The following is a 505,546-nucleotide window of genomic DNA, read 5'->3' as shown; positions in this document are numbered from 1 at the left end:
GAACATTATTAATCAAACCAGGCAATTCTAAACCGAATAATACGATAACTGCATTCATGGCACATTTTATTTAGGTTTCAAATCTTCTTTTTGGTGCTGTTGATATTTGGATTCTATTTGGAAAACGGAATCCAGGCTGGAGAAGCTAACTCCAGATTATTGATGTGGGCCCCGGTCCATTTGGAACAATACTTGTTTTTAATGAAATGAATTGAGAAAATGTTCTGGCTTCAAGACCCGGCTCAGTATCTGCTGCTTTTGGAAGTGTTCCTGACCTTCGCTGATCTCCAGTGTTTGAGACTCAAAGAACCTGTTGTCTGAATCCTTCCTTTTGCCCTTGGAGAACACATACATTACTTCCCCCCTCCCCACCCCCTCCTATTGGAACTCAGGGGAAAGTTTACCTCCAGCTCTGGAAACATCCTTTCAAGTGAAGTCTGTATAGTGGAGTGACTTAGCACAGTGAGTCCCAAACGTTAATGTGCAGGCAGATCACCCCAGGGCCTTGTTTAAACCACATTCTGATGGATTGGGTCTGGAATTGGGACTGATACTCTGAATGCCTGGCAAACTCCGAGGTAAAGTTAGTGCTGCTGGTTTGAGGATCACACGCTTGCTCTAGCAAGGCTTAGAACACTCACTTTGGCATTGGCCTGCCTAGTTTGAGTCCTGACGCATCACTTAATAGCTCTGTGACCTTAGGCAAGTTTTCTTAACAATTTGAGCTCCCCAAACTGTAAAATGGAAATACTCCTAATATTCACCTCCTAGGGTTTAAGATTAAATGAAAAAAAACCTGTAAAACAAAAAAGTACCTTGTGCCTGGCACACGCACCTAGGGTTCAGAAAATGTTAGCTAATTAACTCTTGGGGTCATCCTTGCAGGAGCAAAGCTGGCACAAAGCTGAACATACAGGGGGAACAGCAGGTACAGTGGGAGTGGAGGCAGCCAGCCTAGAATGACCTCAGCACCCCATAGTGTGGAGCCCCGGACAGATGTGTAGAAGAACAATCCTGTTGAATAAATGGAGGACTGTAATGCAGAGCAAGTCATACATGTTTAAAAGTTCTGTTTCTTCTGTAAAACTTTAAATCTTGATAAATTAGTTCTGGGACATTGAATTAAAAAATCATTTGCTTTTTATTACAGATAATGTCCAGCTGCCTGTCACATGGGTAATCTATTTTAATATCTGAGAGAGTAAATGGATTGTTAAGGAGTAGTACATTTTTTATCCTCATTAAAAACCTTGAAATTTAAATTTAAATGAATTTATTAATGAAGATACGGTATTCTTAGCTCTCGAAATGAATGGGTATTGTCATCAGAGTTCTCATGTCTCTCTTGCTTGCTGCTTCTCTCTCTAGCCCTAAATATGAATGTTTCCTAAGACTCGTTTGTGTGTGCGTGTGCGTGTGTGTGTGTGTGTGCGTTTGCTTTTTATTTTTCTCACTTTTTCTGTCATTTCCTTTGGAAATTTTATTCATGCTTAATGTTCAACTTTCAGGTGTATGTACCCACATTCTTAGCCTGTTTCCCAGCCCCGTTTCTGCATTACCAATCACCTGCGAGGCATTTCCAACTGACTATCCCACCAGCCTAGAAGTTTCAGTGTGTTCTAAATTAAACTCCTTCTTCTCATAAAATTGATACCTCCTAAGGAATAAATCAAGATAGTAATTTGCATTGAGAAGCCCTCAGTGTTAATTCAGGGACCTGGCAAGGGTGTAGGACACGCTGTGGGATCATTCCAGTACCTTCCTATTGCCCCCAGCTATTTCTCAGAGACTTGGCCTTCAGTAGTGACTGAGGCAGATTCATCCTATAAACACAGCTTACTGGTGTAACAGCCACATAAACAGCTATGGGTTGCTGCATAAATGGTGATCAACGTGACTTGAGCTGGTGAGAAAGTGCATCAGTCAGGGTAGGCTAAATTATGTTGCTGTAACAAACACCACCAAAATCTCCGTGGTTTAATACAATGGAAGTTAATTTCCTGCTCACGCAAAATCTCCAGGCAGCTCTCAGGGTGACTCATCGCTCTAGCCCGCTTCCTTCCTGTGACTTAGGGGTGTGTACTTAGAAATAGATGGAAATGTAGACATCTTGGTGAACAGCAGTAATATCTACCATAGGGATCCATTTAACACAGGGGGCTCGGGGATAAAATTAAATGGAAAATAGGGTAGTGACAATAGAGGATGAGCAGAGATTGCCAGTTTGAGGAAGGTACCAAGTTCTGTGAGGAGTCTTTGGAAAAGCATTATTGTTCTTGTTATCATACAATATAATTATGTAGGGAGACACTTAAAAGTAAAAACTTGTGTCTCTGCCTGTCAGGGTCACCTTATCACTTAACCAAGGTCAGTCTACTCCAGGCATTGATCATCCAAAGTCTTCTGTGACACAGGGGCTCGGAGATATCTTCCATGTTGATTATATCCTAGGCGGCACATGAACCATTAAATAAGTAAGGTTACATCAACACAAGCAAATTTGCTAATTTTGCTGACCTTGATGGTCACTCTCTGCTTGAGGGTTGAATACGTGTGTGTGAAGAATGGAATATTTCAGCAGGATCAAATTGTCCCATGTTTCTCCTACGATTGCCTGAATCATGCCTTTGACATATTCAAAGGAATGTTGAAATGTAGCCTAGTGAGTAAATATCAGTGTGAGAAAAATAAAATCATGGCTTTCAATAAGCTTTGGGGCTTCTTTCTCCAGAGAGCAGAGTTGACATCAGCTCAACTTGCTTCGTTCATCTCCCCACACTTCACACGCATAAAAGAGATAAAGCACTGATGAATGCTGTAAGCTCTAGAATGCTCTACACACACGGGTTATCATAACGTGTTGCTGGGCACTGAGCAGTGCTTTGGATCGCAACAATTGTGTGTTGTCTCTGCTCACATCTATCAGTGGCACTCCCTTTAAAACGTTTGCCTCTCATAAAACTGTTCCCAAATAAGTATTTTTACATAACGTCAGCATCTTCCTAAAGCTAATATTCTGAGAGCCTCAATCACACGTTTCCACAAATGTTGAAAATGAGGAATTAGAAAGGAGAAGCAGAGCTTATCAGTGAATATTTTAAACCGTTTGCTCAAATCCTTCTATCTGATTTATTTTTAGCTCGGAGCCCTTGCTGAACTGTAATACCTCTTTAAGTATAAATCTTAACCTCAAGAGATATGCTACAGTGAACCACTTATAAATGTATCAGTTAGACCATGTAAGACTGAGATGGAGGTGTTCATTACTGAGATGTGATGGCATTTATCAAGATGAGTAGTGAAGGTGGCACAAGATGACAGCTTGGCAGGGATCGCTGCCTTGTGAGGACCCTAGTGTTTAGTTACAGAGTAAATGTTGAAATAAGAAACAATGCCACCTTCGAGGCACTGCATGAGCTTTGAGTAAATATTGGTGAGTTGGCTAGAAAGTATTCTGTAGGTAAAGTTAAGGAAGGAGCTTAAATGACTCACCCAAGTCCCAATTTCTAGTTATGTCCACTAGCAAAAACTGTGTCTCCATAGCATAATACAAAATGCCAGAAGGACAAATACACTCATTATATAATATACATTGGTGTATACATCATAGGCTATGTTTAATGTAGATCAAAAGGAACAAAATGTTACCCCGACTCGTACAACACTGTGTGTTAGAGGTGTCCATGATTTTATAGCAGATTGAAAAAAATCCCTCATAGAAGGGGTGCCTGGGTGGCTCAGTCGGTTAAATGTTGGACTTTGGCTCAGGTCATGATCTCATGGTTTGTGGGTTTGAGGCCCGCGTCGGGCTCTGTGCTGAACTCTTGCTCAGAGCCTGGAGGCTGCTTTGGATTCTGTGTCTCCTTCTCTCTCTGCCCTTCCCCTGCTCGCGCTCTGTCTCACTCTGTGTCTCAAAAACAAAAAACAAAAAACAAAAAAACCAAAAAAAACAAACAAACAACAAACAAACGTAATTACAAAAATTTTTAAAAAAAAGAAAGAAAAAATCCCTCATATAAAATAAAATAAGTTGGACATGAATATTTTTATATGCTGTTTAGAACAGATGTAGACCAGTTGTAGAAGGATCAACTCTTTCTGGATTCAGTATTTTAAACAAAAGACAGCAGATAAAATTAATTTGTTGATTAGTAATTATCTCTTACGTGGTGGAGTTATCTTCAAACTTACCTGTTTGGTCTCTGAGACCAAGAGATGATATCTGTTTAAGTTTCCTGTTGTAGCTCCATGAAGCCCCAAATGCTTTGATCCCCTAAGAGACCAAGGGGATCACTGCCAACTCACTTTGGGACCCCCTGGGACACAGTATAGCCGTTTTTTAAATGAATTCCTTGGTTATTAAACATTAGCGTGACAATTTTATTTTCTTTGTCATTTCCCTATATCCTGTCCGTGAGTTGGTCAGCCAGTGTGACAATATCAGGAAATTGATTCCTTGCATTTCTTTAGAATCTTATTTCTAATGGTCTTTGATTCATCAGCAGAAATTTGCTCATCTTTGGCCTTTCTAATTTTAAAATTGCTTCAACCTTTTTAAGTTGTAATTTATTCAACAGTTTTGTGATGCCTTCCTCTGGGCAGTCACTCTGTTAGGTGCTATGTTTCCCCAAATGGTCTTTGGTCTTAAGGGCCTTAGAGTGTAGGGAACGATGGACGTGTGCATAGTGTGGCTTGAGGCATATTAAAAGTTATGAATATGGCACCTGGGTGGCTCAGTCAGTTAAGTGTCTGACTCTTGATTTCAGCTCAGGTCATGATCTCATGGTTCGTGGATTTGAGCCCTTCAGTGGGCTCTGTGCTGACGGCACTGAGCCTGCTTGGAATTCTCTCTCCCTTTCTCTGTACTCCTCCCCTACTCTCTTTAAAATAAATAAACTTAAAAAAAAATAAAAGGTATAAATAAAATGCTAAGAGAACACTGGACAGTCAGGAAGAAAGTCAGACAAGGGCTCTCATTTATGTTGGGTCTAGAAGGATGAAGAAGAGTGTACCAGGTGAGGATGGCTTGGGGTAAGGCAGAGTCTGTGGGCATATATTCCAGAGAAGGAATGTGAAAGCAAATGACGAGTTTAATGTGGCTGAAGAATAGGGTGTGTGGAATGGAAAGGTCAGTGGGGTAGACAAGAGAAGGCCTGGTGTGTCCAGCTGAGATGTTTAGATGTAAGATATTGGCCAGTGGCCTCCGTGTGGGGTGAGAACACTCTAGAGTTGTGTGAGGTGATATGCTGGGTGTGAGAAGGAAGGGCGAAAACTCGGATGTCTATCTATAATATGAGAAGGGACTTAGTGGCATATGGATTGACATTGGTGCTCTTGCTTGATCTGCAAGTCAGACAGACAGAGGGACTTACCAGGTGCAAGGAATTGTGAGGGAGGGGTTGGGATCCAGCACACTGAGGGGGTGTCCCTAACCTCCTTACTCATTCTCAAAGCAAACTGCAATTTGGTAGTAGTTTATGTGTGCTTGCGTAAGTGCATTTATGTGTATTGTCTCGTTTGACTAATCTAAGACTCAAAAGATGGATAAATGACTTAAAAGGATTAAAGATAACATGAATGATACAAACATTAGTGGGTTTTCACAAAAGCCCTTGCAAAATTGGTAGGTGATTTTGAAAAACGAGTATCGTAATTTCATAAGCTCATCCAATGATCTACTTCCTGTGTTTGTACATGTGGTTCTCTGTGAGATGTGCTGTGTGGCACAGCCAGCCATCAAAGCAAACATGGAAATAAAGTGCACTTGGGACCAGGTTTCAAGTTGCTTTATCACAAGGCAGTAAAACTGTCTAAAAATGATGAAGTGTTTTCAACCACATTATTCTCACTAAACAGCATTTTAGTGATAACAGAATATTTTGCCTATCATTAATACAGGGAATATAAAATAGTGTATATTTCATCTTTACCTCACCCTTTAAAATGTCAGTTTTATGTTTTCTAATGTGTATAATATATTAATGCAGCAGTTGTATATCTATGCTGTTTACAAATGAATATGCATGTGTGAAATAAGAAACGTACTTAGAGGAGTGCAGAGGCAGAAACAAGCCAGAAAAGGTGTCAGAGCAAAGGTGCCTATGATCAGGTTTGTTGGTACCACTGGGGCATGGAGGCTGTTCTGGAAGTTCACTCAGAAGGTTAGTATCCTGATCTGGAGGAAAGCTGGTGAAGACCTGGAGAGGAGAGATCACCAAAACCTTCCGTCTTCGGTAGGAAGGGATGTGTGTGGTGGGGGAGGGGAGGGAGGGAACAACGTTGGGGGCGGGGAAGGGTTTGCAAGTCTGCAGCTTGCCCGTCTGGGTAGAAGGAGAAACCATTGCTTGAGATGAAGAAATGGGATATTGAACAAGATACAGAGTTCAGTTTAGGACACATTAAGTCAGAGGTGCCCAAGGGATTCCACGGCGATGACTAGAGGGTGTTTTAAATATAATTCTGAAGCTCAGGAGAGCTGAGAGATACAGAGTTTATAATAGCTTTAATTTCTCCATCTGCAGCCCTTCCTACAAGTGCTGGTCTTAAAATACACCCCTTCATCTAAGACAAATTAACACAACAGCTTCACATTTATAATTATTTATAATAAAATGAAAAAAAATTAAGAATCAGCTTACCAATGCATAATGGGAAGGCATCCCTCAGCAGACGCTCTTAGGATTTTAATTGGGCATTTAGATGAATTTTGCATTCTGCTGGACCTCTCCAGAAGTGTCTTGTCCTTTGCTGGTTTTCTGTGCGTACTGTTTTGGTTCTTTCTCAAATGTTATCTAGACTATAGTTTGTTATAAGATAGTCACTCTTTTTCATACTACATTCTATCTTTTCACACTGGAAACCTTGTTGTTCAAGCCAGACATCTATTTTTTCTTATTGTATCAGAGCAATTGGGAACGTTTCTGATTCTGTTGTACACGTGTCCCTTCTTTGGGAATCACAAGCATTGTGAACCAGGGCCACCGTCCTCTCTGTGTTGTTCATTGACCGACCTGTCAAAGCATATTCTTGCTAAGTTATAAGGATGCTTTTCATACCATGCCATTTCCCCCAATTCCTTACCTTGCACTTACTAAGAATTACAGATAATTTACCTGTTTAATTTTCAGACTCCTTATAATTCTATTTGTTTTTAATTTTAGTTTTAGTTTTTTAGTTTTTGAAAGAGGGAGAACAGAAACGGGAAGAGAGGTAGAGGAGAGAGAGTCTCAAGCAAGCTCCACACTCAGCGCGGAGTCTGAGTCAGGTCTCGATCTCACAACCATGAGATCATGACCTGAGCTGAAATCAAGAGTCGGACGCTTAACTGGGTGAGCCACCCAGATGCACCCATACAATTCTATTTCTGACCATTTATCTCATGAATAAGATTTTGTAATTAATACCAAATAAGTATTTATTTAAAATTTGAAATTTCTTACAGCATGGTCTTGTGGCACCTCATTATTTAATATCTCAAGCACTTATACATTGTCTCCTTTATTAAAATGGAATTAATTTTAGTGCAAAGACATGTCTCTGCCCACTAGAATGCAAGCCCCATGAGGGCAAGAATTTTTGTCCATTTTGTTTCACTTTTCTATTTTTAGTGTGTAGAACTGTGTTTGGGACATGACAGATGATAAAGAAATATTTTTGAATAATCAAATGAATACATAAATAAGCAGAATGGAATCAGAAATGTCTCAATTGAATTATCTTTCCATTTTAAAAATCTATATAATTATATTATATTATATTATATTATATTATATTATTTCTCTGTAATTTAGCAACTCCATTAATTTTATTAAAAATTCAGCTTAATATACGTTTATTAGGAGACAGTTACTTTCATACACAACAAATTTTAATTTTTCAGCATCTAGGAGAAAAAAATCTTTTAATCTTCTTTCAGCTTATAGGTTTTCTTAAGACTGCAAATACATCTTACGGAGTCCCCCAGCAATATTTAGGTAGGAAGGTTTAAGTTTAGTCTTAAGATTAAAAGCTAGCATTCATAAGGAACAGTTATTTCCAGAATATGGCAAGAAGGAAATAAATAAAAGAGAAATCTATAAAATATATTGAAATAATAGAAAATGAGGCCAAGAAATCAATTTCTTAAAGATAATAGCTGCCTGTACCAGAGAAGCTCTCAGCATATGGTACATTTCAAGGCGTTGCTAAAATTGCATTTAACCACATCCACGAACTCATTCTTGCCATTACCATAACCATTTCGCAAAACGTTTTTTCTCCTCATCTAAAGTCTGAGAAGAGTAATTGGGAAAAAATGCCACTTAACTGTCTCCGAGAAATCCAGCTGCTGGGAGCTGTCATTGGCTCTGGGGACTCGGACAAGGCCCCCTGTCAGTGAGGATAATGATGAGGAGTGAGATCTGTGGTGGGAGGAAAGTCAGGCCCTGAAACTCCCCAGTCAATTGTGCTTTGAGAAACACTAATGTGTTTTGCCATGCTACCATGTGTCTCTTTGTTCTCCAAGAACGTCCATTCTGTTCACCACTCATGAGTGCACGTTTAGTTTTATCTCATAATTCGTAGTGTAAATGAGTAGACTCAGAGGGCAGAATATGCTCCCGTTGAGATTCCATAAGGCCCGTTCACAAGTCTTCTTCCTCCTCTTATTTTCTTTATTTTCATTCTTTTGAGGACCTTAGAGGATTAAACAAATTTTGGACAAGTCAAAGACATTGCTATGTTAATTGCAAACAGATGCATGCTCTTCATAGTGATGATGATACAGAAATGGGGACCAGGAGCCCACATCACTGCCACAAGGACCTTTATGGTGGGTATAGATTTTCGTGGTTATCTACAGAATTGTGGTATTTTTTGATGCCAGGTCAGACTCACTCTGGCTAAATTCTGAATTGGGAATAAGCTCTTTATTTGTAACAAACTCTAGCCAGCACCAAATGGAACCAAGTGCAACACTTTTTTTTGACATGCAAAAAACTGTACATATTTAATGTATACAATTTGATGAGTTTGGAAATACTCAGTGTACATCTGCCATTAAATGCAACACTTTTGATCCTGACTTCTAGAGACCTCAGATCCCAGAGACAGCACCTAGATGGCTTTACATGTGGGGAGAAAGTGCTGTGAATACAATGAAATCATCAAAAAGCCCAGATATAGTCAAATAGTTAACATATTATACAACATATTATAGTTCAGTTATTTGATGGATTATTTGGTAACTGCTAAAAAAATGTTCAAATATTTAAGAGCATGGAAAAAATCATACTTTAATATATTAAGGGACAAAAAACAAGATTCAAAAGTTTGATTCTTGTATATCCAGTATGATGTCATTTGAGTAAAGTGTTTCCATATGTTTCTATGCATAGGGAAGTAAATAAGAAAATAAAATTGGAGGAAATATTTTAAAGTGGCGGTATTTCTGGATTACAGGGAATTTCTATTTTTGTAGTTTTCAGTTTGATCTATATCCATATATAGATATAGAGACAGCCAGGGAGACAGAGAGGAGACAGAGAGAGAGATTTTATGGAATTGACTCCCACAATTGTAGGATGGTTGTGGAGGATGGCAAGTCAGAAATTTAGAGGGCTAGCCCGTAGGCTGAATATTCAAGTAAAAGTTGATGTTGCAGTCTTGAGAGGAATTCCTTCTCTGGGAAACCTCAGTCATTTCTCTTGAAGCCTTCAACTCATTGGAAGAAGACCACCCACATTATGGAGGGTTAATCCCATCTAAATCCCATCTGAAAAATACTGTCATGGGAACATCTAGACTAGTGTTTGGCCAAACAACTGAGCATCATAGCCTAGACAAGAGGACACATCAGATTACCCATCACAGCTTTCAAGCAATTCCCAGCCCTCTTTCTTTCTAGAAATAGGCAGATTTTCCAGGTGGGTGTTACGTCCTTTCCCAGGCTGGCCATGAGCTTTTCATGTACATTTTCATCTTCCCAACAACCACTGTTCAGGGGGGTGAGGTGGCCTCAGTGCCCCAGGAGTGCAGGTAAATTTTGGAATTCTTGCTCAGAATGCTAGGACAGCAGCTATAACTCCAGGGTGGAGTGGGGTACAGCTGGGAAACTGCAAGATGGACCCCATGGAAGGCAGAACAGAGAGATGGCCTTCAGTCCCTGAATTAAACCAACTCTAACTTCCATCCTTCCTCTGAATTTTCAGTTACACAAACTACTTATTTCATCTCAATCTTCTGTTATGTACAACCATGTTTCTGTGAATATGTTGTCTTTTCCAGTTTTTCAACAAATATGGATTACTTTTATAAGGAAGCAATTTACTATATTCATTGATTCTAAGGAAAACTTTTTTGCATTTTAAAACCTCTGAAATTGGGATGTGTCACGACATGTCATAACTTAATAGAGCTTTCTTTTGTAGCATATATAAAAAACAGTGATGTCTGGGGCACATGGGTGGCTCAGTTGATTAAGTGTTGGACTTCTGCTCAGGTCATGATCTCATGGTTCGTGGGTTTGAGCCCCACATCGGGTTCTATGCTGACAGCTCAGAGCCTGGAGCCTGCTTCGGATTCTGTGTCTCCTTCTCTCTCTCTGCCCCTTTCCTACTCTCTCTCTGTCTCTCAAAAATAAATAAAGCATTAAAAAAATAAAAAAACAAACAATGATGTGTCTTATGTTCAGTAATGTTTTAGACTTGATAAAAAAATATGATGGTTTCAACTGGATAAAAGTTATTTTTTAAGAGAGATGGAATGCAACTGACCAGGATACTTGGAGGGATGCGCCATATACCCCTGGGATCATATGGTGACCTGGGTGCCTCTACATTTCTGGAAGGGTCTAAGAAGAAATCAATAACCTAGAACCTGGCCCTGCTGTACTAAATATTTAAAGACTGATACAAACTTGACTGATAAAGAACACTTGGTTCTCAATATTGAAAATAGGAGCAAATCTTCTCCTTTCGAAGACTCCAATACATTTTCAATGTCTATTTAAAAAAAATTTTTTTTTAGCGTTTATCTATTTTTGAGAGAAAGAGACAATGTGACGCGGAGAGGGAGAGAGAAACAGGGAGACACAGAATTGGAAGCAGGCTCCAGGCTTTGAGCTGTCAGCATAGAGCCTGATGCGGGCTCAAACTCATGAACCGTGAGATCCATGACCTGAGCTGAAGTCGGACGCTCAACTGACTGAGCCACCTAAGTGCCCCAGCAATGTCTATTTTCTTTTTCTTGGACTCTACGGTTTGGTATTACTTTTGGTTTCAAATGGTTTCAAAATCAATTCCCTCAATCATGCTATTTCAGGCTCTTGTACATATGACTAATACATTAAAATTGTTTTAAATGTTTATTTATTTTTGAGAGAGAGGGCGAATGTGAGTGGGGGAGGGGCAGAGAGAGAAGATGACAGAGGATCTGAAGCAGGCCCAAGTGGACAGCAGCAAGCCTGATGTGGGGCTCGAACTCACAAACTGGAGATCATGATCTGAGCTGAAGTCGGGTGCTTAACCAATTGAGCCACACAGGCATCCCAACATACGACTAATACATTAATAACAATATCATATGTTGCTTATATATAGTATTTTTAAAACCTGAAAAAAAATTTAGATATATTATGTGATTTGATTCCAGTAATATTTCTGTGAGTTATGCAGGTTATTGTGATCTTTTTAATATTTAAGAGGCTTGCTTGGTGTCACAGAGTAGTTGGTAGAGGTGGGACTTCGAGTGGACTAGAAAGGAAAGGCTGATAAATGAAGTTTTATTGCCTGAAGTTATGATCTGTGTCATTAACAAAGATAGAATACAATTTTAGAGTTTTTTCAAACGCTGGTTCAAGGTTAAGGTCATCAATTCATGACTATCTTTCTGTTCTCATGTATATTCCTCACTAAAAATGATCATTGTTTAACTGAGGCCATTGTGATTCCCCTGTCTTGAAAAGATCCTATTTATTTTGTGCTAACTCACACTATATTGTAAATAATTGAGCAACGAACTATCCCAAGAACTAAGGTCTTAAGCACTATTATAATTTATTAGATTAATTTGAATTTTTAAGATGGTTTGGATTGTATATTGCATTTACATTTTCCTAAACTGGATCAGGCAGAAGTTATAGACAATGAACAGGGAAATAATGACAAATTAGAATACAGGAAGTAGAATGAATTCAGGGAAAACTTATCCTTCTACTCCCGTTTATAAAAATCTCTGCTTGTTGTGAATTATGGTCCCATCTTATCCAGCTACACTTACTATATTTTGTTTTAGTTATTTTTTTCCCACATCCTCCTCTTCACTATATGACGCATTTCTGGAAGGCAGGGACTACGTCTTACTTTTCTCTCGGGCATATTCTTTCTAGCATACCACCTGGCACATAGCAGATGCTCAAAACATGTTGGCTACATGGCTGTGCAGGGGGAGAGCAGGAGGAGAGCAGGGGTGGTCTTTAATTTCCTGGAGAAGTTGGTGGGCCCATGTGTTGAAAATTAAGGAGTAGGATCTGGTTTGGGGACCCGAAAGTGTGAAAGCGAAATTTCTGAGTTTAAGTCATAGGATTTCTGGGCATGGGAGATTGCAGGTGAGGTTGGCAGCCCCCCGATTTGGGCAGATGGGGGATTATCAACAGCTTGCTGCCTCCATTTTATATAAGAGAACGGCAGTGACTCAGGTAGATGGGATATTTGGGTCTTGTGATCTCAGTTTCCTCACTGATTCATGGCAGTAAACAGCAAAAATTTTTTTAAGTTTATTTACTTACTTTGAGACAGACAGTGAGAGAGCGGGAGCAGGGGAGGGGCGGAGAGAGAGGGTGAGAGAGAATCCCAAGCAGGCTCTGTGCTGTCAGCACAGAGCCTGATGCAGGGCCTGAACCCACAAACCGTGAGATCATGACCTGAGCTGAAATCAAGAGTTGAATGCTTAGCTGACTGAGCCACCCAGGTGCCCCCGTAACCAACATATTTTAAGCCTAAGCATTTTTCTTACTTTCTTCGAGATCATTTATGTAAACACAACCATGGCTATTTAGTACTACCTAGTAAGATAGGACAATGTAGTGACTTATTTTATTTAGCTGGAATATGCCCTGTAAATTTCTAGGAAATTCACCAAAGGAAAGATTCCATTTAATAAGGTAAGACGATGTTTTAGGTAAGTCAGTAAAGTAGAACAAAGAGAAAATCTTGACAAATACCTCAAATCCTGAACATAAAGTAGTCTTTATTTATTTAAAGAAATAGATACTTTTACCTCATATAATTGTGACTATTCAGTCACTCGTAATAATGGAAAGATAGACCAAGGACATGATTCTGATTATTTTAAAGGGGGTGGGAAAAGAAGCAATGGAGATCCAAAGTTCTCCATTCTCTTTACCTTGTGAATGGTTGAGGTATAAAGGTCATCAGCATGACTACTTACCGTGGCTGTACAGACAGTTGCGAAATCCAACTGAAGGTCATTTTACTATCTCTGAGAGTTCTGGCTCTGACAGGAAGAAGATGAAAATAATTTCAGAAAGCACCAGGCAGTACACAGATACAATTCAGATAAGAAGGTGAAAAGGTTGAAAACACAAATCATTGTGAAGATCTGGTAATCCAGAGGGCTTGTGGCCACCAGACTGCCCCCTTTTAAGATAAGAAGTAACATGGTGGTTTTAAACATAGGCTTACTGCATTCTAGCTTTTTAAAAGGTGAGTCTTTTGGTTGTCCTTGGAGGCAGCTTTTGTTTCTGGAAAAGACTATTTGTACTTGCTTTGATTTTTAGAAACTAATACTTAATTTATTCAAGTTGTGAATCCAAATCTAGTTTTTCCTTAAGATTTAAATTTAAACGTGGGACTCCTGGGTGTCTCAGTCGGTTAAGCATCCGACTCTTGATCTCGGCTCAGGTCATGGTCTCACGCTTTGTGGAATCAAGCCTCACATTAGACTCCGTGCTGACAGCATGGAGCCTTCTTGGGATTCTCTCTCTCCCTGTCTCTTTTCCCCTCCCCAGCTCGTGCTCACACTCGTGCATGCATTCTCTTTCTCAAAATAAAGAAATAAACTTAAAAAAATTTAAACTTGTAAGTCTAATTATTCTATTTACAGATCTCTATTTTGAAAATTAATTTCAAGGAATAGATATAAATTTAATATATTTGATTTTTAAAAAGCAGTTAAAGTATCAGAACAGATACCTTCCCAGGCATTCAAATTAATTTTTAAAATGTATTAAATCATATTTATAAACATGAATAATTTATATATATATTATTCTAAATATCTTAGTATTGCTTATAAGCCCATAATTCTTTTGTATTTCCCTTTGAAATTACAAGTCTAAGTGAATTACCTAATCATACATTTCAAACAGGAATCACAAGATTCATCAGACTTTTCCTTTTTTAAATTAATTTTTTAAATATTTTTTTAATTGACATATAATCAACATGTAACATTATATTAGTTTTAGTGTAAAATGTAATGGCTCAATATTGTACATTGTAAAATGATCACCACAATCAGTCTCGTTGTGACTCATCACCATAGGACAAAACTTTTTTTTTTCTTATGATGAGAACTTTTAAGATTTACTCTCTTAGCAACTTTCAAATATGCAATACAATATTATTGACTATAGTCATCATGCTATACATTACATCTCCATGACTTATGTATTTTATACATATTTTGTATCTCTTGACACCCTCTACCCATTTCACCCACCCCAGACGCCTTTCTGCTCTGGGAACCACCAATCTATTCTCTGTGTCTATGAGTTTTGTTGGTGTGTATGTGTGTGTTTCAGATTCCACATAAGCTACATTCATTTTTAAAAATTCCTTTCTTCTTTGGCTGCTCTGATTGGGTGAGTTTCACTGCCCTGTCCTCTAGATTGCTGATCCTTTCTTCTTAAAAAAAATTTTTTTTTTAATGTTTTATTTATTTCTGAGAGAGAGAGAGGGAGACAGAATGTCAGCTGGGGAGGAGCAGAGAGAGATAGTGAGAGAGAGAGGGAGAGAGAGAGGGGGGCACAGAATCTGAAGGAAGCTCCAGGCTCCAAGCTGTCAGCACAGAGCCTGTGCTCAGGGTTCATGTTTTCGTGAGATCATGACCTGAGCCAAAGTCAGATGCTTAACTGACTGAGCCACTCAGGCACCCCACTGATCCTTTCTTCTACTTCATCTAGTCTGCTGGTGAACACTTACAGTGTATTTTTCAATTCCATTATTGTATTCTTCAGCTCTGTGACTTCTGTTACTTTCTGATGATTTCTATCTCTGTTGAAATTCTCACTGTGTTCATCCATTCTCCTCCCAAGTTTGGTGGGCATCTTTATGACTATTAGTTTGAATTCTTTATCAGGTAAGGAACTTACCTCAGTTTCTTTCAAGTTTTATTGTTGTTGTTGAGTTTTTTATCTTTTTCTTTCATTTGGAGCATATTCATCTGTTTCTTCACTTTGCTGGACTCTGTTGTTCCTATATATTAGGTAAAACAGTTACCTCTCCCAGTCTTAAGGGAGTGGCCCTGGATAGGAGATGAAACTTATCATTCAACCTTGTTCTAGCTCTTGGTTGTCTCCTGAAACTTTGTGATTGTCTAAGCAGCCTGATTTATTCTTGATAGCTCCCTGTTGTTGAGGGTGTGTCAAGACCTTTTAGTGTTCCAAAGGGAAGGATTGGATCTCAGTCAGTACCTAGATTCAGGCTGATTGAAAGCCAGACCCTCAGGCAGCATCTTTTAAAGTCTGCATATATATAGTCCTGTGGGACCACCGCCCTAAACCCTGCTGGTCTCCAGACTAGGAAATGTGGGTGACAGTTGAAACCATTGGGTCTCCAGATGAGTGCAAAAGCTCCTTTCTGGGAGGTACCAGTAAGTTGTAGTGAGGCCAAGGGAGAGCACAAAGATGGCATCTCCTGGCCTATGTTTCCTGAGAGCACCTCTGTAGTCTCTAGATGTGTGAAAAATTTGAAGCCTATTCCTGAAGCTGCAGCTCCGGGACAAGTAAAGAGGCCTTTTTCATAGGAAGGATGGGGTGTGGTTCAGTCTGCTGTCTATTCCCGGGGGGAGGAAGGGGGTGGTAACCTGCCAAGAACTGTTTCTCTGATTCCTTCAGTTCTGTGAGGCCCAGAAACATAAGCCCTCCATGCCACCAGAGCCAGGCAATCAAGGTGCACCCCCTGTGTGTACTTCACATGCCTGCTAGCTTTAGAGAGTCAGTAGAAGAGTGCAAGACAGAGGCATGTTGGTTGGTTTTAGCAAGGAAATAGGAGTGCAGGGATGGGGCATGCCTGCTGGCTTTAGTGGATCAGTAGGAGAGTGCAATTCAGCACCAAGATAGAGGGAGAGCACAAAAATGGTGTCCACTATCTCCTCTGCCCCTGGACAGAGTCCTAATTGCCCCATTCCTCCAGCAGATTCTTTAAGATTAACAAGTGAATCTCCTTCACATATAGTCTAGGTGCTTTTGAAACTCCTGCTTTTGCACTGGGTCCTGGGGCAAGTAAATCTGTGTATGAGTCCTTGAAGAGCAGAATCTCAGTTCCCTATACCCCTTTAGTTCTTGTAGAGGTAAGCCTTGCTGGTTTTTGAAGACAGATATTTGGGGGACTTGTGTCTCTTGTTCAGGTCCCAAAAGTTGTGGGGCCTGTTGTGGGATACCAATCCCTTGTTCCTCAGGAAGAAGTTCTCTGTGTGTGAGATCCCTCCCAATTGTGTAGCCATGCCAAAGGGGAGGGAGTGGTTTGCTGAGACTGTATCTCTGCCTCTCCTACCAGTCTTGATGTGACCCTTTTAACCTTTGCTGTGGAGGAGTTGTCCAGCTAATTTTCATGTCTTTTTCAGAGGGAATTGCTCCATATGTAGCTATAGATTTACTGTGTCCGTGAGAGGAGGTGAGTTCAGGATCTTTCTACACTGCCATTTTGAACTCAATTGATCTTTTATTCTCTTAATGAGTATACTCTTAATGCCAATTATGCATATGCTTTTCTAACATTTAATATAAGAATATTATATATTTAATTTTCTTTTTCATCTCTCTCCTTTAATCTAAATTTTTCCTGAGGGGGGAGGGGGGAACAAAGGGGGAAATTTGTACCTAGTAAATTGAGGTTACTCTTTTAATACCTTCTCAGATGGATAGGTTGCATATCTGCTGGTAATTTTATTTGGATCAAAGGAGGTTTATTGTCCTAAGACACTGCCAAGGCCTTGGAGCAGCATGAGTTCTCTGTATAGTGGCTTTACTAGGTCCTGACAAAAAGTAGACTCTTAGCCCACTCAAGTCCCTAAGACTCAGTTTGTACAAAATCTGATTCTTCTTCCTTGCAATTGCTTTACCAGTTGACAGGATTCAACTAATCTCATCTCTTGATCCTGTTTTGAATTTATTTAATATTTTTCTAACCTGACAGGGCCTAAACTCTTATAAATATTTAAATGCTATCTGATTGGATTCTGCACATTCCTCATGGCTTTACCTGGTTCTTCAGCTACAACACTGAAGTCACCTTAACGATGGATAAAACCATTGATTTAGTTTGGGTGTCTCCCAAAGTAGACCTTGAGACAAGAACAAGAGTTTCAGTAGGACATAAAACAAACACTGGGAAGTGAGATGGGGATGGAAGCCAACCGATGAGAAGTATATTATCAAGCCAGTCATCACTGCGGGCTACTGGAGCTTAAGGTGAATGAGGAAGTGCTGGGAGCCAGCATGAAACATGTGTCTCAGAGTCATCTCATCCAAGAAGTAAGAGAGCTGGGGTATTTATATGCCAATTCCTGTTGCTCCTATGTTGCATGCCGTTTCTGGAGGTAACTAATTCCCAGCACTTTCTGCCCACTACTCAGAAGGGCAAAGTGGCTTCAGTGGTCAGAGAATGCCGTCAGGAAAAGGAATATAGGGGCTGATTGGTAGGAGAGTGAGTGTGCGGGTCATTTTCTTTCCTTAGAGCTTCAGTTACACTTACCACCAACATGCTGATTTCATCACACTTGATTACTGTTACCTTCAAGTCTCCCAAATGCTGGAGATACTGCATAATCCAAGACATCCTCTTTCACATGCACTGTGCTCCAGTTTATCACAGGTGAGCGTCTTAGTAATGGGGTTACCACAGCATGCCTGGGATTGTTACCACTCTACTTACTACCGGTAATGGAGCCTTTGGGGTCTTTTGGTTGGTCTCACTCAACTCTAGAGTCCCAGCCTGAGGATCTTCTTTTCAGGACTTCTTATCTCACTGAGTGTCTTAATTTGGGTTCTCACAGAGGTAGACTCTGAGAAACAGATTGGAGTGCAAAAAGTTTGTTTGGGAAGTTGAAGCAAATATAAATAGGAGAGTTGGGCAGTAAGACAGGGAGGGAAGCCAGTCCATAAAATGTATGTTTGGCCAGACACCAGTGTGGGCTGCTGGGCTTAATCCACTGGGGGATCTCTGGGAGCCTATGTAGAACACACCTTTCAGTATTATCTCACCCCCCTTGGCTAAGGAGTCTGGGATTTTACTTACTACCTCCCTTCTGCACTGGTGGACAGTTCCTACTGAAGCATGCTAATTCCCTGGCATTTTTGATCTGCTGCAAAGTGGCTAGAAAAAGCCCCCAAGGAAGGTAACGCAGGTGCTGGGTGGTGGGTGTTGAAGTCTGGCCTGCATGTACCAAGGTGGTAAGATCAAGGGGATATTTATGGGGCACTCTTGGTATCCCTTATACCATTGTTTCCCACTTCTTAAGACTTTTTTTTTTAAGTTGTATTTATTTAAGTATTCTCTACACTCAATGTGGGGCTCGAACTCATGACCCTGAGATCAAGAGTTGCATGCTTTTCCAACTGAGTCACCCAGGTACCCCTTAAGGTTTTTGTTCCAATTTGATGTTAGGTGTTTATATAAAATGAGAATATTTAAAGATTATTGAACAAATTAGAATGTCCAAAATTGCCAAAGCCTTTTAAACAACTATGAAGCATTTTCAGAGGGCTGGAGAGTAAGTGTGAATTTATAAGGGAAGACAGATTTGCTAAGCTGAGCTATTTGAGCTAAATTATTTATTTTTTACTTTTGCTAATAAGACTCCCAGATGTAGATGTGAAGGAACAGAATAAACATGTTTTTTGGATCACTAGAGGAAGGAAAGAATATGAGTCATGTGCATATAGCCAGACAGGGATTTGTTTAGAGAAGAATTAGCAGTGCTGGGCATTAATATACTTATTTTAGAATAAGTAAACAAGCTAGCTTTGAAGGTTGGGATCCTTCTGGTACGATGAGGTTGTAACAATGGAAATAGACAAGTTTTATTTTAATAATTAGTATGATTAAGTTTTCTTTTCTCCTTCTTTCATTTTTCCTCCCTCCTTCCCCTCTCCTCCCCCTCTCCTTTCCTTCCTTCTTTCCTTCCTTCCTTTTTAAAGAACACATTTGGTAGGGGCGCCTGGATGGCTCAGTTGGTTAAGCATCTGATTTCACTCAGGTCATGATCTCAAGGTTCCTGAGTTCTGCATCGGGCTCTCTGCTGACAACACAGAGCCCACTTTGGATCCCCTGTCTCCCTTTCTTTTTGCCCCTCCCCCTCCTGCGCATGAGCACACACTTTCCTGCACCATTCTCTCTCTCAAAAATTAAAAAACATTAAAATAAAGAACACATTTTGTAGAGATTCAAGGAAATTATTGCTGATAATACATGAACAAGGTCTTGTGTTAATGTGATAACCATGTTGAAACTTCTGGTTATCTGAAATTTTATAAACACCAAAGTCTAAAGTGAGGAGCATGACATCAATTGTCCAGAAAACTTTTTTTTTTTTAACGTTTATTTATTTTTGAGACGAGAGACAGAGCATGAACAGGGGAGGGTCAGAGAGAGGGAGACAGGATCCGAAACAGGCTCCAGGCTCCGAGCTGTCAGCACAGAGCCCGACGCGGGGCTCGAACCCACAGACCGCGAGATCACGACCTGAGCCGAAGTCGGCCGTCCAACCGACTGAGCCACCCAGGCGCCCCCAGAAAACTTCTTAAAACAAAATTTTTTTGTCTGAACCACTTTTGAATTACATACATCGTATTCTGATGATATAGTACAGGCACACAATTGTGGTAAGATATTCTGACTAAACAATAGCAATGACAATAGAAAATGTGTGTTATGTGCGTGCATGAGTGTGTGTGTGTGTGTGTGTGTGTGTGTGTGTGTAGGAAAAGGAGAATCCTTTCTTTTGATTTCTAAAATTGGCAGTTTTCACTACCACCCATCAAGCATTAGGTTTTCCATTGTTTGAAGTCTGTCTATTCATCAGTTATGTGGATCTATTATTGGTATCTTTTATGAGTGAAGCATTCGGCTGGGCACTGTGGATAATACGAAGTCAAGTTCCACAGTTTTTGCCTGCATGTTGCTTGTGAGAGTAGGAGAGAAGACCCCAAGTCAGTGAGTTATAATACAATGGGGATCCTTCAGATGTTTATAGAGAAGAAGGGTCATCTGACTTCAAAGGAGGGGCTAGTGACTCCACCATAAAATTAGATGCTGAACAAAACTTCACCAGCTGCTGAAAGAAATGGTTGGCTGTGCTTGGTTAGAAAAGTGAATGGGAACCCCTGAGAAGGGTTTTTGAGTAGCCCTTTAAAACATAAAGGCTGCTAGATAGATTCGTCCCAAATGTAAATTGCTTAGGCAGGCCATGCTTCTCATGTGGAAAGAAGCTAGCCTCCCCTTCACAGTGTCTCTAAGTGGCTACAGATGTGGGATGGAGATCCCTACAAATACTCAGGAGCACTGAGTATACTTTGGCAAATATAAACTCTATGAAATGAACTGAATCTCTTCTAGATCCTTGGTTAGCATGAAGCCAATTTATATGAGCCATTAGCTGTGGTTAAAGTTGACTGTCCTGGTCCGGTTGTATGGTGGTCAGTGAACAGATCTGCTTCATTATCCACTTTCTCAGATCAGAAAGATCACTGGGGAGTCAGTAGTCCTGCCAGCCCTCTGTGTCATCATAGCAAGCCTGGAGGAACTTCTCTGCACTGTCACGACAACTTCCCCCAAACTGTCTCCTGAACACAGTCCAGGTCTGAGGCTCATCCTCTCTGTTATCACCCATAGAACTGCTTAGAAAGCAGAGAACAAATGAGTCATGGTTAATATGCCTTCAAAAGAACAATAAACAAAGCTCAATCTAATTCGAAGGCAAAGCTAACATTTCTTTCAGTTACCTTTCTGGTATGATTTTTTGTTAAGAGGCAAAACAAAACCCAGACCATGATCTGTATTTGTGCCTTGACGAATGATCAGATGAAAGTGGGCCAATCAGCACATTCGGGGCAGGAGTGAGCCAAACTATTAATCTGAGGAATCTGTTATTCAGACTAGAGTACATTGGTTGGTGTGAAAAGCAGTACCACTGTATTTCAGTTTTCACTAGGAATCAAACTCTGGACCCTACTTACATCTTCAAATCAACTGATGTGGGTACATCACACCCCAGTTTGAGATAGGTGCTCTCCAAATACTCTTAAGCTTCATATTGCACTGACATTATTGATGTGCGTTTGCCACAAGCTGGTACATATCGGGCTAAACAGATGCCTTGTGCTCTATCACTGTTGACAAGTGCAAGGCTTTGGCTTCAGCAGGAGGTTAGGCTATCTGGGCCACCTTGATAGGTGTTGTGAGTCAAGGACCCCCAACTATGTACATAGGAAGTGAATCTAGCAACGACTCTGGGAACTGAGAACAAAGTTACCAACACTCAAAGGAAATGCCATGCCAACTAGGACCATAACGTGTTGTGGTCTGTTGTCCAGAATGGTGGAACATTTGATCAGAAAGAACATGGGGCTGAACACTCAGCTTTGGAAGTAAAGAGATGAAAGAGCGAGAGAGCTCAGGTCGAGATCTATGCCAAGGATCTTGCTTGAAGCAAGGTAGGGGTGAAGGAGAGCAGAGCTCAGCCCTTGTAAAATGGGGTGGGCTGGAGTCGGGTGGGAAGTAGCTCCCCTGTCAGTCACAGGGGAGACAGAGCAAGGTTGGAGGCAGTAGACACAGTAGCAAGTGTGGGTTTGATGGTCCAAACACTGCAATCCGATGTAGGAGGACGTTCTTCTAGGTTTGGGGGATGGGAGGGTAGGAGAAGATGTAGAGAGAAGGATGGTGGCAGATGGCCTGCTCACCTTACAAATACACTTGGGATGAGAATACACAGGGGGCTTTGCCTCTCATGCGAGATACTAGTAGCAATTTCTAAACCTGGCTGATAGGTAATTGATTCATTCCCTCATTCCACGCACATTTATTGAGTGACTGTTATACACATCCATTGTCACTGGTCCTGGGGTTACAAGCACATCCTTCTAAGTGGTAAATGAACAGTTAGTTATAGCAATGTGGCACTGCAGCCATAGGAATATATACATTGGGAGTGAGAAGAAGGTGATACCTGTTCAGCGTGGACCAGAGACTGGTGAGGAAAAGCTTCTTAGAGAAGTTGGTATCATACAAGCAGAGGAGACAGAGCGGAGGCACAGTGGACAGAGAGGTTTGGTTCACAGCGGAAAATACAATATAGCAGTTCAGCATTGTTGGCCAGATGGTGAGATCCAGAATACGAGATGTGGCTAAAGAGGGAAGCTGGCTGTTTTCAGGGCTTCAGGGAAGAGAGTAGATCCATACATGCCATTAACTTACCACTCATAAAGAACTGCTACAGTAATAATAATATTTAACTTTTACTGAATGCTTATGATATTCTGGGCACTATGCTAAGCATTTTATGAATCTTAATTTATTTCATTTTCACAATCATCTCAGTCCTAGTATTATCTTTATATCATGGATGGGAAAGTGGAAGCCTATAATGGGTAGGGGTGGGATGCCAACACAGGTCTGTTTGCCTAGAAAGTTCATGCCCTTTACAACTACCATGGCTGTCCAAAAGAAACACCTGGGAACAAAGAACTAGAAGACGTGGATCATGCAGATCAGAGTCTTCAGGCCTGGGTTTGAGTACAAGGACAATAGTGGACAGTCCGTCAGGACACCAAATCCTGAGTCCTACCTTATTTTCTGTCTTCCAGTCCTTGCCCGTCTATCCTGTGAGTTTTTCCAGGGCACAGATCTGCGCACATCAATGCCATCAGTTTAAAATCTCCATCTGTTCATGATTCTCCAAATGTGGTCTGCTGACCACTGTGGGTCCCCGAGACCCTTTCAGTCTGTGAGGTCAAAACCACTTTTTTAAATTGGGGTGTAACACTGTATTAGTTTCAAAGTGTACAACATAACACTTTGATAAAATCATTTCCCTAACAACACCAAGGCATTGTTTGCCTTTATCAATGTGTAGGCATTTGCTTCAATGGTGCAAAGGACACTCCCAGTAAAAGAATGGTCGATTTCACTCAATCAATAATGAAGTAAAATGATTCCTTTTATTAAATTGTGACCCTTGAGAACACATTTATGTGGTCAGCTGGGAAACACAAAAAATATTTCTGTTGCATATTGAAGAATTGTGTTTGTCCTGAGGAAAAGCACTCCTGTGACTGAGTTGTGAACTGAACTATACTTCTTCATTTTCGGTGGTATACCCTTTTACTTTAAACAATGACTATTGGACAAATATAGTTATTTAGATACGTGTTTCTCAAAAATGAATGAGTGCATCTGTCACCTTAAGAAAAATAGCGGACATTTGCCATTGTTGACAATGCAAAAACCCAGTCTTTCAAGTGCAAATTAGAATTTTGGGAAACTGGAATCTGCTACTAAGAGCACGACAACTTTCCAATACTTTTTTGACAAGATCAGTGGTGATATTAACAAATCTGATTTTCATAAATGTCACAAAATAAAATGTGTCAATATTTGGAAGATCTGCATAATTCAGCTAATATTTTTTTCCAAATGAGCAGTGCATATTACAAAATTATATTATATATTCAAAGGGCAAGATAGACCAACGGATTTTAATCTTAACAGCAGAAATGTTCACTGACATGGTTTCATATTCCACCTGGCAACTAGTGTTTAAGAAAGTAGCACTTGCTAAATTTGGGCATAATATCAGAGAAAAATATCCATAATTATCCGAAAAGATTTTGAAATTAATCCTTTAAAATGCGTATCTGTGAGATGCAGAATTTTCTTCCATACTTCGACTAAAACAACATATTGCAAAAGATAGAATGAAGAGCAGTTTTAAGAATCCAGATGTTTTCTATTACAAGTCAAATCTTAAGGAGATTTGCAAAGTGATGAAACAATGCTACTCTTCTCTCTAAATATTTTTTGTCTTGGAAAATATAGTTATTTTTCATAAAAACACATTATTTATGTTAACATGTAATGGATTTACTGTTATTTTAAATAAACACTTAAGAACATTTCTGTTTTAAATTCTAATACGGTAAATATGGATAGATATAACACATATAAATAAAGTATAAAGTGTCCCTGCTAACAAAATATTTGGACAATACTTTTCTTTTGAGATTCTCCTTGATAAAGTATCTTCCCCCTATGTATTGCATTCAATGTAAACTGTTTAGTACTTACATGTTGGTGTGTACTTTGAGAACTCAAAGTTCATCAAAATTTATTTCTTTATTTTTATTTTATTTTAGAGAGAGAGAGAGAGAGAGAGAGAGCGAGAGCATGTGAGCAGGGGAGAGGGGCAGAGGGAGAGAGAGAAAATAATCTTGAGCAGGCTCCATGCTGAGAAAGGAGCCTGACTCAGGGCTCGATCCCACGACCCTGGGATCATAACCTGAGCTGAAATCAAGAATCAGATACTCAACCGACTGAATCATCCAGAGGTGTCCCAAATGAGTTTTTCTTTAAGGAAAAGCTTTTACTTAAACACGAGTCTCTACCAGCTAGCCCTTTCTTGTTCAATACCACATTTTTAGATTGGAAAGGGATCTAATTTGCAAGATAACCTGATAGTTAGACATTCGTTAACATACTGTGCTTGCTTGCCAGACATAGGAGCAGTCCTTTGACTTATTCCTCCAACCCCCTCCCCCCACTCGAACCTTGAAATATGGTAGATTCATCTAAGGGGAAAAATAAAGACTTTGTCCAGATATCTTTTTTTTGTTTGTTTAAATTTTTTTGATGTTTATTTATTTTTGAGAGAGACAGAGATAGAATGCGAGTGGGTTGGGGCAGAGAGAGAGGGAGGCACAGAATCTGAAGCAGGTTCCAGGCTCCGAGCTGTCAGCACAGAGCCTGACGCGGGGCTCGAACACACGAGCTGTGAGATCATGACCTGAGCCGAAGTCGGACGCTCAACCGACTGAGCCACCCAGGCGCCCCTGTCCAGATATCTTTTAATATTCCCCGGAGTTGCTCTACTTGAACGGTTGCCCCCCATGTTTGGTCCTCAGTGGTAGCCTGCTTTAGGTCAGTTGAGATCATGGGCCATCTGCCTTGAAATGGTGAAAGATCACTTCACAAAACCAGCCCATGTTTTGGAACAGCTAGTTATTTTTACTTCAGCGAAGGTAGTAATGAAGAAATTCTACAAAGTGTGAGGAAAAGTACAACATTTCATATTCTATGCATACTTCAGTGTATCTGTCCTTCAGAATGTAGTTTTCCCTCGGTCAAAGATCAAAAAGTTTAAATACATGTGATCGAGCACCTTATGTACTTAGGTTTTTACTGTTGATTTAATAAACACTTAGCTGCAGCTTATACAATATAAGGCATATCTGTCAGATTTTCCCGTGTGTGGAGCATGATATTAATTAAAGGTCACAACCACATCATTCTGTTCTTCAGGAATTTAGATAATGAGTCTCCTCTCATTTCTTCTGTCTGCTACCAATTTTAATGTAGCCTAGTGATAAATGTTTAAGAATATGTGCTTTCAGTGTTCTAATAAAAATGACTGTCAAAATGTGAACACACTCCACATTTCCTACGTATTCCATTAGTCATTATTGGAGGAAAAAATATGAATAATTTATTGGTGAAAGTTTGAATTAATCTGCTGACAACTTAAATCATGCTTAACGGGTCCTGAGGGTTTGGGGCCTTGGAGGAAAAAAAGGAATGCTTTTTGTTAATAAGAAGAGTAACTCCTTGATGGACCAAGAAAATAATTTCACCTCTTACAGAAAAGGTCAGCACACAATCATATAATCTGTTTTCTCATAGTGTAATCATCTCAGGCAAACATTTTTTCTTTCATTATATTTATAACGTGTTTTTAATTCTACCAATTTGATGTGGATTCACCCACAGGTATATAATGATGTAATATAATTGGCTTAAAATGGATTTTAAAATCAAATATTTTTAAAAGGTCAGTTTTAGATCATTACATTTGAAAAAATCCAATGCATTTGAGTTTAGAATAAAAAATTTTAAAAACACTAGAAAGTATAAATCATATAGAATAGCAGCAGTGTATGTAGTAAAGGCAGGTAGGGATAGGGATTGCGATGTAATGAGAGAGGATTTGAAAATGGGGAGTAGAGAGGAAGAAACAAATGAATGAGGATCTTTGAGAGTTGCCAATCCTGGGCAAAATATAGGTGAATTAGAATAATCACAATTACAAAGGTAAACAAGGATGAGACATTTATAATGCTACGTGTGCAATGTTTTCTATTTAATCTTCAAAATGACACTCAAAATGGATTTTCCTGTTTTCAGATGAGGAACAAATGGAGGCACACATTTGTTTCTTAAGGTCAAACAATTTGTAAATGTTCTAGTCAGTATCACAATTGAGAAGTTGGCCCCAGAGTTCACGCCTTTTAGCACTGTGCTAAGCCCACACAGGCTGCTGTTTCCCTGCCTGGGGGTTTGCCTGCCCAGACAAATTCCACTGTTCAGGACCATGTTCTATGAAGACAATCAGTCAGATAATTTTCCAGAGTGATCGTCACTCATTTACTCCACTTTCTCCCCTCCCTTTCTCTGGTCAATTCTGCAATCAGGCTTCCTCTCTCACCACCTTTTATAAATTTTTTTTTTTTAAATTTTGAAATAGTTTAAGACTCACAAGAAGTAGCAAAAATAGTACAGAGTTGTCTGTATCCTCCCCAGCACTTGGTATTGTCATTAAAAAAAAAATTCAGCTGTCCTAATTAGGTATTAGATACCTAGTAGGTATCTCCTTATAGCTTTTGTTTGCATTTCCCTAATGGTTAAAAATATTGAAGATCTTTTCATGTGCTTTCTTGACATTTGTTATAGCATCTGATAAAATCTCTGCTCAAATCTTTGGTCTATTTTCCAGCTGGATTGTTTGCTTATTTTCTGCTGAGTTTAGACACTTCTTTACACATTTCAGATACAAGTCTTTTGGTAGGCATATGATTTGCAAATATATTCTCCCAGCCTGTGGCTTGTCTTTTCATTCTCCTCACAGGGTTTTCTCAGAACAAGCATTTTTAACTTTGATAAATCCAATTTATTGATTTTTTTTTTAAAGCTTATTCATTTATTTTGAGGGGGACATTCATTTATTTATTTATTTTAGCATGGGCAGGAGAGGGGCAGAGAGAGGGAGAAAGAGAAAATCCCAAGCAGGCTCTCACTGTCAGTGCAGAGCTTCACCTGGGGCTTGATCTTACAAACCGCAAGATCATGACCTGAGCTGAAATTAAGACACTCAACTGCCTGAGCCACCCATGCGCCCCTATTGATTTTGTAATCATAGGGACCACATGACCTAGGTGACATGTCAAAAAACTCTTCGCCTACCTTCAGGTCATGAAGTTTTTCTCCATGTTTTCATCTAAACATTTGAGGGTTTTACATTTTGTTTTTAGATCTATAGTTTATTTTGAGTGAAATTTTATAAGATGTGAAGTTTAGGTTAAGGTCTTTTTTTTTTTTTTTTCCTGTGATTGTCCAATTATTCCAGTACCATTTGTTGACAAGATTACTTTTCCTCCTCTCAGTTTTTTAAAGTGGTTCTCACCAAGGTTGCCAATGGCTTGTTTTCCTGATCAAAGGAACAATGGCCCATATGTGTTGGTGTGGAGTGCGTGCTTCCTACCAGCTTCATGCACCTGGCTGGTAAGAGGCTGGAGGAGGTTCCTGGGCCTCAGCCACCACCCACTGGAGGAGGGAAGCGTGTTCAGGGATGGCAGGAACAGCCCAGGGTCTGCACACTCCCTGTTCAGGTGGTGGGAACCAGGTCTGTCTGCCCAGACTTTTCCACACTGTGACGGAAAACAATTTTCTCAAGAATGTTTGCCATCTGTACTCCTTGAAATGAAAAGTAATATTGTAGTTTAAATTTTTTATTTTAAAAATGATTTTTTTTCCTATCACAAAAGTAGTGTAAGCTAATTATAATAAATCTGGAAAATACGAAAACATTCTCTCCTCCTCCTCCTCCTCCTCCTCCTCTCCCACCTTCTCCTCACTTTTGGGAACATGAACATTACTTTCTACTTCCGTGGAAGAAGAGGAAACATGAGAGGGGCTCAGGCAGATGGCTGGATATAGACGTTGAAACTAATATAGCAAAAAGTTAACATGTTTCACCTTGGTGGTAGGGACATGGGAGTCTATATTTTTCTACTTTCATCTGCAGGCTTGAAATGTTTCAGAAATAAAATGAATAAAAGCCCTCAAGGTGTTTACTTTCCGATGAAGGGACACCAAGCATTCATGATCTCTATTATTAAATTATACTGAGTTGTGAGGTTAGAGGCAGGGTTTCACCATCATCCCAGAGATGGTTGAATGATGCTCTTTACTATTTGAGATGCACCAGTGCTTTTATTAAATGACATGAAAAATTGGAGAGAGTATAATCTCTCCTGGATGTTTGGGTAGGTGATGGATGGGAGATGGACGAGGTATTTTCTGTCCGCCTTTTTATAGGCATGCTAGTCTTTGGTATAGGTGACAGAATGAATAAATGACCATATGGCAAATTTGGGAAATTTCCACATGTGTTAAGATAAAAAGGGCGGGCAAGGGAGTTGAGTGGCAGCTATTAACTCAGCAGGTCAGAACTGCCCTTCAGAGTCAACTCACAAATTTTAGAGAAGATTTTCTATGTTTGGTTTGCTGATGGGTCGGTTATATTTTAATATGTTCCTTTTTCAGACATGGCTTCCATCTGCCACCTAATTAGACTCTGGAGATTTAATATCGAAGCATAAATATTAATAGGTTCTAAAGAAGGACATGTCTGTCTAAAAGGCAGAGCATTTTAAATGTGTACTTTCTAGTGGTGTCCACGTGTTAAAGTGAAGCAGAGAATTGGGGCAATCGTCTAGATGATTCAAGAAAAAAAAAAATTACAAGGCTTTAATTACCTGGACAGTTCAGGCCAAATCTACTTTTGGTATAAAATATGAAGATACTGCTTCATCTTGTATAGACATGCACATGTATAGACATGTGCAAGCTGGACTTGTTTGCCTGTACCCCAATGCACAGTTTTACACATACACTTTTTCCCCTTTTGGGAAAATGAGAGCAAAGCTTGGAACATTTTCCCCACATTAGAGTCTTGTCTCATTTTGCACAAGCCCCTACTCTCCCTGGATCTCCCTCTGCTTGGCTATAGAATGTGGGGTTTGGACTTTATGAACCTTAAGCTACCTTTCATCTTCATGTTTTTAAATAAAAACCCCTATGAGTCCCCCTCCCTTCTTTAAAAAAAATAGATTTTTTAAAAGCAGTTTTAGGTTCACAGAAAAATTATGTAGAACGTACAGATTTTCCCTGCCCCCCACACATGCATAGCCTCCCCCTCTATCAACATCCCCTATCACAGTGTAGATTTATTGCAATTGATAAAACTACACTGACACATCATAGTCACCCAAAGTCCTTAGCTTACATTAGGGTTCACTCCTGGTGTTATACATTCTGTGGGTTTGGACAAATGTGTCCATTTGGACAAATGACATGTATGCATTATTATAGTACTATACAAAATATTTTCATTGCTCTAAAAATTCCCTGTGCTCTGTCTATTCATCTCTCTCCCCCCAGACCACTTAACCCCTGGCAACCACTGATCTTTTCACTGTCTCCAGAGGTTTACCTTTCTAGAATGTCATATAGTTGGAATCATACAAATATGCAGCCTTTTCAGATTGGCTTCTTTTGCTTAGTAATATGCATTTGAATTTCCTTCATGTCTGTTCATGGACTGATAGCTTCTTTTTTTAAAAAATTTTTCTTTACTATTTACTTAAACATTTTTTAAGTAGGCTCTGTGCCCGGTGTGGAGCCCATCATGGGGCTTGAACTCATGACTCTGAGATCAAGACCTGAGCTGATATCAAGAGTCAGATGCTTAATCGACCGAGCCACTCAGGCATCCCTAGTTTGTGATTATTTTCAACTAAGCCAACATGGGGGTTCATAAGCAGATTTTGTGGGAACTATTATGTAGCTTGTTTAAAAAGGCAGAATATTCTCAAAATAATGTTGTTTACTCGAAGCCCTTAGCCCAGCATCTAAATTGGATGTGTGGTGGCAGATGTATCATTTTTAGGTGAAAAGTACATGCTCTTGATACTAAAACACTGTTTATGTAATTTTCAAGTACCTCTCCCTATATTGTATTTTGGGGGTGATCCACTTAGCAGTAATTGACAATTATTTACCAAGCATCTCTTAGGTGATAGGAACATGAGACACATAGTAAATGAAACATGGCCATTGCCATCAAGAATCTTTCAGTCAGTGGAAATACATGAAGAAGAAATTACGTTTCAGTGTGATGAGTGGTCCGGTAGGATAAGCCTAGGGGGCCTGGGAGCCTTGAGGAAGCTTCACACCCAATCCTGGATGTTTCATAGAGAAAAGAGCTTGGCTGAGGCAACGTGGCTAGGAACAGCTGGCTGGGAGGGGAATTCTAGATGGTGCCAAGGGCCAGAGACACAAATCATATACAATTGCTCGCCAAAACCAGTATGAAAACAGCTACTCTATTCTATGTCGCCTTATGTTTTTAAGACCAGCAGTTGGGACGATTGCTCTTATATTTGTCCTGTGTAAAGTTTTATATCATAATTAGCATAATTGTCATTAAAATTGTAATATCAATATTTCTAGAAGTTGCATTTGTTATTCATTCATTTAAATTATTACACATCCTCGTACTTTTGATTATAATTAGAATCTATTTAAAGTTTGAATGGTCATAAAACATAATAAGTAAGTGGTTATAATTTATAAATGTGTTAGGTAGAAAAAAAAGAGATCTTTGCTATTATTAAAGTATTTTAGAAATCTCACAAGGATCATTTAAGAACACAATTTGTCAGAAGGAAAGAATTTGGGGTGAATTTTTAACATCCTTATTTATTAGCTTTTCTAAAGTATTTTTTTATAATCCTTGGGCATTTTTTTGTAAGCCAGTATTCTTCTCCTAAGCAAGGTTGTTAGAAAACTTTCATGTGATAGCCTTAAACTTATGGATTCTGGCAACACTTGACATTATAAACACATAGATTTTTTGAGGAATGGAGCTTTTCTATAAATATTCACTCTGGATGAATACTCTTCTTGGGAGTGTTCTTTATTTTAACTCAAATAAATTTCACATTGGTTTATCAGTGCTTCGTTTATGAAATAGGAGATATAAGTGGTTTCAGATGTGTTGGGAATTCTTTTTATTCTTCAACATTTATTTAAACACCATCTAGAGAATACTTATTTGTAACTAGAGACTTGTTTGCTTTAAGACAGTTTAAAACTGCCTAAATGTTTTTTGTTTGTTTGTTTTTGTTTGCTTGTTTAGTTTTTCCATACACATACTCATTGTTTGAAAGCAGTTGGGGGCTCTTTAGAGAACTGCATATGAATTACATGGTCATGTATTTCATATTAAATTAGCCATTTTCTCTGACTTGTGGACTGGAAGTGTGAACAAAATGGAGAACAGTATTTTAAATATATGGTCAAACTACATTTGCCAGTTACAGGAGCTTGCTAAGGGATATTGCACAATATTAGATGCCAGAGTTTATTATTGGTTTAAGAAATATCATCGTGAGTTTTGTTTGTTTGTTTGTTTTTAGGGGAACTCTGAATTCCTAGAACTTCTGCAGAAGAGTGCTGTAGTTCATAAGCAATGTGTTATTTATGTCACTGCCTTTTCACAATGCCCCTGTGGTTTCAGTTTGATGACATAATGGTCATAAATGAGCATTTGGGATAATATTTCTTGAAGTCATTCAATTGATACATTTGAATTAAAATTCTGTCTCTTTTTCTGTTTGCTATTTGAAGTGGATACAAATGTTTGAGTTGTTGGTAGAGGGCATTGAGTTGCTTTGCTTCAAGGGGGTGAATGGGATGTATATTAGTAAAAGAACTTGAATTATTTTTTAAAAAATGGTTTCAGTAAAGGTGACAGAAAAACTATCAACTTATTCTTCGTATCTTCGATATGAATTATTAAGTGGCTGAATATGGAAAGTTTATACCACAGAATTACAGCCAAGAGAAAATTTGTGTTTGCTTTAGAACAAATGTAGCAGAAAATGAGTTTCAGGAATATTCACCAAGGCTTGCCCAGAGCAATGATTCCAAACCCCTTCTCTCTTGTGATATCCATGACACTCACATGTGTGATAGATTCCCATGGAAATACCCAGATATTGAAGAAATTCTCAGTATTTTTTCACTTGACTAATTGCTACAACTATTAACATTTACTGGCATCGCGGTAAACTGGATTGCTATTCAGGATAAGCCGTGGTTATACACAGTTCTCACATATGCCAAGGAAATGAAGAAGAAAGACATAAGGACATGCTTGAATTTACTCTGTATCGTATCTAAAAAAAGAAAATAATTTAAAAACGTTGATACTTTACTGTTTGCAGCAAATACATTGCAGCGTGCCTCATGCTTGATTGTTGCACACCAATCTGCTCTGATAGCATGTTTGATGACTGTTGGCCTAGAGGACTTTGGCTAGGGAGAACATCATGAATTATCCTGATTTCACTATTATTGTTGAAAAGTGGAATTCAAGGCCTGAATTAATCGCAACATACTGTTTTTATTGGAGTGAGCTGTTCACCAACAGCACTATTGATTATGTTTCTAAGAAAAATGCTTTGATGGAATTTTGAAATCAATACATCTATTTCCATTAGGACTTGAAATCATTTGTCATTTTTATGGAGGTGATGGTGACCCATCTGGGCATATAATTTGATGAATTATGGATAAGAATAATGGAATGTACTTCATTTACATCAATCAGGATTTTTCAGAATCTCTGATTGGGTATCATTACTGGAGAGTCTGGAGAATTAGAACTTGGACATATTTGAATAAATACTATATGTCAGGAATCGTGCTATATATGTCTTTGTTAGAATTAAGAGAAGGGTTGTTTTTCTTTGTCAACAGAGACGCTGTATAAAGGTTATAAAGACATGATCACATGCAATGACATGATCACAATATCAGCCAAATGGAGACAGTGAAGACAAGGAGAAGAGCATTTCTCAAGTGTTTTTTTTTTTCAGCAGAGAAATAATCGAACAACAACAAAAATATTTGAAGATACTTTAAGAAAATATTTAAAGTGGAAGAGTGTTATTTTTGCCTTAAAAATAGCTGAATTAAGTATTTTCCTTTAAGATGAATTCAGCTTTTACAGAAGCAGGAATGATAAATCAAGGTAATAATATATAGAAGAAATAATGTAAGCTTTATTTCTTTTTTCCTTATTATAAAACATCTTTAGGGCAAAAGTAAGACTTTTAATGAGACAGAAATAAAGACAAAAGAAAATACGTGTGTAGATAAAATGGTAAGTGATGCGTTAGGTAGTTTAACGTACAGTGTAGAGACATACAGTACTGACTCGTTTTTGTAAAGAATGAAAGAATGAGTTTGATTGTTCCCTCAGGTAATTCCTCAAATAATGAAATGAATTTACCTACCTATCTAATAATGAAATCAGTTTCATCACCAGAAGAAAGTGCTGGTAGACTTCTGGGCTGTTTTGCAAAAACATGGATAATCTGTACTGGCTCTGTCTAATGGGTCTATCAATCCATTCATTTTTTTATTCAACACCTAAGTACTAAATTTTAAGATGCACAATTAAAAAAAATAAATGATTTTTCAGCTTACTGAGAAGAGTGAATCAAACAGAAAGCATTCATAAGGGAAAAAACAGCAATGTTCTCCCCCAATCTTCACCTCTGCAAAAAAAAATTAAAAATTAAAAAAATTAAAAAAATTATAATATAGCCAAGTCATTGTGGTTAATTGTGCAGAGTCTCTGTTCTCCAAACACCTATGTACTCCCACAAATTCCCTAATACCTCATACTAGTTAAATAAGGTCATATGACTAGTTATGGTCAATGAGTTGGGAGTAGAAGTAGAATTGATGTGGGGCACTTCTAAGTCAAAGCATTTATTAACAGGTGTGTGACTCTCCAGGTCTCTCTCCCCTATTGTGGTGACCCAGAAGCCATGTGTTCTGGATGGAATAGTTGTAACGGGGAATTAGACTGAGTCCCCAAATTGCCACTTTGAAGGGAGCTGCCCTGAGAGCCTGTAAACTCATGTCAGACTTGCTACGTGTTAACCCACGGAGAGCTCATTGCTGTTGGTTTTACAGCACAGCTAACTCTATGCTGACTACGAAACAGCCAAAATCTGACATTCCATTGCTATTGCCATCAGATTTCCTGGGACAAAACTCCCAAGCATGTTGACCTCCATTCTTCAATTCCTTTGCTTGTGCATTAAATATAGGTTTTCATCATAATCTCTTCTATCTAAACCCTTCCCATATTACAAAGACTTTACTTAGGGCCCAATATTTTATCTGGACAAAGAAAGTGTGCTAGACTGCAGTAGGTCATATTTATTAAATATGAACGCGTCGAGGGCAACGTGATGTCAGCCCAGGCAGTCACCAACTATCCCAGACTGGAGCTGATATGCACTCCAGTGACTCCTATTGTCTAGATGATGATGGTGACGATGGGAATACTAATACCAGTTAACATCACAATGGCACTTGCTGTGTACCAAGCAGTGGTCTAAATCCTTTCTAGATGTTAACTCATGTAATTATTCCACTTGTAACTCACTTGTAACTGATGACTTTCTCCCTAATTTCTACCTTTCTGACTTCTACTCATTGTGAATACCCACCTCATCTCCCTACTTTGTGATACCTTTCCCAGCTCCTAGAGAAACAAATGGTCATTCCTTCTTCTGAGCTTCCTTATCACTTGGTACATATCTTTAGCTAAAAACTTATAACACGATACTGTAAGTATTTGTTGTGTCTGGATCGTCACATATGTTACAAGGGCTGTGTCTTGTTCAGTTTTATATTCCCCAAGCTTGTACATTGTCTGTAACATCAATAAATGTATGATGAGGGGCGCCTGGGTGGCTCAGTCGGTTAAGCGGCCGACTTTGGCTCAGGTCATGATCTTGCGGTCCATGAGTTCGAGCCCCGCGTCGGGCTCTGTGCTGACAGCTCAGAGCCTGGAGCCTGTTTCAGATTCTGTGTCTCCCTCTCTCTGACCCTCCCCTGTTCATGCTCTGTCTCTCTCTGTCTCAAAAATAAATAAAGGTTAAAAAAAATTTTTTTTTTTAAAAATAAATGTATGATGAATGGTTGAATAATTGAATGAACAAATCAGTGAATAAATGACTAAAATTATATGAGGTTTTTTTGTTTCTTATGATTGAGAGAGAACTGCTAAATAAGAAATTAGAAAAAAAAATTTTTTTACAGTTAAAACGTAAAAGATTCTTAAGCTTGAGAATGACTCTGAAAATTTATTTAAAATTTCTAGGCTTCATCTTCAAAGCAAGTTTTAATCAGATGTTTCCTTTGGCCTGAATATTCAGATGTGACCCAAAGGGGAAAGCGATACAAGAGCATTAAAGGATTTTTTTTTTTTTCAAGGAAAATTCCCCTTGGAGCCTAGAAAACGCTATTTCAGACCACTGGGGACATGGACAGAAATGGCCTCGGGATCTTAGCAAGGGTCCAAGGATCTAATTTTTTCATGATAAGGAGACATTAGACCTCTTTATGTAACTTAAGGGCAATGCTGTAGAAGCTTAAAACCTAATAGCAAAACAAAAGAGCTCATTGGTGCTTCACTAGGATTAATAGTTTACATTAGGATTATATACTGTTTAATCAGATAGAAATAAATAATGCAACTGAAGGTTTTCTTTATAAGTTAGAGCCTTCAGATAATTGAATCCGTTGAAACTTTGACTTATTTTTATTGCAACAGGTTAAATTCAGGGTCACTGATGGATCCTTTCAGGCAAAAGGATTATCTCAGGAAATAACTTCTCAACATTTCTTATTGTAATGTCAACTTGAGTAGCATTAAAATTTTGTGACCCTAAGTTCTAAGAGGGAAATAAAAAAACACATCTTTATCCCTCCATTTGGTAATATTAGTGGAAATGGGCATTTATTGAGCCTCTGCTGTGTACCAGGAATGCTGTTAACTCTGTACAAATTTTACCTTATTAATTCATCTCAATGTCCTTTTGAGAGTTCTTCCACTATCTCCATTTTACAGACAAGGAAACTAAGGCACAGAGAGGTTAAGTCAATTGCGCATGTCACAATGCTGCATGGTTACTAGTTGACTCTAGAGCCCTATACTTAACCTGAATAGCACACAGTCTTCTCTTGAATGGAGATGTGGTCCTCTACTCTTTTCACAGTGTCCTAGGCTAGAGGACAAGCTGGGCTAGTGCAGGGCTCATTTCTCTGAGCACTTTTCTGTCAGAAAGTCTTTTACTCCTTGATCTACTATGATTGGTTGGGAGGCTGGAGGGAACACCTTTTTCTGAGGATCCTTTACTACCCACAACTTGAATTTTGGTTTTGGCTTAAGGTTGGGGAATGAGGACTTTACATAAGCTACCTACTGTCCCTACTATTCAGAGGGGGAGTGTGGGCTGCATTGTCCAGATATCTATCAATTTTTTCGTGAGTCTCTGTGCGATAACAGTTTAAAGAGACTGCATGTTTTCAGGCAAACGTTAAAAAACAAAAAAACAAAAAAACAGAGTCTGGATTTCTGGGTAGGTTTAGTGAATATCTGGAATTCTTTTCTGAAAGTGCTTTTAGCACAAGTGGTTGGATTGTGTATTTTTTTCAATAGCCCTTAAGTGTCTATAAAGAACTCTATAATTATGTCAATTTTATCTTTGTAGTGAATGTAAGTAATTAGGGAGCTCTGTAACAGAGTATGGGTTTGTATGAATAACAATAAAAATGACAAATAATCCAATTAAAAATGGGCAGAAGACATGAAGAGACATTTCTCCAAAGAAGACAGATGACCAACAGACACATGAAAAGATGCTCAGCATCACTAATCGTCAGAGAAATGCAAATAAAATCTAGGGGATATCATCCCACACCGGTCAGAGTGGTGAAAATCAAAAAAACAAGAAACAGCAGCATTGGCAAAGATGTGGAGAAAAAAGGAACGCTTGTGTGCTGTTGGTGGGAATGCATACTGGTGCAGCCACCGTGGAAAACAGTATGGGGGTTCCTCAAAAAGTTAAAAATAGAACTACTCTAGGATCCAGTAATCACACTACTGGGTATCTACCCCCCCAAATACAAAAACACTAATTCAAAGGGATACATGCCCTCCTATGTTTTTTGCAGCATTATTTACTATAGCCAAATTATGGAAGCAGCCTGAGTGTCCTTTGATAGATGAATGAATAAAGAAGATGTGGCACACCTATATGCAATATTATTTAGCCATTAAAATGGACGAAATCTTGCCATTTGCAACGACATGGCTGGAGCTAGAGGGTATAAGGCTAAGGGAAACAACTCAATCAGCGAAAGACAAATATCCTATGATTTCACTCATATGTGGAATTTAAGAAACAAAACAAATGAGCAAAGGAAAAAAAAGAGAGAGAGAAAGAAACCAAGAAACAGACTCTTAACTGCAGAGAACAAACCGATGATTATCAGAGGGGAGGTGGGTGGGGGATGGGTGAATTAGGTGATGGGGATTAAGCAGTGCACTTGTCTTGACGAGTACCAGGTGATGTATGGATGTGCTGAATCACTATACTCTCTACCTGAAACTAATATCACACAGCATGCTATTTGCAATTAAGATAAAAACTTCATAAAAGATAATAAAAATAACAGATTTTGTGTAGCAACTGAATTTTGATAATATTTGCACAATTTACAAAGCATAATAAAACCTTGGTTTGCGAGCATAATTTGTTCCAGAAACATGCTTGTAATCCAAAGCACTTAAATATCAAAGCAGATTTCCCCATAAAAAATAATGGACACTCAGATGATTCATTCCACAGACCCCAAAATATTCATATAAAAATGATTACAATACTGTAATATAATACAAAATAATAAAGAAAATACAAAACATAAAGACACAAACAAATTAATATGCACTTACCTTTGAAAATCTTCATGGCTGGTGTGAGGCAGATGGGAGAGGAGGGTTGTGTAGGATGACTTTCACTATCACTAACGGAATCACTGCTATCTATTGTCTCAGTGGAATCATTTTCTGCATGGAGGCCACTGTATATGCTCTCACGGATGTTGACCACAGTGCAGTATTAATAAACTCTTGTCATATACTGTGTTTAATGTAACTGGAAATAAGGCAGCAGAGGAATCACTGATTTCTGCCAAACACGGTGGCCTGAGACAGAGCATCCGGGTATGGGAGCCGATCACCCACAATCCCGCAGAGAGAGAGGGAGAGAGAGAGAGAATAACCATTGGCTCAGTTGTGATCATGTGACGTTCGGCATCACGTACTACTCGCATTGCCAGACCTCGCTCACTTACCAAGTTAAAATTTATTAGAAATGTTTGCTCGTCTTGCGGGACATTTGCAGAACAAGTTACTCGCAATGTACTTTCATTAGTATATTATAGAAACGGTTTGTGAGGCACAGAGAATGAATGTTGTTAATTCCTATATTATAGACGAGGAAACAGACGAGGAAACAGACGAGGTAATCTCGTGAGATTACATGACTTGACCAAGACAGCTGGACACTCACATTTTGTGTTCTGACTCAAATCTCATAGTCCCTGCGTTACAGCCCTTGACCCTCCTCCCCTGCTGAGACCCAGCTCTGTGGCCTCGTGGGGAGACAGAGGACAATCAGAAGAAGAGGAGAAGAGGTCTGGGTAACACTGTCATAAATTATTGGAAGTTTACTTTCGACACCTGGAAACTTTAAGTGTGGGACTCGTAACTGACTTCGCAGATTTTGATTCAGGTGCTGCGGGTTCTACTCATCTGGCTCACTGACGGAGGGTTTTAGATTTTCTGTCTCTATTTCTGGAATTTGTTTACTACAGCAACGTATGATTCACTCAATAAATATTTACAGTGCTCTCACCCACTTGCCTGGGATATTTCTTCCCCCTGTGCCAGCCCAGCCCCATTCATTCTCATAGTAAGTTGTGAAAGGAAGGATGACAGCTTTGGGTGTGTTACTTACTGTCAGTTCAGCACTGCCTGGCTTCTTTGCTGCTTTAATTGGCACTATAATTGGGAGCAAAAATTTACATTATCGTACACATGTTATAAGTAAGGCATTGTGCAAGATATTTGGGGTGCACAGAAAATGACAACACAGCAAAGCATTCCTTAAGGAGTTTTTAATCTAGTAAAGTCATTTCTAGGCCTAAAAGTCATATGCCAACTCCTCTTTTTTCCTCTCTTAAGCAGCATAGATTATTCACCATTCAAAGACATAGTGCGATTAGGAAAAGAGACATATTCATTTATTTAATAAATAGTGGGTGGGTGCTATGTGATCAGGCCATATCTCAGGCCCTGTGGGTGCAATGGAGCCAGAGACTACCTTATCCCTTGCTTCTCTCAAATGGGGGATAGGGTGCCCGGGTGGCTCAGTCGGTTAAGCGTCCTGCTCTAGATTTCAGCTCAGGTCATGATCTCATGGTTCATGAGTTCTAGCCCCGCATTAGGCTCCCAGCGTGGACCCTGCTTGGGACTCTCTCCTTCTGTCTCTCTCTCTCTTTCTCTGCCTCTCCCCAGCTTGCGCATGCTCTCTCTCAAAGTAAATAAATAAACTTAAAAAAAAAGAAGTAAACATGAAAAAAGTGAAATGGTACAAGTTATATTACGTGTGATGAGGCAGTAAAGATGCCTCGTACCCCCACCCCTAAAAAACCCCCACAAAAACCAACAATGGACTAAGAAATGGAAAAGCAGATTTTAAGAGAAGATCTTCAAGCAGGATGTTTGGGAAAGGTATCTAAGAGGAGGTGACATTTAAACTGAGACCTAGTGGGGACAGGACTTAATCTTGGGAAAAGAGAGGAGGGGGGCATCCCGGGCAGAGGAAAGAGCACATTCTAACTCTAACTCAAACTAGCAAAAACAGAGGGAGTTTGGGCTCTTCTGAGCAGCCAGTCCAGGGGCAGATCACGTTTCGGGCAAGGCCAGAGTCAAAGGCTCAACTGACTCAGTCAGCATTTGGTCCCGCTCTCCACCTCACACCTCTGCTTTCCTGTGTATGCATGTCCTAAAAAGATTACTCTTGCTGCTCTGGGGCAAATGGATTATAAGGTGCAAGTGTGGGATTACTTGAACAAGTTAAGAAATTTCTGTAGCAATCGGGGTGAGATACGATGGTGGCTGGTATTAGGGAGACAGCACATAGATAGAAGTGGACACAGAGAAGACCTTTCATTTTTGGGGAAGGTGTGGTAAGGCCAGTAAGATTTACCAACAGGAAGTGAGAGAAAGGAAGGAGTAAAACATAGTAAGGGCCAGGGCAGAATCTCGAGGTGTTTCGATGAGAAGCGTTTGGGTGAAGGTTGAGAACTCAGCAGGCTGGACTGGGAAGGGGCAGTGAAGAAGTGGGGAGACCAGGAGAATGCCAGGATATGGACGCCAAGAAAGCACATTGTCTCGTGGATTCAGGGATGGACTATGTCAGAAGCTGCCAGAGGGTGAGGGCGAGGGCAATGGACGCGGAGACAAAAGCGTGCACTTTTATAACTCTATCCGTTGAAGGTAGACTTGAATCTTGAAATACTGGAAAGCACAAATAAGTTCACAGATAGTAGGTAAAATAATCTTTTGTGGGGCTATGATTCTCTGGAACTATTTTCAAAGCTTGTTAACATTTTTTTTTAAGTTTTCATTTATTTATTTTGAGAGAGAGAGAGAGAGAGGGAGAGAGAGAGTGCAGGGGAGGGGAAGAGAGGGGGAGAGAAAGAATCCCAAGCAGGCTCCAAGCTGACAGCACAGAGCTCAACTTGTGGCCCCACAAGGGGCTGGATCCCACAAACTGCAAGATTATGATCTGAGCTGAAATCAAGAGTCTGACGCTTAACCAACTGAGCCACCCAGCCGCCCTGCATGCTAACATTTATTATTGTTTTTCCCACAGCGTCTCTGTCAGGTGCCGGGTTAGAAATTGTTATTACCATTTCACACACGAAAAAGGGGAGGTTTGGTATGGCAAAAATGTTTATAGCTATGCACCCCAAATTCATGCCCTCTGAGGCTGAATGGTATTTCTCAGTCCCTGGTTCCTGTCCTTAAGTCTGCATGGCTGTATGACCCATTCTTGAAGTTGGATAAGAGGGGAAGTGAGGATGTGTCCCTTTTGGGCCAGACTATCACGAAGTGGGTAGGACTTTCCCATATTCTCTTTCCCTTTCCATCAGCCAAGAAGCTGAGGACTTTGATGCTCTCGTGAGAGGAGTAGTTTTAAAGCAGGAAGAGACTGGATCCCTCAATCACCATGGGAAGGATTCCTAGTGATTATTACTAGCTTACTAGTAATATCTACATTGAACCATCATGAGCAAGTAACCATATTTTACTACCAATGACGTTTTGGTGTTTGTGACACAGGTAGTCTTATTTTAACTAATACATCTGGGAATATGAAGTGTCTTGCACAGTATCCCATAGTGAGATGAGTAGAACCCAGATAACCCCTTGCTAAGTGTACTGATGGTCCCCATTGCACAAGGCACCATGGGATCTAGGAGCAGAGGATGCATTTTATAGGAAACTCTAAAACTAAGTAAGCAGATAGTTGTACCAAATGCTCATTTAAAAAATAATGTTTCTGGGGCGCCTGGGTGGCTCAGTCGGTAAGCATCCGACTTCAGCTCAGGTCATGATTTTGTGGTTCGTGCATTTGAGCCCCACATCAGGCTCTTTGCTGACAGCTCAGAGCCTGGAGGCCGCTTCAGATTTTGTGTCTCCCTCTCTCTTTGCCCCTCCCTGCTCATGCTCTGTCTCTCTCTCTCTCAACAAAATAAACATTAAAAAAAAATTTTAAAGTAATGGTTCAGATTTTTGAAATAGGTAAAACTAATTTACTTATCCTGGGCTCCTTATCCATCTGTGATTTAATAAGAAATGGCCTCTATTAGCTGCATAATATCATGTTTTTTTTTGTGGTACAAGACTGAAATGCACTTCTAAGAGTGAGACACCAATAATGTGCATAACATTTTATCCCAGATGGCTCTCTCCTTTGCCAATTTTATGTGGAAGTCAACAGCTTGTCTGGGAGAATGCCTAAACACCCTTCCCAGGTCAAAGTTCTCCTCCTGTAACAACACACTCATGTGTTTTTCTCTAAGAAGACGGCTGCATTGTAAGGATAGACCCATTCTAAAGTCTAATTAGTCTTTTCTAAAAAAAAAAAAAAAAGAAAGAAAAAGAAAGAAAAAAGTCCCCATTCTAACAAAAGTGTTAGATTTCATTATCCAGGGGCTGATGACCCCATTCATGGGTAATGATTAAGAATTCATTGTTACCAGGTTTTTGGTTAGTACTATTTCTAATGTTTTTTTCCTTAAATAATTACCAGTCATTGGAGGAAATGATGCCAAAACTCCCACAAGTGGCTTGTCATTTTTAAAAATAGTTTCCCTGTTGGCCACTCGGTGTCCATATCAGCAGTTTGCAGCTCTCTCTTGCACACAGCAGAGAAGTGTGCTGTCTTCAACCAGATACCAGAAAACGAAGTTGGAGATTTTCCTTTTAACTTGAAATACTTGGCAGTGGGTTTTCCGTGGTAGATTTGGTGACTTGGGGACGTCTTAACAGCATAGAGGATGGATGGGTACGCAGAGTACAGCAGAGAAAGCAAATGTGGTGCCCTGGGGCAACTTCAAGAAATACCCTCTCCATTCCTATACAGAGACATGTTAGCAGTTACTCCTCGCCCCCTCATTCTTCTGCGGTTATAGGTTCTTTTATTTATTTATTTATTTAGAGAGTAAGCAGGGTAAGACAGAGAGAGAGGGGGACAGAGGATCTGAAGTGGGCTCTGTGCTGACAGCAGCGAGCCCGATGCGGGGCTCAAACTCATGAACTGTGAGATCACGACCTGAGCTGAAGCAAGATGCTCAACCAACTGAGCCACGCGGGCGCCCCTTATAGGTTCTTTTAAGTAAAAAGCCACATCTTCTCTTTGTTGTATGAGGCAAAGTTTTCCCTTTGCATCCAGAAGGGTCATGGGTGATGGGCATCCCCAAAAGGATGGGGAGACTGAGGCAGAGCCTGTTGGGCCCTGGTGTGTGGGGGTGTCTGTGAGGTTAGAAATGGAAGCACGGAGTGCAGGGAGTTTGTTGGGACAGAAGTGCAGGCCAAGTCAGAGAGGGTCTAGGCAAACTTAGGGCCAAAAACCTGAGAAGATTTAAAATGAAGCTAAGATCAAAGATGGGCACTGAAGTTAACTGTATGGAGGGGCGCCTGGGTGGCTCATTCGATTAAGCTTCGTCTTCGGCTCAGGTCATGATCTCATGGTTCGTGAGTTAGAGCCCTGCATTGGGCTCTGCTCTGATATCAGAGCCTGCTTTGGATCCTCCCTCTCTCTCTCTCTCTCTCTCTGACCCTCCCCAGCTCTCTCTTTCTCTCTCTCCCTCAAAAATAAACATTAAAAAACATGCCCATGAAGTTAACTGTGTGGAGTCAAGTGCTCATGAAAGAGGACTCTGCCTGCCTCCATTTTGACTTCAAACTTTCTAGTTGGGTCTTTCCAGCTTGTCTCTTGGCTGAGGTGGAAGACCCTGAGGGGAAAGCACCCCCTGCTGGGAACCAGCAATGCCCCCTCCTGGCATAAGGACTGCCAGGAGCCCAGCAAGACCCTGCCCATGATGGAGTCCAAAGACCATGATGGACTTGACCTTCACTGCCCACTCACCCTTGCCCCACATTTTCCTTATATAAACCTGTAAGTATTTTCGGCACTTTGGAGACGGTCTTTGAGACGCTAGTCTGCTGTCTTCCCCATGTTGGCCTCGCTGAAACAAGTTCCTTTCTTGGGTCACCACCACCCCTTTCTCTGCCTTTGGATTTTGTCAGAGAAGGCGAGTGGCAGAGCCTGGTCTGTTTGGGACTCCTGGAACCAAATGACCTTGCACCCCTGCACGCCAGCTCCACTCAGAAGGAGGATACAGTAAAAAGAGAGTAGGATCAAGATTTAAGTCACTCACTTAACCAAAGTTAGCTCTTGCTTATGCTTTTTTGGAATGATACTTCCTTAACATAATTCCTTAGAGTTCCTAATTCTCTTTAAACTATTCTAGTCTTAGTCATTTGTGTGTGTGTGTGTGTGTGTGCGCATGTGCACATGCGTGTGTGTAGATATATTTCCCTCTGGGGAGATCTTTCAGGGTTCCAGTGTGAGATGCCAGAAAGCACTCTCTCTGCTGCAAACAGAGCCAGGACTTGCTCTGACATCCTTGCTTCCTTCTTTGGGCAGTGGGGTCAGTTTGGGCTGTAAAGCAAAGCACTGGGGAGTTGGGAATGTGCATCCAGCTGGTAGTTGAACCCAAATTCTGATCAAAGGAATGCTTTCTGCCGTCGAAGAAGCCCCAGGAAACCGGTGGAAGAAGCTCTGTGACAGAAGGACTACAAAACCCTAGGAGAGGTAGCACAAGAGATTTTGAGATTAAGATTTGAGATTCTTTTGCTGGGAGTGGTATCCAGGAAAGGGAATACAATGAAAAGATCATAGTTTTCTTCCTTTTTTAAAAAATCAGTTTAATTCTCTTATTTCTATATGGCTACTGGGAGAAAAAGTTTTTTGTCTTATTGAGCTTAAAGGAAAACAACAACAAAACCTCTAACAGTTTCTCCCAGTATTTTGCTTAAAAAACTCATGAACCAATAGGACTTGACTGAGCAGCTCAGAGCACCAGCAGAGGCTGACAGGTTGGGCTCCCGAGCAAATGGGAGATGGCAGGGAGGGGAGGGAATCTGAAGGGATTTCTGAAGAGAATTTCCAAGAAAAGAAAGAAAGATAATAGGAAACTGCTGGAGGCACAGGTTCAAATACAAGTGCCCGGTAGGGAACATCGGGAAGTTTGCCTCATAGCTGACCACCGCCCCCCCCCACCTCCTTGTTTTTTCAAACTATTTACAGAAAAGTTTAATTCAATTTTACTAGGATTTAGGTTACTGTGGGGAAAAAAAGAAGTTAGTTACATGGGGGTCTATTTTTCCTTTTTGGAGTGAATATTATTAATACAAAAGACACAAAAAGCCTGGATTTACATATTAGATCCGTGAGAACAATTTTGGAAGAGACACATGTTGATTCTCTGGCGTTTTTTTTTTTTCTCCTCAAAATTATACTTAAGTGATATTCCTAGCATCTCCTAAATGAATGCTGTTCTCCTTAAGATTATCCTTTATTCTTTGGTTGCACTTTTATAATAAATTTTCTTTAATAAGTGCAAAATGGAGAGTCCTAGAAGTAAACAAAATTAGGCTTAGTCTGAAAGAATGCATTTAGGAAAAGAAGAATTTTAATACAAATGAAAGTAATGGCCTCATCAGTTCCTTCCTTCTTCAGATTATTGGTGTGATTGCTTGAATCCTAAATTGTCACCTCACCTTGTTAATTATAAGCCACAACTAAGGAAAATGTTGACTCACTGAAGTTGTCTAGGCCCAAAGATGTATTAAATCTATGCCATCGATGATGACAAGAAAAAAATTCAGATTTTTTTCTCTCATCCTCTCTTGGTATTTTGTTTTGAAAATTGGCGTTTTATCCAATGTGAAGTTTATCTACAGATGATTACTTGACCCTGCTCAGGCCTTTGAACAAATTAAATCTGAGGAATCCTAGCTCATGGCTGTGGTTTGGGGCCTGCTGTTCTCTTTTGTTCAGAAAACACTGTCTAGGGAACAATGAATAGAGTACTTTTTAAATGTACACGGAAGAAGAATTTGGCCTTCAATGAAGCTTCTGGTCCAGAGTTCATTGGACTCATGTAGAAACTTCAGCTTTCATTGAATTCCACCAGATTCAGAATTTAGTTTGTGTGCAAACAACAAAAGGAGAGACTGTGTCAGCAAAGAATAAATATCTTTTATTAATATCAGCTTCTGTTTTCTCTTGGTCTTTATGAACTTAATGTATGAATATTCAAAACTTCTTTTTTTTTAACTTTTTTTTAACGTTTATTTATTTTTGAGACAGAGAGAGACACAGCATGAACGGGTGAGGGGCAGAGAGAGAGGGAAACACAGAATCGGAAGCAGGCTCCAGGCTCTGAGCCATCAGCCCAGAGCCCGACGCGGGGCTCGAACTCGCGGACCGCGAGATCGTGACCTGAGCCGAAGTCGGACGCTTAACCGACTGAGCCACCCAGGAGCCCCTCAAAACTTCTGATACTAAATGATCTCCATCATGAAAGCCTTCATTTAAGGATGTAGTAAACTGACTTCTAGTTATATAGAAGTACCATTTTTAAAATTTCAATGTATTTTTGAATATGATTCTTTGCATTTGTGAAATGAATTATTTTGATTCTACCACAAATGTTGGAAGTAGGAGAATTATAAACGTCTTCTTTAGAGTGCGTTTAGCTTCTTTAGACGTATTGAAATTTGCGTTGGAAATGGGTTAATATGAAAGGGACAAACACGTTTCATTGAAACCAGCTATAGATGTCCGTAAAACTGCTTAGAACAATGTACTGCTAAGCATCACATTAATTTTCGTTAGTTATCCTTCACAACATGCTTGAGAAGTGGCCTGCAATTCTTGTTTCTTATTCTTTTTTTAGAAAAAATTTTTTTTAACGTTTTATTTATTTTTGAGACAGAGAGAGACAGAGCATGAACGGGGGAGGGGCAGAGAGAGAGGGAGACACAGAATCGGAAGCAGGCTCCAGGCTCCGAGCCATCAGCCCAGAGCCCGACGGGGGGCTCGAACTCAGGGACCGCGAGATCGTGACCTGAGCCGAAGTCGGACGCCCAACCGACTGAGCCACCCAGGCGCCCCTTGTTTCTTATTCTTTAAATGTTAGACGATTTTACCGAGTTTACCGAGGCCGATAGTGCAAGTAAAAGAGAAAGCAACATTTTCCCAATATAAATAAGTAGATGAAGAAATAAGCAAATGCATAGAAAAGTGAGTGAGCGAGTAAAAGCACGAATAAATAAATAGAAGGTACACTGAGCATGACCTCTTCAGATAATTCTCAGAGTGATTCAAGTCTCATACCGTGAACGGGTAAGAAGCTACGTTCGGCAGAATGTGGCTGTTTGAAGAAGAAATGCGTTCCTACCTGAGCCTCCATAAGCAATAATATGTCCAGCTCTACCAGGTGGTTTACAAACATTGTACTATTTCTTTTTCCTGTTACTCATATAGCGTTCGCCACCTAAGTGATCATTGACTTCATAATAAGGAGATGCAGGCTTGGATCACAATTCTGCCCCGTGTATAGATAGCATGGCTGTTGGTAAATCTCGTTTTTCTAAGACTCAGTGTTCTCCTGTATAAAATGGAGATGATGACAATCCCCTCATAAGGATGGCTCTGGTGACCAAGCCTGATAATGGTTATTGGAGGGTACTGTGAAAGGCAAAGAACTATGGAGATAGGAGGAACTGTCAGGGGCTGTAACCATCACTTTTTCACAAAGACAAAATGTGAAGGTGCCACATTTGGCGTGGAGTCCATTAAGTCATTTTTGTCACAGACTTGGAGGCGACAGAAAACTGGTAGTGAGTGCCACTGTATTTATGCTTAAATCATTCCTCTTCAGAACTTACTAAGCTTACTTATCGAAGCAAAGGATTAGAAGGAGAAATTACTTACGTTATGGAAATAATCATTAAAAATATCAGTGCACAATTTTGAATCCAATTCTTCTCCTGGGGGGTTAAAAAATCAGCAAAGAGCAAAGCAAAACAAAATATAAAAAACCCTTTGTGAGATTATGGGAAAGAGTAAAAAAATATGTATTCCAGTGCTGAAATGCTCGTACAGCAGAACTTGTGAAGCCTCAAAAAGGCAATGTCTGGGGAGGAATTGACATACACGACCAGATGGGGGCTTACTGGGGTGGGTCACAAGTCTGCACTTAGACACGTACCTGCGTAAACATCTGAGATATTTATTCAGCCACGTAAGAGAATTCTGGAACTGTTTTAACTGCTACGTGAGAAGGAGAGTAGAAAGCCCACCAGTTCTACCCGGTTAAGTCAATTATTGTTACCCCTCAGTGACATAAAGACAAATGATAAACACTAATTAGAAAACACTAAACCTAGGGGAGCCTAGGTGGCTCAGTCAGTGAAGTGTCCGACTTTGGCTCAGGTCGTGACCTCATGGCTCGTGAGTTCAAGCCCTGCGTCGGGCTCTGTGCTGACAGCTCAGAGCCTGGAGCCTGCTTTGGATTCTGTGTCTCCCTTTCTCTCTGCCCCTCCCCCACTCATTCTCTCTCCCTCTCTCTCTCTCCTTCAAAAATAAATAAACATTAAAAAAAAAAAGAAAAGAAAACACTAAACCTATAATGAATGAACCAAATGTGTGAATCCTCAACTCTCTCCAGCTACTCTGTCGGGGGACTCACATTGTACAGCTCCCAATTTAAGCTACTGTTTCCCAACCCAGTAGAAATCACCAGCACATCCCTCGTCAGACTACCCTGGGCTTGGCTGCAAATTCCCAGTTTCATATACCACTCCTCAGTAGTTTCAATAAACAAGTACTTTGAGAACAGCCAGCCAGGAGGGGAGAGATGGCTTGTTTTCAAACCCAAAGGGGACACGCGCCCTGCTTGTGGAGTGAACTGGGTTCGGGTGCGGCAAGGAAGGCTATGCTCGGAAGCCCAGGATCTGGCTCAGAAACACTGCGACCATTGTCTTTAGAGGCAACAAAAGGGGTTGTTGAAAAACCAAGCTTTAATATAAAGCCAAAAATCTGTGCTTGTCATTTTGTGTTTATTTGGCATTCACGTATGGCAGTCATTCTCGGCTCTCGCTGCTGTTTGTATTTAAAGGAAGGCCCATAGCCACGGAATGGGAGCCAGCTTCCAATATCTCACTCTTAAAAAAACAAACCCCAAAATCTGGCTATCATTTCTATTCATATGTCCTTGGAGTTCCTGTCTGAACCGTTGGGGCTGCTGAGTGACAAGTCAGCGGGCTCCTTAACACCAGAGCCTGCTAACCCTCCTGGACAGTTCTTTGATAACTAGATACACATTTGTATTTACTTGGAGGAGGGGGGACGACATTCCTTTGCCATTGGGTCAGATTTTCCTGTGCTCGTGCTTGCACTCTTTGTGGTTCTAGTTGGGCAGTTCCTGTCAAGTTGCAGGAGAAGGGGGAGTATAGTCATTGCATAGTTCGTTTCAGCTTCTTGGTTAAGAGTACCATCAGGCCTCTGGTCTAGGGGAAACAAAGTTAAGCTAATCTTGAACATCAGAGGAAACTGATGGCATCCTGTAACCTTTAACTGCTAGAGTGAATGAGAACTTGAAGGCAGGGTGACTGAGAGCTTCTGGTAACCTGGCAACAGGCAAGGGTCACTTCCCTGTTAATTGGTGTCTGTAGAGCAGACCCATTTTTCTACGGTGATCAATGTAAGAATATCCTCATTCGTTAAAATAATCCAGTGCTGCTGACTTCATAGAAGAGGTGAAGGGAATTGATGACAGGGAGTTCTCTGAATGTAAAAGTTAACTAAGATAAACTGCCAGAACTGATGTGTGGGATAATCATACTTTCTTTTCGAATGGTGAATTATGGTTTTTCACAATGCTCTTCATTCATATTACTTCAAATTACTACATAGCTACATTCATATTTTATTATATTACTTTATTTGATCATCACAATAAATCTGTAAAGAACTTAAAATAGGTATCTGCACTCTCAATGTTGAGAATGAGAAGTTAAGAGATTAGCCTGGGGTCTAATGAGCCAGTCTACTGACCCAATCTCCTGATTACTAAAGCCACATTATTTTTCATTGTATCAACTGACTTCATGAAATGTTGACAGAGAGCCCAAACATAATAATTCAACAGTTGAGGGGCACCTGGGTGGCTCAGTCGGTTAAGTGTCTGACTCCTGATTTTGTCTCAGATCACGATCTGAGTTCGTGAGTTTGAACCTTGCATTGGGCTCTGCACTGACACTGCGGAGGCTGCTTGGGATGTTCTCTCACTTTCTCTCTCTGCCCCTCTCTCTCTTTCTCTCTCTCTCAAAAATAAATATTAAAAAAATGATTCAATCATTAAAATACAATAAAATGATAATGCGCCATCTTTTGAACAATCTATAAGGCACATTCTGGGTCTTCAACTCAGTTCTGACCTGAACAAATGCTGGCAAGAGTCATTGCTGCTTCCTGTGCGCCCCACAGAGTACATTCCTCTCTACCTGCCTGCCCCCACCCCTACATCCCTCCCCCTCCCCCCTCCCCCGCCATCCCCACACCCAGCCACTTTATTTTGGCTGTTAAAATCTGATTGTCACTTGACTTCAGTGGATATTTTCACATAATCCTGTCTTGAATTAATTTAAGGTATCTTTCTTATCCATCAAAGCTTACATTCAAAGGAGTTGCCTTTCCTTTGTTTTGTAGATTACAACCAAACCCAAAAGTCATTTCCTTTCATCCCCATTAAAAATGTTCACAATAATGAATCATCTCAGCCAAAGTGGTGTTGGAGCTCCTGGCCTAGAGAAACTAGTCAAAATCCTTTTTTAACCACATTTCAGAAGACCCAGTGAAAGCTGCAGAAAGTAACTGTAGGATCCTATGAAATTCGGATCAGCCCACTAGATGGCTAAAGTATAGTTATTCTGTGAATAACAGCCTTGGTCTATAAAGAAAGGACCTGGTGACTCCTTAGATCTTGAAGAAGATAGTTATTCAATAAATACTCGTTGATGGTGAACAACAGGACTGGAAGTATTTCTCATTGGGATTTTATTTTCCCAAACATCTTTATAAAATGATATTTTGTGGAATGCTGAATATAAATATTTAAGAGACTCAGTAAAACTGAAATTCTAAGCACTTCCTGTTTCCAAGCTTTTGTTTGTTTTCCAGTGAGAATGTATAGTAATCCATTTTCAAACTCTGGTTTGCATGGATTTAAACAAGGCTCCCCTGGAGGTAGGAATGCCAGGGCAAGAATTAACCAGATTGTAATCTTTGTGCCTGGCATTCTGACATCACTTGTAAACTCTGCCAAAATTCCTTTGGAAGCAGATGTTCCTGGAAGGGGAATGGTAATCATTTATCCTCTTACATTTGTTCAGTAAAAGCTGATTCATGGGAAATACAAGGATTTAGGTTATGGTTATAAGCAACTCACTAGAGATGTACCTTTTCAGAGAGAATAAACATGATTACTCCAAAACATTTTTTGCTCTCTCCCGGCATTTCTCGTGTTTTAATTCATGCTTTCCTACCTCTGTATAGTCAGGGAGGAGTTGTCATATATTTGCCCCCTCCCCATTGCAATAGCTCCCATGTCCATATGTATGTAATTTACGGATCCTAGTAATTTTCCAATCACTAGTCTAGCATCCATATATAAACTTCAAACCCTCTTCCTTGCACTTGTATATTGTCTCTTTCAGGAAAAAAAAAAAAAAGTGGAATTAAAACACAAAACTCCAAAAGGGCCAAGTTTGTTGATAACTTATAAACAAAGAATACAGTGTGTTCCATGTCAACATTGATTACAATGGCCTTTGGTTGCTACAATGGGTGTGTACTGATAACATTAGGAGAATATTACGTCTAGTATAAAAATATTCAAGATTTTTGATTTTTTTTTTGCTTTCAAGGAATACATGCAATTTGGAACAACAAACTGAGTAAAACTAATGTATGACCAGTTTGTACTTGTCTAAATCTCTAGCAGTTACTACGTATTTTTTTGGCAGTTACTATTTCTTCATTGGCAGTTACTATTCAACTGAATGAGTAATCAACTACTGGTAGAGATGCAAGTTCATCCAGAGGTGAACTCTTTCGGCAACTGCTGAAGCATCTTACCCAGGAAATCTTGGGGACATTTTGTGTAATTTGTGGCGTGTTCTGTAGTTTTTCTGGGTTGTCAAATTTGCTTGTTACGTATTTTAAACCTCGAAATATTTAGAGCACAAAAAAGAAAATATGTCAGAACAAGCTTCCTCCAGAAATTGCAGGATAGGGGCAATTCTATCATGCCATATATAAATCCCACTAAATGTTAGTAACTATTCCAGAAATATCAAGCTGGCTTTTTTTTTCTTCATTGAGAACACAAACCTTTATAGCATGTATCTTATTTAATAAATGGAAAGGTCTGTACAGATGTTCCGTCTGTAGAGTCCAAGCTTATATGTTTGTTTCCAGACTGTTCCAACACCCCATTGACATATTGGAGAGAATGTGCACGGGGTGGAAGAACAAAATGGAGAAAATAGGGCTGAGTCTTAGCTACTCTCTCTGAGCTCAGGTCTAACAAATTTGATTTGCTCTTAGATGAACAAAATAATGTCCTCTCTTCAAAAAAAAACAGGAGTGGAAATTAATGACCTACTCAAAACCTCTGAGGTAGCCTCAAGAACAAATTGCTTAATATAGTCAGTCGCTTTTTTTAAAGCTCAATATTATGCCAAAATTCACGACGGCAGACTCTCTTTAGCATCTAGATGTGTAAACAATTCTTATCTATAGGCTATCTCAGATAACCCCACAGTGAACCCACAAGTCATTTTAGTTACCCCAAGGGAATTCTGCAGCTAATACGGTCTTGGCAGGACATCAGAATATAGTCCTGCAAAAAGTTAAACTTTTGACTGAAAAGACACGTTCATGGTAGATTAAGCATTTTCTGTTCTCCCAATGTCCCACTGTAGAGTGATATCTTGCTTTCTGATGCAGAATTCACCTGAGATCTGTTACCTGCCTGGGTGCTTGAGTGTCTCTTCACATGCTTTCTGGGGCAACCAGTTGCTTGACTTGATGGGGACTGAGGCATTCCTCCGGGCTCCGGACTTTCTGTGCTAAAACTGGGTCAGTCTCAGGCAAACTGCCTAATCCCCTTCTGAGAAAAGTCGTGGCTCTGCTCTCAGGGATTTTTGCAGTCTGGAGGTCAGGGCACAAATCAGCATCTCCACATCTGAGAATAAGCAACACCACTTCCTAGCTTTGCGGCACCCGGGGGCATCTCCTCAACCTCCTGCTTACCAGAGTCTATTCCAGATAGATTTTCATCTCTTCCAAAGCTTCCATGAAAAATCTTGGCCATGACTACATATTTAGAAGAGTAGCCTGAGGAATGGTGTGTTCTCCCTGCTTTCTTTATTTCTTTTATATTTATTGCTCAACCCCTTAGCACCAGGCATTGGGGTAAGTGATGTAAGTGAGGGTGGACCCTGCTCACCACAGGCATAGAGTCCGGTAAGGCAAATAAGTATACGAGCAATTATTTACAAAGCTTTGCTCCTTCATCAGGCCAGGCCAGGACAGAGCTATGGTCTTGGAATAAATCCTGTTAGCTTTATACTCCTCACCATCACAGACTTGCAATTTAGCATTATGCGAATTGGTCACGTGAAGAATGACTTTGTGCTTTTTCGGAAAAAAAGGGAAGACTGTCCCTGGAACCGCCCAGTGTTCATAATACAGAGACCTTTACAATGGCTGGAAAAACATGTCTCTGCCGTTGAACAAGTATGATGCTTGTGGTGGACAGTGGGAGCTAGGAAGCTAAGTTTTACAGGCAGTTTTCAGTATCTGTTCTAGCCTTGGTTTAGGTTTTCTGGTAAAATTATACTGTTCTTATTATCCTGGTAAAAATATTTGTATCTCTCTCCATCAAGGAGGCTTCCTGGCTCTCTTTACAATACAGGGGAAATACTGCTCTTTTCTCATATACTAACCCCTCTGAAGGCAGTATTTTTGAAAAGACTCGAAAGGATTTTGTGTTTCAGAGGACCATTGTTACCAAATTGGCTGTGAACCAGGGAAAAGATTCTTGCCCTAGGCTTCTTCAATATTCTACAACCAGACCTGCCCCATTACTGCTGACTTTGGCCGGTGAAGTCTTAGGGAAATGTTTCACGGGTGGGGAGTGGTTCTTGGTGTATTTTATAGCCTTACTTCAGTCTGAAGTCTTAGAAAAATTTGGTCCTAAAATCTCCTTTCACCTTTCCTACCCTCCCAGTTCTGCTTTACTACCTCAAATAATATTTTAAACAAAAAAACCTCCAGGCTTAATATGTGTTGCTAGGGTAACCAGAGAGAGCTGCAGGAATTAAACCAAAGCCAAGGAACTGAGCACAACTCCTCGGGTGATTCTTAGTCTTGGCTGGTGCCAGATCTAGCAGAGGTGAGTTGAAGTCTGCTTAGCCTTGGATCAAGGGAGAAGCCTGCTTTCTGAAACTCTTCTGAGAAGCATATCATCTTATCATAGTAGGAAATTTCTTGTGTGTCCCTTCTGTTTTTTGTTTGATGGAATGCCCAGTCTTCTCCCCCATATTGACCTTGGCTGCAGATGTTTTCACAACAAAGACAACTCTCTAGGTTATACTTCTGGATGACTAAGCACTCCTGAAATGGGTATTGTGGGGATTAAATGTAGAGGACACAGGCTTTTTGAAAGGTGTAAAGGATTATACAAATGTTAGTTATTTTTCCCCAATATATGGAATTTGGGAGGAAAAAAGGGTAAGAGGAAGGGAAGGAGAGAAAGTATATAGATTTTTGACCTTGAGATTCTTATAAAATTGTGGCAAAGAGGGGCATCTGGGTGGCTCAGTCAGTTAGGCGTCAGACCCTTGATTTTGGCTCAGGTCTTGATATCATGGTTGGTGGGATTGAGCCTTGCCTGGGATTCTTTCTCTCCCTCTCTCTACCCCTCCCCCGCTTGTGCATGCACTCTTGTTCTCTCTCTCTGTGTATTCTTACTACTGGTCAAATTTGCCTTGAAATGGTCCTAAAAATTGCAACCCTTCCTAGAAAGACATTTATTTTGTTGTTAAGAAAAAGAAAACAACAAGGTAGTTAAGAAAGTAAGTGGAAGAGGGTCATATCTGGTATGTTTACAAAAGGGTCAAATGTATGCAAGTTTTCCATCAATTAGAAGAGCAAATTAATGCCATGAAAACTCCTTTTCAGATAGAAAAACACATTACTTTTAAACTTTATCTAATATTTCAACCATAAAAGTAGCCCATGTTTATTTTAGATTATGCAGGAAATACAGATGGAAGAAAAATATTTTAAAAGTTTGTCCAAAAATCCATCATCCAAGGACAATCACTGTTAACACCTTAAATTATTGCTTACCATTTTTTCTTTTAAGAAATCAAAATTATGCTCACTTGGTCTAAAAGTTTGTCACTTTCTAAATTCCTTTTCTTGGAAACAACTAATTTCATATTTTTTTATTCTTTTGGTATTTACCTCTAAATAATATGTTTGTATATATTCTTGTTATGTTTTAGGGATCATCTATGACTTCCCCACTATGGAAAATGAGAAGTTAGCTCTCCCCCTCCACAACGCACATGTACACGTCTTCCCAAAATGATTATGTGTGATTTTAGCTGATTGTTATTTTGTGCTTACGTTATTATTGTATGTATGCTATTTAAAGGTGAGATTGAAAGTTGAACTATGTGGTATACTATGATTGCTTTTCCTTTTTTTGAACAACTTGGTAATAATAATCTTCCTGATTTTCTCATTTATTTTCTAGGTATAAATGAATAGATCCAGGTTTTGTCAGCATGGACATTACATGGTATTGGAAACCCACTACAAAATAGAATACAAATGACAAATTTTCAAAAGGTTGGAAGGAGCCAGGATCCCTAAATCAGTATTTGGAGGAAAGCCACCCACGTATCAGGAATTTCCTTTTTGGGCATTTTGCTATACATAATCATCATTCTATATGGGTTTGATTGTTTTAGCAGTTAGCATGACATTATTTAATTTCCTTATGATAGTCCATTCTTCCTCTAAGGTGCTATTTTTTCCTGTTTTGGTCTCTATCACTCATGGTAAAGGCTTTTTCTCAAGTGCCTGGTTATACTTGGTTATCTGCTCATAAGGAGCTAATTGGTAGTCTTAGCATATGACCTTTTCTGTAGGGTACTCTGGTTGGCCCCATGTCAGTATTGTTAGGGCTTTTTTGGGGGCAGGAGTGGGGTTAGTCAGATTTCCCAGAGAGGGCTCTTTCATCTTTTATCTGAAGAGTAAATTCCTGGCTGCCAGTGTTCTGTGTGTAGAGTGGGGAAAGCCAGCTGGAGGGCCTCAGAATTTAGTGTTTATAGGATCACTAAATCCCTCTAGTATAACAATATTTTAATTTCTAGTCTTAGATTTCCTTATATTTGTTTTTAAGCTAAATTTATTTTTGCGTGAGTGTTCTGAAAACTAAAACTACCACCCCCATTTACAACGAGAATTGTAAACTTCACAAGGGACAAAGGGAAAGGAACTGATATAAGCTGACCTTCCAGCATGCTCAGGAATCGGGCTCGGTGTTTTACATGTATTGTTTCCTTAAATTTGGCGCTCAAAGCTACCAACAGATAGTGTCAAATAGATACATAGTGCCATAAAATGGGAGAGCCATTTTTTAAACTTTATTTTTACACATCCAGAGACCAGGAGAAGAGTTTTATAATTTAGCCTTTCTTTCTCAGAAATATAACTGAGGCAAAGTCCTAAAATCAATAAAATGGTCCTTTTCCAAAAATAACAATTAAAAAAAAAGCCATTTTGAAGGGTCAATAAGGAAATGCTTTCTATCTTAACTTGGTTGTTATCGAGTGCCTAACATAGTCTCTAAGTTTTCAGTGTTGTCTTTGTGGATTGATCTCCCCAAGTGAGAGAAGGTAGGGAGCTGACCATAAGGGAGTGTGGAGATGGAAATCAGAGTCAAACTGTCCATTTATTATGCCACACAACTAATCCCCTAAGGCCCTGAGAGGAAAAACAAACACGAGTTTCCACTCAGTGTTTCTCAAGATTTCACTGAGAACACAGGAGTCGAGAACCAGCAAAGAGATTCTTTGAATATGATTAATTCAATTCGACACACATGCAATGAGCCACTTGATTGAGCCACCTCAAGCTGGAGAGCTGGTCTAATTGGCCCTTCCCAGATATTTTCAGAGAGTATCTGTTCTCAAGAAAGAGCAGCTACAAAGAAACTTCCAGAAAAATGGAATGCCAGAGAAACCATTTACCTACTGCCATCTGTGTTCCAACAGATGTTCTTGCCCAAGATTTATCCTTAGCAGCCCTCCTCCTCAGGAGCACAATTAGGAGACTGGAAAGCAAAGGAGACAACCACCAGTGTGATTTAGCCCCATTTTACACATGAGACAGGAGAACCAGACATGGGGAACATTACTGGTTCACTTGCTTTGTTTCTACCTGTTACTGAACCAATTAGCACTGGGAAGAGGATGAACTGTCATTATTTAACTTGACTCATAAGCCTCTGATATTTTTATTAGGTTTTCTTTAAAGCAAGCATACACCTATTTTCCAATGCTCTGTGGCATACTAATGTTATTGAGCATCTCTTCAGGCAAAAAGAGAATCCTCTGTTTACTGAAGGCATAGAAAAATTCTCATTGTTAGACATGCCCTTCAAAGATGTTGGCTAACTCAAGTAGCCTTGTTACTGAATTGAAGAAACTGTCCAACCCTGGTGTTTCTTATCCATCCAGCCATTCTCCCATTTACTCTATTTATGGCATGAAACCTGGAAAAGATAGAATAGCCTGATGAAGGAAATAAAAATATCACCCACAATCCCATGATTTAGATCATCAGCATTTTGATGTATATTTTTCCATGCACCAGCACTCAAATATTTATCAAACCAGGATCATTCTTACACTATTTTATAACCTGGCTTTTGGCCGGACTTATGTAAACATCTTCCTTGGTGATAAATATGTATCTTCATCATCAGTTTTTATGGCTTCTTAGTATTCCAGCCTACTATATTTTGCCATAAGTAGTTTAAGTGTTCCTCTGTTAGTGTCTATTATCTTCTAATATTATAGATAAGGCTGCATGAACATACTTGTTTATGTATCTTTGGGTTCTCAAAAGCAGAGGTGGCTCCATCACAACATAGTGCCCCAGCATAGGCCATGGCATCAGAGTCCCAGTCTAGGTTTCCAAGGTGCCCAGAGAACCTCTTCCTGGGTGTTGCGTGTCTCAGTAGCTGATGTGCTCTGATGGAATAATGAATCTGAAACTTTGCCAGCTTCTTCTCACCACACGTGGCCCTATCCCAACTTTGCAAATCCGCCCTTCTGGGACCACTAGGACCATGGAGTCCTACTCCCTGGTGATTTTTTGTATCATGGAGACAAAGGCCTCAATTCTTGGAGCAAAAGATTCTTCTTTGATAGAATACTTAAATGCAGCTGCTTCCAGTACTCACTGTATAGTTTAACTGCTGCGGTGTTACCCATGGGGATCCAACCAACTGAGCTTCCATTATGTTCATGTCCTTAGACTTGAGTATCTTTCCTGCTATGTATAGAAATGCACAAATCTGACTTACCAGTAACAAGGTCCCTAGAATTTACCTTAAAAGAAACCCATATGCACCAAAACCCATAAAGTACCTAGGAATAAATCTAACCAAAGAGGTAAAAAATCTATACACTGAAAACTCTACAAAGCTTATGAAAGAAATTGAAGAAGACACAAAAAAAATGGAAAAAGATTCCATGCTCCTGGATAGGAAGAAAAAATATTGTTAAAATGTCGATTCTACCCAAAGCAATCTACATATCCAATGCAATCCCTATCAAAATAACATCAGCATGCTTCACAGAGCTAGAACAAACAATCCTAAAATTTGTATGGAACCAGAAAAGACCCCGAATAGCCAAAGCAACCTTGAAAAAGAAAACCAAAGCAGGAGGCATCACAATCCCAGACTTCAAGCTATTCTACAGAGCTGTAATCATCAAGACAGGATGGTACTGGCACAAGAACAGACATTCAGATCAATGGAACAGAATAGAGAACCCAGAAATGGACCCACAAACCTATGGCCAACTAATCTTTGACAAAGCAGGAAAGAATATCCACAGAATAAACACAGTCTCTGCAGCAAGTGGTGCTGGGAAAACTGGACAGCGACATGCAGAAGAATGAACCTGGATCACTTTCTTGCACCATACACAAAAATAAACTCAAAATGGATGAAAGACCTCAATGTAAGACAGGAACCCATCAAAATCCTCAAGGAGAAAGCAGGCAAAAACCTCTTTGATCTTGGCCGCAGCAACTTCTTAGTCAACACTTCTCCTGAGGCAAGGGAAACAAAAGCAAACACGAACTACTGGGACCTCATCAAAATAAAAAGCTTCTCCACAGCGAAGGAAACAATCAGCAAAACTAAAAGGCAACCGACAGGATGGGAGAAGATATTTGCAAATGACATATCAGATAAAGGATTAGTATCCAAAATCTATAAAGAACTTACCAAACTCAACATCCAAAAAGGAATCCAGTGAAGAAATGGGCAAAAGACATGAACAGACACTTCTCCAAGGAAGACATCCAGATGGCCAACCGACACATGAAAAACTGCTCAACATCACTCATCATCAGGAAAATAGAAATCAAAACCACAGTGAGATACGACCTCACACCTATCAGAATGGCTAAAATTAACAACTCCGGCAACAACAGATGTTGGCAAGGATGTGGAAAAAGAGGATCTCTTTTGCATTGTTGGTGGGAATGCAAGCTGGTGCAGTCACTCTGGAAAACAGTATGGAGGTTCCTCAAAAAATGAAAAGTAGAACTACCCTATGACCCAGCAATTGCACTACTAGGCATTTATCCAAGGGATACAGGTGTGCTGTTTCAAAGGGACACATGCACCCCCATGTTTATAGAAGCACTATCAACAATAGCCAAAGTATGGAAAAAGCCCAAACGTCCATTGATGGATGAATGGATAAAGAAGATGTGGTATATATACATATATATACAATGGAGTATTACTCGGCAATCAAAAAGAATGAAATCTTGCCATTTGCAACTACCTGGATGGAACTGGAGGGTATTATGCTAAGTGAAATTAGTCAGTCAGAGAAAGACAAAAATCATATGACTTCACTCATATGAGGACTTTAAGAGACAAAATAGATGAACATAAGGGAAGGGAAACAAAAATAATATAAAAACAGGGAGGTGGACAAAACATAAGAGACTCACAAATACAGAGAACAAACTGAGGGTTACTGGAGGGGTTGTGGGAGGGGGGATGGACTAAATGGGTATGGGGCACTAAGGAATCTACTCCTGAAATCATTGTTGCACTATATGCTAACTAATTTGGATGTAAATTAAAAAAAAAACAACAAATAAATTAAAAAAAAAAAAAAAGAAACCCATAGCCTTGCACCTCAAAGTGTGGCCCTCAGACCTGTATCAGCATCACCTGAGAAATTATTTGAAATGCAGATCTCAGTCCCCATCCCAGACTTACTAAATCAAAACACTGTACGTTCAAGAAGCATGACAGTTTAAGGAGGACTCCTGGCTTGTCATTCTATGCCCCAAGGACCCAACTGAACCTAATCCTAGAAGGCTAGGATTAAAGCTGATCTCCAGGTCAAGTGCCTCCTAAATTTTAAAGTGCACACAGATTCCCTGGGGCTCTTGAGGAGATGCTGACTCTAATTCAGTAGGTCCGGTTTAGAGCCCTGGCTTCTGCATTTGAAACTAGCTCTCAGGTGATGCCAATGCTGTTGGTCGTTGGACCACATTTTGAGTAGCAAGAGGAGAGTAGTTCTTAAAATCTGTCAGACTATATTACCAGAGGCACTTGTTAAAAAATACAGATTCCCTGGCCCCAGGCTAGACCTGCTAAGTCTGGTAAATGGATTCTTCAAGTGACTTTGGCAATTAGATAAATTTAGGAAATGCTGAGGTAGGGATCAGAGCTACATGTGGCTCCTAGGAGATGAGAGGATGAGACATTAAGATGCAGCTGAAAGAGACTTGGAAAGACACCCATGGACATGCCTTGGTCTCTCACCTCCAAATGGGATGGGGTGTCTGAGCTCCCACTAGTGGTCGTATCAGGTCAGGGTTTGCCCCGGCACTTGATGTAGAGCAGAGCCTCTTGGTTTCTTTCTCTAGTGCCTCTGGAGTGTTTATAGCATTTTCATGAACTGTAAATCAACCCCAGACTCTGTGAGCACAGACTTTCAGCAACATTCCAGCTCAGAGTTCCCAAAAATGCCATTCATGAAGTGTTGGAGCCAGACTCACAGATTCTGCTATTGGCTCTACAAAGGAATCGGCTCCTTGAGCAAACAAAACACACAACCCAACATTGCATGGGAATCCAGAGGTTCCCCGGAGAGAGGCGAGAATGTAGGGGGTGATTACCTCTGCGGACCCTGAGTTTCTGTCTGCTCTTTGGAACTCTTCATTTGATTCCTGTTGCTCTCAGCACATTGACCTCCAGGAGGTGCTGATTCTCCTTCCTCACCAGCTCTAGCACACACCAAACAAAAGCCACGAATTCACTTATTCATTCATTCAACAAATAATTGTGGAGCTTATAACTGCCAAGTACCTGGCTAGATGCTGTGATTCAAAGGATCGGGTCAAGTAACATAAACTGCTTGTAACCGTGTCAGATAGAAAGCAAGCTGTATGTTAGCTATTCCTGTTCTCACACTCATCCCCTATGGAGTACAACAAGGCTTTCCCTCGTCAAAAAAAAATTGTGTCTCCAAAGGCAGGGAAAGGTGAGAAATTTTGCTCTAGTTTCTTAATACTCAACTGACAGGTCCCGCTTCCTGCTGCAAGTGCTGACTTGTCTTTCTTCTGTCCACAGACAGACTCCAGAAAGTTTTCATTGAAACAAAGGTATAAAATACACAGATATAGTGTTTTTAAAAACATTTTTTAATGAAGAAATAATTCCATTCCAAAATATAGACACACAATTAAATAGTTTAATCACTTCAAAATATAACATGTCCCCAGGGGAGGTTCCAACACACACACGCACACACACAAAACAATACTTAACAGCAATACAAAAAAACCCATACAGTAGTAGTTTTGTTACAATACCAATGAATAGTGTGAAAGCTTTAGTGTCTCTGAATTGGTTATTTCAAATGGTGTCAAATTACAGTAGTCATAATTAAAAATGTCTTGCAGTTAATTAGCCTCCAGATGTAACGTTTCTGATTTTTTCCCCCTCTTTTTGGTTCAAAAGTAAAAATGCCCTTTCTTCTGAGGACACAGTGGAGTTCTTGTTTGTGGCTCCTTGGGCGGAATCAAACCAAGGTGACTGCAGCAACCAAAGGTTGCCGTATTTACAAGGTCTATCTACAGTTAACAGCCCAGAACTAATAAGGGTGGACAAGGATGACCAAAATAAAAGCAGACATCAGTGCTAAATTATGATGCAACAGTTTGGCTCATGCATATAAGAAAATACGTAGTATATCACAACAAAGGCCACACTCTTATGCAATTCAGTTCACATTACTACTTACAAATGAACCTTCCCTGCCTTATAGAGATCATTCGAGAATCCATTTTTCCCAATCTCCAGCACATCTCCCTCTGACCAACCGAACTTACCCCGACTTGCGTCCTGACCAACCACAACTGATTCCTGAAATCTCATACAGTAGATTCTGCCCTCCATCCTCCCTCCCTCCATTCACATGGTGCAGTGGAGGAGGGAGGTTGGCTGTGTTAGACCAGTGCTCATTAATAGGCCATCATCCCCGATGGAGATGGATGTGCAATTTGTTGTGGAACAAGAAAGAAACAACCCCTGCGAGATATAATTGTAGCTAATGGACAGGACAGGCGAAACCTGCTGGGTTTGCACTTAGAACAGGTCCCAAAGGTAAATTTGGAGAGCCAGGGAAAGAAACCCGCCAAGAAACACAAAAACCCAAAACAATACACGCCATTTTGTCTCGGTTACAGGACAGGGGTGCTTGAGTCTGGTCTCAGTGCTGACGTGGTGCTAAGAGAAAGAAAAGGTGGCTGGTTAGTCAGGAACTGGTCATTGGTGGCAGTTTGCAGAGTCCTTGCAATGGCTTTGTACGACGCTATCGACAACCGTGTGATGGAGTTGGCAATGAAAGCTATGACAAGGGGGAAGGCTATCAGCCCAATAGTTCATACCTTAGACAGATATTTTGATGGAGAAACACAAAGTGACAACAGAGGTCAGCTCGGTCCAGTCGGTGGCTGAGTGCCACTTGCAGGATCAGAGTTCCGAGTTCAAGAACTACCTGGCTATGATTGAGAGCTGACAGCAATGTAGGTAGCTGGGATGTAGTGGTTTTAAGTACCGAGTATGAGGCACGAGGGGCCACCTGCTCCATCTAGAGAGGTACGGTTTCACAGACGATGGGCAGTGGAAAGGAGATGAACGTTACGATAAACCAACGAAACCCAGAACAAAACCCATCTGTGCAAAGAAATCTGACAACCGTGCAGTTGCACCACTTTGGTGTCAGCCTGTTTTCAGGGACATTTGTCAGGCTGGTTCTCTGGGGAAAGTATGATGGAGTACATCAACGGACAGAACGGGCTTCTTAGTAATGCCGGCGGAGAGCTTTACTGTCCCCAAGGCAAGCGATTTTGTTCCAAAGGGCAGCCAAGGAGATGGTTTGTGACCAAATGCAGGGACGGGAACAGCTGAGAGCCCTCTGGAGAGGGACCTGGAAGGTATCCTGATGTCTCTTCTCAGCTGGGCACAGACCAACTATCGACTACCTGGGGTGGGGGAGAAGGTTTTTGCCAGCCCCGGAAGCAAAATCGAATTGCTGAAGCTTTGAGGTTGACTCAGAGCCTTTCTCGCTTATTCTGAATAAGGCCTTGTTAGAGATTTTGTTATGCAACTTTACCCTAAAGCAGTGGTTCTCAAACTTTAGCGTGCATCAGGGATCACCTGGACGGCTTATTAGAGCACATCTTGTTGGGCCCAATATGCAGAGTTTATGATTCAGCAGGCCTGGGTTGGGGCTTAAGAATTTGCATTTCTAAATAAATTCCCAAGTGATGCTGATGCTGCTGGTCCAGGGAACACACTTTGAGAGCCACTGCTCTAAACGGATGTTCTCTTCCTTCTTTTAAAGGAGACAGGAATGTCAGAGAAGTTGCCAACTTAAGTATAACCTATTCAATATGTAGCAGGATTTTCGTCTCATCAAACCTTGAAACAAGTGGATTATTTTTTCATTTCCCCAGAATCCCTAAGGGAGGTCGTTAAGCGCTCCCCAACCAGGGCCCTCATAAAGGACCGTCAACAGAGGCTTTCATTCTTCCTTCTTCGACAGTTCTTTTGCACACTGGCTTTTCACTGAGTGCAAAATCCCAACTCAGCTTAGAAGAGCCTGTTTCCTCGCACATGACCACAGAAGGCTGCATGCAGAACACCAGGTAAGCCAGCTAAGGCAATAAACATTCAGAAATAAAAGGAGAGTGAGCATTTGGAAGCGCACTTTAAGCCTGTACATTTAAAGCTGAAGGGCTCCAAACGGCCTGATAGGGGAACCTGTGGATGAGCGGTGCGGTTAGACATGCTCCCTAAAGCTAAAACAAGAGGAACGAGCCCGTGGAAGAGTTGAGAGAACTTTAGTCCGTTTGGGGATCTTATGGCACCTGTGGTTTATAAACAGCTTTAGTAACGAGTATTTCAAAACATAGTTCACAGTTTTTAAGAAGATCTGTGCTGATTTTAAAAACTAGATTCTATATAATTTGAATGTTGCCTTTTTTTTTTTTTGAGTATGATAACTATTTGGAAAAAAAATATTTACACTAAATTCTATGGCTGATTTGTTAGAGTATCTTGAAAGAAAACAACCCCAAGCTGGAAAGAAGCCCCGAAGACTGGATTATCCTGGTGTGATTGGTTCAAGTCACTGCTCACAGAGACTTAGAGACAAATGCGGATCGTGCGGGCCAAGGACCCTTGTTGGCTTCCGGGCTCTGAGTCTGGACACTCAGGTACCAAATCCTTCGGGGTTAGTGAATAATTGCAAGTGGTTGTTTTTTTCCCAACCGTGGTGGAAAAAAAAAATGTACAGTGTATAATAAACTGTTTCGCTAAAATCTCAAAGAATTCAGAAATCAAACTTCCAGCTGTACACAGTATTAATATTGTCATTGTAAACGGAACAGGTTCAATATCATGTGCAAAGGTTGAAAATGCTTGTTAACACTGCCATCGTGAGTAACAGCAGCGTGGGTTTTCAGCCTGTGGGATACATCTGTGCGCGTGTGTGGCTGTAGTTCTGTTTTTTTGTTGTCCTTGCGGTGGTTGGTTTGTTTTGTTTGTTGTTAACCAGGGGTGAGCCATGTTACAGAAGATGTGGTTGAAAAGTTAGCTTCGAACAGACGTCAGAAGTCTTTTTTTTTTTTTTTTCCCTTCTCAAAACACACACCTAAGAACTAGGAATCTTAGAACGAAAAGTTCGCTGCGCTCCGGTTGGCAGAACGCGTCTCTAGGGGTGGGGGGGTCTGTCAGGAGCTGCTGTGCGGGCGGCTCCTCTCTCTCCAATGAGGCTGCTGCCAGGCCGCGTCTTCTCCTCTGTGTGGGTGGGTGCGGGGCTCTCCTTCACCACCAGCTTTCCTGTTACCTTCATCATCTGTCTGACTATAGCTTGCCTGGGAATAAGGAACGTGTGATTTTTTTCTTTTTTTAAGACGAAAACTGTCCTCTAAATCAGGGTTATGAAGCTTAGGATTCCCCCCACCCGCCTCCCCCAACACACATGTATTCACACACTCTCTCTCTGTCCTCCCTTCCTCTGACAATCCGAAACCAACGTCCGGGGACACTATGGGCTACTGCTATTGCTGCAGCGAGGACAGGAATCCTCTGTGTTGAGTCTCTTGCTTCACGGGCGCTGGAGGCATCTAGAGGGTTGAACCCACACAAACAGGAATATTTGTGTTGTCCTCAGCCGACCAGCAGATGCGACCCCTAACCTACCATCAGAATGACATCATAATTAGAAAAAAATACCCACTTTCGATTGTCCAAGCCCCCGGTTTCTGAAGTTAGGATGTGGCTGGCCAAGGAGAGCGGGGTATCATGTGGCCAGAGGGAGGCAAAAGGGCCCAATCCAAGATCTGAGTCTGCCCAAATGATGTTTTGGTGGATTCTTAAATTTAGTGTTAGACATTACATACACTGTTTCTCCCAAAGAGGCTCGTTGGAAAGCAAGGTTCGCTCTATTCACCCCTGTTAGTATTGATGAGTGCATTCTTATCCTCAAACAGGACTGAAGCTCTTTTTGAGCAGAGGATGGGTCGTTTATTTCTTTGGCGTCCCACCCTCTGCCCCATACCCATGTAGGGCTGTGCCTTGGTGGACCCCTAATGAACTTTCAGCAATGAAGCTGGCTTCAGGACTCTTGGGTAAGAAAGGCACGGGTTTGGGATAATTTCTGGTCTTGCAGCACAATCAGAAAGCCCAGACAAATCGATTTCAATAGCATAAACGGTTCCAAGATTTCAGCTGTATTTCTTGGCTGCCTCAAGAAAAATTATACTAGGCTAGAACTAGCCACAAAGATGAAAAGTCACTGGCTTCTGGACTGATCCAGAAGATTTTAAGTAAATTTGGCCTAAGGAGCTGATTTAGTGACAGGCTGGTTCATGTTTAGAGTCCTGTGGAATGCCCGCTGGGGAGGCAGGAAATGGCAGAGGCCACGACTGTTTCAATTTTTCACCGCCAGATTGACAACAAAAGATGAAAAAAAAATGGCCTGAGAACTTTTAGCGAACTGAGATCTTTGGCTTTTAGGTAGAAGACCCAAATGCCACTTCTTATCTGAGTTTATGTCAAGACATTTCACTAGTTTTTAAGAAAAATATTTTTCTAAGAACTAGTTACTGATGTTTAAATAATGTGCGGAATAAAAACGATCCAATCGCTGGCACTAAGAGACAGAAAATGCTGCTAAAGGAGAGGCTTGCTCCTTTGGGACTAGATTTGTTATAACCGGAATAGATATTTTCAGAAACAGCTCCTGGGAATTTTTTCACCGTGGTCATAATGAATCAGGAGAGCATGTGGTGTGGCGTTCTCAAATCCAAGGGAGGTAGACTGGAATGCAGACAGTCAGATCTTTCTTTTCACACCAAAAAGGCCTCAAAGCTCCTAAAGTATATTCCCTAACAGCAGCTATGTCACGATTTCTACTTGCTTAATCCTAACCTGAGGACTGAGACGGGTCAGTCAGTAATGCGTGAGTTAGGATGTATTCTTTTCAAGTTGATTTGTCATTTAAGAGCTATATATTCCTTTTTAAATTTAGCAGCCAGAGTGGACTTTACTACCATCTGTCGGATAGACTTATGAAATCTATGGGTGGGAAAGACTATATCACTCGGGTAGATACAAGTCCCCGGGGCCCCGCCAGCCAGAGACTGTGAGAGGTGCATTTACTCTGAACCGTATGGGGTACAGCTAAAGGGCCACTGGCTGGAGCCAGAGAAAGCAGCTAGACTTATGAGACAGTGTGGCCAAAGGTGTATAAAATTATGTGCACATAGCTGAGTCCTAGCTTTGTTTATAAAAATACAGAGAGCAAGCTGGTTCTGAGTCCTGGAGGTTCCCACAAAATAGCAGCTCCCCAGGATGAAACTGCTTGTAAAGCACTAAGCATAGTTCCAGGCACGTATGTGTGTGCTCATAATAAATTATGGTGTGTCTGGCACCATGTTAAACTCTTTAAAAGCTACACCCCGGTGAAGACAACTCCACTGTGAGGTGAGTAGCGTGATATATGTTGTGCAGAGGGAACAGAGGTTCATAGAGGTTTAATAATCTGTCAAGGTTATGCTGCTGTTTAATAATCTGTCAAGGTTATGCTGCTGTGATTTGGCGGAATCCGTATTTGAAATCAGGTCTATTAGGGTCCAGAGTCTAAGCTTCAGATGGCTACACTCAAGTGGTCCTGCCAATCCAGTGCTATTCTCTCTACATTAAACACATTGCTGAGGATTTCCCATGTATGTAGGTAGGTCCTCGGGGGTGGGGAACCACATGCCATGTAAATGATATTTTAAATTAAGCTGTATCTTGCTGAATTCCACAGTGAATCTGAATCAACTATTCCAAAAATATAAGGCTGCAGAATTTCTCCTCTCTGTTTTGCTTTTTTTTTGTTTTTTTTAAATAATACATGGTTTTGCCTTTACTTGTTAAAATACACACATTTGATCTTTGGGTCTTGAATACAGCATGATAAGAAGCTGACCCATCATCTCTGGACGTGATGAGCAAGCCTGGACTTTTCCTTCTCAAGGGACAGAGAGGCTGCAAACTCAGATGCTGTTAGTGGATTGGTGATGAGGCTTCATAGCCATAGAAGATTTCGGGGGCATCTCTGGTGTTACAGAAGTCTCTGTGCCAATTTTCCTAATTAATAGAGTAAAAAGTCAATTCCCAAGATTGTCTGCCAAATCTCCACTGGATTATAATGTAATGCTCCACAGGCCGGGATGATTCTTTGACATCAGCAGGGAAGGAGGATATTTTATCACACAGAACACAGAAACACCTAAGAGAGAGTGATTGTGCATTTAGGTTACAAGTCATTGGAGTTCAGTATACAGTGGCCACGTTTCCTCCTAAATAAGACGGTACTTACTTGAGAGGAGAGTGATAAAAGGATATTGTATTCAACCTTGCAAGCTGACCTGTGGGTGACAAAGGACACAAACAAGAAAGGTGACATGTCAAGTCTGTGACGCGGTCAAGCTGGTGAATTATTTGGTTGGAAGCCATGCAGAAAGACAGAGAGAGTCCAATGAACAAAAACAGCATTCCGACCCATCAAGCAAGCATGTGCTCACAGAGTAGTCAAGGAAAACCACTTCAACGTTCTCTAGGGCATGCGTCTTGAGTGGGAACCCACGGGCCTACTATGTCCTCCTACAACTTTTCTTTGACTTTCCCTGGAAGCCACTGGGCATGGAAAGGAAAGGAGAGAAAGAGCTTAAGATTAACCGGCGAAAACTCCAGTTGGATCTTAAGCCATTAATAGAATTTCCCTTCATTTTACTCCTACAAGGTTAAGTTCCTAATTCATTAATGTAAATAAAAATCTAATATTTTATATGAAACGACTGTCTCCCTTTTAAAAAAATCTAGAATTTCAGTTACCGTTGTCACCCAAATCCAGAAACTGATATGGGCTCAAAGAGGGAGGCCTAACAGGCACCTTGAACAGCATGAACCAGAACATTGATTATTTAACCACATCCCTCTCTCCCTCTGTGCAGCAGAGCCAAATGAAATACGTGTAGGAATGCCATCCTTCAGAGTTCCCAGAGACACCCTGGCAGCTTCTTCATCCAGGCTAATTTCCCTCCGTGGACGGGTCATAGAAGTGGCAAAGTGAGAGCATTCTCCCTGGGTCTCCCCTTCAGGCAAATTTGACCGTTTCTGTTTCTGTAACATTGACTCATGGCTTTACATACACAATCATTGATTTTTTTTTCTTTTTTTTCTTTTTTTTTTTTTTTTATGACTAAGCCTACATTTTAGTTGCTTCTAAAACGTTGTTAAACTGAAAAGGCTAATGGAACATTTCAAAGGCACCAAACTTTATTTGATACTATTGGGGTGGGGTTGGTAGGCTCCAGTTTTTCTCTTGCTACATTCTTCTTGGGAAAATATTTCAAAACAATCCATAAACATACGAGAAGTAGAGGTAATCTGTTCTTTCTGCCTCTCTCTTTTTAAAAAAATTTTAATGTTTATTTTGATTTTTGAGACAGAAAGAGACAGAGCATGAGTAGGGGTAGGGCAGAGAGAGAGAGGGAGACACAGAATCTGAAGCAGGCTCCAGGCTCCAAGCTGTCAGCATAGAGCCTGACATGGGGCTCGAACCCACAGACCGTGAGATCATGACCTGAGCCAATGCTGGACGCCCAACCGACTGAGTCACCTAGGCGCCCCCTCTCTGCTTCTCTTTCCTTCACTAACAGACTAAGAGGGGGACGCTGCTCATCTAAGAGTGTGGAAGAGGCTCGTCTGCTTAATGGACAGAAAGCCTGACATGAAGAACTATCCCAAGGGGACCTGGGGGTGAGGCAGTAGGTCTCAACCACGCAAACATCCCTGAACTCCCACAGCCTCAAGGAAACACCTGTGAATTACAGGGAGGAGAAATATTCAAGCAAGACAAACACTGCAGTAGAACTACTCCATGGGGAAAACGCATCCCTTTTAGGATGACTTACTAATCAACACTTATTCCCAATTGCATGTGTTATGTCCAGTAAATTCTCAGGTGGATTAATAGTATACCCCAGTATATATGAAAATCTGTCCATCCACACCCTGCTGAACATGGAGCCTACAGTTCTCCCCCCCACCACATTTCTCCATGAGATTTGATACTCTCCCACATATTTATTTTGACATGAGGTGGGCAGTGGGGGAAGCTGAGGGCAAACGATTCAAGGGAGGAAATATATTTATGCTTATTCAGTTTCCGGGTGCCCTGTGCCCTGTTTTTTTTTTTTTTAATCCATGAGAAAAAACATCTTTCCCAGCGATCTTGGAGGAAGATGGATTGTTTCCATCCATCCCCATGCATTTCCACTAAGGCAATGAGGTCTTTTTCAGTTTTCGGGTCAGAATTTCTAAGAATTAATGGTGAGCTGTAGCTCTCAGCATTTACAGTTCTTACTGTTTAGAATATGTGGAGTAAGAAATGCACGCAGAATATTCTGGAGAGGGAAGGTGGAAGAAAGGAGTGGGTGGGGATTTTCTGAGTCATGTCAAAGACCCAGCCACCGAGGGGTGAGGGCCCGGGGGTTGGGGGCTGGGCCTGGCTCCCCATACCTGGTAGGTTTCATCCTGCAGCTTCTGCTTCAGGTACTCTTCCATTTTGAGCTCATTCTCCAGCTGCCGGACAGAGTCATTTTCATAGTCCTCATCCTCTGGCTGCACGTAGGGGTCCCCATCTTCTGTGACCCTGGGAATACACCACAAGGGGTGTTTGGGAGCAAATCTTTTTTTTTTTTCTTTTACAGTTTATTTAATTGTTTATTTTGAGAGAGAGAGAGAGAGAGAGAACGAGTCAGGAAGGGCAGAGAGAAAGGGAGACAGAGGATCCATAGTGGGCTCTGGGCCAACATCAGAGCCTGATGAAGGGCTTTAACTCACGAACCATAAGATCATGACCTGAGGTGAAGTCAGACACTTAGCTGAGCCCCCCAGGTGCCCCTGGGAGCAAATCTTCAAAGTACGAGTGGAACTCCAGTGTTAGGTATAGTTTGGGGCCCATTTATTTAGACCCCCAGTTCACTTCTTTGTTTCAATTAATTTCAATTCAGTGTCCTCTGTTACCTAACAGAAAAAATTTTTATAAACTTTGGAGATTTGGAGATAGACATGATCAAAGTATTCTCATATGCAGTTTTTCTATGGCACTCTGATGATCACTGGCCATCTGTGTTTTCCTCTGACTTAGGAATGGGTTGCCCTTAAAGTGTTTGTCAATCTTAAAAAAGGCAGCCTTATCTTTTGGGAGGATATAGTCTTCTTAATCTGAGGACCTTTTTTCTTTTCTTTTCTTTTCTTTTCTTTTCTTTTCTTTTCTTTTCTTTTCTTTTCTTATGGAAACCAAGATCACTTTCTACAAGGAAAGTGAGCCCTCTAGTGAAATAACGATTAAGGACATTTGTTCATAATTGAACCCTCTTTGTGTTATGTACATATGTAGGCACATGCACCCATGTGCTTTATTTTTATAGTAGAATAAGTCTTAGAATATCAGCTCCTCGGTGTCTGGAAGGTAATACTTGAACTCATAGCTCTGGATCTTAAAAATTTATACTAGCTCTGAATCTAAGAAATCTACTTAAATTATTCAGTTCTACCATGAAATAAATAGCTAGCAATGATCTCATTCACTAATGTGTGACTCTATTTCCATGTATCCACCCAGTTTATAAAAACCCTTCCTGAGACTGAACATAAATTCACGACCTAAATCATAGGACTAAAATATTCTCAGGTAAAACACAGTACATGTTTAGGTAGTGCAGATATTAAAACATCCCCTAAAGTGAAAAGAGTGGTCAAGTAGAAGTTCCTGGGTTGGAACTTAAATACCATTGTTTACATTTATTAATGTCTGTATGACATGTTCTCATTATATTTAGAGGTTTGGGGCCAGGCTAAATAGGTCTGTGAGGCCTCTATGAACTGTCTCTCCCCAATTCCCGCAGCCGTGTTGGTGGCTGGTTCTGGCACCAGCCTACCAGGGACAGTGGACTGGGGTAGACTTAGCTACAGGCTTGGATCTTGGGAGCAGGACGAGAAGACTTTAGGTGACCACATGTAAATGCTTCATTATAAAAAGTCAAACAGATATGTTATTTACCAGACTAACCTGATGACCATTAATTCACCATTCTGAATAACAAATCAAATAATTCTAAATTACAGAGGAAAGGACAAGAAAACAAACTAAAATTAAAAGCAGCAGCCTATCGCTATTTGAAATCATGTTATAACTGTTTTGTTTTGATCTTAAGGCCTGCCTTTTCACAACCAGCTTTCAAACCACATTTATAATTCCCCATTATTACTGGTCTACTTGCTACTTGGATTGAGATCCAAAATGCCAGAAAGGCTTCTGGTTAGTTTCTTCTTTGGGTCCTGAAACTGGCCAGTTTATTTTTGAAGACTAGTGGGCAGAACTTTTCACATTAAACACCATCACCCTTCTGCAGTATGTTTTTAGTTAAAGTTTTAACTTTATTTTTTATTTTTTAGAGAGAGAGAGTGCAAGTGGGGGAGAGGAGAGGGGCAGAGGGATAGAGAGGGTCTTAAGCAGGCTGCATGCTCACTGTAGAGCTTGGGGCTTGATCCCATGACTCTGGGATCATGACCTGAGCCGAAATCAAGAGTCAGACGTTCAGTGGACCGAGGCACTCAGCAGCCCTGCTTCCGTAATTTAAATGCTCAGTGATGCCTTTTGCCCTTCTGGTGAGCGCCTGCCCATGTCTCTCACAGCTGCATGAGCCTCTCTTCAAGGTTCCCTTGCTTCCCTGCCTTCCTTACCTCCCAAATGGGCTCTGTACATCTGTCCTAGCTCCCCCTTTGTTTCTCAGCTTTGCTTTCCTGTCTACTTTGAGTTTGAACTGATCCAGGGGCACAGAAAGTCTAGAGGGGACGTCACTGATTCTGCTGGTTTCTGTCAAGCTACAGAAGCCTAATTGGAAGAAAATCTTTGTAAAATGTCTTTCAAAGGTCAGATTTATACACACTCAACAAGTCGACCAGATTGGATTTCTTTATAATGAGATTTTATATATTTACTTATTTCAATTCCAAGTGCTTTCATGGTGTTTACATTCATTCTGAATAGAGGCTTCTCCAGCATCGCCTGGTCCTCTAAGGGTGAATACAGTAAATTTAGAAGATAGAATGATTTATCCCCTGAAGTAGTCTGTGAGTCCTAGAATGCTGGGAGGGAGTTTTAAATACTATTTTGCATACAACGAGCACTGTGCCTTGGGTGAGGGAGGCTCTCAATGAGCACTGCTTGCTTTTAGTTATCGCTATTCTCACTAAATAGTGAGAGGGCAAAGTTCCAATACCAAATTTAATGTAGCACCCTTCTACCTCTTCTGCGTCATACCTTTCCAAAATAAAGGACTAAGCAGCCATGTTTTTATTTTCTTATGTTCCCTACTGAGTATTCTGTTACTGAGGAATGTTCTGGAGCAGAAGATACTCACACGTCACTACGCATGGTGCTGGGGGTAGCGCCACCGTGGAGGTACCCAGGTTTTCGGGCGTGGATTTGTGCTAGAAAAGCCTTTTCAGTGGTTGGCGATGGAACCAGATCCTCAAACTGAGTCCGTGCAAATTCAGAATCCACATTACTCTCAGTTTCACTCCCCACCTCTATTAGGGACGATGGAAGAAATGAAGAATGGCTTAGGTTATTTTATGATTGGCCAATAAAGGGCCAGATTTAACTTAAGTCAACCTTACGTTTATACAACCTGTGCTGTATAAAACATCAACCAGTTATTGTACATAAGTCGGTGGAGTTTATTATTTTTTTTTTCAAAATGACATTTGATACATGAATTTCTAGAAAATTATTTGGTATATGGTATTGTCTTTTTTTTAATCTCAATATTATGAGGAATTTTTGTGTTTTAACTGGCTTAGTTTCTTAATACTTCTCTTTTACCCTTCCTACAAAAGTCTTCATTAAAACTGTTCTTAATTTTGCTTAATATTATTTTAATTTAGGAAATACAAACCTTAAAATACTACATTCACTTAATATTTCAATGTATTATAAATATAAACTAATAGTATATGAAGTGTCCACATAAGAGTAACATTTTTAGTCATCATTTGCTAGGGCAGTGGGTACATGCCATTAATCATGGTGTATTAACTGCTGCCATTTTTATCCTAGTTGCTAATCTTAATCCAGACTAGCAGAAACAATTTTCATTACTTCAGTTCTTATTATAGCAGCTTTAAGAAATTTAAATCCGGAATTTTTTTAATATTGAAGTTTTATTTCTTATAATTTTTGTAATCTCAAACTATGGGACCAGAGTCATGCCAGACAAATATCTTGCCAAGTGGGCTTATGGAACAGATGAGATGTATTAGTAACTGGTAAGATATTTATTTGCATATTCATGCTGTTAAAGTTTTAAAAACTCCATGTAGTATTATTAGCATAAAGAGTCTCACTCAATGTTATGCTCTTTATTTTCTGGGGAGATCTCTCTTTAGACATATCGCAAAGGTAAATTTCAATTTAGCCTCATTCAAATAGCCACGCGTTTCAAATTAACAGAGTTTAAATTAGTAAATAAAACATTTGACCTTCTAAAATAACTTTAGCTTCATGTCACATTGGATCATGATATTACAAGTTACAAATAATAGGTATTACAAACACTAGAATTACAAGTCAATTTTAGTATTTTTCTTTATTCCTATTGGCATGTTTCAAACTCTCTGCATTAAGCATGTAATTAACCGTCTTGTCAGCAAAATAGCAACAGTGCTGAAATATCTGAATATACCAAAAATATCATACAGATCTTAAAAAAAATCCTTTTTATATTTGACAATGAGGAGATCTCTAACACAGGCCCCTGGCACTTATGGGTCCCTCTGCAAAGAGCAGACACACGAGAGGGGACCGGGGACTCACCGGAATTCAGCTCTTTCACAAGAGAGGACATGGTGTTAGTGATGGAATCTGCTGCTACCAGTAAGTCATTTCTTAAGTTTCTTCTTGAACCTTGAGTGAAGAAAAAAATGATCGTTAAAAAAAAAAAATCACACAGCTTTTCCTTTCTTCCCCCCCACTTTTTGTGCGGTTTATCATCTACATCGATATCCCGAAGCAAGAAAAACTTCCAAGACTTCTCCTTCTCAAAGGTGTTTTGGTTCATTTTCTGAAAAAATACATTGTCCTTAGGGTAATGGCTTCGATGTTAAGAAGACATGGCCACGGATGAGGGAGGGGCTCATTTAATTGATTGTACAAATTGGGAGAGTTTTGCAAGTGAAAGGGGGTGGTATGATAAGACTGTGATGTGGCACAACCTGGGATGGTCCCAGGTAAACCAGTATCTATTGTCGCCTTTCTTAGGAAAACTCACACAGATGCAAAGTCTGGTTTTGCCCGGAGACTTGCACCTTGCCAGCTGCTGCTACCGTTTCAGCCATGACCTGGTGGCTCAGCACATGGGATTGCGATCTCCATCACCACAGTCTCTATCTCTCATTAGGGCTCCCAGAGTTCTCCCTATCATGATAGGTATCTCTGGGGAATGGGAACCCCTGAAGGCCCCAGAGCATACAAGACGGGTGAGATTCTTCTCCCGCACTAAGACCTGGGCAGAAGGTATATGTCTAATACCCTGAATTGCAACTTAGACTAGGTTTCTCCATGGTAGACAAAGATTACGATGATGTTTCAGGCACACGAAGGGTTAAATGGGTATTTGTCGGCTGGCTTGGGTGTGAGGTAGAGATGGAACATAATATCTTTGGAAAAAAAGGCTCAAGATTCCAAACAGCTGACCTGCAGATGAACTTAGGCAGCAAGAGCTCTTTATGAGCTAGGAGCTGCCTATAGGCCACATTTCATCCTGTACTTTCTCAGAAAGTCAAACTCAGTAAAATAATAAATACATGTAAATTAAAAAATCAAGGGAATCAGAGAAAACAATTAGAAAGCTCTTAGGGGCGCCTGGGTGGCTCAGTCAGTTAAGTGGCGGACTTCAGCTCAGGTCATGATCTCATGGTTTGTGAGTTCAAGCCCTATGTCGGGCTCTGTGCTGAAAGCTTGGAGCCTAGAGCCTGTTTCGGATTCTGTGTCTCCCTCTCCTTCTCTCTCTGCCTCTCCCCTGCTAGAACTCTCTCTCTGTCTCTCTCTCAAAAATAAACATTAAAAAAATATAGAAAGCTCATAGATTTAAAATACTGTAAATTTCCTTAAGATCAGATTTAGAGAAAGGACATTTTTTCTTCTAAAGGTGAAAAAAAAGAAAGTTATTTTCAATAACTTAAAATTTTTTGTATAACTTATTTTCTTTTTCAGAAAAAAAAGCCATATTATGGATCTTTCCTTTTCCCTCCTAGCAGAGAGTACGCCATTCTCTTCCTTTAAAATGTAAGATTTTATCCCCTATACAAAATGGATGAGAATGTCTCTTTCCTCACACTCTTGCTATTTGTGGATATTACTAATGTTAATTTTTTTAAAAATCTGCTAGGCAAGAGGTGATACTTGTATTTCTACAATAGTTTGTGAGATTAGACACCTCTTTATATCTTTATTGGCAATTTATAGTTCTTTCCATATCCCTCACTTATTTTTGTTTCGGGAATGTCTTTTTTCTTACTGATTTCTATATGCTTTATGAGTAGCTGAAATTATACAACTTGATTGCCACTTAATGCTGGAAACGTTTTCCTCAAGCCTATTTTTTGTCTTTTGACTTCATTTATGTTCCTTTTTGCCTTAAAACTAGTAGTCAACTATCTCTCTTTTCCTTAGATCTATATGTGAGGATCTGGAAGGACGTTCATGATATATTGCTAATTTAAAGAAAATGCAACTTGCCGACCAAAATGCAATGCATGGTCTTGTTTGTGTGAAAAAGAAGGGTAGATGTTTATAAAAACACACTGAAACATACGTAATTATATGTATATGAAGAATTGAGAAGGGCCAAACTGCTTAATAGTGTTTACTTCTGGGAATGAGATTCGCAGAGTGAGGGTCTGCAGAAGCATTTTTTCCCCTGAACTTTCTGTAAATGTAAAAAGTGATGGCAAGAAAAAGTCTTAAAAGTCTTAAAATATTTCCAAATGAATACAATCACTTGTCTTGAAAGACCTTACCCCTACCCCCGGTGTGTGAATGGAAAAGGCAGCAGGTGAGAGAATACTGTTATATTTATCAGTCTTTGTGCTCCTGTTAACTATGGAGGCTGAACCTCCAACCCTTTGGCCCTGTATTACAGAGGCAATGGTCAACTCTTTAGGGCAGCTGTAAAATGATTAAATTATCTGCTTGTTCATTGCAGGGCTGCATCCCACCTCAGCTGGGACTGTTTAACCTCAATTTGAGTTTGCTTTAACATAAAGGAAATAAGATCTTTCAGAACTTTAAAATGGGTTACATTTATAAAGTTTCCTGGGATATTGGTGAAAGGTTTTCCCTTCCCTTAATGAGCAAAGACTCATAAAAAATGGAGCAGGGCGATAGAAGCTGAAAGAAGGTAAGATGGTGAAGTGAGTAACAGGCTAGCCTAAGGAGTTTCTGAAACAGCTCTGGGGCCAGGTGGGCACAAGGAATACCCTGGCATTTCCACACTGTGGCTCCAAAGATTCTAAACGCTCAACAGACCGTGGTGACTTATGCGCCACGTGAAAAAGCAGAACACAACAACAAAACGTGACCCCACTTACTTTGTGCAAACGCCTCCTGAACATCACCCCCTACCCCCGTGAGGGAGTCCTGAGGCGTGTGGGACGGGCTGGAGCAGGCAGACGCGGACCGCACAGGCATGGGGATGGGCCTGCTGATGGTGTGGCTGGGGGAGGAGCGAGGAGAGCCTGCCCCCTGGGTCTGGAGAGACAATGCGAGTCGTTAATTTGTTTTCCCAAAGCCTCCTTCAAAGGTTAAAAACAGTCACGGTGAGGTTCCCAAGCAGGAGGGCATCCTAGGTAGTTGAGATGGTAATCCTTAACCTGAGTTGCAGGTGCAGATAATTTAGGACCTTATTCTGTATAACCTGGAGTTTTGGTTACTTGTTGAAAGTTAAGAATATTAGTACAGCATCGTTCTATAATACACGATATGTGCGCCCAGGTAATGAGGCTACCGTTAAGCGGTGAAATTTACAAGGTGTGTCTGTTTCCTCCTTGAAGGAAGTTCCACGTAGAATAAAAAGACGTTTATTAAGGACAAAGTTTGCAATATAAACGAAGAGACTATTTGGGATGGATGTGGTTTTACCTTCCTAAATATTCAGTGTCTGTCCTGGCATCATCTTTGAGGATAATTTATAGGCCAGATCCTGTCAAGCAATACTGGCGTCCCGCAGGAAATGTCCTTCTCTTCATCGATGAAAAAGCAGTTAATTTCAGCAATCAGAACAGTGGGGTTTAAGAGGGAGTAAAGAAAAAAAAGGAGAAAGCAACTAAAAGCCATTTCCCTCTATACCACAGTCCTCGGCATGAAACTGTTCACACCTTGAATTTCACAGCTTTGTCTCCACACAATGAGGTTTCTTGGAAACACTTTCTGTGTTATAATAATTAGTTTACAAAGGAAGCCAGTCATGAATAAGAGGATGCAATGAGACCCTCTGGTGCATACTCAGAGGTGAGGTGTTCAGGTGCTCACATAGACTCCAGTCCAGATTGCTGGGTCCTGCCAGGGAGAGTGAGGACTCTTCCATAGCAAGGCCCAGAGATGCAGCACCAACCCATTCACACCCAGGGACGTGCACCCTGGGAGCACTGCTCTGGAGTGTTTGATTTAGACTTTGCTGAGGGTTGGGCTGCTTGCAGTTAAAACACACAACATCAATCCTGTCAAATGCCATGCTGTTAGCTTTCCAGGGCTTGGCATCACACGTACAAGTCACATCTATAAATTGAGAAAAATCTAGAATTAAACACAAAGCAAAACAGAGCAGAGCACAGGAAATAACTCATGTGATCCAGTGGGCTGGGGATTCCACTCTTTTCATTCTCAACAGTACCTTGAATGGTCTGTCCAGGCCCAGGGAACGGAAGCTTGCCCCCTCGCGATGCTTTGCAGCCTGTGGCCCCAGCCCGCTCAAGGACAGGTCTGGTTTTCCCCAGCAAACCTTGCCAGTTCATCTCAATAGCCACGAAACCTCTGCTTCTGAGCTACCGTGGCACCCCCCCCTTCCCACGCCAATAATACATGACCACATTTGAGTCATGCGTTGCCCTGTAGAAGGGTCTTCATGTGCATTTCTCTCCATGACCCCCTGAAGTAGAGCATCATTACTCTCAAGATGAGATTGTGGACCCCAGTGCTCAGAGAGGTAAAAAGGTTTGCCCAGGAGGCAGAGCGGGAGAGCTTGGGCTGGCCTCTGAGCATGGATGCTCTGTCTGCCCTTGGCTGCAGGGACCTGGCTGGGTTTTGCCTGCTGAGGGCCCATCAAAGGCATTTCGCTGCCTTGAGGGCTGCCTCCCCCTGGCAAGCCCTCTTGTGTGCCATTCTCCAGGCAGGGCCCTCAGCAGGGCTCCCCGCCCTTTCTTACCTGTCCTCTTTACCCAGGACCAGTCACGGCACCGGACGGAGGAAGGACTGGGATGGGAAGGTGGACAGAGGGGCTGAAGGGAGGAGGTTAACGGCAGGGATACCTCAGCTCTGGGGAGCCAGACCCTCTTCTGGGGTAGCGGGTTCACGATAATAACAATACAACTCCACTTGTGTATGTGTTACAGTGGATAAAGCACTTTTCCGTACATTGTTTGGTTTCATTCTCCTCATTATTGGTGCTAGGAATGATAGTAGCTTATATTTGAATAGCAATTCGCAGTCTATGAAGCACTTTAACCCCAACGATTTCACTTAATCCTGCTAGCCACCATGTGAAGTATTCTATTCCCATTTTCCAGGTTAGCACACTGAGGCTCAGAGGTGCTAATTGGGTTACCCAGTGAGAGAGTGGCAGAAATAAACGAGATCCCCAGCCTTTCGCCTTCAAGCCCAGGGCTTTCCCACCGCACCACAGCCGCTTCTGAGGATCGGGGGCCCTGTGACCAATCACCACACACTTCACTCATGGAGAAAGGTTTAGCAGCCTGAAGGCTGAGAAAACACAGTATCTGGACCCACCGGGGAGGGGTGTTGGAGTAGGGGCCCCAGGCTTCTGGCTGGGCTGTGCAATAGCTTTCAATTGCCGGATGGCGGGGTGCAGTGTGAGGGCCCTGGTGGTGGAAGAGACTGTGGGCCAATTATCAATCAGTACAGATACACAGGTGCAAATCTCTTATCTGCAAATTTGAAATCCAAGAAGCAACATTTGTCGTTTCATTACTGACATGAGGCTATTTCTATGGCATCTGCACTGTACTGCCTTTCTAAAACCCAGAAAGATTCTGAATCCTGGGACACACCCGGACCCGGTGATTTCAGACGTGGGGCTGTGAGTTTGCATTTCAGTATCTTAATGGCTGTACTGGGGCTGCACGCACACCAGCACCACTGGCACCTGTTCCATCAGGGTCTCCAGTGCAGGGTGCCCATGGCGCCGTCCTCTCCCTTTGGGCCTTCACCTGGCCGTTCTAACCTTCCAGTCGGTGAGTCTCTTACCTCTGGCAACACTCTCCCCTTCTCCTTGTGCCCTGGGCTCTCTCCTGCTGCGTTTGAGGCATTCCCAGCCCTAACTCTCCCTGCTTAATAATGCCTGGTCTCCAAAGTCAACTTTCCCCACTGCTTTCCGCCTGCTTCTTTCCTTCAAAACCCCTCTTCATGGTCTGTGTGGAGAGAAAAATAATTGACTATGGTGATGTGTTAAGGGAAAAACAATGGCCTGAATGTAAATGACACCAATGTGTAAATGACTGATAGGCACCATCTCCTAAATGAGTATCTAATTGGTGCAATTTCAAGCAGTCTGATTACGTGAAGAATTCAGGTAGAGATTCTGTGCTGGAGACAAGATCCAGTGGCATCTTCCCTGCAACTCCCAACCCCCAAGGAATGTCCAGTCTCCGGCGGGGAGGCCCCTGGCTCCCTGGGTGACGATGGCCCTGTCTCTTTGTCCGGACACTGTCCAGTTTGATGCACGGTAGCTTCCTGGGACCTACTGCTGGAAATGCCATCTCTGGCCTTCCTTTCTGTTCTTTCTGTAGACTCACTAGGAAAGGACAGTTGCCTCTTGGTATTGGGGTTGATCAGTGGAGTTTCATTTTCGGGTAGTGACCACTGCGGAATGGTGGCCTCTGGCCTGTTCACGAAGTATATATAGTTGTCTGCTAACAATTTTAGAAGAGTTAGAGTGAGTCATCTCTGCAAACATCCCTTCCTGGAAATTACTTGATGATTAATGGAGTGAATACTTAAGGGACAACGGTCCATGCAGATCAATATATAGATCTAAAATTCCTGAGAGGAGAGTTGATTTATGGAGGAAGGAAAACATACATCATACTTGGCAAATTTAAAATAGCTTGCTTCCTAGTGAATAGATGAAAAATTCATTCTGCACTCCATCCTCTGAGCCCACTCAACCTGCTGTTGTATCAATTTTTAAGAAGCCTGACAAGATCCATACATTTTCTGATTTTTTCCAGGAAGTATTTTGGTTTCCACTCGGCACCAGAAAGGAGGGAGGCTTCAGGGAAGGGACCAAATGTGTAATTGCTGAACCAGCACTGCCTGGAGACACGGCTGAGCAGATGACCAGGGGACACGAGTGCACAATCCTCCCCCTGACTGAAAAGCCTACCTCTCAGGTTTGGCTGGGAATGCAGCCCTGTCAGCCAGGTTTGACTCAGCAGCCGGAGAAGGTACAGCAGAGTAGCGTTTAGCTATGTCCAACCCTCTTTTCACCCTCTCTTCCAGTTTGAGTTCACTGACTATCATCATAGGGATTGCTGTGTACAAAGGGCTGTGGGGGTAGGGATGAGGTGACTAATCCTAACTGGTCAGGCAGGAGGCATCACTTAACTTGAGTCTTAATAGTGGAGATTTCCGGGCAGAAGAAAGGTCGTATTGCCAGGAGAGAAGAATATTCCAGGTCTTAGAGTGTCATGAGCGAGGGAAGAGAAGAGGAGGGGTATTGCAGAGAGCGCGAGGATGCTCCAGGTTTGCTGTGGGGAGTGAAGAGGGCTGAGGCTGGTCAGGGGGTGGTTTAATCTGAACCAGAAGGTCATCTCCTAAGGTTTTCAAGTAAAAAAAAAATAATTTTTACTTTCCTAGAATGAATTGACTAAATCCCTAATTTTAAAAAAGTTTGTGTGAGAGAGAGCCTGAGAGGGTATGTTTTGAACACTGGATGCCAGTCCTAATATTGTAGTTGATTATTTATGATGTGAATTGTCCCCCCACCCCCCACCCTGCCAACACCATCCCATTTCTGATTGCTTCACCACTCCACAGAATACCCACCAGAGAAGATGGGTGAGGGAGATAAAGGAAGGTGAACTGATGCTGATAAAACTCGTTACTTCTGGCCCGCTCATATTCCCAATGTGTTTGGGAGAAGCAGAAACCTGAGAGACCATGATTTCCCAAGTTAACTGGGCCTCCAGTTATTAATAGAGAAGAGAATGGGGGCAGGAGATGGAATTTGAAATGATGTTTCACTTTTCTCCTCTGACTGAGACACTCTTAGTTAACTGGAAGGAAGAGAAGTGAGTGTGTGTGTACATGCACGTGTGTGTGTAAAATAGGGGTCAAATCACAAAAGTTTACATATTGTTGGATGTATGTGTATAAACATATACACACTTTTATACTAATATCTGACATGCATATAGTATTTTACAAAGTTCTTTCACATCCATTAGCTTTCAAAATCTCCCCCCAAATCCTGTGGGCCATGTATTAGCAGTCTGTTTGAGATAAATTACCAGGAAGTTAACTGGCTAACTCAAGATCTTACAGGTATGAGAGAAGAACAGGGACCCTACCGTCCGGTCTAACACCAGTCACCTTTCTGCAAAAATTTTTTGAGACCTTACATCCTGAACTCAAAGTCAGGATATCTGGTTTTAGATTGGGACATGATATTGGAAACTGGAAGTCTATCAGAAACTCTGAAACATACTGTCATTGCAATTATACCCCAGCTGCCTTCATTATTACACTTTTTATGAGTGTTCTTTTTATGGTTCCTCCAATAAATCTTAAAAATACACAAAGAAGAAAGAGGGTAGGATAATTTTGATGCAAGTTTTGTAAAAAAAAATTTATTGCTTATGATACCATAATCATCATATTATATTACAGGCACTATTTTTTTTTAAATTCATGTTCTCTCCTCAAGGGGGATAAATTCATGCATTATCTCTAACAAGAAACAGAAGTAGGAATTATATATACCAGTATCATAAAATACATTGAACCACAGAGACTTATGATAAAGCAAGTAGAGGTTATTAAATCAAGCACAATTTGTTGTGTGCAGTGTCTTAAATCTGATTTTACAAAGAGAATGTCCCCAAAGGGGTAAGGCTCATAAATAAAAATAGAATTTAGAAGCAGACGGCAGACTAAAACCTCTAAATTCTCTCCTTAGATCATGTTATACCAAGTCTATATATTTGAATGGCATATGTTTCTTTCCTTGTAGATCTGCCTGCTCAGGATTGGGACATACAGGGTTCTGTCTTTAATTTTAACTGAAGGTCAGTATAATAATCAGCCACTTAACATCTGCTGCTGCATTTGTCCCGTTTATTATTCAGCACAAATTCTCTAAAGCTCCGAGTAAAGACTTCTTTTTCATATTTTATGCCAACAGAAATTTTGGTCCCCTGAGAACTGGTATTTCTGTCCCGATAAAACCACCAATTATGTTTTCCTTTTTTTTTTTTTTTTTTGCCTCATTGCCAAAAAGCTCAGAGGAACACCCTTGTCTCTTATGATTAGCATATTTGCATTTTCTCTTCGTTAGTTTCTGATCTTTCTATATTTATTTTATGAAGTCATTGCTGATGTCTTTTGTTGGGAGCTGCCTTGGATCCTTTTGGAAAAGAGGCTTGACTATACAAGCACATCAATAAATGAGTAAGACAAGCAAATTCTCTCCCCACCCAGACATTGCATTGCTGACATCTGAGCGTTCCCGATGATGGCCCTTTAGAACCTAGGCAGCGGTACCCAGCTGAGGGCTGACTTTCAGAGATGCAGCCACTGTTGAGGGCTCCGTGGGAGGAGCTGGAAGGAAAGGAGGCGGTAATGCTCTATGGGTGCTGCCATGGTTTGGCTGTTTGCAGCCATGGGTTTATGAACTTCCTGGTCCACACAGCCTTTCAAGAATGTGTGGCCTGGGGAATGGTGGGAAATGGGCCCCTGAGGGAGATGGCTCAGCAAGGCTGATGGACTATAGGATGATTGCCCTCTCTCCACTAGGTGTGAGGTTATATTTGAGCTTTTTTCCCCTTTTTTCTGTGCACATGCTAAGTAAGAGACAGGAAAGGAAAGAGGCTGTTTGCACAGAGAAGCAGCACAGCAAGGCATTTTTCTCTACCATGATCTAAGTGCGCTGGAACTACAAGAGCAATGCCCCATGTACGCCTTTATGGGCAATTAGACAGGCTATAAATGTGCGTCCTTCACCAAGGGGGACTGTCTCTCATTAAAATTTGACTTTAGTAAAGCAACTTTTTTCACAAAATACAAAATAGTGTAATACATTGTCTTTATTGTCTGACATTACAGATTAGTTTTACACTTTCCTTTTTTACAGACCGTGGGAAGGAAGGGTAAAACTGTGTCCAGCATTTTGCAAACGTTCGTTGTTACACACAAACACACACAATGAATAACAGGAAAGAGAATACAGAAGAATAAAAGGTACGTTGAAATTGGACAGGCTGTGGTTCTAATCGATCCATGGAAATGATGTGAAACTTCCTGGTGAAACCAGCAAATGGGATATAGCGTCATACACGGTTTGGTACGTGCACCTGAAATTAAAGTTGCTGTTCTTTTGCTTCTGTTTTGTTATTATTATGTTTCGAGTAGGCTACTCCCTCTCATGGCTCTGAACCGGACCACAGGGTCAGACACAGGGTTCCAGTTGAGTGACTACAGTTAGAGAATCACAGTGTTCCTGCTTCCAGAGAAGATGTATGCAAGGGCCTTGTGAACTCCCGGAGCGGAGAGGTTCTTGGTGATAAGAGTAGGGCTGAAAGTTACCCATTCTTTTGAGATTATTACGAACCAGTGGTAGGGATTCCGTTCTCAAGAACTAAACAATGGGAAATGAGCAGATACTGAGGACAGTGTTTCTCCTGGACTGAACCCATTTTGGTGACCAGGGGGGAACAGGGCTTAGTAATTATGCAATGAAAAGAGATGTAACTGGCTGATTTTGTACAAAGAGGTCACACACCTTTCCAGTAAAATGGAAACTGAACTAAATGAGAGGATGCAGAGAGGTTAGCTTGAGTGCTGTATATAGCTTTAGTGGCCAGAGTGGGTGTCTCTGTTCAGAGAAGGGTCTGATCAATAACCCAGAAAAGCATGAGACTGGTTGGAAACTTAGACCCCTGGAGCTGTAAAAAGTCTCCAACACATTATGATTTTTTCCCCCTCTTCTAAAAGGTGTAATGGCTCTTCTTTTGATGCCCACAGTAGTAACAGTTATTAAAAAAAAAAAAAGCTAAATTTTATATGTCTCAATTCAAGCACTACATTGAAAAGGAAGCAAATTAGTATGATTTTTGTTCTCTTTCCAAACTGAAGCGTGAACAGACATTAGAGGCAAAAGCAATGGGAAAAACGGCAGGATGGCAGGCCCCTCCATAGTTAGTTAAGACCTGCAGTAGGGAACATAACTTACTCCCTGCTTCAGTTCTTCTTCCTACAGAAAGATTGAATCAATAACAGTTAGGTTACCCAGGGTTCCAGGCAGAACGCGTACACAGTGTGAGGGAATGCAAGATGGGGGAAACATCAACACGGCTTCGGTGGCGGCCTCTCCTACCTCAGTGACTTTAGTCCCAGGTCTATTTAGGTATGTGAGACTACAGACCATCTCATTCCTTCCTATGTCCATCCTCCTTTCCACACGATCTATCCCTCTAGCCTGCTGTTTATACATCCTGATAGAACAGACTGTGCTGGGTTAGGCCAGGTCGATGCCAAGATGGCTGACAGTAAATAGAACCCCCCCACCCCCACCCCCACCCCCACCCCATTGCTGTGGTGACAGAAGCTATAGGAATATAAGCAGTGGGCTATTTTCAAGGTTTCCTGTCATTCAGTGAAGGGAAAGATGAGATCGACCCTCTTCATTTGGTATATTTGAAAAGGAAAACTGAAAGAGCTTTTCTGGATCATCAAATGAGACAACAGGGCAGAAACAGTGAGAGGCTATCCATTATCCAGTCCTGTCTCAATATATATAGTACAACAAAAACTGAGTTCTACACTTTACATGGCTAATATACTGAAAAGTAAATTTTGTTTAGTGAAGATAAAGCATTCCCAACACTGATGGCAGGAAAAGTTGTCTAAGGGGGGGAAAAAAAAAAAAAAGACCAAAGGAAACCAAAGAAGGAAGTGTTGCACTTATATGTAAGTGTGTGCCCAGTGCTAGGACACAGTAGGTTTCAACAAATATTTGTTAAATACATAAAAGAAAGATAGGAAGGAGGAAGGAAGAGAGAAAGAAAGCAATGAAAAAAGAAAAGAAAAAAAAGGAAAGACAGAAAAAGAGGAAGGGCGAAACAGTAAATGATGGTGTGTCGGGGATGCAAGGGATCCGGGGACTGAAAGGATGGACGTCTGTCTCACAGACGAGCTGCCCCAGGGACCGGGCAAGTTTCAGTATCAGTTCCCGCCTTTGGCATATCACAGTTCCAATCCGCAGTGGTTTCTGCTTGTCTACCTCAGGCGGGATGACCACCTAGCACTGACACCTCTCCTGGGCCGACTGTGGCCATGTGACCATAATTAGCCTACTTGTGACTTGACACGTGGTTTAGTATATACTGAAGAAGGGGATAGGGGTTTATGAAATGGAGAAGGCCACTTCCCAGTGAAACTAACAGATTACAGCGCTCTGCAGAGGACTTCCCTGGATCATCTTATTAAACACTCTACCCGCAGAGAGCTAAGGGGGTATTCCTGTTTACAGTTCGTACTTGAGAGTCATGGAAGTTACGTGACTTGCTGCTAAAGCCTCACAGATGAGAGAAAATACTTCACTGAAATGATCAGTTAGTTACTCCTCTTAATAAAACTATAATCTCCAAAATTATGGCTATATCTTCATCTTGCAGAAGCATTAGCTTCTCACTTTATTCAGAACTTCCGAAGCTATTAAATGTACAATATTCCTGAATAAATCCAGTTTTAGTACTTTCAAGGACATAGGAACTGGAAATAAGCCAAGAAGTTGTCCTATGAGGGTCCTCAGTAGTCTGGTTCCAAGAAATGGATAAGAATGAGCCTGATAACTGACTGCTATCATTGGACATATCTAAGAAAAGATCCTACATCTGGGACTGAAGCCGTATCTTGGGGAAAATCACATATAGTAATTGGAGAAATCATTGCACATTATGTGTGAACGATTTTTACAAATGCCATAGTCACAGGTCTAGGAAATATTTATTTGAAATGTCTTACCTTTAGTAGCTTCATGAGACCTTCTAACTGGACCATTAGCTCTCTCCGGCTCTCCTGGAGAGCAGACATTCTCTGTTCCAGCTCGTCCTTGCGCTGTCTAAGAAAGAAGTAGTCATCATCAGAACAGCATTCAACCCACTGAGCTGATCACACTTCCAAGTCTTGTGACACTAGTAGACCGCCAGAAAAAGGGCATCTCTGATCTCTGATGTGGTTTCCAGGCAGGGAAATGTCAAATGAACGAACAGTTACAGCTTGAGGTGTACATTTGTTTGTTAGAAGTCATACCAAAACACAGATGAATTAAAATCCTCTTGGATATACTTCCCCTTCTACCCTGAATTAACCAGTCAATGAAATCTTTTCTGAATGCTTAGTATGTTAGGGCCTTGTGCGATGCCATTGGGCTCCCTTAAGACAACAAACAGAAACCAAACTGTCACCGAAAAAGGTCAATCCCACAGATCTTCCGAAACCAAGGACGCTTCTGTAAATCTCAAAGGGCATACCGATTACCCTAGTATTTGGAAATTGGAGTTTGAAAGTTTATTTTTCATTTCTTCCATTCTTAGTATGCAATATGGTACCTTTGAGAGGTGAAATATTCATAGTACAGAGTTTTTATAGTCAATTGAAGTTTTCTGATTTGGGTTTGACTTTATAGGAGTTCCTACACAATTGTTCCAACTGAAAATAACCTGTAAGATGTGTGTTTGTTTAATTTTGTTTGTTTTGCAGAACTTCTATTAAACTGTCAGCAAGAATGGAAACCACAAAGGACAATCTATACTCCATCATTTATATTGACACTGAGAGGTACCAAGAATATCTTTATTTATTTTTTTTTTTTTAATTTATTTTTTTTTTTAAAATTTTTTTTCAACGTTTTTTATTTATTTTTGGGACAGAGAGAGACAGAGCATGAACGGGGGAGGGGCAGAGAGAGAGGGAGACACAGAATCGGAAACAGGCTCCAGGCTCCGAGCCATCAGCCCAGAGCCTGACGCGGGGCTCGAACTCACGGACCGCGAGATCGTGACCTGGCTGAAGTCGGACGCTTAACCGACTGCGCCACCCAGGCGCCCCAAGAATATCTTTAAAAGAGGGAAAAGAAATGAAACAGTATGGAGAAGAATATTAATGGTTCGTATTTCTGATGTATATGTGTACTTTTCAAGTCAATTTCAAATCTATCATTTCATGATCATTAGTGAATAATATACACAATTTCCCCCCCCGTGCTCCAAAGGCTTCTGTCTGAGTTTTAGATATTGGAACTTATATTTTAAAAATGTGTGACTGCTTTAACCATGTGTTAATGTATGAATGGATGTGCCTAGTCTCAATGGCACAGGCATAAGATTAAGGGTCACTGTAGCAGAGACTCTGAAATGAAAAACTGACAGTATGAAAATGTCACACTGACTTAGGTCAATGACTCATCCAATTGAAAGATATTTTGGGGGGAGCACAGGTTATGGATATAAATGAAACATTCCTAATTTGCTTTGATTCAGGTTTCTCTAATGAATTATGAATTTAAAATTTATAAACATCCCTCAACGCTTTTTGAATATATTTATATTTTTGGCTTTTATTGCCATTCAAGGCTTACTTACTCCCAGAACATTCCTTTTTCTTTTACAATTGCCTCTTTTCTGAATCCTGAAGGACAAGGGACATCATGATTTTATAGATTTTAATGGTATCTTATTTTAGTCTTTGTCTTCCTGGGCTGCAACATTCTAATTTTGAAAGTCTTACTCCATTCAAAAATATTCGTCAATGACAAATCCACTAGCTGTTTTATCTTTGACCTTGTCTGCACATGGTGTACCAAATATATCCATGGTAGGGGTTGGTAGAAGGATAGATAATGTTTCTGACGTATTTCCAGTTTTCTTCTAGATACTGTTTTGTAATTTTTGGACTTTTGGTCATAGGAGCACTTTGCGAAGAGGGTTGCAGTAAATTCTAATATTGTAGGTAAAAAATACTAAGATAGGCATCTAAAAAACTATGCGGAAAAGTTAACTGGTATTAATTTAGAATTAATCAACAATTAAAAAAAAACTTGTTTGTACAGTTTTCTTATAAGTAGTAATCTTTCAAAACATGACATCTACTCTTTCATGCATTGATTAAATTCAATTAAAAGAATTTCACGGGGCGTCTGGGTGGCCTAGTTGGTTGAGTGTCCGACTTGGGCTCAGGTCATGATCTCGCGGTTTGTGAGTTTGGGTCCCGCATCAGGCTCTGTGCTGACAGCTCAGAGCCTGGAGCCTGCTCCGGATTCTGTGTCTCCCTCTCTCTCTGCCCCTCCCCTGCTCGTACTCTGTCTCTGTCTCTCTCAGGAATGAATAAACATTAAAAAAAAATTAAAAAAAAAAAGAATTTCATGTAATAATGTCTTTATTTAATCTTCTCTATAAGTGGCTACCAAATGTGGGTCTGATTAACATATTTGTGGTGTAGCTTCCATGGTTCCAAGTGGGAACAAGAAAACAAGGACTAAGTAGTGATTTTATTTTCATAGAGCTAAATGTATACCTCTGTAAAAGGAATGTCTTTTATTTTGAGATTCTGCCTGATAATTTCTAATTTTGCGTGTGTTTTTTAAATAATATATATGATATATATATATTTTTTAATGTTTATTTTTGAGAGAGATAGATGGAGTGTGAGTGGGGGAGTGGCAGAGAGAGAGGGAGACACAGAATCTGAAGCAGGTTCCAGGCTCCGAGCTGTCGGCACAGAGACTGATGTGGGGCTTAAACTCACCAGCCGTGAGATCATGACCTGAGCTGAAGCTGAATGCTTGACCGACTGACGGAACCTCCCAGGTGCCCCTTGAATGTACTTTAAAACCTATTTTCTCTTAGGACAATGTTGGGACAACAGGCAAAATTTTAATATAGATCATATATGAGATAATAATATCAACTTTTCTGAATTTGATGATGGTGCCATGGTTATGTAAGACAATACATTTTTACATAGGAAATATACACAGAAATACTTAGTGGTAAAGGGTTATGATGTCTGCAACTTACTCTCAAAATGACTCATCAAAAATATGTATGCTATACATATACATATATACATATATATACATATATATATATATATATATATATACATATATATAAGCTTATATAGGGAGATAGAGAAGGGTGTAGTAATATGTTTGTTATCTCTAGGTGAAGTATATAAGGACATCCATTGTGATTTTCTTACAACTCTTAAATTTTTTCAAAATAAAAAGTTAAAAAAATATACTGTCATTCATGAAACTGTTGTGATAAGAGATGATGGTAATTTTAATAATATATCCCTATAGGGGTGACTTAGTCAATTGAGCATCCAGCTGTTGGTTTTGGCTCAGGTCATGATCTCACAGTTCATGACTTGGAGCCCTGCGTCGGGCTCCATGCTGACAGTGCAGAGCCTGCTTGGGATTCTCTCTCTCCCTCTCTTTCTGCTCCCTCTCTCTTTGCTCCACCCCTGCTCTCTCTCTCAAAATAAATAAATAAATACACTTAAAAAAATGTATCATCATATGGTAAAACAAAAAGTATTCAGCTTTATGTTATTTCCCAAAAATAATTTAAAAATTAAGCTGGTCTATTAAATTCAACTCTGGAAACCAGACTTACACCGGAGGTTACACTTTCATTTTTAATTAATAGAACACGAAGTTACCTTAATTAGCAAGTTGTTGTTGTTTTTTTTACATTTTATTTATTTTTGATAGAGAGAGACAGAGCACAAGTTGGGGAGGGGCAGAGAGAGACGGAGACACAGAATCCGAAGCAGGCTCCAGGCTCTGAGCTGTCAGCACAGAGCCCAATGCAGGGCCCGAACTTACAAACTGCGAGATCATGACCTGAGCCAAAGTCGGACGCTTAACCGACTGAGCCACCCAGGCGCCCCGCAAGTTTTCTTGAAAAATAATTTTATACACATTGAAAAGAATGTAATTTCGGGGGTATAAAATAAAGTGCTTATTTTTTTTGCAAGGTATAGATATGGAAATTATATGTTTTTCCTCTTTGAGATTTGTAGTGTGAAGTTAGTTCCTTCACAGTTTTAATAAATGTTTTATCCTAGAAGATGGTATTGTCTTTGCAAACACAGTTCTTTAGCTATCTCTTAATCGTTTTGCAGCTTATCCATTCATGCCACAAACATCCATTTGGCACTTTTAAGACACTGTAAATAAAATAATGAGTAGGATACAGTTTTTGTTCTTGAGCGAAAGAGGAGGAGAAAGAAGTTCAAGACGACGATGGTGAGCGTACAATAAAAATATGAACAAATTGCTGCACGCGGTAACACTGAAGAAGACGTCCAGTTCCATATGGTGGTAAAAATTTAAGGAAGGCTTGCTAGATAACCTTGCAAAACTCCCTCCAAAACTCCACCCAATGTAGAAAAGGAAAGACCTCAGGAACTATGTGGAATGTTCCAGACCTTTCTCTGCTTTATCGGTGCCTCTTGGTTGCCTGTATTCTTTTTTTCAATGTTTTTTTTTTTTTTTTTTTTTTTTTTTTTAATTTATTTTTGGGACAGAGAGAGACAGAGCATGAACGGGGGAGGGGCAGAGAGAGAGGGAGACACAGAATCGGAAACAGGCTCCAGGCTCCGAGCCATCAGCCCAGAGCCTGACGCGGGGCTCGAACTCACGGACCGCGAGATCGTGACCTGGCTGAAGTCGGACGCTTAACCGACTGCGCCACCCAGGCGCCCCTTTTTTAAATTTTTTTTTTCAACGTTTTTTTTTTTTTTTTTTTTTTTTTTTTTTATTTTTGGGACAGAGAGAGACAGAGCATGAACGGGGGAGGGGCAGAGAGAGAGGGAGACACGGTTGCCTGTATTCTTGAAGTTACTAGTAAATCTCCATGCTGGAGTAAGATCTCTGATTCATGTGAACCTGCCTTTACATTGTAATCTGCTGTGTGGACTGGACATGCAGTTCTTCCCCCTTCTATGGCTTCTATTGTCGGATTAACAGCAATATCCTTGAGAAGGTCTGTAAGGCCACACAGTGTCACCGTCTACCCCCACCTTCATCGTCAGCTCTGTCTCTTTCTGTACACCCTTTCATTCACTGCATTCTAGGTCTATAGACCTTTCATTTCCTAAAAAAGTGCCACATTCGCTCCTGCCATTTGGTTTTTGGACCTATGGCCTCTATCTTCCAGGAGACCCTTTCTCTGCTGTTTTAGCCCCTCTGCCACCCTTAATCCCTGTTCCCATTCATCCTTCATCCTTCAACTCAAACAATCCCTCTTCGTGGTAACCTTCTTTGACCACAGTGAAGGGCAGGTTGGATTATAATGTCTCTCTTTATTTTTTCAAAAAACCAACTCTTGGTTTCACTGATCTGCTCTACAGTTTTTTTAGATTCTATATTGTTTATTTCTGCTCTGATCTTTATTATTATAATGTCTCTATTTAAAAGCAAGACTCCTAATAGTCTTTATCTCAGTTTGTAATTATATTCTCATTTGTGTGCTTATTTGATTTATGTCATTTTCCTACTGGACCACACATTCTGTGGGACCAGGACAGTATCTTTTTCAATTCAACTGTGGGCATCCTGCGTTTTAGAAATATTTGCTGAATGAACTAAATGAATAATAAAATGAGGGATGATAAATCTGATAGTGGTGTAGATGGATCAGGGGCCAGGAATCAATTAAGTGAGTAATAACAGTCCAGCAGGAGATGACTAAGACCCAAGAAAAGGAGATGGAATCCACATGTGCTACTCATTGTGTGGGATCTTGGGCAAATTATTTAACTTCTGTGAATCTCAGTTTCCATATCTATAAAAAGAGTACAATAATAGTGTCTATCTCCTGGGTTTGTTACAGCAATTACCCGGGACAGTGTATTATAGAGTTTAGTGCCTAGGGAGCGTCAGATTAGCACACAGAAATGCCTATCATATAACCCCACTTGGTTGTCAGATCTGGGTTGCAAACTTGGCTTTCAGCTTTCTTGTGGCTGATGTAAAAAGGAAAATGTGATTATTTAGAAAGGTCATAGTGCTCGTACGATAAAAATGAACTGCATTAATGAAAAGCTGAGCTCTGCTCCTGTCTCCCCTCATCCATTCCCCAGCTGAAAGAAATTTCCCTGTTGGTTTCTCAATAAGAGACACCAGAAGGTTGTAATGGACGGAGAAGATCTCTGTCCAAGGAGTTCCTGTGGCTGCTGCATGTGGCCACTCCTCAGTGTGAACAAAGGCCAAAGTAACTGCGCAAGAAGCCATTGTTTTGGAGTCTGAAACGACTAAAGGATAAAAGTTAGAATACCCAAAGCAGGTTTCTTGACCTAGGATGTCAGGGTATCTGTGAAATCTCCAAGTCATGAAAATGCTTACCAGAGAATTAATGGCTTATAAGGATCTAGAGAAATAGCCTTTAAGGGAGGGCATTCCTTCTTCTTCCAGGTAGAAGAAACGTGTAGAATATGGAGGCAGTTGGGATTTAGGTGTCTCGGGCCTCAGGCCTTTAGCTTCAGGCGTGGGCCACCAGCTGACAGGGAGCACCCAAAACACTGAAGTTTTTCACAGAGACAGACTCCTTAGCATGGGTTTGGGCTCAGCTGGGAATATGGGAATGCCCACAAGTCAGGGCCAGGAGGGTGGTTAGAACTATCAGTCTATTCCAAGATAGCAATGCCAAGGAGGGAAGACGTATCAGTTGGAAAACTATCATCAGTGACCCAGGTACATCAAGAAGCCTTCCTGGACGGCATCACCCAAATGGAACCAAATACTTTCGAAAGCAAATGCTAACAGGTGATCTGATGAAAATGTTTATGAAAAATTCCTAGTCATCATCCCTCCAACAGAGAATGGGACACTCAACAGAAGAGGCATAAAGAACATTTCAGGAGACAAGGTACCTAGATGTGGAGATGAATGATCACTCCATTTCCAAATTGGTTTATTCAGTTTTGTTTCTGTGTAAGTTCGACTCACAGCTTGTGAGCTGGGAGGGCCTACATAGTCCTCGTAGGCAAATTTTCTTTCGAGCAGACACTTACTTTTATATGCCTTTGAGGATAATGATATAGAATGTCACCTTTTCCTTCTTTCCACTTTCATCCCACCTGGGTGACATGTAGTAGAACATGCAAGGACTTCTAATACATCTCCCTGAAGGAAGGACCAGAGATTATATAGTTTAAAAAGGAAGTGTTTCTGTTTCTTCCACTAAATTCTTTAGTTATTCGAAAGCATGACATGATCCTTTCACATCAAGCAGCGCCCACAAGTTGCCGGTTCCATAGATCACCTTTCCATAACTCATGCCTTTGGTGGCTCTGCCGTCTAGGCAGGTGCACGGGCCTGGAAAGAGGGAGAATGGGGCCTCCCTGAGAGCAGGCAGGGCCTGCAGCCTGGGCCAGATGTGCTGTGGTGCCTTATCATGCATGTGTCTGAAGAGCAGGGCTGGGATGGAACCCCCGGAAACATCCATGACTACAATCAATAGGAACTTGGTAAAATCCAAACATAACCATCCAGAAGCTGCTTAATTTAGTCATTTTGTCTGGAAGAAGTTAATGGCGCTCTAATGATGACAAGGGTTTCTGAGAAGAGGCATCTGTACTTGCTATAAAAAGTATCCCTCAGAGTAAGATATACCTGGAATCTGGCACTGAAACTGGAAGATGGAAAGAATGTTATATCTGCTAACAACTAAAAGTGCCTTGTGAAATAGGACATTCCTATGAAGCAATGCCTTTGAATTTATGTTTGTGCTGTTTGCTACACACATAGGTTTGAGTATGTGTCATATTTCAAGGCATGGTGCTAAGCCGGTCTGAGGTGAAGCCCACAGCCACCCCCCATCCTTTTGCACATGAGCACAGCAGGAGTCATTAGCTATTCTCTACCTTCCTGACTCTGAAAAGTGCACTGAAATTCAAGGGTGGAACCTTCTAAGGGCCTTTCAAACTCAAATGTTTTATGGTGCCGGACTAGACAACAGCAGGTGTTTTAATTCATTAGCAGAACAAGAAGGTATGAGGTCTATTTTTTAAGGTCTGCATGTGAAGCTTTTACGGACCAAGACTGAGAGAAAATCAGACTCCTTTTTTGTGGGTTACAGGTAAATTTTTAAATGTAAAAGCCTGTGATGTTTATTTAGCTGTTTCTGTGTTTGTTGCATTGATCACTTGTATCATAAACACATTGTCGATAGTGCAAATAACTAGAAAGAGTTGAGTTCAAATTTTTTTCAGTGAGAGATTTTGTTTGTAAATAATGCTGTTTCCCCTTCACTGTGTCACATGAAAGAATAAAATATACACAGCAGCTCCTTAAAACCCCCAAATCTCAGTGAATAGGCCTGTGCTATTAAAAAAGAAACAGGGGTGTCTGGGGGCTCGGTCAGTTAAGTGTCTGACTTCAGCTCAGGTCATGATCTCATGGTTTGTGAGTTTGAGCCCCACGGCGGGCTCTGTGCTCACAGCTCAGAGCCTGGAGCCTGCTTTGGATTCTGTGTCTCCCCCTCTCTCTCTGCACCACCCCCCCCCACTCTCTCTCCCTCAAAAATAAATAAACATTAAAAAAAATTTTTTTAAAAGAAAAAGCAAGCATGTCAGCAGCTATGGTGGCTAAGGACTGTTTTCTGGCTGGACGCCGTTAGACTTTTGGAAGATCCCAGTCACTTACATTTCCCAAGAGGCCTTGGGCTCCTCTCTTACCTGAGGAGCCGGAGTTCTGCCAGCAGAGTGGGGTTTTGCTGTGCCTTCTCTGGAGTGGGCTGAGAAGCTTGTTCATGCTCTAGCCGCAGCCTCTGGATCTCCTGTAAGATTTCTCTTGGGAGAGAGGAAGAAGGTAAGAAACTAGGGTCAGTTAACTTCCAGGATACCCAGGATGCTAACATCCGAGGGGGGCAGTCACCCTATGTTTGGGAGCAGAAGAAAGTCTCACTACCCAACGGTGTTTATGAGGGACTGGCTGTAGCTAGATGGGTGCTACGGACAATGGAAGGCTGACCTCAGCCCCAGCACGTTCAAACTCTGCAGTATGTTGTTGGAGACTTCAAGCTGAGTGTTCTCACCAGGACCTGATAATCGCTCTACTAAGTAACATAATGCTGCGGTAACGTGTTCAACTTTGAAAAGTGTGCTGGTTAGGAGCAAAAATATATCTTCCGATTATTTCTGATCACAGCCTGACACCATCAAGTCATTGCAGCTACCGGCTAAGAGGTGCTTGGAGGGAAAACAGGATAAATGGTGCTCATTTCACAAAACTAAATAACCCCATCCTCTCACCGGGAATGACATTCCCCTCACTGAATTTATCGGAGAAGCCCCCGGTTAGGCCAAAATTTTTTTTCTTATTCTTACCATTTTCAGCCTCAACAATGGATCTCAATGAGGGTAGCCTTGGAAGGAAAGTGCTTTTAAAAGGATTCACTGTAATTGAGTGTGTGACATAAGAGTGCGATTGGCGTGACCCCTGTCAGGGGTGAGATGTGTCAGTCTATTATTGATGTCGGAGCCTGGGCTGCCCTGCACTGAGGTGAACATTAGGCCGCCATAAAGCATAGGTGACCTATGCAAGGCAAATTATCCCTAAGTGAGTTTGAAGCCATTAAGCAAGGTTACAAGACACATATTCTTGGGGGAGGGGTCAGTCTTCCATCCAGCAAAATGCACAAAAGACAGACAATAAGAACAAAGCACTAAGGAATAAGGAATGGAAGGTGAACTTGGTGAGCAAGGGCGATGGCTTTCCATCCGAAAGGCTGATTTACAACTGTCTGCTTCATAAACACACCAGCATTAAGAAGCTCATTATCAGTTACTACCTCTCTCACGGGTATAGTGAGGAGAATGAACTATAATTCAGGGGTTTTCCACCTTTTTCTGTCCCCCTTTGGCATTCCCTGGTGGAAAACTTTAAGACAAATTTTCTATGGAAACTCAATACGTCAAATGGTTAAAAGGGAGCCTGTTCTGGTGAAAGAAAGCCCTGCCGCAAGCCCTTCTTCCCCTTCTTCAGACCTCTATAGAGATCCCAGGTCCCACAGGGCCTAAAAATCAGTAAAGCTGAGATTTCGAAGTTCTCCGCCAGGACTAACATCCTGACATTCTATGACTCCCACTTGTTCTCCTTGTCAGTTCCAAGGACAGAACCATGATGCAGCATTTAGCTTAAGGAAGGAAAAGAGAGAAGCAGCTCTGATAAGAAAAATTATGGTAAGATCTGTAAAGAGTACTGAGTTCTTAGCCTCTCCCCAGGAACTATGCTCTCCTCTTTAATCTTCTTTTATTGAATCCTCATAAAAATTGTATATAGGTCCTGCTATTATCTGTTTTATGAATAAGGAAATCAAAGCACAGGCCAGTTAAAAGACTTGCCCAAGTTCAATAACAAGTAGGTGGTAGAGGTGATTTGAACCCAGGCGGTTAGCTCCAGAGGCCATGGATATCTGACTCCCTCTGTCTTTGGTGTTTGCTCTGATAGGTTTAGCTTATGCAGGCTGTGATTTATGTCATATAATGTAAAGAGTACTGCTACTCCTAATACCAATCCCAATTAGTTCTTCCAAGTGTGCTATGAGGAAGCATTATCTTCTAACAATCATGGCTGAAAAGTCCATGAATCACCCAGAGTAGTCATGGAGTGAAGTGAGGAACTCTAACCTCCCCTGAAGCTCAGAGATCTGATTAGTGGGTTCATTGTCACCTTGGAGACCACAGGATTCCTAGGGCGAATTCCTACAGTGCAGAAGTTGACCTGGATAAGCTTCTGGGACGTGGTTCTGGGGTCCTTGGAGGGCATGAAGCAACCGGTTTAGACAAATGAGTTCAGGACGGACTAGATGCTCTTCAGGCATGGTGTGGGGAACTCTGTGGGCCATGAAAGGACTAAGAGACAGGACAAACTTCTCTTTCTGCCATCTCTTCTCATTCCCATTTCTTTATTCTCTCTCTGGTCCTACAAACACGCATTCAGAGTACAACATCCAGAAACGTCTTGGAAACAAGCAGTAAGACTGGTAGCACAGCATAGCTGGGGCCATTGGAACATCCATGGTGCTCCTAGCTGATTCTGGAATTCCGCGTGGGGGCCGATGTCACTGGGGTATTTCCTTAAAGGAGGTCCTGATTTCACCTCATGCTGAGTGGAAGCAGAGGATTTGAAGGGAAAATAAAGTGCTTTGGAGAGGTAGGAGAGCAGGTAAACACTGCAACCAAGATAAGATATTTGTGGGCTTGGGAGTTTTCACGGTAGTCTTTTTCTCATTCTAAGAACAGGAAAATATGCCAACCAAGTCTGCACCTTCTTTTTAATTTTTATCATAGAATGTGAAAAAACACTTTGACCATTTATCCCTAAATTCTCACGTCAAACTCTATAGGCATGAAACAAGGATCAGGACCTCCTCCTTTATTCAGTTTGATCTCAGAAGTGACATCAGTGTTTATGAATGGGATTCAGTGGGGGCGCCTGGGTGCCTCGGTTGGTTAAGCATCCGACTTCCGCTTGGGTCATGATCTCATGGCTCATGAGTTCAAGCCCCACGTCGGGCTCCGTGCTGACAGCTCAGAGCCTGGAGCCTGCTTTGGATTCTATGTCTCCCTCTTTCTCTCTGCCCCTCCCCTACTCATGCTCTGTTTCTCTGTCTCTCTCAAACATAAACATTAAAAAAAATTTAAAAAAAAGATTGGGATTCAGTGTTAAGACAGTTTGGTGCTCTTCTAAGAGATCTAGAATGTACACATTGCTCCCATGTTGGACCTACTCAGTATTGAGTTTGAGATCTAACTCTGTAATTAATTATTTTTCTCACTCAATATATATTTACTGAGCTTCTGCAACATCCTAACCATGGGCTTAGAACCCAGAGGCCCTTTGGCATGGTCTCTGTTCTCAAAGAACTTCCATTTCAGTCAGGGAAGAAGGAAACAGACACATAGATGCAATTATTTCAGATAATGATGTCTCACACGCATACCAGGAGCTGTGATAGAGAGCGGTTCCTGGCGCAGGAGGTAGTGGGAACGATTCGACAGGAGGACTTGTGAGGCAAGACCTGAATGATGAGAAGGGCCTGCCCATGCAGCGACCCTAAGGAAGAGCGCCCTAAACTGAGAGAAGAGTTTAGACTGTTTAGAACTTCAGAGAACAGTTTAGAACTTTAGAGAACACAGGCTGCAAGGAAAGAGGTGAGCAGGAGCACACTGAGCAGGATTTGCTGAGGCTGGCAAGGTAGGCAGGCATCAGCCCAGGTTAGACCTTGCAGACCACGGTAAGAAGGGTAGGTTTCAGTCGAAGTGTGACAGAAACCCATCAGAGGGTTTTGAACATAAAATAACATGATATGACTTGTGTTTTACACAGTGACAGGTTGGGCTGCTGCTAATGGTGGAAACGGAGTGGACAGTCTGGGATATGTTGTGGGGGTCGGCTGAGAATCAGTCTGTGTCGAATAGACAGAGTCCTGCTGATGGACTTGGGCATGGAGGTGTTTGGCTCCAACAACTGGGGGACAGTGGTGTCAGCCCAAATGCCTGATTTGCTTATTTAAAAGTTTATTTATCTTGAGAGAGAGGAAGAGAGAGCACAAGCAGGGTAGGGGCAGAGAGAGAGAGGGAGAGGGGATCCTAAGCAGGCTCTACTCTGCCAGCGCGGAGCCTGACGTGGGGCTAGAACTCACAAACCGTGAGATGATAGCTGAGCCAAAACCACGGGTCGGATGCTAACCGACTGAGTCACCCGGGCGACTTCCAAATGCCTCTTTTAGAAGAGCCTTCTGTTTGTCTCTGGGTGGCACTCAGGAGGGCCCTTCTGAATGAGACAGCTCCTTAACAAAAACAGGTGTGTTGGGGCACCAGGGTGGCTCAGTGAGTTAAGCATCCTACTCTTAATTTTGGCTCAGGTCATGATCTCACAGTTGGTGAGGTAGAGCCCCAAGTTGGGGCTGCTTGGTTTTCTCTCTCCCCTCTCCCTCTGCCCTACCCTCTGCTCCCACTCTCTCTCTTTCTCTCACAATAAATAAACTTTCAACAAAAACAAGCACGTCAGTAAAAGGGAAATGATACTGTCTAGAGAGGAAACATTAATTGCACTGATATCTCAGAACTGTATGTATGTTTTCTCATGAAGCTTTTGAAGATCTAAAATCTAAAGACGAGCTTCTCAGACGCCAATATCACTGACTAAAGACATCGTCCTTTAAATATGCATACAGCTGAAAAACCTGGATATTTTAAAGCATAACTATAAGTTTTCAGTGAACACACACTCTGATCAAAAAAGCCAGCATGTCTAAAAAGCCTTACCTGTTCTTGTTTTCTAGCTCTGCGATCAGCTGCCTCTGTTGCTTATTCGCATCAATGGTGAAGGAGATGTCAGGAGCACTTCTCTGCTGCGTTGGCTGCTGTAAAACATGTGGTTTATGCTGTTTAACATTGGGAATGGAAACCCACATGTGTGTGAGGAGACAGGAATCATGAGATATGCAGACAGGAAAGAAAAAAAACTATTTCTATCAAAACAGGAAAAGCAAATACATGAAATTGCCATTCATCTCCTAAGGACCGACTTCTCTGTGAATCTGGGGGGATGCCTCTGCGAGCAGAAGCAGAACAGAATTCTCTGGCAGGCAAACACACAAAACGTAGAAGACACAGTCTTGTAGCTTTCTGACTTGAAGTCTTTGGGAGCGATTTCATTCTTGCTGTGCTGTCCCCACTGTGACAGTTCTCTCAGTGTAGGTGGGTGTAAAAAATACTTCCCTGTTGAGATACCTCTCTAGAATTATTGTTCAATCACTGTAACGCACAATAAAAAAATGTCATGGTTTGAAAATCACAGTTAATAGGATTTTCTTTTCTTCTTTTGGTCAACATACTTATTAGCATTTCTTTATTCATGTATGTAATTTTACATTAATGGATATATACATCCTTCCTCCACATTCATGGCATAACACTCATCACTCCTGGTCATGTTTTAACAACTAGTGTATATGCAGTCACAGCTTTCTCCATTCTCTCTCTCTCTCTCTCTATATATATATATATACATATATATATATATATATATATATATATATATACACATACACAGAAATTAATCTTAACAAATTATATATATATGCAAATTTCCCTGACTAAATACACATACATATATACATGTATATATGTATATATAAATATATATATGTATATATATATATATGTATATACATATATATAAATACGGCCTATGATTATATGTAAATACATATATACATATGTATATTTATAGACGTATTTTTTGTTGTAAAATCAAAGTATTATTGTATCAAATGAGTTCTTTTATACAATACATTGATTATAATTACAAGAGGATTTAAAAAAAAAATTTTTAACATTTATTTATTTTTTGACAGACAGAGAGAGACATAGTGTGAGTAGGAGACGGGCAGAGAAAGAGGGAGTCACAGATTCCAAAGCCTGACTCGGGACTCAAACTCATGAACTGTGAGATCATGACTTGAGCTGAAGTTGGACATTTAACCGACTGAACCACCCAGGTACCCCAAGAAGATTTTTTACAACAAGGATAGATTGATTTTCATATTTCCAAATAAAGGTCAACTTTTACATATGTATGTACATTTACATATGTATATACATGTAATCACATACTGTATTTATATATGTACATGTATGTGTGCATTTAATGAAGGTTTAATTTGTCATTTTTTATAAAAACAGAGTCAGATTATGTATAGTTCCCTGCGCTTTGCTTTCTTTGCTCTACAGTACATTTTAGAAGTTCCTCAACTGGTTTTTAAACAAATTAAAAAAAAAATCACAATTAATCTTTCCACTAAAGAATGCCAAGCTTTTAAAAATGGCATCAATTGCCTACGCCCCCAGAAATGAAAAAACTCAGCCTGCTTTTTAATGTCCAGACACCTGACTGTAGAAAGATTAAGCTTGGTAAATGTCTGGCTCTCATAAAGCTTTTCTATGATTTTTTAATTGGCATTTCTTTTAACAAAGAAGTGATTTGTGTTGCTAACAAAGGATTCGGGGTCCTATGTTTTATATCCTAAATGACTTCCCGTAGCTAAGCCTAGCGAATGGCAGCTTCGAGCTGTGATCCAGGTTTTTCCTCTGATTTCAGTACATAGTTTTCTGTTTCTTGTATATACTACATATCGATAAAAGTGGAAACTTATCTGAGCCAGTTGTGGATTTGAGTCATTCCTCTTTCTCTTAACTGATCAGGAATTATCCAGACACACCGGTGTTGGGCTGGTTCAGCAGTGTTGTAACAGAATACCTAAAGCTATGATTTATGCCACACCAGACCCATAGCCGGACAGTGAAAAATAGAAGTAGAAGGCTCGTGTTTAGGTCCTGCAGGTCACACAGTAACAAGTTCTCAGCTTTGCTGTCGTCGCACCAACTGTAAGGATAACAGTGAACATGACAGACTCTCACTCAAACTACTTACAGACGAAGTGGACTCTGCTGCCAGTCTTGCCGCGTACCTGGCGATCAGTCTGTGTTCTTCATCGAGCCGGTTCGAACTCTCAAGCATGCTATTGAGAACAGAGCAAGAAGAAGACCGTGAGGCAGTGAGAAAGACGGATGGATGTATATTACCACCAGAGGCGCTTGCTATTTCAATTTTTCGGTGTAAAAATTTGAAAGCTATATGAAATCCCGTTAGGTTCACAATCTCAGACGTGGATTCATGGCACGATCTAACACGTGGCCAGGAAGTTGCGTTAATAAATCCTGTCTTCAGTCAATTAAATGTCTTACTAAGAAAACTCCAAACAAGTTACTTTTCTCATCAACATTTCTGATAAAAGAATATTTTCTCTTTTTCTGTGCTGACAGCAAGGAGCCTGCTTGGGATTCTCTCTCTCTCTCTCTCTCTCTCTCTCTCTCTTTCTCTCTTTCTCTGTTCCTCCTGTATGCTCTCGCTCTCAAATAAATAAATAAATAAATAAAACTTTAAAAAGTAATATTTTCTCTTCAGTTTTATTGCCTTTAACATTTTTACTTCCTTATTACATAAGAAATACATGTCCACAATGGGCATGTCAGAAAATATGGAAGCACCAAAAAAAACCAAAAAAACAAAAACCAAACCCAGTTGTGGTCAGCCTGCAGTGATACCTACCTCCTGGTATTCACCCTTGTGTGTGTAATCCTCCTCCTTTAGTATGGGCTGGACTTACTGGCTTGCTCTTAATGAATAGAAACAGTCAGTTTCTATTCAGTTTCATGGACAGAAGTAATGGAATGTCACTTTCAAGATTAAGACCATGGTTTCCATCCTGAGTATGATTTCTCTCTCTTGAGCTCATTGGATGGCTTGCTCTGTAGGAAGCTAGCTGCCATGTCATAAAGCAGCCCATGGAAAGGCCCATGTGATAAAGAACCAAAGCTAGGCAATAATAACCTTGTGAATGAAATCCCACACATAGACCCTTTAGATAAGATAGCAGCCCCAGCTAACAGCTTGATTGCAACCACATGACAAGCCTTGAGTCACAGGCACCATGCCGGATTCCTGACCCACTGTGGGATAGTAAATGTTTGTTCCATTAAGCTGCTAAGTTTTTGGACAATTAGTTACGAGGCAATAGATAACTAATACAAACTGTTAACTATAATATTACTACCCAGGTAACTTGCCATTTTCTATTTACTTCTAGAGCAGTGGAATTATTATTAGAGGAGTGGCTTCTAATGACATTAATGGGAATTGTTTATTGTCTCTTATAATTGTAGATTGTTAATACTAGAATAAGGATGATCCGAGTCCCTAAAAAAACTAAAGCAAATAGACGCATTATCAACTCCCCCGTATTTGAGAAGGCCCTTCACTTAAGAGTAAGTTTTGCATGCCATTAAAAAGTTTCTATGAAACATACCAGTAATGCCAATGCTGTTAACCGGCTAGATGGTTACAGTTTGGCTTATCGGTTATCATGGTGAGTACCGGGTCAGAATCAAGAATAGAAACTAGTTTCTCTCATCCTTAAATATATTCTCCTCCATTTATATTCCCCGCCCATGATTCTTAAAGAAAAAAGGTCATTACTCATGAGTATACACTGAAAGTAACACACTTCTATGCCAGTGGTAAGGTTGTAAGAATCATCCACTGCAAAGACTTGAATCCACAAGAAGCAACATGCACGTATATTATTTACATGTATGTTCACACATAAAGTAAATATGCAACCCAGTCTTTTAATTTTTGTTCAAAAGTGAGAAGGTGAGTGAACATCATTATGTGCTTCCAGAATATTAGCTGTGTCACTTCCAAATCGCTCTTCCCTGGCTGGCTGAATCCATTCCTGTAACATTGTCTCTTATCATTCAGAAAACATTCCTGTATCCATCATCTCTGTACCAGTCTATACTCCTCACACGTGTAAACTATACCTGTTGTTATCCTGAATACTTCCACTTTAGATTTAGCCCTTTTCTCTGGGCTACAATAACCACGTAGAATATTCCTGAATATCTACATTTACTAAGTCACTTCTCTACCCTCAATAAAAACTCTTCTCTTTTCCTTTTGTCCATAGGAGATAATGCATGTAAAACACATCAAGCTAATACGATGCCTAGAACACATTATTCTGCTTCTTAAGCAACCTGTTCAGATTCATTCATGATTCATGTCTCCTTCAAAATACTCCCATCCAACAACCATGTAGAGTAGGGCTTTTCAAGTATTAGCGTACATACGTATGACTCGGAGATCTTGTAAAAAATGTACTTTCTCGTTCTGTAGCTGGGGGTGATAGGGTAGGTTGCATGGGGTAGAACCTGAGAACCTGCATTCCTATGGAAGCTTCCAAGATACACTGATACTGCTGGTCTAAGGACAAAACTTTCAGTGGCAAGGATCTAGAAGATCTTGAGAATAAAATGGAAAATCTAAACACATGAAAAAAACCCCAAATGTAAACCATATAAAAGAAATAATTTTTTATGAGTATTTGATATCCATACAGCATCTACGATATTTTATAAACATTCCTTAACACAGAAAATTCTAGGTTCCAGGCTCACATATGTGTGGTACCAATCCCCAGAGATTGAGATTTCAATCAGCATAACAAAGACTTGGAGTAAGAAATAATTCTAACAGCAAAAGGTGTTAGCTCTGGAGAACTGATGCCATAAAGCAGATGTTTGTCTCTATAACACAATGTCTGTACTCTGTAGTGGTTAAAAATAATAACTGAATTTCTTGTCATCGCTTTAATAAAAAAGTCACAGTGTGTTCACTTTAAACATAAAACTACCCCACAAAGAAAACAATTTAATTTGATTTTAACATGTTTATCATTTCTGGCTGGTATTAGAAATAATATGCCTAATTTCAGCACAGTCTGTGTAGACAACAGGGCCGCTGCTCTTAGCCCAGAGCAATGATCTGTTTGCCTGAAAGTGACTTTGTCAAAAACATTTGCGTGTGTTTTGATAAATAAATAATAAAAAAAACTGATAAAAAACCTCATGATAAAAGTGCCTTTTATCATGAATGACCAGCAAGTATAAATAATATAAAGGCTACATTAAAAAAGCCTCTTGGAGATGTAAGACGTGAAGTTATGGGATCCTGTCTAGTAAGCTATAACTCATACTTCCATGCCTTCCCTCCCCCAGCCCTGAGTGAATGAGGGGTGGAGTGATATATTACCCCTTTGTGCACACAAACGATTTATGAGTCCACATGTGCCATTTTAGTATGTTCAAATTATACAAGGGTGAATGAGGCATTCCTCTGATAAATTCCATTATTTCAAGACTCCAATTACAAATAGTTGAAAATGAATGGCCAATAATCCCCAAATCGTTAGAGAAATACCGATTCCAACACTTTCTCCATCCCTGGCTATTCATTTCAAGACTTTATAATCAGTAGTCTTGCTACAAGACCATGATGAATTGAAAAGTGGCTGCTGTGTAGACTGTATTTCAGAGCAGAAAAATCTATTATTTTGAAAGCTCTCCACTTTCTACCTTAAATGCATGGCCATTGTGTGTTGCTAGTGATTCAAAATGGCATCCTAAGAAACTTAAGTGGCCTCAGCTGAGGTAGGGCCTACTAAACTGTGATTTAGCAAAGGTTTCTGGGAACCCAGGGTTTGTTCACATTTCTTTGGTTTCTCTACAAGCCTGTACTGACTTCCCAGGCAGGACAGTCAACCAAATACTAATGTGGTCTAAAGGGCAGCGGAAATACTTCTAAGTTTTCTCTTAATATTTTTCCATCTTCCTGAACAGGTGAAAGGAATTTTATCACCAGAGATTAATTTTTTAAGGCCACTGGGCCTCAGGCACTACTCTTCTATTAAAATGCAAACAGCTGAGAGGAGGATTACCGCTTGAGAAGGCATTCCTAGTCGCCCTGAAGTGGAGGTTTACTTGATCAGGTTGTTTCGCAGTTGGTTGAGAGCAACATGCTATGGGAATAGAGCCCGTTCAGGCCTTTGGGAGCACAGTGAGCAGAAGAGAGGTGGGGCGGAAAGGAGCAAAGTGATTCTGGGGCCCAAGAAGTGGTTTTAGGGGACTAACGAACGTGGAGGGAAATGAACTAACTCTCAAAGCTTCAACTGGTGTCTCTTTAACGACTGGCTTAAAAGGAAAAGATAGGAAATCATGAAATGGCAATCTTCCTGGATAAAAATGATAAAACTTACCAGGATAATGGCATCCTTATAGGGATGCCTTCAAACTCCTTTATCGACACCCTGACTTTATCAGCTCACTGTTGTAACACCAAGGCCATGCATTCTACCCTCTTCAAACTCTCCATTTCCTTCCGTTCCAATGGTCACGGGTGTGTTCCAGGCCACTGTCATCCAGAATTGTCATGAAGCCCTCTCAATAGGTTCTTCCCATTTTAGACTTAGTCTTCCCTCCAATTCATTTTGCATCCTGTGGTCGGTGATCTTTTAAAAATGAATTTGGCTGTAACATTCCTATGCATAAAATCTTTCAATGGGTTCTCAGTTTTCAAACTCCTCCATAAGACTCAGAAGGTCCTGCATAATCTAGCTTCATCCTTTACCCCTGGTACTCTAGCAGCCTTACCGGGTCAAGTTCCTCAAGAAGTTCCACATTTTCTCTGCTCTGAACGATCTCTCTGCCTCCTCCACCCGCTTCCACTTGGCCGATTCCTCATCATCCTGCTGTTGGCTTCAGCTGCCATTTCCTACCCTCACTTCCAACCTCTAAATTTGGGATTTTGCTCCTCACATATCCCACGGCATCTCACTGCCCTTATTGTACCTGTTACCCTTTGCGTTTTCATTGCTTTTTCACTTGTCTTTATCCTTTACTAAACTGTAGCTTTTTTGAGGAAAGAATGGTTCCATTTTGTCACCATTAGATCTTGAATGTTTAGCACAGCACTTGGAACACAGCAGGAAGTGCCTAAGCGTTAGTTGGACAAAAGAACAAACACAGGTTAGCTCTCTGGCTTGCAGCGTCATGGACTTTGGTCCACGTTTCTATATCCTTCTTGGCTCTGCGTGCATTCTCAACACTGGGAAAATCAGAAGGGTAAAGATAAAACACAGTACTTTAACACTAACCATGCCATCTAAAATTGAACTGTGAAGTCTTCACATTTGGCGGAATTGGAATCAAGATACACTCAGTTGCCAGATGCAGATTCCTTATCTGCTCTTTTTAGGTGTTAAGGTTCACAGAAATGTCATTACACTCTTCCATATTTATCAACATCAGATCTTCCCCACCTGCAGTCATGGCAAATTCTCTTTGGTTCAAATTCTGTTGTTGTTTTAAAGATTAGGAGAGCAGATGATGGTATCTGAAAAAGGTAAGCTCCCACTCAGAAGAAATGCTTACTCTTAGGGGTGAATACAGATAGGAATGATATATAAGAGTGGGTGTGAGGTGGGACTGGATCATTTCTGAATTCAAACCTCAGCCCTCTTAGTTACAAGCTGTGTGACCTTGGGCAAATCACTTAACCTTTCTGTGCTTCAGTTCTTTCACCTATAATACAGGGATATAGTGATAATATACCTCCTGGTGTGCTGGGAGGATTATTATGTACCGTTTAGAGCAGTGCCAGGGCACACGGTGAGACTCTATGGGAGTATTCCTTTTACTTTTACCTCTACAAAGCAGGTAACACTGTCTCACTATAATCATTTTTGCATGATCATCTCCTTACCTATAACTTAGCTTTTTGCTCTCGAACGTTTGGTTGGTTACTGGCCAGTATTCTAGGGTATACCAAAAAAGAAGTAAGACCATTTAGTTGAATCAATGAAAGATTTTACGGAAGCACTAGGGGGACTTTACATTTCTGATTTCCTAAACAGAGGGACGAGTTAGCTGAACAGTGACAGCTTTCTCTTGTTTCCCCAAAGTGGCAACACTGCCATTTATTTTTAATCAAATGTCCCTTTTATTTATTTATTTATTTATTTATTTTTTAACGTTTTTATTTATTTTTGAGACAGAGAGAGACAGAGCATGAACAGGGGAGGGGCAGAGAGAGAGGGAGACACAGAATCTGAAACAGGCTCCAGGCTCTGAGCTGTCAGCACAGAGCCCGACGCGGGGCTCGAACTCACAGCCCGTGAGATCATGACCTGAGCCGAAGTCGGACGCTTAACCGACCAAGCCACCCAGGCGCCCCGCAAATGTCCCTTTTATACAATTTATCAAGCAACATATGAGACCAGGTCCCATGCCAAGTTCTTTATTTGAGCGCATTTGGAGAAAACATACTCTGAAGGTCATCCAGTTAACAATATTGATGAATACCCATGAGCTATCATTTTTTTCTACCATATTATAATGGACAGGTTTTACAATAGGAGATTTTAAATCTACTTTATTGTATGCCTTTAATCCTATTCAAAATTAAATAAGGAATCACTATTGAGTCATTCCCCCATGTGCCTAGTTCTACACTAGCTAATTTGCATCAATGACCTCATCGGATTGGTAGTGTCTCTCTTGTTTTCCATGGAAACTGAAAATGTATTAGAATCAGAGGAATGAACTCATCTTTTTTTTTATAAAGTTAAAAAAATGTTTATTTATTTTTGACAGAGAGAGACAGAGTGCGAGTAGGGTAGGGGCAAAGAGAGAGGGAGACACAGAATCTGAAGCAGGCTCCAGGCTGTCAGCACAGGGCCCAACACGGGGCTTGAACTCACAAGCTGTGAGACCATGACCTGAGCTGAAGTCAAACACTCAACTGACTGAGCCACCCAGGGGCCCCGAGAAATGAGCTCATCTTAAAATCAATTTCCCATCTGAGTATTCTGAGAAAACTTCTGTGTACAATGTAGTCAATGCAGATATGCACGCTGGTGGTATGATATTCTTCAGATTGATATTTCTAGAATTCTAAGGGAATACCTTTCTCAGGAGTCTTGTTTTATACCTGAAACTCCTAAACATCTTATGGAAGAAAAAAAATAGTATTAATACGGAAATGAAAACTCATATAAAAGAGATACTTTCAGTGAGTGCTGATAATAATTTTTTTCTTTCAACAGACTGCAACACATTTACATTTTTCAAAATCAACCTTTACTGAAAAGGGTCAAATTTTAGCTTACATATTAAAAATATTAAAGGCATACACTTCAGCGGATTTAGTGTTGATGTTGTCATGGATTGAATTGTGTCTTCCCCAAAATTCATGTGTTGAAGCCCCAACCCCCAGTGCCTCAGAATGTGACCGTATTTGGAGTAGGTCTTTTAAAGAGGTTAACTAAGGTAAAATGAGGTCATAGGGGTGGGGCCCTAAGCCAATATGATTGGTGTCCTTATAAGAAGAGGAAGAGAGCTAGAGATGTTTCTGCACAGAAAAAAGGCCATGTAAGAACACGGCAAGATGGCAGCCATCTGAGGCCAAGGAGAGGGACCTCAGGAGAAACCAGCCCTGCCGGCACTTTGGTCTTGGACCTCCAGCCTCCAGAACTGTGAGAAAATAAATTTCTGTTGTCAAAGATACAAAGTCTGTGGTATTTTGTTATAGTAGCTCTAGAAAACGAATACAAAGTGGAAGAAATCAGAGAACGTTAAAGTGACAAATAGATTCTTTCTCAATATCACTTTTAGTTTTTCTTTTTTCTTTGCCCCCCATCAGTCATTTTCCCCATGTCAGTGAATTGTTGATACTTAGGTTACCCAGGTTTACCACTGCTCCATAGGCAAAGCTGAATACTTTGCTTTTTCACCTACTTTATACTCTTACACAAAATGTTCAACTAAAGGGCTAATTTATAATAGGTGATTTATTTTAAAAGTAGAAATCTTTATTTTACTAGTAAAAAAGATTTGCCAAGAACTTCTAATAATTTTGTTTAGGGTGAGAGGGAATTTTATACCGATAGCACTATCAATATCCCATGACATTAACAGATATTTATTGTGCACCTACTGTGCGCCAGGCTCTGTGTTAGGTGTCAGAGATATGGCAATGAACAAGTCAGAGAAACTCCCTGCTTCACAGCGAAGATAGCTGGTAAACTAATCAACCAACCAACTTATCAACCAATGATTGCAGTTCTGGAAAGAATGAAATAAATGGTAGGCCATGATAGAGACTAGTATGGGAGACCTACTTAAGGAGATGCCTTTAATCTGAGTTTAAAGCCAGAGAAGCAGCCTTTACATACATGTAAGGGAGGTCAGAGCATGGGTGTATGGCAGGCGATGTCAAGGGTCAAATGGGAAGAATGTTCTTGGTATAGGGTAGAACTAGTAACATGGTCTTGAGGCAGTTTTAGGAACTGTTTGTAGGACTGATCAAAGTGGATGCTGCTAAGTATTGTGACTGAGTTGGGAGAAGCCCATGACACTGAGGCTGGTATGGGGCTAGGCAAGGGTTGGGTCATGCACAGGCCTGTAGGCCATGGTCAGGGCTGGGGTGCAAACCAAGTGCAGTAGAAATCTATTAAAAGGTTTTAAGCAGGCAAGTCGATAATAATTTAGACCCCATCTATGAAATCCAGAAATGGAATCAAATATATAATTTATTGGTATGGATATTTATACAATATAAAAATTATTTAAATAAATTTTCTTAAGAGAAAAACATAAGCAGAAAAAATTTTAACCTATTTATGTGCAATCAGGGGTCTAATTAAGTGACAGTAATTGATCATGACATCAAAGGATAGACTGTAGCCTTTAACTGCACTCTCTCCCTTACAGAGGGGGGTCTTTTCAGAGCTGAGAATACTATGTCAGAAGCTTATGCATACGGTATCAAGGATATAATTAGAGTTGGGTAGAGTTGGGTAGAGTTGGAAGTTCTGGGCTGGTTTCCCATCTTCTTAGTCTGCCCATCAGTTGGTCCCAATAAACCACTAGCAAGGCCAGCACTTGATAAGCTTTAGGGAAGGGCAGAAAAAGCCCTCAACTCATTACATTTTGATATCCCTTCTCCCCCATTGGAAAAGGTGGCTGAAAACCGTTAAAGCTTTTAAGACTTCACTGAATTAGGAAGACAGCAGGAATTCTCCCTTGAGCCACAGTTAATTTATTTGGCTTATCTGACATCAGAACCAGCAGGAACACAAGGGTTTCTCTAATTTAGCAGCAGACTATTTACAAATGAGTCAGTTTCCCATTGTATTAAGTCCTTAGTATGGGGAAAAGTCCCCCAGAGTTAAGCAGGAGCATACATGAATAATGACAAAACAAATATTTTAATCAAGAACAGCAGTTAGGTTCCTATCTGTAGACCATCTCATGAAGGATGTGCAGATAGGGAGCCTGAAGAATGGGGTGGAAAATAGATGGGACCCAGTGTCAGAAGACCTCTGTGCAAGCCCTTGCTAGCATGTGACGTTGGATAAGTCTCTTAATGTGTCAGAGCTAGCATTTACTTCTCAGTGAAAGAGAATTGATAATATCCAAACTTATAGAGCTTTGATGAGCAAATAATGTGTAAGAAAGGGTTCTGTAATTTTCAAAGTACTCCAGTAATGTAAAATGTATTATTCATATCCAGGTTGCCATGATGAGATACAAGAGACTGAAGACAAAATTCCTACTCTTTTGAAGATTGTAATTACAATGGGAAACAACAATGCATAGACTAAATACAAAAATGGTAACACAATCACCATTCCTATTACTAGTATGTGCTCAAAATATCTGTCAAAATGAAATAAAAATAACGTAGTAGGATTTGCAACTTCAGGAAATAGATATAGGGTAGATGCAGTGGGGAGCAGTGTCACGAAAAGCTTTCTGGAGGGCTTTCTGTTTATGTAGGTTATATAAGAGGCAATGTAGCATAGTAGTTAGGTGTTTGGGATGAGGTAGGTTAAATCCTGGATCCACTGTTTTGTAGCTGTATGACTGTGGGAGAGTCATGTGAACTCTGTAAACTGATACCTTTCCTGATCTACAAAATGGGGATGAATGTATTTACTCTACAGGCTTACATTAAGGGCTAGGAGAAATTATGTAAATAAGGTTTTGACACAGTGCTTAGCAGGAAGCATGTGTTTTAAAAAACGGTAGCTGTTAGGATTATAACCCTGACATATCTCACCAGAGTTGAATGATGGTGAAGCATTATAACTATTATGACAGAGAAGGTGAGACATCACCCCATCACTTATATAATCACGGCAAGTGTGGGGAATGGTGAGGATGTAATTCAACAAAAAGGAAATACAGGAAAAATGAGAAATTCAAAAAAGAGTTGGGAATTTTTAAGAACAGGAGAAAGCATTGAGAAATACGGAGGGCAACAGATATTCACAAGGAGTCGGCTTCGTTGGTCAGTCTTAAATTCTGCTTTGTTTTCCAAATAGATATGGCCTCCTGCGTTCATCAAGCAGATGTGAGGTGTCTCTGCTGAGACAGTTTTACTGTCTTAAGTGACCATCAAGTCATTGTGATCAATCACTTGAGTAGGGAAAAGGGCTGGTGGTGACAAACTGTGAGATTTCCTCTTTGGAGATTTCTTTCTCACAAATTTAATTAAGAAAAGGTCAAAGAAGAGTGCTGGAAGTAGCTGGAGTGTGCTCAGAATTATGGGGGAGAGGACACAGTGTGAGACCACAGCTTCGCCTTCAGACACGATTGAATCTGTATTGACTTCTTCTTTGAGGACTGTCAATACATTTTTTTTTTTTTTGGTAATTCCATATTGAGTTCTATTGTTTCAGATACCATATAACATTGGGGAACCAAATTCACTGGGAGTAAGATTAAAGCTGTCACTCTTCTCGCTCATACTTTTGAGAGGCTGAGATATAATAAAGAAGAGGAACTGTGTGATCTACAAGCTCGGCAACTTTGAACAAAAGGTGGGGTTAACCGAAGAGTGCTATTTAATTTTATCTTCGTGAAACTAGGACATGGTATAAAATGAAACTAGGGTGCTGCTTATATATTTTTAAGATACAAATTAAGGTAAATATGTAACTTCTAATAGATGTACATCATTATCTCCTAAAACACCTCATGTACTAATTTTGTAAGAACAGTTACAGGCATCGGGAACAGGAAACAGTCCAGGAAGGAGAGTTCTAGAAACAAAGAAGTGGCTAACAATACCAAGTGGCGAAGGTGATGAGGACTGAGTAATGGCCATCATGTGTTTCAGGGATGCTTTTTGTGAAATTGTAATGGAAAGGAGGCCAGCTATTTTAAAGGCAATTTAATCCCTTGGTTCACTTCATAGTTAATAATTACAAAAAAAAAGAAGTCCATTGGCTTTTAGTTCAGAGAAAGTTAGAGTTACTAAGCAAAATTCACATATTTCTAAGAAACGGGTAAACACATTTGTAAATCAGGAGTCTAAACTAGGCTGAAACATATGATAAATACATAGTCTGTCCACTTATCTTCATTTTTACCCCATGTATATTATCACAACCAAGTAACTTTAACCAATGAGAGGAATCTCCTACGTCGCAATTAAAATAGGAAGAGAAAATCTTTAAGAATGCCTTTATCTGAATACACAGGTGCTATCTGAATTCGTACATTTTAACACATTTGGAAGAAAGCTTTGCATATTCTGGGACTTGAAAGCAGACTTTATCAGGATGGCTACCCAGAAACATTTGTAAGCCAGAGAAGAGTTGAAAGACAATTTCTCCCACTGTTATGATTAGGGAAATGATTTCCATGGTATGATCCCATCCTGTCACTTTTCCTCTCTTTTACTTCAATCTTAAATTAATGGAGCATTGTCTTCCAAATCAGTGGAGGTATCCATGTCCTTGGAATAAGAAAATTCTTGCATCACTATTTTGCGGGCATTTGACGTGGCACATATAATGCAATTGACTGGGGAGACCCAGAGTCCGGCATCCACTGAAGGCTAATATTTAGCATGGCATCCATTTACACAAATTTTGCCTTTCGCTATGTTGAAACAAGGATATGAATTCCATGGTATATGAGTGGGAAGTGTTCAAACTAACGTCATGAAGGACGTCTAATTTGAATCAATTCAAAGATGACCTAGTGAGCCTTAGGTCGCTAAGGGCATCCACTTGCCCCTTGCTGAGACTTCTTGTCAAGGGAGCAGACTGTTACCCTCTCTAAGGACAGTCAAGCAGCCAAACCTGCACTAACCATGGTGGGTTGTTCCGGAGCCTGTTGACGTACAACCCGATGAGAACATGTTCATCAGCCAGCCTGTCTGCCACATTCAGGCTGTACTGTATCCTGAAACAGGGCAGGAGGAAAGAAAGGGTGTTGGGAGGAGAGGCAGACAGAAATAGGCAGAGCAGGTGGGAGTGGGTTCGTGATAGAAAAGGCATTTGGAAAAGCAAGCAGGTAGAGGAAAAATAAGTGATGTCCTATGAAAAATCCAAGCAAAATCCAAGCAATGAAATACACAATTTCATTTCACTAAGTTTAAAAATAAAGATTTCCAATTAGGTAAAGTAACTTTTAAGAAAACAGAATTGCATTCTTCAAGCCAGTAAAGCCAAGAAATTCATCTGTACGGTAAACACATTGATTGGGTTGCAAGCAAAGAGTAAGTATCCTTTGGAAAATCAAATCTGAAGTTTAGTCATTTTAAAAAAAAGGAAATCAGGGAAAGTGAATTACACAGATGTGTCTACTCAAAAGAACTACTTGGTGCCGTTAGTTGGGTTATAATAGAGCTGCTTTTGCTAAATCGAAGACGGTCTTTCAAACACAAAGCATTTTTGACACAAGGAATCTCCACTTTTAGTTGAGTTAATTCAGGGTTTCAGGACACTCTGGCTTTAACTTACCCTTTGCCCTTCAGAAAAGCTGGAGCAGCCCTAGCCAGCAGTTTGTTCTGCTCTACTTCACTGTCCTTGGGAGGAGAGCTAGTTAATAAGATGGGAAAGCCAAGAAGAGGGTAAACACAGCAATGCATTCAAGAATAGAACTGGCTACAGACACTCCCAAGTCTAGATCCAAGCTCCATTTGGACAGCTCTCTTGGTATTTTGAAATGTTCAAGATGTTTGCAGATTTCCACAGAGTTGAACTAGGAGTAGAAACCTGGCCCGAGAACCATAATTGCAATTACACAACCATCCATGATCCACGGGTTGACCTCTGCAATTTGTTTAACAAATAGATTGCATTGCCTGGACATCATGAAAATCCATTCAACATTCATTACAGACTATCATGTCAACAGTCGAATAGTTCACGAAATCCTGCCAGCCTTTAGATCCCACTTAAAAAGTATACTTCTCCAGCCTTCCTTATTTTGTCCAACTTTCTGAATTGAATACACACTTGAAAATTACCTAGTTAGAAGATTGCTGTCATATTAGAAGTGCTTTACCACTCCAGGCACAAGTCACCTGACCCTTGCTGAGAAGCTGCAAAGAAAACTTTCAGAGAAACAGAGAAATAGACCTTTGCTCCTTATAAATATATATTCATCTTCCCTGTGTCTGTAACTGGTGACTAGAATCCCATCATTATAGCAAATTCTTAACATTTTAGGTTCATTATGAGGAATACTCATTTTATTTAGTAATTTAAATGCCAGTTTGAAAATTTTAAAGTGTAGTTTTATTAAGGGATAAATAGAAATAGAAATAATAATTCATAAAGTGTGGCCATGCCAAAGTGACCCAAGATCTACTGGTCATGTTTCACTGGGAAAATAGTATTGATTGTTGGTATTACAATTGTACTTGTAATGTGCTTAAAGGGAACTTGCTCCTTTGCAGGTTAAGAATTTTTTCTCTGTAACACTGGTGGACCTAAAACTATCCACCCACCCCTTTCATGGTGAATACAAAAATTAACTGTCTGATTTGTTTGGTGGCAAGTTGTTAATTTCTTGGATTGAAATTATGAGGTCTTATCAAAAACTTGCCCAACTTTTCAACAAGTTCTAAAATGTATGTACGTATTAAGATGGCTTGTAAAGTAGTTAAAATCTTAAAAACTTTATGAGTTTTAAGGATTTATTACAAAGTATCACTCTTTCAGACCATGAAGCACACACACACAAAAATACAAATGTGCAAGTAAATATCACATTAGGATTATGCATATTGTGATTAGAATTCTTGTTTTAGTATTGTATGTACTATAAGGTCGCTGGAAAACTTAAAAATAAAATTTGATTTATAAAGCAAATGTCTAGGAGAGAGTAGGCACTCATGTTTGTTGAATGTGTGATCTCACTTAGCTTTTCAGGAATGCACCTATTACTTAAAACTGCACACAAATGGAATTGACTTTAAGAATGAAATGATTAATGTTCTAGGAGAATTTAATTTCTTGATGAACATAATGATTTTTTTTCCAGCATTTTGATCTTCCCCTTCTAAGGTGATGAAACTGTCCATTAGGACAAAATAGCCACCTTATGCCACCATCATTTCCCATCATCCCACCAAAACAGCATTCCAAACCTTGTCTCCTGAAGCATATCCCTCTGTATTCGTTATCCAGTAACTACAGTCTCTCTGCTGCCCAATTACCACCCTCCCCAACTTTTTGTTTTAGAACTCAAGATAGATGTACCTGTTATATAATTGGTTTCCAATCCCTGCAAGACCACTAAAAACATGGCGTGAAATATCAAAAATTCTTCCTTCCAAATGTAACTACTTCTGCCCTGTTATGCTTTTTGTCCCAGAAATTGTGATGGTATTTCCTTAAATCAAAAGCCTAATAATTACACAGGTACAACTTCTGGTGCTGAATGCACAAGAAGAAAGAAAGGACCACTGAAGAAAAGAAACACAAGAGGATCAACCGTGAGGATGCGTTTGCCACCAATTACTCCAGTGAAGTCTCACAGAAAGAAGGTGATGTGTGCACAGAGCCCCAGGAGTGCATCCTGCCACTTGGTCATTGCCAGGCACTAGCACAGGAGGAAGTATGCTAATTTCAGGAAACGAGCAGTGGCCCAGATTTTCCTTTGGTGGCCTTATTCTTTTCCTCCTAATTCTTTGAGCCCCTCTCTCCTTCCCCTACTCCATTTGCCTGTCTCCCCTCTTCTCTTCCTTTTCTTCCTTTCTTCTTCTTCCCAAATCCTTTCCTCCTTCAAAGGGAGGAGGAGCAGACATTCTATCTGCATACATCTCTTTTCATTTTGTTGTCATTTTCTTTGCACTGGCCCTTGGCAGTGTGGGTTTGAAGAAATCATTAAAATTCTTTTATGTTTTTTCTGCCTCCCACATGACTTCTTGGGAAAACCAGTTCTTGGAAAATATGGAAATTACACTCTCTGCATTTATGAGTTTGTGGAAATATACCATTTACTTCACTTTGCTACAGCTCTTAGTATCTAGGGCCAAGAGCATTTCTGACTTTTGGTACTCATTGTCCACATAGTTTCTGTACTTCCTAGAACTAGTCTCAAATTCTCAAATTCTGGGAAGCCAAAAATATAACCATGTATAGAGGAAGCCAAGTTCATGATGAAGACAAGAAAAAAAAAAGCCACTCTTTCTAAATGAAATGGATCAAGAACTTACAGAGTCGACAGGAGAGGCAGATTTCACCTAAGGCTTGGGTCTATAAAGACTTTTCATGTGAAGTATCTTCACCAGAATTTCTTTTGTGGCTCCCAAAGAGCCCGAGGAAGGAAAGCAGAGTGAAAAACTTTTCTCCTGAGTTGTGAGGAGACTAACAGTATATAGTTTATTATCATTTCTTCAAAGCAATATACACTCACCATGTTTTACAGACTATACTAGATTTTTAAACTTTCATTTTGTAGCTTGGCTGTTTGTGTGGAGAAGTTAGGTCGTATTTCCAATTCATTGTGGGCTTTGGGATCAGGCACATTAAAACCTACATTCTTCCCCTGAAATAATGCTTTCGGCATGTCAGTGTGCAAAAATGCAACAATGGCTTGCACACGACTCTATCTGTAAAAGCCTCTCCTTCTTCTACATGCCTTGTTCTCAAATCAAAATGTGTCCTTCCTTTTAATTTCTGAAGGTGGGAACTAGTTGGAGCTCCTCTTGACCATGTACGATAAATCTTTTCTAATCTGAGTCCCGAGGAAAAGCAGGGTCACCATCTCTAAAGCTCTGTACACATATCTCTTTTTCTCACTGTTTCTTTTTTTCCCCCCACCAGGTCCTTGGCATTGTATAAGTTCATTCCTCTGTGCACACACTAACATTAATGGCTGTGGTGACCATCGTACCCTGGAGGGTATGACAAGGTAAATCTGAAGTTTATGTGCTCTGCTGGAAGAAAAAAAGGCAGGAAATACTCCTTTAGGTTTTTTTGTTTCTAAAAAATTTTGTATGTTCTTACTAATTCCTTTTCAGACTTCTGGAAAACAGCAACTATAAAGATAAATGGCCTTTTCCCAAATTTTTTCATATGCACACATACAATGATGAGTTCTGGAACAATAGAGCAAGTTCAAAATGTCTCATATTTATTTATTTAAAATTCACCTTCGGTTTTGAAGGGTGACAACAGGTGTCAGTATTTTTGCTGAAGCGCAAACATTTTTGGGGTGGTCTAAGGTAACATGATCACACAGAAATGTTCCCTGGAGTCTTGCTTACACCTGAAATATGGTTTTAAAAGCCACTTTTGTTTATGCTGTGCTACTATATTAGCCCTGGTCAAATATTTTTTTTCTTTTATTAAACATGAAAATAAAAGAATTTAAATAAAAGTCCTGGATGTAGTCTCACAGAGCAGCAGTATTACATAAACAAATTATGTAAGGTAAAATAATTCTTATCACGATGGTTAAATGGAAAATGATACGTGAATAATGGCAAATTAAAAACAGATATATTCATTTTTATTGATTTTAAATAACTGATAACCTTGCGTGGTGTTCAGACAGGTGAAGCATGGAAGTTGGTCCCTTCTGAAGTAACTGTTAATCGTGAACAAAATTTTGCTTCTCATGTATGTATGTAAACACATGCACACATATAGTGTATAGCCATACTTCTACGTGTGTACACGCACACTTATAAACATATATGTTCATAACATATATGAACATTTAATGTGTATGTTCACATACGTGTATATGCACATACGGCATTGTTTATATATGTCAAAACTTAGTGAATTGTGCACTTATTTTAAATATATTCATTGAATTGTAGGTCAATTATATCTCAAAAAGCTGTTTTTTATTTAATTTCTCTCACTATAATTAACCCAGACTAGCAACAAGGGCATTAAACTAATTTAAAAACCATAAAAAAGTGTCCACAAGTCAGTTTTGTCGAGATAATTTCTGGACAAATTCTGTTTTCCTTTCCTTCTCTAGCTTTCCATATCTGAGATCTGAGACAAACCATCTGCCCCCTACAAATCAGCAAACAAGCATAAAAAATAGCTCAGTGTTTCGGCGGGAAAATTAGTTGTCATCAACTCAGGCTGGCATGAAAGCCAGACCATCTTTTAAGCAGGTACTGTGGAGGAAATAATAAGAATTCTTAGGCCATATGTGATTCACTACATTTACTATGTCGTCCCCCCAGATATCATCAAGCTGTGTCAATTGCATTTTAGCCAAAAGAGCATCTAGAAAAGTTTGCTGGGTGCAAGGCACGCACAGAGAAGAACTAAAGCAGCCGCAGGAAGAGAATAAAGCTTATGGAAGGGAGGAAGGGAGGTGGCTGCAGGTGTAATCACGCACTAATAGTTTTGTACGGAAACAGAGTGGAGTGTAAAGACCAGTGTACTTCCAATTTGAAAATAAAACTAGCACATTAGTGGAGCTCTGGGGCTACATGGAATAAAGAATTAACTTCAAAGAGTAATTATTTCAAATTTCATGAAATTTCAGACAACATAAAGAGTGAAAAAGAGTGAAGAAACCTTCAGGGTGGTCGGCTTATAAATTTGTCTATTTTACGATGCTGATTTATAAATGTATCTATTTTCCTGACTGGAAAGGATGGGCTTTAATCTTAGAAAAAAATGAACCATGGAGAAAATGTTGATTTTCAGAAGCCAATTCAATGCCTTGATTTTATTTCAATTCACTTCTGATTACCAAAGCACAAATGCTTAGAATTTAGTGTGACTGTTTTAAGTCTGATGAACAAATCTGGGTTGTGAGGCAAAGAATCTTAGGATAAGCAAAGTGTTTGAAAAAAACTGAAAAAGACACAGTGGATTAACCTTTCTGTGGTTGAAAACCCAAACCAATCCACCAACTGACCAATCAGTCGACCAACACAAATCTCACAAATGCTGCTCCACTGGGAAGAATCCAGATTGGCGGAGTGGTTGGGGTGGATGGTGTGCCTTCCCCATGCACGTAACTGAGTCTAATATGGTATCAGTTGTTAACCAAATGTCATTGTGACAAACCAGAAACCAGCATATTAGATTGTGTTTGACACACTCTATGAATCACAAGCAATTTTCTGGTATTTGGGAGAGCGACAAGATCTGGCTATATATATAACGGACGAAGTGATTTGTGAGCAGTTATTAATTTAGAGGTTGCATTTGTGAAAATATACGTGAGACCTTTAAGAAATGGTTCTAAAATTGGAGGTAAAAGAACGTAGCCATTCAAACTTTTACTATGTTGTTGTGGCTAATGAAAAAGATGGCCGTAAGTAAAGAAACTTATTTTACAGAGGAAAGGCCTGGTTAACTTTCTCCCATAAACGAGGCAAGGATTTTGACAAGGTGATTGGGACTTTACAAAGGGGGCATGATGCCAGCAAAGATAGTAGATGCAGGGGCTGAAGGTGGTGAAGGGGAGAAGGGACCCTTTGGGCCTGGCAATACTACTTACAATAATGACAGTCTATGTTTCATAAGCTTAGAAAATGTTGCTGCCACACCATACATGGCTACTGGAGCCTTTTCCTAGTGGTGATGATAGACTTCCACTGATCCAACATTTTTTCCCTTAAATTGACGCATTTATGAGAAAATAATCTAGGTTTAGGGATATAGTTATGATCACAAAAATGCATGAGGTGAATTAGCCCATGAATTGGGTCCTTTGGCCCACATTGTACCTAACTGCGCGCGCGCACACACACACACACACACACACACACACACACACACACACACGAAGACATCAAACATTTAAGAGAGAGCGCCTTTGAGAATTTCCTCTTTTCTTTTACGTAAGGGAAAAGTGAATCAAGTGCACAGCTAGGAAGGGAAATAAGAACCGGGGGCTGTGGCAGATGGTGGTGGTAACCAGAGCTATACACACTCATAAATCTGTGTGAGGTGTATTGCTAGGGTGTCAAAAGACTTCAAAGATATACCCTACTGCCTTCTGAAGATCAAAGTGGTATGCTTGTAAAGGACTCTAGGTGAGTAATGCCAGGGGTTTGTAGAGAGGATTCTGCAGTGGTGATTTCAATTCATCCTTGTCCTGCTTTATCTTTCCCCAATCTGTCACAATACGAAAGGCCAAAAGCTCAGGCTAAATAAAATACCTGTGTGCTAAAGCTCCCTAATTTCTTAATGCTGCCTTAACACTGACCAGTGCCATCCTTGCTTGCTTAAGTTTTAGGTTTTATTAGATTTTAAAAAGCGCGGTTGGGTTTGGGCAGGAGTGAGGGCAGAGCTCTAGGTCATATCTGTTTGGTTCAGTTCCAGTTGTGGGAAGAACAGGACCTATAATTTATGCCTACATTTGGCATGATGGGTTTCCATCGACCTTCGTGTATGAACGTGGTTAAGAAATAAACAGTGGGTCACCAACCAGCATTATCAAGTGATAGAAATTAAGCACTGAGAGCATGAAGTTCGTTTTTAAATTGCTACTTTAATAGGAATCAGGGGCACCTGGGTAGCTCAGTCGGTTGAGCAGCTGACTTCGGCTCAGGTCATGATCCTGTGGTTTACGGGTTTGAGCCCTGCATCGGGCTCTATGCTGACAGCTCGGAACCTGGAGCCTGCTTCAGATTCTGTGCCTCCCTCTCTCGCTGTCCCTCCACTGCTTGTGCTCTCTCTCTCAAAAATGAATAAACATTAAAAATATATATATAAAAAATAGGAATCAGACTGCCTGACCTGGGGGAAGAGTGGTCCAGACTTAGTAGGATAGTGGATACAAATTCTCAAGTTTTTTACTACAATATGGTCCAGCCATGTGGCATTGTCCTAGTCTTAGGCCATTAGTGCTAAAGATCATTCCAAGAGGCTCTTTGATTCAAGAATCTAAGAAATCACCAACTGGGGTCTTGCAAACTATACAAAAGCAGAGTTTCATCCAAAGAAGAAGATCGGCTTGGTACTCTTCATATATATGCATCTCATGTATACGGGTATGAGGCTGTGAAATCAATTAACATAAGCAGAAAAGAGAGGAAAGAGCTGAGAAGCCCAGTTCGAGTTGAAAATTCTCCACGGAATCTCATGAAATCCCGGAAGACTTCTATATCTCTACTAAGACATACGAGAAGAGGATTTTAGTGATGGAGGAGAATGACTAACAGTCTAGCTATGGAACTACTAACTACGATTAGTGATTGAGCGCTGGGATACTGACCGTGAGCCGTGGTCAAGCTGATTTACATACAGCTTTATGAGCGAATGCTCTTCAGCCACAGGGCTGGATGCACTTATCCCCTCAGGTGACCTGAGGGGTGCAAACAATGAGACCTCATTAAAACCTTCCATGGACAGAGCAAGGCCCACTCAGAGAGGAAAGGCATTCAGTGTACACAGCTTTATTGAACAGCACCCTCAAAACAGAAACCAGAGGCTAACCTCCGTGGTGACAGAAAGAACTGCAATCTTTAAACAACGTTATCTGTGGTTCACAGAGAACATTCCAACAGGACTGAAAATGGGAAAAAGGGGAAATGATCATAGTTTGGGTTAATGGGTACCATGCACCCTGGAGGAACCAGAACAGCTCAAAGTATATTATAGGGATATTTTAGAGGAGAGGAAGCCATGTTATCCATCTAGACGCATCCACCATAAGCACCGTCCGAGCTGAAATGATATAAAACGACCTTCAGTAAGGATGGGGTCTACCTCTGCTTGACATTTGCAGAATGCAGGGTTTCCTAATAAAAGCACATCTTTCTTAACATCATGGCAGATCTTCCCTAGATAGATGTACAGGTCCGTGTCTCTTACAGATTTTACAGTTTATGATTTTGTTTTGGAAAAGATGGTTGAATATGCTTGTGGCTTTGAAAAGGAGTGCTTAAAGGAACACACAGCGCCTAAACCATGTTATTTCACTGTGGGTGTTCTGCAGTTCAAGTGCATCCTCATTTCCCCTTGTTACAGACCTGCTTAATTTAGGGGGGGGGCAATACCGCCAACTACAACATTCTATTTATTACTCTAATTACAATTATGGGGAACATCTTCATCTCCCGTTCCTGCTGATGGGCAAATACAGGAACTCAGGGAAAAAAATCAGCAGTGTTCTGAGTCTCATTGTCTGCAAACCCTCACTTGAATGTACCAGGATATTACAGTGAAACTGGTACTTCAGAAACCTCGCCAGGGGAAAAGGCTGATTATGTTCGCTTTATGAAACATGAGGTTGCTTTTTTCTTTTTTTTTTTTTTTTCCTGCTGAAAGGCACTTGAAATCTTAGGTTCATTACTCACTCCACTTTTCCTTACCTTTGTTTCTGCTTTCCTGTGAGCCTTCTCCATGTATTGATAAAATAAGTTCCTGGTACTTTACTGGTGAGATTTGATCAAATGATTTGGAGTATCTCTTGACCCTGCGTATTTATCAAGCTAGCTCTAAGAGAAGTATTTGCTTCACCTGTTCTTTGCTCACATGGGAGTGAATCTTTGTATAAAAAACAGGAGACCCTTTTAAAAAAGTTCTTGTTATAATCCCTGAAATCACTTATGTGGAAACTATACTTCCAAGTTTGATCTCCAGCTTTTAGCCCCAGGAACTCCAGAGTTCACCAAATTTTGAGATGAGATTATACCATGTTTCAGAACGTACGTAATAAATTTCCCATTGCATCTTGAAATTCCAATTCCCCGGCTTAAATGGGCCATTCCAAGTGATACAAAGGTGACTTTCTCAACGAGATGGAATACATGTGTGTTGATCATAAAACTTAAACATATCCCACATTCCTACTGTGGGTGAATCGTAAATGCAAGTTTCCAGAAGTGACATTAATCCCAAAAGCCATCCCAGCCATCTTCGAAAGCATCCAAATGAGCGAAAGCGAAAACTGTGAAAGATATTTACAAACTAGTTTCAAACAGTCATCTTCCACACTTGGCTTACATTAGAAAATTTTTCTTAACCCAGAATTAGGGGTCATTACCAAAGAGAGGGCTTATTTCATAATAAGATGGGAACTTACCTCCTGGTAATGAAAGGACTTCCTGAGGAGGGGACAGAGTGGGAGAAGAGGGTGTCATTCATGCTGGTTACAGGTCTGGGTGGCCTAAAACGAAGTACAGTGTGGGTGGAAAGTTAAAACAAGTAAAAGTCACAAGTTAAAAACTATCCACCATCTCTCCAGGAAAAGGGCTGCAAAGATCAGAGATCTATCATCCCCAGGATCAACACAAAATTTTGCATTTTGCACTGAAATTATTTAAGTGTTCTGGGAAGTTACATTTCCTTGAAAACGTGGAATGTCCATTAACAATTAGGAGGAAGACCTCTGGATGCCATAGGAATATTTATCCGTGAGCTTTGAGTCTTGCTGTTTCACTGAGTCACATGCTTGAATGGAGCAAGGACTCTGGGGCAGCTTCAGATCCACTGTCTTCTAAAAGGAGAAGCTCTGAAAAATTAATGATAAGCAGAATCTACATCCTCTTGGAAAGCAGAGGATTCCTGGGGCTTCAGAAGCTTTTCCTGTGCTCCGCGTGACAATGGCCCTTTCTCAATATACCTGGTCTGGAGCGACTCAGTTGCAAAAGCATACCATGCCCTATTTGTTCTATGTGAAGATGCTGTCAAACACCACAGGGTTTAGTGAGTTTCTATTATCTGGATGTTCCGTATAATAGGGCACATAGTGCAAGGCATCCCATAAACTTCAGTTCTTCTCATATGATGAGAGAAAGAAAATAGGGTTCAGTATTTCTCAGAATTGTACACGGCCTCAAGCTCCGACTACACGGGGTCTGCCATTCCAACGGTATTTTCCATTATCGCCTGGCATTCTGTCCCTATCACTAAGGTCTTGGTTCAGGCAAAATGGTAGAGCTGAGATGCCTATCTCATCTCCAAGTGGTTTTTAGTCTTATGTTAGGTTCGCTGGAATATGCTCTATGAGATGGAATTGAGAGTTCAGAATATGGATAATGAGGCAAGGCATCATTTTGAGTCAGAGGACATTTGATCTCAGGGTAGTTCCATATTCGAGTTTGACGGTGCAGAATTCTTGAACACTAGATATTAATCACAGTAGCCTACAGAATCTAGTTGTGTTGGCTTGATCAAGAGACACATTTGCAATGGTTTAGTTTCTACCTTAGGGAACCAGCTGGTGTTGGATTCCACAATGCAGAGATCCTGGGGAAAAGGTAGACTTGTTTGTCTCAGTGCGTTTATGGGAGTGGACGCGATGCTATAATTTTGACAGCACTATTTGCAAAAATTCACTGAAATTTTGGTTCCCGGTACGTGGTGCTGAACAGTATTCTAAGATTTTTAAAGACGTTATCTGTTGGATGAGGTCAAAATAGCGCTTAACTATTTTATCTACTGTAAATATATTAGCTGGAGTTTTGAAGACTATCTTAGCGTTTTGCATTATTTATCTAGGATGTGTCTTGGCCCACATGAGGCTAGTTTAAAACTAATTCTACCTTGATCACAACACTTTCATTTCGTAAGAAGGATGTTAATTTTATGCAAATGTCCTATGTGATTTTTGAAAAGTTAGGTAAATCAGATTTTAAAACAGTAAGAAGAATGAAATACCTGCATTGTTAACTTTGCAAGAAGTTTGAAACTATCAACTTGACCCACGTTTCTGGTTTTCTTTTGTCTTTTTTAATTTTCCCTTTGTGCTCTAGCTCCAGGAAATGAGAAAACAAGTAGAGTTGGAATGCTTTTTACCGAGCCTAGTAAATTTACTCTATGGAACCTGGCCACCGCAAAGCTGAAACTGCAGTTTCTTAGCGAATGGCTTCATGTTTCAGGTTCATCATGGAAATGTTGAACTTGGGACACAACTATAACTAACCTTGGCACCAAATGGTGGCTGTCAAAGGAACTGAGGTTCCTATTTCCTCCATAATCAAATGAGAAGTTACTTTACCTAATAAGTAGGTCACGCTGGGAATTTTAAACGTATTTATTCTTATGAACAAGAAATAGCTCCACAAGATAAAGTCACAGGGATCTAGTGCAAACTTTTCCCTGTGGACGAGACCTTCACAGAGGACGTTTTTATAAAATTGGCATTTGTCTTGTGAATGGAAAGTGTTCAGCTGAAGGCAGAATTACCTTTAAAGTGGCCTCACGTTACTCACTTGTTTTGTGTCTCATAACCACTTATGATTATAAGTCTTTATAAGCACACAGGGGACTATTGAACTACTTACCAAGTATCACTTTTGGCAGCAAGGAATTGAATAGAATAGAGACTGTTAATCATGGTAAAATTGACAAGAAATACAATAGCTAAGAACAAATGCCAAAATACCAAAATGTCACCACTTGAGCAGCCTTATGTATCTATGATAATTTAGAATAGCTAAATGAACAGCATATTTTAAAATTAGAAGTCTTAGATACCCCTATCCAAAAAACAAAAAGAAAAAGACATGGGTATCTATTTAGGAAAAAGACATTTGAATAGTAAATGAGAGAAAAACGTCTAAAGTTAAAAACAGAAAAGAAATTCTGGTCTAATATAGATTGGGCATTCTGCGTGCAGAATTTCTTGTATGTTATTTCAATAATGAAATATTTTCTACAATTTGCATTTTAAAGTTGAGACATTCACCCTGGAAAAATATATTATCAGTGAGTATAGATCACTACTTTGATTCGAGGACTATTTGGAGAATCTGGTTAAATATATGGAACTTTTTCCAGAAAAAAGCATATTAGTGGAGAATTTTAAGAGAATCCTGAAACTCTTCAAGGAACTCAAATTGTGCAGAGATTGCCCTCAGTTAGTTCATTGAATAACACATCAGAAATTAAGGTTAAAAGTTTGTTTACTCATTAGCCAATTAAATAACACACACACACACACACACACACACACACACACACACACACACACACACACCAGGCCGGAGCACAGGCTTTGTGCTAGGTAATACTGCAGTGTGACTGACCATGAAATTTATTTCACTCTGCCTCACTTCCTAATTTTGTCTCCAAGTGGGAGGAAGCATCCTAATTCTGTTCCACTTCAAAGCTCTTGGAGTCAGGCTGTCACATCCACTCTCTATTTTCCTTACACCCATCAGCTCTGATTGAACGTTGTTCTCTGGGGTGAAACTCCTAGCCAGGCTGGTAGGAAATGACTCCATGGCAGAGGTCAGACAGCATAGACTTGCTCTCAGTTTTATTCTTTTATTAAAAACTTAGTGATTGTCTCTGGCTATGGGAAGAACAGTTGAGATCTTAATAAGAACAGCTCGTATGAGGTCGTTTTCTGCAAGTGATTGGCCCTTTGGGATACTCCCCAGATTTATTTACCCCTGGCTTATTTTCAGGATAAAAATTTCCAAAAATAAGTTAACCACATTCTACCTAATTGGCTTACATTAGTTTTTTGGATGCTTAGCCCATGCCCGCAACAAAAGCCTCCAGGCTGTGTGTATTGCTGAAGGCAGTGAACCCTCAAAACACACTTGGGAGCAAACCAGACAGAGCCTTGTAGTATTTACATAAAGCCATAGACATGTCACAGCACAAATCATTTGATGGTATTTGCTTAGGTCCATCAGAGGAAAGAGTTACTACTTTCATAAAGGTCGCATCCATCACGGCATCTTTAATGGGTCATATTCTGAACTGCCTGAAGCATGGACTTTGCCCTGGTGGATTCCTAATCTTGATAGGTCTGATCAGCTCAGCTCTGGATGTCAACAGGCAAACATAGGCCCTGCGGTGCAGGAGGTCCTGCTGAACGGTGCAAAACAAAAAGGAGTGTGTATAGAGGGGAGACCACCTTTTCTAGAGCCTTTCTGACATACCTTTGACTACATAATTCCTAACTGGGCACGGATGCAGACGATATGCTTGTTTCTTCTTTTCAGCCCAAGATAACACCAAGGAAGAAATATTTTCTTCTACTTCAGCCTCCCCTGTAATCTGGCCATGCAGGCCTGAGAGAGGCTCCCAGGCATGAGGCTTCTGGGGGGTGGAAAGAATGGGTGGTAGCACTCTTTCCTAGCCCACTCTCTACCCACCAAACTCACAAATACTTTGGAGAAAGAATTTTTTAGTCTATTTTTGGATGTTCTGATGAATTTTACCACCCAACTCTCCCTCTTCAACCTTCCCACGCACAGGTCATGATTCTTCTAAAGTTGTGTAGTTTAGGATAAGACAATGACAATTTCTAGATTTGTTGACATCTTTAAGATGACTGGCTCTGCAGATAAATGCAGCAAAGAGTTTTTATTTTGGGGACCCAAAGCACACATGATATTAAGGCTTAGTGCGCCTTAAAATTTTCTTAAAATTAATTCCATTGATTGTTAATGTTCAATTATAAAAACTCTCTCACATCTATATTTTATAATGATGCTTTTTGAATATTTTCCACCTACAGGTGATTTACATTAGTGTTGCATACTTTACTTGCACATCAAGACAGAAGTACTGTATACCCCTAGAGTAAAAATTATAATCATGTTATTTTCACTTTCTTTTTTTTTAAATTAAAATGTAAAATGTGGTCCCTGACAACAAACATGAATTTGCCTTGTATGTATGTGGACGTGTGTCAATGACGAAAGACATCTTTTCATCTGGAGGGCAGAGATACTCACACGATGTGCGCCAAGTTGAGTGGCTTCTCAGGCTGGTCAGGGAACATGGGGTGCAAGGGTTCACGGCTGGAAGCACAGCTCAGAGACTTGCTTAATGCATTAGTTAGCTTCTTAGCAGGTGATTTCTGGAAAGGAGAAGAAAGGTAGAAGTGACAATAACTAATATTTACGTAGTATTTTATGAGATGATTTGCTCTAACAATAGATACTCGTTCACTCACTCATTCATTCACTGGTTTATGCATGAAGTCTTCTGTGCGTGTCTACTCTAAGTCAGAGAGTTGGCTCAGTGCTGGGACTAAAGTGCCGGGACAAGCCACCAGAGTACCTGCTTCCTGCTGCTTAGTGTTAGCAAATGCTGTGATAAATGGAAGCAGTCATTGTGCATAGGACATCTGAGCTGGGACTCAAGGGACCAGCAGGAGTCCTTCTGATCAAAACTCAAGGGATTGAGAAGGTAATTCCAGATGGAGGAAGAAGAGACCCCACTCTGGAGACGAAAGCAGAAGGCAGATCATTGAAGTCCTTCTATGCCACATCAAGGACTGTGGTCTTTATCTCAGATGCAGAGGGAGACAATGAAAGAACTTAAATCATAGAGGTGACAGGGTCAGAGGTGATTCTAGAAGGATTGCTCCTGCTTAAGAACAGAAAATGATTTGGGAGGAGATAGGAGTGGACGTAAGAAGATGAGCAGAAGCTTTCACAGGCATCCAGGTGCAAAATGTCTCAGGTGTGGCTGGATACATCCAGTTAAAAGGAAAAGTGGAGCTTCAATTTGAGGCTTTAGGGTTTAAAATTCATGTTCTTTCCAGAGCATCATGATCGCTCTTTTTCATTTAGACCAGTAGGATGTTTATCTTAAAATCTTCCAGCCAAATCTATCAAAAAGAATCTATCACACTTAATAAATCTTTATGCCAACTTTTCCATGAGAAGCCACTAACAACTTTGTCGCTTTCTTTTACACACAGAGCCCAGAAGTGGCAATACAATGAAGTGACTTTTGTCTTCATTATTTAAAAGCTAAGTGATGGGGGCATTTAAGAAGTCCCTCTTCTTCTGCTAGGAGATATAATTCTTAGAACATTTAAAACGCAGCCACAGCAACAGCCCTTCACCCCCATAAACACTGGAGCCTCTTTATCCTCTTGAGGAGACTGATTCTACTTTGGAAAGACATTGCCCTGCCATATAATTTTAAGAGCCCACGATCCCTAAGAAAGAGACTCCCAAACTGACTTTAGTATTTATATAAAACAACAATGAAAAAATGCTTAGTCTTTGAACACTAGCCCTCCAGGATCTGAGATAGAGCAAGTTTGAAAATTGGTAGGCTGCTGACCATAAGAAAATAGAAAGTGTTTTTTCCTATCTTCTGCACTAAATTGTATTTCATGATCTGTGTTAGTATATCCATCCTCAGCGTGTGACATAACCAACGGTGGGAGGTGGCATCTGAACTGGCATAAAGCCCTCAGTAGACGATGCCTTAGTGAATCACTGTGATGCCTTGAATTCACAACCTGACAGATGCTAGAAAAAAAGTAATATATTTACACTGAATCTTGGTTCCCAATAATAATTCCTAGAGAGAACATTCTGATTTAAAATGCATTTTCTGAAGACCTCCTTTATAAAAAAAGAACAGTAAGTTCCTCTTTAATAAAGACTATAGGTTAATTGAAATACAGAAAATATAGAAAAAAACTCAAAAGAAGTTTGCATTTTCTTTTAACGCAGAACTGTTCCAAGAGGGGTTGACAGGTCTGATGGTTCATGCAACAAAAACCAACCCATATATACAGCAATACTTTCACAGAAGTACAAAGAACAACATCGGGGAACTGATCTTGGAGTGTAACTGAGACACAGGTCAGCCAACTAAACTGCGTGAACAGCAAGCTCATGGGTCAAATTCCTCCCACACATCCATCACATGGACAGACACTGACAAGTCATTTTTGGCAAGTTGGTCACTCACACTATTTACAAAAAGATGATTTGCTCATATAGACACAATCTCCCCTCCTCCAAAAAAGTAAAAAAAAAAAAAAAAAAAAAAAAAAAAAAAAGACGCGTGGCTCACACGTCTTTCCTTTATGCTCTAGTCGCGCGCTTAACAGAACTTCGGAAACCAAGAAAAAAAGAAACAAACAATAATTTTTAAGCGATTCCCACAAACAAAATAAAACAAAACTTGGAAAGAGCCTTAACCTACTGTGAAAAAGAAATTATGTTCCAGAAGGTGCTTGGTCAGTTGTTATCTAACCCAGTACTGAGTTGTCTGTATTCCAAGAAGTAACATAGTTTGAGTCTTCCTATAGTTTAAGTCTTATGAAGCGACCCTGGATTCAGATACAACAATTAAGACATCCCAGTGAGGTGGGGGGTGGGACGGAAAGGAAAGGAAGGACTGTTAGAGAAGGTAGGTTTGCTCTTTAATTCTCTCCCCATCCTTGATGTTCCCTTGCATTCTAAGCGACACTCATGCAGCCAAGTGTGTGTTGACTGGACCTGGCCTTACCCATGATGTGTACTCTTTCATTTGGTGTTGGTTGCTATGGGAACCACCGGCATGTCCCCTCCAGAAGCAGTCCTGACAGAGCTGGTAATTGTGACACTGTTGGCATCGGTAGCGGAATCCCATCATACTCTCGCTGTGGCAGTAAGAACATTCCACCGGATGGAAGACTAAGGGGGGTAGTAAATGGAGAAAAAAATGAGCAAATCAGAGCATGAGCCAGAATAAGGAAAAGTACAGCCGAATGGGAATTGCATTGTTTTGCTGTGTGCCATGATTTCAGATGATAGTCAATTTTGCCTGAGAGAAGCATCATGTTTATCCCTGGACTCTCGCTGTCCTTTTCAAGCATGTGTGTGGAAGGTGGAGGAAATGAAATGGGATAGAGGATAGGTCTTCTTTTAATACCAGATTTATGCAATGCCATTTGCTCTTTTACTCCCATCTCTTACACTACAAGAATATAAATTCCCCAAACTGACCCATCTTTCCCCCAAACTGCTCTCTGTCTCTAGGAGACTAGCACAGCTCGCTGGAAGACTCAGAAGTACAATGACGAACACAACGGACTGTCGCATGGGTAGAGAGCAAATGTTAGAGAAATGGAAAATGAGAGGGAGAAAAAAGAAAGGGATATGAGGGAGAGTAGAAACACTGGATGAGAATGAAATTTTTTTTTTTAATAATGGAGTGGCTAATGGGCTTATTTCATGAGTGACATTGCCTCCATTTAACATTTTTTTTTCTTTCCTGAGAGGCAGATGGACAGGCAGATGCCCAAAGAGATGTGTAAATTATCTGAATACAGTTCTAATTCAGGTAGTTCGAGAGACGCTTCACTCTCATTGGCAGACAATTTGAATTATAAAGCAGGTGAGGTAAAATACTTGAGACTTGAAGCTAACAAATAATCAGATCCAAGTAACTGTCTACATGCTACCAAGCAATGGCCTTTGGTCAAGTTATTTATGTAACCACAATCACCAAAAGCTTCCATTTGAAGCGTATAACTACAGAGGAGCAAGGTACCATAACCTAATTTCTTTCCATCTCCTCCACCTATTCTTGGCCAAGTGCCCAGGAACAGTCAATGCCATGAATACCAGTATTGGAAGTTCATGCCTAAACATAACGCTATCATACTAAAAAATGTTATATTCATTATTGAAATTCTTCTGCGGCTAGAGCCAGTCTACAGCCACACTCCACTTGTAAGTGAGAGGCACACAGCGAGATTTAATGAGTTTATGGAATTGACTCTCCTAATTTTGCAGTGAGCCTCTAATGCCTTACGGATCAGGGAGAAAGGGTCTTTCGAAACTCAAAACGACTAAGCGACCTTGGCTTAATAACTGTAGACTTGAGAGAACAATTTCAATAATTTTAAAAACTGCCGTAGCTCAGTAGTAACTACTCACCATTTTCTACATTTGCCAGCCGATGCAGAAGGGGCAGCCAGACCAGACACTGCGGGGGAGGGTCGGACATGAGTGTGTCCAAGAAACCGTTTAAGGTGACCTTTTTCTGCATCAAAAAAACCCCACAAAAATTTAGAACAGAGAATAATGTGAATTTACCTGCTGTGTACATGCCCTTTGCGACTAAAGAAAGAGGACATTCCATTAACCTCTAATACATGAAGAACGAGAATATAGTCTAATACCTAAAGAGCTAGTTCTGAATTTAAACCATTGGTTGCTTTAACACTTAAACACACATAGGACTGGATTATCTCCATTGAGGCTGAGTCAATATTGTCATAGGGAGAGCGACAATTCTGAGAGGGTAGCTTTTGTGTATGAGGGGCAGTATGAAAATGGTAAGGAAAGACAAAGAGTAGACTTGCTCTCTACAACTTTACCCAGTCATGGTAAAGCCACAATTCCCATAGCAGTCGCTCGGTATTCTACATTTGTAGGACAACTTCCCTTCTAAACTTTCTCCACTTCTGTAAGTACTAAATACTTCATGGTTAATGTGAATGGTTCTTGCCATACAAGATTAGGAGGAAATCCTGTGAGGAGGGAGCGACCCTTCACTGTTAGAACAGTCTATAGTTCCAAAAATTCTTTTTCCCTTCTTGATATATCTTTCCTCTTAACTCAGTTTGCATCTGTCTGCATTATCCTGGTCCTTTCTGATATGGAAAAGGAATGGATTTTAAATTTCCTTCAAAATGACAAAAATAAGAAGTTATATGCATACATGATATTATAGCAGGATGAATAACAAAAAAATAACAGGTTTATATGCAAAAATCACTATTTTATTTGAAATTTTGAATTGTATTATCAGATGGATGGGGTAGTTTTTGGTTTGCTTGCTTGTTTTTTTTTTTTAATTTTATTTTAATTCCAGTATAGTTAACACACAGTGTTACATTAGTTGCAGGTGTACAATATAATGATTCAACAATTCTATATGTTACTCAGTGCTCATCAAGATGAATGGTACTCTTGGGGCGCCTGGGTAGCTCAGTTGGTTGGGCGAAGGTCATGATCTCACAGTTTGTGAGTTCGAGCCCCGCGTCAGGCTCTGTGCTGATAGCTCACAGCCTGGAGCCTACTTCAGATTCTAGGTCTCCCCCTCTCTCTACCCCTCCCCTGCTCATGCTCTGTGTCTCTCTGTCTCTCAATAATAAATAAACATTAAAAAGCAACATGAATGGTACTCTTAATCCCCATCACCTATTTCACTCATCCCCCCACCCATCTCCCCTCTGGTCACCATCTGTTTGTTCTCTACAAAAGACCTCCCCCCCCCCCCCCCCGGCAAAAAGAAAGCAATCTTGGAAAATCTTGAAAAAGAAAAACAAAGCTGGAGGTGTCACAATTCTAGATTTCAAGATATACTACAAAGCCATAGTAATCAAAACGGTATTGCTGGCACAAAAATAGATACTTAGATCAATGGAACAGAACAGACAGCCCAGGGATAGATTTATATCTTTAGATAAGAAATCAGTTGTGAAGAGCTATCATACCTTTTCAAGGCACCTATCTGATACTAGTCCTTGTAATTTCACACACAAAATATTTTGGTACTCTTTAATTAATCTTTTTTACCAGCAGATAGTTACAATGGTAGCTTTCCCTCAAAATACTAGATAGCTTAAGTATTATAAGGTGGTAACATTATTATTAAAAGATATTTATGTAGGGGCACCTGGGTGGCTCAGTAGGTTGTATCTGACTTCGGCTCAGGTCATGATCTCATGGTCTGTGAGTCTGAGCCCTGCACTGGGCTCTGTGCTGACAGCTCTGAGCCTGGAACTGCTTTGGATTCTGTGTCTCCCTCTCTCTCTGCCCCTCCTCCCCCTCTCAAAAATGAATAAACATTAAAAAAAGCTATTTATGTAAAGTATAAGTAATGAGACAACATTTTTTAAGAAGTTACCACAATTTGTAGTATCTGAAATAATCCTGTCTTTCAAAATAATTACTTGGAATGGCTTGTACTTTCTCCAATGAAGCAATGCAAACAATTTTAGAATTTCATCATTCAAACTGCTGTTATAGCCAGTTTATGAAGCACAAATATAAACTGGTCTTATTATTTATTTATATTTGTGTTGCCTCTTCTTATACTTAAAAAAATCTTATCCATTTTGATCATGAAACTGGCTGAAAATCACTCCTGGAAGTCTCCAAAAATGCTATTATGATTTCAACACATATAAATTTTTCATCATTGAAGATATATAAGAAAATTATGGAATAAGACAGTCTATAAGATATTTCAAAAGGAACTTTGTGCTGTGGTAACATCATATATAAATCTTATTGAACAGGTAGGTTGTATTAAAATAAAAGACAGTCATCAAGGGGTGCCTGGGTGGCTTAGTCAGTTGAACATCCAACTCTTGATTTTGGCTCAGGTCAATATCAATGGTTGGTGAGTTTGAGCCTCACATAGGGCTCTGCACTGACAGTGTGGAACCTGCTTGGGATTATCTCTCTCTCCCTCCCCGCCCCCCCTTCTCCCTCTCGTTCTACTCCTCCCCCACATGTGCATGCTTGAGTTTTCTTTCTCTCTCTCTCTCTCTCACAAAATAGATAAACTTAAAAAAAGTCATCTAGAGAAACAAGAAACAAAATGAACTATTGGAACTACACCAAAATAAAAAAACTTCTGCAGAGCAAAGGAAACCATCAACAAAACAAATAGACAACCTACAGAATGGGTGAAGATATTTGCAAATCATACATCTGATAAGGCGTTAACACCCAGAATATATAGACAATTACACAACTCAACACCAAAAAACCAAATAATCCAATTAAAAATGGGCAGAGGACCTGAATAGATATTTTTTCCAAAGAAGATATACATATGGCCAAGAGACACATGAAAAGATGCGCAACATCACTAATCATGAGAGAAACGCAAATCAAAACCACGGTGAAATTTCACCCCACACCTATCAAAATGGTTAGAATCAAAAAGACAAGAAATAACAAATGTTGGCGAGGATGTGGGGAAAATGGAACCTCAGGCACTGTTGATGGGAATTAAGTTGGTGCAGCCACTGTGAAAAACAGTATGGATTAAAAGTTCTATTAAAAATAGAACTACCATATGACTCAGTAATCCCACTAGTGGGATTCACCCAAAGAAAATGACAATACGAATTCAAAAAGATATATGTACCATTGTGTTTACTGCAGCATTATTTACAATAGCCAAGATATGGAAGCAGTCCAAGGGTCCATCCATAGAGGAATGGGTAAAGAAGCTGAAAAAAATTAGGCTAATAAACTTGTGTTTTGAATTAATTCACAGTATTTTAACAGTTAATTTCAGTTAAAAGGGAAGACTCACTCTTTTTTAAAATTTGTTTATTTTGAGAGAGAGAGAGTGAGAGAGAGCAAGTATGAGCAAGAGAGGGCCCGTCAGAGAGACAGAGAGAGAGAATCCCAAGAAGGCTCCTTGCTGTAAGCACAGAGCCCGACATGGGGCTCGATGTGGGGCTCGATCTCACAAACTGTGAGATCATGACCTGAGCAGAAATCAAGAGGTAGTCAGTTAACTGACTGAACCACCCACGTGCCCCAAGACTCACTAACTCTTAAATCAGTAAAATTCAGTATGGTAAGCATTTGTCATGTGCCTTTTATGAGATAGGGAAACAACCTGTTTAAGATATGAAGATGGTTAAGGTAGGAGGCTTTATGTCTTTTGTGAAAGGCTTCTTGGGGAAAGCAATGTTTGGGCAAGAAAAAGGAGTTGGAGGCAAGAAATGGGAGGACATTGGAGACAGAGAAGCACAGACTCAGAAAACGGAGTGGTTGGAGCAGGAACAGAGATAGAAGGCTGCATCTGGAGGCAGAGGGGTGAGCTGGAGAAGGATGGAAGGGCTCTCAGAGTCTGGAAGAAAGGGAGATTCATCCTGCAGGCGATTAGGCTGCTCAGCAGGTGAGTGGCATGGTTAGATGGGGTGTTGTGAGGGATAGATGAGAAGAAACGAAGCCTCCTTCATGTTCTCTCTGTGCAGTTTTACCCTGTTGTACTACTGTATGCATTTTGAGAACCTCTGAAGATGCCTCTTGAGAATGGCTTTCGGAAATAGTTTGGAATGCAATGGGGCGTGCACCAAATAAACAAATCCAGGGGCCGGGGGCCAGGGTGGAGAATAATACAATAGGGCAGGCAACAGGTGCTGATGAGGAAAGTGACTGGAGACACGTTTAGAAGGTGAAATGAGCAGGACTTGTGGACTGATGAGAGCTGCTGGGTGAGGAAGTGGTGTAGAAGGAGGCTTAGGCGATGGAACCGTTCTGATGTTACCAACTCAAAGGGAGATCTAAAGGGGAGCATGCTTCATCTGGAGGCAGAGATGAGGGACCTAAGCTGGCCTGGGGGTGGGGGAGTGGGAGAGGTCAGAAAGGCTGTCTGGATGACTCAACACGGGAGCAGAGTTAGCACTTAGTGTATCAAACCATCCCATCTCTCATTGGTTGTTGTGTACAGTTGTGATTCTACATAAATCCATGACCTGCAGGGATCTGAGGCACTTTCGACCTCCTAGGTCACAAGTAAACAGATGCACGAAGTTTACTAGCCAGGCAGTTAAATGCAGCTTCTCACTAGCTGCTCTGCACCGATTTCTTATTTAAGGGATCCTTTTAGAGGACATTCTTGGTTAGTTTGGATTTTTTAAAAATTTTAAACAAACCTTCAGTTTATGGATTCGTAAACTACCATTGCATCACTCCAGAGAATGGTGCCAGACATGAAGACTTTCTACGTGACTGGACAGGTATAAACACAGAAACCCTCAAGCACTAAATAGCTTCTCTGGGCTAATTTGTACCACCCTCAGTTAAAACATGTAACTCTGAACCCCTAATGCATCACGTTGTGGGGGATGCGGGCATCCGTGTCTGTCATATTTTGGGCCTCCCTGATGGTGTGTTACACGTGGTATGTGATTCCTTTCTTGTTTCCTCTGCTAGACATTGGAGAAGCTTGGCGCTGGCCCAGACTTACGTTTCATACGAGGCTGAGTGACAATTCGGCCCTTTTGATCCTACAGTGATAATCGCAGGCATGACGCCGAGGGTATAGGGTTGTCGTAAGGATTGCATTGGACAATTCGAGTAAAGAACTTAGCATGGTGCCTGGCTCACGGTCAGGAGCCACCAATTATTATTTTCCAGGTATGCTGAGTTCAGTTCCTGGTTCAGAGGTCAGTTGTCAGAGACTGGAAGATGCACTACAGTTTATCATGAAGAATTTGTCTAAGTAGTGACTTGGAGGAACATACAGAAGAAAAACTACTGTTTGAGAGATATTTCCTTTAACATGTCCTTCCCCCTGACCCCTTCCCCCCACCCCCCACCTACCTGTTGAGAGAAACAGGATCTAGCTGACTGTTCTGTGTAACCAAATGAAGGACCTTCAAAAACCGCCGTGGGTAGTTTGAGAACTTCCCGCAGGAACTGATCATATCGTCCATAAACCATCACCCCACTGGAGTCAGAAATCATTGAGAAAATATCTGACGGAAGGGAAAAGGAAAGATATTTATTCATCACTTAAATATTCCCCGCTGTTTCAGTGCACCATATCTGCTGCAAATAACCGAAAATGTAGCAGAATAAGTAATTTTTTTATGAAAGAGTAACATAAAGGTTAATTGTTATGCTGAAGTATTCCTGGCATTGTGTTTCCTTTGGTGTCTTTTAGGTAGCTGATTCTGGAACACAGCATTGTGTTGGATAAAATTAGCATATTTTGATAAGACAGAGAATATCCCATTTTTATTTTAAGGTCAATTATCAACTCATACATCACTCAATGGAAGGAATTTTTGTATATGTGAGGAATCTGCTGACCTCATTGAAACACACAATGAACATTTTCTACAACAATGGGGTATGTATGTATGTATCTAGCTAGCTATTTGCCCATCTATATTATCACAAAAACCTTTGAGTTTTGGTTTAGGGTACTGAAAAATGAAAGATGCAATGGGGATAAGAACATAATGAAAACACTTGATTAACTTCCCACAGAAGCAGAAAACTTTCTATAAATCACAGTGTGCTAGGTGGAAGGTACGTACTTGATTTACAGGGAAGGGTCTTTTGACTCACGCAGTGGAGGGGAAGCCTGGCCTTGGGGAAGATCAATGAGGTAAAGTCAGAGTCCCAGACAGAGCCCGTGTCTTCATTGAACCTCTGTTCTTCCGCTTCTGCCACTACGGGCACTTAGTGATATTAATGGCATAATTTCTCAAGGTACTTTATAATTCCTCTGTGGAAGTCACTATGGTCATGAAAGCGTCTGCTATCGTAGTTTGTCACTGTGCGAGACTGTGACTAGGAGGGTACAGCTGTTGGGACAAACTGTTGTAAATTCAACATGCTGCCTCTGTTCAGTTTGGGCTTAATGTCTCAAGGTCAAAATGCAGTGTGGGGACATGGTTTTTACACTGCAGTCAGATGTTAAGCACATTACAGGCTTTAGCTGGATTATGTTTTGAGGCTGTGAATTGGCGCTCATTTCCTTCAAATACTCCAGTTCTAAAGGATTTCTACTGTTTCAAATAGTTTATCAATTATGAGGCTAAAGAAAATTCACCCAAGCAACAAAATTAATGTTGTTTTCATTCGCCTTCACAACTGTTAACTTGGTGAATTTTCTCTTATGTTTCATTTTAACGGATTAAAAAAAAAAAAAAAAGCAAAAGAAAGAAAGAAAAGAAAAAAAGTTGCCCAAAGCAAAATACTCTTATGTAATCCCATATATAGAAACTCAAGAATTCCAATAAAAAGAGGGAAAAGGAAACCCAGGAAAAGTAAGTGGACTTTCTTATAGGAGCGTAGGAGCTGACACCTTGTGTGTTTTTAGACAGGTTGGTTAACTACAATTGGGACATCCTGACCATCTTCTGGGCTTTATTTCTAGGGCAGGACACAGTTTTGAAAAGTAGCCTAGGCCTTTCAAATCTCCCACTGAAAAAATTTAGACAACATTTCTAACTAGAGCAAAGGCAGAAGGAGTACCAACACTGACCTTTCACAAACTTGAAGCTCATATGAAACTCCTTTGTGTTGATGAAGTTTTGCTAAGCAATAGCCGAACTAGGGCTAGGTCACTGGGATTAATGGGACGTGGCTGTTAATGGCCACTCTGGTTTTTAAAAATAAACGAGGGAACTCTGAGGAAGCTATCAAAATATGTGTGTACCTGAGTCCTGGGCTTTCTGTTTTATATATATATTGTTATATGACTATATATATATATATATATATATATATATATATACACACACACACACACATATGTATATAGCCATATATATTATGCAATATGCTGATAATATGTAATATATGTGTACGTAATAAAATATAAGGCTACTTCAAAGATTAAATTAGTTAATGGATGACAAGCATGCAGATGTAAAAGACACAGAATAGTGCTTGGCCCCTAGTACGCAGTACAGAAATGTTAGTTACTTTTACTATTGATTTCTTTTCACGTTTTTTCTGTCATTTACTTCATATGCTTAGACACTGCCTCCCCAATGGGATTGCTCTGTAATGTTCCCAATCATACTCTAAATCACCACTGTGATTTAGACACATACAATAATAGATTAGAAGAATTTACATTCATTGATTCATTCAACTAAAATTCACTTAGCACATACTAAATGTGTAAAATTGTGCTAAGCAATGAAGGTACAGAAAAATCAGGACATAGTTCTTTTTTTGTATTTATTTTTTTAGTGAATTAAAACAAAATTTTATTTTTAAATGGTATCAAACTTAACAAAAAATTGCAAGAATAAGAGTACTCCAAAGGACACTCACATGCCCTTTATCCAGATTCATCTATTAACACTTTATTCCATTTATTTTATCATTCTATCATCTATCTATCCATCTATCATCTGTCTACATCTACTTGTCCGTGTGTACATATGTATGTACAAACACGTTTTCTGAATTGAGACTAATTTGCATATATCATGGCCTTTACCTCTGAACACGGCCGTGGGTCCTCCCTAAGAATAAGGGTATGTCCTTTTATGAGACTACAGCAAGGGTTAGCAAACTTTTTTGGTAAAGGGCCAGATAGTAATATTTTAGGTTTTGTGGACCACACATGGTCTCTGTCACACGTTCCTCTTTGTACTTTATACAACCCTTTAAAAATGGGAAAACTATTCTTAGCTGATGGGCCATAGCGTGTTGACCCTGGATTACAGTGTAGTTATCCACTTCAGTATATGTAACATTGATACGCTAATCTTATCTAATATTATCTAGCCTACTGGCCATATTCCAATTTTGTGAATTGGTCAGTGACAGGGCATAGATTTTGACCTCTGGGAGGTCCCAGTCCCCTGGGGATACAGAGACATGCTTACATAGTGCATCATATGACATCATAAATTGTAACACGGTGGCGTGAATACCAGAACAGTAGGGTGTACAGGAGGCAGCAAGGGTTCAAAGAGGGTTTCCAGAGTGAGGAGTGGGTCAGGGAAGACTTCCTTTCACAGGTGACTTTTAGGTCTTCTTAGGTGATAGAGGTGGCTTCTAGGCCAAGTATAAAGGACAATCAGGGGCCAGTGAAGCTTTAGGAAATAGCACCAGGATGTGCACAGGCATGCTCAAGCATGATGCACTCAAGCTCTGCAAGTAGTTCGTTGTCAAGGGGCCTTGGGTGCACATAAGGGCTCGGTGGGAGATGAGGCAGAGATATGAAGAGCTTCTAGCCTCTTCTAAGGAATTTAGGTGGTGTCCAGGAGATGTTGGGGAGATACTAAAGACTTAAGGCAGGCCAGTGAGTCAGAAATATTACCGCGGAGATAGGTGTGGAGGCAAAACAACCAGTTCCGTTATAGAAACTCAACAAATCCACGGTGTTTGCTATAATGCTGGTCTTTTAAACAAAACCAAACAAGCCCTCCTCAGAAGCTTTAGAACAGCACCTGATTTTCTAGGTTAATGGCATTAAATTCAGAATTCCTTATGGTTCTTAGGACTATCTGGGAGCCCAGAGAAAGAAGCATAAACAGGTGCTCCAACTCATGACAACAATAGCTTATAACTGGACCAAGAACAATTTGACAGAAACAGGTATTTTATTCCGTCAAGTTTACGTTTAGGTCCGTGTGTGCTATGGCTGCAGGGGGCGCCCTCACACTCTAAGCAGCTCGGAGGCATGCAGTGGACACCCTGCACAATTGGTTCCTGGTGGCCCTGAGCACTGGAAATGGTGATGCAACATGGAGTTGTTGTCCTTTCTAATGCATTTTAAAGCACTTTGAAAAATTCAGTTGAAAATTTTCTGTTTTCTGCTTTTTGCTTTCTCAAATTCCTAATTTGTTTTCAGCAATTACTCTTGCCCCACACTCACCGGCAGGGGCTAGTTGGAACAAACTAAATATCCTTCATCCCTATGCACAAAAACAGAAAAATTGCCAGACAAGCACAGCTGGCCTATTGGCTGAAGCAAATTAGAACTTAAAGAAGGGAAAACAAAAACCCTCAAATCCTGAGAAATTCCATATCCTTTCATTTGATTTTTTCTTTTTGACAAAAGCAATGCAGAAAATCATTACTTCGCCTGTTTTATCATTAAGTGCAGCCGAAGCCGGCAAAAGAAGACCAGAGAAAACAGAATCCTGCTCGGCAAGAGTCAGCCACTGTGGTCTATGGGCAGATTTGCCTATATTTGCATATTTAGTTAATAGTTACCACTGAAATTAAAAATATCGGTGACTCAAGATATGCATTTTTGACTATTAACATTTTGGAGAGATTCTTCCAACCAAACTGCTTTCAGTTAAATTGTTTTTATCAAAGTGCTCTCAATCGACTAACCAGAATACCACTAAAACCTTCCTGGGATTAAGTACACAAAGAGTCACTCCTGAGCCCCAGAGCTGGGGGCATATTAGGCTGTGATTCAGGTCCACTGCTCTGGGAGAGGGCAATGTGATATATCTCAAGATCGCACTCTCTGTTTTTGTGGTTCTACAGAAGTTGTGACACCGAAACTTATTTCCGCAGACTGGAGAACATAGTTTACTCCCAGTGAGACTCATGTGTTTAACTTCTTTCACTGTGCTGAAAAGGATTTACTTTGGCCACAGATAGCATGCATGCTTTGCTCACTGATGGTGGGGTGAGGAGAAAGCACCCTAGCAATTACATTGTTTGCTTTGAATTCCTGGATGTGCCGGGTTTTGACATTTGGTGAAGATCTGCTCAGAAACTTAGTTACCTTGAGCTTAACTCTGCAGACACAGGTTGCTTGTTTACCTAACGACCATTCCCTTTGTCTTTATTGGCCCCAAGTTTCTTCCCAGGCTAAGAAGGGAAAGCAGAGGTCTTTCCCAGCCCAGGGGGCAGAGGTGGGCTCCTCCCTCACCATCATGGGCACCCCTTTCTTGTTACCAGTAACTGGTGTAGCAACTGGTTTCTGATGCCACACTGGGGGCTGGGGGCCTCTGGAGTGAGATGGGACTCTTGAGATTGCAGTATCCTTTTTCCCCCAGCAGAGGGACAAAATCTGACACTGAGGAAGCCTGAATGGAGAGATGGACAGCACTGTGAACCTTGCTGGCACAGCATTAATTAGCCTGGTTCATGCAAGGCCCCAAGGACCCCAAGGAAGGTCAGAAAACTGGTTCTCTTAGTTAAGTTCCTCAAACGTGTTTTAATATGGAATCTTTTTGTCTATGTGCCTATTAATATAACATTGAGTAAGTATTTGGAAATGTTTCTCAAGACTTAAAAAAAAAGTATCTGATGTCCTCAGCATAAGTGGCCAATCATGACATGAGATCATCAGGCAAGGCCTTCAAGATTTTTTCCTCTGCCCTGGTTCATTTCGCTAAACTTTCTCCTCTCAGCCGAACCCCGAAGGAAATGCTTCCTGGATTACTCTGGAGCTATGCTTCAAAAAAGGACATTGGGGGGAGCCTGGGTGGCTCAGTTGGTTAAGCGTCCCACTTCGGCTCAGGTCACGATCTCACAGTTCATGAGTTCGAGCCCTGCGTCGGGCTCTGTGCTGACAGCTCAGAGCCTGGAGCCTGCTTCACATTCTGTGTCTCCCTCTCTCTCTCTGCGCCTTCCCTGCTCATGCTGTGTCTCTCTCTGTCTCAAAAATAAATAAACATTAACAAATTTTTTTTTTTTTTAAAAAGGACATTGGTCCCATCACCTTCTCATTTCACTACTATCCTCAATTAAGCACTGAGGCAGATAGTTTTTAATTTTCAAAATCTCTTTCGGGATAACTAAAGAGAAACTAAACTCTCCCTTGTCAGGTCTGCTTGGGCTTCTCTGAATCCTTACTTCACTTGGCTCGTCCATGAAAGGAGGTTCCCAGGGTGAGGGGAGATGTGTGGTTGTGGGGTTTCCATGTGCCTTCCACCACTTATCTACTGGCCCAATGACAGAACTCTGCTGTGCAGCATGTCTGGGGAAATTCCAGAGGATTTTTTTTTTTCTTTCTGTATCTTCCTTCATTTTTCAGTCTTGGTGCCTCAAGAAGCAAGAGATCACACTCAAAAGCTGACAGGCAGCAGGTGAGAAAAGAGCCTGGAGGCGGCGAATCACAGATGATTAGAGCCGGGAGGGAACCTCCAGGTGTCTAACAAAATCCCCAAGTTTGGGACAGAGATGGAAGCTGAGGACTAAAGAAGTGAGGTAATGTCCACAGAATAACTCAGCCAATTAGTCACATGGCTGGGCTTGCAAGCTGGGGTTCCCGGTTCCATGACAGTGCTCCTTTCCCACACAGCATTACAGCCCAAACTCATAATATTTCAGGTAAGGGAAAGGGGTTAAGTGGAAATTTTTCTTTTAAACACTGCATCACTTAAAAATAGTTAGAAATGAAAATTCTTGCCCCCTCGTCCCACCTTCGGTCTTCTGAATCAAAAACTCTGGGAGTGGTACCCAGAAATCTGTAGTTTAAAAAGCTCTCCAGATGATTCTATAGATCCACAAATTTCAGAACCACTAGAGAAAAAAAAAAGTCACGTTCAAATCCTGGTGCCATCTCAACTATAATGACTTCATTCTACCCGAGTCTCAGCTTCTTTACCTAAAGCAAACAAAATGCCTGTGTTTTCTTGGTTAAAAAACTACCACATTTAGCGACAAAATGTACATAAAAGGCCCACAATCACTTGATGCACCCTAGCTATCACGTTTTTATTGGAATCCAGTTAATTCTCAGTCTATAGCGTCTCTGTGTGATTCTTATGCCTGTAACCCTGGCAATGTCTATTTTGGAACCTTCGGAATTCCCAGTGACTTGAACAGCACCGGCTGAGAATAATGAGGAAATGTGCCAGGAGTCTTGGCTTTGGATTACCTAAAAAAAGAAGGCTTCCGACATGGCCTTCATGTCCCTGTGACGATAGACTTATACCTGTGAGGCAGCACAGTACAATCAACTTGAAAGAATATATATCTTACTTTAATATTACAAAAAGCCTAGTGGGTGATAGTCAACAGGTTGTAACATACTAATCCATAAGTAGAAGGAAAATATTAATATCATTAACATTTACCTAATATGAAAATATTTCTTTGACACAATGCAAAGATCCATGAAGATTGTATCTCAAGTAGCTCTCGTAGAATGAGGAAAGTCAAAGTGGGTGGCAGGACACAGAGGAAATGGGGAAAGGAGAATGGTATACGGGAGGGATCGGCGAAGAGAGACACAAAGAATAACTTACATCTTAATTTGTCCATGATCTTCCCTCCACACAACGTGGCTAAAGCCATTTTGACAGCAAATACTGAAATTTTACCATGGCCTTCCCTGTTTAATAACAGAAAAAAAAAAAAAAAAAAAAAGATGTCATTTGGAGAACTTCCAGTAATGCGATTTGACATTTTCTGTTCTGTAGAAATCATAGGACACCGTAGCTGCATACATTATGTGAACATAACCATTTTAGAAAAGACCATGAATACAATTGAACACAAGTTTCTGAAAAGCTGACTATTCAATGTTTCATTTTTTCAAGAGAGAGCAGAATCTTCAAGTTATTCTTTGTCTATGTCACTTGTTCAAAGCATGAGCTGGCAGCTAGAGGGATATGTACTATTTAGCCATGGATTACAATTACAGAACATGATTTTCACTTGGGGTTTCATAAAATAATTTTATGCATGATGATTCCACAGTCTCCACAATTTAATTAAACATGGTTTCAGGAAAAAAAAAATTTGGTAGGAGAATTCCTGAATTTTATTAGAGTAACTATGGGGATTTTTCCATCACACCTTTTTTTTCTTCACCCATCATTTCCTACCCACAAGCTGTGTTTGTGTGATACATTTACTTTCCAAAGAGAGTTGATATTTTAAAGGGGCCAAAGTAAGAGCTCTGTTTGAGCTCCTTCTACCAAATTGACATTAGAGCTGCCAAATCTTCATCGATTCAGGAAGTGTAACTGACTTGTCCTTCACAAACTGTGATATAAAGGGCACACTGTAAGAAGTATAATATTTCAGCTAAATGATTTTGCAGCTGGGATAAACCGTTCGTTCTTGTATCCTTGGAATCAGAAAGTGTATCACATTAGTAACTCATTTCTTTGATAGTTGCTCCTCTTAAGAATGATCAACAGAGTTATTTTAAATAATAATGTGGCTTAAACGTAAGTAAAGTCAGTACTGACAAGGGTTTAATGTATAGAATAAATCATTTATATGACTAAGATCCGTATATATGACATTTTAGAGGAATAAGGTGCAATAAACAATTGTGTCTTTGTTCCTTATTAGACTCCAGAGATAGATGATGTTATTCATCCTTGCTGCTGTCATTCTTAGCATAGTAAGTACCTCAAATACAGCCAGCCAGAATGTGAAAGTGACTGAGCCCTATGCTGTTTGCTCTCCCGTTTATATTTCTAAGCCTAAGCACCAGATCTGTGTAATTAGTTATTGGATACCTCATGTCAAACTAAGTATGTTCAAAGTAGAGCTCGTTATCCTTACAAAGCCCTCCCATAATACTCAGACCAACCCACTACTATCTGCTTCTGGTTGTTAGTCCCTCTTCTGGTTGTCAGACTCACCATGCACCTAGTTACCCAAAAATGAACTCTGGAGAAGGGGTTAACCTTGACTTTGTTCTCTTCCTTAATTCACCACCACCTGAAATGTGTGAGTGACTCAAATATACGTCTGAACTGTACATTAAGGCCATTCCCTGCTTTCCGTTCCAACCGCCATTGCTTTATCAGCTCTTGCTGGAACACTGTAATAATTTCTTAAATGATCTCTCTGCTTGCACACTCACATCACAAAATCGACCATATTATTTTTTTTTTTATGTTTACTTTTGAGAGAGAAAAGAGAGAGAGACAGTATGCGAGCGGGGGGAGGGGGGGCGGTGCTGAGAGAGAGGGAATCATGGAATCCGAAGCAGGCTCCAGGCTCTGAGCTGGCAGCACAGAGTTCAACGTGGGGCTCGAAGCCACAACGGAGAGATCGTGACCTGAGCCGAAGTCGGATGCTCAATCAACTGAGCCACCCAGGCACCCTGATGATATTATTTCATTATTTAAAACTCTAATTGCTTCCGTTTGCCTACAGGCTACGATTACAAGTTTATCTGTGTTCTCCAGTCTTCCCTGCTACCATTTCTGTTGAACCTCACTCCATAGTCCCGTGTTTAATGCCCCTGCCCTTCCTACCACCTTTTGCCCAGGACTCTGTCACCTGTTCATCAAAGACTCAGCTCCATATATCATCACTCCATTTGCTCTGAAAACAGCTTTTCCCCTGGATGTGCAGGCAAATGCTCTTCCCTCCACTTCTACTTACTATTTGGCACCTATCACACTGAGTGACCTTTGTTTATTTACATATCTACATGTAATTTGACCCCACACTGTGAGATTCCTGGGGGCAGAGACCATATATGTCTTCTCAATTAGTTGAATTCCTACAGCCTTGTACTTCATCTCCCCCATAATTAGTGAACAATATATTTCTTATATTAATTAATGACTATTAATCTTTATGACAGGTGCCCCTAGAATTTCAAATGGCCACTCATTTAGTTGTTTGCTAATTTGGGAGCAGGTAGCTGTAATAAAAACGCGATGCTTTTGTCAAAAAAAAAAACCTCATTCAGAATTATTCCATGTGTATTGTATTCCCAACTGCATGGATAACTTGAAGTATCAAAAATTTATTCTAGGAAATCATTAGTTCCCTTTCCTAAGCTGAAACATGGTTCAAATTATGAGAACAGGGAAATCTACAAAATGTGGAAGAACAGGAGAAATGCCAATGATAAGGTTTTCTCCAAAATGCAGAGAAATTGAGGAGCATTATATGTGAGATTTCAAGAGCAATACAAGTTTCTTTCAATGAATCAGAGAGAACAATTTAACTCAAGAAAGAGGATAGACCACAGATAATGATGGAACAGAGAGTTCTCCACAGGATGAAATGATGATAGCTCACAGATGAATTCTTAAGCCTTAGCTTTTAATGAAGAAGATCCTAGGGAGATCGCCAGTTCTGTATTGTTCTTGGAAATGCAAGATTAATGCTATTACATCCAGGAGTGGTTGTATCAGAGCTGTTCTGCCAAATTGACACAATAAATCTAGATAAATCACCAAGTGGAGGGCAGCTCAATGAGAGTTTTGCAGGAACTCAAGGGTGAAATTAGGCCACTGGAATGTATTGTTATGCAAGCCACTGTGCCATATTGCAAAGGTGACCCTGGTCACAAAGAAGGATTCAGGGGGCATGCAGGAATGTAGATCTCCATAAGCACACCAATATTGGGTGAATTTAGACCTTGCTCAGCCCTAGCAGTGGATAAATCTTGAAGGAATTTAAGGAGTGAGTGGAGACGAATGATGTCACAATGGAAAAGGGGGACACACCAAGGACTTAAATACAAATGGATCTTTTTAAAGATCATTTTCAGTAGATAAAACAGGATGAAGAAAAGGGTTGGGGAGAGAGATTTTCTAAAGACGTTTGACAAGATTCCACACCGAGGGCCATTACTTAAACTCATCTTGGGATCAGGGTCCTGTGTGTGTGTGTGTGTGTGTGTGTGAGAGAGAGAGAGAGAGAGAGAGAGAGAGAGAGAGAGAGAGAAAGTGGCGTTAACAATGCAAGTAAGGAGTAGGGAAACATCGGTGCACCCCGAGGGGAGAAGTACAAGAGTTGTGCTCATCAGGAATCATCCCCAACGGGGCCGTGTGATTCACAAACAGATCGGGAAATCCCTTAAGTATCTAGGAAGTGGAAAGTCAAGCTCAGGAGGATGGATAACAGGAAACTCCCAGGAGTCTAGTGCAAACCAGCAGGAAAGCAGCATATTGTTCCAAAGTGAGTCTGCACATGCAATGCCTCTAGGAGTAAAGCAGTAAAACTGCCCATATGGAATGTTGGCCGTCGGCCACAATTCCGGAAGAAGACCTGCCAAAGTGTACTGAGGATGAAAAACGTAGATTGTCCCTAATGCTGCAGGCCAAACAGCCTTGGAACGGCAACACTAGGAAGAGTGCTAGAAAAAGTCTATGCTTTTGTTTGTACTAAGAGCTATGGCAGCACATCTCCAACTTCATGTGTGCCTTTTAAAAAAAAAAAAAAATTATGTTTACTTATTTTTGAAAGAAAGAGCATGAGCCGGGGAGGGGCAGAGAGAGAGGGAGATACAAAATCCAAAGCAGGCTCTAGGCTCTGAGCTGTCAGCACAGAACTCAAGGACCTTGAGATCATGACTTGAGCTGAAGTCAGACGCTTAACTGACTGAGCCACCCACGTTTCCCCACGTGCAGTTCTAATTGCCATCTAAAGAAAGAGCAGAGCCAGGTATGTTTGCGAATACTGCATGCAGTATACAGTGTATCTATCAGAACCGTCCACTTGATGGGTGGGCTGGGCCTTCGAATCAATGACAAGACTGACAATGAGCCATTCTTGGTGGAGAAAAGTTGCTAGTGCAGTTAACTGATTGGTAGTGTAGAAGGTACAGCAAAAACTTTAAAGTGAAATGCACTATTGGCCTATCATTTTTTGTTTAAAAAATTGTACTTTTAAAGTAAAAATTTTATTTTCATATTTTCCCTTTTAATGTAGAGCAGGAACACAATGCATAATACACGCTTTCCTCTTTTTTTCCCACTATTTGGTTTTTAGCAGAATGGAATATATTCTATTTTTTTAGGCCAATCAGCCGGAAGCTTTTGCCAATACAAACTTTACTTTCCTATTTAGCTTGAGGTAAAAAACTACCCAATTAAATTGCTATGCTGGTGCGTAATTAACACCTTGAAAGGTATTTAAGACAATCAGAAAATTAGCAAAAGTGCAAACTGAAATTGCTTTATAAATCAAGGTTTCCTTAAATCTTTTATTTCCCTTATACTTTGTTTTTTCACTCTGAAAACTTCCAAATTTTCCTAAGAGGTAACCAATTAAAATGGAAACAAGAGGGGCGCCTGGGTGGCTCAGTTATTTAAGCATCTGACTCTTGTTTTCAGCTCAGGTCATGATCTCATGGTTCATGAGATTGAGCTCCATGTTGGGGTCTGTGCTGGCAGGATGGAGCCTGCTTGGGATTCTCTCTCTCTCTCACCCTCCTACCCTCCCCCCTTCAAAATAAATAAATAAACATCTTAAAAATATTAAAAAATGGAAATAACAAAACACCCTTTAGTTAAAATATATACAGAGATTTGTAGAGTGTCTGTCTTAAAAACATACATTACTTTAAGGTTTGACTCATTCATCATAATAAAAAGTGACTAACCATTACACTGGGCTTTTTTCATGACCTCAAAAAGAGAGAAACTGATTTCTTTTAACTAAGAAGGTATTAGTTTTAGGGAAAAGTTGTCTGGGAGGGAAAATCTGCTTTTGACAAGAAGGAAAAACAACAAATAGATATTGATAGGTCTGAGATGCTAGGCTGAATTCAGAACAGAATGTAAATTTTCTCCAAGTTGCCAAGTGAGTTTCCTGTTTGAAATTAGAGAATCTCATGATAAATTTTAAGTCCTTGAAAGTGAGATTTGGATTCTGACTCTATTTGGAACAGGCTGATGGAATTATTTTTCTATTTGAGAGCACAGAAACCAGAAGCTCTTCTTTTACCAACATATTTCACAAAAACATTTGGTAAGCATTTTGATGAGCACAGAACTCAACTTTCTCTTTCTCGCACATTTTGGTAGCTTAATTAACGGAGAAAATTGTTTCCTCCTCTTTCTTCCAAAACACGCCTCTATCGTAACTCATTTCTTTATCTGGGCGTCATTTTGTTCATATGGATCACTCATTTCATAACTCAACAATTATTTATTGACCATGTCTCACAGGTTGGGGATCTAATGATGAATAAGGTATGGCTCCCACCCTCAGTTTGCTCATAGTTTATTGGAGAAAAAGAATCAAAACTCACTAATATTTTTTTTAGAGTTTATTTATTTTGAAAGAGAGAGAGACAGTGGGAGAGGGGCAAATAGAGAGGAAGAGAGAGAGAAGCCCAAGCAGGCTCCGTACTGTCAGTACAAAGCCCAGTGAGGGGCTTGAACTCACGAACTGTGAGACTGTGACCTGAGCTGAAGTCAGACACCTAACGACAGAGCTCTCAGGCACCCCGACACCGGTTAGTTTTAATACAGCATGTTTTTCAGAGGGTAGGGACCTCACCCCACTCATCTTTCATCCCCAGCCTATCATGGCACCCAGTGCAAAGCAAGCTCTTAATATACGTTAGTTAAGTTAATGGATGCACACGTGAAAAGAATTTTTTTTTTCGATTTACCACTTAAGTTTTATATTGAGAAATACTAAAATGCTTGAGAAAAATCATGAAGATTGGCCTTACAGTCCCTAATATTAGGTTGTGCGGTCATGTGACACCTTGAATTTGGAAGTAAGCACATACATAATTACTCTTATTTGGGGGATGATGAAGTTAACATGTGCACAGATAGAAATCCCTTAATTGGCTGTGGCATCTCTTTGGCCTTCCCATCATGTTAGCAAAACATTTGGGGAAAGAATTCGTCATAACACCTGGCGACGCGAGTTTGCCAGGAGTTTCTCCAGCATGGAAGGAGGCAATACTGTGGACATATCTCCTTTACCCCTATGAAACTCTTTTTGCCACTCACGCAAAGTATAAGTCTGACATAAAGGCAAGTGACATTAAGAATGTTCATTTTATCTACAATTGTAGAAATTCTTTAGAGAGAGTCTATTTTCGTGACAAGCAGGAACCTTGAAACAAAGTATTTTCTACTAGAACAAAATTTTAGCGATTAGAGGAGAATGTTCTGTGGAAGTCTTGAGTTTAAGATGTGGTACAAAAGAAAATCACCAAGCAAACACTATGTTAAATATCTAGTTCTAGCCGTATAGACAATAAAAAGAAAAAAGAACGTTTGGTTTTATAGACCTCGTCTCTTTTTCCTTTGCTCTCACACAACCACACAGCCTCAAATGTGAACCATCCATTTCACTGGTGCGCAGAGAAAGGGCTGTGTACTTTGTACCACATCTTGCATTAAACATCAAAATTATTTTTTAAACTCAAAAGGCAGACGGATTTGGGCAGAGTTCCAGAATATTTTATATCGACGAGTCTGAAATAGTGCTGTGGTACCTTTCATAGCATTGGAGGGGGTGTGTGGGGAAGCTCAGGAGTGGGAATGGATGTTCAAATGGCTCAGCAAGGTGCAATACGTCAAACAGAGGATTCTGTATTCTCTGTGAAAGACTATTATATGATAGATTTGGAATTCTGGATGGCTGTCATAAAACTGACTCTAAATCTACAATGTAATATGTGTTAAGTCCAAATATTTCCTTCACATACACTCTGTCAGACATGTCTGAGTACCACAAACTGGAAAGGTTAGGAATGTGGGCATCATAAAACTATCCTGTAAAAGCTGGGTAAGTTTGGGGGGAAAAGTACCTTAATTTCTCATTTAAAAATGTAATAGAAAGCATGAATACAGCTGAACTTACACTGATGCCTGAAACAAATGATTCTTTTTCCCCACTGACCTCACCTAGTGTGACACTGTATTACTTACACGCTGTGTAACCTCCACATGTCCCAGCCGTATCGCTTACTCAACCTGAAAAGTTATAATCCCTTAGTGCCCAACCAGTAGGACTGTGGGCAAACAAATGGTATTAGCTATTACTACAATGAGTAATATGATTACTAATTACATTAGTACATAATCACTATTAGTATATATAATTACTGATTACATTAGCATATTATTACTATCATTGGAGAACTGGCTTTAAGAATATAGCGTGACACCTGAGAAGAGGAACACCACCATTCTTTTTAATCTTTATCCTTGTCCTCCTATGAGATTCGCATGGCTGAATATATGTGAAAATAACATTTGCTAAAAACAAGGCCACTGTCACCTAATCTACCTTAGGAAGAATTTCCCTAAGAAAGAAGATTCTAGTGAATTGAAATGAGATTAAGTCAACAGACTAAAGTTGTTGTTCATGTTTCCCAAGAAATGAAGAAGGGAGTACGAGAACTACAGGGAAGTCTTTTGTGAAAATAGGATACTCCCACACTAGTAGTCACAGCCATCTGTTTTCTTCTCTTGTGGAACAGAAGTAAAAATAGAGGGTATGAATCTAGGTGACAGAGCAAACCTGGACTCCCTAGTCTTGGTAATATATTAGAGATTAAGGAGGACTTAGTTTCAGAAAAAGAATGAAAAGAAATTAGTGTGTTGAGCTAAGAAAAGTCAATCTTTGATCTTTATTCATTCATTCATTCATTTGTAAATTCATTATGAGCTGGACATTGTCTCAGGTGCTGTGTATACAAAGAGTAAGCCATGGTCCCACTGTATAGTAGCTTGTGGGAGGCAGTCATATAAATAGGAAGACATGCACCATAAAAGAATAACAAAATCATTTGAAAGGAACAGTAGGACCTGGGGAAGAGGGGGGTCAACTCAGCCATGAGAGGTGAAGGGCTTCACAGAGGATCAGTTTGTGACCCCATCTCTTTGAAAGGTCAATATAGACTTTTAAGAATTAGTGTCAAGGTCACAATTATACCTCAATAAAGCTGTTGAAAAAAATTATTGTCATCTTGTAACTTTCTGCGATGTTGTTTTTCTTTTGTTACTCTCAGTTTTCCTAAAAAATAATAGTTAACAGTGGGAAGAAAAGCTGCCTCCAGGTTGTTAGCAAATAAGGGAAAGAGGCAGGCTAATTCCTGGGGTGTGCAGAAGAAAAGAGATGAGATACAGAGACTGGCTCTGGCTGTTTTCTAATTCTTCTTCACTCTCAGTCCCTCATCCCCGATTTTGACACCTTTCCCACCCTTCCCAGGTACACCTGTCATTTTCCTAGGGACTCTGGAGGAGACAGTGTCTGGGATGGAAAGGTCTGCTTAGAAGTTGATTGGTCATCGACCACTGGTTGACTCTTGCTAGGATGCAGCCATTTTTAGGAGGAAAGTCAGGAAAAACAAACATCTTCTAGACTCAAGGGACTGATATTCAGAGACAGAATGGCAAACAAAAGCATAGTCTCTGGGCATGAATCCTAGCTCCTAACATTCTAGAAATCATCCTACATCTGTAGCAATGCACTCTATCTTCTAAGAGGCTGAGTTGGTGGAGAAACCTTGCAACCAGGAAGCTAGCTGTGGTCTGCAGTGAGCATGTCTGGGGGAGGACTGAGACGCAGGTGTTTCTCTGGGGAGAGGAGGGAAAGAGTGATATTTTGGGGGAGGTATGGTTGCGAGAAGGCAAGTCTGGTTCTCAAGGATACAGGCAAGTGCAGTGGGCTTTGAACCTCATTTCAGGTTACCATATTCATGGAAGACTCCACCAGCTGGGTCTGGTGAATCTGAAGGCATTGCCAAAATAATGACCAAGTTTCTCTGAATGCAAGTTCTTATTTTCAGTCTTCGTGAATTTAAATTGCTATACTGTCCTTCCTTCAAAAAAAATATACACACATATATAATCTCTTTAGAATGAAAGTTTAAATTTTTATTTTAGACTTTTTTTTGGTTTTTTTTAAATGTTCATTCAAATTACAGCAAATGAGAAAATCTCCCAAATGTTTCAGTGATTCTATAAGAGCAACAGCATATCCTTGATGTACTAGGCTCATTCACGTCTACCAAAATGCAGAAGGCTCCCTTAAATGCTTGGGTTCTGTCGTGGGATAGGTGGTAGGAAGCAACATCAGATTTCCATACTGGATCTCATTTGGAGAAACAGGAGTTTACTATTATAAGAAATTGAATTGAACATTCATTTTATTCTTAAGTTTCGCTTCTTACATTCACTTTTAAGTGAATATTTCCGGTTATAGTCTCTTTCCAGCTACCGATACTTCCTTATGGCTCACATCCCACATCGTCTAGATTTTCAAAAGCCATCAGATGGAAGTTTGAGAATCAGCAGAACTGCCTATACTCATTTGCAATGCCAAAACAGAGAAGGCAGAAGCATCTGTAGACTGGGGTCTCTATACGGATGTGTCTGTAAATCTGTAAAATGAGATTTCTCTATGTGGATGTTTTAAAAAATCTACTATAATGAGATTACTGAAAGTATACATCAGGGCCCTTTTTATCTGTAAGGAGAGTAAGAACCAAACAGATATTCCATGTGAACGTTCACGTTGATGGCTCCTGACCTTGGGATAGTCCTTAAGCTTAGCATTCATCAACCTTGAAATGATTATCAGTAGCTACTTAGAGAACATCTACAGCCCTATTTTTTAAAAGTGATCTTCCCAATATGTCTAAACAGAAGGGAAAAATCTAACTCTATTGTATATTTCTCATGTTATGAGAAATACTGAGATATGATATGTCATATAAAATATGAGACATGTATATAACTCTAACATATTTCACAAGGTCCTCCTTCCTTAATATTAATCTGGCCCAGTTTCTATATTTATGGAGTGGATACAAATTATTTTTTTATCTTTGATTCCTTATGAATCCTCCAGCAATACTCTAAGATCTGGCAAGAATTCTATTTCTCTTTTTACATTCTCCGTTGTTCCACTTATAACAAATAAGCCCCCTGCAGACTAGTGGCAAGTCTGAAAGCTTCTGTGCTCTTGTCAAGGGGGGAGGATGGAAATGCCATTACAGAAATTCCATAGCCTGGCTCCATTCTGTCACCTGTCATGTGGAACCATAGCCTTCTCTACCTGCCTGCCACTTGGTTACCATAGTGATTAGGCCAAAGCAGTACATCATTTCTGAAGTCTGCACAGGCTAAGCATGGGATCTATCAAGCCAGACTGCTTGTTTCAGAACTGTTTATTTCAAGTCGAGAATTACTCAAAATTTAAACATCATGAGACAATACTCTACACAGGTCAAACCAAGCACGGATAATTCTGTTACCACTCTAGGTTGTAAAGTGACAGCTGGTAGCTTTCGTGAGCGGCATAATAACGTTAGCCTGGCTGGAACATCTCCAGTGCCAGGCTTAGATATTCCCAAGCATTGGCCAGACAATGAGACTAAGCAAAATCTTTTGAGAGTCTTAAAATGTGATTGCTGAAAGGTCAAGTTAGCAATTTTCCGTTTTAATATTCAAAACCAGTAGTGAAAGTGGGGATGCTGATACCATATCTAGACTAAAGGCAATCAGCCAAAGACCTTTTGAAATCTTAGGCTGATAAAGTAATTCAGGGGAGTTTTTATACTTCACAAGGCTGCCACATATGCCTTGGAAAAGAAATCTTAGCTGAATACCTAAATCCCTACTCTGCCACTAACATGCTGAGAGACACTGGTCAAGGGACAGCCTCTTGGTGCTTCAGGTCCTTCATCTGTAAAATGAGAGATTTGGAAGAACAGTCTTTAATATTTCAACCAGCTCTGAAATTCTCTCATTCTATGAGACAAAATTATAAGATAACGAGGCTGAGATTTAATTATCATGTGCGGAAGGCATTACATTGCTTTATGTGGCACATTATTGACTGATCCATTTAACGCAAGCCATGGCTCCTTTCACTAGGCTGATCAAGAAACCCTCTTCAATCTCTCTGTTTGCTCTAGGATCTTGTTATGACACCTCAGAAACACTGTCTTAGGCAATCTGCAAAGAAGAGAGTTGAAAACATCCTTCCACTGCACGCTTCATTAAACTGCTCCACAGGCATGCCATCGCGAGACACTTTCAAGCATCTGTAGCTTTTAGGAAGCATGGGATGAGTTAAACAAAGGTCAGCATACAAAATAACAATTGTCCTCAATTTTCTATGGCACTTTTTTACTGTTTTTTTCCCTCATGGCATTTAAAATTTATGTTAAACACAGACAGATTTAATTGAGATAAGTTTCTGATCAAGAAAAAGAGGCAGCCAGCTACTCTAGAAAATCATTTGGAAGAGACCAAGAAGGACAAGAGGAGGGAGAGACCAAACATGCAGAGAGGAACGGCTATTCAGAGGGAGCTTACGGATCAAAGGCTGCCAGCAGGAAGTTAAGCAGGAGGCTGATGGACTGTTCCACCTGGATTTGGTGAGTGGTTGGCATCCGTTTGTTGAGCTGGTAGAAAATGGTGGAAAGCACAGCCTCCAAGCGGGCCACACTGAGTTCTATGTTAGGGTCCAGGTTGTTCAGAGCATTTTCCCGCAACGCTTCTATGACGTTCCAAATGTCCACCAGGTGCACTACATACAATTAAAGCAGAGTGAACACATCAGCCCAAAATGCAGGGAAAGGTAAACTCATTATTTTACACGTACCATCTGTCCTATTTTGTCAAGGCACCTCAAAGTCCTCAATATGAGTTCAACTCTTGTAGGGGTTGACATAAGTAAATGTACATAGACAGTGCATGATCTCAAAGACTTGATGTACCGTGTATAATACAAGAAAATTATTTCCTGAAAACCACAGTAGATAGTTACTTCTAATCTTCAGCGTGACCCTTGAAATGCAGCTACTATCTTTACGTTACATATGAGAAACTGAGGACCAGGGAAGTTAACTGACAAATGCAAAGGTCCAAGGCCAGTCAGTGGCAAAACTGGTATTCAAATCCACGTCTATCCACGTCATTTTCAAAAAACGCTGAAATAAAAACTGTTGACATACAACATCGTGTATGTGTAACTTCAAGGTATACAACATATTGATTTGATAGATTTATATATTGCAATGTGATTACCACCCTAGCATTAGCTAACACATCATGTCCCAGAATTATAATTTCTTTTTTTGTGGTGAGAACATTTAAGATCTAGTTTCTTAGCAACTTTGAAGTATATGGCACTTGTGATTAAAATTAACAAGTCTTTCTGGCTTTAAAGCATTTTCCCACTGTACACACCGACCCCTTGAAAGAAAGAGACACAAAACCAGCACTTAAATTCTAGCATTCGAACAGATATCAAACCTGCGTTTATTTAAAATATTTTAATTTATTTATATATTTTTCATAGTATAAGGTTTGAAATAAAAAAAGAAAAAGTTAAGGAAGGTGGGAAGACAGGCAGGGGAAAAAGGAAAAGTTATCAGCAGAATTAAGTCACGGATCACTTATTTAACCTGGTCAAGAACAGCTTCTTGGCTACACTATTGACTAACTCATAGAACTTAAGTCATGGTTACTTTCACTAGTGTCAAGAATTCCATTTCTATTTCTTCCCTGGTCATGCTCAAGCCTTGTCATAACACCCCAGAAAGCATTGCCACAATCAGGACAGTGATTGTCTCCATCCCAAAGGTTTCCTCTGGTTCCTTTTAATCCAGCCCACTCCTCACCCCAGGCAACCACAGATATACTTTCCAAAATGGTTTTCTAGGATTCTAGATAGCTGGAATCATGCGGTATGTACTTTTATTTTGTCTGGATCCTTCTACTTGGTATAATTACTTTGAGAGTCATCCGCATTGTTGCATGTATTAATAGTTTGTTCCTTAATATTGTTGAATAGCATTCTGTTTGTGGATAGATCACAATTTGGTTTTCAACTCACCTGTTGATAGACACTTGAGTTGTTTCAGTTTGGGGTTATTATGAATGAAGTTGCTATGAATAGCCACATACAAATGTTTGTATAGACATAAGCTCCATTTCTCTTGGTAAATACTTGGAAATGAAATGGGCTAGGTTGTATGGTTGGTATATGTTGAATGTTTGAGAAACTCCCCAGGTGTGTTCCAATATAGTTGTGGTATTTCAAATTTACATCAACAACGTATGAGAATTCCAGTGTCCCCACAACTTCGCCATATTTAAGGTTCACTTTTCATCATGCTTTTGCTCTTGAAACTAAATATGTTGTCTTTCTCAATGAAATACACACTTAGGTTTCAGTTCCTGAAAAATGTGCACTCCACGTATGCGTTTCTACATACTTGTAAGTTTTAGTTTCCTGCTTCTTTACTCATTTCTGACACTATATTAAAAAAACACTAACATGTATTGAACTTCTGGACTTGGGAGTCCAAATGAGCACTGGACTTGAAGTCCAAAGACCGAGGTCTAAATATGGCCCTTCTACTTCAAGTGCATGCCCTCATAGCCTTGAAGACATAGAGCTTCATTGTCCCCATCTACAGAGTGAGGACAGTGTTCCTTACATGGGAAAAATCATGAAGTCAAAAGTGGTAATGCCTGACACACAGGACAATATGTTGCACTTGAACAAAGGTACAATGTGAATCATGTAAAACTAAAAAAAAAACCAGAATAAAACAACTTTCCAGCATATCTCTTATTTGGGACAGAAGAATACAGATCACTTTCTAACTGAAATACTTACATATCTATTAGATTTGGATAAATTCAGACTATGGGATTCCAAATTTATAACCTTCTCTGTATGTCCTACAAGGAAATTATTTGTATTTCTTAATGCTATTTATCCAATTTTTCAAGTCAGTATCCAAGGTACTTCCAGGTAGACGGCATCTATAAGTTTTTGTTTGTTTGTTTGTTTGTTTGTTTAATTAACTTCTTGAGGAATTAAATTAATTTCTGCAGGAACTGGGTTCCTATAATTATTCCCTTTATGTTTGATGTACAGATCCTCTGGATCTAGTCCTTGGGGATACGTCTGGGTGCAGGATGCAAAGATGTTATTCCTGCCTCAAGGAACTAACGGGTGGGGATTTGGACATGACTCACAATTACACAGATAATCAGAAATGATGACCTATTGTGGTGGACAGGGTGCTACATACAAAATGGGATTATGAGATGGTCGTGAAGGGCCCAGAGGAATAAGATAAGGCTGGAGGAGTACTGTGGCTACGGCAAGTCTTTTGGCCTTTACACTAAAAGTATGAAGACACAGGTGTTAAATAGAGTGACACACTCAGAAATACAGCTGAAAACTATCATTTCGGACAGTAAGGGCAAAAAGCAGTGGAGGTGGACAGGCATGCACGGGGGAAGCGGCTGGAGCCTGTTACCGTCATCACAGCAGAGATGATGGTCTTTTTGCGTAGGGATGGCGGTACACAGAAAACTGTAATCATGCACACTATAATACTTATTTTCCAAGAGTGGCAAAAGACACAGATTTTGCAGTCACAAAGATTGAAGTTTCACCCCTGGCTCTACTAATAATTATAAAACTGTGGGCAAGTTACTCCTCCTCTATATACTTTACTGTTTCCTTTCTAGAAATGAGGAGAATACCATCCAGAGACAGTTATAGCGAGGAGAAAAGAGAAAATGTATACATGGGTGCTGGTCACAGAGCTTGGCACATAGATGATAACTACTAGTGTTAAGATAATTAAACACCTTCTGATCTATAGCCATGCTACACCATTATCAACTTACAAGGTCTGTGAATCCAAACCCAACTTTCAGCCCAGTGCCGCCAAATTCGATAAGTTAATTAACATGTAATTTTGAGCATATATCGTGTTGGCCATACAAAAGAAGGCCAAACTACATCTCAGCCCCAAAGACAGATAATATTTAGTTTAACTGTCGTTACGTTCTCAGTTAGTGGAGTTTGAATCGGTTTTACCGTGTTTGATAATTAGAGACCTGGTGAGGAAGGCCCTCTTTCATAAAGACTTATCAGAAATTTTATTCCATTGGTAACTGCTTTGGGAGGTGCAGATTACAGTGCAGAATAGTGCAGGTTCCTGGACGGTAGGTTGGGTTTCGACTGGCTTCTCCTATCGACTATCCATGTGACCTTGAGCAAATCACTTAATGTCCTTAAGTTTCAGTTTCCACATCTGTAAGATGGGGACAACAAGAGTTGCTCCACTGCAGCGTTATTGGGGGGATCAAATGAGACAATCCATAGAAAGCACTTAACTCAGTGCTCAGTGCATAGAAGTATTTAATATCTATTAATTATTATTAAAAGGTATCACAAGCCTTCTGCTTAATGGAGTGGGAGCACTAAGAAATGTGCTAAGTTTAGAGTCATAAGGAAGCTATTAGGAAGTCTGTTTTAAAAGTCTGACAGTTGTATAAAGATGTTTACTCTTGAGCCATCAAAATCACTTTGGAAAATGGACATTTAGGTTTTGCAGTGATGAGTGAATACCACTAGATGGCACTGTGCACACTTTGCTAAATAGCCATCAAGCTTTAACTGTCCTTCACAGAGCACCTGCTATTAAGCACAGATGAGACGAAGTGGGGTTTCCTCATCTATAAAACTGTATCCATTTTATACTAATATACTAGATAAGGCAACAGTTTGTATAATAAAATTATTTGGTTAACATTAACCATATCAAAAATAAACGTGTTCTTAACGGTAGTATTTAGTACTTCATAGAATCTTAAAAATAATATTGTTAATTTTGGACATTATTAATACCTAAAAGTTTGTATTCATAAATAAATGGAAATACACAAAGCTTCAGCAGTTTGTTTTAAATTCAGGCAATCTTAAGTAGAAAAGGGCTTGGTCCGAGGCAGGGGTGTGGGGGGAAGTGTTTGTATGTGGCTAGAGAGGAGTTTGCTATTCTCAAGTGATGTTTCTTATCTGTTTGCTGATGTTACACTATTTTTTTTTTTTAGGAAATGAACTTTTTTTTAAACACTTATTTATTTTTTGAGAGACAGAGAGCATAAGCAGGGGAGGGGCAGAGAGAGAGAGGGAGTCACAGAATCTGAAGCAGGCTCCAGGCTCTGAGTGGTCAGCACACAGCCCAATGCAGGGCTCGAACTCACTAGCCATGAGATCATAACCTGAGCTGAAGTTGGAGGCCTAACTGACCGAGCCACCCAGGCACCCCAGAAAAGAACTCTTTAGCTCACTGCTAGCAATGACTTAAATCCAAGTATCTCTGGGAAAAGTGCAAAAATACCAAACTCATTTATATCTAGGTAGAAATGACTGATGTCATAAACTTTATTAGAAGTAGGAGAATCATATAAATAGGGGAAAAGATGGAAGAGAGTGTACAGAAAGTGTAGGAATATAAAAAAAAAACGAACTTTAGGATGTAGTCTGTTTCATTATTTAGTCCAGGGCTGGCCTTACCTGGACCACATCACAGAGATTGGGTCCAGGTCAGTGAATCTAAGCACGGCACCTTTTTTTTTTTTTTTTTTTTTTTTTTTTTTTTTTTTTAAAGCATGTAGCGATCTCAAAATTCCCAAGCCCACATTATACCACTTACTGATTTCAAAATTTAGGAAGGTGGGAAAAGCGTTCCCTAAAGCTCTCCAGGTGATTCTGATAATCACAGATTTAGAAACCTTTAGGCGGCTTTCAGAGGGCTTCCAGCTGGGGAAGGTCAACAAACAATCATAGCGACTTAACTCCGGTCCTTTTGGTGTAGTGGCTTTTTTTTTTTTTTCAACGTTTTTTATTTATTTTTGGGACAGAGAGAGACAGAGCATGAACGGGGGAGGGGCAGAGAGAGAGGGAGACACAGAATCGGAAACAGGCTCCAGGCTCCGAGCCATCAGCCCAGAGCCTGACGCGGGGCTCGAACTCACGGACCACGAGATCGTGACCTGGCTGAAGTCGGACGCTTAACCGACTGCGCCACCCAGGCGCCCCTGTAGTGGCTTTTAACAATGGCTGCACACTGGAATCACCTACAAGGTTGTAAAATAGCTCCCTGGTGCTGCCTCAGCTGGTCCAGGACCATACTTGGAGTCACAAGGCATTAGGCTTATTAGAAATGCAGAATCTTAGGCCCCCACCCCAGAACCAGAAACTGCATTTTAACATCCCCAGGCAGTTTAAGTATGACAGGCATGCTGACAGTCAGTGGTTCTCTGTCCTTTGGCATTAAGACAGCCTGCTACGTTCTCATAGGTTGTGAAGTGTGTTACAAGGAGCTGATAACTATAAGTTAACTTATGCAGTTTAAGAATGATTCATGGGGTGCCTGGGTGGCTCAGTCACTTGAATGTCTGGGTCTTGATTTTGGCTCAGGTCATGATCCCAGGGTCGTGGGATAGAGCCCCGTGTTGGGCACTGCGCTGAGCATGGAGCCTGCTTGGGATTCTCTCTCTCCGTCCACCCCTCTCCCTGGTTCACACACACACACACACACACACACACACACACACACACAAACACACACACACACACAATCTCTCTCTCTCTCTCTCTCTCTCTCTCTCTCTCAAAAAAGAATGATTTATATAATCATGTATATATACATTGTTTTAGAGGGGGTGTGATTCACTTCTATAAGAAGGTCACTCATTGCATCATGATGTGCTTTCTTGCCTGGGAGAAAAGTAAATTGCAGTTATGCTGGGAATTGATATAACCTGTTGATATACCACTGGGGATATATATATATATATATATATATATATATACACACACACACACACACACACACACACACACACACTCTAGTGTGTAGACAGGGGTGTGTATGTGTGTATGTGTACGCTCATGCACATACCCTCTCAACCCCCACCCACCTTACTTAAAGTGACGGTAACTGTTGTCTGAGGCTTTGTTAGGATTCGGTTTCCAATCTCTGAGACAAGCAGGTGCAAGCAGGGAGAATTCTGATGTTGACTTACTCATCAAACGCCATCGCAAAGGGGATAGGTTCTTTCTCCTGAAACCAATTCTTCCCTCCCCAGATCTAAGTTTCCTGACTTTCAGGAAAATTCCCCAGCAGGAATTTCCCATTGTGACCACTCTGTAGATTAGGAGAACCGAGTTCAGGTGCTTTTTCCGATTAGGTTATACTGCAGGTTTGAAGTGTCGAACTGTGTTCATTCACATAGTGGATTATTAAAATATGTTTGTAGGCTTATAGGAGAATTCATTATGGAGATCCATTCACTTAGTTTTCCAATAAAATTCTGATGCCCTTAGCACTAAGAGGAGCACACACGGAAGCATTGAGTTTTTCCTAGGACAGCTCTCACATGCCAAGTCTCAGTATTCGAAATGCCAACTAGATTTAAGTAAGAATGCTTTCAAGGAGCCTCCCATGTGGGTCAGACTGCCACATGGGCAGGGTGTGAGGAGGTGGAGAGAAGAACATGTCCCCTTGTGAGTGTCAGGAACAACTTCAGGTTCCTCTTCAAACTCATTGTCTCAGCCAGGCGAAAACCAGCCTTCTATCTTAGCCTTCCATTAGAGAGACTAACAACTTCATTCGTAAGTATTTATTCAGCCCTTATTATGTTTCAGTATTCTTCTGCGTTCTAGAATTAGAGTCAAGAAGACAGGCAGGTCCCTGAGCACACAGAACTTACAGGTGGTGGAGAACAGAGGGACCCAGCAAGGAGCATGGCGTAGGCAACAACAATCTAGTTTCTCTTACAGAGAAAAATGGGCTTAGAGATCGTGGACTTGGATTCAAGTGTTTCTTCATGCACAACAGGAATAATAATATCAAACTTTCTTATAGGTGTTCTGGGGCACAACAGAAATTACATGGAAAAGAGTAAACTCTGAAGCACCATCTACAGTTTAGACATTATTCTTATTTTTGAGAGAAAACAGGCATTAACATTTACTTTCATAATCCGATAAAACTATAACCTCCCAAGTCTTTCAATTCTTTGCTCCACTTTGTCAGTGATAAAGATGTTTGTCCCTTAATATAAGATTTCTTCTATAATTTCAGGCTTGTTTTTCTCTTTTTTAAAATGTTTTCTTTATTTTTGAGAGAGAGAGAGAGTGTGCTAGTGGGGGAAAGGCAGAGAAAGAGGGAGACACAGAACCTGAAGCAGGCTCCAGGCTCTGAACTGTCAGTGCAGAGCCCAATGTGGGGCTCAAACTCCTGAGCCGTGAGATCATGACTTGAGCGGAAGTTGAACACTTAACTGAGCCACCCAGGTGCCCCTCAGGTTTGTTTTCCTCTTAACGGGTGTGATGATAGAAATCTGTAAGAGACTGTACCAGAGTGATGACTAGTTTAGTTGACTTCCAGATCAACTACTCATCTTGAAATTCAGAAAGCCTCAGCTCATAAGAAGAAAAGAATATGTCAACGTGTCACTAACTTATCATACATCTATTGCACATACAGGCATTAACATACAGAGGGAGACGGCCATATGCTTATACATCCAGAGCTGGGAAAGGAAGCAAGAAATGAGATTCCATCACATTTTGAAAAGAAATGAAATCCAACCAGTAATTTTAAAGATTCTACGATACATTATGCTTGATGTTAGAGGGGACTAAACAAAATACGAGAGCCTGGGATTGTAGTTCCCACGGGCAGAGACATGTTCAGATGGCCTAACCGAACATCAGGATGAGACACTCTGTCATCAAAGGGCCACATCCATAGAACAGATTAAAAAACAAAACAAAACAAAACACTACTGGAGTTCAAAATACAGTGATGCTATGCAGGCTGGAAACTTTGGAAAGGTGTAGAGGAGGAAGAGGTAGGGCTCGAGTTGGTTTCTGAATCACAGCAGGATCTGACACATAAAGATGAGTTGGGGAGGATACTCCGGGAAGAAGATGATCTAGTGACTGAGAGCAGAGAACAATGAAGGAAGAAGGCGCAACCAGGTCTTGCACTGACCTGACTGGGCCAGTAGAGTTTACATGCTGAGTGTACTAGGAAGCAGGGTCTGTCACTTTGTAACCTTTCCTATTGTTCATTATTTGACACTTGTCTAATTTTTCAGTGAGCAAACAGATCGAGAATTTGCATCCCGTGAAGTTTCATACTAAGTTTCATTTTCAAAATACCTAATGTGAGCTAATTCCCATCCCTGTCTACAGCCAACCAGTCCAGTGGTGAAAATCAGAAGTGCTCTTTGGAGCAGCGAGTGCGTCTCGAACTGTGGCCCCCGATTCCACAAGTCTGGAATTTGGCCAGGGTATCCCCAGGTTTTGGCTGTTCCTTAGGTGATTTTGAAGAGCAAGGATGTTTGGACCACTGCAAGGGAGCATGACTTAACGAGACAAGAGACAGGAAGAAGAGGAAATGGATGTCTTGAGCCAGGGGAATTCATATAAAAGGTATCACAAGAATCCCGGGAAAATTGTGGTCAAGAAAGCCTTGTGCAAATTAGCCGGTCATTAAGATTTTCTCAAATAAATAATTTATTTTTATGTCCTACCAGGTCTTTGATCATGACAAAATAGTGTTTAAAAAGCTAGTAGGGAAGAGAAATTCAATTCAGTTGCATGCTTTACCAGGGTCAACAAATGCATTTTCATGTGATTACACTGAAGATATTAGCCACCTTGACCAAACATGGAGTTGGGAAAGAAAATGTTAATAAAAGACAAGTTTTGTATTTGATTTCCATTCATGAGCCATGAGCTGCATCTTTCTAAAATACGAATCTGAACAGCATTTGAGTAGCTCACCAAATTATTTTATGCTTCCAAAGTCAACATCTTCCTTGCTCCCACAGTATACCTTTATCACCAAGATGGTTCTCTTTGTTAAGGATCCTTGGAGAGAATCATCATAGCTTACAAAGATCACATTTTAGTTTTACTTTTAGTTTCCTGGGGAAGGTGCATGACAGAATAGAAAGGGCTTCAAGAAAAGGCCTACAACACATTTTTGGTGTAAAATCAGATAGGATATCATGCCAATCCTCAAAGGCCCTGGGAGTACATCTACTGCCTATTAGGAAAAAGTATTCAGTTTTTCCTTAAATTGTGTTTGTAGACCAGCATCATTATTCAAAATGAGGTATAATAATTGTTGGCTCAATAGCTGTCATACTGTAAATTAAATTTAACTAAATTCAATTGAGCAAGCATTTATTAAGCCTATTATTTTCCAAAGTATTGTACCAATGATTGTAAAAATAATAAGAGAAAGTAAATGAAAAGAAAGATCTGAACAATAACTAATTTCTCACTGCCAGCGTTTAACTTTGTTCGGAATATATTTAATAACTTTAGAAGCAGGAAGATTTAGTATCTTATCTCCTTTCTGGGTAGTCATTTTAGCCTTCACTACACGGTTTGTTTCTTCGATGTCCCTTTAGCATTCCCTACATTGTAGTGCCCTAGTTTGGGCTTTTACTGCCTTCTACTTAGATTTTTACAGTAAGACTTAGTCATCGCCAGTGTATGCCCTTTTCCATCTGCCCTACGAAATGGTATAAGTCCCAGCTCTGGCTATGCCAGTCTCCATTGCTTATCGAGTAAAATCCAAGCTTCTAAGCTTGAAAACCAATGTTTGAACTCCAGTCTCCCAATCTTTAACCTCATTTCCTACTCATTTCCAGCTTTTTCCAAGAGTCTTATGACCCAGACATGTTGGGCTTCTTATAATTCCAGAATGTGCCATTGGCTTTCTTGCACTGGCTTTATACTCTTCATCAGGTGCACTCTTCATTTGGCTGTCTTTCAAAGCATTACATACATGTGTGCCCGAGGAGGCCCCAATACCTTTATGTGGAACTATGCTCTCCCATTTGTTGCTCCTGGATAACGTCATATATCAGATCATTCATGACACTAAATTTCCCACAGTTATTAATGGACAGGCTGTTCCCTCCACTTTTTAAAAATATTTATTTATTTATTTTAAAAGAGAGAGAGAGGGAGAGCAAGAATTCCAAGCAGGCTCCACGCTGTCAGACACAAGCCCTGATGCAGGGTTTGAACCTACGAACTGGGAGATCATGACCTGAGCTGAAATCAAGAGTTGGACGCTCAATTGACTGAGCCGCCCAGGTGTCCGTCTCCACCTTTTTTTGATAAGCCTTTGACTGAACTTTGGAAGAGAGGAGGGTCTCTGAAATGATGAACTAAATTTTATGGTTAGGGTCATGTATGCTTTTGGGGGAAAGGATCTGTGGCTTTCATCAATTCTCCCAAAGATACATGAGGAGAAAAGTTTAAGAACCACAGCACTAAATTATACTAACTTGAAGACATGTACTCTGTCTTGTTCATCTTTGTATTCCTCAGAGCTACTTGCATAATGCCTTGTTCAAACTGGGTGCTCACTAATGTTTAGTGAATGGAATGGGGTAGAGTGTCTACTCCGTTTGCCAGACCCTACATATAACCTCTAGAAGCTTTCCCTTTACCGCAGCGTGTCAGGAAAGCTCAATGAGACCCATTGAGCATGACTTTGCACAGGACTTTCATTATTCCTTACACACTATGACTTGAACAGATGGCCAGAATCTCAGATGCCAGAGGCCACGTTTCAAGAGAAAGAGCATCCACAAGGCTGGCAACCATGAAGAACAGTCTTCTTCTTTATAGCTCTCAGTTGCTCTCAGTGACCCTGCATCATGTGCCAATGCGGCCATGATGAACACTAACAAAGTGCACAGGGACACAGAAGAGCAGGTAAGGGGCAATCGGCAGGGAAGTGTCACTTTTTTCTGCACTCACTCTGTACCATTTAAGTATATAATTAATTGTCTTTGTGCAATAGGAGTAAAAAATGGGACAGAAATTGAAAATGCATTCGATTGACCCATTCAGAAAATAGTTATGATTCAGTTTCCTAGTGCTTGGAAAATTGTTTGGGAGATACGTTAGCATTTGGGGTGAAGAGATCTCTAGATGGCTAATCAGCAGTACAGATTGTCTGCAGGTATCTTGAATGAAATTAACATGAGAAATGTATCCTTTTAAATTTTTTATTTAATTTTATTTTTTAAAAATATTTTAATGTTTATTTATTTATTTATTTTTAAAGGTTTTTTTTTTTTTAATGTTTATTTGTTTTTGAGAGAGAGACAGAGACAGAGTGCAAGCAGGGGAGGAGCAGAGAGAGAGAGAGAGAGAGAGACACAGAATCCAAAGCAGGCTCCAGGCTCCAAGCTGTGAGCACAAAGCCCAATGCGGGGCTTGAACTCATGAACCACGAGATCACAATCTGAGCCAAGGTCAGATGCTTAACCGACTGAGCCACGCAGGCACCCCTAATGTTTATTTACTTTTGAGAGAGAGAGAGAGAGAAAGAGATTGGGAGGGGCAGAGAGAGAGGGAGACAGGATCTGAAGCAGGCTCTAGGCTCTGAACTGTCAGCACAGAGACTGACGTGGGGCTTGAAATGATGGACTGCGAGATCATGACTTGAGCCGAAGGCGGACGCTTAACCGACTGAGCCACCCAAGTGCCCTGAGAAATGTATCTTTTGAAAAAAAATCTTTAAAAGGCAGAAAACACTAATGAGGAAATGTCCAACACAGAAAACCAAGATACACAGGAGGCAATGTTTCAGACCCCTCTCTTGTATCTTTTCAAAACCTTGGCTCACCTCTTCTCCAGCCCCTGCAGAAGGAACCATCATGGCACAGACTTTGATCAGCTCAGGGCAGCTGCAACCAGACAGCACCTGGCCTCAGGCCCTTGCTCCATACCTTCAATGGAACACCTGGAACCTGCCTAGCACTCACACAAGTGTAACCCAGAAGCACGGGGGTATTAACACTTGTAGGCCCCCCTTGACCAATGCAGGACAGAGCAGCTAGATTAGTACTTCCTCCTTGTGTCCCCTGGCTGGAGAGTTCTGCGGCCTTTCAAAAGGTTCCTTAGAAATTCCTGCATTGTCTGTTGGCTTTCTTCCCTCGTTCCACTTCTGCTCTGGAATGGCAAATGAGCAGGCTTCCACAGAAGCCTTGTTGTGGAGTCTGCTTTCCGGAAAACACGGGCTAATGCGCTGATTCTAGCCAAGTCCCTATAACTGGTTGAACCCTTTCAGAAAATAAATGAGAAGAAAATGGTGATTCTGACCATGTTCAAAAACAGATTCTGATTCTGTGTGGTCAACATAACTTTTTGTCCACTTACCCTTTCCCACAATATGACATCACTTTCTTATTCAGCAGTGTTGGATTTGGGAATTAAAATGCATTATACTTGATCTTACAGTGAGGTTTATTATTCTTGAGAAACTAAGCTGCTCAGGGCTGATGCATTATTAGCTTTGTAGCAGGTTCAGTGGTCCATATGCTTGACCAACATTGCAGGACAGGCTCTCTGTTTACCATGGCATTTGGCTAATACTTGGAAGTTAGAAGCTGAGTTCTCAGATGATTTTACCTGGTGTTTATTCAGGGGAATCCACCTAACATCTCTTATGCTATGCTCTCCTCATCCGGAATGAACAGAACCTTACCGTTCCTGATTAAAAAGGAGGTCAAGTGGAATTCGTAGCCCAACACCATGAATGATCAAAAATAGCTAGACAATTTATTTCAAGAGCTACAGATATACTTGATTTCTTTAACCACCACACTTATAAGTAATTTTTTTTCCCTCAGAAAATGACAGTTTGCTCAGGGGGCTGACAGGCTACATATAAGCTTACATAGCGAAGTTTTACAGCATATCTACTATTTGATACTCACAAAATCTGAAGATTTCTAAAAAATAGACCATATCATTAGATTCTAAACTTGAGGTTCTTCTAATACTCTTCTAATACTAATTTATACACTAAGGAATATTATCATACTTCCCCCCCCCATGGTCTAGAATAATGCTTGGCATGCAGCACACCTCAGTCCACATTTGTTGGGTGAGTAAATAAATGAGTGACTGCTGGTAACACCAACAAAATGTGAACACAACTCCTTGGTTTAGTTGTCATGGATCACAGGTGCGGTTATGTGGGAGTGGCCACTATTCTATCCTTGTCCTCCTGACTGTCTTTGGTTTCATCTTAGTGTTTACCAGAGCCCCCAAGGTCCTGGGAGCCAGGCTGTGGGACAGCACCCTCTGGGGGGCCCTTCATTGCTCACTGGCTCTGGGCTGATCCAGTAGGTGCCCATGAACACAGCTTGGCAGACCATAAGGGAAGGCCATTACTTGCTGGATGGGCCTGGGAAGCTTGAAAGGCATTCCTGTGCGCGCATCACTCTTTCCCAATGGGCTGGGGCATTTAAAGATAAGGTTCTTTCCTAAACTGCTAGTGCAAAAGTGTTCGGTTGTCCTGATTTCCTGGTATAATGCAGAAGCAGCAGAAAGGGAAGAAGCTGCTTTAATTAGACCCATATCACATGCACCAGAACCTTAAAGGCATAGCTTTGTGTCTACCAGAAGTGTGCTCTAGTTAAGAGGAAATGACTTTGCCATAGGTCCAGGGTGCCGGGAAAGAAGCTGGGTCTTCATCCAGGGTGCCTGGAAAGGGGCAGGTTCCTCCGTGCAGGGTGCCTGGAGAGGGGCTGGTTCTCCACTGCCATATCACACAGGCATCTTGAATGGTCTTATGTTCTGCTGTCCCCACCAGCTTCGCCCCAGGGAACTTTTAGGAATGTAGTATTCTAGCGCAATGTCCTTCTCTTTATTCTAAACAAGTGTCTAGAAAGAATTTCATCAAGAATGAAAATATGTATCAAAATCACTTGGAACACAGATCATTATGCTCCAAGGTTTTGCCATCTGCCACTTGTTTCCCTAATTGAACATTCCTGCTCTTCCTTGTGACTCTTTGACAGGAAAGAGTCCTATCTCTCGCCTTCAGACATACCTCTTTTGGGATCTGTTCCTATTGCTTGAGATTTTACTTTGGACTTTGGTTTTTCACCCAAGGCTGTCTATGTCATTACCTGGAAAGCAGAAAAGTCCATGATCTTGGGCAGTGTGGTAGGCAGAACCCTAAGATGCCCCCTTCCTCTTCATACCTCCCTGGACAAGATTCCTGGTCCTCAGTGTTGATATACCTTCTCCATTGTTTAAGCAAATGCTAATTCAGGTACTGCTGTGAAGGGATTTTGCAGATGTAATTAAGGTCTCAAATCAGTTGACCTTAAGATAGGGAGATCTTCTGGGTGAGCCTGACCTAATCACTTGAGTCTTTTATTTTTTTATTATTATTTTTAATGTTTATTTTTGAGAGAGAGAGAGAGAGAGAGAGAGAGAGAGAGAGAGAAAGAGATGAGATCGTGTGATCTGGGCATAGAGAGAGAGAGAGACAGGATCTGAAAGAGGCTCTGTGTTGTCAGTGCAGAGCCCGAAGCGGGGCTCAAACTCATGAACCAGGAGATCAACACCTGAACTGAAATCAAGAGTCGGACGCTTAATGGACTGAGCCACTCAGGCGCACCCATAAGTCTTGTAAAAGAGGAGCGTTTTCTCTGGCTGATCCCAGAGGAGGAAGTCAGAGAGACCCACTCTACCTAGCATTGAAGTAGAAGCAAACATCTATGGAGCCACGTGGCAGGGAAGGCAGGCGGCTTGTAGCCTGCTGGGAATGGTCCCCAGCTGACTGTCCACAGGAGTGGAGACCTCAATTCTTCAACCATAAGGAAATGAATTCTGCCAATAGCCAGTTCACTCAGAAGAGAGCCACAGACCCTGTGAGACCCTAGGCTGTGTTTGATTTCTGACCTACGGAAAGTGGAAAGAGTAAGATAATAAATGTGTGTTGTATTAAGTTGCTAAGTATGGGGTAATTTGTTATGTAATGATAGAAAACTGGTACAGGCCACCAAAATCCCACATACTTAAGAATATGGCAGGGAGGAAGAATATGCTAGCACACCCAATCAAAGAAAAACAAATGGGGTATTAGTATTTATTTCTAAAAACATATGTAAAGCCTACTCCTGAAGCATAAGACTAGTCAGTTGGCTGGTGAAAAGTGAATCTAGTGAAGCATACTCATTCACTCATAGAAGAATATTTATTCAGGACACACCACATATATAGCACTCACATGGGTTAATTTCACAAATGCAAACCGGTGTCTGCATTTTTTTGTTGTTGTTGTTGTTCTAGAAACCCTGAAAGAAATTTAGAGCTATTAAAGGCAAAGCATGTGTTCTAACTTTAAATTATAACCAGATGAAGAATACTTATAAAAATGTTTCTTTTATTAGAGGGAAGACATTTGAGAAGCTCTGAAAGCTCAGATACTAATATATACCTTTCCTCTTTCCCTTTTAAGCGAAACTTTAATTAAATTTTAGCTGATATGAGTGACAAAAGGAAAATTCAGACTGTGACCAGAAGAACTAAAGGAAAGTGCCTCCGTACTTTTGTTTCTACTATTAAACAGGAGGGATTTGAGATTTCTGATTTATTTCTCTCATTCTCTTTTATTGTTCATGAACTTAAGGCTGCGTTCCATTGACTCCAAAGTAATTTCTGAAAAATGATCTGCTGACATTACAGGGTATCTGGATCATTAACCATGTCAGCGCTGACCGAGGAAATAATGTTCTGGCAGAAAATAGTTATTTGTTTAAAACAAAGGCTGAGAATGTTGCCATTTCACACATCCTTATGCCTACATGGCATATAGGGTATATATTTTTGTGGAAAGTTCTTAGGAAACCCAGAAGTTAAAGAGAAGGCTGTTGATTAGAAAGCAGTATTAGGAATAGTATGCATATTCTCCATTCAGTCCTATTCCTCCTAGAAAATAAGATTGCCAACTTGCTGCCACCTAATTTTTAGGGGTACAAATTCCTTTGTTCCATTAGGGAATGTGCTAGTCATGGCACGGGGAGGGAGGGTATGACAGTGTGCAAAGATGAAGGGTAAGGGAAAGAAGCTGACTTAAAAATAGATCCCATGGAGGAAAGTGGAAGGAATAAAGAATCTTCTGCTTGAAAAAAGAAAAGATAGGGCACCTGGGTGGCTCAGTCAGTTAAGTGTCCAGCTCTTGGTTTTGGCTCAGGTCATGATCTCATGGTTTGTGAGTTTGAGCCCTGCATTGGGCTCTGTGCTAGCGTGGAGCCTGCTTAGGATTCTCTCTCTCTCCCTTTCTCTCTGCCCCTCCCCTGCTCACGCTGTCTCTGTCTCTCTCAAAAATAAATAAACTTGAAAAAGGAGAAAAAGAAAACAGAAAAGATGGCTTCTCACAATTTTTGTTTTCTTTTTGATGGTTTTTTTTTGAGACACACACACACACACAGCCACGCACACACACACACACACACAGCACGAGCAGTAGAGGGGCAGAGAGAGAGGGAGACACAGACTCTGAAGCAGGCTCCAGGCTCTGAGCTGTCAGCACAGAGCCCGATGCGGGGCTTGAACTCATCAACTGTGAGATTATGATCTGAGCCAAAGTCGGCTGCTCAACCGACTGAGTCACCCAGGTGCCCCACAATTTTTCTTTTATAACAGAGGTTGGTAAATATCTTTTGTGTGTGTGTGGACAATGGGGCACTACTGTATTACATAGTAATATTATGTAGATTTTACGATGGCATATATATAATAAGAGAAAAATTTATACAATGATGAAATTAAAAATATAATAATGGAGTGTGATTTTTTTTTTTAATGCTTGTCTGCCAATGAGAAGACTGGAATTTTTGTGGGGAGGGATAACATTTTGCTTAACAGGGATTATAAGTAGCATTCCCTATTCTAAAATTATTAAAAATATTCATCTGTAAAAACTCCTATTTCACAGTCTATACAAAAGTTAGGGCTGCATTTAGTGCACAGGCTACAGTTTTCTAGCCTTTTATAATGGAGGCTTTTTAGAATCCTGGGAACCAGTTATTCTCAGCATCCATCAGGAATTGTATTAAAGGGAATGAACATGAATGGTGGTGATAGGAATCAGTGCTCTATATGGGAAACCATAAAGAGAGTAGGCAAGGGCTGTGGGGACAGAAATACAGGGAATTCACTAACCCTTCTGATATCTGCAATCAGATAGAAAACAAATCTCTTAAAAGTCTATATCCAGACAATATTTTTTTGTAGGCGATGACTTTACAAGTGTCAGTTTTTATGTTTTTCACCTCTATTATGTAGCTTGTAAGTTTAGTTTTGTTAATATACAAAATCAATTTTACCTGTAAATAAGGTCTGGACTGAAAAATAACCTGTTCTCCATTAAAGTCCATTGATTTCTATGAAGTAAATGCTATGTAAGAATTTCCAATAAAGCAATGTACTTACAAACACACTACCTGGACTTTTTGTTCTTATTGCTTTCATTGTAGAGTAAAACTCCATTACAAACTACAATTATTTATGGTGGATTATGTTTTATTGCAGACAAAAATGACCTTCCTCTAAGGGGGGTAGGTTCAACGTTGACTGATATTATGTCACATAAACATCAGGTCCTGGTTATCTTAAAAAGAAGGCTCTACCTTTAAGATAAAACAGACTCAGCTGCGTTAGCATTTTGCAAGCCCCTCAAGATCACGACTGTTTTATTTATTGTCAGGAAGGAAAACTCAGCAAACACATGTTGTATGTGCATGTAACGCTTCTGCTCAAGGTGGAAATGATTTTATAAAGCAGCTTCATTTAGCATCCAAAACCTGCTCATTTCTCTCCCTTAAGCCTTAGTTTTGTATAGTTTGTATAGAACGTAATTTTTTCCTCATCTTAAAATAGATGAAGTTTGTCAGGCATAACACTTCCCTGTGTAATGTCCACTAACTCTTTAAGAATCAGGCTAGATGTCTCCCTCTGCAGGGAACTCCTCTTACTGGCCCTCACACCCAGGTAGGGCACTGCTTCCCTGGTGCTCCCACAACACTGCACACATATCCCTACCATTACACTTCCACACTGCGTTAGGAGTCTGTTTAAAATTCCATCCACCCAGTCAGACTTGGGGCAACTTTAAGGCAGAGAGCGTGTCTTACTCACATTGCTTCATCCCGGGCACCTAAGCATGGTGCTGAACACACAGGAGGAGCTCGTTATAAGCTTTCTAAATTAAAAGGTAAATGAATGGGTGCACTGAGAGTCAACTGGGCAGGTATGAAAGTTCTATTTCCACCCAGGGATGGACTAGCACTGTTTTCCCCGAGATCAATGTGACAATGACATGATGCTGGATGCAGGATAAGGATGAAGACCAGAAAAGAATAGGAAGAGGAAAAGGAGATGCCCCAGGAATGAGAAAGGGCCATGACCTGAGAGCAGCAGGAAAGCAATGTCACCCCGGGGTGGCAGGAGCCAGTTAGGGCCTTTGTGATGTTGGCTGCAGGGGTGGTTGTCAAATCACTGATTCTTTTTTTCTTCTCTCTCTCCCTCCCTCCCATCCCCCTCTCCCTCCCTCCTTCCCTCCCCCACCTTCCTTCCTTCCTTCCTCCCTTCCTTCCTTCTTTCCTTCCTTCTCTTTATTATTTACTTTTTAGTTCACCCCTATGATTTTGTAATACCTTTTTGCAATTTCCCGTCTCTGCTGAAAGACCTGAGGGAACTCTGCTTGGCAAAGCTCTGAGGACAGAATTCTTGTCCCTGCTCCTTCTCCTCACCCTTCTATTTTAAGGACCATTGAGTGATAATGAGGAAATCACGTGGGAGGATTCTATCACTTTTTCATTGCCGAAAACATGGAGATTTTTCCTTGTGTTTTAATATGGGTGGTGGGGTTGGGGAGGTGGGGGGAGAAAAGCTTTTCTTTAATGTGAGCCTCTTCCTTGTCCTCAAAAGACCTTTTATAGACTCATCAGTGCCCAGGGCTGCAAGGGCATCCACAAATTCCTTCCTCCATCTGTAGTGTGCAGTGTTCTTCTCATTGCCTCCCCACTTTTTTTTTTATTGGTTTAGCTTCCTGAAAGGAGTCAAACACGTCTTCAATATTTTGCTGATCTGTTTTTACTCCTTTGTCATCCTGCACCAAACTTCAGCCCCGTGTCCAGCCACTGAGGCTGAGGAATAAACTGTAGACAAGCAACTTGAAGACCAAATACACATTGCCCACGCCATTAGTAATGATTTGCTGTAAGCCAGGAAGCCTGGGGCTGGGGCTGGCCTGCCCAGGGCCCCCAAGAAACACCTGCTGGAGACTCGGGGAGGGTAGAGGTGTGGAAACGGCTGGTTTCTACGTTCAATGTTCGTAATCCCTAGGCCACTTATTCAAAACTGTGTATGTACTCAGGGGAACATTATGGTTTTCATATTTCTAATCCATTCAATACTAATTAGAAAATAAGAACAGTTATTAATTTTTATAGCAGACAGTTTACAAAAAGAAAAGAGTAAGTTCATGTACAGGAAATATGAGGCCATTTTTCTCTCCAACAGAAAATGGATGGGGTGTGATATGATGGAAGTGACGGTGCAGCAGAAGATGTAAAGGGCTCCCTGTGATTAGTGATCTAGCTGGCCGCTGACATTTTAAAATTTGGGAAAAAGATGAAGTAAGTCCCTTTGTTTCTTAAAATATTACTGCCTCTTCTCTTCCTGTTGTCTGATGTAGGCAAATGTAGTCAATACTCTGAAACAAAGTGCTAATTTTGTAGCTTCACAAAGAAAATTCTATGTGTTCCAGGAGCTTGTAAACATTCTCCTATACTTGCAAAGGACACACAAATACAAAGAGGACTTCATATTCGGTATTTTATAAAGTTCTTGGAAGCCATTTTGATGGCACAGCATCGACACTACCAAGGCTACGGAAGAGAAGAAAAATATCCACCCAGATTTAAACCATTCCAAGGACAGGAAGTTGGACACATCTAGAGGCTTATCCATTTCAATACTTCAGCAGTTAAGAGCAATTCAGCCTTCAGAATTACTTACGAATAGTCTCTCTACCTTCTGCGTATCACAGTACTCTTTTTATTGTTGTGTAAACATATTTTTTTTATCAACACTTAGGAGAAAAACAGTTTTAATAAACTATAACAAATGTAAACGGTAGGATTCATGAGGGTAATTAGTCCAAACAACTGGCATACTTACAGTTGCATTTCTTCTGCACAAACCTAAGCTTGCATGCTGTTCTGTAGGTGGAGAGTCGGATACGGTCCAGATCTTGAGCCCCTGGTGGGGGGGAGAAACGTACACATATGGTATGCCATGTGTGTGGAAAGGGATTTATAATATTTACAAAGAAAGCAACTGCAGATATAACCCATTCACTTCATTTGATTTTTACTTTTATTAGAACACAAACACGACTTTAAGACTTGAAAAGGTCTGGCCTCACACCCCTCAAATACTAGGGGAAAAGAACACAAGTATCCAACACGGGAGATGAGGTTGTCAACCATGTTTGTGGGCCAAGGAACACAGCCTCAGCCCTGCGGTGTCTGCCGCTTCTGAGAACAATCTAGTCAAGCTGTGACTTAACCAGCAAGATGACAGCACTATCATCCAATAACCATTTTAGATGCGTGGTGATTGGTCATCAGAATACGGCTGTGAGGTGAGTACTTGCTGAAAGCTGGGCCTCTTTGCTGTGTGACTAATTGCTTTTAGAAACCTCAGTTTTCTCATCTGGAAGATGGGGGTGATGATACTACTACTAATTATTTTACAGAATTATGAGGATACATGAGTGACTATAATTAAGCACAGAGGGCACTGCCTGGCACGTAGTTCGAGCTGTGTAAGTATTCATTAGTATTACTAGGGTCTATCCTGCAAACCTGCCTGTCAACCTCACAGGAGACTTTCTAAAAACAACCACTACTCTTTTTTATACCGGAGCTTCCATTTCCTCTCTAACATGGAAGTACGTGTTCCCCATATTCTTCAACTACTTTCCTCATTCTACTCTTCCTCTCAAGAATCCAGCATGGTTTCTGATGCTCACAGCACCAGGTCTGAATGTTCTGCTCAGAATCCAAGCTCTTCCCATGCCACCTACCCAACGGTATTTCCCACCACCCTCTACCCAGGACCTCTGCCCGGCTTGGGCGAGTCTCCACACAATGCCCTGCAGATGGGCTCTTTGTCCCATTCACACCAGAGATCCTGGTGATCCTCCCACCCTTCTCTGAATGGGCTCATCTCTAGACTGTGTCTAAGACAAAGCAGACTTTCAACAAATGTCTGTTCTTTTCTGCTTCTCAATATTTGCCATTCGTTAAGCCCTGTTTATGGTTCATAACAGATATAAAGGCAGAGAGCTATTTTTGACATATATTGAACTTCACCAGTAAAAGTGCTACATGAATGCTTCAAAATATAATAGGGCAGCAAGTAAATGAGCTGGCCTAGAAGTAATTATATTGGGAGGCCAATTAAGTGCTTTTCTAATCAAACTCGGGATGAATTAGCATGTGTCCTGCACTGAGAGCATCAACATTCCCTTGATTCAAACTGATCTCTTTAGATTCATTCACAAATGATACCAATACTCCTATTGCTTTATAGTTTTATGAGGCAGATCATTAAACATTCATTCTTATGAGAGTTTATTACTTGACAAACAGGCTCATTGATACTGAGTTCCTGAAGAACCAAAGAGAGAGGGCTTAACCCTCACCCAGTGCAGGAATTCTCCTCAACGGAGAATGTTCTCCGTTTAGGGACAGGTAGACAATGGCCATAGAAGATTATTTCCAATGACAGGAATGATTATCACTTGTGAAAATAAATGAGCTTTAGAGTCAGTAAGCCTTAATCTGTCATTTCCCAGTTATGTGAACTTTGACAAGTTTTTACTTGGTCTCTGATTTCTTCATGTATATGGAGATAACAGCATCAGCTTTACCAGCTGGTAACCTCTGAAGCTTGTATATAGTGAGCACCTACTAGCAGGTGGGACTCCTAAAACGGTTTCCTGTACATTTCCTTAGCAACAATAAGTGATAGAAATTTCTTTTTTATATTTGAGCTTTAATTTGCCTCCTCATAAGTTCAATCCACTTGATGAGAAGGTTTGCTTCTAGCCACTTGATAATTTATTTCTCACACATTGGGAAGCACCTTGATTAGCATCTTCATTACCATCTGAAGGCTATGTAGAAAAGCCCCTGCCGTTGAGGAGTTTAAAGTTTGGGGGGGGGGGGGAATATAACCTCTTGACCTTTTGACATTGGAGTGGTTCAACTCCATAACCCTTGCAAGCACAATGCCTACCACAGAGTGAGGCCTACAATAGGGCTTCAATACGTGGATGTTGCTATCATTATTCTCTATTATCATCAGACAGTTTTGAGACCTTCATCCATTCTGGTCCTTCTGCTCTATGGATGGCTCATATCTCATTGAAGTGAGATATACAAAATTAACCCAAATTTGCCTCCTCTGTATAGAATATATAGAAAGCAATCATGACCAGTTTTGATAGGGACAATTATGAATGCAATTAATTTTTTTTTTATTTTACAAAAAGAGAGAGAGAGAAAATGGGAGAGGGGGCAGAAGGAGAGAGAGACAGACAGACCGAGAGAGAGAGAATTTTAAGCAGGCTCCATGCTCAACACAGAGCCTGATGTTGGGCTCGATCCCAAGACCTTGGGTTCATGACCTGAGCCAAAATCAAGAGCTGGGACGCTCAACTGACTGAGCCACCCAGGCACCCCACGAATGCAATTGTAGAAAATAAATGGCTCGTTCCTCTAGTTCTTTTCATTAAAAAGCTGAAAAAAATCATATGTATTTACATATGATCACATCTTTTCTATTTTCTACTTAAATGTTTATTTGGAGGCTGAAGATAGGACTTCATGTTTATCTGGTTAGTTTCTTTTAATTTTTATCTCATGCTTGTAATTGTCCTGATAGTTTTAAAAATTTTGATTTTGCCACTGGCATTTCCAAGGGCCTTCCCAGTTTTGTGTCCTCTGTAAATCTGAGAGGCTCATTTAGAAACTTAATTCTCTAGGGTTCTGGATAACCAGAGACAGAGAGACTATCAGAAATACCTGAACACTAAATCTGCCTTTTCCCCTGATGAGGATGTACTTTTACTGATGCTGAGCTTGGCTCAACAGTCAAGAGAGTCTCAATATCTGAAAATAATCCTTTAAAAGAAGACATTAGGGACATAGATTAGTTGCGTGAGTTCTTTAAGAATAATGATAATCCGCAGGTATAAAAGGGCTGTGATGCAGCAGACAATTAAATGTCTTAGTTCCAGCAAAACTTTATCCTCTAAGGACAGAAATACTAGCTCCTCTGCACCTCCCTCTCATAGAGGCTCTAGGGGCAATTTGGCAAAGGTGCACCTCTCCTACATGTAGTAATGATGATGCTTAGGGACGGGAGTGCACTGACTGTTCTCCCCTGCCCTATCATGATGTGGACTTAACTGACCCTCTTTTTGTTCAAGAATCAGGAAGGGGTCTGAGGGTCTCTTGATGTTTCCTATTTGTATAAGTTCCTCCTGGCTGAAGTTCAAAGGGGACGCACCTTGCACAGACCATGTAAGTGGCAACCACAGGATCCATCTGGATTCTGGGACCCAAAAATGCTGAGCTGAGACATGCTGCACAGGCTCTTGCTCTGCTTATCCCCCTTATTTAAAATATTTATTTGTCCCACCCCCAATAAACCAGAAACTTAATTCAGTTTTACATGGGTAGTCTCTTCTTGAAAGTCTATAAGTTTGTAGTTTGCCTTGGGAGTAGTTGCAGGTCTTCTGTGTCCAAGTTATTGGTTAAAACCAAGCACCTGAAGAGGGCCACACATAGACTCTTCTAGTATGCTACTAGAGGCTGCCTTCCAAGTTGATTGACCCATTGCTTATTCCTGCAGATATGGTCACAACACCACCTATAAATCAACCTAATTGTATGGCAGACTGACTCACATCTCCAACACATGCACAACATAAGAGACTTTGTCAGTTTCTTGTTGAATTAAGGTTCATTTTTATGCTATAGTGTTTTCCTGAGCTAGCAGTCTAGGAGCCTTATTAAAAAGGGAAATTAGCTGACTTAATTCCTTTATAAAAAAGATAGAATTTGAATAAATGCATAAAGAAGTCAATAGAGCAATCCTTGTTCTTAGCATGTTGAAATGTCTAGGATTAGCACTATATTTTTTCCATGACCTGAAAATGAATCCATCTTATCATAAAACCTACAAGTTCATACCCTAGACTCTCAGGAATCCATATTCTTCCTTCTTAATAAAAAATGAGTATAGCATTTCCCTATTTTTAATTTTTTTGCAATGGTCTCATTATTTCTGAAAAAAAATGGATGATTATTTTTCCCTGTATTATTGTATCACTGGGATATAATTCTTTAAAACATGCAGATTCAACTCATTTAAATAATACCTTAGATTTGCTTCATAATTATACAGAAGGGACTGGGGCTAAATAATTAAGGGCAGAGATGAATATTACTGTCTCCACTTCTTTATATATTTGAAACTTTTCATAATGAACATTTAAAGCTAACCCACTTAAGGCAATTTGATGCTCTTGTATCTTGTCTTCCAATCTCTCATATCCACGTCATACTTGGAAGAAAGTGATAAAGACAAAAACAAAGATGCAGTTAAGAAATTCTGATTGATCACACTGTTATCTCCTACAAATCCTGTTTTTCCTTTATTTTGTTCTTCCTTTCAAGATTTTTCTCTGCTCTTCCTCCTTGTCCTTCCTTTCCTCCTTCTTTCCCTCTCTTCCTTCCTCCTACCTCTTACATTCTTTCCCTCCATTCGTCCATCTATCTATGTATCCAACCAACCAACCAACCAACCTGTCTTACCTACTTCTTGGCTTTAGTTTTATTACATTCTAATAATTTTTAAAATTTTTGTAATTTTTTTTTGAGAGACAGACACAGTGTGAATGGGGGAAGGGCAGAGAGTGAGGGAGACAGAATCTGAAGCAGACTCTAGGCTCTGAGCTGTCGGCAAGAGCCCGACGTGGGGCTTGAACCCATGAACCATGAGATCATGACCTGAGCTGAAGTCTGACACTTAATCGACTGAGCCACCCAGGTGCCCCTAGTTTTATTACATTCTAAAGAGTTTCACACAATTAAAGTATATTTTGCCTTTCATGTTTTGATAGCTCATTATAAAGCCTTTTATAAAGTCATTACGATAATTAAATATCTCATTCATTTTTCAAATTTTCTCAACAAATATTTACAGAATAAAGATGAAGCCTATGAAGATTCCATGTCTGAGCTCTTCCATGCTTGCTGATCGTGTGTGTGTGTGTGTGTGTGTGTGTGTGTGTGTGTGTGTGTGTGTGTATGTGAAGTAGAGAGAGTGAGAGAGAGGTAAAGGAGTTAGGGGGTCAAGGATAATGGTCAAATTTCTCTCTTAGGACACTTAGTGGGGGTGGGGAGGCCCTCTCTGAGCCAAGGTACAAACAGGAGGCATAGGTTTGCAGGTGCGTGAATGAAGAGTTCAGTTTTGGGCTTACATGGATTGAGATGCTTGTGGATGTCCAAGTGGAGATATCAGTGGCAGTTGGAGATACAGATATGGAACTCCTGACTATGGAATACATTCTCAGAATTACCAACAAACATAAAATGTAGCAATTTGTCTTAACTGGGCCAAGACTGGGAATATTCTTCTAAGAGAAGACTCTGCATACAGCCATGGGCACTGTTAGTGGAATAAATGGTGAGCCCACCTCAAGCTGTTTCATTAGTAGAAGCCTTGACAGTGAGGAAGCAAGGCTGGAGGGACGCTGACTTTATATGCTGACTATTCTGGATAAGATGGTTCAGGAGAACATGGATGTGGTTTTGAAGGACTCCTTGAAACTTGGGAGCCATGACAATAAAGGTGAAGCCTTGAGAGAAAGTAAAATTGTATATGGAGGGAATTGTTCAAGAACAAAGCTTTGGTATGATCTGGCTTCAGGGTGTCTGGGATTTGCTAAGAGACAGAAAAAGAGAACGGCAGTGGTCAAAAACAGCAGGAGACCAGACTTGGGTGGTGACATCAGAGAGTATTTCCAGGATGGTGACCCATGGTATTAACATCTTAAAGAGGCTGAAGAGAAAGAGAAATGAAGAAGCAAGTGGAAATAGTCCCTGTACCCACCATGGCCTATAGTGGGGTGTGTGTGTGGTGGGCTCACAGCAGTGAGCTCATTCGTGTCGTTGTTTTCAATTTTTGAAATCAATTTTCCTAAAAGTCACAGTGTGCATTGCAAAATCATGCTGTAGGTTCCATTCCCATTAGCCGCGTGTTGACTTGTAGTCCACTTCCTGAAGAACTATCTGCCTTTGAAGGATTCGGGTGTTTTCCAGGTACCTACACTTGCCTCCCTTTGATTTTCCATCCCTCCTCTGTACAGAGGCCAGTGGTATCATTGTGTTTTCTCCTCAGGCCCTTCCTTATCCTGTTAGATAGCCTTCCTTATTCTGAAGGAATGTCTTCCAATCACTCTCCTCTGATTAAAACCTACCTATCCTGTGCCCTGTAGGCTTTTAAACCAACATTTATTCAGCATCTAAAGAGAATGGATTTGAAGGTAGAGGTCTATGGTTTACCTTCCTTAAGCTACCTTAGGAAGCATTCACAACAATGACTGACAAGTTCATAAGTAAGTGTCATATAAGGCCGAGTGATGTCCTCTGAGAGCAGAAAAACAGAGAAGGTGATTTAATTCCAAGAACAATTTATTCTGCTAAAAGCCAATCTGATAAACTTATTTGAGCTGATAAACTTATTTGATGGCTGAAAAGCCAAGGTGAGGATGACATTTACATTTAACTAGTCTTTTTTAGTTTTAATCTAAGGTACCAAATAAACTGATAATTAGGGCATTATAGTGAAGGGAATTTTTGGTTAAGGGCAACCTGTCTAGAATTTCTTTAATCGAAGTTGGTGGCCACAGAGTTAGTGTTTCGTTTTGCTTTTTTTTTTTTTTTCTAATACAAGGCTAGTCGTTTTTTGCTTATATGTGAGTCCACGCTATCCTTAATTTCATTTCTTTGCCATTTCTTTTTGCTTCTGAGGCCTGTGGTTATGAGCTCAGAGTAGATGTTTAATGCATACGTGCTGTAATCACCTGAATTTGCCTAAATTTCTTACCAGTTGTTTTATCAATTATTGTTCTCTGTTCGCTATGTCCTTTGTTCTTTGGCCTTTGTAAGGCTAAGATGCCTTAACATTTCCCTGAGCCTGACTAAATTTCAGACAGGCTTCTTCCTGACTCTAAGCCCCTGAGCTCCTTTTCTCAGAGCATTTACTTTAGAAAACTTTTCATTGTAAATTCTCTGTCTGCCCCTTTGAGAAGTAATCTCCTAGCCTCTCGACAGTTTTACATCCCAGAAATATCTTTCTTAAGGACCTGGGAACCAAACCTTTGAAATGTAATCATTGGAGCAGATCTCCCAGTCTCTGTGGAGGGTAGAAGCTTAACTTCCTAATTGGGACAACTGGCAAACACAACTGATCACCTTCCCCACGAATAATCTTTAGGACTTTAGCAGTATCTCGCTACTAGCTCACTCTGGCATTAAAAACCCTCCTGCCTTCCAGGGAGTTTAGTTCAATCTCCCTTCTCTCGTGTAATAGTCTTGACTGCATTGCATAGTCTTGAATTAAGTCTTCCCTGCCTTAACACCTTCACATGCAATTTTTCTTTGGCATTTGTAATTTCCGAAACAAAAATCGCTTTGGCACTTTCTTTTGCTGTTTAAAAAATAATTATTTCTAGAAAATACTCAGCTGACCAGATTTACAATTTCCTCCTTCTTTTTTAGCTCCCTCACAGATTCTTGGAGGAACTTACTTTCCAAGGCCTGAGGTCAGTCTTCCCTGTTAATAGCTTCCTTGTCGTTTTTTGCAGTCCCTCAGAGAGAGTTGCTGGGGTAACCCATATTATTTTTCAACTATTTCACACATTCTCAGTGAGATCACCTTTCTCTTTTGTATGACCATCTACCTATCGAAATCAATTCTTCCCTTTGAAATCAGCCAGTTGTCTTATCTGGCAGAATCTTGCTGTGGTCATGTCCTACTTAGTGTTGATCTAAATATAATGCTCACGAAAGCATTGTTAAGGTCAGATATGTTTACCTGCTTTTGGCCAACATCTGAGTCTATTATTTAGCATACTCAAGGAAAAAAGATACATCTTTGTGTGGCTTGCTTAACAATTCTGATCACTAATCAGGAGAACTCATAAAATGATTTAAGGGGTGCCTGGGTGGCTCAGTCAGTGAAGCACCTGACTCTTGGTTTTGGCTCAGGTCATGCGTTGAGCTCTGCCCTGCGCAAGTGAGGAGTCTGCTTGGTGTTCTCTTTCTCCCTTTCTCTCTCTCTGTCCATGCCCCACTCACACTGTCTCTCTCAAAATAAATAAATAAACTTAAAAAATAAAAAAAAAAGATTTAATAAAGTACACCATGCATGACAACCTTGAGAAGTTTCTATGAAAAGATAAAGTTACAATTTGGGAACGAATGCACAGTTTTCCTGTCTCACTTGAAAAACTTAGAGCTCTTCTGTTTCTGTGGCTGCAAAACTTATGTCCATCATCCTTTGATTCAGACAACTTTAATACGGAAGACATTTGTGACATATGTATTTGTGCCAGGAATTGCCCCAGGTAGAATTGCCCCAGGAGGAACTGTGACAGGGGACTTAAACTCACATGAGTATTTACAGAAGCATCAAATAAGCACATTTTTAGAATTCTTGCAGTGTGTCGGCTGGTACATCTTTAATGTAACAAGGATAAATTCAAAGCTTTCCTCCAAGGCTTTACCGGTTCGTTATGTTAAATGTTAATATAGTTTTCTTTTTCTGACAAACCACTGGCCCATAATGTATGTGGCTCCTGACTTTCAGTCTAAGACTCTATGGTATGGAAGGACACCTGCGTTGCTTTGCATTTTGTGTAGATGGGCAGCAATAATTAGGTTCCTTCCTCTGTTAGATTTGCATCAACAAAGGTCACAACTCCAGGTGACTGGCCATGCCAGAAGTGAATATACAGGACCAAACTTGGCCTAGGAAATTGGAAGGTCATGGCTGCTATTCTCTCAAGCACTTCAGACGTGTCTCTGAAAGTGGAAAAAAGCAAGGAGCATGATTGAGATTTCTCACATCAATTTTAATTTTCTTTCCTTTTTGTTAGTTCTGATGCGGTCTCGGTGCCTCCAGATTATTGGGAAATGATAAAGGAAAATATGAATCTTATTATCTGGGACTTTCCTTTATCTGCTCCCGACCCTCATTCTTGCCAAATCAGTTCCAATCTTCAGTGGAAACCTAATTTTGTCTAGAGCCTTCTCAGAGAGAAAGGCTTACAACTCATGTCTGCTCATCCTTATTCCCTGTGCAGGGAAGGAGAGATAAAAAGACAATAAGGGAATTGTACTTTTTTCTTTATAAAATTTAATTTGAGGTGGGTGCCCCCACCATGTCAAGTTCTCTTTTTTCCAACATGGACATGTGCTATCATATTGCAGTTAAGACATTCAATAATTCGTTTCACGAATTATATCTTGTGCCTACAATATGCCAGACGGTGTGATAATGAGGGGGCATGAACACAGACTTTAAAATTTTGTGGACTGTATTAATGCCAACACTAAATAGTGGTTATCACGTGTCTGTGTGTGGGTATACATGCGTTCGGCTCAACGAAACTTTTTCCTTCATAGAAAGTATACACTCCAGTAATACATTATGATGATTCACTGACTAGTTTAACTCTTACCTGATAGGAAGCAAAAGTGCCTAAATGTACATTTTATACAAAGAATTTAGGGTTTTAAGGACAAGCACAAATGCCATAAGGATTAAATGGTTATTCCCAGTCTTTCTGTGAGGATTCAATGGAAACTACGTGGTGTTCCTTAAAAATTCCATACTTACTCATCTCTGCAAACAGCTGTCTTCTTTCTGCCATGGTATTTCCTCTTTTCCCACTATCTTCAATCATTCTATGAGACAAAATGGTTATAATGTTATTACCCTCCTGCTAATGAGGCAAACAACCATTTCTATGTAAACACACTTGCTGTAGTTATGCCACACACACCAACTATTTAAAACTGTGTATTTAAAAAGTATAGCTTTACTTTCACTAATTTAAACTGCCACACATATCTTTCCATACACAATGTTGTTGTAATTGTTGGAGGGGTGTAAAATTTTTTACTTTCTAACATAAAAATAACCACAATAGCAGATGACCTTGTGCAAAACTGAATACAACCATCTGCCATCTGTTACGTGACTCATTTCACATATAGTTTCTCTTTCAGTTTTGGGAATCCCTACGAAGAATACAGAACAGATATTATGGATTCCATTCAACAAATGATGAGATTGAGAGTCTCAAAGTGAATGGCGTAGACATTTGGACTCCAGACCAGTTTGCCTTCCGCCATATTCTGCAGGAGGTTGTCCCCATGCACCTCAAATCTCAGTTGACAAGGAGGTCCTTTTCCAAATATTGATCTCTCATTTGAGTGTTTGGAACCTGCAACAGTTTTTCTGTACGTAAAAATTTCATGCGAGGTGGTTAGGTTCACATCTCTCTACTTAACCATAGCACTGTCTGCAGTAACCATTTAAAAAGTACTAGGAAAATGCCAACAGTTAAGACACACAATAAAAAAATATTTAAAAATTAAAATTTGACTTGAGGAAAAAGAAGATAATGAGAAAAGTTAATGGAAATGTTGTTTAGCCCAATAGACTTTAGAGGACTTTGGGCTAAATAGTAAAGGCTTTATAGGTTGGTGGAGTTGATGTTTTATTATACTGAAACTTTTAAAAACTAAAGTTTCCTCTCTCATACACTCAATGCATATACACATATACCAACATGTTTTGATTCTCAGGCATGGTAAACAGAAGGCACAGCTGATCTTTTTGCCTCCCTTTAATGGACCCTGCTCTTTCTCTGTCTATGCTATTTTTTGGTCTGGACTCTCTCTCCCTGTGCCCAGCTAATCTGCAATAACCCATCAGCTCTTGGTTTAGGTGGGTCTTCCTCTGAAATTCTTCCTAACTCTCTATGATTGGCTGGGTTTGGTGCCTTTCCTCTGAACCTCCACAGCCTGCTTGCTTTCCCTTTTTTTCTCAATGCTGAAAATTCACTTGATAAATCTTTATTGAGTGCCTTCTATACTTCAGGAATCACATTAAGTTCTGGGTATACAGTGATCAAGTCAGACAGAGTTCCTGCCCCTCAAGTGTTTATACTCTAGTGGGGGGTGGGGATACAAAAGCATAGAAGCAATGAAACCACAAAGAAGTAATTATAGGCATAGAAGTGGATAGATAGGTGAGTGTGAGAGCCACTGACTACCTGAGGGTAAATATAACAGAACTAGGTTGTAGAAGATGGCTCAAAAGATAATGGGGCTGTGCACAAATAACTCACCTGAGGGTAAAAGACAATATTAGTGGTGACAACCAAAGTGATGTCAGTCAAACTGGTCAAACAGCCTCACCAGCTGTTTCTATGATGGAAGGGTTATTTGCCTACTGCCAGGAAGGGAAAGAAGGACATGGAACAGCCTTGGTTTACAGAGTTAAGGGAGGAGCGTGCTCCCATTCATGATGGGTGATGATGTAACCTGGGTCTGGCCTAAATAATAATTGGAAAAGAGTGGAGTTATTAATGAAGTGTCTTCAATTTGGTAAAAATTCACTGCTGAACACAGTCAGGTACTTTCTTTTTATGATTTTCAATATGCAAGTATGGTGGATATATAGAGATCTGGGGAAAGACACACCCTTCCTGATTCATATAACCCCATCTCCTTTACTCCAGAGGAAGTGGGTAGATAATAATCTTACACTCACAAAATAGTCTGGATACAGTTTCCAATCTTTATTTCAAGAGCTTAGAAGCAGAACCAGAGCAATAGAGAGACAGGGGATAGAACCAACGATACGTTCCTGCATCTGTCTGTATGTTGAAATGAGATGAAAAGAACCTTTAAAAATAAATCACAAAGAATGGCAGGCTGGAAAGTTCTGATGGAAAATATGGGGGAAAGGAAGACTAGGCACCAAACTCACAGTGCTTACTTCCTGAATCCCGCCATTGGTACTGTTTGCGACATCTCTTTCCTAATTAGCTTTTTGTGTCTCTCTGTAAGGCCTTTGAAGGCAGTAACTTCAAAAATTCTAAATCCTTCACAGTGCTTAGCAAAATCCAACCAGTAAATGACAGGTCCAGTTAGTATTTTTGAAAAAAAAAAAAAGAATGGAACAAAAATAAATAGAGGAAAAACAGTAAGAGCTAAGTTTGCTCTCCATGAAACAGACCTTCACCTATATTTCCCAAAAGCGACTCACAGAAGAGTTCAGTTCAGATTACACTGGTTTCAGAAATTATTTGAAATGAGAGAAATTAATTTACATCCATTAGGACCTAGGGCCATACATTTTAAAGCAAAATCTTATCTGAGGAAATAGAAGTTGCAAATAGATGTAGACTACACTGGTGTCACCTTTTGGTCTGTTCATCATCATTCTGTGATTAATTAACTCATAAAAGAACCATCATTAGTTACATAATAGGAATTAATTCTCACTTGGAAGTAAAATGCTTACCCTATGAGGACAAGAAGCAGAAACTCAGTAGTGTGAAATAATGGAAAGTTTGGAATATAATTAAAAATGTAAAAAGAAAGTAACACATCTCTCAATTGACCCCTAAAGTTTCCTGGGAAGCAGCACCATTAGATCAAATTGAGAATACACGCTTCCTACCCATTGACCACAGTCATCACGGGAACAAGGGGAGGCCTGCTAGTTTATAGCTTACAGGGATGCCACAGAGGGACTTATGGACAGTCAGCTTATGAATCAAATAGGCAAGGACCACCACCGTGCTCCTTAGTTTCCAATTTAACTCCGATCAGTGGGCCTTGAGATACACAATGCTTGACTTTAGAAAGAAAGAAAAGCAAAACTTTCAGTAGGGGCAAGAGGAGGTGTTTTTACAGAGAGCTATCTTGCTTCGGCAACTGTCAGGAAGCTCAGCTTTTCATGAATTTAGTGTATCAACAGCTGCCCAAAGTCATATGGAGGAGATGAAGGGGAAAAGAACCCATCTGTGACAATACAAATGTCACAAGGTGTGTGGCTCACCAACACGCCTAATTTGGTGAGTTTCTGTTACTCCTTCATGTAGACAAGATGCTTGCAACCTTAGAATTTACCAGATTACATAAATGTCAAAACAGCAAAAGGAACTAACAGGTGATGAATAAGTGATGAGCCCCATTAAGACATTTCCTTTACTAAGGTTCAGTCCCATGAATTATACAGAGTATGTGTTGTTTTCACTTCTGAGAAGCTATCCATTTCATTTACTTAAGAAATATTTATAAGGTAGCTATAATTTGTCAGATACTCTGCTCGTTTCTCAAGATCCAAAGATGAATAAGACATGATCCTCGCTTTTAAGAAGCTCACAGTTTAGAAGGAGAAACATTATTCCAAATGATAATTGTAATTTGGTGTAATATGTAAAATAATGAAAATATGTATTACTAAATATAGTAGTTTATTTCTGGGAAATCTGAAGGAAGCATCCAAGGGTGACTCTGAAACAGAGTTTTAAAGGAAAATCAAGAATTTTCCAGATAGAAATAAGTGGAGAAAGGGTAATCAGAGTTAGAGGCAATCAGGGAAAAAAAAAACCACAGAGCTTTAACAAGAGTACAGTGTATGAGAACTGGGAATAATTCAGTATTGGTGAGTGCAAGTGTGAGTAGAGATGCCAGGACGGGCAACAGATTAGAAGGTCTATTCTTCATGTCTAGACAGGGCAGGGCTCTCCTGTAGAAGACTGGATGCTACCCAAGGTTAAGTAGGGAACTGATGTGTACACATTTAGATTGTGGCAAGATGACTCCAGCGTACTGAGCGGAGGAAAGATCAGTTAGGTAGGGGGGCTAAGGAATGGGAGCGCATGATTAAGGGAAGAGTCCAGTTCACCAGATACTTGCGTGATTCGGGAGCAAGGATGTGATGTCTTATGCCCAAGGACTGAGTTGAGCATCAGGGCAGATGCAATGGGGTTTAGTGATTTGCAGTCCACATGAAGAACAGTGGAGGACAGGAGCTCAGCCTTTGCTCTCCCACCCCACTTCACACATTCGAGGAAACAGTCTGCAACAGCAATGACTTCACAGAAAGGGAATTCGCCAACTCACCCTCTTCCAGCATTGCCATCAAAAGGGGGCTACAAAACCAGACAGGGAGGGCTCCTGCTCTCTGCCCCTCTTTATGGGGGAGGGATGAAATAACAGTAGAAGAGGTGGGAGCCAGCAAGAAGCAAAGCATAAATCACAGTACAGGGCACAGTGTTAGAAGACATGTGAATTACATCTTGGCATCGTGAGAATAAGTTCACATTGAAGTATCACATTCTTGGGTCGCCTCCTTCACGACACTTCTTTACTCCAACATCACCCATACCAAACACACTATTACACATGACAGAAGAAGTTTCAAATGTAAAATCTTAAACTGGTGGTGTCTTACATTTGTATAACTTTCTAAAGATTATAAAATGTTTCTCCCTATAACCTTGTGCGGAGCTTGGGGATATATTATTATTCCCAAGTTACAGCTGAAGAACTTAAGACCCAGGCTGGTAAAAAGTGTTTCCCCAAAACACATTTTTTTTTTTTTCTGGCAGGGGAAGAAAACTAATCCATTTTTTTCTTGCTTTTAAGTTTTAAATCCCTAACCTAGTATGAATTCCAATCACCAGTACTCTTTCTCCAGCTGCCACTGTTCAATACAAATTAAGACTTCCTGACACTGGTAAACTGAAAATAAGTTGATAGAACTTGGGGATTAAGAGGCCAAAAGGAGATGGAGGGGAGAGGTCCACGGCTCTCTCGAACTTCAGGAGAAATTCATGCCTTTGTGTGCTACTCCCTAACGGAATCCTGCTATTCTAAAACATCGTCATACCGGAAATAATCATGGAGATGGAAATGAATCCCAGCGTCCAGATTGATGCAAACCCAGACACATATAAATGCACCACGTCACCCACAGGTTCACACTCTCACGTTTTAAATCCACAAAGGCCGATGATGTTTTTAGAAACGTCTGGCTCTGCTTTGTCTCTGCTCCACTAGAGCAAACACTGAAGACGTGCAGACCTTGTGTTTAGTATGACGAGACTGTTTCCCTGCTTTATTTTCCTCTGCTTTGCTCCAGGTGGATGGCAGGAGGGCGCTGGGTTCAGCAATCACCACCCACTGCAATCCCTGAAGTTAATAACTGCAGTGAAGGCCATTTCAAGCTCCTTTCCTCCTCTAATTGATTTATTGGTGGCATATAAATGCCTGTTTCCATTTCTGTTAATGAAAGAGGCCTCTGATATGACTTTCGCGATTTACATTCTCGTCCTAATCTTCGGCAATATAATAAAAAAAGTATTCAGAGCTCCTTCCTGAGGCAAAGTATAATTGCACTTGCTTTTACTTCCCAGTCCTTTATCAAGATGAGCCCCTGAAAGTAGGGAAATGCTGTTACTAAAAAAAATGGCTATAATGGGTTTCAGATTTCTTTTACTTTGAATGTCATCTTTTGGAACTTGGGTTTTGTGTTTGCGGGGTGATAGGTATGAGCTCACTATTTTAGTATAAGCACCAGCTGGATGCGTTATCAGGTATTCGATCTCTCTTCAAAATTACCCGCTTTCAGAGTTCTCAGCTGTGGCTGCCCATCACATTAGCCTGGGGACCTTGTAAAAATGCAAATACCCAGACCTACCAAAAATCTGGGGTTGGAGCCCAGTGTTTATGTTTTTAAAAGCACTATAGGTGCTCCTGATACACAGCCAGGTTTGAGCTAGAAATAGCATACCAGTTGAGAGGCGCCTGGGTGGCTCAGTCGGTTGAGTGTCCGACTCTTGGTTTCAGCTCAGGTCAAGATCTCGGGGTTTTGTGAAATCGAGCCCCGCATCTGGCTTATGCGCTGACCATATGGAGCCTGCTTGGGATTTTCCCTCTCTCTCTCTGCTCCTCCCCCCTGCTCACGCTCTCTCTCTCAAAATAAATAAATAAATTTAAAAAATAAAATAAATAAATAAATAAATAAAATAATGTTATGTTAAATAATGTTAAATAAATAAATAAAAATAATGTTATGCTATTTGCATAGCATTAGGTTGGAGTTCTTACATTGCTTTGTAATATGTTTCTCCTGTTTGTAAGACTCACTTTAAACTGTACTTTGAGCCCAGGGAGAAGAGAATTAATTCTTTGGGGAATGTAAATATACACGAACATTTACGTACAATGATATGGGTACCTAACGAGGCAAACTTTAAGAAATAGAAGAATGCCATTAAAAAGTAGAGAAAACCATTTTTATTCTGGAAAGAACTACTCTCAGCAGTACTGTCAAGTCAGGAAGGGACCTGCTGTTCTGGGGGAAGCGTGTACCAGACGTTTAAGGACATTTGGTTTTGTTTGGTTTTGTTTGCTTTCATTTGGCTTGGGAAGAGTCTAGGACTCCTGCTCATTAGCAGCCGCGATCACCCGCACCTCCCCCTTCTTATTAGCAAGGGCTTGAAGATTGCGGAGCAAAGCTGGGAGCAACCTGGAAAGCGTAAAGAGGAGCCTTTTGGAAGGATGATGATCAAAATATGAACTCTGTAATGTGGGGATCAAAGTTATTAGGATGCTTCTGAAGGACTGGCGAGCCCCGTCTAGGAGCTCCATTAATAGGACCTCTCTTCATTTAAAAGGACCTCTCCTGGGGTGTCTGGGTGGCTCAGTCAGTTAAGCAGCTGACTTAGGCTCAGGTCACGATCTTGTGGTTCATGAGTTTGAGCCTTGTGTCGGGCTCTCTGATGTCAGTGAGGAGCCCACTTTGGATCCTCTGTCTCCCCTACTCTCATCCCCACTTGGGCACATTCTCTCTCCCTCTCAAAAGTAAATAAACATTAAAAAAGAAAGGACCTCTCCAAAGGGAAAAAGACTATACGAGGGGGGCTGTCTATACTGATGCTTCCAACACTGCATGAGGACCTAAGATTTTTCAGAGAACCACCTTTTTTATTCAATATGATGTGACTTTGAGACAATTGTGTGTGCATGCATGTGTGTGTGTGCGTGTGTGCATCTATATTTCTCAAGAGGTATGTTATGTGTATAGGCCACTTGGTCACGGTGGAGCTATGGTTGTCTCTGACCCTGGAGAGAGAGGTTTCTTTGTCCCCCTACTGGGATTGCTGAATTCTTAACTTCTGGGGGATGGGTTTTAGGAAATGACTACCTTCTACTCATTTTGGAACTTGATTCAGTGTAAGATGTCACTGTTCATGAAGACAGGCCCATTTCTTTTTCCTACATATCTAATATATGAAAACAAATCAATGAAAAGTTCCCCCCCCATAAGTAGAAGACTATTTTTCGTTAATCTTGTAATAGGAAAACCCTATTTTATAACTACATTTTGTGCCCCACTTATTATAGTGAGATTACAGTGTATATATACATAGACACTTATAAAAGTAAAATCTTTTGAAAAACTTTAAGATTGTAATTCCAAATTTTGTTCAAGTGACTGAGTTAACTTCACCATCTCAATAAAGAGGCTCCAAAATGACAGAATGTATTAGCTGATTAAGGAGTGCAATGTTGTCCAGTCCCTAGTTTAAGGTTGAGATCCTTTTAATGATTTGATAAAAGGACCCTTGCCCCACCAAAATGTTATGTATATACACGAATATACAAATAAAGGAATTAATAGTTGCTTATGTGGGCAGGTTTAGAGGAAGAAGGCCAGGAGTTGGTGAGGACCAAAGGTAGCTTTGTTTTATAGGGAGTACCAACTGTTAGTGAAAGGGAGCAGCCAGTCACAGTAGGCAATCTGCAAAGCAACTGCCCAGAGAGAGGGCAAGAAGGCTCATGGGGGGCCTCTTGAGGTCAGGCAAACAGGAAAGACATCGAGCAGAAGGCAGTGATGGGCTTCTCACGTGGTAGCAGCCTGCACGCCTGGGTGTACACACTTACTATTCGTGTGTCAGGCGGAAACTCGCATCCGACAAACCCAAAGTGCTTTAGGACATTATGGTGTGACTCTTGGTGCTTAAAAGGATTCTAACTCATCTTTGTTTCGAAAGAAATTAAAAACGAGTAGTAGAAAGTTGATAGGGCCCCCCTCGTCCAATTCTAATGCGCTAGGGGGGGAAAACTGAAGCACCTACTGACGATGGGTCAGTTGTTATCTGGATTTCTAGGACTCACTTCCAGGAGAAGAACTGGGAGAAGCGAAGTGAGAATAAGAGTAGGACATGGCATTGAGCATGGGGATATAGGCCAGGGAGGCTTGTGTGCTTTAAAATGTCCTTTTTTAGATTTTTTAGGGTTAGGGAGTGCTACCTGTGGAGGAGAGGTAGAAAAGACAGAGTCAGATAAGGAAATTGTTTTCTGCAACAGGACAAGAAAATCAAACTTTCTCTGGGAGAAGAAATGGTACTAATAAGAATAATTGCCACAATACTACTTAAAACCACTACCATCTTACAAAAAGGCTTGCCCTGTCCCAGCATTATGTAGGTCTTTCCTCATTATGTTCTTAAAAGAACAGCATTGATATTGTTATTCCCCATTTACCGATGTGGACACTGAACTTCAGAGAAACTAAGTAATTGTCCAATTGTCCAAACCAGATATGTCTGACTCCAGAGCCCACCAGGCTTCTTAAGAAAGACCAAAATGGCATTGTATGAAGTAAGACTCAAGCGAACTTCTCCTTTTTTCCTGGGGATGGTGTTGATGGGACATTCCCACACATACACACACTGAACTAGGCTGAAGCATCACTGAAGACACACATTAGCGGATGCCAAGGGGAGCTGGGCAGCATGGAGTTAAGGGGCTGCTCAATACCACGATTTCGTGAAGGAAACAGACCTACAAGTCATAAAGCTCGTGGGTTTTCTGCATTTCCTTTCATGTCCTTCTACTTCTCCTCTATTCCCTCTTTCTTGGATCCAGCCTCCTCGTCTTGCCCTTTCTTTTCCTTTCCTTAACTCTGTTCCTTTATCCACTTCCTTCATTTCTATGTATCTTAGGGGATCTGACTCAGACCAACAAAGTAGAGAAGGCTGAGAAAGAAAGACCAAGCAAGTATAGTGGGAAAAGAGAAAAAAGAATGTTATATGGCGGGTAAGTTCTGCGGATCTGATGTGCAGCATGGTGACCGTGGTAAGTAATGATGTATTTTAGGCTTGGACTTTGCTGAGAGGGTAAATCTTAAGCTTTCTCATAAAAAAAAAAAAAAAGTAACTACTTGACATGATGCGTGTGTTAATTAACTTGCTTGTGGGAGTCATTTCAAAATGTACAGGTATATCAAATCATGTTGTACACTTCACATATATTACAGTTTTATTTGTCAATTACACCTCAATAAAGCTGGGGAAATTAAGTTTATGCCCTTAAAATGCAAATTTCCCTGGGAGAATCAGGAAGTTCACCTTAGTGTAATTAATTTGGTTGTTTTCCCCTAATATCTGGCTGAAACAAACTCACTGAGGACACAGCACTTTTGATTGACCGGGAAAAGGAAATAACAACTCTCGGGTGCTTTCTGGGAAGGTCAGGTTTGAATGATATGCTCCAGAAGCCACATGAGGAAATTGTCTTTTGAGATAAAGATGATGGGAGGGCAAATGGAGGGAGAGGGCTAAGATAGGCAGGTGGGAGGATGTCATTGTGGCCATTACTATCTTTTTACAGATTCAGAACCAGTAACAAAGCGTGAAAAGAACACAGGGTTCCGATTACAGTCCACGAAGGATGTGAAAAGATGAGAGTGTCTGCTAAATTATTTTTAAACCCCCTTCCTCCTTACTAATTCTTCTGTACGTCGCTCAAAATTTATCTGTGCCAGAACAAATAATTTTTAAAGGTCAAATCTTACATTTAACAAATTTTCAGCCTAGTAAAATTAGTGTCCGTAAAAAGGAGGATGGAGGCCAACCCATAGTTAAATATTAAATAAATTCGTATCATGATATTCTTTCCTTTGTCTCCTCAAATTCTCTCAGTGGAGAATATCTTAGGCTGATACAATATAAAACAGCCCAGAAAATGGCATTGACATTGTAGGGACTCTGATGATTGCTATCCAGTAAAATCACAGCCAAGTATATGGGGTTAATATATGCACATGCCAAAATTAAATAGGCCACAAAGAAAAGAAACAGGCCGACTGGATGAGCTGCCAGAAGTTATGGCTGCAAGATCCCCGGCAGTAAACAATGGCATTCTGCACACCAAGGTCCTTTCCCTGAGACGAAGGCTGACTGGCATGACAAGAGTACAGAATGGAAAGAGAAGAAACAGAGGCAGCCCTTATTTCTTGCCTCTGGGTCTGTTTCTATGAATTATGAGCCTCTTAGTTACATCCCTTCCTTTGAAGAGAACTTGTCTGAAATTAAGGAATGACTGGAAGAAATCTCTGTTTTTTGAGAGAACCATGGCTCTAAGTTGGTGGCTGCCAAGAATTTTAGTGGGGAGGAATAGCTGGTGGGAAGGCGCCTTCTTTTTCAGTCCTGAATCATGCAGGCCCTCTGGATCATTCTGTTGAGGTAGAGGCATGAATGCCTGGGTTATGTAGCAGGAAGGGACTAGGAGATTCATTCACTGAGAATGATAACAATAATAGTTAACATGTATTAAATGCTTACGATGCGTGGTAGGCTCTGAATTATAAGCATTTCACACGCATTATCCTATGTATTTCTTACCCTAATTCTGAGATAGCTTATATTATACTACCCTGTTTTGTGGAGGAGAAAACCAAGGCTAAAGAGGTAGACAGAATAATGGCCTCCGAAGAATGCACACATCCGAATCTCCAGGATTTGTGATTGTGTTTCCTGACACGGCAAAAAGGACTTTTGCAGATGTGATTACATTAAGCATTTTGAGATGGGGAGAGTATCCTGGCTTAGGTGGGTGGGTCCAATGTAATTATGAGTCCTTCTGAAGGAAAGAGATACGTTGAGAATAGAGGTAGGACCCACAAGCCAAGGAATGTAGGTGGCCCCTGGAAGCTGGAAAAGGAAAGAAAATGAACTCTCCTCTAGAACTTACAGAATGAAAGCAACCTTGCCAATACCCCGATTTTAGCACAGTCAGACCCATGTTGGACTTCTGGGCCTCCAGAACTGAAAGGTAATACATTGGTGTTGTTTTAAACCCCTAAATGTGTGATAATTTGTTACAGCAGCAATAGGACACTCATACAGCTTGAAAGATTAAGGAACTCCCTCCAAATCACATTGCTGGTAGCCACAGAACCAGGACTGGCACTTTACAAGTCTCTCCAGAGGCTCTCTACGTAACCAATTATGCTGTGCGACCAAGCTATGCCTCCTTAGGCTCTGCAAGCTCCCAAATACCATTCATTCACTTATGGAGACCTCCTGTGTCACTTCCTAATGTCCATGAGCGTATCTAATCCTCAGATCTGGAGGTGTTATCATTTCTATTTTACAGATGAGAAAAGTGAGGCTGCAAGATTTCTTAAGAGCTAAAATGTACACCTAGGTCAGTCTACCGGACTTTCATCCCAGGTGTTTTAGCTTCTTCATCCAACTGCCATATACATTTGACCAACATTTAGTTGGCATGTGTTAAACACCAGCATGAAACATAAACTTGACTTTGAGCACTGTGTCCCTCAGTAATTTTTGAACAAATCTAGATGGTTCTATAGGAGTCAATATATCAACTACGCTCTAGGAATATTCCACCCCAGAGGGCAGGTGGTGGAATCTTTGGACACAAAGTTATCACTGACACAAGCCCTTTCAATCTCAGCGGCTTAATGATTAGAATTAATTAGGCTACACTCTGATCCCATCTATATCAACACATTTAATTAGCTCTGACTGATTAATTAATACGGCCAAATTTAATAGAGGTAAATCTAGCAAAGAATATTTTCAGATTATTCAGATATGAGATCACATATCTGACTATCACAATAGATGAATCATTTGGAACCCCAATCTACCACATACCAAAAATCATCTGGATGGAAGAATACACTGTTTCTAATAGATACAATATTCTGAAACAGAAGTTGCTAGCTAACCAAAGGGTCTGGAAATGAGGTGCCTGCTGCAGGGAACTTTATGATCTCCAAAAGCCTTTCCCATGATCAATTACATTAACTCAATTAAAAGATCACATCCTTTTATTATGTTATGTTACTTTTACCATAATATAAAGGACAAAGTGATATACAATACGATTATGTAGAAAACGGATCTGCCTAGAGAACCAGAAAACAAAGCTAATTATTGAATCATAATCTCCCAAGTTAACTGGTAAATAGAACAAATAAAACATACACATGCACACACAACGTGTTTCTCTGATTCAGTGGTCCCCACACTTCAAACTACCCCACTTCCACAGACACGCCTCTAGAAACTCACAGGGATGCAAAGTAAGAGCTGTAGCACCTGAACACAACATTTTTAGCCAATGCGGACATGCTTTTGAGATTGTAAAAGTCATCCTTTTCATGCATCACTCTGTGTCTGCTCTGGGAATCTGTGAATACTGAAAGCAAGTGTTCCAGATTCACGCTTCAGTGTCTGCATTTATGGAAACAAGTGTCCCTGGACCTCGTGAGAACATAACAAAGGGTATTAAGGCTCAGCACCCAGACTGAACGAGCAGTTCCTTTTTAAATACAGGCTTTTGCGGAGGGACACTCAAGCCATTTCCTGCCGCTGCTGGCCACACAGACTAAGCGCCCACCATTTCACTGTCATTTAATGCACCGGAGCAGTGATGCATTTAATAGCACGTTAGTGACTTCAAAGACTTAATGAGTCTAAACTACTACCTGGAAATGATTAGGTACTGAGAGAAATAACTACTGAAAAACTGTTCTCTAAAAGCTCCAAAAAACTGTCGAAAGGGATTCTGGGACTTCAGCGGTTTGCTGTACGTGACCAAGAGTATCCTTTGAGCTCGCATAGTGGAGACATCCATCAGAGAGGCTCCTTTCCAGCCGTGAGCTGTCGTATTATCAGGCTTGAACATGAATCAGTCTTGTCTCTTACACAGTTACATCAAGTCAAGGCATTTCAAATAAAATACAGAGCCGGCATAACATTTCAGAGGCAATAAAAAAAGGTTTATCAATAAAGGAGTCAGACCAAGAAGCTCCTCATCATTATCTCCCCATTTGTAATATGTCTGTAATACTGTTTTCGAACTCCCTGGTGTCACTTGGTGAGAACAAAGACACTCAGAAATCAAGTGATAGGTTTAGGGCTGCACAATGAAGTAGCAAAATCAAAAATTTTAAATTCTTGGGTCCTGGTTCGAGATGCTTTTCAGTATATAACATTGTATAATACTGCCTTCCTGAGTCAATGACACTTTTCCTCTTTCCTGATTTACAGATCTATTTCTTGGTGCCAGTGCCTCTCGTGTCAAACGCTCTGGAGAACTTTTATCAAGAAATGAGTATGGGGTGTTAAGCATGGGTGTGGGGGGCTAAAGAATGAGAACCTTGGAGTTCACAAGTGATTGTTATAATCATAAGGGCCTGCAGGAGTCTTTTCAAGAGAGCAAGTCATTGCCCTGTGGACCCATATGCCTGAAAATGTTTTAAACTTGAGTTATTGTTCTCCAAGGTCCATTAATAGTCTGCAAAGCAGCCAAGCTAATGAGACCTTGAAATGACAGTTTTTTAAAGTTTGGAGTGCCTTTGTTCATCCAAACTCTAGCATTATGCCAATGTTTCATGGAGGTGTTAGGGGGAAGACTAGTTGTGATAGTCAAAATAGAGAAACAGACTAAACCTCTCACCTCCAAGCAAAAAGAAAAAAAAAATGATGGTCATTTTTAGTTTTTAAATATGTCCCTTAACAGTATGACCGGTGTGCTTATTTTTAATATAGAGCCTGCTTATATCCTAATCACACAGAGTCAGAGTCAGGTGTTTTTTAGTTTAAAAAGTTCAAGCTAATTATGCAGTTTTTTCTCCGCCAAAGTTGTCAAGAGTCATTTGCAATATGCTTTTGGAAACTTTCTCTAGCGTAACATTCAGTGCTAATCCTCCATTAACGTGGTGTTCACGGCTCTGGGCTCTCAGGACCAGGACCCTCCAAGGACTGTGAACTCTGCATGAGATTCTAGATATACGGGGTGAGGGAAAGAGGCATTCCTATTAGACTGGCATTTCTTATCGTCAAATGCTCTCCTCTTACAGACACAGTAGACTCCTTATAGTAGAGGGAAGGGGTGCATCAGACCAGGACAGCAGATAGGAGAGAATAAGAGGTCAAGGTGCAGGAAAAGGGAACAGGAGGCAGAGGAGCTAAGGAGGGTGAGGTGTCCAGGCTGGGCTTGGTTTCCTCAGCAATCCGCATTGTTAGTAAACCACATGAATGGCAAACAACCCATGTGGACACCTTTGTTTTGAAAGAAGTAGACCTACTACGCTGTTTAATTTCTGAAGTCCCTGGGATCCTCTCACTAGCAGAGGCTTTTTTGGGGGTTCCTTTCTTGGGTTAGATGTCATGCTTTATTATGGTTGTGTATCACAATGTATCGTTGTGATTACATGAGCTCATTTAATAGCCATACCTATTGTGTCTAATGGCCTTCACAGTAAACTAAGATGCATTTTGAAGAACAGTAAGTACATGCAGGATGGACTTCCCACCACCTTTAATTTAAAGTCCAGATCCTTATAATGGATTTGTAGGTCCTGAGCAATCTGGCTCCTGGGTTAATCCTTGGTCCACATGACTCTGTTCATTCACTGCACTGCAGTTCCATGTGCCTCGGGGCCTTCTCTTCCTTAGCCTGGAATATTACCTTTTCCTTTCCCTGCGTAAATCCCAAACCCCCATGAGCCCCAAACCTGGCTAGCTCCCATTAGCATCACTACCCCAGGGCAGCCTTTCCTAATTTCCCTAATACACTCAAGCTGTATGCTTTCATAATGCCTTCATCATTTACTTTTATAACAGTTATCACAATTACAGTCATAAAACACTTTATGAAATTGGTTTTTGGGGTCTGTATCAGTCAGAAGACTGCCCGTTTCACGAAAGGCATGCAGCGTCTCAATGATGTTCATTAGCACCACTCGTGCCTAGAAGGAATGAATGAAGTCAAGGAGGATGATTCTACTGGCTGCAGGCCATTCAGGTGGTTTCCACTGTACAGAGGAGGAAAAGTGGAGCCATTGGAAGATTTCTGTGCACAAGAGTTAAAAACTGCAAGCAGTAATGACAGAATATTCATCTGACAGGATGAACTGGAGAAGCAAGGAGACGAAAATGATTTGGAAGATCAGACTTGGAAAGGCTGGTGGTCGCACTCAGAGGTAGAAAGCTTTTCCTCTCTCAGAACAGCCGCTGATTGTATATCCTGTTAAGAGGGAGGACCATTCCGTAGATGGCTCAGTTGTTGCTAAGAGAAACTACTCAGAAATAAAATGAGAGAAATCGTTCACTTTTACTCTTATGGCTTCAAATATATTTTTAAGAAATGAGGAAATAGGGTAAAGGAGAACAGACAATCTTAGGAGGAATAAGTAAGATTTCACCTAAATAAGTGAAGTTTCACGATCATTGCACAGAATAATTTTGCGCACTTATATATCATTTTAACTTTTAAACCATAGGCTGTCTGTAGAACTTAGATACCTAACAACAACCTTCGTAGGTACAATTTGACTCCCCTCTCCCTCCTGATTATTAGCTAGCTCTTTCTTTGATGATTAAGATACTCTATATACATCAAAAACAAATAGTCTGTTTCAGGTAAGCCCTGAATGGTTAATTTTAGATAACTGTGAATATTTCCAAAGACACCAAACATCCTTCAAATACTGACACTTTCACTGTCCAGCGGTTTGAAAATGAATACAAATGAATTTTTACTACTCCCCAGTTTTAACATCTTCCTGAGCCAAAGAAGATGAGAAGTTGCCTCATGGCATCTCATGCCCTTCTGGACAAGACTGGGGAATGCAGTACAGTAGGAAGAACGAATTATATGAGCAACAAATAGAGGATTATTCCCCAGATTCTGTCATGTCTAGAACTAGATAGGTTATTTTTTTTTTAATTTTTTAAGTTTCTTTGTTTATTTTGATAGAGACAGAGACAGTGTGAGTGGGAGAGGTGCAGAGAGAGGAGGAGAGAGAGAATCCCAAGCAGGCTCCACCCTGCCAACACAGAGCCTGATGTGGGGCTTAAACTCACAACACCGACAGATCATGACCTGAGCTGGAACCAAGAGTCGAATGCTTAACCGACTGAGCCACCAAGATGCCCCCCAGATAGTTGTTTTTTTTTTTTAATTTTTAATGGTTATTTATTTTTGAGAGAGAGGGCAAGAGGGCATGAATGTGAATGGGGAAGGGGCAGAAAGAGAGGGAGACACAGAATCTGAAAAAGGCTCCAGGCTCTGAGCTGTCAGCACAGAGCCTCATGAGGGGCTTGAACTCATGAACTGCCGCGAGCCTAACAACCTGAGCCTAAATCAGACGCTTACGGACTGAGCCACCCTCCCGCCCCTCACAAGATAGGTTATTTTTAATGCAGGGTATTGAAGCATAATTTCTAACTCCATGGCATAGATGCCTTCTGTGTATATTTGTTGTAAGGTTAAATTCTGTATATTGAACACTATTTTTCCATTGATTTCAATTTATAAATGAGTAATAAATAATAGTATGAACAGAAATCGTAAGGTCATAGGAAGTAGTATTTGGGGATTGGGTGGGTGAACACTCTATGGTGCAATAATAATAGTAATGATAATAATAATAATAATAATAATAATAATAATAAAGTTAACAGCAAAAAAATTCAACTCATTTTATGGTATCTTTGTGCTCTTTTTGGCATATGATGCTTGCCTTGCATTTATGAAATGCCCGGCATATTATAAGGTTGCCAGATTGAGTACAAGTATGACTCGAATATTGCATAGGACATCCTTACACTGCAAGATTATTAATTGCTCCTGAAATTCAAATTTAATTTCACATCCTGTATTTTATCTGACAATCCTACTGAAAGAGTGTCCTAGACTCAGAAAAATATTTGTTAGGTGATTTAATTATCTTTCCTTTGGATTATAGAAGAGTCTCTTCCAGGCCGCTGATTTCAATTTTGCCATGGAATCTTTTCTTCAAATCACTTCCTTAACTGGAGCCAAGCATCTAAAAGAAACAACAGTTGCTCTGGAGGGAAAAGAGGGGAAGGAGGGCTGAGCCCAGCCCACTCAGGCTCCCATCCGGCACCACTGTTGAAAATCCATTTATTGCGCTCAGAATCTGCACTGTTAGATGAGGAGGCCCACAGAAGAGGGTGACTGTAGATCCAGTGTCTTTGCTTTGCAAGATACAATCCCTGCATATAAAGGCAACTTCGCAGTACAGGAATGAGTTACACTCCTAAAGTTAATTTACAAGTCTCATTACAGCACATTTTCCTCTTCAGAAAATGCTATAATGTTAAAGTTAGATTATTAGGTGATCCAGCAAGATAGCTAAGAAGTGACATATCTGTCATGGGAAAATACTAGGGAAAAAAAGCTAGCTATTTCACATAGATTATGGGTAAGATGGGTTTTCCTGAACTAGTCCGAAAGCCTATTGATCATGGTTTGTGTCAGTGAAACACTGTAGAGGTGGGCAAACAAAGATTCTCTCATCCTTTTTTTAAGCTTTAGGGAGGCTGATAAACGCATTGGAATAGGTAGGAGATGAATCTGGTGGGGAGAGCTGAAAATGCAGAGTAATAAGGGATGAACGGACAAGCCGTGGATCTGCTAATCCTTCCCAAACTCTTCAAGAGCTCACAACACTTGGAGAACATCTTACGTGACTTCACCATCCCTCACCTGCCCTGTCACTTCTTCCTATGAAGTCACTAGCTCTAAAGAAAGAGAAAAATCCTCCATACCTAGTGTCTCTCCACTTATTCATTCATCTATTTATTAATGCAACGAAGAGTTAACTATGCAGGCCAGGCACTGTATGAGTCATTGGTGACACAGTGATAAGACAGAAATAGTTTCTGCCCCCAGGAAACTTACAGTTTATGGGGAAGACAGACATGAGAATATGACTGCAAAAATAATCAATTATAATTGTGATAAGCGAGACCCAGAGAATACAATTACTGCCAACACTGGCTACCTAATACAGAATCATCATTAGCAGCAGCAGCAGCATTTATTCTGCATTTACTATGCATAAAGGATTTTTATGTCTTCATATCTAAAATTCATACAACTCTTGGGAAATACCAAGGTATGTATTATAATTATTATTACTTTTTATTTTATTAAAAAATTTTTTTTGAATGTTTATTCATTTCTGAGACACAGAGAGACAGAGCATGAGAGGGGGAGGGGCAGAGAGAGAGGGAGACACAGAATCTGAAGCAAGCTCCAGGCTCCGAGCTGTCAGCATAGAGCCCGACATGGGGCTCGAACTCAAAAACCGTGAGATCATGACCTGAGCTGAAGTCAGTCGCTCAACCAACCGACTGAGCCACCCAGGTGCCCCTATAACTTTTTATTTTTATTTTTTTAAGTTTTATTTTTATTTATTTTGAGAGAGAGAGAGAGAGAGAGAGAGAGAGCGAGCATGAGTGGGAGAGGGACAGAGAGAGAGAGAAAGGGAGAATCCCAAGCAGGCTCCACACTGTCAGCGCAGAGCCCAATGTGGGGCTCGAACTCATGAACCGTGAGATCGTGACTTGAGCTGAAGTTAGAAGCTTAACTGATTGAGCCACTCAGGCGCCCCTGATTATTATTACTTTTTAAAAAGGATAACGGAAAACTTCTTTTTTTTTCTATTTATAATCTTGACTATTTTTTGAAGACGCCATTGGAAAACCTTTTGTTCTGCAAGCATCTTGATGAATTTTGAGTATGAATGTTTGGAATAAGAACAGAAGAGAGCTAGATTTCTCTGCCTAGCAGGAGGGAAAATATTTGCAATTCCTAAGAAACAATCTCTAGTCATGTGTGAGGAGTGAGAAAGAAGAGGAAACGTAAGAATCACGTTAGAGAGATGAAAAGGGCTGGATGCCCCACCTCCCACCTCCCCCAGACTTTGCCAAACCCATACCTTCAGTGAAGTTAGTAGATATGTCAGTTTGAGTGTATTGTTTGTGGACACTGGCAAAGGGGCAGGGTTTCACTTGCAATCTGATAAAGGGGGCAAAGAGAACACAGCTTGCATACTCTTATAGCCAGACACATAATAGGTTAAGGGACAGTAATCCCCAAGAATTCCCAAAGGTTATGGGAAGGGCTTACACTTTCAAATTGGTTCACACCAACTTTATCTGACTCCCTTGGCGGGGGAGGAAGTTCCAGCTGATAACTGAGTTATCCAAATGAGGACATAGGGACTCAGAGGGGTCCCAAAGCTAGTTATTGTGTGAAAATTACATTTGAACCTCAATCTGCCTTAAGGTCTGTACTCTTCCTATTTTGTCAGGCTTCCTCAGTTTTGTCAAGAAAGGCACAAGGGGCCATAAGGTCATATTTCTCACCCCCTATGACTCTAGGGACTTAGCTCCAGACCAACCAAAGTAATGGCTGGCTATTCTCACACGTCGGAATCCCCAGCACTCATGTGGTTCTTTAATGCTTAACATTCCAAGTACTTTTACCTAATGGATGGAATTTTCCTTCTTCTGAATGAAGAACTAAATAGATTGTGCTAAATAAATCCCAAGAGTTTGTGAGTGCTTTTTTACTACAAATCACTCATCCAGCTGTTCCTTCATGGGTATTATCCACTATATGCATCTTTGCCAAAGCACAGACTCTCAGCTGGGGAGCAAATGTAGAACTTGAATTTGCTATACTTGTGGACAGACATCAAGAGCGATGTGTACATCCTGTAGGCTTTGGAAAGAAAACTGGGGACATACTGTCCTGGTTAAAGCAAATGCCTACGTTTATTTTGGGAATTATTTCTTGGAACTGTAAGGAGATGAGTTTTTTCATGCAGAACCAAGGGCAGGAAACAAGAAGGTTAAGGGAACACAAATCCTGGGTTCTTAAAGCTCTACTAAACTTAGCTGGTGTGTGCTGGAGGTTTAATCACTAGGTAGAGTAAATCCTCAGCAGGTATAAATAAACTTAGGTTCCTTTTAGATCATCTGTTTTGATTGGGGAACTGCCAGACCTACAAGGGCCATTTATTCTAGGTGGCCATTTATGTCTCTCCACCTTGCATTTCCCATCTCTTGTCTTCGCATCCTCCTTTAGATGATGTTTACTTGTATGTATGTATGTATGTATGTATGTATGTATGTATTTTTACTGTTTATTTTTGAGAGAGAGTGAGACAGAGCACGAGTGGGGGAGGGGCCGAGAGAGAGAGGGAGACACAGAGTACAAAGCAGGGTCCAGGCTCTGAGCTGTCAGCAAAGAGCCTGATGTGGGGCTCAAACTCACGACGGTGAGATCATGACCTGAGCCGAAGTTGGACGCTCAACTGACTGAGCCACCCAGGCACCCCAGATGATGTTGACTTTTATATTTCTGAAGAGTACTTAGCATGCTGTTTAAAATACTCTTTGAGTGTCAAATACAGAAGAGGCCCAATTTTCTGGGAAAAAGTTTAAAAACTTGAGTGTGGAATTCGTTCAACACATTGGAAGCCCGCATCTGATTTTAGCGTATGGAAAATATCCAACATTTTACCTACCACACCTGCTCTGGTATATTGTTCTCTGTGTTAGTCCTGCTCAGAGCCGTGTTCGCAGAAGGGAGACAGACGGACAGTCACCTAAATGTTTCCTTTTGGAAGGTGAAAGCTTTTGTGGGCCCCCTTGCCTTTTCTCACATGCGGAAACATAAAATGTCTCTTTGCTCCTTGACTGCAGATGAAGCAGCCGTAGAGCGTAAGAAAGACAAACATTTGGGAGAGGAGGTTTGGCTATGGCTTTAAACATACCCTAGTTCGAATCCCCTCACGTCCATGTTCTACCTGCACATTTTGGGGCAAATAAGTTTCTCTTACCCTCAATCTCCTCCTTTGAAATTTCAAGAAGGACATTTACCTTATGCAATTCTGTGAGGACTGAGTGAGGGAATTTTGTCGAATGCCTGGCCCTGGTACCTTCTAGTTTCTGTCACTGACATCTGTCACACCGTCCTCCCAATATTCCCTTTCCTCCTTTTCACCTCTAACCCCTCTTGTCATCTATTCCAGTGTTTGCTGTGGGGCTGACTTTGTTTCCCTTCAGACACAGTAGAATGCCCACACCCCCACCCCACCACGGTGACCATTCAGCGCTGTGCATCCAACCCAAGCCAGCCTTTGCTGCTTACTTGCTGGGATCTTGTTTGAGGTACTAAGAAGAATTCCCCGCTGGGGACGCCAAGGGGGGCGGTATGTGATTAGGGGCTGCTGGTGGCCATCCTACCTGCCAGCTGGAAAGCCCCTGTCTGTGGGTGAGTGGGAGACACAGATCTGGTTATGCTGTTTGGGTAGGACTCACGGGAATACAGTTAAGCAGAAACGAGCAGAGCCCGGAAACAAGAAAAGATAGCACTTTGGGGATGTCCTCTGGGTCTCTGGAGTCTAAACAAGCATGAAGCCAAGGGCACCTGGGCTCTTTTATTTACATCAACCACTTCCTCCTTTTAAACTCCTTGGAGAGGTATTTCTTGTTCCTGTAGTAGGAAGAGCTTATTCTAATTCCCTTCTGTCCTCATGCATTATTTTTTCTCAAATTAACGAAAGGGCCTTGTTTTTTCCTTTTCTTTCTCAAAACCGTTTTTGCCCTGAGTCCTTACTATTTAGAAAAAATTCAAAGATTATAGAAAAGAAAAATCAAAACCCTGCTATTAATGTTTTGGTTGATATCCTTCTTGCCTCTTTTCCGCACGTTCACATTGAGCATTTAATCTCAAATTCTGCCTCTATAATCTAATTTCTATCACAGCATTGTGAAAGTAGTACATATTCACTGACGAAGGCTTAGAAAACACAGGAAAGTAAAGATAGAAAAATTAATGTATTACCATATATTAATCACCACTAACATTTTGTTTTCTCCTATTTTTCTCTACTTTTCAATTTCAATATCAGGATTCGATGACAGATGATATTTTATCATAAAGTATAGTATCTCTCACTAAACACTTTATTATAAGACATTTTAGATGGTTTTCATCATACGAATGTACCATAATTTAATCTATTAAATAATCTACTAAATTTATTAAATTATTTAATTTATCCCTTGCTGGGATTTAGTTGTTTAAAAAATGATTATTTTAAATAATACTGTGATTCATTCCATGCCTGCAAATTTTTGTGTAAAAGTATTTCCATTTTAGATAGCCCTAAAAGCAGAATTACTAAGTCAATGTTCATCAGCATTTTAAGTCAATTAAAAATATTATCAAACTGCTCACCAGAAAATTTGTAGTAAGTTCCATTCCTACTGATAATTTATGAAATAGCTTGATAAACACCCCTTTGGTGGCCACATAGGATTTCTTAGCTATAGAATGACCTTCACTGTTCATTTTTCTGTTACAAGATATATCCAATTTTTTTACTGCTATAAATAATGCCAAAAAGAAAGATGCCTGTACATAAATATTTGTATCCCTCTCACATTATTTCTCCAGGTGATTTCAAAAAGGAAATTGTTATTAAAGGGTGTAGTTATTTTCAAAGTCACCGATACATACTGATATCTGTCAAACTGCTTTCCAGAATTATTGTATTAATTTACATTTCCACCAATAAAGTGTGAGAATGGCTTCCAAACTCACTAGCATGACATTGCCACTATCAGAGCAAAACAACTCAACAATAAAACATCTAAAAATATTTGCTACTTTGAAAGGTGATACAGCAAGGTTTTATTTCTTTGATTAAAAGTGAAGTTTAATATTTTTTTCATGCCTTTTTACTTTCACTTGGTTGTGAGCTACATATTTATGCCCCTTTCTCATCGTGACTCTTAGCATTTTCCTCTGTGGCTTGCAAAAGTTCTTTATATTAAGGCTACTGACCTATTATCTCACCTATGTGGATGAGAGGTGCATCTCATGAATTATTTCTATTATGTTTCACATACACTTTTCAGCACTACGACGCTGGACTTCTCTGACGAGTATACCATCTGCGTGTAACATATGCCCTGTCTACACAAGGACACAGCACAGAACATTGCTTAAGATGTAGGGTGCCTTAAACTGGGATAACAGTGTCTCTTTTTTACGACTGTTGTGTAGAGGAACTGATATAGCAAACAGACAGCTTTTGATGCCCTGTCTATAGCAAGTTCTTACCACTGTTAGCTCTTCCTTCTATATTTTTCTTGACTATCATTCACCTAGAATTTTGTCAATGACAGTTTTTGATGTCAAGAAATTAAAAATGTTAATGTTGTCAAATAAAACTTTTTCCCACTATGAACCTCCATTTTTATACTGATAAGACCCTTTCCTTTTGCAGATCACTCAAAAATCCTCCAGATATTTACTCAAAAGGAAAGAAAAAATATACATATATTTAAATATTTGAACATGAATGTTCACAGTGGCTTTATTTGTAATAGTCAAAAACTGAAAAAAATCTCAATGTCTATCAACAGATTAATGGATAAACAATAAACAAACAGCAATAAAAATGAACATATTGATTCATGCAATGACATGGTTGAATCTGAAGATAACCATGCTGAGTGAAAGAAACTAGATAAAATGAGTATGCACCATATGATGCCATATACAAAACCCTAGAAAATGCAGACTGATTTATGGTGAGCAAAAGTGGGTCTGTGGTTGCTTGGGGATATGGAGAAGGGGTAAGAGGGCGGCATAACCAAGGGCCATGAGGAAACTTTTGGGGATGACAGAAATGCTCTCTGGATTCTAGAGATGGTTTAAAGGGTATACACATTAGATCAAAACATATTCATTTGTACACTGTAAATAATGGTATGCTGTCACTTATATCTCAATAAAGCTGTTTTAAAAATTCTTCTATTTTTTCCCTAATACTTAAAGTCTGATTTATTGTAAGTATTTAAATCTAATCTAGCTGGAATTTATTTTGTAGTACAAATGAAGACCTTTTCCTTTCCCATAAAACTTACTGTATAATAATAATAATAATAATCTTCCCTATTGATACGCACTGCCTTGTTTAGCATATACTAATACATATGCTAGTATTTGTTTATACCCCAGGGTTTTCTCTGTATCAACACTCTCTTTAGTTATAGTTCAACTTAATTATAATTACAGCCTTATAATATATTTAATAGCTAGTAAGCAAAGCTGCCCTTCATCTTAATTCTCTTCTTGCCCGACCCTAATCCTAAACAGGAGTCTCAGATCTTAGCATTACTGTCTGAAGAGAACATTTAAACCCAAAGGATTATTTTGATACAATGTTAAACACCAAAGGTAATAAATGTTGCAATGCGGAACAACTTTTTTACATTTTAAGGCAAAGTGTGATCAGAAGGAACCCCCAACGACAGCAGCACTAGCTGAAGTAAAGGAACTTCAGCAAAGCCAAATTGGAAACACTTGTTGCTGGCAAGCATTGCCACTGGCTTTGTTTCTCCTGCTGAGACTTCAACCCCCATGCTCACACAGAACTAGCCAGAGGGAAGAGTATTTTTGATATCTCTGGGAGACAAGAAAGACAGCTAAACTCATGAGCAGTGCTGGGTAAGAAAACAGTTGTAAAGAAGATTGGATAATACGAGAGCAAAATGCATACCTAGGAATGGAACGGGACATTGTTCCGATAAATCCTATCGGTAGGATTAAATTGAATATTGTTTGGTTGTTGCATGAAGATGGGAGAGAGTTGTTTGGAGGCTCAGAATCATTTCCTTTTATTGGCTTTACATAGGCATAAAGCATCTGCCTTGTTGCCTTTTGTTTTCGGAATTATTTTAAATCCACTTGTTTAGATGTTGGATGTGACACCTTTTTCTTAAACTAAAAAGAATTGCTTCTCATTTTTATTCACATTAGTTTCCCACATTTGGAATTACAATCTCTGACTATTCCCTTTACTGCAAAATTATTTTTTCATCAGGTGTATGCGAATCACAGTGATTACTACAAAGGGACAATAACCAGGCAGGTGACACTTATTAAATACCTACTGTGTACATAAACTGCCTTGAAGTATGAAGAAAAAAGAGGATTCAATCTGAATAAATCTGAATAAATGCAAGAGCTCTTTATTTGTAACAGAAGTCTTCTAAAGGCAAATTGCTATCACTAAGGAGATTTTTACTTTTAAAGGTGAGAGGGACTTCGAGGGAAGCAGCATGTCTCAGTAAATCAGCACATTAAAATCCATGCTTTGCTGGCTCAGTGCCTCCAAGAAATTCATTCATTCATCTTTAAAAAGCGGATAATGATGTCATCTCCCTTGTAGGAATATTAGGAGGTTCAAATATAATGCAACCTAAATACTTTGCAAACAGCAAACCACAATACACATGTTAGCTATTATGGTTAATAAAAGCTTGTTACTTCTCCAGATAATAAATGACACATAACATTTGCAGAGATTACTCTGGAGACCCCATGAATCATAACATGATCATCATACTCCCTAATAGTTCAAAGAAACTACGGCCATTTAAGCTCATGGGCAAGTAGCCATCTAAGATGAGGGTTGCATAGCAGAGGATAAATATCTAAAGATAGATTTTCCCACCTCATTCCCCCAGCCTGCCCTTCCCTAAGTAGCAGAGTGGAGGGAGGACAGCTGGTCTCCTTCCTCATCCTCTTACTGGAGTAGTGCCTGGCACACTTTCCCAGTGACATCATCAGCCAAACCACTGACGTCACAGATAAAGACAATGGGAGCGATAGAAGTGACCGAACCATAAGACAAGGCAACTGCTGGTCACCCATCCTGAGGCTTTGCCTTGCTCTCTTTTGCCGTCCCCTGACTCCTTCCACAGTCCTCACATTTCTGCCAGCCTGAGCCATGGTGTCCTCAACCCTCCTTTGCTCATTTCTCACGCACAACCCACAGCAGTGCCATTCTGTCCAGAAGTCCAGCCTCAGAGCTGCTCTTTCACTGTCTGCATCTGTAATACTAAGTATCTTTAATTCTGCGTCTGTTGACATTCTTACTTCAGTTAGATTGCAAGCCACCTCATTTTCCATGAAATTACTTCTGTACAGAGGATGACAATCCACCTACCCCCAACTAACCCATGTTATAGGCAAAACAGATCAGAGTCCAAGTTTGTGTCTGACTGTGTACGAGGGTCTAGCTGGGTTCTGCCTGGAATCACCCGCATGACCTTGAAGACTCTATTACCAATCCAGTCCCTTATGACTATGCCTTTCCATCCTCTGGCCTGATTCCTTTTCCTGGCTGCCAGCCTCTCACGAACTCCCTTAGGTTATGCAAATGTCAGACTGCAATGAGCAAATTGACATGTTCTTCAAATACCAAGCACGGAAGGGAATCTCACTTGTTCACATCAGTACCATACAGGTCGCAGTAGTCATTCTCTGTCAAAAGGTCAGAGTTGTGTAGATGTGTATATGGAACAGTTCTATAAGGCACATTTTTTTGAGGTGAAAACGTCAACTGTGCCAGTGCAACTGACTGATAATGTGTGGGTGGAAAGAAGCTTCCTCCACTTTATAATGGGCATGCTCGTAAACAAAGCTTTACTCACACCTACGTGAGAAAAAAGCCAAAGCTGCCCTAAAAATCTTACTATTTTTCAGCAGTGTTATGTAGAATGACATAAATATCAGAACATCTTCTAAATCTTATTACACAATAATAATTGCTAACATCCTTAAGAATTTACTATCTGTCAGATACTCTGAAAGCACTTTATAAGTATCATCCCCTTACATATAATAGACTTTACATAGATCAAGAGCAGGCAAGATGGCATAATAGTTGAGTCCATTAACTAGAGCGCGCGCTCTCTCTCTGTCTCTCTCTCTCTCTTATTAACTGTAAGCCCTTGGGGAGATTACTTAACCTCTCTAGCCTTGGTTTCTTTATGCATAAACTAAAGATGATCTATGATAAAAGGCTCATGGGGTTGTTGTGATGATTAACGGAGATAATAACTACATGTATTCAATGATTTCTGTGTTCTAGGTGTTGTTCTCTAAATGAGGGTTCCTCAACTTAAAAACAAATGAGTAAACTAAGCACTTTTAGAACTGTACCTGGCATTCAGAAAGTGTTCTGCTTTTTTATCAGAAAATGTACAGAACTCTCATTTGATGTGCTCTGTACGTCCTCCTGTATGTTTGGATTTTCCACTGCCGTCCCACATACTGGAAAGAACTATATGGCCAGCACATTGGTATTCCCTCCTCACCCTATTTGGTTTGTCCTCCTGATAGTCAGACTACTGTGGATCCCCTTGGGCAATACCCCTCTCCTCCTTCCTGCTCTTTGTTGTCAAGACAACATTCCATCTCGTCCACTTCCCCCCCACCCCCCACATTTCCCAATATTCCTCTCCAACCACAGTGACCATACAAGTTTAGAAGAAATTGAAAATAACTTCTTGGAAAACAGTAGAGGCCCTGATGCTTCTATTATCTTCCAATCTGTGAATGAACCAGGATATACCGTGAAGAGGAAAAAAAAGCCACCTCAATGCGCAAAGGCAGGAGAATAATAATATACCCAAATCAGAAGTTCATTTACGAGACTACTTCTACAATGATAAAGGGAACTGTGTTCTGACATTTCTCAATGAGTTCTTAGTATATATTTTAAAATTCCGTGTGTGTTAGAAAGAAAAAAGACATCACTATATGTCCATATCAAAGAACATTAAGGTTTTAACAAAAGGGAAAAATTTATAAATATAAAGTTACATTTCTTTATAACCTCAGTTCTACCACATCTCCAAATAATACTGTGATGTGCCACATGCTTCAAGAACACAGATGATAGTAAGTGGCACTTGCTTCCAACAGGATGATTTACGAAAGTTGGTCTTGTTAGGAAAACTTGCATTATCTTCGATATGCTCTGTTTCCTTGGCCACGATAATCTTGCTGCAGTGATGCATGCAGTAATTGACGATTTTCAAGGAGGCTTAAAAAATAAGCCAGATGTTCTCTCCCTGACTTACTGTAAGACAGACAACTGGCAAAACACATCTCAAATCGACTCTTTTTTCAACTTCTGCTTTCATGCCCTGAGCTTACACCCTCCTTCCCTCATCCTTGCTCTGAACTGTACCATTAACTTCTTCACTTATTTCTGTCCATCTGGTATGGCTTCCCCCCAGTCGGTGGTGGTAGTCATGGTGGTGGTGACAGACGATATGATGATGATGGTGGTGGTGGTGACAGTGGTGGAGACAAATACGTGATGATGGTGGTGGTGATGATAGTGGTGATGGCGATCTGGTCCTGAACACCTTCTGAGTTCTATTCTTGTTACGTCTTCATGACTCGCTTATGTCTTCAGAAATTTCTGATTCTCACCTTTCCCTGATTTTTCCCAACTGTTCCCTCTCTATAGATCTTCCTTTCCCCAATCTCCCATGTAATGCTCACTATTTTTAAAGTTTATCCCAATGCTTCCTTCTGCACAAAACATTTTTCTCACCCCTCCTCTGTAACATCTGGTCTGTGTCTTATGATTCCTAATCATATTTCAAGGAAACTTTGAATCTAGGGACTCTGGACTGTCACTCTGTTTTCAATGTCGAGTACAGTGTCTGATTGTGAAATAATAGAAAATATATACTGGTCTTTGCCCCTGAGTCCTGGCATAGAGCTCTAACACCCTTGTCATTTCCTAAGTGATAAGAACATTAGAACCATGTTTTGTTCTAATATTTGGTCTTGTCCCTGGCTCCTGACACAGAGCTCCTAAACACTTTGGGATTTTCTAAATGATAGGAGTGAGTGTCTTTGTTCTAATGAGATGACTATCAGTGGGCAACTGCATAGCTTTGGGATGGGGGCCAGTCACTAGAAAGATCAAGCCATGACTTGAAGCTTGGAACTTTCAGCTCCATCCCCATTCTCTAGGGGGAGTGATTAATGATGGATTGTCCCAAACTGATGAAACCTCCAGAAATACCAAAAGTATGGGGTTTGGATGTGTTGGTGAACACATCCATTGTGACAGGACAGGTGGTGTACCCCAACTCCACTGGGACAGAAATGCCTGCGCTCGGCACTCTTCTGGAACTCACCCTGTGTATCTCTTCGTCTGGTTGTTCACTGTTATCCTTTCTCATAGTCTCTAGAATTCTTAAGTGAGCAAGGCAAAAGAATATTTGGGACCAAGATTTCTCTGAACAATCTTGGACTTACAGTCATAGAATCAAACAATCTCCCTGTTAAGTATTTCCTGGAATGAAAGGGAAATTTCACTAAGAATATTCACCTTCTTATCCTATATCACCCTTATTCATCAGAAATGTTTGAAATGAATGCCCACATTCAATAAACGACCCGATTTGTTGTGCTTAATTCTAGAGCCACAGTGTTCAATAAGAAAGTGCTAGTCATAGATGGCCATTTAAACTCAAATTACTTGGCATTAAATAAAATTAGAAATACAGTTCCTCAGTCACACTAGTCATATTTTGAGAGCTCAACAGCTATAGGTGGTTAGTAGTTACCACATTGGACAGCACAGACATAGAATGTTTAGCACCATGGAAGGTTCTACTGAACAACACTGCTCTAGATCTCTGCCCTCTTCACTACACCTAAAGGTGAGTTTACAGTCAAGACCAATTATCCTCTGCCCATCCTTATATGAGAAGAAATTTATTTTGAGTAAATTTCAAACAATAATACTTGGGAAGTATATCCTATCCAAAATATTTACCGTTTTTCCACCAAAGTCAAAGCATTCCATGTTTTACCATTTGGCACATTCTTTCAGTGAAATTACAAAAATGAACCCTCCCTCTTCCACTTGATATGGGGGCTTTTTATTTGCAACACCAGTTGTGAAGACAAATGCAACTAAATGGATAAAGAGATCCACAGGTTTTTATTTTCTACTCTCTAACATTAGGATTTTAATGATGCTTGATGTTCCTATATTTATATTAATTCAGTTAGTCCATTGAAGCACCCTGGCATTCTGAATCTTTAGCCAAGACCCTTTTCTCTATATGACGCTGCCTAATCATGTTCTATCTAAAGAGTAGAGAAGTGGAACAGTTAGATAAACATATAGCCATGTCTGTGACCTATTACAACTTTACAGCTATCAGAGCAGAAATATAAGCTGGTGTGTTTGTTACATTTCTCAGATTCTTTTTCTTCAGAATGGCTGCTCTTGTTTACACATAAACACCATGACAATGAAAAACCCTGTGTCTATCTATATCTATATCTATATCTATATCTATATCTATATCTATATCTATATCATCTATATCTGTATATGTTTGACTATTTATTTTGTTAGGATATTTTCCTTATAGTAGAATTGTTGGGTCCAAGGGTATATAATATTTAAAGCCTTTACTATGCATTGCTATGTTGACCCTACCCTGCTCCAAAAATATCAATTTATACTCTGAAAAGCAATGGATGTGAGTTCCCATTTTCCACACTTTCCTTAACATCGGGTATTATTTCCCTCTCCTCCCCCTGCTTCTCTCTTTTAAACATATTTGCTAAGGATTAAAATGATATTTGTTTAATTTGTAGGTATTTAAAAATAATTAGTGAATACAACACCAAAGGCACAATCCATGAAAGAAATAATTGATAAGCTGGGCTTCATTAAAATTAAAGGTTTTTGCTCTGTGAAAGACAATATCAAGAGAATGAGAAGACGAGCCACAGACAGATTATATATTTGCAAAAGACACATCTGATAAAGGACTGTTATCAAAATATACAAAGAACTCTTAAACTCAACAATAAAAAAAAAGCAATTAAAATACAGGCCAATGACCTAAACAAATACCTTACTAAAGAAGATATACAGATGGCAAACAAGCATATGAAAAGATATCCACATCATATGTTATTAGGGAAAAGCAAATTAAAACAACGAGATACCATTAGGCAACTCTGCTCAAAATCCAGAACAGCAACAACACCAAATGCTAATGAGATGTGGACTAACAGGAACTCACATTCATTATTGGTGGGAATTGAAAATGATACCACTACTTAGGAAGACAGTGTGGAAGTTTCTTACAAAACTGAACATACTCTTACCATATGATCCAGTCATCCTACTCCATGTTATTTCCTAAAGGAGTTGAAAACTTATGTCTACACAAAACCCTGCACATGGGTGTTTACAACAGCTTTATTCATAACTGCTCAAACTTGGAAACAACCGAGATATCCTTCAATAGGTGAGTGAATAAATAAACTGTGATACATCCAGACAATGTAGTATTATTCAGGGCTAAAGAGAAATGAGCTATCAAGATACGAAAAGACATGAAGGAACCTTAAATGCATATTACTAAGTAGAAGAAGCCAATGTGAGAAGGCTATATAACGTATTATTCCAACTATATGATATTCTGGAAAAGGCAAAGCCAGAGAGACGATAAAAAAATCAGTGATTTCCAGGAAAGAGGGTGGAGGAGAAGGGAGAGATAAAAGGGCAGAGCACGGAGGATTTTTAGGACAGTGAAAACACCCTGTGTAATATTATAATAATGGACAGATACCATTATACATCTGTCCAAACCCATAGAATGGACAATGCCAAGAGGGAACCATAAGGTAAACTCTGATCTTTGGGTGATTATGATGTATCAGTTTAGGTTCATCCTTGGTAAAAAAAAAAAAAATGGACAATTCTAGGGAGTCATCTTGATAATAGTGGAAGCTATGCAGGTGTGTAATAACTTCATGTAACCATTACTTTGTGGTTTCTGCCATTGAAAGCATAACTTTCTATCTCAAGTTTTGTATTTTCTTCTACTACTTTGGTGGAACCACATTATATATTGGAATTGTCAATCCATATGGTATTTTCTTTCATGTGAGGGTAGGTAGAGGCAAGTGATATTTCTGGGTATAATATTCCCCAAACAAACACAAATTAATAGGTTTGAGACATAAAATATTGTTATTTATTTTAAAAATAATTTAAAATTTAAAAAGATGATTAAAAAATTGAAATGGTGTCAATAGTGAATATTTCATAATATACATACCAGGTAGAGGGAAATTCTTATAATAATATCACTCTAAAATGGATCAGGCTAATGTTATCATGAAAGTGGAACCAGTTGATTGTTTCTTTTTGTATATTAAAAATGTAACAAATTGTTCATTCCTAGCAATGAAATTACTTTTTTTCCTATCAGATACTGGACTACATATTGCACAATTATTGATAAGTTTAATCATTATTAATGAAAGTTTCCAATGCTTATTGAACAAAGTCAACATCCTTTATAATAAGTTCTGATAACATAACAGAAACACCTATTGTTAGTGAGTTCTAAATGTTATTAATGGAATTAATTAAATTTGAAAGTAAATATCTGAAAATCACCATTAGAAATTTCTACTTTTTTTAAAAAAACATTGGCCTTTTACTACATACAGAGCTTAGAGCTTTCTAATAAAGTCTATCTTATTCTCTGAATTAATCATTATTGCCATTGTCATCATCATGATTGTGATCACGGTGCCATTACTTTTCTTTCATTTGAAACATTTAAGAATATTTTTAAAAAGTCCAATTCTTTTCATACAAAAAAATTACATAGTTGTCAATAATAAAACCCACTTTAATGAAGTCATAGGTTTAAAAATAACAATTCCTAAAAATGGAATATCTAGCTGATAGAGTCATCAATCTTTAGAAATTTTGTCTTGGGGTTCAACAGTTATCATTAATTTTATTGAAAAAGCTATAAGAGTCAATATGATTCTTCTTCATCATGGCTCTGTTGAACATTTATCTCCTTAATAGAGGTAAACGCAGATAATTAGCTATTTGAGAGGCTAGGGAGCTCTAGAAATTAAAGCTAAAATGTTAAGAAACACTGCCGATCATTCAAAATGAAAAATAAAGCCTGATTTAAAGAAAGGTTGACAAAAATATGATTCGATTAAAACACTTTGGCAACATTTCTAATTTAAAACAGGCACATCAAAAATCATTTTGTACCTTAAGAATGTAAATATCAAAACAACTAGAAAAGAAACTTCCATATAGCCATTATGGACAAGAGGTTTCTCAAAAAACTAAAAATACAACTACCAGAGACCCAACAATCTCTTTTCTGGGTATATCCACAAAGGAAATTAAATCAGTACATGGAAGAGATATCTGTGCTCCCATGTTCACCGCAGCATTATTCAGAATACCCAAGATACAAAATGACCTAAGTGTCCATTAACGTATGAATGGATAAAGACTTTGTGATATATACATACAATGGAATATTTTCAAAGAAGATCCTGCCATTTGCAACATGCATGAACCTAGAAGACACTACACTAAGTGAAGTAAGCCAGACACAGAAAGAAAAATACTGCATGTTCTCACTCACATCAGATGGGGAGGTGGGGGAAATGAGATGTTGGTCAGCGTGTACGAAGTTGCAGTTATGTAGGAAGAACAAGTCTAGAGATCTAATGTACAGCATAATGACCATAGGTAATAATACTGTATATTGCATACTGGAAGTTTGCAAATTCCATGCACTCTTACCACACACCAAAAAGTAGCAAGTATGTGAGGAAACATACGTTAATTAGCTTGACTGCAGTAATTATTTCACTATCATAGTGAAATGTGTGAATCAAATCATGTTGTCTACCTTAAATACATACAGTTATTATAAAAAATAAAATTGAGTAGGAGCTTCCATCTTATAGACATCTCAGGTATGATGACCTGAGAAATGGACACGTACATATGGCCTGGTGTCAGGTGTATAAAAATCATAGAAATTTGGATATATGTTGTTTTTTACATACATCTAGCTCTAATGGCTAAGCTGGCTGATATCTTAGCCCAAAGACTGAGACTATAGAAACTACAGGAACTGAAACAAGAGGAATTTGTTTTCATTCCAATTACAGAATGGACTGAAGCCTGATCAAGTACTTCGAACATGGAATAGTGGAGAATGCTCGTACTTTTCAGTAATTTCACTTCATCCACACTACTCCATCTCTCTTCTTTATATATAGATATTTAACCCGTTACAGTACTGCTGGGAAAGAAGAAAGCTTGGTTAAGAGATCATTTACACTTTTATCTTTACCTTTCATCTCTCTTTCTTGTGTCCTCTCCTTCTGTCTCTGACTCTCCCTCCCTTCCTTTGGCCTCCTTCCCTTCCTTATTTTTCCTTTAATAAAAACAGACCACTTTCTACCTCAGGTATTGTCAATATTGAGAATTTCACACTTTAAAATATCTTACCAGGTACCATCTTTCACTGCTTCTTGGGAATTTCCTGTTCTTAGCTAATAACAACTTATGCTTGTGAGTATATTCTATGTTCCAGAGTTGATGATCATAGCTTGTTCCATGTTCAAAACAACAAAGGGTAAAAGGAAAGAATGATTTCAGATACAAGCATGGGCATTTTACACCTGTTCAGTGTTGTTACAATACTTTTGATATTTGCTATCATGGAAATAGTGCCCTTTATTTGAAGTTATGGCAAAAAAAATTTTGAAAAAATGATTATAACTCCTTGCGCAAAGTTAGAAGATGACCCAGATGTATGAAAATTAGAGAGACTAAGGAAATAGCAATGAAAATCACAGAGCATAAATGGATATAACAAAAGCTGTTTCCCTTTTTGAAGAAAGAGAGGTATATGACCAAACTTGGGATCATTTCTTGGCTTTTATCCAAGTCAGTGCCAGTTAGTGGCAAATAATCGACTTTAGCTAGGAAAGTATTTTTTGAAAGACTTTCGTGTATGAAAACACTCCAGGTGGAGAGTGAATCCGCTTGAGTAACAGCGGGGCTCTGCTCCTGTTTTAGCTCGGCTTTGTCTCTAACGCTGCCAGGACAAGTTTCTCCCAAGCCGAGAGAAGTTGGCTAAGTTAGCCCTTGACTAAAAAATTAAAGTCAGTCCTAACGTCTGATGAGAAAGACCAACAACAGACATCAATAGAAACCGCGACGAAGGAAGCAACAGAAGTTATTAGCAAAGAAATTTTCTCCTTTAACTTGCTCTGCGCATATCAAAGCCACCTCTTTTGAAGCAAGCTGCTAGGGCGATGTGTAAACAATGCAGGGAGAGGCTTCTGTGCTCTGAGAATGGAAGGTTCCCCACGCACCGCATTGTTTACATTCGGCTCTCTCCAGCCTCTAAGCAAGAGTTCCTTTTATACTAACCCGTATTGTATCTACTTCTATTTTCAAATCCTCTGAAGCATATAGACCACAATGCCTGAAAGAACATAATACGAAACGGAAATAAAATATGTTGTAAAAATTGTAGATAAAACCGAACTACTCATGTTAGATGGGGCTGGCAGGAATAGGATGAAAGAGGAATAAATGCCCAAATACAACAAATACACTATGTAACACGCGGGGGAATTTTGCCCTACTGTTAATTTAGTATAAGAGACAAGCAGCTTAGGACCGATACCACGAACAAGGTGTCCTCTAGGAAAAGCGGACCATTTCTGAAGTTCAAAACAAGGAAACATTTTGCCCTGTTTTACATTGACCTGAAGACATGGATTATTGCATTCTTATTACTTCTTTCCAGTTTTCTTACTTCTACTTGCACACACAGCCTCACACGCATACCAAAGTGCCAGAAAAAAGTCACAGTGTTTTAGACTTTCAAATTAATAGAGGGTGAAAACGGGGAGGGGGGGGGCAAGGGAGCTGGGAGCAGGGGAAGGGAGAAATTTGTCCTGTGCCCACGGAGGGCTGGGGGTGGGGGCGACAGTGAAATTCCACCCAGCAAGTCCTGCTCCTGCAACAGAAGAAGAGTTCAGTTTCATAGATTGAGTTGTACCTTACCTGGTTTTGCAGTTAAAGACACCAACATGCCCCTAATTCTTCCTCTAAGGTACTACATATGCTGAAAGCTATAGTATTTGACCTTACACATTTCCACAGAAGAAACTCCAAAGCAACCTTTAACTTCAATAAAACGCTGTGTTCATTCTTCCCCTTGTGCTCAACGCACAGCAATCTAATACACCTCATCATGTGGTCCGTTACCATGGTAGCAATGAATCCAGCTGCTGAAATACAAAAGACTGACAAAAAGTTGCCTTTTTCCCCTCCACCCACCCTGACAAAGTCAGATTTTTTTTTCTGTATGACAAGTCTAATTTGAATATGTTTCTGTTGCTGACTCAACCTCGTGAGCAAGGAAAAAAAAAAAAAAGAAACGAATAGCAGAGGTATAAGAATAAAAGGGCCCCCACAGCCCTGAAACAAATGAAATAACTATATGCATTTTTTTAAGTTGCCACTAATCCCTCAAAATACTGATCATTATCTACTACTTCTTCCAACCAAGTATTTTTAAACACCAGTTACTAACTCAAAAAAAAAAAAAAAAGGAGCAATAGTCTCATAGCTCCTTTAAATATAGATATAAAAGTTAAATAATTCAATAAACACGGATGTTGAAAACACTGCATCAGTATAGGAAGGGCTAGTCTCAAAGGATTTTCCTAGAGCAAACTTCTAATCACAGTTCAGAGGTGGGAGGCAAAATTCTTCAACTTCTTTTCATCAAACCCTGTGGTTAGCCATTATTTAAACAGATTAAGTCCCAGTTCTGTTTTATTTATTTATTTAAGTTTATTTATTTATTTATTTTGAGAGAGACAGAGACAGCACAAGTGGGGGAGGGGCAGAGAGAGGAGAGTGAGAGAATCCCAAGCAACTGTCAGTGCAGAGCCCGATGGGGGGTGGCAGGGGCGGGGAGGGGGCTTGAGCCCACCACCTGTGAGATCATGACCTGAGCCAAAATAAAAAGTTGGATGCTTAACATACTGAGCCACCCAGGCGCCCCTCCTATTTTAAATGATCACAGATTTGGATCTGTGGTGACACAGCCTGATAGAATCAACCAAAGCATACTTGGGGGTTCCATATTAAGAGTAGAAGTTTGGACTTGGGACAGTTGCAACTCTGAAGAATCCTGGGACCCCCCAAGCCCATGGCTATGCAATTAATATTTAAGGAACCACCTTCAGTTTATTCGCATGTGCTTTAAGGACGCCTGATGGGAGGCCTGGGTGACAGGCTTCACCTGGCCACAGCTGTGGTCCCTCCCTCCCACCATGGACATCCTTCACAGCTGGTGCTCTCTCCACCATCAGGCGAGCAGCTATTCTGTCCCTCGGGTCATGCATGGCCAATCCCCTGCTTCCACAGCTTTGCTTACTTTCCAGATTTAGCTCAAATTCCATAATAATTTGTTTACATATCTATTCTCTCTCTTTAGACATGGACTCGCCTAAGAAGGGGAATGTTGCCTTATTTATCTCTTCATACCATGGAACCAGCAAAGAGTTTGGCATAATGTCGGGCTCGGTGGCTATTTCTTGAATGAATAAAGCAGGGAATGAATGCTTTATGTCAGCACAGTGGAGGAAACCTCAACTCCTCCAGGACTGTGTTCACAGCATTCTCTGCTGTGGCTAAGCCCCTGAGGGGGGGTTTGCTCAGGCTTTTCCTTACTATCCCACGCTGCACAGGGAGGGAGGCAAGAGTAGCAACCACTGAGTTACTCAGATGTGGTTTTAAAATCGGTTCTTACCCAGACTGGCTTTGTGATCTTGGATAGATTATTTAACCTCTCTAAACCTTGGTTACTCTTATGTAAAATTTCTACTTTCAAAAGTTATGAAAAAGGATTAAATGAGATGGTCCAAGGAAATTACCAAGCACTGAGCTTGAAACACAGTTAAGTGCTCAATACATTATCGCTAGAGTTATTTAGCAAAAATGTTTATGAGTTTTGAACAAAAGGGACAAGAAAGCTCATTGACACCTGACTTTCCCTTGATGATAAAACTGTCATTTTCAACCAGATACACATTTTCAATGATACGCTTTATAATATGAGTAGTGACACAGCATAATACAGAGACCATTTCAGGTAACTAGCCAGGATTGCCTGCTCCCGCTTACAAACTATCTAGAGGAGATGATGACCAGCCAAAAGGTTTTACATATTCCCAATGTGAAGTAACTGTGGAAAGAGTATTAAAGTTGGTAGTTGATTAAAAAAAAACTTTTTAAAACTTTTTAATTTTTTAACATTTTATTTATTCTTTTAATGTTTTTATTTATTTTTGAGACAGAGAGAGACAGAGCATGAGCAGGGGAGGGGCAGAGAGAGAGAGGGAGACACAGAATCCGAGGCAGGCTCCAGGCTCTGAGCTGTCAGCACAGAGTCCAACATGGGGCTCGAACTCACAGACCGTGAGATCATGACCTGAGCCAAAGTCGGACGCTTAACCGACTGAGCCACCCAGGCGCCCCTAAAACTTTTTAAAAAGAATTGTCATCAGAAAGAGCCTCAGAATAGAAATTACATACAGAGACCACGTTTTTAACAACGTACCAATGTTAGCTTAACAGCCTTTAAAAGGTCACCTTGATCAGTAACAAGGGCTGTAAACTGCTCGCCACTACAGACTTTTAGTTGCTTTTCTCCGCAGTCATCTAACTCAGGAAATTGCCAGGCACCAAAGCCAATTGCATAGGAATAGTAGCATTAAAATCCCTTTGAAGCCTTCTAGTGCAAAGAAGCCACCAGGGGTTAAAAAAAGAAAAAAAGAAAAAGAAAACGACAACAAGAAAAACAAAACCTGTGGCAGAGAAAAAACTTCCATGGCAGGAAGTTGCTATAAAGAATAAAATGCATGTTGCACATCACAAGATTTCTCTATCATTAAAAGCAAGACCTATAGCAAATCAGTAGAGATTATTAAAACAGCTCCAGCACTGCTGCAACTCTGAAAAATCCTTCAGGGTGGTGACTCGTCATGACACAGTCCTACAAAGCGTGGAAGTGAGGCAGAATAGACGAAAAGGCAAGAAGCATATCCACTGGAAAGTCAGAGCCCCTTAATCCTTGTCAGGGCAGCTGATGAAGGAAAGACTCATAGAACTGCAATCTGAATAATTCATAATTATTCTCATGTGTGGCTGGCTCAATAGAAACGTTTTCACTGCATGTACTCATTTCTTTGTGAGTCTTTACCTTGTGTCTTTTTCCCTCCTACAGATTGCTTATGCATCCCACCATTCTTCATTTTGTCAACTGAAGAGCATATCATTTATCTAGTCAATGTAGACCCCTCCTAGGGATTAACTATGATGAGCACACATCCTTTGTCAGATGTCAAGCAACTTGTTTGATTCTCTCTCTTAAGCATTCAGGAAATATGATGCCAATATATTTGGTTTCACAAAGTTTGAAATCCCCTTTTGCCAATGTTAAGATTAACCTCTTGTTCAGTGTGAACAAAATTTGTAACGTAATCTGTGCTGGGATGACCACCTAATTTCATATGAAGAATCTTAACACCCGGGGGAAACAGTTTCGAGACATAATGCTTCAGAATTATGAGAAAGATGAGCCAAGCCTTGGATGCACAGACCTGGGAGAGAGCTTACAGGGTTGTTTCCCTCACTGCTGTCTCTTCAGACATGAGGGCACCTAATTTCCCACAAACTCGAGGTAACAACATGGGCTCAGAGGTCACATGCTTGAATTCAACAGGATGGCTACCAAAAAAAAAAAAAAAAAAAGAACCCCCCCCCCCCAAAAAAAAACCCAAAAAACAACTGGCTGCTAATGTCAATGAAATCAAAACAAGACAAAACAATTTGAACCCCTGCAAAGTCCATTTTTTCAGGTCACATTTTCAAATTGTTATTTAGTTTAGAATACCACAAAGAGCTTTATTGTTAGGGCGCTGGTTTAAATCAAATAAGAAAACTCGTTCACAGCAACAACAAAAAAGATTGCGATCTATTGAACAATTTTTGCAGGCACATAGTTTCTCCAGCTGCTTTGAGCAGCTGACCTAAAAAATATTAATCGGATTAGTATCTATTCTACTCATGAAAATTTCTTATGAAAGAACAAGGCTATTGCAAGGCATCTCAGTTTATATAACTCAATATCAAGATATTCTATTTTACCCTGAAGATGTTTTCAAAACATGCACTCCTCTTTTGAATTGTATTAACGGGGCTATAAATAAGTATCTGGTTTTAAATAGCACTGTGAAATTGATGGATACAGATCCCACAGATAACTAATTGTGAACCCTGAATCATTTTGCCCTATTCACATATGGAAATTTATTCCCAAATTTCTGTTTTTGTATTTTTAATCTTTTCAAAATTCAAGAATACATCTGGATTCTTCCTTAGTGAAAAACATACTTGGTTTTTAAACCTAAGAATAAAATAATAATAAATAATAAAACCTGACATGACGTGCCCATTTTCTCACTGAAAGGTAATATTACAAGTCCAACGTAGAGAAGTTGAGGAATATAGATTTACGAAATCACATCAAAAGCACATATAATTTATTTATCCGAGGTAACTGATATTGACATTTTGATGCATTTCTTAATTTTTATATACTAACAATCTTGGATGATTTTGACTATAGCTTTCTTTCACCTAAAGAAAGACATGTAAAATAAACATACTGTGCTATTATACATTATTTGAAAATATTTTTTAATAGTTGCATAAAATTCTACTATTTGGATATGTCAGAATTCACTTAGCCATCCCTCACTGTGAAATAAATATTTAGTCTTTTCCCGGTTTCTTTTTATAAGTGATACATCTTTGTATGTAAGTTTTTGATTATACCTTGGGTTATTTCCTTAGAACAGATTCCTGTGTGGGAGTGGGAATTATTGAGTTTAAATTAGAAAATCTAAGCATAGAATGTTAGAATTAGAGGACTCATACCTATAATTCAGTGTAATACAGACTTTATTGATGAGGAAACAGGTGAAATAACGGTCTCAAAGTCCTGCCATGTGTTCACTGTGCTTTTAAGATTAAAAAAATGTTTATTTATTATATATTTTTGATAAAGAGAGAGCACGAGCAGGGGAGGGGCAAGAGGGGCGGGGGGTGGGGGAGACACAGAATACAAAGCAGGCTCCAGGCTCTGCACTGTCAGCCCAGAGCTCAATGCGAGCTTGAACTCATGAACCACAAGATCATGACCTAAGCTGAAGTTGGAGGCTCAACCGACTGAGCCACCCAGATGCCCTGACTTTGCTGTTTGTAATATCGCCCTGCTGACTCTAAATTCATGTCTGAGGGGCCCCTTCCCAGTTCCAGTTTGGCATCCTCTGTGAAACTCCACAAATGTGCTCCAGGGTCCAAGGCAGGACCGGGAGTTACTTGGAGGCAGGTAACACAGTTTTGTTGTTGTTGCCGTTGTTGTTGTTGTTTGGTCAGAGGCAATCAGCGTGGCAGCATCTCTACAGCCCCCTTCCACTGACAGCAAAACAGACTGGATACTGAGAAGAAGCAAATATTCGCTCAGGTCAAAATCTGTCCTGAGGAGAACAAAATGGAAAAAGGTTCCAAGAGAGTTGTGAGGTCAGGATGCTCTGAGTTTGAGTTGATATAAAATCAGGCAGAGTTCTTTGATAGACTCCGAGTTCTTTTCTGTCCTTGTATTCGGTGGGGAAACCAGAAGATCTGTGGGGTTTGAGTGGCAGACTGTCAGGGAACTTGTAGGAGCAGGGGACTGAGTACTTGTCTGGTCACCCTCTGTGACAATCCCATATCCTGTAAAGCCAGGCATGTTTGCAGAGCCACGATGACGTCTTCGTTTGACAGAATATATTCTTTCTCAGTTCGAGGGAAGAGAGGAGGACATTTCTGAAAATCAGGTCTACTCATGAAGTCAAAGAAACAGGCATATTCCCGAGAAGTCACTCTTGAAAGAATTCATTTTCTTAATCTGAATACACAGTTACACAAGATTATTACTTCTTGGTCTCTTCCGCCTGACTTATTCTAAAATAAGATGACTTATTCTAATTCAATAAATTTTAATTAAGTGTCTTCTAAAAGCCCATATTGTATGGATGTAGGTGGGAGAAATATAAATAGCCTACAGCCTAGAAGGGGAGATAAGAATATGGATAAAGAAAGTATAGCCGTAGATACAATATATGAAAAAAATATAATTAACTGACTTGAGAGTAGATAGATAATTTAATTAGGTCCGTTTAGGCAGAACATTTAGGGGGGGAAATCATCCATTCAGTGTGCCCCAAGCTTGGAAAGCGGTTGCTGTTCGGATATTAGGTGTATTTTCCCAGATGCTTTTGCTTTGTGCTTGGGTACTAGGGCTACATCTGCGCGGTATACACGCCAAAAGCTCCATGGACGGATGCCTGATGTACCTAAGAGCATATTCAGTGACCAAGATTAGACAGAGGAGTGATAAGTTACTGAGTTTCTCCCTTCCTTTGTTATGTGCTCCTCAGAAAGGATAAGTAATTAGTTGGTGGCAAGGTGAGGGGTGCGGGGCGGGGGGGTAGTAGCTGTCTCTACAGTCGTATGTGTGTATAAATCGTAGGTAATGAGATGGAGAGACTGGGAAGCAAATGCCATGTCATGCACCTTGTGGGCACTCAATAAAAGTTCATTATCGATGCCAACGTTGATGAAAATAAAGGGTATTATAACATGGAGCAAGTTAGGAGAATAATTAAAGGCAAGACTATAGGAGAAGAAATTATTAAGGAAAAATAGATTAAACAGTTGGAAAAGGATACAAGGTGACTTAGGGGGAAAGATAAAAGTAAAAATATATGTGGTTAAAGAGAACATATAGCACAATTATCCAGGGGGTAAGAGAAAAAGAATACTGACGAGGAGCGCCTAAGCGGCTCGGTCCGTTAAGTGTCTTGACTCTTGATTTTTGCTCACATCGTCATCTCACGGTTCCTGAGATCAAGCCCCATATTTGGCTCTGAGCTGACAGCATGGAGGCTGCTTGAGACTCTGTCTCTCTCTCTCTCTTTCTGCCCCTCCCCTGCTCACGGGCTCTCTCTCAAAATAAATAGTTTTTTTTTTTTTTTTATAAAAGAATACTGAAGAAATACACAATTGAGAAAGTTGTCTGAATAAATGAAGACAAGTTGACAAAGCAGTGTCTGAAATGTCATTGTATATACCTACATGAATTTCATGATCGGAATGAATGATAAAGTTTCATTTGATAGCTAAACACGCCTTACATAAATTGACCCACACTATAAAGATATTGGGCGCTTTGGACCCTCCTGGGTGTCTGTGGTGGTAAACACTCCATCAGTAGCGATCACCTAACATCTCCGAGGTTCTGGTACGTGACACCAGGGAGTTCACTGGAGTCAGCCTGGGAGGCATTATCCTTCTCCATACTTCACACTGGTTAATTCTCCATCAGGCCACTGCATTCGGTTTAGAGCCTCTCGGTGACATGTGAAATGGAGAAACTGGAGAAACCATCATACAAGGGGGGAACAATGAGCAGGAAGGGAAGTCGCATAAAAGCCGGCCAGGGAGGCACTTACGCATGTGAAAGGCTATCTGCGCATAAGTAATGGTGAGCAGGTGGTCTTCATTTGTTTACGGAAGGCACCACGCTATGTGTTCGCCAGGTGAGACATCAGAAAGGACCCCTGACATAATAATAAAACCAGGGCGTGTAAGTAACACAAGGCGGAGAGGCCTCAGCTCCTACTTTGTTCATCACAGATGAATCGCCACTCACGTTCATTATACAGGTAACGACACTTGACCTCCCAGTGGAGACACAATTCTGTGTTCATATGTTCCTATACACACACATTGAGAAGACAGAAACCTTCAGTCATACATCAGATTCTGTGGCTTGCATTGCCCACCCATACGATCACACTTGTGGCACTAATATGCAAAGTGTAAGAACAACTCTATTTGTTCATCTATTCAGGCTCTATGATATCTTTGATAAACATTGTAGGCCGATTAAAAAATGAGAGTAATCAAAAATATTTTCTAATCACTTATAACCCCACTGGCCACAAGTAATAGTTTTGAATTTATCTATTCATATCTGTTTCTAAGTACCTATGTAGCTTCATTTTAAAATGGATTGTCAGATAGGTGAAATGGCTGGTGGGGATTAAAGAGTACACTTATCACGGTGAGCACGGAGCCACGTATAGAATTATTGAATCGCTACATTGTACACCTGACTCTAATATAACGCTGTATGTGAACTAGACTGGAATTAAAATAAAAAAACTTAATCAAATTAAAAATACACAGAAACACACTTTGAGAATGGTAAAAAACAAAAATGCAAAACAAGAGAGAATAAAACGGATTGCTACCTTTTTTCTTTTTTTCTTTTTTTTGAGAGACAGAGCATATGAGCGGGGGAGAAGGACAGAGGAACAGAGAGAAAGAAATCTCAAGCAGGCTCCACGCTCAGCAAGGAGCCCAATGCGAGGCTCAATCCCACAACCCCGGGACAATGACCTGAGCTGAAACAAAGAGTCGGACAGTTGAGCCACCCAGGAACCCCTAGATTGTTAGTTTTAAAACTGCAACATTTTCCATATTCTAAAGGAGGCTACAGGCCTCATGACTACCTTTGAGGAAGAATGCTCTTTTTTTGGGGGGGGGGGAAATAAACTTTAAGGGGCTTATGTTTATATATAAACTAGTCTACAAGAGAGGGATGAAGGAAGAGAAATTAGGTCATCCTGTGAGACAGAGGAAAACGCTCCCTTCACTATGAGTTGTATAGCTGAAAGACTGTGAGTTGTTAACCGGAATAAGAAGGGTTTGGGGACTAGATCCAGGGAGGATGGGTGTTGACGTTCTGGACACGGGGAGCAAGGTCCAGGTCAGAGGGAATTCCTACCTGTAGGGGAACCAGGTTCTAAAACATGGTGGCCCAGGAGGAAACAGCCAATATGGGATCCCTTTTGAACGGTATGACTATGGTCTAAGGAATAATGATGCTGATGACTAATTTTAAATATTCTGAGTTATAATAGCTCTGTTATCATCAAGATTTTAGGAAAGCTTTGAGAATTGCCCTTAGCTTCACAGTGAGTAATTAAGTCTGTGTCCATGCTTGGAATGGGGTCTAAAGAAAGAACAGGCTTCCTGAGAAAGTGGTATTTGAGATGACACCTGCGAAGAATGGGGAGGAGTCTTTGAAGCAAAGGGGCGAGTATGTGTGAGGTCTCTGAGAGGGGAGAGAGCCCAGTGTGCTCAAGGAACACAAGGAGACCAGTGTGTTTGGAGCGCTATGCATAAAGGGCAGAGGGTCATGGCATGCAGACGTTGGCAGACCAAGGATTTGAGGGATTCTAAAATTTATTCTAAGTGCAGTGGGGAGGTTTGAAGGATTTCAAACATGAGAGGAACATAATCCAACTTTTATTTTTTACAGGAGTGTCCTGGCTATGGGGTGGAGAACGGACAGGAGAGGGGCAAGAGTATTTAAAGAGCAGCCAGTCTGAGGGCCAACTGTGGATTCTGAACTAAAATGCCACCAGTGGAGACACTGAGAAGTGTACATGTTTGAAATATATTATGGAGACAGAATTGACAGGACCCCAGTACAGACTGAATGAGGGAGGACGAGTGAGAATAGAATGGAAAGAAGGGGTGCTTGGGTGGCTCAGTGGGTTAAGTGAATTACTCTTGATTTCAGCTCATGATCTCATGGTTCCTGAGACAGAGCCCCATGTTGGGCTTTTTGCTGATGGCAGAGGGGTGGGGGGTGGGGCGTGGGAGGGGAAGTCTGCTTTGGATACTATGTCTTTCTCTCTCTCTGACCCTCCTCTGCACGCTCTTGTGCTCCTGCTCTCTCTCTCTCAAAGATAAATAAACATTAAAAAAAAGAGTGGAAAGAAAAACTCCCAGCATTCAGAAATAAATGGAGGTGCCATTTACGACAATGCAGAAGTTGGCTACAGGAGCTTGTTGCGGGAATGCGACAATGGGTAAGCAAGGCAAAGTGCTGAATTTGAAATGTTTCTGAGGCACTGCCTCAGTAATGTCACATAAGCTGTGTCTATATCTGCTTGAAGCCATAAAGACAGGGCCTGAATGGAGATGTACATGTGACAGCTGTAGGTGCAAGAGACTTCTGTAAAGCCAGGGGAAAATATCCATGGAGAAACGTGCCCAAGACTCCTCTCCAAGACAGAGGTTCGGGGAGGTAAGAGGAAATCCTTGTGAGTGTGTTTCTATGGAAGCTGAAGGGGAGTTCTTCAGGAATGAAGGGGTGGTCTTTGAGTTGAAAGCTACTGAGAGGCTGAGTAAGATGAGAATGGGAAAAGCATTCATTAGCTTTAGAATAGGGAGATAATGAAGACCTCAATAAAACCCCTTTTCATGAAAGGGTGAGGGACAGAAGAATGGGAGGTGAGGATGTGGACTCAGACTGGGTAAACCAGTTTTTGTTTTTGAGAAAGCTGGATCTGTAGGGGAGCAGAAGTAGGGCAGCAAATGAAAGGAAACATGAAATCAAGGGGATGTTTCAAATACAGGAGACTCTAGAAAATATTTACATGCAGAAAACAGCGGTCCGCTAAGGGCAGACAGACTGATGACATGGGAGAGAAAATGGCTGACTGCATGTGCACAGTCCTAAGAGGGTAAAGGGGGACCAGATACAGAGTAAAAGTGCAGAAATTAATTCTTCTGTGACGTGAAGGGAGAAGGATGCAGATGAGGGTATGTGTGTACATTTGGGCATGGAAAGAGGGAGTTCCTTTCTAGTGGCTTCTGTCATCTCAATGAAGTCAAAAGCAAGGTTGCTAGCTCAGAATGAGGAATGGGGAGAAGGCTTTGATGCAAGGGGAGAAATAATGAGCTAGTCATTGTGGAGAGTAGAATGAGCGGACTACTGAAATAGTAGGACTGCCACGGAATGTTGCGAGCACATCTGACGTCGTGATCATGACTCTAGGATGCTCAGTCGCGTGGCTTTCTTTGACAAAGCTCAGCCAAGTAGGTGAAAGTACAGGAAAGGCAGGTAAGTGGGTTCATCTACTTGGCTTGGCTGTTGCCTGGCGAATAGACGGTAGGAAAAACATGCAGGGAGGTGAAGGTACATAAAAGGCAACGGACCATGGAATCTAACCAGGCAAGGAGGGAAGTAAAAACACAAGGTGGTTGTTTGATAGTGAGAAAGAATAAGGACAAAAAGACTTTGTAACGAACACAAAGAGTTGCAAGTGCGGAGATCAGAACAAGCTGGAGGGGGAGGATATGGTGTTTGGAGAGCGAGATATCTTGCTTTCTTTTCTGATGGTGCAAGTGGTTCAGAGAAGTAGATGGCTGAGGTCAAATGGAGGGATTTATTTCTGGATATGAGGAAGGTATTGATTGGATCATCCACGGGTATACTGAAGTTATCAAGAATAAAGCACCTAAGCAGCACCAATGAAAGTTCTGTAGGAAACAGATCTAAGCTCTAATCCTGTGATCTAGATTTTGTATGGTGGGAGGTACTGGTGGCTTTCTTCATCACTGCATTGATAGAGCTTCCTTAAGTATTAATTCAACACCAGAGGAAAACAGCCGAGAAAGGTGGAAAGAAACAAGGTCCTGACCACAAGATCCTTTGAGCCTCTGAACTGCCCTTATTTGCAGCCTGACCATTCCTATTTTGTTAAGCTGGCCTGAGTGAGTTTTCATTTTTTTTTTGTCACTTGCAAATACAAGGCATAAACTAATACAAAAGCGTCTACTTCACAAAAGAGAAATACATGGACATATAACGGATTTGTTGCTTACCTAATGTCCATTTTTCTTTGCTGGTGGAATTGTTATCTGTACTTCCACCATAGGTCACGAGGAAGGGTCAAAGTCAATCACTGCTATTGCAATCACCTTGTCAGCGGTGCCAGTAAAACATAAAGGAAAAGCTGCTGGGGTGGGGGGGGGTGTAGTGGATTGAGTAGTGCGAGGGTTCATTTTACGTGTCAATTTGACTGGGCCATGGTTGCCCAGATATTTCATTAAACATTATTCTGGATGTGTCTATGAGGGTGTTTCTGGATGAGGTTAACATTTGAATGGGTAGATTTGGTAAAGCGGATTGCCCTTCCCAACGTTGAATGTTTGAAAAGAACAAAATGCGGAGCAAGAGAGAATGTGCTCTCTGCCTGATGGTCTTGGGGCTGGGACATTGGTCTTCTCCTGCCTTCAGACTCAGACTGGAACTTACTTCATTAGCTCTCCGGCTTCTCAGGCCTTTGGGTTGCAGACACAGGGGCTTCCCAGACTCCATAATTGTGTGAACCAATCCCTTATAAAAAAATCTCCTTCTCTATATATCCTATTATAGCTCCTAATACAAGTAGTGGCCCTAAAAACTTCATGGTCACCAAGAAACTCAGAATGTGACCTTATTTGGAAATAGTCTTTGCAGATGTAATTAATTAAGGAGCAAGAGGAGATCCTACTGGTTAGCGTGGGCCCTGATAAGAGGAGACGACAAGGAGAAAGACACACCCAGAGAAAGCCATCGGAAGATTGGGACAGAGATTTGAGTGATGCAGATACAAGCTAAGGAAGTCAACGATCCCTGGAGCCACCAAAGTTAGGAAGAGGCAAGGAAGGACTCTTCCCTAGAATCTTTAGAGGGAGCATGGCCCTGCCAACATCTTGATTTCAGAATTCTCTATTTTAGAAACTATGAGAGAATAAATTTCTATTATTTCAAGCCACCAAGTTTGCAATCATTTGTTATAATGTCCGTAGGAAACGAATACAGGGGGCTTCCGGGAAAAGTCTCTTTACTCAAACAAGAGGCTCATGGGGAGAAGAGAAAAAGTTGATGGACAAGGAAATGGCAAAAGGTTCCATGTGGCTGGGGCACAGGTTGAGTGGTGAGTCAGCTCCCAAGAAGAGCCTGAAGAGGTTGCCGGGCTCAGCGTGCTATCACCGGAAGCATAGAAAAGCAGCAGATGCTAGACTGTGTGAAGGACCAGGTCAAGGGAATTATGAGTGGAGAAGCAAAACCATTCTCTGAAAACAGGTCTTTGTTTTCTTTTTACATGCTACAGACGATGGCCTTCTTTTTCTGCATGTGTTGGCTAAAGTGAATTGTCCGCTTCCTGTTTTGTGATTGTCCACATTCCCTGGGGATTCTGCACTGCCTATGCCCAACTGCTGCCCTTGCTCTTGGGGTAGTTCAGACTCCCCAAGGGGCAGGCAATGAGCAGGAGAGAGGGCTTCTCCGACAGGAGAAATCAGCTTGTCACCCCATCGCCCTCAGTGTGAGGAGACTGCTTGCTACTCAGGCATCTCTGTTTCATACAATCAAACGTTTGGTGCACAATTTGGTCCTTTTTACACTCTATGCCCTGACCTGAAATCCCATCTTCCCCACTAATGTCACCTTCCAAAGAGGGACGTTTTAAAGTGAAATTTCCTTTTTCAGGAAGACTCTGTCCCCTTCAAACACTGTCATCTCTTAGCCAACACAGGTTCCTAGAACCCAGTCACTCACTCTGGACGTTGACAGGGGACAAATGGGCTGTGATGAACTACCCTGTCAGCCTGCTCCGATGACACATATGCATTCTAACGGGGACCCTCTGGAGACGCAGAGTTTCAGACAACACAGGAGGCAGCTGATGCAGGTAGTTTTGGATCGAGGAGCATAGTGACCTGACAGGAGCTGATCTTTGGAGCCTCATCTACTTTGAATTCAAAATCCACTACCTGCTGACTGCATGGCCTTGAGCAAGTTGCTTAACCCCCCAAACCTCGATTTCATCATCTAAAAATAAGGGTAAGAGTCGCACCTACCTAACAAAGTGGCCGTGAAGAATAAGTAGCTAACGTATAAAGACAACCTAATGTGGAGCCTGCTGTGAATCACTGTGGTTCTTAATATTTCAGAGCAGGGGTTCTCAACCTGGATGCTACTGACACTTTGGGACAGGTAAATTCTCTCCTTTAGGAGACTATTCTGAGCACTGTAGGATGTTAAGCAGAATCGTGACTTCTACTCACTAGAGGCTAATAGCATTCCACACCTCCTCCATCCCTGAGACATGACAATACAAATGTCTACCAATATCACCAAATGTTCCGTGGGGGGCAAAATTGCCCACGGTTGAGAACCACTGCTTCAGAGTCAAATGGCAGGTCTTTGCACATCTCTTAATAACAGTGGATGATGATTTTCTGCCTTGCCTCGATGTGGGGTAGAGGCCACACAAACGATTTGGTTATGAGTAATAACATTTTTCCTACTTCAGTAAAAAACTATTTTTTTCCGAGCACTGAAGCCTGTGTGTCTTGTCTGGTGTGCTTCTTCAAATTTTCCTCTCTATGGGCAAGGGAGGTTGAAACACGTTGTGAGGGTGGGATCTGACAGTGGAATCACTTTCCAACACTGGCATTCCTTTGTTATCTTATTTTCCTCCTTAAGCACTCATACCCATCTCGCTTCCAACTCAATAGGACGGTCATTACTATTTTCACGAAAAATGTAATGTCCCCCTCCTCCTTTTCTTGAGTAAAATATTTAATGAAGGGGCCACATTTCATCCTGGGTGTTTGGAATCCCAGGCTTACAACCAAGTAACCCAGTTAGAACAGAATGGCATTATAAGGATGCACTTTGATTTGCTGGTTGTGTTTTCTTCAGAAGGCATCAGGCAGGAATTTTTTATTTTGTGGGTTGATTTCACCATCCAGCTAAACGTGCTCTTAAGTCTACCCAGTTTCCCTTTGCTTCTACATTTCTTTAAAAAAATTTTTTTTATAAATGTTTATTTATTTTTTGAGAGAGAGAGAGTGAGCAGGGGATGGGCTGAGAGAGACGCACAGAGAGCTGTCAGCACAGAGCCCAATGTGAGGTTCAAACCCAAGAACCATGAGATCATGACCTGAGCTGAAGTCGGATGCCCAACACACTGAGCCACCCAGGTGCCCCACTTCAACATTGCTTTTTAAAACATTGGCCTTTCAGGGGTGCTTGGGTGGCTCAGTCAATCAAGCATCTGACTAAGGCTCAGGTTTGCGATCTCATGGTTCGTGGGTTCGAACCCTGCATTGGGCTCTGCATTATGGAGCCTACTTGGGATTCTTTCTCTCCCTCTCTCTCTGCCCCTGCCTCCCCCTCTCAAAATAAATAAACTGAAAAAAATAAAATAAAAGGGAAAGAATCCCTGTTTCAGAATCCTTAAAAACTTCAACTTGAAAAAGGTAATACTACCAAAGAATTGAATAAACACTGAAATATTGTCCTTCCAAAACTGATCAAACAGAATCTAAACATTTAGAAAAAGCTGTTTGAGAAAGTGAGTCCTAGCAGACATTTCATTCTGTATTCTGTAAAAAGTGTATCAAAGACGTTAGGCTCTGGTCTTGTTGCTTTTCCAGTCATTCTCCTTTCCCCTATCAGACCATCTAGAAGAACATCATATTAAATGCTAATTTTCATTTTTATGATTTAATGAGCTACTTCTGAGAAAGCTACTGTTTCGCCAGCCCATTAGAAATGTCTGGAATGGCGAGTGCTGAATTAAGCCTTAGGTCACCCGGCTGAAAGTAATGTCAGTGTTTCCGTTATTCATTTATGTTCTTTAGCCCCTCGGACACACCTCCACTGGTTACTAGGCAACCACAGCTTCCTGCAGTTAGTATACATTAAGCATGAACTCTATGCGTGAGTATGGAAAGGATCTGAATATCCGAATGAGAAGGCAATCATGAGCTGCACTGGACTATTATCTTTGTTATTATGTAAGACAAAATATGGGGAACTTCACTATTTATCAGAAAGTGGATTAATAATACCTTACCGAAAAGCTTTCATGCTTACAGGTGCACCCGTACACACAATAGCCTCAGAGCTGGCGGATATGGAAAACCTCAAAGGAGTCCTCTTTAGGAGATGGAGAAATCCCTGTTAAGAACTGTGTTTAGGACAGGAATCTGTAAGCCCTGCTTCTTAGGCCCTTTCACTCCTTGTACGGTGGGAAGGGAGAATCTAGGAGAGAAGGGGAAGGGTTTTATATCGGGATAATTTTACCACTGTACTTAAGGTCTGCCAATGTTCCTTGCCCAAGGAGAATTCAAAGTGCCGTGGGGACGTGCCAGCGACGCAGGTGGGGGCGTGCTTTGTGTTACTCACGGCGGCACTGTTGGCCACGTAGGAGGTGTGTGAACTGAGCGGGGCTGTATCCGTGCCGGATAAAACAGAACTCTACTGAATTGAGGTCATGAGAGGCTCATTTGCAGTGGCTGAATTGGGAAGAATGTAGTCTTATCTGGTGATGAGGCTTTTTTATCTTCAAATGTGCCTTTCGTGGATGCTACTACTCTGGGAAGAAATTCAACTTCGGAAGGGAAACCATGTGATACTACAGTTGTTCATATATATTAGGAAAAGGTGGTGTAATAATAAAAACATGCTCTTAGAAAAAGACAGCCACCCTACTTATCTACGCAACTACAATTGGAAGAATAGTATGATACGCACACATAAACACAGAAAAAATTCCAGCCTACTGTTATGGAATTGTAAGGAATGACAGAAAAGAGAGCTACATTATTCATCTATCTTTGATCATTTGAAACTATCAGATACACTGTGTAATATTTTCCTGAAATAAACTGTACAGATTTAAAAGTCAGGTTCTGAAAGTTACAAAAATCAATTGATGGTTAAAATACAAGCGCAAACCATAAGCTGTCACTCACACGAATGCACTAACATTAAAGCACATTACGATGAACTTTTGTAAACACACCATAACCCTTAGTTTTTGATAGGAAAGCATTGTTCCATCCATTCTTGTGATGATCGTGGTTTTAAAAATCCTGCTTACATATGGTAAATAGCATTCTGCAAACTCTTCTGGGAAATTAAAGGGGAAATCAGCACACAAAAGAGAGAACTCAACAGGCAGGGCCATAACCGGGAGCTGTGAATAGAAGTCTTAGTTTTTTTTATATATTTATATATATTAAGTATATATATATTCTATATTTAAGAATATATAAGTATATATATAATATATATATAATATATATTTATAGAATATATATATAGAATATATATAAGTATATATATTATAGAATATATGTAAGTATATATATTATATTATATATATTAAATATATAAACAAATATATTTATATATAAATATATATATATTTTATATATAAACTCTTTCTCACTCTGGAATATTAACAAGTTATCCACATAACAGTAGTAGACCAAAGACACAGGCCTGTCTCTTTTTGTTTTACTATACGGGGTATTTATAGATGGCACTATTTTACATTTTTCTAAGAAAGGAGTACGTTGCAATCACTTTAGTTGCCATTTTTAGCATCACATTATGCCTGTCAGCACCTGGACTATTTTGGTATTCCCGTTAAAGGGCCGTTTATGGCTTTTGTGCTCCGGCTTCACACACGTGCACACCAGACAATACGCAGGATGTGAGCCAGGAAGACATTTCTGGTTTTGCTCAGCCATATGTCCAACACCTAGGAAAGCTCCTGATAGTTCTCAATAAATACTTGATGAATGGTAAATCTACTTCTTTGTCTTGTGAATAAAACCAAATCAACCTTGTTTTCTGAGTCTTTTCTTACACCTAGAAACTTCTCCTGGAGGAAAATAAGATCAAGAGTATAGAAATACTGGCTCATTTGTTGTATGATGGACAGGAGTTTGGTGGTAGGAGACTCAAATAGGTCCTCGTTGCAACTTTGCTGCTCATTTGCGGGGTACTACTTAACCTCTCGGCCTCAACTTCCTCAAATGTAAAATTAGGAGTTGCTATGTGGCCCTGAAATTCATATGTTGAAATCCTAATGCCCAGTGTGATGGTATCAGAATGTGGGAGGGGACTGTGGGGTTGATTGGGTCATGAGGGTGGAGCTCTCATGAGTGGGATTATAAAGAAGGCCTGACAGAGCTCCCTAGCCCCTTCTGCATGTGAGGACACAGACAGGAAGTGCCTGCTTTGAACCAGGAAATGGGCCCTCGTCAGAATGAGACCACACCGGTGCCCTAATGTACTTCCCAGCCTGCAGAATTGTGAGAAGTTTCCATTCTTTATAACCTACCCAGTCTTTGGCATTTTGTTATAGAGGCTTGAATGGACTAAGAGAGGGGTCTAGGTGAAATAATCAGAAATATCCTTTCTGATGCTTAAATTCTGTGATCTTAAGACATAATCGATGGCAAATCAAAGTAGAATATTACCTGAAATAATTATGCCTTATTTATCTCAGGCTCCCAGGTGCCTAGCACAGAGCCAGGAAACATTAAGAGATGTGTAATATATTCTTAAAGAGCAAATGAGCGAATGATCATTATAGGTATAAATGTGGCCTAAGCATCGTCAAAAATTTTCACCAATGGAAGAAACCCTTCTCTATGGATACCGATATTTGCAATTAAAATGAAGTCAGAAGATTGCTGTTTGCAAATTTTGAGTTTTATTCATACCAATTATTTTTCTTATACATGATAATTGAATAGTGTGATTTTTAGAAAAATTCAGAACACGTTTATGTACCCTCTTAAGAAGTGCTAAGCATGTCATTATGTCTACAGAATGATTAACTTTGTATCCAAAACAAATTTTTTATAATTAATTACAAATATTCATTTCATAAATATTTTTAAAGAGAAAAAAGAGAGACAGAAATCCTTGCCTTAAAAAGCCCCCAGCACTGGTGGTGATTCTATATAATGCACAGCCCTAAAATTCTATCAGTCGACAGCATTAGACATCATCTCCAAGCTTACGCTCACATCAATACATGAGGTTTTTGCACAGTCTCAGAACCACAAGGTGCTGTATCGTTGAAACTCTTGTTGAACAGAAATATTGCTAATTTTGGCATCAACCTAAACATAAACTTATTTGCCAATGAGAAAAAGATCTGGAGACTTAAAAATAGCTTATTCCTCAGGAAGTATTTTAAATGGAAAATTCTAGCATTATCTTATATACATATTCTTATAGGATTAAATTGCAAAGCTTTTTTAGTGAGGTAGTGTGCTGCAGTGGAAAGATACAGCTTAACATTCTCATTCTGCCACTTAGCAGAAATGTGACATCGGCAAGTTACCTACACTCTTGGAACCCTACTATTCTTATCTGAATACGAAGGGAAACAATAGCTAATTTGAGAGGATAATATGAAGTTAGGTAAGATAATGTTCATGGAGTCTCTGGATTGGTGCTTGGCACACCTCTGTAAGGTCCCCTTTCCCCTAAGGGAGCTCACCCTTTGCTTGTAATGCTGGATGAAGTGTTACGATCTTTACCACACTGGAAGCACCGAAGCATATCTCAAAATAACGACCCTCCAGACTTCATTCAAAACCAGAAATGAAACTACTGTGAGCTTGGTATAGGCGAATCAAAGATAAAGAAAAAACTTGGCATTTGTCCCTGAAGAAAAATTTGGAGGGAAAACAGACAGGCAACGTGAGAAATGACAAGAGGCTGTGAGTGACTGAATGAGATCGCTGTTCTCTCTACCGTCTACAATTGGAGCTGATCTCCTGGTAATGGCTCAAAAGGCTACGTGAATTCTGAGAAGGACCGATGATGATCTGTTGACCCAGGAGGAGGTCATCAATGACTTAACTGAAATGGTAACAGCAACAGCTGTGATGTGTCTCCAAAGATGACTGGGGTGTTGCAAGTCACTGGAGAGTGCATGTGTGCATGTGGGTGAGAGGGATTTGGAGAGGAGTGTGGGTGACGGGAGAGTCCAGGCAGAAAAACCAGCATGAGCAAAAGTAAAGGCTCAGAGAGTGTGGCTTAGAGAGGGCAGATCACGTGATTCCTATGCTGGCAAAGACCAACCGATGAGGGACAACAGTAGGCCTTGAGACTCAAGAGGTCTGCTTGCTAAGGAATACACGAAATATTACTATATTTATTATATATTATATTTATATTATAAATATTATAACTTGCTAAGGAATATACGAAATAGATTTTGTTGATGGTGCCCCCAGCACCAGCTGTGATACTGGAGTGGCCCTAGTGTATTAATCATATTGGCTACTGTTTCTTGGGCTCCTACCATGTACCAGGAACTGTGCTTTGTTGTTTATGGATATTATTTTCTAGTCTTCACAACAACTTATACATAACTTTTCAGGTTAAGGATCCGAGGCTCAGAGAGGTCAAGGAACTTGCTGCTCAAGGTTACATGTTCTTCAATGAAGCAAATGAAATAAAAGGAGAAATAGGATTTTTAAAGTACTCATTTCAGATAAAACCTTTAAAGTATGGAAATAATGAGATTTGAATATAAATTAGGAAGTTGATTTAGACAGTCACGTTTTAAAAGAAAAGGGAGAATAGGAACGTTGAAAAGGGAGAATTTGTGGTGCAAGCGAGGCCATTCACGATTAGGGCGAGATCTCTTAACACGGGCATGTTTTGAAATGACGTAAGGTTTTTCATAATAAAAAATGTTGCTCTGTGTTTTAAAGTTAATTGATGATTCTATTACATGAGAGACAGTGAACATCATAATTAAGTACTCAGGGTCTGAAGCCAGACTGTCCAGATTTGAATTTTTACCCCCCAACTTAACCACAGGCAGTTTATTTAACCTCCCTGGGCCCTAGTTTCCTTATCTTTAAATAAGGAAATATAATATTACTTATGTCATAGGATTGTTTAAGCATGAAATGAAATATATGTGTATATAGAATATTGTTTGGCATAAAGTAAGAACAAGTAAGCATTAGGTATCATCGCTTTGGGCCTTAGTCTTTCTTCACCAACCATTTATTTAGAAGTTATCTACAGTGAGCCAAGGGCTGGGCCAGCTTCCAGGAATACCAAGATGGATTACAGATGACTTCTGCCTTTAAACACATTTGATTTTTTCCAATATCCTACTTTGTGGCTCAGCAGAAATACTACTGACTACATCTTGTTTAAAGCACTTTCCTGAACTATTTGGGCAGCCGTGATTTAAAATCTCCATTGACAATGTTGCTCATTAGTGTAAGGACTCACACCTCCACTCCTCCTACCCTTCCTCCAATATGAGGAGGGGTTCAGCCTGAGCTATCTTTTATGACATGTGTCCCTTGACCCACCAGGCCACGTTATGAAGTTAGTGAGGTTATTTCAATAGGTCCCCTCCTACTTATGTGAACCAAACCTCCAGAAGCTGAGTTTCTGCATCACTCCCTCAGAAGTCTCTGGCTTGCTAAGTCATTAGACTTATGTGTGATGTAGTATGCATTATTAATGGATGCATTTCTTTCCCTGAGAGTTTTTTTTTAAAATATGGCTTTATAAAGCCTCATTTCCATAAGCTGGAGAGAAATGTTAATGATTAGAACTTTCAGTGCTGCACTAAACTAAGGAAGGTTTGTTTTGAGAACATCAGTTATTCATTGCTTAAACCACACCACAAAGCTATTCACCCCTGTGTCTCTCAATTTTAGGTTATCAAGGGATCCAAGTCATTCTGCTTGTAATGGCATTTTCACATTGTCTGAAAGGATCCTCAATTAGGCATTGCAGGTTTACCATTAACATTGTTTGAATAGATGAAAATTGTTGGTAGGAGGAACACCATGTCCTTTTGAATGTACCCACAAAACATTAAAATGGACAGATTAACAGTCACGATAACCTCGGAGAAAAGACTGAAAAGGAAAATGCCTCCATAAATAAGTGAGAAGGAAATGAAAAAGGCAAGGTACTTGCATTTAAAATAACCAAGTGAAGTGATTTTGTGAAAAGCTACTGTAATATCAAGGAAGCCCTTTAGAGTAGGGTGGTTGAGACAGTGGTAAATTGTTTACCTGCCAAAAAAAAAAAAAAAAAAGACACAATGTGGCATCTGATCACTTAGCATTCCAATATAGCCAGTATTTAATATAGGAGATGTGAAATGATCAGATCATAGGGCATCTTTAAGTAGCAAACTATCATTACTGAAAGAGAAAGGTCACATCCATAATCAAATAGATTAAGTCTAGACTTAAATGTGAACGCAGGAATGGGACAGAGGCCCTAAGGAGCAGTTCTCATCTGTAGAGAAGTCTGTGCAATGTGAGTATTTAAAAAGTAACAATCATATTTGGTGCATACCTGAGAATTTAAAAATCTTCCCATTAATTTGATATGTAAAATAAGAATACGACAATGATTTCCTCAGTAGCAGTGAATTAACGCCACAACGTTGTACAGCTTAGAACATGGCTTCAATAAATTAAGTTAAATTTTTTTCAGTGTAGAAAAACCACCCAACTTTACATTTAACTTGAAATGCATTTCCTAAGAATCATTTTCCTTGTGAGAAGCAAGGAATCCCTGTTCTCTGTTTTCCCAATAATTTTGGGAGACATTAATGAAGGATTTGTTGGTCAATTTCAATCTAACCAGAAATGAGAAAACACTCTAAATATCTTAAAAAGATGGAATTTAACCTAGAGAAATGGTTACCTGGATGATGGAAGAACTGAGAGCTAGACAGGGGATAGTGAATGAACTTGGAGATCAGCAGCAGGAAGCCAAAGGCATTACCACCCACGAGGTCTCAAGGGAGAAAGGGAAAAGGTGATACTACTGGAGCTCAGAGTTCAAGGTCACTGGGGAAGCTGGAGACAAGGGGGTGAGTCTCAGGGCAGAAAATACAGCCCATAGGGGTCAGCTGCCATGGAACCAGTAGAGTAGGAGCAGGGAAGGAATGGACTAGAAGGTAAAAACAGGCACAGACCAGCAAAACTGGAAAATAGAGTTAAGTAAAGACGTTTCTCATTTTTATTTTATCCTCCAGAATGTTACACCAGACAAGTTGATTTACTGATATTTTCAAAGGGCTCTAAGTTTAGCTCCTGGGAACCGCCTTCAACAAACATCTTGTAAATAAACGAAATCACCATTTTAGTTCCACACGCAATCTCAATAAACCACATTTACACACCCTGAAGATTGTGAGAGAATGAGCCCCTTCGCTTTGACGTTAACAAAAAGGATAAAGGAAGCAAGCATGGGTGTCTTTAGGATTAGATTTAGAAAGTGGTCATTGCTCTGTCAGTTGCATTGTTTTATTCAGAACTGTGAACAGAGGTTTATTCTGCTGTTCCGGAAATCGCCACTCTTCAAAGTAGATAATAAAACCACACTTTGAAAGCTGGACTCAGGAGGAGGTGGAAAGCCACACAATTTCCTCAATAAGACCACCTCTCAATTCCTCCATTCCTTTCCATTCTGCTGATAAACGACAATGGCATATTGCAGACTAATAGTAAAGCACCGATTTGCAAGCCTTTGTCTTTCATAGGATGGAAGGGTAGTTATGAATGATGATGTAAAAAATATTTGTATCCATCCATTTTATGGCCAAGCAAAACAAAGCTTAATGTGTGTGAGCACGTGTGTGTGCTTAATCATACACAGCAGTTCAGAAACTGCACCTAACCTAAACCATGTCCTACCTTAATTTAAGCAGTATAAAATCTCCCCAGGGCAGCCTGTGAAATGTTAGCCTTGTCTCTAACACACAGACTTGTTAATGATCAAACTGTCACTACCATCATGAAATTTTCCCCCAGTTTATGCCTTTAGAACATAGTTTTGTCTTATTTTGGCTTATTACTCTGAAACTAAGTACTTTTGCATATTTAAAAGATTATGACCTTCAGAGTAGAATGGAGTATGAGACATTTGCTTCATAGGAACCAGGAAGAATGTTAGGGCATCTGTACCTCACACCTCACACTTCAGGTGATTTCTAACAGTAACAAAGCCACAAAAGGCACAGAAACCAAGTCTTTGACTGTGTGGCACCTCACTAACAGTACAGAACATTGATAACATTTAACGCCGTTTTCTTTTCATGCAAAGGAGAGAAGCACTTTAAGGGGAAAAAGTTCAATGTCCATCTTAAAGTCTTTGTTTCAGATGCACTCACCTAAAATTCAATGAAGAAACAGCATGAACTTTCCAAAACCATCTATTTTCTCTTCTTTGAAATGGCAGTTGACTATGGCATTTAAAGACTTTCCGAGCACTTCATCCAGGGATCGGTAAATCTTCATTTATCTGCAATGAGAAAACATGCTTTTGTTTAGCTAGGTAACTTACACTTGCATGTTTCCTACAAACAAGAAGCCAGAATGGGCAGATCTACAACATACAGTATTTTTCAAATCCCCTCATACACTAGTAATGCTTTGTAATACTCAAACTCAGAATCTTGGTTTTCATTTACTCTAAGAAATATTTAGAAAAATGGACGTTGGTGCCAGAAGACACTTTACAGATGAGGAGGGTGAGGCCCAGGAGGGTGAAGTGACCGTCCAAGATTAAGAAGCTGGTTAGTAACAGAGAGTGGCTTTGAACCTTGCGCTCCTGACATGCTTCTCTGTTGTTAGTTGATTAAAAACCCAGAAATGTGAAAGCATGGAATCTTCTGTGTTTTCCAAGTAGGTAATTTTCTGAAATATTGTGTCACCATAATTTCTACCAAAGCCAAGGAAATTAGAGCTGAGGTCAGAGTCCTCAGATGAGCATTTCCTTGAGTGGTTTAAGCCTGAGCAATCACAAGTAGAATGTCTACAAGAGAAGACTACCGCAAGGGCAACCTGACATTATTTAATGATCCGTATGATTTATTAGGTTATGTAGTGATAACATAAATAACAAATAGTTCATAAAATTGCCTGTTAATATTTCTTCATAAAGCTGAATGATTTTCTCGTCTTGTGCCTTCTGGGAAAACTCACAGAAAATAACTGAAAAGAGAGAGGTTCTAGATGGCACTTCCCAGAAGATTCCCCGGTGGTGACTCAGGCACTCTCTCACCATCTGCCATCAGCTAGTCTCTCTCACCAATCTTTCTTCCTCCCTTTCTCCATCTCCTTACCAACTTACAGGCTGGATGTTACCACCCCAGGTGCTGGACAGCTTGAAGCGGCAGGAAGCTGAAGCTCAGGAAAGCCCATGTTAAGATGAAGGAAAGCAGTGGGGAGGGTGGAAATGGTAGAAAATAAAGGGGAGAAGGCGTCTGATGACAGTGGGGTAGAAAAGGAAGGGACAGGAGCCTACCTTCGCACCCCAGATGGGAGAAAGAAAGGTACCCTCTGTCTCCAGTTCCACGCTTACACTTTCCCTCCCAAGTAACTTCTCCAAACCCAGTTATCAAAAAGGATTACAGTAATTATTTTAGCTCTCATGGTTTCTAGGATGCTATGATTTTAGGTTCCTAGAGAAAATTCTATACAATAACTCCCCCTTGCTGTAATCTAAGTTTTCAGATATATTCATTATTGCATGAGATTTATTTCACAGGAGATAAAGACATGTTCACTATCCAATTAACCCTTGTTCTGTGTCATATTAGACCCCAGTCATCTTTCCCTATACTTGGATTCTTGGTACATACTTGGCATTCTTTGAATTAAATGTATTATTACAACAGTAGTGCTTTCAAACATTTTTGTTTGTTTGTTTTCTTAAAGTACATGTTACTTTTTTTTTTTTTTAATTGGAGTTTCTGGTGAATTAGACCAATGCATCTGGGAATAAGTTACATATTACAAATGTTCTCTCAACCTCATGAATGCAGCTCTCCAAGCACCAGGATCAGGAAATACATGGAAACCTTGCACAATCTTAAACACTTTTTTGTAAGACTATATAACGTGTGTATATATATATATATATATGTATTACATATATGTGTATAATAAAGTTTATACACTTAGATGAACTTACGTCTAGCTATATCTAGCAATACAGAGTCACTCAAGAAATCCCTTGGTATTGTATTGGCCTGGGACTTCTTGGGATCATGCTGCTGGTTTTTGCACCACCACCCGGCAATCTGGGGAAAAGATGTTTTGCATTTTTGGTTTTTGTCCATGTCTCTGGATTATTCCAGACTGCAAGAGACTAGGAGGGAGACGAGACTATGCTCAGAGGGAGATGCCGTGTTAAAGTACCCCGCAGGGCAGCTCAGGTTGCACGCCTTCATTGAGATCTATCACTCCAATAAAAGTTGCAACTTGAATGACACCTTGATTGGAAGCTGGCATTCGTGTTTGCTCTTCCTCCTCCACTAGAAATGGCCCTGTTTCAGCTTATATGTCTCACCCAGGCAGTGATCAAAAGCAGACGTCGGGTCTGGAGGCAGCCCTCTCCTTACCCCCCTTGGCTTCTATCCCCCACCGCGACTACTTCAGAGTACACAGAGCTGAGTATCTATAATTCTTTCTACTCTGAGCCTGAGGGTGGCAGTCTCCCAAAGTGCCACTGAATTAAAGGCATCCATCCTTCTCTCTCCTCTTGCTGCGGCCCCCTGGACACTTGCAAAGCAAAAGTCTCATGTGAACACTGGGTGGGAATAAAAACCAGTACCTTTCTCTCTTCAAATTCTTCCTTAAATTCTATGCCAGCTACCAAATTCTAGTTTCAGTAACTTGTGGCTAGAAATTAACATTTAGTGCCCGGAAATAAAATAAAATACCGACTCCATCTTCTAGCTCCCCGAAAAGCCTTCAGTCACCGCCTGGATTGAAGGTAGAAGTCGATATCTTGCCACAAGAGAAAGGAGTATTTTGTCAAATTGGGATGCCTTATTTTATTTTATTTTGTTTCATTATTTTTTTTTTAATTTTTTTTTAACGTTTATTCATTTTTGAGAGAGAGAGACAGAGCATGAATGGGGGAAGGTCAGAGAGAGAGGGAGGCACAGAATCTGAAACAGGCTCCAGGCTCTGAGCTGTCAGCACAGAGCCCGACGCGGGGCTCAAACTCACGGACCGTGAGATCGTGCCCTGAGCCGAAGTTGGACGCTCAACCGACTGAGCCACCCAGGCGCCCCATGGATGCCTTATTTTAGACATATAGGTTGGGTGGGAGTGGCAGGAAGCAGATTTTGATTAATAAAATAAACTCCTCAACTCAGAGCACATAAAAATATAATGGGCCATCTGAAAAAAGTAACTTTCAAACTAACGGTATCAACTTAAGTCTTGATAATCACTTAACGATGGTGGGATTTGGTAAAGCACGCGCATTTATCACACAAGAATGGTGTAACTGGTCAGTGCCAACAGAGATTATGTGGGAGCCGGATGAATATTAGACCGGAGTGGAGTTAATCACATTTTTTATTCCTATTTATGCCTTTACTGATCTTCCCACCCAAAACAGCACCCCTTCCTCCTTCTCTACTGCTTACTCTGATACATTCTCCTGCGTAGCACTTGTACTGTTATTATTTATTCATTGTTTGTCACTTCACATTAGAATATAAGCTCCCCAAGGGCAGGAGTTTTGTTCACTGCTCCCTCTCTGATGCTTCGAACACGGCCTGTCCCATAGTAGGCCTGCAGCACTATTTACTGCATGAATAATATACATAAATGGAGACTTCTCTTGTCTTAACAACATTTGATCCAATTTCCTCTTTCTTACCCCTATCAGTCGGCACCATTCTGAAAATGATTCGGTTGGATGCATTAAAGGCTTTTATTCACACTGAAAAGACAAAGAATCCAAGCGGGCATTTTATCTTTCATTGCTGTGTAGGGAAAAGATCGCCTGCACGTTAAATGGAGGATTGGAGATGGTCTCCAGCAGTTATTCTGTAGCCTTTTCTTCTTCTTCAGTTATGCTCGGGAGACTACAGTGCCATGAGTCTAGTTGACTAGATTTCAGAGGTATGGACCCCACAGTCAGATCACAGTAGTCACAGGGGGCAGGTTCTGTGTTCTGAGCAGCAGCTACAGACGAAGACCATAGATTTACAAATGGCGCTCCAGAGAAATGTGCACATGGAGAGCCGCACTGCATTCAGAAACATATGAAACCTGGTCTTTTCTGTGTTTGACATTGTCTGTTAAAGGATATTGGCTAAGAATGATTAAAGTCACTTGCGAGACATCAACTGCTTGTCCAAATAATTTCTCAACAACTGAAATAGGTCCTGTTATTTTTATGAGGGACTCTTCGTTGTCATAGTCACAAACGGCCTGCTAGGGTCTCATGCCAGGGCTGAGGCGGAGCTCAGGGTTCTGGCTACCCCTCTTCTGCAAACACAGCATCGGCCATATTCTCAACAACAAAGAAGCTGGAAGGGGAAGAAAAATAATTCTGAAAGGCACCTGCAGCATCTTCTAGTGTTGTAGAAAGGGGACTGAACTACGATTAGAAGTTGGGGTTTTATTTTTGTCTCTATACTAACTAGTTGGGCAAGTCATTTACTGTTACCTGAGTTTCAGTTTTCTCATAGTAAACAGACAGCAATGGTCCTCAACCAGGGGTGATTTTATACCACCGCAGGGATATTTGGTAATGTCTGGAGAAAGTTTTAGTGGTGGAGGGAAGGTAGGTGCTACTGATATCTAGCAGATAGAGGCCAGGGATGCTGTTGAACACCCTATAATGTACAGGATAGTCCCCAACAAAAAATAATGATCCAGTCCAAAATGGCAGTGGAATGCCATTTAGAACCATCCAAACCCTGGTCTGGATGTCTCAAGTCCCTCTCAGTTCCTAACACCATTTTATAATTCTACCACTGGTCCCATCTAGACCTCTGAAGTTGCACAAGTTAATCCTAATTCCCCTTCTGAAGCTTCCTTCAATTCTGTATATGACATCGATCTCCTTCCTATACCTCCCAGCTCTATTCTTAGATGCCCTCCACCACCAGACCTTGATGTTTCCACACCAGCCTTTGAGTTCCTTCCTCATAGCACATGTGATCATGTAAAATTACCAGCGATTGCTTTTTCTCTCTGTAAGAGCATGTGCAACTTGAGGGCAGAGACTGTCTTGCTTATTTCTTCATCATCTTTAGCACATCATCTATCCTGATGAATACTAATCCTTCTATTTGTTTGAACGCGGCACCTGGGTGGCTCAGTCAGTTAAGCATTTGACTCTTGATTTGGGCTCAGTTCATGATCTCACCATTTGTGAGATGGAGCCCTATCTTGGGCTCTGTCCCAAGAGCCTGCTTGGGACTCTCTTCCTCTCTCTCTGTCCCTCCCCTACTGATGCTGATGCGCTCTCTTCCTCTCTCTCGAAAGTAAATAAACTAAAAAAAAAAAGTTTGAGTAAATGACTGGTGGTGGAACAATCAGCAAACATGAAGCTCAGCATTTTCTCACTTGGTTCCTACAGGAGGTTGTGGTATAAACTTAGTCTGATCATCTCACCAGATTATGATCTATTGGCCCAAGAATGTCAAAGTGCCTTGGAAAGCTACAGTAAAATGGATGTGGGATAGTGGTCCTTGGACTGAATTGAGAATCCCCCCAGACACAATGATATTAGGTCAGAGTCAGGGAGAAGACTGCTTGGAAAGAGGCCTTTCTGGATGCCTTTTTTTATGTTTATTGTTTTATTTTTGAGAGAGAGAGGGAGAAAGCACACATGAGCATGGGGCGGCAGGGAGAGAGGGGCACAGAGGATGTGAAGCAGCTCTGTGCTGACAGCAGCAAAAGCCTGATGTGGGGCTCAGATCGTGACCTGAGCTGAAGTCAGACTTTTAACCAACTGAGCCACCCAGGCACCCCTGCCTTTCTGGATGCTTTAAAGCTGGAGACATAGTCCTCAGGGACACTTTTGGGCACCCTCTCTGTTCCAAGGATTTGTTCGCATTGACAGAGAGTTTAGTTTGAGAACTAGGCAGGTCTTGGCTGTTTGTACATATTTCCTATTAAGGGCATAGACTGTTACTTCAAGCTCCTAGGATCAAGAGGCTGTAGCTGTGGGACAGTCTAACTGTTCAGCTCCAGCGTGGCCCCGTCACAGAAGGGCAAGATCACACAGCCTGGTGGACTCTTCCCACAGGGGATTCTAGGTCCCATGGGAAGCCCTACTGAGACTGGCTGCATCTGTCTCTCTGAAGTTTTTACTTCTGTCCAAATAATCAAAGCAATTAATCTAATTTCAAAGGGGTGTGCACCTGTCATTTCTTCCCCTCAAATTACAGCCCAATGGTGGCAGAAACATGGTATGTATCCAGGGAAAGTAGAGTTCCCGCCATGCTGTCCTCTCAGTCACCTGCTTTAACACTCCCTAGAACACATAACAAGACTGCAAGAGGAGATTCCAGAAGGTGTAAGACAACGGCACGGTATTCAGCTTCACTCCTGATATTTCACCAATAGACAAGGTTAAGAAATCATTCTTCCTCACTTAGGCTAAAGTAAGATAAAACGGAAAGAACAACAACATTTGGACAAAACAGCTCTCAGAAGGAATGGACATATGCATTCAGCAGTGAATGTAGAATGACTTTACACCGTGAAGCCAGAGGCCTGCTGACATTCAGAGCCTCTTAAATAAAAACTATGGTGACTTGCCTGTCAACATCAGTTCAGCTGGGTATTCAGTCCACTGTTTTAAAGGTGCTGAGAAGGAAGAAAGTGGTTTATAAAGAATTTCTCAGTTCTGTTTTGTGCACAGCAGTTTTTTTCAGAGGAACTGCCTTTGTGTTTCTTTTTTCTGTTGTATTTTACTCTGAGGATAAGGCAGGTACTTACCCAGATGATATTTGCCTTTTATTTTTTTCTTGATTATTAAAATGTTCATTTATTTTTGAGAGAGAGAGAGACACAGAGCATGAGTGAGGGAGGGGCAGAGAGAGAGAGAGAGAGAGAGAGAGAGAGACAGAATCCAAAGCAGGCTCCAGGCTCTGAGCTGTCAGCACAGAGCCCGACGTGGGGCTTGAACCCATGAACCTTGAGATCATGACCTGACCCATTGGCCGCTTAACCAACTGAGCCAGCCAGGTGCCCTGACATTTGCATTTTAAAAAGATGTCCCTCACCCTGTATGTTTAAGGACTTGCACTGCACCTGGCCTGTGCTGCTCAAAGAGGAGTTCAATCTCTAAGAATTCACTTGAGTGCCATAACTGTTTTCTCTTTAAAAAGAAGACATTTAAAAATAATTAGCCAAGGGGCGCCTGGGTGGCTCAGTCGGTTAAGCGGCCGACTTCGGCTCAGGTCATGATCTCACGGTCCGTGAGTTCAAGCCCCGCGTCGGGTTCTGTGCTGACAGCTCAGAGCCTGGAGCCTGTTTCAGATTCTGTGTCTCCCTCTCTCTGACCCTCCCCCCGTTCATGCTCTGTCTCTCTCTGTCTCAAAAATAAATAAACGTTAAAAAAAAAAAATTAAAAAAAAATAATTAGCCAAATGCTAGTATGTATGAGTAAACAAGTTTAATATAAATGAATCAAGAGATGGCTGGAAACTTACAAAGTCATTTTGATAAAGTAACTTTCTTTTTAGACAATGTGGAATATGTAATAAATTAGAAAGAAAGCTAATGTTACCCACACTATACTACCCAGAGGCAATCCCTGTGACCATTTTCTAGATTTGCTTCCAATTACATACATGCATATATGTATTTGCACACACATATACAGACACAGAGTTTTTAATGAAATTAATGGATTATAAACTATATATGATTTTGTTTCAAGTTTTTTGTTTGTTTTACTTTTTGTATCCTATGATTAGTGATCCAAACATATTCAGCATAAATACTTCTCCCTTTTTGGCTATGAGATTATTTTATCAAACTTATTAGTGAAAGGATATGACATATATGACGATAATGGGACATCTGTACTCACTAAATGATTCTTTAGTTTCTTCTAGCACTGTAACACACTCACATTCATACAGACCACACTTCTGCTACATTTCAGGTAAGGCAGAACTTACAAGTTCTTTTAAGTTCTACATCATTAGTAGAACTTATTTTGTTATGGAAATCTCTATTGCACAAAAGCCACGCATCCCAAAATATCAGATAAAGAGGAGTCATTTTCCCAGAATCCACATTTGAAAAGAGCGATTATCTCATACTGTATCTTTCAAAAAAATAAAATGGCAGGGGCACTTGGGTGGCTCAGTTGGTTGAGCGTCTGACTTCGGCTCAGGTCATGATCTCACTGCTTGTAAGTTCGAGCCCTGCATCAGGCTCTGTGCTCACAGCTCAGAGCCTGGAGCCTGCTTCGGATTCTGTGTCTCTCCATCTCTCGGCCCCTCCCCCGTTCACGCTCTGTGTCTCTCTGTCTCTCAATAATAAATCAACATTAAAAAATTTAAAAAATAATAAAATTGCAAACTACTGAGTGTCTCATGTGCTTACAAAAACAATCACTAAACTTCAGCACCTCAGGTTTTCTTAGATAAAAATCTCCTTTCACGAATAAAGTAGAAAAACACGCAAGTAAAACAGTAAACAAGCCCTCCATAGTGAAGACCTCATTAAAACTTTAAATTCTCCATGTTGAAATTAATTCCAAGTAGGGCATAAAGATGAACATACTTTCGCTGCCCAGGAAAAAATTATTTACTCGAGATCAGTCTGTTGTCTCTTGTGTCACAGTATACCTGCCAGTTTGGTCAAAAAGAGAATTAAATTGAACTTGGAAGGTTAAATCAAAATGTGCCAAAGTTTCATTCAATTAATTTTTAAGAAGACAAACTTTTAATTAGCCACATGCAGGTATATCATAGATTCTACTGAAATCTCCCTGGGAATACGTGACCATCAGTACCTTGCTCATATTTTGTGTTCATTCATTTGCTAAAGTGCTGCACAGTTCTAAGAGATTAACGATACGAAGTGTTTGACGTGAAGTGTGTTTGTTTGATTTGACCGTGATGTAAAGATCAAGACAAATAAAAAAGAAAAAAGGAAGGAAGGAGTCCAGGAAGGAGGGAAAGAAGTAGGTCATGAAACTGGATATAGGGGGAAAAAACCAAAATTAAAAAAAGATTTCCTAGGACCTTAAACCAGTTACATTAGTGACATTAAAAAAGGACATGGGTGAGTAGAGGAGTATGTGAATCATATGGATGGGTCTTTTCTTAGACAGAGAAAGAAATACTTTTTCTGGAAATCATAAGGAGAAAGAAGGATCTAATTCTGGGAATGGATGTTCGGGGTTTGCCCTTCAGTGCTGTACTTCTACCTTGACTGATGGCTTTGAATGTGCCAAATGTCTTAGTAGCCACCTGAGGGCTACTGAGAACCTCACTTGCCATTCACATCTGACTTAGAGGGGATAAGTATCTTTTATAAAAATGAAGATAAAACACACAGCATTTAATGTGATATCAGTAAAGTGCCATGACACTTGGAAGTTAAAAAAAGAGATAACTATATGCTACATAATAGGTTCTCAGACTTTTTGTTCTGAAAACCCCAAAGAGCTTTTGTTTATGTGTGTTATATCTATCAATATTTACTTATTAGAAATTGGCTTAGAAATTTTAGAAATATTTATAAACTTATTTGTACAACAATGATAAGCCCATTAGATCTAACATAAATAATATCTATTGTTAATAAAATAGCAATATTTTTTCAAAACCAAAAATACAGTGAGAAGTATGGCGTGGTTTTCACATGTTTGGAAATCTCTTTAATGTTTGGCTTAATAGAAAGAAGATCACTGGATTTTCATATCTGCTTCTGCATTTAACCTATCGCAATATGTTGTTTTAGCTGAAGAATATGAAGAAATTCCAAACTTACAAAGTCTGCAGTTTTCTTACAATAATTTCTTTAATGTTTATTCATTTTTGAGAGAGAGAGAGAGACAGAGCACACGTGGTCGAGGGACAGAGAGAGAGGGAGACCCAGAATCCTAGGCAGGCTCCAGGCTCTGAGCTGTCAGCACAGAGCCTGACACAGGGCTTGAACTCATGAGCCATGAGATCATAACCTGAGCCAAAGTCAGATGCTTAACTGACTGAGCCACCCAGGTGCCCCTAAAGGTATGCAGTTTGAAAAGGTAGTATTTGATAGTCTTTCAGATGACTGGATAGTTTTCTTCCAAAGACACGGAAACTCAACAAGCAATTGCTTCTTAAAGGTGAGTTGCAGTGTGGAAACTGAGCCATATCGATGAACTTTGCATAGTCCATTACACTAAAATTCATTATCGGTCTTGTATTTTGTATAGAGCTTTTTACTCTTGTATGATTTTATAACATCGATTAGTAGGGAAGTATTGGCTCACTGAGTTATACACATCTTCCAAATGTTGATGCTTTTCAGTTTTAATGACAAAAAGTCCTATTTGTTAATACTGCCATCAATCTCATCAGGGAAGTCTTTTAGGTTTTGGGAAGCTGTCAAGCATACAGGGGCAAGTGCAAGCTTTCTAAAATTCTTTTTTTTTTTTAACGTTTATTTATGTTTCAGAGACACACACATGCGCGCGCGCGCACACACACACACACACACACACACACACACACACAGAGTTTGAGTGGGGGAGGGGCAGAGAGAGAGAGAGAGAGGGAGACACAGAGTCCAAAGCAGGTTCCAGGCTCTGAGCTGTCAGCACAGAGTGCGACGCAGGGCTCGAACTCATGGACCGTGAGATCACGACCTCAGCTGAAGTTGGACGCTTAACCGACTGAGACACTCAGGCGCCCCTACCAAAATTCTAAGTTTTAGTTTAAAGTTTGAATTTTATCATTATCAGAAAATACTCTTAGTTTTCTCTGAAGCGACAGGCTCACTTCATTCATTTTCAAGGAAATCCGTGCCAAGTACCATGTCTGGATAACCATAGTTTGCCAGTTGTTCTTTCAAGTAAACATGGTGTTCTATAAAAGAAGTGGCTAGTTCAGTTTGCACGCCACACAATTTTACTTGGAGGCAGCCATTGTCTCTTAATATATTTCAAGAGCTTTTTATGTACACTTCCCCGTTCCTCACACAGAATATTAAAAAGAGGTGTACTTGAGTTTCAAGATTTAATTAGATTTTGTTGCTGTAGCTGATGCTTGCTTTGCTTTTTTTACTGTAAGTGCATGGCACCGAAGAATATAATTACTACCAGGACACGCTGTTGCTGCTGCCTTGATTGTAATAAGGTTACAGTAAGTTTTACCCGCCATTGCTTCTGTGTCATCAGTGCGAATGTCCACATAGTGAAAATTGCAAATAGTATGTTAGAGTTACTATTAAATAGTTTGACCTCAAGGATCCCCCGAAGTGTCTTGGGGATTTCGCTCTGAGAACCATTGCCCTGAAAGAAAGGGAATATAGTAAGGAGGCTGAGCAAAGCCTCTGTGATTGGACAGACTCAATCTCTGTGATATTGGGCAAGTTATATAGCCACTTGAAGCCTCATGTGCCACGCTTATAAAACTGGAATAACAGATCTTACCTCATAGGGTTGTTTCAAAGATTAAAGGAGATCACTTAGTACAGCACCTGACACACAGCAAACGCGACAGATGTTAACTATTATCGCTAATATTTATATTACCTCTTGTGGGTTTTTTTTTGATGTTTTTATCTATTTTTGAGAGAGAGAGGCCACGCATGAGTGGGGGAGGGGCAGAGAGAGAGGGCGTCATTGAATCTGAAGTAGGCTCCAGGCTGTGAGCTGTCAGCACAGAGCCTGATGCAGGGCTCGAACTAACGAGCCATGAGATCATGATCTGAGCTGAAGTCGGATGCTCAACCGACTGAGCCAGTCGGGCGCCCCATATTACCTCTTGGTTTGAAGATCAAGAAGCAATGAGGTAAGTAAACCCTTACATAAGCTGTACTTGTTGTAATTTGTTTATGCTACACCAATCCAACCTTATTTCTACATTTCCTCTGTGAGTACAAACTGCAGGCAGATATGTTCTTTCCTCCCACTATGTTAAGGCAAAGATTTGCCCTTCATATGCTGATTTTACAAACCCTTGTGTAGTCAATCATGGGAGATATTTCTTGGCAGCTAGAGTTGGTGGTGACAAATGAGAGATGGTATTTTGACTGGGACCCATGATCTCCCAACCCTTATCATGTGTGGGAAGCAGATAATACCAGTGGTTTGCACTACGATCAGAAAGCTAGGCCAAAAGGACCCCTTTTGCCAAAGACCCTATAGAACAAGCCCTTGACATATGTCTTTCCTAGAATGCTTACGCTTGCCCTAGTCTCAGTCCTCTAGATTTTACCATTTCGTGGAGAAAACTGAATTCAAGGAAATGGATAGTAAGGAGGAAAGGGAAAAGGAGGGGATTTACTTCAACAAAGGGCAAAGTGTGTGTATGTGTGTGTGTGTGCACATGGGCACACATGTGTGCATGGATGTTGTACTCGAACAAACAGTACTTTGGCAGAGACTAAGTGCTGTAAAACTCTGAGCTCATAGGCCCAGATAAGTGATATAAATGGGGAAATAGGTTCGTATAAGTCAGGGCACCCTGTGCCTGCATAGTTTACCTCTATGCATATGTTTTACTACCCCCAAAGAAATATGCTCTCTTACTTTCCTTGAAATTATAAGAGATTTTCTTGGTCTCTTTTTATTTTTGTCACTTTTGGTAGTGACTAGAGTAAAAAAAACCCAAGCTTTTTTTAATAAGAAAACAACAACACAAGCTTATTTATACGTGGCATATGATATTTGGTTTCAAGTGTTGGGAAAAATAAGAGAGTGGTAGCGATGGAGTTGAAATGAAGAGTGTGTGCCCTGTTTAAGGACAGCACCTCCCTCTGGCTGTGCTACGCAGAAGCAGGGGCTCAGGATGGCCACATCTTATTTTCATGTTCAGGATGGAAATCCAGATTTTTACATGAACTCCTCAAATTTATACACGTTGCCTCCAACTGGATAGGACAAACGAAACACGTCTGCATGGTTTGCAGGTTGCCAAATTTTGGGTTTCTCCAAAGGTAATGATTGCATTTCCCTCCCATCTCAGGTGCCAATAAACTTGGCATCTGACTCACCTCCATCACCATTCACTGGGGGTTCAAGGGTGGTAATAGAGGGTAGAGAGGAGCCTCGATCTCCCCCTAGTGGTTAGAAAGTGCCAAAAACAACTAGCTGAACACACATAGTTCAGCTCCCAAGTATGCGAAACTCACTAAAATCAGCAAAGCCGACTTTGGCTATTCTGTGTGAGATGTGAATCATATGGTAATTTTAATGCTAGTGCAGATAAGGTTGTGTAGACATATATAGATGACTACAGTGTGAAGGATCATCTTACCCACTAGCTAGAGCAGTATCTATTAGTCACTGGTTAATTTGATCCCAGTTTTAAGTATTTAATAGCAGCTTAGCACTTATTAATTAATGGAGAACATCTTATTATACCCCTTTGCTTAGAAGCTAAACCTGGGGAGAGCATTTTAGGCTGGGAGATGGGATCAATTTTGCCATTTTGAAAAAAATGAAGTAGAATGTTAAATAAGTCAGTAACTATTATTACAGGGCTAATAAAGATTCTTGATAAAGTTGAAAAACACATCCCATGATAGCCTTGTTTCATCTGGATACCCATGTTGTCTTAGAACACTGTCCCCAAGTATTATGTGCCTGCAACTCAAATGTCAACTTTCAAGGATGGATCCCTCTGAATACTCATTTCCTTGCTGTTTTGCCCTCCTTGACACACTCAGATAATTTAATGACCTGAAATACAATTGCTTTTAGAAGCTCAATACTTTATTATACTTTTGTTTTAAAAACAGTTTTTGAATTGAGAGTATGTCAGCAAAAGCAACCAAAAGAATGTGGATGTTGTTACAAGGTCAGCTTTTCAGAAGCTGTAGGCAGGCGTTATTGGCATTCTGTCAAACAATCACCACGGGCAGCCGAGCCATTCATGGGCAATGAGTCAGCAGCTGTGACAACACAAAATACGAAATACGGTAACCCATTAATGGGCAAGATAATAGGTACACATGCTCCGTCAGAAAGCACCGGGGAGAGGAAATATTTTATTTTTCATACTTTTGTAGAAGAAAATTGGGATAGGTCATTAAAACTCAGATGTTTGTGTATGTGTTCGTGTGTGTGTGTGTGTGTGTGTGTGTGTGTGTGTGTGTGTGTTAGAATCTAGATTAAAATATTTGTACGGATGGATTTCTGCTGTGAAGGAAAACATATTCAAATAGCTAAGATATCAGAAGCGAGGCATTTCAAATGGGATATTGTTGGTTAAGAAGGAGTCATGTTTTAGATCAGGGCTGTCCAGTGGAGTAGCTACTGGCCACATGTAGCTTTTTCAGTTGAAATGTGCCTAATCCAAACTGAGATATGATGTTAAATGTAAAACATACCACGGATTTCAAAGATAACCTATAAAACATGAATGAATAATATCTTAGTAACAACTTCTTATATTGATTACATGTCAAAATGATAATACTTTTGGTGTATTGGGTTAAGTAGAATGGATTTAAATTATTTACCTGTTTTTATTTTTTAATGTGGCGACTAGAAAATTTTAAATTATATATGCGCCTGGCATTATATTTCAATTGGCAAGTGCTTTAGAAGAAATCTGATATCCTCTCCTTCCAGTATCTCTCTCTCTCTCTCTCTCTCTCTCTCTCTCTCTCTCTCACACACACACACACACACACACACACACACACACACACACACGAAGGGAGAGAAAGAGGGGCCACAGTAGTGATCCATTTGAAAAACAGTCTTCATAATTGCATTTACGGTGCTGATGTTGGAGATCCCAGTTCTCTATGCCAAAGAATAGGTACAAGACAGCCCATAGCACTGAAAGATGTCTCACCCTGAATTGCCAATTGGCTGCAACTTTGGGTCCAGGGGTGAAAGGGCATTTGTCATAGTTCATTTAATTCTGGCCTCCTTGCTAAGAATGAAAGGGCACAGCTGAAGATGCCGAGAATTATCTTTCCTTTATCACTGTTTAGGGAAGAACAACATGAGCTCCGGAAAAATGAATTGGTAATGCTTCTTGAACTTTCAATCTGTTTGAGACTTGCATGCTCTCAAGAATGACTGTGATGGTCAAAATTGTACTGTAACACACTGAGCTACAGCTTTTATTTAATAAGAATTTTGATAAAAGCAAAATCTAGATGCCAGTTTGGCTATTTAAATCAATCAGTGAAAAATGGTACTAGCTCGATTGGTCTGGACGTGTTTCTTACGTTTTGGCACCGTTCCTGGACTATCCTCCCCCCTTATTCCAGCAGTATTGAGAGGTTCTTGGCAACATTTCTCCTGTACCTGCTGCTCTATCTTTTTTGAGCTTCAATCCTTGAATCCATTCCATCCCTGGCTTATTTCACCTTCTTCTTAGCCTCAACTCCTTAGAGGACTTCAGCGTCCTGGAGTCGAACAAATGTTGGGGTTCTAAACTTACCCGTGTCTTATCCTTAAAACTCTCTTTTATCTGTTTTAACTTTAGCTATTAACTTCAATTTTTATGAACAGAGCTGGAAAACAGCTGAGCAGAGATTTCATGCACTGTGGCTGGGCCATTCTGAATGGCTGCCCAATGAATGGTGTATTCTGTACACCAAGTATTCTGTCCCCAATAATAAAAGAAAATAATTAATACAACACAATAAAAGGTGTTCCTGGCTCCTAAACTAGCTGGAAGAAAAGGTGAGGCTCCTCATATGCTTCTTCATTAGAACTATGTAGTGTCTTTACTCCTTCCTAAATAGATAAGCTGATTTTGTCCTTCCAATTCAGAAACTCGGGTCTCTGGGGGGACTTCTATTGGAGAGTGGCTCATCATGCTCCCCAAAATCTCTTTCTAGAATTCTTCCATTTCTAAACGGATATATGTGAAATGGAGTATATTCATTTAAAGTTATGGACTATTTTAAAGAAAAATGAAAGGTTTGTATTTTAATCATTTGTCATATATATGATTTCTCATCTAAAAAAGAATGAGTGTTGCATTGAGTGTCACAACATGAACATGTCCATAAGGGATGAAAACTAGATAAACACTTTTATGCTCTTTAAGGTAACTGGTTTTCAAAAAATCTTTTCAGTTTAGACAATGACAGGAATTTGATTGATACCACATTTTCTTTTTTTCTTTTTAAGTTTTTATTTATTGTGTGAAAAAGAGCATGAGTGGGGAAGGGGCAGAGAGAGAGAGGGAGAGAGAGAATCCCAAGCAGGTTTCGCGTTGTCAGCACGGAGCTCATCTTGGGCTTGAATTCACGGACCCTGAGATCATGACCCCAGCCAAAACCAAGATTTGGGCACTTAACCAACTGAGGCACCCAGGCGCCCCATCACATTTTACTTCTTGACAAGTTTGTTTTTTTTAAATCTAAATTCGTGACAAGCATTTCTGAGCAATGAAAAAGTGCCTCTATTTGGGGAGTACACAAAAGCAAGAAAAGTTTAGGTACACTAGGACAGGCTTATCGCGTTTGCAGAACAGCTCTCTTATATTGTCTCATTCCAACGGTTGGGACTAAAAAGATGTTGAGTAAAAATCTGCAAATATGAAAGATTATATAAAATAGACTGACTTAATGCCACTCAAGTTTTAGATGACTGTATTACAGTAATTGAACAAAACATTTCAACATCTAAAAGTCAATTTTTCTCTTCTCTTTACTTTAGATTTTATTACTAAGAAGTATAGAAATAAGGAATCCTATAAATTCTAAGATTTTATGGTTGTTAATGAAACTCCTTCAGAGAAGCCAAACAAAGAAAAACCACACACACCACTGAAGGCCCTGACATCTGTAAAACGTGATTTGGAGAACTTGACAGGTTTGGGACACTTGGACATGAGAGAAAAAAGCACCTTGAGATTGCTCGCTGACCTGGAAGTTTAGGAAGAAAGGGCTTAGTGGCGACTGGAGGCTCATCTCAAGTCCTTCTAGCACCCCATCCCATTAACCAAAGAAGTAAAAGGGTACAATTCTCAGACGTTTAAAGTAAGAGCCCCCAAACATGATTTCTAGCAGGACAATGTGCAGAAGATAAAATCCAAACCATACGATCTTCATTGGCTTACCTAAGATAAATTGCATTAATGAACGGCTTACTTCGCCTTTTCTAGGATTGACAGTCTGTGCTTACTGCTGGTGTTTTGCAACATTAAAGTCTGAAAATAAAATCATGGCTGGGATATGTTTAAATAAAGAAATAAGGGGCGCCTGGGTGGCGCAGTCGGTTAAGCGTCCGACTTCAGCCAGGTCACGATCTCACGGTCCGTGAGTTCGAGCCCCGCATCAGGCTCTGGGCTGATGGCTCAGAGCCTGGAGCCTGTTTCCGATTCTGTGTCTCCCTCTCTCTCTGTCCCTCCCCCGTTCATGCTCTGTCTCTCTCTGTCCCAAAAATAAATAAACGTTGAAAAAAAAAATTAAAAAAAAAAAAAAGAAATAATTAGAACTTATAACTAAAACTTCATAAAAAGAACTTATAAATTGTTAAAGTTCAGTAATGAGATAAGCTGTCCTCTAATGGGATTTCCGAAACCACAGAATTACTGCCGAGAACATAAATCCATTCCTAAAACTCGATTCTTTTCATCAACAGTAAGAGAAATAGTTGACAATTAAATATCACTCTGCATGTGTGTATTAATATACAGGTATGTGTGTATGTGCATATATGTGTAACACTGCTCTCATTTGCTCATTTAAAGGTAGCTTGTGAAAGCTGATAGGTTTGAGAATGAGTTAAAATGATGATTCAATTTCTGTGTATGTATGAATATTGGCTTTTTTTCTCAAATAGTCTGCCTACTCTATGGCAAGACTGTAAGTCTCCTGGAAAGACCAGCCCATTCACACTTCAACAAAATGAGTTTTATTGTACTCAAATGCATCAAGTTCTTTGATTAGGAAAATACTCAGGCAATCTGACTTCCAGAAAAATTTATCTATTATTATTTTTTAATAGTAAACCTAAGTACCTATAGAGAAGAGAACATAATTTAACCTGAGTAGCTAACATTTCTGTGATAAAAAATGGAAACACATAAGGAAATTGACAGCTGAATGGACCAAGTGTGCAACAGTCTGCTAATATATCTAAGAGCTCTTCCTTCTCATTTGATAATAGTTAATAAAGATGAACATAATACTCAAAACCACTTGTCTGCATAGCTATGGCTTTAACCGCATTTGCCTTTACTAAAGTCAAGCAAGCACGATTCTGAGCATCTTCAGGAAGGGGAATGGTGGTGTGGGGGAGGGGAGAGGAGGTGCTGGTGGGTGGGAATGATCTGTATTATGATAGGGTGATGGTCATCTTCCTCTTACTCCAAGGTACCACCAATTGTGTAAGACAGAAGGAGGCAATGATTTCTGATAACTGACCCAGAAAAGACTGTGTGTGGGTGTGTCCAAGGTGGCAAGGCCACCTTTAAGCCCATACTTTTATTTGCCTGCCTACTGAGATTGGGGTTTTCTCTTCTGCCTGGCTGAATAATAGAGTATCTTATGCTGTCAGTAGGCTACAGGGTTCTGAAGAAAAAAGTACATATAGATTAGCAAAAGAATTTCTCAACATTGTTATTGCTGTGTATTTTTTCTTCTTTTGAAGTTTTACAGTTAACTTTGAAAATACATACATGGTGGAAAATTATCCTATGTGGAAAGGTAAGCTCGAAAATCTGAATTTTGGGTTCAGAGTGTGAGGTTTGTTTTCAGAACGTGTCCAGGAAATTAACTTCCACAACTCAGCTTTGTTCTAGCCGATAGTGAAGTTAATGTGTGTGCTCTGAATCTATAATAGCAAGAGCCAGAAAGAAGTACAGCTTAGTGACCAAGAGCAGAGAATTACAGCTATGACTTATTTTTCTCTACAGGTATCTCCTCATCTTGATTGTAAGGAAAACAATAGTGCTGCCCTAGAGTAATCTGGAAGATCGACTTCGATAATGTATTGTATGTACCCGGCACATAGCTCTCACTCAATGACTAGTAACTGCTCTAGGATTATTACAAACAGGATAAGGAAAGAGAAGTAACTAAACAGAAGCTGGGCATGGGACATTTCCAAAGTGGCATTTCATTTCATTAAAAAAAATTTTTTTAATGCTTATTTATTTTTTGAGAGAGAGAGATAGAGCATGAGCAGGGGAGGAGTGGAGAGAGAGGGAGGCATAGAATCCGAAGCAGCCTCCAGGCTCCGTCCGAGCTGTCAGCACAGAGTCAGATGCAGGGGGCTTTCTCCCAAACCCAGGAGATCATGACCTGAGGCGAAATCAGACACTTAACCAACTGAGCCACCCAGGCGCCCCTCCAGAGTGTCATTTCTTAAGTGAAAATCTCCTCCCTGTCAATCAGCAGCAGCTCTATTATATCAGCTATTTAAGAGTATCACAATCCAGCTGAAAGATTGTTGTCCGATCATAGAAAAGAAAATTGAGTACGGTGACCAGGTTAAAGACTGAGTCTCCACAAGCCTATAACTAAATCCAGTTCCTTGGTAAGGCTCCACCCTACCCAAAACTTCCCCTGGGAAGGATACTCTGAATGTTAGCTATCGGAGGTTATCTGAAATGGCCTCCTGAGAGCCCACAAGGAAAGTCCTCAAAACGTTTCATGCAATTTCAAATAAAGCTCAAATGGGTGGGGGCAAGCAGGCTGAAGTGGGCAATATATCTGAAGACATGTACTGTGGGTCTCCCATACAAAACTGTCTGCTATCTCAGCAAAATTTTGTCATTGGTATTTAAAAATTCCCTAGGGTTGGGGCGCCTGGGTGGCTCAGTTGATTAAGCATCTGACTTTTGATTTTGGCTCAGGTCATGATCTCACGGTTCGTGGGATGGAGCCCCATGTTAGGCTCTCAGCTGACAGCGCTGAGCCTGCTTGGGATTCTCTCTCTCTCCCTCTCCCCCACCCCTCTCTGTGTCTCTGAAAATAAATAAATAGACCTTAAAAAAATAAAAATTCCCTAGGGCTAAGTGGTTTTTCCTTGTCCTTTTACTCAAATAGACCACTAACACATGGGAGAGAATTAAACCTCAACTATAGTGTTCACTGTGGAGACAATCAGGATTCAACTTTAGTAGCCACTGTGAATCACAGAACCTGCCAGAAGCACCACTGGTGTGCCTAGGAAATACAGAAGTAACCATGAAAAATGCTAGCTGTAAATTCATGTAGAGAGCTGTAAAATGGAAAAGCTAAAGGTGAGGCAGAATTTTATTTTTAGCAATCCACAGGTAGAAGTCTACTCATTTTTCTTCATTTCTGATTTACCATGATAGTAAGAATATACAAAAAGCAGGAGTAAATGCACAGTACAGAGCTAAAGGTAGAGGTGGTGATACAGTTTCAAGTACTTTAGGCGTGTAATCCTTCATAACACGTTATTCCCTCATGGGGTTTTTATGTAAATCTTGGGATCTTGTAATAAGCAGTGATTTTTTTTTTTTTTGAGAAATTGAACTGGATTCGGGTTTAATCACTTTGAAACAAATAATTTAGTTGCTGTGCTTGGCAACGTGGGTCATTGCCGCTCCTGGACTCAAGCAATGGTACATTGGACCTGGACTCTGTCCCCGACAACACAGAGATCTTGTAGAGGTTTCAGACTCATGACGGAATTAGCTGGAACGCAGTATCCAAAGTGGCAAGAGCCAGACGAAAGATTTATTTAGAATATTAGGATTTTAAAGGATGAAGAAAAATGGAAGAGATTATTCCAATTGGAGCACCTGGGGGCCTTCACAGAAGAAATGTCATTTAAAAGTAGCACAGCTCCCTCTACATGTTGGTGCTTAAAAAATATTTTATAGCCTGAGTGAGTGAAAGGTATTGGAGGGATGAAGGCTCATAATGCCTGGCACATGCCTGTTACTCAAGACATGCTTCCTCGATTGAACTACAGACTTTGAGGAAGGGCATTCCAGGCGAGGAAATACGCAAACTCATGTGGGGTCATAATGGGAAGGGGGCTTGAAAAGGTGGAGGGATTAAGCAGCCTGGATTGTATCAGGTGGATGAAGAGGACTGACCGACTGCTCATTTTGCAGCCACTGCAGGATACGGTCCATATTCCTTGACATAAATCCCAAGGCTTTCTGAGGTCTGGTGCCTGCCCACATCTCCAGCCTTCTCTTTCTGTTATTCCCCTCTCCATTCATGCTGGATTTCTTCCTGTTCCTCAATACACAGCATTTTCTCTCACCTTCAAGCATCACACACACTAGTCCTCTGGCAATCACTCCATGTTTGTCCTTCTTTTTCCCCATCTGTCTGGCTGACTCCTACTTACCTCCAGGTGTCAGCTTTAACATCACTTCTTCCAGGAAGCCTACCAGCCCCCTGTACTGGTTGGCTCCCCCTTCTATGCTCTCCCACTGGTCCTTCTCACTGCATACTTCTCCCACATACTTCTCACTGCACCTTACTGTAATTCCCTGTGATTCCCTGTAATCACTAGTTTCCCTGTTTGTGGTAGGCTCTCTGAATGCAGAGACCTTGTCTTTTTGGTGGCTACATCCCTAGTACCTAGTATCAATTCCTAGAATACTTAGTCAATGTGTTTGTTGAATGAGTGACTCAGACAAGACCAGAGATGGTGTTAGGAATGTTGATCATACCCTCTATTAGTAAATAAGGATTTAAAAAATCAAAATGGCGGGCGCCTGAGTGGATCAGTCGGTTGAGTGTATGGCTCTTGACTTCAGCGCAGGTCACGATCTCACGGTTTGTGAGTAGGAGCCCTGCATCGGGCTCTGTGCAGACTGTGTGGAGCCTGCTCGAGATTCTCTCTTTCTCCTACTCTTCTCTTCCCCTCTTCAGCTTGTGCTCTCTTTCTCTCTCAAAATAAATAAATAAACTTAAAAAAAAAATCAAAGTGGTTGGTAATGGTGTGTGGTCATTAAAATGTTATAAAGATCAAGTAACAACGACTGTTAACATTTATTGAGCGCCTACCATGCCAAGTTCTGTGCTGATTACTTTCCAAACATCATGTCACTCAACCCTCATAGTAATATTATGAGGAAGGCATTGCTTATAAGAAAATGAAATCATAAATACAATTACATATAAATAAAATCTACCTTCTTTACAAAAATTTTGTGTCTGCACCTTAAATAACTTTTGTAGTTTCGACTACTATAGCTCATGAGATATATATGAAGTGTCCGAAGGGAATAGGGAAGTAGTTGTATAAAGACAGACTAAAAAATATGGGGTATTAAAAAGAAGATGTGAAGTCTATAAAGCTTTGAATGGTCTGGAAAAGATGACAATAGACTTATCCGCAGGAAATTCACTAAAACGTCAAAGAGGTAGGTGAAGATCCATAAAAGGATGTTACTAAGACTAGGTTGAAAATAGAAAATAATGTTTAAACTTTCAAATGACTCATGAATCATAGAGCTGTAATGAATTACTAATGGACATTAGGATTTAGAGGCAAATTCTTAATTTGACAGTAAGAAGAATAGCTGTCTTCTTCCATAACACATCTCCTGGTGCCACTGTAATAGAAAATACACACGTTTTCCACAGGATCAGGAGTCTAATTGAATGCACGAATGTCATGTTCTTTACTGACATTAGGGAAGTTATTCACAAGACTCATTTGTAGCAGCTTGTTCATATGCACCTAGCATAGTGCCTGTTTTTAAGGTCAATAAACCTTCGTTGAGCACTAAGAGTGACCAGGGTTGCCACAAGCTAAGAACCTGAATTTTCATTCTATTTTGAGGTAGAGACATTGGCTTCAAATCCAAAAGATGATTAAGAGCATCTAAAAAGGAAGGGGTCTAATTACCACCATTACTATAAAAAGACTGTGCCCCAAGGGGAGAATAGGAGTGAAGCAGGTATGTACAAGTGGGGAAAACAACACACACACACACACACACACACACACACACACACACACACCTTCCTTTTTTTTCACTGTTTTTAGTTGATTCACATAACTAGAACTTTGCCCTTGAAATAGAATGGAGAGTTCACCTGACTCATAGTTTTTCTGCCTTATGGTTCATTTTTAGTGTTTTGGCAGTAAATCCAAATGCTTGGAAGGTCAACTTTTTCTTTTTAAACACTTTGCTTTTAGAACATGAAGGTTTTCATTTTCTGTACCAGATGCCAGAAAGCAATGTAGCCAGAGATCTGCTTGGCTGATCTCTTAAAGTTAAAAAAAAAAAAAAAAGTAAGACTGCTTGGACTGTCAAGTTCTCCTGTGTAATTGACTTTTTTTTAAAGTTTATTTATTTTGAGAGACAGGGCGAGTGCAAGCAGGGGAGGGGGAGAGAGAGAGGAAGAATCCTAAGCAGGCTCAGTGCTGTTCATGCAGGGCTGTAACTCATGAACTGTGAGATCATGACCTAAGGGAAAATGAAAGAGTCAGAGGCTCAACCAACTGAGCCACTTAGGTGCCCCTGTGTAATTAACTTTAGTCCTGAGGGGTTTTTTGTTTTTGTTTTTGTTTGTTTTTCTTTTGGATGGGGAGAAGTACCAGTTTTGAAATAAGTGAAATCTGCAAATACCTGCCTGGAATTACAAGTAACACCATGGAATTTGAAAGCATACTTTATGCTATTTTTATATTCCTATCCTACTTCCACATACAAACTAAAATCAGAACAACAAAGTGAATTTACAAGATTCTCTCAATTTCCTGTGACTGGTTTGGATCACGTATAGCATAATCTTACACTAAGGCGGCTACATGACAGGAAAGAACAGGGCGAAACAAAGAAATAACTTTAACGAATTTTGGAAAGAATGTATTTAAACAGACCGGGGCCCACGTCAAAGAGAAAGTGAGCAATACCACACGGGACATGAAATGAAAAAATAAGGTTATCAGCATCAGTGTGCTCGGCAGAAACAACCAAAAATCTCTTTGTAAAAATCATACCTCTCACTCCCCATCCCCAGTTTTTTACTCCAGAGATCAAAAGCCATCAAAGAATTTTACCACTCAAAATAACACATTTTGGATGAAAATTATCCAAATACACTTTTAAAATGGAAACAACATTCAACACATATTAATGCCATTCCCAGAAGGGCCCCAGAAAGGAGGCTCTATCTTTAGAATGACGGAGGGAATCTCCTGGATGTATTTCACTGATTGTGGGTATATCGTCCCTGTAGGAAATCTGCCAAGGCTTCACAGAATTCTTACTTGCGCGTAGCAGCAATTTTATAGACATATCAATTCCCAAGATCATAATATCCCTTTATCCATATCACCTTAAAAGCTGATTGATAAACACTAGGATAGCCCTCCAAACACCTCTGGGAAATCACGATAATGTCCTTTTTCAAGATGAGAAATACAGACAGAGATAAATTTCCAAGCCAAGAACAAATGGGGAAAGGGAGGTGAGCAGAATGGAATTCAAGAGCATCAAATTCCCAGCCCTCTGTACAGAGTGTTCTTATCTCCAAAGAAATCTTAATAAAGGCCTGAACCATGACAACTAACTCTGAAATAGTAGAACACTGGCTTCAAGGATAAAGTTTTAACACCATTTCAATATTTGAATTACTTCTTAAAACATTAATCTGAAAAATTAAAACAGAAACAGCAGTACCATGTTAAGAAGATAAAAAAGATGGTCCAAAATTTATCTTTTTAAAAAAAATTTTATGGGTAAAATATTTAGACACTAAAGGTAAAGACCCATTTACCCATCAACACATTAACATAAACCCAAACCGTCCACTGTAATTACGCAGTTTATCCAAATAAATTCTCGAACACAAAGAAACCCAGAAACACAACATCGTCTGGAGCAAATTTTGAGAACCCCAAGAATCCAGCCTAAATTTAAATGCTTGTTATTTGACTGATCTTTGAGTAAATCTTCAGAGGTGGGACAAAGGTGCTACAGAAATCTGAAGGAAGCAACACTAAATGTCTCCTGTCTGGTGGCAGCATAGTCATTGTAACGACATTCCAAAAAAAAAAAAAAAAAAAGAATAACACAGTTACAGATTCTATTGCTGTATAAGTCCATCTGCTCCAATTTCCTTTACATACAACATGCATTTCGAGTCCCTCCATCTCCTGTGCCTCCATCTTGTTCTAAACCACTGCCCTGGTTTAGTCATCTTATGTGGATGACTTGCTGTGTAGCCTCCTAATTAGTCTCTCTGCTCCTACCCTGACCCCACCTCAACCCATTCTTCACAGAAAGCTGGAACGATCTTTTAAAATGAAAATAGGATCACCTCACCTCTGACCCTTCTTTATCCTTTCCACTCTCCTTCCATTATGCCTGCAGGAAAGACAAAAAGGCTGAACACATTATAGAATACTTCCCTGGGACAGCCCTTGCCTACTTCTCTAGTCTGACTTCCACATGACCACCCAGCCCCTCCGGGTTCCTGCCATAGCCTTGCTGCAGCTCTTCGACATACCCATCTCTTCCCAGCTCAGATCTTTGGAATCTGGTGTTCCCTCTGCTTGCAAAATTCTGTCACCCAACTCGGCTAACTTACTCATCCTTCAGGTTTCAAAGTCAATAGTGCTTCCTCAGAAAGACCTTGATCGCCCAAATGAATTTAGATTTCCCTACTGCTTTTTTTTCATAGCAGCAATTCTTTTTCCATCATATATTTTCTTTTTTTTTTTTTTTTTAATTTTTTTTTTCAACGTTTTTTATTTATTTTTGGGACAGAGAGAGACAGAGCATGAACGGGGGAGGGGCAGAGAGAGAGGGAGACACAGAATCGGAAGCAGGCTCCAGGCTCTGAGCCATCAGCCCAGAGCCCGATGCGGGGCTCGAACTCACGGACCGCGAGATCGTGACCTGGCTGAAGTCGGACGCTCAACCGACTGCGCCACCCAGGCGCCCCTCCATCATATATTTTCATTCATTCATTCATGCCTTCAGGCATGCGTTATTCAATAATTATCATTGAGCACCAACTATGCACCAAGCACTGTTTTAAGTGTTAGAGAGCCATGGTCCATGTTCTCATGAAGCCTACAGTAATGTGTAACTGTATGTTTGTGTGTTTACTTGATGTTTGTCTTTTCTTTTAGATTGTGAGCTCTATGAGACCAAATAATACAAGAAGAGTCTAGAACCTGTTAAATTTTCTATACTTTTTCAGTGACAAAGCTAGCCCCAGAAGCCAGTCCCTAATAGTGCTTTTCCTCATTTTTAGGAACATATGAAATAGCAGGTGTGGCAGAGACAATTAGTGTTCTCTTTTTACCCTAGGAACACAGCTATACTACATTTCCCAGATTTTCTTGTAGTTAGGTCATGTGATTCACTTTTAGCCAATGATACGTGAGCCACTTTCAGGCCTGTCTCTATAAAGCTTTCTTGAGTTCTCATCTACGCTTTTTTCTCTACTGTTGGCAGAAACAGAGGACTCCGTAGTCTAAGAGGATGAAATGGACCTGATTCTCTGAATCGTACTGTGGAGGAAAGCCACCTATTGCCCAAGAAAGACTACCTGAGAATACATGAAAGAGAAAATTTGGGATTTAGCTATAATAGAAAGTATTATTCCTTGCTATTTGTTATATAGTTGGCTTTTCTACAAATATTGGCATTTAAGGACATTAACCAAAGAGGCTACTGTGCATTATCTCATTTTGAATCCTGGCATATTTCCTAAAGAAGGTCATTGGACAGTTCCCCTTCTGTTCACATTCAAGTCAAGGGAAGATCATAGGTCCATCTTAATTCCTCTCACAATTCTGTGAACCTCTTGAGCATAAATATTATCAATGTCAAATCAATGTCAAACATAAAGAACAATAATTTAAATATGTGGTCTATGCTTTAAAAAAATTTAGCATGAAATTTGGTATTTCTGATGTCATATTGTTCATAAAATAAAAGCAATCCAAAATTGCTGTTTTATCCCAAGATAAAAGACATTGACTTTTGGGGAATCAAGGGGTTAAAAATTAAAACCAGTGATTATTACTCTAGTAAATTAATTTGCTTAATTGCTCAAACTGACTTTTGGGTAGTATGTAAATATAAGCAACGTTGGACATAAAATCTACTTTTTTCATAATAAAGCACAAAATATGGTAGGTACAGTTTTTTGTAGTTTGTGTGAGCTGTATCCTTTTAATTTTATATTGAGCCAAAAATGCTTAAATCTAAAACACAAGTTTATTACTAATCTTAAGCATAAATACATTTTGAGTTTGATATAGACAAATAAATAGGAATATGAGGAATATGCCTGATCTTTCACTGTGATTTTTTCATCATCTAATGAGGAATGTTTTATTGCTATTTGGGTCATTCTAAAGTGACTAATACAACGACCTTTTAAGATGTTGTATTAAAGGGTGAGGATTGCTGACAAATCAGGAAGCACAATCAGACATTCCTCAAAATATTCAACAACAAAATCAAAAGCCAACTAAGCATGTACATATCCAGTCAATGCATTTAAAATTATCCTACCCTACCCAGTTAAGACATAATTAGGAAGGGGCGGGATTTCTGGGATGTATGTCTCTACCTCTGTTTCTTGACCTCTGCATTAGATTAAGGGAATACATGAAAATGTGCCCAGAGGAAATATTAATAAATGAGATGCAGTATTACACAAAACAGAAGACTATGAAATGAATTAATGAATAGAAAATGATGTCAGCCAGCTTCTAAAGTCAACACAGCTAAGGAAGCATCCAAATTATTATTATTATTATTTTTTCCTCTCTTTCAGCCTCCCGGAAAAGATGCTGCGGGAAAACGAAGGGATTCTGCGTTTGCTCCCATAACATTTATTGTATGTGTTTGCTCAAAGTCCTGGTCTAGGATCTCTCCTTCGCTGGTGTGGATGTGACCCCTCCTTGCACTTGAATGTACTATAGACACACCCCCTCTATACATCTGATCTTTTATTAAGGTCTGTTCCTTACCTTCCACATACAGAGACACATATTTGCCGACTACTCTATGAACACGGATATCTGGAAGGAGAGGGCTGGATGTATTACTAAAGTTAATATTCCTTTAACAAAGCCTAAAGTAATCCTCCTCTTCCCTCAGTCGGTATAATTCTCAATTACCTGATCACACCACAGGGTAGAAGTAATAACACTCTCAACCTTCGCCAGCTTTATGAACAGGCTCAAAAAACTATATGCAAGTTTTATTAACCGCAAAGAGCAATATCTTAGCAGGTATATCCAGGGTTTACTGTAAGTGGTTAACAATGAGGGTAATAAACACATTTAAAACCACATCATTCATTTAATTAAATCCTTCACATAATTTAAAGATATCCAGAGGTCTTCCAGAATCAGAATCTACAAAGTATAGCCTGGCTTTATGTTAATCTGTCTTTCTAAGAAGATGACAACTACGTTATGTCAAAAAGCTATGTAATAAATAAGCCGAGAAACTTAGGGAAAGATTGAATTTTCTTTCAGTGTGAAAGTGATCAGAATGAATGCATCCAGTTTACCACCTCACACATGTGCACTAAAAACCCTTAAAGGGCAATAGCTATAGGAATGAATTTATCATTGTGAAAATAAATACAAATACTTAATATATATTAAAATACGTTCTCAAGGACAAGAACATTAGAAGGAATGTGATGAGCTGTTTAGAGTCCTATGTCTTTTTATATTTATTGTAATAAAGGATTTATTGTGGAAAGGTCTGAACATTCTGGCAAGCTGTAGCAACCGTAGGAAACACTAATGCCAGATACATTTTATATCCATATTAGGCTGAAGAAAAAAGACGGGTTGACGTGAGCTGCAAATTAGGGTTTTCTTTTGCTCAAAATTTTTGTAAAACATCAGTAATGTTCTCTTCAGATTCTAAAGTGAGGTGCCAAATTTTGTACTTCTAGAACATTCCTGATGATTACAAGCACACAAATCAACAGTGATTGCATCAAACCAGTAACTTGAAACTACAGTTAGAGGTGTTTGACTTCACACCCCGGGAGAGATTTTAGCTCCCCTGTAGAATTTAGGATCTATTTCAAAGTCTATCTTTCCACAAAGTCTTTTAAAATGACAACTGTGTTTAAGCTGGAATCTTTAAAAAGTTCTTTTATTAGCTGCCATGTAATTGTATTCTCTATATATCTCAATTAACACAAAGATTATAAATAGTCCTACATAATTCACATCCACAAAGATATCATCTTGATAATAATACAGTCAACTCCTACATACCCCATGAATCATTCAACTCTGTGGCTATTTGGACCCTCTGTCTCCTTTATTTTTCTATCGTTTCACTCTCTCTATATATATTTCCACTGATTATTAAGAACTCCACTAGAGGGTGAATAGGACAATAAATGGATATAAGTGGACTAAGATCTATCAAGGAAAGGCAGAAGCAATTTACTCAAATGGGGTTTGGCTTATTTGTGGGCTTCAGATATCTGTGTTATTCCTATTACTTGCTACCCCCATAATCATATTGGCCATTATAAGAGTGATAGATAATTTACAGAAAACAACCTGCAGTGGAAAAAGGATGTACTATTTGGGGAATTGTAGAGTTTTGTTCTACAAATTTAGGTTTGGGTTACAGAAGGTCACAGTTTTTATAGGTATATAAAGATGATGCATAATGATGTTGGGGATATGACAGATCGCATACATTGGGAAGACACAATCTGATTGCTAGGAATCATGTAATGATAATAATTTTATTAAGTTTTTATAATGGCAACTAACCCTAAAATGTGCAGCAGAAAATATAATTCAAGTTTTTAAAAAGGACGGCTTCTATCATTTAATCTAAAATATGTTTAAGGAAAAACTTGGGATAATGGTCAGCTATTTCTGGCCAATGGTCTAGATAAGGAAACGGAGGCTCTTGGTGACATTGTTGCCCACATGTCTGTTTCACTCAGTGAATATATCCTTGAAACTTCTGCAGAGAATAATAAAGAATAAATAGATCTCATTAAAGACATGAAATGTGTGGAGATGAAAGTAAATCATAACTGAGCTAATTAGCAAATTATTGATAGGTCTTTTGTCAGACTGTATTCAAACTCAGGAGCTGGGAATAGGCGCCTGTCATTTAAGGATGATTCTTGTCACGAAATAAGAAGGTGCTAATGCAAATCATACACTTTTTTTGTACCTCTTAATCCCCAGTGTTAATTTTGAAAATTAAAACTAGCATCATGCATTCTTCTGATATTGATATTCCAAAATGTTTGGGACGCATGTTTACCACCATGATGAGAAACTATGAGTTCCGATTGTGGTTAAAAACACCAGAGGGTAAACATTAGAGAGGCCCAGAGAGGCTAAGCAGCATGACACATCTCGCCACTCTGCTTTTAAGTTACACATTCATTCTACCCACGAAATGCTGGCAATGCCTCCAAGTTAAAAGAATGTTACCAGAAATAGTCACCAACTTCCCCCTCCCCCACCACTTTTTCCCCTCTAGTCACAGGCTGCAGCCCAACCTAATATCCAGAGATGTTTGTAACAGCCTGTTGCTGAGTTATGGCATGTTAGTCACTGGCATGGATTCCAGGTTAGTGCTCAACAGGCGTGGGGCAGGACAGCACCGCTGTGACATTTCTGGGAGGGTTTGAAGCAGAAAGACTCGCACTGGAGCCAAGGCAACATGACTCCCCAGGAAAGCCGAACCTAAAGTAATGTGGAACGCGCAAGCTGTTTTCCTGTCAGGAGACTGCGCTCCCTCTAAGGTGGCAAGGTTGTGTACTTGAATGGCATTCAAGAGTTTCAAATAGCGAAGAAAGGTGCTCATTCTCAAATCAGTAGGCTCTCTCAGAGCCCCAGGGGATATCAACAGGGAGGGTGGGTTTGGGGAGAGACACCCAGCTTCTACTTGGGCAACCACTGAAGGGGACCCCAGTGCTGCTCCGAGTGGCTTTGTCCTTTGTGTCCTGGAGCTATTTTTGATTCCGCTGTAGAATGCCCCGGAGGATTCCCAGAATGCCTCATTAGCTCCTCACAGACTTTGTGGTTGTGGACAGAATGTCGAGAGACCTTCGTTGGAAAGCTTCTGTTCACTGTAGTAGTACCTCATACCGGGTGGATAATCAATATATATTATTTGAAAGGCAGCTATTGAGTAATGAAGTAATAAAATCAGGGTTTTGGATACAGTACAACCCCTTTGTAATAATGGTGCTGGGGACAATATTAATGCCTACTTGGTGGGTTTGCCAGGACTTCGCTCTGTGTGACTTTTCAGGGATTACTATGTAACTCTCAGCATACCTGAAACTATGCCATGTAACTTATTCAGCTTAGTTCCTGGGTACACAATGCTTTCTGTCCGGGCTTTCTGCCTCTTCTCTACATCCCTCAACTCTAAGCTACAGGCCCTCATGTCAACTTATTTACATTAAAATAAAATACAGAGCCAAAGACAGAATTCCTCAGCTCTGTGCATACCTGAAATACAGTATTTGGTTATCTGGGGCCACACATTTATTTATTTATTTATTATTTTATTTATTATTTATTTATTTATTGAACGCATGTTTATTTATTAAATGTATGTTTATTTTTTGTTTGTTTGTCTGTTTATTTAAGAGAGAGAAAGGGCATAAGAAGGCAGGGGCAGAGAGAGAGGGAGACACAGAATCTGAAGCAGGCTCCAGGCTCTGAGCTGTCAGCACAGAGCCAGATTCACGGCTCAAACTCCTGAACCCTGAACCTGAGCCGAAGTTGGACGTTTAACTGACTGGACCACCCAGGCACCTCTGGGGCCACACTTTTAGAAGCACTGATATCTGATGGGAGGGAGGGAGCTGTGTCTCATGCTATCAAAGGCTGGACCGGTTACATGGATTATTGGTAATGTTCCACCTCGAGAAAGGAAGACTCAAGAGATACATGAGGGAGCAGCAAGGCAGAAGGTGGAAGGAAGATCTGGACCTGACAAACTGGAGAACTCATCCAGAGTTGCAATGAAACACCCGGGGCTGCCCAGGTCAGTGGCGAGCTCCCAGCCTTGGAAAGGATAATTTTCCAGGACTCAATTACATTAATCAGATGCTTCACTCATAGCAGGGTACACAAATTATTCAATAAATGTGAATTGCCACATGGTTAATAATTATATTCATTTTTAGGCATGGAATTGATAAACAACTAATACGTTTCTGTAGATGTCTGAGATTCTCTGATTTGATAAACAGTTAAAGTCCAATCACTGCCTTAGGCTCACATATTATCTACTCTGGGTTCTGGAAATCTTCGAGGAGGTTTTATTTTTATATTTATTTAAACTAGCAGCAACATTTAGTAGACATGACCTCGTCAGTTATTTGATTTAAAATTCTAACATTTATTCATTTTTGAGAGACAGAGACAGAGCATGAGTGGGGGAGGGGCAGAGAGAGGGAGACACAGAATCTGAAACGGGCTCCAGGCCCCAAGCTGTCTGCACAGAGCCCGACACGGAGCTTGAACTCACGAACCGTGAGATCATGACCTGAGCTGAAGCCGGACGCTTAACCAACTGAGCCACCCGGCACCCCAATTCTGAAATGTTAGTATGAAAATAGGGTGTAGTCAGTTGTGGGGGAGACTAGGTGAGGGCTGGAAGGAAATCTAAACTCTGTCCTGATGTATATAGATGAAGCAAACAGGCAGGCTGGGCTTAGGGAGATATTCTCAGCAGTTGGACAAGGCATGGTGTCCAGGGAATCTGGCAATAAGCAAGAGGTCTAGAAAGACTGGTAGGAGTATGAAGGGATAGGTGCTTGCACTTAGCATGTGACCTGGATTATAGCAGCATTTGAGAAATGTTTATAGGATGAATGAGCAAACAAATGAATGAACGTCTGCAAACCGGCAGAGGGAATCTTCATCATGGGGACTGGCTCTCGGGGTGAGACTGCAGGCCCCAGGGGAACAGAGACAGAGGGTGGGAAGTTACTGGATCTGGGGCACTGACACAGAATAAAACCAGGACAATTGCCTGCGTACTAAATCTGTATATGCTTGTATTTCTGACAGTGTTGGGAACAGTAGATACCGCCAAGCTGAGGGACACGCAAGCGGGGAGCTGTTGCTGTTGGGAGCTAACAAAACGGTCTGCAAGGTGCAAATAGAAAGGAACTGCTCACAAAATGGTGCCGATAATCTGAAAATATAAAAAAGGTCTTTTATCTCTGACTGTCCCCCGACTGCAGTTAACAGCAGTTTCGGAAAGATTTTGAAACTCAGAGCAGCAGAAATTTGCACCAAAAGTTTATTGTAGAACTTAAAAAAAAAAAAGCGTCATTTATATACCTTCAAAGGCAGTTTGTTTTCAAGTCTGCACAGGGTAGCATGGTTCAGAAGCTGGGGGAGTGGGGCCGGTGCTGTCACAAGCCATTCTGTTGGTATTTGGTGGCCTGTTAGCACACCTTGGTCATCTCCAAGTGGAGCGAAATGTCAAGGCTACAGGGTAGCCAGGTGGGAACAGGGAGATCTCGAATGCCTCCACTTATTCTGACTTCAATTTAACTTGTATTTCTTCACTTCTGAAAGCTGGAGTAGGTCAAGGGGACCCATGTTTATAGCTTGAGCATGAATTCCTGCAACCCAAGGAAGCCCATAAAGGCCTCTGCTGGAAGGAGTTTTCGCACTAGTAGGTCATGTACCCATCAGAGGGAGTTCTGTTTTAGCAGAGCTTCAGGGCGTGAGGAAAGCTTGAGGGTGAGGTCCCAGACTCCCCTGTTTAAATAGGCCCCTGCTCTATCCTTCTCTATCACTCCACTTTGATATTTTCTGAAACTGTACTATTTTATCTCTTTTTCTGCTTGTTTTAGCTCAATCTTTGAAGCTTCGTGAAAGCAAGGATGAGGCCAGTGAGTCTTAAGCAGCAGTGATTTTGCTGCCTTACTCTAGGGGACATTTGCCAATGTCTGGAGCCATTTTTGGTTGTCACCACTGGGTAGGGGTGATGCCACAGGGGTCTTGGGGTAGATGATAGGCCTGCTGCTAAACATCCTACAATGCACAGGACAGGCTGCTCAACGAGGAAGTATTTGTCAAAAATGTCAGTATGCCCCGGTTGAGAATCCCTGGTCTAGGTTGTATTTCCAGTTCCTAGAACAACGCCTGGAAAGTGGTAGGTGATCGATAAATACTTACTACAAATATGAGTGTACAAATACAAATATTTCTCATAGGAGGATAAACTTTTTGTTTTCACTGTGGGCACAAGTACCAGATTTTCATATGCTCGCAAATTAAGTGAACAAAAAGCTTACAAATTAAGGTGATGGTGGCAGACCCCGACCAAGAACAGAAAGGTAGGAACGAAGATGTCCTCTGAGAATTAAACTACAAATCAACACATAATGAACTGAGCCAGGGTGTGTGACGTCCTCGTGGAGATAGAAAATGGTGCCCAGGCAAAGCCCACTTGAGTATCAGTGTAGAATTGCACTGAAAAACATGACTTATGGAGTCAGACTGCCTACATCCCAATCTCAGTTTCACCACATCCAGTCAGGTAAATGAGCTGAGACTTGTGTCTCTGTTTCCTCATCTGTAACACGGTAATAATTATAGCACTTCTCAGAGAGTTGCTATAGGAATAAATGAGATAATACATTAAAAATGGTTTAGTAAATGCAATGCCTAGGACATAGTGAGCCCTTAGTAAATAACGAGCTGTTGTTTACATGACCAAACTATAACTTTACTTAGCATGTGAACAGATGGAAAGGAATAAAGTGTTAAAGAGAACTGCATGGGGAGTCAGCAATGGAAGCATTGAAAAGCAAGAGTCAGAGAGGGAATTCATTTTTACGGCCGTCCTATCAGATGCGAGACATGTTATTGTGTTCCACATCCATTACCTCATTTTATTTCCAGGGCTAATCCTTAGCTAAAGGAGGCTAAGTCACTAATCAAAGGACACATAGCAGTGACAAGTGGTGTTGAGATGTCTGGGAGCTGTCTGACAATGGCCATCCCTGCTCTTTCCACTGCATCACAAGGAGCTGCCCAGTCAAAAATGACAATGACCAATCCACGTGGAGAAGATTCTAATGGCAAATTTACCTTTGCCGTGGAAATGTATGCTTAGCTCAATGCTCTCAAATATTTGAATGACCCAACTAATTTCCCTTAAACTGATTTAATCTTATTAGGTCACTCTGATTCTATTTCCCTTCCTATATGTGCCTACAGGTAAGGAACAGGCATTTAGCCCACGCGCGTATCCTTGTAGCATTTACATCTATCAGTATAAAATGTAATACACTGCTTTGTGGTTTCATAAGTTCGTCTCTGTGATTCTGGATAATAGGAGTCTACCTCTCATGGAGAACTCTGTCGGCACCTGTAAACAACAGGTGGTGTAGCTCCCACACTGTAATGTTCAGAGGAGACAACACCAGCTGCTGGACAGAGGCTTTGTGAAGTGTAGACCCCGATGTACACAAATCTTTGGCCTAGTGGTATGAGAGCCAAATGGAATGCCATTTTCATGAACTAATTTACAATATTTACACATATAAGAATTTCACCTCTTTGTATATGCTCTCGTTCGGTAGTACTTTCTTTTCTTTCCAGTTCTGGGGTGGAAATGGATTATTTTTTTTTTTTTAATTTTAACCTTAACGGGCAGCATTTTTTAGGCAACTGGTGGCTTTACACTTCCGACGGACCTGATAAGAGCTGCTGAAGGGGGGCAGTGAGTTGCACTTAATGAAATCCTGGTTGTTAAAAGGAAATAGAAGAATAGAAGATAGCAATGGTGACAAGTTGAGAGACAAGTAGGCTTGGGGCTGAAGACATGCCTACTTTCCTTACTCTTGGCACAATACTAGGATGCAATTCCCTCCATTCCCTTTCTTTTGGAACAATTTAGGGGGGAATATCAGTAATTAAGTAAACAGGGCATTGCATATGTAAGTATGGAATTTATTTATTTAGAAGCCCCAGTCTTCTTGGAGGCTACTAAATAGCCAGCAGGTGCCAACCATTTTCAACCCTCTTTTCTGGGCTGAATTCAGAACAGGTGATCTGGAAGTTGGGATCAATGGCAACATCTCCTATTACGTATCCATTGGACATCAATCTCTTCTACAGCGTTTCAAAGCTATCACCAAACAGATTACTAAAGTCATTTTATCCATACCAGTCTTCTGCAGTTTAGCTGACAATTGCATATTCTGACGACACAGTCATGACTTTGGATTCTGTAACTTGACTTAAGAGCTGTGGGAGAAGAGGAGATGCTTTAAAATAAGACAACACAAGATAAGCTTAGAAAGAGGTCTTGCACAACAGCATCTCTCCAAATGTGGTCCACGGGCCCTGGGGGAGGGGGGGTTGCAAGACTTTTTCAGGGCATACACAAGATCAGTACAATGTTCATAATAATACAAATACGTTACACGCCTTCCTCATCATGTCATTTGCAGAGTTGGTACAACTCTGGTACAACAGAGCAACAATGAATAAAACTTGTGGTGGGGCGTGTGGCTGGTTTGGTCAGATGAGCGTCCGACTCCCGATTTTGGCTCAGGTTATGATCCCAGGGTTGTGGGACTGAGCCCTTCATCAGGCTCCGCACTGAGTGTGGACACTGCTAAGATTCTCTCTCTCTCTCCCTCTCTCTCTCTCTCTCTTTCTCCCTCTGCTCCTCTCCCCTGCTTGCTCTCTCTCTTTAAAACTTGCTTCACCCCAGCAAGAATCAAGGGAGTGACATCAGACTGCACTAGTAGGTTTTAAATGCAGTGAAAAAAAAAAGCATTTGCTTCGTTTGTCTTTGATGCAACAGTGAAAATTATTAATGATTGATTTTATGAAATCTCAACCCTCAACGACATGTGTCTTGAAAATTTTGTGTGATGAAATAAGAAATACATATAAAGTGCTTCTGCTGCACACCAAAGAGTGTGTGTGTGTGTGTGTGTGTGTGTGTGTGTGTGTGTGTGTGTAAAGCACTCGTGCAACTGTCTAGCAGCTGGACGAGCAGCTATTTCATGGAACACAATTTTAAGTGAAAGAAACACTGATGGGCAAACGACAGTTATTCAGGCTTGGGTATTTCACAAATAACTTTTCAAAAATGAACAAAGCGAGCCGTCCCTTCAAGTAAAACAAATGACAGTATGTGTTTCGAATGATAAAACTGGAACTTTCAAGCAAGCGTTAGAATTTTGGAAAGCTAACATCTACCACCAGGAGTACAATGGCTTCCCAACACCTAGAAGATTTTTCTGATGGGAACCATGGTGATATTAACACAAATGATTTTCTTTTTGTTATTGTAAAGTGAATATGTCAATATTTGGAAGATCTGCATAACTTAGCCAATATTTTCCAAATTACCAATGCATCATGTTGTAATATGATATAAACACAAAAAGTCTATATAAAGGATGAGATGGGTAATGGATTTTAATGTAATGGATCATGCAAAGTTCATTGATATGATTTAAGATTCCACACTGCAACTTAGGGGCACCTAGCTGGCTCGGTGAGTTGAGTGTCTGACTCTTGATTTCAGCTCAGGTCATGATCTTGTGGTTCATGAGTTCAAGCCCCACACTGGGCTCTGCACTGACATCGCAGGGTCTGCTTAGAATTCTTTCTCTCTCTCTCTCTCTGCCCCTCCCATGTGTTCTTCCACTATCTCTCTCTCTCAAAATAAATAAATAAAACTTTAAAAAAAGACTCCACACTGTAACTCACTAGTTGTTGAGTTTAGATGTCATATCAAAGACTATCCACACATTTATCTGAAAAAGCTATGAAAATACTCCTGCCTTTTCTAGCCACCCATCTCAGTGAGTCTTGATTTTCTTCATACAGTTCAACCAAAACAATATATTATAATAGATTAAACGCAAAGGCAGATGTTAGAATTCAACTGCCCTTTATTAAGACAGACATTAAAGAGATTTGCAAAAATGTAAAACCATCCCACTTTTCTTATTAATTTTTGTTGATAAATTAGTCATTTTTTAAAAAGATATTATTTATGTTAATTAAATAGTTTGTTATTTTGGATTGAATTAATAAATAAAACATTTAAAATTTCTTAGCTTTAATTTCGAATTCATACAATATTAGATGTTACCTGCACAAACAAAAGCTCTTTGGAGTTCTCAATAATTTTTAAGAGCATGAAGAGACTCTGAGACTCAAAAGTTCAAGAATAGCTAATGTACTGAAATGAACTGGGCAAAGGAAGTAAATATTTTAGAAAAAGGTGATGAAAAATACAACCACAAAGAATGAAAGGTAAAATCTCTGGAGGGTAGGTTGTTTAAATCTCAGCCTGAAATCTGAAAAGTGGTTTGAAATACACTAAATAGATAGGCACTATCTTTTGTTTTCCTTTTCGTTTGATGTTAGTTTTCCCCAGTAAGACTATCAACTACCATCTATTGGACATCTGCTATGTGCTGCACAATCTATTAGGCATTTGCGTAAGTTATCACAAGCAATTGAATTGACACTACTCTTCATTTAAGCTCACAAAACCAATTTTGGTGGTGCCCAAATATTTGCTCGATTTTTTTTAAGTTTATTTATTTATTTTGAGAGAGAGAGAGAGCGTGAGCAGGAGAGGGGGAGAGAGAGGATCCCAAGCGGGTTTGGTGCTGTCACCACAGGGCCCGACCTGGGGCTCGAACGTATGAACCGTGAGATTATGACCTGAGCCAAAACCAAGGGTTGGACACGTAACCAACTAAGCCATCCAGATGCCCCATATTTGGTTGCGTTTTTAAGAAAGGCAGGCTCACTCTGGAAAGCAGTGTGGAGGTTCCTCAAAAAATTAAAAATAGACCTACCCTATGACCCAGCAGTAGCATTACTAGGAATTTATCCAAGGGATACAGGAGTCCTGATGCGTAGGGGCACTTGTACCCCAATGTTTATAGCAGCACTTTCAACAATAGCCAAATCATGGAAAGAGCCTAAATGTCCTTCAACTGATGAATGGATAAAGAAGTTGTGGTTTATATACACAATGGAGTACTACGTGGCAATGAGAAAGAATGAAATATGGCCCTTTGTAGCAACGTGGATGGAACTGGAGAGTGTGATGCTAAGTGAAATAAGCCATACAGAGAAAGACAGATACCATATGTGTTCACTCTTATGTGGATCCTGAGAAACTTAACAGAAACCCATGGGGTAGGGGAAGGAAAAAAAAAAGAGGTTAGAGTGGGAGAGAGCCAAAGCATAAGAGACTCTTAAAAACTGAGAACAAACTGAGGGTTGATGGGGGGGGGGGGGGGGTGGGAGGGAGGGAAGGGTAGGTGATGGGCATTGAAGAGGGCATCTTTTGGGATGAGCACTGGGTGTTGTATGGAAATCAATTTGACAATAAATTTCATATATCAAAAAAAATAAAATAAAATAAAATGCTTAAAAGAAAAAAAAAAAAGAAAGGCAGGCTCTGTTTTCCCATTTATTCTCTTTTTCTCCTAAGCTGGAAACTCAGGAAACTGGTAGTACTCTACTGACCTTCAGGTGTGTCTTTGGGGCCAGTCCAATTCTTTTATTAAAATAATGATGGGTAGTCAGACAGGGAAGTAGAAACGTGGGGAGAGAGAGGGAAGTAGAAAAAGCGGGGGGTGGGAGGGAGAGTGTGTGCGTGTGTTTCTCTACAAAAACATGTTCTGTTTAGCATTTATGGAGCCCGTTCAGTTAATGACCTGTTTATTGCATGTTCAAAAATTTTTCTGCATATCATCTCTCGCCTCTCCCATCCCACCTGCCTCCTTTACTGTTTCTCAGTTTACAATTTTTCCACTTCATCAAATATTATGCCTTGTAATGTACTTGATTCAGTCCCTTTCTTTCTACAAAAGAGCTTTATACCTCTCCATTTTCTAATTAAATTTAACATCTATCCAAGCACTAGTATTCAAGATTTAAAAAAACTTTTTTTCTTACTGTTTCATAGTTTCCTGGGTTTCTGGTATTGCAATATTATATCTTCCACATTGGTTAATATAGGTCCACAAGATTTCAACTATTTTAGAGTTTAAATAGGATTTTTGTAGGCTGGTCAGAGCACCAGCCTTTTCTAGCATTATGTTCCAAACACTAAATAATCAGCTTGCAGTTTAAGTTACCTTGAACTCAAGCATGTAGAGAATTGTCTGAATCCAGATATCAGAATAGTTACTACTGCTTTATCACAATTGTGGTACATGACTATATTCTGGATATTCCTCAGTCATCAAATATGGCACAGTGCTTACATGGTCAGGCTCTGGAGTGCAACTATTTGGGTTTGAAGATTGTTATTAGTTACAGGTGAGACTACCTTAAAGGAAAAAGAAAGTCTCATTTGATGGATTCAAATGAAAGTAAGCTTTATTTGCTGTTCCTTTTCCAGTTCCTTTAGCTGTAAGGTGAGGTTGTGTACTCGAGACTTTTCTTGCGTCTTGAAAGTAAGCATTCACGTGCTCTAACTGAGGAGTTGAAAAACAATGGAAAATCTTGCATGAATTAATATTAAGATTTCTATGTAAAAATGTAGCAAAGGCTGAGATTCTCTGATAACATATTTTGCTTCTAAAGCTCTTAGGATGCAGAGCCTGGAGCCTGCTTCAGATGCTGTGTCTCCCTCTCTCTCTGCCCCTTCCCTGCTCATGCTCTGTCTCTCTCTGGCTCAAAAATAAATAAAAAATTTTTTTTAAAATTAAAAATAAATAAATAAATAAATAAAGCTCTTAGGATGAACAATTAGGGTAAGCTACAGTTGGCATATTCCACAGGAACAAAACTTACTAGTAAAGCGCTGAATGATTTTGAAACAGCTGAGAAATCCCGCTGATAGAAAGATTCTCCCTGACAGGGGACAAGAGTTCAAGCTGAGTTCTGGCATTTTCTGCAGAGGACTTTTCCAAAATAACAGTAGGGAACTGTTAAATAAGGCACCATGCCCAGAGTTATGTGGAAATCTACAATGGAGCATAGCCTTATAGTTCGTAGCTGTCCTGCTAGAAAGAGCAAAGATACATTAGGAACCGTTTGGCTTGCTTTCTAAATGATCCTCCCCTTAAATCATCATTAACAAAGGGAAAGTGAGATTCATGGACCAGTAAAGAAAAGTTGATGCACCATGTCCCAAATGTAGAAGCCATTTACGTCTGTGCCACAACATGAGCAAAAAGGAAATGCATAATGCCAAGTAATCTCTTCTGATGCCAAGAGATTTATAAATCCTTACTGTGAAGTTTACATAAATTCTATTTTCTTTAATTGAAAGCATACTAGATTGAAAATGTTATGAGACATACAAGATGATGTTGATTAAATAAAGTTTGTTATGATGACACAGAGCAGTAAGCAGAAGACCGCAGTTCAATAGATCCATGAAATGCAACGAAAAAGAAGGCAATGCAGTGGTCAGAGAGGATGGATTTCAAACTCAGATGAGTCAGATGTTAAAAGAAATAACATGTGCAGAACTGTGAAGCTCCCAGTAGGAGTACAGCTGACTAAATGTGAGGATAGCCCACGTGCCCACTGCACTGACGTCATAGGAAGTCGTGCCTGTGAGCCCTTCCAGGCACAGTCACTCTTGGGTGATGACCAAGTTGGCGCATGGGAGGTTCTGGTACAGAGCTCAGGTTAGGAACATAAATTAGCTCCTGGTAGCTCATCACCCAGGTGGTAGGAGTTGCATGTTAGTGTCCAGTCTTGAAATCATGGCATCCTTATCAAAGTCTCTGTTGCTGTTGTATGCCCAGATGAGTCAAAGACACCGGGCCTATGGATCAACTTCATCACAACTCTGTTGCATCTAACACCATTAGTCATTCTCTGCTTCTTAAAATTCTTTCCTTTGTTTTTGTTTTCTGCAACATCTCATCTTGTCAGTTAAATAGATGGGCTCCCTGGTCAGGCAAACCTCTTTCAAAAACCAGCTCCAATACTAACTTGCAAGTAACTAACGTAACCTTCTGAATCTCAATTTCCTCAATATTGAAAAAATGGGGATAATCATATCTCCTCATAGAGGAGGTTAAATAAAATTAACCTGAAGCCTAAATAAAATTGTAAGGGGAGCCTGGGTGGCTCAGTTGGTTAAACGTCGGACTTTGGCTCAGGTCATGATATCACGTTTGTGAGTTTGAGCCCCGCATCTGGTTCTCTGCTCTCAGCACAGAGCCCGCTTTGGATCCTCTGTCCCCACCTCCCATCCCTCCCCTGCTCATGCTCTCTCTCTCTCTCTCAAATAAATAAACATTAAAAACAATTTTTAAAAATTGTAACAATAAAAGTAACTGTTAACCCTTACTAGGGCTTTCTGAGTCTGAGACTGCTGTACATAGTGTTATCCCTTTTAGCCTTCATACCAACCCTATAAGGTTTGTGCTATTATTTTCCTCAAGCTACAGAGGCACAGAGAGCTTAAGAGACATGTCAATGGCCACAGTTAATATGTTATAGAGTTATGATTTGAACCCAAGCACTGTCTGTGCTCTAAACCACCACGGTATAAATGTACGTAAAATACTTGGCAAAATTGCCTGGAATAATCAATACAGGTTAGCAATTATTACTGTTTTCATCATTTTTAATTTGTAACCATTCCTTTCTTCTCTGGCCCTGTGATTGACTCAGTCACCTAGCCACTCATACAATGATGGGATTCTTCAGGACCCTATTGTTTTCATAATTCCATATATTCTCCCTGGGTAGTTTCATCTATTCTCATAACTTCAATTATGTTTGTATGTGGGTGATTTCACAAGCTTTATCTTTTACTCTGACCCTCTTCTGAACTCCAAACACATACATACTCTTTATTTTTTTTACGGATTGACTGACTTGGAAATCCCTAAAATTAACCATCTCTTGCTCCAATCGTCAGTCTCCATTAAAAGAGCTACAATCGAATTAGTCTCCCATGGTAGATACCCTGGAGTTAGCCTCTACTCCCTGCTTCTCTCCAAATCCAAGGGGTTACTAAATTCTACTTCTTATCTCAACACCACATTATCTCACTCAATGTCTCTCAAAACTGACGTTGTTCACCCCTAAGCTACTGCCTCAATCCAGGTTCCTGGGAACTTTGCTGCAAATGAAATGGACTTTTCACTAGTTTCTTTGCTGCTACCACTTCCTCTTACATTCTTTCATGTGAATTCCACTTCAGTGAGCCCTTACTTTTCTTACCTGTGACTAACCTACACAGCAGTTCTGTGACAGATGGTTATTACAGGGTAATATTATTACATATTGCATATGGCTGGCAACTGAGGCATTGGGGCACCTGAAATAAGGACAGAAGACAGCAGGAGTTAAGCACGCCAAGGTTCTAGGAGGCTATAGTTTTCACGAATCACCAACCTAGATGTGAAATGACTTCAGAAGATGGCAGCTTATGGGTTGTAAAGGTTACCATGGACAGCTTCTAAACTCTTCAATATGTAGGTACGGTGGTCAATGGAAGTAGAGAGAAGTAAAGGTGGGACTTCACAAAACCCAAAAGAAGGTCTTTATCCAGCATCATAGAGAAAGATCAAGAAACCACACTGAGAAGGGAGGAAAATGCCAGCTCCAGCATGTAATCATTTAATCCCGTGACACGGAGGGTGAGGTAGAATGAGCAGCTTTCCCCGGAGAGGGCTGCTGGGGAATCCTTACAATCAGGCAGGCTTCTCTCAAGGCCAGGAGATGGAGAAATGCTCAGTGAAGAAAGTGAGGGTTGTAGGAAATAGTAGTTAGTCCAAAATGAAAAGAGTTAAGAGGGAAATAGCTGTCTCTGGTGACGGAAGTCAGGAGAGAGAAGGGCTAAAGGGGTTCATGGGCTGGACTGTGGTTGACCAAAGGTAACAAGGATGAGTGACATGGAAGACTGAGAAGGTGGCAGGTTTTCAATGGCACTGGTCTCAGAAGCCCAGGTGGATGGAGCATCGTAGGTTTCCTTGGAATTATTTCACTGAGACCTCACTTTACTATTTTTCTGAAGAAATCCTAGCCCAGGAGGACAAGCAGCACGTTGAAAGGATTTCCAGGACCAACACTAGAGACCCTCTGAGTTATAACTGACAGGGTCACACTCATCAAGAACCTAAACAATAGTATTAAGATAAAATAAGGGTAGAATAAAGGCATCAAAATAAAACCAGTTCTGAACTCCTAAGTCCCAAACCTACTTCCTGACACTTAGCTCATGTACTTATGAAAATTCCATCAAGTCCGACAGATTACACGTGTGAAGTATTGCTTTAGTTGAAGGAGCTTCTGAAGCAATTTACAATAAGAAAATTGTCCAAGCACCAGAGAAAATATGAGTTATTTCTTAACACAGACAATGTGGTAAGATTTTTGAGTTTTAGTTGAAACTGAAATTGAGTTATAAAGAGAACTGAACTGCTTTCTTTTTTATTAATTGAGAAACTAAAAAAGCTTGTGGCAACACAGGAAAGAACTGTTTTATTGTTAAAATATGATATGCCATTTCATAACTTAATAAGACATCGCATTAGCAATAAAACATGAAATTATTTATGCTACTAAAAAGAAAGGTGTTAGATGGAATTATAAACATTATTGCACTGAAGAAACACTGTATTATGAATATTAAACATTTTAAATAATTGATAAATTATGAATATAGTAGGTATAAAGTGTCTCAACCCAGCTTACAAATATAAAGTTACCAAGTGAGACAAGCAGGTTCATGTATTGAAAAAAAAAAGGAAAAGTACAGAGCCTGGAAGAAATCAAGGCAGCCAAAAGTACTTCACACAGCTGTCTTTCTACATTAGCTATATCTTTAGGAACTTTGACGCTTTATAATTACAACAAATAAAACTGTTATCCAGCGAATATGCAATTTTGAAATGCCAGAAGGTTACTCGAAATTCTCTGATATGCTGTTCTTTGAAAAGGCATCGAGCAAGATTTATCTGTATCAACGGAAAAAAAAAATCTCAAAGAACATAATGCAATTTGAACATTTTATAAGTAGGGGCCAAGGGAAACGAACCTTTCTTCATAAATGGATCACTAACCTGATGGCTAGCTGGCTTTATAAAATTGGATGTCCTGTCTAAAGATCCTTATGACAAAAGAAGATCAAAAGAAAACACTGTGTCACAGGAATATGTGAATCCTTTACCAAAACACTTGAAAACATTTCAGCAGAATTCATTTGGCACATAGCTCTTTTATATCTTTTAACTTACCTTTTTATGAAAAATAAGATTATGGTTAGCAGAGAAGGAATACATAAGAAAAATTTTATATGCCCTTTATTATAGCTGGAGAAATGACCTAAAGAAACACCTGAGCATTTAACAGCTATCTTAGAACACTCGATTATTCTTAAATATTAAAATTCATGGTTTTAGAAATAAGATATGGCCAGACAGAAGATGTACAAAGAAATTCCTAAAAGTAACTAATGTTAAAAGAAATACTAAGCAACATTGGAAAGCCAGTGGTGATACAGAAACAGAAAGAAGAATTTAAGGAAAACCTTTCATATTTCCCCCAGGCTGAGCACACATCTAAAAGAAAGGCTGGGCTGTGGGTGGAATTTTCAATAAGCACAGCTGCGCCGGTACAGATCAAGTTCAGCATCCTTCCTTCCCAGACACAGGACGCCCAGGTGAGGCACCATGTTCCCGAGACACAAGGGGCAGAGGGCACAGGACAGGGCATGACACAAGGCCTGAGAGTCATTTGCAGATACTGAAGAGTCTTGTTCAGATGCCATGCCCCTTTCTGACCTCTCCGCCAAATTGGTATTGGTAGACCTAAATTTAGGATCTTGAATGGTATGTGGGCACTAGCTAGGAGGAGGCATCAGGGCATAATATGCTCTAGAAACCAGGGACCTGGGAGGAGTGGATTAAGGAGGAGCTGTCAGAAGCTGGGAAGCATGGGCTCTCCTGGATGGAAGAGAGCAGTGAAAATTTCAGCAGTGGGGTAAGAGAAAGCGAATACGATTGGCTCAGGTACCACCTGGTATGATTGTTGGTTCCCCAGCTGTCATATGTGGCACACGAATATTCTTGGTCTCAACGGTAAATTAATTTTTGACTAACTGAGTGGAAAAGGAAAAGAAAAACCAATCAGCTTGCTTAACGTACTAGGTATTCCAAATGAGCCAATAGGTTTTTTGATTGTTAGACTCAACTGTGCTTTATAGACTTGGGCCTCAGCAGGATTTAAGGGGAGTTTTTTCTTCTAGAAACGATGATGGGTTTATTTTCTTCCACCACTCATGTCCCGTTCCTCTAGTGACAACACGCACTGTGATTCAGTGAGAAGCAGGGAGCCCAGCTGGTAAGTGACTCCAGGACAAAGCGAGAGCGCTTGGAGGGGCAATTCCATTACTTCAACGCCATCAGCACCAACTTTTGACCACTGACTTTATCAGCCACAGAAAAATGTTTTCATTTTAATGGTGAGATCCTTAATCAATAAGTAATATCTGGATATGAACCCTCATCAGCTAAGCCCACATGCAAGAGCCCAGACTGTATCTATGCAGCTTACTAAAAATCATCCCAAGTATAGCAGTTGCCAAACTTATGAAAATCAGCCACATTATAACCTCCTTATCACTAAGATCTATTTCTGTGTCCTGAGTGGAAATTGAATGGATCCGCCCTGATTTTCTCCCCCTAAGGTCTTGATTACTACCTACAGTAAATGCTGGAAGCCTGTGGAGCCTGTCTATGCTCAGGTATTAGAGTTGAGACAACCAGTTTATAATTCCCAAAGATATTTCTCCCTTAAAATTTTTTTAAGAAAGGAAGGTATTTTTTTTGTTTGTTTGTTTTGTTTGTTTTTGTTTTGTTTCTTGTTTTGTTTTGTTTTGTTTTCAACCTCAGGACACCTTCTGCAGGTCCCTAAAATATGAGATAGGTCTTTTTGGACATCAATCTTCCTTTTCATGTAACATTTCCCTTCTGTTTCTCTCGTGTTGTTTTAACAAATGCTAATCCATTATATCTGTTTCTCATCTGCTTCTTTACGGTAGAGCAGGTTGACTAAATGCTTTCTTCTAAGTTTCAGTTACAAGATTCTGGAGAACGCTTTCTACAAGTGTTAGGATTATATACACACTCATTAGTTTTCTGTATGCATCTAAAGTAATAATAATCTTGCACATCTATCTAATGTTTTACAGATTTCAAACTGACTAGAGGAACTTTATATAAAGCAATTCTTCAGAAAAGCAATAACTACCAGACCAATCTTTCTAGTGTGTCTTTCTATCGCTTCTCGGCCTTTTGGCTAAGATCAAGTGTAGTCTAGTGTGTCTTTCTAGCTGCTTTCCATGTGTCACTTTCCATGTGTCACTCAGCTGCTGGACAAATTACAAAAATTTCCTGTTCCTATCAGATCAAGCCCAGATTCTTCATCTCGGCATTCATGGTGTAACCCCATCCGGCCCTTCCTTAGATACCCACCCTGTTTTTCCAATGCTCCCCAAAGAGAGCCACTTGCTTCAGCCTGGTCGGCCTCTACAGGTCATGGAACAGGCTGTGGTCAGTCTTGCATGTTCCCTGTTTGCAGCATTTAAGGTTTTTTCTTCTGCAGCTTCTGCAAATTCTTCCAGCACTTTCCAGCCCATCTCACGGTCCATCTTCTCCAAGGTACCATTTGATTGGCAATACCAATTTCTCCCGCTACTGAATGCTCACAGCCTTTACTTGCAGAGTAGAGACTTTTTGTTCTTTTGTACATAGTTGCACATTGCATTATATTGTCTCTATTATAGAGCCCTCTAACTATTTTATGTCTAAGTCTTATCTCCCCAAGAGGAGTAAAGGGCCGTGCCATATATTTGCGCTGTTTGTCCCCATTATACCTAGTGCTGTACTTGGTGCACATCACTTAAAAGGTTTCCCCAACTGAGATTAATTTCTCTGCTCCCTGCAGTACCTTGGGCCTGGATGTTGTTGCTTCGGTTATCACAGTGCTGATTGCAGCTGCTTCCCACTGTATATTGTGAGCTGCGGATGAGTTGCAAACCCAAATCATCTTTTTACCTCTCCAAATACCTAAGACAGCACTGTTTATAAAAAGAATTGACCAGTGGTTGCTAATTAAGTTTCTATTAAATTTCAACTTTGTTTAACATGGCACCATTCCCTATCGCCCTCTTTTTGAGGAACAAACATGACCATGGTTGGAAATGATTATACTTGAAGAAATTATATTGACATCTGGCATGTGAGAAGAAAGTAACAGTTGGATACTTTCCTAACTCGTTTATTCAAAAATAATGTTAAGGTCTAAATATAAATATAAATTAATCAGTGTGTTGTCAGACCACCATTATTTAAGAGGCATTTGTTGTATCAAAAATGCAAAAATAGATATTGAACACAGTAGGCAATTTTTATAGAAATGTTCAATGTGGTCATGCCGTTCTTGCCATAAGATTTTACACCGTTGCTAATTTCTTGACTTTAATATCTTTATAAGTTAATATCTCTGTAATTGGCAAAAAAAAAAAGTAAAATTAAAGTAAAATTAAAATTATCTCTCCACTACAACATGCAGTAAAACCTCATGGCTTAACCAATCAATAACTGATTAGTTTCTTTTTTTTTTCTTGCTACCTTGATTTAGGTATGACACTGTCTTTCGTGAGAGAGGGCAGAACTTTTGAAGGACTCAGGCGGTTGTGAGAAAACTTTTCACCAGCTCTTTGAATAATTTTAATTAAAATTCAGTTCAAATCAATCTCTTAGGCTTAGCAAAAGCATCTGTCATGTTTTCCCCACTTAAGAACTTGAGCTGAAAATATGAACATTTTCCTGTTATAAAAGCGCTGCATCTGTGTAAAGTTAAAATAGCTGCTGAGGACAATTTTCAACACATTTGGAAGAATTATGGCTTTAAAAATGCAACTTTCAGAAAACACATTGATGCCTCATTCAGTGATGTGCCTGCATTTCTTGCCACACATAATGCCTTCTCTCGGCATGCGCTTTAGCCCTTGAACCGTTAGCCTTCTCCTAGTCTCCTGGCCCGGCCTCTGGCCAGTACGTAAGCACATTGCTTGCCACATAACAGGGGCTCAAAAGTGTTTGTTGATTAAATGAATGAATTAGCTAAATGAAGGATATAAAGACCTTGCCTTAGTCCCTTTGTGTTCTCTTACCTGTACTAACAGTAGTTAACTTGTTCTAGACTGGAATGTTGCCCTAAAACGATGATGCCCTCGAACTCCTTTGACCAATTAGTAACAACTAGAGAAGCAGAAGATCCAAAAAGACAAAGTAATGGCCTTTGTGCCAACAAGAAAAACCAGTTATAATACACGTTTTGTTAGAAAAGGCACCTCCATCTCTAAAAAATCCAACACTAAGTAATATCCAGTATGGACGGAGTTCCCTTTGATTTATTTCTGATGTTATTGCAGCTTCTGCAAGGCCCAAATGAAAGTCCTACAAAGTCTGTCTGTCTGTCTGGTCTTGCTTGAGGCTCAGATTCTGGTGTCTGAAGCAGATTTTTGTTCCCTGTTTGGGTGAGGCCTGAATCTTTTCGTGCCTGACCCTATGCTGGCAGGGTGATTGTGTTATACAGCTCCATTGTATTCTGTATAAATGGTGCCCCTAGGAGTTCTGGCCCATGGTGGTCCTGTCATGGGTCTGAACACATGGCCACGTTTTTTATCCCATGGTATTTTTTCAGAAGAAAAATCTTTCATATTTTCAAGAGAGTCTGATGTTACCCCTGTCATATATATCAAACTGGCATTTTGGATTAAACCAGCGTGGCTTGTTGATAATAATTCAAGTTGTTCTTTTGATGATAGAATACAGTCCTTGAAAACATGAGTTAGCTGCAATGTTTGTGTAGGCCAGTTCAATTCCTTTATTAAGGATGCAATGCCATTTCCCATATAATTTAGTTCTTCCTAAAAATGTTTTCTGCTAAATACATCTTGTCATGATACATAACGATCTTTAAGAAATCTTGTTTCGAACACAATGTGATCATTTGCAGAAGTGAGAGCGGGAACTTTTTCTGGCCAGAGGCTAGCATTGTATCTACCAATCTTTCCTTGATCAAGAAAAAAAAAAACCAGCACCTAAAATTTATAATATATAGATGAAGTTTTTTAAATGATACTTTCATGAAAATAGTCCCCAAAGCAATTCAGTCATTCCATATCAGTTTTACTTTTTAATCATAATTTTTAAACAATCATAGGCCAAACACACAACAATGCTCATCTTGGTTTTTAATATGTGACTTGCATTGCACACAACTAACTACCTTTTCTATGGCTTCCCCTCTTAAGTCTGTTCTGGAACCTTACTTTATCAATTCCCCCTTTCTTTCCTGAGTCTTCAAATTACCCATTTCCATGAACATTTTTTTCATATAAGCAGTTCAAGTATTTTCAAATCTGTCCTATGTAAAAGTGATTTTTTAAAAATGACCTTCAATTTGGGTTCCCATCTGGCCACCTTCTCACAAAGGTGGCTACTTTACCCATGCTTCTATTCCCAGTGAGGGGCCTCATTCCAGCGGGGATGTTCCTTCTCGGTGCTGAGCAAGGCTGGGTTGGGGATGGGATGATGCAGATATCCCTTTCTGCGTGGTTATTCTCAGGTTTTTTGTTCCACTGTGTTGCTTAAGTTTCTTAAGTGGACCCTAGAGGTCTTCCAGGGCTGGTTTTCTTTAGGGATTGCTGAGTAATTGTTGCTCTTTGTGGGGGATTGATGGCCACCATTTTGTTGATGTCATTCTGGCTTATGCTTCCCAGTGTCTCTTGAAAATGCTCTTCCTCGGGGCGCCTGGGTGGCTCAGTCGGTTAAGCGTCCGACTTCAGCTCAGGTCATGATCTCGTAGTCCATGAGTTCGAGCCCCGCGTCGGGCTCTGGGCTGATGGCTCAGAGCCTGGAGCCTGCTTTCAGTTCTGTGTCTCCCTCTCTCTCTGACCCTCCCCCGTTCATGCTCTGTCTCTCTCTGTCCCAAAAATAAATAAACGTTAAAAAAAAAAAAAAGAAAAGAAAATGCTCTTCCTCTTCCTCAACCCAACTAACATGTTCACTGGGCTCTTCCTCAGCTTTCTTTTTCTTTTGGCATACATCTCCTTGGGATAACTCACATTTTTCATAGCTTTAACTGCCTATATAAAAATGACTTTTAAATCAATGTCTCTACACAAGACATTTCCTATTTATCCAACTGCCTAGTGGAATCTTTACATGGATATCCCATGAGAGCTTCCCATTAAAATGTCCAAAGCCACTGTATTTATCCTTTCCATATGTCAACCTCTCCCCTTGATATCTTGCTTTTCCTCCTGGCCTCCTGCCCAATGTCTAAATCATGGTGAATCTATTTATGAAATATCTCTTGGATTTATCCTCCCTTTCTTTCTCACTGCTACTATCACTGCGACTTCCTTAGATCATTGGGCTTCAATGTTTCTTGTTTGGGATTTGCAGTATATTGCCTCTTTGCTGTTCTTCCTGGTTAGGGGATGCTTGCCCTCCAACCTTTCTTACAGACCAGGGTTAGTGATTTTTCTAACATTCAGATCGACTATGCCATTGCCTTATCTTAATTCTTTAATGGTTTCTCATTGCCTCAGTATAAAATTTAACTTCTTTAACACAGTGTGAAAGACTTTTATGATATATCTCCCTCTCTGTAATAAGTGTGCCACTTATTACAACACATTTTATGTTTTAGCAATACTAAACCATTTTCAGTTACCTACAAATATCACACTTTCTTGTCCCTCTAGTACTTTTTAAATGATATTTACTCCTTCTGGAATAGTAGTTTTGCATTCATATTGTGCGCCCCCTCTCCCCAAATCTGCCCGTCAAACTTGGAGTCATCTTTCAAATTTCAGCTCATTTATCTTTCCCCTTATTAATCCTCTGCCCTCTCTACTGTGCCTTTGGGGGCTTATGCTATGGCATCTGTCACATGAAATCATGACAATTTGCTTGTGTGTATGTTTTTCCTCTACACTCTGTGAGCTCCCTGAGGACAGAGATTGTATCCACAGACCTCATACAGTAATTGTCATATGGCTGATGACCAAAGTAGATGGTGAATGAATGCAAAAGGGGGTTTGAAAAAAATACAGATTTTCCTCATTATCAAGGGTCATTCATTTTACCAATAATTTTGTGAAAATGAAAAATGATAAGTACAGATTGCAAGTAATTATTTTTTTATGTTTCAACATGGCATTAGTTTGAAGTTCTCTCTTTATTCACAGCACAAAGCCCTTGAAACATCACAGCTACAACTTTCTAACAATGAATGGTTTGGTCTAAGCCTCCAAAAGTGACACAGGCAGAAAGAAATAATAAAAAAAGTTACTAAGAAACTGAGAGGATTTTACTGCTACTCACAGAATGATCATCTGTCTGCTCCAGCCTTTGAAGGACATGCTTCCATTTGTCTGCTCTATGTACAGAGAATTATACTGTTTGAATAAAACAGTGACTTACAGTCACCATTGATTTAAAATGCTTTACAAATTAGTTTTTAATCCTTCTTCCCTGGTTCTTCCTCATCAAAAATGTTTTCATGATATTGCCTACAAATAAGCCAAAGCAGGATGAACTTCATAGAGGAGAGTGGCTTAGGCTGGCAAATTATTATTATATATTATTGTTATATAAATTATTATATTATTATTATATAAAATACGATGGATTTTTCAAAGCCTCCAAGATGTAATGGAACAGAATTGGACTGAGTTCTACTCTTGACCCTTGCATTCTTGGACAAAATTAATCTCTCTAGGCTATAAAACTCTCTTCTATAAAACTAGAAGATTTAACTAGTCACTAGCTGGTGTCTAAGCCTCTCCCAGCTCTAGAATTTGGTGATTCAGTCCAGAGATAAGCTTCTCCAAATCCAGTATATTAGAAAACTGTATTATCAAAGAGGCAGGGGAAATGTGTACAGGAGTAGGTTCTCATAAAATTATGCATACTTGTTTTTAAAAGCAGTAAGAATATAGCATGAAGGCTGACTCATTATAATTGATTGATGCACTGAGAACTCTTCCAGTCATGATTAATTCTCCTGGGTATAATATCTTCATTCAGATTAATGCATATAGCGTTTCATAATTATAAGGTAAGAGCAAGGCATACCGGCGGGGAAATGTTTACCGGTAACCTGAGCACCACTGAAAATGTCAAAGTGTAACAACGTTTGCTGATGAGTGTAAGCGCTGCAAATTAATGACAACAGTCTTTCCTGGTTTGTTGCTCCTCGATATAGCTAATCAGAGCACAAGCAAAGAAGATTCTCCCCTGTTCTTTTTATTTCTATAGTGACAAGGTGCTGTAGAATATGGTAGGAGTCTGGAGTGCCACATTACTACAGTTACACACCCCCACATCTCTCAAGAATATATGATTCTGTTGAGCTTTTTCTCTGCTAAAAGAATGACACAGGTTCTGGGGAAAGAAATGAGCACCTAAGAATCAAGATTTATAGGTCTCAACACCTGAGGCTGGAGATTTCAGAGAAGAGGATCACATCACTGCTAAATTTTCATTACAGGTGAATGAATTGGTTTATAAGGCTAGAAGGGATTTGGGCTAGAATCAAACAGTATTATTCCCTTAGTGCATATGAGATGTACGTTAGTCAGTAAATGTTTGTTAGCAAATAAAGACATGCCAATTCCCTCCAAGAATCTAACTGTTAAGATCCAAAAGAAGGAATTTTAGCAGGTTGACATTTACTTCTGTGAATTTTATATTTTCCTAAGCATATTTTGTATGTGCTTTGTAGAAAATTTATATAATACAGGAGATTACAAAGAAGAAAATAATCTCCTATATTTCAAGATTTAAAAATATCTGCAATTAATTTTTTCTTCTAGGCTTTTTCTATCAATATATCTACATAATTGTGCTAACTGCACAATTTTGTGTCCTCTTTTTTATTGTTACATTATGACATCAGCATTTTCCCAATCATTAATACTTTTCATAGATATAATTCTAGTATGTGAAATACACTGAGCCCATTGGTTTTTTTTTAACATAGATTATCTCATGGAATCCTCTCAAAAATCCTAGTCCTGTTATTCTCTTCATTTAACAGAGGAGAATAAAAAAATTGAAGAAGTTAAACCAACATCACACATTTTACAGGAAGATCTTTGATTTAGCTCATGAAAGAAATGTACAAGCTTAAATGCACAGAAGACCACATGACATTTTATTGGGCAGATTTACCATAGTTTCTTAACTATTTCCTTTTTGAGTATGCGCCACCATCCATGATGCCCTCCCACCATGTCCAGTCCTTTGGATCTATCCCTTTTTTCCATGTACCTCAAAGCATGCTATTCCACTGGTGCAAGAGAGACAAATGACTACACCCCACACCCCCAAATAGTGCTCTGTGTGGTTATCTTGACAATGAGGAAATGCTGGGGCTACCCTTTTTTTCTCAACACACTGTTTCGAGAATTTATGAGGCACATCTGAGAAGTATCCAAAAGAGGTCTGGATTATAAATGAGGAGACCTGGGTTTCAGACTACCAATTAGACTGGATTGGTTTTGGTCTTTGGTCTTTTACTTCTTGACTCCAGCTCAGTCTTCTAGATGTCAAAGACTTCCATGATGGAAACACCAGCCGGTAAGAGTGATGGTCAGTCGACTCATTGCAGTTCTCTAAAAGACAGCTTCACTGATGTGAATTTCCTCAGCCTATAGAAGCCTCCTCACGTATTTGACTAATAGCCTTGGTTGCTAGAATGGGACAAACTGATGACATAAACACATTGTAATCAAGCATGACCTTATTGCTTAACTATTCTGTCAAGAGCCCTCTGATGCAAGACTCCAAGAAAGTTAAAACTCACTGAAAATAAAACTCAATAAAATAAAATGTGACCTGACTGATAATAAATACAGACTCTGTGCAAAACTGGAATGGGGATAAAAGTTTGTCACTAAGCTTTTTGGAGAACATGGATTTCAAATACCCCTAAGAAGTGTTACTACTTTTATTTATTCGTTATTCTCAAAGGTCTTGTTAGTCATTCCTGCTGGTTTAAAATTTTACTGCCAAGTATTTCATTATTAAAAACATACAAAACAGTGCAAAGTAATGCTAATTCAACAAACACTAATGTCTGCTCCATGATGAGAAACATTGAAGCATTAGGCAGTGTCATGAAACTCAGAGATCACAAGTGGGGAAAGCATGAATTACACCCTAATGACAGAGATGAATGTTGTTATGAAAGATGAAGTAAACTGAGCTTTGCTAAGGTACAATTAGAAACAAATTTTCTAGACAACACTTACATCAAGCACTGAAAATTAGATCATTAATACAACTGAGTATTTGCTTTAGCTCTAAGAATTTAGATGGTCACACACACTCACACACACACACACAAAAAGAAAACTGAGAGCTTGTATAGTTTTCCTTGCAGAAAAAGAGAGCTTACAAGTTTATCTTCAGAGATAAGCTTTTTCCTGGCACAAATTCTTGTGAGAACTGTGTGTTACAGCTCCTTATTCTGAAGCTATCAAGCAATATTTAGCACAATATTACTGCAGTCGTTCAAAGCCATTTTTTCCTTCCTTTCCCAAACTGCCATGTATTCTGCTAAATTTTAATAGTGGCCAAAGGCACAAAATTAAACAGGAACTCAGTAATAATGTTGTATGTGTATGGCAGGGGAAGGAAGGAATTAAGACAATGAGTTCCGTGTATGTGATCCAACTTACTAGCAGTTAGAAACGTCTTGGTGTATACCCTTGACTGTATACAGTCAATTCAAGGTTAAATCTTTTGGCAGCTGCTCAAAGTGCCAATATTCTGTGTGGAAGATTGAAGAAAGATCTATATGTTTAAACAGCAGGTGAAAAGGCAGCAGAGTTGACATTCTCTTGGAAAATTTAAGAAGCCTGACATATTCTCACACAGAGATGGGTCATTGTAATACACAATGAGATGGATAAACTCTTTCTCAGAAAAGAAAAAAGAAGTTCTGGATCCAATCTTGTGGTTGTACAAGTCCCTTAAAGCATGAAAGTAACAATTTGGGCCTAGAAATTTTTATGAGTTGTTCTCACCATTACACTACCTGAATCCACAAAATAATACAAGAAATACTTTTGTCAAATATCCGAATATTTGACTAGAAAGACGTACTGATGGGTCCTCCAGGGTGTAAATGTTTCAACTGACCTAGTAGGGTTACTTATTGTTCTTCATTTGAATATTAGAGGGTGTGTGTTTTATTTTTAGCACTGTTAATGTAAAGTCGCAGCAATTTGTAAAAGGCGTAGCTACTTACTAAGCCCAGTCCTTATGGTGAGATGAAAAAAATCATACCACCATCATAGCTCAGGCTGCCTATATTTCTGTAGGGTTGGGCACATGAGCATGTCTCCAGTTCATCTAAATACCAGTCCAGTTATTTAGATCTAACAATGGAGGAGGGCATGGCACAGCTCTTTTTATAAGACTGAAACTTGTAATTGAATCTGTCAAAAGAGCACGCTTGGGTAGCTTCATCACAGATTGGGGATGCCTTCTGGGTTCCCCCTAATTGGCTCAGAGCCACTTATGATTCAAATCTAGAGCCGTAGACACTTTCAGATTTACACGACTGCAATACTCCATCTTGCATTTCACTATTTATTAAACAGAGCCACCTGAAAATAATCTTCCTCACTGAGTATCAAAATGGTACCTCTTTTGCCTTTTTACACGTTGATCTATGCAATTCTATATTTTCTGACTTACTGATGCTGGATAAGGTGGATTGTGTGAGTTGGTGAAGAAATGTCCAAAAACACTCCAAAGTTGGAATGCTTACAGAAGATTGCCACAAGATGCCATGAGGCCATGAGAAGAGAGAGGACGGACCCTTTAGGACAAACACTTCTGTACTAAGAGTGCTGCTCACCATGGCAAACATGCCTCCCATCTCTCTTAACAGACATTCACTATATTTCAGAGGAGCTGAAACTATGGGAAGATGAAGAAGTGTGGTTTCCTTTTTATATAAGCTTTGCTCAGAATGTCCATTTTGGCACTAGGTTAAAGAGTATTTAGCTTATAAAGAATTAAACTAAAAAAAATATGGGAAACCCCTCCTCCCCAGTGGTGAAAACAATTTTCCATCTGACTAGGCATTGCAGAACCAGTCAAATCTTCTAATGTTTTATGAGCAGACTATTGTAATATTCTCTCTCTTCTCAGCCTCCATTCTTGCTTTATTGAAAATCATCATCCAGAGTGATCAATTTCTTATGACACTTGGTACCTACAGTTGTGCTTCTCAAAGGCGATTTGTAGTCAAAGAAAGCTCTAAAGGATGCCATCAACGAGTTGGGAGAATGCAAAACTATTGGATGGACATGGTGCATCGTTCTGGAAACTTGGAGAAAAAGACTTTGATGCTGAAGGAAAGAAAGGTTTATCATGGAGCAAGATGAAAATACATGAGAATTCAAAGAACTTGACATACAGGACAGACCATTTTGAACCCTGGCTCTCTATGCATTTATTATGAATATGCACTTATTCTTTTTTATTTCACTTTTATTTATTTATTTTTGTTTTGTTTACTTTGGGGAAGAGGTTTGGATTTCAGAAACACTAAATGCTCTAAGGAATGGAGAAAAAAAAAACCCTTGGAATGATAGAAAAGGCCTTCTCAGTACCTACTGACCTCTCCAAAGTTATCTCCTTTCACTGTACCCTCAAATTCTAGAACACCAAACACACCATGCTGTTTCCTGTGTGGGTCCATGTTGGTTTTTCAATCTTGAATGCCCTCCCTTTTTTTTTTTTTATCTAGGTAACTCCCACTCACCTGTCTGGATCCAATATAGCTGTCAACTTCAGGACCTCTCTGGGCACCTTAACAATTTATCATTTCCTGCACTATGAGTAAATTATCACCAAATGTACCTGTCTTCCCAGGGAACTCTTCAAAGACAAAGACTTGGCAAGGTGTAGGTCATTTAAAATGTCAAATACAGGGTCTAACTCTGAGATTTAGGAATGTTTTACTCTACTATACAGGTTGTGGATCATATAACTTTGACATAAGTCTTGGTTATGACATGATAATAAAAAAGGACATTGTTCTCTCTTATTTGTTGTGAAAGAGTGAAAGACTATGGTAAACTAAATCTGATTTTTCTTTCATCTTGTACTATGCAAATATATACCAAATTAGGGGCTAGGAGGCAGTATAGACTTTTTGATGCCAAGATTTAAATTCATTCTACTGAAGTTTCAGCTATATATCAAAAAGATTTCTAAGGAATTAAAGTAAAAATAAATCTGAGAGCCCTCCAGTGGTCAAAATAATACATGCAAATACAACCATTTACTCAACATCCCTCCTTCCAAAGAACTTAAAACATTTCCAACAGTCTTGCTGCTATAAAAATGCATGCTTTGATCATTTTGACATCACTATTACATTAAATTGCTTTTTAGCGGTATAGGAAAACAGATGTTTATCCAGAATCATTTAAATAAACCACAGAAAATAGCGGCCCAATCCACTCACTTACCAATGAGAGATTTTGAGTAGTTGCTAGAATGCAACCATGTAAGGGCAATCCTGAATCTTGTCCAGATAGGAGTAATTCAATTCCTTCCATTGTAGCCATTGAGAGAAATGTGGCTGTGCATTAAAACCACTCAAGATAAAGAAAGGATGCAGTCAACCCTCTCTGTGTCTGCCAGTTCCATGCTCCCCTTAAGCACAGAATTGTATTTTAATGTGTATATTCCTAGACTTGTAAAAGCATAGTGTGTGTGTGTGTGTGTGTGTGTGTGTGTGTGTTTCTAAATTGTAATTTTGATGGTTTACATAAGAAATGTGTTGGCTTCTCTTTTAGCAAATGCATATCTAACTAAGCCAGACAGCAGTACTTTCCTTTGCTTCATCTCCTGTCATCAGATTACCAGTAATGGTTTGGCAGAAAGCCGGGAGTAACGTCTCTGCCTTGAAAATTGTCAAGCTCTAACATTTACCCAAATGCTGCAGCACTGATTGGTGAGGGTATTTTGTTTGGTTTTGTTTTAATTAAATTCCTATATTACCTTATTACAAAGTAAAGCTTGCTTTAAAAACTCCCCCCCACACACACACATTTAGATTCATATATATGGTGTTCGATATAGGATGAAGATCTTTACTTTTTGGAAACATAGAACAATATATTTAATTATTGCACTCCAAAATCTTTATGGACCACCGCCCCAGTAGACCTATGCTTATTTATTTCAAAAAGTTAGCAATATCAATGGAGAAATGCTAAGAAAATATTATGTCCTTTAATTTATTACTCAGATTTTTTTGCTTGTTTTTTAAATGTTTTAGATGGAAAGCAAGTGTTCATCAGTTTTCCTTTTGTATGGTAATGTCTAAAGACCTATCACTTCAATGTTCCTAAATTAAAAGAAAAAGTCAAGTTCAGCTAGTATCCGTGAATGACCTTCAAGAAATTCAGCCTACTGCAAGAAATGTTATGAGCAATTCTCAGAAAGCATACTCTCATGGAGTAAGTTATTGCCTAAGACAAAAGTGGGCATTTCTGGAAGCTACATTGTGTCTTTGAAGCCACTGGGGTACTATTTAGGAGACTGAAGCAATAATTTACCCTTGTGCAATGAAAAATGTAATGTAACTTGCACACCAGGATCCTTTGCCTCATTAAGTTAAACACTTCCCTCATGTCATTTTAAAGGAGAGATTATAATACTGTAAATCTAAGTAATTTAGATTTATGTTCTGGCGTCTGGCAAATGGTTACACAGGATATTTTTCAGCATTCCAAATGTTTTAGGTGCTAGGCAGTTTCAGAATGTAGATATAATTGACTTTGTAATTTGGCAAACAATACAGTGTTCTGTGTGGCTATTCAGAGAGTTGCAAAGGGACAGCCCAGCAGAGATGAGAAGAGACCTTCACAGCCCCCTGCAATGGAGTTTTAGAGGTGTTGCTGACATTACGGCTTCTGAACCTTATTAGAACCCCAGGGGGAAAATAAACAAAAATAAACCAGGGGAGAAATATGTGCTAAGAATTTATGCTACCTACACTTTTGATGGAACAAATGATTTCTCTATGATACAGAAAAAAGGTATATTTCCCAAATAATTTTCTTTTTTAAAAAAAATGTACTGACAAAGAAGTCATCTCTTACTTTTAAAATAGAAGGAGGAGCACTGAAATGTTGGTAAATGAAAAGCAGAATAATACTGCAAGAGTGGATGAGCTGACGAAAGGATACACGCTCCCTGTCACACCCTGTCACACCCGAGCATCCTGATACTTATTGGTGAACCTAATATCTAGAATTTTCTGTGAGTACAGTTGCTGATGGTATAAATGTTCATGGAGCAATTGGTTGATTTTACATGGTCACAGCACTTAACTGAATATAACACACACTCTAAAAAAAAAAAAAAAAGTGGACATTTTGTTCATGTTAGTCTATTACTCTTCTTCTTGCCCTGAAAAATTCCGATAGATGGTAACTTTAGTAGAGAAGCTTTTGAAACCCACAATTTATGTTTCCTTTTTAAGCTTTAAAGTTTTTGAACTTAAAGGAGGTGAACAAAAAAAATCAAGAAACAGATGTTGAAGAGTTCTCTTCGTGAGGTCTTCGTAAAGAAAGGATAACTAAATCGTATAAGTGAATAATGTGTAATCATATTCTAAAGTGGAATAACAGTTTTAGATGTTTGAATGAAATGGGTAAAACAGTACATATCCCTGTGGAGTTCTCGATTCTGATGAATGTAGTCAGTCTTCTTATTTGCGGCTGCATCACAAATTATATGCCCGAGTGAAGCCAAACAAATATTACTGGATGCCCAATTAATTTCTGTTGGTGCTTAAAACCAATGCCATTTATCAAGAGAATAGAAAGTAGCCAACAGCAAAGATAATTTTTGAAGTCCTTTAAAATTCTTAGCTTTATATTCCCAAACTATTACATGAGCTGCCACATTATCACTTTTAATTATTAATACAGTGAACAATGGGTGACTTAAACGAGAATTTACCAAGGGTGTTAAAATGTGTGTATTAAAAAGTATGTTAAAATATTATATATATACATATATATTGGTATTACAAGTTAGTTTGAGAAACACTGGGTTGAATAAAATCAAACTTTAAGAACCCTTAATGCTGAGGCATCTGGGTGGCTCAGTCGGTTAAGCATCTGACTTATGATCATGATCTCAGGTTTGTGAGTGCGACACTCACATCGGGCTCTCTGCTGTCAGCAAAGAGCCTGCTTCGGATCCTCTGTCTCCCTCTCTCTCTACCCCTCCCCCACCCTCTCTCTCATTCTCTCTCAAAAACAAATAAACATTAAGAAAATTTTATAAAAGAACCTTAATGCTAAGGATCACCTAAATCTCTGAGAGAGGGATATGGTATCCAGCATTTTTCAAATTCATTTGACTCAGGATATTCATCTTTTTTTTTCTTTTTGTATATAGCATTTCCTGGAATTGTTCTTTCCAAGAACATAAATTGGATTTGCTGATTTAAATTATTATCTGGAAGGCCTTAAAACACTTGCTTAATAATTTTCCAATTTTCAACCATCTCATTAATCTTCGAATTCTTCAGTTTTGCCTTGTTAGTGCTTAAAACTAAACGCAAAACAAAAAGACTATCGGAGTGTTATAAATCCTACTCAAAATGATACATTTCTAACATGTAACATACATCATCATTCCTCTGGAGGCATTTTCCCTAAGCGTAGTACTTTTATTTTGCCTTTTGGAAATGCTGGGGGCTAGGACTGTAATGGATTATACTCCATTGCCTTTTTCTCCATTTTTGTGCTACAGATGATCAGTTCTTACAGATGGGAAAGTATGAAAGTAATGTTTCACTTTTGCTCTCTACAATCTAGAGGAATTGCCCTATCAGAGGCTCTTTTCTCTTCCCAAGGCCGTCTATGGACAGGACTTCCTGAGACAAAAAGCGTAAAGACAGGTAAAATGTTAGGATTCCAATGGGTTGGAAAAGCAGCGATGGGAAAGGTCACAGGCACCTGGGAGACAGCAAAGATTTAGAGATCCAAAAGCCTTAGCGGGGATCAGCATCGAAGGATGAAAAAAGAGGAAAAAAAACCCCAATAGCATCTGATTACAGATAATTGCCTACATATTGCCCAGGTACATATTCAGAGGTATCCAGTAGTGCCCCTAATCCACGGAAATGAGGTCTAAGACCCTTACTGGAAGGCTGGAACTGCAGACAGTACCGAACCCTCCATCTACCAGAATTTTTCCTTTACGTACATACATATGATAAAGTTTAGTTTAGAAATTAGGCACAGTAAGAGATTAACGATAATAATGAAATAGAACAATTATAATAATCTACTGTAATAAAAGTTACATAAATGTGGTCTCTATTTGTCTCTCAAAGTAATTTATTATACTGTACTCATGCTTCTTTTTGTGATGATGTGAGAGGATAAAACGCCCACATGAGGAGATGAAGGGAGGTAAGAAACACAGAGGCTACTGCTGACCTTCTGACCATTCGTCAGAAGGAGGACCAACTGCTCTGGATCCCGGTTGACCACCGGTAATTAAAATCATGGAAAGTAAGCCGTGGATAAGGAGGGAATACAGCATACGACCAAAGTCCAGATCCCTGTTCTTCTGGGGGCTTTGTTCTTCTTGGGCCCACCTATCATTCATTAGCGTGGAATTTATTAGAGGTCCTCAGAAACATTCCAGCTTTTTCTCTTTTCGGGCATGTGATAGGATTGTATTCCTCACCCAGCTGAAGTTAGGTGTGATCGCATGGCACGCTTTGGCCAAGGAAACGTGAGCACAGGAAACACAGGTCACTTCCAGGTGAAAGCAACAACGTGGGGAAGGGCCTGCGGTCAGGCCAACCCTCCATAGATAATTTGCATGAGTGGGAAGGAAACCTTGGCTTTTATAAGCCATGGAGATTTGGGGGTTGTTACCTCCAGAAATCAAGCATAGTAATATCTATCTAGAGCACTTCCTATGTCTGTATCTTGGTTTGATCATGTATAAAAGAAAATAACATATGTCTCTTACCTACAAAATAGTATAAAACATTGGATGAGGTTTAGAACAGAAGTGTTACACTTCTCTGAAGTGTTAAAAACAACATCTTTCAATGAGTAAATATGTTGCTACAAATGTGTGGCAATGAACAGTCTAAAACTAGGAAGTTCATATGCATTAGAAGATAGATTTCGTTCAATTAATCTACGTCTCTTAATACAATTAGTAAAGACATCTATAGTCTTGAACTATGATTAATTCAGTGAATTCATCCCTTCAGCACTCCTAAATCTGTGTGCTACTACATCACCTAGGAATGGGGTACAAAAAGTAAAGTGAGACTGAGAAATAAAGTTAGTAAAAATAACTATTGCCCTCTTTAAAATACACAGAGCTTTAGAAAGTTTTCATGACTTAGACTCATCTCTGAGTCACCTTTATGCCACATTTATTTTGCAAGAATGCAAAGTTCAACTCTATTTAAGCAAATAAATGTGTTTATATTTTATATTAAGATACAACACAGTTTCCTATGTGATACAAATACATGTTCAACTTTTTAGAAAATAATCCGTTTAGGTCTCTTTAAACTATTTTATAAAAAAATCTGCTAAATAGATATTAAAAAAATTAAAGTATTCCCAAGACCCCTAAAACTTAGCTTTTTGAACTTCTAAGAATTTACCCAAGGGATACAGGAGTGCTGATGCACAGGGGCACTTATACCCCAGTGTTTATAGCAGCACTTTCAACAACAGCCAAATTATGGAAAGAGCCTAAATGTCCATCAACTGATGAATGGATAAAGAAATTGTGGTTTATATATACAATGGAATACTACTTGGCAATGAGAAAGAATGAAATATGGCCTTTTGTAGCAACGTGGATGGAACTGGAGAGTGTTGTGCTAAGTGAAATAAGTCATACAGAGAAAAAACAGATACCATATGTTTTCACTCTTATGTGGACCCTGAGAAATTTGACAGAAGACCATGGGGGAGGGGAAGGGGGGAAAAAAAGGTAAGAGACTCTTAAAGACAGAATAAACTGAGGGTTGATGGGGGTGGGAGGGAGGGGAAAGTGGGTGATGGGCATTGAGGAGGGCACCTGTTAGGATGAGCCCTAGGTGTTGTATGGAAACCAATTTGGCAATAAATTTCATATTAAAAAAAAATTTAGCTTTTTGACAGGAAAATACTAATTGCTAAAGAAAGGCAAAGTGATTTTTTTTAAACAAGTATGGAGATTAGCATACATAAATTAAGAATAGAAATTAAAGAATAGAATAAAGCAATTTGTTAATTACATCCATTGTTTTAACATGACATGCTCCAGTGTCAGTGTCCAGTGAAGGGGACTGAATAAATAATTTCTTACTCTAGATACAAGGTAGGAGCTTGATCGAGATTTACTGAATTAATAAGACAAATTAGCTCAGCTACTTGAAAGCTATGATTTAAAATCAGCCAATTTTTAAGAATTAGTCTTATTTTTTTTTTACAGATGAAGTAAAAAAGAAAAGGCCTATAATACTATATTTTCATATTTTGTGTTAGAGAAATCTGGGTTCTCATCTAGACACTGACCTAAAAAAAATTATATTTAAGCTTACTCATTTTTGAGAGAGAGAGAGACAGAGTGTGATCAAGGGAGGGGCAGAGAGAGAGGGAGACACAGAACCTGAAGCAGGCTCCAGGCTCTGAGCTGTCAGCACAGAGCCCGATGCAGGGCTCAGACTCATGGACCATGAGATCATGACCTGAGCCGAAGTCAGATGCTCAACTGACTGAGCCACCCAGGCACCCCTAGACACCGACTTTAAACATTTGATTGGATTCAAAGATTTTTATTTAAAATATTTATTTATTTTTATTTAAAATAAATTTGACCCCATCCATATTAGGGCTTTTTTCTTTGTGGAGGTAGGAAAGCCCCATATGAGAAAAAATACAAACCATGTTTCTTATTTTTCTAAAAATGAGGTGTCAGCATATCATAATGTATGATAAATTTATAAATGATCTGAGGAATATGACATTAGTTAAACATCCTGAGAATTAATAAGCTATATTTCCTCTTTCTCTGGTTCCCACCAACAATATTCAATTTTTAATAATTAAAGGCAGCGCTGTTTTTTTTTTAATTCAGCATAGCAAAATGAGACTAACATTTACATCGCTAAAGTTTTCTAATGAAAATTTTCAGCCACCTTTAAGATTTAAGATCACAATGTCCTATCACATAAGCAACCAACTGCTTTCCTTCTAGCATCACATTGTGATCTGAAAAACAATCCAGTGTTTTCCAATGGTTCAGATTCAGGCTATATGCAGTGAGATTATTTTGATCTAGTTGTGCCCCATTACTTTTTTCCATTGGTGTTACCCACAATTATGGGCTAGATATGTTGAAACATGTCAGTTTTTCAATTCTATGACTTTCCTTTTTATTGTGAATGTCTCTGACAATATACCGGTAATTTATTCTACTTAAACTTCTATGATTTGTCTTGTTATCACAATGATATTATAGAATCTCACTTGGCAAAAATGGAAATGGATGGCCTCCCCTCTCCCAAAAGAAAATAACCAAAAACACACACTCATTTTTAACTGACTCTACTTGACATAGAGGAGAATTAATGATCACTATTCTAGACAAAGAGTCTAAGGTCAAAATAATGATGTTTAGAATGAAAAACAACAAAGCAAAAAAGGAATTGTTGTGAAAAAACTTCCTCATAATAGTTGTTTGTTCATTCCTTAAATGTAACTTGGTTTCTATGTGCCCATTACTGAGAATTCAAAAAGGCACAAGACAAGAATAGTGGGTGAGCTGTGCACGTAAAGGATGTACAGTGTAGGTGACTTATGAGGTCAACCTTGAAGAAGTAGGATTTAACCACAAAGGAGATGAACAGTGGGTATTCTGGGGGGAAATGTAGGTAGACTAGCACAGAGGTATGATGTCCTATGGAATATTCTGGAGGCAGAAATTATGCACGATTCAAGTGTTAGTGAAAAAGCCAGTGAGGTAGTTGAGACGGTGTTAGACAAACAGGGTGAGGCTTTGTGACAGGCCTTTAAGACATACTAAGGGCTTTATTTTGGGGGAAATGGTGAGTCACTAGGGATTTTTAAGTAAAGGAGCAATCCATTCATGACTATGATTTTGAGAAGACAAGTGTGTTGGTCCCAGGATGGGACATATGTTGGGGTGCAGACCCTAGGAGCAGAAGAACAACTGGGAGACCATTGTAATGCCCAAGTAAGATGCTGAAGAACTGAAGTAGAGGGGCTGCAAAGGGAACGGAAAGGAAGGAATTTATTTAAGACAATGTCTTAAACGTGGTGATGCTGGATAAAGGCCAAGAGAAGGCAGGAGGAGTCAAGGTCAACAGCTGACAGCGATGGTGGTGGGGTGGATTAGAGAGACTGAAGAGATGACTAAGGAAAGGGGCCAGCCAGGGACACATAAAAGGACTGCTAAGTATTGTTGACAGCTCCAGTAAGGCTGGGAAACACGAATCCTCCCTGCGTTTGCAAATTTCTCCAAAAGCCCATGGCGAAAACTAAAAATCAGAAAAACTACCCGAAATCATCAGTGATGTTAGCAGACTGCTTGATACCTCCTCTAGCACGTGTATATATTTATAAATACATAAAATGACTATAAAAGCAGTACAGTGAACTTCCCTTTCTGGTAGCAGTAGTGAAATCATTTCAACTGACACTCCCACTATGGTAACTGAAGATCTTTAAAATATAAAAACAGCAAAGAGCTTAATATGATGGCGAGGTTTTCACACACAGAAATTTGGAAGGCCAGAGCTCAAGAGAGGAAGCTTATCTTTGACAGCTTTTGCCCTTGGGCATAGAGTATGGGGGAGAAAAGATCTGTGAAAGCAGCTGTGCTTTGAGCAACCTACAGGTTTTGTGAGAAGGGCAAAGCCTGTGGTCCTCAGGTGAGGGCATTAATAAACGAACACAACTTTAACTTGGGATCTCAAAAGGCCGTAGCTTCCTTTATGGTAGGAGTGAACCCCAAATACACGATTCTTCACACAGATTTGCAGCCTTGCTTCTCACACAGGGGTGATTCAGGAAATCTTAGCTGCTGCACTTTGACAAAGATAATTCTGGTCTGATATTGCCCCCGGGGGGCCTGGCAGAAGCAAAGTCCTTTCTGGGGGAAAAACCTCATCACCACTAGGTCTCAATTTATTCTTACAAGTGATTTTTAAAATACATTTCCAACAGATAGTCAAAGATATCCAAGCAACCAAGAAAATAAGACACCATGAGTGAGAACTGGCAGGAACAATAATAATAGAAACGAATCCAGTAACACTTGAGATACTAGAATTAGCAGACATATATTATAAAGCTACACATAGCATATTCAAGGAGATAAAGCGCAAGCTTGACAAATTTCAGCAGGGAACTTGAGTGACACTGATAGCAGCAGAGAAATATTTGTCCTCCCCCTTCCCTGTCAACACTATTTGGTCTCGTGGTTTAAAATTCTTACATTTTAGAATTAAAATTTTTTTGTGTTTTTTGGCTTTCTTTTGACACACTGAAAACAAAAACCAAGCCCCATACTGAAAAGCCTGATACAATTTTAGCTATATGTATAATTCAATCGGAAATATTTAGTTGAGTAAAATGTAAGTCTACCTGGAAGTGTTTGTGTGTGTACATGTGTATACGGTAAGCACACACATACTTGCACTCGCAAATGTCTTGGAAACACTTCTGATTTCTGCCAGGCTCACTCCTACTGTCAACAGGTTAGGACCAAGCTGGATAAATCAAGGTGCATAGGAGTCAATGTCACCAGGGAGAATTTACAAAGATACCATCCACTTGTGGAGATGCAAAATGAAAATTCATGGCAACTTTCTTGGAAGATAGGTCTTAACAGTATGAAAAGGAGGGTATTGCAGTGATATTCATCAGGGGTCCAGAAAGAGAAGGAGGACTGGAAGCAGAGACGGAGAGTGGGCAGAGAAAGGGGGGTGGGGGCATCAAAACTGAGCCCTGCTAACTTCACATTTTGTTTTGGTCTTGCTAGACTATTCGATAGTTGTAAAATCAAGTGATTCTATCAACAAATTGCTCACTTTTCATTTTAGAAGAGTTATGCAGCATATCAGTTATTCTTATCAAAACTGAAAGACCCATGTGAAGTCATTCATTGTTTGTACTTAGTTTAGCCAACTTAGTTCATTAGAATCGGGTCTATTTGACATAGCAAAACTCAGCCAGTTACATCTAACAACTGTTCAGTCCCACACTGCAATAAGAACGTCAGCAGATTTATTTTCCCCATATAAAGTAGAATTTCCAATTCACACCATGTCCTCTGTGACTATTATGGACAGTATTTATTCAGAAGGAATGCTGTGCAAGTTTGGGAAAGCTGTCTCCAAGAGCAGAGCCGAGAGGTCATTCGACAAAATAAGAAACAAAACCTATACATGGTCAAAACATGAAGAGAACTGAGGTTTGTTATTCTCTCTTTTAAAGAAGAAAGTTCCGAAATCCTTAAAACACAGCGTGGTAATAGCAAATTAGACAACTCTCCCTCCTCCACCCTCAAGTTCCATATAATCAGTACGCCTCCATTCACTTAGCAAATATCAGCTTTTTTGGAGGAAGAGAAGCTGCTTGGAATTAATGAGGCAACATCAAAAAATAACTTCTATTAAAAAATTGTTCTCTTCAATGGCAAACTGCCTTTTTTTCTAATTTTCTTTTAAAATAGATTATCTTCTAAGGCTCCTATTCACTTCATCCCACCTTTAGACCACCTCTTTTTCCCTCCTTTTATTTAGTTTTCCTTTTTCACTTCTTAAACTAGGAAGCACCGTTGCGCCAGGCGAGGGAAGGAACCTCATCTCACAGTAAAAACAGTTACATCCAGTGGTATCATAAACACGATAACATTCAGTGGGTGTTGTGACACAAAACCACTGACATTGTAATTCAATAACTGCAGGGTGTTTAAGGAGTTAACAGAGAAAAATGTAAGTAAGGGTCATAGAGCAAAACTGAAATTATAGACATGCAAGGTACATTTCAAAACCAAGCTGAAATGCTCTAGTTATTTCTGCTGCATAACTTAAAAAAGGCCAAATAGCTCAAGAAAGGTAAGAGAGTTACAGTCCCGGAAAGTCTTCATGATCACTTTTTCATTTACACAAATAAAAAGAGAAATTCCACGTTAACCTTCCCAGAGAAGCGATGCACCTTAAAAGCAAATCTTTTCACTTACCCTAGAGTATGCACATCATGAGCTCCTAAATCCTTTTAATTCCAGGACATCCAGAACATACATGAATTCTGAGCACACTGACTTCAAAAACAAGCCCCGACCAAATTGTTAATTACTACAGAGATCATAACAGAACTCTCTGAAATTCTAGGGAGAGATAGGAGTTTAAAATCCAGCTTCTAGATCCTGGTGTATACTGTGTCTATCTTTAACTTGAAAATGATTTGGTTTCACATTCCATTGAAGTCCCACTGGCAGATGCCTTTGGTAAGCTCACCAATGGCAGGCTTTCAAATGCCCTCCCTCCACCCCCTCCTTCCTCTGACCGAGCTTCCGCTGATACATCTAATGCCCATTTACTCAGCTGTCTTTTTACCTGTCTCTGCGTGGGTAAAAGGAGATGCTTTCATTGATGGCTATTACGGAAACACTTGGAAGCTTAAGGCAGCCCAAGGACTCACTGTGCTTTCCCTCCTGCCATCCCCTCCCCCTTGTTACTGCCAGAAACCAACTGACTTCCAAACTTGGCTGTCTGAAAAAGAATGTTCTCTGATTGGCATTCCTGGAAGCAGAAAGGAAGGCAGCTCAAGTTTTGTTCTGTGGCTCCCTCTGTGTGAAAAACTTCCCCAGGTACACATAATACAAACAAGTAAGTTTCCTGGATTTTTTTTCTTAACTTTGAGGAGAATGGAGTGAATATTTGGGGGCACGACAAATATTTTTGATGTCATATAGCATTTAAGTTTTAATATATCCACATATAATTTTACCTACAATGGCTACGCATGCAGAAAAAACAAAACAAAGCAAAATGGCAAATGTTGTGTTAAAAGTTGAATTTCCTTATTAATGAATGGGTTGGGACCCTTCAGCAGAAGAAGCAGTCACGCTTCCTGCTTGACAATATTCTGGAACGCAGCTGTTCACTCTGTGGCTTTTCCAATGAGAGAAAACCTTCCTCATAAGAACTGTGGAAAAACTGATTTCAATTATCCTATATTTTATATTGCAAACAGCGGGAGAAGAGAGTGCCAAAGACTCTCCCCGTTGAGTCTTCTTTTCCAGGACTGTCTTGCAAACTGGTGAAGACTGGTGAGGACTACACACACACACACACACACACACACACACACACACACAAACACGTGAACAAACAAAAACTGAGTGACTGGAAATGAGACAAAGATATGTTTCCTCAAATACAATCAGATAAGGATTAATAATGGACAGTCCCTTCAAAGAACTACTAATAAACTTGTGTTTAATATTTATTTACTGGTCACCGGGGCCAAAAGATTTGCTGCTGCTGCTGCTGCTGCTGGAAATAACTTACCTCTCATGTTCAAAACAGTGAACTTATTGTATGCCATTTTATGGACGAGACAGCTTCTTGAAAGCTCTGATAAAGGATTTATAATTTCAGCAATCAGACAAACCACAACCTGTGCATTTTGCCTTTCCAAATCTCATCTGGCTGTGGCTGCTAAGTCTAGGCAAGTGTCAGCTGGCTGGACTCACGGGTAGTGGTGTGGTTACAGCTGCTCCTTGTAACTTGTACAGACATCTCAAAAATATTCAATGGCAAAGGGTTGCGTCCAAAAAGAAAGCTTTCACTTTGTTTGTGGTTGGTCTCTGATCTCGGTGGTCTGGTACCATATCTGAACAAGACCATGTTAGGGAACCATGAGTGAAAATCTGATTAACTGGCATCACGTTACCAGTTTACTCTGGTGATAGTTTATTCCCATATAGATTGGTGTCCTACCAGCTTGTTCACTCCTTAACCTGTTACTAGATGTTCTTAAAAAAAGAAAAAAAACTATAAGAGGGGCACCTGGGTGGCTCAGTCGTTTAAGTGTCTGACTTTGGCTCAGGTCATGATCTTGCAGTCCTTGAGTTTGAGCCCTGAGTCAGGCTCTGTGCTGACAGCTCAGAGCCTGGAGCCTGCTTCGGATTCTGTGTCTCCCTCACTCTCTGCCCCTCCTCTGCTCACACTCTGTCTCTGTCTCAAAAATAAATAGATAAACTTTAAAAAGAATTTATTAAAAAAAAAACTATAAGGCGTTGGGAGAGGAGGAAGAAACTTTCCTTATTTTTATTCCCAAAGTTGATTGTCTTAGGGAAATTTCAAGCTATGTGCAAGGCTGATAGATAGGCGCATTCAGAAATAAATAGGAAAGAACAATCACTCACCCAGAGAGCACATGTCCCATTCCTGTGTGTCTTCTTCCCTCTATCAAAACACTCATCCTCAAGGCTAATGGATGGTGTCAAAACACATGTGAACTAGGATGAGAGGACAGGGTTGGAGGCAGGCCGTCTGGTTCACATTCAGCCACACTACTCGCTTCTGTATCTCTGAACGTTGCACGTAACTGACTGACACTCAAGAAATGTTTTTTGAAACTGAAGAACTAACTGCTTTTGTGAAAGTATATGTTCTAACTTACGGAAAATGATTACATGTTGGCTCACTGCAGATATAGTTACATATTTTGCATTGATCTTAATGGTCTGGGGAAAAATATCTCTTTTCAAGCCATTAACCAAAAGATTTTATGAAAGCTATATTAGGTACTGAGTACCTTTACTGAAGAAAAAAAAATCATAAATGTTGTATCTGTGTGATTAGTTCTCAAAACCAACATGGCAAATATTGCTAAGATCATTTCTGTTGAGCTTACTGGCTTCTAAGAAAAACAGAGAGAACAGGAAATGTTAGGTCCTTCAAATATTTCATATTAGCTAGTGAATTAGAATAGTTTTCTTTATTGAATCGCTATTGGCTATTCCTTACAGTGCAACATTTATCAACCAGGTATCTTCTTGGGTTCCCAACTTTATCTCCCCTTATATTTTCATCTATGCCAATCATGGAAATTTTATTTAAAAAAATTTTTTTAATGTTTTTATTTAGTTTTCAGAGAGACAGAGAGCAAGTGGGGGAGGGGAAGAGAGAGAAGGAAACACAGAATCTGAAGCAGGCTCCAGGCTCCGAGCTGTCAGCACAGAGCCTGATGTGGGGCTCGAACTCGTGAACCGTGAGATCATTGCCTGAGTGAGCTGAAGTCAGGCTCCCCAAATCATGGAAATTTTAGAACAGCTTTTGCATTAGTCCAACTCCAAGGTCGAGTGAACACAATGGGAATTTTTTTTCTTCTTTTTTTTCCACCTAACCTTCACAAGGCAATTGATAAGATTTGTAATTGCTAGAATTTAGTCTTTATCGTGAGTAAATGTTATTTTTCTCTGTCATAAGCACTAACATGAGAGTTAGGATTTGATCAGAAAAACAGCTTCCAGGGCTGGCTTCCAAAGAAAACTGGGCATGTAACAGGCAAATCAAATACCCTTGATTTATCATGAACAAGCAGTTAATCTCTGCTCCATTCTCCAGAAATAGACATATCAGCACAGTTCTGTGGATGGCGAATGCTGGTAGCAGGCTCTTTGCAGGGGTGAGTAAGCTGTTCAAACTCAGATCTCAGTTGATCGGTAAGGCATCCAAGCATACAAAGAATCAGATTAATGGAAAGCAAATGGTCCCCATTATTTTTTCCTTGCTGGTATCCTTAAAAGACTAGCATAAGTAATATTCTCAGGATAATGGTTTTGCAGATGATTTTTTGGTCTTTTGCATGTAATTTATTTTTTTAATACATACTACTTGCAATACATTATATTTGTGTTCTCCCAAAACCCACATATTGAAACACAATCTGCAATGTGATGGCATTAGGAATTGGAGCCTTTGGAAGTTGATTAGGTCATGAGGGTGCTGCCCTCATTAATGGGATTAGTGCCTTCCAGAGACACCTCCAGAGAGCTTCTTTGTCCCTTATACCATGTGAGAACACAGCAAAAAGATGGCCGTCTGTGAAGCAGGAAGCAGGCCCTCACCAGACACTGAATTTTTTAACGTCTTGATTTTGGACTTCCAGCTTTCAGACTGTAAGAAATAAATTCCTGTTGTTTATTAGCCATCTAGTGAATGGTATATTGTTATAGCAGCCTGAATGGACTAAGACACTATACAAAAATGAGGGGTTTTTTTTGGGAGGGTGAGTGGTGAGTAGTTATTTTTTTCCTAAGGAAAAATTAATAAATCCAAGCTGCAGTTGTTTGAAAGTAATTAAAACAGACACTCCCCAAGAAAAATTAGAAAACTATACATTAAAAAACCCACTAAAAAATAGAGGCTCTAACAGCAGATATGGAAGACATTCAAAACAGCAGCATGTTATGTATAATCTTATTAAATTCCAACCAATTTAAAAATTGGATGAAATGGGCACTCATTTTGAATGTCCATGGGGTGAAAATAGCCCTAATTATGGAAAGGGCCATATGTTAAATACACTAATTATAACATATTTGGTAGAATAACTGGGAACAATGATACTTTTGATGACAACAGAAAGACATGGGCTAATGCTTAGGTTAAAAATCAAAGCATATAGATGTACATGCACCATGATTTTTCACTATGTTGGAACTTCTGTGGGCATTAGGAGGAAAGGTAAAAGCTAGCAGGAATCCTATCAAAATGATTTATGAGTACACACACTCATACCCCAAAAATATTCAAACAAGAACGGTTGCAGACCTTCCTCATTCTCCTTCTGGTCTTTGAAAAGGCATCTCTATTTCTCTTCTCTGGGTCTGTCAGATGATAGGTGGATTGTTGGCAGGGGAGTGGGAGGGGCATGGGGAGGCTCTCCAATGTGGAAAGAGACAGGGCAGAAGCCAAAGGGGGCTTATGTTAATTGTCAGAAGGTCATGGAGGGAAAATACCCAAGAACAGGAGTGACTTAAAGGAACCAGTGAGAATGAAGGAAGAGAACAGGGAACAGAATGTGGCAGGAGAAGCAGGTGCCAGGGTGTAAGCCAGACTAGGGAGAAGAATCTTTGATGAAGTAGACTTGGAGGAGAGCAAAGTTTAGAGGGGAAGTTTAAGATGTCTGGCCCTAGGATATCTGGCTGCGTAGTTTGTTATCTCTTCTCATGAAACACTTAAGATAGGCCTTTACTTTTCAAGATCTGGTAGTGTCACCTTTCTGTGTCTTTTGGACACCGCATGATATTGACATCGATCTTAAACGAATAGATACATTTGGTTACAGAAACATTTTTGAAAAGTCAATGCTAATTGCTTTGTCGTGTTATTGTGGTTGCTAAAATTGGTTTTCTTTGGTATGGCTAGGAAATCATCTACACCCTTGTCTAAATAAACTCTCTTGATCACTTTCCTCCACTTGTATTTTGTTTCCTGTATCTCTCTCTGTTCCCAAGATGGGTATCTATTACAGTCTCTTGGGACGAGCTGTATATGTAAAATGACCAACCATTCCAATTTTACTGGAACTGAGGGTTTTCCCAGTACGCAGGATTTTGAGTCCTAAAACCTGGAATGTCCTAGGCAAACCAGAATGAGTAGATCATTCTCCATATGTAATCCAGCACTGTTTACGTTATATGTAAGCTTTTGATAAAAATTAGTCTTTTTTTTTTTTTTAATTTTGAGGTATTTGGCCCAAGTAGAAAGATATACGAAAAAAAAAAAAAAAAAAAAGATTTCTTTTGCCTTTACCCCTGGCAGCCATGCAGCATGGGACAGGTCAAACTCCAATCTTTACACTGAGAATAATAGTATATATTTCAGAGATGTTGTCAACCTCAAATGAGATATGCATGTAAAACATGTAGAATATGTAAAAGATATAAAATGAATAAATCTACATTTTAGATTTTATTAAAAAAAAATTTTTTTTAACGTTTATTTATTTTTGAGACAGAGAGACAGCATGAACGGGGGAGGGGCAGAGAGAGAGGGAGACACAGAATCGGAAACAGGCTCCAGGCTCCGAGCCGTCAGCCCAGAGCCTGACGCGGGGCTCGAACTCACGGACCGCGAGATCGTGACCTGAGCCGAAGTCGGACGCTTAACCGACTGCGCCACCCAGGCGCCCCTAGATTTTATTTTATATAAAATTATATGTAGTTATTTTTCAGAGAACCTTTTAGTTATGTTAGGTTGAGAAATAATAGAAGTCCACAGATGAGTCCACTTCATACTGCGTATGTGGGGCAGGGAGAGATAGATATTGGTGGACTGAGGGAAGAGCTTTCTCAGTAGCGTCTGTTTCAACATATGATTTTTCCCTAGATTAAACTCACCAAGATAAGGATGTTTTGTTTTTGAGAGGCTCTATAGCCAAGGAAACAATCAGTACTCCGTGTTGACAAAAGATACAGGTAATCGTCTGCGTTAAAAATAAAGATTTATGGGGCGCCTGGGTGGCGCAGTCGGTTAAGCGTCCGACTTCAGCCAGGTCACGATCTCACGGTCCATGAGTTCGAGCCCCGCGTCAGGCTCTGGGCTGATGGCTCAGAGCCTGGAGCCTGTTTCTGATTCTGTGTCTCCCTCTCTCTCTGCCCCTCCCCCGTTCATGCTATGTCTCTCTCTGTCCCAAAAATAAATAAAAAACGTTGAAAAAAAAAAAATAAAGATTTATTCTGTATCCTTTCCTTCAACCTGGGGTAGGAGCGTTTTTCTATGGTGGGACCAAAATCAACCCAAATTAGAGTGAAATCATTAACATATCCATCCCTAGACAAAACTAGAACGCCCAAAGTCATCCTTGGGATAGAAAACCACCCCCTGCTGTACCATTTATTTGAACGCTGGGGGCACATGTCATACTTGATGCCTCTTTTTTTTTTTAATTTTTTTAAAATTTTATTTATTTTTGAGACAGAGAGAGACAGAGCATGAGCAGGGGAGAGTCAGAGAGAGAGGGAGACACAGAATCCAAAACAGGCTCCAGGCTCTGAGCTGTCAGCACAGAGCCCGACGCGGGGCTCGAACTCACGGACCGCGAGATCATGACCTGAGCCAAAGTCGGACGCCCAACCGACTGAGCCACCCAGGTGCCCCACTTGATGCCTCTTAAGAAGTGAGAGTACAGTTTGGTTTGGGAGCGAGACTAGCATTACTTAATGTCATCATTTGAAATCTGTGCAAATTTTCATAATCGTAAATCCAATCCATATTTGAAACCCAAACAAACCGGTTACTCCAAGCTTCTTGAGTTAGAAATGGGACAATATGTTTTGTGGGGTAAAAGAAAATAACACGTAAAAGCCACACTGGATCAAGTCTGATAGTTACATATTCAGCTTATTCGATTGGGAGCAGTTTTTCTCCAGATACGCACAGGGCTAATCAGTGCTTTCCAAACTTCTTTGGTGGTGGTGGTGTTTTCTATAGAACCCTTTGTTCAAAGAAGTTAGTTCACTGGAACTTAACAATGACAAGGCATGGCTCCTTTCGCAGAAACTCATGTGGGAGGCCTACCGAGCTCCCTCTTCTATAAGGCAGTCTCTGTGGAAACTTCCAGAAACCTGGGAAGCATAGCGTGAAAGTCACTGAGCTCCAGTACTCGCTGCATTCAGTTTTTTAAAATGTAACTTTCATATATTTAAAAAAATCATGCACATATTTTTAAAAGCCATGCAGAATGTAGAGCTTTAAAGAATGTCCTAACCCAACCCAACCCCTCCTCATCCTTAAATCCCAGAGGCAGCCGCTTTCAACTCTTAACTATTAATTATGACACTCACTCCATCTTCCTAAATGATACTCTTATATGCCTCTTCTTTTTTATTTTCCCAGTGTAGATATTATCTATTGGTCTCTTACTAAATCCTTATCTTTAGTTCTTATGGACACTATCTCCCGCAAGTGTGCTCTCAGTATCTCCTTCTCTCTCTCATCTACACGCAGACACACACACACACACACACACACACACACACACACACACACACACACTTTCCTTCCCTTAATCCTCCCAGTTTAGATACACAACAATTTTAGGTGAAGCACTAATCAGTGTTTATGTTATCTTGGCTATGCATATATTGTTCACATGTAAACCACACGGGATTTATGACTCTATTTCCTTTCTTTTACACAATTGTGTTTTTTTCCTCTGACACTAGTATTGTGTCACATTTTTGCTTGCTCAACTTCTATTTGCCCACCATTACATTTTTTCAGACTCATTAGAAATGTAGCGTTCCTCTTAAAATAGACAAGCATGTCAGCTAGTTTTTCAGCACGCCCCACCCCCGCAACCTCGAGGTCCTTGGGGTGTCAATGGTGTTACTGAGCTGTCATCCTGGGACTGTGCTTTGTGGCTTCCTGAGAAAGATACTTAGAACAAACCAACTTTTGGAGAACTTGAACCCTTGAAAATATAGTTGTCCTTGTCTTGGACTTGCTAACTTGACTAGATAATTCATTGTTTAGAAATTCTTATCCCTCAGAAATTTCAAGTAATTTCTTCTCTGTCTTTAGTTTCTAGTGTTGTTTTTGAGGGGTCATTCTGTTCCTGCCCCACTTACTATTTCTTCTTTATCCTCAGTGTTAGAATATCTCATGACAGTACACTCTGGTGTGGATCCCCCTTTTCTCCCTACAGATTGTTTGCAACTCAAGGGACTTTTGCTCATATATTCCAATTCTGGGCAAATTTATTATATTTTTTAAACAATTTCTGAGTTCTATTTCCTCTGTTATTTTATTTATTACTATTAATTGTTGTTGTTGTTGTTGTTATTATTATTATTATTATTATTATTATTATTATTTTTAAAGTAGGCTTCATGCCTAATGCAGAGCCCAATGTAGGGCTTGAACTCACAACCCTGAGATCAAGACCTGAGCTGAGATCAAGAGTCAGACGCTTAACCAACTGAGCCACGGGGTGCCCCGCTCTATTATTTTACTCTGAAAGTAAACTCCTTTTAATGGGATGTCGGACCCCTTAAGTGAAGTCTCCACTTTTTTATCTTTTCTCTTCCAATCATCTTTCTGTCACTTCCTCTCTGGAGTAATTCCTCACCTCTCTTCTGTTGGAAGAGTTTAATTCTTAGTTTAATTTCTAAGATTTCTATTTTCCCTAATCGTTCCTTTTTAAAAGTACTATGTTTTGTTTCACGGAAATAATTTCTTTTCTAATCTCTATGAGAAGATAACATTTTTTAAAGTTTTCATCTCTTCCCTTCAGTCATTGTTTCCTTCAATTTCTTGTTTGTTTGCTTTGGTCTCTTTTACAGAGACTTTCTTCCATATCTGGTATTCCTTACTTATCTGCTTTCGCAGTATATCATGGTTGTTAGGGTGTTACTGTAAGGTGATTAGAACTGAACCTTCACTGAAATACCCTCAAGGGTAACTAGGTTTCTCCCCACCAGGGTAGTCAGATCTTCCAGAGAAGCCCACCTCCAATGTGCTATCTAGGCGGGATAAGCTCTGTTGCCAGTGTCCTGGAGCAAAGCTAGGTAAGAAGGTTTGAAAGAGAGGTGAGTTTATTACTATTGACCATGCAGATTTCCACTTAATCCAACAGATTTGAGTATTACACCTGATGCCCACCTGCCACTGTTTCCAAGCCTGCTGGGTTTATAGCCTCTCTGGTTAAGTCACTCCAGAGAATAACGCAAGCGACCTCCTGTCTCCTGCAGGGTGAGGGGCAGGCAGTTGCCAAGCTGCACAGGTTGCAGACAGGATTTGGGAGTCCAACTGTTAAGAATCTCAACCACTTCCTGTTTTCAGCTCCACATCTCACCCCTAGCTTCAGCGATCCCCTTTGCCTTCACTCCTCATGCTTTTCCGGGCTTCTCTAGGGACTCTCCATTTGCATCCTGTTGGCATCTCTACCTGGGTTTCCACGTCTCTGCTCGGCTAAATCAAGCACCACTTAATCAATTCCCTTTCCATTTTCCAAAAAAATAGGTCAGCAGCTCTCTGCTGTTCTATGCTCTCCCATTTTCTTGATTCCAGTTAGTGTTTTGTGTTTACTGCCAGTATCGGGTAGCTTTGGGAGGGAGAGGGTGAAATTAAGTATGTGTTCCACCCAGCATTTCAACAGTAATTATGTCTTTATGGCTTTAAAAAGGGATCAAATTCTCCAACCTCTCCAAAATGATCGTAACAAATTTTCATTTGTGTGTGTATGGGGGGGGAGGGGGGGGCAACATTGCTAAATGAAAGAACACATTGCTGAAATGAAAGCTAAATTCCAGCAAAGTATACAAGTATCTAGATCAGATCCACTGAAGTGTAACATCTAATTGAAATAAAGTTATCTCTTTCATAGGGTCTAAACTAGGGTATAGTCCATTACATTAATACTTTCATTATATATCTGTGAAATTAAATACAGGAACATACCTAATTATAAACAATTCCTCCGTATGCAAAATCTATGTATCCTAAAAAGTGAAAATGCATTTCTTTTGTAACTGAAGTTCTGCCTAAACTATCCATTAAACCATAACTCAGCCAAGACAAGAAAATTGTCTTAAAATGATCTCAGCAGTCATTTTGTGTTTGCTTTTGGTTGGAAGGCAATGTAAAATCTAACAGTGATGTCATTTCCCTGTCAAGATGTCACAGTTATTCTTATATGGGCCTAATTTGGGTATTTTGTTATTTGAGGCCAGCTTTGTCTGGAGTCATTTTATGTATTTGTTCTGCTAATACTATGTCCACTAGAGACACCGGCTTTCTAGAAGACATATTTTACCCTATTGCTTCCAGAGTATCCCATCAATATTGAAGCTACCTTCTATTCTTGGAGAGGAGATGCATATGTTCTATTATTTCTACAGCTAAAAGAGTTGGCTCTGGGAAAAGAGTCAAAGGTCGTCCTTAGCATCCTTTAATTTCCTTCCACATTTGCCCTCTCTCTATGAAGTTTTCCCACCTATGTCCAAAACACTGTGTTATCATCAGTACTGCCTTTAGATTTAGCCAAGAGATGGGGGAAGGCCCTGCCCTGGGCCTCACACGTCAGAGCTCCTTGCTGCTCAGGTCCTCCTCTGTCTGTGTCTTTCCCCACAGATCTATGAGTTAGAAGCAGAATGAGTGATCCCCTTCTACAGCATGGTTTGGGCCCTGGAGTTCTCTGCCACAAGGCCCTGAGACTGCTTCCATGTCTGCATTCCCAAGGTGGAACGGTCTGTGGTATGCACACCTCGAAGACTAGGAGTGGATGAAGGATAATATTTTGTGTAGGGAGGCGGATGCAGTGAGTCTGAAATAACCCACTATAGAGCTGAAGACCCACAGAAACCTGGATAGATTGATATCAAAAATGGGATTAACCATTCCTTGGAGAGAGAAGAATTCTATAGCTTTTATCACTCCCAGGGCCACAGTGAGAAAAGGAGCCCCCTCAGCACATGGGGGAAGCTGGGGATAGTGTGAACAACCATCTCAACTGTTAACAAACGTTTAACCACTGCAAGTGGGCCAGTATCATAGATTTGAATTTGGAGGCAACCCAACCGTAGACAGAATCTGTACTTGCCTGCCAACTCTTTCCTGCGGGCTTTCACTGACTGTTTGGGGGTAGCTGAGACAGGCCAGGACAGGGCGGGAGAGCTGAAAACGATCTCCTGAAGGTGCAAAAGATCTTCATTCCATTCACTGCAGCAGCTCTGCAATGGCTGGAGGTCAGGGCAACATGGTGGAGAGAGATGTTTTTAGGCCTGGACATCTGGGGACTGGAGTGTGAAAGAGGGAGAGAGATTTCCTGTGGTTCATATATGTTGGCTGTTAGGCTAGGCATGAAGACATCTCTATGGCATTGCCAAGTTCAGTCTAGCTCTAAGGAAAGTCCTATTTCCTCCCTCAATACGTCTAAAGTCAATGGTGAGTGGCACCTGGGTGGCTCAGTTTGTTGAGTGCCCAACTCTTGATTTCGGCTCAAGACATGATCCTAGGGTCATGGGATCAAGCCCTGCATTGGGCTCCATGCTGAGTGTGGAGCCTGCTTAAGATTCTGTCTCTTTCTCCTCTGCCCTTCTCCCTGGCTCCCGCTCTCTCACTCTAAAAAATAAAAAATAAATAAATAAATAAATAAATAAAGTCATTGGTGAGCTGAATTTAACTAGAGCAGTAGCAAAGCTGGGTTCAGATCTAGAACATATTAGATTATTTCAATCCCCTTTTCCACCTCCTTTTCCACACATTAACAGTCTGACTGAGGAAGAAGTGGGCCCTTTTCTCAGAATGTTTATTGTTTACTGCTATGTAAACCATGAAGGCTGATACACAATAAAAAATTATAGAACATGTGAAGAGGCAGAAAATGTGCCCCCCCCAGAAAAAATAAAAAAGCAGGGGCACCTGGGTGGCTTGGTTGGTTAAGCGTCCGACTTCGGCTCAGGTCATGATCTCATGGTCTGTGAGTTCGAGCCCCGCATCAGGCTCTGTGCTGACAGCTCACAGCCTGGAGCCTGTTTCGGATTCTGTGTCTCCCTCTCTCTCTGCCCCTCCCCTGTTCATGCTCTGTCTCTCTCTGTCTCAAAAATAAATAAACGTTAAAAAAAATTAAAAAAACAAAAGCAAACAACAGAAGCAGACCTACAGATGGCACAGATGTTGAGCTTAGCAGACAAAGATTAAAAAGAAAGCTATGCTAAATATGTTGAAAATATGTCATGGAAAAAGCAGGGAGCATGTAACAGTTGGGGAATTTCAGTAGAGATATAGGTGCAATCAGAAAGAACCCAATAAAAATGACAAAAATGAAAATTATGGTACCACAAATACAGGATTCATCCAGTGGGCTGAACAGTAGACTGAACCAAGCAGAAGAAAGTATCAGTAAAATTTAAGACAGGTCAATAAAATCATCCAAATTGAAGCCCAAGAGAAAAAAAAGAGTGAAGAAAATAGAACAGATAATCTGTGATTGTAACACAATATCAATGGTCTAACATGTGTAATTGGAGCCCCAGAAGGCTATGAAAGAGAGAACGGGGCAGAAGAAATATTTGAAGAGGTGAGTATTTTCCAGAATCGAAGGATTTCAATCCATGTGTGAGAAAAGCTAACTGAAACTCAAATAGGAAAAATGTAACAACAAAGAAAGAAACAAACAAAACGACCAATCATAACAACAATATAGTGAGGCATTTTATAACTAAACTGCTTAAAAACAAAGATAAAGAGTAAAACTTGAAAGCAGCCAAAGAAAAAAGACATATACAGCGAATAACTGTATTTTGATAGAATAGTTTTGAGAATGTCTGACTTTTCATCTAAAACACTGGATTGCCATAAGACAATGTAGTTATCTTCAAAGTGCTGAAGGAAAGTGCCTGTTAGCATGGCCTTCACTATTCAGTAAAAATATCTTTCAATGTGAGAGTGAAATAAGACAGGCAAAAGTTGAGAGAATTCATTTGCAGCAGATATGCACTAAAAGAGATGAGAAAGGAGCTTTTTCAAGGTGAAGGGAAATTATTCCTGATGGAAGCCTGGATCCACACACAGGAATGAAAAGCAGTAGAATGGATAAATGGATAAACATTTGGATAAGTATTAAAGACTTTTTAAATACTTTATCTATCTATCTACATACATACAAAAGTTAATGACTATTTTTTTTTAATTTTCTTTTCTTAATGTTTTTATTTATTTTTGAGACAGAGAGAGACAGAGCATGAGCAGGGAAGGGGCAGAGAGAGAGGGAGACACAGAATCAGAAGCAGGCTCCAGGCTCTGAGCCATCAGCACAGAGCCCGATGCGGGGCTCGAACTCACAGACTGTGAGATCATGACCTGAGTCGAAGTTGGACACTCAACTGACTGAGCCACCCAGGCGCCCCAGTTAATGACTATTTAAAGCAAAAATAATGCAGTAAAACCTTGGTTTGGAAGCATAATTCATTCCAGAAACATGCTTGTAATCCAAAGTATTTGTGTATCAAAGCGAATTTCAAGAACCATTGGCTCACTTGTGATCATGTGACATTCGGCATCATATACTACTCTTACTGCAAGACACCACTTGTTTATCAAGTTAAAATTTATTAGAAATGTTTGCTCGTCTTGTGGAACACTTGCAGAACAAGTTACTCACAATCCAAGGTTTTACTGTAATTTATTTACCTATGAGTACTTATTCATTTGCCTGTGAGCGAATAAAATACAAGACAAAAAGGAAACAAAGAAGAGCAAGTGAATAAATGGAATTACAACTTTCTAAGTTTCTTAGGATTGTTCTTTTGGTAATGTTTTTTTTGAAGGAGACAATGATAAGTTAAAGGTGCATATTGTGTGATCTCAAGATACAATCACTGGGGCGAAAAATCATTCCACTAAGGTACTTACTGTGAAAACAAGCAATAGAGGGGATAAAAGGGAATACTAAGATATTTAATTAACTCAGAAGGCAAAAAATAAGGAACACAAGAACAAGAAACAGATGAACCAAACTGAAAACAAATAACACGATGGTAGACTTAACCTAACATTACGTTAAATGTAATATAATAACTACTTGATTATCAAACTTAATAAAAAAGCACTACCAAACTACATGTTTTCTAAAAGACATATGCTTTAAATATTAAAAAAAAAACAGATTTATTGAAAGTAAGTGTACAAAAAGATAAACCATAATAATGGTTTAGGCATTATTATTTCCACTAACAGATTAAGAAACTAAGTGTCAGATTAAATTACTCAGATTATTGGGGTTAATAAATAAGGGTCCATAAATCTGATCTTAATATCTGCCTGATTGTGAAGCCCTAAATTTTTCCCTTGTACTGAGAAATTAAGAGGTTTCCTTTCCAACACAGATTAACCACCTAGAAGTATTTCCTTGGATCTTGAAGACTTGGGCCTGCTGCATTGCAAGGCAAATACTATAGGTATGGAAGTTAGGTGGCAGTGAGGAGGAATCTCCTTTTCCTTGTCACCTAATAATGGGCGAGCCTGTACCAGGTTAGACCCTGAAAACATCTGGAAGAAGGAAAGGGAACCTGATCGGAGGGAGAGCTGGGGTGACAGAATCTAGTTATTTCATAATCTCACTTGAGGCTGTAAGACCATGGGGTGCCAGGGCACACTCTAGACCCACATTCCACCCCTGCCAAGTCTGGCACTGAGTTAACTTAATCTCTCTACACCCGGTTTTCAGCTGCAAAAAGACGATAATAATATTTCCCTCATAAAATAGCTCTTGTGAGCACTGAATGAGTTATATGTAAAACACTTGGAAAAGTGGCCTAGCACATAGCAAATTCAATTAGAGCTCCTTTAATAATAATAATCATCATCATCATCATCATCACCATCCTTGACAGTAAATATGTGAATGAGAATATGTTCATTTTATACTCATCTTTTACAACAGTGGAAGGTCTGGGGGAAGGTAAGAAAAACAGTAGATTTGAATCAGCTAGAGAGTTTTTATAGTAACAAGGTCCAGGCCAAAGTGGACCAGTTGGATCAGTCTAATCAATCTCTGGGGTGGGTTCTGATCATCTATTTGCTTAAAAAGTCCTCCTAGATTTTCATGTGCAGCCAGGGTGGAAAACCCCTGCTCTATATTATCTATTTTTGGTTTTTCTCCTCTAATCTTTCTTATTGGGATTGATATTAAATTTATCAGGTTAGTCTTTTATATGCATACCTGACTGAATTTTCACATGTCTTCAGGAGTTTGCACAAATGTACTTTATTTCACATGAAGTGAGCGATCATGGACATTAGCTGCAAGCTTTTATAATAAAAAGAAAAATGAGTTGGGTGTATCCAAAACTAATAGAAGAAAATCTGATATTAAACTCAACAATTGCTTCGTGACATCTACCATGGCCTGATTCATTTGTGGGGTGTGTGTGTGTGTGTGTGTGTGTGTGTGTGTGTGTCCCAGCATTACCTAACTATTTTTGGAATGAGGTAGGATGTATAAAGCATCAGCTGTGTTATAAAACCCACAAAGGCAGAGCGGCACTGAGCAGGAACCTTTGTGGAAAGTCAGAGCCTCGGCATGGTGCAATCCTTTTATTAATTCAAAGTAACAATGGGATAAAACTCTTGCTAACATCAAAGTGGACACCTATTAAGGGCATCTCGAATTACCTGGCAAATGTGTAACCATTCAGGCTCCCTTATCTGAATTGGGGGCAGACCATTTATAAACTGATTGAGTCAAGTCTCTTTCTGGATGAAAGCACTTTTGAGCCCACAGTGTGAAGGTTGGCAAAACAAAGGAGAATCTATGGTGTTTGTGGTAGTGGTTTTCAACCGTGGCGGTACTTTAGAAACATAGTGGGATTTCATATAAAACACAGGTGCTGGGGCCTCTTACCTAGAGATCCTCGTATAACAGATCTTAAGTGGGGCATAAATTTGGGTGCTTCTACTGTGCAGTTAGGGTTGAGAACCACTGGTGTGGTGGAAAGAACATAAACTTTGCAGACAGTCACAGGCTTGAAATGTTGCTGTTCTGTTCACTTGATATGGCGTATTGGGGAACTCAGTTAAACTATATAAACCTCAATTTCCTCATCTGGAAAAAGAACATAACATGGTATCCTTGCGGGGCTGTTATGAAGACAAGGGGCAATCCACGTAAAGTACTTAGCATGGTGCCTGGTACTTGGTAAATACTCGGAGAGTGGTTTTTTAAAAAAGTTTTTATTTATTTATTTTGAGAGAGATAGGGAGGGGCAGAGAGAGAGGGAGAGAGAGAGAAGCCCAGCAGCCTCTGCACTGAGAGCACAGAACCCGATGCGGGGCTCAATCCCACAAACTGTGAGATTACGACCTGAGCCCAAATCGAGTCAGACGCTTATCCAACTGAGCTACCAGCGCCTCTCAGAGAGGGTTCTGAAACATACCATACCTTTCTCTTTAGTACTCCTCTCTTGTCTATAGGTGTCCTTTACTCTTCCTCTGGAGCCTGCTCAAAGCCTCTTTCCTGGTGTCCCCATATGGCCTTGCCCTCCACAGAGATGCTCGCTATTCTTAACCTTCCTGAACGTCCTCCCTACTTTAACTGTATCTGGTACAGGGATTCCCAACCACTAGGATCACCTACAGGACTTTAAAAATTGCTGACGTCTGATTCCTGCCACCAGCATTTTTTGACCTGTAACCACAGTTGCTAGTATAATTTCTCCACATGTACAGCAATGCAAATCTGTGTAAATTCTTTGAAAAACTTTTTTTCAATATTGGAATAAAATCAAAGTAATCAGGGATAAGGAAACATACACAATAAGCACTTGGTAAGTAACTTATCCATTTATTCCTTCCAGGAAACCATTTATTGGGCTCTTAACTTGTGCTAGGTGTTGTTATAAAAAAGTATTTTAAGACTGTCTCTGTTTTCTTTTTTTTTTTAATTTTTTTTTTAACATTTATTTATTTTTGAGACAGAGAGAGACAGAGCATGAACAGGGGAGGGTCAGAGAGAGGGAGACACAGAATCTGAAACAGGCTCCAGGCTCTGAGCTGTCAGCACAGAGCCCGACGCGGGGCTCGAACTCACAGCCCTCACAGACCGTGAGATCATGACCTGAGCTGAAGTCGGCCGCCTAACCGACTGAGCCACCCAGGCGCCCCAAGACTGTCTCTGTTTTCAATAAGTATGCAATGTAGTAAAACTGAAAGACATTCGTCGACTTTTTATCGAGTGCTTAGGATATAGCTAGTGATATCTGAGGTGCTGAAGATACAGAAGTGAAAAAGAAATCTATATCCTCAGGGACTAGATTCTAGTGGGGGAAATCAAACAGGTGTGGTCTGGGAATTTAGTTTGGGGTTGCAAACACCTGAGGATGCACATGGGGAAGGCTTTCTGAGGAGATGGGAGAACTGATTCTTGAAGAACATGGAGTTAGGCAGGCAGCAAAGGTAACATATGTGTGATGGTTAATTTTATTTGTCAACTTGACTGGGCCATGGGTGTGCAGATATTTAGCCAAATTTCATTTTAGATGTTTCTATGAGCGTGCTTTTTGTGAACAAGACTTACATTTAAATTGGTGGACTTTGAATACAGCAGATTGTCCTCGAGAATGTGGGTGAGCCTCAGTCAATCAGTTGAAGGCCTTTATGGAATAAAGACTGACTTTCTATGAACAGTAGGTAACCTTTGGACTTGAACTTTAATATCAGTTCTTCCTGAGTCTCCAGCCTGCAAGCCTACCCTGGATTTGCCAGCATCTAACCCTGTGAGCTGATTCCTTAAAAAAAATTCTATATATACATATACACGTGCTATATTGGTTCTGTGTCTCTGCAGAACCCTGACAAGTAAGGCATGCACTTGAGACAGATGAAACTTTGCCTCTTCTGCTCAAGACTGAAGTCCCACCCTTGACTTCTCACTGTTTCATTAAAAAATAGATGCGGTCCAACATGATTTAACTTCTCTTTCCAGTTGCCTAAAAGATTCCCCTTTTCTTTATTGGGTCACTCGTTTTCGTTTTCAAAGGACAAGTATTCCATTTCCTTCCTACGGCTAATCTTTCACTTGTGCTCCAGCTCCTTCACGAGCATTCTATGGGAGTGTAGTCCAATAATCATCTCCTCTCTCACAGATGCAGCTTCTTCTCTGCTTTCTCTTGAGTTGTTCTCACACCTTCACAAACTAACACATGTCTACACACATGAAGGTGTGTGTGTGAACGTTCACGTAGTGGCATAACCTCCCAGCAGGCTAGATCCGATGAGGTTAAGAGCCTGTCAAGCTATTTCCCAAGAAGGCAGTGCATCGTACGTTGCTTTTCATGGCTGGAATTAATATTCAGGGTCAAAGTTTTGTAGTGGAAGGGACGTGGACTCAGAGTAGTAACAGGAGTTTTCTCAGGCCTGTCAGGAGGCTTGATTGACAGTTACGGACATCTTTGAGTAATGAATCAGCATTTGATAAATGATAAAGGATTGTTTTGGAGATAAACTCTGAAAAGGAATAATAAATGGAACCCTTTATGATTATGCATGGAGCAATGTAAGGTTACAGAAAGAAGCAGGGAAAATGAAAGGACAAAAGAGAAGAGGAAAGATCTGGAGACAAAGGGAAGACAAGTGGCACGTAGGAAGCTTGGGGGGGTGGGTGGAGGGGGAGTGAAATGAGCCTTGAACAGAAGCACTAAAAGGTTATTTAACCTAAAACCCGGAATGTCCTTTTCTTCATAAAACAACATCACTTACAACCAAATTCCAAAGGAATTCTCTTGTCTTTCTCCAATTTGTAATGACAGATTGCCTCGACAAATTGTAGCATTGTGTGTGTGCGCGTGCGTGCGTGCGCGTGTGCGTGCACGCACACGCGCACACACACCACAGCGTAGAGTATGGCTTGAGGCTACACTGTGCTGAATTATTGGCAGTAAAAATCTTTGACTTCTGGTAAACTATGAAATCCCATATTTCATTTTTCTTGGCCTTATTTTTGTAAAATTACCCTTCATTTAGCGTGAACAACAAAGAGAGACTCATGGTGAAGGCACCTCACTTTGCAATCTATTACACAGAATATTCCTATTTCTATAGAAACAATAGTTTTTACTTTCCTAACATTTCAAAGAGCATTTTCTTCAGAAAGCAGCATTCATGTAAAGAAAACTGCATAACTGTAACATGCAGGAAAATAACATATAATTGTATCTTCTCAAAAAATAAACCTGCAGAATAAAGAACTTGATAGTGACATTGTAAGTAGGGCAAGGATAAAAGCTTTATAGAGATCAGAATTCTCTCTTGGGTGAAAAGCTTATTAAATTCTAATTAGACACATGTATGTAGTTTGTGAATATAAATTCTAAAGGAGTAGAAAATATATTGCTGGATATTTCTATGCTATGCTGAAGAATCCTTAGAATCATATCTTAATTGAATTTTGTATTGAAATAGCAGATAGGAATAATAAAGGCTAAGATGAAGGCTATGTTTATCTACTGACCCGTTGATATAAATCCAAAATTTAAGGTTTTAATATCTATCAGTTATTATAGAATGGTGTAATAAAATAGCATAAGCAGACTTTGCACATGTTCCAGCTTAATAATTTCTCATTGACCTATATACTTTGTAATTCTGTATTACAAAGCCTCACATGAAACCTTTATAAAACAAAATTTTAAATAATTCCCTTAAGAATCACATCCAAATTCTTACATATTCAATCTGAAAATACGTAACAGTTAAAGAGTTCATTTTAAGTTAAGTTCTTTTGTTTTGCCTGATTTTATTCATTCAAAAAATTTTTTTAATGTTTATTTATTTTTTGAGAAAGAGGGAGGCAGAGTGCTAGCAGGGGAAGGTCAGAGAGAGAAGGAGACACAGAATCTGAAGCAGGCTCCAGGCTCTGAGCTGTCAGCACAGAGCCCGATGTGGGGCTCAAACCCACGAACCATGAGATCATAACCTGAGCCAAAGTCAGAGACTGAGCCACCCAGGTGCCCCATATTTTGCCTGATTTTAAAGCTCTGTTTGTGAAGCTAGGGAATGGCAAGTCCATTTTTAGTTTTTGAAGTGAACACACCTGCCATAATCTCAGTTCATAAAGCAGAGAAAATGATTCAAGGCCTTCTAATGACAGTTACCATCTAAAATAACAACATCCAAAAGTCCAAACCTACTCTCCTTCCAAAAAATTGTTTTTAATTAGTTAACACAAATGAACTAGAATATAGTTTCTATCGTTATTACTTCAAGAGGGTTGTGGGGATACTAAGTTACACAGAGAAACCACAGTGTTCAACTATTCCTTAATTTCAATGGAATAATTTTAATTTTCAATGGAATTGAAAAGGCCAAATTTGTGGAATATTGACAATATGCCATGGAAGGGCTTGCTCAGTCTCCTTCCAATAGATGAGATGATAGCCATCAAGATATTTCAGTTACTAACTTAAAAAAAAACCTAAACTGGGGCACCTGGGTGGCTCAGTCGGTTGAGTGTCCGACTTCGGCTCAGGTCATGATCTCGCGGTCTGTGAGTTCGAGCCCCGCATCGGGCTCTGTGCTGGCAGCTCAGAGCCTGGAGCCTGCTTTCGATTCTGTGTCTCCCTCTCTCTCTGCCCCTCCCCTGCTCATGCTCTGTCTCTCTCTCTGTCAAAAATAAATAAACATTAAAAAAAAATTAAAAAAAAAAAAAAACCTAAACTAAATTCATTTAATAGCAGATGTCGTTGTAAAGGAAAAAGCTGATGATGGTAAGGTGTTTTTAAATCTCTAGCATATAAAACTGCAGGGTCCTTTTATTGTAAATATATTTCACACTACTCATCAGGAAGGTCTCTAAGCGATGTTCTGTATGCCTGACTGATGTTTTATAGTGGATTCAGTGGGATGCCTGAAGAACATTCTTTTACATGGAAGATCAGAGTCAGAATCGCAGTTTGGAATCTGCATTCTCCCACTGTGAATGTGATAAGATGTCCAGCGACGAGCAGAGAGGTTACGAATGGAAGACACCAGCACAGCGGCTCTAATGATCCATAACAACTTGCATGGTCTGTCTCTGGGATCAAAGGAGAGAGGTCACAGACATGTGTCCTCTCATAGAAGTTTTTCACAATGCTTTCTCTGAAATATGTACATAGTGAGTTGTGGAGGGAAGCCTATCTATTGGTTTAGTTTCATTGTCCATTAGGAAATTAAAAACAAAATGTCTGTCAAAGCTTCTACTATTTTTAATCCACTGAAAACTGGCTTCCTAACTTCTGAAATTGCTTAACTCAAAGTTCCCAAATCCAGGCTTTATACTACTTAATCAGCTTAATGTCATCTGACACCCGTTTCTTTCCTTCTCCTCCATTTCCTCCTCCTCCTCCTCCTCCTCCTCCTCCTCCTCCTTCAAGATTCCTTCCTTTCTTGTCTCCTATGCCACCCCTCTATCCTGGCTTCCTTCTTGTTTTTCCAGCAATTCCTTCTCAGTCTTTTCCAAACCCAGTTCCTCAACGATGGACTATCTCTTACGCCTTGCTTTATTCTTCTCTGTTCTCGCACAGCTTCTCTTGGTAATCTTATCCATTCCTTTGTCCAACCCAGACCTTTCTTCTGATCTCCAGAAGTGTATGTCCACTTGCCAATGAACAGTTTCTTGAGAGTATTTCGCTAATAATCTCACAGTCATGGAGTTCTTGCTACGTGCTAGGCATTGTGCTAACTTAAAGGAGAAAAGACATACCTCCACGCCTAAAAGAGAACTCACCTGTCTCTCCTCTCTCCTCTCTCCTCAAACCTGCTCTGCTAGGGAGGTGTCACGTCCTCTGGGTAGCTGCAGTGAGTTGAATGGTGCCCCCCTCCCTGCCCCCCCAGCAAAGATATGTCTACTTAGAACCTGTGAATGTAATGTTATTTGGAAATAGGGTATTTGTAGATGTAATTCAGTTAAGGATTTTGAGACGAGATCATCCTGGATTAGGATGGGTCTGAAATCCAGTGATACGTGTCCTTATAAGAGACAAGAGAAGAGGGGACAGACACATGAGAAGATGGAGGCAGACTTCAGTGACACAGCCATGAGCCAAGGAATGCCTGGAGCCACCAGAAGCTGGAAAAGCAAGGAAAGATCCACTCCTATAGCCTTCTGAGGGAGTATGGCCCTGAAGGAGGCCTTGATTTTGGACTTCTAGCCTCCAGAACTATGAGAGAATACATTTCTCTTGTTTTAAGCCACCAAGTTTGTGGTAATTTGTAACAACAGCCCTAGGAAACTGATATAGTACCTTTCTTAATTCCCCCCAGCCCAAGTGACCCAATGTGGTATATTTAGGCTGATTTATAATTGCGTGGTTATTGTCCCTCTTCCCTGTTAGATTACTACTCCTTGAAAGGAGGGCTGAATTTCTTCTCTATCCCTCTATCTTAACACATAGTAGATATGTTGCAAGAATGAAGCAAAGGATTTTTTGTTTGACTAGTTACTATAGAAATAGGATCAATCTACACGTGATAAGATAGATCTTGGGGTGCCTGGGTGGCTCAGTCGGTTAAGCAGCCGACTCCTGATTTCGCCTCAGGTCATGATTTCACAGTTCATGAGTTCAAGCCCCGCATCAGGCTCTGTGCTGACAGTGTGGAGCCTGCTTGGGATTTGCTCTCTCTCCTTCTCTCTGCCCCTCCCCTGCTCTTTCTCTCTCTCTCTCTTTCTCTCAAAATAGATAAATGAAACTTAAAAAAGAAAAAAGATAGATCTTTTTCTCTAAGTGGTCTTGCTGAATACCTTCAGATCTGTGTAACATTTATTATGCTATTCCTTTACACAACAATATTTATCACCTACACTAATTTTTATTTTTTTATTTTTTTAAGTTTATTTTGAGAGAGAGAGAGATTGAGAGAGAGAAAGAATCTCAAGCAGGCTCCATAGTGCCAGTGCAGAGCCCGATGGAGGGCTCGAACTCACAAACCATGAGATCATTACCTGAGCCCAAACCAAGAGTTGAACTCTTAACCAACTAAGCCACCCAGGCGCCCCTCACCTACACTGATTTTTAAAAGTAAATTCCAGGCTCCTTAGCGTGGAATTCAAACCGCAGTACCACCGTTGTGTTAAAACGTGGAATTAATCTTATTGTGAGGAGAGTAACTGTCTCATAAATATCTCTGAGATCTCTATGCTGGCTCAAAAACTGTAATTAAGAATACTAGAAAACCATGTTGATAAATGGACTAAGAATATTAAAAGTTTTCGGGGAAACTTGAAGATTAACAGGTTCAGAAATGAAAGCTGTAGAAATAAAACATGGAAGAAAGCCCAGGAAAAATCGTGCTCTGAAGCATTTTGTGGTTTTAAAAATATTACATGTAAAGTTGTTTTTTTTTTAAGATAGATCTTTTAAGTCATTTAAGTTACTACATCAAAGTTGTTAAAAAATATTTTTTAATGTTTATTTATTTTTGAGAGACAGAGAGGCCGAGTGGGGGAGGGGCAGAGAGAGAAGGAGACAGAATCCGAAGCAGGCTCCAGGCTCTGAGCCGGCAGCACAGAGCCCTGTGTGGGGCTGGAACTCAGGAACTGTGAGATCATGGCCCGGGCCCAAGTCGGACATTTAACCAACTGCTCCACCCAGGTGCCCCTTGTCTTGTTGTTAAATATTCCTTTTAACTTTTATGACTTTTTAAAATATATATTTGCACATTAAAATATAGATGCTCTGCTAAGTCATTTGGGTGAAAAAAACACAGCAGAGGAGCTCATACACAGCTCTTCACATCAGGTACAGTGAATGCAAATCCATTTCCTTAAGGCAGGCTTCCCTAAATACATCATTCATAATTATGTGTGTTTTGTTTTTAAGACACAAAAGAGCTCTGCGTGGTAAATCTCTATTCTTTATCTCAGATCTACAGCGGGCAGTCACCACACGCATGCACACTGCACTCGCACGCGACTCTGATTAACCCTGCTTGCCGAGGGTCAGTGCATTTATGACACAGCTAAACAGCAACAGAAGGAGGCTCAGATACACTTAATGGTATTAGTTATTTGCATATAAAATGGTCCAATTAAAAGGCTTGGTATGTATCTGAACAAATGAGTATAAAGCAGCTTAAAAAGCATAATCCATGTCAATCGAAAATTTTCCTGAAAGACAGATGGATGAGAGATAATAAGCATAATTTCTAACTAAAAATACACAAAATGAAAGGGTTTTACATTTAATATTCTTCTGGGGGAATTTTTTTTTTCTCCAATGGTAAATAAGAACATGACTTTCACAGCTAAAACTAGACTCTTCAAAGATCCTTTGAAAGGGTGGGGAGATGGGTAGAGGAGGAGGGGTAAGAGGGACAGGACAGCCTTCTTTACAGAGCATATTTGTGAGAAGATCGTTATGGACCAAAAACAAGTCAAAGGATACGCACAAAATATAAACTCCATGCAGTCCACTGCATTAGTCCCTGCACGGCTGCCATGACAACTTGGCAAAAGCTGGTTGGCTTGGAACAGACATTTATTCTACCATAGCTCAGGAGGCCTAAAGTCCTAAATCAAGGTCAGCAGAGTTGGCTCCTACTGGTGGCTCTGGGGGCGAGTCCACCCATGTCTCTCTCCTAGCAAAGGTATCGCCACCAATCCTTGCTGTTCGTTGGTTTGCGGCAGCAAAACTCCAATCTCTGTCTCCATCTTTGCAGTCTTCTTCCCTGGTGTCTCTCTACCCGCCCTTATTATTGTGATACCAGGAAGTGCCGGAGGGCCCACGGTAATTCACAGTGACCTCATCTTAATTATTACATCTGCAAAGACCCTATTTCTAAATAAGGTCACATTCTGAGCTCCAGGGGCGTGTGAATTTGGGGGGTACTGTTCAATCCAGTGTAACCCCTCAGTCTTTGGAGGTTTCATACTTTATGTTGTAATTCATGAGGTAAATGCCCCATGGTCACAACTGTTTGATGATACAGTTTCTTACTGTGCGATATGTCCAAGGCCACGGTACCTCACTATTATCAATTTTCCCAGCATTTAACCAATAAATCTGGGGGAGATCTTCAAAGATACTGTAGAATTATCTGTGTACTCTCACATGCATGATTGTCATGGTAACTCTTCTCTCAATCGGTGGTTCTGAATGTTAACTGTGCCTCACTATCACCCGGAGGCTTGTTAAAATACAGATTTGCTGGACCCCACCCTCCAAGTTAGACATTTGTATTTTTAACAAGTCCCTGGTGATACTGATCCTGACGCACAGGGACCACACTTTGAGATTCACTGCCCTAACTGATCATCAGGTAAGAGTCCCTATTACTCTCAGGAAGGAAGTCTTTTCCTTTATTATTCAGCTCCCTCCTATTATTTATTATTACTAAAAGTGAATCGAAATAGGGTACAATAGTGAAAAAAAGACAAGGAGGAAGATGCTGGCATAATGTGTCTATTATTAACTTCTGACTGATGACAAAGTTTAAGAATAGAATGAGGTGGAATGATTACACCAACCTTTGGCTAGTTTGGGGTTCCTGAAGAATTACAAGGTGTTTTTTTTTTCTTCATATTTTCTGAATGTAGGTTAGGGTCTCTAAATTTTGGGAGATTTAAGGCAACTTCAGTGGAGCGTAGTGAATGTGAAATTATGGACATGGGTATTTTTTTTTAATTCAATTATAGGTGTTTGGGGTGTGTGTGTGTTTACTTGTGTGTACACTTTTAAAGAAGTTTTTAGCAAGACTATTGCTGTAAAAGGTTTTATTTGAAGAAATGGTTGGTAAATAAATCAGTGTCCTATAGCTATGGCACAGCAATTATTGGCTTCAAATTGATTTTACAGAAAACACCATAAATATAGCCATATAGCTTTACAATAAGCCCTAATGTATGGGAAAATAAAGAAGTAATATTAACACCTTAGAATACAAATAATGATAATCTAGAGAATAGAAAGAAAAAAATATACGCAATTAACTTTTAATTTGAATTCGCTGTAAGTGAATAGTTGCCATGATATAGTATTTAAAAATTTTTCCTGTACAACTATAAGTAGAGAAAAGCAGTTGCAAAAATAAAATTTATTGCTAAATAAAAATCAAAATATGCACAACATTTGCAATACAAGGATAATAAGTCATGATGTTGCTATAAGCACTCATTTACAGCCTTTTCCTCTAACATAATAAGCATGTGTGGCAAAATTTTAATATTTTTCTATCAGTTATGAGGTACAACAAGAATGGATTCTTTTCTATGCAGTTAAATTATTGATTTGTGAAGAAATCAAAGCATTTTCAGATTTCAGGAGCATTGTAAGAAAGCCATTACTCTGATAGCCTCACCCATAATATTGGGAAGGCAGCAAATATCAAATTTAGAAGAGAAAACAAGTTCCTTTGTCAATATTTCAAAACACTAAATAGTTTAATCTTTTGCTATAGTATATGTTCTAAACAACATACAAATACATCCTTAGAGGGCAGTGGTTCCAGAACTAAGTCTGTGTGTAATGTTCTTAAAGATCCCAATGATAGGATTTTAAACTTTATTTCAATTTCTTTTTAAAGATGTTAGTAAAATAGTAGTCTTAGGAGCACCTTTTTATCTCTGAAAGTGATGCTAAAATCTGTTATTATTGTCATATGTGCTGTAGAATGTGCTTGTGAAATTGTTGCTACATCTTGAAGAGAGGAAGAAAAATATATATATTTTTTGCTTTTCTGGTATGACCATCCTCTTCAATATCAAATGATATATCTTGTAACTATCAAAGTTATTATGAAGTTTCTAACTAGGATTCAACTCAAATAGATAAAAACTGAAAATGCAGAACTTAATACGTTAAACCAAATAATTTTATAGTGTTTTTATTCACTGCCAATGTTTAATGAAAAAAAATTGTCAAGAAATTTTACTCACATTTTAAATTCCTGTAGATTCTCAATGACTACCATGAAAGAGTAAGATGAATTATCTATTCAAGATGTTCACTGTTACCAAGACTCATCTAAACGACCACGAAAATAACTGAGTAAAATACAAATGTGGCTTATTTCAAATGCTTATGGTAACATTATCGGGCATTTATGTACTTATCATGCATTTAAAAGGAATTCAAAGTAGTAAATATCTTCATGACTTTAGAACTTACTATAACTTTTTCATTACTATGTTTAGTTAAATAGCATAATGTTTGTTTGGGGATTATGTTCATTCAATCACTCAACAAATATTTGGAGTGCCTAGCTATGTTCCTGGCATGGTGGTATGTACTGTGGATATAAGTAAAATTAGCATTTAATCCCTGCTCTCAAGGAGTTTGTTGTCTCCTAAAGAAGACATATCTAAGACAAAAATCATTGGTGTATTAAATTCCTCTATAATAGAGTCATACAGAGCACTAATGTGCAAAGAGTATCTAACAAAGGGATGATTAAGGAAGGTTTACAGGAAGAGGTCACTTAAAACCTCAGGCCAGAAAGATAAATCGGAGACAGTCAGGCAAAGTGGCATTTGGGTGGGGAAGGAAGGCGTTCACATAAAGGGAACCATCTCTGCGAAACGCTAGAGAGTAAAAAAGAGCAGGGTGAAATGAAAGAATCCCTTGTGGTTTATTAACGTGAGCATGGTCCGGTACACGATTATAAGAATTATAAAATGGTAGGTGATATTTTCAAGCACTGTACAATTTGTGTTTCTCTGTCCACATTTTGTGGGTCAGTGCTTGGAATGCTAAAGATGATGCAACATTAATCTCAAGTTATTAGGGAAGAAACGGATGGCAAAGGAGAAAAAGGAAGTAGTTCAGCTCTGAGAACAACTATGCATAGAATAAAGACCTCTAGAAGGCAGCTTTTCATTTTAGGAGGAAGTGCAATAAGGAAAAGTGAGGATGAAATCTTTATTTTCTATTTCAGTCAGACATAGTCAAGATAAGATTTAAAGGCCTTCATTATATGAGCCTGGATGGATGACTGAAATTCATCCATCCACCAAAGAGGGAACTGGCCACATCTTTCCTTTTGCATCTCCTATACGGGACACCAACCTACTGTCTTCATGGTATTAGATATGACATTCAGTTCTTATCCCACATTTCCAAAACAGTTTTTAAGCGTCAATTAAAAAAAAATATAAGAGTGTACACATTTAATCTCCATTTGGTATTTCTGGAATATTTTCATTTTCTTCTCCCCCCTCCCCGCACCCCCACCCCGACACTTATCCAGAGAACTTGACTTAGTTGCTTAGACTGGTTACCCTGCAACATAGGAAAGCAATTAGACCACTGTGAGTTTGGAATCTTAAATAACGTTGAAACAATGAGCTCATTTCCTTTTAGAACTATTTCTAATTACTTTTTTATAATTTGCCATAATTATCTTTACTTTCTCTTCATTCTATCTGCCTTCATAGAGTCAACTGGGTAACTCAGGCTTTACAGGTGTCATGTATCTATTACTCTTACTAGAACTTTAAGCTATCAAATAATGCTTTGAAATAAATCTCACCATCAGCTTGCTTCTATTGGTGACACAGTTGCCATGTTCCAATGGGTGGTACTCTTAGCCAGCACTAAGGGTGGCCATGGGTAAGAAGCACATGCAGTCTTTCATGGTCAAGGTCTGTCAGTGACCTCCATCAATGGTCTTTTACTCCTCTGACCTCATCTAGTATTTCTCTTCCCTCGCTAAGCTCTTATCACACCTGTCTCTTGTTACCCTTCAATAATGGCACATGAATTTTAGGTTCAAAAAAATTGTCCTTACTCTTCCCTCTGCTTCCTGTATGGCGTCTGTATGGGTTGGTCTCCAATTTCATTCAGTTCCCTGCTCAGATGTCACCTTACTGCAAAGAGATCTTTCATGACTACTCTATGCAAAATACTTCTCCCGTTCCTTGCATGCTTCGGCCACTTTCTCTTCCCTTACCCTGTTTCACTTTTTACACTCATCCCATGGTATATTATATATTTCTTTCATATTTACTTATTGTTTTCCCCCCCTCTATTAGAATGTATGCTCCATGAGAACTGGAGCTAGACTAGTGCCCAATACATAATAGGCAGTTAGTAAATATTAGTTATACTAATCAATGAATCAAAAAGAAGCAAAGTAGAATTACCAGCCGTTCCTATGATGCCATATTGATCTATAACTTAGGGAGTTGTTTTGTGTTTGTTTATAAAATGGTTGATGCTAATACACCAACATCCTCCAAATGAACTGTTCGTTAAAATGTTATTCAAAAGGTCAGTGTTGGAAACTTGCTCACATAGACTATGAAAAGTAAGAACTGAGAAATCTGATCTATATTAATTCCAGAAGAACATTTGAACATAAGGAGAGTAAGAGAATAGTATTAGGTAAGGTGGCTAGGAAAGGACAGTATAAAGGAAAAGGCATTTAAACTGAAGGCTGAGACGGAACCAAGCAGAGTAGCACTGATGACAAATGGTTGAGACAAAGACAACAAGTGGCGTAAGATTCTGAGTGAGAAAAAAGAGCCTTTGTACATTCAAGGGAACAGAAGGCCAACTGAATGCAATGAGAGCCAGCTGCCACAAGGTAACTATTGAAGAGACAGGCCAACATCACGTTATTATAGATGGACCTGTTTTTGCATTGCACACTTAAAGCAATGAAAGTCAATGAAAGGCTTAAACTTGGGACAGTGACACAATGTGATTTGTGTTTTAAAATGGCATTCTGGACTTTCCAGGTCCGGAACAGATGTAGTGCATACACTTTTCCCTCTTCTTCCTGCTAAATCCAGCTTAAAATCCTAGGTGTTATATACAAAACAAGCACAAGATGCTGGAGAGAAGAAGATAGACTGGGTGGGGATCTTGGAGCCTGAGAAACAACATGGCAGAGAGTTCCTTGTGTTTTCTTTCTACGTCAAACATCCAAGATTGGGCACTGATGGCCAACCTGGAAAGGCCAACAAGCACAGACTAAAAAAGCTCCAATGAAAGCGAAAATAAGAAGGTGTTCTGGCTGCTGTATGAAAAGTGTACTCATTTAGCAGTAAGACCAGTGGAGAAGATACTGCAGTAGTTCGGGTAAGAGACAGTGACTTGCATTTGACTGAAGGCTGTGGATACGGCTGTGCAGAGGTGAACACCTGTGGGATACAGTTTGGAGGCAGAACTGCTTGGCTTGCTGTTGGCCTACACATGGGCGGGGGGTGGGGGGGGGTGGGCGGCGAGCGAGGGAGAGCCCTCACATGAAAGACTCACAACTGTAAGATTTTGAGTGAGCAATGATCAATCACTGTGCATTAAGAGAGGAGAGCGAAAACAAAACTCTTTTGTTCTGAGGGCTGACAGGCGAGATCCATCAAGAGACATGAATGGAGTCCAGTCTAGTCTCAGCGATGATAAAAATAATAACATCCCAGCCTCAACAGATGGCCTTATATTTCACAGCAAAGGAAATAAAAGATCCATTGCAGTGTGGATTTAAAAAAAAAAAAAATTGAGTTAATATGGGGACTCAAAGAAGTGCCCGAGAAGGGGCTCTATTGAATAATACAGAATACAAGCAAAGTCAGCAAAGAAAGCTGTGCAATTAACTGAAAAGTCGTAAAAATAAATACAGGTGGCCTGGTGAAGTGAGGATAAAACATAACATAGTAGCAAAATGGAAATACTTTCGTTTAGAGGGTTGTATCTATTTTTGGTTGGGAATGACACATTCACAGTTACACTGGCCGCTACTGCACCTTGAAAGTAACGAAAGAAATCTAAAGATCCTGGAGGACAATGCAGTGAACCCAAAGAACTGAAATGACTTGACATTTTAATAAATGTTAGGTAAACACAACTAGAACAAAACTAGCTCATTTGCTTATTCTTTCAGCAATGCAATCAATTTGGATTAAATATCAAAACATATACGGATCCCAAAGGCAATTCTCAGACTTAAAGGGCACCTAAGAATTTAGATAATTTTGGCAAATCTGTTCCAAAATGTGCTCATCCATCTGCTCTCCTGATGGATCATATGTCCTTCTGTGATACAAATACTAAATTGACATCTGACTCTTTTCACATAGAGTTGTAACTTTATGTGGGTGAGTCAGAAAGATCCATGTTAGCACTGCGTGTAAGATCCCCAAGCCATAAAACATCAAAGCAACCCCCTAACCCCATATCCCTTCCAATAGCTACGGCAACACTCTGCTCGCTAGACTCTTGGAAAACAGTATATGGGAAATGCTGGCTGCAGAATTTCTGAGGAAACTCCACCCTCACCCTACCTATTCATATAACCTTGTAATTTTTGATAGCAACGAAGGCAGCAAGTTTCTTTTTTTTTTTTTTTTTTTTTTTTTGAATTTCAGACAGAAGCCTCAGTCAACGAAGATGGCATTCTCGGATAACAGAAATACACTATTAAAAGGTTTCTGGTTGTTCACCCATCTTCCTAGAGAACACTTTGAGGAGTGGTGCAAAATGGAAGGGTTTATTTTAGAGAAAGGAGCTTGGGGCAAGGAAGTTATTAGCAAAAGAAAGGAAAGAATTGTTTCAGGCTAGGACCTCTTCTTTTTCAGAAAGGAAAAGTCAGGATTTTTATCAGGCAGATTACCTCACTGGTACTGATTTGAAATTTCAGATTGACTTTTACAAGGTCACATTCTTGGGACAAGTTAAATTTGTAATTAAGTCTTGGTCTGCTGTCCTGAGGGGTAAATGACTCCAATTTGGGCTTGTTTTTTGCTTTTCTTAACATACCTAAGTTGCAAAAAGCAGCATTTGAAATCAGATAATACTTTCTCTAAATCATTTTTTTAGTGGCCAAAGTCCATGGAGGCAAATTCATTCATTCAATTTCAAATTATGATTCATCTGCCAAATATACCAATCACCAAACAAGTTTCAACCTTACCCTTTGAGAGACCCCTTTTAAGAACTAACTTTAAAAGTAACTACAGTCTTTATCACTAGTAATAAAAGGCTGCAGCAGATAATAAAGGATTTATCTAATCTGGTTCTAAAATAACGCCACAGAAGCAAGTAAAGAAAAGTCAGCAAAAGGCAAGGAAATAATGATAATGAAAGCTAATAGGAAAAGAAACAAAAAAAAATCCAGAAAAAAAGACCCTAAAAAACACAGAATAGAGAGTAGAGGCCACTTTTAGTCAAAGTCTTGAGGGATGGAATGTAGAAAGGGTCCATAGTGACCCCCTGGCTGAATATAGACAGGCTCATCTGGGGACCCTCCTCAAAATATCCCTACGCCCTAACTAACCAATGAGTCACTTACAACCAGGCACAGTTTACCAAAAAAAGGGAAAATTCCATGTGCCCCCATATCTCCTCCCCCTCCCCCTTTAAAAACAGCTGGCACCTACTGCCTCTCTGTCTCTCCTCTGCCAGCCTGCACCCCAGCCCCTCTTGTAATATGTTCAGTAAACTTCTATTGCCTTTGTTCTGCTTCAGGTGAAACCTATCACCTCCCCAGCCATTGGCTTCCACCATCCGATGGGGAGAGACACCACATAGAGTAACTTGTACATTATTAAAAATTGACAAATACTCGTTGGATGACACCCTAAAAGGGTCTAGTGTTAATGAAGGTGTAAGTCACTCCTTCTAATAAGCAAGGTACACTGTGACCGGTTTCTAGTGATGAGGTTTTGGGGTGATGGTGGGGTTCAGAGCTGAAGGCCAAGAAAGAATTTTTGAAGACGTCTTTGGTGCAAAAAGGTGATTTTATTAAAGCACGGGGACAGGACCCATGGGCAGAAAGAGCTGCACTGGGGTAACTGGTTATATACTATGGAGTTGGGAGAGGTAAGGCAAAAGGGAGGCCTCCTGAAGTACTTTGATATGCTAAAGAGGACTCCTAAGACACTCGAGGCCTTGCTATTGTCAAGCTAATGTTGTTTTTCCTCTAGTAAGATATTAGGATGATGGGGGATTCCTGGAAAAATGTTATACTCTGTATTTGCCTCAAGTATTCGTCAATGGGCTTCAGGTTACAAATAAATTTTATTTTACCTGCCATTTCCTTCTTGCCCTTGTTCTCCGCATCACTATGGAGGGGAAGGTGATATTAGGGGCTCTAGGAAACTGAGTCTATGGTTTTCTGGAGATTAGGCTATTGATAAATTGCCTTTTTCTTGTAATTTACTAAGATATTTGTAAACTGACAGATACTCAAGTCCTGTATGACTGTGATCTCTATCAGTTAACCATTTGTTTCCTTTCCTTTTCTTTGTTCTTGGGTGGCCAGGAGTGCCTGAGGAATATAACACATATCCCACTTGGGGGGCAGGAGGTATGATAGCTTGTACTTTGCCCTCAGCTTACCTTATGCTCCCTCATCACTAATGAGACAAGCAATGGACAAGAAAGTATGTTCTGTCCACTGCACCTGCAAATCCAACTTTCTGTTTCTATCCCCACCTCTATATGCTTAGACTTCACTCTTTTCCTGCCTTAGCCTCTTTAAAAACTTTCCCTGGCTTTTGTTCAGAAAGCCAGCATGAAAAACCCTTTCCTTTGTGCTGTCTCCCCGTGCTGGAGCATAAACCCTCAAAAAAGTCTTGCCTGGAATTTCCTCTCGGACCCAGTCAATTTCTATTGTTTTGAGAGCCCCAAGAACCCAAGTCAATAACACAGTGATGCTTTCCCTTCACAGCTCTGGCTGGTTCCCTGTCTGGGGAATTTGTCTAACATGTATGGATAACCAAAGCACACCAACTCGGGCAAGCCTGCAGGTAGAGAGGTCACAGCCCTGCTTGTTCAGACAAAGTAGGCCATACCCTCTCATTGAAATGTCCAATCAATAAATTCATAGCAGAGAAATACATCTAAGGCAGAGTGGAAGGCAAGGAGACCATTCTTTAAAAGAGGAAAATCAAAGTCTCCACGGAATTGTAACCCAAACATCAATCCCTCAAGCCTCGAGGAAAAAGGAGGTTAAAGGCTGCCCCAATGTCCAAAAATATTCACTCTTCCATCATTAAAATTCAACTGTTTTTATACGATACTCTTTTAATCTTTCATCAAATTGTATTTAGTTTAATTTCTTTTAGATTTATCTCAAAACCATCCCAGAAAGGTTCTGGCTGGGTTAACAGTTTGGTTGCTGTGAACGCAACTGAGCTGATACATGTAACACATATTGTACCTGGGATATATTAAAATTCATATTCTTGGGGTGCCTGGGTGGCTCAGTCGGTTAAGTGTCCGACTTTGGCTCAGGTCATGATCTCACGGTTCATGAGTTTGAGCCCCGCGTCGGGCTCTGTGCTGACAGCTCAGAGCCTGGAACCTGCTTCTGATTCTGTGTCTCCCTCTCTCAATGTAGTTTGAAAAACAAATAGATGTCTTTCATAAACTCCTCTGCATGAAGGCAGCCTGCAATTTTCATGGAGTCAGGCCTTAAGCATACAGCTCAGCTCTCAGAGTAATTCTCACCTCCTGTAAGACTTCCCCCAGGATGACTCCAGTGACACATACAATAGACTAATTCCTTGGCTGGTTGCATCTCAGAGAAAATCCATAGCAAGATCAATTTTTGCTGCTTATAACTCTCTTTTTGATAGGAACATAGGGAAAGTAAAGGAAAGAAGATGACAGGTTGACCGAGGCACCCTGGCATAAAGTGTTAGAAATTTAATAATTTAAAAATTGTCATTATAAAATAAAAATAGGTCCACTTATGTTTTTGAGATATATATTTTTTCTTTTGCTGATGAGTGACAAGTCCTGATGATCAAATTTACAAAAGGCAGAAAGCAATGTCTCTCAAAATATTACTATAAAAACTCTAATCTTTGTAAAACTGTCTATATTTGTAGTAACTTGCCAGTATATGGTAATTTGTGTTATAATTATTCCTTCTATATCATTTTAGATAATATCATAATAACCAATTTATAATCCTATGAAAATTACAATGAAAAAAGGGTGGGTAATTACTGAGCTTCCCTTTCTCCATTGTCCTTCCCTAAATGACTCAATTTGCCTTCAAAAAGTCACTTTAACTTTCTTTAAAGGTTCAGGGCTGACTTGATGTTTGTGAGATGATGTTGGATGCATCAACTATGTCTTGGGTTTTGAAGTTTCTTAGAAAATGGAGCCTATGTAGCTAATGTGTCAGTAGCATATTTGTTAGCATAGAATTAGTGGGGCAAGAAGTCATGCAGGATCCTAGATCTTTCTGCTCATCTGAATAGTCTTTGAGACTCTTCCTCTAACCTATTAAGGGAGCATGATTAATTTAGAATTACAAAACAGAGTTAACTGATAATGTTTACTGAAATCTTAAGCTTCATAGGGGTGACCCTTATCTAGTAGGATGTTGAGATGGGTACATAAGGGCTGGCATGAGATGTCTCAAAGTGGGGAAAATGGTGGCTATTCCCTGGTTAAGTGAAATAGGGTATATTAGGAGACTGCTTGTGGTATCACTGAAGCAGAATGCTGGATGGAATAAACCATGAATGGTTTGGAATGAATATAATTAGACTATTAGATTAACTTGACTCAGTTTATAGGTAGATCTCCAAATAAATTAAATATAGGGCAAATCTCCATGTGAATTAGCTAGTATCATTGATACATGGTTAACAAAGTAAGCCCAGATCTTCACTTAGGATTAACTGAATGTCATGCCTTTGGTTAGACAGAGACCAGAAGGAGGAAACATGAGAACCTGAGACAAAATACGTTCCCACTGCTGGCGACAGGGGAGACCCATGTATTGCTCACTGGTCACTCACAATCACTTTTGAAAGCATTTTGGCACTTCTTATGCTCTTGTGGACAATTTACAGTAAAGTTGTACTTTGAAAATTTTTCCTACAATATGTAGTACATAGCTGAGCATCTGTAAATTCTTAATTAATGATCTCTGAATAAATGTATTGCATGTACTGCTTTGAGAAAGCTATGCACATTTGGGAGCCTGAAGTCTTGCTAATAGTGTTGACAGAGAAGAAACTGACCCCATGAGCTCTTAACCTTATTCTACATCCTGTTGTATGAGAAATCAGTAAGATTATTTTTTCTTTCTTTCTTACTATACAAAAGAAAAAACAGATACTGACTTAAATAAACTGCACTAAACACTACTTATTGCCACTTAAAACAAGAATATTTTTAAAACCTTATATTATTAAATGTAATTCAGGAAATCTTAGAGTTGGGTTGGAGACTGAGTTTACCAGATAGCAGAAAGCTATAGTATTCCAACTTGTGTATCTGGCATTTTGTTACAGACATTGCTTAAACAAGGGGGTTAGGATAAAGGCACTCTCCCAGCCATGCCAAAGTTTTACACGCTACTGTGAAACTAAATTATTAGATCTATTTTTAGGGTATATATTCTACATTTTAAAGTCAACTGGTGAATTTGGGGGGAGGGGCTGTTAACTATTGTGGTACCTGGTTGAGCTTATCACCCATTAGGAAATATACAAGAAAAACATAACTAAGACATTTAAAACAGCTAACAATTATCTATGGAGTAAATATTCTAGCAGGAATACAAATTTGAGTTCATAGCTATCCTTGTCCTCCATTGCAACGTTGTGCAGTGGTTCTTCTCTTCCACACAAAAGGGACTCAAGATCCATTGGGATTTCCATCTACCATCACCCTACTGCTAATCAGATACCCTGTCCTGACTGGCTGCTCTGTCCCGTGAACTGTGTTCCCTTTCTATTACTCCTCAACAAGCTCTATCACCAATTTAGTATCTTGCCAGGGACTTACCTTTTCCCTTCCTGTGGAAGGACTCTGCACCTATGCCTTCCACTTACTTTGCAGGGAATCTTGCTGGAGAAGGATGGCTCTTCTGGAACTGTACCTGCCACCTGCCAGAATCAGTGTGCTCAATAACAGCATATTTTCCTGAGGCATCAACTGTAAGTCTGGATAACCCAGTCGGTACTGAGTGCTTCTGACACTATCCTAAAGGTTATTTTAGGCATTGGGAATTTATTGCCAATACGTTTTACCCACTTCAAGTCTTGAGCATCCTTCTCAACACTGAAGACCCAATACTCTTTCTGCCTGGTGGAGTTAGAGTAATTACTGTGGCCAATCACTCAACTACAAGACACATCCTCATGAATGCATTGGTTGATACCTAAAATTTCACCCAACTACGTTGTGAACATGCTATGAAAAATGGCTGTTAATTTTCCAGAATAAAACATTAATGTTGATGTGAGTAGAAATATATACATCTTCTAATTTAAAATTCTGACATATTAACTAAGCTTTTGAACCCTCCATAAAGGTTCACAATTACATGGAAAATTTCATTGAGACTGCATTCCTTGACTTTCCTCTCTAGTTCTAAGACCAAAGGAAGTATCCACATAGGAGTTTGTTTAGTTGGCTGAAAATTGTGTGATCTCCTTTCAAGGGATAGTGCCTGTTGAAACCCTCTTAGTACTACTTAGTTAGGTCCATAGACTTTGGTTCTAGCAAGGGTTTCTTTGGTCATGTAACAAAACTTCAATTTAACCATGAAGTTGTAACAGGAAATATATGATAACATTATAGTATGCTATGTATTTTTAAATTAATGGAAACTGGAGTATAGTATCATTTACATGAAAAACTCCCAGTCTTGCCCCACTTCTGCTATTCCTTGTACCTACAAATGATGTCCCTGATGATGGCTTCCATGTGGTTTAGTGGCTAGAAAATACCAAGCTATACAATCTAAGGAAGTATTCTCATTCCCACTTTGCACAGTTAATATTTTCCTGTACTCACAAAACCAGCTGGATTTGTATGTCGGGGAATCTATCACTTTCACACTTGTCATTCTTTGCAACCACCTCTTGAAGTTAACAGCTGGTCCTGAAATTCTGTACAAAAAAAGCCCTGCTTCCCTCACATCCATCCATCCTGATGATTGTAGCTCAGGCTACTTTTTCTCATCTTTCTGGTTTCCCAGATGTCTACTGGCTGTGCCACAATGCTGAAGAGCATTTTCAGTGAATCAAGTATTACTTTCCAAGTTTCTGTGGTGTGTGCATGTGTGTGCATGCAGAGTATTTCTGTGTTTCCACTTTGTGGGGTATTCTGTTGTCCTCTATGGCCCGTACTTTCCAAGTCCAATGCGCCAATACTATGGCTGAATTAATAAACTTCCCTTCAGGGCTTGTTCAGTTCCAGACATTGTGCTACATGTTTTCACATACTGTATTTTACTGTGGTGAGCAGTAGCATAGCATGGGACAGAAGCAGTGTTCTAGTTATTCTTTTGGATGATTTTGCCACGCCGTTTAACTTCCTTAAGAATTAGTTACAGGTGCAGGTATAATTATTCTACCAAGTGCATATTGTACTTGGTTCAAGATAGCTTTCCTAGCCAGGAACAGATGTGAGGTGCTAACAATACTCTATTGACTTGCAGCTGCCATTAGAACTTCATGCTATCTTACACATAGTGGGGCTACTGTTTTCCAAAGACAACTTTCTCGGAGAATCCTTTATTATCATTATAATGTTGCAAGGCAATTATATATTGCCCATGTAATGACTTGTGGCTCTGGACTTCTTGAGCTATTCCTGGGCCATATATGGGACTTTGCATTGGCAGGGAGACATACTTTTATATATTTAGAATTTGGATTCAACCTGGCTTTGAATTCTAGCTCCGTCACTCAGACGCTATATCACCCTGGGCATACTTGACCATTCTGAGTTTCACTTTTATTATCTGTAACATGGGGATAATGATAAAGTGGTATCATATGGTACAAGTGAGATAATGCATGAAAACTGCTTACAACATAAGCAGTCAATAAATGTGGCCAATGTAATCAATAACACAGATGATTATTTTTGTTATGTCAGACACAAGTGGTCAATAGATCACTCTTGAAACATATTACAATCTCATAATCAAGTTGATATTTTATGAGACCTCATCAAGGAAGAGATGAGGAGGAGGAGCAGGGAGGGTGGTCTAAGGAAAACAAAATCAATGCAAACTGGCTTCATTTCTTAATGTCACTAGGTGGGAAAACACAATGGATTAAATTAATTTGAACTTGCCAAGGCCTGATACAGCCTCTGTGAGCTCCAAGGCAAAAATAGAACTTTCTTCATCCTTGTATGTGCATACATATGTAAAATCTAAATGGGAACTATTTATAAATATTAATATAGTCAATAAAGGGACAATGGATTTTGAATCTTAAGTCTTTATATATCAAATAAGTGAAAATAAAAATCCGTAGTTTTGTGTAACTGTGGTATATATTATTGGTAGAAAAATGGGTTTACTATAGTGTTTAGTGGGCTCTAATAATCTAATCACAAATTACTTTAATAGCCCCTAGCACCTAACACAGTTCTTTGCGTACACAGTTAATTATAGAAAATTGTAAAATAACAAGAGTAATGTGGAAAGGAAGAAAAGAGTTTGGAGGATTTTTATCTATATGGAACTGATGAACAAATCTCTGGCAATGTGGAGGTAACTGAACTAATATTTGTGGCATGCCACATTCCTTCTGTCTCGACCCTGTCATGGTCAGTTCATCCATGACGGAGTAGGACACGAAAGACAACTACCCCCAATTAGTAGAGGGAACAAAACCGGGTAGAACTACAGACCTACAGAAGGGAAATCTAAAGTATTTACAGGTTGGAAAAGGGGAAATTGAACCAAGTGAAATTTTACTTAAATACATCATCCAGAACAATAGAAAAATAGAAAAATACACGAAGAGATTAGTTGACCATAAAATCAACATAAGCCACAGTGTGATGTGCTTGGAAAAAAATGAAAGAGAATTAGTAAAGTGTTAATTCTGTTGTGTTCGGTGCTGGAGTGTTGAGTCAGTGTCAATCAAGAAGTTGGAAGACATTTCATGGAAAGAACACAGACTAATGAGTGGGCTTGAAAACCTACGGGAATGATAAGCGTGAAAACTGAAGATACTGAGCCTGGAGACAACCTGGGAAGAGGAAGAGGAATGATGTAAGAGGTTGAAAAGCCATCATGTGAAAAAGCAATGAGTTTATCTATCCGGAGCAAGTCCAGAAAAAGGATAAATGTGTGGAAATTATAGGAAGCTATATTTGTGAAAAGTAAAATTAATTTTAGAGATGGTAGTTGATAAAATGGGTTTCATGGAGAAATAATGAATTTCTCATCACTAGGCATTCTAGAGATAAGGCTATAAAGAAAACTCAATTCAAGTTGGTTAACATAAAGTGTAGTATTGGTTTCAGGAGAGGAAACTAGTGATTCCTCAATTAATTAATTAATTATTTAATTTTAATGTTTATGTATTTTTACGACAGAGCACAAGCTCAGCACAAGCACGAGCATGGGAGGGGCAGAGAGAGAGGGAGACACAGAATCCCAAGCAGGCTCCAGGCTTTGAGCTGTCAACACAGAGCCCGATGCGGGGCTTGAACTCACAAACCGCGAGATCATGACCGGAACCAAAGTTGGACACTTAACCGACTGAGCCACCCAGGCGCCCCCATAACCTAATTTAAATAAATAAATTTTTAAAAATGAATGAGAAATGTACTTAGAAAACAGTGTAAAATGTATGAGTAGTTATATATTTGAAAAAAACCCCAAAAATAAAATAAAATACTACTGTTAAAAAAAAAGAAAGGAAAAAGAAAGAAAGAAAGAAAGAAAGAAGGAAAGAAAAAGAAAGAAAGAAAAAAAGGAAAAAAACTAGAAGAAAAGTCAAGTGTTCATCTGATGGGGTTAAAATTGGTGACATTTTATATATTGTATAGACCTGAGAATCTATGACTCAGGTCATAGATTTCTTATCTCATTATACATATACTTTCTATCTCATTATACATATACTTTATGCTAATAGGTATGCTCATGTACATTAATTAAGGTTACAACATACAAAAATGTAAACCTATTCACAAAAATACTAGTAAATATGCTAAGGGGAAAATATTAAACTTAAGGTAAGAAATTATGCATGATTTTTTGTCATTTTCTTTCAATATTATCACTACAGCTTTTTTAACCAAATTATTACATTTAAAAGATATATATTTATATTGAAAAGTCTGAACAGCCTTCAGCTATGAGATCTGGTAGCAATAGCTGAAGACACTACAGCCAAGCAGATATACAGAGAGACATCGAGATATCAATCCTAATATCATTTCTTGAAATTTTACTGACGCTCTAAGTAGGCTTAATGAAGCAGACTGAGTGATAGAGAACCAATGCACAATTTTGCATACCACTAAATAGTATCATTATGGAATATCATGTTTGTAAGGGCTCAGAGGTCAGTTAAGGCAGTTTCTTTAACTCTGGTCTGCAGCTTATTGTAGATTCATCCTAAGGTTTTCATTAATACATTACTGACAGAAGAAAGAAAATGAGGGCACTGTGTTATGTTTCTCATAATGTGAAATGTAGTCATTTATTAAATTAAAAAAAAATTTTTAATGTTTATTTATTTTTGAGAGAGAGACAGAGACAGAGACAGAGCATGAGCATGAGCAGTGGAGGGGCAGAGAGAGGGAGACACAGAATCCAAAGCAGGCTCCAGGCTCTGCGCTGTCAGCATGGAGCCTGATGCAGGGCTCGAACTCAGGAACTGTGAGATCATGACCTGAGAGGAAGTCGGAGATTTAATCGACTGAGCCATGCAGGCTCAGGCACCCCTGTACTCATTTTTTAAATTGTGAAAATACCAATTCTTCAATGAAATGTTTATAAAGATAGATGTTAGTTGTGTTTTTTTCTTTTAGTTAGTTGGTGATCCTGTGTCCATTTTTCATTTTTCATTTTTAAAAATGATACAGTATATGAACCCTCAAAGTCTAACACTCATATGAGTGACAGTATCTCCCCAACTTTAATTCTTAAGTTTGCACTTTTTACAGAAGAGAAGCAGAATTTCCAGAGTCTCTGAACATTTCTTCAGCAACAGGAATGAATCAGTAACTTGAATCAAGTAAGGATTCATATTATGAACACCTCAGATTCTACCTCTGTCTCAACGAGTAGGTCTGTTAAACAAACACTTTGCAATGTAGATTGGACATTATTGGAAGGGTGTTATTACCCAGACATCACTGAGCGGGCATAAAACCAAAGAAGCATTCCAGTCAGAAGGAAGAAAAATAGTCCATGGGAGGGAATGTATCACTAGTATAGAGATGCATGTCTATCCAATGTTCATGAATTCCGTGAGATTCAATTCGGGGAGCTACGAATCGTTAACAATAAATCACTGAAGCAATTTGAAATTGGACTGTTGTCGTATATGGTGGGTTCTCAATGGTAGATTACAACGATAAAAGTGAATTTGTAGCATTTTAGATTTGTATGATCAAAAGACCTTTTCTAAAATATAAGGCAGAGGAATGAGTAGAAATCAATGGAAGCAAAAAATGGAATAATTTACTCAACATTCCTGGTAAGTTCTCTTCCCCTCCATGTCCTTCAGCCTAAACAAGACACTGTTCACAGCTGGAACGAAGAAAGGCCACAGATTTCTGTGTGTTCCTATAAGACCAACACCCTTCTCGGCTCCCTCACCACTGCCCCTGGATTCTCCTTATCCCCATGCCACAAACTTCCTATGATTTGCTTATTACCAAGAAGGAGCCATTAATTAGTATTGCTTACCCCCTTTTCCCTAATTGGCTGCCAGGATTATGTCCCCCACACTTTGCAGCTCTTTACTTCCATCACCACCAGAAGTCCATAGCTCCCATCACCTCTCTTCTCCAGGACAAATTTCCCCCCATTTTCCTGGACATCTTCTAGTCTGACCTCTTACTACTCAATGAGCCCTAGACCTTTCCTTTGTGTCCATCATCAGCAAAATCTTCTATATTATCAACTTCTTTCATTAATATTCTGATCACTTTCTTAAAAGTTAGATCATTTCCTAAACTAAAATGCTTATCCTATGAGAAAATATCTCTCCATCCTGCGCCCAGTCTTCAGTAAATATCCAATTTACTATTTCTTCCAGGCCTTTTAACTTCTCTCCTTAAAAACTTACAACCAACCAAACCCAGTTCCTTTGGAGCACATTCCATCAGATTATAGCACTTAACACCTTTCCCGGTATAATTATCTACTGGTCTGCTTCCCTCATTTGCTAAAGATTTTAGTCTTGTCTTATTCTCTCTCTATAGTTATAACTATGAGTTGGCTTTCCACACTGCCTGGCAATCTTGGTCCCTCCATGTATGAAGGCTATTGAACACCACCTCCTTTCTCCTCAAATCTTCTACACATTCTCCCCAGTCCTCTCTTAGTTAGTGATTTGCTTTTCATTCCATTGAAAGAATACAGACCAGAAGAAAAGATCATTCTCATTCTTCCATCACCAACTCTACCAACCTAGCTGCATCTGTAGCTATGAAATTTGCTTTCTTTCCCATTATAGTGGCTAACTTATCAGAATTGCTATCCCAAGCTGGAGCCATCCACACAGCCACAGGTTCTCATACCTTCTTGCCTCTAGGATTTTGTTCTTGCAATTATTACCTTTCCCATTAATTTCCTTCTATAGGATCACTCCTATCAGCTTACAAAGAAATAATATTTCTACCTTATAAGATAAAAAAAAGAAAAGCAAACATCCATAACAGCATATCCCCCCACGGCTACCCCGACATTTTTCTAGTTCCACTTTATAGCAGAACCCCACATTTGCTCTTTCCTTTTCCTTTCCCATTTAAGTCACTGTAATTATACTTCCACGCCACCACTCTACTGAAACAACTCCTAACTGTCAGTAAACTCCATAGTCCCAAATCCAAGGGTCGAGTTTCAGTCTTCACCATACCCGACCTTTCAATAGCACTTGGCACACATCCTCATTGCTGAAACACATGCTTCAGCTCAGTATCCTCCTACCTCACTTTTCTTGGCTTCTCAGACTCTGCTGGAGTTCCTGGTCATGATATGTATGTGCGGAATGTTCAGGAACCCTGTGTACAGCTTCCTTCTCTGAGCACACTCACTCAGTAGATGATCTGATTCCGATGTCCGACCTATAAACAGCATCTAGAGGTAGGTATTTCTCAAACTTACAACTAGCCTAATGCACCTCCCAAGAAACCCAGGTTTGTATATACCAATTCCAGGCAATATCACCTTTGGATGACTAACAGGTTCTTCTAATTTAGTACATTCAACATTGAGCCCCCTCCCCCTACTCCCCAGACATCCAGCTTTTCCAACAGTTTTGTTGTTGCTGTTGTTTGTTTCTTTTTTAAGTTTGAGGTAGATCTATTGAATGGGATGTCTGTTGGTTAATCCATATTTACTTCAGAATTTTTAACTAAGACTTTATTTTTTAGTAGCAGTTTTAGGTTCAAAGCAGATATTAAGGGACATACAGGGACTTCTCACATACCTCCTGCCCCCCGAACAGGCATAGCCTCCCCGTTGTCAACACCCTCCAGCAGAGTGGGACATTTGTTACATTGATGAGTCTACATTGACACAACACAGCTACTCCAGGTCTATAATTTACATTGTGGTTCACTCTTGGTGGTGTGCATTCTGTGGGATTGGACAAAGGTCTAATGACATATACCCCTCATTATAATATTATACCAAGTATTTTCACTGACCTAAAAATTTTCTGTGCTCTGCCTGTTTGTCCATCCCCACCCCCAACCCCTGGCAACCACTGATCTTTTTTTTCTGTCTCAACAATTTTGTCTTTTCCAAAATGTCATCTAGTTGAAATCATATAATATGTAGTCTTTTAAGACTGGCTTTTTTCACTTAGTAATATGCATTTAAGTTTCTTCATTCCAAAGTTTTTTTCAGCTCAGAAAATCACCTGGTTGCTTAGACCTTGAAGAAACATTTACCTTTTCTCTTTCTTACGTAGCCTGTGCCTTATCCACCAGCAAATCATGTTGTTCTAAGTACATTCAAAATGTACTTAGAATTTAACCACTTCTCACAGCTTCTGCTACTACAACTCTAGGCCATGCCACTATCGTCTTTCACTTGAAACTTTAAGAAGACTTTTAATTGTTCTCTTTGTCTCTACTTTTGCCCTTTCCCTAACTCCTGCCCCCACCCCTGAAGTCCCTAACCTAAAGTCCATTCTCACACAACAGCCTGAGAGAACTTTAAAAAATATAAATCAGATCATGTCAATTATCTGCTCCAATTCTTCAATGGTTTCCCATCACTTTCAGGAAAATATCCCAATGTCTTACCATGGCTGTGAGGTCCACCTAAACTTGCTCCCTGTCTTTGCTCATTGTTCATGTCCTTTTACCCTTTGCTCCTTGTTCACTCTCCTCTATTGACACAGGCCTTTCTGTTTCTTGAAAAATTCTCAAGCATTTTCTTGCTTTAAGAACTCTTGCAAATATGGATCCCTTGTGAATTCCCTTTTCCCATAAATTCAGGTGATTTGTTCCCACTTTTTATTCAGGTCCCTGCTCTGCAAGGTTCTTCCTAACTACTTCCTAGATGGTGCCTGTGGTCAAACTCCACCCAATTACCTGCATCTGCACCTGCCCCTCAAAAAAAATCTATCAGTTCCCAAATATGTGTGTGTGTGTGTGTGTGTGTGTGTGTGTGTGTGTGTGTGTGTTTACATGTTTTGTTTACTTGTCTGATTTCGACTTCACTAGAACAAAATTTCCAAGACTCCAATACGACAAAGTGAGACCAGACTTTATCTGTTTTGTTTACTGTGGTAATATGATGGATAGTTGCTCAGAATACATTTGGTGAGTGAATAAATGAATAGGTATTTAAAGATATTTTGTAATATCTGTATTCTGAATGCTGATGTCATTATACTCTATGAAATCTTGCTAGTTAATATAACACATGGTCCTTATAAATATGTTCTTTTTCTTTATAGGATTTGAATTGGAGTAGCATGATAAAAAGTCATAAAATGAAAGCACTTAAAGTAAAGTCAAAGTAATGTTTGTCACACTGATATCATTACTTGACTTATAAAACTGTTGTCTGACATATATAAAATTTTGTTTTAAAAACTAAACTTTTTATAAAGGTATTTTTATGGTGTCTGGGGACAGAAAAAAGATTATCATTTTATAATGCTTTTAAAGTCTCATTCAGTTCTCAGCACCAGCACCGGTGGACACTATGTCTTAGTGAATAATCTATTTTTCACAACACACAGGAATGTTCATTTCATTGAATCCAGTCATACTCCTGAGCTGGCTTAGCAGGTATTCAGCAGACGAGTTTCTGTGCAAGATGGAACACCCTGCCTTCAAGGAACAATCTGGCTAATTAAACTAATATGTCAAATATGTACAATGACCGTAATTAAACCTCAGACTCTTAGTTGACCAACAGTTCATAAGCCTGGTTTAGAGAAGTAGTATTTATGGAGCATAATTGGAAGGATATGAAGTCTATATTTTTTTTATATGAAGTCTATTTTTTGTTTCCTGGAGAGTTTAGATTTTTGGCCTAAATTATCTAGATTTTCTCTGCGGATTAAGTAGCCTATCAGAAGGGGATATCCTTGGGCCATATCATCTTGGCTTCCCACAGACCTTCTTTTGTTTACAAACTTTGGTGGCATAACCTTAAATGTTATTGAAAGATAATACCAGATATTGCTTTATGGGATTTGATAATGCATATGTTGTAGGGTTATTAATAAAATTGCTGTCCATCCACTATGTCTGAGAGTTCAAAGTCTCCATTAAGTCTATCTTCCAGGAAAAAAAAATTCTCTTTTCATGGAGATTCAGTATATTTTTTATGTTTTATACAATGAAAATCATATAAATGATAATTTTTTTCACCCTTCTCAATAGGAATCTAGAATCTCATGGCTTGCATCTTTGTGCTCTGTTCCTTTTCCTCAACTTTTATGTTTTTCTGTTCATTATTTTTTAAAAATTATTTTTATTATATGAATTCTGTCATATAATTTGTTTATAAAGTGAGAAATAACTAAGTAAAAATATAGCAATTAGATACTCCACATTTTCTTGGATATCCTCAATTTTATGTATTATTATTTCCAACAAAGATGATTCACTAAATGTAAAGTCAAAGTGATTTAATATTAATACACATGATTTTCACAATTAACTATTCAAAAATCAGAGTGATATTGATCAGATTTGTCACTTGATTCAGGATTCATAAAATATGATGACTATATTGGTAAGGAGTTCTGAAAGCATGTCGCAAGAATTCATTTTACTAGACAAAAAAGTAATTCAAATAGGAAAAAAAAGTTTTTTGAAGGCAACATAAAGACGATGTAACTTTTTTTTGTGATTCATATATATTGTTAACTTAATGTTAAGGCAGCACATTCCAATTCATGGCATTCTTAAATCTCTTGTGTCAGAGGTTTATACCTTTAAAAGACCTGCCCTAAAAGAAAAAGGCATGTGCTTATGGACAACGATACAACTATTGCTAACAGCTAACAAGTCAAGATTGATTGGGTAAATAAGAGTGCTTCCAAGGGCCAAAAACAACAGTAGCTATGTTAACAGAAGTGAAATCCCAAGCATGAAGACAGCAGTAATCACGCTGAACTGGGCTGTCTGGAGCCTCTTATTCTCGACCTTTCATTAGATTACTTGAAAGGAACTTGTAAATGTAGATTGCCCCCAATTTTTCTAAATTAACAAGTCAGTGAACCACGATTGCTTTCATAGCTCATAAAATTTTCAATGGACATCTAAGAGTAGTCATTTTTTTTCAGTTTAACTTAGGAAAACAGAATCAAATTTGGAAGTCAATCCAACGAGGCAATAATCCTGTAATTAATTAAGGCAAAAATCAATACCAGTTTTAAGTAATTTACCGAGGCATAAAATAGAATCCATTTTAGAAATTACAGTAATTTTAGTGATTTCATTGTAGGAGAATATTCAAAATAACCCAACATCAATTTACATTTGGCTTCTATTTCCTGAATTTATTGATATTCCCACAACAGCCAACTTGAAAATGCAATTAACTGCTACTTGTCTCTCAACATCCTTCTTCCCTCCTTTCACACTAACAGAACTTATGTGAGCATTTGGGTGCTTAGCACAAAATTCAGCTTTTCTTAGAACCGACTGTGACCAACCAAGTTCTACTAATGTGATGTGGGCCATTCTGAATCTTGCCCTTAAAATAATTGTGAGGGCTTCTCTAACCCCCTCTCCCTCCTCCAAGCTGAGAGACTGCCAGAACATCTTTAGCCCACAAGTGGACACCACATGTTGGGGATGGCAGGACAACCTACCAGCCCAAGAGAGTTTAGCTACCACGAGACTGTGACACGAGGCAGAGAAAAAAAACCCCACCATATTTGCTTCACTGAACATTGGGGTCTCTTTGTTACAGTAGCTAAGTCTGTTGGCTAATTTGGAAAGTTTGATATCAATCCTTCGCACAGAAGGAACACAGAACAATAGGATATATTACTAGAATACACTATATTCATTTAAGGTCATATCAAATGTTAACTTAACATTGCATTGATACATAGTTTAATGGGATGGAAAAAATAATTACATAACAGGTTAGTGCAACTATTTAGGGCATGGAAGGATCTGAAGTATATGAAAGTGCTTTGAAAAAGTGCCTGGAGGGAAATATGCCAGAATAGTCCTCGAGTTATCTCTAGAATTAGGATTATAGGTGCTTTTACCTCTATATCTTTAACACTTGCCCTGTGCTTCCCAGTTTACAAGAAAAAATATTATTTGTATAATCTCTAAGAAAATATATGACACAGTAATATCCATGACCTCTCCGCACTAGTGTTTTCCGTATCAACTATGCATGGGGGGGAGAGGGGCACCTGTGCTGAAGTTTCTGCCCACATCTTTTAGTGGCAAATACGCTGCTAACCTCCTAACTTCAGTCAACAAAGCACCTACTTCTAATTTTTTACTTTTGAATCTCTGACGTATAAGTAAAATGAGGATGTCTCAGTAAATTAAAAGATCTACTGGGGTCAGGAGCAATCTCGTAGGGTAAACCCACACATAACTATGGTTTCCTGTTGTTCAGTCTAAATAAATAAAATCTGGCAGTTAAAGAAGTAATTAAGAATAATTCCTATCAACCTCTTAAGGACAGAATGTCATACAGCATTATGTTTTATGGGTTTAAAACACACAGGAAACAGTTTAGCTGCCGCTCTCAATTTTCTTACATGGAGGGCAGTTACTTCCCCAAATCCCCTGAACACTCCCTCTCTCTCTCTCTCTCTATTCCAGCCTGAGCTCTCCTTGAAAAACCAAACCCATGCGCTTCTCTCTCATTTACTTCTTTTCTTTCCACTCATTTTCTTATTCTAAAGTAAAAACTGGATATTTCTAACGCAAATTGTTCATATTTTCATCATAAGTCCTATCCATTTCACCTCTTTCCCTTGCTTCTATATCACAAAATCCCAAGGGGCACCTGGGTGGCTCAGTTGCTTAAGTGTCCAACTCTTGATCTCAGTTCAGGTCTTAATCTCAGGGTGGTGAGTTCATGCCCCGCATTGGGCTCCACGCTGAGTATGAAGCCCACTTGAAAAAACAAAAAACAAAAAACAAAACAAAAAAAACAAACCTAAGAAACAGCTTGCAGTGATAGAAAATTATTTTCAGGCATTGATTCTGCTAATGATTTTCATTTTTACCTCATTCAATCTCAGGTATTGAATAGTTTCATCATTCAATCTTAGTCCCATCAAATTCTCTTTTCCTAATGCTGCTCATTAATTATATCAATCAACATCAATTAAGAGCAAAAAGCTTTTTACCCTATATAGCATCTGTTCAATTGATAGTGGTTATAGCATGTTGAGAATGATTCTGAGGTTGCATCCTCGCACAAGAGGGTCATAAAATGGCATGGGTGACGTCTGTCATAGTCACAAGCAAGAAGATTGGTCAGATACCTTCCATTACTGATCCAGAAAGAACTTTTATTGTGGTTATAAATATCACCAAATAAAATATTCCTGAGTAATAAGGAGTTTTATGTACATATTTTCTTCAAATTTACTTTGGACTCATAATGCTAAAAGAAACAATTTTCTCTCAGATCCAAGTCTTTACTGTAACACATACTCTGTACGTATTCTTAGCTTATATCCAGGAAACAATTCAATTTTCTATCATATAACAAAGTATGGCTGTTATCTAATTTGGGTTTCTTTTTCAATTGCATAAAGAAAATATGCACTACCCATGTACTAAAATAAATAAAAACCCATATACCGATTTACCCTCTTTTCTATACTACAACAATGATATCTCTAATGCTTGTATAAAAGCATTCAAATATGTCAGAGCTAAAACGTTCTCTTTTGTTGAACAGCAAATGATATGTGAGGCGAAGGAAGAAAGAGGGTATAGGTGCCTTTGTTGAGTCTCAGGTACAGAGATAATGTAAGTCAGCCAGCTGCTTGTATAATAGCAGATTGACATGGATAAATGGAGAAAAAAATGCAGGGATAATAAAAGATATTCTCTCCTTTCCTCCCTTAAGTCAAACTGTTCTATGAACTATCAGAACAACTTGCTGATTCCCAGCTACACCTGCTTAAATCCACACTGCTATTAGTGCAAAACCATGTCCTTTTACATTTTTGAATTTTGGATCTTAAAACTCCATAAGGTAAGGGATCTAGACAAATTTTCATATCATGCTAATGTTACTATTAACTCAAAATATGAATATCTGATGTGTTTTTAAGGTAATGAGATCTACTTGTAATTTTCTGTTAACTATCTTATTCTTTCTTGCTAACATAGCAGGTATGACAATCTATAGAAAGAAAATCTGTAATGCTGAAGATAAGCATATGAGTATCACAATGAAGTTTCATAAACACCACTTAAAAGTATTTTAGGAAAAGGAAACCTAAGATAGTTCTATTATATCAACATGTTAGAATGCAATGCTTATTAAAAATATGACACGCAAAGAAAAAACTTAAGCATGTTTCAATATCATATCCCCTACAACCCAAGTTATAATTCTCAGAGATTTACCTCGATGTATTTAAATTCTGAAATTTTAGGCACTTCAAATATGATTAATGCATTAAAATAAAAATGGCAATAGTACAGTACACAGAGGAAGGTCTGCTGTAAAATTAACAATAACCTGGAACTATAATGCAGATGCCTTCAGCACACTGTTGAGATCCAGGAAAGGGGGCAGCAATGGAAAATGATAAGAAAGTGTGCTAAGACTTTTATGGGCAAGGGGAGAGCAAGCAAGATTAACTCTCGACTTCGATGAAAGATTTCAAACTTTAAAAAATGTGTTGTAAATTTATGAGCAACTATTAGAAGATTATAAGTAAGACATATGACTTCAGAATCATTGGGGGGGGGGGAACCAGAATAAAGATAAATTGTTCAATTTTTTAAAAGGCATTAAAGAGGCCAAAAGGCAACAAAAAGTATGATAAATATAAACAATAAATGCAAGGATTGAATCCAAAGTGTCCACAATCACAATACATGTGAATAGACAAAATAAGTTACATGAATTTCTCAGTCTGGGTATCTCTACACTGTCTGCAAGAGCTATGCTCAGCAAAATGGCAAATGAAAGTTGAAAACAAAGGGATAAATAAAGTTCACCAGGTGAGTGCTAATAAAAAGAAAGCAGTTTTGGCAACCTAAAGATCAAATTAAATCAAATAAAAGAGAAAGACTGTTAGAGCAAACAAATTGAACGGTTTTACAGAAAAGCAAGGAGAAATGGAGTAACCATAAATGGGATGTTTGATTTTATACTCTTCTTTCAACAACTGACCGATCAGGTTGGGAGGAAAATAATTACAAGAATGTTCATATGTCCTGATTTGTCTGATGGTTCCACTTTAGGACTGTCTTCCTAAGTAATTATCAATAGCATCTCTTTTCCTACTCAGATGTTCCACTTTGGACATAAATTATTATTAATTAAGAATAGAGTGGACTTCAGTAATACAATCAATATACTTATTCCTGTCTTCCTCTCTCTCTCTTGATTACGTCACCATCAACAACCATCATGTTGGTCCATCTGTCTGCAGCCCTGTTCTCTTAGATCCTTGTATAAAGGCTCCTTTTCCTCATTCAGTTTATAGTTTCATTATTCTCTTCTCGGAGCACTGATCTAAAGTAGCCACGGCCATTACTTATCCCCAATCACATCCCTGTTGCATTTCCCTCAGAGCATTCATCATCATCGGATATCATCCTATTTACGTATGTGTTTACTTCTTTAACCTTACCTCCTCCTACTAGAATGTAAGCTCCAGCAGACCAATGGCCCTGATGACTTTTCTTCACGCTGTATTTTAGGTGCCTGGTACCCAAAGCTGCTCAGTTGAAAAAACGTAACTATATTAGCTGTTGAGATTAATCATTATGGGAAGGGTACCTGTTCAAATCTACAGAATGGGATTAAAGCAGTGTTTAAGGGGAAAATATTAAGAGTTCAATACCCTCAGAAGCAGCTGGAAATCAGGCAAAAATCTACACCTAAAAATTTACAAATCCAAACAGTTTTCAAGGCGAGGTTCATATAGGAACAAACACTCCCTATATGACATAAACTGTTGCAAATCACTGAAAAAGATAGTGTCTTAGCATGACAGCAGTTTTAAAAACAGATGAAGAGCGGTGAGGAAAACAGCAGCATAATATAAATTATATAAATAATTGTAAGAATCTTAAATGCCATATTAGTTTATAAAGTTCAGTTATACATTAGGAGAGCAAACATACTGTGAAGCACATTTTTTTCCAAGAATACCGTAACAGTGTAGTTAACAGAATGCTTAACAACAGTATATACAGTAGGAGATTGAAATGAATATTGAATTTTGATATTTAAATTTTTTAATGTTTTATTTTTATCTTTTGAGAGGCAGAGAGAGACAAGTGTGAACAGGGGAGGGGCAGAGAGAGAGGGAGACACAGAATGCAAAGCAGGCTCCAGCCTCTGAGCTGTCAGCACAGAGCCCGATACGTGGCTTGAACCCCCCCATGAACCGTGAGATCATGACCTGAGCTTAAGTCAGACACTCAACCGACTGAGCCACCCAGGCACCCCTGAAATGGTATTAATAAATTAAAAGAAGAAACCTCTCAATGGCAATAATGGTAATAATTTTTCAGCTGTTGAAAAACCATTTGATAAACTATAACACTAATCTCCGACATAAACTTTCTTTAGCTTACGAACAGAAGAAACTTCCTGTGAAAAGGTATACCTATAAGAAATCAATAGTAAACATTATATTTACTGATGACATATTAGAAAAATTCCCACTGAAATCAAGACAATGTAAAAGATGCCCATTACTATTACCACTATTCAAAATTAAAGTGGAAATTCTATATAAGACAATTAGAAAAAGGGAGGAAACATTTAAAAAAAAACCTTTGCAGATAAGATAGTTGATAATAAACACCAAGATATTATCAACTCTGAAACACCTAGGACTAATAAGAAAGTAAAAAACAGTATTTAACAATTCAATAGCTTTATACCAGAAATAACCAATTAAAATGTAAAAGTAAAATAAATCCCTTCATTAGTTCAAGAAGTGTGTAAAACGCCTACAAACAAACCATACGTGAAATGTTAAAAACTTCTATGAAGCAGACCCTCAAGTTCTTTTGACAGAAATAAAAGAAGACCAGAATACATGGAGAGAGGCATACAGTTTTTCTGGACACCATATTGAAGAGATGTCAGTACACATTTGAGAATGTGATGCAATCCCAATTAAATTCCCATATCATGGAATTCAAGAAGATAATTCTCTAGATTATCGGAAGGATAAAATAGACTAGAATAACCTCCATCTGTAGAGCAGAGTTGCCACGTCAGGTATCAATACTGATGTACTATAAAGATACAGTGATTAAGACAGCGTGGTCCCGGTTTAAAAATAGACAAATGCATTAATGCAGGAGAAGAGCATTGATAAAGAGATCCATACACATGTGGAACATTGGCTCACGGAGAGTGGTGACATTTCAGATGAGTTAAGAAAGGATGAACTATTCCTAGAGGTGTGTTTGGACAACTCAATTGCTCATTAAGAATATGAGCATCATAAGATAATACACAACTGTATTATTATAGTCTTGGGTAGGGAAGACCTTCCTTAAAAAAACCAGACCCAGAGTTCATAAAGGAAAAGACTGACAAATTTGCTTATTTAGAAATTTAAATTTCTGCACCATAAGAGAGACTAAAGAAAAGAAATAAATGCCACAGAGAGAAAAAAAAAATTCAACTGCACAAAAGGAATACTTATAAAAAGGAAATACAAATACCAAAAAGAAATGAAAAGATATTAATGTCACTAGTAAATGCAATTTCAAACAATGAGTTATCACTTTTTACAGATCAGACTGGTGAAACATTAAAAAAAATCAATAATATGCATTGATGGCCAGAGGGGTAAGAACATAGCACACTCATCACTTAATGTAACTTTACTTGGGGAAACTGTTTTAGAGGAATGGTTAATAGTATCAGTAAAATTCCACTTCCAGGAATCCATTATCTATTAAAAAAAAAAGTGGGCCATGAACGTTGAAGAAGGTTGTCCAAGGAAGTCAAATTCATGTTTTTTTAATTTTTGTTTGTTTAAAAGGTTAAACTCAAGTAATACATCAATCAGTAAGGGAATGGTTTTAGAAATTGTCAGAATCCATTTATTGTTTGTTTAGGCAACTCTTCAAATAAGAAAGGTCCAGGGGTGCCTGTGTGGCTCAGTTGGTTAAGCATCCAACTCTTGATCTCAGCTGAAGTCTTGATCTGAGGGTGGAAAGTTCAAGCCCGACGTGTGGCTTCACACTGGGTGTGGAGCCTACTTAGACAAAGAAAAAAGAAAAAAGAAAAAAGAAAAAAGAAAGAGAAAAAGAAAAAGAAAAAGAAAAAGAAAGGTCCATATGTTCAGGAATGAAAACACTGCCAGGATAAATGAAGCAAAAATAAAAAAAAGTACATACTTCACAATCCATTTTATGTTAGAAAAGTGTGTGTGTGTGTGTGTGTGTGTTGTTTTGAGGAAGACAGAGGAATTGTTAGAGAAGTAAAGGAAGATGATTTATGCTGTAAACTCCTGTATTTAAAATGTTTATCATGAGAATGTATTCGGGTTCTGTTTGTATAACTAGAATACAAAATTCTGGTGTTTCATGGGCAGGAAATAAAAATGCCTGATTTCCTGCCCGTGTGTGTGGGACAGTGTCTAACAACTAAGAATTGTTCTGACCTTTCATGCTCTTAATCACGTTATTTTCATAAACCTTCCATAGCATTACCATAGTGAAAGTAATTCACTGAGCAAAAATGTTATTTTAAAATACTATTTTAGGGGCACCTGGGTGGCTCAGTTGGTTAGGCGTCCGACTTCAGCTCAGGTCATGATCTCGCGGTCTGTGAGTTCGAGCCCCGCATCAGGCTCTGTGCTGACATCTTGGAGCCTGGAGCCTGTTTCAGATTCTGTGTCTCCCTCTTTCTCTGACCCTCCCCCGTTCATGCTCTGTCTCTCTCTGTCTCAAAAATAAATAAACGTTTAAAAAATAAATAAATAAAATACTATTTTAAGTGACTGGCATATAGGCTTTCATACTACAGAACAGGTGTGGAAACAGACCACCTAGGTTCAAATCTGACTCTACTTGTATGACCTACGACCTTTCACCTGTAAAATGGGAACTGTTCTGAAGGTGCAATGATTTAACACGTGTAAAGCACTTAGAACAGTGTCTGGCACATAATAAACACGATGTGAGTGCTAGTAGTTCTTGTTAATGCTGAAGGCACGTAGCTGCAGAATATTCTACTTTACTCTTCCATTAAGACAAAAATTAGGTTTTCTTTTCCTTTTGCATAAAATGTGCACTTTGGCCCAACCATTCTCAACACGTCTTTCTTAATTCTATATTACCACATATTTTCCTTTCTATATTCCCTTTTGTTTATAAATGATAGTATTTCAATCCATTCAACTGTAACTCAAAAACTTTGTTGCTGTTGTTGGCGTTGGTCTTCATATATACAAAGGCTGGAAGATGTATTCCCTTGTTTCCTTCTCTTTTTTTTTTTTTAGGTTTATTTATTTATTTTGGGAGAGAAACTGGGGAGGGGCAGAGAGAGAGAGAGAGGGAATGCCGAGGAGGCCCGATGCGGGGCTCGAACTCATGAACTCGGAGACCATGACCTGAGCTGAAATCAAGAGTCAGATGCTGAACTGATGGAGCCACTCAGGCGCAGTCCCCCTTCTTCTTCTTTTTTTTAATCCTCAAGTATTTTTTATTTTCTAGTATGTTAGACACTGAGGACATAAGAGCTCAAAAGACAGACCAGATTCCTGTCAGCTCAGATGGCTCAATGCAAACTAATGCCAAAGCTCAAGTAGAGTAATGATGCAGCTCGATGTCATGAAAAGTACTGAGATTTCAACCACTGAGATTTTGCTCTCATCTGAGGGAAATAGTCTATTCATCTACTCCAGAGAAGGTGGTGGCTCTTCTTATTATGTGTCAAGCAGAGGCCAAGGATGCTTGACGTCCTGCAATACACTTAGCTCACTTCCCAAGAGTTCCCTTGAAACTTGCAAGACCTTAGATGCTCATCTAAGTGAAAAACCTGTTTATCATTTCCTGGGCCTATAAGCTAAAAAAAAAAAAAACCACAAATTATTTTTATATAGTTATCATAGGATTTGAGGGAACATTGCACTTTGGGGGAAATATAACAAGTCTTCTTCACCATTGTGGAAAATCATATCACCCTACTAACAATAATGCCACTAACACTGTTTGAGTCATCATTCAAATATGTCCGTATCAATACAGATGTATCACGATCTGTACTGGTACCTGTCACATGGATGGTGAATTTGTGACCTGGTGCAAGCATCTTAATACTTCAACATGCTTTTTACATAGTGAGGTTGGAGCACTTACATGCTGAAACACATTTTGTTTCTTTCGAAATTATTTTCCTGTAATTTCCCTTTCATGTTTTACTTAGAAGATTAAATTGATATTTTATTTTAGTTATGTGTAAATAAGTCTGTATTACCTGTGAATTTCACTTCAGAAGAATGTAAGGCATGACAAAGACACTTGTTTTAAAGAGAGGCTTTGGGTAAGACAAAGAATTGAAGTGACTCAAATCTGAGGTCAGACTAGCCACTTACCTGTAAAGACAAGGGATAGTGCTGTGGGATTAGTTTTTGCCTTACTCCAGAGAAACAAAGAATGAGTAATTTAAAACTGGAAACAAATTCAGAGTTACGTATTGCAACTTCTTCATTTAACACATGAAGAAACTGAGAACCAGGCGATCTGACATATATCAACCACTAGTTAGCGGGTCAAGACCAGTGACAAATCTTTGGGCGATCCTTTTAGAACACTACACTGTCCTCAGTAACAGAGAAAGGGAATCAGAGTCGGTGTAATGGAGAAAACAAAACAGGCGGGCAAGCAAGCAATTCTGAAGTTGGAAGTTCTTTTGGTGATTGATTTGTTAAGCAGTAATATTTAATTCTTAGCCTTTAAGGTTTGCTTGTAGCCAAGAGGTAAGTGATGAAGGAAGTTTAAGAGTAAAAGGACATCAGAAAAAAATGGAAAGGTCAATTCTGGAAACACTGACATATACAACCATACAAATTATTTTGCTGTAACTGATACGAGAATCAGTTACCGTTATTTTCTCCTTTAATTACAGACGGTCAATTAGTGAAACATATCTTGGGAGAGTTTTCACCTATTGGATACATAAGATTACAAAGAAGGCCAATGTTTTGCATAATGTCTAATATGAAACATCTGCTGCTAATTATCAGTTAAAATGTGAATGCTATTACTGAAAACCTCAATCAAAGCAGCTCTTAATGGGTATGGTTCTACTTCCTGAGCATGCCAGCAAGAATGCAAATTTTAGTGGAATGGGGAAAGAGATAAAGGGGTTGCGACAACACTGATTGGATCATTGTAGTATCCCCAGTACCAACCCCAATATTTCAGACAAAGAGGTACTCAAATACTCATAAGGAGGAGGGAGTGTAAGGAGGTGGGAAGAGGGAAGGGATTAATCCATTCTTGGGCATCTTCTAATATTCAAATACTTTCAGAAGGGATAATATATTTTTTTTCCAGCACTTCTGTGTGATACTATTGAACAGATCTTAGTGTTCTGGCTGTTAACGGCATGGAAAGTGTTGATCTGGTGTGGTCTCCACCTTGTTTGCTTGTTTACCTAGGGCATACATTGTTGTGACTCCACAAGGCCTTATAGTTGAAGCTTTTCTCCAGAACAAAAATATTCTCTTCATGTGCTATTTAATTAATTCTCTGATAAGGATGTGCTTTTGAAGTCCCTTTTGTTCCCATTCTGAGCTAAGGAAACAGAATTTCAAATGGGTAAGGTCTTAGAAGACTGATAACCAAGCAAATCTATATTCTCTTTAAAATTCATTCATTTCTTAAAGCCATTTAAACTGCTCCTGCAGAATCCAAGCAAAAATATCTCACCAAATTTAAGGAACATGGAACCGTTAAAGCCCAGACTTATTTTTAGAACAACCGTCAGCAGATTTTCATCGGTACCATCAAGTGCCTCCATCAAGATCTTTTAATATAATATCCAGCAGAGTGTCATATATTTACATATTGAACATATATTTTGTTTCTTGTATGGCTTAGGCATACACTACATACATTTTTCAGATTTCCCTTTCTCTCTCACTAGAATGATTTGTGTCTTTTTTCCTTGAGAAAAGGACTGAGTTTTCAGAAAACATGGTCTGCAAACGACTCACTAAATTACAACACAACTCAAGCCTTTGAAGATCTTCCTGTGGAGGGGTGTACTAAAAGGTGGTTGTAGCCATTCTTATTAGTGAATGGCTGTCCTCTGACCCAGTTACACACATTCGAGAGCTCCTCGAGACCCAGCAGAGGTTAAGTGCTGACACTTAATCAGTGTAGAAGATGGCAGACACGGAGCCCACTCTACTTGGCAGGCGTCATCATGGTCTGCACTGTGCCGTTTGATCAGTGAGAAGGCACGTCGATTTTCAAAAGCCAGATTTGGGGAGAACAAAAGCCTGTTATTTTGCTCATCTCCCAAAGTCTTCTGCATTATTTAATGAATAAAAATGTCCTGTATTCCTGCATTACAGTATTATAGAGTGGTGAAGAGCTCAAACACTTGAGTTAGTCTGGATGGATTTTAATCTTGGCTCTAACATTTAGCTGCCGCATGAACGTGGGCAAACTATATAACCTTCAAACATGCACTGGCCTCCATTTCCTCATCTGTAAGTTAGTCAATAAGAATACTCAATTTATTGGATTATTTAAGGCTTTAATGAGTTTATACATGTATAAAGTACCTAGAACAGCATCTGGCACATTACAGGCAAATAAACAATTCTTTTAATGATTGAATTCCATTGCTTACCTTTGATTTCACTTTATTTTTTTTTTTAAATTTATTTGAGAGAGAGAGACAGAGAGACAGAGAACGAGCAAGCAGGGGAAAGGGGCAGAAGGAGAGAGAGAGAGGATCTTAAGCAGGCTCCACACTCAGCACAGAGCCTGACGCAGGGTTCAATTCCACGACCTTGGGATCATGACCTGAGCAGAAATCAAAAGTTGGACACTCAACTGAGCTACCCAAGCACGCCTGATTTCGCTTTCTATAAGTGACAGAGACTTAACACTGCAGTAACCATTGATGTGAGAACCCTCAGGTTCACCATATCTAAAACAGATTTCATCATCTCCCTCTCCTGTGTGTGTCCCCCAAACCTGCTCCTTCTATTCTGTCTCCTATCCGGCTAATGGAATAGCCAATCCCTTGTTATACAAGGGTTATATAAACAAAAGTTATATAAACTCAAAGACCCCTTCATTCATTTTATTCCCTCTCCTTTAATCTCAAGCTCAAGAAGTCGCCACGCCTTGTCCAAATTGCATCCGCAATATCTTGCTTCAGGAGCTTCTTTCTTCCTCCCAAGAGAGCTACAAAAGCTCCAACTACTCTCCTTTTTCCAATCCATCTTATGCACGATCACCAAATTTTTCTTTCTAAAGCACAGCCCTGACCGCACGGCTCCTATTTTTCTCATGTGTTCATTCTGTGAATATATATAAAGTAAAACTCATTTGCTTCCTATTGTACTCGCTACATGCTGATGGTACACAAACAGATGGATCCTGCTCTCAAAGGGCTTACAACCCAGCAGGGCAACAGATAAGTGAGTAGGCAATTTTGATGCGGTGTGATACCGTCTCAATGTTTTTGTCAGTATGCATAAGGTCCTATGACATTAGGGAAAGGGCGTAACGTGGACTAGGGAGAGAGGTATAAAAAGAGGCTTCAGGGGCGCCCCAGTGGCTCAGTTGTTAAGTATTCAACTCTTGGGTTCAGCTCAGGTCATGATCTCATGGTTTGTGAGTTCGAGCCCCGCATGGAGCCTCTGGGGATCTGTCTCTCCTTCTCTCTGCCCCTCAACTGCTTGTTCTCTCTCAATCTCTCTCTCAAAATAAATAAACTTGAAAAATGCTTCTTTTAAGATGCTAAAACCATCACCATCATCACCACCATCATCATCATCATCATCTTCAATTGCTTCCTATTGTATACAGCAGATCCCAAATTCTGCAGTTACAGTCTGGCACTCATGACCTCCATAAAGCGTCCTCAAGTGAGCCTTCCAGCAGCTTCCCACCCTCTACAATCCAGTCAACTTGTCTTTTTTCAGTTCCTCAAAGGAGCCCAACTACCAGCACCTTTGGTTTCATTTCTTTATTTAGTTCTTTTCGCCTAGAGTGGCCTTCTCTCCCTTTATCATTTTCCGAAGAACAGCTTAAATGATCCCACCTCCTCGGCGAAGCCTGCTAAAGGGAAGCCCTAGTCAGAATGAACCTATTTTTCCCCCTCCACCCTCACATCGCTTCACGCTTCCATTTAGGGCTTATCCCAGTCTGCCCTGTTTTCCAGTCAAGTATGCACGCACCATTTACTTCCCCCTGGACTGTGCACTAAAGAAGGCAGGAGAAGCGTCTCATTCATCTTTCGCTCCCCAGAGGGGCTTTTACAATAACTGACACCTAGGAGTTGCTCAGTAAATGCTTGCTGAATTAAATTAAATTAAACGGTTGAGAAGGCCTTTTTATTCTTCGTGATCTTCGGGCACGTCCCTGAAAGGCCCTCTAGTCAAAGGATTTAACCTTTTGGCTGAAGATTTTCATATTTCTTTCCCAACCCTGAGGAAGAGGATCTTGAACAGTCAGAGGAAAAACTTTCACTTGGCTGGGGCGCCTGGGTGGCTCCGTCGGTTAAGCATCGACTTCGGCTCAGGTCATGATCTCCTGGTTTGTGAGTTCAAGCCCCACATCGGGCTCTGTGCTGATAGCTCGGAGCCTGGAGCCTACTTCAGATTCTGTGTCTCTCCCTCTCTCTCTCTGACCCTCCCCCATTCATGCTCTGTCTCTCTCTGTCTCAAAAGTAAATAAACATTAAAAAAAATTAAAAAAAAAAAACCTTTCACTTGGCTATTTAAAAATCACGTGGAAGCAAAGCACTATCTTACTTTGTTTCAGAGCTTTTCAGATGCTTTTGAAAAATTTTATAAACCTGAAATCAGAAATGGTTTACACTTCTTACCTGATTGGACAGAGAACAGTGAATGAATTTTAGATTAATTCGAAAAACTGCACTTAAACTAACTGAGGTATTCAAACCGCTTTGTACTTTCTGAATGCAACATCTTAATTATTGAGCATTTTCTGTTTGCATTTGCAGAGCTGAGTAATTTACTTAGAGTCTAATGAATGAAGTGATAGTAAAAACGAGAGCAGAAAGTTATACGCCACATAATGGCGGTACAAATAAAAGGCAAAAGGAGGGGAAATACGTTTGTTATCACTTACATATAGCATAGTTTTAAATTTTCAAAGGAAAAAATAGTTTATTTAATCATGTCTTTGTAACGCTAGTGCAACGGGGAGTCCTAGGAGGGTCGTGAATGCTTCTGAGTAAATTGCCGAAGCCCGACTTAAACTCACACAGCTAGTGAGAGCTAGACTAGAATCCTCACTTCTTGGCCATCAGTCCTCTGCTTGTCTCACTGGTGTTAGGTACGGATGCCTCTAATAAAGCATCATAAATTACACTCACGAGTTGAACACATAATTTATAAGCTGAGGAAGAGATTTCCAGCAAAACCATGTTTCTTATGTGTCCTTCACTTTCAATACCATGTTCCCATTCAGACTAATCTCTTGACCTAAGTGACTGTGTAATCACCTCTACCTCACATCAGTGGTTTCCAGAAGCCACTATAATTTTAGAGCATTAGAAAAATAAATCCCCCAGGTTCTAGCTACTGAATGATGGCACAGAAATGTCCAACTGGACGTTTGAAACATGCTATAGACTGTGTTCTGGAAGTGGGGGTGGGGGCAGAGCGGAGGAGACCAGGGGCTGCTGGTAGATTAGGAGAAGGCATTCCCTGCTGATTCCTGGGTAACCAGGACAAAGATCTTTTGTTCTATACTTTCACTGTCAGCTGGGTTTCTAGAAGGAGGACAGCAGAGTGGTTAAGAGTGGGGGCACTGGATCAGATAGCTTGAGTTTGAACTCTGACTCTACTGTTTAGTGTGACTTCAATCTCCTCTACCAGTAAAATGGGGAGTAAAAATAGTCATCTTCTTCCTCGTGTTGTTACACGGTTTAAATGACACGATATGTGCCAAAGTACTTAGTACTTTGTAAATCCCAAATTTAAAAACTCCCCAGTAATTTAGCTGCCATTATTACTTGTGGTAGCATAGAATCATGAATTTTGCTTTTCCACGTATGATAACACACTAGAAAGCAGAGATGGGGGTGGGGTGGGAATGGAGATAGCACGACTGAAGAAAAGGAAGGGTATTGGTGAGAAGAAACTGCAAGTGATATTGGAGACAGAGTCCCGAATGATAGATGCACCACAGTTTCCTCATGATTTCAGAATGATTTCATTTTTCTTGAAGGAGACAGAAAAAGAACTGGAGTGAAGGTCACAGGTATGCAGGACTGCTGGCCCAAGAACACCAGAGTACTAAGAGTACATGGTCCATCTGCAAGACTTAACATTATTATTCAAGGGTCATGATTCTTTAAATCCCGAATTAGCACAGATTAGTCTCGATGCAAATGTGTACATCCTCACTCTGAGCATCAGGCTTTGGCCATTGTGGGAGTATGTCCCGCCTTAGAAGACTGTGGGCTGGCAGACCAGGGGATTCTCCACTCTCCATGAGCAAGGGTACCAATCAGCACCATCAAGTATTTTCTCAAGGTTAACATGGCTCAGAGGGATCTCCACAGCTCCTGCCACCATTCATAATCTCACAGAGTGAAAGGAACATGCTCTCATGCCTACCTACTCAGAGAATCAAGGAAAGCCCGCACGGTCATGTTTATGAAAAACATTTTGTGACTCGATGTCTCTTACTAGCTACCAAAACTTGGTTGAGAGAAACTAGCAAAGAAGGACTTTCTGAAGCACAGTCTTCCATCCCAGTTTCCTAAATACTCTTAGCTCCTCCCTGGATTAAACCCAAGTCTGAGAGGATCATAAATTTATGTTGCATTATGGTAATGTATAAAGTTGTTTGTGACTTATAAAGTTGTTTTTGTTAAACTGCAAGTTGGCACCATAACATCAGCATATATTAAGAGAGAGCCCCAGGGGAAAAAAATCTCTAAAACATGTAACTGTATGAAAATAGTTGCAGATTTTGTTCTTTACAGTACACAATGACCACTTTGTGACTATCCACAGGGGAAATGTCTATCATTTCCTAGTCAGTAGCAGCAGGCCTTCTGCTAAGCAACCGGTTTGTTTTTCTCTTAGGGACACTCAACTGTATAATTCATCACGTGTACCCCTTTGCACTGGATTCTGGGACATTTGAACCAATTTTTTGTTTAATCTCTAAAACTTTTAGATATATTTTTGCGTTCTTTTGGAGTTATTTCACTTTTCTACCATTATATCATCTTTGCCTTTCATTTCACACCCTTAACATTTTATTTTACCTTGCCATACTGTATGCTGACTTCAGTCGTGTTGTAACTTGGTAAATCATGAATGAATGAATGAGTCAATAGGTACTTCTGATGATGAAGTTATACCATGATGTTTAATAGGTCAAAGAACAGAGGGCATATCAATGTATACAAATATGTAGAGTTCTAAACTTTCATGTAGCAAAAGGACCTAGAACTAGACAGTCACTGGCATGGGTTCAACTGCTCAAACATGTTGGACTTAATGTCTTTCAGATTCTTTAGGTGTTTTCCTCACAGTGACAGGATGGCTGCTGCAGCTGCACTCATTCTGTTGATCAAAGCAGGATGAAAGGAACAGGAGCAGGTGAGGCCAGCGGACAGCCACCTGCATCTCAGTGAATAGAACCGTATCACACTGTCACCTCCACTTACAAGGGAGACTAAAAAAGACAACCTATCACATTTTTAACCCATAAAACAGAAGAAGGAGAGTGAGTAGGGTTGGGATTAGGTCCTGGATGTGTCAACATAAATTCTGCACGGACAATAACGATGGAAATGTAACACTTTATTAAAATGACTCTAAACGGTCCACATCAGTTCGAGTGTGAGTCCCAATAGCTCTCTATTTTCTAACTTTCCAAGGAAAATATAGACTCATATTTAAAATACAGAAGCACTTACATAACTGGTGGTTAAGGGGTACAGTACAGCTTGGTGATGGAGAAAGAATTTTTCCAGACAACTTAGCAGGCCCTGCACCCTGTAAGACTGATCTCATTATGGAACGTGGTACCAATGCATTAGTTCTGGTACTGCTTTTTCTCTCAGAAAAGCATTCAGCCTAAAACTCTTTCAGTTATCTAGAGTATAAATAATCATTTAATTAGTTGTATTTAAATCATTAAGGATATATGACTGTATTTGGTGTTCCTTATGTTTTTAGTACAACTCTCACGTTCTATCCTGTAGCCACACCTTGTTGTAGAAGTTGATATGAATAAGCCATGAGTGTTCATCTGTTTGGAGTAGGAACTACCAGCTGGGTTGGCAATTGTAAAATCTGAAATGTAACCGAGTCTAAGCTATGAAGTTACCATTCTTCTTCAGTTCCAGGTAGCTTTGACAATCAATTTTAATGGATTTGGCAGAAGTTCTCTGAACTCAGTCCATTGTCTAATTTCAAGGTCTTCTCCAACACATATTAGCTGTACAGGAAATCCAAGTTTCAAGGGCATGATTTCAGAGCAACCATGTATTAGAAACATAAGCATGGAGACACTTTAAGCAGAGGAAATAAAAATATAATTAAATAACAAATCCATCACAATAGCTGGTATATTAACATTCTTGGGTGCTTCAAAAAGAGAAGACACTCATAAGTCCTCTGCTAAAGGGGGGCATAAAGGCACCTTCACTGGGCAACAGCTGTCTAAATAACTTCAAGAAGGAATTCACAAATTTGAAACTCTCCAAATTTATGACGTTTTGAGCTTGACACAAGCTCAAGCAAAGTTTAGAATTTTGTTTAACTGAAGTATCTGGACTCATTTATAAATGATGGCTTAGTAGTTTAAATAACAGTTTGATTTGGTGCTCCAATCTCTGTCTTACCGGTGTTTTTCTCTAACCTTGGCCGAAGCATTTGACTTGTACAGAATTACTTTTCCAGGCTCTTATTTTTGTTTTGTAGAGTAAAAATAACTCTAAAAAGTGATAGATCAAATATAGAAGTCATGAAATGGGAGAAATGACACTAGTAACAATGTGTCCTCCTTCTAAATATAGACTTGTTTTGCCACTTAAATGATTTCACCTTTTTTTGTAGGAAGCAGAGGGCCTTGAATAAAAAGAAAATGACACACTGTCTTTTTTTCACTGAGGTTTCTGTCTGTATCTAGAATGTCTACTATTAACATGCCATTCTTCATTAACTGTTGGCAGCATCGGGTGAACCCCTAAAAAACTCTTTTGTACGAGACTAAAGGAAGGTAAGAAATCTATTTCTTGATGAGTAGACAACTCTCCCTGGTTTGTGGGAAGTACTACTTGACATAATAGAGTCTGACTAAATGACCTTTTGAGGTCCTGCGTGATGGGTCTTACTGCTGCTGCTCGTCAACAGAAAGAGCCTCTCTATTAGATCCAAGTATGGCAACAGGCACCCACACATACACGCCACATTTCCACGTATGCGTGTATCCATGTGTTTACAATTAGCGGAGGGGTAACAGATAGGCCAGGTGTAGAGAAGGAAGAGAAAGGGAAGAAATGGTGGTCAAATCCCTTAAAAGCAGTAAGCCTGAGAAAAATAGCAGGAGAAGCATGCAGACTCTTCCATGAAATCCTGCCCTTAATTTCAGTGCCTCTTCCTTCGTAGTGGGACCAATAGATCATCCCAGCGCCCCTTGCAGATGAAAGCCACATATACTTGCAAGACAACCTATTTCAACTTTAAATTTAAAAAGTAGACTAAGGAAAAGAATCAGCCTCTACAGAAACGGGAGTCTCTTCTCTGGTTCATTGAGAAAATACTGACACTTCAAGAATGGGTAAAAATACAAATTGTGTATCCTGAAATAAATAGAAGGGTTCTCTTCAGATGCTGGGGATAGTCAGATATTGTTTGCACAATATTGGGTCAATGCTGTGCAATCCAGTGCCACAAAATTATAATTATACCTATTCCAATATTAAATATTTCTGTGATGATTTGAATATAGGAATACAGCAGTCTTCTTTTATTGATTAATTGTAATAACAACAGTTAATACTTGTAGAATGCTTAATACGTGCCAGGCACTGTTTTCGGTATTTTGCATTCCGTATACATGTACTCCCCACAATCCTATGATGTAGGTACCATTATTATCCTCATTTTCCCCAAGTGAAAATTTCAAAGCAAAGTTCCCAAGAGCACACAAACAGTTAAGAGTTAGGTATTAGGACTGAGCCCAGTCTATGTGGGTCTATAGTCCTTGCTCCTAACCATGACACTGTACTACCAGCTAAGAGTTTTATGTTCACTGTATTTTTTAATAAATCAGTCTTAGCCTAAAGAGCGGAAGGACAGCATATTCAAGAAGACAAAAGACAAGAGCCATTAAATCACAACGAGTTCTCTTTAAATCCCCCACTTCTTTTGTGTGAAACAAAATGTTATGAAAAATTGCCAATCTCTCAAGAATCCTAACAACAACAAGCCCCGGTAATGAGGGATCTTTGGTTTTTAACCAGAACACGTGTGGCCATGTTCTTTTATCATCTATCACCAACTACACTTTGGTATTAGCAAACATTCTTCTAAAGAGCATGGCTCGGTGTTCCAAAGGAGTGCTGGGTTCAAGGAAGTGCCAACCATTATAATCCCATAACATCCAGAAAGCTACCCAAAAGAGCCCTGAGCTACACCACAGGGACTGGAGTCCAGCTTCAGTACTATACGTGGAAGTGATATCAACCTAATCACAGGAAGGGTCACTACATTAATGAGAAGTCAGATGCATGGATCATTTAGGATTCTTGGAAGCACCCTGCCTGCTCAATCTATTGCCTTTTGGCTTTCATTATGTACAAATATAATTCCATAGGAATGATCATATATCTCATTCTCTTTGGTTTCTACTAAAACCTATCGGCTCTTTCTAGATCAATGAAAGTATGTTGATGGATTATTTATTTTCTAGTTCTACCACTGTGTGTCAGAGGAGTGGCGTTCTTTGACTAGTGGAGCGGCCTCCAGTGAACAGTGTGACTGTGGACTATGTTTTCCTTTAACAGAAGGTCTGAAGGATGAAGAAGAATCCTCCGGCCTCACAATGCTTTTATGGTTTTTATGAACCAAGAGTCTGAACACTCCTTCAAATGAGAATAAGGGAGTAATACTCAGAAAAGCATAAGGCAGGTATTAATGACTTCTGGGGGTCAGATGGGAGTGCCGCAAGAGCAACAGAGGGCAAAAAGAAAAACTGAAGCTGGAGAAATGACAGAGAGCCAGAGGAGGTGGAGGAAGAGATGGGAGAGAAAGAGACCGAGCTCAGGAGACAAAGGATTGAGAGCAGAGCTATGGCATTTCTGCCCTGGTTGTTCAGCAGATTTGGGGCTTGGGGGCGGGGAGAGGGGAAGCCAATGCTATAGATCTTCTTGCACCACTGGGCACCTGATTCATGAGGGAGTGCTTGTTCTTCGGGGATTCACACAGGCGTTGAAGATCGACCTGAGTACCCATGAGAACGTTTACTTTCGCAGGTACTACAAGGCTGGTATGAAATCTGATTTCTTTTAAAAATTTGTCACGTTGGCTATGTGTTGGATTTATTTGATGATCTCAAGGCTGAACTAAGGAATTGGTGGGTTTTAGAAATTTAGCCATCATACAACCCAGTCTGTACTTCATCTAGCGTGTACACCTCCTGTGTGCCCCGAACTCACTTGTTCTCGCGTGCTAGGCTCTCGGCACAAGTGGTTGAGTTTAGTTCTTTATCAAACACAAACGGCCTGGCTGTCACAGCTTCCTGGAATATTTTTTTCTTTTACAGCCTGAGAAATGCATAAACCTTTGAAAAAATCCTTTCATGTCTCTGGAAATTCTTAAAAAATGATAATTTGTCTGCAAGCCTCTGACACTAGAAAGGGCCCTCTATCTTTGCATACCGGAACACCAGCCACCATAAAAAAAAAAAATAATAAATAAATAAATAAATAAATAAAAAGGATTCTGCTCTGTCCAAACCCAGCAATGGATATCAATTACTGGGAAACAGTTAGTAATTTAACTTACTGCTATCTTTCAAACAGGCTATTTATAATAGGAGTCACATGATATTCCAAGCTTCATGAGGAGAGTGGTTTTCGGGTTTCTTTAAGTGAGCTGCCTTTCAAAAGATTTTTGATTGGTTCTCAAGACTGGAAAATTGCATTATCGGCTTCAGGTCCAAAAGCAAAAATCCGTAAATTTTCATGGTACGTGTAAACAGTAATCATGGCATGTTGTTTGTAGCATGTCAAAATAAGAACATGGAATTTCCAGTTGGGAGAGGAAGGAAATCTCAAAGTAAGGTACAGTAGTACAAAATTAAAATTTATATTTTTTTCCAGCATATTTTCATACAATGAATCCACAGAGCACAGCAATTTACCACAGAGTTCTACTTATTGCTGTTATTTTGGATAAAGGTCACCATTTGAGTTTGTGAAACAAGAGCACCATATGGCACAACCCACAGTTCCCTAGAGCAGTGACATTGTTTTAATGTCTGTAAGAGAAACTGATAGAGAACACAGCAAAGATCACAACCATCAGCATGATTATTCAAAAATTCAACACACGCTAGGCAACTCAGTCGTCTACTCAAAGCTCAGGAAGCCTAGACTGTTGTCAAAAACATAAGTAGAAGTAAACCAGCAGCCATCAAATGCTGATTGTGCACCAGTGGCCAAGATACTTGAAACTGTGTTCTTTCTTTATCTCCACTGCCAGATTTCATTAATAAAATCAAAAGTCGAAAGCAAGATTATAAAGACTATGAGAATTGAGAGGCCATCACTAGATAACTTCTCATTACGTAACAGCCCCCAAACTAAAGTTGCAATCATAAAAGACAAATGATCTCAAGATTGGAACTTATATCATTGTACCTCCACAGTCCTCAGTTTCCTCAAGTGCAAAGTGAGACAAACAGGCCTTACTTACCTCCCAAGGTCATTGTGAGGCTCAAGCGAGATAACATATGTGAAAATATCTGGGAAGTATAAGGAGCTAAATACATGTGAAATATTATTATAATACGCCCATGAATTATATGTAGGGGTCTGTGAGAGGTCCCTTTCTTTTTGTTTTTGTTTTTGTCTTCTATTTGAATGGATACAATGTTTATAAATTATGTAAAGTGATTTCTTTTTTTTTTTTTTTTTAGTAGTCATAATTCTTCTCTCTTTCAAGTTTTCCACTTGGGCAAATGGGAAATTACACAGGTAATATTAAAGAAGACTTTCGACACGGAGACATTTTTGTTTACGCTGCAGTTTAAGTCCTCATACCTTACAGTCATCTTCTGAAGTTAGCAGGAAAAGGAAAGTTCCATGCAAATGGGACAGCTAAAGAGAGAAAGCTAGTTTGGGAAGATAATTCTAATAGTATTCTCAGATAGCGTATGCTGGTAAAATTAATTTCACCGCGTGGAGCCAGTCTCCTTATGTCTCTGGTCTTTTTTGAAAAAGATTAAGCGACCTAGTGAGTTTGCAAGGGAAAAACTGCTGAAGCAAGACAGGGCGTCCCCTTCTGTGAGGACTGATTTGGGATCCAGGAGGGTGTGTACCAGGTTAATGGCTAAGCTTTACAAAAGGAGACCACAACGTTGATTTCTTTCCTTGACTATTTTAATTAAGGCTGAAAGCTCATCCCTCCTGACTCTTATTTTGTATGCCTGGCCTTTCTGGTTCAAGAATTTCTGTCTCCTGTAAATAAAAGACCCAAATGATAAATATACATGTAGCCGGAACGGACATGCGTGCTCGGCTGCCTGCCCCTGCTTGGGCCCATCTGCTCCGATAGCAAGGTGCCCACTGGCAGGCTGGCCCACTCACTCTATTTCAGAAAAGCTGCCAGCCTTTCAAGGCTCTGTGTGTGGGCGCACTGTGGTGAGAGCTAGCTTTCCCCAAGGAACCCTACCCACCCAACCTGCATATGGGTCTGTTTGCACTTGACCACACTTGTTGGCTCTCATGTGTCATAAAACAAATGCTCCTCGTGTGAATAAGAAGGCAGAGTTGCACTAGTAATTCAGGCATCACTGAGCATAGCGCGCATGCAAAACTTCCTGCAGCAAATGGTTCATAGTGGACAAGGAAGCCTGGCACGAAAGGGGAGGAAACTCATCCATCTATACGTTTTTAGTGTGAGAAGTAAGGAGGAATATTAGCCTGAGGGTATCAGAGTGAGCATTTTTATCGTCCACCTAAAAGTATGTTTCCCTCACTCATACGGCTCTATAAAGGTTCGGGAGAGACAGTAAGGGTACATGTCCGCGGGGACACTGCTGACCCAATGCAGCATGCCCTCTTTATAGCTCTCTTTCAACCTAAGTCTGAAAGTACTGAAACAAAGGAAAGGAGCCAAAGCCTAGTGGCTTTAGTTTCAGGAATAATAATGAAGTATTTTAAGGACTATTCTAGGAATGTCTCTGTTCTTTATAAATATTAAAGAGTAGTAACAAAAGGCAAATAAGACCATGAGTTTTAAAATGACTGACAGAGATCAGGACATAAGTCATCTAAGTTTTATAGAAATTCCATGTACATCTGAGGGATAAGAATCAAAGGCATTGCTACGAGAGAACCCAGAGGGTAACACTCGCTATATTTACTCATTCATTCATTCATTCATTCATTCATTCAACAAATACTGTACAAGCACTGATTATGTGCCAGGTGCCAGGGATACAAAGATGAACAAGACACAGACAGGATCCCTTCCCTCACAGAGCTGACACTCTAGCTGGGGAGACAAACCACCAACTAACCAAGTAAATCTATGGCACCATGTTATTTATTAGGTAGTGACGAAAGCTACGAAGAAAAATGAAGCAGGAAAAGGAATAGAGACAGGTAGGAGTGCTATTTTAGGAAGAATGTGCAGGGAAGGCCTCACCAAGGATGTTATTTAAACAAAGACCTGTGTGAAATGATAGACTCTGCCATGGGAAGCTCCAGGGCAAGAGTGGTCCAGGTGGGGGTAATACCAAATGCAAAGGTCCTGAGGTGGCAAAAATGTGGCTTATTTAGGGAACAGTAGGAAAGCAGAGGCGAGGAGGACCAGGAATGGAGTGATACAAAAGGAATTTTGGGAGACAGACTAAGCCAGATCATGTAGGACTTATAGGTAATACTTGGTTAAGGACGTTGACTTTTAACCTAAGTGTGATAGGAAGTAACTGAAGGTTTTAGGCTCATGAGTGAATGACATCTCTGACTTTTTGTGATATAAAAATCACTTTTATATGATTATTCTTGTTTCATCTCTGAAGGACCAGCCATAGGAAGCAAAAGTAGTTCAGTCACTTAAGTACCATAATAATACAGACAAGAAATAATAGTGATTGAGGGGTGTCTGGGTGGCTCAGTTAGTTGGGCGACTGACTTCAACTAAGGTCACAATCTCACGGTTTGTGAGTTCAAGCCCTGCGTCGGGCTCTGTGCTGACAGCTCAGAACCTGGAGCCTGCTTTGGATTCTGTGTCTCCCTCTTCTCTCTGCCCTTCCCCACTCATGCTCTGTCTGTCTCTCAAAAATAAACATTAAAAAATTAAAAAAAAGAAATAATAGTGATTGGGACTGAACGGCTCTTGGTGGAGCAGAGCAGTTAGACTGGTGTATATTTTGAGGGCACGGCTGACAGAATGTCCTGCTGAACTGGTTGTGGTCTCTGAGGGGAAATGGAGGCAAGAATAACACCTAGATCTGGGCATGAGCTACTGGCTGACTGCTGGGAATGTACCGAGGGAAGACTGGGATAGGAGCATCTACCAGGGAAGGGAGTCTTCAAGAGTTCTGTTTGAAATATTGAGTAGGCAGTTGTAAATGAAAGTCTAAAGTTCAGACTTCTGTCATCGGAAAATACAGACAAAACACTAAAAACTCATCTGTCACATAGTGAATGCTCAAAACGTGATGGCTTTTACATTGTGGTTATTGTTGTTACTGCCAAGCTGACACCATTTTTGCCTCTAAGCTGTTACTTAAGGAAAAGGTTTGATGAATGGGAATAGGCTGACTCAGGTAGGGCAGACCATGCTCTAGTTCTGAACTAGAGGGAAAATCTCAGCAACGTTATTGAGTGCTCAAAAGCAATCATTATCTAGAAAGGAAATGTCAGGGGAACAGCATGGGCAACTCCAGGGGTCCTGGGCTAACCCACAGAGCAGTGGTCCTCAAATTCCAGCCTCACCTGGAAAGCTTCAAATAATGAGATTATAAAGATCTACCTCAGGCCTTCTGACTCAGAATCTTCCAGAATTCTTGAGTCCCAGAATATACCATTTAAAAATGTTCCCTGGGTGGGCGCCTGGGTGGCTCAGTTGGCTGAGCATCCCACTCTTGATTTTGGGTCAGGGAAATCAAGCCCCTGGGGTCAAACCCCGTGTCGGGCTCCACACAGAGCATAGAGCCTGCTTAAGATTCCCTCTCTCTCTCTCTCTCTCTCTCGCTCTCTCCCTCTGCCCCTCTTCCCCACTGGCGCACATGCACAAACATATTCTCTCTCTAAAAAAAAAATGTTCCCTGGGTTACTCCATGTTTGAAACCAGTGCTCAAGGACACATTTTCTATGTCCTCTATGATATGAAATGTTTACCAATACTGGCAATTAAGAGAGAAGGACAGAAGAGCATCATGGCCATGTCTCATATAAAGTGAGTGCATAAAGCCCATGTCTTAAATACATCCAAACATACCTCTTAAAAAGAGGCTTGCTTTGCAGAAGTGTGCTTTGGAGGCCACAAGTGACAGGAATGCCACTGCACTTCACAGAACATTTAAGGCACCATCTTCTTTTGGAACTGTAACCATAGCCACACATGTAAGTCAATGCTATTTGAGTCACAGATCCTATGGCATTTGGGGAAGCATATGAAATAGGAAGCTGGTAACTGGAGACTACAGTGGGGTCTGCTTTCATCACGTGACTTGAGTAAACGTTCTTTACCTCTTCAGACCAGGTTTCTCATCTTTGGATTGAGTATCTTACTATACCGGTGATTTTCAAAGGGCCTTAAGTTTCCACATTGTTGCTGCAATTGAGAACTTGGATGAAGAGGCGACATCTTTGCTTTGATCTGTTTTCTAGGTCTGTATGAGACTTCATTTGAAAAAAGAGCTCCCCTTCTTAAAAAATAATTTGGAAAACACTCTAAGTGATCTGAAAAGTACCTTGTAGTAAAAAAAAGAACTAATATGTGCTAAATTTTAATTATAGATAAAGCATGTCAGGCTTGCCATCTTGTTTGGTCCTCACTGCAATCCTGTAAGCTTCAAACTTATGAAAACACCCATCTCATAGATTAGAAGACTGAGGCTCAGACTCGTTAAAAAAAACACAAGCAAAGGAAACAATCAGCAAAACTAAAAGGCAACTGATGGAAAGGGAGAAGATATTTGCAAATGACATATCAGATAAAGGGTTAGTATCTAAAATCTATAAAGAACTTACTAAACTCAACACACACACAAAAAAATAATCCAGTGAAGAAATGGGCAAAAGACATGAATAGACACTTCTCCAAAGAAGACATCCAGATGGCCAACCGACACATGAAAAAATGCTCAACATCACTTATCATCAGGGAAATACAAATCAAAACCACACTGAGATGCCACCTCACACCTGTCAGAATGGCTAACATTAACAACTCAGGGAACAACAGATGTTGGCGAGGATGAGGAGAAAGAGTATCTCTTTTGTACTGCTGCTTGGAATGCAAACTGGTGCAGCCACTCTGGAATACAGGATGGAGGTTCCTCAAAAATTAAAAATAGAACTACCGTACAACCCAGCAATTGCACTACTAGGTATTTGTCCAAGGGATACAGGACTGCTGTTTCAAAGGGGCACATGCACCCCAATGTTTATAGCAATGCCATCGACAATAGCCAAAGTATGGAAAGAGCCCAAATGTCCATCAACGGATGAATGGATAAAGAAGATGTGGTATATATATACACTGGAGTATTACTTGGCAATCAAAAAGAAAGAAATCTTGCCATTTGCAGCTACGTGGATGGAACTAGAGGGTGTTATGCTAAGCGAAATTAGTCAGAGAAAGACAAATATCATATGACTTCACTCATATGAGGAATCTAAGACACAAAACAGATGAACATAAGGGAAGGGGAACAAAAATAATATAAAAACAAGGAGGGGAACAAAATATAAGAGCCTCTTAAATACAGAGAACTGAGGGTTGCTGGAGGGGTTGTGGGTGGGGGGAAGGGCTAAATGGGTAAGTAACATTAAAAAAGACATTTGCTGGGATGAGCACTGGGTGTTATACATAGGGGATGAATCACTGGAATCTACTCCTGAAATCATTGCACTATATGCTAATGAACTTGGATGTAAATTTAAAAATAAATTAATTAATTTAAAAAACCCCACAGAACTTCTTTGGCTAGCACAGTCTGTAGTCAGAACCACTCAATTTCTGATTCTAGCCTAAAACGCACCAAAGCCCTTGGCCTTTACATTAAGTATAATGTTTCCTTTCTATAATTCTATGATTTCTGTGTTTCACTTAAAATGGCATAACCGAGATTTATGGCAGCGTAGCCCTAAACAATTTTTGGCAATTTTCAAAAATTACTCACCATGAAATTCATCCACAAATGCGAGTTTCGTACGTGAAAACCGTAATAATTAGGCCAGTTTCACCCGAACATTTAGTGGCTATCTCAAACTCAAGAAGTTTAAACCCGATTCATTTCTTCTACCCAAACCTGCTCCTTTCCCCCTCTTTTTGTACATACCACCATCCACACAGACGATATCTGACTTCTCCTCCCTAAACCACCTTTCTGCTGGGCTCTGATAAATGTCCCTAATAAATACCTCTCACATGCATTCTCTCTGTTGGGTCTTTACATCCCTGCTTTCATCCTCTCTCTTTAAACTACACCACTAGCTCACACTTACTCTAACTCCTATATGCCTCAAGTCCTTTTCTTCCATCTTATAATTTGACCTAAAATTTGAAAGTGTTTATATATGTACCTCCCCAACTATAAAATCACTCAGGGACTAGGTTCTATGGATGTTCCTGTCTATACTGCCTAATGGTGTCTCACACATGGTAGCCTCTCACAGTACTGTTTCTTAAATTAAAAAAAAAAAAAAGATATGTCAAAAGTGAAGGCATATTTGCTGAAGGAATTGGACATTCATAGGCAAAAGCAGGAGCCTCAACCTAAACCACGTTATACAAAAATGAACTCAAAATGCATCATGGTATTAAAAGTACAATGTAAAATTCTAAAACTTCTGGGAGAAAAACAGAGGAAAAAAATCTTCAGGATCTTGGGAGAGGAAAAAAATCTCTTCAACTTGATGCCAAAAGGACAATCCATAAAGAGGAAAATTGATAAACTGGACTTTATCAAAATTAAAGCTGTTTTCCCCATCCATGAAAGACCCAGTTAAGAAGACAAAAAGACAAGATTCAGACGAAAGGAAAATGTTTGCAAGCTACATATCCAACATACAGATTACGAACTCTCAAAACTTAACAGTAAATTAGAAGACAGTACAATTAGAAAATGGGCAAAAGGCATGAAGAGACTTGTCACCAAAGAGGGTATACAGATGGCAAATAAGCCATGGAAAGATGTTCAGCATCACTAGTCATCCAGGAAATGCAATTTAAAACCACAATGAGATAAAAACACTTGCAAGCCTATCAGAATGGCTAAAATAAAACATAGGGATAATGTCAAATGCTAGTGAGGAAACAGAGAAATTGTCTCAAAATGTAGGTGACAATGTAAAATCCAATTCTAGAAAACAGCTGGGCAGTTTCGTATAAAACTAAACATCTAACAATTGCGTTCTTGCACATTTGTTCTAGAGAAATGAAAGCTTACATGTACACATACATCTGTACATGAACGCTCATAGTTCAAAACTGGAACAGCCCAAAACTGAAAAAAAACCCAAGACCCTCAGATGTCTTCCAATAGATGAATAGTTAAACTAACAATGATACAGCCATACAAAGGACTAGCACTCAGCTCTAACAAAGAGCAATTTATTGATATGTGCAACAACTTGTATGAATCTCAAAGAAATTGTGCTTGGTTTCTTTTGTTTTTATTTTTTAATTAAAAAAAATTTTAGTGTTTATTTTTGAGAGACAGACAGACAGACAGAGACAGACAGAGGCTGAGCAGGGGAGGGGTAGAGAGAGAGGGAGACAGAATCTAAAGCAGGCTCCAGGCTCTGAACTGTCAGCACAGAGCCCATCGTGGGTCTCGAACCCACAAACTGCGAGATCATGATCTGAGCTGAAGTCGGACACAACCAACTGAGCCACCCAGGTGCCCCTCTACTGGCAGAATTATTAAACAAACACCCCAAAGTTTATATGTATGTACTCCAGGGTAATCAATCCATGAACACCACTGCCACCCCCTAACCCCCACACTTCACATTATCAATGCACAACACAGGGTACATGCCAGGGGCTACTAAAACATATCCTCTTTGACCACACTTTGGTACCTCTTTTCTTTTTTAAGGCTACCTTAGGTATTATATTTAAATGATTACTTTTTAAATAAAATCAGTGTGGTTCACGGTGGACCTTACATGCTATGTTGACGGCTCTCAAAAGTGTGGTTGGGTTCCTAGATCGGCAGCAGCAGCAACACTGGGAACTTGTTCAAATGCAAATTTTCTGTTCCTACCCCAGATCTACTGAATCAGAAACCGGGAGTAGGGTCCAGCAATCTGTTTTCCAAAGCCCTTCAGGTGATGCATGCTAAAACCTTGAGCTGCTGTCATACATAAGGAATATATATGTGTTATATGTTTAATACGTTATATATGATGAATATGTATATATGTTGTATACATATATATGTATGTTTATATATGTATATGTATATATGTATAGGTGTATGTGTATATATGTATGTATATGTATATATGTATATGTATATATATATGTATGTATATATGTATATATGTATGCATATATGTACATGTATAGATGTATATATGTATACATCTATATATGTACATGTATATATATGTATATATATAATTTCTGGTCCCCAAACTCCTCTCTGAGTTGATGTGGGAATAGAACAATGATCACAGTCTCACGGATTTCCTTGAAAATGGCAATTGATCCTTTATTCTAATAAAATCCTGATAAAATCCTGTGAAAGCTGAGAGCAAACCTTAAGGCCCTGAAATATCCATGGTGAAGGGAGTTCTGACCGATTAGAATCTCTTTGCATAATATGGGCCATGGGCCAGATTTCATTTTCTTGTTCTATTCCCCCAGTCCTCTACAGGCAAAAGAATCTCTCCTGTCGGCAGTTGTAACTCAAACACTGCAGTGTGGACAAAGAACTCAGAATTTGGGCGCAGCCAGGTAGGACTCAACACCCTGCTTGGCCATTTACTAGCTGTGTGATCTTTGACAAATCACAATTCTGAGCATATCTGGAGTTAAGGAATCACTAATTCACAGCATTAGTGTGAGGAAGAAATGAGAAACCATGAGGGAAAATTGCTTTGCAAGCTGGATTTCACTGCACATGTATTAAGTTAAAAATAGTATTCCTTCCTCTTTACTAGTTCCTTTACAGAAACAAAGGTAAGTAAGCACAACACGTGAACTCTTGCACCGGGCCCCAGGACCTTATGTCTACTACTTTTCCATGGCTGCGTGCTGTTCCCTTTCACTGTCCCTGAGTCCAGAGACTTGGGAGGCCTGTTTAGGTTTGCCTTGCCGGGATTTGAGGTGGGCTGCACGCAGTGGTCATTGGCAATCCCCACTTGTTCATACAGCTGTTGATCTCCAACCCCAGAAAGGTACCGAGACACTTCCTGATAACTTCCTGCTTCTCAGAATGTCTACATGCTTTCTCCTATTTCTCATTTCACACAAAACAAAGTTACCTTGATGTTGTTTCACTGATTTTCTCTTATTTTAATTTTTATTAATGCTTATTTGTTTTTGAGAGAGAGAGAGAGAGAGGTTGAGAGAGAGAGAGAGCGAGCAAGCAGGGGAGGGGCAGAGAGAGAGGAAGACGCAGAATCCTAAGCAGGCTCTGGGCTCTGAGCTGTCAGCACAGAGCCTGATGCAGGGCTTGAACTCAACAACCGTGAGATCATGACCTGAGCCCCTGTTTTTCTTCTTAATTGCATCTCTCAGGAAGAATGTAAGCTCCCTGAAGACAAGGGGATGGTGCTTCTGCACCTGTTCTGTGTGGCCCAGCTTCACCAGCTTCCAGTCCCACCCTGAGTTACCTAGGTAGCGGGATGTGTCCTTGTAACAGACTGACGGATTCTCTAATGAGAACTTTGAGCAAATCATTCAGCTGTCAGCTTAGCATCTGGCAGACCCACAGTAGCATTTCAGGTATTGCTAAAGAAAAGGATGTGAGCAGTAAAATAGTACTTTTGCATCTGAGATCTGCCACATTTTCCACCTAGTCTATCACTAGGTAAAGACTGACACATGCTTTGACCATACAAAGGCTTAAGTTTTGCAACAATTCAATGTCAAATGTACTATTAGCATATATTTGTTGTGAAGCTTTGTGTGCATCTTATGAGTTTACATCAGCCTCAACCAGTGTTTTCTGGAGTCGTGCACATGGAGATTAGTGTATCAGATCTAGCCCACAATAATATACATCTTGGCAGTTGTAAGAGATAGGAGGCAAAAGCTTTCTTGGAAATAAACTGAGCTCTAAAAGCTATGTCTGTCAAAGGCATGACAATCTAAAACCAGGTGCCTGTCACTTTTGCCACCAATCTTAAGCAACTTCTGTAGTTCTCCATAAATCATTAGATCATGAAAGTAAACCTCATTCACCATAGTCATCCTAATTATAGAAGTGGTCCCATCCCATGTGAAACAAGTGTCTGTCTCCTATGCTGGCTTTCTAGATTATATCCCACAATGCAGTTGTTATTGTATCCCATAATTTTCATCACAGAAGAAAATTTGTTTTTTCCCACTATCTATGCAAAACCAGGTAACCATAAGCTGCAAGATGCAAATCATGGTTAAGCACTGGTTCTAGTCATCTCCAAGAGTGGAAAGAATTGTTCTAGTTTAGTTTTGTCTTTGAAAGGTGTCCATTCAAGGAGACCGTGTTTTCCTTACTCTAGAGCCCTAAAGTTTTCCACTCTTGGCAGCTGAGATACTTCTCACCGGTACCTCTCAGCGAATGGTAAGAACACCACCAGTGTGGAGTTAAGGTTCCACTGTGACTTAAAATGGTCTCAGAGTATTAGCCCCAAGACCATACGTGGAAGCTATGCTGTTTGAGGGATTCACCACTGAGAACGGAACGTTTGTACGTGCTGAGGGGTTTTCAGGGACCGCTGGTGGCCGACATTTGTTCCATAGACGAGAGGGCCATCCGCTTTTCCTGTCGGAGTGAGTCAGGGTTACATTTCAATAGTAGCTAAGATCTGATAGATAGTTCCCAGCAGATAAGCTGCAGAAAACAGAGAGCCAGAAATATGATTTACTACAGTGTATCTGCCACTTGGAAGTGAGTATGTACACTTAGAAATAACCCCATTTCTCACCTGGTGAAATGCTGAAGCGTAACTTGAAAACGCAAACTATGACTTTTTTTTTTTTTTTCCCAAAAATGGTTGAAGGAGTTTTAATGTGAGGGGTATCTAAGACTTCTGTCCCATTACTCAACTCTATTGTCCAAATCCTGCAGCAGAGTCTGCTAAGCACACAGCCTGGAGCCAGGGATACTTTGGGGAGTAAAGGACCAAGGGTGGTACACAGCAGGGTGACCTTGTATGCAAGCTGGCATCGTGCTACGGAGACAAAACTCGGAGCGGTAAACATGTGCAGGCACAGAGGCACGGGGAAACTGTCAAGCTCCATGAAAACCTCCCAAAAGGCCGGGAAATATGCTTGAGTTGGAGCTAGTAGAAATGCAAGCCGGTTTCACTCGTCTTTTCCGAGACAAGTTTACCTCAGGACTCGGGGACACCCACAAGGCTGAGATATGCAAACTTGTCTGCTATGTTTAAACACGCCTATATTACCACTTATTAATATTTATGGCTAGCTATTTCTATATGGCTGTGATACATCTTTTAAAAAAGGCGATTTGAGAGCAGAACCTGATTGTGTAGATCGGTCACTTAATCACAACTATAGAGAAGTTGGTTAAATAAACCACCAAGTCTGACAAAGGCATTCTTTTTCATCCACCCAGAGGCTGCTCATCCTAATGACTTGTGGCTGGAAAGCATCCTCTCCATACAAACAGTGGTTCACATGTTCCTTTCTTCTCCACCAACTGGAAGCTATTCTGCCCCCACTTGATGGCTTACTTAGATGCAAGGCCCCAAGCAACTCCAGAGGTATCTGGTAATTTCTTTCTCTTTCCCTCATAGCTTAGTCACAGAGCCTGGCAGTTTCAGTTCTAGCACTTGGGAATTCCATCCTAATTGATCAAGTTATGTAGCCTCTTTTCCCTTATTTATTTTTTCATCCAGAGCATAGAGCTAATAATCCTACTGCAAAGGGATATTGAGAGAGATCATATCCAATCATACACATGAAATGTTTAGGAGATTTCCTGAGCACAGTAATTTTTTAGTATTTTTACCACTTTAATTCAACTAATTTTCCTTAACCTGACTCCAGGTTCAAGGAGTAAACTTATGAGGATAATTTTTTCCCTCTCTCTTGTCTAGAGGACAAGAATGCTCTGGTCATGCAGGCCCTAGTGACAATGATAATTCTAAAAATGGCATCCCTATTTATAGCTCAGTCTCTATAAGCTTGGTTAATGTGACTATGTCCTTGAGAGAAAAATCCAGTGTCTGACTTTATAAATGAGAATCAATCCTTGGACTTTGATGAATACACTGAACTAATGCTTCTTTGTCAACACTAACCTCTGTCCCATCCTTCTGATTTCTACAGCTCATTTTCTGGTTGCTCACATAGGCTACATGTTAGAATCACATCAGGCTGTTCAAATTACAAACTCGGGGATGGTATCTATTCATTCTGATTTTCAAAAGGCTACCCTAGGTTGTTAGTCCAGATCTGGACTAACCCCCCAAATTTCTAAAGTCAGAAAAAGAGATTCAGATTCAGTGGGTCTAGGATGGAGTTTTGATACCTACCCTTTTAACAAAACCCCCACAAGATTCTAATGCAGGTGGTCCTTGAAACATATTTTGAGAAACACTTCTTAAAAAATGAATGGCCACTTTCCTAACCGTGTGGAGCCAGAGGGGCAAATCGAAGGTACGCTGAGTATGAATTATGACAAGGGCTAGTTCTCTCACAGACTATCATAAAATACTGAATCCGAGGGAGTCACAGGTAATGTGGAATGACTGGTGGAACAGAGAGGGGAAACCAACAAACGCAGTCTTGTCACAGGCTTGGCGAGAGCTTGGAAAAGCATGGTCCGGGGCCCAACATGTCTCCAGTTTTACGATTCCAGCGATGAGTCTCCTTGCATGACCCTTCAACAGTGCTAGATGCTGGCTGGGGGTATGGAAAGAAGAAAGCTAAGAAAAAATAAAACAACACAAACAAACGAACGCAAAACAAAGGAGATGAAGAGCATAAAGTGGTGGGGAAAACAAAAGACAGTTGGCAGAGATTATCATCTGTCCACACAGCCAGGCAGAAGGATTACAGCTGAGAAAGAAGTGGGACACTGGTATCTGTTACTCTCTCCCACCTTAATGACCAACCTCAACCCTAAAACCCAAGCCACAAACTATCCCACATGCTCACTCCTGTCAGGGCCATTGTTTTCCCTTGAACTACTGTGGCCGGTGACAGTGGATTATTTTGCCTTTATTACCAGTCCACTGCAGACTGGTGATAGAATACCACTTTCCTTGGGTTCACTTCAGTTGTTTTCTTCCTGGTCTAACCCAAAGATTCAAACTATATGAATACAGAGCAACTCTCAATATTATATTGAAAGTGTTAGAGATAATTAAAGAACTTTTAACTTCCAGCTGTTATGTCACATGCTCCCAGAAAATAAGGCATAAGAGAAAAAAAATCCTTAAGCCAATAAAGAAAAAAGAAAAAGAAAAAAACCCACCAACAATAGACAAAAGGGATTTAAATACTATAATGCAGAAAGTAGTATTTGATATACATTCTAATGGTAAATATTATACAGTGTTTAGGTTAAAAGGAAGAGGCAGAATTTATCTGCATATGGAAAAAAAAAATCACCTGACACATTTTGTGTTTATAAATAGAAGCTAACACTGTAGGGGAAAATCTGGACTACCGCCCACACAAGGCATGATGTGCACTTCTTACCTTTCGGAACCCCCCTTTTTTTGCCCCCGTTTATTCTGCAAGAGCTGTTTTTCTTCCTATTTAAACCTTACCTAAGCATTTTGGTGATGATTTAATTACCACATCTAAAAAAAGCCACCCAAGTGGTTCCTTTAAGAAAGAAGACATGTGACTGGTATTTCCAGGGCTGGGGGCCCTTAGTTTCGTAAAGGATGAGTGTGTGAGAGGGAACATCTGCCGCATCATTTAAAAATGTGTTTTTAAAGGAGTGGCTCCTCCAACCTGTCCAAATGGCGTTATTTAACAAACAGGACATAATGAAGGTTTGGAGAAGCCTTATCCCCAAAATACCGCAGAGGCACAACCATTTAAACACCCAAGCAAAATGAGTAAATGAGAAATATCATCAGATTGAATGCACAAAGGGAACAGAAGGGATGGAAAACATAACAGAACTAGCAGTGGGGCTACTAAAAGGATGGGAGAACAATATTTTTCTGAACCAAGAACGTGTCTCATTGTACACTAAGAGCAGATGAATTGTTCCCGAGCCATGTCCCTAGTTTACTCAAGAACAAGGACACCTTTAAAAAGATGGATGGAGTAAAGGGTATATGGAATTGAACTTACATGATTTATGGAAGTTAAAAATTCACCTTAAAAATTACACAGAGTAAGAGGTAGTCACTAATCAAAAAAACAATGAAATACTGGCAACCAAAAGTGCTGGATACTAAGTGGACTCAAACCTATGAACTCAAATCTATGTTCTACAAGTTTAGGCAATTGCTAGTTAAAAGAGTAAAATAATATAATACTGTCCTTACAGTAAAATAAAACTGAACCATATTTAGGGCTACAAGCCACAGGCTACCTCTCAAATCTGCATCTATCTGTATTTTATTACAATCACAAGATATTTCTTAACCCTTCTAATCTTTTACTTCTTATTGACTTTGTCTTACCCCATTCTGGGGTTTGTAACTGTACCCCAATTATAAAATCTCTAATCAGAAATGCAGCTTCTCTTTCCTCAGGATGGCCCTGTAGCCAAGAGTTTCCTTAATCTCACATGACCCCAGAGAAAAATGCCAGCCTGGAGTACACAGTGAATCCCCCATGGTAGAGCTGATGGGGTAATGACAGTGATGAGTCTGGACATCGGCATATGCATCTGTCTCTAACAATACTGTGTGACGAGATCTCCTAAAATGCATCTTCTTCAAATGATGCAGAGACGCCCCCACCCTTGCCTCCAAATATCTTCGTGACTTGTGTCAGCTCTAGAAAAGAACATAAAGACAGCCAGGAAAACGCATTAATGTATGACTTGGCCGCTATGAGGAACAAAGGCAGGGAAGTGTAGGCACGGCTTCGTTTATGGTTTCAACCAAAAGAGATGAGGCATGGAGCAGTTTTGACTATTTGAGTTAAGGATACAAAATAATCATTATCTGGAAATCATTAAGGCCTATTTAACTGAAGAGACTGCTTTGGGTAATACATTTTTAGTTTCTTTGCTATATTTACTTTAAAAACATTTATGGTTAAAGTACAACAAAATGTTAAACATCATAAATAAAATTTCCAAAAACCTCAACTATTGAGTCAAGAATCACGGAAAGCATAACTTTAGTGGATTCTGCAATGGTTACTAGTGCAGTGGCTTCTAGCTTCACGTGCATCAGAAGAACCTGGAGGGCTTGTTACAAGAGATTGTTGGGCTCCATCCCCAGAGTTTCTTGGAAATTTGATTTCACAAAGAGTTCCAAGGGTGTGCTAATGCTTCCTGTCTGAAGACCACACTTTGAGGAACATTGCTCTAGTACGGTGAGAACTTCAAGGTTAACTACAGAGTCAATAACTTGATTTGTTCTTTGGAAGAGTCTCCCTGGACTGTTGTTCTTTGTGATTGCTTCTCTGTCAACTGTTACTCTTCAGAATATTGGTTTCAAGCAGAAAATTCTTATCCCCATCTCTTGTACTTAACCTACTGAGCAGTGATCAAACAGCTTGACAAAACTAATACATTTATTTTTAATGTCTAATTTTACATCAAAAGAAATTAACATGAACGCTTGCTGGTAGATGCTCCCCAGAATTTTTTTTTTAATTTTATGTATATTTATTTTTGAGAGAGAGCGAGCAGGGGAGGGGAGGAAGACACAGAATCCAAAGCAGGCTCCAGGCTCTGAGCTGTCAGCACAGAGCCCAACGCGGGGCTTGAACTCACAAACTGTGAGATCATGACCTGAGCCGCAGTTGGATGTTTAACTGACTGCGCCACCCAGGTGCCTCAGTACCCCCCAGAATTTAAACATGGATTTTGTGTTCACTATTTCCTTTTTAGCTGAGCAACATTTTCCCAGACACGTTCTGGTTCAAAACTGCTTTTCAGATGGATAATGTTCCTGGGAATAAAGAACACTTAGTGAGAATATGGTAGGGGCTGGGATGGTGAAGTTTCAGAATGCTGCCAGAAAAGACAGTCTATGAGAATTGCAAAAGTTTCCAACCTTGTCGTGGCCTGCAGCAACGGTTTCCCAGGAGAGGAAAAAGCATTGATTTGGAGGAGTAAGAACACCTCCACGTGGTCCCTGAGCCTTAACACCGATGGAACGGTCTGTGTTCCCCTCTGCATCATTGTCCAAGTACTCACTCATCCCACTGACTTGTAAAGTGTTTATTATTCAGAAACAGAGCAGCAGTAATCCCCTGTCATCCTCTGAGAGTCAACGTTGAGTGTTATTTTTCGGTTTACACTTGCATGAAAAATGTGGATTGGGCTTCTATGAAGATGAAGCAGAAGTCATTTTCCCTCTTCCTTCCACTAAGTACAACTAAAACCCTTGACATTATACATAAAATAAGCATAAAAGACTCTGAAGGTTGGAGAGAAGGCAAACCAGCTAGGGGCCTTAGGGCCCCTAGGAATGACAGAGTGGTGACTTTCTTGGGTTTTTGCATTGCTTCATATATCCCAGATGTGGAACTGAAGAAACCGGAAACCCAAAAAACCAATAGACACAGATGAAAAAAGGGAGGCCAACAAAAAGCATGCTTTGTCTAGCCAAAGGACGAGGAAAGGAGCAACATAACAAATAATAAAAAAAAAATATTTAGACAATAATGGCTTTATTCCAGCTATAGGAGACGGAAAAAATAATGTAGCCCTAAGACCTCCATCTTCCAAAGGCTGTACCAAGGAGCCCCATATTTCCTCATCCCCACTAATGTAATGGCCCAGAAGGCCAAGGACAGAGCTGGTACTTTCAGTCCCACCAAGTGCTAATGAGACTTCTTATCATCCACCCCTACTAGGTGGTCAATGGAGACTATGTGGGGAGACTGAACTTTTACCCCTCCACCTTGCAAAATCAAGTCTCCCCTCCCTATCTCTATTGAGTGGTGTCATGGGAGGCCTACTGGAGAGTCAGGACTGTCATCATGGCCCAGGAATAATCAGATCCCTTTCTTGTCCCTATGTTGTGTATGGATTCCACTTGGGGAACAGAAAGCAGCATTCCACCATTCTCAACAAGGGAGGAATCAATGAAGACCTAGTGAGGAACTTGAATTCATAATCCCCACAGTAATGTGGAGCCCCCTTGGGTGACAAGGGAGACTGAGTAAGGAGCCTGCACTTCTCCCCCCACCTTGCAGGGATGAGGTGACACCATCCCCATTTTGCTCACTGGGGTGATATTAGTGGAAGACAACTAAAACAGAATGTTTAAATAAGATCCAGAGTCTCTTAACATAATAAGAATATGGCCAGGTTTCAATAGAAAACTATTCATCGCACCAAGAACCAGGAAAATCAGAAACTGAATGAAAAAAGACAATCTAGGGGCACCTGGGTGGCTCCGTCGGTTGAGCATCTCACTTCAGCTCAGGTCATGATTTCACACTTTGTGGGTTCAAGCCCTGCATTGGGCTGTATGCTGGCAGCTCAGGGTCTGGAGCCTGCTTTGGATTCTGTGTCTCCTCTTTCTGCCCCTGCCCTTCTCTCTCTCCCTCTCTCTCTCTCTCTCTCTCTCTCTCTCTCAAAAATAAACATTAAAACGAAATTTTTAAATAAAAAAAAGACAATCTATAGCTGCTAACAATGAGATAACAGAGAAATGTTAGAATTATCTAACAAAGTTTTTAAAGCAGCCATAATAAAAAAAAATACTCCAATGAGCAATTTATGAACATACTTGAAAGAAAAAAGTAGAAAGTATCAGCTAGAAAAAAAAAAAGAAGACATGAGGAAAAACTAAATAGTGGGGCACCTGGGTGGCTCAGTCGGTTGAGTGTCTGACTTCGGCTCAGGTCATGATCTTGCGGCTCGTGAGTTCAAGCCCCACGTAGGGCTCTGTGCTGACAGCTCAGAGCCTGGAGCCTGCTTCTGCTTCTGTGTCTCCCTCTCTCTCTGCCCCTAACCCACTCACATCCTGTGTCTGTCTCACTCAAAAATAAATAAACATTAAAAAAAAGATTCAAGAAAAAAACTAAATAGAAATTTTAGAACTAAAAAAACCCCCAATGATCAGATATAAAACATTGTGGGTAGGCCCAATAACAGAATGGAAGTGACAGAAGAAAGAATCTTTGCGCAAATTACCCAGTCTAGGGGCACCTGGGTGGCTCAGTCGGTTGGGCATCCGACTTCAGCTCAGGTCATGATCTCACAGTTTGTGAGTTCGAGCCCCGTGTCAGGCTCTGTGCTGACAGCTCAGAGCCTGGAGCCTGCTTCACATTCTGTGTCTCCCTCTCTCTCTGCCCCTTCCCTGCTCATGCTCTGCCTCTCTCTGTCTCAAAAATAAATAAATGCTAAAAAAAAATTACCCAGTCTGAACAACAGAGAGAACAGACTGAAACAACAACAGAGCCTCAGAGACATGTGTGTGGTAGGCTGAATAATGGCTCCCAAAGATATTCAGCCTGGTCCTAATTCCTGGAAGCTTATGTGGCAAAAGGGGATACTGTAGATGTGATTAAAGAGCTTGAAATATGGAAAATACAATGACTATCCAGGGGGGCCTTACATATAATCACAGTGCCCTTAAAAGAGGGAGTAAAAGGAGATTTAACCACAGAGAAGAAAGGAGGAGATGTGAATACAGAAGCAAGAGAATAGATCGGTGTGAAAAGGAACTGTGAGTCAAAGAATATTGGTAGCTTCCACTAGCTAGAAAAGGCAAGAAAATGAATTGTCCTGTTAAACCTTCAGAATAAACCAGCCCTGTCAACACCCTGACTAACCCAATGAAACTCATTTCTGACTTCCAGCCTCCAGAACTGTAAACAAATAAATATGTGTTATAAAATAAGCTTATGGAAATTTGTTACAGCAGCCATAGGAAAATGATACTATAACAAAGATCTTACATTGGTACTATGGTACTATAATAAAAGATCTAACATTCATGTCTTAGAGACCTGGAAGGAGAGGAGAGGAGAAAATGGAGAAAGCTGAAAAAGTACTCAAAGAAATAATGCCTGAAAACTTCCCAAGTTTGACAGAAGACATAAATCTACAGATTCAAGAAGCTGAATAAATTTGAATGCCAAAGAGAATAAACTCAAAGAATCCATGCTAATACAAAACATAGTTATATTTATGAAAACTAAAGGTAAAAAAAAAATCTTAAAAAGGACAAGAAATGACACTTACCTATAAGAGAAAACCAAGATGATTCATAGATGTTTCAACAGAAACCATGAAGGCCAAAAGGAAGTGGCACGTTTTTTTCAAGTGTTGAGAGAAAAGAATTACCAACCTAGAATTCCATATCCAGTTAAAATATCCTTAAGGAATGAAGGGGAAATCAAGACACTCTCAGGTGAAGGAAAACAAAGATATTTTTTCATCAGGAGACCTGTCTGCTCTAAAAGAATGGCTAAGGAACTTTCAAAATAAAAAGGAAGCAATAAATGAAGGCATGTCAGAACATCAAGAAAGAAGAAAAATATGGATAAATACAATGGACTTTCTTGCTCCTCTCACGTTTTCTACGTGGTCTTTGACATTTGAAGCAAAAATGTTAACACGGTGTGATGTATGCAGAGGAAATATTTGACAATTATACTATAAATGGCAGAGAATAAAAGGATGCAAAAGAAGTAAAGTTTCTATGGTTCACTAGAATTGATAAAATGTTAACTGAAATAGATAGTGAAAAATTATATGTATAGACAAATAAAAATAGAATTCTACAAAAGCTCAGGTAACTGACAGAAAGGCAAGGGAAAACCCATAGAGAAAGTAAAAAAAAAAAAAAAAAAAAAAAGAGAGAGAGAGAGAGAGAGAGAAACCAAAAAATGTACTGGCAGAAATAAGCCTAACACATTAATAATTGTAGAAAATGCAAATGGTCTAAATGCATCAATTAAAAGATATTGGCAGAGGGGCGCCTAGGAGGCTCAGCTGGTTCAGTGTCTGACTCTTGATTTCAGCTCAGGTCATGATCTCATGTTGGTGGGATCAAACTCTGCATCCAGCTCTGAGGTGAAAGTGCAAAGCCTGCTTGAGATTTTCTCCCTCCCACTCTGTCTCTCTGCCCTCCCCCCTCAACAATAAATAAACATTTAAAAAAAATAATGAAGCAGGGGATATCACTAGAGACACTGCAGACATCAAAAGAACAAAAATAAATATGTGCAACTCTATACAAATAGATTTGACAACTTAGATGAAATGAACCAATTCCTCAATAAACTTAAATTACCACAACTCACATAATATGAAACAGATCATTTGAAACGCCTATAAAATATTGTTATGGGCTGAACTGTGTCCTCCCAAAATTCATATGTTGAAGTCCTAACTCCCTAGTCCAGAATATGATCGCAGTTGGAGATAGGGCCTTTACAAGGATGATTAAGTTTAAATGTGACAGTTAGGATGGGTCCTAATCCAATTTGACTGGTGTCTTTATAAGAAGTGGAAATCTGGACACAGAGACACCAAGGATGTACACACAGAGAGACCATGTGAGGACACAGCAAGAGGTCAGCCATCTGCAAGCCAAGGAAGAGCGTGAGAAGAAAACAAACCTGCTGACACCTTGATCTTGGACTCCCAGCCTCCAGAACTGTGAGAAAATACATTTCTGTCATTTAAGCCACTAGTCTGTGGTATTTTGTAATGCCCGCCCAAGGAAACTAGTACGAGCATTGAAGAAATTGAGTTCATCACTAAAAAATAAAAAACAAAACAAAACAAAACAAAAACACTAAAAAAGAAATCTTCCAGACTAGTTGCTTTCACTGAGGAATTCTACCAAATATTTAAAGAAGGATTAATACCAATTCAATACCAATTCTACACAATCTCTTCCAGAAAATAGGAGAGGAGGGAACACATTGTAACTCATTTTATGGAGCTCGTATTACTCTGATACCAATAACAAGGACAGTACCAAAAAAGAAAACCATAGACCAATATCTCTTATGAATACAAATGTAAAAATCTTTAACAAAATATTGGCAAATAGATTATACAAGAAATGATACACAATGGCTAAATGTGGTTTATTGCAGGGATGCAAAGCTGGTTCAATAGTCAAAAATCAATGTACTCTACCATAATAATAGGCTAGAGAAGGAAAATTAAAGGAGTATCTCATTTGGTGGGAAAAAAAGCATTTGATAATAATTAATACCTACTCGTGATAAACACATTCAGAAAAAACTGGACCCGAGGTGAAGTTTTTCAATTTAATAAAAAACATCTACAAAAAATTTACTGCCGATATAATACATTACGGTGAAAGACAATCCTTTCCCCTGACGCTCAGCAACATGGTAAGAATGTCCACTCTCAGCCCTCTAACGTAACACCGGAAGTTCCAGTAGTGCAATAAGACAAGAAAACAAAAGGCATACAGATTAGAAAGAAAAAAATAAAACCGTCCTTACTTGCAGATGACGTGATGGCCTACAGAGACCATTCTAAGAAATTACAAAAGACATTTAGAGCTAAGAATTCAGCAAGTTTCCAGGATACAGGTAAACATAAAAAAAAAAAAAACACAATAAATTCCTATGTACTTGTGATGAATATTCCAATAGGTGTGTAGTGATATAGCTCACTGTGGCTTTAATTTGCATTCCTTTATGGCTAACAATGTGGAACATCTTTTCACGTGAATATTTGCCATTTGTATATCTTTAGTGAAATGTCTTTTTAATGTCTTTTGCCCATTTTCTAATTGTTCGTTTGTGTTGGGGGAAACTGGGTAAAAGGGACGATGGGATCTCCCTGTATTATGTCTTACAATGGAAGGTGAATCTCCAATTATTGCAAAATAAAAGGCTTACTTAACAAATGCAGATTGGATCTATTCTAACTTTTCAAATTATGTTTGGCCATTTAAAATAAACATACAGTATGACTTTTATGTTTATCTGTATTACTTTTTACAATAGTATGTAATAGTACATATGTTACTTTTGTCCATGTTGGTACAGGTGACAAAAGAAGATACAAACAGAGCTGTTCTCTTTTCTCTACCATGTCAATAGTATCAAATCTGTTCAGAAAACAGCTTGAGTGGTATATACAGTTCTTGGCACTGTTCTTGGCTTGTGTGTATTGTCAAATAGGCTACATCATGCATTCGCTTAAAATAAACCAGAGCTTTATGTTCATTCCTGGACTATACATCCCCAATGAAAAAGAGAGATATCATCCATTTTTTCAGTTTAGTCTCTACTTTCTTTGCTGGTGATTTTATGTGGGGATTACCTTCCCATGCTGAAGTTCTAAAACATGGTTATTGTTGATTCTTTTTGTTTCCTAAATTTTTTAAATGTTTATTGAATTTTGAGGGAGAGACAGAGCACGAGCAGGGCAGGGGCAGAGAGAGAGAGAGAGAGAGAGAGAGAGAGAGAATGAGAGAGAGAGGCGCATAATTGGAAGCAGCCTCCAGGCTGTGAGCTGTCAGCACAGAGCCCGATGCGGGGCTCCAACTCATGAGCCATGAGATCATGACGTGAGCTGAAGTCGGATGCCCAACCGACCGAGCCATCCAGTCGCCCCTTGTTGATTCTACTTTTACATTAAATCATAAGCCATTTTTAGGTAATAAAACTATTGAAGGGAACTGGCTAATTTTATGTGGAAATCATTAATTTGTTCACTACTATTGTACCGTTCTTCCACGTGGGCATAGGATTGGATTGCCCTTCTTTTCTATCTTCTGGTTAGGAATGGTTATATAATTTGCTTTGGCCAATAAAATATGAGTGCAAGTGGCAAGTCTTGATTACTGGTAGAAGCCTTTTACAACTTGTGGGTGATTCAACATGTTCCCATGTGCCTGATGAGAGATGAGAATGTTTGGATGTTAGGAGCCTTATTAGCATGAATCTCTAAGAGAAGAGGACATAGAATAGAGTCTTTTACTGATAGACGTGGGCACATGGCATTAGCAAGAAATAAACCTTTGTACTTTTCAGTCACTGAGATTTGAAAGTTGTTTAACTGCATAACCTAAACTATTATAACTTTATAACTGATTAACATATTTTACATTTACATCAAACACACACAATCCTCTGCAGTAGGACCCTATATATACAATGATATCAAATTGTAAACTCCAGTTCATGAATTGTTCATCAGTATACTTGATGTCATCCCCCACTCTGATAATCGCCCCCCCCCCCCACACACACACACACCCTACAAAGTCAGATCAAGACTTTGGTATGAATTAGAGCAATAGTTGACTAATGATTCCATGATATCAAGGTTTGTATGAAACTGAGCATACAGAGAAGTGATGCATCACGTTCTTTATAGGGATACCTAAGTCACAGAAAATGCATGCACTGCCTTAAGCATTTCCAATGGTTTCAAAGGAAAGAATCATGAACCTGTATGTGTGCTCTATGTACCAAGTGGGATTACTATGAACATTCATCATGATCATCTGCATGTTACCCATCATTTTCAGGGAGAAATAACATTGACCAACATTTTCAGACACTGTGCAAAGATCTTTATATGCATTAGCACATATTTAACCAATTAGTACTTCACTTTGCTCATAACATATCCCATGTGTCTTAGGTTAGCATTATCTGGATAATATTTAAAATTACTAAGTTTTTTTTATCATAACAATTGCTATGAGTCATGTCAGAAGATCCCAATGTAAAAATTAACAGGGTCTTCTAAATTTTACCAAGATGATTCAACAGGTGTTTCTAAGTCATACTTTATACCCTCTCTGTAGTGCATACTCTGGACACACATTGGGGGTAGGTGAAACAGATAATTTAAAATTCTTAAGTGTATTAATGGTCCCAGAACTTCCAGCTATTAAAGATATTCCCCAAATTATTTGAGATGCTTAAGTACATATCCTCGATGTTAAAAATTTCATTAGTTTAGGGGTGCCTTGTGGCTCAGTCAGTTAAGTGTCTGACTTCGGCTCAGGTCATGATCTCATGGTTTGTGAGTTCAAGCCCCTCACCGGGCTCGGTGCTGACAGTTTAGAGCCTGGAGCCTGCTTCATATTCTCTCTCTCTCTCTCTCTCTCTCTCTCTCTCTCTCTGCCCATCCCCTGCTCACACTCTGTGTGTGTCTCTCTCAAAAATAAAAAAAACATTAAAATTTTTTTCTTTAAATTTCGATAGTTTCAAGTGCTGCTCAAATAACTATTTTTGAATTTAAAACTATGTAACATGCAATGAGAAATTTCTCATAATCTAGCAGTCACAGGTGGCTAGGAATTCACGTATCTCTTCTTGCTTTATGTATATTTTGCCTGTAAAATATGGGGCAAAAGCACTGCCATAAAAGAAGTTCTATTTTTTTTTCTACTCATTTTCATTAAGGGAAAAGTAACCAAAAGATCAAGTTGGGAGGTGTTATTTCCAAAGATGATGGGAATTTAACGCACTAGTAAAACTATGAACTAGATGTTACACATTGATAGTTAACAGTGTGGAGTACAGTATTAGAATACTTGAATTTAGGGTTCATCTCTACTTCTATGCCAGTGGTCATGATTATTCTCTTTGTGCTTCGGTTCCCCATTCTGTAAAGTGTGTGGGGGGGTAAATACATGCAGACCTCTAGGCCATTGTGAAGCATACACAAGTTAATTTCTACATAGCCCATAGAATAACCAGCACATAGTAAATATTCAATACATTTAAATGGGTTTAAATTGTAATACAGGGGTGCCTGGGTGGCTTAGTTGACTTAGCATCTGACTCTTGATTTCGGGTCAGGTCATGATCTCACAGTTCCTGAGTTCAAACCCCACATTCGGCTCCGTGCTGACAGGGTGGAGCCTGCTTGGGACTCTCTCTCTCCCTCTCTCTCTCTCAAAATAAATAAAATAAAACTTTAATTGTTAATACATACATCCCCAGCGTATTCATCAGTTAATATCACCTCCCTTACTCTGGGGCCTCTTCTGTTCTCTTGGACACTTTAGAGCATGTTAGGGACTGTGTGAAGAACCAATTGCATTTCTGTTTTGAGACATTCTGCCACTTTAACAACTACCAGACACACACACACACACACACAACTACTTTTTAAAATTCAAAATAAATTGTTGAGGCAAAGAAAGAAAAGGATTATGTTTCACTAAACTTAAATATCTTTCTACACATATAATAATAACCACGTAAGGGTACCACATGCTCTATATGCTTTAAAAGTTATTGATAGTTTTGTAAACCCCACCATGTCCCAAGATGGATAACGAGGGTAAATAGTATTGTTCCTGGTGAATAGAGAAGTCTAGTGACAACCAGAGTGGGACAAAGGTCTCTGATTCAGAAAATAATTCAGAAAAGATTTATGAAAGCATTTAAGAAGACAATTGACTTAGTCAACAGCTCCTCATGTGTCATTCCTCCACATTCCTGTGACTGCTTGGACATCTTGTTCTGTCTGGTGCAGAATCCTCTATTACGATTCCTATAGAATTCTTTCTTTCAGAGAACTTACCTCAATTTGCAAATAAACATTTATTTGTAGAATTAGTTTACTAAAGCCTCACACCCTCCATGTTGGCAGGGCTCACTCATCTTTCTGCTTAATGCTGGTCCCCAGTTCCCCATCAAGCACCTAAACAGAGGGACCCTCAGGAAGCAGAGACAGCTTTCCCCAAACTGAAGGTATGGGACTTGAAAGGAAAAAGTCATGCCAAATCTACCAGGCAAAGTACAAGTAGCAAAGGAATGCTTTTTCTAAAATAAGTAACAGAGGCCAGAAAATCGGAACAGTTCTGAGTCAGACAAGAAAGGTTATACTTATGTATTATAATATGTATGCCTTAATAACAATCAACATTTTGTATAAATAGACTTGAAAACTTCAAATTCAAGTTTCAATATCAAAAACACTGTGTCTGATGGCAGGCAACTGTTTTGACCACAGCTCTGCACTCTGGTATCCCAAAATAAAATGGAAGCCATAGTTGGGGTGTGGAGGATGTTAACCACCGAAGGATGGGATGATTTTTTTTCATGTCCAAAGAACACGTTTCCATGTAGTTCCGTTGGATCCTAGTCTTTTCACTTATAATGTTGAATAATTATGGGTTTGAAATATGTATACTGAATTTAATTAAACTAAGAGACAAGAATTAAGGAAAGCGATGAATGTCAAAATAATTTGAAACTGGTAATGTGAAGGAGCAATTACATTTACTTGAAAAAAATAATAGATGAAGACTTAAGAGAGACATCCGTCCAATAAAATGAATATCATGAAAGCTCAATGATAAGCTCAAAGAAGGTAATTGCCTAAATGTGTGCAGTTGGGAGTTTGCCCCATTGATACCCTTCTTCACATCATGGTTCATGTAAAACAAGTGGAGATTTTTAAAGTATTTCAACTTAGAACTAATGAGAAATTTTGATTTCAACCTTCACTGCTACATAACTTTGTATAAAGCACCTACAATTGGCTAAAAGGTATAGACATACATGAACACCCTCAAAATATAACCTGCTTTTAGTCACTGATAGTTGAAAGAGAATTGCATAATTCTTTTAAAACTGCCTAACCTCTTGTCAGAGTGATTGGATTAAAGATGATTAACTTGTTCAAAGATAACGGTGCTCTGAAGAAAATGATGGCTGTGTTTTGAGCAAAGAACAGACTAATACCTTAGGAAGTTTAAAATTAAGTGCAAACAAAAGTATCAATTCAGCCATCTGCTTTGTAATAATTTACTTGGCCGATAATCTTAACTGAACATCTTAACTTTGCTGATAAATGCTACTTTAGTCTGTAATTGTTGTAGGTAATTTGGTTAATTGTGACAAAAGTACTCAAAGGATATTTGCTATAATTTATATTTATAATCCACTTTTAATAATAGTATTAAAAATTAGAAAACATTGTGTCCAATGTCTAGTGCATAGTTAAGACGTTCATCTTGGTAGAAAATGTAGTCAATATATGAAACAGAGACGACTTTAGGCACAATGGGATACCATATATATGCCTAGATAAATAGATAGATAGATAGATAGATATAGATAGATATCTGTATATAATGCTTAAGAGTGCACTGAGAGCCCAACTGGGCTCTAACATTTAATAACTGTACAACTTTGGGTAAGTTATCTCACCTCTCTGTGTCTAGATTGACTCAACTGTAAAAGGTGGGTAATATTACTAACTACCCCTTATGTTGCTGTAGGGATTAAATGAATGAAAGCATACAGAACTGTACCTGGAACGGATGGAGAGTGTTTTTTCCTAAAGTTTCTACCTTTGGAATAAGCAAGAGAAGTATATATTTTTTTTTTTTTGTAAAAGAAATTAGTAACAATATAGGCTTCTGTTAAGTTCAAAAGTAAACACAAACACGTTAATACCAAGTGATCCTAATAGAGAACAAGAAAACTCGAACGTAAACATCAACTCAAAAGACCAATTTTTTTTCAAAGCAAGAATGAACCTAATGGTAGTAAGCTTCACTGCAAGTGTACATCCAGGATCCCCCCACCCCCACCAGGCTCCACACTTATCTTCTCAAAGCCATGCCCCAAGCCTGCCGAAGAGGAAAGTTTCACTACCGAGTCCCAGGAATGGTACCGTTGAGCCCAGCACCGCCGTCGGGCCACCCCTCTTCTCTCCTTGGCTTTGGTCCCTCGGCAGACACCTCTCTGTCTCCCACTCCAGGCATCAGGAAGAACCCTCCGTCCGCCCTCTGCCCAGCGGAAAACTCCAAAATGGGCAACAGGCTATAACAGCTGGGGCCACTCACCGCCGCCCCGGACCCACATCCGCTGCCGGCCACCCCCCAGCGCCGAGCGCCCACTCCCACACGGCATCCGCCCGGGGAACCGCAGTGCCTTGCAACACGCGCAGACGCCGCCGGCTGCAAGGGACCCATCGCAGCCTTCCCGGTCGCTAAGCACCCCCCCCTCCCCAGACCGCTCCCCAACGCGAGTGCCATCCCTGATGGAGGTGGCCACGCCACCTCCCAACGGCTGGGCCCGCGAGGAAGACCGGGAGCGCAGCACCGACCACAAAAACAACTCGAGCCACGCCGCGACGGGGCCGGCTGCCATCGCCAGCCCGGGAGCTGCGCGGCGCGGCGGCGACAGCGGGGGCTGCGGCACACGCGGCCGGGCCTCCGCGGGCGGCCGAGATTTACCTGCGCGGCCCCGCGCCCCCGGGCCGGCCATCCTGCAGCAGCCGCTACCGCCGCCCCGCGGGCCCGAGGCGCCGCCCGCCGCCCGGGGAGGCGCCGCGCCGCAGTCCTGGCTGCGGCGCCCGGCACATGGTTGGCGCTCGCGGCGGCCGGCGCCCGCGCACAGGTGGGAACCCCGCGAGTGGGCGTTGGGGCGATTCCCTTCCCCAGCCGGCGCTCGCCGCCCGCTTCCACTCTTGACTTTGCCGATGCGCGGCGCCTGCCCTTGCTCCGGCAGCCGAGCCGCCTGTGCCCGCGCCCCGGCGCCGTGGGCGGCTGCGGTCCCTGCGCAGCTCGGGCTGCGCGTCATGTGCATCTCCCGCCTCGCCGCTCGCTCCGCGGCACCGGGCGGCCCGGGGGACAGCGCTCGGCGGCCCGGCCGGCCGGCGCCCACTCCCCGCCCGGCACACGGACCCCCTCCACCCCCGCGCCCTCCCCCATCCCGGAGCTGTCAAGGAGGAAAACGCCTTACACACACCTTGGAATGGACGGGCGCCTCAGTCACCGACTCGCCAAACTCTTAGAAGGTGTCCATTGGTCTGTAGGGAGGTTTGGGCATGGAGTAGGAGCCGCTTTCTTATTATTTAATAATGTTGGAAGTGCCGGGTCCGCTGCCAGAGTTGTGGGTCATGTGGGCACAGCAGAGGCTGGCTGCTGCCAGTACCAGGGTTTCCTGAGGATCCTGAAACTATGATCTCATCCTCCTCATCCGCCTCCCCCGCCCCTCTCTCCGCGGGCGCGCACGCACAGCACACACACACATACACACACATGCACACACGCGCACACACGCACTCACACTGCATGCACTATCCTCCTTCCTTGACCGAGATATTCCTCCAGGGAAATACAGTGTTCATGCTCTTTATTGAAAAAAAAAAAAAAAAAAATCCTCCTGGATAGAGATTGTTCTCTTTCAAAGCTTGATTTATGTGCTTTGTTTATTTGCTACAGTTTTCCCTCACACGTGCAAGGGATGCGAACAGAGCCTCAGAATTAAAATTAAAAATAATCATCTTCTTATGTTGACCCAGATTTTGGTGAGGACCCAAGAACTCAAACAGTATAATTTCAATTTAAAACAGAGGGAATATACCAGGCTTGAATGTGGAATAGTGCTAACACCTGAGATGTATGCAGTGGGTTTCCTTCCCAAGCTGCAAACATTTCCCAAACATTACCTCATTTATTTGCAGAGGAGGAGGTGGATGAGAAGGCAAATAGTATTTTCACCTCAGAGATACCGAAGCATGAAGCATAAGTCAGATAACATGACTTATCCAAGTACACGTAAGTCAAAATCTCACTATAAATATTAATTGTACAGCTACTCACAAGTTGCTAATTCACTATCATCAATCGCTGGAAACTTAGGTTACTGAAAATGTGAAGATATTCTTGATTATTTTAAAGTTACCAACTACCTTGCAAGCTAATTAATTAATTGGTTTTTCTACAAGGATATGTTTTAATATAATTTTTCTCTTGTATATTTGCATATGTTTTCAGTTTTATGGTTTCATATAATTTTCTTTCTTTTGGGGGGGTATGTGTATTTGTTATATGTCTGTGTATTCATGTGTAAATGCCTATTCGTTTGTATTGTTTCAACTAATTGTTTCATAGTAATATGAAGCAATTATAGTCAATGTTTTTGGGGTAGTCACCAATTTCATAATGATTTGTTATATATCACTCACCCTTTCTAAGAGCCTGATGTATATGAGAACTGTGCTGTTTTAAAGGATATAGAGAAGTTTGAGACATGGAACCTATCCTTCATTAGTTTACATCTAGTTGTTCAGACAAGATATATACATCTATCGATGGATGGATGGATGGATAGATAGATAGACAGCTACACTAAATGATCTACAGACGAAACACTCTATTATTTGTGGTGTTGTTTGGTGAATTGCCACAAAGAAAATATAAGCGACACTCCTTTTTACTGACTTAATTTGTGTTCCATGTTTAAATGATTTCATTGTCTCTGTGCCCCATAGTTCAGTCTTTGACCCCCACAGTAATCTAAATGGCCAAGGTAATACGCTGACTTTGCCCTTCTCTTTCATGTGCATCCTACATCAATACTAAATGGGGATTTTTTTTTAATATTGTGAAAGTTCTCACCAAGAACACTCGGGTAGCTTTTGTTCGGAAGAAAATGCAGCAGCTAAGCAGCCTTCTAAAATGGGACGAGGAGAAGGCAGAAGAGTAAGCAGGGAAGGTGGGTGGAGAGGGAAGAATAAAGGGAATTAAGAAATTACAAGAAGAAGGAGAGAAGAAGAAAAAACACAAAAGAAACAGAAGATCAACTTTCATAAATCTTTTTTTTAATATTTATTTATTTTTGAGAGACAGAGAGAGACAGAACACGAGCAGGGGAGGGGCAGAGAGAGAGGAAGACACAGAATCAGAAGCAGGCTCCAGGCTCCGAGCTGTCAGCACAGAGCCAGACACAGGGCTCGAACCCACAAACCATGAGATCATGACCTGAGCCGAAGTCGGCCACCTAACTGACTGAGCCACCCAGGCGCCCCAGAGGATCAACTTTCAAATGAAAGCTAAAATTTTCCAAATTTTGCTGCATGGAAATCAAATTTAGGAAATCATAGACTTTCTTATTGTTACCAGACATGACCTTTTGATAAGCCTACAGGATTCAATGGGAGAGACACCAGGTGTCAGTCCTGTAGAAGCTGTCCCGAATGATCTCAATTTTAAAAATTGAGTGGATTTTAAAATGGATTTTTTAAAAAGTGGATTTAACTACGGGATCCACTAGAAGAAATAAATAGACTGATCAGTGTAACGGAACAAGAAAAATGACAGTGGGATGTGACATTTTTTAAGAAGAAATTAACACTGAAATTCAGGGAGCTATATAGAAAAGCAAAGGCACAGGTATATTGAAGTGGGCAATGACAAGTTATGCATGCAATATTTAAAGCAAGATAATAGTAGTAATAGTATATTTTTAACGTACTTCAGATTTTTCATAAAGCTTTTCATACAGTCTTTACTGAGCAAAGCAATAATTAGAGAAAGGCATTTTGTCGGCTTTATTTTAAAGGGAATATGATTCTCCCTCATTTTCTGCACATTGCGTGAGAAGTGCTGAAAATAGTCACTCATTGTTTGGGAAATGTCATTTATATCTTCTGATCAGTCAACACTCAAGATGTTGCTCAGTACACCCTCCTCCAAGCCCTCTCATAAACAATACAGCTAGGTGGTTCCTGGGCATAGATCCTCAGCAGTGATTTATAATCCAGGATTTTACACAGGTGATTGGAGCTAAACTAGAAGCTTTAGCATGTAACAGACTCTAATGGATTTGCAGTATCTCTGGGAGATTTCTGCACAAGAGGTGGAGGCCTAAATTGAACAGCAGTATATCAAGAGCACTTTCCTTTTGATCTTCATACTCATGGCAGGATTTGTTTTAATTAGAGATATATTTAGGTTTGATGATTATAACATGTGTCTCAGAAATGTATTACAACTTCAGCGGCTCAACAATCACTCGCAGTTTGTTCCAGAGAACCACCAGTTAGGGAAAAATATTTTTAATATGGCCGGACACATGGATTTGTGGTTCGTACTAATTTACGCTCCTTAGTGAGGAAAATAAATTTCTGAGATTTATTATTTTGCCCTTATGATGTCTTGATTTTTTATTTTATTTTTTATTTTATTCTGAGAGAGAGAGAGAGAGACAGAGACAGAGACAGAGACAGAGCACGTGAGCCGGGGAGGGGCAGAGAGAGGGAGAGAGAGAATCTCAAGCAGGCTCCACACTGTCAGTGCAGAGCTCGACGTGGGGCTGAAACCCACAGTGAGATCATGACCTGAGTCGAAACCAAGAGTCAGACTCTTAACCGAATGAGCCACCCAGGTGCCCCCCTTCTTAAATTTGAAATCTTGATTTTTAAACTAGATCATAGTTAATGTGAGAATGGCCATAGGTAAAAATCACAGTGTTCACTATGTTATGGTAAAACTGTTTGTGTATGTATGTGTTTTATAGGAATAGTGATATATAGAATGTGTATGTGTTATAGGTCAAGTCAGCATGATTAGCTGGTAATAGTTTTGGGGCAGGAGGAATTAATAATTTTGGAGTATTTAAGGGACTTGAATGACAAGAGTATAAAAGAAGATGGATTCAAAATAATTGAAGTAAAGACGCCACTGTTTTACCAATTAGAAACTCTTATACCCGTGGGTGTGGACTGATAGGGATGTAGACTGTAGAATGATGGGGGTGGGGGGCTTGAAAAACATGAAATATGCATAAAATATGTTCCCTCTAAGGAACTGATGAGCTTTCAAGAATGAAGAGTACATTAGCAGTACAGCACAGGTCAAGAAGATGGATCAACTGAGCCGTGACTTGGGAAATTGATACTTTTTTGGGTTTGTTGTTGTTTTGTGTGTGTGTGTGTGTGTGTGTTTTGTTTTGTTTTGTTTTTGGTGTGAGAGCTACCAAATTTTGAGGTAAAGGTGGACCCTGGATAGAATTATGAAGTAGGTGAATTTCATTCCTGCCCACTTTTTTTCAATGTCCCCCTTTCCTTTAGAAGCCCTGCTTTCTCTCTGGCTCACAAAGATAGTCAGAACCCTTTGCTGTTCTCTGACTTTTCAAGATAGTCCCATTTTGCAGCTCACCAGCCTCAAACAGAACACCATCTTCTGACCTCCACTGAAATGTGCCAATTGTGTCCTAAGCATTCATGAAAATTGAGGGGATGTAAGTATGTGTATTAATACACTCCAAGAATGTTCATTCAGTCTCCTTATGCATCACTTCTAGATGCATATTTATATAGTTAAAGTTAGTATCCATCTGCCTAAGAAATTCTGCACTGAGGCATGGTCCTGTCAGCTGTTAGGGAGTAATTGCAAATCCAGGAAAGCAGAGGTATTCTTCCTTCCATCATGCCTCTGCTCCCTGCCCGCTTAGCTATACTGAAGCCTCCTGCACCCAGGGCAGTGTCCGGTAACTCAGCTGCTTCTGGTGCTCAACCAGTGTCTCCTCTGCTGGTCTAACATCCTCAGGTGAAACGCTGTTTGCATTTTCCATGTGCTCCTCAGACCGAAGGGGAGAACGTAGCCTAAAGACCAGGTGTAAGTGGTCAAGTGTATTTTGTCTCCTCGTGTTAAAGACCAGGTGTAAGTGGTCAAGTGTATTTTGTTTCCTCGTGTTAGAATGAACAAATCTGTTGCCATTTTAAGCAGCTGTGATTCCAGTTTGTAATCGCAATTCATTAAACACATATTATGGCTGTTCAGGTCTCCCAATGGCACCACACTAGTGCGCCCTTTACTCCTGGGGGAATTTATTTTCTCAATGGACCATAAACAAAACACAAATATTTTAGATGAAACTTAAGTGTACTGTCACAGCGGAGACAGTGGAAAAAAGCCAGCCAGAGAGCTCAGCCTTTTAGAAGGTGCTTATAATCTATTCAGTTTGCTGCTGGAAATGTTTTCCCTGTTTTTAATTGCTTTGAAGCTGAATGTTTTTGTTTTTATTTTGTTCAAGAATTCAAAATATCCTGATACATGCAACCAAGAGTAATATTCAATAAATCAGAACATCAATAGCAAATATATTTGGTCAATGTATATGATCAATCCAAATAACTAAGGAGAAAAAAACTGCTTATTGAAGATGACCTATATGAATAGCTATCCACATTATCTCAGGGAAATGTCAAATTTTTCCTTGGTGATTTCTAAATAAAGCCTAATGTTTTTTACAATACCAAAGAAGCCTGTTACAAAGTGAACAGCTTAATCAAAACAATTTTATTTATGTGAAATTAGTTTGCCTAACTTAATTATTTCCCACTCAAATGATTCTTTATGTATCATTTAGACACAGCCCAAATCTCCTGTAGACCATCAGGAACCATGTTAACAAGCACATGTTTTAATTTAAAAGTTAATCCCTACGGTAAATACCATGTAGTTTATTTGATGCGGCAAAGCCTTGTATTTTATGAAAAACTAAATGAAAAAAAGGGGTTGGAGGATGAAAGTAAACTAATCCAATTGTAATCTTTAATAATGTATTAGAAATATTTGGGTAGACCCCTAATTAAGATTTATTATTGGAAATAATGATATTTTGCCTCTTAAGGGATACATTTTGAGATAGTTCAAAGTGCATTCCTATAAGGTGATAATATATACTCCTAATATACAAATCGTCTTTGTTAATTTAGATGCTAATCTTTTATTTGTGTCATAAATACCATGTCTGATTCTCCTTTTCTTTTTCTTTGTCCCTGAACTGCATCATCGGATCAGCTTGAACATCCTACATGGTGTGGATGTGTTTTCATTTACATATTGGTCTTACTTTCTTCTTTTTATGTCAATCAGCTAGACTGAAAGAAACAGGAATAGAGGACATTTTACATGTTTTATCATAACCAAAGTCTTATTTTGGACCCAGTTCCTAATCTATAGTCAGCATTGTCTGTGATGTCTAGTAGACGTACATGAAAAATTTCTGATTTTGAAATTGTCCCTTTTTTATTTGTACATTTCTTGTAAAGCATTTTAAGTTTCTCAAGGACAAGGGCCATGGTAAAAATATCCCTTTTTTTTTCCCCTCTCTAGAGAATCAAACATGCTTATTTCATATAGGAAGTGCTTGGAAAATAAGATAAGGATGATGGTGAGGAAAAGTCAGTTTTATTTCTGGCATTATGCAGCATGTAGAAATAATTCTTGTAGGCTTGTAAATACCTTTGACGGTGCATGTTTTTGTACGTTTTACATGAACAGGTTGAAATGTCTACCCTGTATGGCTTGCTTTCGCTACTGGGATACATAGAACTTTTTCTTTGTATGTTTAAAACAAACCAAAGAAAACTGGGGGGTTACAGGATTGCATTATGTAAAGATACTGGTTTAAGCCTTGTAATCACTATCAGTACAGTATACTTCTCTCTGTTACAATATGTTTTCAATTTAACTCCACTTGGCTGTCTATATCTGCGTCTTAAATATCTAGAAGATACTCAGCATTCAAAACATATTTTGTAGTTTGCATTAAAGGAGAAAGTGGATATTTTCAGATCTTCTGTGTTTGATTTCAAAGAAAATTGAAACAACTTATTTAATAGAAGTAGAGTGAATCCTTCCAGGATTGTATATAGTACATAAGTAAAGTATGTACTTCTCTACATGCTCTCTGTCTTTTTGTTACCATCATTAAGGTACATTCTCCAGGTCAGTGTTACCCATCCTTCTTGAACTCCTGTGAAAGACTTAACTCTTGGAAACACCACCTTGAAACCTATTCACATAATGTGTTAAGTTGTTAGCTAGTCATCTCATGTATATCAGACACTAGGATTGTCCCCTCCTTCATCAGGATTGTGAACTCATATCGATCTCTTGTATATTTCACATCCTCTTGTGGTTATTCGGAAAATACTTGCTGATTGCCTTGTTGATTAACTGAAAATAGGTTACTGTTTTGACATGATGTTGCCCCAAATATGAAACATTTAATGTCTTCTCTTTCTATTTGTTATTAATCTGTGTGCATTCCCAAATCATTAAATATATGGTCCCAGTAGAGCATTCATTTTTTTATCATAATATTGACCTAGAGTTTGATAACACAAATCTTCCTTCTATATGCATATATAAATAAATAACAATTAAATCTGAATCAATTTGTTGTTTAGTTGCGAAGAGTAATTACTACCTATGATATCTTAAGTTTCTACCTTAGCCAGATAGGATTATGGTAGTGTCATTTATTTAGGGTACTATAATTTTATTTCTTACTTTAGGAAACTATAAAAAAAACGAATGTGGAGGTATTTAAGTATAAAAGATTTTCTTCAGTGTTCCCAGTGTTGTAGATTTTAGATAATCTAAAAATTTAAGCTAATTCATTTTTTCAGTTCATGTTCATCATGCTGCAGAATGGCTCACATTTGTTCAAAGAAAATGAACAAATATTTCAACAACTGAAAATACTTATTAAATGCCTAATATATATCAAACACATTTCACAATAGATCAAAGGGCTACACTCTGCAATCAATAGTTTTTAGGAAATTCAAATGTACTACCTCAGGTTTTAAAATATAAGTCTCAATTACAATTTTCTTCATATCCTAAATAGAAAAACTAAATACACTAGGGCCTGATCCATTGCTATATCCCCCTCATTTGATGTTGAAAACATTGCTGGTCCTTTTTTCTGTCAGCTGGGATGCTTCTTACTAGGCAGTGACAAAGGATTGGCTCCTTCTCTTAGCTTTTATTTGCACTGCCCCTGGGGCATCTTTAACCTGTGAAACTCTCCTGAGATAAGACAATCCTGAGCAGCAATCCTCAGTCCAGCCAGAACAGGATCCCCAGCAGGCAAACTATGTGTGGGCTTTTAACAGGGGCACTAAAAGAGTTGAAAGATTTTTTTCAAGCTTCAAAGTAGTTATCGTAAAAAATAAAAACTTTGCTGGCCTCAGCACTCTAATTTTACGGTGACTGCAGTTTTCTTTAACTTTCTTTTAAATATGCATGATGGTACCCATTACCCAACTATGGTCATTATTTTTTTCAAGTTCATTTATTTATTTTGAGAGAGAGAGAGAGAGAGAGAGAGAGAGAGCGAGCATGCGCACAAGAGTGAGTTGGGGAGGGGCAGAGAGAGAGAATCCCAAGCAAGCTCCTCCCTGTCAGTGCTCAGAGCCCAATGCAGGGCTCAATCTCACAACCTTGAGATCAGGACCTGGGTCTGGTGTTAAGAGTTGAATGCTTAAACAACTGAGCCACCCAGGCACCCCTCAGCAGTAGTATTTATTAACCCATAACAAAACTGTTCCACATACCCATGAATCCCTCCACCCAGATTATTTTGAAGCCCATCCTAGATATCATATATATTCATCCATAAATATTTCAGTCTATACAATTTTAATTTAGAATTACATCATGGGGGTAGATAAGGCAGAATATCATAATATTTTCTGTGTTTAAGGGCTTTACAAATCTTAACTTGGCTCTCATTGCACACATACATACTTAAAGCCAGTGTGATTATTTATAAGATAGACATTATACGTAGGCAAACAATTACAAGGTCAAGTGTTGAGACATAGAGTAAATAACTTTAAAACTGTTCATCCTTGGAGGCTCCTTGTGCATTCTCTGGAGACTGCTGCTTCTTACCTTAGTGTTTGCTTCTGTATTTTCCAAATCAGCCCTGCCTTGCAAGTCTTCTATGCTTCGACAGGTGGTCCAGATTAATTTCTTCCCTCAAGGTCCTGGCCAGCTTTTTTCTTTCTTTCTTTTTTTTCTTTGTTTTATCCTTTCATATTCCCTCTCTCTCTCTCAGTCTGCTCCCTCTCTGATCATTAAGTGAACAGTCTGACTACTCAGAGAGATGTATACAAGTTTGTAACCCACCCACGGGGATCAAGACACAGGGCACCAAGGATACTCCCCTGTGCACCTTTACTTGCCTGCCCCCTCCACCCAGAGATAATCACTCTTTTGATATCTAGCACTATATTTTTGATTTGTCTGTTTTAGAACTTTGAATAAAAGGAATCATAGAGTGTATACATTTTTGTGTCTCTCTTTTACCTCAGCGTCATGTCTGTGAGGTTCATCAGAACCAATGTCATTGTATCCAGAGTGGGTTCTCTTATGGCATAGTTCTAGTCCATTGAATAAATATATCACAACTTGTTTATCCATTCCCCTATTGATAGACATCTGGGTTGTTTATAGTGTTTGATACTTCTAAATATTTTTGCGCAAGAATTTTCGAGGGCCTATATTTTTATCTCTTGAGTAAATATGCGTGATTGGTTTTATTTTGGGGATCTATATTTTCATTTCTGTTTGGTAAATACTTGGTAAGTCTTACAGAGGTTATCCATTTAATTTACCCATTCAAAACAATCAGCTTTTGGTTTTTTTTTTAATGTTTATTTATTTTTGAGGGAGAGAGAGCAGAGGAGGGGCAGAGAGAGAAGGAGACAGAGAATCCAAAGCAGGCTCCAGGCTCTGAGCTGTCAGCACAGAGCCCAACGTGGGGCTCGAACCCATGAACTAGGAGATTATGACCTGAGCCAAAGGTGGATGCCCAACCTACTGAGCCGTCCAGGCGCCCTTCAGCTTTTGGTTTTATTCAATGTCTCTTTGGGGTTATTTTGTTTTCTTTTTTTATTGATTTCACTCTTTATTCTTTCTTTGTGTTTATCCCAGGTTTAATACACTCTTCTTTTTTCTAGTTTCTTATGATAGAAACTTAAATTATTGAGACCCTTCTTTTCTTATATTAGAATTTAATGCAATAATTTTGTCTCTAAGCACTGCTTTAGGTGCATTCACATAGTTTGATGTCCTGTTTTCATTTATAGTCAGTTAACTTTTTTCCCTAATTTTCCCAGTATTGTCTTTTTTTGATCCATTTTATTTATAAGTGTGATTTTAATGTCTATAATGTGTGTTTCCAGACATTGTTCTGTTTAATTTCTCATTCAATCCCATTGTGGACAGAAAACATATTTGGAATGATTTCAATCCCGTTAAATTTATTAAGGTTTATTTTATGGTCCAGAATATGATCCATCCTAATAAATAATCTGTGTTCGCTTGAAAATAATTCATTTTCTTCTGTTATTGACCAATGTGTTCTATAAATTACATTTAGGGCAAATGTGTTGATGATATTTTGAGTCTTCTACATCCTGATTTCCTATCTATTTGCTCTGTCAATTATTGAGAGAGCGGTATTAATACCTCCAACTATAATAGTTGTGTTAGTTGTCTATTACTGCATAGCAAATTACCCCTATATTTAGTGGCTTAAAATGACAACACATATTTATTATCTCTGAGTTTCTGGTTGCCTTCAAGATTTTCTCTGAATCTTTGGTTTTTGGCAGTTTGTCTATGATGCACGGATGAGTGTTTTCCTTCATGTCTTTCCTATTTTTGGTTTTCTGAGAATCTGGGAACTGTAAATATATGTTTTATCAAATTTTGGAAATAGTCAACCATTATGTATTCAAATATTAGTCCTGTCCCATTCTCTTACTCCTCTCATTCTTAACTTTGATCGCATGCGTATTAAATCATTTGATATTTTCCCACGGGACCCTGAGACTTGTCACTTTTGCAACCTGTTCTTCAGATTGGTTTGTTTATATTTGTCCACATTCCAGTTTACTTTCTCATTCCCCTGTCGTCTCCTTTCTGCTGTTAAACTTATCCCGTGAGTTTTTATTTCACATATTGTATTTTTTTAAGTTCTAGAATTTTCTTTCAGTTCTTTTTGATAGTTTTTTCCTTCTTTGCTGAGATTTCCTATCTTTTATTCACTGTGAGAATATTTTCCTTATGTCATTGAGCATGGGTAGAAAAGCTGCTTAAACATTCTTGTCTGCTAATCCCAATGCCTGGGTCATTTTGGGGTTGGTTTCCATGTCTTTTCTCTTGCAAATGCGTCACTATATTCTTTGTTCTCTGAAATGTGAAGTAATTTTAGAGTATCTGGACACTGTGAATGTGAGTCTGAAGAACATATTTTCTTTTAAATCCTTCCAAAGAGTGTTGATGTTTTTCATTTGTTTGAGTTGGCAATTAACGGGACTCAAACTGCAAACCTCGTCTCTTCTGCCACGGCTCAAATCTCGGTTCGGTTCTTCCATACTTAGCTGACTTCTGTGGTCTGCTCCCCACATGTGTGATTTAGGGTTCCGCTGCACAGTTGAGCGCAGTTAGCGTACCGATTTGGGGGTCTTTTTCTCTGTCTCTCTTCTTTGTGGGGGTTGTTGCCTCATTTTCCAGAAATTGTGGTTCCCTTGAGGTCTGTCTTCTGTTTCTGTGGGTCAGAAAGTCTGCAGATTTTCGGCAAACATTTTGTCTACCCTGTGTGTGGTGACTTCTTTTAGACTACGCATTCATTAGACTAAGCTGTAAAAAAGATAAAGTCTCTTGTGTTATTCCTTTATACAGGTACCATGGGTACTGAGCTCCCCCAACATCCACCTCCTTCTTTTCACCTTATGGTACCTTCACAGGGCGCTTTTGTTACACAGGCAGTGCTTGTGTATACAGTAGCATGTTAACTGAAACCAGTTGCCAAATCCTTTCAATTATAGCCCCGAGATACTTTTCAGGGGCCACAATCAGACAAACAATATCATCAGATAAGGTCTCTATGTGTGTTTAGAATCTAAGACAGGCACTTTGAACGTTGTAATAACAAGATCATCTGACTTCTACTATTATAGGCTGTTTTCTTAACAATGTGTAACTGGAGGGAGGGGAAAGTCCTGGAAGTATTTATAGTTTAGAATAAAGCAAAGTTTTAGACACCTGGATTTTTATAAGTTATTTTAAAAGCTGTGCTTTTATGGTTATTATAGTTGTGACCGATCACAATAACACCACATTTACATGGTTAGAGAGTGGGCCTCAAGTTTAACATTTTAGAGACCCTGGTTCTTTATATAAAACACCCAGTGTAGTACTTAGCACAAAGTAGACGCTCAAAAAATGTTATTTTATTTACTTTCCTTTTACCTGACCCTTTTCTTCTCCAGAGCAACGAAAACAAGTATCCCTTTCAGTCAGTTGAGTTTGCTGGTTTCCAAGCATTGTTGCAAGCCTATATTTTAAAAAAGCTTAATGAGTGGCCTTTGTGTGACACAGTTGATTAAGCAGCCAACTTTAGCTCAGGTCATGATCTCATGGTCTGTGAGTTCACGCCCTGCGTAGGGCTCTGTGCTGACAGCTCAGAGCCTGGAGCCTGCTTCCAATTCTGTGTCTCCTCTCTCTCTGCCCCTCCCCTGCGCTCTCTCTCTCTCTCTCTCAAAAACCATAAACATTAAAAGAAAAATTTTTTAAATAAAAAAATACAAAAAAGCCTAATGAAGCTTAAGTAAGAAATAGTCTCTTGTGTATGACTTAAAGCAGTTTCTACAGCAAGCCTGTGAAAGAACGGAACGTCTATTGGAAAATGAGCAAGAACATGTGTTCTTCTCTTCTGTACAGATCTCCAGATTCACTTTGTTCTTGCCCTGGTGAATGAAGCAGCAGATAATGAAGGACCTCCGTTCAGATTTTAAACGAAATGTCTCTGGGCTCTCCTGGGCTAGAATGTAGGAAGTTCCTATAAATGGTCTGTACCACTTTTATATGAAGTTTAATTCAAGCTATTTCTTTCATGAAGAATCTCTTTAGGGTCACATATCTTTTACTAAGTGTCTGACATTAGGGCACGTGACACCATAAAATCTGATTAACTGAAGACAAGTAAGACAGAGGTGGGATCTCCATAGGTGGATGGTATGAATTTGCTCACTCTCTAGATATAGATCCAGTAGGGTTGTATATCAGTGTTTCTTCTACTGTGATGTGCATAGGAATCACCTGGGGATCTTGTTAAAATGTGGAATCTGGCTCAGTAGGTTTGGAGTGGAGTCTGAGATCCTACATTTCTTTTTCTTTTATTTAAATTTTTTTTTAATGTTTTATTTATTCTTGAGAGACGGAGAGACAGAGTGCGAGCAGGGGAGAGGCAGAGAGAAAGAGGGAGGACACAGAATCCAAGGCAGGCACCGGGCTTCAAGCTATCAGCCCAGAGCCTGAGGCGGGGCTTGAACTCACAAACCACAAGATCATCACCTGAGCTGAAGTTGGACACTTAACCAACTGAGCCCCCAAGCGCCCCTGAGATTTTCAATTTCTAACAAGATCCCAGATGATGCCTGTACTGCTGAACTGAGGACCACACTTTGACCTGCTACATTTTACCACTGACTGGCTATGTCAAATGAAATGGGGTTTAGACTATTTGCTTTTATTCCTCCTTCTTAAGATTGTGATTACTGCAATCACAGAATTCTTAAAAGGTTCTTGGATAAAAAGCTTGGTGTAAAATGAGTTTCACTTAATATTGATCACTACATCCCATGATTTTAGATTTTCTTGGCAATTAGTTGTTCTTTCTGGTGTATTTTTTGGTATACCTGACATGTCCCATAATAAGATTTTGTTGTGTTGTTTTCTCAAGACTTAGTATTTACATATAATAAAGTGTAGTAACTAGAAAGGAGCTTAGTTATCATTTCAGTTTCTCACTTCACAGGTGAGGAAACTGGCTAGATTAATTGTGACGTCACTGCTGACGTTTTTGAACCTCTTTAACATGCAAAAAAAAATTACTGTTTGTTGATTTGGAAACAGACCATGTTGTGGTTTTACTTACAAAAAAATTATTAAATAACTGCTTTGATTGTGATTTAACCAGTAAGTTTCATAAAATAGTTAGAATTATTTTTTCACTACCTTGAACCACTTAGTTACTTTGATGTTATATAGACTTAGTATATCCAGAGATCTCTTTTGTCAGGAAAACTAAAAGTTCACATTTTATTAGAGGCATTAAATGGGAACATTCACCTACATGGTAAAAATTATCCTTTGATAATAAACATTTAGTTTATTAAGCTAATTTCTGCCAAATCAGAAGGCATCGCCTATAATGTTCTAGCAAAACACACACACAAAAGACTAAATGCAGAATCTAACTGTATGTTTGAGTCTAGATTTAAAATGTGATGGTAATATGAAGGACTAGGTCCCTTCAGTTTTCAAATGCAAAGTTCAAGTGGAAACTTTATTTCATCTGCCTATTTTTCTCAGTGAAGTTTTATTTAAAATTAAAATGGGTGCATCCCTGCTGTCTCAGACAGTCCTACAGATTCCACTGCACAGCACATTTCTGCTTATATATCTACTTATGCTTCCTAAGTCTCTAAAACTGAACTCACATGTCCTATTTTCTCTGAATGCTTTCCGTGTTGAACTAGGTGGACATATAATTTTCCCAACATTAAATTGGAATTGTCTTTGCATCTTTCTTCTCGTTAGCTCCTTATATCATATCAGCCAGGTTTACCAATGCTTTCTTCCAAATGCCTTTGTTACTCCACAAATCACCCTTGTTCACAATCTTGCTGACCTCACCCTTGCTCAAGCCATCGTTAACTCACACCTATTGTAGAAAACATCCCCTCTATTGATTTTTCTTCTTCCAGCCTCCCTCCCCTTTAATCCACACCTAATTTTAACAGCAGACCATTCCTTTTGTAACCATTATTATGCTCACCTTGACCTGAAACCTTACAATTGCTCTCTCCTATCTGTAGGATAACATACAAACTCTTTACCCAGTATTCAAGGCTCTTTAAAATCCAGCCCCAGCCTACCTTTCAGGTTTTATTTTATACTAATCCCAACACAAACCCTCTACTGTGGTCAAATTGCTTGACTTTCTGTCTCCCAAACATGCCATGTTCTTTGTAGCCCAATGTCTTCGGCTGTTGCCCTAGGCTTGTAGGCATTCCTTCTCCTCTGTTCCCATGGACATAAACTTAAGTAAGAACTGCATTTTTGAGTGATAAGAAGTGTTAAGAGTTAATGGAGTTCAGCGTCTCACCTCTTCCACCCTTTTAGGAAATTAAGAACCACAAAAGTGTAGTTTCACACTTACTAATATCTAATGAGCAGGATGCCAATCATTGCCCAAAGCTAGTTATTTTGAAAATTATACGTTTCATTTCCTATCCACCATATTAACAAGGTTTATGATATATTTTTGTAAAAATAAAAAATCTTCTAAATTTGACCATCAAAAACTGTATCAAGGAAGTTCAAATGAAACCCAGGTTCCTACATTTTGTGCAGACTGGCTAATGACAAGTTCTAAACTGACTTTTCATTGAATCTAAGATTTTTCTGGCCCCAGAAAGAAATATTCACACTTTATGCCTTGCTAATATCATGATGAATCTAGTAAAAGTTCCCCGGCTGGCCTTTAAGCAGCATTTTTAAATCTCTCAAATTTTATTAGCGTGTATGTGTATGGAGTGGAGGCAGATTAGCTTAGTATAAAAAGTAAGTCAACTAATATTTAGTGAGAATAGCCCTTAATAAGGGATGACAGTGAGAGAGGAGAATTATTCTCTGTACTGAGGATAAATGGAATCTGCCCCATACAAGTTAACATTCTTAAGATTAAGAATTAAAACACATTCTGTAGTGACCTTGAAATAATCTATCCCAGATGACTTTATTGGTTGTACAATATTTTGTTGGGCACAGGGCATAACTAGAACGTGAATCAGCTATAGGTATTCATGGTGATTTGCTATAACTGAGCCTATAAGGGATACAATTTTCCAGATAACCTGTGTACTATGATTTGAATTTTAAATACAAAATAATTGCAGATATTTGATAATAACTTACTATAGCTTATGCAGTTAATATTTTCAGGTGACAAAGTATAATAGTGTGTGTACATTTTCAAAAAGAAAGAACTTGGGGACACCTGGGTGGCTCAGTCAATTAAGTGTCCGACTCTTGATATCAGCTCAGCTCTTGATCTCAGTCAGGGTCGCGAGTTGAAGTGTTGGGTTCCACACTGGGCATGAAGCGTACTTTTTAAAAAAGGAAAGAAAGAGCACAAATGATGTAAAGACATCTTTAGAAAATTGTCTATCTCAGCAAGTGCCAGCACAGGGCAGAACAAGATGTCATCTCTTCACTAATTGAATAGCTATATATATATATATATATATATATATATATATATATATATATATATATAGCTTCGAACAATAAAGTATTATGTCTGTTTATTGCTGTCTAACTCATGTTATTCTACCATATTTATTTTTTTAACTAGAAATGAACTAAGTTGGAAAGAAGACTAGGCTTATATTAACAGGTCTAAAGGCAAGTCTCTGAGGAGAACAGAAGAATATAAGGAAGCAGAGAATTTTCAATTAATGATAAGGGCCATAAAATATTGGATTAACAGATTAGCCTGTCATGTCTTCCTCATTATTTTGTCAGAACAAAAAAATGGTGTTAAATGTAGTTTTCATATTGCCATTGCTTAGATGGTGTCGGCATTCAAGCTGCTCCCCGGATGTTTACCGTAGCAGATTTTACACAGGTAACCTTAACAGTTTATGAGATACTGGCACATACGTGATGGTTTTTAATTTATTTCCCCCTGATAATCCTGCAAAGTAGATTGAACTGAGTGTCCACCCAGCAGAGATGGTGAATGGCAGTGCCTGGACTCAAGTCCTCACCCATTCCTGGTGCTTACTTCATTTGATAATCCCACAGACATTACGCGTTATTAACGACGTGCGCCACACTGTAGTAGGACTTCCTTACTCTGAGCTGGATCATCTCTGCAGTGGCTGCATTTGCAGTTTAAGACCTGTGGGTCCGATAAGGCAATAGAAGATACCAAAGTCTCTAACTCCTGTTAAAAGATAAACTGAGACATATTAAAAATTTTAAGAGTTTATTTGAGCAAAAATCGATTAGAATGGGGCAGCACCAAACCAGAAGTGGTTACCAGCACTCCCCTGACAGGCTCAGTGAGAGACTTTTATAGAGAAAAGGCAGAAGCAAAATAAGGAAACTATTGATCGGCTACAGCTTGAAGCCCGGTTGGCTGTTTGCGATTGGTTGTCCTTAGAGTTCAATTTTGTAACCTTGAGACATTTAAAGGCTTAGATTGTAGTTTGCTTAGGTAGGCTGCCTGGCAGTCCAGTGACCTCTGTGTTTACTTAATTTATTACTTCGAGTGCCTAATCTGAGTTCTTAGTTGGACTGCTTCTCTGACCACTTTTTACCCCCATTATCGGAGGTTGCCTTTCCTAAGAGTTTCGTAGACTCTGAGTTTACCTCTGTTAAGTACTTATCATCTGACTCTAAATGGTTCTTCTCACTAGAATTAGCACAGGGCCAGGCACATACCAAATAGTCAAGGGATATTGGTTGGACGGTTGACAACATAAATGTGTATTTCTCTACCTCCTCTTAATTGGTTTCTGTTTTCTAGTGGTTAAGTTTTTTCACTCTTCTTTAGCCTGTTGGGCATTATCAGTATGCCTTTTTATCCCTCTTTGTAAACCACCACCAGTGTATGCGCTTCTAGGCTTACCAGAGTATTCCCAAAGGAACTGGAGTAAGTAGGTAAATGTTACACCAATTTTCAAGAAGCAATATGATGTCAATACTATTGTATTTTAGGGGATTAATAAATATTTGCTGTAATGAATGAACAAAGGGAGAAATACTACATTTTCTCAATGATGAGGATAAATTTGTAGGAATAGAATCCAAAGTAAATTCTGTTCCTCAACTAACAGAAACAGGAGAAGGTAGCTGTTACCAGAAGCTGCATAATTCTGTGAAAGCCTATTTGCGTATCTGAGTAACTGGGGAAACTTAAGGAAAACTTAACGAGTTCTATAATAGCTAACATTAAGGTTGGGAAACATTTTTTTAAATTAAAGTTATATTTACAAATTTTAAAACCTATGTATATCAAAAATTTTTATTTATATGTTATATATTGCATGTTATATATTATACATTTCATATTATATATTATATAAGTAATACTATGATGCCATTAAAATGATCCTTGCAAATCAGTGTTTACTCACATGTAAAGAAAACTGCAATATATTGAGTAAATGACAAGATTATACAAAATAGTCTTCTCTGTTCAAAAAGTAAACAGAGTATAGGACACTCTCTGGAAAGACGTGCACCAAAATGTTAACTGTGGGTGCCTCGAAGCAATGAGATTAAGTTATTTTTGCTTTCTTTGAATTATTTTGTTATCTGCATATTTAAAAAAGAAATAATCCATTTGAAATTTAAAAAACAAAATGGTACAGCTAGTTTCAATAATTTGTGCTATGTTTTCAGTATCACCTGCTGCTAATAATGAGTGGTACTAAATAGTATCTGGGGCTTCGATAGGAAAAAGGGATTGTCGTATCTGGAGTGAAGATAAGAAAGAAAGATGAAGAGAGGGAAACAAAACTAGAATGGGTTGACTAAAAACAAAATTCTTCCAGAAATATTTCTAAGTCCTAGGTTCCCAGAGAAGGCTTTCCCTCCTCCTTAAACATCCGTCTTATCAACATGGCTTAGAAGATGCCAGGCCCCTGGTGTCTGGTTCTTGATTTCAGCTCAGGACATACCTTGGGGTTTGTGAGTTTGAGCCCCGCATTGGGTTCCTCGCTGGCAGTGCAGAGCCTGCTTGGAATTCTCTCTCTCCCTCTCTCTGCCCCTCTCCTGCTCTCTCTGTCTCTCAAAAGAGAAAATGAAGTGCTATATGCGAGAGGTAGAGTAGAAGAAAGGAAGAGAAGGAGATGATAAGTCTAGGATGGCACTTCTTGACTTCTCCCAAGGAAACTGCCATATAATCTGCTTCTCTGGTTTTTAAGTTTTAGAGCAAAATGGAATCAATTCTTTTGAACTTTGCTTACATTAGCTACTTGGAATTTGTTCAATGCCTTTCAGCAGATTAAACATATGTTAAACTAAGTCAAAAATCTACTTTTAATATATTTCATCCTTAATGAAATCAGTTGTTTTGAAGAATATGGTGCTTATGAACTACTAAAATTCACTAATTATGTTTTTAAAATATAGTTAAATGATGGCACCATATTTTTAAAGTAAAATCAATTTGAAAGTATTAGTCCTAACACCCATGCTTTTTTTTTTTTTTTTGTAGGGGAAAACTATCCGGGGGCAGGAGGATAATCCATAGGAGACCTGCAATTTTTATGGTATTATTGTTGACAAATATAAAAGAACTATAGTGAATGAAGAAACAGAATCAAAAAGTTATATAGAGCTTGAATTTTTACTCCATATCATTAATTCTATAAAATAATAGTATTGCATTTGTGTTGTGTAAAAATAATTGAATAGTAGAAGAAAAGTGATAAGTTCAATAGATGGTAAATAATATTATTTATATTTTTCAGATAGTTATTTTAATAATAGATTATCAAGCACATCAATATCCAAAGGATGAATTGAACTGATTGAACATTTTGGTGATATCTGATTTATGGGTTTGTCGTTTGGCTTCCTTGATTGTATATGAGGCAATTTCCTTGTAAACCCTAGGAACCCAATTATTGCCCCAGATGAAATTTAAGCTTGCGGTTGTTTGCAAAAATTACACTTTCACTGATTTGTAGACTCCCAGAGGGAAAAAGTTGATAAATATGAAATTGAATTATTTTGGGCTTAAAATATCATTTAAAAATATCATTATTAAAATAATAATAGTTAACAACTTTCTACTTTCTAACATTTGCATACATATTTTAATAATTATATGATTCATAAAACTTGTTAAACAAATTCAGACATCTAAGTACAGTTTTGTATTTTCCTTACCAAACTTCATCTGTTCCCTATCTTGCTCTTTTTTTTTTTTTTCTTCAGGTTTCATCTGAAAGTTTATATAATCACTCACTCTGAACTTTGAATTAGTCAAAATTATTCTATCTCCATCTCTGATTTTTAACTCCATAGCTCATATTTTAAAACTTATTTATAACTCTTCAGGGAAAAATTGTTAAGTTGCCTTACCCGAGCTCGTATTTTTTATGTGCAAATGTTAGGTAACCATAAACTGTAGTTGTGTTACTAGTGTTAGTTATTGTCATTCCTTTCTTTTTTTCAAAGAAGAAATGATGTTTGAAAGTAGCAGATAGAATATAGATCATCAGAAGGGATACAGATCATTGCTGCCATTCATGCACCTTGATATGACTCACATTTAGTGGGAAATAAATGATTAACATAAAAACTGCAGCAGGTAGCAAGTAAAAGCAATTTTAGACACGAATACAGTTTTTATGGTTTGAATAAAGAAGTAGCCACAGAGAAAAGGGTTTCCCGGTAAACCGAAAGGTTTTCCTATTATGTAGCAACTTCACGCATTGGTTTTCGATTCAGGTGAACTAGAATTATTTTTCAAAACTGTATTAATTTTTAATCACACAAGCGCCTCATGAATAAATTTTCCTGATAAGAATTCCAACACAGCAGATAAATATGAGGCTCCTTTGACTATCTTTCCTCACCCCTGATCGTAGTCCCTTTAGAGAAATAATTATTGTTGTCAGTTTGGATATATTCCCCCCCAGAAATATTCTAAAACGTATGCAGATATAAATATAAATATATTTGTAAATATAAATATATTGTTGTTAGCAGATATAAAAATACCTCCATAGGAAACATGTTTTACTGATACTTTTTTATTTATTTTTTTTAATGTTTTATTTATTTTTGAGACAGAGAGAGACAGAGCATGAGCAGGGGAGGGTAAGAGAGAGAGGGAGACACAGAATCCGAAACAGGCTCTAGGCTCTGAGCTGTCAGCCCAGAGCCCGATGAGGGGCTCGAACTCACGGACAGCGAGATCATGACCTGAGCCGAAGTCAGACGCCCGACCGACTGAGCCACCCAGGCGCCCCTGTTTTACTGATATTTTATTCAATCAACATTATAGGTCAGGAATTTTTCCATAGCTAGCAATGAATACCAACAATTGTTTCCATTTATTTGTTACGAAAAACAGCTCACATAGTAGTGAAATAAATATCCTTGCATCAGCTTCTTCATGCTAATAGGGGAGGAGTAACATCACCGATTTATGGTGTATGGACATGTTTTGCGTTTATTGAGCACTGATGTGCCTGGAACTCTTTCCCCATTTTCTGGATGAAGAAACAGAGGCCTAAGGAGAGTAAGTATTTTTTAATAAGAAAATGGGGATTAAGTGGCAGTTAGGGATCTGCACCCAGAGTATGTCTGAGCTCTTCACCATGTTGCCACTCTGTCTCTAGAATATATACCACCAAAGTGAGCAAGTAACTGAAGAGACAGATTTGCACTCTCCCTGTAGTATGTGTGAGTTCCCATTACCCCTCAGCTTCACCAATACTTGATATTACAAAGTGTTTAAATATTTGACAATCTGATGGCAAAAAAATAGTATTTTATTATTTTAATTTGCATTTCCCAGATTTCTGACAATGTTGAACATCTTCTTATAGTTTATCAGTCATTTGTATTTCCTTTTCTGAAATTTATTTTAATATCTCTAAAAGGTGGGATGTAAGAGCGATCTGGCTGTGACATCTGTCACCCCACTGATCACCAGGGTTCATGCTTCTGCTGATCTGGGTAGCTGGACCGGTGTCTCTGTCCTCCTTCACCACTTCGCAGGAGTCCCTCATGAAGCTGTGTGTTTGTTAGGTCAAAGAGGACAACCATCCCTGAAAGGGGAGGACTGTTCTTCAATCAAGGGTATACCAGTAGCTGTGCCCCAGTGCTAGAACCTCCAAACAAGCTCTCACATAGGGTTAAAAAAAATTAAAATATGTGTCTGAAAACTGAAGGTTTAGGTGTAAAGGTAAAATGAATCCATACTGTGGATCTCGCTCTCGTTCCTCATACACACTCACACGCGGAAAAGTTGATTCATGTTTCTATATGTTTAAACATAAATACCTGTAACATATTAACCTATTTGCACACATATAATACAAATGATTTACAGACTTATACGGTGGCCTTGGCGTTAATGGGTGTTACATTGCTTGCCAGTCATTGTTAGCTGGTCCCCATGTAGCTTCACTCTTTCCGTGCCCTGGCCTGGAAGGATCACACTGGCTCCTGTGCCCTTTGGCCTCTGGTTGTGTTCGGCGCATGTAAGGGCCTGTAGGTGATCAGAGAGCAGCAGGGGAAACAAGCTCGGTATTCAACTCTTCTCTGTCTCCACTGCGGTCTCACTGTGGAGGCGACTGTAGTTGCCTAGCCTGGGCCACAGCTCTTATTGGACAGCGCTCCAGATCTCACGGGATTCAGGTTGTAAGATTTTCTCCCCTTCCCTTTACTGCCCGGGGTTTGTCTAAGCTTCCCACTGTTCTGCTCCCGGGATGTCCTACCCCTTGTTTGGCCCTGTTACTCTGTCCACTGTTCTGCAAGTAGTCCTTCTGGTAAAATCTTCTTGGCTGTGTGATCTTGCGTAGCTCATTTGTTTTTTTGCCGGGACACTGTTGGGCACAACTTCTAATTAGAGTGTAATGACATCTTAATCTAAGAGTAGCTAGGAAAATCTCTTTCCTGATTTTTGTCCAAATCCTCTTCTTCAGAAAATCAGATTCCACATAATCTACTTATTTATTCCACATCCAGTAGATCCGTGCCAATCAGCACTGTACTGAGTGTTTGCTTTTGTCATAGCCGTGATGCTTTCCAGCAAGAGTAAAATCTCAAGTTCAAGCTGATGTTTGAATAGTATCACCAATTGTTTTGTGCAGGTTAAACTTGGGCCCCAAATAACATATGTATTTTTTTACTTTGGAAAATTTCAGAAACATAGAAGTAGATAGAATAATGTAATGCACCCACATATGCCCCAAACTCAATTTCAATAATTTTCATCACATACCCAATCTTATTTCATCCATACCTGCATCCATATTTCTTCTCATATTATTTTGAAGGAATCTTAGAGATTGTATCACTTCCTCCTGCTATCCTTGATATCATCAAGTATGTATGTTCAAATGTCCATTTGTCTTATATTTTTAATGGTTTAAATTAAGATTCCACATTTCAGTTGATTATCACGTCTTGTAATTCTCCTTTAATCCATTGGTTTCTCATCCATTTCTTTTTTTCCCTTGCAATTTGTTTGTTGAAGACACAGAGTCAGTTGTCTGGAGAATTTACCATGATTTGAAATTTGCTCTTTGCACCCTGTAATGTTTTGTAGCCTCTCTGAACTGTGTCTTTCCTGTAAATTAGTAGTTGGAGGGTGAGTAGGGTTTTATCAGATTCAAGTTAGTTGTGTGTGCTTTTTAAAGGCCATTGAAAAAATGGTACTGTATTCTTTCATCAAGAAACTTCCAATCTCAAGTTGCCTTTCTTTTAACGATGGGAATAGCCATTGATTCTCCAAGCCTAGGTCCACTTGGAGTTGCATAATGGTAGTAACTACCTTCTATTATTTCTTCATTTATTATCTGGAATATTTATGTTAAAACAAATTCCAAGAGCAGGGGTGCCTGGGTGTCTTAGTAGTTAAGCTTCCAAATTCGGCTCAGGTCATGATCTAGCAACTTGCAAGTTCAAGCCCTGCATCTGGCTCTCTGCTGGCAGCACGAGGCCTGTTTGGGATCCTCCCCCTGCCTCACTCTGCCCCTTCCCTGCTTGTGCTCTCTCTCTCTCAAAAATAAATACACATTTTTAAAAAATCTAAAAGCAAAATGTTCCCTCATCCGCTATTTGTTCATCCGGTGGTATAGTTTATAGTGGGAAGGCAGGAGAAGTGTTCAATTTTTAAACATTTTTTGTTATTTTTAAAATATTGATAGTTGGTTTCTGTATCCTCCAGTGGTACTAGTTTATTTTAATATTATTATGAATTCATGAATTTAAATACATTAATTTCTTTCAGTAGTTATCCTTAATGAGAATCACATTGTCCCATCTTTGGCCAATGGGAGCTTCTTTAAATTGGCTGTAAGTCTTACTGACACAGTTCTCGTAGTCTTTGATAGCTTTCTCACTATCTAGTATTCCAAACTCATTTTTTACATTTATGGCCCCAGATCTGGAATCAGCAGCCCCTTCTCCCAGGATCCCTGTTTTTTCCTTTACTTTTTTTTTTTTAATTGGGAAATGATTTTTCATGATCGGAATCTGAACATTAGGGGTGTTTTTTTGCCATTGGTTTTCTCTTTGTTTCTAAGCCTAACGACAGAATGCAGGGGGAAAAATAAAGTAAAATGTATTTTACCTTCAATTCAAATTTAGATCTACATTTGAATCACTTTTCTTTTGTGCAGAATATTGGTCTGAAGTTCACTGGGAATAAGAACTAAAGTGTTATATAAATTCGTTTCGTAGCCCAAAAATGCATATTTAGCAAATTCAGAATGCAGTTAACAATTGTGTTGCTATCTCTTCAGTGCTTTTGGTTACTTGAAGCTCACTTTCTAATAGATTTCTCAGGAAAGTCCTCATTTCTTAAATTCCTGGATGTTCATAAAACTTCATGACTTTTATAGTAAAAAGTGATTATCTAGCATTTTATCCTAATCCTTAGTACTGAACAGTACCCCTTAGAGAATAGAACCCTGAAAATGGCCTCTTTCTGTATACAAATGGCACATTCCTGATGCGTGCTAACAAGCTGTATTTTGCTAACCAGGGACTTCCCTGGCAGGAGTCGTAGCAGTTCTTTCTAATTCTCACATTTGTCTTCTTATATTCTCATTGAACCTGCATATATATGTCCTTAATTCTGCTCATGTCCTCAAAAATACTAAAATCTAGTAAATTTTTACATCAACTTGAAATTTTTTTAAAGTATATTTTAAAGGGCTAAATTTTAATTTATGCAAAGTCTATAATATATAGAGCATATAGTATGTATAATTAGTGATTTACAGTCCTATATAAAACATTATATATCATATATGTATGTTGTGAGGAGTTGCTCACAGGAGAAGAGGTAAGGAGGGAAGACAGACTCAGATCTGAGTATAATAAACTTAAGTGAAAAAAATGTTTTATAGGCTAATTATAAATGCATAAACACACATACACACATATATAGTACCTAATTATTTTTATGTATTGACTGTACATTCCTAATGGTGTATCACCTAAAGGCAGAACGCGCGCGCACACACACACACACACACACACACACACACACACACATCTATAGTGGTTTTCTCACAGACTCAATCATAGAAATGTCACAGGTTCCAAAGAGACCATATTTTTAATTTCTTCCAGTAAAGACACAGTGGGGGCACCTAGGTGGCTCAGTTGGTTAAGCATCTGACTCTTGATTTCAGCTCAGGTCATGATCTCATGGTTTGTGAGTTTGAGCCCTGCATCCGGCTCTGCTTTGATAGCGTGGAGCCTGCTTGGGATTCTGTCTCCCTCTCTCTCTGCCCCTCCCCTGTTTGCTTTCCCGCCCTCTCTCTCAAAATAAAAATAAACTTAGAAAAACACTGTGCTAATAATCAAATTAAAATGTGCTTCCATATATATATATATATATATATATATATATATATATACTCTTAAATGTTGTTCGTTATTTACAAATGCCTCTAAAATATTTTTGCTTAGCTGAATTATACCTCAAATTGAGTCCAGCTTTCCTCCTTCACCACTTCCTTCTCTCATCAGCAAACCACACACATACCAAAATATTGCCCAAAACAATTCCCCTCCACGTTTCTCAGTTCCATCTGGTCCATTCTTAGAATCCACCAGCCCAAAACTTTAGCATCATCTGTGATTCCTCTCTCCCCTTTCTTATGTCTTCTATATTCAATCTGTGATATCTCCCTTGGGAAGGCTTCTTGGATTCACTCCTTAATCTCTAGTTTTCCCCAGTATACTCAGTTGTATGCAGCATTTTTAACACCAAAGCCATGCTGTATTTATCCCTGGAATAGACTAGGTTTTGAAACCGCAGAGGCCTTGGTTCAAATTCTGGCTCTGCCACCTATAATTGGTATAATTTTATTAATGAATTAATCTCTCTGCCATTGCATTTCTTCATCAGAAACCGAGGTAACATTAATTCCTCATGAGGCTGGTGTGAGACCAAACAATAATAAAAGGTTCTGACAAGAGCACTGTGCCTCACATGAAGTAGATGTGGAGGTAAATACTCTTTTTTTCCTCTTTTAACAACTCTTAGCACTTAACTAATAGGCATGACCTGGTTCCAAGAACTCAGAGTGTCCATTTTCCCTTATTCAGGGTGGATATAAAGAAATTTAGCCACCAAGTAGTCCATTCCACACTCTCTCCTCTCTCCTTTGGTTATGTGCCCCAAATCCAAAGTGATCTTTCATCTTTCCCTAACCCTGCTTTTCGAATTGTGCCTCATTACAATGAGTGGATCTTGGTTTTACTGTCTGTCCTCCTGTCCCTGCCTTAATAATCTGCTTACTGACCCTGTCCTTCCTGACCAAGATACCTGCTTTGCTCTTGCCAGTATCTCTTCTAAGGGCTGAGTCTTCTCAATCTTTGCTTTGCCAGCCGTTGGCAGGGTTTCCTGATATGAACCACCAATGCTGATTATGTGCATGCTCCGGTCTCTAAGTATCACATAATCCTGGATTCCTCACTAATTCATTTACAAACCCTATTTGGCCCATGTTGGATTGCCTTGATGCTATCTGCCTCGTGAAACTTCTGCTTGCCGTGTCGAGAATCCACTCCAGATGTGCCATTGGGTTTATTTGCCCAGTGTCTGGTCCTTCCAAACATGTAGCTCTGGTTCAAAAATATGACTGTCTTCATCTGTCCTTTCTTCCTAATTAGCAAGATGTGCCCTGCTATGTAACATCATTACCTTGTCCTTGGAGTTGTGAAACAACTTATTTGCTCTCCTTGTACCCAGATATCCTTTGCTGTTCTCAAAGTATCCAGCTGACTGAAGCTGGACTAACCTTCAAAGCACACAGCTCTTGATTCTTTACTCCTTACTCACCGATGGTCCATGCTTCCCTGTTAGATGATGTCCAATATTCCAAAGCCTGTATTGGAAGTTTCTCTGTAACCTGACCCTCTTTAGACAAATGATCTTACTCCCAGACGCACCCTGAAGGGTGAACTCCTTCAGGCCCGTCTACACTAGCTTCTTACCAGTTATATTCTTTCTTTTCGTTCTGCCATTGCTTGGACTCTTTCACTCAGAGGAAGCGTCTTCCGTTCTCCCCTCCTACAATCAAATACCACCTTTTCTTGAGTCCCAATCAAGTTCCATCTTTCTCAGAAGTCTTCTCTAACATTGCCCCTGTCTCGATTCTTCTTTTCTTCTCAACTCCTACAGCTTTTTAAACAATACCACTTACTTTGATAGTGTACTTGATTATGTAGCTAATTAAAATATATTAGACACAGTTCAGTTAATGATGTCCACAGAGTGAGCCCAATCAGAAACCTGGCAGTCATTCTAGAACTTTCTCCAATCCTTCCATATCATATACTTATCAGTTGTTCTCCCCAAAAATGTCCTGAATTCATCTCTTTCTCTCTATGTGTTCTTCTCCTGTTAAAGTATTCCTCATTTCTCTCTTGATTAGCTGAACCTCCCTCCTAACTGGCCTTCCTCTCTTCAGTCTTAACTCATAAGCACCTATACTCCATGTAACCACCAGAGCAATCTTTCTAAAAGGCAAATTCTCCTTCTTTTGCTCTTAGGGCAAAATCTGAAGTCACTCAATTATCTCAAAAGACCTGTATATTCTGGCCTCAGCCTACTTCCCCAAGTTTACTTTTAAGGTTTCGCCACCCCATCCCATGTCCTTTGTGCTGCATGCTCCAGGCACTTTGAACTCCTTGTAGTTCCTCTGTGAGCATACTCTATCCTTGCCCAGGGGCTTTGGACCTGTTAGTCTCCCTCTGCTGGGAAACACTGCTTCCCGTCTGGCTCCCTTCTCCTGGTTAATGCTGTTCTTTCCAGTCTCAGCCTAGACATCACGTGCTTAGAAAAAGATTTTCTGAATCACCAAATTAGGGCTGGTCACCCCAATTTTATTCTTCTATATCACAGTTTATGATTCTTTTCATACAACTTACCATACTGGTTATCATTGTTCCTTTACTGCCACCAGATAGTAGATGTCTTAGAAGTAATGGCTGTGTCTGTCTTATCCAGTATTCTATTCCCACTGCTCATCACAGTTCTAGGCAAAAAAGATAGACATATAGTAAATAATTATTGAAATAAATTAATGGAAGAAGGGGAGGAAGAATGGAGAAAAGGGTGAAAGAAAGGTAAGTGGGAGAGGGAGGGAAAGATTGCTCTCTCATCTAAACTATGAAGTCTTTAAAGCAGGCAGTATCGAAAACTTATACTTCATTTGAGTTACACACTCTTGTGTTAATTGAATAATAACAGCCAAGACATACTTAGAGTCTTTGTAGAGGTTCTCACTGATGGAAACTCCAGCCCCTAGATATCCACAAGTCAGCCTCCCTCACTTTATTCTACATTCTACTCCAGTACGGCAACTCTTAGACTTTTGATTCCATCCACCCCATTCCCTTTCCCAGCATGCACTGTCACATCTTCCTCCTATTTCTTACGTAGCATCGATTGGCTCCTAAAACACTGCATTAGTTTTCTATTGCTACATAACAATGTACCACAAATTTAGCAACTTAAAACAGTATTCATTTATTAGCAAACATTTTGTAGGTCCCAAGTTCAACATGGTGTGGTTGAATGCTCTGCTTAGGTTTGAAATCACGGTATGAGCAGGGCTGAATTTTCATCAGGAGACTCTGGAGAAAATCTGGGCTCATTCAGGCTGTTGGCAGAAATCAGTTCATTGCAGTTGTAGAAGTGGGTCTTAGTGTTTTGGCTGGCTGTCAGCCCGAGGCTTCTCTCTGCTCCTGGAGGACGCTCTCATGCCCTTGCCACATGGCCTCCTTCATCATCAGCATCAGAGAATGTTACTCACATCAAGTTCTGCCACACTTGAAATCTCTGACTTTCCTGTGTCTGACCTCCACATGCAGATGAAAGGTTTATGTTATTAAGTCAGGCCCATCCAGATAATCTCCTTATCTTAAATTCAACCAATTTGGGACCTTAACTACATCTACAAAATCACTTTTGCCTTATAAGATAACATAGTCACAGGAGTGATTTCGCATTTCTACCTCAACCCACGACCAGGGGATTACATAAGAACAAGAGTCATTGGAGGATATCTTACAATGCTGTCTACCACAAATAACATGCAATATCCTTGTTTATTGTTATTATTATCATCATTATTTTGGTGTCAGTCTCCCTCCATTAAAGGGAAAGTTTAATTGCTTAATGAGGACTGGGATTTTTTGCATGTTTGGTTGACTGCTATATCTGACTGGTGCTTGGAATAGTGTCTGGATAATGTCACAGATATTCAATAAATACATCTTAAGTGAATGAATGTTTCAGATACACAAATATTAATTCTTTTTATAAGTCTTGAAGGTATTTTGAAAAACATTTGAGATTGCAGAAATGAAGTTCTAATATCTAAGTGGATTATTTTTATAGTAAGTACTTCATAATCAATTTTTTTTATATCAGAAGAGATCATTGTGATGGTAATTTTCTAAGTATGTTCCCCTTTGGTCACCTTGAGCATGAGGCAGAGGTATCCCAGCTGATAATGAGACAATTCATAGTAACTTTCATGAAACACCAGTGTCATGTTTTGTCTTCTTTACTCTCTCTTTCTGACCTTGAAACACCAGATGTTGGCATACTTTTTCTCTTTCTCTCTCTGTGTCTCTCTCCAAATATTACTAGGACACTAGTAAGAATTGATTTAGCATGGCTTTAATTCAGCTCAGTCTTCAAGCCTTGAACTCTGGTTGGCCTAATGAAAGAATTAGTTATGCATGTAAGGTGGGAAATCAGGTTTATATATAGTAGTCGAAGATAAAATAAAAAGTGAAGATATAGCACAAGTACTATTAAAATGAAAGGAATATATTAAGGTGAATATATCTGGTAAAATAACATATTCTACAAAAGGAAAGGAATATATTATGAAACACATACCTAAATATGAAGCAGTTACATGTCATTATAGAAACAAGATTTTTAAGAATGGGAATCAATTTCTCTTTTATCACATGCTTGAATTTTTCTACTCACAATTATTTTGACTTGTTATTTAGATAGCACACATGGAGTTGACTTTTTAGGTGGACCATATTGTATCAGTGGTTCTGTATATATGCAAACCTGTGCATGTTATATCAGTTATGGCTATATGACTGTGCTAATATCCTTAAGTTTTATTTATGTTGTCACAAATAGCAGGATTTCCTCCTTTTTTAAAAGGGTGAATACTACTTCATTGTGTGTGTGTGTGTGTGTGTGTGTGTGTGTGTGTGTGTGTGTTTATCACATTTTTAAAATCCATTATCCATTGATAGGCACTTAAGTTGTTTCCAGCAACTTACTTCTTAATAATCAATGGATCGCAGAAAAAAATGGAACAGCCTTCAAGACAGAACTACCAAGAAGCATGAAGGATCTGAGTTTTTATCCCACTTGCCAGTTAACAAATTAGCTTCAGCACAGTTTCTAAAATGCTGGGTTGAGATGGAGGTCTTCGTTACCCATGGCACTGCAAGCAGCATGAGCATCAGTATATTTGCATCAGTTCCTCTTGACCCCCATTCCCAGGGGGTCAAAATGGAGGAGCGGAACCAAATGAATGCCAGAGGTGCGTGGCAGGAGAATAACTCTGAGCTTAGGGAACCAGAATCTTTTATGATAGGTAGTAAGTATGACTGCTTTGCTTTAGATGAAGACATTTTCTCTGTTTCCAAGGTTGCTTGCTATTCTTCACAAAAATATGCCATCAGTGCCTTGCTTCGATTTGCAGAAATGTGAGAGACCCATGGAGAATCATCTCCTCACCTACCATGAGGAGTGTGGTGAGATGAAACCCTTTATTTGTCCCACCTTTGAAATTTGTTGCACCATTCATACCAAGGCTGTGCTCTTCCTGGGTTTCCTGAGCTGCTCCCCACCAATTAGCAAGCACAGCAGGGAGCAGACTGGACCTTTCCTACTCAATGGAACTCTCTTTCCATATTACTTTCAATTACTTTCAATTTCAATTACTCTAATGACTAATATTTACTCTGGGGCTCCCTGTCAGCTTTGTTGTGATTTTCTCAAAATTGTAATTCAGTCTGAGGCTTTTTCTACCCAATCCTCCTTTCACTTCTTTCACAGGTGCCATATCCCCGTCATAATCTGAAGTCTCTCCACATCTATTCCTGTTCCCCCTCCCTTTTTCCTTTCACAGGTGTTTTCCCCAGTAAAATGCTTGTGTATCTAATTATGTACTGACATTTGCTTAGAGAATGTGAACTGACATTGTAGGTACTAAGGGTGGCCTGAGAAAAAAGGCAATAAGACTGGGGTTTGGGATTGGATCACTCACTCTTTAGCTGGAATGTGGTACATAAATAATCCCTTGTAAAAGATGAAACAAGATGATGAATTATTTGCTTAAGAACTCACTCGTGGTGACCCTGGAAAATATTCCAGTACAGGGGAATGCCTTGCCCAGTGTGATGATAAAGACATTTGAAACGTATTGAGAGAATAATCCCTCCAAAGACAGTGGGGTTGGCTGCTTATTAATAAGTTGTATTGATGACATGCAGAGGGATAATGAGAGACTGAAGACAGTTAAACAATAATTAAAAGTCAGGTGTGAGAGACAGTGCACTTCTTTGTAAGCTACCAGACACTTACTTCTTGTAGTAGAAGCTCTGATACAAGGAGGAGCAACATAGGACTTAAATATTATAGTCATGGAGCCCCAGAGACATTGAAATGCTAAGGTAACTTCTGTACTTGCTCTAGTTTAGAGATTTTTACCCTAGTGTGTGGAATGGATATTTTCAAGGATTAGGGCTCTGCAGATGATCTTGAACTCCCAGAGTTGCCGAGGTGGCCCACTCCACACCCTTTTAGCTTCAGGAGCTACTCCTAACTACATTCCTGGTTGTCAGGCTGATAACTAGGATGAAAGCCCAACGTAACCTGGCTGGGGGGAAGCTGGAATGGTAAGATGGAAAAGCGATTCCACTTCGAAGAAGCTGCCAAAATTGGTAGGAGCCAGGGGAATATTAGCAGGAACTGGAGGGATATGCTTAGGATTGGATTTTGAATGATAAAACATGAGGGCCTTAAAATAAGACTGGAAAATTCAATAATTCTTTGATTTTGAACACTTTCTCAAGGCATAGGACTTTAGCACCATGGCAGAGAACCAGAGAATAGAGCAAACTTACTGCTAGAGAAGTTCTTGCTTGAAATCCTGGAGAAAGCACTGGGCTTAATGAAGTGGAAATAGGTGAGTTGTCATGGTAGATCCTAGGGGATGACATAGAAAAGCAAAGAGTTGTGAATATTATGTTTATTGTGTGAATTTAGAATATTATGTGAATTTAGAAGACACACACGAAGACTGTGTTCTAAAAGAGGGTGTAGGAGACATTCTATTTACTGAGGGCATCAAGAACCCACTGATGAGAGGGGTGCCAGCATTTCTAAGTTCAGTGGTGACTCTTCTCAGCTGACCAGTGCTGATAGTCAGCTACATCAGGCTCCTACCAACTAGGAAGGATGAGTAGTTCATCTTCACAATATCTAATATTTATACTGGGAAGGGTTTAACTTCCCCCATTTGCAGAGCGTCAACAAACACCACTATCTGGTAACTTATGGAATGTTTGATCCCTATGCAAGGAATCCCAAACATCATAACATCCAAATAGGGAATTCATTTTATAGTGAAAGAAGTGTGAGATTCAGATCCGTTTTTCATATAACATACAACATCATCTAGAAGAAGCTAGTCTGATAGAACATAGAATGGCCTATGGGAGGCACAACTGAGGCACCGATTTCAAGGTAACACTCTAATTATTGGGTGCCATTCTTCAAGTCACTGTATATGTACTAATCAGAGACCTCTATATAGCTCTGTTTCCAACAGGAAGAGTTCCTGGGTCTAGTAGCCAATGGATTAAGCAATAGTGGTCCCACTTATCAATCCCAAGGATCCACTAGAAGGCATTGTACCTCCCATTCTTGTAACTGTCAGAGTTGCATGTTGAAAGGTCCTGATCTTCAAAGGGTTGTATTCCTGACAGGAGACATGGCATGAGCATGTCTGAACTATAAGCTATAGACACTACCTTGGATCTTTTGACTTTTTGTTCCTAGGAACTAAAAGGCAAGGAGTCAATATACTGGTACAGGTAATTGACCCTGATCAACAGGAGGAAGCAAGACTGCTTTTACAGTGGAGGCAGGGATGAATATATGTGGAACCAAGGTGATCAACTTGAGTACCTCTTGGTCCTTCCTGACCAGTTCTAAGTGTGAGTGGACACTGCAATAAGTCCACCAAAAGAAGGGTGTAATTACCCCGTGAGTCACATCCCTCAGCATGGAGAGTTGGGTTAAGTTACTGTCAGGTAGTTGGGGTCCCATGTTGGGTTAGCTGCTAAAATCTTTAGAAGTTGGGTTGGGTAAGCTACCAAGATTTTCAGAGTGATAACTAAGGGTGATGGGAACTTTAAATGAATAGTGGGGAAAGATAATGGACGTCTGGTGTCCCAGAAACCAAATATGGTGAAGGAAATTGTAGTTTGTCCCTCTTGGATGGAGAGATTCACAAATATAGTGGAGAAGCTGCTCTCTGAAAATCAATGAAGAAATTGATTTTTGTGGCAGAAGGGGTGGGCTGTGGCACCCTTTGGAGCTTGCCAGTCAGATTCTCCTAAGAGAGAAAACCTCCCATGAGGAGTACAGTTAGCTGATACCTTCAGGATCTGCTGCAGAACTCTTGCCACTGTCTTGCTCTTGTTGGGGGTGGTCCTAGGCAATGACTGAACATGGTGAGGATACAGAGCCAAGCCATCTTGCTCACTGAAAGATTCCTCTAACAGGCAATATTTTATACTGAGGCTCCCTTCAGACTTGCCAAGATTTTCAGAGTTCTACCTCAGTCTCCCATTCTTTTTCCACAATATTCCTCCTTTCTTCTCTCCTTTCTCAGGAATCATCATAGCATTTCAGTCTGAAGGTTCTTGAGGTCTTCTGTTTTCTCTGAACTTTCCCCTTTCCTTAATAAATCTCTTGCACATGTAATTTAATTTTAAAATATGCTTTTGGGGAACCCGAGGTGATACAATGACTTATCAAAATTTGTGGTATGCAGATAAAGCCATGCTTAGGGGAACATCTTCACATTATATACTTAAGTTATAAAAGAAGAAAGGTCTAAAATCAATGATGTAATATTCTACTTAAAGACACTAGGCAAAATGCAAATGAAACCCAAAGTATTCAGAGGAAAGAAATAATAAGCAGCAAAACTTAATGAAATAGAAAACATAAAAAACAATAAAAGCAAATCAACAAAACAAAAAGCCTTGAAAATATCAATAAACTTGATCAACTTTTAGTCTACCTAGTCAAGAAAAAATAAAGACAGAGAGAGAGAGAGAGGATACCAGTATCAGGATTGAAAAAGGAAGCATCACTGCAAATCTGAGAAGCATTCAAAGGATAATAAGAAAATAATCTGAATGATGTATGCTGATAAAGTCAACAAGATGATGTAATGGAACAATTCTTGAAACACATATGCTACCAAAGCTCACTCATGAAGAGATATTTAGCCTGAATAAGTACATATCTATTAAAGAAATTTAATTACTTATCTAAAACCTTCCCACAAAGAAATCCAGGCCCAGATGGCTTTGCTGTGAATTCTACCAAACTGTTAGGGAAAAATAATACAAACTGACAAACTCTATCTAGGAAATAGAATAAATGGGTATTATTTCCAACTAACTTTGTGAGGCCAGCATTACCCTGGAAAAGAAACCCCCAGATCAATATTCCTCATGAGAATAAATGAAAAAATCCTTTAATCTGAGTTTAGTTAATTGAACACAGCAATAAATATCACTGATCAAGTGATATTTATCCCAGGATAATGCCAGATTGGCTTAACATTAAACAATTGATCAATGCAATTCACTGTATTAGCAGATCATATGATTATCTCCATAGAGAAAAAACATTTGACAAACTTCAATATCCATTCATGATAGAAGTCCTTAGAAAACTTACAAGAGAACTTACTCAACCTGATAAAGGGCATCTATGAAAAACCTATATCTAAAACTATTGTTGATGGTGGAAAACTGAATGTTTCTTCCTAAGATCAAGAACAATATATGGCTATCTATTCTCACCATTTCAATTGAACATTGTACTGGAGGTCCTGGCCAGTGAAATACAGCGAGAAAAATATATAAAAGGAAAATGCATTGTCAAAGAAGTAAAGCTGTCTTTATTTTCAGTTATGGTGTTATTTTTTTTTTTTTTTCAACGTTTTTTATTTATTTTTTTGGGACAGAGAGAGACAGAGCATGAACGGGGGAGGGGCAGAGAGAGAGGGAGACACAGAATCGGAAACAGGCTCCAGGCTCCGAGCCATCAGCCCAGAGCCTGACGCGGGGCTCGAACTCACGGACCGCGAGATCGTGACCTGGCTGAAGTCGGACGCTTAACCGACTGCGCCACCCAGGCGCCCCATGGTGTTATTTTTATAACCTTAAAAAAGCCAATAAAATTTGGGAGTGGCGGGTAAAAATGAATTATATCATATTTTTACTTCTACCTATTTTGCTATTAATAAGTGGGTTGAAGCTACAATGTTTGTTTGTTTGTTTATAAAGACAAACTGCAGTGCGGAGAGAACTGATTTCATTGGAGAGAATAATACAAATGTTTGAACCATATTCTTTGCAAACCAAATAGCATCACAATAACAGTGGATATAGAACATATTATCATGCAAAGTCAAACAGTCATGGAAGTGCCACAACTAATCTTTGAAAATAGCCTGATCAATGAAGTATGGGGGAAAGCACATCTGGGAAGAACAAGTGTGGTACTTATTTTCTTCCCTCAGAGTTATCCACAGAATTTAAGCATTAGTTTTAGTATAAGTGATTCAAAATCCAGAAGATAGAATGTAACTGCCATATTCTTTATATTTTATTTATTTTATCAAGAAAGAGAAGAAATATAAACATAATCATGGCTGTGTGACTCATAATTCAGGTTTTAAACATAGATTGCATAAAATTACAGTGGAACAATGAGTAGATACAGGTAGTGACCACTCACAGAGGTGATTTCTGGCTTTTCAACCTCAATTCTCAGACTGGCTTCATAATAATTGTGGCTTATAAATTCTGTTCGAACAAGTTCTAATGGAAATAATGTAATTGTTGTGAGTTTGGATATAACATTATATATTTTGACACCAAGCATTTTCTATCTTGGAATTTTATTGTGAACAGTCAGGAAAACGTTGGCTTGACAAAGGGGTGAGTGCAATTGCTTTAAATACTTTATGCCTTAAACACTATGAAGAAATTGTGCCCTAATTCCTGCTTTACAACTAATGAATAGCCTGGAGTGTTTTACTATAATTTTTCATATTCAGAAATTGACTGTACATGTTCTGAGGAGTGGGTAAACTGCACCTGTGCTGTGTTTCCTATTATTTTAGGAAAGTAAATATAAAGGAAGTGTTCTCTCTGTCAGCATTTTAATCCTGACAACCACCATTTGGGTGTCTGTCCACCTACAACCAATAACCGCCATCTTTGTGGATAATTCTGGGAAGTAGAGAAGGCATGCAAGTCAGGACATACAAACTAGTTTTGCCTGTGTCATATACTTATTTTGTATCCACGGGCATTTCATCTTGGTGGGGGGGGTGGTCTCATTTACTTTATCAGTAAAATGTAAATAATAATAATTCTCCCATGTATCATAGATATTAAACATGTGAAAATTATTTAGTCTACGTAAATATATCATTAAATGGGCCATTTACCTTTGATGAAATCTTTAGCCTCTCTGTCCTGTCATGGATTTGTATCTTAACATGAGCAAGTAGAGAATAGAGGAAAAAGCACCTTCCTTAGAATCAGGCAGGCCTACACTGGAATCCAAGTTCCACCATTTGCTAGCTGTGAAATCTCAGGCAGTTTACTCAGCCCTTCTGAGTTAATCTGTAACATATGATCAGTAACTTCTTTTGGCGTTTTGGGTGTTAGAGTTAATATATAATGTACCCACTCTGTAGTATATATACTTAATATAGGTGCACTTATTTTTAGATGCATAATCTTCTTTCCTCTGTGCTTCAGGAGAACATAGCAGAGCTAGAAACAGCATGATGAATATCTATCTCCTCACTTCATATATTCTGAGCTTCACATGGAGCATGGAGGCAGCATCTGTAGGAATATCACCTCTGCAGAGCAGCGTACTAATATCTGGATGACTTCAAGGAATATGTTTAGCCCTCTACTTCCTCACCTATCAAAGTGGATAACAATACCATCTTCCTGGGGGGTCGAAAGGAATACATACCTGTGCCTGGTATATAGTTAATGATTGATAAACATGTAATTGCTTTACTGAATTTGGTAAGGAAAGAGAGCATTATACCTCTAAAATTACCACTGCCCATCAGTGAATTCATTCTTTCTCTTTCCTGCATTGGATCTCGGACATGTCCCATAGCTTTTTTCATCCTTTTTAGTCAGAAAAATAAATTTCATCTGAGCCATGTAAATATCTCTCTGGGATAATAAGCAAAATTTTTAAATCACTCAAAGTTTCTCCCTTTTTCCCAGTTCGGAGTGGGAAGCCTACAGAGGAGGACAGGAGCAGGACTGATGTTCCCCTCCTGCTTCCTTTCCTTCCCCCATCCCTCCTGCGTTATTAGCTGTCCTCTGTCAGGTAGCCCAGGCTTATGGAGCCCAGGGGAAGAAGACATTAGGGGAAATTCCTGGGTTGCTTGACTGTTTCTTTGGGGGCTGATACACAGTTGTTAATTCTTTCTCTCACGAATGCACTTTCTGTGTTTTTTAGAGATCCCACCAGGGCATCCCTTGTTCACATAATTGCCTTTCTTATGGCGGGCCATTTTCCACTGTCCCTTTACCTGCTGGTGTTCTGGCTTCCACCTAGTTTCACATATTATCTCCTTTGAGATTCCTCTGTTCTTCAGAGAAGTAATCCTCTTGAGAGGAATCCTTTCTAAAATGACCTCAAGCTTGTGTTTTTCCAAAGATTAGCCAAGTTTACCTTGGCCCAAGGGAAAATCCATGCTTCCTTGCCCCACATTTTGTTGAAACACGGTGCATTCCCAATACTGTCTCTCCCCCCCACCCTTCCTTTTTCAAGTTAAAATTCCACGGTGCTCAGCAGACTCTCAGAATGATCCCCTTGGAAGCACTCGGGCAACTAAACTCATCCTCCCCTGCAGGGGCTCCGTGGGGGTAGAAGATACGTGTAGCCCATCAACAACTACCCCCAGACTCACTTTCTCATTTTAATTTGCAAATTCTTCCCTTAACTTGCCTTGAGAGGGAAGCCTTTAACACTTCAAAGACTATATTCGGAATTTTCTTCATCCTTCTAATACAGGATTGGAAGGAGTCTATCTAAAGTTAATAAAGTCAGTTTCACAATGCAGAAGCATGTTTTGCTTATAGTCAGTCACTTTAAGATCTGAAAAATATTTGGTGCCTATTCTATTGTTCTCAGATTTTGAGGCTCAGCCTAAGGCAGAGTAATCCCATTTTAGAATTTTGTTAGAAATATTGAATATTGCAACTCAAATTAAAGTTGGTTGCCTCATGCCCAGATACAGCACCGTTCTTTTTTTTTTTTTTTCCTTTTCTTTTTTCCTGCTGTAAGAACAATTAGATTAATTTTATTGAGAAAAAGAAGAATTAACAGTTGGGTTACTAGTCAAGTACTGTCCATCCCCCACCCCCCCAGGTTTACTGAGAAATGATTGACATACATCACTACATAAGTTTAAGGTGTACAGCATAATGATTTGATTTACACATATTGTGAGACGACTGTACAATAGGTTTAGTTGACCTCCAGGATCATCTTAGGTAGATACAATAAGAAGAAAAAAAACTTCTTGTGATGAGAACTCTTGGAGTCTACTCTCTTAACTTTCTAGTACATCATACAGCAGTGTTAGCTATAGGCACCATGTTGTACATCACATCCCTAGTACTTATCTTATAAGTGGAAGTAAATTTATACCTATTGAACACTTTCCAATTCCTCCTCCTCCTACCCCCTCCCCCCATCTGATCTTATTTTCTATGAGTTTGATATTTGGGGCTTTGGTTTTTATTTTTTTGTTGTTGTTGTCAAGATTCCACGTATAAGTGAGATCATATGATTATTTATCTGAATAGGATTCCAGTGTGTGTATGTGCGTGTGTGTGTGTGTGTGTGTGTGTGTGTGTGTGTGTGTGTGTAATTCACCTATTTATCAATTCATCCACTGATGGACACTTAGATATTTCCATGTCTTGGCTATTGTGAATAAAGCTGCTGTGAACATGAATGTGGTGGTGCAGGTACATTTTCACATTAGTATTTTTGTTTCCTTTGCCTATATTCCCCAAAGTGGAATTACTGGATCTTATGGTTGTTCTATTTTTAATTTTTTGAGGAGCCTCCACATTGTTTTCCACAGTGGCTGTAGCAATTTATGTTTCCACCAGCAGTGCACAGGCATCTCCTTTTTTTCCACTTCCTCACCAGCCTTGGTCATCTCTTGTCTTTTTGTTGATGGCCATGGTAACAGATGTGAGGTGATATTTTATTGTGGTTTTAATTTGCCTTTCCTGAATGACTAGTGATATTGAGCATCTTTTCTTATATCTGTTGGCCATTTGTATTTCTTCTTTGGAAAAATGTCTGTTCAGGTCCTTTGCCCATTTTTAAAACTGGATTTTTTGTTTGTTTGTTTTTCTTTGAGTTGTAGGAGTTCTTCATAACATTTTGGACATTAACTCCTCATCAGATATATGTTTTGCAAATGTTTTTTCTCATTCTGCAGGTTCTTTTCACTTTATTGATGTCTACTTTTGCTCTTTAACTTAATGTAGTCTCACTTGTTTATTTTTAATTTTGTTGCTTGTGCATTAGGTGTGATTTCCAAAAAACCACCAAGACCCATGTCAAGGAGCTTTTTTCCTATGTCTTCTGTTAGGTTTTAGGTTTCTCTCATGGTTTCAGGTCTTACATGTAAGGCTTTAATTCATTTAAAGTTAATTTTTATGAGCACCATTCTTTACTTAAAAGAAATGCAATGCCAACATCCAGAAAAGAGGAAAAAAAAACATTAAGCTATAATTTAAAATTTTACAATTTTGGTCTCACTTAAAAATTCCAAACTTGAGGGGCGCCTGGGTGGCGCAGTCGGTTGAGCGTCCGACTTCAGCCAGGTCACGATCTCGCGGTCCGTGGGTTCGAGCCCCGCGTCGGGCTCTGGGCTGATGGCTCGGAGCCTGGAGCCTGCTTCCGATTCTGTGTCTCCCTCTCTCTCTGCCCCTCCCCCGTTCATGCTCTGCCTCTCTCTGTCCCAAAAATAAATAAAAAATGTTAAAAAAAAAAAAAAATTCCAAACTTGAAATTACATTGCATTAATTATGCTATCATATTATTACTAACATTGTTAACAGTTATGAGAGGGTATAATTAGTAGATCAGTGAAATTTTTGTGTGTTTATGAAAGAATATTTGCATGGAGACAGAATTAGAAGGGATGAATAAATATGATTTTCTTCAATCAGTACAGTTTAAAGTTGTATGATCAGTCCATAGATTTTTTTTAATGGCACAGAAGCATTTCTCTTTTATTAAATAAGATTATTTTAAAAACCAATTCTGTACAAAAACATTCAAAAGCCTTTTTTGTTTGCTGTGATAGGCTATGCCATGAAGAGACGTTGTGAACTTCTCCTTGATGTAGGCATGGTCAAAGATTCATTGTACTTGCTTATAGTAAATTTGTTCCTCAGTAAATTAATCCCTTTAAAACATCAACCAATCAACTAACCAACCAATAGTCAGACAATGAAAGGCATTATTAATGTCTTTGCAAGTCTGTGACAGTTGAACATTTCTGTGTTCCAAGCACTATCCAGATGGATTTATAGTTTAGTCAAGGATGATAAGAGTAATCCTGGCCAAATGATTGCCAGAGGTAGAGAGATACTAGCAAGGGTAGGAGTAGGGGTTTAGGACCTTGAATTTCAGTATGACTATACATTAGAATTTGGGGTGGGGACAAGAGTGGAAAAGATTAAAGCTAGAGTGGAGGTTAAATTAGATCATGCAGTTTTGTTAACGAATTTAGATCTTCTCTAAGGAAAAACAATCAGTTAAGAAATCTAGGTCAGATAAAAACCTTATGTGTCTTGATTTCCTTTATAGATTATAAATCTCTTGATGGTAGGGTCCATTTTTCCCATACTTTGAATGATACCAGCATTTTGTCTAGAACTGTGCACAAAGCAGGTGCTAACATATATGCTCACTAATGATGATGAGGAAGACTTGCTTCTAGCAAATTAGCTTCATGAGAACACATGACTAAAAGTAGTCCCCTAAAAGCTACTGGATTTTAGGTTAAAAGGGAATGGGAGCACCTTGGTGGCTCAGTTGATTGAGCATTGGACTTTTAATTTTGGCTCAAGTCATGATCTCAGAGTTGTGGGATGGAGCCCCGCATCTGGTTCCACACTGACTGTGGAGCCTGCTTAGGATTTTCTCTCTCTCCCTCCCTCCCTCCCTCCACGTCTGCCTCTCATCCCTGCTTGGAAAAAAAAAAGAGGAAAAAGAAAAAAGAAAGAAGAAGAAGAAAAAGAGAATATAGTACATACTTTAAAAAACAGGCATGTAACTTTCTCTGTGAGACTTTGGGAAAGAATAAGGGTGACATTAATGGGGAAAACACTGACCTTGAAGTTAGACAGACCTAAGTTTTTATTTTCTACTTGCTATATGAGGCCTTGGGTCTCATCTCTCTTCATCTATGAAGCAAAGGTAATAATAGTTTATTCATAAAGTGGTTCTGAAAAGTAGACAGCAAAATGCATATAGTAAAGTACCTGATGCAATAAATAATAGTGAGATTCTGTATATGCATAATAGTAAATATTTTTATTTCACAACCTTAACAAAATGTTATACCTTCATGGTGACATTTGTTCAAATACTAGAAAAAAAAAATCGATGTATTTTTAGCTGATTACCAAGTAACATACAACCAAATTGTCGGGTTTTTTCCCCCCAAATTTAGTTTAATTTCTGGTTCCTATGGCCAGTAAGTAATAAAGTATTGAATAAAGCTCAAGAACCAGTCATCTGTAGAAGAAAAGACCGTAAAGTCCACCACCAGTGGACTGGCAAGGAGGGAAATTCACATGGGATGGGGCTTTGATGTTCTGAAGAAAAACTCTTAGGGAGGGAACTCACTGATCTGAGATGACTAAACCTAGGGTTTCCTTGGAAATGTTAATAGCAATGTGTCTAACTTTCATTTTGAGAACGTTTAGTTGAGAAAATTTTCAAGTGATTTCTGCAGTTAACAAAATTCATGTGCTAAGAGTTTAACATTAGCAGTGAAAATTAAAGGTAAAAAACAGATTATGTGCTTATTTCTTCCAGGATAAAAACAAATACGAAATACACTGTTATGTTCAAGGCGGGGAAAAAGAAACAGAAATTCATTGCCATACCACCGAATCTAAAAAAAGCTTTAGAAAAAAAAAAACGTTTTAAGGAGGAAATGCCCAAACAGGATTCATTTATCATGTGGCTCAGTGACTGCCCAAGAGGTTCTGTTATCATTAGGGGTTGTCCTTCCACCATTTCATTCTCTTAAAAAGGTTGGGATTGTAGGCGAAAGACTGGAAGAAAATACAGGAGTGACGGTGGGTGGAGGCAGAAATAATGGAACAGCAGCAAATGGAACCTGTACCAGAATACACGGCCCTGTCGTTCCTTTCCCATTCTTGGATGTCTGCCCAGGATGATCACCTCAGAGAAGGAAGTCTCCCCTAACCCCCTGTTGTGGATAACTGTATCCGCCAAAAAGATGTGTTGGAGCCTTAATCCCCCAAGGAAAGAAAGATTTGGGGACACAGAGGCACAGGGAAGAAGTCCATATGACGCCGGAGGCAGAGACCGGAGTGACAAGGCTGCCAGCTGAGGAATGCCAGGCATTGCTGGCAACTACCAGCAGCTCGGAAGAGGCGGTGAAAGATTCCTCCGTAGAGCCTTCAAGGGTCCCTGCCAACACCTTGATTTCAGAATTCTGGCCTTCAGAACTGTGAGAGAATAGCTGTCTTGTTTCAAGTCACCCAATTTGTGGTTATCAGGGAGGGCGGCTTTAGGGAACTAACACAACCCGGAGTAGGTCTATTCCCGTGAGAAGCCTCCTTGAGCTTCTGTTCTTCTTCCTCAAAGCCCTTTTTTTTTTAAAATTTTATTTATTTTTGAGGGAGAGAGACAGAACATGAACAAGCGAGTGGCAGAGAGAGAGGGAGAGAGAGAATCCAAAGCAGGCTACAGGCTCTGAGCTGTCAACACAGAGCCTGATGTGGGGCTTGAACCCAAGAGCTGTGTCATCATGACCTGATCTGAAGTCGGACACCCAACTGACTGAGCCACCCAGGCGCCCCTCAAAGCCCTTTCACAATTTAAATGAACGAATTAATGTGTAGTTGGTTTTAAATTCTCGCCTGCCAGAATATAAGCAGGACATTTTTCTTTTTTTTTTTTTTTTTTAAAGCAGGGCTTCTGAGGGAATTGACCATGGATATTCTATGTATTCCTGTAACCTCAGCACTGCTATATTGCCTGGAATAAATTGATAATAAATATTTAAAAAAGTTTTTAATGTTTATTTATTTTTGAGAGAAAGAGAGACACAGAGTGCAAGTGGGGGAGGGGCAGACAGAGAGGGAGACCCAGAATACAAAGCAGGCTCCAGGTTCTGAGTAGTCAGCACAGATCCCAACAAGGGGCTCAAACCCACAAACCACAAAAACATGACCTGAGCCTCAGTCAGATGCTTAACCAACTGAGCCACTCAGGTGCCCCCAATAAATATTTTATATATATATATATATATATATATATATATATATATATATATATGTATATACACACACACACACACATATATATTTATATATATACCTTTTATATATATATTTATATTATATATATTTTATATTTATATATTTTATATATATATATATTATATTAAGAGAGAATCTTAATCAGAAATGAACTGATCTGTTGTGTTACCTCTAAATGTGTACATATCATAACTCCATATAATTCTGAAGTCAGGTCTGTCAGTTTCTATGTCAGTTAAAAATCTTTTACTTACATGAAATGGAAAACAAAATTCAAACAGCTAAAACAAACAAATGAACAAAAGAGTTATACACAGGCTTTATCTTCAAAGTCCAGTGGTACAGCTAGCTGTGGGTGAGGACGGGTCCAGCCACCTGTTTAAACAATATCACCAAGATCTGGCTTCTCTTTGTCTCTGCTCTGCTTCTACTTGGGTTAGCTTTATCCGCAGGCTCTGTATGGCTCCCCTTCTGCTTACAAAATGCCTGAGGCAAGCCTCATCCCTTTAAAGCATACCATCTAAAAAGAGATCAATTATTGTAGCTTGCGCACATGTCATGAGATTTGTTCTCTTTATTTCCATTCATGAACCAATTGCAGCCTTTAATTCAAAGGCTGGACATAGGGGTCAATCCCGTCCCAGCCGCGTGGCTAAGGATTTGGGAGGAATAAACTCTCCAAGGAAAGTCAGAGTACTGTTGATGAAAAAGAGAAGCAATGGATGCCAGGCTGGCAACCAGTTTATTCCTAACAGTTTATTGTGCCATTGAGCACAATAAGATCTCCTAAGGTTGAAAATATTTAGCTTTAATTATGAGAGATTTTGTGTCACAAAATCAACTAGGTGATTATCAGAATTGGCTTCAAAATGAATGAAAGTATTTGGACAAAAGTCAGTGTTCTAGACTTCGTTTTAGAATGCCTGAATTAAACTGTATGTTCCTATTGTATTTCCCATATGATATGAAGAATATGATAACATGGTTTTTGTTCCTAATGTTTATATGCCTCTCCTAGCCTACCCAGCATTAAATCATGAACCTAGCAGGAGATAAATTATTAATAGTTATAGCCATTGTCATCATAGAAATCAGCCTCAAATTTTAATAGACATTCTTCAAATGATTCATAAACATAATTTTGTCACCAAAATTGAACTTTAAAAAAAGCCCTGGCATTAAGGAGGTATAAAAATATTGATAAAACTAAGAAGTAAAACATTGTTTACATGTTCTGTATATACATGACGAACTACATAATAGTGATATTTTAAAAAGAAATTTAAGCTATTTTTTAAATAGAGATTATTTGACCCAGGTCTGAACCTTGGAAATTTTTGGTTTATATAAGGATATTAGTAGAGGGGTGCCCTCTACTAACCAGTTAAGCATCTGACTTCGGTTCAGATCATGATCTTACCGCTCGTGTGTTCGAGCCCTGCGTCTGGCTCTATGCTGACAACTCAGAGCCTGGAGCCTGCTTTGGATTCTGTGTCTCTCTCTCTGCCCCTCCCCCGCTCACGTTCTGTCTCTCTCTCCTTCAAAAATAAATAAACATTAAAAAAACAAATAAATGAAGATTTCAGTAGATCATTATCTTGATCCATTAGAACCATCAATATGCAAGAGTACAATGATAGCCCCTGACTATCACTGATGACTTACACATATGTACAAGGTACAAACACAAAAAACATAACTTGAATGTCAGTGGTGCACAGGATGCTGTATGCTACACAAACATGCATTGATTTATGTTTTATTATATATAGTTGCCCTTTTCATATCTGTTAAAAAGAAGTAAACAGGCAGAATGTGTATGCAAACGCAGAACCTTCTAGAAGAACAGTTTATGTGGCAGTCTTGAGTACTCTTGTCTCTAAAGAGGGTTTCTCTGTTGTAAAGAATTGATAGATCGCCCTTTAACCCGAGTGAAATATTTCTCAAGAACATCCAATGATCTATTATTTTATGTTCACCCAATAGATTTCTTTCCTAATTAATTTTCTAAATGTCTAATTTATCAGAAAATATTTGTCTTGGCTAGCGGGCAAAAGTATTGATGTGCGTTCTAATTTAAATTAATAAACTGGCATTCTGGTTTTCTAAACAGTGCCCTGGAAGTTTGACAAATTTGAATCTTATCCATTTGGGAAGAGCTGACAAAACTGCATTCCTGGAGCAGAGTCCACATGGGTCCGAACACGGTACCATGGTGGCTGCGACTCAGCCATGGTGGCCGAGTCCATGGTGCGACTCATCTGAAAGGAATAATCTGAATCCCCTGCTGCCTCCTTTAGGAGCATGGACTGGGATCATTGAAGTAAGGAAGTGCAACACGAGGGGAAAGACAGTTGTCACTCGGTAAGGAAAACCGAAGAAGGAAATAACATGGTATAAACAAGTTCAGACAGTGTTCAGGATCCCTAGTCAAGACGTTTCACTAGAACTGGGTAAATAAAAACAGTGTAACTATAACACGTTTATCAGGGCCTTTACTTATAATAGGTCTTTCCCTGGAAGGTGCATATGTAATTAATTTTAAGTCTAAACTCAAGATTTTGTGTTAATTTGACAGAAATACACATTTTTTGTGACAAGGAGGAAAATCACCACCATGTTCAGCAAGGTTACTTCTACTCAATGTGTATTTCAAATTAGGTGGAAAGAAACAAATAGCAAAGAAAGAAATAATACTGTTTTAGGAGTTTGGGAGATTGATTCTTAATATTTGTGTCATTTTTTTAAGCAGTCACAGTAAAGCTTCATGACCAAAGTCATTTACAGGCAAACAGAAATGTAAATTTCTACTACTCTTATTTTAACTATTAAGGTAGCATGAAGTGAATATACCACATGATTTTTTTTTTATAAAATTTTTTTTTTAACGTTTATTTATTTTTGAGACAGAGAGAGACAGAGCATGAACGGGGGAGGGGCAAAGAGAGAGGGAGACAGAATCAGAAGCAGGCTCCAGGCTCTGAGCCATCAGCCCAGAGCCCGACGCGGGGCTCGAACTCACGGACCGCGAGATCGTGACCCGAGCTGAAGTCGGACGCCTAACCGACTGAGCCACCCAGGCGCCCCAATGATTGTTTTATTCTTACTATTCCTCCATCCATTCATTTGACAATTATGTACCAGAATACAAGGATAAGCAAGACAGCCACATCTGTTCTCATTGAGCTTACAATCTAGTAGAGAGAAGACAGACAATTACATAACTGATAACCACAAAGTATGATGAAGGCTCACCATGTATCATGTGGGCTTTCAATTAGTTAATTCTGTTAGTTAAAGCAGCAGTTTTCAAGTATTTTCCTGTCATTAGCCCCCAACAGCTGATATCCCCAGTGAGGCACCCCTTATTTGGACAATAGTCAAGGTTATGTTCAATTATCATCAAGGCGACTAGCTCCATTCTTTTTTCTTCACATCAGAAAAGGATATTGGAATTTAGGTGAATTGGAATAATACAGCATAAAGCTCAATTGGCTTGGATGTAAATAAAAATCGCTTAAAAGTATATCATTAAATTTTTTTTTTATTTTAGAGAGAGAGAGAGAGAGCGCGCAAATGGGGGAGAGAGACAGAAGGAGACAGAATCTTAAGCAGGCTCCACGCTCAGCACAGAGCTGGATGCACGGCTTGGTCCCATGACTCTGGGATCATGACTTGAGCAGAAATTAAGACTTAGATGCTCAACCGCCTGAGCCACCCAGGGACCCCTGAAAGTATATCATTCTTAAATTGACCTAGCTCTGAACTTCAAAATGGATCATGCACAGTACTATCTTAGAACTTAAATACTGAACATCCAACACTATGTGTTTTAGTTGTTTGATAATTTAAAGAATTGCTTTTTAAAAAAAAGTTTATTTATTTATTTTGAGAGAGAAAGAGAGACCACGTGAGCAGGGGAGGGAGAGAGAGAGGGAGAGAGAGAATCCCAAGCAGGCTCTGCCAAGAACCGTGAGACCACAATCTGAGCTGAAATCAAGAGTCCGTTGCTTAACTGACTGAGCCACCCAGGTACCCCAAGAATTGCTTTTGAAACACACTGATTTGAGGTAATACATTTATGATAAGGATGACGGAACAGGGAATAATATTTTATTTTATTTAATTGACACAGAATGTTAGTTTCAAGGGTATATAGTGATTGGATAAGTCTGTACATAGTGCTGTGCTCACCACAGTGTAGCTACTATTTGTCACCATACAACACTGTTACAATATCATTGACTACGTTCCCTATGCTGGCCTTTCATCCCTGTGACGTATTCATTCCATAACTGGAAGCCTATGTCTCCTACTCCTCTTCACCCATTTTGTCCATACCCCTCTGGCAACCATCAGTTTGTTCTCTGTATTTATGGGTCTGTTTCTTCCTTGTTTATTCTCTTGTTTTGTTTTTTAGATTCCACATGTAAGTGAAATCATATGGTATTTGTCTTCCTCTGCCTGACTTCTTTCACCTAGCATGATACCCTCTAGATCCATCTATGCTTTCACAAATGTCAAGATCTCATTCTTTCTTATGGCTGAGTCATATTCCATTATATATACACATACATATACCACATCTTTATCCATTTATCTATCAATGGACACTTAGGATGCTTCCATATCTTTTTGTTACAATTTTTTAATGTTTATTTACTTTTGAGAGAGAGACAGACAGAGCATGAACAGGGGAGGGGCAGAGAGAGAGGGAGACACAGAATCCGAAGCAGGCTCCAGTCTGAGCTGTCAGCACAGAGCCTGACATGGGGCTTGAACCCACAAACTGCGAGATCATGACCTGAGCTGAAGTCTGACTCTTAACCAACTGAGTCACCCAGGTGCCCTGAATAATATCTTTTATATATGAAAAATTCATACAAGTTGGCAAGAAACGTCCCAAAGAAAATGGACAAATGACTTAAGTACATTATGCATAGATTAATAAATCCAATGACTAATAAATGCATAAATAAATATTAAGCCCCAATTCCAACTAAAATATGCAAATAAAAATAACTACATAATAGATATTATTTTTCACAGATCAAATGAGGAAAGATTAAGAAAAATAATACCTATCACTGGGGGTGCTGTAGTTGAATAGGGACTCTCATATACTACTTTTGGTGATCATATAAATTGGTACAACCTTTTTTTAGTTCATTGCTTTTATGAATATATAATTGTAAGAAAATTTATTAGGAAAAGAACTTTGACCTCGTGAACTAACTGAAAGGGTGAGATTTTTAAAAAATTGCAGATATATTTGAAAGTCTATCTCTTCCGATCTAAAACTTACTTGCCACTCTTTCTTTCTTGAGATGACTATTATTCTCAAGCAGATGTAACATTCTTACAATTGTGCTTACTTACTTTTACTATATATACACATATTGGCCAACAAATATATGCCATTTAAAGTGGTTTCAAACATTACTTAAATTATATTTATGATATGGTATATATCATTATGTAACCTCCTTTTTTCCTGTCAACAATGTCTTGAGGTTTATCCGTGTTGGCACATGTCATTTATGTTAAAGTTTGTACAATATTCCATTATATACATATTCTAATTTGTGACTGTGTATAAATAAATATACATGTAATACGTGTCTAGTTCCATTCACCTATCAGTAGACACTTGTGTGATTTCCAAGTTTTTTGTATCACAAAGTATGCTGGATTTAATGCTCACATACATACCTCCTCTTGTACAGATTTGAGAAAAGAAGTCCTGGGCTGTATTCACAGATTACAAAGAGAATGTAAGATAAGATGGTGAACTTAACCTATAGTTTTGATATTTTAAAGTTTATACATTTGCTGGTTGGCTATGTTATGGAGCAAGCTTTGTGGTTTTAGTCTTTTGCTTTTGAGAAAGAGCAAAAGAGAGAGCATTGCATGTGACTAACAGACGAAGCCATCCCAGTGGACTTCATACACTTCATGTGCAGGAAGATAGACAAGATGTTTTTGCTAATAAAGATCAACTGAAATATGGATTCTTCTGAACTACCCAAACAATACCAGCCATTTTCTTGGAGGCAACTGTGGTTTGGAAAAGTTTAACCTCTCAGGGGTGCCTTCTTATTGTTGGTTTTTTAAAATATATATATATATATACACATATATATGTATATATATATACATATATATGTGTATATATATACATATATATGTGTATATATATGTATATATATACACATATATATTTAAAAAACCCAACTATATATATATATATATATAAATATATAAAGATCATTATATATATATATATATTTAAAAAAAACCAACTATATATATATATATATATATATATATATATATATATATATATATATAAAGAACATTGTCTTCAGATGTTTTGAAGTCTTCATTTGTTATTCCCATTCTGTGTTCTCTCAGGGCCATCTTTCTTCACAGATTGCCCTGACGTTGGCACCAGAGAGGTCATCTTTAGACATGATCAAGTCGCCCCTGGTTACATCACCCACCAGTGTCATCCTGTGTGTGTGAATTTGAAAGATGTGCTTCTTAGTGTTTCCATCGGGCAATGGGAACTTGATCTTCCCAAGAACCAGGTGTCTATTTGTAATATTACTTTTATGGGAAAGAATAACTGAAATTTTAAACAAAACAACATTAAAGGACAGGTTTTGGACCATCATGTGTTTTCAAGTTGAGAACTGCTTTATCTTTTTAATTTCTTACTCCAGAATTTAGTAATAATATAGTAACAGGAACTAGCCTTGAGACAAAATGTTAACATTCTAAAAATCTGTACTCAGCAAAGGTAAGTGCAAAGAGAATCCCATTTCCTAGGATATAAGAGAATCAAAGGAAGAATATGGGAGCTGTTTTTCACTGCAGCCTAAAATCATTGTCCCAATTTCTGAGAACTGAGGGTAAACTAAAAATGTGGGATTAATGGAGATTCATTATCATGACCTAAAGGAAAGAAATTACTCTCCCATAAATTCTGGGTAATTTATCTTTTTCAAGTTATCTAGTAATGGATTTCTATTTGTTTACAGATTGGGTAGGAACACTTTTTTCACAAGTGGCCAGAGAAACTTGCCACCTTTTCTCTGACTTCATTTATCTGAAGCTTTGGTGGATCTGGAATTTTTATTTGGCCCCAAAGCAGATAGGTAAATACCGTATTTTATATTTAGTGATTAGGAGGGTGTAACCATTCTTAACGGCTAATTTCATTTAGTCACAAATATACAGTTTCTGCCAATGTGAAGAAAGACCTAAGTGGGCTTGTTCGTTGATGGTAAAAAACCTGAACGACTGAATTCATTGTGATCTAACAACAGCAACAACAATTAACCTCATCTATTAACAGAATATTCTTGTTAAAAATACTCATACACTAGAGGGAAAGACTTTTCATGCTCATGTTTTCCTAAACAGAGAGATGGTAAATTATTTGTTCTCTGTGATTTATTGATGCTTCATAAAAGATATATACTGCCTGTGGGAGCTTTTAGGAGGCAATTAAGTTCATCAATTCTTACAATACACAATTCAGAAATGCTGAAGACTGAAATTAGAGTAAGTAGCTATAGTAACTTTTCAAAAAATCTAATAACTAGGCTTATTATTAGTTTCTAATTAATGGTCTAAAACTAAACCAACTTCTCAGAGCTGTTTAGGATTGCATTTTGCAAGATTCATTTAAAAGGAACAGATGAAAACCTGCCTAATCTGCTTAAAAATATGGAAGTTGGGAAAATAAATGTAACTTTTTGAAAAAAAAAAGGGACAGGATGAAGTCAAAGGATTTGAGTAAAACTGTTACTTTTTTTTTTTTTTTTTTGCATTTCTTACCCTGAGTAATCAAGAAATTTATTCCTGACTGCACACATTTTTCTGCTGAATTGTATTATACTTTTAGATAGCAAAGAAGCAATGAAATAAAGAGTACTGTGTAAATAAGATTAAGCTGTTCTCTAACTATGCTATTAAAATTTATACATAAGTACCAAGATATAATAGGTTCGTGAGCAAAATCTTAGAACAGGAGGGCATACATGAGTAGAAGTGTTGCTTAGCACCACGAACTTCCTCTACGCCCTTCAAACTCTTCCTTTCCATGGGCTATAAATTAAAAAAAAATTATAACTGTTAAAACTACATGAAAACAGCTATGCAAATTATAAAATACAAATCGTGGTTTTGTTCTGTAGGAATGTAAAATATCCTATTAAGTTATCAGATATCAGAAATATCCTATTAAGTCAGAAAATAAAATCACAGAAAAGATCAGGAGTGCCTATTCCTGGGAAGATCCCTTTGTGTCAAATTGTCAAGTAATAGCGCCCCCTTCCCTACCATTTTAGTCCTCTCTATCTGAATATTTCACAATTTATTTCAGACTTTTATTTTTTTTTATCAATGCAATGATTTATCTACCATCATTGAGATGTCAAAAGAAAAAGGTATGTACTGTGATTTGATGCTCTAAAGAAATTAGTATCTTTATATCTGCATCTATTGGCTATTTATTTCTATTAGTCTGTCTCTTGGGATGTGGTAGCAGATAATGGTTAAGAAAATAAATTCTGAGATTATGGTTTGAATTTGAGTCCCACCCACTTACTAGCTGAGCAACCCAGTGCGAGGTCCTTATCCATTCTGTACCTCAGTTTCCTCCTCTATAAAATGGGGATAATACTGTACTTTTGCCTAGGCCTTTTTTTCCCCTGGGGATTAACTATATTAATACAGTTGACCCTTGAACAGCAAGGATTTGAACTACAAGCCTCCACTTGTACACAGATTTTTTATAGTATGGTATTGTGAGTGTATTTTCTCTTCCTCATGATTTTCTTAATAACATTTTCTTCTCTCTAGCTTACTTTATTGTAAGAATAGAGTATATAATACATTTAATATGTCAAATATGTGTTAGTTGTGTTATTAATAAGACTTCTGGTCAACAGTAGGCTATTAGTAGTTGAATTTGGGGGGAGTCAAAAGTTATATCTGAACTTTAAATGATACGTTGTTCAAGGGTCAACTGTACATGGAAAATGCTTTAAAAAGTCTTTGCATAGAGTAAACACTATAAAAGTATTTGCTATTGTCATCTGTGTGTTTAAATACAGTATATAAGTTTTATTTTTAAAAAGGCTAACCTCTTTAAGAAATAGAGAGTGCTAGCAAATGGAAGGGAGATGAATGAGGTAAAGAAAAAGATCTTTGTGAGGAATATAGGTGGCCATGACAAAGTGGCCTGGCTAAGGAATCAGTCACTGTGTTGATCACCAGGGTGAATTCAACTGATCTAGACATTCGTGTCTCGCTCACATGAATCTGGGTTTGTTTTAGGAACTAGGAGAGAATCAGGCATAATTCTGGTTTTGGGCCAGGCCTTACTTCTGGTCTGTCTCTTCAGTGAGTTGTACTGAGTAGGTTCCCCTATGAGGAAGCTTTCAATTTTCCAGGGCTACACCCACTTTGGTCCAACACTCAGATTTAGTATTTGCAGGCTCAAATGTGTCTTACATGTCTTATTCAAGGATGGAAGTCATACGCTCCATATGAGTCCTATCAAAACTAAACAAAATGTGTTTGTTTTCCCACCTGCCGTCTTCTTTTTCTTCTTACATAGTTGGTTCAGAATGTGGGAGGAAGGTTAAGGGATGAAATTTATTGAGCCCTCTCAGACCCTGAGTCATATTCTTCTATTTTTGTTCATGGACACATTAAAGGAACAAGAAAGCATAATTTCTTGTTTATTGCAAGAAATTTGCAAACCTTACATGTTATTCATTTTATTGTTAGAGAGAGGCACCAAAATTTTACTATTCTTAAGGATAACAGACAAAAGTCGTACCTTGTCAATCCTAATGGATCCCCAAGGGACAGATGTCTGCCATTATCTATATCGTAAGAGTGAGTCGTTTGAGTATATAGAGGGAAAAGTGAACCTAACCCCATTTATTTGAAGTAATTATCTACCCAGATTGAATATGTGCATTCTTTAGGCATAGGTACATGTACTTAATGCCTGGCAAATCCAACAAATACATTGTACACTTACATCAAGTAGATGACAGTAATACTAGGGGTTCAGACCTGGAAAGGGTAAATATAACTTTTCTTGAAGAAATCAGTTTATTCTTCTGATATATGCTGAAAGGAATAGATTCAAGATTGTTTAACACCAGTTAAGAATAGGCTGCTAACAAATTGAGGGCAAACTTGTGTACAAACTTGAGGTATTTCAAGGTGAGAGAAGATTAAAAAGTAGCAACTATTTGTTTATTTATTTATTTATTTACTTACTTTTGAGAGAAAGAGAGAGCAAGTGATCAAGGGGCAGAGAGAGAGAGAATCCCAGAAGGGGCAGAGAGAAAGAGAGAGAGAGAAGTGGGGCTCACCCTAAGTGGAACTTGAGCTCACCTGAGGCAGAGCCCAAGTTTACCCAAAGCAGGGCTCGAACTCACGAACTGTGAGATCATGACCTGAGCTGAAGTTAGATGCCTAACGACTGACCCACCCAAGTGCCCAAAGTAGCAACATTTTATATATATCGGTCTAAAAACCATTTGATTTACTATCTTGATAATTTAAGTATTATTTCTTGGTCTTACCTTTTTCTCATCATATATAATTGTGAATATTAATTGGTATATTTGATGCATAAGTACTTCTGTGACTAAATTATTTATTTTTAAGGGAAATTAAACCCCAAAGAGTGAATGACGTATCGTATTCATACCCACTTCAGTAATCAAGCCTGATCTACTGAGGGCTTACACTTATCGATACTTCCTATATGCAAGACACTGGTTTAAACACTTTCTTTACCTCATTTAATCCTTGTAATAGTCCTTGTAGATAGTTACCAAGATCAACCCCATTTTACAGATGGAGACATTTGTTTTTAGAGAGACTCAGACTTGCAAGAGCCACACTGTTTTAGGCAGTAAGATAGAGTTTTGAAGACCTGAAGGGTGATTAAGCACCACTGTATACTCTCCGAGAGAAGCCTAACGTCTCTATCAGAAACAGTTTAGCAGAAACTGCCTAGGGAAGCATATTGGTTACAATGCTGATAAAAGGAAAACAGAAGTTATGCTGGTAATAGATTCTGGATATACCTCATAGAAAAAAAAAATTTCCAAGAATGAAAGCTATTAACATTAATTAAAATAAAGCAAGGCCTAATGAGATAACACATCATGGCTTGGAAAAAACTCAATGCAAAGTCAATGACATGATAAGCTAGAGTTTATGGTTTGGTTTTTTCTTCACAAGTGGGAGGCCATATCATAGAAGGCAGGACGTACAGAATGGTAGAGTGATGAGCTTGGCACACCTCCTTCCCCCCTAAAGGCAGCTATTTAGACTAGATACAATTATTAAAGTAAAGAGTCATTTACAATCTCTGGAAATTATCGTAAGGACATCCAGCAAATGGAAAAATAGTCAAGAAAATATACTAAGTCACTGTTAACAACAGAGTGTGGCATTTAAGCCACAACCTGTTCCTCTGCCTCTGTCCCCATCTTAATGGAAACTCTCTTCTCTGGGTGTTCTACTATGGGAAAATGAAGACAAAGTGTTAAAAGCCAACAATACATAGAAAACCTTGAAAGTAGTAGGAGAAAAACAACTCATCATGTTTAAGGAAACTTGTAAGCTTTCCTTACTTTCCTCATCAGAAACAATAAATGTCAGAAAGAAGTCAGGTGACATTCAAAGCACTGAAGGTAAAAACTACTTCTATCACCACAAAACTTATATCCATAATAGCAATTTTTCAAAAACGAAAAGTATTGAATTTTTTTTCTTAAACCAGAAAATAACATATTAGAGCACTATTAATGAAAACGTATCATAAATAAACTGAATTTTATTGGTAATTATTCAGACAAAATAGGGAAAAAATAAAGAAAATCTATCAAACATTCAGGTGTTTAGCACAACTACTATGGATACTGGCAGGCATCTTGATAATTGAATTTTGTAATTTTCAGTTCAGTGTTTGGCATCATATAATTACCTTTAAGCTTTGGGGTGTCTTGGCATAAATAAAATCTTTTCCTTTTAATTAGAGATAGAAAGACTAATTGGTACATCCAATAGGACACAATACTTTTTATAAGACTATATATCACTACTATCTGCTTAAAATATGCTTATGGGAATTCCAAAGGTTATAACCAGTTATGTTCCTTCAATAAAAAATATAGTATCTATCTTTTAGGGATCTAAAAGATAGTATCTTCTTATTTTAATGATTCAGATTTTGAATGTTTCTTTTAACGACGGAGCAAAGGACACGTTGTTTAGGTTGGCATTTACAGGTTTTCTAAATCAGCGTCCTATCTCAGCTTACCAAATTTCTAAAATTTCTCATTGAATACTTAAAGTGTTTATTATAGGACACTTTTAGGTGGATTTTTTTAAGTTATTAATTTTCCTCACAATTACTCTCTGAATCTCAAAAGAAAGACTGTCATTGGTGATCCCAAATACTGTCACAGACCATTAGAAGTTGAAAATGTTTTGTTGATCCATAATGATATGGATGAAGTAAGGATACTTTAGGAAATTTCTCCAATAACTGAATTAATTCAATTACTAATTCCAAATTATACTTTTAAAATCAACTTCTTTGGGGCTCCTCGGTGCCTCAATCGGTTAGGTACCCTTGATTTTGGCTCTGGTCATGATCTCAGGGTTCGTGAGTTGGAGTCCACACAGGGCTCTACACTGTCAGTGAAGAGCCTGCTTGGGATTCTGTCTCCCCCTCTCTTTGCCCCTCCCCCACTAATGCGCGCGCGCACGCGCTCTTTCTCTTTTTCTGTCTCAAGATAAATAAATAAACTTTATGGGGCATCTGGTGGCTCAGTTGGTTAAATGTCCAACTCTTGACTTAGGTTCAAGTCACCTTATCTCAGTTTATGAGTGTGGGCCAGCATCGGGCTCTACTCTGACAGCAGGGAGTCTGCTTGGGATTCTGTCTCCTCTTTCTTTGCCCCTCCCCCACTCGTATTCTCCCTCTCTCTCTCAAAAATAAATAAACTTTAATAAATAAATAAATAAACTTAAAAAATAAAATAAATTTCTTTTATGAAGTTACAGTAATAATCTATGGTCTCTTTTATCCTTTAAATACTTTCTGGTATAACAAAATACAAAAATTTGAGAACCATTGGTTTTTATTTTCACAAACTACAAAGAAAAACTCAGAATAACAATGGCTTTTGCATTGAATTAATCATAAAGGAGACATATACCAAAAGATAAATTTCACACCTATCTTATTGGCAATTACCTTTTGCTCCTACAACTAATACCATAGAAAATGCAGGTATAATAACCCTGTTTAATAATATCCGAGGGTATACTTCAGTTAAAAGTTTATTTGAACTTTCACTGTGATGGGACAAAAGGACACCTAACGTGCAGCCCTAAACAATCTGTCCCAGTTTGTGAGAAAGTAAAAACAAACAACAGTCACATGCAATGTATTACAATGTTGTCATTGTTGTCCACTATGTGAACATCCACTGGAGCTGAGAAATTCTTTTTTTTTTTTTTTTTTTAATTTTTTTTTTTTAAAGTTTATTTATTTTTGAGACAGAGAGAGACAGAGCATGAACGGGGGAGGGTCAGAGAGAGGGAGACACAGAATCTGAAACAGGCTCCAGGCTCTGAGCGGTCAGCACAGAGCCCGACGCGGGGCTCGAACTCACAGACTGCGAGATCATGACCTGAGCTGAAGTCGGCCGCTTAACCGACTGAGCCACCCAGGTGCCCCTGGAGCTGAGAAATTCTTAAAGTACAGTTGGCAATGGGAATATGACATCTCATTATGGGATTTATTTTTCGTTTTTTCCTAACTGTAGCTTGGGAAAAATGAAATTAGCATCATTTGGTAACGTGTTAAAATCTCTGCTCTCTGTCCTCTCCTTGCCACCCCCACTCATCCCCAATCTGGTCTGGATCTTTGTTGATATCACCACAAAACTATATGATTAGAGACAACTATCTATCTGATCTATAATTAAGGGAGTACGGCATTCTATGTGACAAAAACTTCATGGAGAGCACCGATCTTTTCTCTTTTCCTTCTGGTGATTCTGGCATTATCAGTTCATATCTATCATTTTCCCCATGGTTGCATGGGTTTTGCTTACTGATTTCTTGCTGCTTACAAATTTACAGCATCTGGACACTGCTTTTCCAGGGTGTATTTTAATATCTATTTCATCATCAGACTTTTAAGATAGAATTTTGTGTATTATGGTTGATTTTTAATTACCCTAACCCTTAGTGGGCAGATTTCTTGTACTGGCCACATAATAAACCATTGTAGAATCTGTGGGTTGATAGTCTTTCTTTCTTGAGTAAGGTAATCATTCTGTTTCATCTGCAGTGGCCAGGGAGGGATAGTCTTGTGGAACAGATTATGGCAGTTCATAAGACTCACTGAAACAGTGAGTGGATGCCCCACATTCTCATGCCTTCACGTTTTTGTTCAAGGGCTTAGATCTGACTGCTTATGTTTGGTGGGTTTTTTTTTTTCCAATTCCTCAAGTATAAATTTTTCCTCTCTTCGAGGACCACCTCATGTCTTTTTTTTTTTTTTTAATGTTTCCTTATTTTTGAGACAGAGAGACAGAGTGTGAGCAGGGGAGGGGCAGAGAGAGAGAGAGAGAGAGAGAGAGAGAGAGAGAGAGAGAGAGAAAGAGGGGGGACACACAGAATCTGAGGCAGGCTCCAGGCTCCAAGTTGTCAGCACAGAGCCCAAGGCGGGGCTTGAACTCACGAACCATGAGATCATGACCTGAGCTGAAGTTGGATGCTTGACCGACTGAGCCACCCAGATGCCCCTAGGACCACCTCATGAAATTTTCCATCCACCAAGCAACCAGGAGGACCTCTTTCTCTCTCAGCCATCCCAGCTCTTTACCTATGTCAAGTTTTCTTAGGACACGTGTTGCTTTCTTTCTTGGATCATTTGAAGGAACTATTTATCAAATGGCTAATGCGTGCTGTTTGAGGGGGCCTAGTCCATAGCAACTCCTTCTTTTCACCTGAGGTTTGAGCCAAATGAGAAATAGGAATCCAGTAGATGGGAATCACACAGCCCCTTATTTATAAAGCCAAAATGTGCTTTCTGGTACTTCTTAACCACCTTGTCACCAACAACGCTGCCCCTGTAAGATTTCTGGTGTAGAGGAAGACATTGTTCTGGCTTTCTGGAGGCAGCTGACTTCCAAGGGGTAGGGGAGGAAGTGGGCTTTTCTCTCTCACACTCAACTGTCAGGTAACTTATTTCAGTTTTGCGGGAAAGGCTAGGGAATGAGGCAAGAGACAAGGAGTATTTAGTGACAGTCCAACCTCACGAAACCGACACGATGTATATTTAAATACATACCTAATGCTGCTTAGATTTTTGGTTCTGTAACCCCTTGGGCTTCATCATTAAGCCTCTTGTCACCCAGAAGTGTTTGGAAAGGCGTTAGCAGCCTATTGGGAAGTCCCGCTCCTCCCTTCCTCAGGCTGCTTCCTGAACTTCACACCTTTATGGACTCCTTGGGAATGCTGTTGGGTGAATATTTTTTTCTGAGAAGACCCAGAAATAGGCCAAAACAGTTTGTTACCTTAAAAGATCCCAAGGCTACTCTGTAGCCAAAACCGAAACCTCACTCCCTGTTCTGTTCCCCATCCCAAATTATGTCCAGCTGTGTTTTCCTCCTGAAGAGTCAGAACTCGGTTGCTGCTTCTGGGGCTGAGTTTCCAGGTTACACACACCTATCACAACGCTGACTCTCATTCGTGACATTAAAAATGGAACACACATTGCCAATGCCTAGACAGGTAGTGTCGGGGAAATATATGTTGCCAGAACTCATTACTTTATATTGGCTAAGCAGAGATACAGTGATACCTGAGGGAGGGAGGGTGGGTGGACAGGAAAAACCCTGATTTCTGCTTCTCCATAATCCCATTCAGTCTAAACCAGCTGTCTGGAGTTCGTGAACTGTAAACAAACAATTAGAAGTCTCCCTGTGTGAGAGATTCATTGTATCTGGGGGCTGGCAATTTACCTATACATGTTGTCCTCTCTCATCATGTAAGTGGCATTTGAGACGTGGTAACTTTTTTCAACGTAAAAAAAAAAAATTTGCAATTTTGGCTGCCATTGGGCAGGGGTGTATTTTGAGGAGTATTTTTTATGCATCACCTTCAGGACGCTTCAATTTCCATTTCTCCTGGGAGTCACAGGAATATGTGCTAAGAGGACTTCTCCAGACTTTCGCAAGGGGTATTTTAGTCCCGCGCCTCTATCACGTGCTTCTAAAATTTTATGAATGTTTCAGGCCTCCCCTGAAATAGCAAGAGCAGCCAGGCATCTATTTATTATTGAGTGAGAGACGATAGTGGCATGAATCCTGGTGTCAGTGGTGGAGGTGAGTGAGATGACTGGAATGTAGATGTGTTTTGAAGGGGAGCAGCCCGGATTTGATGAGTGGTTACCCCGTGTTGTGTGGAAGGAACGGGAACAGTTACAAAGAATCTGATGCTTTTGGCCTCAGCCCTGGAAGAGGAGTGGCTACCAACAGGGAGCATTTAACCCCCCCCCCCCCCCCCCCCCCCGCCCCCAACCCCCACGAATGCTGTCAGTCTTTCAAGCTCCCTCCTGCTGTTCTCATCCTCCAGATCCATCACTTGGTGTATCAGTTCCTTTCTTTAAGGGTTATTTCCCAATTACTGACCCTGGGGATTCTCTATTTTGGTCTCAGCGAGCACGTGTCTGTTTACAGATATCGGCTCCTGGGTGGCAGGGCAAGTCTTAACTATTTTTCCACTGTGGATCCTTTTGTGAAGTCTGGTGTAGGCTGGGGGTGGGGGAGGGGTCTCATCTCAGAATAATGCTTTTAAATGCATAAAATAAAGTACGTATGCTTAAAAATAATATTAAAAAACAGTCATCAAGAAATGTTTAAAATTTGTGTCCGTAGTTATATATGTGTGTGTGTGTGTTTAGTTTATTTACTTATTTTGAGAGAGACAGAGCATGAGCAGGGGAGTGGGAGAGAGTGAGAGGGAAAGAGACAGAATCCCAGGCACAGAGCCCCACTGCCTGCACAGAGCCTGACTTGGGGCTTGAACTCATGAAACCTATGAGATCATGACGTGAACCAAAACCAAGAGTCGGAGGCTTAACTGACTGAGCCACCCATGCACCCCTGCATATGTGTTTTTTGATTAATGCATTAAATAAAAAGTTATACGCTGAGTCCAATAACTAATTTCAAAGTAATGATAAACATAAATGATATTTTAAGATCTTAGCAGCAGGAAAATGTGATAAGAAAATACATGTTTTTTTGTATTAATGATGAAGTCATAGGCACTACACCTACCACTATGCATGGCTTGTTGCCCACCAGTCCCCATTGACGGAAATGCTGAGTTTTGGTTCTCCAATTGAAATTATTAGTGAAAATGCAAAGTGCTTTGGTCACATGCAAGTTCACGGAACTCCTTTGAGAATAAAGGAGCTGACCCTAACACATGCTCTACAGTGGAACGTGTTTGAACTTTGCAGTGACGTGAACCTAGTAAGGAAGGGGAGCCCAGTTTTCTCCTCTAACACCTATTATACGTAAGGTGCTACACTCGATTTTTTTGTACATTATCCCATTTAATTGTCAAAACAATGTTGCACGTTAGTTATTATTTCCATTCTTTAGATAGGGAATTTGAGACTTCGAGACACAGAGTAATTTGCCCAAATTCCTGTAACTATGAGTTTCTGACTTGGGATGTATACAGATGCAGGCCGGCTCCCACTCCAGAGTTTCATTTCAGAATCACTATGGCCTCTGGGCATTTGGGTAGGAATTTTATCACCTCCAGGTGCCTGTAAACTCCTTCATTGCAGGGTTCAAGTTGAAGTAGGCTCAGCATCCCCAGCTGGCTTTACAATGTTTCACAAGTAGCTTTAAGCCTTTTATATTTTGATTTGTAATCATTAAAATAACTGACTGTCTTTAGAATACAAAAGAAATGTTAAAGTATTTTTCAAATGCCTCTATACTTACCATTTGTATGGAAAAGCAATAGAGGAGTTAATGGGGGTCATCCTGGGGAATCTGATCTCTGGCAAGATCCTGGATAAACTGATCCAGTATTAGCTACCGAGTAAATCCTGTGAATGAAAACTCTTTTTGGAGTGCTTTGCCACTCCAGTGTATGTATTCTTGGTTATGAATTATATATTGAAGCTATACAGGGTACAGCATCCAAATCTCTACATGAATGATAATCACGCCAAAAATAAACAGACTAATTAACAGTAACTATAATGAAAACACAACTACTGTTCAATGGTCCTGATTATATAGTTTACTTAGTAAAACACAGCCTTAGAAATTTCTTCAACTGGGAGAAGTAATGGTTGCTAACACGAAATCTTCCTTTTTTTCTATTCAAGGCCTCTAGCGTATTAATTGCACCATCAGCCCATTTATTAATGTTAATGCCTTACAGTTTGCTAAAAAATGAAATTCTCTCGACTTGCTTTAGGATTCCTTGAAATTTAATACCCACCATGATTTGGGGATAGAGAGGTTCCACTGGCCAGTTTTAATTAAAAAATACAATACGGTGAAAAATAAAACTCTAGTTTCACCAAATTACTTTTTGTTCAGTGGGGAAAAAATCCAGATAAATCAGACTTTCTTGCATTTATTTTACAAACGAGGAAATACAAGCCAAGCAGAATAAATCTCTTTTTGCTGAAATGGCAATTTGTTTGTGCTGGAAGTTTTATTTCTTATTGATTAGGTAGTATATATAAAGAGACTCATTACTCTTGAGTATTCTGATTTGGAGAATGTTAACAGGAGACAATTCCAAAGAGACTTTGAGAAATTCTAGGAGCCCGCCTCTAAAGGATATGTGTATTCTGTTTGGTTGTTTATTTGCGTTTGCTGCGTTCTTCAAAAAAAGAAGCAAGTAAACAAATACCAACATTTTCAATTTCTTTTTGAAAGTCCAATGCAGCACTAGAAAATACATTGAAAATACATTTTGTTCTAATAATTTAAATTCCTCAAGCTTAATGCTTGGGTTTGTTTCCAAGAAGCACAGCACGTTAGATTATTGAAAAGGGTCCAGAATTTTAAAGACTTGAAAACAGTAAGATTTTCAGGTACAACCTGGTGTGAGCAGCAGTCTCCAGGCTCTGTAGGAATATTTATACATAAAGTGTGGGAATTATTCCTGAACTATTCCTAATGTGACATTTGAGGAACATCTTTCTATTTTTTGCTATTTGGCAGAGTACGTGACAGAGACCAAAAAGTATGAGTCATTCTTATTTTTATTGTGCTGCTGTGTGACTCAGTGGCTTGACACAAAGCTATCTTTGGCACCATTTGAAGAGTTTTGACTCTACTCAGTGGTCTGATGGGATGCTCCCTAAGCCAAATTAACTAGTCCCGCTATATAGTTTGCTTTCCAGCAGAATCCCTTTGTATTACTGTATGAAGTAGGCACAGCCAACTGTGGTTTTAGGGCTTACCAGGGAAGTGACCTCAGCCTGTTTGATTTAGAAACCTAATACTGTCTGGAGTGCCTGGGTGGCTTAGCTAGTTGAACATCTAACTCTTGCTTCCAGCTCAGGTCCTGATCCCAGGGTTGTGGGATAGAGCCCCGCCTTGGGTTCTGCGCTGAGTTTGAAGCCTGCTTCAGATTCTCCATCTCTTTCTGCCCCTCTCCCCACACTTGTGTTCTCTCTCTCTAAAATAAAAAAAATTTTTTTTAAAGTTTAGAAACCTGATACAGTCAATGTATCCAAGCATCCTCAGACTAAAATATGGCTTGGGGACCAGAGTCTTCTAACTGGGCAAGGCTTCTAGCTTAGGCGGATAATAATTTCCTAACTTAGATAAATGTGCTTAAGCTCTTTGAGTTTCATTTTCTAAGTGTGGCATAGAGAAAATAGGGTGAACACTATGGGTGAGAAAAAGTGATAATAGGTGAAAACCATTTGAATGAAGGTCCACCACATTGAAGGTGCTGGATAAAGGACGGTGTGGTAGCATGACACAATGTAAAGAGATCTGAAGTAGACTTCTTTTATTAACATTTTTTTAAATGTTTATTTATTTTTGAGAGAGAGAGATAGACAGACAGACAGAGCATGAGCAGGGGAGGGGCAGAGAGAGAGGGAGACACCGAATCTGAAGCAGGCTCCAGGCTCTGAGCTGTCAGCACAGAGCCGGACGCAGGTCTCGAACCCATGAGCCGTGAGATCGTGACCGTGGCTAAGAGACTGTGGCCTCTTAGCCAACTGAGCCACCCAGGCATCCCCTGAAAGAGGCTTTTATTTTAGAAAGGTAAGTCTTATAAACAAAGTAGAGGGTAGGCTGGGGGTAGAGGGTAAATCCTAGAAGCAGAAACAATTTTCTGATAGACCCTGGAAGTCTAGGCCAATAACCTAACACAAAAGGCTGGTTTATAAAGCAAAATGCTATTTGCTTATTTGGAATAAACTAAGCATAATATTTAGATTCACTACATGTGATATTGATAGTCTCAACCTTTTCTAAAAATCATTCACACAAATGATACGGAGATACATTATAGTGTTAGTGATCATCCAACGTAGGCTCTACCCACAGTTGCACTGTCATTCTGTCTCCCTGTGAAGACAAACAAGGATTATGTTTTACTCAGCACTTAAATACTGTGCATTTCTTAGGAGTCGAAAGGGCACTCAGGTATTACTGTCTTGGGCATTTTATGTAAGTGTAACTTAGCAAATGATACATCAAAAAGAAATGAAGATATACCGGCCCCTGGAACTGGGTAACTGACGTTCATTTTGTATCAGCTTTGTTTCCCAGGTGAGTCTGTTTCAAGGGCCCACTCTTCCAGCTAGGGTCTCAGATTGACAAATCCATTTCTTCCTCCTCTCAGAGTTAACCAGATCAATTATGGTGTCCTGCCGGCAATAGCACACGTATCCCTTGACCCACGTAAAATCATGAGGCAAGTGTTCGTTCTGTAGGCAATGGACCAGGTAGTCTTGATAATTACCTAGCCTTTAGCCAGGAGCTGACCAGCACCTTTCTCATATTTGGTCCTGGTTACAAGCACACCCTACCCATTGGTACCGTTTCTCATATGTGGTCCACTTGCTCCAGAATCATTTGAGCTGCTTACTGAAAATATGGATTCTGCAACTCAATTCAGACCTTTCGAGTCTCTTGGGATGGGTCCTAGGAATCTGTATAGCATCGACTGTGGGTGGTGGTGGTGGTGATGGGAAGGCTCATAGGATCTTTCACTCCATCTAGGGCCAACAGGAGCTACGAAACTCCCTGGGAGCCCACTGTGTGCTGGGCATGGGGGTTTTTGTGAGGTAAGCACGGTGCACTTGCCACCTAGGCTTGGCTCCCTCTCTAAACATCCATCGCCCAAGTAAATGGGCCCACATGTCCCTCCCCACTCATCAAGCAGAGGAATCAGAAGACACAACTGGGTCTAAGATACAGGAAAGATGGAAATCCCTGGGTTTACAACCAGCCTAATCCATTCATAGGGGTGGGAATTAGGGAATAGGGCTCTAAACTTCAGCGAGTCAGAAATGAGCATTTGCTAGAAAAGCAGTTGTCAAACTTTTCATCTCCATACCACTTACACTCTTCAAAAATAGTTGAGGATCCCAGAATTATTTTGCTTATGTTCAAGCTATCAACGTTTGCTGTGTTAGCCATTAGAACTGAGGATGCTTGAAAACATTAAATAATTCCTCAAAAATAACAAACTCATGGGGTGCCTGGGTGGCTCAATCGGTTAAGCGTCCAACCCTTGATTTTGGCTCATGTCGTGGTCTCATGGTTCTGGGAGTTCAAACCCCATATCAGACTCTGTGCTGACAGTGGGGAACCTGCCTGGGATTCTGTCTCTCCCTCTCTCTGCCCCTCCCCCATTTGCTCTCTATCCCTCCCACAAAATAAATTAAAAATATTTAAAAAAATAACAAACTCATTAGACGTTAACATGATTGCTTATTTTTATTTGAAGAAACTCTAATTTTCTCAAAATCAAACAGTGAGAAGAGAGACATTATTTAAAAAAAATTTTTTTAATGTTTGTTTTTGAGAGAGAGAGAGACAGAGTGCGAGAGGGGGAGGGGAAGACAGAGAGGGAGACACAGAATCCCAAGCAGGCTGTGGGCTCTGAGCTGTCAGCACAGAGTCCGATGTGGGGCTCCAACCCACAAACTGTGAGATCAAGACCTGAGTCGAAGTTGGACACTTAACCGACTGAACCACCCAGGAGCCCCAAAGAGAGGTATTATTTTATACTTTTACAAATACTGTTAATGTCTGCCTTAATGTAAGACAGTTCTTATATCTGCTTTTACAATTGATTTGTGGCAATATGTTGTCTTGTTTGAAGTATATGAAGAAAATGTGGTCTCATATAGACATAGACATGTAGTTCAAAATGGAAGGAGTATTTCAGTAGCCTTTTCAGATAATTGTGGATATTCCTGTTTGATGTGATGCCCAAAGTTAATAAGTGGTAGTTTTTTAAAGCTTGGTTGTAGTATGTTCAATCCAACCCTATCAGGGAACTCTTCGTTCTCTGCTACATGAAAACCCATGAAAACTTTGAATGGATATTGTACCCATGTAGGATTTTATACCTTTACCCATTGATATTCAGAAAATACCAGTTCACCTTAGTCCACAGATCTTCTAAATACTGACACATTTCATTTTACAATATGGAAAACATTGCTGTATTGGCAAAAATACAACAACCTGGGTGATGGTGAGAAAACAGAAATGTCCTGTCTTCTGGGTCTGGAGGCTAGAAGTCAGAAACCAAGGTGTGGGCAGGGCCATACTCCCTCCAACCTGTGGGGGAATCCCTTCTTGCCTCTTTCTACCACCTCTGGAGGTTTGCCAACGATCTTTGGTGTTCTTTGCCTCGTGGCACCTCACCGGAGTCCTCCATCATCACATGGTGCCCTCCCCATGTGTCGTCACATTGTCTTCCTCTGTGCATGTCTGTCTCCGTGTACAAATGTCCCCCCTTTTTAAGGACACCTGTCATATTGGATTTGAGCTGACACTTAATGACCTCATGTTAACTCAACTATATTTGTAAAGGCCCTATTTCCAAAAAAAGCCACAATCTGAGGTCCTGGATGTTAGGACTTGAACTTTTTTTTTTTTTTTTTTTTTGATGGACACAATTCAAGCTACAACACTTGCAATCATTAACGTCACCACTGAACTCATTCCAAAAAGTCTGCAATTATTATGAAGCTTATAGTGGTGGATACAAGTCTCCCCAAATTCCAATTTTTGCTTGGCAGCTTGCATTTTATCACTGGCAACAAACTTTCGGGTGTTTCCCTTGAAATGACAGGCTCACTTTGTTCATTTTTAAGAAAATGTCTGCCAAATGCCTAGATTTCAATAACCACAGTTTGTCGGTTGTTTCTTCAAATAAAAATGGTGCTCTCTAAACATGTTACTAGGGCAGCATGCAACGCACTCACTTTTTCCGTGTGACTTTCTTAATGAGGAGTCGGGCTGCTGGTTAAAAAGCCTGCGTGTGATTTTTCAGGTGTGACCCGCGGCCATTACAAAAGCTTCCCCTGGTAGGCCTTCCAGGGGAGAGCTGCCCTCCCCACACCGTACCTGGCACACAGCCGGCCTATCACAGCCACTGAATAGTTTCCCTGGAGAACTCAGACTCCCCTGATCTGTCATGCTCTTTGCATAATACTTACCTTCCTCACCTGGGCACCTTCCTTTCTAGGTCTCTTGATTAGAGGCCTCGGGCAGAGGTCTTCCTCAGGTGCCTCTGCTTATGGGGGAAGAGGGGAAACTCTTTTCCCCAACTCTGACCCAGCACAAGTACTTTTGCACTCCAAGCCTGACCCTGAACTCTTCCTCCTGAGCCCAGAGGCCACAAAACCACCAGAATCTTTTGTTCTGGTGGCTCCATCAACGGTAAGATGATCCACCTGACCCTCTACTGGTGTGCCCATCCAGGGGGGGAGAAGGAAACGGGAGTCAGTGTTTTCTCCTGGTTTAGCCTCTTGCTTATCCCATCACAGTAAGTAAAGGCTTAACTCTTTTCCTTTTCGGCTTGTTCCTTCAGCGAGCTGTTCTGACACGTGACAAACAGCTCCGTTTTCTCTCCCAGCTCAACTGAGCTCTGGAGTCCAGAGGGCATTTCCTTGCCAACAACTATAATACTTGGGGATGTAGCAAGAGTACTCGATGTGTGCTTCCTATTTCGTCATAGAGAATGATAAAAGGCATGTACTTGCAGGCTGTACAGGTTGAGTTGAATACTATTGTAATATATTTTACTAGGCAACCAAGGACATTCTTAAGTGAACCTGGCCTTTTTTTTTTTTCCATGGTCAGTGCATGGCAGTAGACTTACTATGACCACTGCAACAGGTTGTGGCCACTGCCTTGATTTCTTCTAAGGCATCAGTAGTTTTACCAACCATTGCTTCCCTTATCATCAGTGCAAATATCAACACAGTGAAAGGCACATAACACTTCAGCATTATTGTGAGAATGGTTTTGACCTCGAGGACCTCCCGAAAACGTTTCAGGGTCTCCCAAGGAGCCACACCACCCTTTGAGAACCTCTGTGTGAGTATAGTCTCTGAGCCGCATGACCTCCCCCATGGTAGCCTAGCATGATGGTGTTACAGAAACTGATGGAAGTTTTGAAGTCTGGGAAATCAGGATCTTAGCTATTCTTCCATCTCTAATATCTGACAGTTTGTCAGGCTAAAAGAGTGTGTTTGTGCTCCTCATCTTCAGTTGCAAAAGCTGGGCAGGGTCAAGCGCTCTGAGCAAAATCCTGAACCAAGAGAAGCCTGAGAGGGATGTGTTTGCCTTGGGCCAAGCCCGAACAAGAGAAAGTATACCTCCTTTTTCTTGTGGACCAAATTCCATGTAGAGAGAGCACAGCATCCGCCATGGGTGGAGAGACTTCAGCAAGGATCTCGTACTGGCAAACTTAAGGATGCTGGTTTTCCCAGAGACCACTGCCAAATCTTTCAGGGATCTCAAATCACAGCAGCATGTTTCCATTTGAAATGTTGCTGCAGTAAAACCTTGGGAACCTGTGATGACATTAGTAGCCAGTGGTCTGCAATAAATGTGGACAATTAGTACAGACCTCACCAAAAATGGGAGGAATGTTTGGTCTTCTATCAATATTTATATAAAAAAAAATTAAGTCATTCCACCCACAGTCCTCCAGGAACGTTTGAGATGATAATCATCTTTAACTGGGGACACCACAGAAAGCCCTTAGCTGACCATTGCAGCCCTGATTATCTTTCTAGTCTCAGCTCTTGTGGGTTTCTGCCCTGACTTTCCACATTCCAGCCAGCTTCCCAGAGCAGGACAGGCCACATTCTCTTGCATTCCTCCATCATTACCTCTCCTGTCCTTCTGCTTCTGACAGCTTTCTTCCACCTCTCTGGACCTCCTCCACTGGCCAAACTGTGAGTCACCCTTGAGGACTCAGCCCATGCCCATCGAAAGTCTTTCCTGGTGTCTAACATGTTGATTTTGCAGCTATGTTGACTTGTGGACATTCCAAGTACTTGTGACCTTGGGGTGTTTTCCAACACCAACAACCAATTCTCTGATTCTCTGGATGCCAGTTGGGTGTTCTGACGCTAACTAGCTGGGGTTAGCATGAGATTCCATAAGTTAAAGGAGTCAGGTTCCACAACACTGCCCACACTTCAGGTGCCAATCACAAATCCTGGGCAACCTGTCCTGACCTACCAGCTATACATTGGGGCTTCCCACAATTCACTCATCAGTTTTGATAATTTGCTAAAACAAGCCACAGAACTCACAAAGGCCCCGAACTTCTGTTTCCTGGTTTGTTGTAGAGGATGCAAGTGAACTACTAGACGAAGAGGTGTACAGGGCTATGTCTGGAGGAAGCACAGGCACTTCTGTCTCTGTGGAGTTGAGGGACACCAACTTCCCTACACATTGATATGTTCACCAAATCTGAAGCTCTCTGAACGCCACTGTTTAGGACTTTTTATGAAGGTTTCATTACATAGGCATTATTGATTAACTTATTGGCCATTGATGGATGATCGCCCCAATCTCTAGTACCTTTCTCCTCTCCAGAGGTTGGGGCTGAGGCTTTCAAGTTTCTAATCAGGACTTGGTCTTTCTGGCCACCCAGTGAGCTATCTAGGGGCCTGCCAGAAAAAAAGGATGCTTTTATCACCTTTATTCAGGAAATTCCAAAGGTTTTAGGAGCTCTGTGCCAGGAACCAGGGATAAAGACTAAACTTCTTTTTATGACACCAAAGATCCTATAATCCAAGGCATTGTACCTCATCTGTATCAGTCACATATTCAATCCATTTTCATATTTCCATATCTCAGATTAGGGCTCAGGGATAGGGTGACATTTGGACATAGGATGAAGTTCAAGGATATGGTGAAGGAGTCAATGGCATATGTTGCTGGATAATTTTGGAAAAGTAAAAATTTAATGTAAAAAGTTTAGATTATAAAATGCCTATGACATTAGACGTTTATAATTGCATCTCTGCCTCCTGCTTTGTAACCTAATCTCCCAGGCGGATTTAGTAATCATAGTAATCAGAGTACGCATCCTGGGCATACTTCTATCATAGCACTTACCGACATTGTATCTTAATTTCTTACATATTCATTTATCCTACTGGGTTTTACGTAGGAAGTCTTTCTTTTCAATCTCCCCCTAATGTAAAAATCTTTCACATCCCCTCCTTTCTGCTGTATCCTCTATTTCATACATGAATCTACCATAGCACCTGTAACACGGTGATTATTTATTTACGTGTTTCAGAATTTGACTTCTATAGATCACTAGCCTTTTGACAATTTAGACCACCATTTATTGGTCCTATATTCCCAATGTCCATACTGACATTTAGTCAATATGTCTTGAATGTTGGAATATATGAATTGAATGTCTGTTTCCCTAATGTCATCATCTGTAACTTGTATTTTCTTGTCACATATCCAAGTAGCTCCCCACATGTGACATTTTATATCTACGCTCCTGTAACCTACCTCCCATCTTTGCTTCTTGGACACATGAACTACTACCTTCTCAAACTCCCTAATAACTGTGTTTCTTTGCTTGCCTTGTCGCTGATGATTCTCTTTATCATCATATTATTAACTCTCTATATCATCATATTCATTTAGCTCAATTATTACTAATGCATCAATTGCCTACTACCAGACCTGTAGCAGAGGCTCACCTAAAGTGGCTTTTTTTGTATCGATTACTTCTGGGCACGCTCTCTAATGGTCACAGAGTAGTCCCAGTACTGAAGGCCTTAGGGTAGCTGGCCAGTTGAATGTCACTACTGGACTCTGAAATAAACAGACATTTGCATCCCCCTGAAGCATCCAGAGACTATTCTATGTAAAGTTATATAATTTCTCTTTACTTTCTAATGGTAGTGAAGATTCACACCAGGTTTTGAAATATTCAAAGGTAACTTAAAAGTCACGGTGTTTTTTGATAAAGAATTGGGTGGTTTTTACAAAATAACCACTACAGGTCATCCTATACAAGTTAGTTATAAAACTATAAGATGGTGTTTAAATAACACTAATGGATAATTTTCTCTTAAGTGAGGCTTGCTCACTACTTTTCTTCCTTCAATATTTACTTATTATCTGCTACATTCCAAATGTTTTTCTAGCAATCGAGCACTTTTCTTGCCCTCTGGGAGTTTACAATGTGGTTGGCTAAGTGGGGTGTGGGTGTGTGTAACTTATTATATGATAGTTGCCACAATATTTATACACATATTCATTTAGAATATATTGTTAGCTTCTGTGATGTGCCAGACGCTGTTGTGATATTAATGAACCGTGACTCTTAGAAGTCATATGGTTTTTCAATATTTGATTAGTCATCTCTGTTAAATCTCTTCATTCCTTCCTATTAATAGCTTCAAAATTAATAAAAAAATTCACTGAAATGATGAAGTTTTAGTAAATAAGTAATAATGAGTTTGAACGATGAGTAATATTTCATTAAGAGAAATTTTAGCTCTTCATACATTCTGTAAGGGAGAAAATGTATCCTGGAAGGATTATTCAATTCTACTCTTTAAAAGGGGACTGAAATAGCATTGCATATGAGTCCTAGAAAAAGAAAAAGGTTTTAGTTCTATGTGGATCCTTTGAAATGTGAAAAACCTGGTTTACTTGTTTAAATCAGGTATTATTGCAAAGAACTTTAGAAGAGTTAGCTAGTTTGGTACTAGGAGAAATGTTCACATTATTTAATTTACTGATAAAGATTATAATTCACCATGCTCTCTGCATGAAAATATTTGATGCAAACAGAATTAAGGATGACTTCAAATCAGATGGAGAAGATAGTGTACAAGTATGTCTATGTTATTTCCTTATAGAACAAAATAAAAAGGAGTCTGGTATCTTTCTCACGTCTACAGTTATTTATTGCATCAAAGGAGAGTTCTGGTAGGAAAATAATGTTTTGTTTTGTTTTTTTCTCCTAGTGAGAAAGGACAGCCTTAAAGTAAAGAGGTGAAAATTGGTTTGATAACTCAGAATAAAAAAGGATTACCTTTGCCTGAAATACCCAGAGGCTCAGAATTGGAAACCTGTAAACTCCTGGGCCAGCACTATGTGGTCACCCTGGAGGCATCTGAGCCTTAATGCAAGGGTAGACATCTAATGGCATTCCTTGTTACAGACAGGTGAAAGAAACCGTATTAAGTCACACATTGTGTGGAATATCTATTTTTCATTAAATAGTTATTAAGAAAAGTAAAACTACTTTCAAGTTCCAAGTCTTAAGATTTGTGAGTACCATATTCAGGAAAATAATTTTCCAGAAGTGTAAGAAAATAGACCGTTATTTCTAAATAGATAATTGACACTCTGAAATAAATTGGTTTTAAGTGAGAGTTGTTAATCTGATGTTCAATATTCCCATTTTTATAAATAATAGATTTAGCTTACTAAAAATCATAATTTTTCATAATCAAAAAATGATTTTCTTAATTTTCATAACTGTTACAACAAAAATCAGTGACCAAAAAGGAAAATAAAGGGTTTATAGCTTTCTTTAAACATTTCAACCTACTTGATTTTGGAAACCAAAGCATAGAGTTGCTTTTTAATGCTTTTGGATTTATGCATAATATTGTATTCATTTCTGCCTTCTTACTGCTCCATTTCCATTGCCTCTGGGTATATTAACCGGAAAGATTAAAAACATAAATTATCATAACTAATAAAATGCTTTTATAGGCAATATAAGAGAAAAACTTGTATTTCTATGGGAGTGTGGTTCATACTGACCATGCTAATTACTATCCTGACCAAATTTTCCTTGGATGGGCATATATTTTTTTTTTAACCGAGGAAAACAGAAATTTTCAAGGTCATTGACCTAACCCATTACTTAATTATTTATAACCATCATAACAGCATATATTTTTTCTCTTTCCATTTATTTGAATCAGGATTCAAATAAGTCATATTTTGTGATTGGCTGATATGCCTCTCTAGACTTTCCCATTGTCTGGATTGTGCAGACTGTATCTTTGTGAAATCGTTTAACATGTTACTTTGTGTTCTAAATTTCCTGTAAATTGAAGTTAGCTCTAGAGACCTGATCAGATTCAGGTTTGATTGCCTTGGCAAATGGTGAATTCTCCTATCAGGAGACAGTCAATGTTGGGCTATTTCTCTTTTGGTGGTGTCAGTAACCATTAATACTTAATAGCTGAATCCAATTGGGGGTTTCAAAAATGGTGACTTCCCAAACTATCAAATTATCTTCTTATTCTCGTCATTTTTTATCTGGGATACTTTAAAAAGTGTTGTTCTCTTCATCTCATATTGTTTTACCAGTGGTATAGTTCATGTAGTTCATGTAGGACACAGGATAAATGCTTGGGATGTTCCCTTTATCTTTCAAGCCTTCCAAATAATGAATTGATTCTTCATCATTCTCCAGAGGTGACAAGTTAGCCTTTTTAAATTAATCAATTAAATTTTTTTTTACTACTCTTATGAACTCATGAATTTAACCATACTTGGTTTCTCAATCCACAGTAATTTTAATCATTTTTGAAGTTAAACGTAGCTCACTTCGGGCCTCTTTAAGCTGACGCTCAAGTCCTATTGACGTGCTCTTAGTAGTCACTGGTAGCTTCCTTGCTATCTGATTTATTTTCTACATTGCCTACTACAGGTCTGGAATTTCTCTAAGGATTTCTGTTTCCGTTTAGAGGGAAATGTACTTAGAGATCACAATCTGGGTGCTGGGTTCCTCATTGTTTTCAAGTATCTTTCAGAGGATAAGGTGAGGAAATACGTACACCCCAAAATAGATAAGTATAAATAGATATTAATAGAAAAATCTATGTACATGTCATCATGAATTCTATTTGTTACATTTAATTCAAATTCAGGACAATAGTGCTTTGTTGTTGTTGTTTTTGCCTAACATCTTCTGTCTGCGTCTCTTTCGCCCACCACGGTAAGAATAAGGAATCCTGATTTACAGCCACACCAGGAATATAACGAAAATATTGCTGAACTACTCAATTAGTTCATTCTACAATCCACATATAAGTGTTTCAGGATAACAACACCAACTTGCTAACTGCCAACAACATGATTAATGAAGAGTTTAAGATTTTGTTTTCAAAACCTTATCTTAAAATAAAATCTTATCTTAAAACAACTTTTAACGGTTATTTTCATCCTTAAATTATATTCCAATAGGCAGTAATTAAAAAATTAGTGTTTTTAATGTCACTTGGAATAGTTTCTTTCTATGTGATTATGCCACCAATTAGGTACACATTTATTTTTATTTTATGTTTTTAAGGATTTAAAAAAATTTAATTTTAAGGGCCTTTATAAGTAAGGGCCAATTTACTGCTTACAATTTTTCAGGGGAGGAGCAAGTTGAAGAAATCAAGAGTAAAGAGGATCTAGGCTCAGCCAAGTCTAATAAATCATGCAAGTCAAAAAAGTTAGAATTTAAACCTATACTTCTGCACAAGCCCGAAGGTTTAACACTGTATTAGCATAATGATTTTGAATAAGTTTCATGTCAGTCTAAATGAAGTATCTAGTTATAATCAGTAAGTTAGTTTTTGACTTTGACTATAGTTTTTAGTGAATGTTCAAATAAAGGAAAAATGAATGTTTGGTTCCACTCCGGTGACACAGTATTTTTTTGTAAAATTTGCAGATTATATATTTATTGTTCGGAGCTTGGATTTGTAGCAGGCATGATTTATAAGAATACGTCTTTACCATCAGTTCATTTATCTGTAAAGTGGTGACAGCACTCATTCCTTCATTATTTAGCAACTAGGTATTGAGTTTCGACTATACTAGATACCGTGCTGGTTATTGTTGACCAAGAATAAGAAATAAGACACTTTCTACGCTCAAGGAGATTGCACTCTTGCTGAGAAGACAAAGCTATAAAGAAGCAATCATAATGTAGGGTGGTAAATGTCATACTGGAAGTATATACTGGATGCCATAGGTACATGTAGGAAAGACAAAGCATCTGGTACAGCTGGGGAGGTAAAGATTAATACCCTCATGAAGTCTTTACTTTGTGGAGCACAGAAGGAGCAATTAACCAGGTTGGAGGATGAGAGGAATAAGATATTTTCCATGTGAAAGAGTATACAGGGTTAAGAGTTTGAAATATTATCTAGTATGTGTTTCTGCATCTGTGACTCCTTTTCCCCTGAAGGCTTTCTAACATTAAAATAAGATTTCAAAATAATTAAAATCTTCATGTGTTAATGTTCATAAAATTAATGTTACAAATGGGCTTTGCTAACTTATTAGGATCAAAGTTCAATTACTTTAAGGAAAAGCATTAGTGTCCTATTCTATTTTTAAGATATGTAGAAGGAAGAAAAAATAAGCATTTATTTATAAAGTACAAAATAAAGAAAGATTTAGGAATTATTCAGCTAATTTCATCATTTCAGACCAGGCTGGGCAGTGATACAACTTATTATGCCATATCATTCATGGTGTGATTGTATAAGAAAGATAAATTTGTTTTACTATGTTCTCTAAATTCTTTTTGTTTGTTTGTTTGTTTGTTTGTTTGTTTTAACATTTGTTTATTGTCGAGACACAGAGAGAGAGACAGAGCACAAGCAGGGGAAGGGCAGGGGAGGGGCAAGGGAGGGGCAGAGAGAGAGGGAGACACAGGCTCCAGGCTCTGAGCTGTCAGCACAAAGCCTGACATGGGGCTCGAACTCACGAACTGCAAGATCATGACCTGGGTTGAAGTCAGACTCTTAACCCACTGAGCCACCCAGTGGCCCCAAATGTTGTCCATATTCTGTACATTTTCTATCACTGTACAGAAGTTCTTACTGAAAGTCTAAAGTTATAATTATTTATTGCCATAAGTATGTGGGTGTCAAAACCAATACATATCAGTAATTCATTAAATCTATATCTAAAAAGTAACATTTGTTCTTATGCTTGTATGTATGTAAATCTTAAAATTATATGGACTGTAAAATGAATTCTAATGCATTGTGCTTTAGACAGTTAGAATAAATCAAATATATATTCTTAGAAAAGACTTTAAAGTTTATTACCTAGGAAAGGGAGGAAAAGATCTCAAAAAGAATGAAGAATCAATTATTTTTTGAGTTTGAGTTTCATTATGTATTTTTTGGTAAGTCCATAGCATGAAGTATCTTAAAAGCAATTCTGAATTACAAGAAGCAAGCACTTGAGAAGGAAAAATGCTTTGGAATTATAAGGACTTTTCTTTTGCATGTCAAATATAAAGCCTGGCTGTATCAGGGCATTGAGTTCCATATTTTAAGTCACAGAAAGGAGAAAAATGTAGAATGACAAAAAATAGTTTTCCATTATTCAGAGAGTGGATTAAGATTCTTCTGAATTGGGGAGGAGTCTGAAGAACACTGGTCAGAATATGAAGAACATTTAGATCAGTGTAGAAATTCTGCTACCATCCTCTGGCCTCTTCCAAGGGGAATCTTGGAGAGGGAGGGGCAATGGAAGTGCTATATAGGTTTGGAGATCTAATTCAAGGGAGAGGCAATATGGCAGCCTGCCCTATTACCAATAGAAGGGAGGTGGTGAGGATGACAGACAGAGTACCCTCTCAAGTCTCTCAGCTCCTGTGAGATATAAGGGAGATCAAAATGTTCCAATGTGCCCAAGGAGAGTGCAGAAGACAGCTGAGGATGAAGTGCTTAGAGTAGATAGATCATCAGCAGAGCAAGCTAAGGACAACCACCAAGACAAGGAGAGACAATCCTCCCATCAGCAGAGGCTAGCAATAGAGGATGACACTGGGACCAGATGTTCCTTTCTAAATTTGAAGAAGCCATATATCACCCTGGTGACAAGAGAAAGAAAAAGGTGATGGCTGAAAATTCTAGAAGCGTTCTTAAACCTAAAGTCTCCTTCATAAGATACTTTCCTTAAAAGAAGGTACTTAGCAGGTCAGAGCAACCTTTGTCTCCTTACGTATAAACTCCTGGGTGGTCACAGATAGTTCTATCCTGCACTGGCACCATTCCTGCAGTAAGGACGTCAAGCTCTCTCTCTCTCTAGACAAGACAGCTCCTTTAAATTTAAATCCCATGTTACCTGTAACTTGTCCAAAAGGAACTCTTCTTTGCCTCTAAATATCTTCATTTCAGTGAATGACATAGCGTTCTAGCTAGGTATTCAGACCTCTTGCATTATACCCTCTCACTCCATTGTCAACCAAGCAGTTACTACTCTTAACACTCTCAAATGCTTCCCTCTTGTCCATCCCTGTTACCACTAACTCATTTCAAGCCAGATGGAAGATTCAAAACAGTCTAATTGGTTTTCTTGATTTAATCCTTGATTTTCCCCCCAATATTCCCTAAAACACAGTCAGAATGGTATTTTGCAAATTCAATTCAATTCTAATTAAGTTACTTGTGACTTAAACATTTTCTATTTTCAACAACTTTTTTCTCATGACAAACTTTAAACTCTTTATCTTGATAAGCAAGTCTGTGTGTGATATGGTGCTAACTTTGCATTCTTATTTTACTATTCACCATTAAACTGTTAGCTCTACGTGGGTTAATATCTTTTAGTTCCAGAATCCCTTGTGTTTTTTGGGGTTTGGTTTTTTTTTTGCACATGCTATTTAAATTACCTGAAACATTGCCCTGACCACCCTTCCCCATGTTCACAATAAGTGCTGCAGATTCTCATCTCCAAGTCTTGTTTGATGATCTTGTGCAGATTTTGCCTTTCTTTTCTTTTTCATATGATTTTTTTTGTTCCACTTAATTTTTGCATTTTGTCCTTCCGCATTTTCACACATCAGTTGGAAAAAATATCCTCAGGATGGAGTCTGGGACATATTTATATATGTATTTTCCTAAATGATGGAAAAAAAGGGGAAAAGATTAGCCTTTGTCTTGGTTAATGGCACCACCAGTCATCCTGCAAATGAATCAGAAACTAAGGTATTGTTTTTCTTCTACCCTTTATGTTGAGTTCATCGTGAAGTTTTATTAATTCCATTTCCCAAATATTCCCTTTTGATCCCACTATCACTGTTGGAGCTCAGACATACCCCATCATAGCACTGACCATTTAAGTTTCCTTTGTTTCTAGCTTTGCTCTTCAAACGACCCAAAATGGAAACCTACTATTAATGCTCTACTATTTAGGGGGGGCGCCTGGGTGGCGCAGTCGGTTGAGCGTCCGACTTCAGCCAGGTCACGATCTCGCGGTCCGTGAGTTCGAGCCCCGCGTCAGCCTCTGGGCTGATGGCTCGGAGCCTGGAGCCTGTTTCCGATTCTGTGTCTCCCTCTCTCTCTGCCCCTCCCCCGTTCATGCTCTGTCTCTCTCTGTCCCAAAAAAATAAAAAAAATTAAAAAAAAAAAAAAAAATAAATAAATTAATGCTCTACTATTTAAAACTTTCCTGCTTAACTAGTTCTTTATCACCCATAGTCTACACGCATGACATCTAGGATGAAAGTCTTTCTTTCTTTCTTTTTTCCTCTCCTCCTTCTTCTCCTCCTCCTCCTCCTCTTCCTCCTTCTTCTTCTTCTTTCATTCCCTACAGTGTGACTTTTATCCCTGTTACTGTTTATTCCATGACTGGAAGCCTGTATCCCCTACTTCTCATCACCCATTTTCCCTATCCTTCCCTCTGGCAACCACCACTTTGTTCTCTGTATTTATGGGTCTGTTTCTGCTGTTTGTTTGTTGTATTTTTGGCAAAATCCTATAGTATTTGTCTTTTTTTGTCTGACTTGTTTCACTTAGCATAATAACCTCTAGGTCCATTCGTGTTGTTACAAATGGCAAGATTGCATCCTTTTTTTTATGGCTAAACAATACTCTATTGTATTATATACCATAGCTTTTTTTATCCATCTATTGATGGACAGTTGGTTGCTTCCACATCTTTCCTATTATACATAATGCTTCAATAAACATAAAAGTGCATATATCTTTCTGACTTGGTGTTTTCATTTTTGGGGGGTAAATAGCCAGTAGTGGAATTACTAGATCATATACTATTTCTATTTTTAATTTTTTTGAGGAAACTCCATACTATTTTCCACAATGGCTGCACCAATCTACACTCCCACCAATAGTGGATAAAGGTTACTTTTTTCTCCACATCCATGCCGACACTTGTCATTTCTTATCTTTTTGATACTAGCTATTCTGACCTGGTGTAAGGATTATTCGTTTTGTTGTTGTCGTTTTCTTTGTGTGTGTGTGTGTGTGTGTGTGTGTGTGTGTGTGTGTTGTATAAGTTCCTTATATATTTTGGATATTAATCCCTTATTGGATATATCATTTGCAAATATCTTCTCCTACCCAGTTGGTGACCTTTTTGTTTTGTTGATGGTTTTCCTTCACTGTGCAAAAGTTTTCTGTTTTGCTGTAGTCCCAATCGTTCATTTGTGCTTTTGTTTTTCTTGCCCAAAGAGGCATATCTAGAAAAATGTTGCTAAGGCTGATGTTAAAGAGATTACTGCCTGTGTTTTCTTCTAGGATTTTTATGGTTTCAGGTCTCACATTTCGGTCTTTTATCCAGATTGAGTTTATTTTTGTGTATGGTATAAGAAAGTGTTCCAGTTTCATTCTTTTATACGTAGCTGTCCAATTTTCCCAGCACCATTTATTGAAGAGACTGTCTTTTCCCCATCGTATATTCCTGCCTCCTTTGTTGTAGGTTAACTGATCATACAAGTGTGGGTTTATTTCTGGGTCCTCTATTCTGTTTCATTGATCTGTGTGTGTGTGTGTGTGTGTGTGTGTGTGTGTGTGTGCACGCGCCAGTACCATGCTGTTTTGCTTTTTATAGTTTTGTCAAAATTTTATAGCATATCTTGAAACCTGTGATTGATACCTCCAACTTTGATTTTCTTTCTTAAGATTGCTTTGGCTATTTTGTTTTTTTTTTCAAGTTTCATACAAATTTTAGAATTATTTGTTCTACTCCTATGAAAAATGCTGTTGGTATTTTGGTAGGGATTGCATTGAATTTGTAGATTGCTTTCGATAGTATGCAAATTTTTTTTTTTAATTTTTTTTTAACGTTTATTTATTTTTGAGACAGAGAGAGACAGAGCATGAATGGGGGAGGGTCAGAGAGAGGGAGACACAGAATCCGAAACAGGCTCCAGGCTGTCAGCACAGAACCCGACGCGGGGCTCAAACTCACGGACCGCGAGATGGTGACCTGAGCCAAAGTTGGCTGCTCAACCGACTGAGCCACCCAGGTGCCCCGATAGTATGCAAATTTTAAAATGTTTTAGAATATTAATTCTTCCAGTCCATGAGCATGGGATAGATTTACATTTGTTTGTATCACTGTCAACTCTTTTCATCACTATTTTTAGTTTTCAGAGTACAGGTCTTTGGCTCCTTGGTTGTTTATTTCTAGGTATTTTATTCTTTTTGGTGCTGTTATAAATAGAATTGTTTTCCTTAATGTCTTTCTGCTAATTTGTTACCCCTTATTTCTTTTTACTTACCTTGTATATTACTACAAGACTCTCTGCTCTAGTTACACTAAAGAGAACACAACACACTTTCTGTAAAGAGCCAGATGGTGAGTATTTAGTCTTTGTGGACAAAAAGTTTTTGTCACGACTATTCAGTTCTGCCACTGTGACACAAAAACAGCTGTAGACAATAATATAAAGGAATGGGCATGGATGTATTTCCATAAAACTTTATGAACACTGAAATTTTAATTCATATAATCATCACATGCTATCAAACACTATTCTTTTGATTTTCCCCCTAACCATTTAAAAATCTAAAAAAAGCATTTTAGGCTCACAGACTGCATGAAAACAGGCAGTGAGTCAGATTTGGGCCATGGGCTGTGGTTTGCTGACCCTTGCACTAAGCCACTCTTAGAGGACTAAACGTGCTGAGGTATCACACACATGCTTTTTGGGTTTTTGTTTTTGTTTTTGCCTGACATGACCCTGTTGTTTAGGCTAGAGAGCTTTAACCTGAGAGGAGCTTAAATAGCAGTTAAACTTCATCATTATCTCCTGTGAAGAGTTCCCTAATTCTTTTTTTTTTTTAATTTTTTTTTTTAATGTTTATTTATTTTTGAGACAGAGAGAGACAGAGCGTGAACGGGGGAGGGTCAGAGAGAGGGAGACACAGAATCTGAAACAGGCTCCAGGCTCTGAGCTGTCAGCACAGAGCTCGACGCGGGCCTCGAACAAGAGTTCCCTAATTCTTATACCCCCAACCAAGAAAAGGTTGATCACATCTTCTTTTATGTTGTCCAAGCATCTCCAAGTATCTTGATACAAGATCTCCAAGTACCTTCTACTACAGTACTTTGCATACTTTATTGCAGCTGTTTCTTTAATCATGTGTCTCCACCTTTCACTGAGGGTAATGGTTTCTGTTTCATCTATCTTTTGATTTCTGGTTCCTTGGCACTTTTGTTTTATGGGGTCATCAAGCTGAGAGACAAAGTCCTGTTCTGCAGAAAATCATGCCACGAGCAGAAAAATTTCAATATGTGTCGTGAGAGAAGCGTTTTGGTTGGCAATTGAAAATAATCCAAGCGAGAGATAAATTTAGTGACTGGGTGAGTGTTATCTAAAATATAATTGACTAGGATGTGCATTAGAATGTACATTCCTTTTAAATGATAGCAGAAGAAGCTCTTTGGAAGTTAAAATGAAAGCAAAAGTTCTCTTCAATTGTGCAAAATTAATCAGGTTGTGGCTTTTTGTGTCTTTTCTTGCATTTTATATTCCATCACAAACTCATGGTCAGTTTTTGAAATTTACATAAGAAAATGGAAGTAAGAAAGTAAATTCAGCCCCTTTGGCCTAGAGGTAAATTTTCATGTTAACAATTTAGAAAAGTCATTTCTCATTTTATAAATAGAGTTTATTTTCAAGAAGTTGACAAGGGAGACAAAAGTCCAGAGGCTTTCTATGTTACTTTTTAATGGAGATGTTTCTCAGTATATAATTTGGAGTATAATATGTGTAATTATGTATGGAAATGCAGCCTGTCAGGCTGCACAACCACTGCTACACAATGGTTTGTTTGTAAAAATATGCATGCTCAAGGTGGATACCTGTTACACTAGCAAGCAGAGGGCCATGATTGAATGAGGGTCAACTCCATTAAATTCTTTATAGACAGGCAAAACATCTGAGAAATTTTTTTTCTTGTTAACTACATGTGTGATGTGATCGTTACATTTTCTTATTTATAATTAGAGGTGTTTTTACCCCCAATATTTTAGCAGAAGAGAGTTTTAGAAAAGGGATTTTGGCTGAGGGTGGGGACTGCTGAGGGTGGGGATTAAGATCACAGTGACTTTGTTTTGTGTTGCAGGTATCATCATATTGATACTGCCTCAAATAGAGAACTAACCTACAAAATGTATTCCTCCTTCTAATTTACAAGTTCCTAGAGGGCAAAGGGTGGGTCTTTTTAAAATCCCTTCTCCTGGGGGCACCTGGGTGGCTCAGTTGGTTGAGGGTCCACCTTCCGCTCAGGTCACGATCTCATAGTTCGTGGGTTCAAGCCCCACATTGGGCTCTGTGCTGACAGCTCAGAGCCTGGCGCCTGCTTCAGATTCTGTGTCTCCCTCTCTCTCTGCCCCTCCCCTGCTCACGCTCTTTCTCTTCCTGTCTCTCAGAAATGAATAAACATTAAATTTTTTTTTTTTTAAATCCCTTCTTCTCTTAACCAAATATCTAACATAGTAGAACAAAATCTCATTGTAAAAGCTGGGTTGGCAACCTGTTGGGTGTGAGAGTCTGTGTTCTCAAATTTGCATATAAAGCAAACATTGAACCTCTGAAATGCTCTTAAAAATATATCACTAACAAAAAACAGAACGCAGATATAGCATCTTTCAATAATTCTGGCACAGCTAGTTTTTTCCTACAGCTTTGGAACAAATGAAGTACTTTGTTTGCATTTTAGGGGCCAAATTGAAACCCCTAGAATGCACCCTATATGTTTCTGTGCTATCAGGATATTTAATGTTCATTGTACAGAATTGAATTTCTCTAACTTTAATAGTCAATGAATGTTTGCTGAATAATTGATTGATTGAGCAAGATAAAATATTACTTTTTCTAGCAGATGACATAAAAAACAAAAATCTCTATAATTTTGTCAGCTTTCTCTCTAGTACAGGAGTATTTATTTACAAGGTCAGTTCATGCTCTTTATAAAAAGGGTTGCAGTATTTGTTTGGAAGCCAAGGTGTTATTCTGCAACTCATGAAAACTAGGAGCTACCGTCCTCTTGAGGTATAACTGTTAATAATAGCTACAGATATGACCTCAGTTCTGCTGGCAGCTTTAGAGTTGAGGGGCCACTAAGTGCACATAATTATTCTGGTAAAACTCCATAGATTATCCCTGCCTTATGGGAAAAAGTTATATCTTTGCAATTTTTTAATGATGTCCATACCCATCAAAAGGTACCAGATTGACACTTGTTAAATTAATTGTGCTTGAAAAATCTGACTTTCTTAGAATCCAATGCAGTACAGTTGGCATGGTGCCTTTACCGAGACTAGGCTTGTTAAGAAGTCCAGAAACATACTACGAAATCTCAATAGCTAGTAAGCTATTAATGTCTCTTTGTTATTATTCTGAGATAGAGTTTCCAAACTCATTGAGTTTATTAGGGAAGTGATCATCCCAATCTGGTCTTTAAGGAAACTTTATTATATTATGGGCAAGAGATAAACAAGACTGGCAGTGAAGCCAAATAGGACTGGAAACTTATTGTTGGGGAAACCAATGGCCTTTTTTCCCTCCCTGATGTAAAATCAGAAACAAAATCTGAAAAAACGGTTAAAATGAATATTTTTTAAGTAGGTTAATGATAATTTTATTTTATTATTATTATTTTTTAATGTTTTTTATTTCTGAGAGAGAAGGAGAGAGAGCGAGCATGAGTGGAAGGGGCAGAGAGAGGGAGTTGCAGAATCCAAGCAGACTCCAGGCTCCCAGGTGTCAGCACAGAGCCCCTTGCGGGGCTGGAACTCATGAACTGCGAGATCATGACCTGAGCCGAAGTCGGATGCTTAACCCACTGAGCCACCCAGGCGCCCCTCTACTGATAATTTTAAAAAGAATGTTTTGCCTTTTTTCCATTAGATACTCTTTTCCTGCTTTGTCAAAGATTAGTTGACCATACATTTGTGGGTCCATTTCTGGGTTCATTATTCTGTTCCATTGCTCTGTGTGTTTTTGTGCCAAGACCATATTGTCTTAATGATAACAGCTTTGTAATACAGCTTAAAGTCCAGAATTGTGATGCCTCCAGCTTTGGTTTTCTTTTTCAGCATTACTTTGGCTATTCAGGGTTTTTTTCTGGTTCCATATACATTTTAGGATTGTTTGTTCTAGCTCTGTGAAGAATGCTGGTGTTATTTTGATGGAGATTGAATTGAATATGTAGATTTCTTTGGGTAGTATTGACATTTTAAGAATATTTGTTCTTCCGATCCATGAACATGGAATGTTTGAGTCTTCAATTTCTTTGCATCTTCAATTTCTTTCATAAGACTTCTATAGTTTTCAGCATACAGGTCTTTTACCTCTTTGGTTAAGTTTATTCTCAGTTATCGTATGGTTTTTGGTGCAATTATAAATGGGATTGATTCTTTGATTTCTCTTTCTGCTACTTTATTATTGATGTATAGAAATGCAACTGATTTCTGTATACTGATTTTATATCCTGCAACTTTGGTGAATTCACATATGAGTTCTAGCAATTTTTAGTGGAGTCTGTCAGGTTTTCCATATAGAGTATCATGTCATCTGCAAAGAGTGAACGTTTGCCTTCTTCCTTGCCATTTTGAATGCCTTTTGTTTCTTTTTGTTGTCTGATTGCTGACGCTAAGACTTCCAATACTATGTTGAACAACAGTGGTGAGAGTGGACACCCCTGTCATGTTCCTGACCTTAGGGGGAAAGCTTGAAGTTTTTCCCTATTGAGGATGGTATTAGCAGAGGGCCTTTCATATATGGCTTTTATGATGTTGAGATAGGTTTCTTGTATCCTTACTTTCTTGAGGGTTTTTATCAAGAAAGGATGCTGTATTTTGTCAAATGCTTTTTCTGCATCTATTGAAAGGATCATATGGTTCTTATACTTTCTTTTATTAATGTGGTATGTCACATTAATTGATTTGTGAATATTGAACTAGCCCTGCAGTCCTGGAATAAATCCCATTTGATCATGAAAGACCTACATGTGAGACAGGAAACCATAAAAATCCTACAGGAGAAAACAAGCAGCAACCTCTTTGACCTTGCTTGCAGCAACTTGTTACTAGACATGTCTCTGGGGGCAAGAAATATAAAAGCAAAAATGAACTATTGGTACCCCATCAAGATAAAAAGCTTCTGCACAGAGAAGGAAACAATCATCAAAACTAAAAGGCAATCGGGGCACCTGGGTGGCTCAGTCAGTTGAGTGTGTGACAGTTCGTGGGTTCGAGCCCCGTGTTGGGCTCTGTGCTGACTGCTCAGAGCCTGAAGCCTGCTTTGGATTCTGTGTCTCCCTCTCTGTCTGCCCCTCCCCTGCTTGTGTTCTGTGTTTCTCTCTCAAAGATAAATAAACATTAAAAAAAAATTTTTGTTAAAAAACCCAACAAACTAAAAGGCAACTGAGAGTATGGGAGAAGATATTTGCAAATGACATATTGGATAAAGGGTTAGTATCCAACATCTATAAAGAATTTATCAAATTCAACACTCAGAAACAAATAATCCAGTGAACAGATGGGCAGAAGACACGAATAGACACTTTTCCAAAGATGACATCCAGATGGCTAACAAACACATGAAAGGATGCTCAACATCACTCATCATCAGAGAAATACAAATGAAAACCACAATGAGATACCACCTCATACCTGACAGAATGGCTAAAATTAACAACTCAGGCAACAACAGATATTGGCAAGTATGTGGAGAAAGAGGAACCGTTTTGCGCTGTTGGTGGGACTGCAAACTGATGCAGCCACTGTGGAGAACAGTATGGATGTTCCTCAAAAAATTGAAAATAGAACTACCCTATAACCCAGAAATTGCACTACTGGGTATTTATTCATAGGATACAAAAATGCTGATTTCAAAGGGCACATGTACCCCAATGTTTATAGTAGTGTTATCAACAATAGTCAAATTATGGAGACCCCAAATGTCCATCAAATGATAAATGGATAAAGAAGATGTGGTGTGTGTGTGTGTGTGTGTGTGTGTGCATACACGCACACACACACACACTGGAATACTACTCAGCAATGAAAAAGAATGAAATCTTGCTATTTGCAACAATGTGGATGGAACTAGAGTGTGTTATGCTAAGTGAAATAAGTCAGAGAAAGACAGATATCATATGATTTCACTCATATGTGGAATTTAAGAAACACAACAAATGAACATAGGGAAATGGAAGGAAAAATAAGTTAAAAACAGAGGGAGCAAACCATAAGAGACACTTGAATACAGAGAACAAACTGAGGGTGGGGGGACAGGCTAAGAAGGTGATGGGCGGTAAGCAGAGCACTTGTTGGGTTGAGCACTGGGTATTGTATGTAAGTGATGAATCACTGGGTTCTACTCCTGAAAGCAATACTACATTGTATGTTAACTAACTCGAATTTATTTATTTTTTTTTTCTTTTTTTTTTTTTCTTTTTTTTTTTAATTTTTTTTCAACGTTTTTTATTTATTTTTGGGACAGAGAGAGACAGAGCATGAACGGGGGAGGGGCAGAGAGAGAGGGAGACACAGAATCGGAAACAGGCTCCAGGCTCCGAGCCATCAGCCCAGAGCCTGACGCGGGGCTCGAACTCACGGACCGCGAGATCGTGACCTGGCTGAAGTCGGACGCTTAACCGACTGCGCCACCCAGGCGCCCCTAACTAACTCGAATTTAAATAAATAAATTTTTTAAAAAGAGCATTTTGCCATGAAAACTTGTCTTCTCAATTATAATGATGGATTTACAAATATGAAGATCATGGATGCCTGTTCCACTCTTTAGAGGACAAATAAATCACTGTTATGAATAAGAAACTATCATTTTCCTTCTGGTAATTAATGTCTTAGCCATGAAGTATGTTTTTATTGCATACTAAGTCTTTCACAATCCTAAGTGGACTTTTTTTGTGGTGGTGGAGATAGTTTTTGAAGCTGTGATTAACCTTGAAACAAGGAAATAATAATTTATAAGTTATCTCTGCCTTCAGATATGTTGATTCCTATTAAAGCAGAGACAAAACTACTCAAATAATTCAGCAGAAAAATAATTTCAAGCAAAATGAAGTCATTATTTTGAGTGGCAAAAGTGGGGAGACTCTGATAAGGAAAAGAAATCTGTGTTTTGGTTGGTTTTTCTTTTGGACAGATTAATTTATGTTTAGGGAAATATATATGCCACATTTAGATATTTTTGCTTGAGTTTCATAAAACTAGTTTCCATAAAAGTCAAAATTTCACTCACATAATGGGAGAAACAGAGATATACACATAATAAACATCATTTCTTTAATATTTCAGTGTTATTTATTTTGTAATGGGGAATACAAAATATGTAAAACACATAAAAATACTGTATAAATCATAAAGTCATTTCTGTACCTTGCATGAATCCCTTATATATATATCTCTTTTAGGATATAATAAGAGCATTTGGAAAATTAAGATAAAGTCTTTGCTGAACAAATATTAGAATCAATC

At 39.5% G+C, this 505,546-nt stretch overlaps 1 protein-coding gene across 31 annotated transcripts; it reads right to left on the bottom strand.

Moving 5' to 3' along the window:
- Positions 1 to 62,218: 62,218 nt before the first annotated feature.
- DTNA (dystrobrevin alpha) lies at positions 62,219 to 417,281 on the bottom strand. 31 transcript variants are annotated; one of them, XM_060613588.3, is made up of 25 exons: positions 318,572 to 318,857; positions 249,526 to 249,656; positions 189,446 to 189,513; positions 179,642 to 179,722; positions 159,103 to 159,316; positions 147,343 to 147,428; positions 139,970 to 140,124; positions 134,543 to 134,648; positions 133,128 to 133,294; positions 130,601 to 130,725; positions 125,986 to 126,069; positions 124,174 to 124,263; positions 116,478 to 116,555; positions 115,825 to 115,917; positions 103,694 to 103,781; positions 101,524 to 101,621; positions 96,928 to 97,041; positions 88,204 to 88,300; positions 86,411 to 86,431; positions 78,318 to 78,477; positions 75,544 to 75,633; positions 74,090 to 74,258; positions 71,181 to 71,349; positions 68,977 to 69,025; positions 63,217 to 63,326 (listed from the first exon to the last, which is right to left on the bottom strand). In XM_060613588.3, exons 3-24 carry the CDS (start codon positions 189,510 to 189,512, stop codon positions 69,008 to 69,010), a joined length of 2,370 nt encoding a protein of 789 aa, XP_060469571.1. In that variant the 5' UTR covers position 189,513; positions 249,526 to 249,656; positions 318,572 to 318,857; the 3' UTR covers positions 63,217 to 63,326; positions 68,977 to 69,007. The 31 variants fall into 31 exon arrangements, with proteins under 31 accessions (XP_060469564.1, XP_060469580.1, XP_081646913.1 ...); XM_060613590.3 differs by lacking the exon at positions 63,217 to 63,326 and adding an exon at positions 64,656 to 64,759; XM_060613587.3 differs by lacking the exon at positions 63,217 to 63,326 and adding an exon at positions 65,866 to 65,980.
- Positions 417,282 to 505,546: the final 88,265 nt, after the last annotated feature.

This window comes from Panthera onca, chromosome D3 (assembly GCF_046562875.1).
Source record: "Panthera onca isolate mPanOnc1 chromosome D3, mPanOnc1 haplotype 2, whole genome shotgun sequence".
In the NCBI taxonomy this organism is placed as follows: Eukaryota; Metazoa; Chordata; class Mammalia; order Carnivora; family Felidae; genus Panthera; species Panthera onca.
The sequence above is the reverse complement of the archived record's forward strand: the minus strand, read 5'-3'. Positions and strand labels throughout refer to the sequence as shown.

Excerpts from the sequence above, each read along its gene's own strand:
- DTNA (XM_081790787.1), bottom strand. The coding sequence starts at position 189,512 with ATGATTGAAGATAGTGGGAAAAGAGGAAATACCATGGCAGAAAGAAGA. Across the intron at positions 115,918-116,477 it reads GCTTTTCTGAAGGGCAAAGG|GATACAGTACAGCCTGAATG; the intron begins GTAAGTTAAAGC and ends GCCCTGTTTCAG. Across the intron at positions 71,350-74,089 it reads AGCACCATGCGTAGTGACGT|ATTTGCTCCCAAACACCCCT; the intron begins GTGAGTATCTTC and ends AAAAAAAAAAAG.